This window comes from Scomber japonicus, chromosome 2, assembly GCF_027409825.1.
Source record: "Scomber japonicus isolate fScoJap1 chromosome 2, fScoJap1.pri, whole genome shotgun sequence".
In the NCBI taxonomy this organism is placed as follows: domain Eukaryota; kingdom Metazoa; phylum Chordata; class Actinopteri; order Scombriformes; family Scombridae; genus Scomber; species Scomber japonicus.
In genome coordinates, this window is record NC_070579.1 from 19432432 (window position 1) to 20009147 (window position 576716).

Genomic DNA, 576716 nt, shown 5'->3' on the forward strand with positions numbered 1-576716 from the left:
ATGACCCCAGAAAAGAAATGTTCCACAACACATTTTATATAGATATGCAACACAAAAGGAACACAAAATGAATACTTAAATAAACGTAAATAATGCCAACCACACCACCATTTGAATTTCCACAAAAATAATATTAGAGCACACAAGCAAAACAAAACTCTTCACAACTCAGTCCTGGTCCAAACAAAAGAATAATGGTACCGGGTGCTCCGTTCCGGGTTTTTCCGGTTATCAGTCCAGTTCAGTTCAAACAGTTCAGTTTATAAAGCAAAATAATCCACCTCGGGTTTTCCCGGAATCCCAAACGAAAATCAAAATAAGGAAGTAGCTCTGTTTAGCACAGTCCAGCCATCCCCAAAAACCCAGTCAAAAACAAAACAAGAATATAAGCGGAAAAAAACACACTTGGACACCCGGCTTCAGCTGACTCACGGTTTCGGAGTAAGTGGGGAAAGTAGAGAGTGATGTCCGGAGGTCTTTGGACGGCGGTGGCTCGGTGGTTTCCTGAGGAGAGGAGAGGACGCGGTATCCAAACCGCACGAGGGCAATCAAAGTGGACAGGAACCGACGCGGACTGCAACGCGCGCTGTTTGCCAGGAGTAGGCTGCGGACATGGATGACATGAAGAGCACGACTCTCCTGCTGCTCACTCATCCGTAACTCCCGCCATACAGACTTAAGTCTCCCGACATGAAAACCGCGCGAGGCTGGACTGTGAGGGAGTGGTATTAATGGGGCTAAACCACTGGCTGACTGGACTGGTGGGGTGTGTAAGTGAGTAAAAAAAACAATATGGGCAATCACATAACATAACATAATCAAGGTTTTTTTTAAGATGATACTTAAAAACTTTGCATAATCAGGAATATAACACAGAAGGCAAAGAAATACAAAACGTACAGATCATCATTAAACCATTTTGTGGGAGTGATCGCCACAAAGTATTAGGCTATTTAGTATAAAGTAGTAGCTATTTAACAATGTAGGTAGATATATCAGTCATTTAAATTGATAACTGAAACTATGATAATGCTAGCTTACAATATAAATATTAGTGGCCGAAACTACAAAGTGACTTGTCCACAGTTACTTTTCCACAACGCAAACTGACTATTTATTAATTACTTTTATTCATTTAATTGAAATATTGGTGATCAAAGTTATAGTTTAGCTCCTTAGCTGATGACACCCCTATTAAGATGTTTTTGGCATCTAATTCATGTTAAATCATTTTTGTTTTTATTTCTGTGACGGTGTGCACCATTTTTCCTCATTCTTTGTCTTTCTCTGGATCTTTAATTCCACCACTAACACACTAAATAATAATACGTGTTTCTGTTGATCTATTTCTGAGGGCGTGACCTCAGTCTGAGAGCTCATAAAGTTATTCTTCTTAGTCTTTAGTGCCATTTTCATGAATGGAGCTTCTCTACAACCTGCCAGATGCCTGACATCATATGGTATTTTGAAGGGTGTCATACATGTCAATTTACTAATCTCGGGGACGCTCGTTCATTTAGAACAGATGGGATTCATTATGTTTACGAATGTCATTTACGACTGTTTCCTGTTGATACGAGTGTGACACGAGTGTTTGGCACACTCGTAAATTCCACCTCACGAAAAAAGTATGACAGATTTAAGAAAAAAAATACAAACATATTCTTGCATCTGGCCCAATGTTTGACGTCAAATTGCCTTTTTCCTTTTTCCGTCAATGGCCCAAATCCCAAAAATACAAAGTTTGAATGATACAACAAAGAAAAGCAGCATTTGAATAGCTATGGTTAGGGTTCAAAGTATCAAATGTATTGTTTGTGTACTACTCAATTAATAAACCAATTTTTTTCATCATTATAAAACAGCTGATTAAGGAGTAACATTTGTTCAGTTTCCTTTACAGATTTTGTTTAGATTTGTTTGAATTCAACTTCCAGTAACATAATCTCCATCCTTCCATTTTAGACCTCCATATCCATGGTTGTTTTTTCTATTTTGCCGTTGGCACGGCTGTGGAGTTGATAAAGACACACAGGTCTGTCTGACGGGACACTGGAGGGCAGGATAGGGCAGAGGTACTCCACTGCTTGCCCTCTGTCTCTCATTCCTCTACCTACTTAGATCAATAACAAGCTCCTTAGCTGCAGGTGCTCTCCAGGGAGACAGACCTGGAGACTTCTCTCCTCAGCTCATTGTTTGTTGCTGACTCCAGCAGAGCAAAGCATTCAGGCCTTACTGGTGCACACAAGCTCAAGTTCTCAGAGGAAATGGAACATACAGTATGCAGTTACACACAGAGCCTTTTGTCTAAATGTGGACATGCATGCATGCACACACATCATGTCCAAGTCTCTCTCTGTTTGTTTTTCTCTCTCATACTCACACACAGTCATGAAATGGTTTCATTAAACATTGTCAAAACATTACACAACGTCTTAACACTGGAGAAAGTATGACTATTGGAGTTTTCTGGTTCACAACTGCAGTGGAAGTGGAAACGTTAAGGCTCTTAATCACACCACGGATCATGCAGCTTAGAAGTGTAACAGTACATAAAATCCACTGTCCAGTTTCAGAATGTATGTTTTAGTGCAGCATGACAATCATAACTATTACAGATTATACAACAGATTAGTTGAGCTGCAGAGAAAAATATTACTCCAACAGTTCAGCTGCTGCAGTGGAAAAAGAAAAACAAGCTGTTTCATTCTGATATATGATTTATTTACACACTGATGCTTCAGTATTAATAATCTATGGTCATATACATATAGAATATATGGAAAAAATTCAAACCATGTAACTGAGCCAACCATGCAACTTATTTATATAGTCTTATTTGAGCTGAATTTAGTCTCTTTCTGGTGTGTTTGATGTTTGTATTCCTAATCTATTGTGTTTTATTTCTACTGAAATGTAACATGTGTGCTGTCTTGGGCAGGTCTCACTCAGAAAAAAGATTTCAATATCAAGGCACTTCCTGGTTAATCAAAAATATCAGTCAAGGGGACCAAAGTACCACTCTTACTTAGTTATTAGTTCCTATTTAGCATTTTCTCGGGCAAGTGTTTTTTCCAAGTAATGTTGCTGTACAGTACGTAGCTGTCCAAGATGGCCGACCCGCTTGTGCCTGTGCAACTTAGATTTAGTGACAGCAGCCTTTCCACAGCTAAGAGGTGCACTGCCAAAACATTGTGGGTGGAACTTTCCCTCTAGAATTATTGTTCCACACCAAAGACTAAGTGGATTACTGAACAACGTTGGCAGTAATTGTTTGGGTCACATATTCTTCATACAACTGCAACAACTGTACTATGACAGTTCAAGACAAACACATATACCATTACATGTGTAATGCAGCTGGATGAATGCTGCATATTTGTCCATTCATTAATTTCAGTGTATGTTATGTTAAATGAACTGTACTTATATAGAACTTTTCTAATTGTTACAAGCAGTCAAACTTTTACACTACATCTCATTCACACACATTCATACACTGGGGAAGCTAACCATTCATTCTCATTCACACACAATTTGGGGTTAAGTGTCTTGCCCAAGGACACATGGACATGTGGACTGGAGGAGCCAGGAATCGAGGACGACCGCTCTGCTTCCTGAGCCACAGCCACCCTAAACACTAGAACACAGAACACAGTGTTCTATATTTAATATGCTTTAAGGAACAATTGATTTTATGTTATAATCTTCATTTTCTTGCTTCTTTATTCACTAATCTTAGTTGACTCTTTGTAAAAAAAAATATTTTCCTATTCAAGCAAAACTTAATGTCTAATAAAGGCTTTTTAAAATTAATGTTTATGTTTTATTTAGTAATGCATGACAATGAACTTGAACTTGACCTTCATCTAACATTATGTCTACTAACCTGACTGGACCTCTCTCTTCAGGTGGGCCCTAGTCATCACGAGTACCCGCTGTGCATCCTTGCTACTGTCTAACTTATTGTTACTGACACATCAACATAAACATGGTAGCCCTTTACAGCTTTTTATTTATTTATTTTTTATCATGCATAATTATATACTGTATATATATGTGATGATAAACATGTTTCTCCTAACATTAGTTAATTTCCTCCTTGTTCAGATGGTCGGACCATGGAAAACTGACAACTGTGTTTGCTGCTTTCTACATCAAGTATTTGCTACTACATGATACAGGTTTTGTTCTCCCATGCAGGGATAAAAAATTCAGTGCATGTGATACAAGATTAGAATTAGAAATCAGAACACTGAAATTCCCACGAGTCATATACAGTAGCTTATGATTAAAATACATTATGCAATGCAGTGTTTTCTAGCAGAAACTATTATGCATATTTATTTTAGCAAATAACAACTAACTGTTATTCACTGGCCTCAGCAGCACTGCATGCAGACCATGCAGCAACCAGTCGCCACACTTTAACCTTAATGTTTCTAATGCTAAGTTGGTTACTGCGGGTTTACTTTATTATTTATGCATGTTACCCCAGGCATTGTGATATATAATTACCATTATGCATACTGTTACACATATGCAGATGACACAAAAAAGGGTTATGCCTTGGCTTTGTATGCTCAATTCCCACTACGGTTTTGTTTTAGGTTAAAGCAAACAAACAATTGTGTGGGCTTTCAATTTGGGCATGGAAGAAGCTGTGAGACATTGTGCCAAGGCCGACTACTGTTTTACACTCATTGTACAACAGAATACATCTGAAACTTCCTAAAAGCTTGAGTATTATTCAAGTGACTGATATGCAGAAATGGTTGGAATAGCTAGAAAATAACAGGCAGCTGAGCAATATTAAAGAGTAATGGAGACCCTACAATTTCATATTTATTCAAGGATACTCAAGAAACTACTCTAAATGTATTGAATTATTTCCATTTAGAAAAAATACAACTGACTTTCTTAAAATCCATGTTTTCATACAGTAGAATGATTTTATATATTGGCATCAACCACACAGTAAGATTTTCTGCAGGAAACTCAGCATCGGTTTAAGTCACATCATATGAAGGTGGGAGATGTGACAACCTCCTCAATACAAGGAAGAAATTCACAGAAATGACCTGTGTGCCTCTCTCTCAGGGTGATGTTGCACAGAAAGATTTTCACATCTCAACTCACGTCCTGTAGAAATACCAAGAGGAGAGAAAAAAGAAAAGCATGAGGAAGGAGAGAGAGGTAAATGAAGAGGGCAGGTGGAGGCTGCTGATTTTCTTTACTTCCAATATATCATAAAACTGACACTGGTATTTTTTTGATCTTCATGATCTTAGCTACTTGAAAGATCATAGGAGATGTAGTATATTAAAAACATGTTTATACAAAATGTAAAATATGAAGAAGTTTCTCTCTCTTGGAGCTCTTTTAAAAAAACAGCACAATACACTAGAGTTTTACTTCCTGCGGATTACCCTTCTTACTGAACAGGAAGACACGGTATAGATCTGATGTCATGCTGATACAATACAAGGCAAAAACACAATAAGTGCTCTCTGTTATCTACATCATTTATGTTATTATCTACATATTTATGCTAAGGTTGTTCTCCCATAGCAATATATTTTTTCCATAAATAAATGTACAGAACAACAGGAGATGTATAAAAAAATAATATCATTGGAGATGTTCTTTGTGTGTTTTTGAGTGGTCACACAATTCAAGGCCCACTGCCTAAGCTCAAAACTCTATCAAAGAGTCCAAGCTTTAAAGCTAACATATAATTTCCAGAAGATAGCTTATTGAGCTTATTGATCGCAGGTTAGGTAATGAAAGCTCATGAAACGGTGTGATTCTATACATTCTTAGTGGTTTTCAAAAAGGATAACAAACAAAAAAGAAAAAAAAAGAAAGATAGGTATCCAAACACCACATATTCTCTACGCTCTACGCTGTAAACTAGATGATCCGGGGGTAATGAAAAGGACACCATCTATCATCTCTAAAGTCTTTACATAAATTCTAAGATGTTTAATGAATCAACACTTGTAATGCTTGGTCAGTGGCGCCTGAATACATTCAGAAGTAGTGGGACATCCAGCGTTGGATGACGTGACAGTCATGATTTGACAGATGCCATTTCAGCCATAACTTTAATGTAGCCTATCTCACCTTAAAATTAATACATGGTCACATAGTTTAGTAATTAATGTTACATAACATTGTTTCTGAACAATAAAACATGAGACGCAACTTTTCCTAAAAATAGGAAGCACGGCTAACCTGACATGTCATTAATAAAAGGTAAACTACTTATATTATAACTGACCGGTCAGAAGTTTGCAGGTGTGTGTGGTTATTCTGCAGAAGCCTGGTGTCATTTTCACCTGATTTAATGAAGGTAAATCAGGCGGGGAGTTCCGGTCCTCTGAAATGAGGCCAACGTGGAAGTAACTTAGAGCTGCATTGTATCAAAAGGCCACCAGGGGTCGACCGTCTCTATACAAGTCAATGGAGAATTCACCAATTTCTCACTTGATTTCTAACCTCAGTAAACGTTTTCAAATTGTGTTTATGGTCTCAATCGCTAGTTTAAAGCCTTCTTCAATGCAGTCTGGTGTTCATTTGTGAAATTTTGTCCTCCCTGATTTTATATTTGACGATAAAGCAGGGTATGCATTGGGGCGTGGCTACATCGTGATTGACAGGTTGATTGACCAATGTCCTTGAGATCCAGCCCTCGCAACCAATCGCATCCTCCCTGCTCCGCCGCTGGCTCCGCCCATACTTCTGCCCATGACTCCGCCTCATGCCCATATAAGTAGAATCCGTGTTCTTTTTTTCCCGGCATGCACCTGAAATTTTCAAGATGGCGCTGCCTAGATTCGAAACTACTGGCTTCCGAGCAGCAGTCCACAAACCAATGGGTGATGTCACGGATGTTACGTCCATTTCTTTTATACAGTCTATGAGGTAAACACAGTCAGCAGTTGTATGTAATGGCACTGCATATTTCTCAGAAGCTGCGGATTTATCAACACATCAGTCTAGCTGCCCTCAGATGCTGCAGGGATTTAATGAACTGAAGAACATTTTCATTCAGTATAAAGCAGCTACTGTAAGAATCAATCACATTCACAGATCAATACAGATTCTTTAACCACATTAAACATTATTTTCTGTGTCAATTTTGGTTAAAGAGTGTTTCACTGAAGTAACTTATTCATATTTCAAGTATTTTTTCTGTTATTGCAGCACATTTACAGCAAGTATTTAGTTTCACCACAAATCACCAAGTGGTAGCAGGGTGAACTATGGTCAAGGTCAGGGAAATACCAAACTGTCTGTGTGCTATTTGTACTGGTCACTGCACTATCACAAAAATAGGGCCCAATTTTGCATTTGCTGGTCAAATTATTAAAACTAGTCAGAACTGGCAGCCATAATATTCACGGTCCTCTGTGTTCAGATTATGACTGGACATGATATGGATTCAAAGGTCAAACATCTCAATGAAGGCTAAGGCATTATCAATGTGACCGTCATACCTGGCTTAGAAATTACCACTTTATTATCATAACACCTGAAAGTAGGGAGGCAAAAAGGCTTGCTGTCCCCTCAATTTCAGCACCAGTGTTTGGTACTAATTATAATACAGGAAAACAAAGTTCCACTGTGCAAGCCATCGTAAACATAGTTTCCAAAGCATATGGTTGAATTACATGCAAGTATAAATGCATAGAACATAGTCTAACACAGAATCAACAGCATAGTTTTGATGCTGAATATTGACCATTGTAGACTTGTTTACATGGTTCATTTATGTAAACCCCCCTGTCCACATACATTTGTGTTAATTTCAGTTTGGGTTGGGCTCCTTTTCTTTCAAATCAGGCACATGTTCATAACCTCATCCATATCAAAGACTTTTGGGATGACTAGATGAGCCAAACCTCACTAATGCTCTTTCAGAGTCTTTTGGAAAACCTTTCCAGAAGAGTGGAGGCTTCAAGCCCATGAATAAGACAACAATTTCAATTTCAACCATCTTTTTCCCATCATCTGATAAAACAAATGCTGAGTCCAATTTCTTCCCCTCATCATCACCTTTGATTACCCATTCGTATCAAATATAGTAGTTTCCCAATACTTATCACTATTAGAAATGACATTTTATCCCTCCCCTGCTACATCCAAACAGCGCTTGAAATCAAATGCTGCTTCTAACAACTTTTGAATAGCTGAAGAATAAAGGCGGACAGCAACAGTTATGCAACATTAAACTGGAAGCGACCTGTTATGAAGCACCACCTGTGAAACATCCTTCACAACTTTGTTGCCACAGTTTATATCATCACCTCTTTCATATCTATTTTTGGAGGGTGACTCTGAAACAAGGACAGAGGTTCAGGACAACTGGGACAAAGCCTAAATAGATAGCAACATGCTGTATGGCCTTACTGCCTTGTCTTTACATACTGATGCCACATGCAAATCTAATTGGAAACTAAGACAACCTTAAAACACGTTATCCAACTATATATTTCAAACTTAATAATGGTACCTTGCCTCATCTGTAAATGTCCAGAAGACTCAACAACTGTTGATTAATTCATTATAAAGAAAACCCAACCCCCCATGATACCCAGCTCAGTACCAATGAGGAAACATTTTAAGTTGTATTCATGGTGTCATTCACATAAACAAAACCATTACAATTTATTTTAAAGCTTATATATCTAAACAAATTAAACATGTCACAGATAAAAGAGTTATTTTAAACCCTAATCTTACTTTTAACAGCCAGTTCATCTGAGGAACCATTTTTAACCCAAATGATGCTGAAATAGTGATACATGCTTTTATTACTAGCTGCTTAGATCATTGCCACTGTGTTTTATGGTCTCCTTAAAATGTCTTGAATACAAATACAGATTATAATACAAATGACTGCAGCCAGGATTTTGACCAATACAAAAAAACAAACAAACAACAAAAACAGATATCACATTTAACCTCTGCTTGCATCACTGTACCGGCTACCTGTATCTTTTACAATTGATTTTGAAGTCAATAATAATAATAATTGTTATTATTATCATTATTGTGACAAATCTCTTACTTAGTGGCTGCACCAATACTTCACCAAGAGCAAACTATCCCAACAGTGGCTTTAGCTTGCTTTGCCAGGTAGTTGGTGTTAGCCAATATAATTTAACTCTGTTTTCAGGGATCTGCCCTTTCACAGGCCAGAATAACTTTACATGACATACATTATGTTAGTTTTATTCCATATTAGACATGCATATTCCATATTCACTGTAGCCAAATTAAGGCTTTGAAAGAGTTTGCTACATTGCATTTTGGCTGTATTGCAGCTTTCAGAGATGAGCCGTTGCCATTCTAACTGGTGGATATAAATGCCTATATTTATTGAAAATAACATATTCTTTGTACTGTTTATGTCTTTGCATCATGCTTATGTTTTGCCTTATGTTTGCAAGGTACTTTACGTTGTCTTCTGCAGAAAAAAAACTATATTACAGTCAAAACATGCCTTTTTGAAGCCTCCAGGTCATCACTTACAAGACAAAGCTCAATTTTCCAAGGTTTAATACTAATTTAATTATTGCATCTTGTAAAACAAATAGGATTTCTGCTGCTTCAAAGAATAAATTGACTGGATCAGTTGTGAAAGTTAAGAGTCACCAGATTCACCCACTAATTACATTCATGAAAGGGTAGAGACAGGATTTAGATTTTTAGCTTCTAGCGTAGTGAGATCTGCATTATGCAAAAGAGGTTCAGAACAATATGTGAGAGGTGGTATACTGAAGGAATTGATTTATAATGATAAGGGGTTAATGGCTTGTGTGCAAAACTCACTCTGCTAGAAACTGAAGTCCCAATTTTTGCAATGTTGTTTTCTGTTCTTAGACTATGTCTAGCTGTTCTTAGGCGAGATACTGGAATTAAATGAGACAACAGTAGTGCTGTTCTGAGAAAGTCTACACTCTCTCCATCCCTGAAGACTCTTTCACTGAAAATTTACAGGGAAGATGTAGTGTGGTAGTTTAAAAGATTCAGAGCGATCAAACCTATTCCTGAGCTCTGGATGCTGCTGTACAAGCAGACCTGTTATGCTCTCCTTCAGCACTTTCACAGCTCAGCATGAATCCACTCTGCTAAAATGGTAAATGGACTGCACTTATATAATGCCTTTCTACCTTAACAGACAAAGCGCGTTACAATTTTTGGCTCTCATTCACACAGGCCTGTGCATGCACCGTTGATGGCGGAGCTGCTATACAAAACATTGAACTTGACAAACTTGGGGCTCCAGGGCACATTGACACAGGACAGGAAGACAGGATCACAGGAAGAGCCAAGGATCAAACCACCAACCCTGCGGCTAGTGGACGCCCTGCTCTACCTACTGAGCCACAGCCCCCCTAAAAGGCTTATAATAAACTTCCAATAGTACTTTCAAAGGTGGTCCTCAAAGGCTTCTCCAAGCTAGGTGAGAGGAATAGCCACCTAATAAAAAAGTGGCCACTGTGCAAAACCAGAAAAGTATATTGCTGGGTATTCATTGCAAAAAGCCAGTCTTTAAGGCAGTATAATAGGATTTAAGTTAGATACATATAATTTTGGAGCAGAGACCCAGAAACCCAACAAGGTGATGAACATTTTTTTCTCCCTTTTTGGCTGTGTGTATCTGCTCTTCTGTGATGTTTTTGCTATTCACTGGCTTACAAATGGATTTATGCATTTCTTTAAATGTTTTCATACAATTTGGTGTGCTTGGACGAGTAATTAAATGAGTGACTTTAGTTAATCTATGTTGAGTTTTGAATTTAAAGAATGATGTGACGTCAGTAACCAAGTCCTTAGAAATCTGCAATAGCATTCAGTAAATCAAAAACACTGATGAGGTTTAGAGCCTCCATATGCACACGATACAAAGCCAAATAAACCTCAGGAGGAAAAAGATTAAGTTGAATCCAAGAACACTGAAAGACATACATATAGGTCAAGTACAACTGTGTTCATTGATAAACTAAAGCAGAACTAAAATAGCATCATGACTTTTCACAGTTGCTGAGAAGAAAATATACTACTGAGAGCACCACTGTGCTCCATCAATATCCATAAAAGCCTGTAGGTAACACTGAGCAACCGGCCAACAAAATATCAACTCTCAACTAATTATTTCAGAAAGTTTACTTTAAGATTTACAAAGTCTCAATGCTGTTGTCCATCCAGCTCTTATACCCATTTTAACCTGTTCCACATCATTCACACTCACATTCACACCAACATTAAGTTCAGAGTTTCCATTTCAGCAAAATTGCAGGGTTTTAGAAAACATGTTAAATCACACAGAAAGGCCCCAGATTACATATCACGTACATATAACAATATAATATAATAACTAACCTTACAGCATGAAAGCTGATGAATGCAGCACTGGTTTGATACCAACTGAGATTGGTGGTTGATTTGAATCAATTTGATTGTGGATAATACAACTTTTATGAAACTAATAATGCAAATCTGTCCAAATGCAGATTATTCTGATTAATGAAGATGAACCTAAATGTGTAAAGGCACATTCAAAATGTGCATGGCATATCAATGTAAATCAGATTAATGTATGAATTTAAATCAATTGTATTTCTGAGTTTGCATACAAGATGAAGAATTAATTTTCACAAAGAGAAATTTACATCAAATACTTCTATTCATTTACTATGAGGACTGCATTCTAACATTATCATGATCAACTGATCTTTGATTATTTGCTTGAATAATGCCATGGTTGTACTTATCTGACTGACAAATGGATATTCAGTTTACACGTTTGAGGGGTATGGGCTATTTTTTGATTTGGACTAATCTTTATCAAAGTAGTTGTTGGTTCATTTTCTAAAGATCAATAATGGTTGAATGAATAATTTCGGCTCAATTGTTTTAGTTGAGCAGATGAGAAGAAGCGACTGTAGGACTTTTCGTTCTTTCATCCACGTCATGCATTACCGCACACAAAGTTGCATTTAAGCATTGTGTTTGCATCCCTTTGCCCTGTCATTCCAGCTTATGCATCTATCTGTCAACGTTCACATCAAAGCAACCCTGATGGGCTTCACAGCATATTCTCATAACAACAGGAGATGTTGGCTTATTAAAAAATAATATAACCTGTTTTATGAGGCAGAAAATGTCTGGAGAAACATCTGTGAAACAAGTTGTGTATTAAATATGTACGAACTACATTCAAAATTCCTTTTTGCATGGGATGGCAGAGCTATAAAGAGAATCCAGAGTGCGGGCCCCTAAGCTTATTCAAGTCCCGCCATTCTCTCTATCTGACAGTCTAAACAGAATGATCCTGCTCTCTATGCCTCCCTCTCCCTATTTCCCCAACTCTGTGGGGATAAAGCAGTCAAAATGTTCCTATCACTGCCAGAAATTAGTGACTAAGGATAGTCTATGATCGTTTTAAAAAATCAAGAGAAAAAAACAAAGCATTAGAGGTGTTTTTTTGTACTCTACTTTTCCTGAAAGCATTTGCGCAGGCTAAAGAGTTCATTAATGCCGTTTTCGTTCTGAAGTGGAGGCCTCTGGAGACATCCTGACTCCCCAGGCAAGAGAAATGAAGGAAGAATGGGGGTGTGTTGCAGTATGCAGGAGAACAGACACAATGTTAGTAGTTAGATTAAAGAGGCTGGATTTCAAAGGCTTCTTTATAACCTTTTAATGCAATGTTGCTTTATCATTCAGAATTACATTAAACTGATATTTTCTATTTATCTTCACACAATTGATATTCCAATCTAATGGGACTGTGGAATCTGTATTTGTGCTTTAATAATTATCATTTGCACAGTAGATCTATAGAGGACTGATTATTCTCTGATTTGACAAGACCTAATATCCATGCAGCAACCGCACTCTCTCTCCTCCATTTTAACTGTTACTACAGTATAGAACTGCATGGAATTGATTTTTTCTTTACATTTTTGCAACAACATTCACTAGTGACTGTGATTGACATATTTGATTTGGTATTATGAGGATTTGAGTCAACCTCTGTATTTCTCTCTGTCTCATCTCTGAGGGAAAGAAAAAGTTCAGTTTACACACAAATCATTCAAACATGATGTGAGCAAACAGAGAAGACGACTGGAGTGGTAGCTCGAAGGGAGAACCATCCAGCAAAATGGACACCATGTATTGCTCCCGGTTGAGAATAAACAATCGCACACAAATGAAAAATGTAATCAAGCAAGTTGTGTGGCAATGGCAATTTCTGTTTTCCAAATTGACTCCAAATTGGAAATCAAAGTGGTCCCAATGCCGACATTTAGCCTGCTGTTCTCAGAGGCAGAACTCCAATATTGTAGTACACATGGGAAGTGCTTTATTTTTCTTGGATTAGTGGCACCACATGTGTGTTATAGCCTATATATTATTTATATACTGTATACACTGTAGGTATAGAGAAAGGCAGATGCTTGGGCTTATACTGTATTGCCAACTTTCCTTAAAACATTTTTTGTTTATTGGTTTTTTGTCCCCAAAACATTTGAAAACAGATGAGGATGTCACCAAGAACAATAGGCGATAAAAGAAACAGCGAGCGAGAGACAGAGAGTCATTTCAATCATTTTTTGCTCTTGTACTGGCATTATGCATTTTATTTTGTTCTGCAAAATTAACATTTGAGTAGGTGGAAAGTAATTCACCCTTAGTCACTTAGTATACTGTATATTTGGCAACTGTTAAATTGTCACACCACATTCTTGTACTGTCAGAAAATAAGTCTGTTGAAGGTCCAGTTCCCCACACACATCAAGTCTTGGGTGAATATAAATAGATGGACAAGAATGCGCGTGCATATATTACATCGAGCTAAAGGTCTTACACACAGATTTACTGAAATGTGGGGGCTTATGGATTTTAAGTGTCATTTTATCTGGCTTTTGGTCTGCTGCACTAGAATGTCTACAGCCTTTGAACCTTGAATGATATGTCTCAGTGACTGCTGGTGAGTTGAATGGCTCCATTTTTAAATGGTTAGTGCTGGTGTGCTCAACCGGTTGCCTTATATTCCTCCTCCTGTCAGAAACACTTGACTAGACACGTGTGAAAACCCTTCGCCATCCGGAGCCCTTTATCACTTGAAAAGGCTGCTCTCCCACCATAGGACATTTTTGAGCATGTTATTGTCCATCGTATTGTGTACAATTTACTTTTGGGCTCAGGGGGACTCAAAGTAAACAGAGAAAAAAAATGCATTCATGACGCTTTCGAGTATTGATGAAATCCTGTTTGAAATAAATACACAAGTGTTGCCCAAGCATAGCAACACATCTCTACAGCTGTGGAGTTAATATACTGGAGGGGGAGGGACTCCAATTTATATGCATGGCCATAGAAGGGACACACCTGGGGTTTGCTTGATGAAGGAAATGCTTCACTTTAGATGTCACGTTTTTAATTGTAGTCTTCTTTTAGCTTCCCATAATTTTCAAATTTAAAAGCCTCATTCCCACCAAGTGCCTGTCGTTGAAATTAAGAGCTATTACTTTCACATCTGGGACCAGGAACAATAGCATCAAAATAATATGGTATGGGGAGGGCTAGCTAAACAGATTGTATTTAACTCTGCACAATTGACTGGAATAATAATGGCACAAATAAGCTGTAACCAGTTTAGAAGAAAAGCCATTATGGTTCTTTATCATATCAGATAACAGTACAAAAATAAAAATACAGACTAAGGATTGCAAATAATTTCATGCTTACAGCAACTGAATTTGCTGTATGTAGATATTAAGCACTTAACGCACGCTGTTCCGTCTACGGGACGGGACGGATGTTAGGAGGTAGCCACAAGTTCTTCAGGATGTTTTAAACACCAACCCTTAAACATATATACTCATGCCGTACATCGTTGGAAAGCTTAGATTGTCCTGATTCATTCAAGACCACTCACGACTTATATGGTTGCTCACAGCCGTAATAGTATTAGCGATTAGCTCGGCTAGCCCCTGAGCTAAGTAAGAAAAGCTATAATGCCTACATACCTTCAAAGTCTTCCCTTTATCCACAACGATCATCTTATGACTCAGCACTTTCTGTACAGCTCGCCAAATATCCATTCTTGTGAAATATGAAATCCGTTTTCATAAAACCGACATACTTTCCTCAATATGTCAACATGTATTTAGTCCAACACCTAACGTAATCCCACTATGTGGGATCTGTGCTGCTCACAATTTGGGCATGTCGTTTAGGCTAACAGCATAAAAAACAGGGGCGTGTGTTAAATGGTTAATTTGACATCAAGTATTATGAGTGTAAAACACCTACATATATTTACAGGTAAATAAGAAAAGTGTAGGAACTTACACCACAACATCAGGAAACACATTTAAAATGTAGGACATTTTTTAATTTGTCATTTTACTTTAGATTGTAACACATTTTAAAATAAATTAAAATAAATAAATTACCTTAACTACCTTAATATAAATTGTCCACACATGAATGTAGAAGAACAACCTGAACATTCTTTCAGGTTTTGCTCCTTTAAAATAAATAGCACATTATTTCCATTTATAAGATGAATATATTATGGTATATTATAAATATTACTTATCTGTTGATCTAGTTCTCCTTACAATTACAGTATTATCCATTATTTACAGGTTTCCTGTTCATGCTTCAGAAGTGGGTGCCACTGTGGGCTTGGGACTGCAACTCATTCTTCGCATTCAAGACAAACCAATACATGTCAAGATTTGGACCAGAAAATGTTATTTGTGACATTGCCCGCTATTTCTGCACGATTCATCATTTCAGCTTCAATATCACAATGTGCACATGTGCAATAGTCACATTGCAGGACGTGCAATGTCAAGTAATGTCAGACTCTGTATTTTATGTTGTATTGTACACTTCCTGTTTTATTTTGAAAGTCTAGTCTTCCCCTGTGCTGTCAGTTTTACTTTGTTCTTTTTCCCGCCTTAGTTGATTACCTATTTGTTTCACCTGTGTCTTGCCTCCCTGTGTATATAACCCCGCCCCACCATGTCTTCCTTGCCAGATTGTCTTTACTCAGTGTACTTGCTTTCTTGCATTATTCCTGTTTGTTTCTTTGTGTAAGACTGGTTCGTTTTTTTGACCTCAGATTTTCTGCCTGCTCCTTGCCTGTTTTGGTTGCCTGATTCCTGATAGCCTTTTTGTGTATGACCACCTGCCTCCTCTTGGATTAAAGAACTTGCCTTTGTACCTCTGCCTCACTTCTCCTTCTTGCAACTGGGTCCACACTCACCAGCCGTTACAAGTAAGGCAAATTAACTCAAACATTTTCAATTTTTTTGTTGCTTGATACAAAAGGAAACTCACAAAAGCTCTCAATTTCCATAACTAATCGACAAAGAAACGTCTGTCGGATATTACATAATTCAGTCTGATTCAGGGTTCTTGGATACACAGGATCAGTTCCTCTGGTGAAGGGGTGCACTTCTTCAATTTATTAAAACAACAACAAGCCGGTCCACAAGTCACACATCACCACCTGAAAATGAGCCCTACTTGCTGTGTTTTTTTGATAAATCAAGTGCACCCTTCACTATAGCACAAGTCTATGCATTGGCAGTAAACATGTACGTGATGAAGTTACCATCACAGATAATATCACCTGGATGCTAGAGGCAGGTGCTATGTGAGATGACTTTTGAATGCATTTACTCAGTTCAGCAGTGGCACCTCATCCTGGTGCTGGTTAAAAAGTTAAAAAGTTACTGTCACATTAAGGAACACTTAATACACACAACACTTCTGCAAAACTTGCAGTATTCATTTATCTGTACATAAACAATTTGTATAAACAAATCTGTTTGTTGCTTGAGTTTGAGAGTTTTACCATCCTCAGCTACGCCAGGAGGCTTGTTTATCTTCCACCACAAAGATTAAGCATACATTTGAACATTGTTAGAAAGGGTGGATTACATGTAAATAACACAACTGTGTCCATTTGTAGAGTTTATTAAGAAACACGTTTTCCTATAATACCTCTCCATCTGTTCTCTCTGCACTTGGCCATGCCAGTATGAGAGTCGCATATATGAAACCAAAACTGATTTCTGGAGGGGAAAGTGAGCTGAACAAAGTGTGGTAGAAGTAGGAGGGGTTTGTTTTGTTAGTAGAGGAGGATAGACTTTTTTTTAAGTACACAAATGATAAAGATTATGATTTTTAATTTTATATCTGTACATATCTGGTGAAATGTACTGTATTTTTATATATTGCAATATGTTTTTATTTATTTAATCTTTGCTTAGTCAAGCAGATTTATTTTCCAAAATAGAGCTAAGAATGAGAAATATTCATAAGACAAGAACATGAATGAAAAGATATTGCAATGTCAGGTTTTTCCGATATCCCTATCAACCACATACATTCAAAGCTCAAAATCAAAAGCATGTCTCAAAGGAATTGATGGAAAAAGAGAAAAATCCTACTTAGATCTATGTAATCAATAATCAATCACAGGGGGAAATGGAGAGGCATACATTATCGAGAAAAATTGGGGGGATGACAACAAAACACAAGATGGAGTAGGTTAGTGAGACATAAAAAGTCTATTTAATCTACATGTCCTACCCTACATACCTACTGTAGTGTAAAAATGGTAAATAGGCATTTTTACAAATGACATTTCAACACGTCACACTAGGAAAAGCACAGGTGTGAATAATACAATGAATTATAACTGAATTATATTTAGCTGTTTCAGTTCCAACGTGCTGCTATTGTGGATGACAGATCAACATTGTCATGAACGACTGGGACATTAATAGTAACTCTGTTCTATTTTAAAGTTATTAATGTTACTATGTTAAATCAAAATTACCGTATCTGACAAAATGCAGTTTTCCCCCCCACTATATCTGGCAGACAATGTAATGTCCCTTTGATCACCTTGTATTTATGGTTTATAAAACACATGGCTAATCGATGGATATAAAGAAGGCATAAAACAAGTTTTAATTATCAATTAATTTACCTAATATTCATTTGCCTAATAATTTCTTGATTGATGATAAAAACAGAACAGAGAACAGAGAAATACAGCAAAAGTTTGGCTTCTACTTTTGTTTAAAAGGACAATTCAAATGATAAATAATTGATCACAATTTTGGCATATTAATTTTGCCCAATTGCTTAATCAATCTATCGTTTCAGCTCTAGAAACAATCTTAAATATTACCCTAGCAAAGTTGTAATGGCCGAAAATGTCTGACAAATAAAGTATGAGACAATATGTTGGACAAGAGTTTTCAATTGTGTTTAATTTTGATTACAAACACAAACTATTGAATGCCATACTGTGCATGTTGCTCACAAAGAAGTTTTTGTGACACATTTCAAGACATATAATTCAGCCAAATTTAGCGATGTTTTGACTTATGATTTGTATGTGTACACATATATCTCTTAAAATATTCAACACATCCTTTATACTGAAGTATTCAAAAGTAAAAATTACATTTTCTAATATCAATAAATTGATGTAGCCAATTGTTTTCATTTAGAGACCCTTGTAAATCTCTGAAATGACCCAATGAATGCACTGACTTGCTTATAGAACCACTCTATTACACAAAGCAGATAGAAACACCTATAAAAACGTAAGCATATAAATTAAAAAAGGACAGCTATTGATATTGACTGCTGTTAAAATACAGCCAGATGCTGCTTCTTTTTCTACTGTCACTCATCTTTGCACCGCACCCCTCTCTCTCCCTCTCTGCACCTCTCTCCCTCCTGTTCAGCGCACTGTCCATGAGCACAGTGCACCCCTGTCCCTCCCTGCTTAGTGGTATGATCCTTGTCTATCTTCAGGTGATTGGTTGCACAGCGTACAGGTGACATTCAGTCACTGACTGCATGCATGGAGCACCTGTAGCGTTGAGATCATCATATCATTCTGCTTTGTATTACTTCACAAAAAAAAGGCTCACAGACTGGAGCCAGCTCCCATCATTCACTTAAAAGGCTCTTTGAACCAATCACTAAATAATAGGATCTATGGCATCCCAGAGGATGCAGAGGGCACGTCTGCAGTGCGTTCGTTGAAGCACCTGATAAAGTCAGAAAGAGATGATTCTGGCCTGGACTGGGATGGTGACCTGAGTGAGCGATTTATTCTTAATTTCCCAATGCCAGTTTATAATGAGAGTGAGACTATTTTCTCTTTTTTTCGATTTTCCGAAGATCCGGTGATTCATCTTCTTTTGAGTTGGAATACAATCAGCCCTTAAAAACCATTCAACCATTCAACAAGATACTATTTATTTGTGTATGACAAGGTACTACATATATTGAAAGATTGTAGAAGGCCAGAGAGGCCATTTGCGCCACTAAACACTGGCATGTCAATCCCACTTCAAATTCAGTGGAGACAGACAAGTGTGTATTCACAGGACAACGATAATAGGAAGGTACACCCTGGTATATTATGGGATGCAACCAAAGCTGTTCTCAGGGGGAAGATCATTACCAGTACAGCCATGTTGAAAAAAAGATTAAAGCCCCAAACTGTCAGGACTGCAGGAAAAAATGACAGATCTAGAACAAGCACACATTGTTAACAAGCAGCCCTCCATTATACACGAAATTAGGAAATACATAAAATACGTAAGTGAGGACAATGAGAAGAACATATGGTTTATGAAGTAAAGATATTATGAGTTAAGCCCCAAAGCGAACAAATAGTATCTCACAAATAACAATGCAGGAAGCAGGTAAAGCTATTTCAAGCCTGAACATTAATAAGTCAGCTGATACTGATGGGTTCCCCCCAGAATGGTCCAAATCCATGAGAGAACACTTTACTGGGGTTTTAATTAAATTTTATAAGATGGGAGGACTGTAAAGGATAGAGACCTCTCAATGTTTTAAACACAGACTATAAGCGATTAAAGAGGATGAGAAATGCATCGTTTAATAGATAAGGACCAAAAAAACAAGAAAAACAACAACAAAGAAAAAACAAGACAATATAGAAAATAAAGAAATTAAACTTTTAACTTGGTAGGGTAGGAATTTCTACTAATGAACAGATTTGGCTTCAGACAAGATTTTAAATGATGTATGTAGGCCCTTTACTCATCTCCTACCGCAATAATAAAAGTTCATGGTAGACTTTCTAACCCCATAACTCTGTAACATGGCTTCAGGCCTGCTCTCTTCAATCAATTCATCAAACCTCTGGCCCATCCAACATGACAGGAGACACAGATGATACTGGCCACAATCATGGACCCATGTTCAGGCCTGTCACTACTGATGAAAATACTGGACACATCTGGGATATATTCATGGTATGTCCTTAAAGGACCAGTATGTGTGATTTAGTGGCACCTAGCGGTGAGGTTGGAGATTGTAAGCAAATGAATACTGTACATCTTCCCTCCTACACGCAAAAAGCCTTCTCTAGAGCTAGTGTTTGGTTTGTCTGTTCTTGGCTGCCCTGGCAACATGGTGGTGCCATTTGGCAGCCTCCATTTCATATTTTCAGGTAATTATATGTAAAACATAATTATGAATATCATATTAAATTTCTGCCAAGTCTGTCTTCCTAGATGCCACTACATGCTACAAAACAATTAGGCTGTCAAAAAAGCCATCATTTTGACAGAAAAAAAGAAAAAGAAGATTCCAATAGGGCCTCGCCTGCCGTTGGTGCGCTCCAGCCCTAAATATATGATGACCTGAATGGGTGAGGTTTGCTCCCTCTCAACTTTGGCAGTAAATTAAGATAAATTAACATGAACATTCGGCCCAGATTAGTACATCTGTTCCTATCACTTCCAATACAAACCCTTCAGAAACAATTTAAAGAATTAAGAACAAGCATATTTCATGATTCATTTGGGATAAAAAGAGACTGAGGGTGAAATTCTCTACTCTTAGGTTGCCAGAGGAGAGGAGGGCACAGCCCTCCCATCTTTAAGCGATTATTACTTATCAACTCAGTTGAGACCTCTTCTTTACTGGTGTAACCCATCTTAAATAGCCAAATAGAAGACTGTGGAGTTATCTTAAATATATAAACCAATGCAGTCCTTGCTTGGCTGTGTCAGCAAGGAGAAAAAATATTTTAGATGCCACATCAATGGTTGAATTTTTCCCTGAAAGTATGGGTGGAAATGGTTAAACATTTCCAACTCCAAGCAGAGGTTAATGGCCAGCTTATGACCCTGATTTTACAGCAACATCACAAGATCATAGAGACAGACAATGGGTCTATTCTGGCATCACTTCCTTCCAAGATTGTTAAAAAAAAGGGGAGTTCAATAGTTTTGATAATCAATGTCACACATATGGGTTGGTTGGTCAGGACATTTATAGGTATTTACAGCTTTGTGATTACTTTTGCAAAAGGGTAAAAGGTTCTAATCACCAGAGCCACCAACTAATATTGATATTATATATTTATCAATGCTTATAACTCAGGAAGCAATAAAGGTCTTATAAGCAAGTTATACCATGGCAGCACTTCACTGAGTAAGGGCACTACACACTATATAAAACTGTACATTTAAATAACTGAAGATGTGACTAAATGCCTGAGAAATGCAGTTGTCCTTCACCAACTCAGTGACCTGGAAAAACTTCTGCTAAAAAAAAACTTGATTCACTTTTTTATCACTTCCAAACAGGGGTCTAAACAAACTGGCACCCAGCTATGCAGCTGGAGGGAGTGTGGAGAAATCAAGGTTGATCATGCTCATATTTTCTGGTCTTGTCCCTCTATTCAGACTTTCTGGAAAGGACGTAGCAACAATCATCTCAAAAATCCTTGGTTTCAGTATCAGTACAACCATCACATCTCTCTGACTTGGACATATCCATGACAGACTAGGTAAAGACTATATCTACCTTCTAAAGATCTTGCTGACAGCAAGATTACTTACTCCATACAGCTCCAAAAAAGAACTGAGAGGAAAAGGGTGGGGAAATTCTGTGTTTATTAAGTCAATGAGACAGACATTTCATAATTAATAATTGTAATATGCAATAGTTTATTTTAAATCAAGCAAATTTGCCTCGATATGTGGATCATCCCATGACGTAATATTTTTAGTTTTGTTTTTCTTTCATTTGTTTTTTTATCGCACAGTCTGACATTCCTATGGCCCACGCAGCATCAAGTATCAAATCGGGACTTTATGACTATTGCACATTATTTCAAGATAACATTGAAACACAGTACATTTTGCAAACCTCTCTAACAGGATTTAAAAGCCATAAAAGTGAAATCATTCAAAACTCCTTGAGTCTGATGAAATGTACAATATGTGCTTTTGTCAAGATCAATATTTAAATAGTAGCCTCATTATTTTCAAGATTCTTCAGTGCTACCCTAAACTGATGAGCCATGACATTTCATTTATTCCTGTTACTTTTCCTTTTTTATTGCTCAAACATGACATTAAGTAGACCATATTTCTGTGTTCAGTCTAAATTGAGCATCAACAGCCTCTCCAGGACTATGCACTGAGAATATACCAGTCATAATAGTGATGGATAGAGCTACTTACAAAAAGGTACAGATGCATTTAATGGGCAGTCGAACATTTTAATGGTTATAGGGGCACCTTGGTGCCCTACTCTAAGCTCTCACAACACCTCACTGTGCTATTAAGTGCAACAGGAGTGGAATTATAAAGGCATGAACAAGGTTTGAAGAAAATTAGCACTCTAAATCCTTACCACAGAGACTGTCAATACACAAAGTGAAATGGTACTGCTATCCACATTTTTTCCTGTGTATAATCTTCAAGTGAACCAGAGATCCTGTCATGTCAACATGTTTTAATATTCCTGAGCAAGGATGAAGAGGGCCAAAGCTGGCAAATGGAGTATAAAACCTTAGGATGTGCGGTTCATTTTCTCTACCTTTGTCAAAGAGTATAGAATGACAAGAGGCGACATTCCATTCATTCTTCTTATGCGACATCAACATCCATGATTCGGCACCCATCACCGCCATTTTGGACTGAACTGCCCGCTGTTCTGATACGACCACTGCTGTGTTTTACTGTCAGATTATAGCCGTCAGTGTCATACACTCACCTTTCATGTTGACATCTCTTTTATTAAATAAAAGTAATTTCCCCGCTTAGGCTACCTTTTCATGTTGCCATTGCTTCTATAAGTCTGAATAAATAAATGATCCGTACTTCTCCTGCTTACCCTTTCATGTTGCCATTGCTTTTAGTATAAATAATCCGTAATTTCCTTGCGATGTACACAAAGTATTCAGAAACCATACCTTTTAATGAATGATTACTGTCGGTGATTTGTAGTTTGAATTAACATATTTAATTATTTATTAATTTTCAGATGAAAACTACAAAAACGTCAAAGTCAGCGGAGTAGCCTATTTAATATATAACAATTATATAACAAATATTTAACAATTCATTTACAAATATGTGCATTTGTAATATTTATTACAATAAATGCATAGAAAAAAGAAAAAGGACAACAGCCAGTGTGCAGTTCATATCTCTGGTTACTGGATTTGTTTTTTCTTTTGGTTGTCAAATGGTTAGTTTTAGGGACCAGGTTCCCATACTTGCATCAATTTGGAACCAGATTCACTTAAGCCTTTACCTTGATCAGTTAAAAATTATAGATGACTAATTTTAATCATTTTTCTGTTTGGACACATGCCTTGGTAATTTTGGCTGTCCCCCGAACATGAGTGGAGTGTCACCTCTTGTCATTCTATACTCTGCCTTTGTCAATGTAATTCCTTCAAGACTTGCTGAGTTTATCCTTGCTAATAATGCTGGGCTGAAGGCAGGACACTAGTGGCTAGACATATAAAAAAAATACACATATGAACCCCATGTATGCCCCATACCCATGTATTTATAAATTGTGTGCAGTGAGAATGTGTGCTAAGGGTGGGAAAATAAATAACTAATTTTTAAAAATTAAAAATTCTTCTCGTGCTCCAGAAGTTCATGGACGCGCATTATCCTGGTAATGGACGTAACCACTGCGCAAGCTGAGCAACATGGCGGAGTCTGAAGCGTCTGCAGCAGGAGGGTAACTTAGCTTTAGTTTGATAGCAGCATTTATTGCTCTGATAGTACAGGTGGCTAGCCTGGCTAACACCAGACCGCATCTCATTCTCATGTGAGATTATTGTGATAGCAAACCTGTGTTTATATGTCTTCATGACTGCAAACACTTTGAAAGCAGTGAACAAACACCAGATACACAGCGAGCAACTACAAAGCAGCTACGTTGTAGGTTACGTTAGCACAATGCTAACGTTAGCTGCGAAGAGTGTCAAACAGCTGTAGTAATAAATCTGCTACTTTACAGATAACATCATAACAACAACATATCCTGACTAACTAGACAGTGAGTTGAATGTCAGCAGGTAACGTAACAGTTTATTTGAAGCAGCGCTGATGTTACTCACCTGTCCGGCAGATCAGCGTCTGCCTTCACTCTCCGCTCCTCCGCCGGCCCTCCGTCGGTCCCTCCGTTGGTCCCTCCGCCGTTATAAAACCACACTGATGTGTCTGCGAGTCCTTGTCTGGTCAAAGTCCTACTTCTATATTAAATATTCTTCTAACTTTCTCCTTTCTGGATGTTTCTTGGTCACCTCTCCTTCTCCACCATGTACCAGACCTTTCTCGCTCAACCAACTACTAATGGCTGCGGCCTGGGGAAGGCGGGTCTGGACGTCCAGCCCCATCCCTGTCACGTACGTCACATGTCCGGCCCAGCCCATATCTAGTACATAATTGTGGTATGTTCAGGAAATGTCGGGAATTCAGAAACTCCAAACAGCGCAAAATGACTGTCGGATTCAGGCCGCAGCCGTTACCCTACCGCTCCAATCCCCCACCCCCCCCATCTGACCGTGAACGTGCATGAACACTCCCTGTTTCTGATTGGCTGGAGCATTGTTGTGTTGGCTCGCTCCAAGCCACATATTTATCTTCTAAATCTCAGAGCCCAGGGTGTGTATTCAAACCAGACATTTTTGTGGAGAGATTCGGTGATTTTGACAAAAAATGTATTGGATTATTATCGCTTACTACACCTTTAATACACATTGTACATTATCTGACTATTTCTTGCTCTTTGATTTTTTTTCCCCCTTGCATTTCTTCAGTTACAGATATTGTGATATATCTTAAATTATTTCATTGTGATGTACTGTGTATCACAAAATTGCCTTTGATGTTATATATGGTTATCATGGGAAGAACACTGTTATAGTTTGGTATCATGAGTCGATCTCCCTTCTAATGTGTGCACCTTGCAAATACTTCAGAACATGCATCTTACATTTTCTGAGCTGAGGGTAAGATGATAAGGTGAAGATAGAAAAATAAGGTGAGGAAATAAAATGTTTTTTGGGTAATGGTATGCTTTTATTGATAGTTGGGAAATGGATGAAAAAACATTTACTTGCCATTCTGAACAGCCACATGCCAAAAATCAATTTATGTAATAACAGTGCTTAATAATGCTTGGATTTTGTAACTGAAGTACCTGTGCAAGACAAACTATTTGTTAATACTTCACAATGAGAAGGTTGTTTATAAGGTACAAATAGCATCTCTCTAAATCACAACTTTACAATCACAAGTTGACTGGATTGTTTTTGTAGTCCCTTCAAATCCCGCAGCAATGGTAATCTTCTCTAGTAAAATTATCAACCTAATCACATCACATTAGTTTCAGAAGTCACATTCTCCCATTAAACTTTAATTCATACATCTATAATTTAAAGATTTAATAATACTCGGTTTGTAAAAGTTTATAGACTGCCATGCTTTTATTCTGTGTACAGTGATGTGCAATGATACAGTAAAAAAGAAAATCAATAGAACAATGAGATTCTTAGGGGCTTTTTGACTGATGATTTGAATCATGAATGTGTAGGGCCCTAGTGTGCACAAAAATGCTTTTAGAGTTTTAGGCATCTTGTCCCTGGATGGTTTGATACATACAAGAACCAACACAGAAAGGCAGACATCCAACTTTGTATCTAATCTTTCCTTAGTGTGTCTTTGAAACTAACACCAAGAGAATAACAGCACACATAGGATATGCAAACTTTACACAGAAAAAAAGCTGTGAATCAATTCAGATGCTTCTTGCTGTGTTGCTACAGCGCTAACCACGCCACTACAACCCCCTTGTAGAATCTGGCTAGTACCAGTGTTGCAGTCGGGTATGTGTGTATATGCATGCCTGCACATGTGTGTGTTGGATACCTGCAGTTAGATTTATTGGATTTGGGGATGTCTCCTGCTGTGTGCTCTGTGGTAGGAGTGGGCTTGACTCAGTTTCTCTGCATGAAGCTGGCAATGCTTTGGACTGACCTTGCAGTGGAGGTGTCACTATGCACAGTTGTTGTCATTACTCAATTAGACAGAATTAGGCACTGGCTAACGTGACAGTAGCATGCTGTGAAAACTGACTCTGAATCAGATTATAGGCTTGGCAAGGTTCATTTTACTGGAATGGTAATACAGTCATTCACAACAGGTCTGTTTTTATGTAACAATATACAAAGCCTTAGGATATCACTACACCTGCACATCTCGGTAGGAATAAAGACAACAACAACAAAAACACGGACACTGCTCAAAAAAGCAGTAAGGTTAATGGAGTGGTAGGTCAGGATAGATCCTGTTATACCCCTTTCAGACCTACACAGTGCATGGCTAAAACCTGCGTTGGCGGTCGATCTCAATGGGTCAACATGGAATCTCCGTCCGGGGCTCAGTGCAGGTCAGTCACTGCTTGGCTTGGCCATGGCATTTCTATTAGGCATGGGTATTTAATTGAATATTATTGACATTTAAATGACATTAAACCGCCTACCCAGCTTGTCTACAAAAGAAAGCAATAGGGAGAGAGAGAGAGAAGGCACCTAAGAGAACAAGCGAGACAAAAAGTGTCAGGGGAGAAATGAAACTTCAGATTCAAGGCTGTGTGAAAAGGGACAACTAAAAATAACCCTGTGTCTGATACAAATGGATCAAACAAAGGCTAAATGAGCATTCAAAGGGCCTGCATTATGTATGTGTCTCTTGTATGAAAATCAGACACTAGTGTCTTGTTATAATGAGAGGACACACAGGGAAGTGTGTTGTGCTTTTTGTAAGCCGTCTTTATTAAGGCAACCAGTCCAAACACAAGGCAAGTGACCACCGGTAAAAGTACTCTATTTAATTAAAAAATAGCAAATTTGACTGCAAAGTCAAAAGTACAGAAGTATTAACATCAATGCATTCTTAATGTACAAAAATTAAAAGCACTTATTCTGCAGAATGGCCCATTGTAGTTATTGATCCATCAGTCTATAAGAATGGCATCATTTTGTTTGGATGATTTAGGAACGCTTCAGTTAGATATACCATATGTTCACTAATTCAGCTTCCACCAGGGGGTGAGTGGCTTACAAAAACAACTGCATTACCAACAAGGAAGAACCAGACTGACTGAGAGGGAAACTAGTCTAAACCTGAGGGCAGATGGAGGAAAAAGACAGTTGTTCACATGTTTGCACGCACAAAAGTCATTTTTTACTTTTTGAAATTGAGATGTGTGACAAGTGTGCTAAAAACTTAAAGCGACACCATCGAGGCTCACATTCGTTGCAACTGGCTTTCCCCCCCCCCCATCTCAGGCATATCTACGCCGCACTGAGATAGAAAAATCTCCACAGCTGCCTTTTGAAATTCCATACTAACATGTTATTTAGTACACTGAAACAGTACGTGAGATTTTTTTAGTTCAAACCCTAGTACATGAATTGCATACTATTTATGGGGAAATATTACAGTATGAAAGCACTGGATACTACACTGGCATCAATATCCCGCAATGAAATGCAGTAATGATGAAAACAACGACATAACAGACAATGACAGACAGGGACTAAGGCAAATCTTGCCCAATGTCAATGATGCTTCAATTTAAAGTGTAGGGTTTCACTTCTCGAGGTGCAACTGCTACTGTTGATTCACACAAAAGCATGTTTAATGATAGTACACATGCTGGCTATGTAGTGCAAAGTATGCAATTTCTGGTGCAGCAAACTTTTTTTGAAAACAGCAAGTGCATCGCAGGTCATGTGACAAAAACTGGCCAATCAGCTCCATATGACTTACTTCACCCTTTCTGGATTTCACAACATCCAACCATAAAGATACAAGCAGTTTTGGTTGCTCAGCAATTGCAGGCCATGAATGAGCGAGACTTGACGCAAGGCATCTTCAAGGTCAAATGGAGACAGCGCCAAAATCGCAAATTCAATTCAAAATGGCCGACTTCCGGTTGGAGTTATGTTATGGGTCCAAGACTTTTTGTGCGTCTTTAGATGATACATATGTGCACCAAATTTTGTTTCTCTTTGTCAATCTGATGCGTGGGGCTCAATTTTTTTATTTTCAAGGGGGCGCTATTGAGCCATTTTACGATGCCCATCAAGCCCAAACCGATTCCCTAATCAGAACGTTTTTAACAACTTTTCATCTCCAATGACTCGAGATGTTTGAGTGAATTTGAAGTTGGTCGAATTAAATCCCTAGGACAAGTTCGTCAAAGTACGGGCGTGGAAAAGGCCAAAATCGCACATATTTTCAAAATGGCCGACTTCCTTTTGGAGTTAGGGTATGGGTCCAAGAGTTTTTTTTGTGCGTCTGTACATGATACATACAGTATGTGTACCGAATTTCGTTTGTCTATGCCAATCTGAGTCGAGGGGCTCAACGTTTTTTCCGTCAGAAAATCACTGAACGCAGTTACAGCAGCAGAGAAGAGGCAGCTGAAGGTATCGGCTCAGGTGTTCATTTGTTAGCTTCATTCGCCTGGTTTAACGTCTATGCCAAAAGTAGATTTTTCTCACGTGTTGCTCTCGCCTTGGTTCAAACTATTTTCAGCATCTATTCTTGCAATTGCTGATGTAGACTTAGGGTGACAAAGACAATTGTCTTCTGCCTATTTTTTTTTTTTTAGCTGGAGACATTTAGGTACACAGGGGTTATATCTGGTATTCACATTAATTATCACACGAGTGGACAAAAAAGCCCAATTTGAGTTCCACCCCTGAACTCTCAGACAAACACTTTTATGTTATTGCCCTGACAAGCACACGCCATGAACACAAGATTATGTACCATACAATATTAGAATAATATTTTTTTAAATAAAACACTCAAATAAATTATTGACAAACATAAACCCCTAAAATATGTTAAAATAAATGAAAAAATATACTTTGTTTCAGGTCTGATCATGTAATTAAAAAATAGAAAAAAATAAAAAAAACAATGGATCATCAGCTACTTTCTTTTTTGAAAATACCAAGCATTTTGCAGTGATTATTTGTGTCTAAAATGTACTTTGAATGTTTTTTTTTTTTTTACTATATTTGGACCATTGTTTTCATGTTCATGACCCTGAATGTCTTTCAGCATGTGAATCGTGATGTGAATACAAGCCCGAACAGATAAACTCTCCTTATTTGATGAAACATTAAAACAAGAGGTTTTATGTTATAGTTTGATTTATATCAGTAGTTTCCTGTGTTTTAGTGTTAGAGCTGAAAACCCCATAAAAAGCTGCTGACCAGGCAGCAAAATGTTTAAAATTTCATCACCCAAACGCTTCTTATGCATGCTTAAAATCTGTAAAAGCACATCCCTCCTGGTGGGTAAATATGGACTCTATAGAGGAGCTCAAGGCATGTGTGTCCACTCTCTTTGAAAGCTAATATTAATAGTGTAAAGTTAATAGTTGTTGGGATGATAATAGCTGGTGATTGAGGAAGTACCTCTTCCACTCTTCGGTATCTTCTTCCCTTATGTGTGATTGGCTGACGCACAGGCATAGTAGAAGACAAGCTCTTTTCCCTCATTCAATTACAGACAGGCATAAATCAAGCTGTTGCTCCGGCCATTTTGGGCAACTGCTGACCACTTTATTATGACCTTGTTCAAGTTTGCAAAGGGTATTTTACTCCTTGGCTGCCACTTTATCCCATGCTCTGTGTAAATTAAAGAGGGACAGCTTCAGCTCATTAAGGCACCATCTGGTGAAATGAAAAATAAAAGAATAAAGCAGGGAGCAGACCTCCAACTGCGCCTGATAATCTTCTCTGTTGGCTGTTACTGTCACGTTCAACAATGGACTGAATAGATTACACGTTGATATATAAGAATAGGTGAAGTTTATCATGATGATAATGGGCCATGTGATCATCAAAATCAACATAGTATTTATTTTCTTTTTCTTGGCCTTTTGACCATGGCTCCTTTGTGTACATAGATTTAAAATGTCCCCAGTTTCAGCTCTCCTCAGGGACAAACTATACAGGCTGCTTTCAGTTATGTTTCTTATCATTCAGAACACATTGTTAATAACTTTTCAATGCACACCAAAACATGTCCCAGGCACAGAAGATAAGCAAAGAAAGTACCGTAGCAGCATTCAGCTGTTTGAAAAACATGTAAAAAGTAAATCACAAGTGAAATACAAATGAACACCCGAGATTTGTAGTTACTAAAATGCAATACAGTTGAAAAGTTGCTTAAATAGCAAAAGATGACATGTTACATTTGTGATGATTTAGCTGTTGATTTATCAACAGTGCAAAAAGGTTGGTTTCAACAAACAAGGTGCAGGGGAGGGTCTAATTAATAAGCTGCCTCGTCTGTGTCAGTCAAGCTACTGATATCATCAACTTTTATCACAGCTTAATGTAATATTGTTTCATATTAGTGATGTTTCACTTCATCACTTCACTATAACCTTGAAATCCAGGAGCTTAAGACACTACAACTCATACTTAACTGAGCACACAGCTGCTTAACACTTGTGTGAGGGAAACAGTTCTCTTATTATCTTATATCTTTAATTTGAAGAAATGTTAAACCTACAACATTTACACTATTACATGTCTGCAGTAGCCTCTTTGATAATTATTCAATTGAATTATTAAACCAATTTCCTCATGCACATAGAATAGATATTTCAGGTTATTATAGTGAATTTTATGTGTGCTATAAAACAGCTGGCATGAATTAAAAATATAATTTTATTCACTGAACCTGTAGCTTTCTCTCAACAGGCTGCAATTATTTGCGTTGCAGTATCCATCAGGTGAAAAGAAGAGGTTAGAGAATGTGGCTAAATATTTTCTCCTACTACTGCATTTTGTGCATTAGGTTCAAACATTATGCTGGGAAGATATGTTACTACAGCTATTTCAGATAAAGATCATATGTGTATCCTATATGGAGGTTCAACATAAAGGAGAGTAGAAATGGTTTCAGTTGAATTTCAAACCTCAACTTTTATAAGCCCACATAAACGATAAATCTTTAAAGTGCTTATACTGTAGGACAAATGAAAATGTGAACATAGGGTTAGGGCTAGGGTTATGCAATTCCATAAAACTGCTGATGAAGATCTATATAATATGATCAAAAACTCCAGAACAGCCTGGGGATTTGTTTTTCTTTTTTAATATTTACAAGTTTAACAAGTAGAATGAAAATCAGGCACAGACAACCTGCATAAACATTTGATCCTCTACTTAGATCATTTTGAGGCCTATCTGAGACCTACAAGTAACCCATAAACCTTCAGTCAAACTACATTGGTTTGAAGTTGGAACAAGTATACCTGCCAAAAGTGACACTGGTTTCACATGTAAAGTTCTGTGACAAGATGCTAAAAGGGGTACTAAAACAAACCCACACAATACACATGTAGTCATGCAGGTGTTGCAGTTCTGTCACCCTTCCTTAAACCTGTTTTTCAGATGGTGTGACAGGAAGACCCTGGGCCATGTTTGGCTGCCCACTTCAACACACAGTCCTAATGGGACGCCACTTACATGCACCTACCCATCACTCACACTGCCCATCACCTTCATTCCTTCACTGACAAGACTGAAACTAGCTAAACACCCCCTTCTTCAGCCCCAAACTGTCCATCACTGTAAAGGTCAACACACCATGACCTTGGTCCTCCTCCAAACTCCTTGCTCAGTGGTACACTGTCCATAGTACCCCCCCCCCCCCCCACACACACACACACACACACAGACTGTCCATCACTGCCATCCAGGTGAGAAGGTAATTGGGGAGGTTCTGGCGGAGCAAGGCATCAGCCACTGACAACATCCAGAGTGTTCAGAACATGTGCAAGCTAGACGGGTGTTTTCTTCTCCATCAGTTCAATATATCCATTGACACTGTAAGACTCTAATGGAGGCTGCAGCAGCACATCAGACTTCTTGTGATGGATGTAATGGAAGTGCTTCAGCTTGAATATCATAACATATAGGAATAGAAAATGGTAGGGATTCTTTTCACAGGGAAACAGGGTGGGAATCAAGGTTTGGTTTTTTCCACTCTCTACACAGAGATATGAACATTCCACATGTCCTCCACTATATAAGTGATAGGTGGAGATACATAAGAAGAGTATTGACCTTATGTATGTTAGCAACAAGGACACTCTCCATATCTGTTGTTTTGTCTTTTAACTTGCTGTCTACACTGAGAGTGGTATTATGTTGTGTTGCGTGGGCAGAAATGTTCTGCTTGTGATCACTGTGTGTCTGCATTTTAACAAATATCTGACCTGTTTTTCAGTAAAATGAATAGTGTTAAAAACTATCAGAGCTGAAAGAAAAATTAGACTTTCTTCCACAGCAGTTAACATGGACTCGTCAGCTGGTTACTATAGTCAATAATGATAGTGACTGGTTAGAATGTGTACATTATATGCATGACAGTGTGGAGTGTGATAAGTGAGGAGACAAGAGACGGAGATGCGTCGAGTCAGCTTTACTCTCCACTTTTTATATTTAAACAACACAGTGCAGTGAGCGAGGTGAAACTGCAACGACAATGTAAACCTGGAACCTAGTATCCTGTAAACACGTCTCCCTTAAAGGTACAGTCTCTTGGTGAATGTCCCTCTCAGTGTTTTTGGTGAATGTCTCCTTCACTGTTTATTGTGGGTCACCACAACAGTAAGATATCAACAGAAAGTTATATCATCCAACCAAAGGTTTTGTTCATTTGTTTTATGCAAAGCTTGTTTTCATACCAGCAGCTCATGATCTCATGAGGTTCAATCAATCAGATAGAAACCTTAGTCCAGTTTCTATGACATGGGGTTATTATTGTTATCCAGCTAATTATTTAACATTATACTGTTAATAAAATGTGAATTTTATATTGCATAGCTGGGTGAAAGTTGTTTTTAAGTCAGTTTTTATGATTATAACTTTTTGTTTGTTTTGTCTGAATTCAGCCTCCAGACCAACAAAAAAGCAGCATTAGTAGCTTTTTGATAGTTTGTGATGATGTTACTGATTGAGTACATTTATTTAGTCTAATATCTGCAGTTGATGTGGTCGTGTCAAATGTGATGTATGCTCTTAATGGAAATACAAGATTTCGGTCAGTAAATCAATGTATGCAGGCGCCTCTGCTATGACATGTGGATGCTTTGAAGGGAATCTAGGTTTATTTGTCTAGGTTTTCAAATATCATTCTCCAAGATTTTTGCGAGAGGAGAATGTAATTTCCAAATGACTCACCGTGGACCGTTTTCAAAAGAGCTATTTCTTAGTATTCCCATACAAGTGTTTTTAATGCAGTCACAAATTAGATTCCATTCATCTCATTTGTGTCATGGATGGAGGCAGAAATCTCAGAAACTATTATCAATATATAGATAAACATCATCATACAACACAGCAACAAATAAGACATCAGTGCTGACATTTCTGAAAAACCATTACATTCAATGACAGGTGCATATAATTGGTAAGACTCATTCATCTAACCCTTAACAGATGCTTCATCTAATTAAATGTTGTATTTTTATGGGCATTTCAATGTTTAATAGATGTGTTTGGAGAGGACTGCGTGTGTGCTCCTCTGTCAGCTAAAGCTACGTAAACTGTGCGTTCTCTGTAACATTTATGGATGAATGTCAGTGCTGACGTGGAGAAAAGTGTGACGATCTGTGTCGTGTACACAATGGAAGCTTAAATAACCTGCCATGCTATATTTTTCATCAAGGAGTGGCTTTATGGTTTCCTCTTGCTTGGCGTGAGATTTGTTTGGGCAGCGTCAGAGCGTGAGACAAAGCCTGGAAGTGTTTGTTGAACGCAAAAGCATGAGAGTTGGCAACCCTGATAAACTGCTCTATAAAAGAAGAATGGCCTGCAGACAGCTATGAGGCAAATACATCTTTTGAATAAACTGTGTGAATTTATTGTCCCATCAGCGATTGAGTGAACATGATTGCTGATAGATCTTTATTTCCCTATTTAATAAAAATCTTTAATAAATGAAATGACTTACAGGCTGCTACAATAGTTAAACAGCCAGTCCTGTGTTAGTAATAGTGATCCCTACCCCAAACAAGCCTCTAGAAATCAAACATTTTTAAGGACATAAGGATTTTTGCTGTGAAAGTTCTGCATTGACCAGGCCTTCCACTGTTAGTATTCCAGCCTGTGCTAGTGGGACCTATTCATATTCTTAGAGAAATTGAGACATTGCGCCAAGGGAATGACCAGATTATCTTTCCTTCCTTTGCTCATAATCATTGGGTATGTGGCCAACAACCATTTACATCCTCCCATTCTGGATTTTCATAATGAAAACAGTGTTGAGCATAGGCATCTGAATCTGGGCAGCCACACTGAAATGCCATGCCCACTTGACCTCCGAAGACATATTCAAGGATCTGAGTTGGAGCTGAGAGAAGCATGCAAAAAGAATTACTGGCACAAAGCTTTAAAATGTTACCAAGATTTTTGCAGAGCTTATCCACAGCATTCAAAGAAGATCATGAAATTCCAAAACTTTCCCCACCTGTCAGACTGCTTGAGAAAATTAGAATTAGAAAGAGGTTAGACCCTTTCCTGGAAGAACATCTAAAGAGCAGAAGTATACACAAAGAAAGAATTCAAATTTCAGTCAAAACTCTCTGCAATGTATTTGTAGTGGTAATATGTCATGCGGTTCAAGCCGAAATTATTCTTCCACTGCAAAATATTTATTTCTGTCTTTGTATGACTTTTTTTTTCTCATATAACGGATTTCAAATTAAACATGCAACTTGTTCTCACTATCCTGCCTCATTCAGGTCTAAAGACACTTCAGCTGTCTCTTCAAAAATGGATGTTTCTATTCATTTGATAACCTCCATGGTCTTTCAAACCTTGGTGAAAAGGTAAAAAAAATCCCACTCAACTCCAACATCAGGTCAGATAAAGATGATTCAATTCCACTTCATCTGATTTAATTTCATGTTGCGTTATGAAATATCTGCAGCCATAAAAGAATTCCCTTTACAGCCATGATGTCCATCTGTGCAGATGGCTAAGTCTCCAGTGTGTTCAGTGTCAGAAGGCATTTGACACCCGAGACCGAAAGCCAAAAACCATATGCAGCAGCTGGTTGTACGCTGTTCATCACCATGCTGCTTCTGGGACTTTTAAGTCATTTTCCTCTCCGTCTATTTTTATACAGCAGTTTGTCTACGGGAGGTTTGTTTAACTAGATTAGACGCTGTTTTAATCCTTTTAATACAGCACATCCCATGTAGACATCTCTCAAATCAAAGTACTAATATCTGAGCTACTGCAGTAGCATTTCTGTCACCACCATTATTTATTTTTTATTTTTATTTCCAAAGAGAACAGGATCTTGTTATTTGTTCTGGTATTTTTTTTTCTTCAGCCACCATGTTACATTTTAGTTGGATGGTAGAGATGGATACACACAGGGATTATTTTAGTTAGACAGCACAACAGCCAGGAATTAATCCCTCCATTAACTGGGCTGCGTTACAACTTCTCCCCCGTGGCACTGTTTCCTAAACACAAGGTACTTTGGTGATGCACGGATGCCTGATGCATGTTGTGTTTAATAGCCATTAGCGGTACAATGTGGATACATAAAGAGCCTTATTCATTATCAGTGAGTAAACCACTGAATTATCTGAACCACTGTCCCGTGAGACATTATTGGGACAATTATAATTGTCAATGCTTTTGATTTGATTCATGAGAGATCAAGGTCATGTTGAGCAATCAATTGATTTGCTCTCTGTGTTTTAATGGCAGGGTGTGGAAGGATGCCTGTAAGGGTTTGATAGAGCCACTTTCGAAAAGGAATGCGCTGTGCTGTCTTTTAAAATCAACTAATTCACCAGAATCACTTGGCATGAAGTGAGGTTGCAGCCAGGTCTCAGTGGTCTCAGACAAGCTATATAAACTTCACATTTTTACTATCCACAAAGATCTTTCTGTGCCTTTAGAGAGCTCAAACTTTTACACTCTGAGGGTTTCTTGCCATGCTGACTGGCAATGTTTCAGGCCTCTGTTGAGTTCAAGCTATCCAACTGCTGCTCCCCTCTGTCCATCTCTCCTTTTTTCCCCCTGAACAACTCAGTAGGCTTATGAGAGATTGACAGGGACTTCAGTGGTCAATACTAGCCTACATACCTGGACATATAGTCAGCAGTTAACTTTGAGATAGCATGAAACCAATGATAGTCTACCAGGCAAACTTTATTCTCGGGAAAATAATAAGACTTTAAATCTACAGCCACACTAAACGCTAACATCAACACATCTTGAGTCACTGGACATATTACTCTACTCTTGAAGAAAAGTCAGGGATCACCAAAGTAACTGATTCATCATCTGGGTGCCATGAATGTCTGTCCAAGTACATCTGACCTGCTAGTGTGCACGAAAGGAAAATTTGGGGGGATCACCAAAGTCAGCAGGATTCATCCACTGGGAACCATGAATGTGTGTAGAAAATCTCATGGCAATTAATCATATAGTTGTTGAGATATTTCAGTCTGGATCAAAGTGACTAATATGACCATGCGCTGTGCTGCTAGCGTGGCTAAAATTAATCATATGCTGTAAGTTTTCTGTTACCTGTGTTTCATGTGTTTGACAACTGTGGTAGACCATGTGGAAGACAAGGTAAACTATCACAAATGATAGCATTAAAAGTGCTGACCTAAGACTAATTACCTCGAATCAAAGTGAAGTACAGTAATAGGACTTGGACTGTGACCTTTGATGAATACTTTAATTCTTGTAAGCTTGTAGTATACCATAATTGATTTTTTTCTCTTCTGGCATCTTTTTATCTGTGGGCCACATTTTACAATCTGTAATGATTAAATCAGATATGTAAGATTGATAAGCAGAATCACTGCTACAATAATTAAATTACCAGTTACCTGATACTGTAATTGTTCTGGCCTGACTTGGACAATCAAAATATAGCAAGCAAGAATGAGTTGACGCACCAATCAAATCCACTTTTTTGGCAACCAACGTCATCACAGCACAGCGCATAGCAATCAAGGATAGTATAGCTCTGCCGCCTTACATCTGCAGCTGTGTGTTTACATGTAAGTCTCAAGAAATGGAAGGTCAGAAAAAAAGGTAAGGTGTAGCAGAGAGGGAGAGGTGGAGAAAACTAAAACCCCTTGCCGCAGCTAAATACTGCAAAATAAGTGACATGTTCATACGTTAAAAAAAAAAATTGGCCAACACTGTAATATAGGCTATTAATGTAGCCTACTTATACCATAGAAGGCTATGTAGCCTATGGTAGTAAAGTAATTTCACCTTTGTGTAGACCCCAGGAGGATAGTGACAGTTATAAGGGATCCAAATAAAGAAGTCTCGAGCATAGAATAAAATAGCCATTGGTCAAATGGAAACAGTGATGTGCGTGAAAAGGGTGGCCTGAAATGGAGTCAAATTCGTAGTCTGAATTATTGTCCAAGTCCGCCATTGCTCCAGAGTGCTGCAAATTAGACAGTAAGAAACACACGTGAAACGTTGAAGGTCAAGTTGAGGGATTTATTAGAGAAGGGTGAATATAAAGGTATTGTATGCAGGGATTCTATTCTCTGAGCAAACCACAACTAGTCAAACCTCTCTGTCTATATTTATACGCTACACAATTTCCAATCAAGGTCATCATAGTTAGTGACATAATCATTAAATAAATTGAATTTAAAAAGGCAATACAATAGACCATAAGTGTGCTTTGGAAAAAAACACAGTATGGATTATTATTATAATCATCAGGAACAAGGAAACTACTTGGATGCCGACACTTCCAGGTATCTTAAACATAAGTTATTCCTAGCACTACAGGTTAACATTCAAATAAAAAAAAAATATCAAGAGGGAGCATACCAACATTGATATATTCCCTATAGAGTAACTCCTCTACTGAACCATTCAGGATTTCCATTCAGACAGCTTAAATGAGTATACAAGCAGCCAGTCAGTAGCACGTTAATGATATAGCTAGAATATCAACTGCCACAATTTTTTTTTTAAATGCCACTCTTCCTCTTCCTCTGATATGTTTTTTTTTTCTTTTTTTTTTTTTTTTTACTCTCATATTTTCAAAAGTAGTTGTATTTGTGTCACATTTTGGCTCTCACATATTAAGCTAGAATAAGATCGATAAATAGTGTTGGGTGTGTGCTGGCTGCCTGTGAACCTCGAGGCCCACAGTCTTCACAGGAGCCGTTGTGTGGCAGTTTAATACGTACTGTAGTCCTCCTGAGGTGTCACCAAGCACACACAGGGCAAACAGAGGTGGGTTAACACAATAAAAAAAGGGACTTCAACTTGTCACCATCATGTTTTGTTGTTTTTCTTGGGTAAGCGTGATTTTTTTTTTCTTCTTTTTTTTCCTTTTTAGAATGAGTCCATGGCCTTGAATTCACTGAGGGCCTGGACAGGAGAGATGTGTTTCTTCTGGGAGCCTCGTCGCACACGTGTCTGGCACTCCTCGGGTTTCTCCCTTTTTACCAGAGGTTTCTTCTCAGGGGCCTTCATACGCCAAGACACCACAGGTGAGTTGACGGCTGCTGTTCCATACACCTTCTGGTATTTGGTGGAGGCTACATAAGATGCCTTTACAGTCAGCACCACTGCGTTCATTAGGTTTTTGGCTGCTTGGATTAGGGAGGTGGCACTATCCAGCTGCAAGAGGGCAAGGAGAGATGGAGGAGAAAGAGAGTCAAGTCAAAATAAGTTTCCATGAAGAAAAAAAAAGTTTGTTGACTTTTTTGCACTCGACAGACACATTAGGACATATTATCTACATACAGTACCTAGGAGGTCTTTGCTGCAACTGACAATAAGGCAGGACAAAAACGTGGCTCTCACTGCATGACATCTTATTTGCGTAGTTCTTAATTAGCAGAGGCAGGGGTCAGGTATACCTCTGTCTCCGTCTGTTTGTTTGGCTGACATTTAAGGGTCGGTGGCCAGTGGGCCCCCTTCTACCTCACGCTGAGGCGAGTCAAATGCTTAGATTTAATGAGTGTGGACTCCAGCTGGCCACAATGAAAAGGTTAAAAACTCAGCAGGGCTTGCATATCTCACATGGAGTCCTAGGAAATTATCAAGAATTGTAACGACACATGATGCAAAGAAACTTAAAAGGAAAAAACGGAAAATCTGAACATAATTATTAGAACAAATCATACTAAGGCAGTTCATAAGGACACCTTTCACAGACAAAACAGTAGGAATGTATTATTTCTCTTTTATAATATTTAATATAGCTGATAGCTAAATTCAGGATATCAACCATTACAGAGTATCATAGTGCCTTTTTTTCTAGAGCTTTTTATTTTAAAATCCGTGCACACCATTTAATACAACTGATTGGAAGAATTGCCAGCACCTACTGACATTATTTTAAAGGTTGTTCAAATCAAAATGATATTGTTTTATAAGAAAGCAATGATACAAATAACTACAACAGTTATTTTCCATTGTTTTCCTGTGAAAAGGTTTGTTTTGGGGAGCTTTTCCTTATTTAAAAATATAGGGTACCATATGCTGTAAACAGCAAATATAAGTTCACTTCACTGATGTCACTGAAGACCTGATACCTTATCAGTTTAGTAAGGTTAATAATGGCTGTGAATTTACTCCAGTAGACATAGGATTGGTATATCACTTAATAAAACCAATACATGTACATAGATACCTCAGTAAAGGGAGATACAAGGGGTTTATTGAATGACCGCTTTTTAGAGGTAATCACAGTTAGCTCATAATTACATCAACAATACAGAATTAATTAATGAATTTAAAAAGGAAAGCCACCTGACATCTACTTCTGTCTGCAGTTGTATTGAGTAATTTTTCCCTTAGAACTAGAGTATGTATTAGATTTATAAAGAGATTCAATTCTTTCATATAATCATCTGTCAGCTTTGCAGATATATTTGTTATTCTTAGAGGGTCAAATTAATTAAGATTTTTTCATTAAAAGTGAAAGCATTAAGCAGAAGAATTAACAGATAATTAATGAAAAAAAATTCTAAAAATATCTATCACATGATTATGTTGCATGGCAACAGTATTTGATTTCAGGAAAGGTTTGAACTAATTTAGGTTTATTTCACATTGTTGGTTGTTGATTTCTTCACATTCTGCAACATACATTGTCTATTCACTGGACAAAACCAATGCTGAAAAGCAGAAATGTCAAATGTAAGCAATATGGGATAATTAACTGATTTCAGTTTGAGCAGTAATAATAGGGTTCATGAGGCATGAAAAATACAAATGGAAAAAAGCCTGCGGTGCATCTTTCTGGTAATATTAGATGGTAATCGGTCTGAAATAATTGCATCAGTCTCAATCTGCATGACCTTTCATCTGGTCCTCCAAGCTTCATTATGACCTTGAACTAAAAGGTTTGCCCACCCACAGTTCAGAGCATAAAATATTGGTCATGTCTAGTAATTCAAGCCTAAAAGCCCATCTAACACATCATTGGTATCGAGCTGGTCATGTGCTGTTCTGTACGGACGGACTTACCCCAGACACGATGAGCTCTCCACCCAGATTCTGAACCTCAGCTTTCACCTTGCTGCAGATGTTGAGCTGATGACAATACAGGGCAATTCTCTGCAGGTAGGCCAGAAGATCCTTCTTGCACGCTGAATCAGGGCACTGAATTAAAAAAAGAAAATGACACAGACCAATAAATAATAGTCATATATTAAATGGCCACTGGTTTTTATAAGGCAGCCAAATGTGGTTCGACATACTGTTCTTTTAATGCCTGCAATTTTGCTGCCACCTGTTTTGAGTATCACAATATTCAAATTCTGTGATAGCCTATAAAATGATGATGATCATGCCCATAACATTTCTGTAGAACATGGCAAAGACTGAGGTTACTTTGCAGTATCTGCTATTGCAAGGGTGGTCTCATGTTGGCTTCACTAAATGTGGTCTGACACACATGTGGCATATGTCTAACTACCCATTTGCATGATTTCATTGTCCAATTTGTTTGTTTCACACTTGCCATTTGCCAAAATGCAAAGTAGCACAGTGACATCTCATTTCATGTTATATTTTTCTCAGTTTGATGAACAGCTTGATTTAAATGTTGGGTATATGATATCCATGCTGTGTTTTATGTTGACACTAGATCAGCTGTATGGAACCAAAAGCCAACAGTAGGTTAACTGATGGAAGGGCTTTCAGACAGAATAAAGGTGTTCAATACAAAATCATAAACTGGTTTTAAAGAGTGCAATGTTTTTTTCTATATAGGTCGGAGATGTGAAATTTCAATTAGATTCGATTGGTAGAGAATGGTGTAATGGTCTCTATGTTGGGGCATTTGTAAAGCATAAAATCAAAAACAATCCCAACAAAGTCAGTGGGGTTCCAGCATTTTCCATTGCTAATTACACTTCTTTGCACAGAGCGAGAAATATGTTGTTTGACAATTTATTTCAGTTGTGGTTTGCAGCAGGTATGACTTTCAAAGGAAAGTTGAGTTACACTGCAGGGTGTCAGACTCATTCATTTCACATAAAACAAATTTGTCACAGTGTGTTGCAAAATACGAAAACAGATCAATCAACCATGAATGGACACAATACTTTGAAATACATAAAGACTTCCATTGCAGCCACTCACTGTATGTGTCCCTCTTTTTTTTGTTTTGTTCTAGCGACCAAAAGTTGTGAACTGGTCCTGCTGTTCTTTATGCTACTTCAACAGCCAAACTGAACGTACAGTGCAGCAAATCGACCAAGAGGGAATACGAGGACAGCTTCCTCTGGTCTCCTTCTATCACACAGTTTGCCCCTATTATTCCATCTGGAAGCCTTCCAGGTGTCAGCTATGGCCCACTAAGCTCCCAGTGGGTTAAGAACACTGCATCAGCTGCTTAAACACTGTGAGCATCATTTTGTAGCAACACCTTTCTTCTGGCCATTAATATTAAACGGTCTTAACTAGGACATTCAACAGCACAGTGTGGGGAAATGCACAGCTCATTTCCTTGTCTTGTGGGCTCGGGTAGAGGGGGATGGCAAGTTAAACATCGAGCTGTGTTATGAATATACCCCCTCCAGGACTTGCAGCTCTACTAGCTGCCCATCCTTTTTCCTTCTCTCTGAGGGGAGGCCTCTCATGCTAAGACAAATATCGACTGGCCACAAGTGCCCTTCACTGATGGTCACAAAAATCCAGTATGATCTTCCTGTTATCTGGTGAATTGTTTGTTTTTTCACTTACTAATATTTGAAAGAACATGTCAAAGAATGGTTAAACATCTATACTTATAGCCACTATCAGGGAAGGATTTTCAGTTAACAGTTAATAAAAGCAGGGCTGCCACCAGCACCGGCTTCCTCTCAGTTAGTGTCGCTGCATGCAGACGGATGTGGAGCTGCTAGCTCATAGAGCAGCCAGTGAGGCAGAGGGAAGCATCTCCTTGGGCATTATCACTGCACCGCCAGTCCTGGATAGCATCGTTGCTAACTGCACTTCACACTGCTGGCACATACACACACTTCTGCCCCAGGCAAGTTTGATGTAGACATGACACATTTGTTCCCTATTGTACACTTGACTAATAGTCCATTTCTTTCACTGATTCCCTGTTGATGTAAATAAACACTACGGCCCATTACTTTACCAGGCCCATTGATGCTCCCCCCTTCTCTCCCCCCTCTGTCCATCACAGCGAAACAGCATTCATTACAGACTACTGAGGAAACACTGTGTGGTTCACTGTCTGACTTTTCTCGACCTCTCTGAAATTCTTCATTACCTCAGCAATTCTCTCAACATTTTGGGAATATTTCTTTTTTAGTTTTATTCAAGACAAGTAGTTAAAGCTCCCTTTGTTTGGTTGTTTTATCACATAATTGGCCTAAAAAGTAATGAAACATGCTCCCGAAGGATAATCCAGGTAGGAAGATGATGTGAACTCTGGTGCTGAGATGAGGGCAACACACTATCTAGGGGGGGGTCTGTCAAAACATGAGTCACACTAATGCTGCATTTCTAAACAGGCTGAAACTAACTATTCCTAAATTACTCTGACTGTACAAAAGAGAGTCATTTTTTACCTGATTTTTTATTTTCAACTTCACATCATTGTACTTTTCTATACTATTCTTATATCTGCTCTATTACAGATACAATAGCAGACAAAGACAATAATGTTTTTTTTTTTCAATGAAATGAAAGCACAATGACGGGTTCAACTAAAGCGTGTTACACACCTTCTAGCTGACTGGGTCACTACAGTGATGTTAAGCTGTCACCTGCCAGTTTCTGTTTGAGAAGGCTGGTAATCTTTCTATTTGCTCATCCTGTTTCTGGCATCTCCGTCAAAGACTGAGCACTGCTGTGTTCTAGTACATCCTGAAACCCCTCATTATAGTTGAGTGAGTACCTTATGTGCACTCCACCATTATATACTTCAAAGTTCCACATTGGAAACATCACCATTAGAAAAACAGAGCAATCTTAGTTACTTGGTTTTCCCATTATAGCTCTGCAATAAAGGCTTTCAGTTCTCATGACAGATTTCAAAGGCATAAAAAAAATAATTTGTAATGGTGGCAAAGTCCAAGTAAAATGGGGGTGTTTGACATGGCTAAGACTTGGCAGGTGAGCGATGTCGCCAGCATACGTGTCCCATCCTTTTTGACCTGTGACTCCTTAAGACAAAACATTGTCAGCTTGTAACTTCTCCTCACAGTTTATGATCATGATTTGGTGTGTGAGCTGGGTGTTGTTGTTTTTTTTTACTTTTCATGTTGCCCAATTTGAAGGATTTTTAGAGACAGCTATAAAAAGACATATCTGGAAAATACACACACATAAATATATTTTTTCTTTCTTTCTTTTCTTACTGCGTTTAATAATAATCATTGGCTTAACTGATGTGCAAAATATCAGGGCTGTCCTGTTCAATTAGCATGGAGCAAATATTAAAAAAATGCATAAACAGACATGTCAGTATTAGGTGATCAAAATTAAGGCAAAAGGTGAGACTGACATATTTTGGGAAAATTGATTAAAAAAATAAATAAGAAAAAACTGAAAAAAACTTTGAAAACCTCCTGATAATAAAAGAACACTTTATGTGTTGGTCAAACTAAAACAAAGAGAAAAGCTGACAAGATACAAGATTTTCACTCAGGAACAGCATTCATTTGTAGAAGCTAGATTATACTGACTCTTAAACTGTAGCTTTTGTCTTTCCAGAAAAGCCTTTTAATTACACATCAGACACACTTGGTTTCACTGCTGTCAGTAGAGGCGACAGGAGCTTTGCGCTTGTTGTTTAGGACTCAACGCGACAGAGGCTTCCGCTGTGACAACTAAAGTGAAACCTGGAGTACATCATAGAATGAATACTTAGCTTCAAACTTGGATGTGGCATTTATAAACTGTAATATGACACTCTTGTGCTTATTTAAGTTGTGCAACATTAACCAATGTTCAACATGAACATGAATGCAATGCAAAAGAAACGTCCTGGAGGATGAGAAATGAATCCAGGAGAGGAAATCAAGAGTTATAGAATTAGGCTGATGATACTCTATATTAATCCTGCTGTCAAAATGCTGTTAAATGAAAAGATACAAACCAAAATCGATTGATGACACTATCAATAAATACAGCTAGTTCCCAACCGATACACTGTTTACTCCTGTTTAAGTACAGCTTGGTAAAACTACAGGGGTTAGCTGTTTTAGAAAATAGAACCTTAAAAAAGAAAACCATATATAACACAAATACAGAGTATCACTGGATTTAATGTTTATTTCCCGTGGCTCCATGTTTAGCTATTATTAATATAAACATATTTTTCATTGCTGTACAGTAACAACAAATTAATGTAAAGACAGCAACAGCTACAACACAGGTTAATTTTAAACCAAATGGCGCTGCAGAATTTCAGAGCTGCAGAGGAACCAACACATCAAACAAAATGATGCATACTGTTACATGCCTGAGAGACATAATAATGAACAATCAATGTATGTCTCACAAAAGGTACACTGTGTCTGTAGGAGCCATACTTAAAGAATGAAGTGGAGTGGGGAAAATGGAGTGGGAGAAATAGAGTAGAAAAAAGGCATTGCTGGAGTGAAATGGGGTGAGGTGCCTCGAGGGGATTTTCTACGTCAAGTGCTGTGCTTAAATGACTATGAAAGAGCTTGCCGTCCTCCCAACCTTCCACGCAGAATTGCCTTCTGCTTCACACGTGTTCATCAATAGGGCTGATGCGGAGTTATGGTGACAAGGTTTGCTACTTAAGGGACCTGTCTGAGAGCAGCAGAGCATCCTTTATTCTTAATGTCAAGCCACAGTGTTCCTGACAAGCACAGGTTACCCACAATAATGTGTGAATGCAAAATACTTGTAGTCTTCATCAAGAATAGAGACAGATAATCAAGGTTATGTTATTTGTTTTGTAGTTCCATTAAGGTGGTTGATAAAAGCATGATTTTGCTGTTTTAACTTTTAATAACTCATTCCATTTAGTGAATGGAATGTCAAACAGATGCTACAAATAACTCATATAAAAACACTTTTATGATAAATACATGTTGGAATAAAAAGGCCTTCATGACCCTCTTTATTTCCTCAATACAGTTCTGATGTCTCTGGAAGTGTAACAGAAGGCTTTGAATATTCAGTAAACACAGATCCAGGAACCATTTAAGTGAGAATTAAAAATGGCAAGCCACCTGCTCTTTTCATTACAGCAACTGTTGATTCAGACACAGGCTCTGCCAGTGATTTGCCATGTGACAGATTCACTCCCACCAAAACCCTGTTGAACACTGATCATCCCTCTGCAACCTACATGCCAAGTACACAAACACAAGTTCTTGCTTACATTGTCCTTTTTGTCCCAGATCCTGCTCATAACAAGACACATAAGCCGTGACGCAGACTGAGCTGAGACTGCTTTCTGAAACAAATGTACTTACATGGAAACATGCAGAAATGTTTACATATATGGCTCATACAGATTTTAACTCTGGTTTTGTTTTTCCATCTCTGTGTGTAGTAATTACTGCATAACAGACAGAGTTTATGCATTCATAGCCTGAAACTTTGTTCTGTAGTATGCAGTACTGCAATATGCTCTGGAGAGCAGGATAGTGTGACATGAGGAGAACTGTGCCAGCTTTGACTAAAGATGCCTTCTGGTCAGTTGAAAGCTCAGCGTACTCTGAGGCCACCCAAAGTGACAGGAATTCAGCACAGTGCTCACAGCAGAAGACTTGGTGATACACACAGCATAATGTTGTGAAATTTCATATTGCCGCCAAAAGGCAAGTAGCGAATAATGAGAAAGCACAGTGGATGGTGAAAATCATACTTGAATACTGGTATAGTGCATCCTTTAAGTGCACTTTATGCAACCTCTCAGGAATGCACACTACCCCGAAGAGAAGCTTGCCTCCTAAATGAATAATTCTAATGAGAATAAAATGCTTTCACAGGAAATACTGATGAAAGCTTTTCCCAAGTTCAGTTTATTTATTGAGTTTTTAATTTATTTTTATTTGTCGTTAGCATGACATCTGAAAAGCATGTTAGCATTAGCAAGACAACAAGTTTTTTTATTACCTGCTCTATATCCAGATTGCCTTAAACAACAACGAAAAATGAACAATGGACAACAAACTCTCTGGCACTTATAGCTATCCCAGTGATTACCTGTATTTTGAAGGATCCAGACAGAGATTGAACATGTCTATTATCTTTGATTAAAGCTGCTATAATCCTTGGAACATGGTGGAGCAAAGTGCCAGATATTTCCCTCAGGAGTTGGTGAAGACCAAAACAGAGCCGAAAGAAGAGTGAATACTGGACGACCAGTATGTTCATCAGGTGGCCAGACACACTAGTTTAATTAAATGCTAAAGCACTCTGTGTCTGCTGAATGAGTAAATGTTTACTGACATATTCACTGTATCAACTCTATCAGGTAATAGAGTGACTGTTGTGTTTATAGCAGGTTAAATATATCATTCTAAGGATTTTGCAGACTGTTTTAAAGGATGATTCACTCTGTGCCTTCTAGTCTTCAGTATTGACAGTAAGACATTTTTTCCTCAATATCTTTATTCACAAAATAACTTTTGAGGACTCGCTTGAAAATGAGATGGTGCCTCTCAAGGGGTTTCAATCTTGCAAAAAAGTGCAGCAATTATTTAAAGTCAACACATGATCCTGAAGGTAGAGCAACTTTTTTGATGAACATGTGTACAGGCCTTATGTTGGTTGCATGAAATTTTGATGCAGGCTCCAATATTTGTTCAGCATAGGGAGGAAGCCCAGTGTCTGATACTGAAACCAACCATAATTATTCCAAGGGTTTTCTGGCTAACAGCAGTTGCAATTACAATGACAACAGGCTGCCTTAATAAATCAGCTAGTCTTGTGCCAAAGTTTATTTTCACTGCTTATTAGAGACAGATGAAATGAAGAAGAACATTATGCATTACTTGCAGTGCTACTAGCATTCTGAAATAACTCCCACTCCATTTGCTGTACACACACATACTGCTATTTCTTTGCACTCCCATCTACCGTCAGCACAGCACTGATTGATTAGATATTGAAAAAGGTCTGTCAGCGTGTTTTAGAGAGGTACTCATCTGATAATGAATGCAACACCTCGGTTGAGAACTAATTATATTAGAGACACAACTTGGTTCTGCTGTCTTGCTCTCTCAGTGTTGGCCCCATTGGGAGACAAAGTCTTGCAGCAATACAGCCCACCCCTCCAGCTGGGCTCGTCAATGCCCACATTAAAGATTTCCAATGGCCATGCCCACTTAGTCTAACTCAGAATTTGCTCCGCCACCAGCTACGATGACAAAGTCGGAGACAGTTTCAAACTGATGGAAAGTATAATGTTAAAAATGACAGTGACAGACACAAATTGAGTTGCAAAGCTACCTGATCTGCGACAGCACGGGCCAGATGGTCCATCCTGGAACCAGCCTCTGCAATCTTCTTAGCTGCGTTAATCACATCTGACGAGTTCTTCAGGGGGCCTTTGCCTCTGGGAAAATTCAAGGCGTGAGAGAAGAAGAAAAAAAAAAGGAATGTGGGTGGAGATGCAGAGGCAGAAGACATGCAGAGCTTCCCTTTTAAAGACTGATCTCACCCCTGTTTCACACACACACATACAGCAGCTAATTTGATGTTGCTGGCAGGAGGAATACAATACATTACAATTGACCAACACCAAATGATTTACCAAATAATGGATGTAACAAATACAGTATACCTTTGTCCCTAATGATGTACCATACAGATATGCTTTGAAGTTAAGGCAATACAAGGTTTAAAGAGCAAAACGGGAGTCTATTCAGAGCAGTTACAAAAGGAAAAAATAAAACAGGAAAAGGAAATAATAGCCAACAGCGGAGCCTGTAATATGGGTTCTGTTCTTTTTTTTTAATTTTAATTTGCCAACATGGGGAAAGTTAATGTGGCAAAGATAAGTGTGTTTGTCTGTGCATAATGTCTCATTTTTAGTGCAGAGAAGTTTCCACTCAGTTTGTTCATGCCAATCTGAGTCACTGGGGTCAATGCCAAGTAATAATGGTGCAGTCACAGCACCACAGCCATAATCATTCTTGACTAATTATTCATGGCTCTGACGTTTCATTCTATTTAAAAGGGGAGGAGTCTTTAGTCTATTTTGTCCCATGTCATATAATTGTGGTGTGGATCAGAACTCCATGCATGAGACAGATAACAGATAGATAACAGTGAGACATGAAGGATTTACCAGATATGCCGATGCCAGATGGGGGAGATTGAGAGCAAAGCTGTTTGCTTTTAGTAAACATAAGATACATGACTAAATGTAAACAGATTATTGTATCTGTTACAGTATGTCTTTGAATCAACACCACAGTCATGATCAAAACAAAGGTTGTCTGGGTCATTGCCTGTAACAAAACAGCATACAGCTATGGAGCATCACAAAGATGAGACTGCTTCTCTGGATTCCAGCTTGTTGTCACTTTTGTTTAAACTAAAAATCTGCTCCAGACATGTTTTACGAAATATACTTGAATGATAATTTGTGACAACAAAAACACTGATAACCTATTTGAATTTTTTTTTTTAAATTGCTTTCGGCCCTTCTACCTCATTGAAAAATGAACAGAACATGGTTACGTTGGTTACATTGGTTATATGATATATGGGTGCTGAATGTTTCAAGTCTCTGTCACATTTTGTATAAATTGCTACTGCCCCATGACTGGCTCCCACAAACTCATGCTATTACTTCTTTGCTCTGTGGAGTTATCTTGTAAACAAAAATTTCTGTTTACAATCGGTGTCTCATACAATCAGTGCATTTCATGTCTTACAAAACTTTTTGCAAAACTGATTTTTAAAGAGCCTTTAAAATTGTGCATTATTTACATGAGTGTTTGCTAGCAGCCTTAACTAGTGTATAATTACATTTTATGAAGCTTTATTACCACAAAACTGTCAATCAACTGAATGCTGTGTTCACAGCTGTGCTCATGTATGTGAGGGGTCTCACTCATAAAAACGCTGCTCAGTAGTGCTATTAGTGGTATAAAGCTTTGTCAAACTCTGCACATACATCACTCTGTACAGTGAGGGTCAAACAAGAGTGAAATAACAATAAGTGAAACAGTGGAGGGACTTTAAATCTTATTACTTTTCCCTTGTGGGCTTTACCTGGTGAAGTCTGTCATCTCCATCATGATCATACACATCTGCTTGGCCAGCACAATGATGTCATTGCCGTTGTCATCCCACTTGGCCACTTCTGCATCTAGCTTGCACTTCTCCTGTCTGAAGCTCTCCACCTGCTCAGCAATCTTGGCCTTCTCCTCCTGGGGAAGCTGTGCCATGATGGCCTGCAGGCAACACAGATGAATAGGGGAAACAAAAGCATTAGAGGAAGAAGAGGTCATTAGGGAGTAAATTTAAGCAGAATAAATTGGGAAGATGGCTCAGAATGCGGGAAATGCCAGAGGAGAAGAATTTAGGTGAAGGAGATAAAGAGAGAACGATAGGGAAATGAGGGAAAGGATGAATAAGAAAAGGGATTAATTTAAGAGAACTCGTACATATAAAGGAAAGAATATAAAGAAGAGAGCTGTAGCACCATTTGTTCTATTTTTTTCTGTCCAGTCCCTTTTTTTTAATCCGCCCTACAAAACTTGAACATTAAGTTTGGGGCCTGACTAACCCTGCCCTTCTGAAACGTTTCAAAATAAAGTTCCAAACTTTACATTTAATGACTGGACCTTTTCAAACCCCTTGACATCTTATACCCATAAAGAGCAAATCCATTTTTTGCCTTCATTTTTTCTTCTATGAGAATACATTTGCTCTCTCAGCAGCCTTTGGGGGCAGGTCCAAAATGGCATAAATCTTTTGGCAAGGTCACAGGCGCAGTAAAGAACCGGTATTATTTGGGAGATAAATGTATAATTACCTCGCTTCTTAGACCAGAGAATGAATAATGCATTTGTTCAACATTATGTCAGGGAGGTGGGATGGAAGTAAGAGTAACCTGGTTTCCATTAGGTCGATTATATTGACTCAGGAGGCAGATAGAGAAAGCGAGTACAGTAAAAAAAGAAAAGTCACCATTGTTTTTTAACCTCATCTATTATTGACTGTCCTCCAAGAATTGCTATTCTCTTAATGAAATAATTGTCCTTGTCCTTCTTTTCCTCTTCCTTATTCCCTCTCTCACTGCAAAGCTGGTGAGTGCGGGTGTGGCGGGGAGAGCTCAGTGAGGAAGTGCATTACTTTGCTTAAGTCCCCTGGTAGATGCAGCGGGAGGAAAATCAAAACAAGAAACACAGATGACTTGTCCTCCTGAAATTCTCCGAAAGAAATAAGCAGTGGGAGAGAGAAATTGAAATTAAAGGCAGAAATAGAGAAGCATGGAGGTGCAAATTTCTCATCAGAGGCCAACAGATGTGTCCGTGAGCTCTAGCCTACTGATCACTCTGTGAGCCGGGTGTTGCAAAGCTTTCGTGGCGGTTAGCTTGAAAAAAGCCAAATGCCATAAACCAATAAGCAAAACCAGCCCCCTCAAGCCCAGTGTAGATTTCCACTGCTGCATGTGCCAAGACACACAAACAACAGCGCAGTAGCAAATCCCATTAAACAGCATGTGGGGTGAAAACACTGCTCACATTTAAAACAAATACCAAGTTAATATGTATTTAAACTGCACAATAAGAAATCAGCAGTTTAAAACAAGACAAGTACAGGTGTGTTTGCACACATTGCACGCAGCAGGCAGTAACTGTGGGTCTGTGACAAAACATGTATTTTCCTGAAATGTTACTTTGTGTTGAGGTTGGCGGTACAGCTTTCTCTGAATACTGATCACACATGACCCCATGCAGGAAATGTTCCTGAACATGAGTGAAAAAGGCTTCAGTGTGCTTGTGGAACCAGCTTGTTACTCTGGGTATCCAGCAGCTCCATGGGGTATGGTTTACGGATTATATGCTCATGTTTAATGTAGCCAAAAATATAATGTAGGCAATGCTGTACTGTAATTGCTGCCTAATAAATAGTGACACAGGTGAGTGTGCTGTGGCACAAGGTAGAACTCTGACTTCAGGACTTAAGGGTGCTCATTAGCATATCTTTGCTGCTTTTATCATTCCTGCACCCAACTGTTGAGGCATCAATTATTCAATTATTTTTATAATTACACTGAATGGTGTGCCGCTGGTGTCAAAATGGCTGGTACACTATTGTGAGGTACAGTTATATTTTTGCTAAATGTCATTGTAATGACTCAGATGAAGAATGTAAATTGACAATCAGAGTTGTTTTAGGTACTATTTTTGTGACTGCAATCAAAATGTTTTTCACCGTTTCTGCCCATAAGAGCTGCATCGAACCAAGACAAACTGCACTACCAAACAGCTAAAAGGAGTACAAAGTATTTTGAAACTCAACAATTTGGAATGAAAATTCCTTTTCTAAAATTACGGATCAAGGGAGGTTGGGGAGAGAGAGTGAGGGATTTTGTTGGTATTCCAATTCACTCTGAAAATGGTGTGACAAAAGAGAGTCAAGTAGGAGGAGAGAGCGAGAGAACGGCTCTGAACACAAAAGAAAGCTGAAGCACAGGGGTAAACACACCAGCCAATTGGGACGTCAGGGGAGCAGGGAGGCACTTGGTGAGGCACCCCTACCACCTCCCCCCTCCTTCCATGCTCTCTAGAATTCACTTATCCCCAAATCCCTTCCCCTACTTTACTGATAACAACAAGGAGCAGGCCTTGGGAGCTTAACATAGTGGCAAATCCAGCCGAGGGAGTGCTGTGCCAATACACTGTGCAACTCGGCTACGTCTGCAGGGATTAGAGTGCTTTCCGGGTTTCTTCACCGAGTGCGGCGTCTTGAAATGACTTTAATTTGTTTCATTTGAAATAAACTGCCCAGACACTCTGAGTTCAATTTTATGGATGACCTATCAACAGTGTTATCCAATCACTGTGTTAAGAGATGTTAGGTGTGTGTGTGTTTGAGTGTGTGTATGTGTGTGTGTGTATGATTGGGGGTGGGGGGGTGGGGGGTTGTGTTTGGATCCCTGTGCACTATCCGTGGTGTGTTATAGAAGGAGAGTTTGTGTCTGCATGTTCTAATAGAAAAAGACACTATGTACAGGCCTCCTTCCCCTGTGAGTTTTTCTGCCTTCTCATTATGCATGTTTGCTCTAATAACTTTGCTTTATATGTAAGTATAATAGAAGTGACAAGCGGAGCACCATACAAGGAAAAACAGTGGGAACAAAGGCTCCTGGGACTGCCCTGGACTTGATTTGATTTCTTTCTACACTGAGCAAGAGAGAGACAGTGAGAGGGAGATATTACGCCTGTGTCCTGAGTGTGATACCTGCACACTGGAAGAGCTTCGGGGGGATCATGACTGTAAACCTCAGCGTGCTCGTGTCAGCTCCTATGGAGAAAATGGATTACGCTTCCTCTTGTCTGTTTGAATAGAAACACAATGCGCCAGCGTGCACTTGGCATGACCATGAGAGGACAGCACGCTTTATCCTGACACGACAGGCTGAGGCCGCCTGGGCAGATCACCAGTGGTTCGTGGCAAACACATCTTTTATGGATGTGCTTGTCTTCCGCGTGTGTAAATGTTTGGTCTCTCAGGGCATAACAATGTGTATAAGTGGAAAAACAGGCGATATCAATTAATCGTGTGAGAGGCATACTGCCAGATGTATAGTATGTACAACACAATAATGCAAACTAAATGCACAAATAGGAGCAATCACGCTTGATAATACACAGCGGTACATTTTGGATATATATTCAATGTGAGCTTGTGTGCATTAAAGTGTGGTTGTAGAATCATTACATTCAGCCATATCACCAAAAAATCACCTTATATCATGGTATTACAATAACAAGTAATGACAAAGGGACATGCTGCGATTTCAAACTGTTCCCAAGAAGAACTGCCCACTCAAAACACAGTTGAGCGCCAGAAAACTAGTTAACAGTTGGTTCTGTGAAGCTCCTTTGTGTGGTGGCGCTGGTGCATCTAAGCTCAGATGGCTCTGCAATGTTACTCTGCGGGAGCCTTTGTGGGTGTATCCATACAACAAACCCAAAGCACTTCACACCTAGGACCCCCACAGACTTCCTGTAGCAACTTTTGTCACCCAAAGCTTGGGGCTGTTCTTTTTATTCATGGATGGATTTCTGATTTGACAATGGTGCACTTTTAAGAATGACATCTCAGATGAACCTGCAATCTTGACTAACTAAGGGCCTGATTTACTAAAAGTTTGCATGTATAAAAATATGTGCAAGCTGATCTACTAACAATCAACTGTCCATTTAGTACGTTTGCCATCATAATGAATATGCAATGTGGGGCGTTTTAACCCAAATACAGGGAGGAGAAAATGGAAATATGTTATACACACACATTGTGATTTACCAATACCAAATACATAATTACATAATTACATAATTACATTTGAAACCCCAATACATCTTATGTTTATTGTTTAACTGACAGGGGGTATGGTGGTTGTGTGAATTATAACTCTTCTCTGTCAGGACCAAAGACTGAAGTGGTGTAACATTGATATTGAGCCACAAAACATTGTAGGCAAGTGGTCAGGGTGCGTGGACATATCGACAAAACCTGGACACAGGAGAGTGATGTTGCCCCCTCCCCCCCTTTTTTTCTCCCCTCTTATCATTAGTGAACACTGGGTCTCATGCAGGAACCATTATTCCATTGTTCTTAAGCAGCATTTATGAAACTGAATTTATTGAATTCATACATTTTCTAATGTTTAGAATTTTCTCTTTTAAAAATAAATGAAGAGTGATCCAGACCTGCCTTCTCCGGAGAGTAAAAACCACCTGTTTGACTTAAAAAATGTGCATAATACCTTAATGTAAATGATTTTAGGTCCAGTTTCTCAGAGAGAGATTTAAGACTGGTGCTAGACTCAAGACAAGATTATGTGAAAATATCCACTGAGATACGAGTCTTGTCTAGGGCTAAACTTAATCCCTGTGCAGGAAATTGTCCCTTTTGAGTTTAAATATGAGACCAAAATGACTAAAAAAACTAGTATTTCACAAAAAGTGAAAAATAACCTTGTATTCTGTTCACCATATCATCATCATCATCATCATCACGTCTTTCCAATTTAGATTCCTTTGATTTTATTGTCTTTACTGGGATGTTTCATAAAAGCAACTTTGGACACTAAAGTATGTAAATTCGCTCACTCTGACAGCTGCTTCAAGGTCTTTCTGAAGGTCTCCATCCTCTATGATCCTCTGTACTCTCAGTAGACAGTGTAACATCAGTAACCGCCTGTCATATTAGCCATGGACCACACTGCTTTAGCAGGACACTTATTAGCATCTAACCATTCCATTTGTACCTCTGTCACACCTCTCTGATGATTACTACTCCTACTACTATTACTAATAATAATATAATAACAATAATAATAATAATAAAAATAATAATGATATTGGTAGTCTAATAATAATACTGGCACTGCTAAATGTGTTGTTTTTATTTTATTGTTGTGTCTGAAAGCACAACCTGAAGCTATGTGAAAGTCTCTGTTTTCCACACTTGAGTGACATTTCTACAAACAAATGTGCTAATCAAAGGAGCCTTCTATGCCAATGTAAGAGGCATTTATTATGACAATTGTCGTATCTCATGAAAGCATATATCTTCATGGGTGGTATTTATTCAGCTGAAACAGAGTTTCACTGCTACAGCTGTACTTGGTCTGACCAATAGCTAAGGTGGTTAGCTAATTTTACCTATCATACATACACTTGTTCTACCATTGTGATTTAATGTGCCATCATCCCATAATACCTGTGGCTGTTACACAAAAGTTACGTAGTCTCACTTTAATGTGCAGTGTTTATTTAGCATTTCACTCAGAGGAGCTGCCTTCTAGCAGTAGCCTGGCTCTGAGTTGGTTGTTTTAGCTTAACTACTGTCTGAAGGCATCACACATTTGGGATCTATACATTTAGCAACAATAAGCTGCTGTTCTGGTTTATTTATTTTTCCCTTTTTTGTGCATTACCCCCCTGTGAGTGTATACTGTGTAGAGGCCCAGGCTGTATAATAAAGGCCTGTGCCACAGGGAAAGGCATTGGGCCAAGTCACACTCCTGCCATCCACAATCCATTCAACATGCAATACACCGCTAGACCCTCTGTGTTGCTGGAGGAAAGCAAGCATTGGTACCCTCTTAATGTTCTTTAAGCTGGGCCCAAGTGAAAAATTGCTAATGTGCAACAAAGCTCAGACCCTGGTGATCATGACAGAAGCCTTGGCACAGTGTTATACTGTATTTTGTGTTTTGTCTGTCATCTAAAGGGAATTTGGTAATTACTTATTTGTTTATGATTGCAATTTTACACCTGCCATCCCTGAACAGTGTTTATTAAAAATAATCCCACTTGTTAGGATCATTTAAATGGACTTTCATGCTATGTAAGTGGAACTAGTTGGATGAATTGATTCAAGTATGGCCAGGGAACAGGGGTGGGTGATGGGGTGTGATGCAGTTCAACTTGCACCTCAGCCTACTATTGAAGCAATAAAACAACAGTTTATTATATGATGAATTTGGCCTTTTTGCCTGCCTTCAACTTAATAAATACACATATTTATTCTGTTCCAATCTGACCTGACTGGAATGTACAGCAGGGAAGCAAACATCCTCTTACCCGAGCACTCTGTCCAGCAATAAGCTGGTCATCTTCAGTCTGGACACTGGTCCTGCTGCGAGTATCATAGTCCTCCTGTTCAAAGTCAGAGTCATCTTCCAGCTCCTCTGGTGTCTGTGAGAAACACAAAAGACAAAGATGGGCAAACAGTCAAAGACCAAAGCAGGAACTGAAAAAGAAAAACAAAGAAAGAAAAAAAAAATCATACAACTCCTTAACTGCCAGCTGAAAAGTTTTTTTTGCCTCCGTGTCTTCTTGTACTGCAATCATGAATAAAAGACAGTATACATTGACCTGTGTTGTTGTTTTCAGTATACAGAGCCTCACCTGATTTAAAAAGGCAGAGATTTCACACCATTTAAATAATCAAATATTAGAGTGAGAAATTCTAACATGGTATCTGTGGACATATGTGTTGGGGAGAATTGGCTTGGAAACGGGACACATTAGAGACTAAGGTCCTGATTTACTAAGATCCCAAATAGTGGGTACTAAATTGCGTGCACAGATAGATTAGATTGCGCGTTTCGTTTGCGTGTGTTTTGCGGGTGATCTACTAAGAATAACTGCGTGAATGAAAACAGGTGGAACAGGGTGGAAACAGCAATATTTGAATGAGGGTTCTGTGTGTCTGAATGGAGAGTTTGGATGAGCAGAAAGCTGCAAGTGCAAAATGAAATGTGATCAGGTTCTAGTGGAAGAGGTTAACTAATATATTGAGTTATAACAAAAACTAATATTACCAGAAAAACCGTTGGGAGAGTATTTGTGACGAAGTCAATTCTGTTAGTAAAGCCAAAAATATTCCACTCCAAAATGATTAATACAGGTGGAAAAACTCTGTCCAGTATGTGCACTGCGTTAGTAGATCAGCTTGCACATTTTTTGCGGGTGATGTCAAGTTTGCACACGTTGCAAACAAACATCAAAAATCACATTAAAATCAAGTTACTAACCCAATGCACACACTGAAAAAAAGGAAATGTATTTACGTTTAAGGGAAAATCTAAAATACCACAAAATGTTATATAAATTTAAATATAATGTTGATGTTTATTGGCTGGCTTTAAGATCCATTAGAATGAGTAGGATTATATTAGGGTGAAACGTTTTCCTCTGCATGCATTTACAGTAGCTATATAGTATACATTCTGTGCGTTCTCAATAATATTTAGTTCCTGCCTTGAGATCATTGAGGACATATCTGTGTGACCAGGACAATTGTTATTCCTTTATCTTTTCTCCATTTTTATTTAAAAGGGAAACAAATTGAGTGCTGTAAAGCTTTGTGTACTGAAGGACATATACACTATTAGTGCACCATGTTAATATAAAGCAAATCTATTGGGAGCAAGATCAATTTGTGGTACATCATCAAATAAAGAAATTTGAGTATAATTGAGTTATATTTTTTGCATCTCCTAAAAGTGAGTGAGTGAGTGTGATTAATAGGCATTTTTATTTGTCTCTGCTGGCTAAGAGGCTGTCTCAGTAATTAAAATTAGAGGGTTAGCCAACTAACTTTGGATTGAAGAAATGCTTGTTGATCTCATAAAGCTTGCTCAACTCTTAAGTAGGTTACAGTACATCACCATGGTAACCAGTGCTGAATTGCTAAGGTGCTGTAGAGCAGAGAATCAGATCAAAACATGGATATATGTTAAGTCATCATTCCTACATGATGCTGACATTTAAAAAAAGCCATGCAGTCACAGTGCTGTCGCAGCTATCCTTTGTAAAGAGCACAGAGTTATTCGATGTCTAGACTCTGACAATGTTGCCTTTCTGTTATGATTAATTCTATCAGATATATAATAAATGTTTTACACAAAACCAGTGCTCACACTGACTATAAAACTAAAAAACAACAGGTTGCTAGTGGACCATAGCCTTTGGGAGTAATGAATAAAATTTACTGCATGGGCTAGTTGCACTAATTTACCCTCTTAGTATTCCTAACAGTGATTCATCCAGTGTGCCTTGTTGCACTCATATTTTACCACTGCTTAAAATCCGGACTTTGAATGAAATATTTTACAATGACATACTCGATGAGATGGTGATTGTATAAATAAAAAATAAAATGTATGTCCACTGTGCCCTAATTATGGATGGTGAAGACCTTGAAGAAATTTGAAAAAGCATCCACATCCACTGAATATTTGCTCCTAATTATGATTAATTAATTCAAACAATGTTCAGGTCACACAGAGCTCTCTTCAAGCCTATTTATTCATCCTTAGAAGCAGACAAAATATTGCTTTGGACTTGTATTATTTTTTCTGCTAATATCCATTCATAAAATCACATATCCACTTGTCTATTTCACTCAACATATTGACAATTTTTGGTACACAGTCATTTTTGGGGTTTTTTCCCCCATAATTTTGCTTGGTTTTGTGTGTGCCTGTTTCCATATTTTGCATTTGAACTAATCTCACTTTCTATCTCATATTGCCTCTCAGTAAATCAGTGTTGGATTTGTTTTGCTGCTTATGACAACCCTTTACCTCTTATTGTAAATGCAACATCAGACATTTATGTAGTCCAACAAGGTGCTGTGTTACACGCTCACACATACCTGGCAGTCACAATGCAGGATAAAATGATTGTTACAGTGATAACTCTGCAGATTTGTAAAAAATCCTGTCTCATATTATTATAAACCACTGTGCACTGTTTTGGCATCTGATAATCTTTAAATTCAACAATCTGTTACTCAAACTGCCCTTCTTGAATTGTCTTGTATCGTCTCCCTGGTATCTGAAACACTAATCAATGCAGATCATTTTCTTCATGCAGTGCTGTTTTTGGTCTGAACTTCCAGTAAAACGTTAACTTTCTTTGCAGGACATGCCAGAGGTCAGTTTATTGAGAATAGGAAGTGGAAACACTGGTTATGCTATCAAACATGTTCAATTCTATCAATAACGTGCTTCACTATCCCAATGCTCTTCTCTGTATGTGTATGTGTGTGGGGCATATAAAGGCTAGGACAGAATTATGTTTTCAAGAACTTTCATCATAACTTTAAAATCTCCTCAAGACCTGCCTCAGTTTTTAAACACTGTGGAGAATTGGTTTCATAATCCATTGACTGCTCATAAGATCAGTGCTGTAAACATTCTAAAGGAGCCATTACTTGGCTTAAGTAGGAGAAAAATAACACTGACACATAAAAATGTCACAGAAACATTTGCTTTCTATATGATAGAGTTAGAAAACAGAGAAAGCAAGGATCTTCCAAGTTGTTTCCTGAGAAAGTAATTGAACTTGGATGGGATTACGAAGCCAGCTGGTCCCGGGCAGTTCAAAGCTGCCTGTTTTACATTATTTACCAACATCAAATTATTTTCCATAATTAGATTATTTTTCCAGAGCTGCACTGGGAAACCTTCCAGCTTGCATAAAGTTGAATAAATGAATTACATGGTGAAGAGAGAAGGGCCAGTTTGGGTGAAAAACTTAGATACTGTAACATCACAGTGAGTATGTGAGGCAGCAGAGCTGCTGGTGTCAAGTTGTTATGCAGCAATTCTGTCATGACATGCTGTAAAATGATCTCCACACCTTATAGAGCAGATCATGAGACAGGTGTGACATCTCAAATGGGAATTCTATTGAATTTTTCATTTTTAACTACATTTTTCTTCATCCTTAGGCCAGATATATCAATTCCGAATGTCAACTATGATAATCAGCAGGATAGTTTGGTCTACCACAGATGCCCCACAGATGTGTATCCAGAATGAGAAAGAAGTGTGTCAAGTTCATACATGACTCCAGTGACAAAGGATGTCTTATTCTCAAAAGTTTATGTATGAATGCCCCTGTGTCTATGTTTGGAAGAGAGATCTTCATTTTAAAATTATTAATCAGAGGAACACTACTGTATTATATGTGGAATGAAGTGATTGTCGGTTGCAAAAAAAGTGTATCATCCAAAGAGGCTTAATACAGCCTCAGAGACTGACTATTTAGCAATACCAAGAAACTACTCAGATGTGTATGTTCACAAAATATGCACTGAAATGATATAAACACATGCACAAAACCAGAAATAAATTACTGCACTTGGTCTCATCAGCATTTCCAAACACATTCATTTCTGTCGAACACTAGCTGAGCATTTTCATCGTTTCAAAGTCCCTTCCAGTGAGTGTGTTTGTTTTGTTCTTTTAGAGGAGTTAATGGACATACCCTTATCATGAGGACAGCTTTCCTGATGTCACGGACACCATCGTACACCAAACGGGACGCATCAATGAACTCGTTCTCCTCAAAGGCCTGTGGGGGGTTTGTACTCAGTGCCTCGATAGCGACCTCCACTTGTTCAGCAAAACGGGGCATGACTGTGGAGAGTAAAAAGGAAAGGGAGGTAGGATAGAAAACAAAAGGAATATATGAGAGCCCGGTGTATTATATTTGTGTGTAATCTGCCTTTTCAGAATGAGTAAAATTTAACTAATTAACCAAATAACCTCTTAACACCCACCTTTTTTGGGTAATTTCCGCCTATTTGGCATACCCAAATGGAAACACAACACAATAACTGCATCTGAATGTCCTAGATGCACATATGGTACTTAATTTGACAAATTCTAGTTTCTGAACATGTGCTTATTCAGTATGTGCCACACACACAACCTAAACTACATCAGTTCAAACATAGCTCAAAAACATTTTTTTTGTCTTCGCCTAAAAGAAGTCATATTTGAATAACAGTAACTAGGCTATGCTTTATGCCAGGTATATAGCACCACACCACATACCTTCTACAACCTTGTCAACCACACCTGGATGGTTGGAGGGGTTAGGGTTAGGTGGCTATATTGAAATATTGTCATTTGACATGACACTAGAGAATGCTAAGTAAACATTGTAAAAAAAAAAAGACAGACTATATTGAACTGGATTTTTATTTATTTTCCAAATGTACTAGTACTATATGTACAACTGTGCCAATATATGAACAATGAATAAACTATACAAAAAATATAGAATATGAACTACATATGAACAATATACAAAAACTATAAAAAGTGGATAAAAGTAACAGGTCTACCAGGGTCTCACAGGTCTAAAAGGGTCTAAAAGGTCTGTGCTGAAAACAATATTTAAAAACTGTGCTGTCTGTTGCTGCATACAGCAGCCAGATCAGTGGGCATGTTGCCTTTTCTTTTTTTTCACAGTCCTTTCTGTGTGTGCCATACATTGAAGCAGTCCCTTGTTGCAACAAAACACAAGGGTACTTTGCATGAGGAACAGCCAATTGGTGTCTTTCTGTGGCAGAGTGTACAGAGCCGTCTGCCGGCACTGCCTGCATTCCGCTTAGACACATTTTGTCCCTCTGAGAAATAATGCGGATGTGGGATCCTGTTGGGTTTGGGGGTGCAATGCAACTTGAGGTGGATGGGTGGGAATTGGATGTTGACGCAGGTCTTTGGTCCGCAAGCTCCTCAATAAGAGACTGTCTGAACTCTTTCTGGGTCATGGCAGACCCCCTCTGGCACTGCTGATATGGGTGTTTACAACAGCAATGTCCACAAAATGGTAAAAGAATGTTCTGTACCATTTCATGGTCTTGTGTATGACGCTGTAGTAACAGTAACCCCCCCAATGTGCTGGTTGTAGTCCTTGACTGGTGCTGAAATGGTGACATTGATTACCACCCACTGTCCAGCTGTCTTCACTCTTCTTCGGGCTGTATCACCAATGAATGCCTTGTCCATGGTGGAACACATGACAACCTCTCTGGTGTCAATCCATTTGAAAAAAAGGAGTTCACTGTCCCTGATCCACTTTATTGTGCCCCGAGGAGAAGTTTTGGGGAAACCAACCCGGTTTCTATGGATGGTACCACAAGCCCCTGTCTTCTTCTTTAGTAGGTCCAGAAAAAGTTGCGAGCTTGTGTAAAAGTTATCAACATAAAGCCGATAACCTGTGCCAAGCAAATCAAAATCCATAAGGGACATCACAGAGTCATAGCTCAGTCCCTTTCCAGAGCTTGATGACTTTCCCTCATAGACAAAAAAATTCCATGTATTGTCAGTGCTAGAATCTGCTAAAAGAGACAGTTTGTATCCCCACTTAGTGGGCGTGTTCTTCATGTACTGCTTTATGGAGATTCTTGCCCTTGATGCAACCATCCTTTCATCAATTGCGATGTGTTGCTCTGGCTGGAAGTGCAATTTGCAAGCTTCGACAATCTGGGTGTCTCTTTGCTCCACAGGCATTGGTGTTTGCCAACAAAGTCCAAAGCACTGCATCCATGAAAAACAGTCTGAAAAACTGCAGTGGACTGGTAGCCATTCTGGTCCCCTGCTGTGATCCAGGCTGTCTCACCGGCATGAAGTTTACTTGAGCAGGCTCAACGTCATCATACCCCACATCATGCCACTGTTGTTCCTCCGTGTGGGAGCCAGGTGCTCTGGGTGATCCGTTTCTTCTCCCTATGTCCCCGGGCACGTCTGGCAGCATGGGAACGTCCAGCAGTGGGTGTCGAAGCTGCAGCATACCCTGAGCCAGAGGGGGCAGTGGGCGATGCAGCGGGGGAGGTGGCACTGGTCGATGCAGAAGAGGATCGTTGACGCTTCTTCAGCAGGAGAGGGGTTTGAGGGTCTGACTGCCTCAGTTTCAGGCTCCCAATCCACATCACTGTTAGACTGTGACCTACAAATCACAGTAATGCACAGATGTCAACAAAATATGATAAAAAAATATATAAATGCAATTCAATGGGGTGTTATTTACATGGAAAAAAAAATAAAAAACAGATATATATGACACAAAAACATCAGGAACATAACTGTAATAAACAGAATAATTGTGAATGCCATTCACAATAAATAAAAGCCTAATGTAAACTCAATACAGTTGAAAATCCAGTTCAATTTGTTTACAAGCTTGGTAAAAGAAATCTAAATAAAGTGGAATTAGGGGCACAAAAAGAAAGATGGATTACATAACTCTAGTCCTACAGTTGAAGCTAGAGCTACCAGGGGCTAATTTGCATAACCATTGTGCTGTGTTGTTGTCATTTAGTGACCAGCAGCCATTTTGTGAAATGCTACTGTATTTTACTGTACATCTAAATAAGCAGAACCCCCTTGTCACTACCCGATGTGAGATGCTATCCGATGTGAGTCACACATGCGCAGTTGAGTCCGTCAAGGTCCGCCATATTGGACAGTTATGTACAGCAACTCCGCTTGGAAAAAACACATTCACCCAACTCAATCGCGATTCGTGAGAAATATGAGTGCTTTTTACATCTCTAAGGTTATAGTTTATCTTGTATTTCAAATATTGTTTTGTCGGCTGCAGCACTGTGAGAAGAGTTATTTCTGTGTTTCCTCATGTTTTATGTGTATGATGTTAATCTAACAGCAGCAGTAGTGTTGTGTAGTTACTGCAGGACTCCAGCAGAGGGAGTGTAGAGCTGTCAGTCATCACACACGTGACCCGAGGAAAGTTTGTGTGTTTGTGTATTTTTCACAATTAATACTCATAAATACTTTTAAAAATATATGTAGAGTCTAAGTAAAAAGAAAAAAAAATCCCAGTCACGTCAGCCGCAAACTCAGATCAGGATATATTAATAAAGTTTAATTTAAAAAAACAAATGAACACTGTGCACATTGGCCGCTTGGTCTGACTCACATCGGGTAGCGAACTGTGTTGAACTTCTATTGTTTCTATACTTTGTGCGGACTTGCATCCAACTGCTGAAACATGTATGAAATAAATCTATCCAACCTATAATAGTAGTTTGTCCAAGTGGTGTTGCCATAATGTTGCATGTGTGACTCACATCGGCTTTACACAGCTATTGTGTTGTGTTGTTGTCCTTTAGTGACTGGCAGACATTTTTTGAAACGCTACTATTTACTGTACTGTTTTCACTTTATTCTACTGTATTTCTGAATAAGCAGAAAACCCCCACCCACTAACTTTCATTCAGATTTCATTCATGGCTAAATAAATATATGAACAGATACAATCTATAAAGCATTATTTAAGATACCGTTACTCACCGGTCTACGATGTAGTCAAGTCCATCAGCAAACATCCTCTTTCTCAGAGTCGTATTCACTATCTTCACTTTCTTCAGATGATGTCATAACCATCTCCACACGTAATTGGGCTTCATGACCACTTCAAAAGTAGGGAGTCGCTGCTGTTTCATGTGCCTCAAAAACAACTGTATGGTTGAAGTGTGGAGCTTCTAACCTCTCTAACGATGTATAGCATGTACATATTGACGGAAGTTGCGTTGCAGTGATGTTGCGTTTCATAATCTTACACTTAAGGCTGATTTATGCTTCTACGTAACCTCCATGCCGTAACTACGCCAGTGTCCCGACGGGGTCGTGCACCTTTCAAAGTTCTGCATCTCTTCATCACGACGTGTTTTGTCGCGGTGCAGTTCACCACCAGAGCAGTAGGGGGATGTGCTCCTTTCCTGAATGGTTATCGGTGCCTCTAGTTGACGAGTTGTTTGCCATCTGGCAGTCCTTGTAATGTGGCAATGACCAATTGTACAAGTGCTCATACTTCCTAACTTCTTCGATTAGACACTCTTCGACTTGATCCATTGTATATTGTGTTCCATTGCGGGGCAGTGGCAGGCGACCGGAATTAATTTCACAATACCGTAAATACGTTGGTACCAAGCAGACCAATCACAGCCCTCGCAGTCTGCGTTGCCTCGACATGTAGTTACATTTCTGTGGAGGTACATGTCAGGGGACAGCGTAGGGGTTCACGGGGACGCAGAGAGCTCTGTGTAGGTACGCGGTCGGCTTGACATCAATCAAACGTAGAAGCATAAATCAGCCTTTAAATATCTGAATTCAGGCGCGGGCACAAATTACTTGCATGCACACACATTTTTTTCTGATTTGCTTTATCTTTTTCCTCTCTTTTTCTTTTCTGTCATTTTGTTTCTATGTTGTTTTATGTTGTATTGATGTAACTTTTGAAGGTATATACTCTCTTTTACAAAAAAGAAAAGGATAATGGCAAGGTGAAAGAATAATCATTCGTGTGTAGTTTCTCTAAGGACATGATCACAACCTTTTCATCTGAAATTGGATAGCAGTGGGGTCCCCTGTACAGTCCCTGCTCACTTGTGCACTTCATGTCTAAACATCAGTGGAAGTGACAATATGCCATTCGCTCACTGCACGCCAATTAGCAATTTCACCTTGCCTTACCCAACAAGAGGAGTTGCCTGTCTGTCACAGATGTGTTTATGTGCATGCTGGTGGTTGGCATGTTGAAGTGTGTGTGTGTGTGTCTGTTTGTGTGTGTAACTTGTAAGAGGATGGCTGTGTGCTCTTTAGTGTTACAGCACAAGGACGGTAACTTGCAAGCTCAGCCTGTCAAATCACAATACCGATGAAGGGAAACAAATTCATCAAAGTCTTTTGAGTCACACAAAAGGCAACTAACAGAAGAAAAGTCCCTATTGCCCATCAAAATGGTTGTTTTTGTCAGTATCAATTAGCTAGACCAGATGGAAAAGATTTATGCTCTTTTTGTGTTCAAATGAATTGTGCTGAATGTGAACAGACATTATAAAATATTCAATAATAAAGACTGAATATTTGAATATTTAGCAGACTACCTTGCTATATAATCTCCTATTGAGTCATAATAATTGAATGAAAGTGTAATAATGTGCTTTTCTTATGTGGACTTTGTGCAGCAAATTATCATAAGAAAAGCTGTCGTTTACCTGAACAAATAAAAGGCCAGCCTTTATATATTGTTATGTCTATGGGTGCTTTTTTATACACTGCCAAATGCCTATAATGAGCCATGACTTTTACTTTAGTCCACTACTGTACAGATTCCCTTTTAATCCACAATAAATATAAATGTGCAGAAATGACAAAAAAACATCAAAAAGAGATAGAAAGAAATAATAGAACTGTCTTTTTTGTTGATTGTCCACCACAGTCCTGCTTTTTTGACATGTTATAAAAAGCTGCTTTGTAGTGCTTTGTAAATAATAAGAAACAACTATGTATATATATAGAGTCAGATTTTGGGAGAGCAGATGTTTGATTTTAGACAGTGCCCATTTTGAGATGAGAAGACAGGTCTAATGAGGACAGAGCGATAGAAAAAGAAAACAGTGGAAAAGACAAATAAATCATGGCAGCTTGTCTGGTGAGCCTCCACCAGAAACCAAATGTGTGACTTTATTACTATTCTCCACACTTTCCTCCCCTCTTACACGCAGAGTGAACTAAATCAATTAACCAGCTTGCACTAAAGGTGTATCTGCAATATACTTATTTGTCTGATATAAAACATAAGCTATATTTCACTAAACATAAAAGGCACTACAAAAAGTCTCTCTCTTTTTCTTTTCATTTTTAATTCAGTTTAATCCACTTACTGGAGAAGCGTAAAATAGGCTTTTGGGAATTGCTGGGAAGGCGTTTTAAATAGAAATATTTAAATGTTCTCCAAGCTCTTAATGAGCAAAGTTGCTGATGGTAAGGAGCAATTTCACTCATTCCAGTTGAAAAATGATGAAGGGAATTAAATGTGACCATGTAGGAATGGATTTTTTTCACCCTCTAGGCTTAAGCATAGTTTAAGTAAGAAGTTATGGAAGTACAATGAATGCTTAAAAACCTAACAGCAGTGATGGCGTGCCCCTGTGAGGTGTTTAACAAGCACAACCTGCACGTTTTTGATGCCTAAACCTCAATTTCACAGAAAGACAGCTCAATTTAGAGGATATATTACAAAGCTTATATGCAAACAAAGCCTACGTTAACACAAGTTCATGCAGAAGCAGTGTTGTTTTTGAAGAATACATCTTATTATGTTATGCTAGGCTATAGATTGGTACACGTTTCCATTTCTGTTGCATATATTTCATAGAACTGTATTGTATGTAGTGTGTGCATACTGCTGTACATATAGTATATCAAGTATAACAGATATATGTTATGAATATATTATTCATATAAATGTCAATACACCCAACTTATAATTATGCACAAGACATTTACAGTATAATTTTCCATTTGACATTATACAGTATGTAGTCATAAAAAGTATTTTACTCAATAAAATCATAACAGCTTCAAGGATCCTTGGTACTGTATACCCACACAATGAATGTATACGCAACACTGTCATACAGTGTGGGGAAAAAAACAAACACTTAAATTAACGAGAGATCTGAGGGACCGCTGGAGGTTATAAGATTAAGACTTTGCACTCCTGCTTTTAGTGGGCTTACTGTTCTGCTCTTCTACACTCTAACCTTGGTTAAAATGTTTCATCTAACTCCACATACTGCACCACGGCTCTCATAGCAATTTCCTCATCAGCCCTCTCACCTAACTCCCACCTCTATTTACGCACTGATTAAGAGACCTTTCCTTCTGTCTTTGCAAGCTATCAGTTTGCCATCTGGTTCCCATTCTGGCTAAAACCTCTTTTCCTGTCATTATAACAATGGATACACATTTGAGTAGTGACTCATCCTGGTCAGTAACTCTGCACTGTACACCTATAGGCGATACAGGGAGGCCATTTTGAGTATAAACGAAGCACTGATTCACTTTGCTACTTGCCCTCAAACACAAATTGCTTTACTTTTTCTTTAAATTAGCTTTCATTTATAAGCATTCTGATTAATGGTTTTTAAAATAAATGCTCAATATTCATGGTAAGTTGCCTTTAGTGTGACCAGCCACGAAGTCTGGCACTCAGAGCTCTATAAGTAGACTAAAAGTGTTTTAGTAGTAGACAGTGTGAAGTGTCTTTACCTATCCCTCTGTCTCTGTTGCACTTCTTTTTAGTGCACTTGATCCACTGATTTACAGGCATGACATGTGGGTGGCAGTGTGAGCATGTGTGTTATTACTCACTGCAAAACCCTGGCTAAATCCCATTTACTGTGCCCCGATGTAATAACAAGGAGCAACGCCACCCTGCCTCTCTAAATGGCACCCTGACTTAGGCCATATATCAGTTTTTTAATCTACCCTCTCCAGGCACCACATTAATGATCGACTTTAAAATTTGTCCCCCTTTTTTTGAGGAGAAGATTAGTTTAAACACAGGGAGTTAGTGGGCAGAAAAGTGTCTCGGGGAAGAATGAGGGAGAGGGGAAAAGAGAGAGAAGCCATAACCACTTTCCCATTAGGCTATTGATTTCTCTCCCTCTCAAGGACACGCTTCAATCCTGGGCCCATGTGTAGACTGTCTGTCAGGAATCTATGGCTCAGCTTTACACAGAAGAGTTGTGTGTGCCTTGGCTGCCAGTGTTTGGCCTGGCCCTAAATCTGGCCACACTCAATATAACCAAGAGAGATGGGCAAATTGAGACAAGGTCAAAGGGCAGGTAGTTGTGATAAGTGTCATGTGTTGATGTGGCAGCTGTCAGAAATAAAGGCAAATGGTTTGCGAGTGACACGATTGGCTGCAGGCGTAAACACAGGAGCAATCACATATAACTGTGAACAGTAAACTAAAAGGCACACACGCATGCACGTACACACACATAGACGCAGGATAAATTACATGCACACCCTGAGAAAAGCAAAAAAAGGGACCACATCAATGAATTCCACTAAAATCTCTGCTCAAATCGCTTAGTGAAATCCTTGGTGACAGGTATTGATTTTTTTGGTAGAGTCTAGTTAATTGGACTCAGTACCCTCTAAAAAGTGTGTGGTCCTATATCCTTTTCCTTTGTTCAACTACAATTAATCATCTTTCCCCAAGCTATAGATTTCTCCTTGACTGTGTTCAAATCCATAGACATCAGGCCTGTGAGGACTGAGGGGAGAGGGAAGCAAAAGTTCAGAAGGATCAATAAGTGCTTTATGGTCCAGATCAGATGTGCATGGTAGCCCTTAAAAACCACAACTACCACTAAGAGGGAAACAGGAAGGGGAAACACAACAGCTCTTCATCAAAGAGAAATATGGAGCCAATGAAATGCTGGTCTTACACAGTTGCCGGTTGCCCACCATAACATCTCAGTTAGCACCCACAATTGAGTGGAAACCAAGCCTCGTTAAAATTTAAGACAGGAGTCCTCCTTTAGGCCATGCAGCCAGTACGACTTGCTTATTTGCTGGCATCTGTATAGATTATATAATCCTAGCCCTGACCTTAAAGAGGAGTCAGACAGGGAGCTGGGCATCCTAAAATTGTCTGCTTGTTGCTATGTCCATCATCTTGTCAATCTAAAAGCACCAGCTGCAGCTGTTTGTATGGAGAGGCACCGCTGTGTTTGGGTTCACAGGTTTCGAAGGTTGGGGCAGCTGCATCTGACTAATAGGATACTTTCTTTCATGTCAGCATGTTCCACAAGGTGAGGCAGTTCAGTCAATTTCAGAAAGGTTGCACACATGACAAATTGCTGGAAAAAGAAAAGTAGTTGCAGCAATCTAGACCTGCAAATGTAGACATGTTTATGTTGTAATGGTAATTTCCTTATTGAAAACTATGACTATATATGTTTGTTAACAACTTTTTTTTTCCATGACTAAGATGAGACAGCACTGGCATCATTAAATATCAACTGTGACTAACATAAAATATTATTATTTCCTTTCAAACTGAACTGGGTATGACATTTAGCTCTTTCAGGCACCTGGCCATCAGGTAAAGAGAGAAAGTGTTAACTTTCACAAATCCAGCAGTCACCACTCTACCAACAAACAGATATGTACATTATTTCAGTAACATTCAAGTGTGCAGTTGAAATATTCAGCACAGAAGACAGTAGTCAACAAACACCTGTAATTTCCTGGTATTGTTTTCTTTGGCCTCTGCATCCCACAACCCCTGTTCTTTTTCTTTGGACAAATAAAATCTGGCACAGGCGCTGAGAACAGTGTGAACTCTGTACTGATCCCAGTAGAAAGCAGCTCCACTTAACAAAACCCTTACATTTTGCAGGTTTAAAATCTAAAGCAAAAAATCACCCAACAAACAGTGGCTACAAAATAAAGAAAAAGAAAAAAAAACTGTACATTCATACCTAGCAGTTCTACATTTCTGTGATATTACTTTTGCCTTTAGGTGGTGCAGGTTAGACCATAAATGAAGGTCAAGAAAAAAGGTCTGAACCTGCTGGAGCTTCAGCTATGCAATTACATAATATTGTCTTGGTTTCAGGTTACATGATTGCACCAGTGACACTGGCTGTCATTGGTATTATCTCATTAATAGATAGATAGATAGATAGATAGATAGATAGATAGATAGATAGGTAGGTAGCTAGGTAGCTAGATAGCTAGATAGCTAGATAGATAGATAGATAGATAGATATAGTGAAATATGTATATTTCACATACGTGTGTGAGTGTTCAGTGAAATCTTTATTTGGAGATGACAGTATTTCAATGTGTAGATGGAAATCTATGGAATCCATAGAGGCTGCTGCCGGCTATGTTTATTCAACAACTTAAAAAAAATCAATGCTTTTATGGTAGAGTAAGTTTTGGATGTCACATTTTGTAAAAGATACATCACATGTACGTATTGAAAAAAGTAAAGGCTCCTCCAATGTAGTGCAGTAAAAGTGTATGATCTCATAGAGAGAAAAGGCTCCAGTAAAGGGACACTAAATCAAATATGTATGTGTATCCTGTTCAAAGTTGGGAAAATACCAAGATTCTTAAATCTCAGGGTCTACTGTAATTACTGATTTTTTTTTCATTCCTCTCTCTGTTTTTATTAGGAATGAGCTATATTTAAAACATTTGACCTGTCTTTTCATTGTAAATCATGAGGTTTACATTAAGATGTTAACTACAAAAAGCAAACACTTGATAAATAAAAATCAGTGTGCAATCGATATGATGCTGCGACATCAACAGTTATTCATTTGTTGTTCTCAGTAATGCTGACATAACGCTTCTGGGTTCCTGCTGACTCTAGAAACAAGCTCCATACTCCATGGACGATTAACAGAATAGCAGCACAATTATATAGACTTAGTGTGTGACTGTGACAAGGTTATGGTCATATGAAATTGACCTTAAGTGTCCACCAGATACAGCCACTGTACTTCATCAATTAATTACCCCAATCAATTAAACTGAATTATGCAATAATAGAACAGAATGTGCTTAAGATACCATATAACTGTACTGCAGGTAGTCCATTATGGTGAATTTGAGTGCCAGAAGAGGGGCTTAGACAGATGGCTGTGTGAAAACATGTGACTCACCTAATGCTGTTTGCGACTTATCAGCTATCAGGGAGGGTAGCTGATTGTGTCTCTCAATTATCCTGGCAGATGAAAGTAACAGGAGAAACAATAGATAGATGCCGCCTCGCTAAATGGGCTCTAATGGGAGAGATAGAACCGGGGGAGGCATGGCTAGGCGAGAATGGTGAAAAAATAAGAATGAGGAGGGGGTGGCTCAGGTAGAAGGGATTGTGTTCTGATTTGTTTTTTTGTGGACAGGTAATTGCTAAATTACTTCTTTCTTTTAATCCTGCGTTTTTTGTTTTTCCCCACATTTCATTAAGACATGTTAGTGCCTACTATTAAGGTAGGCAGCTGAACCACTTGATCTTTTTTGTGATTAGACACAGTACACATTGACTTAATATCTTGAACAAGATTGTATTAATGACTAGAAACACTGATTGGTGTGATATTCAATCTGCTACTGTACAAACATTGTGATAACACATGTAGTGGTAACACAACCATTGCTGAGAAAAAAAAGGCAAAAAAATATTTTCTACTGATACATGTTCAGTTTAAACTGGATCTCCACTGGAATATACTGCTTCCAGGAAATAACCACAGCCCCACACTCTTGAATTTGACATAAGCTCTGCCTACTAGGCTTTTGTGTTACCAAACTAACTGCAGACCTAAAGCCATCAAAATGGAAACATTATTATTGTAAACTGTCTTAGATACTCTCTGGAATACTATGTGACATACTGTATCTTACTGGTGTTGAATGATTGACACACTTCCCCTCGGGGCTTACTGTGGCTGTATGTACTCCATTCATTTCTTATTCATTTTACTGTCATATGTATATTTGCATACATGTTTGTAGATATTTTAACTGAAACACACACACGCACACACACACACACAGACAGACAGACAGACAGACAGACAGACAGACAGACAGACAGACAGACAGACAGACAGACAGACAGACAGATAGACAGATAGATAGATAGATAGATAGATAGATAGATAGATAGATAGATAGATAGATAGATAGATAGATAGATAGATAGATAGATAGATAGATAGATAGATAGATTGACATATTTAGAGGTCCAACTTGGTATTTACTAAGAAAATGTAACACTTATGACACTAAACTCTGAGAGTTAACTCTTTACTCCCCACTGCATCCTATCTTCCAATAAACTGTGAAACACAGTCAGTAAGATTGTAAAGGGGCCAATCTTCACTTCCACTGGGACTGAAATATGTTGGCCCAGGGTCTGGTTTGCCACAGGGCTAAACTGGGGTCTCCTGCAATGTGCTGTGACACAGAACCCGTACAGTGATGGAGAAAAAAAAAATAAAGATGAAAAATGGACGGGAGGCAAAAGCAGCAGAGGAGTGAGCAGGTGGCGTCCGGGGTTTGTGTTAGAGCCAAGACACTGATGGAAACTGTGGGATACTGAGCATCCAGGCAATTAAGGAGAGTCACTGACCAGACTGGGAACCTGATGTGAGTGCAAGTGTGTGTATGTATGTGTGGTTCACTGCCCCTCATGAAAATAAGTTGACTTACCAACTGGCTTATAGCAAAATGTTTGATACAAGCATATTGTGAGGGTGAGGTACTCATCTTTACAACATACGGCAATACACTAAAGTGTGATTCATTGTGCTACACCAAGTTTGTCTAAAGTGCACTAACCAGTCTCAGACAGGAGCTTGATGGACTCCAGCACACGCTCAGTGTAGACCCCAGGTTCGTAGTTCTCCATCTCAGCATTAATGATGTGGACCACGCGAGCGGCTCGGCCCCGGATGGCTCCAGCGGTTCGGTCAAGAGTGTCCACATCTCCCTCTTGCAGAGCAATTACACATTTGTTGACGTCCTCAAGGATGTGGTTCTCTTGGGGGACGCAGAAAAGAAAGACATTGGATGAGGCTGGAGATGCCCAAGGATTTATTTTGTTGGAATAAGTAATGTTTGTATAATCTATCAATATATATATTTCAAAAAATAAATGTCCCTTTTAATGGAGATCAGTAATCTTTTATCTTTTATATTGTATGCTTCTGATGTAAATTACTGATGCAATGTAAATTGAATGTAATAATGTCAAATTAATTTATCAGTGCACCAAATTTTAATTATTATATTATTATTATATATTATAATTATTTCAATTATCATTTTTTTCTTCATATAATTAGATCCTGAGAAAATGACCAACGTTTGGCTGATGTTTGGATCTTTTTAATGTCATAATTATTATCATTATTATTATTATTATTATTATGGTTTTCTCATAAGAGCTGCCACATAAAAACGCTTTCAAGTTAACATTTGAAACGCAGTAAATAAAAAAACAGTATCTGTAAGTCTAAATCAGTAATTTTTCAATAGCCAATCCGTAGAGAATTTCCTCTGTATTGCCTCATACCTGACACAGAAAGGAAGTCATCCACAGAAGTGATGTCATCCACGGCCTCAGTCAGGATGCGCACTTGCTTCTCCCACTGGTCCTTGAAGACATCCATGTTGTCCTGGGCCACTTTGCTTTGAGGGCGGGCAGCCAGAGTGAGTGCAGCATTGATAACCTACCATAACAGAACAGTCAATGGTGTAAGCATGCTCAAGTACAGTGTGCAGTGTTTACCTTGCAGCTTTTGTGGCTGTGAACTGTGGTTGGGAGGCCTCAGGTTTTATACTAGCCTATTTCAATTTAGCCTGGCTCGTAGCTGCTAACAAGCTTTTCTTAAGCATCTGAATCAACTCTTCAGTGAAGAACAGGGACTTTATTTCTGTACAGAAGTGAACATAATGCATGGCCTCTTGGTGACATTTTAAGCTCTTTTACTGCTAACTACAGCAACTTCACTCTCTACATTCTACAACTCACTGTGGCTGAGGCTAAGAACACTCTCACTCTGAGGGAATACACATTTCCCACACATTTCCCTGCTAGACTATGTCACGCACACAGGTTACTGAAAAGGCCACCTTCTGAGAGGGCATGACCAAGAATAGCAGAGAATTATTATATTTGAGAATGTTTGGCAATTTTGGCTTGAGAAATTACTAAAATGGTTGAATGATTGCAAAAAACTAAATTATTGCAATTAATTTTGTATTTATTCTATGTAATAATCAAATTAATTCATTGTTGGTTTTGGCTTTTTTTAATTTATTGGCAATAAAAAAAATATACAATGTCATCAGTTTTATAGTTGCCTCATCAGGAACATACATTGTATTAAAAAGTGAAAAAAATATGCATTATTCACAAGACATTTACAGTGGTTTGAAGAGGGTAAAGTTGTCTTTGCCAAAACAAAACAAAAAAAGGCAAGTATCTTGATTTCAAGGGCCAAATGATCAACACTGGATTTTGACATGGTACAGATACAAAAACAAGCAGCTTTGTTAAACATGTGCAAATATATATTTTTTTCATTAGTACCATCCTGCTGAGCCTCATTAACATCAACAGATTTGTACTCAAGAATAGTCTATCATTATGACAGCTGGCATGTTTGCCTTTAACCAGCAGTTGCATTTTTTACAACCTTGTTCGTCCTTTCTTGCTTTTTTAAAAATAGTTTAAGTTAATTTATTCTCATTTAGGAAAAGGGACATTGGACATAAAAGCCACTGAGGTTGTGTATTTGTGTGTAGTAGGGGTGTAAGGGTACTACTGAAACAGTTTGCTGCAGTTGCTGCAGTGGAAAAAGAAAACTTTTTCTGTTTCTGGCAAGTCAGGGCACCTGCTGACAGCAGTATCATGCTGTTAATACACTCATGCTTCAGTATAAATAATCTAATGACGTCCTACATAATAATATATTAATCAGAAGAACCAAACCACTAATTTCACTTTAATAATGTAACGCTTTAACAACACACACTTTAACAACATTTGTCTCTGTCCTTATGGCGTACTGTCTGAAAACATCATTTCAAGGTGGAATGAAAATGAAAAGCTGACCATTACAAAGGGATGGGGTTGGGGAGATAAGTATATTTTTTTATGGAAATAATGGAGCATATTTTAATAATAGTGTTGCACTCTGTCAGTGTTATGGGTCTCTTGTTTGTCAGTCTCATGGCAGTACACACAACGGGGTACCGGGATAACCAGGGATACCTTGGCTAAGGCGGCTAGCATACAAGTGTTCTGCACATTGGAGTAAGTCAATTAATAAACTATTCTGACAGTAATTGCTTGGGTTACAGAGTGTATTCTTCATGCTACTTGCATGCATCAAACTGTAACGTCCATTTTGTGATGGCTTCATGTACCGTTACACCCCTAGTGTGTGGAGACGTGTGCGTTTTTGCATGTGTATAAGCGTTAACTCTACCCAGAACAGATGGAAATATCTCTCTTTGTTCTACCTCTTCTTTGTTCCTTCTTCTCCAGTCACAAAGTCTGCGCCTATTATGTTTTTGTAAGCTGTCTGTGTTGAGTATTGCCAAGAGGTATCAGGAGACAGTTCCTCCCCAAGTTTTCTAAGTGAGTGGGTCTCAGCAGGTATGCACAGAAGGGCTTGCACATTAGATCCTGAATCTTAAATTCAACCCTCCTTTCTCCATTTCTCTTATCTCTTACTATGTTGGGCCCCATGTGAATAAGGCCTATGGTTAACCTTGGAAACAATAGATCGATTTGAACTTCCTCCTTTGCTTGCATCCTTAGAAACAGCGCCACAAGATCCACCCACGCATTATTCATAGCTCTTTCTCTCATTCTGCCAACCATGATTCTTTCTTTTTCTCTCATTCCTAACTATTCTAATTTCTAAAAACTCTCAGAATGTACCTCTTTGAGATGAGTTTAAGAAAGTTCATGATTACCCAAACATTTTCACTTGCATAACGACTGCATTATTACCTACTACAATCCTTACCTGTGGACATAGGCTGTCAATTTGGGTGGCAGCCATTCGAACCAACTTCACACCTTCTTCATTGTTGGAGATGGAGCAAGCCAGGTTAGCCACCTGAAATAAAACAAAAGAGGACAAATTGCTTATTGTTTTGTTTTGTTTTTTATCTGATGGTTGAGAGGAAATAAAAAGTTAAAATGTTTTTTCACTGGCAGACACTACTCCACACCATCTAATGTGTGGAGTTGGTATGTCCATTGATACCATATATAATTACAACACATTGTATGCTTTCTATATTGGTACCTGTGTATCTGTACATAAAAGGGAACATTTGTCTCAGATTTCTTTTTGGAGCAGACAATGTACCAAAACATGGGCTCAATTGCTTGCCCTTTATTCAATGCAACAACACTCCAGGTCTTGTTTCAAAAGTAGATCACCAGCATTAGACCAAACCACACAGGTGGCTATTTCATTTTTGTGCTGGACAATTGGTGGAAATACAAATCTGGATGAGCTATCGATGTAATGTCTGTCCAACGGATGACACATAATGATGGCACATGATTACAGTAGCATTACAACCGAGAGCTAATATGTCAAACATGTTTGTAAAATAGTAGAGTGACTCATTCATATTCAAAATGGACAGGTCCACACAACCTGTACACAGAAATCCAGGTTGACATTTTCAGCTTGTGATGCATGACTAGCATGGCTATTACTAGATTGATTTTATTTGTTTTTTAATTAATGTTTGTTAATTTTATATCTGTCTTTACATCAAGGGATCGTTTCTTGATGACATGTTTCCAATCTGACTCCTTTAGAACTACACTAATATCTCATAGTTTTAAAAAAAATGAACTGTATACATGTTTTCATCTGTATACATATATATCATACAAAGGAGTTAAATAGTTAAAAATAAGAAAAAAAGCATCAGCGGTAGAAAAAAATATTTGAAACCTCCACTTGCACATCTCTTTCTTCATGACAGGACACACACACAGACGCATGCACACACACACAAACATACACACAGAGTAATACTGTATTTCACTCTTAATATACATAACTTCAAACTCCATATAATCCAATACCATCCCTGAGTAAATCAGATTTTAGAATAAAGCCAGGCTTTGAAACTGAGCTAAACAGACACATGCCTGTTGGCAGCAAAAGGTGCCAGTCTGTATTAGCACTTCTAGTGCTCACATGTCACTGTTTGAGGCAAATTGAGGTAAATCAAATTTGTGTTAGAGGACTCTTGCTTAGAGCTCCGTCTCTTTACTCATGACAGCAATGAGCACATTGATGGATTGCAGTCCTTTATGTGAAGCTGTGTGTGGATGTGTTTAAAACGTGTGTGTGCGTGAGAGAGAAGAAGACAGAGTGTGATTGAGAGTCTGTGTTCCACATAAATGTGAGCGGCTGCATGCAGAGTATTCGTTTGAAAAACATACAAAGCATAATTCCATCATAATTTAAGTTCCCTGCGTTTCCTTTGTGTTTTACGATACTATAACCTTTAATCCACTATGATATATTTGCAATTTTGCACTGTTGTTTCTAAACAAATACTCCCAGTTAAGAAAATGGTGGTCAAATTCAGCTATTATTGTTTACAATGTAGTTATATTTTTATTTTACTTTAATTGTATATAGCTGGTGGAAGCATCATGCCTTGGTTTTATCTTGTGGCTTGTGACTGTGACAGAGCAGCATGTAAAACACATTAATGTGACATGGATGGGTCGACCTATTTTCATAATATTTAAGCCGTGATATTTTTGCTTATACAACTTTGCAAGACTGTAGGGTAGAACTACAATAGCACATACATTTGCTTTTTATAATATAGCCTTTATGTGTCATTTGTGCTGTTTCCATAAAATAACAGGCTAAAAACTCCAAAAACTAGGACAAAGGTTCCACACTATTTCCATTTACCTCTTTTTCCAATTACAATATAATTACAGTAATTGAACAGTACAAAGCAAGTCTTTTTTTTCTCTGTCTTTATGCATTTAGATAGTTTCCTTTCTCGGCTTATGCTCAGGCCCAGTGGCCCTCTGACTGCTGCACTGGGCCCATGTATAGCAAGGGGGCAGAGGGCTTTCAGGAGGATGAAAACATGCCCAACAGGCCCACTCCCACTCCCTCTTACCTAACACAGAGAGCTGGGCCAGGGCCAATGCTGCAACATCCAGCCAAATCTACTAATTGCAATTATCTAAGGAAGTGCTTCTCCTTTGAGGTTTTTTTTTTTTCTTTTCAAAGAGAGGAGGGAAAAACCAAGACAGAAGGTTTGAGACTACACCATGCAAGCCTAATGCTGATACGGTCAAGGATGTAGGAACAGAATACACAATTCAAAGAGGTCTGTGTGTGTGTTTGTGTGAGTGTGTGTGTGTGTCTCAGAGAGAGAGAGAGAGAGAGAAGAGGAGCAATAGAGAGAGATCCCCGCTGAATGCCCATTCTTCATTTTAGCCTCGAACAAAGAACTATCGATTTTGTCCTTTTGCTCTGTTCTGGATAATCACTTCAATTCTAATTTGATGAAGGTTTCCACTGCAGTTGGAGAGATGGGCATTCTCATGTATGCTATCTAAATCACCTAAATGGAGCTGAGTGACTGAAAATAGATCTGATAGTGTCATTTTTTCCCCTTTCTTTCTTTTTACACGGGGTTGTTACCGAGGTCCTAACGTCTATTGACACGAAGCTCTGATGGAGGTAATATATTAACAGTCTTCCTTTATTACTATTTAGCACTTTCTGCATACAGTGCACATAATCAGTGTATCTCCATGTAACCTCATGAATCCCTGCTGTTGCATTATTGCTGATGTAATGCCTATAACTTATCCCTCTTTCCTTTGTTTTGAATGTTCTTGTTTAACGTTATTGTACTTTTTCACAGAATGGCTGTGCCAAATAGCAGGGAAGCTGAGCCAGAAGAAGACTCCTCTTGTTTCAATCACGACGGTCAGAACCCCTCAAAACCGTGCCATTTCTATAGCCATTTCCGGCAGCTACACAGCACAAATCACCCTTCCAGCTACTAAGCCTCAGGCGCGACTAATAGAGCGGGTGTCATCAAAAGTGCTGGGAACAACAGCTCCTCCTGAGGCAGAAGCAGAAAACAGATTTTAAAAAGGAGAAGGATGACAGTGGAAAAAGCAATCAGTGGGGATGACATTTTAAGTTATGTGATGTAAGATAGAAGCACTTTGTTCTATTAAAATACTGTCATCTGAATTGTTTCAGATATGGTGTTGGTGGCGGGGTTAATTGACGTAGGCTAAAGGGTTGTGTTATATCCCTTTCAAATACACACAACCACTGGAAACCTCTCATTGCTCTTTTTCTGCCTCTGCTGCTCATAAACACATACAGTAGCACTGTCATACACTCACGAACACGCTTAAACATACACACGCGCACACACACACACACACAGTAAATAAATCAGTCTGTCAACATAGATGGAGCAGAACACACAACAGGGGAATACAGTATGCAGACTGTGAAACAATTACAGGCCTGCCCTCACAGGAGTACTTCTATTTGTTTTAGTCATGAGCTGTCAGCTCCCAGCTGTAACACCTGTACACACATTGTATGGACTGGAGGTGACAGAGGCAGGTTAAGGTGCATGACACTGGGTAACGCCAGATGTCAAGGTTGTGTGAGGCTCAAGTCTGTGGGGGATATAAAGCAGCAGGAACTGAGGACCTGCTGTGACTGACTATGAACCACGCCTTTGAAAATCAATCCCTATTAAGGAGTGGAGTGCGTATTGCCTCAGGAAGAATGCCCGCCAGGCTTGCAACAACATCAAAAGACATTCCAGACCTTGCAGCATATTAAACAAGAAAAGTGTGAAATAAAAAGAACAAAAGCAATAGATTTTTTGAGCATGTTCGCCATGATAGTGGTTGTAATGTCTACACGTCTACACTTCAGACAAAGGTATTTCTTGATTGAGTTATTTCTAATTTTCAGAACAATAGTCATCACACATCACGATCTCCATGTGAGACAGAAAATGATTCCCTTTTTGAGGGACATCAGTATGTTTACAAGTTCGAAAGAAAGAGTAAATGGTCTCCAACAACAGCAAATGCTATTTTCATAACCCTTCAGATGTATATTATTTCACACTTAGTAACCTGGAAAACAATCAGTTTAATGTTTTGTAGTTTTTTTTTTCTTGTAAGGTGAGCGTACAATACGATCTGAAATTAGGGAATAGTTTTGTCTGTAATCTTGATTACTGATTGCTGCTTAATTGCTTCCTCTGCTACCTTTTTCCATCTCCCCGCCCACCCTCCTCTGAGAGACAAAGTGGACCTAAATTGCGAGTGACTCTAATGCACTAAGGAGCTCTCTCTACACTTCCTAACTCAGCAAAGGAATGAGTTTAAGTCACTGTTTACTAAGTGACAGGTCCACTAATATGAGGCTGACTGGGATCCAATCCTACAGTCCACACACTGTCTCTGTGAAGACCCATGGTTCATCACCTCCATGCATACAGACACAGTGGTTGGCACAGATGCAAGTGCACACATTCACAAAGAAAGAGTGTCTCATTATTTATCCTCTACACATTTTTAGAGTAAAGGCAGCTGGTAAAAAAAAATAAGGAAATGGTACAGTTTTCACCCACTAGACTCCAGTGGGTGAACAATCAGGAATGCACCCCTGCATTGGATAAAGGGGATTAAAATTAAGATGGATGTTTTGGTCTGTCCTTTGACTTCACCTGAGTAAGACGGTATAAAGTAAATGCAGGATGACAATAAAGATTAATCACAAGAAAAAAAATATTATTTCAAGGTCACCTACACATGGACAAAAATATGAAAATGCCTTGCAGTACAACAAAGATCCTTCCTCTGCTACATCCTGGTGAAAAACAAAAAAAATCAAACAGGCACTTAAACTAAAAGATGAAAAAAAAAACATTATGGGAAAAATGATGTTATATTAATTGATTTATACAAGTATTTTTGTGCTACTACACTGTATGTGGCCAATGTGTTTTTAAAAAATCCAGTTAAGATATCTACAGAGGCCCCTTGATAGCAACATGGAAGTTCAGTGACCTGATTCCATACGGTCAATGAATCCTTAACAAAGCTGCTTCTAGGTCAGCTCCAGCAATTGTACATGACCCCTTTGAACACACCTTTACAAAGGGAACATATACAGGTGATTGTAACTGATGGGGGGTAGATGAGGTGGTGATGACCAGAGGAAGTCAGGAGGAAATGACACAGTGCCTGATACCAATTATGCAGCATGATTTCCTTTCAACCAAATGTGAGTTAAAAATGAATGACCCTATAATGTGTATAATACTGCTGCTCAGTATGTTGGACAATTAAGCTTGCTTTTTGATGGCACTACCATAGATATAATGCTGCTGTATTCAGTTTCTGTTCATTTAGCATCCACAATAACAAAGTATCTCTATGGTGAGCAACATGTTAGCGGAGCAACAGCAGGTAATGTCTGTCAGTGTCTCCACAGAACACATTCAGGTACAGTACTGAGTGTTATGGCAACATACAATAAATCAATCCTTAAATGTGTAAGATAAAGAAAATACATTTGAAGCTTGAAAATAAGCTCCGGGTTGTGGTTACAAGGCCTGATTACAATGTATAGTTATATTGATTGAAATGTTTCCATCAGATGAGCGAACTAGACAGTAGATATATATGCTACTGAAATGGTTTCTGTGTAGGCATGTCATAAGGTCTTGCATTCATATTTTTGGCCTTTTATTTTATGATTGATGCTGCATCTCAAGCTGTGAAGAAAAAGTGGACCAAAGGTCTTCATAAGAAAAACAAACCTTTAGGAACTCTCTTTAATCCTACCATAGAAGTTATTTCCACAATACCAATAAAACTGTACCAACAAAAAAAAACACTATTCACTAACGTTCCTTAAAAATGAACTACATTAAACTAATATTAAAAAAAACAAACCTGAAATGCCCTGAACCCAAAACCTTACAGCTTAATATTTTGTAACTCCGCTCTACCCAAACAGAGCCTAATAACTCCAAACTTACAGAACAATCAATCGGTCAATCCTCTGTTTTCTTAGACCAAGTCAAAACTCTAGCAAACACTTGCAAAATTGTTTGTCAGTATATGATTTTGATGGTGCCATATTTGCAAAGCTAGAAATCTTGTTTTTGGCGTGCTTTGTTTTAGATCTGTGTCTAATTGGCAATTGATTGAAATTGATTACCAAACTACAGTATAAATGTTTATATGCTTTTTGAATATTATAAAAAGTAAAATGCCATGCCCAATTACTAATGATTGATATGCATTTGATTTAGTTATGAGGTCATTTAAAATTAAATTTTAAAAAGCAATTAAAAAATATGTATGATTTATAACAAATATGCAACGTGACTTTCAAATGTTCTTTTTCTTTATTTTTTTTATAGTCTGTGACTCTTAATCAAAGCTGTGGTCCAACCTTACAGAAAACAGAATAGCCTTCACTATCACATCATGGTCTCCTTGACAACCATGACTGAGCTTGCATGAAAGGCTGCCAGAGTGTGATTTACAGTAGTCGTTTCTTGGGAGCTGCAGCTGAGGTTTGGGTATTCCTGCTAAAACCATGGCTGGTTCTTCGATAAATATGATAATTCGCTGCAGGCTGCTTGGGTGGTGAACCAGCACTGCTAGCAGGGGAGGTCAGAATTGTAAATAAGACAACATTGGGGGTGGATGGCAACACATTTCAGACATGCACAGACATATGTGCATGGTTGCATGTGTACATACATACACCAGAAAGGAGAATATAGGCACTTAATGTAATACAAAAGTAAATGTGAGCAACAGTCTGTACTTTTCTTGTTCATACCTTAATAATGCTAAATGTCAAAGACCAGTGGCTCATTTCAGTGACCACATACTGTACACAGAGACTTCAAAATATGATTTATTTACTTTGAATTTTAAATGCCTAAATGAAGAAGGCCATAGGACGCAAGGATAGGCACCTAGAGAATAATATCCACAAAATAAAATTTTATTGAGCTCAACAAGGGACACAGAGAGGTAATTGAAAGCAATATAAACAAATCATAAAGTAAGCTGGACAGAACTGAATTGGGACAAAGATATGTGTGTATGCCTGTGCGTGTGTGTCAGCACATGGTATATATGAGTGTCTTAGTGTCTTAGTCCTGGATATTGGATTATCTTGTTCACATTGCTATGAATGACAGGGCATTAAAGGAAGAAGGGAGAGGGGAAATAAATGGCTGACTCACTTTCCCTCAGGCTGAGGGCAACTATTCACACTTCCTATTGGCCTTGGTGTCAAATGCTGCTTTGCTGAGGTCTGGTCTTCAGGAGCAAATGCTGGCTAGATTGATTTCTCTTCATTTTGCTACAAGCTCTCTATCGCATGGGGCAGGGGGTGGTTGGTACCACCTAGTCAAAAAGTTGTGTCTCACAGGTAGGTAGTACAGTAGTTTGTTCATCTTACAACATTTTCTAAAGCTTGTATCGCTGCCACAGGGGCCAGACTGCCTCTTTCACAGTTCCCCTCCATCCCTCTTTGCCCCGAAAAAAAGAAGAAAAAAAATGGAGCTAGGGCTGTTTCAACTGAAGTATTGATTCCTCTCTTCTCTCTCTCTCTCTCTCTCTCTCTCTCTCTCCCTCTCTCTCTCTAAGTCTCCCCCTCCCACCCCCTCAAAGAGTGTTAGCCAAGCAGTCGGGCTTGGCACCAAAACATAATTATGAAAATGGACCTCTGGGTTGTTTCTTTTAATCTACCTGTACATTCCACAGTCCCTCTGCAACAGAAGCTATTTAAAAACTGTTCTGGGGGAATTGAAATGTTAAACCTACTGTACTGTAAAGAACGGTATACTTATTATCAGTTGCCATCTAAATCAGGTGTGTAACAAATACATCACTATATTTGGCCCAAATGATGAGGAAATAAAATGGAAAAAAATAATAGTGACTCACATTGTACACTGGTAGCAGAACAGCAAATGTCTCAGCATCAAGGCAGAGCGAGATTTAGTGCTTGATACTTTCTGTCAAACGCTGGCATCAATTTACACCGTGTGGCACCCATGACAAAGTGCCTACAGGCAGACAGCAATTGCTGCTCTCTCCCCAACTTACAGTTCAATGGCGAGTAAAACCTAAATGACACAGCCAAAATCAGGCCCATTTTCAAGACATTAAACTCTGCAGCACAGCATGGCACACAGTAGCTGCAGGATCAAACTGCTTCTTTGCCCATTGTTTTACTGTTTTTTTGTAGTGCTAAACGCAAGTACAACATATATTTGAATATATCTAGGCTGCCTTTCTAAGATACTGGTCTGTACATTCAGGCTAATTCATTATTTCATGCAAACAACAGGTTACAACAAACAAGATATGAAGCATCCCCATACAAAGCTTCAGTTACTGTAATAAGCATGTTCATGATGTTTATACATGCAGTTTTTATTAGGGCAGGAAATTAGAACCCCGTTTCATACATGAGTAGATTCTAGTTGATCCAAAGGATCTTTAACACCCTAGTCCAATCTCAGACAAAATGTGACACGGCAAGACCTTGACATTTCTCCACATCACATCCCTATGCTTTCTCACATCTTTCTAAGGCACAAGAAAAGCATGATTAGTCCTGTTGGATAATAGATGCACGCAGTGGGAAAGGTCAGCAGTTGTCAGCCCTTAATGCCTCAACCTTTAAATTGGGGGGGATGGGAGAGGAGAGATGAAATTAAAAAATAAGGGGTGAGGATAGGAGCTAGTGACATTGATGATTTATAAGAATCAATAATTATCCATTCCATGTCATACACATGACATGAAGAATGGTGGAAATATGTAAGCAATGCAGCTCAGGGGCCAGAAAAAAATGTTTTATATAATTTCAGTTACTTATTTATATGACAGGAAAATGTTAACAAATATAAGATGTCATCTGTGGATGCAACAATCATAACATCATGCATTTAAGATAGCATATGAGTGTCTAGATGCTTCAGATGGACTCTGATCAATCTGGTGTATTAGCCTCTTAGGAAGCATGTGTCACAGAAATGTGACATTGATTCCTATGCTTTTAAATTAACGTTTGTGTGATTTTCTCCCAGGTGAGAACAGGGAGGTGTGAAGACGTGAAAGGCCATCATGGCACAAGCTGTGAGCAGAATTAACAGCATTGAAAAACTGTCTCCATCATGTCCATTAGTCCTCCTCCATATAGGAATATATTTAATAAATAACACCTCACGTACCAAAACAGTGTTCACTTAATCTGTAGCTGATATTTGAAAATGTTTTAAGTGTAATTTATTTGGTGATACAGACTACACTGCAGTACACAGTGTATTCAGTGCAGCTTATTTCCTGTAGGGATACATATGTGAGGTGATAAAACTGTTCACAGCACATCAAAAAAAGTGATAAAAAGGAGATCTACAAATGTTTTCTATGAACCACATTGTCATCAGATAACTTCCTTTAGTGTCACTTTATACAGCAGGATTCTTGTCACATTAGGATGAAAAAAAGTTATTGCAAATATTTAATTTTCCACTTTACTGTGTTTATGAAGACAAATGTTTTGTGCTTGGAGTGTTGGTGGCACTGCACATCTATCTTTGGTTCATGTCAGTTTTACAAAAGGGTGTTAAGATTATAATAGCAATGTCTTGGCACACTTTTTGGCAGAGGACATTCACCAAAATAATAAATGGATTGCAGCAAGTCTAAGGACCCAGTGACCAGACAAAGTCAAATTTGAAATCAGCACAAGCCTTTGATGCAATGGCTTTAGCTAATTACATCATTTCGTAGCAGAAATAACTTTTGCCCCGGGTTGCCAATTAATGTGAACCCTGAAGAAAATGTGTTATAGGTGCGTTTCTTAGGTGGCAATGATAAACTATAAATTGTGAGTCCAATTAATTTAGGATTGGTGTAATTAAGCAGTAGGAATTTGAGACTGCTACCCCTATTGCTCCATGGGGAATAGAGTCTGGACATTCCTACTGTAAATAATGCTCACACCCTTCACTCTCCACTTTGAAAATGCCCTTTTGAATAAAGAACTCATTAAAACATGTTGCTCTCATCAACCACTTTTAGAAAACGGTTGCCTTAATGTGGCCTTATGACCAGCTGGGGCCCAGCCTGTAGCATTTAAGGTTATTTCCACAGTATAACAGACGGCAGGTTGTGGGAGCCACCATCAGGGCATATTCACAGCTGCCATCCCAGGGGTGTTGTTGCCGCACTGTGTAATTGGATATTTGTCTTAAAAATCAGGCTGTCTGTTTTGGCTTCACAGATGAACCAAGACTGTCACCAACTTAGCTTTATATGCACAGATTCTGATCGCATTACAGACTCCAATGGCTTTATAAAGGCCAGTTAGGAACCAATAAAATACGACAGCAGTCGCCATTTGACTGTTAGGTAAAGGTGACAGCAACAGCTTTAGTAATTCTGTCCTATCTGAACACCTGTTAAGGTGAGCTGACTATACGACTGAATGGCAGTAAGAGAATGTGTGTTTTTTTTCTTCTAACTGCTCAGATCAAATTCAGATGACCCATCCTGACATGGTTAAATTTTCTAAACACTACTGGTCAGTGTATAAACCCTAACCCTCTAAATAACTGACTAAATGACTGTGTATGTTTAAAGGTTATAGACAGATAGATTTTTAGCTTTTAGAAGATTTAGTTTACTGTATGATTAATACATTTCTATCACTTCATGTGTTTTCTTATTGTCTTTGTGGGAAACAAGATCACACCACTGGCATTATTGGTGCATGTGCCTTAATTCCTGCTGGTCTAAGAGGGATGGCTGCCTAGGACACATCTTGTTTCAACACCTCACTTTTCTTCTCTGCCTGCCAGTCCCATCAACACATCAGACATAAAGAAGCCTACAGTACCCCATTAACAATATAACACTCTTACCAGTGCAGTATTGTTTCTGTCATATTATTTTTGTCAAAGAATTTCTGAGAAAATGTAGCAAAAATGTTATTTTCTCTTAATGTTCATGGTTTTTGTTCATTAAAAAAAAGGTGTTATTTCATGGCTGTAAAGCAGGGGACAACACAAAATCCAGAAACAAAAACGAGGCTTAATGATGGAAGGGCGAACACATACTGCACACACACACACACACACACACACACACACACACACACACACACACACACACACACACACACACACACACACACACACCATTCATGCTTTAAACTTAAACCTCTGCAGCAATGTCTGACAATGTCTGACCCTGATGACACACCCTTATACCCATCACAAATTACTGCTGCATTGTTTAACCACATTTAAAATGCAGTCACTGAAAAATGTATAAGCAGTACAGTGGTCTGGCATTGGATCACTTGGAAGTGCCAAGCATACAAGCACATAATCATATCCTTTCACTGGTTCAGTGAATGGACTGGGAAAACTGCTTTGGATTGCAAAGTTGAGGGTGAATAGTAAAGTATGTTTGAGATGTGAGATTGTTGAAATACAATTTAGTTTTAAAAAAGACAATAACAACTCACATTTTCTTTAACTGAGACATTTTACTTGTCCTGAATTACTCATCAGCGGTAGGAGTAAATCTTCTGCCAAAAACCTTTGCCACCCAGATGAAACAGAGGTTTAGGGTAATTGGCCGGAAATGGTAAAGCAAAGAATTTTTGGATTATTTGCCATGGTAACAGTTGTCTCTCCTCGCCTGCTAACACTGTTTTGCAACTTCAGTCTCCTCAGGTTTTCTCTTGATTGCTGCCCTTCTTGCAGAATTAATTCACTGGAGCAAGAACTGAATTCTAAACTGAATTAAGTGTGTTGATATGAATTTATATGCTGTAAGCAAAGCTGTGGAGTTGTGCTTAAAGAGCATTTGCAAAGCACTCTACTTTACAGCACAGTAATTGCAACATTACAGTAAGTATTTACAGTAAATACCTACAACATAATGAAGAGTTAATTGCTGTGCAAAGACAATTACATGTTGTCTATAGCAGAGAATGTTGTAATTAGGACATCAACATAATTATTACATATTTGTACATAAAATGAATTACCTATTTGTAGCCATGAAGCCTCTGTCAGCTAATTACATAGCCAAAAACAGTTACAGGTAATCCTATCTTGAATTTCAGTCACAAACAGTAAATATTTAAGTCAATTTGTGAGTACAATTAATAATTAGTAAAGGTATGTTCAAAGATTATTGGCATTCAGCAGAGGAATTTGGGCACAATCTGGGAGAAATGAATGTCTGAGAAAGCCAAAATAATTATCAGCCAACCAGACCACATTCTGTCAAGTTTTTATTGTTGCATTTCAGTTGACGCTTTAATAATGTCTTTTATTCCCTCTGCTATTAAGCTCTTAAACACAAACCCCACACATTTTAGATGAATTAAATATTTTTAGAGGATTTTATAGTTTAGGTATAGTATAGGATCTATTTATTGAAATGTATCTATTTATGCGATTTATATCGGATTCTTTTATTGATTGTCCAAATGTCTGGTAATGTTTTCTTACTATTAATTGTTAATTGTTGGATTGATTGTTGGTCTATGTACGTGGGAAAGCTGCAAATGAATTGTCCATTTGGGATAAATAAAGTTGTCTGAATCCAAATCTGAATAATTAGTAACACGCACAGTGAGTATTAGATACAGTCCTTTGAGGCTTATGAAAATATATATAGAATTGTGTCAACAGTGACATAGTAGTTCGGTTTTGTGTGTCAAATTACATGTGCTTTGAGAAACAATTAAACTGACATAAAAACTAATAATCTTTTAAATAATTTTTTTCTAGGCCCCTAATGACAAGGTCTAACACCAACAAGGGTCCCAGGAGTGCACATCAACAACATTACTGTGGTTATTGTGGCATGAGAAGGGGAGGGTGGTGCAAAGTGCCAAATCATCCTCCATTTGAAGCAGAGCCACATCTCCCCTTCATTTACTCCTCTCTTCACCATTCTACCAAAAGTAAAGCTCCCCTCTGGAGAGAGAACGGATGGCTCCTTCTGCTCCATTAATCTAATGACAATGCCCCGTGACTAAGACCAGCTTAGCAGGCATTGCTCATCCCCATTGGCTCCTCTTTCACTTAGCATGCCATCTATGCATGAATGCAACAGGGGCAATGACAGCAAAGGAGGAGGAAAAAGAAAATAAAGAGAGACCGAGTCACAGCAAACAATGGCTAGATTATATTGCACTGGTGTCCATGGTTACTGAAGGGTGTCACATAACAGTTTTAAGACAATATAGCTTTAAGACATATCCCATTTTAAGTTTCCTTGAAATCATGACGAGTATATCAATATACCAGTATGAGTAACGACACATATTGTTTGCATTAATAATCACTTTTTATTTGAAATATGAAATAGGATAATAAATAAATAGAGTCAATAAATACACATATGAGAGTGCTACCGTACATAACTTTACTATTTCTGTTGTGTTTGTAAAAACTACATGCACCTACTTGTGATTGGTGTGTTTGGACTGTGTGACGACATATAACATGTCTTGCCTTTCTCATAAATACCAGGGAAATTAGCTCTTCGTCATGTAGCAGTGAAAGCCATTCCTATTTGCTGTGTCTATAACTCCTCTGTATCACAAAATGATTGTGAGAGAATTTACATAATTACTACTTCTTCAGAATTAATGCTCAAACTAGCAATCTGGTTTTGCAGCCCTGCAATGACAGTCAATGGGGTCTACACAGAACTACAAATCAGCTGTTACTGTACACGTGCCTACAGCATAGCCCCGGCGATGCCTCAAGTTTAATTCAGATGACTATGATGTGCCTTTAGTTCAGCCCTGTGAAGAAGGTAGTACAAACACTGTCTTCCATCTGACACCTCTGGGAATGTAAACTGCTCTATGGTGTATGTGTTGCTTGCTGATGTCTGCAAGAGCACAGGCTCTGTGTATGTTAGCCAATGTCTCATAGGAAAGATGTCCGCTTCAGCCTAACCTCCGGGGAAATAGCGACCAGAAGTTGGCAGTCATATAGCAGAGCTGCTGGCCCAGAATAGCACAGGGTCAGTTTAGAAAAATAGGCCTCCCACACAACAAGAGCAGACAGGGCTTCTCAACTAAATGCATGACTCTGTGAGTCAAGCTAACTGCCAAATATTCTTCCTCACATTGAGAGTACATGTAACGGATCTATTTGGGTGTGACAAGACCACATGAACCAAGACCAAACCCATGCACTTCAGTGACTGGATTATATCAATCTTTCTCCACTCTGCTGATTTCTTAAGAGTCATGTAAACCTGGTTTCTGTAAATTGGGCTAGGGGATTAGAGGAGCCAGATGGTCCCACGTAGACCTTCTCTTTTCTAACTGTAATTTCTTGGTCAAGTAAAGTGTACAAGTAACCAGGTTTCCAGAACAAAGAGAACACAAAGAAAATATCAATCATTTCATTATTTGCCCTTACTGTTGTGTGCCTCCGCAGTATTGATTGCATTTTATTTAGAGATTAGTGCTGTGACAGATTAGTTCATGTTCATGTTGTGCAGGACAGGTTGGCAGATAAAAACAAAACAAAACAACAACCTCACATTTAAACCACTTAAATGAGCTGACATGGTTTATCTTTTGCTTGTACTTGGAGAGTGTGGCTGATGCAGATTTAAACTTAAACTGTTGTGAGAGGGTATTTGGCTTTTTGATAAGTGTGTTGATGACACCTGTAAATTATTTTTATTACCTCCAATGGCCCATAGGCACTAAAGCTCATATAACCTAACCACTAGAGGTGCGACGAGAAATATTTCTCATTGAGGGAAAAGCTGTCTCGCAAAATAGTATCCAGCTGCAGCCAGAATCAGTGGCAGATTTAGATATGGGCGATATAGGCATCTTACCAGGGTGACACAGGGCGCACACACCACTCATTTGCGTGTGGGTCAATTAACCTTGTTAGAGAGGGCGCCCTCGTTCTAGTTAGTGAACTATCAGCTTCTACCTGCTGAGAACATCTCACAGACAAAGTAGAAGATGAAGTAGGAGATGGGGAGAGAGGTGAGGGTAGGTTGACCTCAGGTCTCTACACTGAAAGCCCCAGGTAGGAGGAGCGGGGAAATCTAGTGCACCTATGGTAGCCTAACGATACAAAATACAAAATTAATCACTCTACAAAGTATGTTGTTTTATTTGTGTGATCTAGGATTTGAGCAATTGACTTTTATTTCTGTGTTTTTTATTAGTGATATGTTATCAAACTTGGGTAGGGCTGCTGCAAGTTCTCCAATTATACTACCATAATATGTTTATTGATATGCAGTCTAAATGCATTGAATAGCATGGAGTGACTCATTCACCGCAGAGGTCAAGGAAATTCAACTTGATTTGTATAACCCTGATTAAATGTTACAAATGCTTTACAAGGCTTACATTATGAGATGTAATAAAAATGACATTGTATGCAGAAAAGCTGAAATTATTTTTAAAAAGAATGGTTGAAAAGCTGATATAAGACCAAGGCTTTCTTTTATGATCATTGTGAAGATGTGCAAGAGGTGATCAATACAATGTTTAGCATGTTAACCATGCCAAAAAAATGAAAAGACACAACGATACAAATAAAAAAGATGCACAGAGTTACAGGTTACATAAAATATTTAACTGCTGCTGTAAACAGTGTCTGCATTTATAGATAGTTCAGTGCCCAGTACATTGAAATATACATCTAGCATTTATTTGTGTTCATTTTTCTTCTCAAAGCTCAATTAATAGTAAAAGCTAGCAAAAGCTTAATTCATATGCACACACTTTTAGGATAAAGTTGACATTTTGTCACACTTTAGCCATATAAAAGCAGGTGATCAATGTCTTTTTGGTAACAAATAAAGTTTAGAACAAATGATCACTTAATCTCTTAGATCACCTTCTTGCTTATTTCAGCATTGTTTGGAGATAAGTGTTTCCCCCTCAATGACTCAGTCTTGATTGAGTGTTCCTCTGCTTTATTACCCATAAGGATGTTTGTTGCCATGGTAACAGAGAAAGCAGGAGCTGAAACAATGTTTCATTATTGACTGAACAAAGAGCAAAATTAAATATAATTTGCTATTCTGAAAGACAAGCAGGAATTAAAAGTTGTTTTTTTTTTTGTTTTTGTTTTTTAACTTACTGTATTCTTTGCCTGTTAGTCAAGGTAATTATGAGCTGAACATGTTATTACAGCCTGTCTGTTTGTATTTGTTTAGTCTGGTTTGTGTCAGCAATTTCAGGAAATTATGATATAATGATGAACTTTTGGGATTGAAATAGTAGGAATTGTCATTTTCAGTAATGAGACTGTAACCATAGGTGTATTTCCTAGGTGATGCTTTTCTGAGAACTTGCGACCACGTCTCCTGTCAAATTCACAGTGCATTCTTGGCGACAAAGAACAAATTCAATTTATTGTTGTTTGTTTGCAATGCAGGATGTACACTCACTGAACTTTATAAGGAACAACTTGTGCATTATATTGAAAGGTGTTCCCGATATTTTGTCCACCCCATTAACATTTATGAGGGGAGGGGGGGTACCATATTATATTTATTTCAATATAATTCACTCCATCACACCAACACCAACCACTGCAATCTCAATAATAAGCATGAAGTAGAATTATCACCTTTCTGACAATGTCAACAAAAACTGAAACTGTATAAGCTTTATAAGAGTAGAATTTATGGGAGAGTTGTTGTGGTAGATTGTGTTAGATTGGACAGGTGAACCTAATAAAGTGTTCAGTGGGTGTATGTTTTTAACTGTGACTACAAAAAAATAAGCTATTAACTTATAAACAACATACAACATACAAACATGGTAGTGAAAAATAAATAATATATACAAAAAACCTAAAAGTTTAAAATAATATATACAACAAAAGAAGCAAGAAGCTTTCCAGCTGTGTCTGAGTGTATGTGTGTATATATGAGAGAGATCATCTCACTTCACTATGTGTGCATGTGGTTTCACAATCACATCTGTGTGAAACAGCTGTATGACATCCAGATGTACGCACTCATATGTTCCATTGCTTTTCAAGTTACTCTTAATTTCCAATTCAAATAGCCATTTATTCTGTACAACATGCGAAACGACCTCCTGTGGCTGCCCGTAATGCAATAAGATCAGACCAATGAATGCATATGGATTAAATGAACCCAAAATAACACACATTAAATGCACAACACACAATATATCACATCGTATGCTCTGACCAATTCATATTAGAGCACTTCTGCACAAAAAAGAACAGTTTGTACTAATGTTATTAGATAGTTCAGTAAACAGTGTTTACTGCATGAATCTTGGGGTTGAGTGAGCCAGTATGGTGAACTCTGGGTGGTGTGGTCTAATGATCTGAGTAGCTCGCAGGGGGGCGAGAAATGCCTTGTGTGCTTCTGTGTGCACACATGCATTTGCATACTCTATGAATCGGATCAAAGATAGTGTGATGAGCAGTGCTTTCGTCATTCCACCCTTTCCACACTATTCTCCTAACCTGTGACCTCCTCTAAACAAACCACAGCATATCTGGCTTAAAGTCTTGAAAGAAACTGGGAAGAGAATAAACAAAGCACAAAAAGTGCTGAGAAGAGAGATAAGACTACATTGGGTTAGAGAAGAAAGGAAATGAAATTAGGTATATGTCCCGTTTGTGCTTGGTTGGATTTATGTTCCTGCTTTATTTATTTTATTTGAGAAAATGAGGCGGCAGTAGCAGACATATGGATATGTTAAGAGCCGTGGTCATGAAATTCAGAGGTGAAAATAGGATATGACTAAAAATGCCCCCCATAACAAATTATATATGAATTATCACATTGAGACAATAGAAACCACAATGTATTGGGACTAATGGCAGGTGGGTTGTCCTAGCCAAAACTGGGACAAATGTGGCAGGCATGAAGATGCCTGTTACAGATTATATTAAATCTATAAAGCAGTCAGTGTCAGTATCTTTGTGCTAGTGTTGTATATGCATTACACAGGCTGCCTTATGAATGAATAGAAGACTAGCTGCTATATGAACATCTTGTACTTTGAATATTTCATCATAGGAATGAGGCAAAAACTTTTTTACCTTAATGACCCCCCTCCCTGCCTGTTCCTTTTTCAAAATGTGTAACATCGTCTTAATCATCTAAAAAGGAAGATCCCAATTATCTATAGTGCTCTTCACTTGAGCAATACCTCCCTGTTGGTGCCAAAATTCTCTTCATCTCCAAACCTGTCACTTCACATTTGACAACGAACAAATCCCTCTCTCATGATTATTGAACAAATGCCAATGTGTGTTACTTGATATCTTTAAATTGCTATTGTGATTAGGAAGCGGATTAGGATAGAATGTCCCAACTGTAACCTTTACTCTAGGACACAGTGTGGGGTCATTTGGTATGCATACAGGATTATTATTGAGACTGACATATAATGTTTGATATATTTAGATAAAAATGTATTTCCTTTTGTATGTCGTTCACTTTTCCTTTTATAATGATTAAGCAACACACAGCAAGACAAATGTAGTTAACAGATGGGCAAATGTTTCATGAGCAGCACATCATAGCAGCGCTGGAAATCGTACATATATTTCCCCAAGGACCTGACCCGCAGTATATAGCACTTTACCTTTCATAAGCTATCTGGGGCAAAATCACAGGGTTGTTATAGCTTTTTATTCACTCACTTAATTAATCAGCAGTGGGTGGCGCCTGCCATCGCTAGCTTGTGTTATTCGGCATTTGTACTGTGGTAAAAAGCTGTGGCTCTAATTAGGAGAGATGATCTATTTTCCATAATGAGAATTGATGGTTTTTCTTCTGCACCACCAAGCATTTTCTCTCTTTCTCTCACTCTTTTCAACTGAAGCCCCCTTTCTCTGTTACTCCTTCACACAGACACACTTGAGAGCTGTATATAGAAAAGGACTAAATGAAGCACTATGTGATTAATGGACTTAATTTCCAGCAGATTTGAGTTCACGGTGACAACCCACTTCACCTCAAAAGCTTTCTGATTATTAGATTTAAGCCTGTGTCAAAAAGTCAAACAGCTTACAGATAAATGTCCCTCCCTGTCCTCTCATGATCACCCGCAGAGCCTGAGCCCACCTGTTCTTCTCACAAGCGTTATGTTAAAAAAACAAAAAAACAACAACATGTAGTTTCATTCATTTTTATGATTCATGCAGTTTGGGTTTTTGCATGGTAGCATTTTTGTCACAAGCGATTAGGGGAAAAAAAAGTCTTTAAAAACACAAAAGAATTTAGAGAATGATCTGTAGAGCTGCTCATCAAGACCCCTAGAGGACAGACATAGGCTGCGTTCAGACTGCAGGCAAATCTGATTCAAATCTGATTCCTTCTCAAATCCGCCTGACTGTCCACATTGTTTTTAGCAAGTGTCCAAATCAGATTTGGCTCTGTTTAGACTGGGCCACATTAATGACCAATCTGACAGGTTGCTGTGGCAACGTCGTCGGAGTGGAGGTGTCATCTAGCGTGTATTGTGTGATGTCATATAATTGTGAAAGCAACAACAAACCCTCGAGCTTCTCTTGAACGGAGCCATCTCCCCAAAGATTAATTAAGAATTTGGTTTTGTCCTCTGTCCAAGGACAGATGTTTTCGATGTCCACCATTGCCTCCATTGATATCAGCTAGCAACAACAACTCGGATAAGCGTGGGTCTGGTGTCGCATAGAGTGACATAGAGTAGCGTAGAGACATAGAGAGACGTCACGGACAGTCAAATCTGTCCAAATGCAATTTGAACCTACCTCCCAAAGGTGGTTTCGATCTGGTTTGCAAAAGTCGGATTTAATGCGATTTATGACTGTTCAGACTTCATAAGAGCCATCTGGTTCCAATCTAGATTGGCTTAGGTGTATGGAGTTTGAACACAGCCATAAGGGCCCTGTAGAGGACTGATGCAGCATGCCTAAATTAGACACCTTGTAAAACAGTGAACCCATATATTCTATAATCTTGTTGCTTCCCATGGGTGTCAGAGCCTCCTAATCTTCGAACACAAAGACAGCCCCTCTCTATGTGGCTTTGCAAGCCTGTGCTAATGCTGTGTAAACATTGCTGCTGCTGTTTGCCACTGATTTAGCACATGTTAATATTACATGAGACAGAGGGGGCCTTTGATGATGTAAGTGAACACTCAAACTAGGGCTTTCCACCTCAGGGAAGGGGAGACGGGGCTGTGGAGCAGCTCCTTCGAGATTTGTTTCACTTCCGCATTTGCAATCCAGCTTGGTAGGAGTTGAGCAGTTCATTTTTCCGCAGTCAGATCACAGAGGAGGATTGTTCTAGTTTCAAAATACCAGCACTGAAGCAAAAGGTAATGACTTAACATATCAAGTAAAATATATGAGGGCTGGCAAATAATATCTCAAGAATTGAAAAAAAAAAATATGATGGCCATTTATGTGTTTGATTGATATTACAAGCATAATTAATGAAACAGCAGACTCGCAGCAGAGAACAGTAGGTTCTCCTTAAAAATCAAACCTAGTGATGTGTCCAAAAAGACTTAAGCTCACTGTACCCAATCCCTTATTCTATTTCTTAACAGGGATTGACAACTTTGTTCACTCTGATGCACTTGGACGATATGGAATCAATGCCTCTTCTACACAGGGCAAGTCAGATCTACTAGCAACAGCTAAATATTACTTTTGGAACCAGATGATGAACAGTAATAGCTTCAAGCATGAATTTCTACCATGAAAATGCAATTTAATAATGGTGATTAAAATATATTTGTATTTCTTCAGAAGTCCATTTTAATGTGAATATTCTCAAACAAGAGTTGAACAGAAAGATCCGAACACCGAGTATCTCCAGTTTAAAGCACTGCTGTGATGTTTTGTGTACAACGCTCATCCTCAGACTTCTGATGATACCCACAGTCCATACTGCAGAAACATTCATTTTTCAGATTGCCATTTATAAAATTATAACAACCCCTTACAATTGAAATTTAGATTTGAATGAATACACACATTATATATATTATAAATTGGCTAGATACAATACAAAAGGCACACAAAAGAAAATATACAATTCATGCACCCACAATAATTTGCACTGCATCAAAGGACTAATAAGCTAAAAAGCCATTACATATAGCTACAACCTATTAGAGGCGTCTCTGTCCATTTATGAAAGTATCTATTATTTTGACATTGGGAAAATGTAACACCATATGCAAAAAATGAAGAACACTTTAAAAGGATCACACAACATACAGAAATGTGATGTTGCTGTTAGAGATATGACACAAAGGGTACGTATTCACAAAAATAGTCTAATGTCAAAGTCCTCATTAAGGCCTTTTGTGTATGTATCAAGAAGGGCTCACATTTTAGGAACATAGTTATGCCTCTTCCTCTGTGTGGATGTTTTATAACCACAGTCTCCAACTATCTGAGGGTGGAAGTGTTACCTTGGAAAGTGTACAGATTTGATTAGATTTGTTAGAGGTTTTTAAGTGTACAACATTAGCAGTAGAAAATGAAATAACACTATTGATGTTGTATTTTCTTCCTGTGTGTGGGAGGTTTTACTCCCATTTTATTAATAGCAACCTGCAACAGGTGTGTTATTTCATGTATGTTTGTAGTCTGGACTACGGGTATTTAAATGGCAACTCTGTATTAATTAAAAGTCTGAGGAAGAGCCTTGTGCTCAAACATCACAGCTGAAAATAAAAGTCCTTTAAATGAGAGCTACTTGATGTGCAGATCTCTCTGTTCAACTCTGCAAGGTATTTTTTGATCACACATCTTACTAGGTATTGAGCTGTGTGTGTATTTTATTGTTTAACGTTCTAAAAATGTCATCCTCACATATTGCATGCACTGCTGATTTTATACATTTTTGTTGTTATAAAAATACAATCATTGGTATGTTTTCATTCACACACAAGACAGTTAATTTGTCATAATGGAAACGCATCAGAAAATCACAAAAGAAAAAAAGAAATTCTATTTATGTATATTATAATTTATAAGGCTATGCATTTTATTTATGTCTCACAATATTAAACTGCCTCTTAATTTGTATTATTCAGTCATTATGATATCAGTCCAAAATCTTATTAGCTCAAATAACAGCAGATTCATGAAAATGAAATCCATCAGTTGTCCTGTATTTTTAAAAATAATTTCATAAAGACCTGATGAAGACATGGTCATACAATGTGTAGATATACAACTGCACAAATCAACCATATTCTGTGCAAGTGTGCATGTTGCATTAATTTGAAACAGGGTATAAAACTACGGTATAAAATGAACTTTCAAAAAAACTTTCCCTTGAGTGTTCCTAAAATCACATATTGAAAGCCATCTTAAGTCGTGCAGTGATCTAAGCAACAGCCCACAGTCTTGGCTGTGGCTTTTAGGATACAGTGATCTCTATTTTCTTTCACTTTCTGTTTCTCTTCTGTTTCACCTGTGTGTTAGAACCAATTCCCCATGTCTATTGGGAGCATATGGCCAGCTTGTGGCGTCTGGGAGACTTCCTTCGTTACTGCAGCACCAATCTCTGAACTGACTCCTTTGTTTGAGGCTCTCCACTCTCTGAGGTCTCTCTTTCTCTCTGTCTAACTCTGACTTCAACCATGCACCAAATCCATGCATTTCAGCTTGCCAGCTGGCAGCATATCACTCTAAATTTTAAAACAGATTTTTATACAAAAGCACACACAAGTTGAAAAATATCTGAGTATGCACACATGCTCAAAAACGTGTGCTCACACACACTCACAGCACAATGTCATCAATAGAGCTGTATAAGGACGAGCAGGCACGAGAATGAGAAGATCAGTTTCAGGAGAGAGAACAGACTCTTGATGAGCCATTAACCTGCTGTCGGTGAGGTAAAATGGCTGTGGGACGTGGTTTAATTTACCCTTTTATAAAGAGGTCGTTGAATTGATGAGCCACAGGAAAAGAGTTACACCCATGGTTTGGTGTATTAACAATGCTGACGGTGAACAGGTTGAGTGAAGAACTGGAAGAGTAGTCAATATCCCCACCCCAATCAATCTAAGCTTTCAGAGAATCGCTGCTACACTCCTGGTCAAATCTATAAAACTAATAATATGGATTTGGGCAGGCGCTTCATGGAGGAATACTCCAATTTGAAAAGGAAATCATTTGAAATCTCATCTGAAGCACTGTTATTTGTTTTTAGCAAAAGTTGTTGTTGAAAACTGAGATGTATTTGGCACACAAGGCTAAATGATTTTCATTTTTGCAGAACGTTTTATTTTGTCTGCCTGTGCTTCCATTTATCTACCTTTGGGCTGGGCTTTCTCAGCATTGACTTTAAGATCTCTCTTTAAAAATATCCATCAGTAGCTACAAAGAGTCAATTTTCACTTTGAAATAACCTGCCAGAGAGTTCTATGTGCTCTCCTCACCATCCATTACAGTAGCTCTATGGATGATAAATTTTAATAGACAAAAGATGGCTAGAGAAGGTCTCTCCATCAATGAAAAGGAGAAGAGAAAAATTGAAAATTATGGCCTCTTCTTTGCGTGCATGTATCTGGGACTACAATGGTACTGCAAATTAAAGAGTATGGTCTAGACCTGTTCTATGTGAAAACTGCCCAAGATAACTTCTGTTGTGATTTGGTGCTATATAAATAAATTGGCTATTGCAGATTGTCTGCTGATCCATTTCACATGAGCAGGCTTTTATCCTTGCCCATTGTGGCACATAAAATCAAAATTAGACAATGGTCCTGATCCCTATCAGGGTGGAGCACAATATTGTCACCTGCATTTGCACCTTATATTGAGCACAACATTTTAAATGAGTTGCCCACAAGGTTATCTCATATGCTAACATTGCCTGGTGCTTCCTGTCATATCGGTAAGTACATTATACATTGTATGTGGGTGTAGTTTGTTTGAAGACCTTACCTACAGGATCTTAATATTTCTGACTTTGGCGACTTCTAGTGGTAGTACAATAAAACACACTGTCCTAGACAGCAGTGCAGGCTGACACGCTGTCCTTATCCATCAGGAGGCTTCGCATCTTTACACAAATGAATGTATTGGACCTCACACCCTGACATCAGAGCAGCAAAAACCTTTTGGTTCCCAATATTGTCAGCCTTCACAAAAATCAAATCAGCTGGATCATTTAAATATTCTTCTGACATTTTGCTTCCTGCATGACTTGAGATGATTCAACACAGACCTACAGTAGTGTGTGAAATTTAATCTCTCTAATGAAGGTGAATGTATCTCTGTGTACATTGCATGCTTATGTGAGAAGGGCAGAGCGCTCTAATGCTCTCTATATCTTTCACTAAGAATAAAATAGAGGCAGACATTAATTGAAGTTTCATAGCATGCAAGAACAGAAGGCTTTGGCCTGATGGGTAATAACTTCAATGGCATCGTGCTTCACCTTGACTCCCATTTGAGTGCTAGCATTTCCTGCTCCCCCGCTGTGTTATAAGAGCAGAAAATGGCTAAGTGATCTATATGAGCAAAGGCAGACACCAAGGGCTTATCATCATTATAACTTTTGATATAGAAGGATTGAATGAAATAAAATATGATGGTAAAATACATAAATGTTGAAACTGCCTTTATCTGTCCTTTAATAAACCAGTGTTATATAGTTCATATCTGATTGCTGAGCAAACAAGAAAAAAATACTTACAATGACCTGCAGTAGGCACAACTACAGTGACTGCTTTGCTTAGTTGTCAGTTATTGTTTGCAAGGCTTTCCCCATTGATTGATATGCAAGAGGTCAAACACAATGGTGCAAATTGAATATAATGTTATGAATTCTTCAATAGCAAGACACAGAGTTCAAGGTCACCGTCTAATCCTTTCTTTACTCGATTTACAGAAATGATGTGGTCCTCAGAATGCATAATGAACATTAATCATCTCATGACTAATGAGATTAAATCCGTTTTTCCTATAGTTGCTACATTAGAAATACCATGGGAAATATCTGGATGCCCTACACATTCCAACACAGTATTGTTCATATCTTGGAAAAATGAAGATGATACATGAATCAAAGGCAAAGAGGCATTATGTGACATCTAAAGTGATATGACTAAGCTCCCATGGGCACATGACATAATTAAGGATTTATGCTTGGCTATATATCATATTACCATAGGAAGTCTACTTGTTCAAAGCAAGGAACCATGGTTCGATGTCAAGTCTTATTCCTCTTTTGCATCCTCTTTTGTCATACTTAATCTTGTGTAATCCACTTAGTGTCATATCTGAAAAACATGACAGGAATTCCACCGCTACTTGTCGTGTAGCACCTTAACAGAAGCTATCCCAGCTCTTAGCGGGAATGCTGATGTTGTTTTTGTCTCAGAGCTAAGCTCATCTCCACGGCAATTTGCTTGGGCAAGGTTTGGTGAAATGTGTCACACAAGCATTGCCACCAATACATGCGTTTTGTGAGAGATAAAGGACCCTTGAGTTGACTCTCCTGAGCCCTAAGGGGGGTTGGGGGAAGTCTTTTGTGAATACATGCCTGGTGCCAGTGTTATTTCCATTTGTTTATCTCTCTTTTTCCCTTTTAGGGACAAAAGAGATGTAACACAAATAATATAAATATCAGCTTGAGGTTAAAAGATTGTCCGATTGCATCCTAGAACACAGCAGTAATTTTGCAGAAAAAGGGCTGATGACCAATTCCCTCTGAGACATGTGCACTGAGTCACAGGGGAATTAACAATGAAGCCAAGAGGGGAATCTAAAAATGTCAGTGCTTGTTATTGGATCAAAGTTAGACAAATCATTTATAAATGTATGTATGTGGTGTATATGCACTATGGTGTATATACATATGTATGTGGTGTATATATATATATATATATATATATATATATATATATATATATATGTACACAAGTACTGTATTAAATCCTGTATTTTGTCTCATTTTCTAATTTTTCTCATTTTGTGTCTACATTTTTTTTGCAATATGGCACACAGTTTTGTTAAATCCTCACCTGTTATACTTTGATTACTTTGATGAGTGTAATGCGATGACCAACAATTAACCAGTAGTGGGTCACTAAGTGTGCATTAAGTGTACAGTACTGTTGAACAGCACACTAACCATGCAGTGGAAATCTCCTATTGACTGGGACTTACTAGTTGTGGCCTGTAGCAGTATGGATCAGATCACGGATATCAAGGTGTCATCAGGTTGAGATTACCATTAATACACAGCTGTTAGTATTGACTGCTGAGGTGCAAAATTTTATCATCAACTGGTGACACTGCATAAAAAAATACAAACTTTAATCCTGAGCCTTCTTAAAGTACTTCAGTAAGAATCAAAATATGTAATTGTTAAGACTAAGACGCCTACAGGTATATGTTCGGCTGAAAACTAGCAGTTTGCCTTAGGCAGTTGAGGTAGGAGGATTTATAGCCTTACCTGAATAGCAACATTTATACAATCTGTGTGGTTTAGATATTGTACTGTAAATGTTTTTGAAAACTTTTGAATATATTCATTTTAGTTAGATAACTCAGATTTTCCATTTGCATTATGCTAAATGCAAATGGAAAATCTTGTCTTTTATTATACAGTCTGGAATAACATTTATAGCATTTATGCACATATACTCGACTCATACATCGTACACATTTTCTAAAATATACTTGCATATATTGAATACAGAGTTGTCTGGAAATCTCTCTGTTAAGGCAGAATGACTATCAGTAGTCAGTTTTCATTTAAATCAGACAATAGTTAAGTTGCTGCAGCTGTTATTATCTGTGTTGCGAATATTTCTACACGTTCTAATTTTGATCTCAAGAATTGCATGTTTGAAAAACAAGTCAAACAATCTAAAGGGGGATGTATTGATTGTTTTGAAGAGAGGGCACTTATGTTTGGTAAATTGTTAGGAAGATGATGCAAACAAGATATCAATCACCTACAAATATAAAAAAACATTTTGAGTTTTCTGTTTCATCTTCATAATGTATGCATTTATGTTGGTTTTATGCATCAATATAACACAAAAGTTACAAATGCAAAATAATGCCCCAAAGTCTGCAACCATGCTCCCAAACTCCCTCTCAATAACTTATACTGTTATCATCTTTACTATATCATTAAACCTACCTTATGAATGTCTATGTGAATATTCCCACAATAATATAGGCTTTTGATGCCTTTGCAATGTGTGGTAAAACTCGTTAAAAGGCCTCAGTTGCCTTCAGGCTCATCTTAAAACTCCTCCACCACTCTCCTCTCTCCTTGAAACACCACCATTCTCAGTTTTGTGACGCAGTAAACCCAGCTCGAGGTAATGTTCATCATATTTCTAAAGTTTTGGATAAGCTCCTACAGTTTTGGGCTGCAATACTCTCTGTATCAAAAATGCTTTCATTTTGTTACTCCAAGTACCTTAATTGCCTCCATGAACTGTATGTCACAGCCCCCGCTTATCCAATTTGAGCTGATCTCTACAGTTCATATTTAGGAAATGATTACTGAACTTACAGAGAGATCTCCCGTTACAGCCAAATACCTCTGTAGTGGTACCAGAATTGGCACCTTATTTCAGGGGATATAAGGGATATTGTCAGTATTTTATGCTATTTTAAGTCTCTGGCCAATTTCTTTCCCCCCTGTCATTTTGTAATGATGGAGCCTACTGTTTTTACAGCCTATACTTTAAAAACATCCCTCTATACTATCTCTGAGCTATGCTTTGTCACAGTTATGTCTCTGAATTCTAATGGGCTGCACTGAATGTACACTTTCTGTTCTGACATGCCCTTCAATATGTAAGAACCTTGGATGTGTGTCCACTAGACATCTTTGATGGGTAGAAAAGCGCTCAGAGACACGAGGAATGAGCACCAGGCAAAACACTCAGTTCTTACAGGTGCTGGGTAATGTTTTCATGTTAGCTGGTTGGTTGTGTTGCAGTAGTGTATGCTACAGAAGCACAGGGAAATAGAAGAACACAAAAGCATTGTCTTTACAAAAGCACCTATTTGCAGATTCACTGTCCATTGTAGTCCCATCAAACAGCATTTTATTCTTTGTTGTGGTAATAAAAGTGTTTTTTCTCCTCTATTTCCTTCATGGTAAACAATGACATTAACTCTAATCTCCTCTACAACAACTGGCTAGTTCATGAAAAGTAACTCTGATAAGCAAAGTGGCCCTCTTAAATACTGATTTTCAGCATGAAACACTCAGAGGTGACCTCACAAAAAGGAAAAAAAAATCTGCAAAAAAACCCAACAAAACAGACAGTCAGTCAGAGGTACCCATAAGTGCTCTAAAACCATCAAAAACATTTTGGAAAGATGGTGGCACCTTGACAATGTTCTGGGTCTATCATTACTGCAAAGTACTGTAATTGTATAGTTACAGAACCAAAACCTAAATTGACATAATAAAACAGAATTTAAAATCATATATATATATTAACATTATGGGTATATGTAGGTCAGTGAGAAAAGATTGTGGTTTGATCCATTTCACTATTTGTGTTCTGTACCAATTTAATATTGTTGAACGTTTAAAATAAATGAAAGGAAAACTAAACTACTAAAAATCAGGGGGTTGAATGCTTGTTGAATGAAGATGTCCTCAGATATGTATGCCGGCTTTAATGCAAGAATCCAAATGATAAAAATCTATTGTTATGAAATACATAATATCTGAATTATTCTCTGACTTTTTGGGGAGGGGGGGGTAATGTGCTCAGCTAAAAATAACTCCAGAAGGGGAATATCTGTGGTAGATTAGGGGAGATGTGATGTATCCTTCTACGCACTTCTGTGACTACATCTTCCAAAGGCAGATTTCCTCTGAGGCTAATAACTTTGTGTGAAAAGTGAGGATTAATCTTGGCCTAAAGGTTTGGGTCATCACAAATAGATCCGTTCCAACGGTGATCCATCCACTTCTGAGTTAACTGTTCAGTAAAGTGCTTAATGCAGTGGCCCCCAGAATAATATTTATTGCTGCAGTCCATCTCATGTCGCTGAGCCCTGAAGGCCAATTCAGTATTGGTTACATTCAACTCTGTATTGATTATGCATAATCACTGAAGGTATGTCATTCCCCTTTACTACGCTCATGTCCAAAGTAAGGTCACTGCTGTAAATCCAAAGTAGGAAAAGCTAATGAACTGATGAAGATTAAATAAACAACCTAGCTTAATGTAGTTATGCATGTAAAAAGCTTTATGAGCACAGTATAGGGAATACTATGTTGGCAGTATTCAAATAGGGCATTTACAACTTAGTTTATTAAGCTAATATTGCATTTGTGATGGACAAAAATACAAAATAAAAACCTTTAATTACTAATGGAAACATTCAGGTATGAAGGAAAGGGTTTCACAAAACATCACAAATGCACCACGTGGGAGGAAAAGCATGATCAAAACCAATTGGTGGCTGGCCAATAGAGGGTGCTAAGGGTGCTACCATCCCTGATGGAAAAAAGTTTTTTGATAATTTTTAAAATAAACAATAATTACAGTACTTATTTTAATTATTTGTGATATGCACAATAACTTTTGATATATAAAATATAAATCATTATGTTTGGAGAGAGATTAGCTTCTTGTTCATTCCCTCTCTAAATAGCTCTTCTGAAGCGACTTGCTGACACAAGATATGCACAACATAAATTTACCCAATCAGCATCCTTGAACCTGATACCTATAGGGCAATTAATTTATCAGCCCAAGCAGATTCAGTGGAATAGGGCTACCTGACGTTATTGACAATGATGAATGCGAGTATTCAAAACACATAATTTCAGCTGCCCCCAAATTCAATAAAACCTCTCCTGCAGAATCCATTTGAGGGAAGAACTTTAGTCGAGAAACTACAAGTTAAAAAACTTAGCACAGATCACCAAATCAGTAAACAGGTGAAAAAGGTGAAACATGCAAGACTTTTTTCCTAATTGATACGATAGAAAGGCTTGACTAGCCACATTCAGTCATGTAAATGCTGTATTTTGCTTTCCATGCTTATTTTGTGAAGACAAACACATTGTCTGAGAAGGTTAAGAAACATGAGTGTACACCAACACACGGATAATGCAGTCAAGCTAGCCATGCTAAGCAGATTTAACATCGCTACACAAGTGGATGGCCATAGGATTGGGGTGAGGAAACACAGTGAAGAGCCAGATAAGAACAGGCACAGGACTGTATTGACTGTTATACCAAAACAGCCTTTGAACTGGCCTTGTGCAGCCACAATGAGACCCTTCCTTCGACAGTCCTTAGACAACCCTGGTGTTTTCAGGGGTTTAGTAGATCTTGACTTGACCATGTGTTGGAGAAACACCTTCATACAGACAGCTCAAAGAACTTTTGGTGTGCATGCTGTTGATTCTTAAAGATTATACTCTATACTAGAGGAAGCAAAAATTCCTAATTATCTTACCATTCAGACATATAAGACAACTGACAGTGACACTGACACACACTGCCAGTTAGTGCTTGTGCTACAGTATGTGGACATCCATAACAAAGTCCAAAAGCCTTTTTTCAAGTTAATCACTCTTCAGACTGCTACCATTGACACAATTGCCACAGAAGTTTTGGAAAGGCTAAGCACTATCCTCCTACAGCAACAAGAGAAGAGACGAATCGCCCAGGCCTATGACGAGGCTGCTGTGATGAGAGGAGCCACAGAGTGCACCATAATAATAATAATAATATGTCTATGGAAGTGCACACTGTGTACACTGCTGTGCGCATCAGTTTAACCTCATCATGCAGCAGGCAACATCATACATCCCAGAGATCAGCACTTTATTTTCAGGCCTTGATTGATTTTCTGAATTCATTCAAGCAAACCACCATGCTTGATCAAGTGGTGTCATGTAGACTTCCTGGAACTTCAACAACAAGGTGGAACTTCTACAGCTCTGCTGTTAACACTGTTAACATGAGTGTGTACAGCTCATCAGAGACTCTGGTGTCTTTGATCCTACAACTGTCAGAGAGGTTGGGGGCTTTGTGAGAATGTTGGGAGATGAGGATTTCTGCTTTTTCCTGGCATTGTTTCACACGATCTTGCCACATTTGGACATATGTTACAACCAGCTGCAGAAGAGGAACATCAACTCTGTCTTTATCAAATAAATGATCCAAAGGTTCACCGACAGCATGTAAACAATTTGATAAATAATTATTTTCAATTGGATGAGAAAATGCTTATGAGAAAATTGTTTGTTGTTGTGTCTTTTTTACAGTCAGTAAAAACATAGATGTGCATGACTGAACCCACTAGAGCAAATCTAGAAGGTTAGTTTTTGAAACAGTAATTGTTGATGGGATCTTGTGTTTTGGATCAGGGAGCCCCCCTCTGCGTGGGGAATATAATGCATCTGTGCAGTAGCAGAAACAGAGGGTCCAGGGACAAGGAGCACAGCAGCAGTTGGTTAAAGAGCTCTAACATAGTTTTGTTTATAAAACACTCAATGTGGTGTTTTTACTTATTTTTTCTTAATTATTAATGTGTAAAGATCTATAAAATATGCTATGTTTCACTGTCTGCCTTCTTCAGTTCATGTGTAATAAAAATTCTGTCATGTGATATGTTCAATTCATCACATAGCTACTGAGTAGGGCAAACACTGAAATGTGTTAACATTCCTGTTATTAAGCAGTAAGCTGTCCTTGCTTGTCAAAAAATAACAGGCTCATCTTTTAAGAGGATAATGATGACATTATTTAGACTGAGAAATGGGAAAAATTCAATTCTGCTGTTTACTATGTGTACTGCCATGTTTTTATTTATTTATTTATTTGTTAGTTTATGAATCATTTCATAGGTGTGTGATATCGTTTTAAGTCAATCCAGGGAGCTGTTCTCTTTCACCAAGCCCCTCATTAATGCAACTCTGCTGCAAGGAGATTTGTTCCTGTAACACAGTAAAGTTCTGGGATCCAGTGCGGGAAGCCACAGTAGAGGCTGACCCCATGCTGAATAAGGCCAAGCTCAAAACAGAGCTATCTTTGATCTATGAGAACGACGAGTTCAAGGCTTGCAGTGGTGCACTGACTCTGTTCCAGTTTTTCACGCAGAACAACCTTCATGGCACATTCACTGAGTCTGATTCTCCTCACCACATCCATGACAACAGCAGACTCAGAGAGGAGCATCTCTAGTTTAAAGAGGATCAAGACCTTCCTGAGGAACACCATGACAGAGGATCACCTGAATACTCTGCCTATGCTCTCCATGGAGAAAAAACTAATCAGAAACATTCCCCATTTTTCTTTGTAGTTGACTTTAATGTAAGAGATCATCTAGAAATACATAGCAACCCAGAAACCCCTAATATTTTATCTTAATAGTATGTTTGCTAATATTACTGCATGTGTTTGGAAGGTGCACCAAGCAAACACTAACCAAACTCTGTAATCTAATGATGCATACTGTAGCTTGTATTTTAAGCACTTTAGAGCTGCAACTAATGTTTTTCATTATCTATTAATCTGCTGCTTATTTTCTTGATTGTTTATTCTATAAAATGTAAAACAAAACAAAATAAAAATAAATTAAAAAAATGTGAATAAAGCTCCTTGTAATTTCTACAAGCCTAATGCAACTTCTAAGCCTAATGCAAGTGCTAGATTTTTCTAACCAACAGTCCATCATCACCACAAGATATTTCATTGATTCTCGTATTAGACAAATGAAAGAAGCAAATCTTCACATTTGAGAAACAGGATCCAACAAGTGTTTGAAATACTTGCTTAAACTTTCAAACAATTACACTATCATTCTGAAAATTAAGTAAATCTATGTAATTTTACTTTATTGTATATCAGACATCCCAACCTGCAAAAAGTGATTTCAGGGAGGTCACTCCCAACTGTGTGTTACCTATTTACTATTAACGGCACCATTTAATGTGCTCATTAGCCCAGCTTTGCCCCTCTGCCAAAAGGCGGCACTGGTGTAACAATCTTTCCAACAGATGCTATGTGAAAAAAACTAAATGTGTTTCAAACACAAATGGAAAGCTTGTGTTTGTGCAATTTGCTGTTTATGTTTTTGTTTAAGAATGCCTCAACTTTTTATTATTGGCATTAAAAAAATACAGAATATTTCACAGAGCACTGGTAACCTGCAGTTTGTGACAAATTGTATTAGGATGGTTATTGAAACTGACTGATTATGGCCAAGCCCCACCTAGAACATGTTTCAATAGAAACCCCTAATCAAACCAACATGCAAAGATAATACGCAATACACTGTAGCTTGCAAAGAGCAATAAAAGGGACGAGCAGTATGTTGCACAACCTAGATTGTAGAGATATGGCGATGTTAAGGCAGATACATAATTGTCCTTCATAACAACACCGCTGGTAAAGAGAAAGGCTCCAAGATGGATTCAAGGTCAGAGAAAAACCTCATTCTGACATTAGAATAGTGATGGAGCGTAACGTCCTTTAGATGTCCAAGAAATTCTGGCACGTATGCATTCTCACTGCAGTGGCAATAAAAAGGAACCATGGTAACTTTAAAAGATTGGATATTCATCTTGTGTTCAAATTAATAAGAGCATATCAGTGTGGGCAGCACAAATTTAATGGAGACTTGAGCTTGCAGCATCACTGAAAGAGGAAAATACAAGGAAGTAAAAACTGAAGCGTGTGATTATAGATCTGTTCCAAAGATGTTAAATAGGAATTAAATAGTCAAATCAACTTGCATGTACAATTGACACCTAACATCAGGACTAAAAACAGCATTAAATATGAACAAAAGCAAAAATGATTTTTAAACATCAGTCATCATTGCAAGAAATGAACCACATCATGATGTAGGAAGCTTACTGTAGATGAAAACTTTGCTGTTCTACTGTATCGCTTCAAAAATTATACCAAAAATACACCACTCTCTTAGGTACAATAAAGGCTTGTCGTCTCAGAGGTGATGAATAGAGGTGCATGAGCACTGTTACTCTTCTGTGTGCACTTACTTTTGTTATGATGGTCAAAAGACTTGTTCTCTACTCATTTAGCAATGTGAGCAGATGATGAGAGTTAAATGGGGTGTAATATAAAGTGCACTGTGTTGGATAAGAAGTCTGGACACTTGTGTTTAAGTTACTGATTTTCTAAATTTTGGAGCTTTTAATCAATAATGTGAATACGAGGAGATATGGGAAACATTAGGTGAGAAGTGTAGTGTTGACTGTTTTAGTTTTATGCTTCAAATGGTCCATGTCATTGTTTCTGTTCTGGAGAATTTGTTATACTGGTGGATTTGACAATGAGAAAAAAATTCAGTGAACACAAGAAGATGTTCAATAATAATATTGTTAATTCAAGATTTACACAGTCCAAAGGATTGAAATTGTAATAGAAAAGTAAAATATTCTACCTATAATACTGACTTAGCTACTAATTTAGCGTTTTAGAGGATCATTTCTCATTCCTCCTGGAGAACCAATAATGCCCTCATTATTAGCAGCTCCAATAGAGCAGCTGACTTGAAATATTGATAACAGCCAAACTAGCTAGAAAATATTTTAAACCACGAGAATTAGATGATTTAGTTAAAGAGATGTCATGAAGAATTCATGATTGTAAAAAAGATGGAGGAAAGATATTACAAATGTACAAAACTATTGTTCAGCTTCAACACTGTAACCTTATAAGTGACACCTTGCATCAAGAAAAACCAAGTAAACAGACTGATTTTAAATAGGATGGGAAATATCTTAATAATTTATTTTTTAACAGTGTATTCATACAAGTGGAGCATGCAATATTAAAATGCCAGCTTCTTGTAACATTTTGAAACATAATTAACTGCCAGGCACAGAAACAGCTATATAACCCATCAACTGGATTGGTGATGGGTTAGGATTAGGTACGTCTCATTAAAGTCAGTCTTGGGAATTAATTAGTGGGAACCTGTGTTAATTGGCCAATGAATGAAAGGATACTAAAATGTTCACCTCTCAAACCCATAGGAATAACTAGCTCTCTATTCCTGTGTCTGTATACTCTGTTTACTTCCTTTTAATTTACCTCCCCCATTGATTTTTTTCTCCATTAATCAAGGTAGCTGAAATTAGGCAACTGCTGTGAGGAGTTAAATTTAAATATAACAGTTACAAAGAAAAAAGTTTGTCAACAGTTACATATTATGGGCATTGGGAGTGAAAAAGAAGAGTCATTTTGTTCCTGCTAAAATGCAATCTGCTGTTAGACTGGAGTAGAAATAACTATAAATTCAATGATTGTTGTGGTGAACTGCTGTCATTGGAATACATGACCGACCTGGTGCATCAATTTAATTTGGGAATCATGAAGAATATTTTTCTTTCTCCCTCACTATGGCAGGTCCATTGCATTAAAATTCAAAGAGTCATTATGTGTCTTTAAGCCCATGATATACCCAGCTTTGTAATTAGTGGTTTCCTGTCCCTGGTCAAGATGTTATAATGAGTATGATGTGATTAGGAGAGCCCTGAGGGTGAACTTGGCTTCTCTCACTGAGGTGAACAGAAAACAATGGTGGAGAAAAGAGAGATATTGGATACAGCGAAGCAAAATGAAACAAAACCAAATAAAAACAAAGCAGGCATGAATTGAGGCATTTTTCCCCTTGATACTGTTGATAATGTCCAAACTCTAAGCTAATGGCTTAAAACAGCTCCTCCCTAACATCAGGGAGATGGCTACAGTGATATTGATCAGTATGTTCATTAGACTGATATATTAAAGGATTGTGATGGTGATGTGTAATAATCCATCAATAATGTAATTAAAATGGTGAGTTCACAATGTAGTAACTTTGTATGCGTAATGTAGTAAGATACATTTTAGTTAAAGTTAAGTTTAGTTTCAAGTTAAGTTTAGTGGCAACTTTTTTGTTAAAAGTCTAATAACATATTTTGTAATAATAAATTAAAATGTAATGCTTTGAGGTCCAATGTGTACAGTATTTTATACAGAGCACCTTTTCCATATCAATTATTGCATTTTTAACAAAAAAAGTTGCCTATAAACTAATAATGTAATAACTTCCACAAAAAAATAATAAGACACCATTTTTATTACATTATCACTTTTTGTTATATATTATTTGTATTACATGACAGTATGTGCGATTATTACATTTTACAAAACTATCACATTGTGAGTTTCTGTATGGTGGTTATGATGACTTACTATGACTATGGTATTGCAAAGTATATACATAGTTTGAAGTGTACTAGCTATTTAGCTAACAGGGACCAGTAATGACATATGCTCACTCTGACAGAGGGGTCACATCCTGCATTGCATGTTTTATAGTTGATGCTCTACATTTGCCAATATGTATAACAATACAACTAGCATTACAATACAAACGTTTTCACCTGTATAGAGAAACAGATAAGGACCCTATGCAGAAAGTGAGGCACATTTTAAATGAAACATAACATCAATACTTAAATGATCTCTAAAACATCTACAACTCTAGTAAATGTATTTCACATGCAAATAACAAATTCAATCGTTTTATATCTACTGTATTAAAGTATAAATCACTCTAATACACTGACCTGTCTAAAACTTCCTTTAATCAGTGTATTTGAAATAAGTGATTTCTTAATGTATGAAAGCTCAGTTCATGTCCATCCACACTGATTACTCATTTCAATCACTCGATCAAAGAGGCCCTATGACTATAGTTCTATGATCACAGGTGGAGATCTCTAATATGACTTTATTGAAGTAGGACGTCATCATCTCATTAAACTAAAATTTGTATGCATGCACTGCCCAGCTAGATACAGTATGATTGACCTATTTAAACCATACAGACATCTTCCTTAATAAAACGCAGAGACAGCAACATGTCTACCAATAATTCTTCATTGACTCCTGGACCGACAAGTACGTTTTTGAAGATTTTGCCTTCAAGGTAGAGTTGAAGTGCATGTTTTATTTCAAACGAGCTTATAAACTGTATCATCTTTAACCTAAGGAATAATAAAAAAAAAAAAATTAAATTTGGCACAGAACTTTTGCCTTTTTAAAATAAACTAAAATAATTTGCACTGTGATTGCATACAAATAATGGTCACGGTTTTTAAGTTGTCTCACGTTCATCTGCCCTATGTGCTTCAAGTGTATTTTTTTCGCTTTATGTGCCTAACCTTTAGTAATTTTGTGTTGGAGTCTGAATGCTGGTATGCATCCTGTATAGACACAGACAGATTACTAAAACTGTTGCTGCTACACTGGTAACATGCTGCTCGTGCTACACCTCCTGTGTAGATGTGAAGTAAGGGGGTTCATGCTTGCCAACACACTGCAAACACACAAGTTTACAATAAACCATTGTACATCAATGAGCTAGTCTCTAGTTGGACTGGTGCTTTCAACTTTATAGCATACAAACAACTGCTGTGTACCTCACTGTTGCCATATGCTTTACATAAAAAACAAAAAATGCACAGGGCAAAAGCAATGTCATATCTCATTTCTTTTTCTTCTTGAGAATGATAACATTGAACAGTAGAATATAATGTGTCCATCTTAAATGTCCATGGGCTAAACAAAGTTTTAATGTTGGTTGCAAAGGACATATTTTGAGTGTAACAACAGTCAGATCGCCCTCATCAGCAAACAGCTGGGGTTCCACCAAAAGGTCACACAAATCACTCACACTCTCTTTGACACAAAGCAGCGGGGCTGTCTTAATTGACAGTATACTAAGCGAGGCCTATATAATGGGTTCTAAAGGCACCTTTAAATGGAACACGAGAACGAAAGACACCAATGTATACCGGTGTGAGGCTTCAGGCAATGGCGACCTCTACTTACTTGAAGATCCATTGTTCTTCTGGCTGGAGTTATAGCAAGTGGTTATGATGCTATAAAAATTAACAATCCTGCAGATGCAACTCATATTACTGCCTCATGCTGCAACTCTGCATCTAGCCATCTATGTTTGTCACCATATTTTGCTCAAAAAACACATTTCAAATGACAAACTGCATAGGTCCTCTGGGTATGCATATAACAAGATAAAACACCTACCTGAGAGCTTTATTTACAATTGCAGTTACCACTAGATTGTTTATATTTAGAAAGGTGGTGTTGCACATTTGCATACATTTTTGCTGGTGGGTCTTTTAATATGTAGGAAATCTTAGGTGCATTGAGTATTCCTTTGAATGGACTTTCATAGCAAAAACAAGGCAGTATCACATGCTGTACGTGCCAACATTTAAGTCTGAAATCGGCAAGTCAATGATTCAACTGTTGTCTGTTTCATTAAAAAAATAAAATAAAATTACATGCAGCCTATTTGTAAAGTTGAGCTGTGATTGGCTATTTGCATTTCCACAATTAAACACAGTTGGAAACAGAAAAAAAAGGATGATTTTCCAGTGGCAAGCAGCAACATTACTCAAAGGGCCTGATTTACTAAAGGTTTGCATGTGTGAAAATGTGTGCAAACTTAACATCATCCGCAAAAAATGTGCAAGCTGATCTACTAACGCAGCGCACTGGCAAAGCTGCACATCATGCATGTTATCTATAAGATTTAAATGAAAGTTAATACAGGTTGAAGCTTTTAGTTTTGGTTTGCAATGTGATTTCAGCCACAAATATCTACACGTACAGTTAAGATGAAGAGCTCGACTTTAAAGCAAAATGTACTTTGATTCTGCTCAGTCACCACAATGAAAAAAATCTAATAACATTTCCTCACTGCCTGAGAAAAAGCTATCTGTATGGTATTCCACCACTGAAAGGACGTGTAGTCAAGCTCTGTGTAGAATTCTATAGGATCTGTGTGTGTGTATGTGTGTGTGAGTGTGTGTGTGTGTGTGTGTGTGTGTGTGTGTGTGAATGTATGAGAGTGTGTGTGTGTGTGTGTGTGTGAATGTGTGAGTGTGTGTGTGTGTGTGTTTAAAGGTGTAAACGTTTTAAGTGGGAACATGGCATTTATTTTTCCAGTTAAGATCACATGTGCTTTTATACAGTGTAATGAATGTTTTCCTGTTGGCATGTTCTGCTATTCTGCTATAGATCAATAAGATGTAGCAATCAAATTATTCTGAATAGCCCCACTTTTAATGTGTTTATTTAGAACCAAGACATGCAGTACATACCACATCTTATCTTTTCTTACGTAATTGTGTATCTTCTAAGTTTTTATCGGTCAGTAAGATAAATGCTTCCCTGTGATGGTTAGAATCTTAATTCTAGTCCACATTTTGGTGACCTGACCTGCATTGCTCATATATGTGAACAGTTAAATACCTGACATGGTGAATAAGACTATATATGTGTGTGTGTGTGTGTGTGTGCACCCATGTATAATTTATGACTGACCTCCACCAGCTTGTTGGCATGTTCACGGAACACCTGGGCGTACTCCTTGACCTCTTTCTCGTTTCCACTCTTAGCCGCTTCAATAAGCACCAACAGAGGGACGTTGGTCTCCAGGAAAGAGTCTGAGATGTGGTCCATCACTGCCTTTCTCAACTAGAACACAGAGGGAAAGAGATAGGGAAAAGGTCATATCATTAATAATATTTCAGATGACTTCACTGTATTACATTTGGCAATGATTACGTATCACTTAGCACTGTAATGAATATGATGTAGCAACATAATGGGGTGAAAGGACAGAGAGAGAAGGAAAGCAACAGGAAGAGTGAAAAAGAAGAAAAGGACTCTCAAGGGGCAGGAGTGTAGATTGCTCGTAAGGTGTCATTTTTCCCATAAGGCTGTTTACTGGTGACTTACACCTTTGTTTATGGAACTGTTTTGTACCAAACTGGCAAGTGACTAGCTGTTTTATAAGACAGTCAATGGACCCTGATGCTACTCACTGGGATATCTGATGAGATGCCACAGGGAACAGTACAGAAACCACAACAGACAGATCCTTTATCTTACACAAAGAGGGAGTTAGTCACATGAGACCATTACTAAGACAGACAAGAATACACTTCAGGGGAAATAAAGTAGATTCCCACACATGTAGCATCATTTATTTTGAAACATGGTTCAGTCTTTTTTCTGAATAATTAATGTATCGTAATTCTCTGCACAACAAAAATGCACTTGTGTGTAGTTTGACATTTTTAAGTTTATACCCTACATATTATGATTATTATTTGATAGCCAGTTTTATCACATTATTGCTATTGTTGTGTTATGCTGTTACAACCAAACTGATGCTGCTAATAACAGAATGACTGGATCAGTGGTATCACTCAAAGCACTTTGTTTTTCCACTTTATTAAAGTTTGGTTAACCCCTCTACATCACGAGATCCAGGGTGAAACACAGTTAGAATATGTGCAAACTGTGTGCACACCACCCATGGGCATGCTAATACAGACAATAATCTCGTCTGTCCAGCTCAGGTTTCACTTCTCCACACATAGAAATTATGACATTAAAGATGTTTAATTTAAAAAATGTTTAATTAATAACACAGATAACAGAGATTTGTTTGACTTTTCAAGCCATCTTTTATAATTAGATGTAAATCATACATTGGGACCATATTCTTGATTTTAAAATGCTGAAGGAGCAGGAGAGAAGGTAGAGAAGACTAATAGCTGTGACTGACTGACAAGGGAAAATTCATTTAACCAACAAAAAAATCATAAGGAAGCCTGTCAGCTGCATTCAAATAACTTGCAGCAATTACAAACTTAATTACCAGTCCACTGAAAGGAGGAGAAAAAAGGGCAATTATTGCTTCCTAAGGGCAGATAATCCACCACTATTGCCTCTGGAAAGAGACTAGATTAGGCCAGTACAGTGGACATGGCAGGTCTGTAAATGCTGTAAACAACCTGAAGCTCACACTGTTTGTAAGAACTCTTTTATCCATAACTATACAATCCTGGATCACTGATTTGAAGAGATTTGTATTGAGATTAAGTGCAAGAAAACATCATACTTTTTTAAGGGCTGATAAACTTTGGCATTTTTGAACTGTGAATATTGCATCTTTTTCACTCAGTCGAAAACAGACTTGCATCAGTGCAATTGTGTAACTTGCTATCATGTCACCTGGCGGGAAAGGTGGGGAATTGGGGTAGATACAAATCTTGCATGGCCATGTTTGTTCTACTGTAGCACAGGGTACAGGTGTAGCAGAGCCCATTATCATTCTGGATAGGTTTAAAAATGATCTGTGTTGTTTACAAGCCTTAACTGTGATGATCTCACCAATGCTCTCGCTGCAGTGATGTAACAATTGGGTTGAGTGTGGATGTTGTTGAGGAGCAATTTGCATGCTGAAAATTAATTACCTTAGGCACAACACATCACTGTGTCCCAATTGTATACTTCATACTAATTCTAACCAACTTTTGAGTGGATTTTGTCACTCTCACCGTGAGAGTGACAACATTAAGTATACTTAAAGATGGAAATATGCATACTGAATGTGCAAAGAAAATGGATGACCTTCAAAGAGTTATAAAAGCTACAGAAATCAACAGGATCAGGGAGATTAAAATAATTGAATTATATTTATGTCTGCCTCATCTTGTATTATTTTCTATGTTACAAAACTGTAAAGAAGATTCACACTGGAAGACCAGTATACTGTGAACATTAGTAAGTACAGTGTAATATTAGTGTGTATGTTGGGATTGGGACACAGCACATGCTTATTACCAACAGTGACCTTTTTGGACTTTGACATTAGTATATCGGAAAATTGTGAAATAGAGAAGAAAAGTGGAAAGTAGCAGAATGCAGTAGTTTTTTGGTGCGGATACATATTAGCACAACTTCAGTAACATTAACTCCATATTTCATTATTCACACTCTAAGACTCAAAAATGATAAGTAAGAATTGATATGAATGGCAAGCCAAATAAGAAAGGGGAAAATCCTTCTATCTATCATATTTGCATGTTTTTCATTTATAATACAGATCACTTGGTCATGAAAGCCAACAAAGTTTTAAGATGATATTTTTTTCTGTTCAGTGTATCCTAATCTCTAAAAAAATGGTTTTCACTGAGCACTACTGTTGTATAAGAAATGTTCTTATGGCAAGTCGCTTGTGACTTTGTCCATTATCTTTTTAACAGAGATGGATTTGTTTGAACCCAATAATGAAAAAGACAAGTCAACCCCTTTTTTGTTTGTGAAGTTTAAAACATAAAAGATTAGAAAAAAAGATCTCTAATTGAAGGGACTGATCTAAGCGTGGAAATCTGTTTCAACATCTACTGGGTAGAAAGATTTTTGTGAGTTATAAGTTGTTATTTCTTTTGCCGAGAGCTATCACTACTTGACAGCACATTCAGCATCGTATGCATTGCGTACGTGTAAGAGAGTATAAGGCCTCAGGATACTCATGGATGCCCAACAGTGAAACTGATTCTGACGGTGGGTTTGAGTGGAGAAATGATACAGACGAGTGATTTCCCAAGTCGCAGTCTCTCCTGCACCATCAGCATTCTAATGCCCACACACCACTCCCACAGAAATCCATCTTCAATCTTTCAGATCTCACCTCCCTCCATGCTCCACCCCCACCATCTCTGCTCTAACACTCCCTCTGTATTTCACTAACACTTAAAGGAAATAGACCTGGAATTCCAATAGATAGCAAAAGCTCTGCTCATTATAAGTCAATGGGGTAGCTATTTGTCTCCCTAGCCTTGCAGTGTCACAGTGTTTATTTCCTACATATTAATTTAATACGCAATTCTTTTTTTGTGTACATACTAATATTTTAGATATCTTGACAGTATTGGCACGCTGGCAACATGAAGGCTGCAGACATGTTAGAAATGAAACACAGAAGCAAGCCAATGCTGTGTCATGATAGATACACAGACAGATTGGTAGATAGATAGACAGATGGAAAGATGAAGACACCAATGGGCTGTTTTAGGCCCATTTAGGCTTGGCTACGTAATTCCCATTAAGGACAATCTTAATGTATACAATGATATTTTCCACTTTTCCACTTGTTGTGTAAACAGTTTATGTAAGGTTCCTGCCTGTTTCCTGCCTGGACCTTGAGATTAGTTTCTCAAGAAAAGAATCATGCACAGGAAAAATTAAAAATAAAAAGGTTTTTGAAATGTTGTGTGGGAGGAACTTGACTGGTCTGCACAGAGCTCTGACCTCAACCTCACTGAACAGCTTTAGTATGAATTGGAAGGTCAATTGCAAACTAGACCTTATCGCCCATCATCAGTGCCTAACATCTCTAATGCTCTTGTGGCTGAGTGGGAGCAAATCCCTGTAGCCAGGTTCCAAATTCTTGTGGAAAGACATCTCAGAATAGTGTAGGCTGTAATAGCAGCCTTCACTATTTCATGGTTCTGGAGAGTTATGTGGATAAATGAATGCATGAATGAATATGAGTTCTTAACGGACCCATGTGCTTTCCATTAAAAGAAAAACAGAATGAAAATTGTAAATGACTATGTGAAAATGGTGCTATCAATGACTTTGCTATTGCAGAGTTTTGACGATTTGAGATGTAAGTGCACTTCCTCCTCTTATTCCTCAGTCATGCATCTTTTCCTGTACATCTCTCATCCCTATTACTCTAAAAAAATACCTAAAATTAAAAACAGTGATTCCCACCTGATACTGAAGTGGCTAACAAGAATCTCTGTGAAATAATTAAGATGATGCATATGCTTAACAAAACTTGACAGATGAGTATCTGTGTTGTTCACTGATAAGTGGGAGGGCTGTGTAATCTTCAAAGATGAGATTAGCATTAATTTGGCGTATTTTCTTTTTAATGGGGAAAATGTTTGCCTTTCGTGGGATTAGATTCTGGCTCTGCCACAGAGATTCGAGAGGGAAATTGTTGCAAGCATCCCCTATGATCAGTGTATGACTCAAAAGTAGAAAAAACATGTTCAAAGGATTGCAGAAATAAAGACTGAATTATCATGTGTACACACATGTATTCAGAGACAAACTCCCTTAACTCAACTTGTTTGCAATTCAATAGTCTTAACATATGCACTGGTTCGAAAACATGAATCTGAATTTGAAAGGGAACAGTGTGCAGTATTTCTGAATGTTTACGGTTGCACCACAGTTTCTGTTATGTTTTACTTGTGATTCAGAACACATATCGTTGGGTACCTTGGGGTCAGCACAGGAAAGTTTCTTATTAAAATGTCAAGCGCAATCACAGCATAAACGGCGGGAGTCACGGCTGAGGGGAAACAGCCTGAGCAAATCAAAAATTAAGTAATGGCTCTCATATATGATATCTATCAGGGAGCATGGGAAGATGATTAGTGAGAGGAGAGTGGAGAAATGAAAAGGGGAAAGAGGGACTGACTGATCATCAACAGTCTGAGGACAAACACATTAGATACCTAGTGCCAGAGCCCTCATTTGACGTGACAACATAAAACACTAGCCAGGGAAATCCTGATGGTGAGAGAGGCAAAGGTGCATAAACAGTGCTTTCAGATTGAAGCGTTTAGGTTCCCAAAGGAGATCTGGCACCATCTCTCAATGACACATTGGCAGCCTTTTTTCCTGAATAATGCTGGGATTCTGATTGTCTCATCAAAACTATGTGACTGAGAGTATCCTTGAAGTCATACAGAATCAACAATTGAATAACCTGTTGACTAGTTCCATTGACCATGATAGTTGTTTGTAAAATGCTGTAGAAAAGGAGGTATCTGGTGTTGTGTGTGTGGTGACACAGATGTGGATGTACAAGCCAAATCAATGTTGCTAGTAGCAGGCAGGGACCTGGCAACCATTATTACTTCAGGACAAAAGCCAGGGATTATCGGACTGTTTAACACCGTTAGAGGTAGCAGAACATTCAATGGGTAGTGATATATCAATAAGACAACCTGACACCATTCTCAACCTTCAGGGCTGATTCATTCTTACTGAAGGAAGAAAGCATTTTCTAGTCTTTTCTTCTGCCATGACAGGTATCATGACTTCAAAAAATTGTAGGCAAACCCATTACCCCATTTACCACTAAAACATTACAAAATATCACACACAGGTTGTATTGGTCATGTAAGTATATTTTACCTGGAATGTGAAACTTGACCTTGCCTTGATAAAGACAAAATTGCCCGGGGCAGATGAAGAGGATTTACATTGTCACTAAATGTAATCCAGGGTATTCAGATTTCTAGAGTATTGCTGTTTTGTATGGTGAAAAGGGTTGTTGTGTACAGGCTTAATTTCAGGTGATCCTGTTGGGATTTGGCGAGCTGGGTCTCTTTCAGCCTGTTCTCCTTCCCAGAGCTTGAAAAACTGACGCTTTTAGCTGTTCCTTAGCATCAGATACCGACACACAAGGCCCTTTAGCATCTGTATTAGACACATCAGGCATTCAAGTAACTACAATGTAAACCCATCCGCTTCATTATGAGTCCGATACCGTCTATATAAGGTGACATCTTCCTTTATAGGAGGAGGTGGGTTCGGTTGATGGCTAGATAGTTAGGCAAAAAGTGGAAGTGGACTTTGCTGCATGAGACTATTAACTACTGTTAGTGTAACATATAAGAGGGAAATGTTACATTGCTTTTAACTACAAGTGTCATATTTCCAATCGTGACATGGGACAGTTTTATGCTGTTGTGTTTACCGTTGGCATGACAACGTTTCAAGTGATCATTTTAGCCCAAACCATGATCTTCCCTTAAAATTAACAAAGTGTTTTTTGTGCCTAAACCTAACAAGACTACTCCAGTTGCTCTGAGTGTATAATATAACCACAGATTGGTCTACACTGGATTTAATTGAAAGCCTGGTGTGTTGCTAGAGGGGTGTGACAAAGCGTTAATTCATACTTTCTAGAAAACAATGTTGCTAGAAATATAAAACTAATCAATACAACATTTTAAATAAAGCTATCAGCAGGTGATGTCTCCAAATGTGGCTGTATATATTTTGGTGCCTGTAATAGCAGCATATTTGCGTTAAAATGGCTAATGAAACTTTAATGCAAAATAAAAACTATTTCCAAGAAAACATTTCCAAATAATCTTGAATTGTTAATCTATACAAAGAGTTATCCCTGACAAGATGTGTGGCAGCTGTTCCTTCTTAACATGAGAGCCCCCAACAATTAAAAACAGCTGTACTAATCAACAAATTAACGGCAGGAATGGAAATTATTTTTACATCCCAAAGCAAAGAGGGAGAGAAAGAGAGAACGTGTGAGGCATTTGTGCTATGGGGAATCCTGGAATCAGCCATCAGTCAAAATATGGCCCAGAGAGATGACTTGATAGATGCATTCATTACAGATGAGATGACAGCGGGTAAAACACATGGCTCATTTCTAGCAACTTTATCGGCTTGGTTACCTATTGAATACCAATTAATGCGACGGTTAAACTAAGCATTTTTTTGTATAGTTCAAATGTTGAAGTGAAAAGGTCTTGATCAGTATTGTACTTGAATTGCTGATTGCAGTCATAGTTTAAAAAAGAGTGTCTAAACTTTCAAAATAAGTTAACTTTCTTCTACATGGAAGGCAGCAGTAAGAATAATTCATCAGCTTTTCCTAAATGCAAAACTGATTGCAATTCTGGAAGTCTTGTGACTTGTGAACATGGCCATTATATATTTTCAGTGAGAACACATTTTGTACCTATTCTCTAATATTATGAAATTGAACAAACTGCCCTATGGTTTTGTCTGTTTAAATGGCTTCTACTCAAAGGATCCTCACTTAAAAATAACACTACTTTTCATGCCTCAAAGACATATCTTGAACAGCAAAGATTCATATTTTTATAAAATCAGTCACATAAGTCAGTTTTAGAATGAAACTATCACTGACATTCATATGCAAGATACAGTGGATTATGGCATCTTGCTAAAGCTAACATACAGCTATCACAGTCTCAGACTTTCAAGACCACAGATTACATGATCGCAGGCGCATTAAACTATGAATAAGAGGCAGCTTTACAAAGGACTGGGTGTGCAATATGTTCCAAAAAGAGTATTGTTTAAATCAGAGACTTCTGTTTTAAATATATTGTTGCTTAATTAAGGCTCAATAGAGAGATCAGTTGTACAGAGAAAAAATGTGTTGCCTAATCCTAAAAAGGAGAGTGCACACAAACTGAATTTTAAAAATGGCCACCATTCCAAACAACTTCCAGTTCATATTGCTAATTTTGAAGCTTGAGCTGACCGCTTAATTACTGTCATACAGAATGCTACGATCACTCATTACCTTGTCTGACATTCTTTTCCTCTGATCTGTTAATGCCACCTCATTTGGCATATCAAGTTTCATATCAGAAAATAAGGTTAAAGCTAAGTTGTTTTTATGTAAATTATATTTTATGTTAATGGTATTTAAATGTTCTAATGTGATTACCATTTCTATGAATTAAGTGAGCTTTGTTAGGAAATGACTAAGCACTATAACCCTGGTTCTATAAACACATTGGCCTCATTCCATAATGGTGTATATTGATCTAAACATGCATCCATACTGAAAACTGTACAGAAAGTTTGCAATTACCCATGTGTTTACTCAAACAGGATGAGACTACTAGATAGTATGTCAAAAGGTCTTTACCCACCTAAGAACAAAAGAACCAGTAGAGGGACATCAGCTCAAGACATTCAGTATTTTGTCAGGAGAAGGCTTTGTGTAGTTGATTGAAGTTTCTGTTGATTTAAGAGTTTGTGACTATTAAAGTTCAAATTTCGACCTTTAATGCCTGCACCGAACATCAGATTGTTGTACCAAAATATACTATTCCTTCAAGTTTCATCAAAACGGCAACAGTGGTATGGGCTACCCTTTAAAAAGTGATCTTTAAGTATAAAGTGGCACAGTCCTTATATGGCAGTAAACACAACATTTTATATTTATTTTTTTATTATAGAATTTTATTAACGTTGAATTGACAGCATTGTAACAAATGTATAAGAGTAAATCAGGATTATTTATTTTCTTTAAAATGCATGATAGAATCCAAGAAAATAAATAAATAAATGGCTGTTTCAACTGTGTGAAAGAAAATGAAATACATTTTTTTGAGAAGATTAAAATCTCTTGCTGTGAATATCTGCAAAAGAAGGTTACACTCTTCATCGGAGCAGTTTATTGGAATTGACATAGTTGTCCATTACATATTGCTAAAACATCTAGAGAAGTGGGTTGGAATCTATGACAGTCCCATGCTGGTTTAAATCCTATATTGCCAATACAACATATTATAGATAATATATGCTCAATGGTGTGCTACCAGGGTCAGATTTAGGATCTTTTTTGCTTTGTCCTTTCTCTTATTCATTTTATTCACAAATACATTATACACTATGAATCTCTTGAATGTATTGTTTTATTCCGTTTATTTATTTGTAGCTAAAAAGCTGGGAGTAATATTTGTTTGGCCCTCTGTTTTGGTGCTCAAGTGAAAACAAGTTGTACAGATTTACTTTCTACATTAAAAAATATTTTAAATTCTCGACCCCCGAGGTGGATGAAGTTATCTATGCTTTTAGTTCCTGTGCTGTTTGTACCACCAACTACAATAACATGAATTCATTCCTGAGCCAGAATGTCTCTCTCCTGCCTGCAGCATGTGCAAATTGCAGCAAGACTTTTAACCAATTGAAGGAATGGGATGAAATCACCTCTATTTAAGGAATGAGATCATATTGCCTCTATTTTAATCACCTTTCACTTGATACTGGTTAATTGTGGAATGTATTTAAATAGTATTTTATGTTTACCAGGGTACAGGTCCAGCCCCAAGACCACACTACATTTTTCATTATAATTGGATTCATAATTTTCATTTTAGTGCTGTGTAGTTTTTACACTTTAAACCTCCTTATTTTAATTACGCTTTAGTTTCATTTGTGGTTATTGTCTCTACATATATTTTTTCTTGTTTACATCTTATCATTAATTTGTCTTTTGTTGCCATGAAAGGCACAGTATATAAGCAGTTTATTAGTACTTTATTAGGGTTACTATGCATACTGGAAAACAGATCAGTACTGCCTGCATCCTGGTCCACGTGGAGAAAGCCCCACTGCTGTAAGAACCAGATGTACACAGCAGGGGAATCAGAGAGAGACCTGCTGCCAAACTGTAATAAGGCAAAAGGGGCACTGACTTATGTAGATGAAGTTTCAGGGGTCTTAGTAAAGCAACAGTGTGACAAAGTGGGTGAAACCCATCATTTGTCACCTCCTTTTGTTCACCATCAACACCAGCTAACTTATACATTTGACTTTGTATGTTTGTTTAAACCATTAGTTTACCAGTAATCATATGCAGACACATACTATCCTGGCTTTGATTGTTTGTTTTGCATTATATTTGGTTACAATATACATTCAGCAAACTTTTGGTCAAAGTAAAACAGACGTATAAGGTTAATCTTTATTGGGTTTAGTTTTGAGTTTCATAAATTATGCATTGTCTTTGTTTGTTACCTACCAAAGCCACCATGCGCTTACCAAACAAAGGGAAGAACCGCCCAACTACTTCCTGTATTTATACACTGGTGATGTCAGTGGGTTGGACTAAGCATGGAGGATTTATTTTACTCAGTTAAAAGGGCTGATTTCATGTTTTTGATTTATTGTTTTGGTTTATGGAAATGATGGGTGGTAAACAGTGTTGACTGATATAAGTAGCATTGTTGAGTGCCAGTTGTAAGAGGGAGAGAACAACCCTGCAGTAATGGTTCTGCCTAATTGAGTGGAGGGCCTATTTAAGGGGAGAGATGTAGGTTTAGAGGAGGTCAGAGGATGAAGGTGTAGCTGTGTGCACTTGTTCATGCCTTAGTTGAGTATCTTGAGTTAAGCCAGTTCATTTTTGATTGTTTATATTCTTTTCATTTTTGAACACGTTCTTTTTGTTGTGACACCAGACTGAATAAATCAGTTTTTACTCATTCAAACGACAGCCTGAGTCCGCCTGCCTACCACCTTCCTTGTCACTTGAGCTACGCTACATCACACACAGCTTGCTGTTTTGATGTAATATTGTTTTATGCCCTAGGGTAGAGGTTTTCAAATTGTGAGGCATGCCTCCCCATGGGGGCACAAGGACCATGACAGGAGGGTGTGTACCTACACATGCACATACATGTGCACCTACAGATTCACATGTATGTGCATCTGGAATAAACATCCATAAAAGCAAGATGTTCCCTATAACTAACAACAAAGCTTTCCTCAGTATCAAAGTGCCAATTCCTTGGCCCATGGTGAAGACTGTTATTTAGAGTTTTGTTTTTTTCTTCAATTGTGTTGTTGTTGTGCATTGTCCATATGTTCATACCTGTGTGTGACTGAGTGGCAATACATGGAAGCAGCTAAATGTTATACACTGTATTGTCTAAGTCTTACAAAGAAACACAAATCAGAACTCAAGGGCCATGACTTTCAGTATACACTACAGCAGTGATTGAAGGCCTCTCGTCAGGAGATACAGATGATTAATATATTTTGTAAATAGAGAACAACCATGTAATCAGTGTGGATGGAGGTAAGAATAACAGCAGGGTGTTAGGCTGTAATTTTTGAGTCGTGAAGGTTGCTTCAAGATTTGCTTGCACATCCTTGACTTATCTTGTTTGGATGTAAAATATGCTTGTAATGTCATGCTGCCAATCAAACATTCTCTTCACATTTGTCAGATGCAAATTGATGTATGGTTTTGCTGCCTTGCATTCCCTCCATCAGACTGCGTAGTGTTGTGAGAATTTATATTTACGAAGAAAACATAATGTGGGTGGCAAAAACATGCTTGACATCTACAGAATTTGCCCTGGATAACAGACAGCTTAGCTTTGTTTTGTATGTTTACACAATGGCATGAAAGAAAAACACAATGCTGCATATCTCTGGCGGTGTTGTCACAAGGCTTGTTCGGTTTTACCTGCTCCCATTTCACAAACCCAGTCTGTCATTTGTGCTTGTCTGCTCTAATATTTGATCCCTCCTTTTCACAATAGAGATGGTGGGGACTGAAATGCTCATATGCACAATTGTGCTCCTCCCCTCAGGAAGGTCTTGTGTCTCTACACGGTGCCACTGACTTGCTATACTCAAAACTTGTTGGCATAATTACAGTATCACAGCTCTATCCAATGCCTGCATGTGTGCTGTGAGTTTGCCCTCCCATCTCAACTCAAAGCTCAAACAGACCGCCCATTCTGTCAAGCCAACCCCTGAGTCAATAGAACATACTGTCAAAATGAGTACCGCCTGCCAGACTGTTAGGCAGCCCCACCAAATGCCCAACGGGAGGGAGAGCTATGACCTCCCATCTGGAATGATCCCCTGGTCCTCAGAGGTTAGAGAGGATGCAACTGCAGCTACTTTTTGCAGGTAGGTAGTAGGTATTGTCGATTTTGCCACAGTGCCTCTCCTGCTAAATATATTTTGCACTGCGTGGCAGCAAAGAGTTGTTTATTTTGGAGTAAACCTGTATTCAGGGACCATAACTGATGTCCTGATGGTTTATGAATGGCTTTGCTTTTTCTGGGACACAATGCCTGCTCAAATGTACTCCAGTCTTTACTTAAAGATGTGTAATACAAGGTGGGAGGATCTGTGTTATAATTAATTACAATGAAAGAACACCTCAGAAGCATTCATGATTGCATTATATTAACAGACACTTAAGTGTACTCATTAAGTGTGCTCATTAAGTGTTTTGTAAGTATCGTGCCAACATTTTTGTGAGGGATCCAACAGAGGGAAGGAAGAAGAGGATAAAAAAACATAACACTATTGCTAGTGAGTTCTGACACTGTATCACAGCATGAATCATCTACTTACTCTTCACTGTGGCATGGTAGCTATTTCAGTTTGGAAGCCATTTTACTGCAATTTTTTGCAGTAACAAACAACTTTTCTGAGTTTGAGAATTAAACATGAAGTAAGGATAAATAACAGCCAAATCCTGAAATACATTTGATTGTTCACTAAAATCTTTGGTAGAAAGTTTTCAGTTCACCATGTCAACCTACATACAAATAAAATAAAACTTTAAATATGAAGAGCTTAGGAAAAAACATTTAAAAAAATAAAAATGGTATGGGCATGGCAATTTTAGTGGTGCTATAATATGTAAGGAGTGTTGGGCCTCGACTTGATTTGAGTAACTTGTCGGTTGATAAGTGTCTTGTGTAGTGTCTTCTGTAGGTATTTATCTGAGCTTTTAACTGTTCATAATCCTGGTAGAGCTCTGAGGTCAACAAATCAACTCTTGCTGGAACTGCCCAGGTCAAAGTACAAGCATTGGGGTGACCGAGCCTTTTCTGCTGCTGCCCCCAGGCTCTGGAATAAGCTCCCTGCCGAGATGCGCACTATTTCTGACCTGGGCCTCTTTAAGTCCAGGCTAAAAACCTACTTTTTTAGGATGGCTTTTAATACCCAGTAGTATGACACTTTTATCTTATTTTATCTTATTCGATTTTGTTGTATTTTATTGCTTTCACTGTTATTTTATTGTTTTTAATTGTTTTTACTTATTCCTCTCTTTATTTATTACCTGCTGTAAAGCACTTTGGTACACCGAAAGGACTGTTGTAAAGGGGTGTATAAATAAAGTACATTTACATTTACATTTGTGATTATTGTGTGTTATTGTGATAAATGGCTGATCAAAATAGTCAGAGCTCGGACTCTAATCCTTCAGTATTCCAAAGTGTTTATTCTTAATTGAGACTAATTTGACTGTTTGGTTATTGGTCCCTGTTTCCAGGTGGTGCCCCAAATTAATAACTAGAGTTGATAATTATTGAATTTTCTTTTAATAACAAATAACTATTTATGATAATTATTAATAATAACCAAACACACTACTTTCACCTCCTACAGGAAGCATGGGAACATTGGAAATAACAATTGAAAAAGCATCAAGACTACTGTTAAAGCACAGTGTGCCAGTAGACACCACTGGTAACTGACAACAAGAACACACTGGATTCAAGTATTAGTACTGGTCTTGTCTTTGTGGAAGTTTCATGTTGTCCCTTCTTTGCAATTCTTGTGTGCATCATCTACATATATGAGAAGTATGTGTTTGACTGTTTATTAGCCCTGTCACTGATGACCTACAATGAAACCCTGCAACCCTTATAATGAGTATGGAGCTATGGCAGCAGTGAGTATTGCTAAATACTATGGTTATTAATTATCATGGGAAATGTTAAACTGATGTCTGCCTGATACATGATGTCTATGTACAATGCTGTTGAACTAAGCTTTGGTACCAAAATAAATTCCATCAACTCCGGCTGTAAGGTCATCAAAGGGTAAGTTTAGTTATATACTATATTTTTCTAAATGTCAACAGGTCCCATGAAAAGACCAAAACCAAGTATAGGATGTTTAGCCAAAACCTGATATAGCCTGTTTTTATGTGCCATAGTCCTCCATTGTTGTCAAAAAGCTATTAAAAACATGTCAGTGTGCCACACTGTTGTAATGGGTGACATGTCCCTTCATTAAAATGAGCATCATGGGCGCTGTGATTTATTTGAGTCTCTTTACTCCAGTTTGACAAGACATAACAATGCCCAGCTGTTTTGCCTTTCGTGACCTTTGTAACCACTTAAATTAAGTGAATCTTATTTTCAGATACAGTAGAGCAACTCAAGTATTTAACAGGAATAATGAGATGTAACATGAAAAAAACATGCACTCACCTGTCGACGCAAGTCCCTGGTCTTTTTGGTCATCTTATCAATAGCTGAGTTCAGTGGATCACCTTTCTCTTTCCTGCCAGTCTGTAAGAGGAAACAAAAAAAGAGCAAAAAACACATGAATGCAATGACATGTCATCACAAGTTTCACAAGGTTCAAACAAGGCACCATCATTTTTACACTATACATTTTCTTGTTTAAGTGAAATCAACAAAGCTTACAGGTTGTGTTCAGTGTAGATTGCAAATTATGGACATACACTTCATCGCAGAAAGCGTGTTGACATTACAAGTGTTCCCTGATTAGACTGGAGTCAGGGAAAACAAGATCCAATCAGTTCGGAATGTTACCTAGCAACTGTGGTATCTGACAAGTATCAAATTTAGTGCCAATTTCCCTGTGGGCTTCACTACCTGTCACTGCCAACTCTTACTGGTATCTTCAAGAAGGTGAAGACAACCACGTGCTTCAGCTGATACACATGGAGTCACCAGCTGCTTCTTCTCACCCAACGGTGGGGAGTTTCACCAGAAGAGCAGCATGGAGCTTCTTACCATTTCAGATTCTCCTTCTTTCTAGTGAACCAACCAATAGCAGTCACTGCCACAACTACAAGGACAAGATCCCATGCCATCTTCACACAGGAATATTGCCAGTTGTGTTCATTGAAACACCAGCACAACGGAAAGGCTCAGTTTCCTGCTATGCCACCTGGGTGCCCCATTAACCACTTAGAAGCTCTGCTGTTTTTGCTCAGAAGCCATGGAAAAGACAGGGGTGATTTATATTACTCCAGTTATTGAATTTCCACTTTTTACTATCTAACTTGGGATGGCAGCTTGGCCTTAAGGTTGGAGAGATGCTGTCAGTGTCTTTGAGTGAACCATTTCTGCTCCAGGACACATACAAATGATCCTGTACTCTGATCCTAGAGAAATGCATCCATGTCTGTCTCAGAGGGCAGTGCAAAACTGTACAACCCTAATAATACTATTCTAAATATATTCCATATAGATGGAGGTTGAGTTTCACTAAGATAAATGTATAATATTCTCACTACTAGCGTGATGAAGGATGTTCCTTTATTTCTCTACAAGGACTGTGGGTATTAACAGAACAAAGCTTCAAATGTATGCTGTCAATTGACTTGGTATTAATGTTTTCAAAGATGGGGAATTGTATAATTAGAGATCTATTGATAACTATGCTTTTTTTTGTTTATTAGTTTTTTGGCAAATGTAAAACATATATATATATATATCAAGGAAAGTTTTTTGGAACAAACCACAGTTCAAGGAGTAAAATGAATGGACACCAACAACAACACTCCAATTGACGAGGAGTGAGGATATCTGGCACAGCTAAAAAGTATTCTTTTTTTGTACTACACTGATGGCTATGCTCTTGCTGCTATGCTGATGCTTAGAATAAAATACCACCACAATTCACAACAAATGTCTGTAATTGGTTTATTAGTAAACCATTGGATTTAATGTCCTACTAATGTCCTTATTGTACTGTATATACTGCACACACACACACACACACACATATATATATATATATATATATATTTATATATATATATACACGACATGGTAGGACAGGGTGATCTTCTGACAAAGCAATACTAGCATACAAAATAAGTTGTGTCGTTGCCAAGCAACCACCAGACAGTTCTGCCAAGGATGGCATGAAGACGAACAACCAGAACACTCATCAGCCTCTGCAGGAAAACACAATACCTGGTGACATGGATTCCCATTCATCCTTGTCTGTTTTAAATGACAAATTTGTTTGAGGCAAACTGACCACAACTCCAGAACAACAGGGCTTAAATAAAGGTGCTATTTAGTCGTTATCCTGTTTAATGAGACACAAAATGTGGTTGCTTATCAGTGTTGCTGCACTATTGTGGTGCCCTTTAGATAACTGAGTGGAACAGAACGCTGTGTAAATGTGTCACAGAGAACTAAATGAGACCTCATCAAACACCTACCTCATAGTAAATTCACCCCAAGGTTAACATTGATTGTCACTTTCAATGCCTCGGTCACTGTCGGGTTGTAGAATTACTGTTTCCCCATTAGTTCTGAATATGCCTCCTATCACAGAGAACAGCAGAGAGAGCCTCTGTAGATTATTGTAAACTCAGGCGCTCTGTTACACAGAGCTACAATCCACTCGAGAATTTAAACCACAACATGATGACATTAACAACCTGGGCCCTGTCCTTGAGGCCCTGTTTGGCTTAGAAAATAGTGAAGTAGAAGAAGTATGTGAGCTTTAGCAAAGAACTTTGCTGTGGTTATGATGCATCTATCATTGAGTGGGCACATTAAAAGCAACTGGTCCACTTTCTCTTCTCCTGTCCAAGCAACAGCAACCGCAGCCAGAAGTTAAAACCAAAGTGGAAGACCCATAAACCTGCAGTGCAGAACTTGTACATGTAAATTATGCTGATTAAGCCTATCACCGCCAGATAAATCTCTTTGTACTTCACAGTTTAAAGAGTTTTTCAATCTCATGTCACATGCAACAATCCTGTGCTGAGGATATGGCTGTTAATAGTGGAGCTTTTCTCGACTTTCCAAATGTTCATGGGGGAATCAAAAGTCCTGCACTCCAGAACTCCCATTCAGAAACCGTCAACCTTTCTCATAAAATACTAGATCAATATATTTTTTCAATGTGTCATCATGGTCTCAATATTCTCTTATCATTTTAGAGAAATGATAAGAGAATAAAGAGAGGGGGGTATTTTATAGTACTTATATTTGTTCATAATAAAATTAGTATTATTCATTGTGCTGCAATAATTTGTCTGACCTTGCTTCACGTAGGCCAGCTCTACAAATTTCCACTGACAGCTCCAGAGTTATGTGAACAATTCATGAAATTAGACAAAGGACCATTACTGTAATCTGTGAGGTCAGTGACTGAAATCCTTGACAGTAAAGGTCAAACAGTCACCAAAAAAAACAGGTAATGGGAATTTCAAAATTTCAGCGTCAGAGACATGGAGCATCCCCATGACCATAGTAACTTACTCTCATTCCTGCCTGTATGCAGCGCAAGATGAGTCTCATGGTCAATGCGTTACAGTTAGTAGCCCTGTTGATAGCAACAACTAGGTAGGTAGATTATGTTGGCAAAAATCTGCACTGCTTGGTGTTCCAGGTAAGTTGCGTTACCTTGCTACGTCCATCTTTATATACAGTCTATGCTCCTGTCTTACAAAAGACTTGACATTCAAGAAGATGCAAATTTGAGGACAAAACAATCTTTTATCAATTTCTTCATCTGGGAAATGTCACACTCCATATTCAACATATATTTCAGTATGAGTATGCGCTATAGGGAATTCACATATCTGCAAGGTCACTCATGTGAAAGTGCTGCTCAATGAAAATTGCCTATAGCCATAAAAACAGATATGATTTCCTTTCTATCTAATGTATTGCTTTCTTGCCCTTGGCCAATGCTCACATAGCATGTGTTTTCTTTCATGTTAAACATTAGGAATGTGTAATTTGTCTCCTACCTCATACTAGTTAGTCACCCTCTCCTCTAATAGCATCACACAATACAGTATTTGTTGTGGAGCAATGCACCAGATAAAGTGAAAGGAAAATGGTATAATATAGTTTGAGAGCAGCAAAGAAAAAGCCACTTGACCCAAACCCCACTTCTATTCTAAGAAACCGAAGTGTACTCTGTGCGTGTCTTGCAAGTCATATGAAACAAACAGAAAATGGCTTTTAGTCAATTGTTGATATTAACTGGAAATGCTAATGCACACCTTCAGTTTCTTGTAGGTAGGTGCGTAGGAGGAAATGGTCATAGGCAAGAGAAGTGAGAATTCACACACACTGTCCTTTTACTTGCCTTTACCTTTACCAGGTAAAACCTGTTAGCTGATGAAAGTCTAAGGACCACAATGTTGTATTTTTAATACAATGTAATTATTGTGAGTTAATTGGTGATTGACACAGAGGGAGGAGAGGAAATGAAGACAGCATTCAGCTGCTTTCTATTATGTGCCACACACAAGCACTCACACTTTCATGTGCATGCACAGACAAACTCTTCTATGTCAAAGCAGAGAACATGACAACATTAGTCATTGTGCTGCCTGAAGAGCATAATGTGTCATTAAGGCACCAGAGGGATGAACCGGATTAAAAAGATTCTCACCGCCAAAAATAAAACAAATGTCTTAACTGGGACCTTTCTGATGACACTTGAACATATTCACATGGTTTTATGTATAACTAGTAACCTTAATTGAACAGAAAGAAAGATAAAATGGCCAGGCTCTGGATGACACAAACAACTATTCTCATAATTTACATCATGAAGAAAAAAAACAAAAAACAACTTCATTTTCTTTTCATTCCTGGAATCAGAAATCCCAGCTGTTTTATTTCTCAAAACCCTTGACTCTTTAATCTGAGTTAAGGAGATTAAAACTGCACAGTGATGACAGTCTAAGGGGACAAAATCATGCACCTGTTATTTTGAGCTCCTATTGACAGCTGAACAGTAGTTATGAAGAGGGCACATTTCCTACCACAGATTTTTGTATAATCTTATATCTTTAAAATCAACGCAGCATGTGCTTGACAGTTACAGTATGTCAAGAAGGCAACCATTAAATATGCTAAAAATATGCATCTTTACACTGTAATTAAACTTCTGCTTTGATATGTCAAACATACTTCACCCACTCATGGGATGGAAAAATGTATTGCTCATGATGCAAAATATAAAATTCCCAATTAAAAACACTATGCATGAATCTCCCATCACAAACTTTGTATATAAGGCAGTCCACAATGATGAATCATAGGTTAGTCAATGCGTCAGGCTCATATTCAGCCCAGCTCAGTCAAAACTGTTGTCTTTGACATGCAGACCGGTTTTGACCGACCCACATATGTGTGCATATATGCGTGAGAAACAAAGTGAGATAGATATAAGAAGTCACATCTTTGTATTTATGTGTATATCCCTCCTTTTGCATCTAGGTATGCCCTATATGTGTAAGAAATTGTGCTCCCCGATTTACAGCCATTAAAAGCTTGACAACACAGTTGGCTGTTGATTCAATTGTCTCCCATACAGCAACATTGATTGCTTAGTTTTTGACTGCCACATAATGGAATGTGCATGTTTGGTTTCTCTGGTAAACACAAGTGCCCGTGGTGTTTCGCAGACAATGTTCCCAACTGTCCCCATCCATTATCCCGCCGCCCCCCCAGTGTGCAGTCATTCATTCTCCGTTGGGGAGAGGAAGTTAGAGGAAGGTGCCTGAAAATAAGCATCCACTGTGCAGGGTAATAGAAGCAGTAACACTGGAGTTATTCTTGCCCACACAGGAGAAGGATGGTGGACAATGCATGCTGGAGGAACAACTGAGGACCCTGAGCATGTTCACTCTCTCAGGCCCTCCTTAAGTAAGTTGTGTAATTCAGTGGTGCATTGCAGTGCAGTGCAAACTGCTTATGCATTTCTGACCTCAAACCTGTAATGGTGGAATAAGACATGCAGTAGTGTCTGTGCAAGCCGAATAATGAGCAGAGAAATGTAGCACATGGTTCCATATATGACAGTTTTCCTTTTTCCATTCATTTTGAATTGGAAAGGATGAGCTAGGGCTCAAATTAAAGTACTGCATAACTGACATTAAATATAGAGGTACATCACAAAGATCATGCCTTTATCAATGAATATCTTTTAGTAGTGCTGGGAGACAATTAATTCTCCTTTGTGGCACATCTGATTGCTTAAACCAGACTCTGGTATATGTCTATTGGTGAGGATTATGTGTATACATGTATTAAGCTTTAATTATTTTTGTGATGCATTCAAAAGATAAGGGGACTGCATTCACTCATTAATATAAACACATTTTATTTTTTATCTCCATGTTGCTGCACCTCTCTTGAAACTAATGCAACAAACATGACAATGACAAACCGAGGGCATGCTAAAAGAACTTAGAAATGAAGCTGGTAATTCATAGGCAATAACATGGCAAATCAAAGAAATGGGCAGATGAATTACAGTGAAGTAAATAGGAGACAGGTGGGGGAAGAAGGGAGGGGGTGGGCATAAGGCATTGTGTCTTATTGTCTCCCAAGATCAATGTGTTAAATGATATCAATTCCGGCTCCTTGTCAATTCAATTAGGAAGGAGCGAGAGGTAGCCTACAATTACTGTCCAGTGTGGTTACACTGTCTGCAGCAGGCTTAAAGGGAAAGGCGAGCTGATAACGAGAGGGTGAGAAAGTGTTTGTGTTTGAGCGAGCCAGGGGTGGGGGTTGATAATAGTGGTAACATGTTGGTTGGGTTACCAGCAGATAATGGGTAGCTAGATCCTCATTAAGATACATTGTGCTCTCTCAGCTGTATTGCCATTGATGGGCCAATTTGACTTGTTCTCATTAAGTGGAACTTAAAGAGGTGCAGTGGTGGCTATCAGCTAGTTTGATTACAGGATACTGAAAAAAACAAACAAAAAAAACATGCTGCAACGCCTGCGGCTGGAAGATGAGCGCTTTAGATTAGAATCGTTTTTTTTTCCTTTTTGAAAATGAGATGACAGAATAACATAGTACAGAAATAGATGCCATATCATAATCTCATTATAGCCATTATAAACCCCTGGGAAGCTAATACAGTACAGGATGAAATCAACTGACACACACTGTAATGCTAGAGCAAATAAGCACAGAAATATCATTTTATAGTGCTCTGTGTGTGTGTGTGTGTGTGTGTGTGTGTGTGTGTGTGTGTGTGTGTGTGTGTGTGTGTGTGTGTGTGTGTGTGTGTGTGTAGCACATCAAAACGACCAGTCTGAATTTATCTCTAAGGGCATCAAAGGTTCAAAATTATAGAAAAGTTAGATGGGGAAGTGTCATTTTGTTTTTCTAGCCATCCATCTATCCATTATCTATACCTGCCTGTCTTGAGCAGGGTTGTAGGGGTCTGGAGCCTATCCAATCTCACAATGGGCATACAGCAAGCTTGGACAAGTCACCATATCACAGGGCTAACACATACAGACAGACAGCCATTTGCACTCACATTCACACCTACAGGCAATTTTCTCCACTTCACCTAACCTGCATGTACTGTTTTGAATGAGGGGAACAACTGTGGCACCAAGAGGGAAGAGGGAAGCCATGCAGGCATTGAGAGAACATGTAAAGTGCCACCAAGTTGCACATTTAATTTTTATAAAATATTTATTATATGTGTTCAGCTAAAACATGTCACATTGAAAAATCTCTCTTAAGCTTCTCAAATCTGATATTTCTGAGATAGACAGAAATGTAGGTGTATTGTAGTTAGGGCTCCAACCAAGTGGATGAACAAAATACACATTTTAAAACCTCAGATGGTTAAGAAGGCTTTTCCACAAGCATGGAGCAGCAAAGCAGAAGGCTTCATCCCCCAAGGTGCAGAGTTTAGTACTGGGGGCCCAGAGGAGCACACTGCTGGTAGATCTGAGGTTACAGGTGAAGGTTTGTGGTATGATCAGCTCCTGTAGATTGGGAGGCACATGTCCATCAATGTATTTGTGTGTGAGTAGCAGGATTTTGTAGTCAATCCTGAAGAACACAGACAGCCAGTGCAATGTATATAATTGGTGTGTAATGTTTTTGTTTGATGAGGATCCATTTCAATAAGCAAAGATTCAGTTTTGTTGCTGTTTAACTGGAGGAAATATGTGCTCATCCAGTTCATCATCTCCTTAAAACAGATGCTGAGGTGTGACCTGGCTGCAGAAGGGGTTGGGGCAGTTTTGATGTACAGCAGGGTATCATCAGCTTAGCAATGTAAAAGACACCCTGTGTCTGCTGATGTGCTGATAACATGTCCAAAGGGGCACATGCAGAGGGTAAACAGTATGATGCTTAGAGCTGATCCTTGTGGAAGACCACAGGTGACAAAAGCAATCTGGACCTGCATCCTCCTAGTTAGACATACTCTTAAGTGCAGAGGCTGACAGTCCAATGGTGGTATGGAGGCACTCTAAAAGGATAGTTTGGTCGACAGTGTCAAATGCAGCACTCAGGTCAAGGAGAATTAGGAGAGAGGGGGACCCTGCATCACCTGCCATCTGCAGGTCAGTCACAACCCTGAAGGAAGCTATTTCAGTGCTGTATGCTGAACAAAAACCTGACATGATTTTTCAAATATGTTGTTGTGTTTAGGATGATCCTGAAACAGAAAAGCAGCCACCTACTCCAACACCTTGCAAATGAAAGGGAGGTTGGTGATAGGTCTGTAGCTGGCAAGAACTTCTGGGTCCAGTTGGGTTTCATGAGGAAGGGGAAATAATTACAACCTTGAGGGCAAATGGGAGGGAATGGAGAAGTTGACATTTCAGGTGATTGGCAGCTGAAAATGGGGATGTGTGATTTTAGTCTAGGGCACAATGTGGCTCTGCCTGACGCCAGTAAAATGGCGTGTGAGACGGTGAACTACCAGACAGAGGGTCAATGAGAAGAAGAGGCAGAGAGGAAGAGATGGGCATCAGAGAGCAGATGTTGTTGACCTTGGCTTTGAAAAAGTCAATGAAGCTGTTATATTGCACTTCTGTAGCGTCAACTGGGAAAGATGATTGTGGCTTCAGAAGATGATTTATGGTGGATAAAAGATGCTTAGGGTTGCCAACATTGTTATTAATTAGGTTGGTGTAAAACTGTGATCAAACATCTTTAAGAGACTTTGAGTTAGTCTTTTGATGTTCACGTAAGGCCAGTTTTTGGACAGTGTTACAGCCTTAATGTTGTGTCTGAGATGCAACAGACAGTGAGTCCAGAGCATCTAAAGCGTTGGTCCAGGACTTGTCCAGCTGTTTTTATTTTCCGCATGAGTGAAGCAGGGAGTAGATTATAAAAAATGTACCTCACATGTCATTGTTTTTAATGTAATGTTTCCAAAAAAAAATAAGCAAGTGCACTCACTGGACTTTCTTTTTATTTGTTTCCTCTTTTTTAAAGAGGTTTAATGAAAATTATAATGACCAAAAGCAGTGCTCTCAATCTTTGTTCTTGGGACTCCTGATGCACCACATGTAACTCATTATCCCCCACCCTATTACAAATTGTTCACATCAGTTATAATTTTGAGGAAGGCACAAAGAATGCTTATCTAGCCTATTTAAACACTAACACATTTTACTTTTAACTAGGATTACTGCTTCAATCATTGTTCAATATTTAATATATATATATATATATATATATATAATATAAAATAAACACACACACACACACACACACACACACACACACACACACACACACACAAAAATCCACACATAAACATCCACTTCTCAAACCCATTTAAGTTCTGCTGTGGGAGAGTGAATGAGTAGCTGAGCTCCTGTGTGGAGCCCTAGGACAGCCAGTGCACTCCCAACCCCCCATGTACTGCTTATGCGAGTACTTCATGCCTTTTCTCCTCTCACATGGTTGCCCATAGTATCTATAACGGTGCTGTTTGAGTCTGGCAGTCTCCTGTCAGTTACAGTTAATACAGCCGAGATCGGCACAGCCTGAGGAGGAGCTGGAGTGCCTTCTGGCACAAGCTCTCTTATGTTTAATGGTTGATGCCGTTTGCTTACTCCTCTCATTACACTGGCTCATGTTTAGACTGTGGGCCTGTCACTGGCTATTAGCATCTGTGGTCAAGCAGGCTGTGGATGAGAGGAAGCATCTGGCTTATCATCAAGCACATCGTAAGTACGAAATGAGCAGTTTGTTTAAGAAGGGGTAGACACAGAATGAAGGATTAACACCTTGTGTTCATGGCTAGATGGTTAATCGATAGAGTGATGCAGCACAAAACTAAATCCTGAGACAGAAGAATGAACCGATATGTACATATAGTATATGATTTTAGCTAAAGAATGTATGCCTACAGTACCAGTCGAAAGTTTGGTCACACTTTCTCATTTAAGGGAAATAGAAGGTGTGTGCAAATTTAGTACTGTATACTTACATAGACTTTTTTGAGTTTATTCTTTGTTTTACATTATTATCCATTATTTTAGAGACTTATTAATGGATTCAAACAAACTCCCAAATATAACCTTCTTTGTTCTAACACTGACCATTTCTACAAATGCACAAATAATTGTCTTATTGAACAAAAAATGTACAAACTGTAATGGTAGAGAGGAAAAAATGGATGGAAAAAAATGAATTAATGTACCATAAGGTGAAACAAGGTTTTGAATTCAATGAGAGAGGCTAGTTCTTGGAAATCCAGACGTTCTAAAGCCTTTTCCAATATAAGGAAGTTACAGACATAATAAAGAGTTGTTTATCCATCTGTCTTTGTCAGATTCAGTATAATGATGTTACGCAGTTGTAAATCAGCCTGAAAAATAAAGGTATCGTAGTGTCTAAATTGGGACACAGACACAAACTTGGAAGGGAATATAAAAAGGACTCAGAAGTCCATGAAATACTGCAAAATGTACATAACGTGAAGATGCTGAACTCTTGAAGGATGTCTAAATAAAAGCTTGAAAGAACAGGTCAAGATCCATTCATCATAACATTGACAATGCTTTGACAATGCTGGAATGTACCATGTGAAATATCTGCCTCGATTATTATTTGTCTGATTGAATATTTGATGCTTTCATAGCTCATGCATTACATCAGCACAAAAACGAAATAGGACATCGTGTGTAGATGCAGCGGTTTAAGATGACAGAAATGGGAAGGGTTAAAATATTAAGGGTTGGGCTGTAAGCTAAGATTTTAGGTGCATAGTTTCAGGAGAATAACAAGGAGTGAGGGGAAATGTCTGGTTATCAGACAGAAAGAGAGAGAGCAGAGTATAAAAAGTCTAGTCCTGCAGCAGCAGTATGAGGAGCTAGAGCAATGCTGCCTGCAGCCTCCCTGAACTGAATAGCAAGTAGTTTGCGAGGGAGGGACTGAAGGAAGGGCAGCAGGAGAGAAGAGAGGCGAGGGAGGGAGCGGCTGAGAATAGGTTAGAGAGGGTGAGAAAATAAGAGAGTGGTGTGATATCTGTAAGAACTGTGGTAAAATAGAAAAAAAGGAAGTCAATGGGGTGATACAAAGGTTTGAGTATCATTGATGTACTTTTGTTTCACCGCAGAGCAGAAAAAAGGCAATTTTTCACACACACACACACACACACACACACACACACACATACACACACTTGCCTATACATACATACACAAACATGACGTAGCTGTCTGGGGGTACTTGGCGCAGTTTTTGAAAACTGATACAGAGTGTCTGGAACATCTGAAAAAGGGACTAGGTCAATCCAATTTAAGGACGCGTTCTTAATACCAGGAGACTTAATCCCATTTCATCATCATTTTCTCTTCCCTGCATTGCATCATCCCATTCTCAACCCCTCCATAGTGGATCAGAAGAAACAAGGGACATGCTATGGATTGGGGGATTTTCCTTTATGGGACAGAAAGTAGACATTAGTGTAATGTTGCCTGTGAGGGTCATAAATCTCAATTACTTTCCCATTTAATCAAGTCCATGTCTGATCTTCTCAACTAAGTATACCCTGATGATGTCTCATCCATAGCCCATATTCTATTCAGAATCTATGAATACGTGTTATGAAAAAGCCTAGAATGGACAAACCAAACACTTGATCTAGAGAGAGCCTTTTGCGTTTTGTGTGATCTTCATGGTCACCGCAGGTTCTCCTACACACTTGGAAGGGGAGGGGGAGGGAAGGTGTATAAAGTATAAGTTTAAAATATGGAGAAAGTCAATTTATTTCAGCAAAAAATGTAAATGATGAATATGTGGAGAGAAACAAGGGAACATACCAATTTATTGTGTCTAAACATTCTCCACCTTCACACTTGCTTCAGACTCCATCCCTGCTTGCCTAATGGTCTCTTTCAACTCATTGCTCGCAACTGTCAAAACCATCCCTCTATGTGACCTCTTAACTATACTGTCTGGAGCACAGGATAACAAGTCAAGGAGGTAGCTCCAGAAACCTGAACTGACTGATTTAAAAAAAAGAAAGAATGTTTTTCAGAGACTGGTCCCATTCCATCTTTCACACACTACCTTTCACAAATAAGATGTAATGTGGATGAGGAGAGTTATCTTTACACTGAAACAAAGTGGTTTCAAATTGTTGACTGCACATGACTGCAAAAATTAACAGACAAACAAACAGAAAGAAATGTGACCGACAAACATGTTCTCCAGTGCTTGCAGCCCTTTGCTCTCAATTATGAACGTGGTGGTTTTCACGGATAGCAATGACTATAGAGATTGATATGCCAGTTTTTGTAAACCAGGATAATGATGACTCAAGCTGCTCTTCTGGGTGGGTAGCTGTGTGTAGGTAGCACTAATCAGGGATTAGGGTGGTTTGGGAAAAGGAAAAATGGCCTCAAGTCTGACAGAGCCAGCAGCAGAACAAATAAAAACATGCTAATGATAGCATGATAACACTAACACACCTAGTGTAGATTGTGGCTGAGCCCACCTTAGAGACGGCAGCTGTGTACAAAAACAACACAGATATACTTTACAGAGCTAGACAACACTGTGTTCCCTTGCTGTAATGATCCAGGGTGCAACAACTTCAAAGACTGCTGGAGCTGGTTGAACTGGTGAAATGATTATGTCTCCCACTATCCTTTCATGTGGGCTTTGTCAGTCCAGCCACGCAGCAGTGCAAGCCACTAACAGAGTTGTTGCTGCTATTAGTTGCGAGGAATAAGGAACAGTAAAGCCACAGAATATCTGGACATGATGTAAGTGCACTGCGTGAGGATGGATCAGGGGATAGGACTTACTGTCATGGTGGGTGTTTGGGGATTGATGTTTTTTCAAAGGACATCTATTCTCTTCCTTAAGCTGACTTATAAAATGTATTTCTTACAATGGCCACAGCTGTTAGAGTCCAGCCAGTATTTTCAGGAAATAACATGCAGGCATCACCCTTGAAAATCTAATAATGGTGATAACTTCATTTATACAGCACCTTTAAAAACAGAGTGCTGTTACAGACAAAGCAAAATCAGGATACTCAGAAGGCAATATAGCAAAAGAGAGCCTAAAAGTAAGGCAAAACAAAATGAAGGTGACGTCATACAAATCTGTAAATATAAATAAATACAAATATAAAGAATAAAAACAATACAGTTATATCACATAAAAGCAAGGCTATAAAAAATGGGTTTTGAGAAGTGAACTAAAGGAAGTTGCTAATTTTTCAAGCTCTATCTCCTCAGGCAGGTTGCTCCTAAGCCGAGGGGCTCTGATGGAAAAAGCATGGTCACCTTTAGATTTAAGCCTTTACTTTGGAAGGATAGGAGGGCCCTGCTTCAGGATCTGAGGCTGTGAACTGGCTCATATGGGGCCAACATTCTGTAATAAACCTTGGAGCCAGACCCAGATGTGCTTTAAAAGTGATCAGTAAAATCTTAAAATCAATTCTAAGTCAAACAGCCAACCAATGGAAAGAAGTCAGGATTGACGTGATGCGATGTCATCTGTTAAAACCAGTAAGAAACCTAGCAGATGCATGCAAAACTAATTGGCCGTCATTTTTCCAACTGTCTTAGAAATGGCACACATTCAAGCACTAGAAGATATATGAACTATGATTTATTAAACTGTCGCACAATATCTAAATGAGCACTGATGGTTGACAGGCTGAAAAAAATGATTCAGCTGTGGAAACAAGGACATGCCACACTAGTCTCTTATTTACATACAATACAACCTAATCTATGAGAATTTAGCAACTGTTGGCAACTGGCCTATTAAATGGCAGGCTTGGTTTACAGAATTTTTGTACACTGCATGACAAAGAAAACATAGTGAAATATCTGCTGTGACTACTGAGCATCACCATAAGAAACGCTGTTAATGAAGCCCACGTGCCATTGTCATTTCTGCTCCATAAGGACCTTTCAAGTGATTCCATAGAGACTGTATGAATTGTCACAGAGGCACACATGATTTCAATGTAAAATTTAGTTTGTTCAATTATTAAGTAATAAGTTTCAGTATAACATAAAACCGTAATGTGCTTCAAATGCACACTCGTGTTTATGTGCAATGTCAGCTCTGATGGGTGGAGCCAATTAGATGAACAGTGAAATGAACAACAGGACTGCAATAAATGCTACTTTTGTGAACCCTATTTAGTTAATTTCTTCTGTGATGTTGTTTTTAGCTGTGCTAAATATGTTAAGTAAATGGATAAATAAATATAAGGATTCTCTTTGGAAATCTTAATACACAAAAAACAAAAACAAAAAAACAATCAATTAATAATCCATAAATAACACCAGAAAGATCATTTTAGAAAACTCAGTGGCATGTTTGCAAAAAACCTTGGCCATGTTAATGTTACTGTATGCTCTGCCTGCAGTAACAGTTATGGTAGTCTAGGAGCAGCATATCAGGAATTTGGTGGCATCACATGGAGGGTGAGGTGTGCCCCTGGGTTGGCAAGGCTTATTTTCAATGCTGTGACAGGGTCAGGTCTCTGCTGTGGGTTATCATCTTAATTATGCATGACCAATCTGGTCGACAAGGCTTTGGTGCAGGTGGGCAGCTGCACCAGACAGCAGCTGATAGAAGGATGACATGATGAATAATGTCGATATCTAGTCCCTTTTCCTGGCAAGTTAAATAGAGTGCTGCCAATAGTTAATATGAACTTGGCTTTGTCACTCAGGTTGGAAAGTCCTGCTTGCAGCTCATAGACAGAGTAATCGACATTAGAGTAAATACCGCATAGTTGGGCAGAGTAAACAACATTTTGAGCCTTGGGGCCAACAATGTTAAGATGTTAAGAAAAAATTATATTTACAAGTTATATAAGGTGAGTGAATTTTCTTCCTCATAGACATTTGCAGGAATCATTTTTTTAATATTTAGAATTTTTGAATTCTTGTTTGCTGGCTAGCAGCTTTTTTTTTTACTCCTGGCACACAGTCATAATTCATAATTCCATATTTCTTCCCATTTGCTGGAACAAATGATAGTGTTATTTTTTTCCTGGGAGAACAGTCAACATTTTAAGAAAGCACTTTCCACAGTATTAAAGTTCAGCAGCTTGTCAATAAACTCCTTTTAGACACGCCCCAAATTTATTATGCAATATTCACTTATGCACAAAGACAATAAAATGTGTTCACTTGATATACTATAAACTGCTATGAAAGAATGAACTCTAACTCTTCTCATATCAAGTGGGTCTATAAAAAACTATTTTCCCTTCACAGTACGACCAGGGCAAAAGAGGAGAAACCTTGTTGAACCACAATAATAATCTCACCAGCAATCTCTCCCTATATGTACACATTTTCATTCATGGCAACTGCAGGGGTGACTAAAGCAACACATTTTATATATAATACATACAATACAATGTGAGTGAATCGGAATAAAACATGAATCCTAGTTTATGTAATCCAATGCTTGTGTGCTGTCGGACTTCATAAAACAGCTGAATTCTCTCTAATAAAGTCAAATGATGATGTGAAATTGAACTGTAAGAGGTGGGGTTGAGGGTGTCTGGTGCTCACAATAGCAATTAATAAAGACTTCAACTGCAGAATACATTTTAAAATCAGTCAGTGACTCAGTCTGTGAAAGAACAAAAAGCAGACTTTTTCATCCTAACCAGAACAGTTTAAAGTCATTGCTGCTCTCTCTCACTTACCAAGTACCAAATATTGTGTGGACACAAAGCTCTTTCCGCAAATGTCCTGTCATGTCTAAGTAAAGCTCTAAGCATCATTAACGTAAAAGACACCAGTATCTGAATGACAAGCCATCACTTTGACAGATAAATGAAGCCAGCAATGTTACCTATTCCAAGTTTGAAAAGGACTAAAGGGTGATTGTGATTCAGCTCTAGATTTCTTGTTTCAAATGACTGTGGTGGAGGGAGTAAATCATGCAAAACCTTTTTCAGCGGTTAAACATTGAGCAAATCCTACACATATACACACACACACAAACACAAAGACAGCAGAGAGGAAGTGAGGCTGCAAATTTTTTCTCTTGTCAGAGGATTTAGCTGCCATTGTCTGCCGCCAGAGACGGCACTCTGCTTTTTAATCAAGGGTGCAGTTCTGAAACCAGTGGCTTTGTGACGTGATAACACTGCTTTTTGTTTTTTTTTGTACTTCTACTGTGTAGGGCTCGGGGATGTGTCATCATGTAATGTCACATTGCACAAATCCCCCATATGTATTGAGATGTAGTTATCTGTAAATTGTGCCTGTGGTCAATAAAGAGTATGTCATATGGCTCATACTGTCACAGTGTAGATAACACAATCTTGACTGGGTTTATCTATACTACTGACTTTTACTGTAACTATAGCCAGCAGAGATACAGAAGGTGGTCAGTTTCATGTGATACTTACAGTAAATTGAATATGATGGCCAAATTTAATGATCAAAAGTGACATTTTCTCCTAGGGATGGAAAGCAGTGCTACCCAACCCTTATAGGTGCAGTGCACAGTTTTCTGATGTTTAAGTCTGAATTAAATCTTGTTGATGTAAATTAATAGTGAAGATCCTATTAAACCTTTAGGGTGGTATTTAAATGTGTACTGTTCAGGGGGAAGAAAAGGTCATGTCTGCAGCTGAAGCTGTAGAATCTCACCAGCCTTACGCAACCCTCAATCAAATCTGTTTTTATAATCCTCCAGCTGTTTACCAGCTGAAAGAGAAAGATATATCTTCAAATGCCAACATCTGTACAATAGAGCATAATGAGCAGTATTCAAACACACAGCAAGTGACCAAGAAAAACAATCAAAGTCAGAAGAAATGTAAACACTAGCTGCCAACAACTATGACACATTAGCCCCTGAAATAGCAATTGGAATTGATGTAAACTCCAAAGCTTGATTACAATTTGCCAGTAAAACAATTAGTAAGTTAAATGATATATGTAATATAAAAATGAACAAGAACAAGCCAACAGCAGTCCTTTCACTATCAAATCAATGTCAATTGATCTTTAATCCAACTTTGTTTTCTATGTTTTTATGAATGCAATTTCTGTAAACTCTGAGACCAGTGGTTTTCACTGTGGCTCAATGCATGCTTACCCTCTTGTTCACATAGGTTTCCTACAGGTAGTCTGGTTTTGTATACCAATGTATATGCATGTTAGGCAGAGGTGGGATGTAACCAAGTATTTGTACTTTGTATTTCTTTATCTGACATCATGACGTGATAAAAAGAAGACATGACGTGCAAATAAACAACAGAAAACTGTTGTGTTTTTTTTTTTGGTGTGTGCACCGCTCCGTGTCCCTCGGTAAGATGCCGCCTTGGGTGGCTGCCCACATCGAAATCCGCTACAGGACTGAAAGTCCAACAATGTGTGCAGACAGTGCAGAATTATGACCAACACATGCTGTGCACTGTATACAGTTTAAAGAGGTCGATTATAACAGCAGTCTGTGACAGTGAGTGAGTCAGTGAGGAGAGATTGATGCGAGTAAAAAAACATTAACAGTGGCAATCCTAGGATATGGGGGGCCCAGACAAAAAAGCCCCCCAACCCCCCCCCCCCCCCCCCCGCATCATGATTAACATGTTAACACTGACAGCTCTAATATGTTCTGTCTGAGATGTGTACAGTGTCCAGTGATTTTTTTATGTGCAGGTTAAAAAAAAGAGGAAAACTATCCTTTTTTGTGTACCAAGAATGTTTTTCATTTTGTCAAGTTATCAAAAGAAGTATTGTGTATCTTTGACAGTAAAAAATCGTTTTGCTTTTTACTTTTGTACTTAAGAACATTTTTTGTACCTGTACTTTTTTACTTTTACTTGAGCAACGGAGTTGAATCAGTACTTCTACTTTTACCAGAGTATTTTTCTTCTATCTGTACTTCTACTTATGTACAGAATGTGAGTACTTTTGCCACCTCTGATGTTAGGTAGTCCAGGTAACCATCCACTTGCTTCAGCAATTTTTTCACACATGTACACATTCTGTCAAATTTGTTATTAATAATGTCACCTTTACATTGAGTGTTATTGTTTAATCTATATCGGGAATGGAGTGGGGAATGTGCTCTGTATGTTACCTGATTTGGAAAGACATATCACTTAAGTTACATGCAAGCATATGCACACACACACATTTGGGCACATCACAACACAAATACAAGCACACTCACACACTTGAGTGCTAAATTACAGTGTTTAACCACTGAGCTGTTGAGTGTAATTTTATCAAGTGCTATACAAGTTAACCTAACTACGGCATTCCACTTCAGTAGAGTCTTCTCCCAGTGTGACCCTGGTTGCTTCCTATGTTGGCTGTGATGAGGCAAAGCACAACAATGAAGGGTAAGGCTTGTTTAATTTTACCTTCTTTATAATAACAATTATCGTCTAGAAATGCCAATGACAACAATGAATTTATCCTACTCACCAGTTTTATAAGTGTAACTACAGCTAGATACTGTGTGTGTCTCTTGTGCAATAGAACCACACTGTCTTCTGAAAACCATTAAAAAGACCATAGAAAAAACTGCATTGTCAAAAGCTTAGAGTGACTCCTTGTTGGGTAGGCACCATGCTTGGGGCATATGCTTTTGTGTTTACATTGTTCTGCTAGTTTGACAAGCTGGGTGGAATAACACCATGCTGGTACAAAAGTAAAACCAACACCTTGGGCTTCGGAAGTAAAACGTCTGAGAATGTTTATCAAATCCGTTTGTGTGTATGGAAAGAGGAGGAGGCATTCAATAGTTTCTCACAATGTTTGAATGGGGACCTTATTTATAAATATGGTGTACACACTTTCCATGCAAGAGCTGAGATTCAGAAAAGCCAAGGAGACGGTGACCCTTGGATTCAAACATTTGTGAAACACTGACATTCTAAAGGGGAAAAGCAGTGAATTGAAATACACATATTGTTATAATGGTACTTTCTATCAAATATAAGTATAACATAATTAAGAATATTTAAGTTGGAACAGGTTATCTGTTGCTTTATGCTAAATGTTTGCCAAGCAGCTAAAAGCTTGACTTCTAGCATGTTACCGTTATAATTAACTGCTACAAATTCATGGCAATGATAGGCAATAACTTATAATAGACCTGTATTACTTGTTATGGTAGGTAAAACACAGATAACAACAATAACAACAACAATAATAAAAAAGTAATAATAATAATAAATTATTATTATTATTATTTTCATTATTGTAATGGTATCTTTATATATAGCACTTTTTAAAACATTTCCAAAGTGCTTATGGTGCTGCTAATAACATTACATGGCTCCATGGCTCTAGCTCCGGTAAGCTATGACAGTGTGACAGTGAGTCAGCATGCACAATAGCAGGTCCCTGAAAATGAAGCAGCTAAATAGAATTCTGGCAACATTAATTTTATTATTAACTCCTGTGCTTTCCAGACTGTGACATGTCAAATTGAGTTCTGTGAGAAAGGCCTGTCATAGTGCACAATTACATTGTACATGACAGTTGCTTTTCTGGTGCATTGGGTATCATACATTACTTGACAAGTCATTATTTGACTCTCATTCATAATGAGAAGCATTAGTTCATGATGCCGCTGGTGTTTAGGTTCTTGGACTAGTACATGCCCATGCAGTACTGATCTAATCCTCATTTCTCCACGTGCAACCAAAAGTACATTTGTTTTGGTGCTTGTGTTGCAGTGGAAGACAAGCTGGCTGCTCTGCATTACAAAGGACTGCTAAATAGACAGTTGACTGTGAATTTTACTGCTCATGTGATGAACCTGACCTATCTGCATTTTTCTCGAGCTTTTCATGTTTTTCCATTTGCTGTCTGCGTGTTTTGATTGCTCCCTGAGCTGGAATATGTTCTATCGAACTGGTGGACTTCCAATTAACTAAAGTACCACCTATTTTCTCTGCTGGGATTTATGGATTTTGGATTATTTAATGTAAAGTGCTTCCTATCTGCTCTACTGGGATCCCTTTTCTCTGGAGGACAGCAACTGTCACTTCCTCCAGTCTGCCGGCTCCGGTGTAACGCAAAGCCCGATCCACCTCCCCTGCATTCTCTATCAGTGCAGAAATTACCCAGAGCTTCACTGTCACTGATGGGCTCTGGTGACTTGGGTTTTCTTCAGCTGGAGCTCCCCACATTTGCTGTACTCCACTGTGATACTGTGACTGTGGTGGTTACTGGCAGGAGACTACTCTGTGCGTAATGAGGTCTGCCCCCCTGGCTATTGTTACATTTAAAACGCCTGCAGCTCTAAGCATGGTGTTGGTTTAGCAATCATTCAGTGGGCTGAACTGAAATAGTCTCCCCTGTCAATGCCTGATCATTCTTCTATCGAATGCCTTGCTCTAAAATGTAAATCTTCATATACGACACATGTTAGTGCTTCTTATCTACCACCCCCCAAACCAGAATCATCTGCCATCTCATCTCTGAGACACACAACCTCTTCACCTGACTCTGCTCCATGTCAACCAACATTGTCATTGTTGGTGACATGAATATACACGTTGACAACCCCTCCTGTCATTTGCAGTGGAGTTCCTGAGTCTGATTGAGTGTCTTGGCCTGAAGCAGCATGTTGATGTTTCTACACACACTGGCCATAACTGACTCCACCCCGATCATTAACCTACAGGTCTGGATGTGTCTGACCACAAAATGCTATCAATGGATATGATGTTCCAGTCAACCACTACTAAATCTGGAACTGGAAAAGCACTGACCCCATCTTGACTATGGACCTCAAGCACACCTTTCCAGTTCCTGTATCAGTGGATGAACAATGGCACAATACAATACATCTCTGAGCAGTGTCTTTGATCTTTATGCCCCTTTCAAGGTGCATGAGGTCAATTTTTCATGCTCTGCTTACTTATGTTCACTCATGACCTGCGGAAAATAAAAACAGCTGGATGTGTCCTGTAACGAAACTTCAGATGCTCTCTGCTTGCTGTCCATAAACTGGCCATCCATGAACAAAAAAAAAGTCCCTTAAAGATGTTCAGTGACAGTTCAACTCCAACCAATTAATAACAATCTTAATAACCTGAATCATCTTTTTTCATCTCTTGAATCCACAATCATCTTCCCCTAGCAAGGCTACAGATGAGCTTAAATCACTGTCACCTTTGGTGTACTGCAAGGATCAGTTCTCAGTCCCATCCTGTTTATCCTCCACACTCTCCCCCGTGGATATCCTCCTGAATGTCTTTTCATTGTTATGTCGGCGATACCCAGCTGTGCATGACATCAAAACTGCACCAAGCCTGATCCTGATGAGTATGAAAGCATGGTCATTTAAAAGCAAATCTGTTGTTAAGCAAATCTCATTGACTGGCTCCCAATCATACTACTCACATACAAATTTATCAATGGACAGGCACCTCCCTACCTACAGGAACTGATCATACCACAAACCTCAACCCACAACCTCAGATTTACCAGCATCTTACTCTTCTGGGTCCGCACCACCACCCACTCCCTGTTGCATCATGCTTGTGAAACAGCCTTCCTATCCATCTGAGGGCAGCACAGACCTTAGACTCTTTTAAATGAGGCCTACAATCTTTTCTTTTCATGAAGACTCATCTTAACTCTTATTACAATTTTCCTTATGGTGTGTGCTCTATTATCATTTTTGATATTATCAGTACTGTAGCTTTGAGTTTCACTATGAATGAAAAGTATGGCACAAGTTGAATGAATTATAATGCATTGTTTTTGTGTTGTACTTAAATATGAGGTGACAATGTAATATTGAGGTAGATTATGGTTCTAAGTACAGTATTATGAGCGAAACATTGGTGAATGGTGGTTCCTTGCTGATGACCCTGCACCTGACCCATGGGTACCGGAGGAGGTGCAACAGGCAGCAATGCCCAGCAGGTCAACTCCATCTACCTGTACATTTATTGAAGTTCTGGTACCCCAGTGACTACTGCGAATAGGGCAGTTGGAGTCCAGGGAAGACTGGAGGACAGCCAGGATAGACTGGATGACAGCTGGGAAAGACCACATCAGGGGTGGGCGGCTAGTTACCCAACCCACTAGTCACTATGAAGAGTGACACCCAAACCTAACTACAAAGAATACTAAGAGAAAACAACCCGCAAGTCCTCCGAGAGGCGGGATGAAAGATGGGCCTAATAGGACGGACAACTTGCACAGAACAGAGCCAAAAACAGAGACCAAGAAACCAGCTAGAAGGAGCAAACTGAAATGACCAAAGTTGAACAAAGCAGAAGCGTGGCACACATTGGATGCAGACCTGATCAAGGTACTGGAGGAATCATTACATGGAGGGGTTGAGTCCAAGCGTAACCTGTTTGGGGATATCCTTTACCAGAACTACAAGGACAGGTTTGGTGAAGTTACCTCCAAACACAGGACCGCCATAAGAGAGAAGGGAAGGAGGGAAAAGGAGATTGACCAGCTAGTGCAAAGGTGCCGACATCGCCACAAGAACTGGAGGAAGGCAACACAAGCAGAGAAAGAGGGCCTGAAAGCCTTGTGGGAGGAGGTCAGGCAAAGACTATCCAGGCTTCGCAGAGCAGCTGACCCATGGGCACCGGAGGAGGTGCGATAGGTAGCAATGCCCCGCAGGTCAACTCCATCTACCTGTACATTTATTGATTATTGATATTATAATCAATACATATTTGATTTATTGTAATGTGATAATTTAAGCATTTTTGTTTGCAACTTTGTTGCATGTCTTTTTGAGTAAATCAGACTGCAGCGATTTTTCTTTTGAGGTCAAACTGATGTACGGAATGATGAATGTGACGTTAGATTCACTCCAAAATTAAAAAAACATATAATATTTAGGATACCTGGGTCATCCCCAGCATTGTCTGTCATGAATCTGAGTGTCACCTTGCTTGGCAACTAATTAACTATCAAGGTGAGACATTAGTAAAGGATAAAAAAAGATCTGGTGTGCACCGCCACCTGTGGCACTTACACTGTGAATCAGCAGCAGGCAGGTTTTTGGCATTAGCCTTTACACCAGAACATTTCTTTCAAACACTTAGGATACTGATTTACATGTTTGATCTTTTTGTGTCATGATGAGAAAATTGAAAAACTCAACAAACAGATTTTAGAAAAAACCCAAAACACTCAGTATACTTTATAAGAAACATTAACTGCTGCAGTGACATGTTGTCACAGTGAATTTGTCATGCACAGAATGAGCAGAAGATTTGAATGAAAATCAGAAGTCAATCAGAATCAGAAGGACACTTACGTTTCCCAATGATGGCTGAATGAGAGAGTGATGCTGCAAATTACATACTGAGTCAAATGTTCAAAAGGAAACGTGCTTGAAGGAAAGCATACACAGAGCTTCTAGTACATTGCAATGATTACATGTGCATTGCCTTTATCTTTGTGTAGCACAATTCAACTAACTGCAGACCAAGGTTCAATATTTAGAACCAAAAACATTAAATGTAAAAAAAACAAGGTCCGTTTTTGAATTAAAGATTTGTCTGTCCCTTGCACTACTGGTCTAATATAATTTTATAAAGAGTTCTAGGCTAGGGTACTCACCTTACCTTGCTGTGGGGACACTAGGGATACAGGCACAAGTAATTTTCAGTCAAAATTTACAAGTGTTTCAGCCTTTTGCATCAGTTTGCTGTATTCTGCATCGATTCATTCCAACATAAGAGAGGCTAGTGGACACATGAAGGATGTAGAGGCTTGTTTGGCACTGGATGAGGCAATAGGCCAGAGTAGTCAGGGCTATCAAAAGTGGGGGCATGCTGCTCCAGAGAACTGGGTTTTGAAAATGGGCTTGGTGGCTCTCTGTGGGATTTCTGCATCATCTAACAGCAGAACAAAGTTCTTTTGGCAGACAGAGCCCAGTCACAGTCAATGTTTGATGTAATCTCTGAAGCCAGAAACACAAAGAACACAAATGCATAAAGAAAGGCACTAAGTAAATATGTTAAAACACTAAATTGAATTAAACACTGTATATGAAAATACCACACACATCATCCCTTCAAATGTGGGTGAAAAACTGGCTGTGGCAGGTAGCTGTAAATGTCTACCAGCCGTGGTGGCGGGTGAAGAATTCTGATCTTGTTTCTGCATAAAAGCATGTCCAACACTGCAAGTGTGACTGCTCTGTGTTGTGACATGGCAAAATCACTGCCTGTCTCTCTCTCTCTCAACAGGAAACACCTCACATTGGACATAGCTAGAAGCAATTGAGACCCATATTTGTTTTGTTTATTTGTTGTTGTTTGTTGCTCTCTTTCTAATTCTTTTTTAAATTAATATTAATAGGTGTTGTACCATAGTAAATAACATTTATAAAAGTGCATTTATAAAAATAAAAAAAATCAGAGCATGGAGCACTTGGTTAGTTGATGATGTGACTCTGTTTATCAGATTGAACCTCCAGTACAAACTGGGGTGGTTTGCAGTGAAATATTGAGAGATCCAGTGACACAAGAAGCCTACCTGCTGCTGTAGACTGTCTCCATGATGTCAACTGTTGGATGGCACAACATTTCTTTCAACTTAACAACTCCAAAACAGAAATAATACTGTTGAATCCCCCAAATACAAAAAATCCCATCAGTCTTGGTCCCCTGTCCACGAACTTTAAGCCCACTGCCAGAAATCTTGGAGTCCTGTTTGACTCAGAATTAAGTTTCATTCCTCATATCACAAAAATTGTCCAGTCCTGTTATCTACAATTAAGAACAATCTCCAAACTCAAGCCGATGCTCACCCACTCTGACCTGGAAAAAAATATTCATGCTTTCATTTTTTCCCGTTTAGATTACTGCAACTCTCTCCTTTCAGAGTTACCTCAAAAATGTGTCTCTCACCTCCAACTAGTTCAGAACGCGGCAGATAGTCTTCTTACTGGTTTTAACAGATGACCTCACATCACCTTAATTCTCGCTTCCCTTAATTGGCTCCCTGTTCATTTTAGAATTGATTTTAAGATTTTACTGATCACTTTTAAAACAGGCCTGGGTCTAGCTCCAAGCTACACAACCGATCTGTTGAGCCGGCCCGCAGCCTTAGATCCTCGGGTTGGGCCTTCTGGTGGTTCCAAAGTCAAGGCTGAAATCTAGGGGGGACTGTGCTTTTGCCATCAGGGCCCCTCAGCTTTGGAACAACTTGCCTGAGGAAATAAGGCTCGCACATTCAGTAACTTCTTTTAAATCACTTCTCAAAACTCATTTCTACAGACTAGCTTTTATGTAATGTCATCTGCTCGTTTGTTCGATTTGCAATACAAAAACTTAAATGAACCTTGAACTAAGAAGATAAGAATTACAGCAAGAGGCTACAGTGGACACATGGATTAATACTAGATACTACAGAGTGTGAAGATGTTTTCAAGGATTTTGCAGTTATTCAGAAATCTGAGTGTGCATGTGAATGGGTGAATGAGTGATGAAATTGTAAAAGTGCAAAATACAGCTACCTATGCCAAGGGGTACTCACCATTGCTTCACTGGAATTTAATCATATTGAGAAGGCTATGGTCTCGTATTGAAGTTATTGAAGTCTTTTATCCAACTTCTACTGAAAGCCTTGCAGTTGCAACCAAAACTGAAAATATATCGACAGGGAACAAATTCAAGCAAAAACCAACATAAAGTGTCTGAGCAAGGTGTTGGCCCACCATGTGCTGCCAGAACAGTGTGCCTTGGCATTGATTATATGTCTCTGTAACTCTACAGGTGGGATGAACACTATTCTTCCAAAAGATATCCCCTTATCTGGTGTTTTGATGATGGTGGTGGAGAGCGTTGTTTAACATGTTGGTGCAAAATATCCTATAGTTGTTCAGTGATGCCTTTTCCATAGATCTAAATGAAATATCAATTTAGTCAGTGTTCCTTTTGAAACACTAGCGAGTTGAGCAGTCTTTATGAAGCTCCTACCACCCTTGCCTCAACAATCTTAGTCGCTTCTTTTCCTCTTGCCATATTAAGACAAAATCAGAATCAGCTGGGCCTGCTCAGCATTTTTATACATGCCACAGAGCATGATTGGATGTTAATTGCTTAATTGTACCATCCAGTGCAGCTGTGTGTAACCATCTGCATTCCTTATACTGTATTTCCACTATTTGTTCTGTTTTTTTCCTTTAATCTATCACCTGTTTGTAGGATCTTAGAAGGTGAAGAGAGAAACACAGATCTCAAGCAGAGCATGAAATAAATAGGGGTTGCAAAGTACACAACATCAACATCTGGTTAAAATTGTATACACATTTCTGCTCAATTTACAACATTTACAAGAAGAAACATTGAAGTGTCAAGTTTTCAAATGACACCACAGGTATTGGGATACACATTTTATTCCCGACCATCAATGGTAAAACACATTTCTTTAAACATGTTGACCTTCTCAGGTAGATTGGTTTAATTTCAAATGTGTTTCTTTTTCATGCATTTTCACATGTTTACACAATTTAACCTTAGTTTAAAAAAAGTAACATGATGAAAACACTCTGTCATCAATTTAATATCCCTTATAAAGATATTGAGCTCAAACCCACACAGCTCTTTATGTTTTATCCTGGACAAACATGCCAGCTGAATCCTTTCTCCATACACAAGTTGAACTTTCACCCACCTCCAAAGCCTCAAACATGGGCAAATCATTGTGCTGTATTGATTTTTCTGTTTAAGAAGTTGACAGTGCTTTTGGAAGCAAACTTTGCATCACATAAAAACATGCTTCAAGGAGTTGTAACCCATAGCGACAGCCATGTACCTCCTGTCACATGCTCCAGTGACCATTATGATGGTATCGTTTTTCCTGTTTTGTTAACCCCAGTTGCAGTTAGTATAAGCTCCTTTAAAATCCTAGGAAGATAGAAAGAAGTGGGTTGTTTTTGTAGATGTCATAGGAAACCACATATGTATACTGACACAAACCTTCACTGTGTCAAAGTCTTCACAGTTTTGATTCTAAAAATACATAGTATATGTGAGATAAGACTATGATGGTAATGATTATAAATGCCTGTGGCTATCTCAATTTATCTTTGAGTACATTTCTACTGTTCTTCAGTTCATACTCAGTTGCTGATTATATAATGATGTTATGTAATCTTAAATGCAAAATAAGATAAAAGATAAACACTAAAAATGAAAGTGAACGTTAACTCCCTGTCCACTTGTGACCCTTTCAAACTGGTAGAAACCTCCATCTGCTGGAGGTCGCACTCAATTGCGGATGCAGAATCATCTCTTGCTGTTTCGCCACCACACCACTGACAGCCACTCTATGGTATAATTGTCTCCCCCGACCCCCACTACAATCCTTTCCCAGCTGCCCATCAACATTATCTCTGCAGCAGGCCAATTACTCATCATCTGCCTTGTTTTGTTGGGCTCCCACAGTCAGACGTCTTCTGATTCAATAAATGATTTAAATAATGGGCCTGTAATCACAGATGCTGATAATTTTGAGTCTTATTTAATCTCTCAAATCAATTCAGTCTATATACAATACACCACAACCTCTAACCATTTCACTATGGAATGAAACTATCTAATAAAATCACAACTGGCTTTATAAAAGAGAAAAAAAAGATTATCCTATCCCCATAGCTTGGAATGGTTTCCATTGTGCATGTTTACACAACACATTTTCAAAGTCAAAGTCAAATGTATTTATAAGGCACATTTAAAAAAGACCCACACTGAGCAAAGAACTGTACAGAGCAGAACAGGTAACTATACAAATACAAGAAACACCAACATTGTTGGTTAGACCAACAGCATCAACACTGTCACAAACTTTTCACACATGACTGCTTGTCCATATATGGTACTGGACCCTGCTTTCTTGGTATCCAGATATGTAGTAATTATATGTAATGCAATATGCAGAGAGTGCTGGGCAAAACAATGCTAAAACAGGCTTGACAGTGGTCAAATAGGAAGCCTGTAGGAAGCCACTAGCCACCAAGTGAACATTATTACTTGACTATAATGTACTAATTTCTGCATTGATTACACATAAAAGGCAACATATTTGTTTTTCTCAATCAACAGTGTGGCACCACTGGTTAGATAGAAAATACAATACACACAGTTACATTTTTACAAGTCTTTATGTCCACAAATAGTCAGAATGTGTGATATGAAATATTTTTCAATTAAAAAAATCTGAAAAGTATGATCATCCACGAAACTACGTGACTCACTGCATTTTTTTAAGCATGTGTCAGAGATAAAGCTACAACTCGTGGTGGAAATGAAAGAGATCCAAGATAATTTAGTCGACATCTTTGTTTATAGGTCGGAATGGAAGCTGATGAGTCACATTTACACATGAATCCTTAATTGAAGGCATTGATGATTTGTATTAAAAGGGGAAAAAAAAGGTTATTCAAAGGTTATTCATTCAAAAAAATCAATGTCCTTATCCACCATCAATCTGCGATATGGTTTTATATGTTTGTATGACTGTGTTCATGTGAGTGCATACGCATGTGTGTTTCATGCACGGCCACACACTTTCACCTACACTTGTGCTGACCTTAAATCCAAAGCAGAGAGCCAAAGCTCTTAAAGTCTTAAAACTGATGGTCTGGATACTCTCATCTCCTGTTCGCTGTGTCAAGTCATTATAGTGCACCAAGTCATTAGCTGATGGTGTAGTCATCCATTACAGCTAAGAGGGAATATAGCAAAGGCGAAGCAGAGATGATTTCAACATCAAGATGTCCAGATCATGTGAAGGACAATTTTTCTTCCTTTTCTTTTGGTGCTCAATGCATCATTGTAGATCAGAGTTTCAATCAAAGTCTAAAAGTCAGGGCTCCACAAACTTTACTTTGATAGAACTGAGAAGACAGAATGATGACGTCCATGATGGCCTCCATGCACAATTTTCTAAACGCTCTAGTGCTTATTTTTGTTACTATTATTTTACTCGGATGTTTGATGCTGCAGAATGATAAAATTGGACACTAGAAGTCATTTTTTCCTTATTCACACCAAGGTTATTATAGTTTTGAAATGTTATTTAGTTTTTATTCTTATTTAGTTGTTCAGTTTGCTTTTTTTATTTCAGTTCAGTTTTAGTTAGTTCAACAAGTGATTTACTAGTTTTAGTTTAGTTTTTATTTTGAGGAATAGACTAGTTTCAGTTTAGTTTTTATTTAGTTTTAGTCTTAGTCTTAGTTTTTCAGGCATTAAGAGAAAGCCTTGACTTGTAGAACCTGAAAAGGATGAAAGAATGTGTGACACCAAATATGGTTTATCAAGTCCTTTTTAATTTCATTCTTTAACAATCAACTTTCAAATTTGTGGGATTTTTCTTTTTTAGTTGCATCCCACAAATGTTCCCATCAGTCCTCATCACATTTACTCTTATCTATCAGTAGGTCGAACTCCAAGTAGTCCCATATTGAGCTGTGGCGTTTTCGTCCTGCAACTTTAGCCATTTCTAGCAAATCACAAAATGCCTGCTAAGCACCTTCTTCTTGCAGTATGCGGCAGATGATATCCGCTATGCTGCCCCCCTCCGGAGGGGTCATGGTTAGCAGTATAGTGGCTGCTGCAAGACAGGCAGTAATCAAGGGAGAAAATGAAACGACAACGAAAACGAAGCTGAATTTATCTGCCATTCAGTTTAGTTTTAGTTAGTTCTACATGTTCATTGTAGTTTTAATTTTTTTTTTTTTAATTATAGTTTTTATTTTAATTTCAGTTAACTAAATTATTTTTTCATTGCTAGTTTTAGTTTTAGTCTTAGTTTTCGTTAACTATTATAACCCTGATTCACACACCCCAAGGTCCACAGAGATTGCTTTGGTCTACTACAGCATAGGTATCTGCTCTGTAAATCACCTGTCATGTATTCATCCCTTTGAGAAAAAAAATAATCAATCAGACACTATATAATCAGAATCAGAATATATGATTTGTATGGTTTGATATGTATTAAATGATGTCTGTATGGGATCTTTAATGAAAATGCAATCAAATTCAAAGAACAGTGTATCCACCGAGGAAAAGTGGGGCTAAAAACTAAAGATACAAATCTCAGGTTAATTTATCTTAATGCCAAACCATTTTTAATTTATTTGTCCCACAGTCACTTAAATACAATATTTGTCTGTCACCCTTAAAAGATAACTGTTAAGAAATGTTATTTAGTGAATTTTGCCACCAAGCAAGTATTGTGAAACCCCTGCTGGCAGATGCAGTATCTAAAGTTAAGTTGTGGAATGCCAGACAGGGTCAGAACAAAGTAGTGGGCTGGGCAGTAATTGTGGATCATTGGTATAATTACTGTAATCAAAGAGAGAGCCAAACTCCCACCTTGTTTTCAGGGTAGTCTCTTCTCCACTAGATGCAGCCAATCTTCTGTCTTTCTAAAATGTCAAAAAAAATGACCAAAGATTTGATGATGGGAATGTACAGATGATTTACAGAATCAACTGCATGTTGGCCAACGACACAGTACCACTCTAATTTGTAGAAGCATAAAATCCCTTCCTGTTCAATTTTATGTGGAAGAAGGATAATAATCCAGCAGGACTATGGCCCTCCCATGAATCACCAGACCTCAAGGTAACTAACCAGTTTTAGGAAGATTTAGAACCTGAAAGGCAATATACATACTGCATTATTATAACCCACTCTCCAGAGCTCCCCAAATGTTTCACATTGTGTATATTCTTCTAGACCTGATACAATACGGTATATATTATTGAATGAGAAAAACTATTGTGCCAAATGGTTGAACTAAATCATTTGGTGACATAGGCATATATACTACTCCACAGTCTAATCTAAAAAAGTACAGACGAGAACAAACCGTTCCCAATTCTTTGTTTTTCAGGAAAATCTCTAATACACAACAGTTTAACACGTTGGCTATGCGACAGTCACAGAGGTCTGTTCTGTTTGCATTAATCCAACACTGCAGTACAGCAGTGATGGGTTACACCACTAGGTGGGGACTCTTTTCGTTTGGCGAGATGCAATTGCACTTCCTTGCAGCACTATAAAGACAGCTATGCTGATTTAGTACACGAGTGTAGTTCACTCTTCAACTCGTGAAAAAAAGACTAGACTAGAAAAGGTATGGTTAACAAGTAGAATAACACAGATCTTGTGCAAAATCCTCTCACAGACAGCTATTTTAAAATCCATATTAATACCATATTACCAGCTCCAACTCATTACAGTCGATGATTGCCAAAGTAGAACACATGAACAGATGCACTGACATGGTAAACATCTGTGGAAACACAGCACAAACCACAGAGGTTTAGCCTTTACTCAGATTAGCCCTAATTTTGCGAGATTCTCATTCTGACATAACAGAAAATATTTATTTTATCTAGTTAATAGACAGGGCTCTCTGCTAGTAGTAATCCAGATTACATGTGTTAGTGTCAGCATGTGCTTATCAAGAAGGACAAAAAAGCAGTAACTCAAAAGACCATAGATCTACCAGCTTCACTATATTTGGTTCCATACATGTTATTGGCGATTGTAAGAAATACAGGGGGCATAATTAAGAAGTAGATGTTTTTCATTTAATTCTAACTAATTTTATTTTCATTCATTTTTAATAAACAAGAAGACTGGATATCAAAGGCTCCTGTCAATAAAAATGTGAACTAAGGAAAAAAAGGTCAGATGGTAAGAAACTTGGCTGATATGAGGAATGTAAGGCATTGTCACAGCTCATTGTCTTTGGGATTTAATGGGGGGATGATGACAAGGCCAGAACTGATTCCACCGCTGTGCAAAGCAAGGTGAGAGCGGCCCTTCAGAGAAGAATATTCATGTTATAGCTTTATGCTAATATTATGTGTCAAGTAATTACATCTGTATTCAGAATGGATAGCCCCATAATTGACAATGACATAGAAAGCCTGGCTACAGGACAGTTTGATCAAATGAACAATGTCATACTCTAGTCTTGACTCATTATACTCTAGCCTTTATTGTTTGCAAGGCCAAAACAATGAATGTCAATAGGCTAAGTTTGATTCATTACACAATATCAGATTTGAAATCATGACACATATGGTGATGATGGTTACATTTTCATGGTATCATTAGTGCTGAAATCAAATTATTGCATGTGTTATGGGGCTCTGTGTTATGTGGCTACAAAGAATATGTTACATTGCATTTTTAATTACATGATTTTTTTTATTATTTATTTATATATATAGACTCTCATCTGATCCATGTTAATAGGCATGGAAATGGTTCTCTGCTGCAAGGGTGCAACTAATATAGGACACTCTTTCGTTCATTGGATAAATGTTATTTCGCAACTCTGAAATCAGAAAACTGCTTTCTCACAGCAACGTCAAAAGAGGCAGACATTATTTGGCCCAATTCATTACAGTCAGTGACGGAGAGAGGGAAAGTGAGGGAGAGAGAGAGAGAGAGAGAGAGAGAGAGAGAGAGAGAGAGAGAGAGAGAGAGAGAGAGAGAGAGAGAGAGAGAGAGAGAGACAGAGAGAGACAGAGAGAGAGACACAGAAGAGAGAGAGAGAGAGAGAGAGAGAGAGAGAGAGAGAGAGAGAGAGAGAGAGCAAGAGAGAAGAGAGGGGGGGTTTCATTAAAGCTCCTGGTTTAAGCCCAGCCCATTCTGAATATGTAAATGTCTCCAGCACAGAGAAAAACACAGCAACAGAAAAGCGAGGAGGGAAGAGGGGAGAGAGAGAAAGAGGAGGGGAGCAGCATGAGCAAGTGAGTGAGCGATCAAGGGAAAGAGAGCGAGCACTCTGAATTGTGAGTGGCTTACGACACTCAGTGAACAGAAGGTGCTTCTGCATGCGCTGTCAGTGTACTGGTCTGCTGCAAGGGATTGCGCGCTCCTTTGCTTCCCACATTTACCGCCCCTGCCTGCCTACCAGCACCAGCCTTCAGCAGCCTCTTCCAGCTGGCTGAGAAAACACCCGGAGAGCAAGGGAGTGAACGAAACCTGCAAGCCACAGGGGATGCAAGAGGCTTCTTAACCGAGATGAGCCACTGAGATGACAAGGAATACTGTTACACAAGAAAACAGTGAACAGGGTTCACCTCTTTAAATCCTTTTTTTCCCCCTTGCATCCGTCACTGAAAGCATGATTACCCACTTCAATGGATTTAAACCTTAGAAGTCAGTGATTGCTTCCAGAGATGGACGATAATATGTGCTGACAGATCTGCTGAAACTTAAGCAGCAAGGGGAGGAGAAAAGAGCAAGACAGATATTTATTATGATTTTTCCTTGGTCCTTTTTTTTCTTTCTCTGGTTGTGTCTTCTCCCCTCTGATCATTGCAGCAGAGGACTGCGGAGGAGCTAAAGAGACAGAGCTCATGCATGCAGACAGGGGAACTTGCACTTCCTACCATCTCGCTGAAAGCTACTTGGATTCCTTCTCTTTCTGGCTCTTTCACTTGAGGAGAACTAAGACATTGTAAGCCTGCCAAGGATCTGGTGTCCACTGAAAAGGGAGAAGGGAGGGGGGGAGAATTTGTACCACAGTAGGGTCTTTTTTAGATTCGCACATAATTAGTGTTGGGGCACAAAGCGAGACGCTGAATGGAGATTGTCAGCTTTTGGATAGGGGTGAGTAGGAATCTTTTCAAATAAGATCGATCAATGAGGACAGCTTTTTTTTCATCCGTTTACTCTCCACCCACTGCTTGATTTATAACATAAGCTAAGAGACTTGCCCTTTATCATTTGCTTTTTCAACAAGGATTCCCTTGGTTGAATAAATAAAATAAATATAAAATATCACTGCTTACAGCTAAAACACAAAAACGGAAGAAAACAGATAACCAAATTAATTAAATATGATGTGATATATATGATGTGATAGGAGCAAAAACAATATCCAGAGTGGTTCAATGGACATTTTCTCAGCAACATCCCTGGATATTTATGCTAATGGATTTCCTTCTAATTGGACTGTACTTAAAGTGGCCACTGAAGAAGCCCCCGGGGTTGATACTGTGTTCATTGGGCATTTTTCTCAGAACAGTTCCCTTGGTAGAGGGGGTTTGTCCAAGGCTGTGCCGCTGCGACAGCAAGCTGCTGTACTGCGAGGGGCTCAACCTCACAGACATTCCCCGCAATCTGAGCAGTGCCATGGGCCTGTCCATGAGAGAGAACAACTTGACCGAGCTGCGTGAAGGCCAACTGGCTGGTCTGTCACAGCTCACCTGGCTCTACCTAGATCACAACAACATTGACATTGTAGAGGAGGGTGCATTTGACAGGCTAAGACGGGTCAAGGAGTTAGACCTGAGCAGCAACCGAATTGAGAGTCTGCCAAATGGTACCTTTAGGCCCCTCCCAAACCTGCGTATTCTGGATCTCTCATACAACAGGCTGCAGGCACTTGAGCCCGACCTATTCCACGGCCTTAGAAAGCTCACCAATTTGCATTTGCGCTACAATTCTCTCAAATTTGTGCCAGTGCGGATTTTTCAAGATTGCCGGAGCATGCAGTTTCTGGACTTGGGATACAACCAACTACAAAGCCTGGCACGAAACTCCTTTGCTGGCCTCTTCAAGTTGACTGAGTTGCATCTTGAGCACAATGAGCTGGTTAAAGTCAACCTAGCCCACTTCCCCCGTCTCATCTCTTTACGCACTCTGTACATGCACAACAATCGTGCCACTATTGTTGTCAATACCCTGGACTGGACATGGCATTTTTTAGAGAAGATTGACCTGTCAGCCAATGAAATCGAGTACATTGAGCCACATGTTTTTGAGAGTGCACCCAACCTCAAGGTGCTGATGCTAGACTCCAATCGGCTGACTTCTATGGACCAACGTATTCTGGATTCATGGTCATCGCTGGACAGCATTACCCTGGCAGGGAATGACTGGGAGTGCAACCGCAACGTGTGTGCCTTGGCTTCTTGGCTGAGTGCCTTCCGAGGCCAGCGTGATAATTCCCTGCTGTGTTCAAGCCCAGACACAGCACAGGGTGAGGATGTGTTGGATGCAGTCTATGCTTTTCAGCTATGTGAGGATCATCCACTGGAGGTAACTACAGCAGGCCTGTATGCCTCTACAAGGGATCTGGCCCAAGGTGGCTCTGTGTTAGGCCCATTTACTCCCAACCCTTATGAAGGTGAGGGTAGTGAGGTGGTCACCAGTTCTTTCACTGTCACAGTGGGCCATGAAGACCTGGAGAGCACCATGCAGATCCACAAGGTGGTGACTGGCACCATGGCACTTATCTTTTCCTTTCTAATTGTTGTGCTCATGCTGTATGTGGCATGGAAGTGCTTTCCTGCCGGAATAAGACAACTGAGGCAGTGCTTTAGCAGTCAGCGCCGTAAGCAGAAGCAAAAGCAAAGCATGCAGCAGATGGCTGCAATTTCTACACCAGAGTACTATGTTGACTATAAACCTAACCACATTGAGGGAGCTCTGGTAATCATCAATGAATATGGTTCTTGCACTTGCCAACAGCAACCTTCTCGGGAATGTGAGGTGTGACCCTGCTTTGTGAGTACGTCTTTACCTGTGATTATCTGGATATACAGCAAATCCTTTTTCTGGATACACTGGGGAGGGAAATATTGCAGGACAGAAGGAATAAAAGGATCTTTTGGACACTTTTTACACAGCGTCTCACTGTGATGTGGAAAGAGTGTGCTTCATGCGGCTGACTATTTCGTGGTGGATTTACTGCTACTGCTATCTACTGCTATTTTGAGGCCACAGGGCATACTGGGCACCTGACACTCGGACCTGTTGATGTACTACAGAAACACAGAGAGGAATACATTGCAGGCACTGAGGCTTTTCTCTCATGGATGGATATTTGAGCTTTAATGTGTCTTTCTACTTCAGGACGTTTAATTATTGTTTGAAAATAAACTGGGGACACACAATAGAAGAAAAAGAGAAAAAAAGACAAACAAACCATTTGTATTATGGTAAACACAATATTTGCCAAGCATTTAACATATAAAAAACATGTTTAAGTTGGATAAAAAATGTAAAGATAAAAGTCTGTGTAAAATATGTTAAAAGAAGTGCAAGCGTGGACAAAAAATGATACAAGATAATCTATTTCTTTTGTAAACTACAAAAAATGTTTAAATAAATGAATTGCTATTCACAGTAAACTCATTTGTACGTGAGAAGCCTGTCAGAGAGGATGAATGACAATAGACGCAGTCTTTGCGCTTGTGGACTGGAGAGCAATGTCTCTGCAGTATATTGAACCAAAAAAATAAAAAATAAAATGAAATACAAAAAAATTAAAGGGGCAGAGGGATATCTGCATCTCATCTCCAATGTAAAATCCATGGTCTGAATTTTAGATCTCTGTTTTAACTCACATATTTGTTGTTTTATCATTCACTGTGTTGGCTCGCTATCAGTGTAGTTTTCTTTCCCCCCTCCCCATTGAGTATTTGTGAATAGATTCAAATGATCTATTACATTTTGATCAGTTAGCATATTTTCATATATTATATCACTATTTGTGTATCATCCAAGTAAAGAAAGCAGAGTGTCAAAGATCTAAAGCTATGCATTTCATTGCTTCTAACTCTTTGGCTTTCACAGTGGAGCGATGCCTCCTTTCACTGAATCAAGCACACTAAAGAAAACAATCATCTTAACCATGCTTACGTATATCAAAATACAGTACCAGAATCACTGAATAAATTATCCACGAGCTTCAAGGATTTGCACATACAATATTCTTCATTGTGTTTCCATGTGATGTAAAATGTTTGTTAAATACAAGGCCATTTTGAGGTGTATATATATCCTTCTTCCTCTGGTGTTCATTGTGTAAATTAGTTCACTGACAGATGTTGTGTTTCCTGTGTCCTTTGACATGAACAGTATGTTGTGAGAGAGAGGGGGGTGGGGCAGTGAGAGGAGGGAGATGGAGGATGGAGGCACAACGACTGCAGAAAGAGGGAACAGACTGCTCTCTAGTGTGCATATTCTCATACTGTGGCTGCGTTTTACCTATTGTGCACCATTATCTGCAAACTTCCACCACAGGGGCAACATTAATACAATGAATTTAAAGTGGCTTTTTCTGAAAGAAATCAATGCATCAATTTGCATCATTTTTGTGTTATTTTTCGATAAATTAAGATAATGTTTACAACTTGTAAGTCAGCAGGAATAAAAATGTTTTAAGAACTCACTGACAATCATTACACAATTAGTTTCAATAAGAGTAAAATATCATCTTCAAATTTATCCTCAACATTATAAGTGCAGCCTGTGTTTTGCTGTTTTTTGAACAATATGCAACAAATGGTCCAAAAAAACAGGTAAGAGTTGTTTGAGTGTTGTTATAGGTCTAGAAATGGGTTGTTGGGTTTTGAATTGGTGGAACCTGATGGGGCAAAACTTGGCCTAGAAGTAAGCCATGCCTAAGAAGGCAAGTTCAGAGGATTTAAGGGGCAATAATATGACTGAAAAATCAGTTTTACCTGGGTTGAGGATTAATTTTATTTACACTGGGTTAATTATCGGTATCACTGAAATGTAATACTATGTGTTAAAGTGAAAATGGTAGTGATTGGCTAATATTTAGACAGTATTTTTTTGGGAAATGTTACAGGAAGTGGACACAGTTGTAAGCTGTGTCACAAAACAAATGTTTTATGTCTTAATTCTTAAAATAATAATACCAAGAATATAAGAATACCAAATCCGGTGGGGACAGACAACGTGAGCCATGTGATAGACATATTGAATTATCCTATTTTCTGTCCACAGCTGATAGTGTTGTTTTCAGGTAAAATCTTATCACATACTAATATGAAGGATAAGCTGGGAATTTAGAGTACTTTCTAATTCTACTCTACAATAAATGTAAGTGGTAGTAAACATGGATTTCATGCTGTAATATAAATTAATGGTATAAATATAATTTTATAAAATATCATAAAATGTTTCCTTCAAAAACCAGCATAAAAAAAACTTTCAGCATTTGTTGAGTTTCCACTCGCAATTGTGTTCAGGGAGTTTGTCTTTACATATATCCTAAACAAATGGTGCTAATCAATGGAGCTTAGTCTAAACCTGACCTCACTGGTCTGTGTCAGTAAAGGGGCTGTGTACCAATCAGCAACATCAAACCAGTGACTGAAGTGGTCCATGTACAGTAAGATGACAAATAAAGGTACAATGTGAGCACTATGCATAAGATGAAATATAATACCCAAAATGTAGTTTAATGTTTTTGGCTTTTAACAAGTTGATTAACTCCAGTGATTAAAACAACTAAATTAATAGCCTGTGTGGGTTGCATGTAGTGTAGGAGTTACAGAACCACTCAAGTTTGTGTTTATTTGTTAGGGGATGTGTTTTGGGAAGTGATAATGGCTTTAAGTTGCCATGTCGGATTTATGATCCATTTATCATTTATTGTACCAGGGGGGTGCCCCACTTTAAGACTCAACATGGCTGTGAATCATAACCTGCCATATATTCTAAATGCAAATGACTGCAGTATGTATTGCAGGGCATCATGGTAGGGACAGAGATGTATGTTATTCTCTTATCTTCACAGTTTCAGTCCATAGTCCCTACACATTTCAGGATGTGAAGCTTCATTTCTATACATATTGGATGATGCTTGGCATAGAAGGCAGCACTGGCACTGCTTTGATTTAATTTCATTATTTTCTTTAAAAAAAACCACTGTGGCAAAAGGTGATGGAGATGGCTCTGAAATTTTAAAAGCTTTGAGTCCTGAGGGCTGACATTAAACTACTTTAGAATTATCTTTATCCCTCCTCACCTTTACCTTCTCTCTCTCTCTCTCTCTCACACACACACACACACACACACACTCCTTCCGTGTGTGTCTGTGAGATGCAGTAAATATAGAGAAAAACATCAATTCATCTAACTGACAATAGATCAAATCTCAGCTTGACCTAAGCCTGAGGTGATAATTCCCTGAGGGGAAATATGTGCTCTCAGACAGCATCCATTATAAATGCCTTGATTGATGATGCTCAGTGAAAATCAATACAGATGAGTGGTAACCAAAATGATCACAGTGATAACAAATGTATTCATCTCTCCCTCACATTTGCAAGAGTACACTGATGGTTAACGGAGAAACCTTATATGCATATGGAAATCAATGAGAACAATGATTAGTGGTTGATGTGTTTTTTTTGGTGACAGTCTTACACAAATCAGATCAATCAGACAAAAAGTATGATATTCTGCTCCTTTTTAAGTGCAGTTGAGCAGGAAACGTGACATTTGTTCTGTACTTTGCAGAGCTGCAGCTGCTTGCCAGCCAGAGGACATACAGGGTAAAATATGTACAATGCACTTGCTAATAAGTCTGAAGCTATTGTATCTTTATGTCTGCACATCTGAGCATGTGGAGTATGCGTGCATTTGCAGTGTGCTTGTGCATGTGTGGTTACAACAGACCTGGAAATCTAGGGCTATGTTCTAAGGCAATAATGAGTAATATTATGTGATCAAAAGTCACAAAAATAGATGGGTATGTAGGATGAGTTACTGACACAAAGAGTAAAGGTCACAACAATGAAGTCAGAAAATGGGGGGGGCAGTGGGCAAAAAGTGTGGCATTATGTATGTGTGAGTATGATATAAAAGGTCAAACACTAACAATGGACCCTACAGACACTGAGCCTTGTTTTAACAGCTAAATTGGTTTTGTATAAAATCAACAGTGGAATACAAAAAAGGTGGTCTATGCATGTGTATGCCAGTGTGTCTGTGTGTACAGTACCTTTGCCTGTGCAGCGGTGTGTGTGTGTGTGTCAGTGACAAAACATCACTCTGCAGATCTTTAGGAAATCGCTTGCATCACAACTAGCACAAAGGGGGGGCTCTTAAAGATGCAAACAAATCCTTAAAAAATAAATTAACCCAGCTTCCTGTGAGAGGTATTGATTGGGCAACATTCTGCCATCTCATTGGGACTGGGACTGTGCTGCATAATAAACGCTTAACACCCCCTCATAACTGGATGGAGAGCTAAATCATGGGTGGCAGCATGTACTGCAGTGGGCTGTAAGGCGCTAGTGATGACTAATGACAATGTGTGGGTGGCTTTCCACTGCTTCTTTTATAACAGGTGGGTTATCAGGATCAATATTCTAATCATCATCAACATTATCTTTGAATCCCAAAACCTCTGACACACCATTTTCTCTCTTGTTGTATATTTTCCCTGCTCTTCCTCCTACCAAGTCATACTGCTGTCATTTTTATGTGTGATATTACTGCACTTAAGTCACTAAACAGTGACTAGCAAAAAATCCTGATGTTCTTATAACCTACACATAGTTTGGGATCAATTGAAAGCCACACATTAGAGAGATTCTTCCTTTTAAATAATACATTTTCATGTAAAACTAGGAACTGCATATAGTTTACTTACAAAATCTCCCCACCTGAAAATGTAACAAAACTATCAGAATAATAACTTCACTAAAACAGACAGAGGTCCAATAGGGCACCATAATTACATTCATTACTCAGGCTAACTCGCTGGGCAGCCTATAGCTCTCAACGCCCACTGCTTCATTTGCATGCACCATACTCAAGCATTACTGAATTAATAACAATGGCTGAGGACTCATTATTCTTATCTACATATGGTACTGTACTGTAGGCAGACCTGTGGTGGCTGCTGAGAAAGGTGAAACTGGGTAGAGAATGAGGGCAAGGTTGGAAGCTGAATATTCATTACACTGAGTCAGAGGGTGGGAGATGAACAGAGAATTACTGGCATTTTTGTTATTATTATTATGATTATTATTATTATCATGAGGTGTTTTGTAGTTAACTTGCTTGCTAATGCTCGGTTTAACTATACTAATGTTTTGCCTTGCATTTAAAAGAAAGCATCACAGTCAGTCAGTGAGATAATGCATGACAACAGCTGGGGCTGCATCTGGGGCTCCATGTAACCCGTATAAGAGCAGATGTGGGTCAGTGCCTAATATTCAGAGTATTACCATGGCTGAACTACAAAGCTTTATTCAGGACTGGGCTGAGGATTTATTGTAGATTCATTATTGTTATTCACACCGGGCAGAGAGACAGACATTCTTGCAATTGATGAGAAATGCAAGTAAAAATATAATATAGGCAACCATTTTTACACCTCAGATCTTATAGATCATGCATGTGTTAAAGCTCTAACTCTCATGTAGATGGTCCTGTTTAATGAGACGCCTTAAGATGTGTTTAACACATACTCAAGCACCCACACAAGGACAAAGCAATCAATAACAATGCATAGTTGATATTTTTGGAAGTGCATAGAATATTATATTGTCTAAAAAAATATCATATATACTGTACATACCAGCTCCTCGGTTCAAATTGGAGTTATGGCTGGGGGTTATAGTAACTTATTATCTCTTTAACAGTTTTATCTTCTTTGAAAAAATACATAATAATACATACTAATTATTACAAATGGTTTTGCTGAAGGGAATATTTGCTGCAGCACTGACCAGGGTGAAATGTGGGTAATGGGGGCGTAAAATGGTGATGAAAGCATCAGAATCAAGCTGTGTCCAGATAGGAAACAACATAAAAGAAGAAATAAATTTGCTACGTTGATTTAACAAGACTGGTCAATGAAATCATAATGCTACGGAAAATAAGTGTTACATTTGATTCAAGGCACATTTTACTGCATTGCTAAGTTGTCATGGAGAACAATATTTTGAGGATATGTATATTGTACTAATCAATATCAATACAAAGAAGAAATATACTAATCTACGTAAGTATGCACATGAAGTATAAGAAAATAACTAAATCAAATGCCACACACTCAACTCAATCATGAATGAACAATGAATGACATTATGGAGCCTCACATGCTGGCTAAAACCCTAAATATCAGTGTAATTGCCATTCTGGGAACATCCTGGCCTTTTCAAAAACAACAGCCACTATAAATGTCCTGAATCCACATTTAGATTCATTGTGCTACATGTGGGTACCACTAGCCTTTGACAGAACTCAAACAATCAGACAAACACAAATAAAATGAGTTTAAAAATGCTTGGAAATTATTCCTAAACAATGTCCTTTTGCCTTTTTAGTTGATGACTGCCAACTCCTTTGCTCAGCAGATAGACATAAGCTCAGTTTATTCACCATTTATGCTAAATGAGTCATCAGGATAACTGCATCATGTTTCATTATCGATAGCCAGATCACATCACATAAAGCCCAAATTCAAAACAACACTTTGATTAAGCATTTCAATGTCACGACATGGCAAAACTGTGGGAGTTTCTTTTTGAATAAAAAATTAACACAGGTTAAGGGAAGTAAAAATAGACAGCATTTATCATTTCCCATTTATCTGATCAGTGTCAGGATGAATAAATGCTATTCTACCCACTCTCCTTGCTCCCTCTCTCTTCCCTATCTGTGAGGGCAGATTGGCATCTCTCCAGTAACCAATGAGATTGGCTGCATAAATGGAATTGCCCCATTCTCCAAGTGTCAGCTGAGCAAAGGGAATGTGCTTATTGTTTACAAAACCACTGTGCTAAAATGCATCCCTGGTGCAGCAAGTACTTAAGATGCAATTTTGTTAAACATTCTCACTGTGACAGTCAATGCATACAAGCTCATCCAGCCCAGATGACTCAAAGTAAATACAAAAGATGGACTTACCTGTCATATTGAATGCAAGGCAGAAGACCAACGGATCCAAAAAGAATGCCAACAAGAGAAAGAGAGAGAAAAAAAGACTTGTTAAAATATATACTTTTAAATGTTCAAGTTAACAAAAGGAATTTTCATTTTGTGTTGATTTCGGTGGCCCTGTAGACAAAAGTAGTAGTGTGCTCCCAGAATGAAGAATGCATTTCCCTGGAGCACCACCACCTTGTGTTGTTAAGATCTTGTGCTGGTTAATGTGTGCATTTGTTTTGTATATGAGTGAAAGAAAGACTTACAAAACATTTATTTTTTAAGTCATTTTTTTCTTTTTTAAACACAGCTGTTTGATGATGATAAGGTAGTGTATCTATGTGTGGCTATATAAGATTAAGATTAAGACAACAGATTTATGTGAGATTAGACAGCGTATGGCAGAATACAATAAATGTTTGCATTGCATAGACCAAAGAGCCCTCAGTATCATACAGTAGTTAAACTGACGGTGCGTTTAATGTCTAACTTGCTACAGCCATCATAGTCGACAGTGAAAAAGGTTAAACAAAAAGACAATCTTTATTGGGAGACTGTGCTGACAAAGACCTGTGAAGGCCAACTGTGACACCGGTACCCCATTCTGTCAGCCATGCAGTACTATGCTACACGTCTATATACGGTTATATTACTGCCATGCTTTTGTGCAATCTAAGCAAGTTGTAAAAAAAAAAAGGATGCTTAATCACATCATTGTTGCTACTGCCTCACACACACTGACAAACAAAAGTGCCACAGGTTGACTAGTTAGCACTGCTGCTCACTACAGGGTTCAAGCTAGATTGTTGACACTTCCTGAGACAAATTTATGTATCTTTTATCATTCTGAAAAAAAAGAGAAAAAAGACTAAGTTCGTTGGTATGAATTTCAGTGCTGTTATTTCCTAGGTGCCTAAGTGTGCTCAGATGTGTCAACCAAATGTATACAGTGCAGGTATAACAACCTCCCTCCCATTGCACCAAAAAAGGATTCGAGCTTAATATTACATCGACTACAACTACTATGATTAAAAATTAATAATAATAATGATGATAATAACTAAATTGTTGCTGCACATGGCAGTTGATGTGGATACAATTAACTTTCTTACATTCCTCCAGCATGCGGTTACAGTACAGTTTTTGACATATGTGAGAGTAATCTAACTTTGGAAGTCAACTATTCATATTCACCTAAAATAAATAATGAAACACATTTCGGTAACCAGTGACAGCGTGTACTTATTTCCTTTTCTTCACTCTTTGTCACAGCTTTGAAGCTTAGAAGCCCTTTTAAAGGTTCCACAATGGCTGTAAACAAAGTGTGAAATTGAAAATAGCTGCTGAATTGTCAGTCATGATACATACTAGGAACTATTTACACATTGTAAACTTATACACTTAACAAATGGTGTGACCCATGCCTTTTCTAATCATTTTTAGTAACACAATCTTGTTATTTTTAATGTTGGAATTGACTGTTATGCGTGTGTATGCATATACTCCTAGTTTGCTATTGTTGCTTATACTGTACTCACCCTATATTTATGGTTCCTTTCCTTTGGATGTTAAAATATTGCTGTGATATAGGTTTAAAAAAAACTAAAAGCTAATTTGGTAAATGTATATAAATCATGGCTTTTTGTCTTTTTCCTGTTTAGAGAATCAATCACCATTAAATTTAGTGTGTAAATTCACATCTGTTTAGGCATTGCTGCCACTCAACGGATGGTACTTTATGACTGAATGAGTGAAATACACACTGTATTTATGGTGAATGTCAACCTTGCAATATGACGCTGCAGTTCAGTCAATATGCCATTATTTTCCCTCTGGGCTGCTTTGGATAGGAGAGTTCTCAATGCACAACCAGGCTCTCCAGGTTATGATGAAAAAATGCATCCAATAACTTTTGAAAATTAACCTAATAACTTTTTGAACAAAATACATTTACAATCAGATGACTGGAGCTAATATTTTGTGACATCGATTTTAGTTAAAGCATTGCAAATTCCAATTGGTTCCACTTTTCACAACAAGTATGTTAATGACAAAATTAGAATAATTCATGTTGCATCATCAAAGAGGAAGCGAGGAAAAAGAAATATGCCTTTCCAGTATGTCTTGTTCTTTTATTCAGCAAATTTCAAGGTGGCCTGATAGAGCCTGAATGGCTAGCTCAACTGTGGGAGTGCAGAGAAAGCGAGTTAGGGAGTGCTAAAAATTCATATAAACACATACAGTGTATATAAAGTGCATATACTATATACACTAAAATACATGACCTCTGGTAGTGTTAGGTTTTAATGACATTTGAAGAGAAGAATATGGCAGCTGAAAACAAGAATCCAGGTTTAAGGAAATGAAAAGAGATAGAAATCAAACATGTTTCAGCTCTGGGCATTACTGTGCGTGAAAACAATAATGACGAGCATACAGGTCTAAGGTTATTTTGTCCATACCAGCTGCAGGATGAGGTACAGGTTGTGAAGCATAGTAATTTTCAAGGCTGAAAAGCAGAGGATGATATAACTGTTGAGTGCTCAGGTAAACAGAAGCAGTGGTGGATGGAGAAGTCTTTGTGTTCAGAGAGTAATGGTCAAAACCTACTGTAACAAAGGCACACACAAATTTGCTTCACAGTCTTTGTTTACATAAAAAGGGGAACAAAAGGGAGACAATATTATAAATTCCAGTGACTCTTAACATGCTAAATTTAGCTCTGCTAATATGTAACATTGATTAAATGATTACTACAAAATCAGAATGTGAGTAGAAAATGTATTTGCAAATATTCACTGTACTAATAGTTTTGTCATTCAAGAGGACACATTCATTTAATACTGACTTCTTAGGATCACTACAGCAGTGTGCCATTGACACTTTTTACTCTTAGGGCCTGATTTACTTTTTTTTACAAGGTTTGCGTGTGTAAAAACATGTGCAAACTTGACATCACCCGCAAAAAATATGCAAGTGACTAACGCAGTGCACTGAGGTTTGCGTCTTTCAACTGTGCAAGATAGTACGCTGTCCATTTAGTACGTTTGCCATAATGAATATGTCATATGGGGCGTTTCAACCCCAGTGTGCAAAATACAGTGAGGAGAAAATGCAAATATGTTATTTAGCACATGCATTGTGATTTACCAAACCTGAAGGTATTTTTTCTGACGCTAACTGCGTCTATAAATAAAACCTTTGAAGGGCAGGTATTGACCAGCTGAGCACTGCGCACAGATGACTGCTGTCACTGTGGAGAGGAGGAGACGGAGACACAGTGACAGAATACGTACAGGACAGATTTTTTCCACCTGTGTTAATATTTTTGGAGAGGAATATAACAACATTGACTTCGTCACAAATACTCTCCCATATGTCGGTTTTTCTGGTTCTTAGTAGATCACCCGCAAAACGCATGCAAACGAAACGTGCAATCTATTGCACTGTGCACGCAATTTAGTACCCACTATTTGGGATCTTGGTAAATCAGGCCCTTAATGTATTACATCCAGTACATTATGATCAAACTATTGCTTATTGTTTGTATGTATAAGACAGTGTTGTATTAGACCTTGTTTTCAATGGGTTAGACTTTGCACTAGATTAGCAAGGTTAAACCTATTCCCTGGGAGTGTGACAAATAAAGGGGTTTAGGGTGTCTTTACACAGATCTGCCTCGTGTGTTTTAACAATTCTGACCACCATAATCCATTAAGTGTCAACTTCAGCAGCATTAATTCAATCATTCTCATAATCAAAATAGTGGCTCCGAGCCCCTGCTGCGGGGCTTAGTGATGGTGTGCTGAGAATGAAAAGGCACATTAAAATGGGCTGGAGCATGCAATCCCCCAAAAAGGCATTTGCTGCGCTCTGCATGCACCAAGGACATGCAACAGTAAGGTCAGGATCACACATCGGCAGAATACTGAATAAGTAAGCCTCCTGGGCTGGGATTCCTGGATCCAGCTCATCCTACCCTGTCCCTGAAGGCTTGCTGAAAACTTCCAACAAGTAGCACAAAGCCTGAAGTATAATAATGTATAAAACATGTTAAACAAGAAAAGAAGAACAAAAATGTGTATATTAAAGATTGTGTTGTGTTATACACCACTGTATTTAGCTGGAACAAATTAAGGAGTAAATACACAGTTATACTGTTGCTAGGCAACCGCTGTTGTCTAATGCCTACTGCTTTGCTATTACATTTGTAACGTCATTGTAAAAGACAGGAGAAACAAACAGCATTTCAGTCACGACTGCAAATTTGATATAATTTATTCTAATTTTCTTTCATACTGAACAAGGGTGGCCAGAAACAACCACTACCAACTCACTGTCCCCATTTGCAGTGGTCAGCCTCATTTCTTTACTTGATTGGTGGTGACGCAAGCCATTTTTTCTGCACACAGTTTAACACTTTTCAACTTGCTGAGGGCATTTCTGAAAAACATGCAGGTATGTTTGGTGGATGAATGTGAGGTGTCCTGGATGTATATCAGCATACAAAACTGCGATCATCTGTTTCGGTTGCTTTTTACAGGCATTCCTGCATTCTCAGGCTTGGTCCTGAATTTGCCTTACACAGCAAATGTGTAATCTTACTTATGATAGGCACTGTCACTCAACTACATTACAACAGAAAAAAGGTAAATTAACATCAAAACTGAGCACATTACACTGTGATTCTTATGTCAAACGAGAGCATATAATTTAAATGACACAATTTTTTGTGGAGTTTCATATGCATGTACCCTTCAGGCAAGTGTTGTTTCCTCCTCCACTGAAAGCATTTGGGACTGGAGTGTGGGAGTGGGAATGATAATTGTTGTTTTAAAGCTGGCACTAATGAAACCCATGGGTCCTCGATGACAATGGGAGGATGTTTGATGAGAAAGTATTAGGTCCAGTATGTGCTTCGTGCTTGGCCTTGCATGTGTGTCCATGTGTGTGCATTTGTATTTGGAATTATGACAGACAAAGAGAGACACTAAAAAAATAGATTCATGACATCTTTTTTTTTTCCATTATTTTAAGAACTGTTTAAAGCTACCATATGGTGCTCTTAAATATGTGTCCCATGCCACCAAATATTTGAATATATATTATTTCAATTATTTTGACTAAAAAAATGTCAAGAACATTCAAATACTTAGCATTAAATATCTAACAGCTCTCCATTTGTCATGAAGTCGAATGGGACATGCTAATAAGCCCCCAAGGGAAATGGACCCATAACATATTAAAAGGAAAAGCTCCCATTTCTAGTTATTTATTCATTTACTAAGTTTACTTAACATAAACATGGACAGTGATTACTGGGAATTTACTTTGACAAATTGCCATGTTGTATCTAAAAAGCAACAGGAAATTACATCAACCATGAATGTGATGTAGGTAATAATTATGTACTGTACATCTGGACTAATTGGTATCAAAGTTTCTATACTTCTAGCTTCTATCTCAGCCCACAAGGAACACAGGGTGATTGATTCTTTCATATCAACAATTGTATGAAGAGAAGGTAATATATAATTTCATTAAAAACATCTATTGATTCACAAAACCTCATATCATATATACAAAAGGCCTTTCAAGCATATACTTTCAAACCCAAAATAACTCCCTTTTAAGCAGCAGTTTCATCAACTCCATGCATTGTGGTTACAAGGACATTTTCACAGCTCCGATACACTGATAAAAAGAAGAAACTTAATGTTTCACCATCTATTGTGTTTCTTGTATGCTCAAGTCTGAAAGGGAGTGTGCTGGGCTACACAAGACTTCACAATTATGAGTTTTCTAATGCCAAATTTTATAGTATATAGGGGCAAATAACCTCTGAATCCTCAGAATCCTCAGAATGGGTTTTTTTCAAACAAAGCTAAATAGAGAGAAAAATGGTGGTAGTGCAGCTAGGAGATTATTGTTTTTTGTATTTTATTTGGTGGTTTCAGGAAGACAGTTAAATTAAAATAAATAGTATATTATATCTGTAGCAATAATTAATTCAATGAAGTTGAAAGCACAACACGATTATTTGTTGTACAGTACATGGGCATTTTAATAAGCTACAATAAATAATGCAATAAAAACACTATACAGGTAAGATCGTTTAATTATGACCTCAACATGAGATAGAAAAAACAAAATAAACTAGGAGCGAATTAAAGGTTTGGAGGACAGAAAGTGAACAATGCCAAAATCCAATGCAACCAGATGGTCCCCGGGACAAACGTCGCCTAGAGCTAACTACCCCCCCCCCCCCATAATTTACAGTCAAACATGGACCCACACCAAACAACCCCCACCATCATCCTTAAAATGTATTTACCAGTGGCACTAAAGACATCCACAATGTGTTTCCTGCAACTGCATTTATGCTGTTACATGTGTGTAAATGGGAGATTATAAGATAATTTGTTTTCCTAGAGTGAGAGACGTCATTACATTCTTACTTTCAGAAAAATGGAGAGTGACATTTTATTAAAGTCTCAGGTCAAATCCTGTTTTCATTTTTTTTCCATGGATATATGCATTCACTCAGCTTTTACCCAAATGAAAAAAATATATATCTTTTTTAGCACAAAAACACAGGCATCTTTGAGCAAAAGGTGAGGACACTGACAACGGATAAGACATATCTAGATATCCTGAATACATGGTTTTATTTCTTTGGATGACGCAAAGCAGAAAGTAATCAGTGAGTAATCTCTCGCTGACATCCCACCAATCTCACCCTCACAACATCAATTTGACATGAACACTCTCAAGCTGAGTGAGGTTGAAGAGGCATTGAAAAAGGCTAGATTAGCATCTGAACCAGGCCCTAATGGTGTTCTGTATTGTGTCTACTAGAACACCCTTGATGTTCAGAAACTCTTCTGGAGAAACATGAGGGTTGCGCGTGAAAGTAAGTTATGCCCAAAACCTAGCAAGGAGTAGGGGGGAGTGCTGATTGTGAAAGAAAATAATGAATCAATCACTGAACAGATTCACAATCTTCTGAACATAGAGAGCAAGATCTTTTTCAGTGTGTTGGCACAAAGAGTTAAAGTATCTGAAACATAGCCACTGAATTGATACAGCAATCTAGCATAGTAGGCTTTTCGGGATTGGTTTGGACATACCAGTTTCATATGGCATTAAATCCTGACTGCTAAAATAGAGGGAAAGGAAATGCCTTGTTCCTCAAGTAGGAATGAGGATCAGTTCCTCATGCTGGATGGCATAGTGTGCGCCATCTCCCCATTGACCTTGAATTCATGATCAGACCCTCAAAATGGATTGCAGGGGGACACCGGCTACAGTTTGGTCAGTGGTTACAACCTATATGAATGGGCCTATATGGATGATACTGTACAATGACAACACAGATAACAACTGTCCCCTGCTTCAAAAGACTTCTGGAAAAGCTTCATCACAACATCACATGGACAAAGATGATGATCAAGCCCAGCAAGTGTGGAAACATTTCCATTGTCAAACGTCAAGTCACGGATCAAATATTTGATATTGACAAAACACCTGTCCCAACTGTTTCAGAAATAACAGTGAAGAGCTTGGGCTGATGGCATGATGCAAAGCTCAGGGACACTGAGCAGTCTGAACAACTCAAAGGTATACCGGACATACCAATAGATAATCAGGGCCAATGGACTTACTTGGAGAACCTGGAAAACAGGAAACTCAGCTGGCGTGAGTTTTTTCATCTGAGCCACTTATGACATCCCATCCACACCCCAGGACCTGAAGCAGTGATTGGAAGAAGACCCCACTTGCTCCCTTTGTAAAGCACCTGCATCACTAAGGCACAGCGTTTTACCAGGAATCACTATGAGCCTCACCCAAAACCGTTACACTTGATGGCATTTCTCAGACAGCTGGTATCAATCTTGCAACAGAGGTGAAACACCACAAGTGCTTTCCCACATACATTGGCAGGAAATGTCAACACTACACAATTTGTACCTCCAGAGGTACACAACACCATATAAAATAAAATGCTGAAATCATTCTGCAAGCTGCTCAGGATTGCAAAATGGATGTGGATTTGGGAAAAATGCTTGTGCTTGCTGCAGACACTGTGGCTTCAATACTCCGGCCAGACATGGACCTGTGGTCCACAACAGCGAAGGTGGCATGCATTGTGGGATTGACAGTACCATGAGAAGATAATGTTGAAGAGGCTTATAAGAGGAAAAAGACCAAGTACTCTAAATTTTCCCTGTAGAAGCAGGATGCAGGAGATTAATTTCTACATCTACAATCAGTCTATTGAAGAGAAGGGGGGGGGGGGGGGGGTCTGCTCCCTCCAATTAGCAAATAAGTCCTTGTCAAATGCAGCAGAAAAGGTAGCAATTGGCTTTAGATTAAAAAAGAAAGACAACACCACTGAACCCTCTGGAGATGTCATGGGCTTATCAATGGAATGTCAAAGAAGTAGGGTGCCCGCCTGATGATCCCAACAATGTACATATCCTTCTTTTCAACAGACCAACCCTACTGTCAACATCAAGAGTGCCAATTTACCACAGGGACTGGAACATCCTAAATCCTAAATGTAAGCTCTACTCTAGCCCTATTTCATAAGCCCAGGTACCAACACATCCCACACTCACAGTTATACTTAAAGGGGAAGATGGGCTCGCTATTGGCCAAAGTGTAGGAGACTCATCAATCAATTATGAATTAATGGTTAGGCCATCTCATTGAAACAAATGTGTCCCTGTAGTCTCACAATCATACAGACTGCTGGACTCGTGGACACACATGACTCAAAATCAAATCATGAAAGCCATTTAATTAAACTGAACTGTAATTCAATGGCTGTAATCATTTACTAAATGATTATTGAAAAAAGAACACACACTCTGAGACACTCTTGCTATGCCACAAATCCTATAATTCTGTACTATACAGCATTAAGAGGACCAATAAGTACTGTATCTGGAAATTAAACCCCAACATCAAAAGCATTGTTTAGTCACAAAATAAGCTTACAATGTTTTTGTCTCTTAGGGATATTTTGAGGATTATTATGGTGCTCTTTTGTCCATTAAACAGAAAAGCAACCATTTGATAAATCTGCTTCACAAAGTACACTGGAATGCATGTTTTGGTCTATACCAGCCATAAGGACCTCTGTAGGGGGTGGTGAGAAGGGATATGCTCTCCAGTCATTGTTGTTTGAGAGGCCACTGAGCCTCTTGATCCCTGGGTAATCTCCAGCTATCTGTCTGAGTTATCACCTCTCCTGATTTAGGTCACCCTGGTAGTTCACCATCCCCCATAGAGCACATACACATACATACACAAAGACAAAATCCCACATCCAATAAGAACAGAAGACAAATAGGTAGCCTGATTGCATGCAAAGTGTACACATTAATATATATATATTTTTTGCTGAACAACAATATTCAAAAAGTCAAAATCTATTATAAAAACATACTCCCTCTTTCTTTCACATCACAGAAAAGATAAGTCAATTTTGTCACAGGGTAGTTCACACCAAGTTTTAGTGTTTAGTGTTATTGTTGACTTGCAGCATGGTACTTGTCCTTGTTTGTCCTTGTGCAATAAAGACTGTCCTTGTTACTTGAATTAGTATTTCTATGTATCTAGGCACAACTGTACAAATCTCACTTAACATCTACTCTACTCAACCCTAACCCTACCTCTCAAGCAAACAGTAACTGAATAATTGTGTCTGTTTGGCCATACATCTTTTGACCAGACTAGATATGACACTGACCAAAAACATCTTCATTTGCCTCACTTTGCAGGACCGTGCAGACACTACATCACATTAGTATTACACCTTTGTCTATCCATAGCATTAAAACAGTATAGCTTTGTTCTATCTTTTATTTTTAAATCATCTAACAGTGAAGCGTGCTGAGCCTCATTTCAGAGCTGACAACAGCCCACTGTTACTCACCGAACACCCCCAACCCCACCCTAAGCTACGTGGTTCTCTGGCTCCATATCATCTCCTTATAGCCAACACTTCTCTGCTCTGTGACTAACAGTTCTCTCCCTGGCCCTTGAAGAAGACTAATATCCTGTCCTCCTTTGCTGTAATGAAAAACCGTAGACCAGAGAAAAAGGATAGAAAAGTCTGGAAAAAGGACTTGCTGCACATGGGCCCGGCCTGGGTGTGGTATCAGCTCATTTTTGCGATCTTAATTTCAAGCAGAGTTCAAATCTGCAGCTATTTCAAGATATTGGGACTAATGTACTAGTTTATTGGCACATTGTTCACTAAGTAGTAGCCCAACATACAATATAAAACTATATTCATATATAAATATTAACTTTAAAAATGATATTTTGAGGAATTAACTAATAAAAAAGTTATCTGGACCCTCTATTATAAAGTTAAGATTAATAAGATATGTTGCACTATATATGGAGATCCAAGATTAGTTCAAATTTGAAGATGATTTCACTCTGAAAAACTGAAAACAATACAATAATTAAAGTTGTAATGGAAATAGTGACCAAATTGTGTATTTTATGGAGGCATAAATTCATATTGCAGTATTGAATGGAGATGTTCACACACTGCATCACTGTGTGTATATATCACGCTTGACTTGAGAACAAAACCAGCAATAGTTTGAAACACTGAGAGTAAATGCATCCATTCACAAAAGATGGAATTACTGACCTAGTGGGTCAACTACAGTCTATCACCCCAGGCCTTATTCCAAAAGCTACCAATTGGGGTAAATTCTCATGATCTTGACCTCTGCATAGATGTCACATAGAATGGGTGAAAACAGCATGTTCCCTGCTGCTTTCCAATATGTAATACATCACTTGCCATTATGTAGTCAACATCCCAGCCTCACTGCAACACTGGACCATTGTTTGAGGAAAACGGGCAGCATCAGTCACAGTTAAAGGAACAATTCATCATCTAGGCCATGGGTGCTCTTGACAGAGTTTCCAGCAGCACAGAGGGTCTGTGTAGTGCCCTTCACAAAAGCACACATTCACAGAAGACTAGACAACATCAACATACTTCTCATGTTTTCTCATTACAGTTGATAGGGGAAGAGTTCATTTAATACCAGCTTTATCTCTTCTTACCATTCCTAGAGAGAAGTAGAAGCCATGAAATTGCCTCTTTTGCAATTTTGGCATCTTATGTATTGCCTTTCACCATGAATGTGAGCTCATTTTTCATACAGTACATACCTGTATATACATAGTCATCATCACAGAGCCAGTATGGTACTGTTGTACATGTTCAATTACGTTTATGTTTACATATATAAACCAGCTGTCTTTGATGCAGATAATGACACACTTTGACATCCATGACAAAAAACTGAATGTTGCCCCAGACTTTCATTCCCAACTTAGTATGTTTTCATATTAGTACATGTGATCATAAGGTGGTGTGAACATGGTTGTTCCACTTTCCAGCCTCAAAGCTAAAAATAAACAAGTCACATAAATTAGATAGTCCGCATTGCTAAAAAATGGTTAATGGACAGGGACAGGCTCCACTGTGGATCAATGCAGGAATAAATGTGTAAAGAAAATTAATGAATGACCACACTCTCAGTTTAAGGGATGTCACCAAAATATACTGCCATGCAAAGATACATGCATCTCTCTCCAGCTCAGTGTAGGTGGCAGTAGGGTAGCACTGACCAAAACAATTTATGTTATGTGAACCCCCATCAAATTTTCATGGCCATATTTCTGCAAGAGGTAACAGTTTCTGACAGTCCCACCCACACATTGGGCCTTAAGGACCTGTAGAAAAAGGGCAAAAGTGAAACCACAGGACCTGTTCTTTGTTGCATATTCCTTGTGTTTATAGACTCACCTGCAGCTCTTAGTGTGTGGAAGGGGGCTTGGATATGTTTAGAAATGCAAAAAAGAGCAAATAAAAGAATAATGAAACAGAGAGACAAATCCCTCATTCACATCTCTCCAATCCACAGCAACAGTTTGACAGTCTGCAATGCAGTGAAGTGTTATCCACTTTGAGCTTGAGTTTATTCAATAAGCCTGTACACACATGCATCATTCATAACAGGCAGAGCTGCTGGAGATGGAACATGATGCAGGTCCTACTTCCTTCACTGGCTTTGAAAACAAAGCCTTCTATAATATGATGTACTGCATCACAGTTGCTGATCATTCCTGACTTTCCCTCAAAGGTAAGTCAACAGACAGCATGATGCTTTTCTCAGTATAAAGCCTCAACAGTGGTGCGGTGAGCACATGTGAGGGAGATGGGTTAGATGGGTCTGTCCTTTAATCTCTCGTCTAACAGATGTTTTCATACTCTGCACTGGACTTGAAGTATACTGTAGCAACACTGCACCGCAATTTATCTGGCAAAGAAATTTAACATGTAGGTCATGTTAAATGGATATGTCATGTTAGAAATTAATATAATTAAACAGAATTCAAGACCAATAACAAGAATAAAATGTATCATATAATATAGGGACAGATGTTATGATTGATACTGAGAGGAAATATGGGGAGGATATTTCATACACACCATTTGATTGATCAGACAAAAACAATCATTAAATCAATCAAGGAAATGTAAGTTGAACAGTGCCCAATCCACATGCTGCCTGCTGAACGCCTCACAGATGTCTAATTTATGTGTAATGTATGTTCCTGTCTAACCCAAAACACACAAGGTTTTTCTGGTGTTAACCAGAATGGGACTCCAGATTCAGTCAGGTAGTCAGTGTCTAGGCTAGAGTGCATTTCAAGCACTGGGGTGTGTCTTGGCATGCAATGAGCCAACGGAGCAAAGTTCAGTTACAGTTCTGGGTTATCTCGGTTCTCTGTGAAACATTTGTGGAGGATACATATTTGGATGCATCATACATCCATATGTCCACAGTGTAAGTGATGGCAAATAGCACCACCACACCCATCAGACTGGAGATGCAACAAGTATGTGCCTACTGTCGAAAGGAAGACAACAACTGTGATGTCAGTCTGGTTGAAGTTTTACTGGGTATGTGAATATTATGTAAATATGGTCATTTGACCATCTGATTGCTAAAGCTGCTCTGTACTCACACAGACAGGCATTCAGTGGAGACATATCCAGAATTTTAGCACACAATTGGTGACTGTAATGGGATTTAACATTGTCCAATGAATCATGCTGGGAATGAGACTTATCATTGAATATTTACATGTTCTAGAGTAATGGATCCTACATCAATAGCTTAAAGGGTAACATATGAGGTATAATAACTTTTGCAGGGTTTCTAGTATGACAGCTTTCTGAAAAAAAATGTTGGAGAAGAAATTTGATTTACATCAGATTGACAAGTTCTAATGATGTTAAACACTGATTGGTATCTGCCTGAAGAAGCCTGATCAATCGAAGCACCTTTGTAAGGAAGCAAATAAGATATTGCTGCACACCAGTATTTTAAATACATAAAGAAAATGGTTATGAGCAATGTAAAGCAGATTATTTATGTCATGATTGTAAGTCACTGCTTATAATTCTACTGAAACAAGATAATTCTAGAAACATCTATTTGCATACATTTCCTTTTTTAATGGGAAATTGTGAAGTACCACATTATGACGGTCTGACCTTCTAGTAAATGACACACAGTAGTTAACATGCAGAAAAAAATGCTTTTAATGGACAGTGCTAATATCTCATAGCTTACTTATGAATGATTGATTGAAAGGCCAGCAGAGCTCTAACCTAATCCCCATAGATCCATGGCTATTTCACTGATAACATGACTTGCCGTGGCAAACAGAGTTCTGTCTGTCTAGACCCAGTTCAAAGAGTACAGTTAGAGCACTACAGACCCGCCTTTGTAATGGGAAATTATACAAATGAACGAAGCTCAGTGACACTATTTATGTGCAACAATAAAATGAGCTCAAGAGGGGCCGTGAGTCATGGCATTGGATCAGTGTTACTAATGAAGATGAGAGAAAAAACAAAGTGAATGAATGAATGCCAATGACCTTAGCCAACACCACCACACATAAATTCTGAAGTGGATGCTCAGAAAAAAGTACAATGTCGATGTGAAGCAAGGATAGAAAGTAAAAAAAAATAAATAAAAAAGAGAATCTGACATTAACAAACGATAATTGTTGTATCACCATCCTTTGAGGATCACTGTGCAGGCAACAAGGATCCTGAGACAGATGGAGGCCCATCTGAGCAAACCCACAAACCAAAAGTGCCATCAATCAAAGTCTGTGCGTTTTATGGGGATAGGCTGTGATGTTAGTGTTAGCATCTCCCTGTCTGTCATCGGGAAAACAATCTCACAAACTCAAAGTCACAAAACGCACTCACAGACACAGAAGCTGTCAAAGCAACCGAAGTGATGGAGGGAAGGTTGGACGGCTGGATGGTGGAAGACCAAATCAACGCTCTACCCTCTGCAGACCACGATCACGCTGCACATTCACAAGTCTCTCATGCATTGCATTCTGGCTCTTAGATCTTAAAAAAATCTGGCCATTAAGCACCAGCTAGCTTTTACATTTGAACATGTCAACATCCATTGGGGAATTCTAGATAGTTGTTCCAAATTTTGTGCCTCACTGCCTGGTGTTTGGGGGTTTGGCAATACTCTCCAGTTGACTAATTAAAGTCTAAACAAGTGCATGAATAAATACAGATGGGGACTGCAATTTATGGGCAGCTTTGGCTCTGAATGGAACGCTGGACTTACAGTAGTCAGACCTCCAAGGCTTCCATCTTTGCTCTTTTTTCAGTCACACAGGGAGCTGGCATGCAAGATTGGAAGAAGATACGTGTATATGTTTGTAAGAGATGGAAAAAAAAGAGAAAGCTTGAATGAGAGAGAGGAAAAGAGTGACAGACACAGAGAAAGAGAGTTAAAAAAGCATCCATAAGCCATGGTCCCTATCAAGGCAACTATAAATATCCTGCAAACATAGTGTACCTTGTTGGATTTTCATGTATGTGACGTGACTACGGTCTTGTCAGGTTACCAATGGCGACTTCAGGAAGTTACTGCACATGGTTAAGAAACAGTCCAACACATAACCCTGTGTTAAAACCACAATTTGTCATTTTTAACACTTCATTATTTGTACAGTTTTAAAAAATCTGATATATTATGTTACTAGGTAGGTCTTAGTGGTGCTGATTTGTCTACTTTTCAATGTTTTGTCCTACTTGTTTTATCTTAAGGAATGTCACATATCTATAGTACAAACGTGACTAACCAAAGTAACTCATCAGCTTTAAATGATATTAACAATTACATATGATTACTCTATCGCTACCAATGTTCACACAATTATTATCCAATAAGCCAACACCATTATGAGTATGGTTTGGATATCCTATCACTTTAACTCACTGTACAGATAGAACATCAGATTTAACCTCTGCTCCCATTAATACACACCAGCCCATCTCTGAGTGACTGTGACCTGCAGAACTATTAACACCTAAGTGTCTATACCTTCTCAGACCCATTTCTATGAGAGACAAGATATGACACACGCTAATGTCTGAAGCCTGTGTCATAATGAGCTTGTTAAACTATATGGGGCCTTGTTTCCAACAAGAGCCACTAACCAGCCTCTGCTACATGTACAAGTCCATAAACTTTTATTGGTTCCCACCCATTGCATCCACAGCCATTAATTGTCAGGGTGGGTTGTGTGTTTCATTACTAAGTGCAATCTAACCTTGTTCTGAAGTAAATAGACCAAGAACATAAAACATATTTGATGAGTCTCAACACACATTAAGTGAGAGCATAATTTAGAGGAGAAGATATTGAATTGCACATAGTTACAATTTAAAAATCCAATAGCATTTTATTTCTCATATCTCACAAACATATTGTATTACATGTAATATTGGATAGATGTTGGCTTCCCCTCGGTTTAAAGAGCAAACCGTATTTTGCATGCTGTGAATGTATTGTTATATATGGAAAGAACAAAGAGGCCATACTGGGAAAAATAAATCAATTAACTTCTATAGGGTTAACTGCACCCAGTGTTGAGCGATCTTAGATCAATGGCCATGAACACCTTCTGCATGTTGCTCCATTCTTGATTATTTTGATCCTTAAAGACATCGGCACTCATTTACAGTACGAACACACACACGTATGTGCCTCAGTCCTCAGTCAATTAAGAGTAACTGCATTGCATAACATATAACATACAAGTTTAAAATGCACTGAACAGATCTCACGAGAGACAGAGACAGCCAGACATTTATCTATTCTCAGTTTAGAAACAGCTGAGATTGACACAAACATTAGAATAGCTGGTCATCCTTAACGGTCAGTCTGGCATAAGTAGGCATGGTCAGGTTGTTCTAACCCATTGTCACTAACTTTGAGGCTGACCCCTTTCCAGCAAATGAGGACACAACAGAAGAGACTTTTCTATGTCTTGAGAAGCTGCAGCATTTATTAACTGACACACTGTAGCCTGTAGTGTAAATTTACTGCAAGCCTAACAGCTTACTGATAACCTTTTCCTTTGCTTCACCTCCCATTCATTGTCACTTTCCTGCCACACAATCTCCCAATTCACTAAAGCAGCTACACTACCATGAGTTTCCAAGGCAATGACACAGAGGTTGACTCACGTTTAGGAAAAGTGCTGGACACAGTCCCCCAAAAGCTTTTGATTTTAAAATGAATGGCTTTATTTTTGACATTAGATTTGTGTGTTTTTATTTTTTCCCCCTGCTGCCTGGCGAGGGTTCTCATTGGCCGGGTGACCTGTCAGGCCTGTACAATTGTAGGGCAAACACTGACTGTCTTTTACCTCTGCTCCCAACTCATGAGCAAAATAACATAACTCTGTTTAGCTGCTAACTGCTCCACTATGTTCACCAGCTAGTCTCAAACTGTGTCTGTTAGCCATTTGGTAGCATTTGGTGACAAATAGTTAATGTAAGATGGTTGTTCATAGGTTTGTTCACTGTTTTGCTGCAACAACACTAGTATATAGCTGTGAGAATGACTCAAAACAGTAAAGGTGGAGCTGGGCAACTAAACAATGAACTCAAATGCTGAATCTGAGTGTCTGATAAAAGTCGTTTACATGTTTGTTTTGGACAGCAACACCATGTGGTCATTTATAGAGCTCTTCAGTTTTTGGCTCATAACTCATGAATCATGAACCATGAAAGTGCAGACAGATAGTCTTAACAGTCTAATTAAAATCTAAACATTTTTAAAAATTCATACAATCAACTAAGATGATTTTGTAGGCTGAGGTAGGTTTTTTCTAAATGCTTTCTACTTTTACTGCATTTATTCTAGGCTTGTTATTGGAGTTTGTGCCACATTGGAATATTTATTCCAAGAGCCATATCTTTGTCCTTCTTTTGCAGCCTGTCATTTGCATCCACTGGCTTGAATGCAGAATCATACTTGTTTACATTTTAGCCCTGAAGCATGGGGATGATTTGTGTGTGTGGAGTGAATACATCATTCACTTCTGTCTCTGATAGTGATTTGTGGCCTACAGTCTTTTTTGGCTGACAAAAGATAGACAGCTCACTAGCATGCTCCTGTCATGCCCCCAGTACATATCTCTAACATAACTGATACTGTAGCCTCAACACTTTTAACTTAACATGTAAACACACGCAAAGTATTTCAGGCTCTGTGTTAAGCTTTAAAAACCCCATCAAATGTGAATCTAAGTTCGAGCAATAAGTAATGACTATCTGTCACAAACAGAAGTCTGATACATGGTAATATATGCACAGACATCCAACAGGAGGCAATGTACTATACTGTCCCTATGTGTGGAAAGCATTTCTCCGTCACTAGTTCACCACATAGTAACGCACAATTGAATAACTGCCATTAGGAAAGTTCTTCATTAAAAACAAATAGGAACATATGATTAAGGAATCTGAAATACTGTAAATACACACATACCATTTTTTGACTCCAGAAGTCATTTGAAACATGTTGATTAGCATTAGAAAAGAAGTGCAACCTTGATATCACTGACAAATGATTTGCAAACTTCAAGGAAAACAAGCAGACTCAAATAAGAGAAAACAGAAACCAAGTTGCTTTACAGGATGGATACTGTATGTAACAGTCATTAGACTTATTCCCTGTAAGCTAAAAAAATATATAGTCTGTCACATAATGTATTACTATAGGTTTGAGCAAATGTTGTTAGTTGATGTGAACACTGTCTGTTTAATGATAAACAATAACACATATATATATTTTAAAGAGCCTCAAAGCACAGTTTCACTAATTAGCTTCTTATTTTGAATGGCAGGTTCCTACATGGACACATTTAAAGAGCAGCTTAAGTTATTTCACATTTCACACAGAAAAAATTATGTTTCCATGTTCTTGCCCGATTGTTTCTTATTTAGATGTGAATCTTTAATGTTAAGGAGACAAACCTGCAATTTGAAACCAAGTTTTCTGGGGCTTTTAATAACGATGTCTCATAATAATGATGACATGATATGGAGCTTTCAAATTAAATTTCCCCTGTGGGACAATAAAGTACTGAACTAAATTTTTTATCTACTTATTAAGACTCATGATGAGTAGCAGATTTTTTGCTGGAGCCTGTAACCTATGTCATCAGTGCCACCATGGTAAAAATTTACTTCAGAGCCATAAAACAGTACTTTTTTCCACTCATTTTATGATCTATGCACATATATGCATAAGGCATACATTACTAACATGATGTATGCATAGATGATCAATGTTCCTGACATGAGTAAGGTGTGCTTACATATAGACGCTGATAAATGACTGCAAAGGATATTTTACCATATGAATACTCCATTATACTACACTAAAAAGTATGCATACATGTATTATTAATGTAAGCTACATACAGTACATTATCTTGGTTTTTTAAACTATGAAGACCAGGTGCCCAAAAAATGGACACAATACAACCACTGCCCTCCACTGAGCCACGTAAAAGCACCAGTAACGACAAAATTAAGGATGCCAATTAATATATCATGGATCATTAGCCATTTCATCCTTTAGCCAGCTGAAAAGGGAGTCTGGAAAGTACAAAATGACCAGTAAAGTGGAGTGTAATGTAATTTGATTTTAGAGTTATTAGATGATGAGAGCGAAGGAGAGAGAGACAGGAGGACAGAGGAGCCAGACTTAGAAAGACAGAGAGGGAAATACATAGAGACAAATTGTTTTCCTAATTATATATATTTTTGCCTTTCCTGTATGCTGTTCTGTTTGTGATTTAATTCCCTGTGAGTATCTGTCTATAGCGGGGAAGAGCACAAGTGGGGGGATAAGTGTCTCATCATATCAACTGCTGTATTGCTTTGCACGAAGTTACCATTGAATCACAGATAAATAACGCCAAAAGGGAGATAAACTGGACTGTCAATTCAGCTCAAATGTACTGACAGGAACTAAAATATCACAAGTCCCCACTATAAATAAGGTAGGAAAGAATCCTGAACCTGCCTATGCTCTTTCTTACTCATTCAAGCATATACAAACACTCAGACTCGGAGTCTTTATGCATCTGTCTAACACTGACAAGGACAGCCCAAGCACAGTTAAAAAATAATTAATTCAAAGCAGCTATTTAGCACTGGCTTTAATCTCCTTATAATAAACTATATTGTATATAATATAATATATTATAATAGTATTTAATTTATTATAATTAAGTTATTATATTTTTATATAATCCAAGTTGTTGTGAGTTCATGTGTAGAAATAACAACTCTTAAAATGACTTTTCATCAGGCAAGCCAACTGAAAATGATGTAATTGTGACAGATGAAATACATTTGTTAATATAAACACAAAGTCAGGCTAAATTAATACAGTGAAATTCAATGGGAATTCAGTCTTATCAAACTAAAGGTCTCATAACTTCCACGCTCAAAGCTGATAAAGATGTTCTAAAATGTAGTAATTCATTTCTTTGTAGTCTTAAAATACAAGGTCATGCACATTTTGCAATCTGATTCACTATCTGTAAGGCTAAACATGCCTTCTTCATGTTTGTTGCATCATGGTCAAGTCATGATGGGAAAAACTGATGTCTTACCCAGAAAATTGTTCCTCTATCTGAAATCCTGGGAAAGTTTCTAGTGACTTCAGCAACACCGTGCAATATACATAAAAAGAAAAATCACTTTGAAGTCAAAGTACTGAAACTGACTTCTTACAAGCCAGGTCTATATGTCCTCAAATACCTCTGTTATGAGCAGAGGAGACTTGAAGGCTCCATTTAGCTTAAGAGGTTAAGAAGTTTGTAGTCATTATTAAGTCAAAGACCACTGTGAGCTGACAGGATCTTCTCAGTAAGGAGGCTTTCAGGTTATATTATATTTTACACTCACCCAGGTGTCATTGCTCGTACAGTATATACAATTTGCACTTGTATGAGGATTCATTTATAGCTAATCTTACAGCTAGCTGAGGTTGGTAAATAGTATCTCTGTTGGAGGAACAGGCATGTTTAACTGCAACGGACAGCAGCCTTTGTAAAGAGATCGCTAACATCACAGCTGGGTTCTTTAAAAAGTCATTTTAAGGCAACTTTGTCAGCTTTCCATTGGCCAATGAACAGCAAGAGAAAAACTGGCAAGCTTCAATAAAAAGAAAAACAAGAAAGAAAAAAATTAAATCTCTGTGTACTACATCACTTTTAAATCAGCCAAATGTAATTAAAGTTGGAAACCCCCCCCCCCCGCCTAAAACCAATCAACAATTAATTCCGGTGTACTGAACTGTTGCAGATGTAAAACAGAAGGTGAATTCTAGGTTTTTTCACTTCATGGATGTGTCTTAAACCTTCTCCTCAATCTTCTAATATCAGGTGCAGGTCAGAACATAAGCATTCGTTTTTGTTAATCAGGTTTTCAGTGTACATCCATGCATATGTGAAGGATAATTAAGGCCTACTTGAGCTCAAGCTTCAGTTCACATGGGACAGTTAAGCAAATGCTTGAAATTTCAGGCCCACTGAAACCTCTAATTTAGCTCCTCCATCTAATGGCACTCTACATCTCCATCTCCAGAGCCCTCTGAGGGGTCCTGCTGGAGCAACTATGATTAAAAGTAAAGTAATCTTTCGTCAGGGTAGAGCGAAAACTATCACAAAAGCCCGCTTAATTACAGAGTGACAGTGGACACATAGCCAATTTCAAGCTCTAGGCTCCCTACTTACAGACTTTTATTGTAAGGATAAACGCACCATCCAAGCGTTTATTGATTGCTATGATTAGAGAGGCAGCAATGACCAGTGATGACAACCCACCTCCTCAAAAAAAAAAAAACATATATCACTGCCTCTTGCCCCTGAAGCATGCCAATGTAGCAGCTGGCAGGGAGCTGATGGATGGCAGAAGATCAGCAGCTGAGGCAATGCTGCTCTTCTTTCTTCAATCCCTGAAGTCTATTTCCCCATATCCACTTAGTCACTGCTCTGCACGGTTCTGTAAATGTTTCTGGCACTAATCTAAAGTTTATATTCTTAATATATTCTTACAGATCCGGCGTCATTCAAAGATTTAACAAACATTTATCTCATTTTGTTGCAATGGATTTTCTTTTCCAACTGCTGAACCCCCACACCTTTCACACCACAAGCTCATATATTCTGCCCCCTTGGCCTTCCCAGTTGGCAAGTATCCTCTGTTTCCTCATCCCTTCCTGTTTCTCTGTGGGGCCTCCATTCCTGCTGATGTCTGTGGTCTCAGCCCAGGAACAGCCCCCTCACAGCTAGATGCAGCTCAGTCATCACACATCAAATCAGAGTAAAGAGCAATCGATAGTGTGCAGTCTATGTTTATCAAAGCAACAGACATCCATTTGTGCACGAGCTTCAACACAACACTGCAGTGGTTATCCGTACGCACGGCTGCTCCTTTTGCCTGATTGTGGAAATGGGAAGGAATGAGATTGTTTGAAATGCAGAGAGATGCTTATTTTTAATTATGCATTTAGTTGGAGCAGGGGAGGGATACATACTGTAAAGTGGGCTGTGTTCATGAAGGGAAAGTATAATGATAAGTCAAAATGTATTTACTGCCCCCGCACAAAAGAACAGATTTATACACAATCTCTAATTCACATTAAGATTATACCCCCCCCCCCATTTCCTTTGAAACAGTAATGCTTTGATCTTGTGTAGGGGACAATTTACATTAAGATTATATATCCTTATTCCTTTGAAAACAACAAGACTTTGATGTTATGTATCAGTACATATCAATGTTTACGCAGGTTCTTTATTGCTTGTGAAGCTGAGGACACTTGTGTTACCGTTATTTCATTGCAATTGTGTCTGAACATAAACACATTTGGAAATTATCAAAGGAGATATCACCAACATATTAATCATTACATCTCATAAAATGAAAGACACACACACACATACACACACACACACAAACACACACACACACACACACACACACACACGAGGACAGAGGACAAATCATCTTGTGCTCTCTAAGCTTTTGTCTGTGACTTTGGTAATTGTTGACTTGCTGTTGTCAGATACCATGATACAGTATGGGCATGAGCCACTGTGCAAATGCACACAAGGATTTGTTTCCTCATGGATTTGCATTGCTAAAACTGGAACCATGTATCCTGCTCGCCTGCTTACTCACAGAGTAGCCTCCAAACCAAGTCTTATCAAGCCAGAATGTTTCCAGGGGCTTTTTGAGAGTGCTTTAGCCATATTTAAAGCTACAGAAACATGAAAAGACATTTCACTCTCTCTCTCGCCTGCATTGTTTTTTATGCAGGGGAGCAAAGGCATGTAAGTGAAAATATTCAGCAAATTCAATGTTACTTTGTTCTACCTTCTGTAACACATGAGCAATGATGTAGCAGTGGTTCCCTGAATAACACTATGAAACCCAGAATACAGTAGACATGGTGATGGTGGCAGTCTGCATCAGGATACAAGTCCCTGGGTCCATGTCAAATACGATTCAACACATCCTCATAATTAAACAACCACATGGGTCAATTACAACATGAACTCCAGAACGACCCATGGGAGAGTTTTCGTATATGCCACTGCTATTGGTCATTCCCAAAACTGTTATAAATCACTGTTAAAAAATAATGATAGTGTGACAACGCTGTGGTTAAGGTCTGGTTAAGTTTAGGCACCAAAACTGGGTTAGGGAAAGATCATGGTTTGGGTTAAAATTAACACTTGAAACATGTGGGTTAAAATAACTACTTCCATCAAATCAGGTATCTTTCATTGTCATGGGAACAATACTGTAAATACCACAACAATCATACTTGCAGTTTTTTTTTTACTTGCAGGTAGAAACATGAAACAAACAGCAGTCTCCTACAGGTACATCCACTTGTTTTCCATCTATCTCTCTAGCCATCCACCCAGCCCACCACCTGCAATTATGGATATTTGTCACCTATTGACATCACTTGCATCACTTCTTAGTTACAGTATGCTGCAGACAAACATATAACCATATGATAACTGTTAAATCAGCTCTCCAGCATACCCTCTCATGCTCTTTTATGCTACTGCAGCTTTCTCTCTAAAAGTTAACAACAACTGTGTTGTAGGCGTAGGGGGTGGTGCATCTGTGAGAGAAAAAAGGAGCACTTGTGTTTGTGTATGTGCACATGCACACATCTGTCCATACACTGTTTGTTAATAGAAATGCCCAGGGCTCACTCATAGTGGCAAATAGGCTTTGTTGCAAGATTCAAAGAGAGAGGGAGAGAAAGAGGTATTAAAATGAAGCATGCAGATAGAGATTTTTCAGGCAGCGCATGACCCACATGGTGTGGACCGCTTTCTCAACAGCAGACAAAAAGCAATCATTATTTTAGCACTAGGGCGGATTAGCAAGGCTTACCAGGAATTTTATCAATCTCCCATAATGTGCTGCATGGTATTAGCATAATGTGAAAAATGATTAGACACCCATCACTGAATCACATAGGGTAACTATGCAATTATTAATAGGAGCTGTCCCAATAATGCCCTACTATATATGGAGCTTAGCATGCTATTTGATCAAAAAAGATGTTTGTTGCAATGTAGGACATAATCAAGTTGAACAACTGTTTTTGTTAGACTCACTGTACAGGAGATGCACGCACTCTCCCAAAAATAATTTGAAGAGTCCCCTACACTCACACACTGCCCCAAGTAGTGATTAGATGTTGAGGCTATTGTAGTTTTGTTGCAGTTAACAATGGGAAATACAACTATATTCATGACAGACATAAAACAATGGATTTCCTTATCCTTATCACTGACATCATAACCTTGAATAATCAAGGTTAATAAGCAATATGTGCCCACAATTGGTCCAGCACAACTGGACAAGCAGACCAATGAACGGACAGCCTATGTAATAAGACAATTGACACTGACAGTTAAATTCAGATTCAATTATCACAGCACTGGACATTTGTGGATTTGGCCTTAATTGTTACAGGAGCAATCCTTCAATTTACGCACTGTTTTAAAAGGAGAGTCAGTGTGGGCACATGTTGAAAAGCACAACCAAGAATTAAAGCAAATAAGATTGAATCTTGCCTCAAGAATGTATTCCTGTACTTACTATCTACCCAGCTAATGTATTTGTTATTGGCCAATTTAGTGCATTTAGTGCTTTTTTAAACTGAACTAATTCAACACAGTATATTATTAATAAAATGAAGAATAGCAAGTAAAAACAAAGAAAGCAGAACACAAGTTAAAGCAAGCTGTAAACATAGCAGAACAGAGTCCAGGTAAGGGAACAACCATAATCCTGTTATTAACATTTATACTTAAGTAAATGTTTAATTTTTCCCACATATCTACATCTATTCCACTCCTCTAGCTCAATGAGCCTCTGTGTAATATGGAGTGTTGGTTTATGTGCATTAGTTCCCTTGCTTTTCTAGTGCGAAAATTTCATTTGACATGACTTAAATTGGGGGTCTTTGTAAATTAGTCGCTCAGCAGGGGCCAGATGTGGTCTTTAAATTTTAGAGCAAGCTCTTTGGAAAATAAACCACAGAGAAAACAAATAACTTAGAAATGCTACTTATGATGAAATAAATCATCAGAATACTGAAGGGGTTCCCTGTGAAGAGCATGTGTATGTATGTTAAAGTCCATGGGAGCGTAAACAGCTGGTTTATAAAATCAATGGAGACAGATGTCCCCCCTTTCGCTTCTTTAATGGGTTTTGTCCAAACAGGAATGTTTGCTGGCTCACTCTGATTAGTGTGTAACCTGCTGTGAACACTGGAACTGCTGAAAGAAAAAGAAAATAAACAAAGACCACTGAAATTAATAAAAAAATGTTTTCTTTGTCTCTTCATTTCACAACTTTTCTACCATTCTTAAAAGTGGGGCTTTTACATCCTAACCCTATTACCGCTAACCCATTCACACTCATAATTCAGGTTTTTGTTGAATCCTAGCTGACAGTGCGTCTTTGCAATTCTCGCTCTTCCATGCTTTGTTGCGATTTCATAAAGAAAGATTTTAAACAGCAAGGCGCTATGTGTCAAGTGAAGTGTCATGAAAAAAACAGCAGGGTGACACTGCCTAAAATCATTGTGGCAGCTTCAAACACGTGTTTGTAACCGTGAAATGGAGCATGGAAAGGAAATCAAAACACATGCTGGATGCTATTCTCACCAAATAAATGTAACAAACACCATGAAAGGCACTTTCGGATGACTAGAAAAAATATTGGAAGTGACAGACTCCACTGACGGAACACAACTTCATTAGCATGTCTTTCAAAGATAGCATGATGACAAGTCACAATATATTTTTTTCTTTCTCCTCCACAACCAACATGAACCATTCCACTTGCTGTAAATGCTGATCTCACTGTCTTCTGATCTCACTGTCTTTCAGTGTTTCCCTGAGATTAGCTTTCATCAGCGGTAAGCTGTCTTTCTGTCTGACCTGTTTGAGCAAAGGTGAGCAGCATCATATAGGACCTAAGACCAGTTTCACAAAACAGAAATGATTAAAGAGGTAGGGAGGGACAGAGACCCACCAGCAAGCAGTCTGCCGCATCGGTCCTTACTATTTTCTCCCTGTCTCTCTCCTTTGCTCGCTCATTCACACCTTCTTGCTACTGCTTTATTTCAGGATCGTTCAACCAACTCGCTAGATCTGCATCACCTTTCTTTCCTCATTTTTGCACCTTTTGTCTCACAGATGCATATTTTCTTGAAGGCTTATCACTGGCAAGTTTATTTGAGTGTAAAGCTTGCCAACTTTAAAAATAAAATACGGAGGATGGGAGTACACATTATCTGATTTGGTCTTAATATAAACACAGTTATAAGTACCTCTATTTAATTTTTTCAAGTAAACAGTAATACCAACAGTGATGCATTCTCATGGTACAACAGACAATACAAGCCAGCAAGGATATTATTTTGCTTGCAGCATCATAAATTACTTAGAAGTATGACTTACATAAACATGGTACAAAGGAAGACAGCTCTATGGATCTACACAGGTTAGATTGGCATTTGTGAACATAAATTAATACAAGTGAGGCCTATATTAAATATTACAAAGCCCCCCAAAAAAACATATAACAGCCAAATGTCATAAAGCATGCCAATACTGTAGATTCAAATTGGACAAATGCACAAATACCAGTATCTGGGCACATTGCTGGATAACAAGATATTATTTTTAAATCAATGCAGATGCTACCTTAGGATAAGTGCAATGTATTTTATAGGACATACTTATCTCTGCAGCCAGTTTTGCACATATGTTTTACTGAGCAAGTTTTACTTTGCTAAGTTAGTCACTGAAGTGAGGCCATATGTGCTTCTTAAATTAAAAGGGCATGGGAACTGTTTTTCACCCTGCCCAAAAGCAGAAGATGAGATCCAATTATAGAGATGAGCAATGATGTCCTAAGTGGATGTTGCAATGAGTTGAAATATTATATCAAACAAAGTATCAAAGGAGATCAGTTGGCTGAAGTCTGGTTTGAAAGCTAAAGGTGGATATGATTACATTCAATTACATTTTAACTATCTTAAAATCTCAGTATATTTCAGTATGTGCTTTCTATTGCAGAGACATCACTTGCTTTGTAGCAGTAAGCAACATCCCAAATGATTCAGTGTTTACTGTATATAACTACAAGGCATCGCATTATTTAAAAGCTAGAATACAATACTTTTCTTTTATCTTTCTTGTGTTTAAATGAATCATGGGGATTTTTTAATGCATAATAAAGAGTGTAATGAGTGATACTAAATTTTGCAAATGTCTTAGTGGCAGAACTGAAGAACTGTATGCAACACTTGTCTTTATCCAACACACCATATTGAAAGAGTCTTCATGTAGAATTTGAAGCATCCCTGTTGCTGGTTTCCTGGCATGTTTTCTAAAATTAGCCATGGGGAAGAAACCAGTGACAGAAATCTAATTACATCCAATAGAATTTACTTATCAACACAAAGTGGCTACAGAAAACACAAACAGTGCCAGGGGTGAAGACTAGAGATTGCAGAAGGTTTCAAATGAATATTTCTATAGGCACCGTGTCTGGGGAAAGTGAGATGGTAAATCTTGTTATTCCAAAACAAGAAATCCAACATTTCAGCATGAGTATACATATAGTGAGAGATGTCCCTTGGTTGCTCCTATTATCGCTGCAGCAAGTGAAGATGAAAGGAAGAAAAAAACCCAGCAAACAAACAAAAAAACCCCAAAAACCTCTATGACAATGCTGCAAGTTAGCATTTCACATTCAGAAAAAAAAGAACAAACATGCACATCAAAGATGAAAACAAGAAGCAAGAAGAGTTTTGAGGATTAGTCCTGGGTGGATCTAACATTGTATGGCATTATAAAAAAAAAAAAAAAAAACAACAACAAAAACACCCCACATTTACATTGATGGTAAGATACATATAACAGTAGGTGAAGAAAGACGACAAAAGATTCAACAAACAGTTTTGAAAGGAAAATATTGGAGACAGATACAGACAGACGACATAGATAAATGAGGCAAAGCTGTACAGAGCATGGTTGAGTATGGATCAGCTGATTGATTAATACCACTTTTGGTGCATCAGAGAAAATGGATGAGTGCAGGCTCTGTCGCCATTTGGTAGTCAAATCTAATGTGATTACCATGACATACCAATATATTACTGCAATTAAAGCAGAAGTATTGGTGTAGTCAGGAAAAAGACAAGAGTCAATTTCAATCAGTATGGGTGTCTAAACTACGTAGGCCTGTCTGGCATGTGTAACTTTGACAAATTGTGTGACAATTTTCACAGACAGAAGTGTAAAGATGTGAAAACTGTTCATTTACAAATTGTTAATAAGGACTGACATTTGATATAGTCAGACTATTTTCGATAGGCGCCACTGTCAAAGACAGTCATCATTCCAACAAAAGGCGACATATGAAAGGAATCACTGCCTGTGCTGTACGTACACTCGCAAACTGCCTCAGGAAACTCTTAAATAGGGGAGATAAAACTAAATAGGGGAAATAAAACTGACCTGAGATGAGTACTGTGGACATGAGGTATAAACAACAGAAGTTAGCTTAGTCAGCACTCAGCGGACCTTGGACATTACTGGTCTGACTGTCATCCACACTAAGGTGGAAGAAAAGGAAAAACAGAGAAAGATTGTCCAATTCAGCACAACTGGAGCATTGAAGAATCCATATAGAACAGCGTACATATGGCCCAATGGCCATATGGTTGTTTACATGTCTCTGTGTGTTTGTGAAAAAAGAGAGAGAGAGAGAGAGAGAGAGAGAGAGAGAGAGAGAGAGAGAGAGAGAGAGAGAGAGACAGAGACAGAGACAGATACAGATACAGAGAAAGACAGAGACAGATACAGAGAAAGACAGAGAGCGAGAGAGAGAGAGGGAGAGAGAGAGAGATATCTTGGTTATGTTTGTACATACAGTACAGGGCAATGGGATTAGTGCAGTACGAATGAGTCCTGAGTGTTAATTATTTTCTTGGTTTGATACATACTGTATCCAGGAAGTAGTCATAGCCACATAATCACACTGTAAATTCAACATTAATACAAGCCCTCAACTTGTTACCATATTTTATGTTACCAAACTAACTACCAGTGATCAGTGTAGAAGCGATAGGAGCATTACAACATTTAACAGTCCTAAAAAAACAGGAATGCTGTTACACTATTTGGTTGCTAAGCAGTGTATGTGACTGGTGCCTGACTGACACATGTTTTCCATTCATGGGAAGACATTTCTCCGTTGCCCACTTAGGAGCAGCTGAGATAGTCACTACAATGACAATAGCTGGTCCACCTTAAAGGTCAGTCCATCTGAAGTAAGCCTGGTCAGGTTTGACTGGGCAGCTCATGTATGCACCGTCACCAGCAGCTGGCAACTGATTAACTTTTTACCAGCACCGAGATGAAGTGTTCTTAATAACAGGAATATATGACTGAATGCTTGCCTCTAGCATCCATCTGTGACAGTAGCCATGTCTTGTGCATGTTTACAGGCAGGTGATGTGCAGACTCTGCCTGCACAGTGACCAGTTCACTGTGTGCTCCAGTGAAGGGGTGCACCTGATCAGTTCATCATTAACCAAAACAGGCAATGCTCATTTTCAGGCTGTGGTAGGTGACTACTGGGGCCTGCTTTGGTTGTTTGATAAATTAATGAGGTGCACCGCTTCAACAGAGCATATCAAAAGTGTAGCATGACGTGTTTGAACTAATTTGCCTTACTTGACATTGCACATCCTGCAATGTGACTGTTGCACATGCACACATCTTTCACCTCAGACCATCTTGAGCACTCCTACAATTTAGCAGCACTGTTTAGATGTGCATCAAAAACACATATAGGGGGCATGTCTCTACTATATAGGGGCAACCATGAGTAATTTCCCTTGAGTCATCATGCCAGATTTTTAATAACATGACTATTTTGGTACATTTACCCACCAGTGTAGTGAATAGCCTTCTGAAATTTGCCCACCAAAAAAATCTCCCTGTATTTGGCACTTGGCAGGTGTTAATTTTAGACCCTGCTTGTATCTGTGGCAAATGAAAGGATCTTATTTTTGTTCACACAAGCTGTCCTCATCAAACACTGTTCCTTTGAACATGAACATAGCTATAGGCTATGTACTTGTAAAAATGTAAAAATGATGCTAACTCCCTTTTAATAAAATGTTAGCTGGTCAGGAATCTATTAAAGCCTTCAGGTGTATCTTCTGTGATTAAGACTTCCAATCTGACAGCACAGCTATGCCTTCATCGGAAATAATCAAAACAAAACAAAACAAAACATAACAAAAAAATGTTTAAATTAGAATAAAGACTATGGGAATAAAGTGTGTAATTTATAGAGGCATGGGATATTACTGGATATCCCTCTAAAATGTTTCTAGCTACAGGTTTGTTGCTAACAGCGCCCATTGGATTCCCTCTTTAGCCTTGCAAAAGAGTAGTGTGGTGTTTAATATGTGTAATGACTGCCATAAAGACCCATTACCTCAGTTATTTCTTATTGACTCTGCTGACTCTGCTGTGAGACACCTTACTTAAATCACCTTGAGAGTTTTTCAGGTGGTTTTAAAGAAAGTGGAAGGAAGGTGACTGAGTTTCACACTGGGTGTTGGAATGGAGCAATCATGGTAGTAAAATCAGTTTTCCAGTATCCTGAGTTTCTTTTTTGCACCTGTCCCTCTGGGGGGACTTAAATAAACTAACAATTTTCATGACCTTGGCCTTAGCTTCTGAGGAAGGTTGTCACAGTTGTGTTGAGGTATCTAATACTCTAAGTTTGTGTCTGTTTCTCTGTCCTTTATTTCTCAAACACAATATCAATTCCTCATGTTTATTTTTTTCTATATCTAGGAGTGAAGTTACTATTGTAAGTTTTGGTGTGTGCTGTGTTAATCTTTTAAGCTGTTATGATGAAAAAAAACAGGTAACAGGCTGAGCTGGATTTCAAATAAAATTCAGTCTCAAAGGTTGATGTTTTTTTTTGTTGTTTTGTTTTTGAGATTTTTTTTCAAAGTGTAATGATTTAGATTTTCTGGTTTCATCCCTGGCTCTTAACTTTCAGCTTTCTTTATTGGACAATGTGAAATATATTCTCACTCAAATACATTGTTAGATGGAACATTCTTGTCCCCATGTTATTATTTATTGATTTGTAAAGGGAGAGACAGGAGAGATAGAGTAAGTATGTGTGTGTGTGTCCAAATGCTGTATCTAATCCTATACTGTGGCTAGCCCCAGTGGCCCCTCTTCTCTTCGAGGCCTAAATGGAACAGGTGAGGAGCCGGAGCCTCTTGGGGCTGGCCTCACACTTCACTGATGCCCTAACTTAAATTGGCTTCTTCTCCTGCTGTTCAACCCCCCCGCCCCTCCCTCTCACACACACACACACACACACACACACACACACACACACACACATACACAGTTGTTATTGTTACACACTAGGAACTGGATAAATTAATGTAGACAAATAAACAAACACATAGAATGCCTGTGGGGCAGAGTCACAATACTTTGCACCCACTTGTTCAAACTGAGTAAAGAGGTATGAAAATTGGTAGGGATGTCAGGAGTATTACAGCTTTTTGTAAGAAACTGTGCATGTGTGTATGTTCAGATATACATGCACATAGGGTTCCACAGTCTGGCTTTTCTCAAGAGTTATGGTGTCAGATAATACAACAACGTGTTTTGACAAATACACAGTGTCTTACAGTCACTCCAGTTGGATACCTATGATTGATTGGTTGAAACATCACTGTGGCGTCCCGCTGTGTCTTTGCTACACCTGATGTGTTGAAGTGACAGTAATCATTGCATTTTTGCAAACTGTGGTTTTAGGAAATGAGCATGAGAGTCTTTGTTTCTTTGCAGCAGCTGTCAGGAGAGCAGTATCTGAAATACCTGCTGTGCCCCAATGTCAGTACAGCCTAAGTCAGAATCACATAGTGTCCTCGTGCTTTTGCCTGTCAACAGACTCCTCTGTCTCCCAGGCTATCCATTTTCTCCCTTCAAAGTGTGCCATTAACGTCGGCGGGCTGTGTTTAAAGGGCTTTGCCTATGCCAATGACACCCTGTCAATGGCTTTGAGATTGCCTTTGTCACCTGTCTCTCTGTGACAGACCTGATGGCATGCATGACAAAGTTGAAAAACGAAATGGTAACACAGAGGCAAAGTGAGAAAAGAAATCTGATGGCTTCCAACGATTCTAACACTGAAGAAAAAATAGGACCTATATGCATCTGAACCACTCTCTGACGCATTAATCATCAGATTATATCAAAGCGCTGTCATCACAGATTTGTCATATAGGTCACAGTACATAATTCAACCATCTCTTAAATTTCTGTGTTATGGGTTATGTATTAAGGTTCTTGATCACATGCAAATAAATTCCAGTTTTATCTTACTCCATTGATACAATTCAGATGTGTCTCTATAGCCTGTTGGGGAGAATGAGAGACCTCTTGTCATAATTTTAATGCTATATTCATAAACAGAGATGAGGAGGATAGCAATTACTGAGATTCAAAAACAACTCATGAACACAAACTCTAACTAGGCCCATGATACCCCAAGACATGTAAACAAAAAGCACAGCTGGATGTAAATTATTTCAGCTCCCTCATCTTCAAATTTTAGTTTAAATATCTTGCCTGAAACAATAACAACAAGCCGGATAATCGTGTTTTAATCTGCCTTGTGTCCTGATGTCAGCAGATAATGATATTCATATTCATGGGTGTGTTGCATATACAAAAGCCTACTAAATCAGGGTTTTCACCCAAGCCTCAGGCCAATAATTCAGTGAGCTTGAGAAAGCTTGAAGGGAAAATCTGGCAGTGTTGCGGGGGATGGTGGGTTTGGATGAGAGCACTATGCCAATGTGAGCCACCCGAGCTCTACAATCTGCCCATCCAGATTGCTCTTTGGACCTCTTGCTTTTCAATTGGGAACTAATGTATCAGGTGGTAGTGGAAAATTATGGCTTACTGTGACCTTATATTACACAATATATGATTGTGACAAAAAAGTACAAATATAAAAGCTGAGGTCAGATTAAATAAGATTAAATGGCTTTTCAAAAATTCTGAAACTATCAAGTAAATGTCGAATGGCTATTTGACAAAACTATTCTTTTAAAAACTAAAGAAATAATCTAATATTCATGAGACATGCAACAGTATTTGAATTAGCTCTTATTCTATAAATGGAACTTTAAATTGATTTTTCTTGTCTGCTGCAGTGTACCTATCTGCTCTGTAAATCCCATGTCCTGTGTCCTCAACAAAATCAGAAACCAAAGGGGAGAAATGTATGTGCATCTACGTAGATGATGACCTTGTTTTCATATAGTCAATCAAATTTTTTCATAAAGCAGTGATGACAGCTTTCAAACTGAGCCAGGATGCCTTCTACACAACACAAGAGCCATATATTTTGAACAACAACCCACATTTGCTTTATTGCATTAGTCTCCTTCTCATCAAATCTTACCTTCAACCATCAATCTCAGTTTATTGAACATCCAACATCTCCATCTCCCATTGAAAAAAAAAAACAAAAACAATGAAAGATATGGCCTTGTAAACAAAATCTACTGTATTACAAGTTTCATCAGCAGAAAAATAAGCAACATGTCTGCTATTAAATACCTATTTTCTGTGTGGATGCCAGAATCATCATTGATGGCTCATTAGCACTAAAAAGGTGTATATTTTTTAGCTCTACAAGTTTCTTCACACCAACAGCTAAGGCTGTATAAAGCTGGAGAGCACCCGGAAAGTTAAGATATTCCCTCCTTTCCCAAATGCTTCCGATGAAAACAGGGCTCATACTTTCTTTAGAGAGACCAGTGAGTGCTGATTATCACTGCACACCAATTTCAGATTCCACCAACACATTTCTGCTCACAACATGACTAAGGTGCCACTGTGTTTTACCACCAGGGTGTATTATCAAGTGTTATAACTGCCATGGCAAGTCTGGACATAACAGAAACAGGTGTAATACTGCAGTACAGCTAATAAATAAAAAGGCCATAGCATTTAAGTTGCCACACTATAGTGAACTATAGTTGTGAAGACAGATGCTAAAAGCTCAGAGCTATTTGACATTTGTTTCTCTTATGTCCTCCTCGCTTATTTTAGTCATGTTAACAATCTGCTGAAACAATTGTGAACTGATGAAGCGAGTGTACATTTACAACTTATAATGAGACTACTGACTGACAGCAAGTCATATTTCTATTCAAATTGCTAAATTGCCAGTATCAGGTATTTAACCTGCCTGGAAACAGTCCTGGGGTTTTAACCTTTATTATTTATTCTGATTTTATTAATTGTCTAAGACTCCCTCTCTTGAACACTATGCAGATTTTTTTTCTTTTTTTCCCTGGACAGCTGGAGGCGGAGGTAGTGAAGCTAATCCTTGCAAAGATGCATTTGTCACTACACCTACTACAGTACAAAATGTCCAACAGCTTGCGGCATAACTGTTTTTCAAATGTACAAAACACATTGATTTGTGATATGCTGTGTCACTCTGGATGTGTTTCACCACATGGGCTGTTATGAGAGCCCAGATGTACCCAAAGCATACAGGGCACCAAAATGCTCACTTCCTCACATTTTATGAGATAGAGGAACAGAAATGTATTAATGATAACAGTGTTTTTTGTAAATGTGCTCTTCATCAGAATTTTTTCAGCATTTTTTCAAAGGATCATAACATAACTTTCTGTTTTTAATCAAGAGGGAGAGAGCGGCTTAGTGTGAATGTGTTTTTGTATGTTTTATTATGATCTACACTGGTAATTAGCTATCTCGCTAACATACAGTAGGCATGGCATGAAAAACAACAAGTCTTCTCTTCCAGATGGAAGCACAGTGACTCAATATATGCACAAAGGTAGTTGCTTCAAAGACCAGCAACATGTCAAGATGAATGATGCGTTTGAATGTGCACAGCATAAATTTAAGAGCTTCATTCTGATTGCAAGATGCCCACCAAACAGCTAGCTCTGTGGGTGGCAATGCTAAAGGTAACTTGCATAACAATCAGGTTATCCTAACTGGCAAACATTAGTTGGGTTGCATAGTTGTAAAACTCAATAAAACAACATTGGCAAATAAGTGCAGTGATCTAGACATAGATCATTTAAGTGTTACTGTACGTCAGGTAGATACTGTTTCTCTGTAATCTAGTTTCATTTTACAGTTAGAGAAAACAAAGCTGACAGTGGAAATGCACAATAAATTAATAAATGACACTTTCAGCCTCTAATGTCTGCATATAACAGCGTAGGTATGAATTTGGTTACTCTACCATAAAGAGTTTGGAAAGTATTTGTAAGCCTCACTTCCTGTAATGGCCATAAAACCTTTTTAAGGTCTAAGTGAAAATCAATATGTGCCATGTATTCAGTGTTAGCCAAGGAACCTTCAGAAATGAATGGCCACAACATGAAGTAGCACCTTGTGTGAATGACTTCATACAAAATCCAAGTACTTGCATACTCAAGAATGAAAATAAAAAAAAGCAAAGGCCAAGGAATGACAAGAAAGATAGGGCCTGAACTTCTCTTAATGTGATTTCTGAATGTTTTCCTCCAAATGCTACGGAAGAGGATTAGGGCCACTGTGGGGAAAAAAGCTAGTTCTGACTTTTTTCTCAGAATTCTGAGTTTAAAGTCCGAATTATGACTTTTTTTTCTCAGAATTCTGAGATTTAAGTCAGAACTCACTTTTTTTCACAGTGGCCCTAATATAATCCTCTTCTGTAAAATGCAACAAAGGACCCAGTGCAAAAAAATTATAAAGGCAGGCCCTCTGCGTTGCAGTATAAACCCTCTTTGTCACTTTGGCTGAGGATAACACACCTGATGTAATAACAGGCTTACACGACAGCCACTTATCATTTTGTAAAAAAAATCTCAGGGAGCATGCGTAGGCTATCCTGTTGCCTAGGTTACAGTCTGCTGCAGACATTCAGGCCCAAAGGCTCATTAGTGATGCCAAGGTTGTCAATAGGTTGGCCAGGACCTTTCAGAGTATCAAAGGGCCAGAAGGCACACTGGAGTGGATCCAGGGCCAGACCGAACCCTCTCCTCTCCCCAGGTGCCCTTCTTCTCTTAAGTCAGCCTTCATCCACCAGTAAGAAACCCCTCAAAATCCATTCTCCTCTGACCTTCCACACTTTAGAGAATGTCACATATTCATTCACCTCTTCTTACTTTTGTAATTATTACTACCTTGCCAGCGTGCAGTCTCTATCGGTCACCTCCTCTGTCCCTTTGTTTCAGTTGGCAGCCATTATTTCTGTGAACATCTTCTCCTGCTAATCATTCACATAGTAAAGCACTTCACTCACAAAGTCACTCAGGGGGGTCTTGGATATCACAATGGAGTCTTACCCAATGAAGAGCGAAATGACCACATTCATTTTGAGAGAGGTACTAAATGAGTTAAGTCACATCCCCCATTCCAGCCCAAGAGCACACTCCTACCCTGTTAATCCACTCCTACTCATAACTACATCCGCTCTGGCTCTGGCAGTAAATGATTCTGCTTGAATCCCCAAGATGCATGGCTTGTGGTGGGAGGGCAAACCATTTGGGCAGTATTTCATATATTTCTGCTGCCAGAAAATAAAATGTATTGGTGGAATTAGTCTATTATGCCACTGTAAAAGGAACGAGCTTCCATATTTAAAAGGTAGACATTAAGCATTATCTCTATGTTCTGTTTAATTAAATGGTGAAATTACAAGATAATTAACTTCTACCTAGAAGATGAAGATACAGATAAATATATTCAATGTATACATGTAAATTGCACCGGAATCATTAAGATATTAGTCCAAAATGAAATGGATGAGGGGCATTTTGTGTGGCAGCTTAATGATGACTTGAAATTCTGTGCACAACCTTTAGACAAAATTATTGGCTCCCTTCTGAATTTTACATATTGCCTTTGATGAGAGACATATTTTAATGACTTAGGGAACTATTTCTAACGTCAATTATATTTGCACTTGCGGCATCAATCCATGTTATGCGTTCTAATATGAAGTAAAAGTCTGATATTATTAGACTTGGCCCTGAAACCTTTGTTAAGTTACTGTCTATGTCAGCTGACTCCCAAACTTGTCCAGTACTGCCTGTACAATTGCACTCTCCCCCTCTCTTTTCTCATTGCAGCACAGAGGCAGACAAGGTCCTCCATCACCCTGACTTAGGTAGGACGGCTGGATCTATGGGCTGTAACAGGGTTGGTGAGGGGGGGGTATAGTTGAGAGCCTGGCCAGACACATCTCCCTTTAGATCAATCACATTTCCCCTTTCTGTCCTTGAACCTCCTCCCCTTCTGTTGCTTTCTTTCTCCTTTGTCCTATTTAAGGAGAAGGGATATGTGATGGGAAAGTTTAACAGTAAAAGAAAGCACCTAAAATACTCTAAGCTTCTTTTGTCAACCCATGGATGGGAGAGGAAATTGATAAAATCTCTTTTTTCCATTGTATTTTGCAGTGCTTATTTGTGGGTTTTTTTTGTGCATACCACACAGGTGTGATAATCATTCACTAGGCAACAAGTAACATTTCCTAGGTTGGTTTCAAAATAATAATGCAAAGTGTTTATTTCCCCCAAAATATGTAGTTGGATTAATTTCACCTGACTTAACATTGTTGTTTTGTTTGTGTTTTTCTTGTGCTCATACATGTGCACATGTGGATGAAAACAAGCGTGTCTGCTGTCAACGGTTGCATCAGCAGCTCTGAGTGATCATTGTTGTGCCGACACACTTCACTCTGGCACTGCCACTCCAAAACCAAGGAGCCATAAAGCATGGCTGTCTGCCTCAAAGCACCCATCCATCCAGAGGCACTCGACACTACCTGAACCCTCTGATCTTCTACAGAGAACCGATGTGTGAGTGGCAGGGCTTACAATGCTCATGATAGTGTGGCAGCACAGGAGTTTCATACGTTTAACACAAATGTATTCATGAGCTGACATTTTTTACCTGCTTTAGGATGTTAACATGAGGAGTCTGATGTAGTGTGAGTGTTGCATATAACAACTGATATTTCTGTCAGATGAAAAGTTTTTTCATCCAGAGAAAAAATGTTGTTGTTTTTTGTCTTTTGTTTTGGCATTTGATGTATGAAGACTACTTTCTGCGGAATAACCTAATTTCTGCTCATATTTCTTAAATTTCATAGAGCAATATTGACTAAAGACTACTTTTCAGAGCAATTCTATCAGGGCTTGTTGTCTGCAACATTTCCTTGAGTAACCAAATTACGTGACATGTTAAACCAGTCGGTCTAATTCCACCTTGATGCAATAATAAACCATGTTAGTTGATGTTCTAAAGTAATGTCACAACACCTGAATATATGTTTTACAACAATAGGAACTATGAGCAATGTGATGAGTTTATCTACGAGCTATTAGAGATGGTATTGCTGTTGCTAACTGCTACTCACAGGCTAAAAGTTGCTGCTGTATTGCAAGCAGATACATAAACTAATGGTTAAGCTTGTCACCATGTCTGCTACATACAATTATCTAGTATGTTGTAAAATGCATACAGACTGGAACCGTCTGCAGTATTATGACTCTGCAGTATTATGTCACTACATCAGTTTTTATACTGTTATTATATTTGCCAAACTTCAGATTTAAGGGGTGGCATTAATTCATGGATAACCATACTACCATCAGTTGTAAAAGAAGTGAGTATAGAGAAAATTACTGGCAAAGTGAAACAGTATTTTTCTTAAGTAGGTAGTCCAATTGAATACATTGCTAGTATGATTTTCAGCCGCAAGCAGCACTGCATTTCTTCGATAACCGCATGGTACAAGATGATAACAGGATTATCAAATACATTTTTATCAATGCTGTATTGTTGCTCAGACACACAGATAGACAGATAGACAGATAGACAGATAGATAGATAGATAGATAGATAGATAGATAGATAGATAGATAGATAGATAGATGGTGAGGAATGGCAGATTACAATGTATTGCTAAATTGCCTTTAAAAACACCATTATACCTGGTAATGGACCACTTGATGCGGTTATTAACAGATTATGTCACACTGACATGGTTTAAAGATTCCAGTGTTCCCTGTTACTCATATAAATGCAAACACAGTGAGGTGTGCAGCAATCGTTTTACTTTGGTATAAAACAGCAACCCTTAATATCCACTGTCAACAAATCCCAAACCACTATAAAGACAATTTAGTACTCTACATTCTCGTACAATCTGTGTAAACTGGTGTATGTGTACCTCCACCATCAGATACCACGGTGGAATTAGATAAACAAGCTTGGGAGAATGGGCATTTAAAATTAGAAAAGTTTAAAAGAAACAGGCGGATGTGAGCATGAGAAAGCATGTGTGAATACTGAAGGACCAAGTTTCTATCTCTTGCTTGCTTTGGATAAAATTCTCGAGTCCCATTGATTGAGCATTGTAATCCAGGTCAGAGCCCTGAACTGGCAGCCATAGAAGCTACCCAAGCAGTGAGCTGGCCAGGTTGAAATTGATCCTAGCGGTCTCTTGAATCAAATAGTGTCCAAATCCTCTGTGCCATGCAGCATGCTGATACAATCTTCTGTTTGACCCCAGTGCAAAGTGAGACAGGGAAAAAAGAGAAAGCAATAAAGAAAAAAGATGAGAAAAAAAGAAAGAAATATTATCACTTACCATTTTGCTTTATACCAGTTGCCCGAGTAACAAGAAATCAAGCATTTGTTATGTAAAACAAATGTTGTGATATGTCAGCTGATACAGCTGCTTACTTGATCGAATGTAACAGTTGTACTGAAACAACTTGCAGCCATCACATACCACTGTGTTAACCTATAGCATCAGTTGACCACTGGTGAAACAAATGGACCCTAAAACATGTTAAATCATTTAAAACATGTCAAAGTTAATGTCACTTTGCTTAATTATTATGGGGTTATGATCATCTATTCCCTTGTAGAACAAGGACACCCTAAGGACTGCAGCATAGTAGGTTGCCAATATCTCTGAAAGGCCACAGAAGGCATGAACTGAAAAATCACAAAACAATGGAGGGGAATGAAAATAACAAATGTGCATGAAAGCAATTTGGTTATAAGGCAGACTGCTTGTTTCAAACTCCTAGTATGCTGCATCCTGCTAAACACAAGTGACCGTTCAGCAAATCAGCAGTGTGTGGAATAGAACACATCTGACAGTATGCATTGAATCAATCAATGTTGCAAAGCAATTTACGCAAAGGTTTGGGTGTGGAGTCTCTCTACTCTTGGTTGAGTAGGAATGAGAATTCTTGAGTACAGAGATTTTGACACCATAATTATAACTTTGGACAATGTCTTTTTGAAAGACGTGTCAATGAAATGTGTATTGGTCAAGTTTATTTATGTAGAGTGTTAAAGTTGAAATACAACAGATCTAACTGCTTTGATTTGACTGCATCATGTTTTATGGTGATGGAGGTAGAAATATTTAAATAAAACCTCAACATATTTAAGTATGAAGTCACAGTGGGTTTGTTAGTACTAGCCACTACTTTATGTCATGGAGTCATTTGTTTTAATGTTTATATCAAAAGTATCTTCATGTTATGGCACTTTTGATCGAACAGAAATCAGGACTGGCTGCCATTAATGTCTTAGGATAAGGGATATTTTTGATGTTTTGAAGTGGGGTTGTATGAGGTAGTTATCCATAGTCAGTGTATTATATGCAGTATATTACTGTATTATGCTGCAGATCAGCTGTTTGGGTCAGAAAGTGCTGCTGTGGTCTAATACAGTGTGCTTCACATGTAGGATAACAACAGTTCTACAGTTGAGAAATGTAGTGCCACAGAAGAAGGCTGTCACATGGCAAGGTAAAGTGGTGAAAATATTCAAAGTATAGCATACACTTAAACTGATATTGATTTTTGGGTGTGTCTGTTTCTAACCCTTCTGTGCTCGTACTTTGTCTACTTCTCCAAACCGGGAGTGTGCCAACCCAAAACTATTGCAGGAAATACAACTGACATAGATAACTTCCTCTCACAACCCCACTTCAAAACATCTGCACGACCCTTTTAATGGACCATTGAGACATGTTTTATCTCTCACAATTCTATTTTTAATACTTTTAAATTCAAACCACAAAGCATCAGTGGCTGTTTACTTTTTCCTGTCTGTAAACCTTTTCCCCAATCAAGATAGCATTTTTTTAACAAACATGTTAATTATTTGCAAGATCAGAAATAATTCATCATCTAAATGTTTATAGTCAAGTATAGCCTCATTCAGATTGATATTTTGGTCTATATAAAGAAAGAAGTATTTACAACAATACTTGTTACTCTGCATATATCTCACTTTCATATTGTTTTTCATGAGTAAGTTAATTTCTGCAGATATTTCAAAAGGATAAAATCCTGCAGTCCAAAGTAATATGGACTCTAGAGACATTGCCTACCAATTATCGGCCAGTAAATTGCTGGGCATGATGTTCATGCACCCATCTAGAATGATGCCAGAGAGGACACATCTTTAATGAGAGCACTGGTGTACATGGTGTGGGAGAGCACACTGGCAGCCTCCTCCTGGGGCACTGACGTTCTTTTTCTTGGCTGCAACCTTGCTTTTTATAGTGAAAAGTTTTAAATCAAACTGCTTTCTTTTATCTTTGTGCGCAGTTCTCTTAAAGATCTAACAGCCTCCACCTGCTTCGTGATCTCAATTCATGTCAGTGTGCCTGTTAAGACTCTGCCTCTCCTGAGTATTATGCTGACTACTTTTCTCTGTGTCTTTTGGCCATGAAGATTTACTGGAAAAAATATTCTCAGAGTGAATGGGGATAGCTTCCCCTGACCCAGTGTGGCATTTCTGAGGCAGTGCTGCAATGTAAAGCAACAAGAATGAACAAACTTCTAATTTATTCATTTTAACCTGAATATGTATGTGTTAATCAGGCCAGCATGAAAACACCAGTTCAACTTGTTGGCATACAAACATAATAATAAATAGTAATAATAATAATAGCACTTTTATGCAATTAGAATTGACTGCCTCTACCATAAGAACACAATTCCCTGTTTTACTACGCATTAACTGTGTCAAAACTGCAATTAAAAATGGGAAAGAGGTAGCTTTGACAACAGAACAACCTGCTATCTGACAAAAAGAAATATATTTATCCTGGGGATGTCCTGGCTTCCCTTGGCTTCTGGGATCTGGAAAAAACATGGCACTACATTTCAAGGCACCACAAGGGGTCCAGGTTTTTGTTGGACCTACTCCAGAAGTGCCACTGCGTTCAGTATCACACTCATGTATTGTTCTTTCCCTAAAACATTATAATTTGCAGGTAATGAGTCTAAAAATCCAGTGACATGCTCAAACCCAGTAGCAAACAGCAATATCTTGTAATCTATCTATGTGAAGGCATTTATTCTGGTCCAAGAGAAGGAGGCCACATCTAACGAGGCCGTGTTCACCATGGCGACAAGAGAGTAATCCCATCAGTGTGCATCAGCTTGTCTTACTGTGTTTATCTGCAGGGTTTTGAGGTCTGGAACACTCCACATTGATTGCTGTCCATGAGCAAATCCTGGTGTCACAGCAAGCAAAACAGCACAACAGTGAAATTTCACCTTCATGGTTGAAGAAAACAAATGAAGAATCTCCAACTGTCAGTGACATGATACGAAAATTTCACAGTTTAAAGAGGATACATGTTTTGTGTGCCAAAACTATTGTTGATCTTTGTGCTTTATGTGTTTCCTCAGGCAAGATACATTAGGATGATGGTTTTCTGCACACTCATAAATATGCATGTGTTTATGTTTTGTAATATTTCATTGAGTTATCAGGAATATTTTTGTTACTTACCTGTTTTTTGGTGATATCAAGCAAAGTGCTTATACTAAGTAATCATATTTAACTGCATTAAAAGCTAAGCTAGCCCTTGTAGTGAAGGCATATTGTGCAGCTTGGTGTTATAGACTGCAGCAATGATATGATGCATGCAGTGCTGTCATTTCGTGTCAGAAGATGTTGATGACATCAATTATTCTTTGACTCAAGAAATCTCATGCATTTATATTTTAGAGCATACAAATGATGATGGAATCATTCAAGCAAAACATTCCTTTACTAACTATCTAAACATGAAAAGACAACGAAAGAAAGAAAGCATTCTTATATTTCTTTCTTGCCTTGTTAATTCAAACCCATATGAGGCCTCCAACTTTCCAAATTAAACAGCACTATTTAATAAACAAAACTCATCAGCATGCACCCAAAGTGTGTATATGTGCCGTCCTTATTAATTAAATATTTAGTCCCTTCATCTATGCGCCTGAGTGCTCTCCTCTTAATTGCAATGAACACAAGCGTGAAGTCAAGGAGAGGAAAAGAGGAGTGTGACAGTAGTTTTGATATTCAGAAAATACAAATTTGAAACCAAGGCAGAATTAGAGCTGCATCAAGACGGTCCCTTTGTGAAGAAAATACTAGCAGCTGTGATGGAAAATACAGTTACAAGCAAAAGGATCAAAGAAAAGTAAACTAATGAGACATGAACTGAGGATTTTATACTTTCTACACACAAGAGAAAAATATTGTGTTTTTTCTTGTCATGGTGAGATCCTAGTATTGTAATAAACCCTCCAAGTTTTAGTTTTCAGTATTTTTCAAATGTGTTTAAAATGTGTGAATTTAAAAAACAGCCTTTAATGAAGAGACACATGCATTTCTATTATATAGGGAAGAGCCACTGACCGATAAAGACAGTTCTGATTGAATGGTAAAGGTTCCATGATTTAATTTAATTAGATTTTTTGAGCATTGACTACAATCTTTGGAAATGAAGAAAACGATGATTGGGTCTGACACATTAAGTTCCTCTTACAAATCTTTTGGAGTTTGTACAGTTCATTTGATTAACAATGACAACCTAAAAAAATAATTGTTATTAAGATCGTATCCTCATTATTCTGTAATCTGTAATTCTGTAAGCTTTTTTTTCATAGAATGTGGATATAAAGGTCTGATCGAAGGACACAATAGAAAATGTTCAAATATAGGTAAAGTTCATTGTTCTTTACATGATATACTGCACTGTGATTATTACAATACAATTACATATAGAACAGCTTTAGTTTTAGCAACCAGACATCAGTGAGTGGGACTCACTTCCATATATTGTTGACAATAACTACTGTCCTTTGCACACCTGCAACAAATGTTATAGAACAGCAATAAATACTACCTTTGTGAGGGTAATAACATTCTACTTTTAGTGTCAGTGAGGTGTTCATATACTGCTCCAATATTTTGTGAGGCTATGACTTTCAATACTGCATCATGTAGCACAAATAAGCACTACAGAATGGCTCTCGATAGGTTCAAACTCCCAAACATGTTCTACTTTCACACTGCACCCAGGGAAGCCACAGACGGTGGAAAATACCTTTGTCTAATGAGTCAGGTCACATTTCTACATATCGGTGGGGCCTGTATAGCTTTAATTATGATGATAAATTGTCCTTGATGGACTACCGCAAGTTTTATATGATATTTGGGCTCACATTCTGAGTTGTTAATCTCTTTAGGCCTCCCTAGGTTCAGCTGTGGATACTGGGCAAATGTGCATTTTTGTTCTGCCAGTATAATATGAGATGACTTAACCCTACTAATACTCAGCAAGTCAACCTGCATAATAGGTAAACAATATACCCAGAAGTGTAGGTATTTCTCCCTGTGGTATATTGTATATACTCTCAGAAAGTGTCAACCATATCTTTCAAAGATAATTTGAGGGAAGTAACTGATATTTTGACAAGAAAACACATACAGGAGATTGTCAGGGATGTTGTGCTAGGTAAACAAATGCCATCACTGATCCTAAGGATCAAAGGTGTCTTAGTAATTTGGCCTGTGAAAACAAAAGCCCTTTTTTAGAATTAAGCACTATGCTACAAGGGGGAAATGCATTCCCCCACTGCAAATGTAAACTGTTCAAAGAAAAAGATTACCATATGACATAAACAACTTATATCTGGGTGTTCCATCAAATATCTGAGTTAAGCGCCTGCTTAGCTTAGTGTGGAGGTGAACAGATTTGCTGTGTATCTCCTGACAAACCTTAAGAACTCATATAAGTAAGCCATCTCACCACCAATACATTATCACAAAAAAACAGTGTCATTAACTTGCTCATTGCTTGCAGGGATGGGTTTAAAAATACAAAGCAGTTCTCTAAAGAAGGCCAGTGGATAAAAGTGTCTTCATCACAGTGAAATTTGAAGTGAGGCAACCTATTCATCTTGGCTTTCACTGATGAATCCCAAGATTTGTGGCAGCATCAGGCATAACCATTATTCTTCCTTCATTCTCCAGTTAACATGATGTATTACTGAGGCAAGGGCCAGTAACTGTGCCCTGTGTGTTTCATTAAGAATGAAACATGGATTTTTTATTTCATTTCTCTCTGTGACCTATAGCAAAGATACCATTTCTAAAATCAAGAAATTATATAATGTTTAAGTGGAGAATGTAGAAACATTATCTGATTTTATCTACACAAACAGCTCCAATAATTTTACTCAAAGTGGTAGTATATAGTATTATATACAGTATGCATCCATTCGTTACAGAGATTTATAATTAACCTTGCATATTTTGGATGTTTTCTTCCACAGAGTACTGTAGTTTGCTGATATTCAAGTGAGCTTTATTGGCTGTTAGAAAGCACAAATTAATTATAAGATCAACATGACTTCAATGGAGAATGACAAACCTTGCTTTTTTAATAATTAGTTAACTTCAACATTTTGACCTCCCTTTTAATTTTCTTCTTTGGTACTTCTTGCTTTGCTTTCATGTCTTATGCTATGTTTACCAGTTTTGCTACTGACTTTTATTTGCGCTTGTAATAGGCTTTCTAATTTATGAATATTCTGTTGTAAAAAGGCAAAAGTAATTTCCTGCAGCCTGTTTTTGGATACCTCCCACAGATTCTGTTTGGACATTGCCTCTGTCTGGAACTCTCTCATTAACCTCTTATGATCAGTGTGTTATTCCTACAGTACATCACGACGCTGAGCCCACACTCCCACAGAAGTTCTGCAATTCAGTTTGTTATATATTACACAACACTGAAGTAGAGCAGTTCCCCACTGACAGTGCATGTTGACTTAAAATATTCTTCATATATACACAATATGTATTTGTAGTCACTTGTCAACTGCGGCAAAAAATGTATTTGTTAATGAAATGCCAATCATGACGTATGCAACAATAGCTGTGGTAAAGGTAGAACATATGCATACCTTTGTAGACGCAAATCAAAAGTTATTAGTCATTTCAATGACGGATTGAAAATGAGAGAAAAAAGAAACAAACACAAAATCCAATTATATGTCACATATCATACTTTCCTATACAGACATGATAGGGCAGTTTACCTGGAAATATGAAACAAAGCCATTAGATAAGCAATAGGCAGTGCTTGTGATACTCTGTAGACTAAACAACATGAATGTTTCTGATTGATAAGAGAAAATAGTGTCATATGCTCCCTGTGAGACTGTTGCACACGCACACTGTGCAGGTAAGATGACAGAGAAGCTGAGGGGAGCAGAGATTCTGAAGATAGATAAGCAAGAACAGCTTGATCTCAAAGCGGAAAAAATAACATAGAACCGGAGTGCTAAATCTGGATTGACATTCAAAGCACATTATTTGAGATTCTTTAGACACCCTGAGATATTCTCTTAGCAGGGGACCTGTTTAAAAAAAACACACTTTAACAGTCATTATTCAAGGTTGACCACTCATGTGATAAGAAAAAAAAGTTGTTTTTTCGTTGTTGTTTTTTAATTTTTTTTGTTTTTCCAAAAGCTGTTGCTCTTGTTGGAACTTGACCAAATGAAACAAAAACCAAAGTCCCACTCATTTGGACTTGGGTAGAATAATTTAGGTGTAGATTTACCATTATAGCTAAATGTACTGTGTTGAATAACCACAATTGTAAAGCACACTGAAAACATATGAATCAAAGCACTATATATAAAGGTATAAATTCAGTAAAAGTCTCAAACTGACAAAAATAATCAATTATAGAAAGATTAGTTGATATGAAGAAGCTTTCACATACTAATGAAATTGCTGCATGTGCACATTATTTATGGGGTGCAATTTCCTTCTCTGACCTAAAGAAACATAACCATCACATCACAGTGCAAAGACAACTGCTACACATTTATGCAAATCACTCTAAAGATGTATGTACCTAAGCACTGCACTTGACATGATGCCCATGATGTTTGCTTCAGGGCCACACAAACATGTCTCAACTGTCTTCCCTTAAATAACTTCATTTGTCAGATATTGTCCTCATACTTACAATATTTACCCTTTTTCCATGTTTCAAAATATACTGTTGAATTTTGAATGATGGGCTGATACTGCTTTGTGATATGAATGTTGACAATGCTCATTATGTTAATTTGGTCTTTAAAGACAAGGAAGTCAGAGCATCTCTGCAGGCCAGCTAGATTAATGAGGGCAATTAAAAGCCTTCTCTTCATGTGCCAAAAGGAAAGATAACTAGACAACAACACCAAAGGCTTTACTTCTCTTCTTGAGGTCCAAAGGAAGTTCATACTCAAGTGTCAAAAATCTGATACAACTAAAACAAAGCAGAATGAATCCTTGTGATCATGGCATAACTGTCACATTTGAAAAAAATGATTAAAGATGCATCAATAAGTATATAGTATATCAACTGTGAATGGCATGACTTGTGACACATTGTAAGCTATTTTTAAAGCACCTTTAGGTATGTTAGTCCATTGCATATTACACTATGTGATTTGCAATTTGATGTATATTATGATATGCTTAAACTGTTATGACAATATTGTTTGTATTTATTTATTTAACAAGCTACATTTGTGACCAAAATTAAATTAAATAACATCAAACATTATTTTTTTAAAAAGCTCCATTGATCTGTGTCACAAAAAAGACAAGAGTAGCAAATTTGACCTTTAACAACCCTTAAACATTTGGGTCTGACTGACCTTCTTTCTTGTATGATCGAGTTTACTTCTCTGTCCTCTTTCTTAGCTTCACAAGGTGAGAATGCTAGAAAAAGACTCATAAACGTTACCTTTTTTTGAGCTCATCTTATTTTTAGGTGAACAAAAAGCATCCCAGCAGTGATTAGCAATTACACAAAATGAGTTTGACAAGTAAAATGGCCTCAAGAGCCAGATAGACGAGGAGTAGCACAGATTTGTAAGCTCTGAGTCTCTCTCTGTCACAGGTCCCTTAAGCATGCATGACTTAACCAAACGTCTGGTTAGATGAGAACCTCAACTACTCTATAATTTTTACACTAGGAGGTGTGATACATATTTTTAATTACGGATCACTTCCAGAGGAAATCATGTACTGCAGAAAAAGCTCCCTTGAACGCCTTTTAAATAAATAAAAGGCAAAGCTCTAATTAAACAAGAAGTGGCTCTCATGCAATACACATGATGCCTTTCTTTATCCCTGAGCCTTTTAGGGGGAAAGTGTGCCTTGAAGTTAAAAGTCTTTTATGAAAATGTGTTTTGAAAACTGTGAAAACACAGACATGTATTAATAAATGCCCACTTACAGTGCAACAAAAAGTCAGTGTCACCCTCGGGTCGTTTGCAAAATGCTTGGCTTTTAAGTTTGAGTTTAATTATAGATTGGGCAACAAGGTGGTCACAGCATGCATCACAATAAACTTATATTCTTATAGAAGATACTTTTTATGTATCACAATTTTTACTGAGACAACCTGCCTACACTTCCTAGTTTGCATTACGGTTAACTGGAAACAGTAAATGTAAATTTTGTGCATTTTATATCAAGCTGTCAAGCATAACTGGAATTATGATTGTTCTGTACGGGAACTGTACTTATGAGTCACAGTGATAAAAGCCAGACACAGAATCATGTCTTCTTTACAGTGTTAGGATTAATGTGAATTGACTGGTTGGTAAGACATGACTGAACCCAGTTATGTACAATATAAGACAATTGATCTCAATCAGGAAAATATAGATGTGATGGATTTGATCTGCATGTAATCGTTGTTCTTTTTTTTATCTAACAATGTCTTCATTGCTTTTAAAAACTGTCTGAGGATTGCATTGAGAGGAGACACTTCAGTTTAAATAAATCTTATATTAATGTACGAATGTTGAAAATAAGAACCTTTGACAGATTTCACATCGCAGAGGGTTACTTATATATTCAGGTGCTTCCATCTTGTGGATAAGTCTGCCATCATTAGACAACATTTAACAGGGGCCCAAATGTTATGAAAGAGTGACCGATTACCCATAATAGTACATGTGGCTTTTTTCTCAGAGGAGATTCGTAGATAATTCAGATTTCCATGTACTTATATTCAATCTACCAACCCTTTTCCATGATATAGCAATAACACTTTTGGCCGATAACAAACCTATTTCTAAAAAAAATGTGTTATCTACTTCCAGTGTTACGATTAGCTGGATATAATCCTAGTATGAAAGGTTATGGTTGTAGAGGTACTTGTATAGATTAGTTGTCCAGAATACAATCTCTTACTGCTTCCCCAAACTCTTTTATTTGATAAAGCTGCTGAAGCAGAAAGTGTACAGTACCTTTTTCATTTTTGCATTTTAAAAATCAATGCTCTTTTATAGCGTTCACCAATATGTTGTTATTTCTAAAAAGTGCCACTTTCCAGGCTTTATAACATGAATCGATTACAATTAACCAACATGTTTGGGACGAAAGATTAAGATATTAAAAAAAAAAAAATGAATGAATTGAAAAAATGTTGAATCAATCAGTCATTACAAGAATTTGTCTATTAACCTTTCCACAAAAGTCAAAATACATTAGTTCAGATTTTCTCTTAGCTTTAAACAATTTAACTGCTCATAGTATGAAAAAGCACTGAACGGCTTAACATGTCTGCCATAAAACACTTTTCATGTTTTTTAATGTGAATTAATATCCAACTCTGCTTGAAAAGGCCCATGTATACTGTATACACTCACATGTTTACTACAAGCACTATCGTGTACAAGTGTGCCTTTATTCTGTAATCTTTTGCTTCTCCAGTGTCGAAAGAAATGCACAAAAACAACATTATTCCAAGTGGACCACCAGGGGAAAGAAATAATTGACTAATCCCCTTAAGTGAAGGTACAGTAATAAACTGATAACTGAAAATGGCTACCATCCAAACAGTTTGTCAATTCAGACTTGTAAATAACTGTCAAACACCCAGATACTGTGCTCATATTTTCTTTGTCTTGACATCAAAAGGTGCCACTAGCATGGACTGCAGGGAAATAGACAGAGAGATACACTATATGATGCTATTGATAGATAGATGATTTATTCCTCGTTTATAAGAAAAAGCACAGTATGGTGTAATGGTATATGGCTCACTGCACAGATTGTGTGAAACTCCAAAAGGCTTTTATATTGTTCATCTTTTATGTTATTGCACCTATTACAGACATCTGATAGAAGACAAATCTTTGGGCAACTTCGAGCTTGTGGAAAAGGTTGTGATGTGAAGAAGTGTGTTCCCATTTTTGTTTCATAGTTTTGCTTTTTGTGCTGACTCAGAACATGCCAAATTTACAGTGGTGCCTTTTTTAAAGAGAAGAATTAAGGTAGAAGGTTGCAGAGGGTAGCTCCTTTAAATTACGGTGTAGACCTTGACCATGACTCATACCTGACACGGTCACAGAGCTGTACAGCATTTGCACCTTAAGTATTTTCAGCTGGGGTGGCTGTCACCATATGGGTCTGTATTCATCCATTCATTCATCCATTCATTCATCTGCTTGTTTGTTTGTATAATAACCCTTCAGTCACATACTTTGTTGTGATATCTTTCATGGATGAGGAGGCACAATTTGCATAAGCTGCTATGCTGGGTTATATAAAATCTATTGAAGTTACAAGGACACCATTGAATAAGCTTTGGTCTGAAATGATTTTGCAAAGAGAGGACTCTGCCTGAATGGCCAGACTGATCAGATGGGCCATAAGAGACCAAGAGGTTTCCATTCAGTTTTACTAATCCATTAGTATGCAATGCAAATGAACAACACAAAGACCATGGCTTAATCTGATGTTATAATACACAAGTTCATCAGGAGAGTGACTCGCTGTCAGCAGAAAAAAAGGGTCAGAAATTCAAAATAATGGATGCAAAACACTGACAAAAAATGATTTTAATTAGAGTCTGACTGAAAGCAGTAAGCACCTTTGAATTTCTTATTATGGAATAATGTTTATTAATGTGTTTATTCTCGGCTTAAACACTCTGATTATTATATCAAAGAGGGACAGACTGCTGGAACCCAGTTCAGACGTTTAAAATGTACAAAGCTAGTGGAGATGAGTAGTTATTTATGAGGTCAGAGGAGAGTGTAGATACTGCAGATTAAAACACAAAAACATTAAAATGTAAATAATTGACTGTAACTCAAAAAGCACAAAACAGAAACACAGGAGGTGGCCAAATAATAATAATGATTAAAAATAAACTGGATATAAACTGATGGTCTAGTAATTATTTTACTGTAATATTAACAGCATATATAAACTGCAAATATTATTTTTGTTCAAGACCTTGTTGCATCACACTTGTCCGGAGACTGATGCTGAATCAGGCATTCTGCCGGTGCTAGCACTGAACCAGAAGACTGACTCCCATCTAATAGAAGCGTCGCTTTCAAAACAAACTCAATATACACCACCCCCCTGGGACCCCCTCCATACAAAAAAGAAATAGCTGCCTCAAATCTACAGGGATACCATTTGGCCCCTTCGATTGAATCTATAGTCTGATAGGCTCTAGCAGCCTGTATATTTCTTTACTTTAAACTAGGCCCCAGCATGGGAGACTGATATACACTGAATATAATGGAGGCAGGTTAAGCTATTCAAAATCCCTGTAAGGACTGTGATGGAGTGTCTAAACAATAAGTAACCAAATGGGATTCATGGCAATCTCACAACTTTGACTCACGAATTCATAGCATTGACTCTGAAATTATCTTCCATGAGTAGAATATCAGATGTCTCCCAGCACATCAATCAGGTAGGTGAGAAGAATGAACAATTGTGAACATACTGGCCATGATTCATCTATTTAATTTGGTCCACACCGCCTGGATGTTCGCTTGTGCTCGTGTTATTAAGAAAAGCAATTCAACAACATCTCCTTATCTGATGCATCCTTTTAAATGTGGACCTAATTCCACTCCAAAATTTAACTGAAGTGTACTGCAGTATTTCCTTCAATTCAAACAAGATCAGATTAAATAAAGATGCATAAATCAGTGAAAATGTAACACTCTAACAGCAAGAATTTGTTCAATTTGTTCAAAATAAGGATGACTAACACTTACTGCTTGAATCACATTATTAAGAGAATAAACAAATCTTTCAGAAAACACCCTAATGTCTAAATTGCCCCTATCCATAACTGATATTCGAACGTTTGTTATCAACCTAATTCAAACTAGCCCCTTGGCTTTATACGATTAGCACATAATACTGTAACACATTTCTGTACAAGATGAAGGCTGACTACTAGTGCAAACATAATTCAACTGAAAAGTTGCCAGTGTTTACACTGAAAACACAAATACCTATAACTGAGTAAACATGTAATAGTGAGAAATGGTATTAACTGAGATTGGCAGCAGTCTAAACTTGTCAATATTCTGCTGTCATGCCCCAAAGCTACAGCATTGTAAAGATTTTGCACAAATGAAAAGACACACACAAACTGCATTTTTTCTAATTTCCACTAGACAAATATATATCTGCAGTATGTGTCTCTCTGAGATGGATATTTGGTTAGATGACACTGTCATAAAACAAACTTGGATGAAACACAGTAAATCCTCAGCCTCAATAATGGCCTATCTAAAAAAAGAAATGCACACATACCAGATTTCTGAAGCAAATACTCAAAGTATTAGCTGGCTTGGCTTCAATGTGCCTTTTATCTACCTTAAGGCGTGTATATGCATGTATAAACATAGGATTTAAGTAACATTAACCCATCTACAGGGCAACATCAAAGAAGATGCAGCATACCCTATGTACATTATCTTTCTACCATTCACATGTATTTTTTCCCTGAAAATCACTATGAAATACAGCATCCACCTAAAACCATTGGTCTGCTATTTTACCTCACAAACCACAATGCCTGACTTTGAAACAAACAAAGCATTTAAAGTTTTTCTAATTAAACCATCTTAATCACGTTGGACAAAATCTTACCTGAAACCAGTTGTGCTCTGGACCTTTTTAACCATTATTTCTGAGACACACTGATCACATTCACACATGGTTACACATTCATACCTGGAAGCTGCCCAGTAGAACTACAGTCTGATCTGCCACTGAGGAGCTCCACTGGAGCAGTTGGGGTTAAGGGCTTGGCTCAAGGGTATCTCAGTGGTGGTAATGAGGTGGTACTTACTCCACCCAGATTTATCCTGATGGTCCAGAGGATTGGACCAGCAACCCTCTGGTCACAAACTTGCTTCTCTAACCTTTACCCGGGATATCTCTCATTCACATTCACAATCCTGATACGGTACTACGAAGCTGGTTATCAACTCAGTAATTAAACCCAGGGTTTTCCAATCTGGATCACTGCGCGCTCACATAAAGGGGAGGTGTTTGCAGCGTGTGACCAATCGCAAACATGGAGAAACCCTGCTCAACACCCTCCGTGTGAGCGAGTTTTGTGTTGGAATATTAATTCTTGACCGTGACGGCACAAGTAGGTGTGTGTTCCATAAATTCTTGTTTTTGCAGTTATGCCATGTGTGACCATTATTATTAACCTCATTATTTCAGATGCAACCCTAGTGGAGCTAAACGGACTTGGGAACAAGTCAAGAATAAGTACAAAAACATACTTCAAAGGAGTCACTGACAAGGCTTTATTTCTTCACACTGTCTCTGTTGTATGGATGAAATCAACAGAATTTATTTGATATTGTTTTCAGCCCACAGGAATAAAATGCAGTTTAAAAAAAGACAGGGGGAGGGCCTCCTTCTCAGGAGTATACTCCTGCAGAGGAGCTCACCCTCTTCAACAATGAGGGTTGCCCCTTGATGGAGGGTGTAGAGGGGGGGGGGTGACATCAGGCCCTGGTGGAGGTAGCAGCACTCATACTGTAGCACCTCATTTGTTCAGGGTATGTTTTAGTGAGTCTATGTTAAAACAGTGGGTTGCTTATAAAACACAATTATAAAACACGTTTAGCATAAGTAACCATGGTGATTTACCCCGGTAAGAAGTGAACCAGCGTCATAGGATGGAAAACCCAGGGTTAACCCTGAAGTTACCTCGATAAGAGAAAATCCAGCTTCGTAGTACAGGCCTCAGGGCTCTAACTACGTACAGTACATCTGACTACAATGCTACAATGCAACTGCAATGCAAATACCTGATTGATGTTGTTTTGTAAGTCTTTCTTTACAGTATAGTGTACATCCAAACATGAATAGGACCTCAAAAGATAGCTACAGACTCACAGTTCCTGTCAACTTACAAGGCACTAACATTGAAAAACAGACACGTTTTCTATTTCTAAATGATGGCACCTCTGTTTGACCTCTGCAGGCACAGAGGCTGCACTAAGAGAAGATGTTGGTTTAACCAAGGCCCTCTTTTAAACAGGGAAGCAGCAGCATTTGACTGCTCCCCCATTTTGCTTGATTGCTACAATGCGGCTAATGTAGATGCTAACAGTAGATCTTGCACAATTAACACAGTGATGTTTTGCGTTTTAATTTTGGTTAACAAGTAACATAATGGTAAACAGGATAATGTGTTTGCATATTTGTAAAATAAGAATGCTGCATAGAACAAATAGGTGTTCTTTGAACAGTCTCAACAAAATGGACACCTGATTGTAAGAAAATAAAAGGATCCGCTTGAGCCATTGGGCTTAATAGTTCAGGTTTTGTTTAAAATATAAATGTTCAAGATCGAAGGATTCTAGTCCTTGTCTGTACACAGTTTATGTAAAGGACTGTTGGATTAGGGAGAAGGACTTTTATGCACTTTAGGAGCACTCCAAAGTGGAGGAGAAAATGACTGCAAGAAGCAGTGACTAAAGAAAATAACTACCAAACGCTAAAAGGTATTTAGAAATGAGATCAAGTGCAACTTGTTCCCACTAGGGATAAGTTTTAAGGGTCACTGATGGGTCATATGTTTATTCCATATACAGTATGTAGTATATTTTACAAGCACTACTTTTTAAAATACTAATGATGTTAATGAGGAAAAGAACCTCACATGAAGCAAGGGCATATTTATTTTGTATTTGATGTGAAATTAAATTAGAAATATTACATGAAAACTTTAAATCTCCTCGGACTACCAAAGGATGATGAGCTCAGCTGTGATGCTGAGCTGTCAAACTCTCTTGACCCTCAAATAAACTTTAAATCAAAGATATTTAGAGATCGGTCTGCTGCAGGAATGTAAGAACATCTATGGTCGTATTGAGTAAGAAGGCCTCAGTTTGTAGAAATGTAATGTAATCATGGCATATTTCATGGGACAATCCCAGTGGAAATTGGTGCGGTGTATGAGATGCATCAGGCCCTGTGGAACAACTTACAGAGAATAATTTAGATTGAAGAAGCTATGTTATCCACTCAGCAGACATTTTCATTTTAAAAGGTATGAGAATCTTTAGGTTATTTACATAACCCCGGTTCTCTGAGTAATATGAGTGAGATGTCTCACTATGGGATGCACGCCTCGCTGCAGCCCTCAGAAGCATTTATCTCATTACGCCAATCCTGATTGGCTGGTGAACGTGTCCGTCCGCCACAGGTAGTCCCATCTACCTTAAATAGCTCATGCGGACGGCACCACCCTCATTCAAGATAAGCACCTCTTCTCACTCGCCCAAGCAAGAAGGGTAGTCTGGTGAGACATCTCACTCATATTACTCAGAGAACCGGGGTTATGTAAATAACCTAAAGTTCTCTTTCATAATATTTCGTTCGATGTCTCACTATGGGATATGGTTGCTCCCGTATTGCCAGACAAGCTTATCGAGCGTCCACCAACCCACAGGGAAAAATGTACTCTGTTCCAATCAGGACAGCAAAACCGCGCGTGCCACGCACGGAGCGGAGACGTCCAGCATATAAAAACGGACAAAAGTGAGAGGCGAGGACCAACTCGCTGCAGCACAGATGTCCTGAACAGAAACTCCCCTGAATAAGGCCCAGGATGCGGCCAAGCCCCGAGTCGAGTGCGCCCGCAGACCCGCAGGTGTCTGCAAACCCTGACTCGTATAAGCCAAAGCAATCGCCTCCACGACCCAGTGGGACAGGCGCTGCTTTGTGACAGGTTTCCCCTTATGAGGATTAGCCCAGGAGACAAACAGCTGATCGCTCCTCCTGAAACCCTTAGTCCTGTCCATGTAAGTGCGCACCGCATGGACTGGACATAACGCATGTGACCGCTGCTCTCCAGGTGAGGCAGCAAAGGCCACAAGGTCAATAGGAGAACATGAGCCCACTACCTTAGGCACAAAGGCCGGGTTGGGCTTCAAAATCATCCTCACATCCCCCGGGAAAAGCTGAGTGCATGATGGATGCACCGAAAGCGCATGGATGTCACTAACCCGTTTAGCCGAAGCCAGAGCCAGTAACAACACTGTCTCGAGAGACAGGTGTTTCAAGCCTGCTCCCCCCAGCGGCTCAAAAGGAGGACCCTTGAGCCCCTCCAGAACCACCGTCAGATCCCATGGTGGCACCAGCGGTCTGGACACGGGGAGAAGCCTGCGCGCTCCCTTCATAAAACGGCAAACCAGCGGGTGCTGGCTCGCTGTTTGTTCCCCAAACCCCACGTGACAGGCGGCTATGGCTGCCAAGTACACTTTAACTGTGGAGAAGGCTTTTCGTTTGTCAATCAGGTCCTGTAAGAATGACAATATCACACCCACTGGACACTGAAAAGGAACATGGCCATTTCTGTGACACCAGTCCTCAAACACTCTCCACTTACAGTCATACAGAGACCTAGTGGAAGAGGCTCGAGCACTTTGTATAGTGGAAATCACACGCTGTGGGAGTCCCACCGCTGACAAATTGAACCACTCAGGGGCCAAACCCACAGCGCCAGGCGTTCTGGGTGCGGGTGGAAAACCGCCCCCCCCCCCTGCGATAACAGGTCCCTGCGCAGCGGGAGCTGCCAAGGTTGCGCGCACAGCAACCGATATATCTCCGCCAGCCAATGCATCGCAGGCCAATGCGGAGCTATCAGAATCAGCGCGTGGCCGTGGTCCCTCACTCCGGATAGAGTGGGGGGTAACAGGGCCAGGGGAGGGAACGCGTAAAGAAGCTCGTGCGGCCAGACGTGCGCTAGTGCGTCTATGCCGAGGGGAGCATCCAGGCTGAGCAGAGAGTAAAACAGCGCGCACTGCGCGTTTCCTCTTGACGCGAACAGATCCACCGCGGCCCGACCATAACGGGCCCCTATCTGTTCCACAATCACCGGGTGCAGAGTCCACTCCCCGTATACCGGCGCGCCCCTGGACAACAGGTCCGCGCCCGTGTTCAGAGCTCCCGGGACGTGCGTCGCCCTCAGGGAGAGGAGACGACCGCAGCTCCACAGGATCAGTCTGCGTGCCAGCATGTGCAACTGACGAGAGTGCAACCCCCCTTGGCGGTTGATGTACGTTACCGTCGTCGTATTGTCCGTCCTCACCAGGACATGATGGCCCATGAGAGACGGAAGGAAGTGTTTCAGGGAGAGGAACACCGCTGAAAGTTCCAGAAAATTTATGTGAGACCGCTGGAGGTCCACACTCCAGCGGCCCCTCACCGACCGGCCCTCGTGAATTCCGCCCCACCCTGTCAGGCTGGCGTCTGTAGTGACCACCGTCCTGGACAGGACAGAGCCCATGGGCACCCCGCGGGTCAGAAAAGACGGGGCTCGCCAGTGGCGCAGTGCCCTGACGCACCCCGGCGTAACCAACACTCTCCGTGCGCCATGACGCACGGGATCCAGCCCGCATGAGGCCACCCAGAGCTGGAATTCCCTCATGTGGAGGCGACCGAGACGAACCACGAGAATGGCTGACGCCATCAGTCCGAGTAATCGAAGACACAATCTGAATTGAACAGATTTGCCTGGATGGAAATCGTTCTGTCGCACCAGGCGCAGCAGGGATGCGGCGTGTGTGAGCATCCTGAACTTGTATTTCCTGAGAAATGTGTTCAGAGCACGTAGATCCAGGATAGGGCGAATACCACTCCCCCCCCGTTTTGGGACCAGAAAGTACCTGGAGTAAAAACCGCTCTGACACTGTGCGGGAGGAACGACACAGATTGCTCCTTTGTTTAACAGTGAGAGGATTTCCTCTTGTAAAACACGAGCTGACTCTCCCTGAGCCTGGGAGTGTATTATGCCGGCGAATCGAGGGGGAACAGCGGCAAACTGCAGCCTGTAACCCCTCGAAATCGTCTTCAACACCCAGGGTGAAGCTGCAAGCGCAGCCCACTTCTCCCACCTGCGGCAGAGAGGTGAGACGCGCTGCAGCTCCTCCACCATGAGAGGTCCCAACCGCGGTGCGGTGGCGCCCTCTCGTGGTGGAAAACTGACATGGCCTCTGGGCGGTGCTGTGCACTTTGGCCCGGGAGGACAACGCAGTGACGGGGACCCCCGGGAAAAGCCGCGGCTTTTCCCGGGGGTGGGACAGCAGGTGCCGCCACCGCGCTGTTTATTTTTATAGTTTTGGCTTTTATTCGCTGCGCCCTCGGCACTCGGCCTGGATGCGACAGCGGGACACATTCTATTTTCTTTATGAAAACTTGTGTGTGTGTGTGCGTGCTTGTGGACATCGGAGAGGGGCAACCGCTGAACCCTCTGCCGTCAGATGTCCGTCTCTCCCGGTCTGCTCTGGCACGGTCCGTGGCAGCTGGGAGATGGGGGCGTGGGGGGCCCCGGAGTGCACGCTCGGAAGCCAAACAGGTGGAGCTGGAGAACGGGGAACTTCCAGCTGCATCACCGGTGACGAGAGGGGCGGTCAGGCCGCTCTCTTCCTCTTCCTGGCCTGGTGGCTATTAGCTTGCGCGGGCTGTGCCGGCGGAGCTGTAGCTGGGGCCGAGGGCTTTTTGAACCAGCCGGGCCGCCCGTGCACGGGCGGCGGGGCGGGCTGAGGCTTCGGATGTTTCGGTATTTTGAACTGCGAAACCTGGGAGGCAGCCTGCGCGAAGGATTTACGCTGCGCAGGTGGAGAGGGAGCTGAGGGCTTGCGAGGGAGGCAGAGCTTGAGAGCTTCGTCTTCCTTCTTTTTGGCTTCACACCGTTGTTGCATCGATGCTAGGGCGGAACCAAAAATACCCTCCGGGACAATGGGCATGTCCAGGACGTCGTCCTTCTCTCTGTCTGACAGGCTGGCGAGGTTGAGCCACCGCGCTCGCTCCTGCAGAACCATGGTCCCCATCGCTCTTCCCGTGGCCTGGACCGCGCAGCGTTGGACACGGAGACACAGGTCGGTGATGACCGGTATCTCCTCCCACGCAGCTGGGTCCTGAGTTTGCGCAACATCCTCGCACAACTCAGCCTGGTAAGCCGTGAGCAGCGAGAGGACATTGAGCGCTCTGGCCGAGAGCGCCGCCGCCTTGTACGCATTCTCAGTCAGGGCTGACTGAAAACGGTCGGACTTGGACGGCAGGCTGGGGCTCCGGGAGGACACCGCTGACAGCTGGGGGTGAAGGTGAGCTGCAACAAGTGGCTCCATCGGAGGCATGCGGAGCAGACCCAGGCTCTCCATCGCCTCACAGTCGAGGGACGAGGCCCCGGGAACCGGGCTCCGGCTGCTGTAGGGGCGGTCTCTCCATGAGCGCGCCACCTCCTCCAGCAGCTCCGGGAAGACGGGGAGAAGTTGCTTCGTCGCGCTCTTGGCCAAGGGCAATTTCTTCCCCTCGTAGCGTGATCTGGTGGTCTCAGCTACGACAGCGGGCCAGGGGATGCCCAGCCGGGCAGCAGCGCGTTTGCACACGTCGAGCATGTCCGAGCTGGGGGAGGGAGAAGCTGGTGTGCTACTCTCATCTCCATCCCGAGAGTCGACGGAAGCCGCGGGCTTTGCAGCCCGAGCCGGCGTGATGAAGATGTCATCCTCTTCCTCATCCTCTGATATGAGGAGATCCAAGGCGCCATCATCATCTTCCCCATAGTCCAAATCCAGGACGTCTTCCTCCAGCGGGGGAACCGCGGCTAGCTCGAGCTGGGAGCCCCAGCTGTCGCTAGCCTCCGGTGTCGCCACCGCAGCGACCCCCACCTCCTCTCCGCCCTCGACGGCGGCGCCGTCGGAAGAGAGATGGGGGTCATGTCCAGACAGGCTAGCCTGGCGGGCTAGTCGTCTGCGGAGACTCTTGATGGTGAACACCGCACAGTGTTGACACGAGCCGGGGACCTCGATAGCCGCCCGGGCGTGTTCCAGCCCAAGACAGCACGAGCAGACCTGGTGTGGATGCTCGATATCTTATTCCCGCAGCGACAGAGTCTGGCTCCGGAGTCTCCGTGCCCTCTGGTGTGAGGGGTTTTAGCCTCCATTCCGTGCGAGCTGGTGTGCAGGCAGGGAGCCGAGGCAGTTAGCTGGTGTGCTAACCGTGAAGAAGCCGAGAATTAGCTGGTGTGCTAATGCCCGGTGCTCGAGTAGCCGTGGTGGGGCGTCGAGAGCAGTGCTGACCAAGCCGTGGAGGGCAGGAAAGCACTGAGTTCGATCTGGTGTGACCGACGAAGCAGAAAAATGTCCTAAGCTAGTAGCGCCCAGCGACAGAAGCTAAATAAGATCCGTCTATGGACAGTTAAGCTAGCTAGCCCTGGACGCGAGATATGCTCCGAGTGAGAAGAGGTGTTTGAATGAGGGTGGTGCCGTCCGCATGAGCTATTTAAGGTAGATGGGACTACCTGTGGCGGACGGACACGTTCACCAGCCAATCAGGATTGGCGTAATGAGATAAATGCTTCTGAGGGCTGCAGCGAGGCGTGCATCCCATAGTGAGACATCGAACGAAATATTATGAAAGAGAACTGGTCGTGGTGATGGTGCACAAACAGCCCACTGTGACTGTTCATGCTTCTCTTTAAATATGTCATCAAAAATGTACCAATCACTAGCACTGTTTCTTTGTATCTTTTTACCCACACATAAAACAAATACCGATTTAGTAAATAATAAAACATACATGGGCACACTACCTTTATAGACAAACAAATAGCTAGATAACTGAAAAATACTTACCTGTTATGGGGGATTGCAGAGTTCATGTCAATCAGCACATGTAGGAAAGAGGAAACAGAACACAAATGAGCAATCTGACAGAACAGATCAATATTCACAGCTCTTAAAAGTGTCTTACTCTACAAAATTCAAAGGATCAATTGAGGATTTCCACCATTGGTGCCACACATCTGGCCGCAGGCAGCAAATTTATGGTTGTACTGATTCGTTATGCATATGCTATGTAAAAATGTGTTACAGACTTTAAATCCTTGTACTACATTACTGTGTATCTCTAATTTGCTATGGTAGACTATTCTGGTTAACAGCAGAAAAAGCAATAAAATGAATGGCACTAGATTATCAAAATCTTGTGCCATTTACCACTGCATAAAATGTGCAGCCTTTAGAGATCAAAGCCTGATATGTGCCAGAACAAGATGTATTCCATGGGTTTTCATTATGACTCAGTTCACTGACTGTAAATGAGAATACATTTAAAAGGTGTAAGAATGTGGAAGCAGGGGGCATCCTCCTACGTCATTACCGTGACATGTCAGATTTTGCAATTCATGTGACATAACCCAGAGGAGGAAAAGCATGGAGGAGGAGGTGAAAGATAAAGATAATGACAAAGAGAAAAAATGATATAATGCTGTATTTACACCATCAACTAAGAAAATGATCATCCCTCATTGTTTCTAAACGTCTCTGACTCTCCAGCTAATGTTACACATCAGTTTTCTTTAACACCGTGTTATACATGATCGCTGATGACAGGTATTCACATCTTTACACACAAATTGAGCAAGAGGGAATAAAACCTTCCTCCACTGTGCGCAAAACATAGAAAACTGTGTAATACCTTGTGATTGTAGACAACTCCCTGAACTACAGTGGTCCCCTTTTCCATCTCACGCAGCTCTGATTACAAAAAAAGCAATGAAATGCTGGGCATGCATCTGTGTTCACATGATGTGTGAGCTGCTCCCATCAATATAAGTGATGTGATTGCTTTTTTTTTTTTGTAATTAATAAGGTCAAAATGCACACAATTTTTTTTGACAATAGGGTCACCATTTCAATACCTTTTGTGTGCTGGGAAGAGACAGGTGGGGCAACAGCTGTGGTCTTTTTTTTTAGTGCAAAGCCTATTCGGAGTACTGTCCTCTGTCCTGTGGAATATTTAGCAGATTCTAACTTTGCCCAGTTATATAAAGGGATGTATGAATGAAATGGTTTCTTATTTAATCCAGTAAAACTGTCCAATCAATCAAGCAATGCATCTATTCATTAATCCACCCATTGTCAGCTTCTGGAGACTCATCTGAAAATGGAAAAGTGTGGAACTTTTTAAGCACCAGGGTGCTGATTAAGACAGAAGCCATAATTCTGTCAAGCAGATAATGACAACCTCTCTATGCTAATATCACTGTTTTTGGATGGTCTAATAAAGAGTACTGATGTTAGAAGCAATGACCTGACCTGGAATAGGAAAATGAGAGTGTAATCAAGGATGGCAAAAGACAAAAAAGACAAAATGCATAAATAATGACAGAGTGCAAGGACATAAATTAAAGGGACACAAGTAAAGATCAATTTTATCTGTGTGTGTGTGTGTGTGTGCATGTGTTTGTGTGTGTGTATGTGTTTGTGTGTGTGTATGTGTGTGTACAAGAGAGAGAGAGAGAGAGAGAGAGACTGTTTACGTAGAAAATAAAAGGGTCTATGAAAAATGTCATAAGCCGCCGAAAGTACAAACAAATTAAATTCACTATTGTGATTAAAAAAAGGTCCTTACTTATAGAAAAATCAAAACTATGGAAGAAAGAAAATATTCCACCTATACAATAACAGAAGCGCAAAACAAACATCATACCAATGAAATTTAACAGCTTGTGGGCTTTACGCGTACTGCAAGACCTAAGCGTATGTGTGTGTATCTTAAGGGGAAAAATCATAGCAATCGCAGAGATCCCTGAGCAGACGGAGCACAGATTGTCTCTGCTGATGCTGTTTAAATTGTTATTCTTACGTTAGAACACTGGGCATCAGTGTTTTCACAGCATTTCTGGGGTATTAAGCAGCCCATGCATCTATTAACATAATAATTGGAAGGAAAAAGGAAAGATGGGAGATACTGTTCAAAAGCTAAAGAGCCGTTTTGGGCAGGCCTCTACAGCTCCAAATGAGGGTGGGTCATTTGTAACAGAGCCAGATCATCTGGTTATGATCCAGTTATCATCACACTGCTTCAGTGAGCACAATTGAGATGACTCAGTTTATCTGTTATATGGCGTCTGTATTGCATCTGCACACACACACACACACACACACACACACACACACACACACACACACACACACACACACCAGTAGACAGCAAAGTATAATCAAATAAAATGATATATGGCTCTTTGTGGGATGGGATGGGATGAAGGAAACAAATCAAATATGGATGTGTTAGGTATCTGTAAAATACCTCTCCACTCTCTCTATTCTTTTCTATGTTTTTCCTACATCCACATACATGTTCTTGTCAAACATCCATCACTTCAAGCTTGGCTTTAAGTACAGTATAAAGACTCAATAACTCTCATGTCTTAGCTACTTAGCTATTGTTTGCTTTTAATATGGAATTTCTGGGATGTCTCAGGACATTACAAATCAAGCAGGAGAGGGTCAATTTCTAGTGTTGCCCATTAAATATTATATTATATTTATTAGAGGATTTATCATGTTTTTAATTATTTGGAATTTGCAATTTCACTGTTTCACCTTATTTTCATCCTTAATTTCTGTCACATAATTTCAATCACTGTCTTATTAGTTCTAAATTGCAATAGTATGAATGAATATGAAACATAAGGCCCCCTGAATTGGGTTTGAATATGGATGGTATGTTGCCTAAATATAGACCTAGACCTGCTCTATTTATAAAGTGCATTGAGATGACTTGTGTTGTGATGTGGCACTATATTAATAAAGATTGCTTGATTGATTGATTGATTGATTGCTTGATTGCTTGCTTGCTTGATTGACTGCTTGATTGATTGATTGATTGATTGATTGATTGATGGAAATATTGATACTCAACATATGAGTTCAGTAGTAGCATTCAGTATAATCGGTAAATGGACTGAGCTGATGCTATGCAAGGTGCTGGCCTGACCACCTGGAGCTGCACAGGGTTCAGTGTCTTGCTCAATGACACTCGGACACATGAATGGGAAGACCCTGGGATTGAGCCGCCAACAACCTTAGTTTGTGGGTAACCTGGTTTACAGTCACAGTCACCCTTTCCTGTAGTCTATAAATGTAATGTCTAGAGGACAGGGTTGCATAATTTAGATTAACTGCCAGAGAGTTTAAATATATATGATGTATGACTATTTCAAAAGCATATCTGAATCAACGTTTGAATAAGAAAATTATGGAGGCCAGAGACCCTCTCTCTCCCACACACACACATAAATAGACGCACACATGCATGCATACACATACTTGTACATGCACACATACAAATGCACACACACACTAAAAAATATATAAAAAAATTCTGAACTCATTGCAGCTTTGCAAAGGAACAACTTCTGTATTCAAAGCCAAAAGAGTGTAAGCAGAGTTAAAGCTCCTCCGCCTGTTTGCGATGACAGTTCTGCCAGAGAGGAGAGGACATGACAGCCAGAACACAGACTTTATGAAGGCTATGGTAATTCCACTCCCACTTTATCCACAGCTTCTCCTGACATTTAAGCTTTTAACTCAGATGTCAGCATGTAAAATTTAGCAGGTAGGTGTTAAGCAAACAACAGCACCATGTAAAGGGAAAGACAACACTAGAATAAAAAACAGCAACAAAGTAACCAGATCTTTTAATTATAGCCTAACTTGATCTGATCACCCAAATCCTTGAAAACTGTCCACTTTGTATGAGTTGAACATCTTGTGAAAATGTTATAGACCAATTATTATGTTAAAACCTTATATGAAATTAGACAGGGGCTTTGGATATCAATACAAGCTATGTGTATTCATGTGTTTGTTTAGCTCAAAATTATTGCAATATTATATTTAAAGCTACTGTATGCATGCTTGCAAATACCACTAGCAAGATTTGAGTGAAGATTATGCATTTTTAAAGCAACCAGCAACCTGAACATTACAATATTTTTCAGTGAAATTGAATACAAGGATATGCATTAAATTTTTAACAGTTTAGCGGTTCTAAGTGGGAGCATGACATCAGTTTCCCATCTCATCTCAGATTAAACAATGCTATTACACAACGCACATCATAAACTTTGATTTATTGTTTCGGCTGTGTCCATATTTCATGATAAATTACTTTTTGAAGGTGTCTCCTGCGAGCCCTCAGTTAGGATGTCAGATACTGTAAGGACAGGCACTGTAATAGGAAGGGGCGATTTATGGATGCATGTCCTACAGACAAACAACCCATGGGACTTCCACGGTACAACCTCAAAGCTCTGTATTATTTTAAAAGAATACCTATGTTTGATGTTAAGAGTAGGGAAAAATAGCAGCTGGAAGTTTGTCCAAGCAGATGTCAACTGGTCAAAGGTGAGAGGGGGGCAAGCAGTGTGATTATTTACTCCTGGCTGTTTACCCGTGACAGAGTGATTCAAGCGGAGGGGTTAATAACTTGGCATGACCTCAGATCAACACTGACAAACCACTCTCAGTCTCTCTGACTCCACCATTTTATACTTTACTGTCCTTTCCAAAATAAAAAAAATAAAAACAGTGATCAGATCAAGGCTCTGCAATTCAAGTGGTTTTCCCATAAACATGGGGCCCAAATATTCCAATTTGGATTTAATGATCTAACATCATGTCCATATGTCACATTCATATAATTGCCTATAATCAAATGACAGTTATATTTTTAATTCATTATTTTGTTTTATGATCAATCTGTTTTCAGATGGAAACAGCAGTCAGTGCATAATAGACATCTAATAGCCTTAAGCTTGAAGTCACTAGTGCACAGAAGGAGAGAACAGGGTAGTGGCTATGAAACAATCAAAAATTGTTTCCAGGTAGGATGACAGGTATATAACGTGTCAGCCCAAATAAAAGGTATTTTAATGGAATTTACAGTTACTGGTGATCATCTTATTTTTAATAGACATTAGGCTATTCTCAACAGATGCTCTCTTTGTAATGACCAAGTATCAGTTCATGTTTTGAAGAGTGAACCTGTTACTTTAAGAGACAATGAGCTAGATGCAAGAACATGTTCGTATTTTGTTTTCTTAAATCTGTTGTACTTTTTTCGTGAGGTGGAATTTACAAGTGTGCCTTGTCGGATTCATCAAACAGGAAACAGTCGTGAATGACAGTCGTAACCATGCCCTCAAAATACCATATAAGGTCAGGCGCCCAGCAGGTTGTAGAGAACCATTCATGAAAATGGCTCTAAAGACTAAGAAGACCTTTACGAGCACTCAGACTGAGGTTCGGCTCTCAGAAATAGATCAACAGAAACACGTATTATTAGATTGAGGAAAAATGACTCGTGCTCTGAATGCTGTCTCAGCTATTGCGCGCACTGTCACAGAAATAAAAACAAAAATGATTTAACATGAATTAGATGCCAAAAACATCTCGATAGGGGTGTCATCAGCTAGGGAGCTATACTACACTTTATACTAAATAGCCTAATACTTTTGCAAACAGAGTAATGTCATCAGGATTATGGATTCAGAAGTGCAATTTAATGAACAGGACATACTGTACATTTGCCCAGCACTTATATCCCCTGTAGTTACCACTCATTACTCAGGGTGTGAACTACAGGGGAGCTCCCCTGATTTGTGTTTTTGCGGAGGGGTCTCTAAAATACCGACAATATAATATACGCACAGTCTGTGGATTGACATTATTAATTTCTCTGTTAAGAGGTAGTCAGCATACACTAATGTTAAAAACACAATCCAAGTTAGTTGACTCTAAAGACCAGAGGCAGTGGCGTCTTCAACCACAAATGTTATGTTTGGTGACAAACATTAATGTTACACCTGCTGCCGGACTGCTGTCAGCACAGACCTGCTAACAACAGGGATGACAACGCAGGACAAGCCGGCAGAAGAAGTTGGAGATGGGGTTAACAGATCAACAGCTTGACCTCTCTGTGTCTTATTTGGGCTGATAAACTAAAATAGGCTACATCACTCTGCAAAGTATAGCTACTGTACTGTGCTTGGCTGTATTGTATCATACAGTGTTGTTTGGTCTTGATACCCGTGTGGAGGTGTTACGTGTTCATTCATTAACATATCTTGTCTATTCGATGTCAGCCCCCCTACAGGGGAGAACTACAGGTTGGTTGTGCGTATCAGTTACAACAGGTCTGCACCACTCGTACATTTTGTCCATACCTAAGAGAAAATCCGAAATACGAGAATATTGGTCAATGCGGCAAATCATCGTAAATCACTCATACACGAATCTGTGTGTGAAGTGTTTCTTGCATCTTTCCCAATGTGTTGCAGGGAGTTTGTAGCCGTAGTGTTGCTAGGCTGCAGAGTGCATCTGATGCAGTTAGTCAGACCCCAAAATTGTTTAGTTATCCCAGTTTAACCTCAAGGATTTCTTTGCTGACTCAAGTTAATTGTTTTGCTGCAGCAGAGGAAACTAATTCTTAACAAGTGAAAACCACAATCTAATGTATTTTAGTAAAGAACTGACCAAACACAGGTCTTCCAAGAACTTGACCATAGTGAGATAGTAGAGTGTTTGAATATGAGACAGAGTGAAGACATGCCTATTACCAGAGCAGTCATTCAGCTTCGGAAGTCATCAAACATATAATTTCACATTAATGTGGATTTCCTATGAGATAGTAACAATAGAATTGTATTTGTCAGTATGTTTTTACTGCCTATATTTTTATTTATATATGACAGTGAGATTAGACAAGAGGGTAAAACTATATTTCTTTTCCCTGTGCCATTGCTGCATTTAAGCACTGATCAATTACATCATTATTTTTGCTTGTATGTCATTTCACAGTCAGTGCCTTTGCACGCACTCAAGTAACCGGGTTACAGACAACTTTCTCCAGTAAACATATTTCTTCACTGTCATGTCTAGGAGAAACCTGGTTGCTGTGATTGGAGGAAGGGATTAGAGAAACCTAGTTTTCTCCAGGAGAACAGGGATTTCTTGGCCATGTTGCATGGTAACTGGGTTTCTAATCTGCTTTTTACAAGTAGGCATGTGCATGAGAGCAACTTCACAGAGGGAAAGTAAGAGCAAAGTTAGACTGAAATTACACAGAACGATTCCATCCAAAGTCAAACTCATACCTCATTCTGACCCACACCTCAACTGGACTGACGTGGGTCCTATTTGCGTAGGTAGTCTATCTTTATGTATGAATCAACAGAACCTTCGTCATGACCACTTGTGTCAACCAGAGTTGGACGCGGGTCAGACACTGCCCTGCTTCTTTGAACTGATGTTGCTACCAGCAAAGGAAATTCACTGATACCAATATTTAAATATCACTTAATAGACCCACTAGAGAAAAAAAGAGTAAAAAAAGTGAGAGAGGGAGCAATAGAAAGCTCACACATGGGCATTGCTGTGAGGGGATTAAGTCTGTCTGACCTGCACACAAGACACCCATCCAGCTGTTTCTGTTTTTCTATTCATTACACAAAAAGAGAACAAAAGTACCCTCTTCTTCACATTTTTAAGAGGACTAATCTCCACCAAGAGGATGCAATCCCCGCTCTGTTGCATACATTTTACAATAGCACTAAAATATAACTTGAAAAAGTACCCGATATTTATTACATTGCATTTATAGTACATTTAGGTACAAGTTAATGTATGAATGATTCCGCCTCTTCATTGTATTGAAAATCACATATATCCAATTTGAATGTTCCTAGATCTGAAGTTTAATCTTGAACTATAGCAGGAAACATACAGCACTGCCAATCTGTCTCACAGCTGATGCTATCATTGTCTCCATGTTCTAAATAAGCAGACAACAGGACAATGTTAAGTTTGTGTTTTGACAAGCAGTCATACTTCTACATCCATCAACTATACATCACATTTTGGCTCAAAAAGAATTGCAATGATTTTAGCACAAACATGTACAATAAAATCATACATACCCTTTTTATTTATTTTAAATTTGTGTATGTCACTTTGATATACACACATCTCACACACATGTAAAAATACAGTTCTTAACATTACTGCTGTAGTCTACACTGGGTTGGATGGGTCATTGTGTGCAATAATATACACAAGTGCCAGTTTGAATGAGCGCCTTTACCATCAATTGACTACATCCCTATAACCATTGCACTGCAGCAGGATGTGTGTGCTGCCTCTGACGTTTTGATGGGTTGCATGTTTCAAAAGCATTGAATTATGCATGCCCTTTCAGTACATTACATTAACTCTTGCAACCACTGATTAAAAGAAAGACTGTAAAATACTTAAAAACATGTTTTGCTTTATTGTACTTGTAAACATGTTTGGTGGTACATAGTTAGTAAAGTGCAAATATGAGTATAGTTTGAGATGGGCTATTTAAACTATTTACTGGACCTCCACCACAAAAAAGGAGAAGCATGTCTGGTCCCTCCTCTACATTAGTGAGATATTTTTTGTTAGCTTTGCCACTTTGACTGATACAACTGTTTGACAAGAGCAATGCAAATGAGACACCCCTCTCTCCTAGAAATATAATGCTGCCCGGATAACACTTTTAATCAACATAGTGAGGACATTGCCTTAATAATCTACTTAATAATCTACTAGTCCCAATATTTTAATATCAGTACTGTATCTATTAAATGTTCACTGATAACATATTTCAGTCGTTTTTCTGACATAGTCCGCTCATCCAATACAACATCCATAGCAACAAACCAACAGCCTATGAATAAACCTTTATTATTAATCATTTCTGTGCATTCACAGGATTTGGTTGAGTAGGGGGAAATATATTGGTCATGGTTAAATATTAAAAAGGTCAACAGTGATTTGAAGCACGAGACTGGATTAGTTTACTTTTTATAATGTAAGCAAAGTCACAATCTTTCCACAACCTTAAGCAAATTGCTTTTTTGCCTAAACCTAATCACATGCGGGACTCGGGTTGCAAACCCAGGTCTCCAGTGTCTAGTCCTGAGGATTGTGTGTTCCTTCATCCAAATCTTTTGCACATACAAATGATAAGTACACTTGACATGGTTCAATTGTCTGTGTGGAAATAGTCGAGCAATCCGAACAAAATTCAGCCCAGAATTAAATTTAGCACCTGCAGCTTGGCTCATACACTCATGATCTTACCAGCTGATTTTTTTCTTCTTTTTTACATTAGTGTACAAAAGCTCTGCATCTGAGTGAATCTCAGAAACACTGTGCCAAGACACAAAACTGTGCCAAGTTACCACCCTCACACAGGGAGCAAACTGCTTTGACCATACTACAATCAAAGACCACTCTTCAACTACAACTAGAGGAGTCAGCTTACACTAAAAGCTTCCTCTGACATAAATATTTCCTAATTCTATACAAGCAGTTTCCTGAAGGGTTTTCAAATATATGAAACATTTGAACAGTTTATATGACAGACAGACAGACAGAGCCTGTTTTGGTTTATCTCCTGCTAGTTGATGTGAAGAGAGAAATAGTCTGCGATGGTATTTGCTTACTTGCATGCAACTGTAATTGCAATGAAGTAGTAGAACATGATTGATTTGTTATTTCAGCATCTCCCCTATCTACTCTCTGTATGTACCATTGTTAAATTGAAACTTCCACCAGCCTAAATGTCTCTGGTTGCTTCTTTACTCTTGTAGATTTCCCTTTCATATCAGTTTGTAATTAGTGCATCACAAACCATAGATGAGACTTGTCAGTAAAACAAAGCATTCCCCAACAAATTCCCTTGGATGTACAAGGTACCACGGTAGTTCAATTGTCAGACATCTTTACTAACATCAACTAGAGAAGCCCTCCAAAACCAATAGATAAGCATGGATTCATAAGAGTAACTAAGAGTAAATAACTAACTTTTCTCATTGTTCAAATTGTATTATTTTTAAACTGCTACGCAGCATCACTCATTTCCTTTAATAGTTTTTCTTTCTTTTTTTCCATATGCCCAGGGGAAGGCTCCACATTCTGCTTTATGAGTGTCGCATTTATTGATAGAATATTGTTTAACTGTGCATGCTTCCCACAATTAAGGGTGAGATTTATTTATTCCACCCCAGAGCGAATAAGCACAATTTTAATTCAAGAAATAACAAAAATGCTTCATTTCACAATTGCTTGCATTTGATGCCTCATACTGCTAATGAAGCTAGCACTGCAATTAATGAGATAAGCAAAAGAGACTTTTGATGAGGCTTGCATGTGTGACTGTGTCCAAAGGCCACGTGCGGACACAGGCTATCTTGGAGAAGGCTACAGCCTTGAGGTGAGTAATCACCCACAGGGAGTTGCTATGAGAACGGCCCTCTTAAAGTCATTAATTAGATCTCCTCTCTCACTGTGCTAACCCCCGAGGTAGGTCACAAGAACTGCAGCTTCTCCCTAACCCTCTGTATTTCCCCTCTCCCATTGGCCCTTGATTCACCCTCTCCTTCCACTTGTCTTGCTCCTCTGGCCTCCCATCTCTCTCACTCTCTTCTCGCTTTGCCTGTTTATCCATAGCCCTTGTTTAGCTTCAGGCTCTCTGGGTTGCCCAAGACTCTGCTCTATTCTCAGTGACAAGTCCTAGCAGCAAAATAGAGAAATGAGCTTCAGGATCACGCATTGAAAAGAAAAAAAAGAAAAAAAGTTGCTTAGGATGAAAAATAATGCAGTCAAGTCTGATGATATCAATGATCTATGAATGAAAATTACGGCAAAACTGTTTAATTCTTACTGTGGATATTCAACACAGATTTAACTATTACTGGACAACAATACACATGAAATAATAAAACCGAAATCTAAAAATTGGTTTAAGTATTTCGTTATTGCTTATGTGAAAAAGAAAAAAATGTTTAAGAAGTTAGATGTGTTACTGAAACAATCTCATTGAGTGAATACAATAACAGCAATACCTCAAAATATGTGTCCAGACATTTCAACATTTATGTTCATTTGCAACTATTTTCACTTGGCAAATGGTTTTAGAGCAACACTTAAATATCCTATATAGGATTTTTCTACATCTCATTTGACAGTATGCTTTACTTTTACAGCTGCCGTGCATGGAAACTGTGTGGTCACAATGAGTGGACGAAAAACCAATTTGTAAAGGTTAGTGAAAGATCAGGATTATACTTATATAATAGAACTATCAACACAACTAGTATGATGCAAACCTGGGCCACAGGTAATGAAAGAACACCGTATACGCAACTCCAACACCTTGACCTTTGCACCCTTATTTTTGCACTACTTCATAAATCTGAGCCACCTTGCATCAAAATATACAATTTCTGTACATCTCAAATACAGATTGATTTTACACTACAATTCAATATTTACTATATTCTTCTTCATGCATTTTTTTTTATTTAATACAATGACATGACAGTGAAACACACACACACACACACACACACACACACACACACACACAGTAGGTATATATGTAAATACTTGTTTTGAGAGGCTTTCCTTTATAATTGACTAATCTGTCATACAAGGTAAAAGGTTCATATGCAAAATATAGAACTATATCTAAATAAACATAGAGCAAACTTGTCCCCTTATACGGTTCACTTAATCCTATCTACTCCATATGCACTGTAACTTCAGAGCTGCATGCCTACAGGGCAGAATAATTTATGTCCCACTGCCTGAGCTGTGGCATGTTCGTATCACTGAAACAGCTTGTTGCATGGGCACAGAGAGAGAAAAGAGAAAAAAGGTATGATAACAGTATTAAGTGAGGAAACTGGATTTATATGCTATGTTAACCAAGAGAGCTCTTTTGGGGATTTTTGTAATTATTGTAATTTAAGTGTGACTCTTCTGTAGGTGTGTTCTGAATAAAATGCAAAGATAAATTGCCCTCCATTTGCAAGGTTCCCATTAAACTGTTCACTAAAGCTTGTGGAAAAAGCTCTACAAAAGGATGGACTGGGAGGCATTTAGTCTACTGTGTCTCATATTTTAGTAAAAGATAAGCACTGTGCACTAGCTGAAAACATCCCGCGCAGTAAGTCTAATTTAACTTCTTGAACTTGAACTTTTTTAAGATGGTATCGAGCACTGGCGATACATATGAACAGTCATGGTCACATCCTTAATTTTAATGAGGTTTTTTTCCCAGTATTCCCAGGATTTGAAGGTTTTTTCGTTATTTGCTACTAATATGCTTGTAGAGACTGGAAAGTACAGTACTGTTGACATGTAAAATTGGACTCTTATTCTTGAAGAATCATTATACATTCTGCTGTTACCACTGACCTGAAAACTGATAATATTAAGTGCTATTAGATTCATCACTCAAGTTGTGTACTGCACTCACTGTTCAAAAATATGAAAGTTGAATGTCATCTATCAAATCTCAAAGACACTTGCATAACTGAGCTTTCATTGATAAGACATTATTCTCCAAGAAGTTGCCAACACATTTTACATCCTTAGTTGAATTCAAAGCTGTAACCATAACAACAGCTCAGAACACAGGCTATAGCTTTAAACGTTATTCATAATCTTTCCCTGAATCGGGAAAAACTGGCCTCCCATTCTATGTCCCTTGTTACTAAAAGGAGTTTAAAAGCAATCTGAGTTATTTACATGCAGGGTTTTTTTTATATAGGTTGTGTAGTCAGTGTGTCTCTGCGTGTTTGACTGCTGCCTCAGCTGTGATCTTGTGTATATTTAAGTAATTTGTTCTTGGTCTTTTTTTGGAAAAGATAATAAAATATCTCAAAGACTCAAGAATAAAAACAACTAAACTAAACAACTATCTAAAGTTTGGTTATATTGTGATGACATTTTTACAGCCAAGTTGAAATGAAAAACTGTCTAAAACTGCATCAAATGGTGAATTTAGAGTTTTTATACATACTTTACTAGATGAAATATCCATAACTGTGTGACCACACTTGTCAGGACTTTTCAGTCACACCTAGTGAGGTAAACAATCTTCCACTGCTCCAATATGCCCATTTAGATTACAAATTATTTTGCAGGCATATCAAATACCTGGTCTGTATTTTTGTCAGCCTATACTCATCTGTCTCGATGCATTGTATATATCCCACAGTCTGTACTGTGAATAGAACCAATAAATGACAGAAATAAAGATTTTTTCGTCACATGAAGAAACAGTTCCTTCATGCACATATTCTGTTGACTGACATTCATCCGCTGACATGTTTGAAATGCATATTATTTTTCTGTGGCTGGATTACCTTAAAAAAAGCATGTTTACAAATCAAATCACGCCATATGTAAAGCAAAAACCATCACAATAAGAAATGACAACATGACATATATACTGACAGCTATGCTAATTTATTTTCATGCACAAGGAATGCTGTTTAAAGAGGTATGTTTTATTCTTATGATGTATTAAACAAGACACACTAGTTATCTCATGGGGAAAGATGCCTCCTCTATATCCTGCACTGATCTATCTCAACTTCAGGAGGAAAAATACGAACAGTGACTATGAGTACAAGGGATTCTTTTTTTTTCTTTTCTTAATCAATAAATAAGTAAATCATCCTTTTAGTGACCTTCTCGCTATACTCTCTTATCTTTTGTGGTCTCGTCTTTCATTTTACTGATGTTAGCTCAATCATTGCAGCATCACAGTTCCCACATGAATAGGCATTTTCAACTGAGAAGCAAAGTTTCTTTCATTGGAATAAAAGGGTTAGAAAGAAAAAAAAATACTTTTATGAACTTTTAAAATATGCAGGTTGACTTGAAAGTGTACCATACATATTATAAAGGGTTAGGGGTGACTACTTACTGTCAGCTTTATTAATATATTTCTGGGTGTGAACTAGAGCTGTTGCGATATAGATTTTTTTCCTTACTGCACAAATTAGCAAAGCCATTCTGTTGCAGTAACTGCTATAAAAAAATATTTAAACATTTGATATTATAAAAACAATGGTTCCTTAATACCATTTTGGCTCAAATATTTCCAACACAACAACAGTATTTTAGGAAAAAATATTTTTGAATGTAGCTTGCCACATAGTATAGTAATGTACTCACACACTCTCCTAAAAGGCTCTTGGAAAAAAAATTGCAGTTAGCATATACTGTAATAGACTGTCTGTTTGTCATTTTGGTTCCTTAAAATCTGTGACAGTCGTATTTGGAAGCTTGACATATTCAGTTTCTGCAGTAGAGACGTCAGAAGATGCTTTGGACTCATTTTCAAATGAGTCCAAAAAAACAAAGAAAGGAAAAAAGCCAGGAAAGTGGGATGCATATGCATGATTACAATACAAGTTTAACAGAAACTCAAATCTGACAACCTGCACAGCCAAGACCTTCATGTTTTACTGATTTGTGTCAGTCAGAGCTGCCACTAGCAGAGCTTTGTTCTGTACGGGTATGAGAGCAATCACTGCACAGCTCACTGTGTGAGGGGAATACATGATTGTGGCAGAGAGAAATTGACCAAAAACATGTCTTAGAAAGGCCTCCCCTCTGAAACCACTTGTTTTTCTACAAAGACATAGAGAGGACAGTTTTAAGCAAATTACATGTTACATAGTTACAAAAATGTGGACCGTATGGGATGAACCAACAATTATGTTAATTCACAAAAATAACCCCTATATCAATGTCTATGTTTAATTGTTTTGAAATTGACTCATCATCAACATCATTCTAATATATATTTATGTGGACAAGCAAATTGAGACACACTGGTATGGTTTTGTAATATCTTTGTCAATGTTAGTAAGAAACACCAACATAAATTGCTTCACAAATGTAAGTGTACATTTGTTCACCACTAATGACAAAAATAAATTATTTTTCTTTCTTCATTAGCTTTATAATTTGATTTTAAATGAGAACAAAGACACACAAATGCCTTTTATTTTGATTGGGTGGATTTTCCTTGTTCTTCATTGTAAAATTCAACAAACAAGGGAGCTCTTCTTCCTGCTGCCATGAGGTCACCATATTGTTTTCTACTGTGCATGTGTGGATGACACAAACCTATTGATTGTATTATGGATGTATGTCCACATGATTGAAGCATGAACACAGCTTTAATGAGAGGTCAGAAAGTACATGAACACTTGAGTTGACTTATTTCTATCTAACACATTGCAGCATGATTAAATATAACTGTCAACTGCAAGCTAACTGTTGACTCCTGCAGGTATTTAAAAGTAGTTTAAATATTTACATTACAATGGTTATCAACATATGCTGACACTTTTAGCAAAGAGTGGACAAAAGAAGGAAAGGGCAGCTCTCTGTTGTTTCACAGGCATGAATATCTGGGGAAAGGCTAACAGAATAGACACTGTGTCTGAGAGATTTGGACAGGACCCATGTTAGAAATATAGTAAATTATTAGGTAGAGTATATATATTTTATAAAAAATGGTACATTAGTGGCTTTCTCCTTGTCAGCCATCATGAGAATTTTCTTGCATATCACAAGATACATTTGAGTCACACTTATGACTTGAAAATGATAAATCAGACTTGTCATATGGGGTTTATTGAATTGATCTACAATGTTTGGTTAAGAAAAAAAAAGGAACACAAAGATATCTCTCTGAATTCACTATTGATTGTGTTGAACCTGCAAGGGTTTGTGGATATTGAAGTCTACTAAATAATGCACAGAACTTAAGCAGAAACTGTTTTGATTTATAAAAACTGCAAATCCCTGCAATATTTGTATTGAAGTGTGAATTGAAAAAATCTTATAGTTGCAAATTTGAAAATGTATTTATTTAGCTCACTGTGATTCTGAGCTGTGCCTAAGACTGCTTCAGAGTGTCAGTGCGCTGAGAGCTGCCGGCTACTGTAAGGCTAAACTATCTGACAGCTCCAGTTTCACTGTGAACACATGTCCTCAGGCTCATTTTCCCATACAGTACTTAGAGGTGTGAATATTCACATGCTCCATTTATGTTGATCACACATGATTACATTTGGTTATGTGGTGTTTCTATAGTTAGGTGCAAAAAAGGAGTGCTTAGTGATTGTTCAGGAAAGTGGGAAAGAAGAAAAGCAAAATGTCGTAGAATGAGTAAATGTCTAAATATATGTATTTTAATAGCCTCTGCATGTGCTTTGCATCAGTCTTTGTGTGCGTGTATGTGAGTTCACTTGAATGTTTAGCCTGGGGAATGATAAGAGTGCCTGACATTTAAAAATCCAGATTCTTCTAAATATAAATGCATGTAGCTAGATCTATAGCATATATTTGGACTTTAAGGGCCCCATCTTGCAGTTGTCATTTTCTCGCCCTGCGCCCACGCTGTCTAAATAGCAAAGGCACTTGCACCAGTCTGTGCACCTATGGGCGTGTTGGTCTCAAAATGAGGTGTGGTCAGGTGCATTGGTGGCGCATTGCTATTTTGAGGCAGAGGAAAGCGATTGTGCTACTGACAAAAAAAAAAAAACAGGTCTAAAGTCACTGGCACATATTTCACTGCTATTTAAGGAGCGCATCATCAAGAGTCCAATATGCCCCTATATAGAGGGGTATATAGGCACAGACACTGTGCTTGTTACCATACGGACGCGCAGCAGCACACAAACATGCAAAACATTACAAATAAAAGGACCACAATGTGAATTCGTATTATGATGATCAACATATTAAAAATGTATGTCAAATTAGTTAGACATAATATTTATCAGATTTAATTAATGGAGAGTGCCTGCGGACAGTCCAAACAACCTATGAAAGTCTGTAGCCTCTGATGCTGCACAGAGCACAGTGCCATTACACACAGCCACTCACTGTTTATTAAATCAGCTGATGACACCAGGCTGCTGCACACCTCTACACTCATCAGACTGGTTAGTTATAACTACACACACCTCTACACTCATCAGACTGGTTAGTTATAACCACACACACCTCTACACTCATCAGACTGGTTGGTTATAACTACACACACCTCTACACTCATCAGACTGGTTAGTTATAACCACACACACCTCTACACTCATCAGACTGGTTGGTTATAACTACACACACCTCTACACTCATCAGACTGGTTAGTTATAACCACACACACCTCAACACTCATCAGACTGGTTGGTTATAACCACACACACCACTACACTCATCAGACTGGTTGGTTATAACCACACATACCTCTACACTCATCAGACTGGTTGGTTATAACCACACACACCTCTACACTCATCACACTAGTTGGTTATATCTCCATATTCTTCCTTTATATGAATTAAATGTGAGGTTAGCAGCTCATCAGCCAACTTTCTTTTCAGCAAAAGTAACTCATGTAATATTATTGAAAAGCATTGCTGGGTAAATGCGCTGCTATAATAGCAATCCGCTGAAGTGACAGCGCTCCTGGATATTAAAAGGAATGGGAGATGACACTCTGATTGGTTTATTGCATGTTACGCCCAAAACACACCAATGATTAATGAGGGGACTTAAGTCCATCCCTTTTAGACCATGCGCCTGGCACAGTGACCATTTTTCCGCCATTAAAATAGCAAAAGTGGATTTGGACACGCCCCAAAGGCACTTGCGCCATGCGCAGATCATTAAAATGGGGCCCTATATGTGTTGACGTAAGCATATTTAAACACTACAGTGAAATAAAATTGTACTTCAACTAAGTTCAACATACTGTAAAAGAAATGGTTCAATGCAAAATGTTATTTTATGTTATAGTATGTTCTTGGTGTCTTTCTATCCATCTCAGTTTTGAGGCTTGAATTTAGATTCCCCCCAAATTATTACACTGGGCTGAATAACTGCAAATGGCATCATAAATGTTTAGCAGAAGAAGATGTCATACAGCTTCATTCAAACTTTTTGGTCTTTTCCCTCCTACTCTCTCAGCTGTTTCATTCCAATCTACAGCTGTGAAGCTGCAGCTGTGTCTTTGTGATTGAGCTACAGAGATATGATTAGCAACTGTGTTTTATTTCATATTAATACAGGGTAATATTCAAAGAGAAGACATTCAGTTGTCCTATTTGCAGCCACTAACAGTTACAGTAACGCTGCATCACAAGGCTATGTATATTCTTATTTTTTCCTCTGTATGTCATGCTTAAGCGTGTGTGTATCTGTGGATTTAAAGTTCAAACAATGGGAAAAGAGAAAAAAAATAATAAGAAGGTGCAGTCACAGGTCAAAACCTACTAAGGGCAGCATTATTACACACTAAAAGATTAGCACAGGCAGAAGACTCCAGTTCTAGCCCCATTTTACAAATCCTCTCATGCAAATTAGGTCATCACCATGTCAGTATTCTCTGGAGGATAGGAATGCACTTGAACAACAGCATCAGGTGGAGGGAGAAGACAAAAGAAAGACTCGTTATTATGCTTAATATGAGATAAGGCAAACTGCTGAGAAAGAAAAAAGAGTCATAGAAGCTACCTGGGTCTCTGTGAATTAAAGAAGATGAGCTAGACCTGCTCTGTGTGATAAGTGCCCTGAGATAACTTCTGTTGTGATTTGGCACTATATAAATAAAATTGAGTTGAATTGACTGGTATGTACCTCATATAGTATGATAACGCACATCCCTCATGATTTACACACAGACATCAAATTTAATTAAAACTAGACCCAAGGTGAAGCAGTTATGGCTTTACAAAGTATGCCTATCAGACCCAATCAGCCCAATAAGTACAGTTTTGTAATGCCAGAACACAGTGCCAAATTGTATCCTGGCTATATGGCAGGGGTCTGCAACTTGGTTGGGCAATGGGCCAGCACAGTTCACTGAAAGGGCCAACACAGTTTATGTGGAGTGGAGGAGTGCAGTGGACACACATAATTGTTTTGACGGTTGGTTTGTTTGAATATTTTTTGTAGCAATTTTAGAATAAAATGAATCAATAAAAATGTTTGGTTGACTTTTGATTTCTTGCCATTAAAACTTTGGTCCAAGTCCTGGCCTGTGTAATTGTCCAGAATGGACCTTGCCACTGCAGTATACCTACACTTAAAAGCTATGACAGATGGAGAGAGAGACCACATTATCTCTCTGAACGATTCATTAGGCCTCCCATTAAGCTAAACTACAGTCAAAGCCAATGTTCTGTGTTAAAATACATCATGTATCTCTCAAAAATGTGTAAATGAAATTTGGATAATGAAAACTTCATTTCAGCAGGTACACTAGAAGTTTTAATATAAACTAGAAAGAGTCAAAAAGTGAAAAAGTTAATGCATCTAGAGTTGGGCGATGTATGATAAAACTGTTTATTCAGCATCATTCAGCATTATCCTCTAATCTCCACCAAGGATTATTTTTTTAATAGATTTTGTTGGCACAGACGCCTTCATTTAGCAGTAGACCGACAGGAAATATGGGAGAGAGAGGGGGGTGTGACATGCAGCAAAGGACCTCCGACCAGGATTCGAACCAGGGTGGGCTGCATATATGGCATGCACTCTTACCACTCGACCATCTGCACACCCCATCCACCAAGGATTTAATTTGTCCTTCCTGATGGCATACTTGGGGCCTCATTTCAACTTAATTTAAACTGTGTGTAAGCACTAGTTTCTACATGTAGAATCAAATATATCAATTAATTCTCATTTGTCCAAAAATCACAGTGTTTATCACCTGCTCCCATTTTTTGCTTTGTTTGGTTTCACTGTATACTTATTTAAATGTGTGTTTGTATGAATCTCATTTAGCAGTGCCCCATCTATATTATTGTTGAAGGTTATGCTACTTTTTTCCACAAGCTGTCCTACATTTAAAGGATGTTGTTTACCATGTATAGCAAATATAGGATGTTTCTTTATGTAAATGGGCCTGTTTCTGCACAAGCAGATGGTGGTAGAAAAGCTAGGATTTATCATTGTTCACTGCGTACATGTGCGCATATGTTTTGTATGTTTGATTAATACCGACTTCTCTGTGCATACAGGCAGGTCTAACTGTACACACAGATTTATAACTTGCATGCTTTGACAAATGAGGCCCTGTTTCTTGGACGTCTATTCCCAGCACAACATCAAGGAACCCAATTTGTACCAAAATACCAACGCCTCATCTCGCAACTCCCATTCTGCATCCGAAATTGCATACTACACACTACACAAATAGTATGCAATTCACATACTACTGGTTTCACACAAAAGTTATGGAAATACTAAACATCTCAGATATTATTTTAACGTACTAAATAGGATGTTAGTATGGAATTTTGGACACAGCCCAAGACAAACAAACAAACAAAGAACATGCCAGGTCAGTAATGTACCAGCATGTTACAGTCTGTGTTGCCATAGAAACATTGCTCTACTTCAAAATAATACATTTTGTCTGCATTAGATCTCAACTTGTACCAGGTGACAAACTTGTGCCAGGTGACAAAATGTTTATATACTGTAATGCATCTTAAAGCCAGCTTCAGCTTAAAAAGGCCTAATGGAGTGCAGAATTGGATTTTTGAAAGAGGTCCAAATAGAAGCAGAACATTATCACCTAAAAGTTCAATGTCAGTTTAGTTCAGTCACAGTAGATACTGTTTAGCTGCTTATCAAAGAGCACCCTCCAGCCTCATTGGAAAACTTCAACGATGCATTTGGAATATAAAGTTAGCAGCTCTGCAGTGAGACCTACTGTAACAGTCTTGCTACATATAGAGTGAATCAGCACTTAGAAAACCGATGACTTTTATGTGACAAAATGATGACCCATGATTAAATCTATTTCCCCAGATTAGTACAGCAGAATAAAAATACATATATTGTAAATATGGTTTATACATGTTCATGATAATGACATGTTAATGTTTTGTTCACGTGTCATTTTTATTTATTTGCTAAATTCAGCTTTCTCTTTTTCAAAAGACATACGTTAGGCTATTATATCTTCTGAACTATGCACTTAAACAAATGTATAAGTCTCTATGGTAGTTTTCAAAGACAGTGAGTGAGGAGCTTTCAATTGGTGGGAGGGTACTTAGCAGTTCCTGAAACTGCAGGAAAATATATAAATGTAAAAATAACCTCTAATAAGCAACTCAAAGCTCCAAAATCAATCAATCTTGTGTAACTTTCGTGTGTGTGTGTGTGTAACTAGCATGTGTGTATGTGTGGGAGGGCTCTCTGGAGAATCCATTAGCAGCAACAATCAGACCTAGAGACTACAGCAGAACTTGTAAACTAGTGCAAGATCCGTTCAAAGCAACATCATGTGGTAAATTTTAAAGGGAAGAGAATATAAAAGGATGAACCTGTTAAAAAACAAAAAAAAAACAAGAACAAATCAATAAATAATGGCCAAGTCAAGTAACAAGATGAAAATGTAGTTGTTCAAAGTCTATAAAAGCCAAATTGTCAAAGCATCTTAATGCAGTAGAGCAATAATTAAAGTCAATTTGTTACCAACAAGTGTCAATTCTTGTCTAGCTCTATTCTAAATTAACTTCAAAATGCATAATAAATCATAGAGGCTTGATATAACAAACAATAAAACATTTTTCATGTCCATCCATCCATCCTAGAGATAGAAATGCAAGTGTGTGTGTGTGTGTGTGTGTGTGTGTGTTTGTTTTTTTTTGGCCTTTAAATATAGTAATAAAGCTAACAAAAATCAATAATGCATTAGAAAAGAACAGGCAAGAACCGGGTGTCTATAGAGTGCATGATCTAACAGAACAACAGTCTATTTCTTTAAAAGGTCAGTGAGCTATAAAGCCTGCTCAAACAGCACGACCCCCTCTCATTCTTCCTTGACACTGTAGTCACTCATATTTTCCCAATATTTCAGAGAATTATCACCCAGAAGCCATGAAAAAGCATTTTAGACCTTTTCTCTGTCTAAGTAATCACTTTATTAGCGACAAGAAGATGAGTTTGGGCTGTTATATGGATCCAGAGGGTGTAATGAAATTTGACTCTGCTGCAGTATAACAATATAATAAAAAGGAGAGGGAGACCGAGAATCAATATGATACATGCTCCATCTGTTTGCCTGCATGTCTCAATGAATATAATATAAGTTATGCGATAACTTAAAATTGATTAGTAAAGGCTAAATAACAATAAATTAAGAGAGCATTTATTCACAAATTAGTATTACAAATTTATATATATACATAGTTGTAGTGTTATTCTGACTGAGAGTCTAAGGATAGAAGATGTTATAGAAGATTGTATGTAAAGCACGTCTGACAAGTTTGTGATTTATAAAAATGAATATGAATTGACAGCAGAACCACATATATAATAATGAGGTTGAGGGCATAGAGGGCAATCAGCTTTATATGTAATAAAAAGCAAAGCCTTCTATTGGGGCACCACTTAATTTCACATGGATGTTCAATCAATGAGGGGTGTGCTGACAATGAGGGCAAAATGATGTAATAAGACAGCAAAAAAAGAAAAAAGATAACTCTAGGGAGATATGAAAAAGAGAAAAATATTGTGCTCCCTGAACAATATGCTTACTGGACCCAGGACTAGAAATTTTGCCTAGAGACTCACAAAACATTTTATAAGCTGATTTAAGCTTACAGCTTTTTTGTATAACTTTCATCCCCCTTACAAGAGTTAATCAATAAAGAATAAAACACTAACCTGACAAATAATGTTCTCTTGCCAAAATACCTCAATATCAGAACCTTAATTGTACATCTAATGAGGGCAAAGCAGAGCTCACAGATGAGTGTCTGTCTGATGTGTAAACAAACCAGTCATTTGCCTTTTATGAAACAATTTTGCTTTAATTAGCAGCTTGATAGTATGAAGGAGAAAATAAAAACATAGATTTAAATTTAAATGAGCTATTTCTTTCCTCCTACCAAAACAATGAGTGTTCAAAATGCATTGGTAAGATGTCAGCCCTTAAAGACTAGTGATAAAATTTAAGAAAACGTATTTGATCAGCATACAGTAAGAACTGCAGTGAGCTGCAGGATTCCTTCAGTGGGAAATCAAACTGTTAGTTTCAAACTGTTATATGGACAAAAGGTTTAGCTTAATCACAAACTATAATCTGAATAAATTTACTTTTGTTAAACATTGTTAGATGCAATAGAAGACTCAGTTATAATAAGGGCATAAGACTGTATGCCCTTTGCAAACTTCATTTTTGTGGATGATGTGCAGTGACTACAAAGGTGGTAGTGACTTGTATTTCCATTTTTAGGAACTGTGAGCCTAGTATCAAAAAAGGTTGGTGTTTGAAACTTTGATGACTTATAATTACAGTGACAAGTTGGACTTAAGAGGGTCACTGTGAAAAAAGGTGGCACGGTTCCTAGACCAAACAATGTATGAATAACGTATGACCAGACGCTATTTCATCAGTTTTGCTCACTAACACGTAAGCATTTGGCAGTATTAGAGGGAATAGCATCCCACTTATTGGCATAGAATGAATTGCCACTCACTGCTACATGTGGATACTGTAAAACTAATCATGTTCTCCTCAGAAACAGCTGTTGACAGATTGAGGGACATGTGCAGATGTTAGATGTTATTCTGCAACCGAACAAAAATAATGCCTGATTAATGTAAAAATATAGGATTCTCATAAGGCTTTAAATGCACATAAACATGCATACACGGTAACACACATCCAAAGGCACAAAGGTTATAGATACACACTTTCTTTCTGCAAATTGAGGACTGCATGCTTGATTTCCCAATGCATTTAGCCCCCTGCATCCATAACCCTAACATATGTAGCTGCTAATACAGTTAGAGCCTAGGTCTTTGCTTCCATGTCTGCTCACTTAATGATATTAGGGTTGATTCTATAGTTTGATCCAGCTATCAATGCCAATCATGTTAGCGCTGCTCAAAGCAGCAAGCCCTTGAGGGGGATTGGCATTGGAGGGAGGGGGAGGAGAGGAGAAGGGCTGGCAGCTTTCTAATGCAATAGAGCTGCCAGATCTGAGAGCTTTTTATTACATTAATATGTTCCTGGATAATTCTATCTCATCTCCTAATATGACTTAGCCTAAAAACCCAATTAAAGTCTCATTTATCCGATCACCTCAATCGGAGATGGTGACATGAGGGCGTTCAGGCAGCCATGTGCTGGTTGCTTGCTACCGCCTACAGAGGATCCTGTTTCTTCTGTAGCCACTGAAGAAGACATAATTGGAATGGAGAATATAGCAGACAGCATTCTCTTGCTGATATTATAGCTGCCGTCTGTACAATTGGTAAGCACATAGACAAAACAAGAGAGGCATCTTGGGGCTTATGATTATCAGATGCATGTGGAGGTGTTACACAGATTACTTCATAGACTTGGAGGGATATAATAAACTATGTGATGCAGTGTTATGATCCAAATGATAATTGATGTTAGCTGGGCATTATTAGACCATGATTAAGTCCAAATTACTTTCATGTGAGTTTGTTCCAACTTGAAGGTCTAGCTTATCACAGTATTGGGATTTATGTTTGTTAAGAGTTTGACCAACTCGGCAAAATCATACCAGATTCAATTGCTTTGATCAATCCATGTAAAACTTTATCCCATACAGATGGTGAGGGATTTGAAGGGTAGATCCTTCACCCCTCTAAAATGTTGGCCAGTGTCTCTGTACAGTGGCATGCACAGGGGTGGGCAGGCGGGCTGAAACATATTAGTGTACTCTATTCAACTGTGATAGATCTGTACCCTTGGATGGTTCTTTCTTTGGTGAAATGACACACCAGTTCCTCATGGTTAGCCCAAGGGCCACTCGTCAGCCCAAGTGTTGGCCTGGTTGACTGTAGAGCCTCACATTCCCTTGTGGTCAGCCCCATGACAACCCAAGCTTCCCTCAACTCCCAATCTGATTGACTCAGGTGTAACTCAAGTGCACTTCTGTTAAGCCAAGGCATACCCTCTGATTGGCCAAAGAGACCCGCTGTCTAGTTAAAGTGCCAATTAAGTTTGACTTAAGGGCAAAAATGAACCCTAACCTTAAACTTCATACTAAACTCTGAACCCTATGCATGCTCAAACATGCCTCGTTTTTATTTTCAGATCTGCTCTTGAGAGACTTTGTATTGTGTGACCCCAGCATAGGTGTATCATCAGCATAGACCTTACCAGAACTAATCAGACAGAGTGGTCAACTGCAAATGAACAAGCTGCAATGAAAAAAAAACTGCTTTATTGAAGTAATTAGCATTGCTTCTTTGTATTTCTCCTAATATAGAAATTAGTGGACAGACCACCCACTAATAACAACCAAGTACCCACTAATCCCCATCAACAATCAGGCAGCGGTGTTTGCAGTGCTATCCATCAGAGCTGTAATGATGTCTGCTGCTGTTAAGGTGCCACTCATGCAAAGCCAATACTTTCTGCAGCTGCCCGACAATAAGAGTCTTTAACTGGTGAACCACTGGAAGAATTGTGAAGCCAGTAAAGAAAGACAAAGAGAAAATTAGATTTTAATATTGGAAGGAAAACCAAAATTGCTTAGTTAGATTACATGCTGCAGGCGACAAGCACTTATTGTAGTTTGGGCAAACTCAAACCTGATCCATCATCAAGGTTATATAAAGTAAGAAGAAAAACTCAGACCTTGCTAGCTTCACAGGCACTGTCAACAGTTGCTTCTGGTACAGCAATGCTCACACTGTTCACATAGTTGACACGTGAGAGGTACATGCTGTGAAAAAGAACTAGAAACTAATTACATATATATGGCAAGTCTGTGGCAAGTATGTTCATATAAACAACGCAATGACAGACATCAGAGGCATGTCAACCAGGCTTATTTGAGGTAAAAGAAATGTCACATATATATACAAAAAACAACATGAAGCATATAAGTGTTTCTGTAGCCCGTCAAATTGAAGCTGATGGGTTGTAGCAGCGGTAGACCATGTCAGTTCCTACATATGTCAGTTGAGACATATTCATCACAATAGAATGACAGTCTTTGAAGGCTTTTCTAGATGTCCTGATTAAACTGAGCCAGATTTTCAACCACTTATCACAATCTGTTCTGCTTTAATAAGGGCTGATTTTCTTAAAGTTAAAATTTCAGAAAACAATAATTTAAGAGCAACCTTTGCAAAATTGGTCAAAAAGCAAGTATTTGAGCACCACAAACATGCCGATGGTCTCTCTCCCATGTTCTCTCTCTGTCAATCCTTCCTTATTCAATCCCTTTTCCTGTATTCCCCTCTCTCTCATTATCTTGCCTCTTAAGGAACAGATTGAATAGCAGAATTACTACCTGCCTTTTTTTGGCAAACATAAGGCCATGTATTACCAACAACTGACAACATATCAAAGCATTTTTGCTTATGCTTTCATGGCATTGCATTTTTAATACAAGTATTCCCAACAGGATAATTGCACCTTCTCAAAAAGCATCATCTTAAAAGGGTATTGGGAATATGACAACATCATCTAGTTTCAGTAAAATGGCCAGCACTGTCTCTGAAATCAATACCACTGAGTCATCATTGACAAAAATGTTTAAGAAAAACAACTCAAAGAATTTTGAGAAAAAGGAGGGGTCATGTGAGGTGTTATCTAAAAAGTGGAAAGTGAAAGCATATTTCATCTGTAGTAAACCATACCTTTTTATATCGTATGTAAATCATAAGGAATTGAATTACCTTAGTGCTATACAACTCAACTTGCCTAATAAAATAGCAGGACTGTTATACAATTTACTGGAAGCAAGAATGATTATAAATCATCAAAACAGTGACGCAAACTTTGAGAAATAGAGCAAACACACACTAGAGAAGAACATAAAATCTGACTGCATGACAGTAACATGGGTATATCATGGAATTATGAAACTCAGTGGACTGGAATCAAACTTAAATTGTGTTTTTGAGGATTGTACAGTGGCTGCTCTTGCCCTGGACAAAACTATTTGTCTTTGGTAGATAAAGCACAATTTTATTTAACATAACAGGCATCCTATCTGTGTAGCCTGTGTTTAGTTTTTGACTGAGTCAGAGAGGAGCTTTGTGGTAAGTTTGAACTGTTGGTTAATGTGTTGTTACATAATTAGAATAATGCTGCTGTTACTTTGTTCAAAGACATTAAAAAATGCTTACAAATAATGCAATCCCATTTACACACATGCATTAATGGGACTGGGGCTCAGCCATGTTACAGATAAATGGATCCAAAATATTATGCACTGTTTATTGAATGTTTCGCAGCAGGGAATCTCTTTGAGCTTTGGTCCTTCCACAGGCAGGTGGCCTTGCTATCTCAGTAGAGGACATTCACTGTGGGTCAGTTGCTTCAGCTGTCTCTAACTCGCTCTCAGACTGAAGTGGTGGGAATAAAGGAGTCATCTGAGTCTCCGAAGGGCCTTAAATAGACTTACAGTTTTTACCTGGGCCTTCTGGTCAATCCCCTTCAGTGGCTATGTCGCTGAGCCAGCCTTCAATGGCTGAGAAAGCTGAGTTGTTCAAAGTGAGTGGTTTGTTGGTGCACAGTGGATTGCAGCTTGTCGTGTGGTGCATTAGGTGTTGACAGATGGGAGGGACGGCACAGGACGCTGTGGGGAACCAATGATTTATTGCTGTGCCTGGGACATTTAACGGGGTGTAAGTGCTGAGTCTGGAGGGACCATGATGTGAGGACAATTGGGAAAAAAAGAGAACTAAACAAGGGGATAACAAAAAAAAAAGTGAAGAGGTACTGCAAATTTACACTGATCATTAAAGGAAGATTTTGACTAACTTGGATGTAAGCAGGGGGCAAATTGTGGCTGGCTGTCACAAAGAAACAATGTGCCTCTCTTAGAATAACAAGTAAAACCTGTGAGTACTAGCGTGGCTGAAGCCAAATGAAGGGAAACAGAAATTATTGATGCGTATTCCGTTCAATGTTATTTGCATTTAAACAACACTCATGTAACCAAGTACCTGACTGGAAATGAAAAGGAGGAGAGATTGTGGATGTGAGAGAGAAAGCATGAGAGAGAGAGAGAGAGAGAGAGAGAGAGAGAGAGAGAGAGAGAGAGAGAGAGAGAGAGAGAGAGAGAGAGAGAGAGAGAGAGAGAGAGAGAGAGAGAGAGAGAGCATTTGCAGTCACAAAAAGTGACAGGGACACAGAAAAACAGCAGGCACTCAAGTAGTAGGCACGCACAGATAACGGCAGGTCGACATTATAGCTCCAGGTATTGTGTGGTTTCTCTCCTTCCACAGCACAAGTGGATGCTCATTTATGCACAACTCCATTAGTGTGCTGTTTGTATTGGTTATACCACAATCCTTTTCGATATAATATAAAATATAGATATAATGCCTGTGTGCTGCAGGTCTTTAAATTCAGTAAATCATCATTTCATGTTTAGTCTTACACTGGGATCAATTAAAAAGAATCATTTGATGCTGAGAAAAGCATCTTTAGAGTAGCTCAGGGAGAACCTGTTTTCTTCAGAACAAGATTTATCATGTATTTTCATTGTAATGTGAGGTCCAGGCTAGAAAAAAAGATTAAGTCAGATTCATTATCACACTTTATTATCTGGAATTTCATTTCATAGTTGTTGCAAACTTTCATATTCGATTGTTAAAAGCCCACTGCTCCCCTACTGCACTTTAGGGCAATAATGCAAGTAACACATGGTTCAACCTGCAAATATCAATCAGTATAGCAATTCTAGAGAACAATTATAACTTTTGCAAACTATTGCTAAGTTAAATGATCTATAGAGACATCTTATGTATGGGAAACATCTGCAGCTTGATTGTGTGGTGTTAATCAACATATTTATTTGCTATATACCTGCATCACACATTTGATGAAAAGACCCTCTTAGTCATTTAGTTACTGTGCAGTTATCTAACGTAAAGGGATTATGAATGCTGGGAAATGAAGTGGAACACAACCACAACAAGAAACTTGTAGATATTCAGTACATGCTCAAGAAATAAATGAATACATTTGAGAAAGAAACAGATGACTACTAAAAATACACCCCTTTTCTTCTTTTACGGTGTGTGTCAGCTTACAACTAACAGGGCATTTGACTATGGAGGTGAGGTTATGTGTTCATTTTTATTGAGTGACAAGAGCTTTATCCAAGACATGAACGTCGGATTGGCTGAATTTTCGGAAACCAATGAGAACATGAAAAAAATCAGAACAGACGGATTGTGTAATGAGCTGGGCAGGGTTGTTGGAGAGAGAAAAAAAAACAGATGGAAAAGTGGCACAGTTCCCTACAGTGTTCACTCTGACACTGTTTACATTCATCATTTTGTTAGAATGGCACAGTGGCAAAGAAACTAGACAACTGACTTGATCAAGCATTATCTCTACATCCTCCATGTGTCACAACAAATGTGTGACTGTATCTTCTGAGTGTTGTTTTATGAGTTATACTCTGGATACATTGTTATGCTACTAATTTGAGGCTAATGCCATGCTAACTATTAACTCATTCTAGCCAAAATTACACGATTAAACTACTATTGAGCAATGTGAACCTATCACTTTCGGAATGACACAAGCTACAGCTAAGCCCCAAAGATAAAAGCCAAGGATTGAATATCGTGACCCTATACCTATACTCCTGAGACAGAACTTATCAGTGCCATCATTCTTGATGCCCCCCCCACACACCCAATTAGCCTTAGAAAACCTTGTCAAGGTAAATTCAGCATCCTTGCATCTGTTACAGCTGTGTCCTTCAGCCGGCCTATGGTGATAGACAGTGGAACACATCATAGGAGCTAGGGGACGAAAGAATATTGATCTGTTCTTGAGACCAAAAATAAAAAGAGAAAGAGATTAGACTTGTACTTTGCATTGTGATCAATAAGTCGTAACCAAAAAATACCAAGGCACACAGCTTTGCAAAAATTAAAAATCCTTTAATAAATGGGCTTAGTGCCTACCCATTTCAATTCATGTCTTCTTCTGGTCCTGAAAAGGACTGTGAGTTGAAACGCGTAGGTGCTAAGCCCATTTATTAAAGGATTTTTAATGTTTGCAAAGCTGTGTGCTTTAGTAGTTTTTGGTTACAACTCCTTGATCACAAAGCAAAGTACAAGTTAAATCTCTCTCTTTTTTCTTTTGTTTTTGGTTTTTCCTTGGATCCAAAGACCACCTAATTTTTGATACCTGCATCCATACAGTAGCACTCCTCTTTGAGTCTACTCGCATTTGCTCTGGCTATTGATCAGGTCTGCTTTGTTTTGCTCTCTTCTTCACATTAGGACTGCAGTGACACTGATATCATGTTGCACTATAAACAGAAGAATACTCTACCAAGCAATAGCAGGCCTGCTCTGTGTTTTGTGGTAGTGCTTTGGCAATGCCGGGTTGTATTAGGCTAAATTATTTTGTGGAGGCTTCTAAACAATAAGAAGAGACAGTGTGGGCAACTGTTGGCTACTGTATGTGTGGCTTATCTGGCCAGACTCATGCTTCCCATCTGAGACTATACAAGATGGTCACAGATAGGAAGAGGGCCTCATTTATGACATGCATTTATCTTTATCTTGTAGAATTCATGCCAAAATCCCAATTAAAAAAAACCTTTAGGTGTTCATGAATACTTTGTTTTCTCCAAAACGTTCTTATGCACGAGTCATCACCAAACACAAACCGTGGTATAAGTAAGAAAGTGATTACAGTTGTTGGATTGTCAGTTTTGTTACGTCATTAATAAATAAATACGTAAATAAATAAATACATGAGACCTAACCATATCCGACAGTTGGCAAAGGACTTTTCACTGCTTCCAGATTGTCCAAACAGCACTTATGTTTAAGTATATAATGACCGCCAGCCCAGGAGCTCACTATTGATCACAGCCCACACCTTTCCTTCCCTGCACCTGTCAATGTTCAGTGTTCAGCAGCTTTGTCTGGTCTCACTATGCCTCCCTTTCAGTCTTTGTCCCAACACTCTCATTCTCACACTTAAGACAATTGCGTGATAAAAAAGGAGAAGATATGATCTCATGGTAAAAAGCGTAAGCACATAGAAACACACACATTTTACAGTGTACGATCAGTCACCCCAATAGTTGATTGAGCGTTCTACGTGGCAAGTCCCAGATGAGCTGTGTGAGCAAAAAAGCCATCAGTCCCTCCCTAATGATTATCCTACCTCACAACCCCTGTTTAGTTTTATGTGCCACATCCAGCTAACAGTTAACAGATTAGTGTGCTCGCTATCACACTCCCCTCCTTCTCTGTGCTGCTCGCAGTCCTGCTGGGTTGCCCCTCTTCACCTGCCGTGGTTTCGGACTATGGCTATATTCTGCCCAGGCTCCCTTGATCAAAGCTGGTAATGCATTACTTTCCAGATCAATTGATAGATTGGCCCTGTCGTAGCTGCCGTAACTAAATCAGCTGCTCCTGATGATTCAGCACCAGCCAGGGAGCTGGGCCTGCTGTCACCAATCACAGATCACCGGCAGCTGAGACAGGTATGGACATTCTCCTGTCACTTGAACCTAATTTATTGCCAGCTACCACATTGATTAACCTTGTGCTATGGTTCAAGCTTCCTATAAAAATTTGTGTGTTGGTAGGGAGCAGGGGTGTGTGACTGAATGAAGAAAGAGGAAGAAACATAAAGGCAACTGAATGTTTACATTACTTGAAAAAACTTTGGACAAAAAGGTGTTTCACTGTACAGCCTGGGGCAACCTTGTCAGAGTGGCGGCTGGTAATATGCTTGGGGAATATGCCTCCAAATGCTGACACTGTTACGGTGGTAAACAGTGATTTCAACTACACTGCAGATTGTGTGGGAAACTAAAATCAAGACTTGCAATTTTTATGTTCTACAATTCTGAATCAATGTCACAAACGTCAAAAATTGATTTTCTAGTTAATAATTAATAACGTTATGTTGACCGAACAAATGGGCAGTGCAGCACCCGGGCAGTCTACAGCGTGTGAACACTAGACATATCTTGTGGTTCGTCTTCAAAAAAGGCAAGCAAGACAAACATATTTTGAATATTTTCTACGCCATTGACCAGACACCAATCTTAGCAGAGCAGAGCAGTGATCTCGAGCACTGACAAATTAAACCAGCTGACTAACATGCACTGCAAAATTAACCAATTTAAAAAAAAAAAATCTGCACACGCTAAGCTTCTTGGACCATGATGGTTTTCCCTGGAGCTAATGCTAACTCTTCTCCTAGACAGGGGAAAGAAGACAAACACATGTCTCTTACAACATCATTCAATCTTTGCACATTCTGCTACTACTACTGAGCATGGAATCCATAGTGTGCAGTGTTTCCCATACATAAGCTCTTCTTCGGCAGCCTGCCCAGGTAGATAAAATCGAAATTGCATCAAGACGTTCAATTATCATTTTGTCATGCACACAGACCAGTGGACCTTTAGCCTAAAGAAATGCAGCCAAGTATAGATATGACAACACTGCTAACTGTAGCCTGAGTTTGTGCCTCTCACATAGTTTCTGGTAGTTAGTAGGTTTGATAAGAGACAACAGAGAGTCGATGTTGTGCTAATAACCCAAATATGTATTATTTTTCTGTGGCAGTAAACACAACACACAACCCGCCAATAACTAACTTCTATATTCAGAGCGTAACAAGAAATTCAGGGTTTTTGAGTGAGTATTGTAGGCTAAACATTAACATGATAAACAGCAGGACTATGGCTACATGCTGACACTCCCCTCCAGATACACACACCAGAGAGCCTCTTGTTCAGCTACAACACAGTTATCACAAAGAAACGTTTACAAAAGGGCCACAAATGTGCTTCTAGTGACTGTCAAAGCTCCAGTGGACTCTGCATTTATAACTTGGACATGGAGAGTCTGACAGTAGCTTACATTAATTATTCGTTGTGTATTATAATTACATTTCATCTGACCATAATTAGTGTGTTCAACCCTAACCGTCCATAAGTCGAAGTAGCTGAATCAATTCTATGTTTTAAAAACTGTGACAATACTATATATATATATATATATATATATATATTTCTTTTTTTTTAATTAAATTAAATGTTCCAACAGAGTATGCCAACTGTAATAACTGGTAAATGATAAAAAGCTATGGAGACTCTGGACTAAAAGCACAGTTCAATAGTTTTGATCTCTTGAAGAAATGTACTTTATTATGTAAATAGTTATGTATTATAATATGTTAATTTTGAGTAGTAGTCATTTGCAATAAACAGAGATATTCTTAAACCCCTGTTTGACTAGTTTATCACTCAACCCGACCATCACACACTGTGCCACCCACCACCACAAGTAAATGCTCAAGCACTGGTGTGCACATTACTATTATTAAGACTGCAATTAGTAATCACTTATTAATCTCTTGCACAAGTGTAGACAACTGTGATCAAATGTTATCCAGAGACATTTATCTGAATGATTTCTATCAGCAATCAGTTTTAGGTTACATCTGGCAGCTCATAATTAAGAATAATAAGAAAGTTTGAATGTTACGCTGTATGTGGCACTGCAGTAATGAGAAGATTCATGGTGCCTAAACCCTTCCAACTGCCATTTGAACCACATTTTTATATTTTGCCTGGACCTGCAGTAAAACATGACTGTAAGTCATCCCTGATAAACAGATTGTGTGAGGAGGTCTGAAATGAGGGGCAGGTGCCTTAATAATTAAAGTAAATAAATATACATTTATTTAAAAGAAAAGGAAATGATGCATTCCTGTTGTGCTCTCCACCGATCAAAGGCATCACTGTCTAAAATTATTTAACTTATGCTAAAGTAAAGGGCAGAAGTAGTGGCAATTATTGTGGTTAGACTCAACCAAGCCTCAGTTGATGTATTTACAGATTTATAGCTATTTTAAGCATTTGCATTATTTATTAAACAATACACTTCATGAGCAGGCTTGGTAATGATATCCTCCATATTCACTCTTGGTTTTTGATTTACCCTCACTGGGGATGCTGAGCTGAGAAGTAGAAGCATTTTGTTCTTTGTGTCTCTGTGATTTACTCTGTGTTCCTTGCTAGGACAGCCAGGGGCTGTCAACAATCTCCCAGCTGTAGCCTCTAAAACACAACTCATGGGCCTAATGAACCAAGGCACAATTACTTTAGCAAAAAGCTGCCGTGCCTTAAGAGGGGGAAAGGGCATCTGAGTGTTCATAAACATGCACACGATTAAACTTTTTTTTTTTCAAGAGTAAGTAAAAGCGGAAAATCTCTGTAGATTTAACACCATTCTCTGAGCTACAGTAAGGATGGCTGCACTTTCTTTGATGGAGGAACTATATTACATTTTATGTACATCACAAAGTTGCAACAGCCTCTTCTTTGAACCAAAATCCCTTTTATGTCCGTTTATTGATTTTCTAGGCAGATCCTACCAATTCTGCAAAAAGCTGCCTCCTATTGGGCTGTCTCACTAAGTGATTATAGGAACAAATGCCAAGATACTGATAATGTTACTATGATTATAATCACAATTAAAAGGTCAGCTTTCTAACTACTAACTCTAAAAAAGAAAAAAATACCTGTAGTGGCATCTATACAGGTATTTTTTGACTCTGTGAGGTTTTGGCCTTTCTCTTACAGCCAAAACAATACAGCAAAAATGAAAGATTTTGTTTACAAAGTAATAATTGTGAGTCAAAATGTTGCAGTAACCAAGACCAAAAAACAGCTTCTTTCTGACTGCAGCTGGCTTCATCAACAAGTCCCTGGGATCACCCATTGACATAAAACTCTCATTACCTACACATCTATAAACCCACCACATCTATTGCCACCTTACATTAATGCACCTTTTGTATGATTATTATTTCCACATTTGCACACACAGTCTATACTATTAACACTGAACTAAATGACTGTCCAGCAAAATCTTTGCACATGTTTCTGCAGAAAATGTAGGAATGAGTCTCGAACATGAAACACACTTGCTTTTCAGATGATAAAAGTAGGTCAGACATATAACAGATTTGACACTAAAAATTTCAGAATTCTGATGGGTTCCAGTTTAATGGCACAATATCAAAGACCAGCATATTGAGAACTAAGTCATGTCAGGTCAGTAACCTGGGACTTTTGCTCATGTAAACACAGCTACAATATGGACAAAAGGGTTGGGTGAAGTAGCCGTGTGTGATGATTAATAACCGTCTTGGCCATTCTCACCTTTTTGTTTTTACAGCTGTTCCTGTCAGTGACTTGTTTTTGATTTGTTTTGCTTCAGTGATTAGTAATATTGCATTTCATTAAATTCTAATATGTTTCCATGAAAATCATCAAAAGGGTGATTATATACTGTATGTATTCAGCACTATTCTATACTATAGTCCTTTTACATTCTGCAGAGCAGTTAATTTGCATTGAATTATGTGATCATCAAATGATCAACATAGTATATCAAGCTGAAAGAGACCTGGTCCATGGACATCTATGCTCAGCAAATTGAAGAGTTAATTTTCACCAAAGTACCAAGACGTCATCTTGCACTGTGTAATCTGCATCCACGTTTGCACATTTGGGACAGATACACACTTTAAATCACTACATCTGTCTAGACAGGTCATATAGTGGTTTGGGTGTCCCTTGAGTAAAAGTGTATTGGGTTTTGAGCTTTGGGCTGCACTAAGCACTGTGCCACATTCTGTGTAGGCACACAAACAGATTAGCTGCTGCTCATGTTAAGTTTCTTGTGTAGACACAACGTAACACACAAATTGGTGATGGGAGGTTAACTTATTAGAAGAGGAAATATTAGACATAGCCACTGTGAAACCATCCATTGGTTTGTGGGCTCCTGTTCAGCATTTTGACTGTCACCATCTTGGGTTTTTAGAGGCAGATGTGACCATATTTGGACAAAAGGTTGTAGCTGACCCTAGCGCTAACTGTTAGCTGCTAGTTTGGTTAGCATGGTGCATTTGCAGTCTATGGTTAACTGTGATAATGCTACTGCTAATGCTAATTTTGTAACCGTGGCGACAACTTGTCAATCACAAGTTAGGTACGCCCCAAAGCATACCTTGTTTTATCATCAAAATTTAAATTAAATGGGAAGATAATTTACGAAATGTACTTCATGCTGTATTGAAGAAGACTTCAACTAGTAATTGAGACCACAATTAGTAAAGTGTTTACTGAGGTAATACAAGTGAGAAGTATGCTCATTATCTCACAGACTTCTTTACAATTGGACTTATTTTTGCCATAAGTGGAGTTCATAAGAAAGAATGCATTGCAGTCAAGATTTAAGTAGAATAGTGAAATGAGCAGCATGTGTATCTCTTTTCTATGTGTGTGTTCAAGAAGGTACATATCAGCATGTGTGCAGTTGTAACTAGGTAACGGGTATCATAAATATCAAAGAGGGAACTCACATTGTTCATGTACTCGCTCAACAAGTCTTGGAGGGCCTGTCGAACAGCATTGCACTCAGCCACAATGCGTTCTCGGCGGTCGTCACGTGTGCACGAAGAGTCAGCCATTAGTGCGGCGCCACTGATGATGCTTTCCAAGCGCTCCTCCAGAGAGGGCCGGAAACGTGCCTCGCTGAATGTCAAAGGGTCCAGGATGATCTTGTTCTGTAAGGCAAAAAGACAAAAATAAGATCACGACAATATCACAGGCCGAACAGATGACCAGTGGAAGATAGAGGAAAGCTGTGAATTCAAATGGTACCACAGACTATGTTTAAATGTCTATTATGAAGACTACACTTTGTACTTTTGCTTTCATCATATATATTTCTGATGGAGGACAGGGTGTAATTTTGAAAATAAATATCAACTGACCATATACAGTAAACAAAACCTGACAGAACATTGCTAACCAAACACTATAATTATTCAATTAAATTAGTTAAACACTAATTAGGGAAGTACACTGTATCAAATAAATATGACAATGGACCTCTTGCTGCACTCTCCAATTACGAGTGCAATATTTCATTCTAATGGTATGTTTACAGAACATGGAAAAAAGACACTATGTTGATACACATGTACACAAAATGATTACATGCATTAAAAGAAAATCAAACGTTTGCAGCCTTATTAGACCTTTGCTAACAAAAGAGCTTTGAAATAGTGAGTGAGAAATTTCAAGCAGCATTTCTCTCTCCAAAATGGATAAAGTGTTTCGTAATAAATCCCTTCAAGGAGAAAATAGTAGTCAAACTCAAAAGCATCTTCCTGTCAAAAGCCCATAACTATTTTTTTTTTCTTGCAACTAATTATAATTACACATGTGAACATCTGTTTCAGAAGTGCATATACTGTAAATCCATGCTAGTTTATATTTGCTCAAAGAACATCAAATGCTTCCAGAGGTTTAACACATTGGCAAACAGCAGTCACATATCCGTTACAGTTTGTTTATATATTTAGTAAGATGTATGCAAATGGAAGCTGAATGAGGCTGAACTGCTACAACAATTAGCTACCATGACTAACATAGGCAAAACCATGGTTGCATAAACAAGGTCGAACACTGGGTTGCTTAACTTGGAGATAATAATACAGTGATATAAAATATTTTTGAGTATAAAACATTCACTTCCTGCTGACTTCAGGGCTGTCTGTTTAAAACCATAACCAGAGGCAAGAACAAAAGAAGGTGACCTTAATGTTAACTCTACAACTTTTCTGTCTCTGCTATTTCATGTCTCTCTTCACAGGCATGTTTCCTCTTCTACATAACTTATATTGTGAGAATTTTCACAAAACTATCCTTGGGAAATCAGAACATAGCGTACAAAACGAAATATATAAAAAAAAAAAAAGTTTATTGCTGTTCAAAAAGTTTTAGCCACTTCAAATGTTTAGATGTTTTTTCCATTATGCAATACCCTAAGGGAAGTGTATGATCCATCCTGTATTTATACTGCAGCTTGACAATGACCCCAAACATACAGTCAGAGTCATAAAGAATTATCGTCAGCGACAAGAACAAGGAGTCCTACAACAGATGGTCTGGCCCCCACAGAGCCTTGATCTCAACACAATTGAGTCAGTTTGGGATTACACAAATTCTAATTCATATTTATTATTGAGGTTGTAGTGAATGGTGGTGGGGGTGTACTGCAGTGTACTATATTGAAAAGTGTTTCTAATATTTAGCTTTTTAAAAGTAGAATTTATGGCAGAGCTGGTGTAGTGAATTGCATTAGATTGCACAGGTGTTCCTAATAAAGTGCTCAATAAATGTATGTGTGTCTGGATATACTATACAACAAAGGCACCAAACTGCACGCCTTAACTAATTTAATCTAATTTAATTTCATAAAATATCACAGAACATTTCTAAGTATTAATACAATGATTCAACAATGCATTTTTGTTTTTCTTTCACCTGGCACCACACAATGTTTACAAGTTATGTAACTGACAGGTTAAGCAGAGTAGCAGAATTGACAAAGACACTGTGTCTGTTAAAATCACACATAACGGTGTGTGAACATCTACTTTTGATTTTAAACTGGCATGTGAAAGAAAAAGAAAGAAAGTACAACACAGTAAATGAACACATTTTCAACACATTACCTCTATGTTAACCCTGCATACTGTGTAAAACTTTTATCCGTAGGGTCAAAACACAGGTAGCGGAATATATAACATATTTTTATAATTATAATATTCACACAAATATCTCTTTCTCACTTAGATTCCAATATTGTTTCCCTACATATGATTCTAACTTGAGGAGTATTATAGAGTGCACAGTTGGACTTACAGGTTTAATCAATGTGCATACTGCGGGAAAAGACATTTATTTTAATGCCCCCTTATCTTGTTTTGCTCAATTTGGAGACATAGGAATACCCATGGATCAGGGAATAGAGACACAAATCCATGAAGCAGAACAACAACATATGCCTTGTAATTTAGTACAAACAGTGTTTTATCATATCTCCTTTCCATCTATCAACAGGGGAACATTCACCTAGTAGTAATTCAAATTTAGTATTTCCATCCTGAGAGTCAACAGAACCAGCTGAATAAAAAGCTTTTTAGCTACACTGCCCAGCTGAGCCAAAGTTGCAATTTCAGTGTCATGTAAGCTGCAACCAACTAAACATTCAACAATAACTCTGAGGGGAACAGCGGTAAGATTTGGCTCACTTGGAATACATGATGAGTTGCAAGTGTTGGGTGATAGTTTTAGAGCAAAGGTGCAATGTTTGGTCTCTCCTCAGCCAGTGTAATCCTGGGGCATGGAGACAGTCTGTGAAATGATGCTTAATAACATGCAAGGTAAAAGAGGACAAGGACTCCACCAAGCATAACCTACTTTTCATCTACAGCTGGCAGGAAAGTGCATGTAGTAAAAACACAATTCTGCAGTAAAAAATAGATGGGGAAGGAATAGAGAGTTTTGGGCTAAAATAATAAATGAAGGAGGTAGAAATGGAAAAGGAAGAGAAATGCAGACGATAAAGACTTGATAGTGGCTCAATATAAAAGCAATCTGACACTCGTTGCATTTTTTCCGTCCTGATCTTTGCTATAGGTGATGGCCCACGCAGAGCGACAGCAAGATTCCCAAAAGTGATCTTGAAAAAATCATGACCTTCAATTATGCAGTTTCGAAACTGTTCTTGCAAATGTACTTATACATAGAATGAAACAACCATCAAAACAACAATTCATGTGTAATTTATCACCTTAATGTAATTTGTTTGATGCAGGTGTTGCATAGTTATGCAGAGCAATCATAGTATATTGACATTGACACCAACAATACAGAAATGTGGCAGGACACATAAAACACAATGGAAATTAGTGTTGTGGTTTTTGTAGGAGAGTTCTGTATTTGGTTGAGAGTTCTATAAAGTAATTGGTGAAGATGTTTTCTTATATTTTTATTTATAGGGATAAAAGCAGAACAAAATCTTCTGACTGAATTTTTTTTTTCCTCAGTCAAGTCATCTACATTTCATAGAAACACTTTTGCGGTCGCTTCCTAGGATTCAAAGTGAAACAAGGTGGAAAGAGCAGTTTTTTCTTCTGCTGAACAAGATTGTATTTCACCACGCCACTAACCATTGCTGCTCTTTTCTACATTAAATGGAAAAGCTTACAGGCAATAATAAAACATACTGTGGTCTGTGTAACCACAGTGGGGGTCTGAGGTATAAATGTTCTGAAATGGTTTGTATTTTATTTTAGCACTTTATGGGCTTTAAGAAACAGTTATTAACATTATAAAAACTCAAATGGTCCGTCAGGCCATTGCAGTGACATGGAGAGGATTTTTATTTTTTATTGAACTTTATTACTCTCTTGCCTCGATGACATTGTCCAGTCTCAGAATATGAAAAAGCGGGTCATTTTTCTGCTTGCCAGTGATTTTATTATTCCAAATATGAAAGGAAAATCAAATCTTTAAAAAAATTCTGCTCATCCCTATTTGGCCAGGAAAAAGAAACACAGCTGGTATTACAATTGAATTGTTTGTATTTTAAAATGAAAATCAAGTAACCACTAGTATTTTGGGTGAATTAAAGTAAATTACGCTTCCTGTTATTTTACGTGAGATAGATAATAAAGAGATCATCATCATAGCCATAAAAAAGAGAGCAGAGGAGAGCAGCACGATGACAGCAAACAGCAGCAGAGGCTAACGTTAGCTGTTCCTCTCCTCTGTCTCAGTGGAGGCGGAGTTGAACCCTCCGTGCAGACACAGAGATAGCGGTGGAAAGTTGTCACAACTTCACTCAGTAATTTAGATGCAGTAATGATCTTCTGGCTTCCAACACCATTTTAACAATGTATTGATATCTGGAAATTGATTCACGGACCGCCTATGTCTGTTCTTTATGTTTGTTATGATATTGAATATTATTATTATACCTGGGTAATTCTCATCGGATTTGCATTGATATCTCTCTTTTTTTTCTTTTTTTTATTGCTCTGTGTTGAGCTCTCCTGGGGTAAAATCTGGCCCATCCATCCACCCCAGTCTGCAGACTTTGTCATTCCATAATTATGTCACCTGACATCCTCATTTGCTCCCGATAGATAGGATTACTATAGTTACTATAAAGTCATAATTACTATGGCTACTAGAGGGTTTTGTCACTTGAATGTAAACAAATGTATGTAATTTTGAGGCATTTACTGAAACGACTTCACTCTTGATTCTTGAGGACAGTACATTAACAAAAGACTGTTGAAAAGAAAAAAATGTGGTAATCATATCAGAAAACATGTTTTCAAGAAATTAGTAACATTAAGTGATCAATGTGTATGCATTACAAAACAACAACATATTAAAAGACAATTAAATCAGTTAAATGGCAACAACTATCATCATCTTATCTTAAGTGAAGTAATTTGATAAGTAGCATGAGATCCCAAGTCATTATTATGCAACACTGTGCTAATTGTAAGATTTGGATGTCATATTCTTCTTAACATTTTGGGGAAAAACAAAACACTTTGATGGGATAAAAATATGTTTGTATTATATGAAAATATTGAGAAATGCTGCAAGAAAAATCTACCATTGGGAAGTCCCTGTTAAGTTGATCCACTTAAAAAAAAAATCCCTTGTTGCTTATTTCATACGGTACATGTTGTGCAATGGCTATCCTTTTGTTGACATCTACATCAGAAATTAGAGGTTTAAGATGGCAAAAAGGAACAGAACAAAGCCCAATACACTGAGGATCTCAACATGGAAAGATGCAAAGACGAAAAAGAATATGAAGGGAAACTGAGAACATTCCCTGAGGACTCTACTCGATTGTTATTCAAGCAGGATGTCAGGTTGCAATTATCACTGGGAGTTGGGAATAGGCAGAGTAGAAAGAGTAGCAAATGCTTGGTTGACAAAGGCTGGGAGGTTTTTAAGGTAATTGGCATTGGCTGAAGTCGTCCTCCAAGAAGCTCACAAACGTGACTGATCAGTCCTTTCTCAGAGTTTCAGACTTTTCTTTGTCTTGGAACTTCATTATCAATAGCATGTTGTAAAACATATTTTGTTATAACGAAATTGTAGTCTATGTCTATCATGTCCAGGTACAACCTTGTCTTTCATTACAGCTCATACAGTATATATTTTTATAAAACTACAACTCCATTTCATTGATGGCAATCAAAATTATTTTTACTCACTTCTCTCCCGTCTTCAGGAAGTTCACAGAGCAAAGTCAGCTTTTGTGCAATGTGTCTAGTAATGAGGATTCAATGTCTTGTTCGAGAATAATTCAGCAGAGCAAATTTGCTGACATTGTAGCAAAAAATGCTTGAAGCCTTTCAAAACAGCATGTCAAAATATTAAAGCATTTCCAAATTCCTTGAAGTAAAGACTAAATTCATATGAGCATGATGAGAAGTTGGCTTTACTCTTGACTTTTTCTTAATGCTGATATATACTGTACCTGAAAACAATTGTACTGATAAAAACGATAGTTTGTTATGTTATGTCATGTCCTAACTTACAGTAAGGTTATGTTTCTAAAAATCTCTTTTTCAGATATCCAAATGGTCTGGAAAACGCTGGTTATGATAGGACGTGTGTGCCAAGCAGTTAGACAAATCTTACCTGCAGGCTGAGCAAAGAGTTAAGCTTTTGTTGTTCTCTCTTTTCCTTCATTCTAGGCCAGGCTATAACCCTGTAATACTATGTGAATGTAACATTTGATTTTGACAGTGAATCAGGACCAGAGGAAACATTTTTGCCCCTCAAAGGGTGAGGTTATTAGTTTGACCCCACTTTGGGGCATCAACCAGTGAGACAGGGAACATGTCACATCAGCGTATGTCATCTGTGGCTTCAAGGACTTTACAGTATTTGATGACAAGTATATTGTCTAAGAGGGAAGTTGAGCAAAGTCTTGAACATACCACTTTATAGCCTCTGGTAGCCCTATACCAGGGTTCAAGGGCTGTTTGGTTGTGACTATTACTCTGTTTGACAAAGCTCTGCCCACACTGGCCCAGGAGCAGAATTAGTCATAAACTACTCTCTGATTGATTAACCTAATGAAGAGTGCCTTACTCGGGGGTTAGGGTTTGGCCCTCAATTGTCACAGAGTCAAAGGCAACTACACAGCTTTGAAAGGGTTAGCACATACTTTAAAACTATTTAACTATCATCATTTCAAAAAAGTGGGGACATGTGGGTACATTTTCACCTGTGATCATATGCATAATACTATAAAAAGAAGTTGTAGTACACAAATTGGCTTTTTTACTTTTGCATTCTCATTCTAGACCAACGCTGAAGAATTATGAGCACTGCTGCTAAAACTTCGTACAATCATTAATATCAATGGGCTACTAATGATTTTCCCTCACACACTGTACAAGCACAATAACACCCTACGTTTTCAAGGAATTGTTTTGAGTCAATGACTAGTGCATCATATCCAAAAATCCTTGCTCTCCACATTCTTCAAAGGACATATATATGAAATGTTCTGTTACAAGAAGCTCGTTAGGCCTGTTGTGTAATGTGTGAGTGTAGTGACTGTACGCTGGGGGGAGTAGAAGAATTGGCAGAAAAGTGATGTAATTGCGAGCAGAGCAGAGGAAAAGGTTCACAGTATGTTGTCAGTCTAGCAGTAAATGTACAGTACAGACTACAGTGTGTCAGTTAGTACATGCTGCTGCTTCTCAAGACCAAGAAAAGTCTCATCTGTAGTTTCCCCAACAGCTGGAAAAGTGAAGGGGAGTTCGCCCCAAAGTTAGTGACAATTGGTTAGCCTACACTCACCAGTACTGACCATTAAGGTGGAAAACAGGGCTATGTCACAATGCTTCCATCTATCTATCCATTCATTCACCAGATAGATTTCCTGGAGTGAGCTGAATATTTCAAGGGTAAGCTTTTACCATGTCTTTATATTGTAAAGTAAGCAAAACAGGGTAGTGCTGAATCTTTTATACACACAAACAGAAGGACACTTGAGCAAGGAGACCATAATACATTCTTTACAGGGTACCGTCTACAAAACTATTCTGAATGTTTCATATAATACTAAAAAAATTAAAAGCACGTGGATGATGTAAAGAGCGTTCAATAAGCCTCATGGGTCAAGAGACACAAGAAGATCAGTGTTTCCCCTAGGTTGACTGCTTTGGGGTGGGGGTGGCCTCAGAGGAGGGGGTGGGGTGTGCTGAGAAAAATTCAGAAAAGACTCAACAACCACACATTTCTCCGTTCACAGGATCGGCTTACCCATTGTTGCTAACTTTGGAGCTATCCCTGCTTCACTTTCCAGCAGTTGGGGAAATAATAGATGAGAGAAGCTGCAACATGTATTAACTGACACACTGTAACCTGTACTGTACCTGCCAGACTGACTAACTTATTGATAACATTTTCCTCTGCCCTGCTCGCATTCCCCGCCACTCACACTCACCCAACCAGTCATCCACCACACACACACACACATTACGCAATACCCTATTCCTTAAAGGAGCTATGGTACCAAAAGATTACAAGGCAGCAACCCAGAAGTTGACTCACGTTTTAAGAACAGCACTGCACAGTGATGCTATATTGATTTCCAAATGAATGGATATAAATGGGGATATGGATAAAGAAGTCAAAAAAAAGGCCTGGCAGGGGTTGTTCTTGTTGGCCTGGCAGCCCGCCAGGCCTTTGCAATTATAGGAGAAACACAGACAACAACGTTTGAGATCTTTAATAAAAAATATTTTTTAAATTGATTTTGTATTTGTGGTATTTGTAATTTCTAGACTGAAAATTCAAAAGGGTATATTGTTCTTTATAATAGCTGATGTTGATTTACTATATACAGGCTGTTGTTTGGGAGCACAACATCTCCAACATATTTTTATTAAAGATATTTTCTTATACTGGTATTTTCCTGAATAAAAACTGTAGTTTTCTAAATTTTCTTTTTAATCTCAAAATGTGAAAATCAAAAATTTGGTTAATGCTAAATGGGTAATTGGACCAAACACAGCCTTAAAATGATTTGGATTATCTAACCATCATGTGCAATTGCAAGAAAGGCCATCTTAACTCGATAGCAACCAAACAGTGTGGAGAAAAAGAAGAAAAAAACTAAATTAACTACCAACAGAGTCCACTGTATTGTTGGTTAACAAAAATACAAAACAAACTAACAACAACAAAATGAAATTAAAAACTCACCATAGAACCCTTCAAGACAGAAACTTTTTTATTCACTACACAGTTCAAAAACAGGAAAACTTGGGTGGGGGTTTCTACTCTGGACTCAAACCCAAACATATAGCAGTAGATGCTTCAGCCAATGCATAGGGGGCATTCATTATTTCAACAAAACATACCAAATTTACAGCAACAACCCTGCAGATATTAAACCATTCATATCATAAACACCCATCTATGATACTTCATCTAAACAGAAAACTATTAACATCAGTGGAAAACTAGTAACATAAATACTTTAAGCCATTTTGTTTGTCTTTAATTTACCATTAAAATGTGTAGAAAGAAGCTCAAAGCCAAACTGTTGATGGTTAATTAAGTAGTTTCACAGAGAGATTCAGCTGTATGAAAAAAAATTATTTAGAAGAATAAAAGGTATTTAACCACAGACTCAATAAAAGATCAGCAGAAACATCCTAGATTGTTCAATTACATGCCCAGATACGTTCTTATTGGTATACTGTAAAGTGGCTTGACCCCAACATAAATAGAAATACTGTACAAAGCTCCAAAAATATGTTCATGTCTATAATTGTCTGCCCTTGGAGAACTATATGAATTATTAAGTTGAGTGGTATTGTCCTTTTTTTGTTGCAGCTACATGTTGTGCTGTAAACATATGTTGCTATGAAAAACAGTACAGTGTCCCCCTGAATGGCAAATATACCACACAAATATCACATCAAATATCAAAAAGTAAAGCTTTCTTAAATAATTAATGAGGGAAAAAAGAGGGGGCAATTGGAGCAGAGAAAGGAAAAGACACATGAATTAGTAAAATAGTGTAACCAGCAGGAAATGAAGCTAAAAGCGCAGTACTCCAAAAATAGTGAGCTGACTGTGTCCAATATGAACACATCTTCACCATGCATACAAAAAAATGAATATCCCCCATAAAAACACACGCTTGTTGAAGATCAGTTAAAAAATAAACACGAGTGAAATGACTGTACAAATGTTAATTAGAACTGCACTCTGAAAAAAGACTAAAATCATCCCAACTGCCAACTGGGACATTATTCAAGACAATCTGACCCGAACTGATGATAGATGATTCGATATCTATATCTGATGTCCTCAGCGAGCTTCAACTGAATTGTAGAATAAGAATATTTTGAGCAACAAACGAGGCGAAAGATTGGGGACAAACATAGATAAACTAAATAATTTTCCATTGTAAGTGTACCACTTTTGCAGACATATTTAGAAGCGAGACAATTCCCAATGGTCAGGACATCTTGATTAATGATTGAACGTGTACCCTGCTGGTTTAATTATGTAAAATTTGAATGCGGCCTGCCTCATGTAGGCTATACTGAAGGGGAGACATCAAGGATCTGCATATAATCAACTTGATTAGGGGAAAAAATAACAGCTTTCAGTATAATCAACATTTTTTAAATAACATTACCAAATTTAGTTCGCCATGGGCATTCTCCCTTAAAATGTGCCTGAAACTCATGTGTGTTGTGTGAATGTTTATATCATTCAAGCTGTCAACATTCCCTCTATGGTAACACTATCCCTGTCTCATTGCAAGCCTAAATCATTCCCTTCGGTTTTACACTACTTGACATCTCATTGCTTTTCCTTGTTTCTTGTCTAGCCTCGATACATTTGCTCCAAAAATGAAACAACGTCCCAATTCACAGCAGTTTCAATAGGGGAGCCAAGATATTTCTGTTTCCTTTTCCTGGCTCAAACACATCTGCCGTAGCAGGTCTTGAAACATAACTGAAGGCTGAGTTATGGAGGATCAATCAGCATTTCTGGTTAGTGTCGCTTGACTGAAATGACGCATTTTCGGCAGAATAATATGTTGCTCGACACTTTCATGCCACGCACCTAGAGAATTTTGTTATGTCGCAGATACCATTATATTTGTTGCACAATGTGATTGGATAGTGTTACTAACGTATCTATGGATACTGTACTTTTCACTGAACTTCTGTATTGATATTTTAGACAATAACTTTAGATATCTTGTAAATTCCATGTTAAATTAGTCCTTGTTTGGATAATATGATGTAATTAAACAAGCGGGCTGATTATACAAGCTTACTGGAGGATAGCTTGTGGTTGCCATGGAGATGACTGAAACTTTTTGCGTAAGCATAAATTGAAATTCATCACACAACTCCTAATTTCAGTTAAGCAACATTTACCAATAGTAACAAGCCATAAACCAGCCTTAAGAAAGTGACTTTTCGTTTTAACTATCTGCGTCTAGGCTTTGTTACCATGACAACCTCTGAGACTTCACAAAACAGAAAGATAAAGACTATTTTCTGTTTTATCTCAGTTATGCTTAAGTACAAGCTGAAGGTCACCTGTCTTTGAACAAATGAATAGTCTTGCTGTATGATAAGTAACACATTGGGCCTGAAAAGGCAATCACCACAACTATGTACTCTAAGCCAATATGATCCTCAGCTGTGATACTCATGATACTGAGGGTTTGATTTAGCTTGTATTCAAAACTGTGTAGGTTAAATTATGAGTGTGTGCCCAAATGTTTATTAATATAGCAGATGCACATAGACAGAGCCATAAATCAAACAGTACAGTAGCATAATAAGGCCAACAAGGCTCCTTGCCTGCCCAGGTAATGGTAGTTGGAGCAGCGCCCAGTTTCTCTGGCAGTAAACTATGAATGTGCAATGGAGCATTAGGTGGGGGTGGTTTTGGGTGGAAAGCAAGGCTTTGACTCATGGCAGGATGCACTAGAGAGTCTCTAATATTTCACAGTATCAGGGTGATGGCATGGGAATATTGGAGTTTCAACTTCGACCTCCGAAAATATACACATTTAGTCAAAGGTGTCAGAGCTGCTGATATATAGATTTGTATTTTTTTCTGGGTGGACCTTGAGTTCATGTCTCATATTTAATTTGAAAGACACATTTGTTTTATTAAGTTAGGTTTTCAGTGTGCCTGTACTCTAAAATGTTGTATTTTCCCCAGAGCTACCCTAGAGTTTAAGCCATTAACACATTAAGACCTGATGCAAAATGTGTGTGCATATGAGCAAACTGCATGTTAAATGAAGCTTTTAGTGCAAGTTCAAGCAGCCAGACAATTATCATTTTAATTTTCTAATCTCATCGGGTCTGTGCCTCTCAGTTATTATCCAATGAACTGACTGGTTCATTTCCATGAGCCTGTCTGTCAACCAGTGATCACCCTGGCTGAAGGATATCTGACTACCTTAGTTGTTGCATATCTTTGCTGTTATTGCAACAGATGTGGCTTTGCCCCTCCACCGACACCAGTGTCAAGGGCCCATCGATAGTTCCCTGGGGGGGATCTCTGAAATGGCTGAACAGGTCATTACCAAAGATCTTTTAGACACTGAAATGAATAACTACATTGTACTCAATTGTGTTTCTCACAGATTTTAAGGATTTTATTTTTAATAACTTGATTATATAATAAGAACTCAACATGTATTTTACATTGTTTGACAAAATGTCCCATGATCAAAATTGTTTTTTTTTTGTTTTGTTTTGTTTTGTTTAGTTTTTTTTTCAAATTACACAGCTTGTTAACCATAGATGTCAAAAACATCATGTTGAAGAAAATCATTTAATAGAGAGAGAGAGTGAAAGACCTGACATACTAATGATACTTCTGACACTATCAAACTAATTATTGGACTGGATCATGACGTCAAGAGACCTAGAGCAACAATCCTGTTGACAAATTGCAAGTAAATTATCACAGGGTTGTTAAATAATACAGTGGGATGGTGCTCATCACCACTTATGTGATGATCCTGCAGATGGTTATTTGAAAGCAGTAACCAGTTGTTTAAAAGAGGACACATACTGGGGTCATCAGCAAAGGCACATCTGCCATCTTCCCCACTAATCTCATTTGATGTGTTCGGGAGATAAGTGGAATCAATGTTTCTGGAAGTCAGTCTGTTCCACTATACCTGGGAGTCCAGTAAATAAGGAGATAATGACATCTTGGCAAGTTACAGAAAGCAACAACAGATTTCCACAAAATTATGACAAAAACAGGAGCAACTAGCCAAACTGATATATCTCAATGCAAGAAACACAATTAGATAAATGACGGTGATTGTGTTAATTAGAAATCTTTAGTACCTTGCATTGCTTAACCCAAAGTACCTCTCTTCTAAAATACACACACACAATAAACAGTAATATGTAAAAAAGCACTATTGATTTGCTGATCATTTATAAAAAATTGACCCCATAAAAGGTAGCAATTACATTTTCCTCATTTTATAATTTGCATTATCATTTTCATTATACTTTATTAAAGCACATACAGGCATTTAATTTAATATCTATGACTGCAACTATTTTGTTGCAGCTTATAGTGTGAATTCATTATTTGTAAGAGCAGAATATCACATTCGTATAGCATTTTTATTTTTTTTTCTATTTTTACCCTTTGCTACTGGACTATAGTTACCAACGCAGGTAATCATTGAAGGCCTGCTGTAAGGGAAAACATATAAGTAAACCTTTAGAAAACCGCTATTCACTGAGACATAGGTACCAATCTGAGGGTTTTATGTCCCTATGAGGGAGTCATTGCTGTAAGTGGTAGTGATTATGTCTGCCTTCAAACAACAAACAAAACTAAAGCACTGAAGCAAAAATACACCTGCACATCAATCAGTCGTCTTAGATTCTCGGAGGCTGCAACAGTGCTCGAGGAGAAGGGACGATTAACTGACCTCTAGCCCAGGTTTAGTTAGTCTGTGTTTCCCATAAGATCTTGTTACAGACAGAAATTTCCCCTCGCTCTCAGAATCAGTCTCTAAATATCTGTGACAGTGGCCTTCACAGTTTAGCCGAGGCCAAAATGTCAGTAAGTGAAAGTACTGAGAGACTTATACCTGCCTGATACTGCTGTTTTCACAGCAAGAGCAGGTTGAAAAAGTTTAAAAAAAGAAATGCAATATTGCATTTTCTGTTATCTCATCATGAGGTGTGACAGACTTCTTCTCCACTAGTTCACACTCTCCCGCAGAAGAACACCTGAGTACTCATTTTCCACACTCTTCACACATTAACAATGCATATAAAGTGAGGTGGAAAGTAACAAATTACATTTACACTTGTTACTGTACTTGAGTAGTTTTTTTGTGTACTTGTACTTTTTAGAGTAGTTTTAAAAATCTGTAATTTTACTTTTACTTAAGTATGTTTTGTGTGAAGTATTGTACTTTGCTACATTTTAAACCACATCCGTTACTGAGTAAAAAAATGTTGGCCGATTTTTTATTTTTTTTTTTCAAAGCAAAAGGGATCATACAGCATCATTAACCAGCATGATACAATAACTTAGCATTCAACTACTGCAGCCTGTGTCAACCTGGCAGCTAGCTCTCATAGCGACATATAAACTCATATAAACAGAACATAACAAACTCACATATTTATGGACGCACACTAAAAGAAATGTCCATTAGACGTTGTGCCGTCATCTGTCTCACACTGTAGCTGTCTCACACTGCAGGTACAGGCATTGAGAATGATGCGTTCACATGAAAAGGACAGCGTCGGAAATGAGAGAATTGAGCGAATGGTGCACAGGGTCACATCAATGCATTTTTAACAGGGGTACTTTGGTCTTCTTTGGGTCATTTAAAGAAAAGTTATTGCTCTTTTGACCTTGACCTGTATTGATTTATAGATTTGCAGTATAACTGTTGGTGAAAAAAAGGATGGTTTACAGCAGGGGTGATTGTAGGATAAGATCAGATCTTTAGAGGGGCTCAGATCCTAATGAGAATTTGACATTCAATGCCTGCAAGTAGAGGTACTTTTACTTGAGTAGAATATTTCAGTACTCTTTCCACCTCTGCATATTACACACGCACAGTCATTCAGTTACTTGCATGACATTACCCCCTCAGCCAGGGGGCTCCTCAGTGCTGGTAATAACTCCAGGCTTTAACTGTCTACACCATCATCAGTGGGGATTTAGAAGGGATTGCATGATCTTGGAATGTGTGAGGGGTGTGGGGAAGAATGTGTCCTGCCTCCAGCTGAGCACACAAAATACGCACGAAACAGGCAGATGTTGAGATCTTGCATTCTGGTGATGCATAGGCAGCCATAGAAAAATAGGAGTGCATGGGTAGTGGGTGACATGGCAGTTTATCCCTGGCTGTGGCCCTGAGACCCTGTGGAGCTGTTGTGACTGTGAAAAGTAATAGCTAAGCTATTGGAACATGTCAAGAAAACTTAACGAGATCCCATTTTTCAAGGACTACAAACTATCTGCCACCCCACTTCCACAGTAACAGCAACATCTCACATCACCTCTAAGGTAAAGAGGCAAAAGACTTAAGAGACAAATATGCCTGCCATGGCTCATCTGCTAATACCCATTCATTAACAACTGTTTACTGCAAGGACAACAAAAAACTAAAAGGTAATTAGAAATAACAGGCATATGAAGATGCAATTATATTTTAAATATATGTTTCTTTGCCCTTCCCTTTGCTCTATGGGGGATGAGGAGAAAAGAGTGAAGGGAAAAGAGGACTTTATTAATTACTCAGCAGAAGCAGGAGCACAGACCCTCTCAAACACTGTGTGTCAGACTGACGCCCCTGTGTCTTAATGAAGATAAAGACCATTCATAACACTGCAAGGTATCTGTACTTCCACAGTGACCAGGGGAAATGATGTTGCATGCAGTAGACACACTCTGTCTACATATCCAGAGGTGTTGCCATGACACCATATATCTCCTGGTGTGCTATCTGGCATGCAGACAAACAGCCACAACAGCATTTACATACAGTGTAGCTGCTGCAGGACAACTAAATGCATGTATAACTGATGGACAGTTATGGGATAAGGTATCACAGACTGATTTATTTGTGTTTATGTCTGACTCTCTGAGGGCCTGTGGGTGAAATGTTCATCAGATTAGAGGTCTGTAGAGGTCAGGAGCTAAAGTAGCTATAGTGTAAATGTTAACACAGACTTACAAAAAACTGAATCAAAATCCGCAATCTGGAGTACTAAAACATTTCCTGGTGTGGTGCTTCACCTGAGAGCTGGCAGTGAGTATAAGAACACCAGTAAGAAAAAGTTAAAATAACATCCAATGCTGTTTGATTCTTTATCATACAGGTATATGTAACATTTTTCTGTTGCAGGGCCTTTTTTCATCACATCCTGATAGTAGTCGATGGGCACAGTACAATAAAAAAAATATAGCCGCAAGCTGCACTTCGCAGGTTCAAGTCTTTTTGGGCTCAATAGAAGGGAACAGCTCAATTGGTAATATTAAAGCTGCAAGCTGGAATAAGTGGGTTTTAGTCTTCACAAAGGTGGGCAAAGTAAATTCATCTAGTTTAAAGAAGACTTGTTTCAACCTGAAAAAGATGCAAAGTGGTAGAGATATTGTCATGAGCAACTGAGCATTGTATGCACTTGTTTTCTGTTGTGTACTTTTGTCACCCAGCACTTGCAAAGATATATGGATGTCCATGTGCCTGCTGATATTCACATTTATTTATGGAACATACATCCGAATTCTTCACCTACAATTCTACACATCTGCACCGCCCAACAATACTAATGCATGGCTCTGACTGTCAGGGGAATAACACACAGAATACTTATGATGCTCAGCCTTACAAAAGCATGGGGAGGCACTGTCCAGTTTCCTTTGTCACAGATATAAATATACATATCCCTCATAATTGAAAAGCGTTCAGGCATATGGGGACTTCTTCTGCATTTGAATATGAATAGAGTTCTCATTTCATTTTCTGCTTTTTTCAAATTCCATCTAGTGAAACGATAACCCTGAACCCCAGTCACCACCATCCCTTCAATCGAAATCATTCTGCTAGACATTGCCTCTGTCCCTTCCAATGACCCAGCTCCTTGTCACTCTTTGCCTTTTTTCTTCCAAATCAGCTGTGCTACAAATCTGCACATACAATGACAATACATTGGCTTCTGGGACTTCACAAAAGTGTTCCCTCTATACAGTCATGAGAACAAGATTCTACTGTGTATGTGGAGGAAAATGAAATAAAATATTTATCTGAAATATGTAGCATTATGGTGTTGGTTGATGTAGCTAGTAGCTATACAGTAGCTTTACAATAGTCCTATGAAGTACAAGCATCAGACGGATTGTACCCAAGTCCAACTTTAACCCTACTATTAAAAGCAGATGAATGGATGTTTAAACATAAGTGGACTGCCCATGCTATTACCCAAATAATCCATTATGCTGCAGAGGCTGTCTTAGAGTTTAACCCCAGGCTGACCTGGGTGTCTGACTTTGGTGTGTTTACATTTGGATGTCGGACATGACTTGGCCAGTGCAACTGAGAGGTCAGGCACAATGACAAGTAATGCAGACAGTCCATGAAGGAACATCAGGATGATTTTTGTTGTTGTTGTTGTTGAAAGAATTAGTTTAAATCTTGTAATTTTGGCACCTTTTCACCCAAAGCTTTTCCAGCACTGAAGTGACACTGAAATTGCAGTCAATAAAATGTTATGCTAACCTGTATGTTTATTGACTAGAACTATCACAGTAAGATCCCCATACAGTATGGGTTATATATTTTTGGAATAATTAAACTTTAGGATTGGTTGCTCTTTACTCAAGTCAGAAGTAATAAGGCTAATCATGATGTGTCACTTTCATCTCCTTTTTCTAATTAGAGTTGAATTTGTGTTCTCTGTGAATGCTTTTTGTTCCAATGTTACTTTATACTGTAATACTGAATCAACTATGTAAGTTTTGTGGCTCCCTATAATTTTTATTAGATTAAAGGCTAAAGATTAGTCTCCTAACTCTCTCATTTTTAAATGTTAATTTCAAAAGAGCTGTCAGATTCATTCACAAATAAAATGACTTTAGAGCAGCACAACATGAATCATGGTAATATCATTTGTACAACCAGACTGAACTACCAGGACTGACTACTGAACTAGTGTTTAATAGAATCAAGAGCTAATGCAGCTGCATTGCAAAAGGACAGGTCTGACAGTATATTGGTTGACAAAATGTTCTATATCACTCACATTCTCATTTGCAAAGCTGTAGGCAAGGAAAACCACATTCTGTTTTCACACAGGCAGACTGCATTTAATTCAGTTATTTGTTTGATGTTCAATCGTGTGTTTGAGTTTCACATGATTTCCTAAATAAAAAATTATGTATCAACAGAGCATGGCCACATTGAATTTGTAAATGAGTATTAATCGCAAGTGAGGGTGGCAGCCAATGGTCTTAGTGAGGAAGGGTGGATCATTTAACTGGTGCAGTTTTTGCAATACAGTCTATATGCAATGCTCACAACTTTGAGCAGTGACCTATTTGCTACTGGATGTCATTGTGGCTGCAAGTGAGAGAATAACTTCACACAATAGTGATGTACACACTGCGGATCCTTTAGTAGGAACCATTACAAGATTTAAAAGACTGGAAAAGGGATAAAAGCAAAAGATGTGGAACTAACAAGATGAAGACATAATGTCGGGAAAGCAAGAATATGAAAGAGTGCAGTCAATTCCACTGCTGCAAAATAGGTCTTGACAATGGTTATCATTAAAGGAGTATTTTCTTTTTAACTTGACAGTTGAAAAGAAAATACCTCATAGATTCACTGCATTAAACAGTAAAATCATCAAACATGAGTTTAATGAGAACTGAAATTTGTCATCTTGGTAATGGCAGCAATCCTTTCTCCTTAGAGGATAGGAACGTGTGTTTTTGTTTGATGAAGAAGACTGCTTTAAACATTGCATTAAAAAGGTGTGAAAGATGCATTCATATAGCATCTTACAATGGCAAAAACCTACTCCCATTTGTTATTAATAATTGGATAACAAAATGTGTTCTGTGTAAGAAAAAAACAAACGAGAACAACTGGCTTTGGTTGGGATTTGGGAGAGTTAGGCTCTGGATCATTGCTGGATGTGGTTGTACGTACTACCAAAGAACACTCTATTATCTCAAAATGACAGCTAAATTGGCCTGTCAACAAAGCAACACTCATCTAAGCAACTTTACTGGTGGTTTAGTGCTTCCTTCAAACATAGATCAGGGACATGAGGCATCTCTTCCATTCTGGGAGCCTCAGGGGGAAATTAGAGAGTTTTTTAAGTGCTGCACTATTCAAATGTGCATGCTTGGCTATTAGTTGGTTTCCTTTGCCTATCTAACTCTTTGCCTGATAGCTTAAGTATTACCTTGCAATGCAGCTGGAATTGGGAGAACCATCGGTCAGTGGCCTACGAGGATTCTCACATGATATCATTAATCCAGCTGCCTCACAAGGTAAGACAGTGCTAGCCAATGATAGACAGATGGTTCATCCAATCACCTGCCAAGTTTTTTTGTGCTTGCCCTTCTCCAATTTCAAAGGACAGCTTCTCAGATGTTTCTGTGTAACAAACCATCTGGTGCGTCAGGTTGGATTAAGTATTTGTATGACCTAAAGGCGAGGTGAAAAAACAAAATGTAAGAAAGAAAACATAGTCCTGCTGACAACTGGTGGTATGTTATATTGAGTCATCCAGCTAAACCCAATCAAAGAATTGAAGTTTTACTGCCTTAATTTCCTGTGAATGAAATTTAATGAATGTGAGTCTGGTAAAGCCCTACAGTGATACCACTATCTCCATTCCAGACAGTGGAGGACTCATCCTCTGAGTGGCTATACACCCCCTTTAATCCTCACATGTATCAGTTTATAAAAAACGCTGTCTTCTATAAATAAATGCTTGCAGGATATTTGCCATTAAACAAAAAGAGTTAAGGTTAGGCTACATATATGCTATATATGTCACAGTCTAATACTGGATTCATTACATATAGATATGTCAAATGACAGACAATTTCGAGGCCATAATCTAGAGGACTGTGATAGTGTATTTACTTAGTTTGAGGTTCTCTTAAATGTTTATACCAGAGAATGTCTGAAGAATTCTGCCTAGAGAAAAGAAGCTACTTTGCATTTCTATACAGTCAGGCTTGGAGGCAGGGAGCTTAGCTTAGCAACATGGAGAGTGAAAATCAGACAAGCAGCTCATTTATAATCTTTTGGTTGGGTTTTGTCTCAAATCCACCAGGAGTTCCCTGCCAGATATATCCCTTTGCAGAAAAGATAGCCACCATAACAGGACTGCTTGCGTGTATGTGTGCGCATGCCCGTATTATTGTTCAGAGTAGTGCTAGAATATGTGTGGGAGAGAATACTGCATTTTAGAAAGTCATCAAAACCTTGCAAAGTACTGTGGCTTTGTGTGACTAGCAAGGACAGTCAGATTGGCCCAAAGCAGATGTATTGTAGTGTATTTTATCAGCCTCCCTTCCCTGTTTTTACATTTACCTGAAAAATATATGACAAATCTGGCCAGAGGAGGGTTCATTCAAAACCTTAGCCCTTGCTCCTATGGGCGAAATTGGACAATTCATACTGCTTGGTGAGTGTGTGTGTGTGTGTGTGTGTGTGTGTGTGTGTGTGTGTGTGTGTGTGTGTGTGTGTGTGTGCGTGTGTGCTTGCAATAGCAATACATGTACTGTACGTGCAAAAGCAAGCATGCCCTCACATCCATGAGACTGAACAGAGCTGATTGTGTGAGCTGGAATGTGAGAGAAGTGGCTATACAGAGAAGACCTTGACTTAGAGGCAAGATACCTTTTTTAAAAAAAAAAATAATTTGTTGCACCCACTCAGAAATCAACTCCCAAGAGTTGTTATGCAGAGAGAGGTCTGAGGATGCAGTGAGGTAATTCACTTTGGTTGCTGTTGCTATTTAATTTAGGGTGGCTGCCCATATATGGAGAATATACTCTTACCACCCAGTTAATCATTTCTTTCCTTCTAACTGGGGACATGAGCCAAAACACACTGCAAATTTTGCTTATAACAACATGCAATACTAACGGAGATAAATTAAAGCCAACCTTGAAAAATCAGTGAGTTTCTGAGGATATACTGTTGAGATAAACCATCTGATGCATTGTGTTAAGTGTCCTGTGTAGTTTCACTACATTGTGAGCTTCATAGAGACATTTGAATTCAAACTGCCAAAGTGCCTTGGCAGAACATCTTTCAGTCTAATGTAAAAAGACCAAATCTATAACTGGAGATAAACAAGAAGAGCTGAGTGATTCCTGAAAGCTTCAAATTGAGCTTTATAGAAGGAGGAAGTACAGAGGATAATCACAATGAACCTAGGGGCTATAAGCTCCAACTGTAACAAGTATGGATCTCCGAATCCTGTTTACTGATGACCTCAATCTCTTCCTGCTTCCTCCGCACCTCATCCATGCCTTATTGCCATCAGGACAAGACAGGCAGTGGCTAATTACTGTACAGCAACAAACAAACCAATACTTCTCTATCTCCCTGGTCATGTCCCATTACTTCAGCTTAGTCCCCCTATTCATATTTTTCTTGACAGGTGCATCTGTCCATGGAGAATGAGGCAATGTAATAGGCAGGCAGAGGATGTCGTAATTAAGAGGTGTACCTCTGGGCTAACACGTGGCTCAGCCAAGGTGAAAATGACGGTGGGAGTCGAGTTTTATTGAACACAATGGGGTTCTTGTCAATAACGCTGCCACTTGCCATTGTGTTCGATGTGGTTATTAATGCTTGGGGTCCACGAGCATCTGTACATGTTTGTGCATCTGTTCAAGTTTATGTCTGACCTTCTCGACAAGTATCAATGGTTGTGATGATTAGGATATACTTTTTTCCCTTTGCCAGTTTCTCAAAGGTAACTAAAGGATGTGTTGAACACCCACATGTTCAAGCGCTGAATCAATGTGAGTCAAGCAGAGAGAAAAACCGGAGAAGGAAAGACAATGCAGACAGACAAAGTGGAAGTCTGTGTTTTTGTGTGTGTGTGTGTGTGTGTGTGTGTGTGTGCGTGTGTGTGGGTGGGTGTGCAAGAGAGGAAAAGAAAAGCGGTAGAGAAATAAGAGGGAGCCTGAAACGAGACAGCAGGGATAGGAGTGCACAGATTGATATAGCAATTACCAAGAAAGCTATCCCTCAGTTAGGAATACATCTACATACATTAGAGCCAGTTTGCTCCCAAGCCACTGTTTCTCTGAGGTTGGCTCAGTGGCATCTCATACACAAAAGAAGCACGCAAAAAGGTCATCGCTGGGCAGTCACGGTGTATACACCAACAATGACGACCCCATCTATAGTGTATGTTGCTCAAACTGCCAAAGGAATATTTTTTTCTCATTGGAAAAGGACTAAATAAAACAAACTCCAAAAAAGAAAAGCATCAATCTATCTATGTTAACAAGTAAATTGGACACAGAGTAAAAGAAGGACAGAAAGAGAAAGGTAAGATTCTCATCACTCCTTGTGATCTCCTTTTTATTGCAAATCCCATATTATCTGTAAATCAAGGCGTGTCTCAATGCGTCATCCCATAAACATAAATGTAGCCAATTACCTGTCACAGCACAGATGGATGCATGCATCATTCAGAAAGCAACTTACACTCGGAGGCAATACTTGCCACAGTGGGATTCAAAGGGCTGGCTGTCAGGCACACTTTCCCTTAGCTAGCAAGTAAATCCGGTTATAGTTAGCCCATAATGTATGCAGTGTGAGGACCAGCATATGCTTGTACAGTGTGGCTACAGGCCTTGCAATATATGGGAGAGTTTTGCATGAAAATGCAGAGAGGGAGAGAGGGAGAGAGGGAGAGAGAGAGAGAGAGAGAGAGAGAGAGAGAGAGAGAGAGAGAGAGAGAGAGAGAGAGAGAGAGAGAGAGAGAAGGGAAGGAAAAACAAGGACGTGAGACAACAGGAGTGAGAGAGATGTTTTGTAAATAACCCCCCCTCCAAAAAAAAAGTGGAATGGGGTAGAGGACAAGCAGATGGAAATAAAAGCCGTGGTAAAATGATCCTGTGCGACTTGGATGTCTGCCGTAGGCTCAAAGCAGTGCTCTGCTAGTGCATGCATGCCTGCACTATGTGTGAATGAAATGAGTGTCTGTGTGTGCCAATGCTCGTGCGTGTGTGTGTGTGTGTCTCTCTCTCTATGTGTATGTGTGTACAGTCCATGGGCAGCAACTGAGAACCAGTCACAGTGCTGTAGGTGAATGGAATGCAATAGGAAGGGGATAACACAGGACTACTGACTACATTGTCTTCTTTTGCATAAGGCTGTGTCTGGTGGCAACACTGAATTATTTTTTGACAAAGCTCAAAGGACTCACATACATAAAAACATCTCAGCAACAGAAGATAGCTTCTAATTAATGCCACAAAACCATTAAGGTGACGCAGGCTCTTGCTCTGAGCAGAACATGAGCCAGACTGAAAATCTCTGTTTCTAAGGACTTGCAGGAAAAAAGGATAAAAATGGAAAAGATAGAGAGGGAGGGTGGGGACTAAGAGAGGGAAGGGACAGACAAGGGATGAAAGTAATTAAACACTGCCCTCTACTGGTCATGGTGTGAACATACTGTATGATTGTATTCTGAGGATAATGTGTTTGAACAGCTGCACCTTTGACCACCTGTTTGCATTGATCCATCTAAAGCAGATGTGACACACAAAAGACACAGCACTGGCCCAAACCTGACATGATAATGAGAAAAAACGTCCAAATCCAAACAATGCAATAGTATATCCCTGCTCAGAAAGAGGCTAATTTAATTTGCTGGTAGAGAGAGAAGGAGCGCTGAGGACTAGGCAATCATTTTGATGTAATCACAATTATGTTAAAAAAAAAACACCATCCCGATTTTTCCCCACTCCTCTTTGCTCATCTAATCGAAGGCAGCAGCTGCAGAGGAATAAAAGGCATACCTTATATAACTCATACTTGAGCTGCCAGTGTTTCCTAGCTCAGTTACATTACCTGAGTCATAGTTTATCTTGTATTTCTTCATACTCAAAAAGGTCTCTGTGAGAACTACTTACTTTGTTGCTGTTCACACGCTGAAGCCTTTGTGTGACACTTCAAATAAGTGTGAGAGAGCAGGAGAGACCAACAGTGTCAAAATTTTAAAAGGCTGTATCAGGTGTTTCCTGCTTTGACTGTACAAAGATAAGGATGTTCAAAGCAGGAGGAAGAAAGGGAGACAAAGAGAGACATTTTTGCATATTTAAATGTGCACAGCAGTTATGAGGTGACGGGAGGGGAGGGGGGGTGGTGTATCTGTTTCATGCAGCATTTAAATGCACACAGATACTGACCAGTCCCTAGAAACACGTACAAAAATGGTAAAAACAGCTTACAAAAAGGTAGATAAACTACCTACAGGATAAAAACTAATTGCATTCTGCAATTAATTCATAATTCCACTGCGCTTGCATATTTTTGAGTTCTTTATATCTAATAGACTTGCTACACTGTGTATATGTGCTGTGACCTAAAAATCTATGCCTGTGTGTGCTACAGTGTGTCTTCACCCACATACCCGTAGGGCCTTGACTCCATCTGTCCTACTCACACTATGCTCAGATCCTCAAATAAAGACTTTCATTCCAACATGACAGGACTTTTCCTGCATGGCCAATTTAAAGGTAGCCGTCCCCAAATTCTGTGCTGCCTTTAGCAAAACCTTGCAATGATAAATCCATTTAAACCGTGTTGTGTTAAAGGCCCTGAAAACATATTTTCTCAATCAGCTTCATGGGGATCCTACCCAGAACACACAATTTTCTATCAAAGATTATTTCACACGAGATATTTCATATATTCCTTTTTTTCTCCATGTGCTCTTGTTACTTCTTTCTGATCTGAAGTCGGGAGGGCTCAGTTGAAAAAAGGTGATGTCACATATTGTACTTCTGAGGATCAAGCAGGATTTTGCAACATGTGAATCAAAATGGCAGTTATTGGTTTGCTTTTGATGCCAGCGCTGTCAATCAAACCTGATCAAACCACATCAACACCATCCTGATGAAATTGATTATTTTGGATTTGGAGTATTTGTCACATATATTTAAAAGAAATCCCTGATATTTGAAACCAGGTATTTACAGGGTTTAAATTGATCACTGCAAGCTGTTCTTGCTACAGCTGATTGAGTCGTGGGTGGTGCTCAGGCACTGGACAATGGATCAGGATGACACATTAACAAATTATCACTGGCAATCATGGTGTGATTCACGTTAATAACAAAAAGAGGCAAGTTTGTGCAAAAAGAGTGTACTATCAGTACTTCAACAGTCAACATACTAGTGTGTACTAAAACAACAAAACCCCTATATTTAACAATATCTCTATGTTTGCATATATCTCTATACCCAGTTATTTCCCCACTGGGTTGTATTTTGTAACAAATGGCTTGGGTGGTAAAATGTCCTATGTAATAATTATTGCTTAAAGGCCTTGTTTAAGTGTCACTGCCATTATCTTTGTCATATTATAGGTATAGGTAGTATAATGCTTTCTGTAGGTATTGTTTCAAGATAGGGTAACACATATGCTCACAAAAATATATTTATTTATTTATTTCCTACTTAAGAAAAAGTAAATTAAGATTCAGTAGGATAGAGTTGAGGTAGCCCTCATGAAAAACCAAGAATCTTGACTTTCAGTCATTGAATCTTGACTTACTATCATTTTCAACGACAGCACTAATCCTAACCCAAGCCCATTAGCCTGCCTACTATTTTAATGATTTGGGGTTTTTTCAAAACATAACAGCTACATTTTTTATAGTAAGAATTTCCTATCATGTTCAAAGCCTTCTGAAAATAAAAGCCTTCTATTGTATTTGATGAGGATCTTTTAAAGGTAAAAGGTTGAGGAGGCCTCAGGACGCCTTTTTGTTATATGCCAAACAACACTGCAACTGATGCTGACCTCTCTTTTCTCTCTGAATAATCTTGTACCTCAGTGTCCTATGTTGACTCATTCAAAACTAATTCTGTGTGTCATTTTAAAAAAGTATGGATGAGGTCATTCCCTCTTCCTTGCCTTATTCATAAGCTGCCCTTTCACTCCAGCTAAAGAACTGCATCTGTGCCCAGCATTTAAACCTCTTGTCTAACCTTTGTGTCACTGACAGTACATGTTCAAGAGCGGATGAGGCAACGTGTTCAACATCTTGCCGTTTTCACTTAAGTGGCCTATGTTCCAGAATCAACCTCAAGAAACACACAGAGTCTGCATTATGTTTTTTTCCTCTAATTAAAGAATCAAAATGGCAGCATTTTCTCACTAATTTGTCAGTGTTGTTGTGCTGCTTTTACAGATGATTGCACATTCTCAGCATAGTTAGAGGAGATGAAAGGTACTCTGTGTACTCCAGTCTACCAAAAAAGGAATACTTGTTTACTGTGTGAATAAGATGACTGATTCCTAAGTAAGTGACAGACTGATATAAATTCAACATCAGAAAAAAAGTGTGCTTCTTTAGTCACACGGCAATGCAGCTGAGTGACTAAATGCTCTGTAATATCTGAGTGAAAGAGGTTGGTGACAGAATCGAGAACAAAAGAGGAGTCAAAACAAATACTAAGGGCTAAATGATAACATCTGTTTGGCAGAGACAACAAGTTGTACATCCACTTATATCCAGTGCAATCATTGCAGCCTTTTGGCTGAAATTAAACAAACAAAAAACGGAAAAGTGCAACAAATAATTTATCTCTCTTTTTTTTTTCTGGCCAGGCTGTGTCTAACTGCGTCACTGCAGTAGTCAGGTCTGTCATCCACGTATTCAACCATTGCAGAAGACTAAAGGATGAAAACAGATCAAAGCTAACTTAAGACAGGGAGCAGTACCCTACAACAGATAAAGGCAATCATCCAACTCTGTAGCATCCGGAGGAACTCCATAACTGAAAACAAAGCCAGCGGGCTTGTGAGTGCTCATGGATATGTGTAGAAGGAAAGAGAAACAGAGAAAAGAGAGAGGCTTCAAAAATATTTGGGAAAAAATGTATACAGCTGCCTGTGTTGCGTCATTGTATTACAATGGCATAGTTACTCCATATTAGAGCACTATTGGGTGTATGTGAATGAAAATGTGATGCCAGAAACAACCACATATAGAGATACACGTGCACACACACACAAAATCCTGCTAGTGCCATGCATCACTGCTTACTGTAGTACATCAGGTCATTACTATTCTGAGGGGATCTGACCGTGGTCTGTGTCTGTGGTAAGATAGGAATTAAACATGCACCAGCTTCAGGCAAGCACAGAGGGCCAAGCAAAGGGCAATTTGTCTCATTTAACTGTCTGTCTGCCTGTCTGCCAAATTGAATCAAATTATGCAGGTCTTTCGCTTTTCTGAAAGCCATGCTGTTTTACATAAAAACAGTCGATGTGATTACTATAGGCCGTGGCCTCTTACAAAAAAACAGGACAGTAGGTTCAGAAGAAAATAGAATTTAGTTATTCTTCCCCTTAGCTCTAGATAGCGTTTAGTTATTGCTCTAATATGAGTCCATGTTTTCCTAGGGGTACAACATTTCTCCTCCTGGTCAAATAAACTCGACTTGCAATTTCTAAACATGACCACAAGGGGTCACTCACATAGCCTAACTTGTAACACCAAGAACACTCCAACATTTTAATAAATTCCCTTCATCTTACACTGAACAAACAAGGCAAAAAAACTTATTAATGCACACTGCACAAAAGAAGACAGGGAAGAATAATCCCATGCCCCCAAAAATCTGTATAGTCTATATAACATGTCAGACTGTGTACGTTGATGTTATTATAGCAAAAACTGAACTATACAGCTAATGTTGAAAAAATATGTATAAAATGTGAGTATAAAGAATTCCTCTGATCCACACCAATATACATGTATATATAATGTCTTATATAAAAGCATTACACTCATGCTTTTATATAAGACAGTATACATTACATATTAACTGAAGTGACCATGACATCCACAGCGGTTAATAGACTGCAGAATAAATGGCATTAATGTGTAAAATACACACTTAATTTTACATAATTTATTCAATGAGCTTTACATAAAATGAGTACAGGCAATATTCAGTTAAAACAACTGGAAATTGTGGTTTATATATAATGAATGGACGGGTAAATGACTATATTCTTAAAATAATCAGTATACAGATTATGTGATAATCAGTATCTCAACAAATATGCCTTTACTCTTCTTAAGGCCACATAAGAAATTAAATAAACTCCTCTTTCATTTACAATTACAAACACTATTAGAAAAATCACTCTATCTATCAAGTCTATAACTGTTACAGTGCTGAGTAAGGTACTATACAGCTGTAAGTAGACTGGGGTTTATAACAAATAGCCAGTCAGTTTTGTTGACAGAATCAGATTAGATGAACAGGAAAATATACAATAATTGATCCCTGTGAGTAAATTAGGAGGTTGCAGTGTGTTGAAAAAGTAAAAAGTAAAAAGTGAGGCTGCTTCTGCTGCTGAGGCTAGATGGGTGAGGATTTAGAACACAAAATGATGTATATGGGTCAGCTAAATGTCTAAAATCTAAATGCATGTTACATCTTGGCCTTATTAGTCATGATGCAAGCACAAGAGTAAATTATGCATTACAAAATCTGACACATAAATCCAAAGTTAGCCGAACAGAGTGGTTCTCATAACAGCTCTTTAAGGCCTTGTGAACTACTGGTCTTCTGCTCTGCCAGCTTTTTAATTGCATTCACATGTTTCAATGAGGATGGATGTAATAAAAAAGGGATCAGTATCCTCAATGGCCTGACATGCAGACATGATCATCTGAACAGCAAAAATCTATGAGTGTTGTACATGCCAAGAGGTCACTGTCAACAGATAACCACTAGATGGCAGCAGAGAGTTATGGTAACAAAAAGTCAGTTTGTTATCTCACTTTGTTCAGTTTGTTATGTCACTAATTTACAGGATTTAAATGTTATTCAACATTGTACTGATGATGAAGCACTTGAAATTATTGTGACTGCTGCATTATGGTACAGACTTGTCAAAATAGCACGACAAGGAATAGGAATGTTTTATACGACAGAGATATGCATATGCATAACTTATCGGTACATATGTTATTTCAAAGCTGTACTGTTCTCACTAGTATGTAAAAGGACACAATGCTGTAATGCATTCATGCAGCACATGCGCCACTTATGAAACAGTCATGTGTGAAAAAAACACACAATTAAGATTTCGGTACACCCTGGTTGTGGTGGTACTGTAATGTGCTTGTAAAATTGGGACTTTCAAGAGTCCAAATATACACTCTAAAACTGAATTATTGAGGGCTGATATATTAATAGTTTGGGGCAGGGAAAAGCTGACAGCCAGTTAATTGCAAATACCTAAACAGATAGATCTGGATGAAGGAACATCAAACCTCAAGTAATGGATATCTAAATAAATACAGAAATCTTGAACTGAAGGTCAAACTCAAAGTAATTAATACATAAATCTGGAACTGAAAATCGAACTAACCGTAAAAAATCTAGTATATAAAATAACTCTAATAACTAAGTGTATGGAAGCTATTTACATTTTTTTTGCCATTTTTCTTCCCTCATAGCCAGTAATTCCAGTTGAGAAGCCTCATATTATAATGGAGGAAACAGAGCTTGTCTGCATGCTCTCCAGAATGGTGGCTCCTCTACTTATAATTTATGCAGTATTGATGTTTGTGGATTTGTTGTACAGCTTCCACCACCAGGTTGTGCCTTTGAGTAAGGTGAGATAGAGTTCTAAAGTAGAAGCACAAGAGAAACTTCCTCTCTTTTACGTTGCAGTAGTTAGAACAAAGCTAGTGGGTCTGCTGGCAGACTGTAAGCAACATGTACTGCTTTGTTAAGGCTGTAAAGTGCACAAATAAAGAAACTACAAACTACAGGATTGGCCTGAGTCTCTAGCTGCAACATATTTTGGCCATTTTAAGTCAAATTCTAATGACCATGCTTGCTGGGAAAACAGACAGCATGCTATTCAACAGAGCAACAGCAGATGTAAACCCCCACATGACCAGTGGAAGCTGTGTAGCCATCAGCCACTATCAGAGCCAAGTTATGCTGATATCAATAGTTTGTAAAACATACTATTGCTGCACCTCAACTTTTAATACACTCAGTTGCTCAGTTTTCAGGTACACCTAGATAAAACTATTGAAGGCTAATGCTGCAGGCCTGCAATAAATTTCCCATCATCAAAGTTATAATATAGTGTTTTTGTTAAATTTGTTTTAAAGAGGCGTTGATTCAACTTTATGCTCATTCTTATAGTACTGTTGACTTGTATTCAGTTATGTACTGAGGTGTTTTCCACTCATTGATATATATGACATTACAGATCAGGAACAACTGTCAGTATGAACAAGTATAACATGACAGAACTAAGAACTATAGCCTCCAAAATAAAAATACCACCAATAAAAAACTGTTTCAACAAATGCTGATCAAAATACCTTCTTAAGGTGGATGATATTTTGGCAGGGCTATTGTATTGGACAGCATTAGTTTTGGTATGTAAGCAATGTTGTGCATAGTGCGTATTTGAAAGAGGAACAATGGGTGACTCACATCAAATTCATTGAGGGCAGCAGCCAGTTCTCCAATGCCAGCATGACCATGCTTCTCATCAGTGGGCGAGGTGGCCTGAGCAGCGCTGGAAATGCCACCGATGGCCTCCTGCACCTGCTTGAACACGTAGTCTCGGTTAGCACGTGTCGCTGCCACATCTGGGTGACGCAGGAAGGCCTGTGAGGCTGTGTACAGCATGGTGGCATTTTTCTTCAGAGCCCCGCGTGCAGCCGCCATTTCATCTCGACACTGAGGGTCTTTCAGTTCCTGTAAAGTGACAAAGGGTTCTCGAGTGAGCACTCATTAGTAATTGTAATCCCTTGTACAGAAAAAGCAGTGCATACCTAAGAATTAAGAAACTACTGAAATATATGCAAAGGCAATACTGTGTATTTCTCACAATGTTGGAGTATTGCTTTAAGAGCATATATTTCAGACAGATGTGGAGTATTCTGATGATCATTAGTGCAACAGTGAACAAACTGATCCCAGTTCAAGAGGTTTCTGGAAAACATAAGTTCATGTCCCCTCTGCTCAGCTACAATTGTTCCAAGCACACAACAGTAGGCCAGTGTCAGCATATCAGCAACCCTGGAGCTGAACAGGATTCAGTGTTTTACTCTGGGACAGTTCAGCAGGGTGGAAGCTTGCCAAGATAACAATTGTAGAAGTCCTCCAAAATCATTTATTCATACTCAGGGGGCATATTAGAAAAAAAAAAAATATTCAAAAACTTTCATGCCTCATCCTCTTGGGTCAAATGAGCACTTTTGCCGATTTATTATTTTAAAGTCTTTTCAAGTGCCACTGAAAAACAGGAATTTCTAGCATGCACTACTTTTTCTGTAACTAAAACAAAAACAAGGAATTCCCATTTGCCAGTGAATGTGTTGGAATTATCAATGCCATGCTTATTGGATCCAACAACTATCTGAGTATTTTCCATTTTCTAGTAAAATAATTGTTTATTGTTTTGCCTTCTTTAATAACTATCTCATAACTGTCGATCATGGCAGTGTGCATGTGTCTCGATGAAAGCAAGCCTCAAAGAGACAATGCCCTTAATAAACAGCAGCGGCTCCGTACTAACCCCCTCCCCACCCCGTACAGACACAGACAAACATAGCAGAGAGCCTCGCACAGCAGAGCTGCTAGCTCAGCTACAACAAAGGTACCACACCGAAACTTTAACAAAGAGCTGTGAATGTGTTTCTAGTGACTGTCAAAGCTGCAGTGGACTCTATTTCCAGCACTGACACGGAGAGGCTGACAGCAGCTGCTCATGGCTAGGTTATTTTGCTTGCATTTTTTCATTTGTCATCTATAATTGCTATTCTTCTGACTGTCATCAATCTATTCAGCATCTCCATAAGGAAGCACAGCATAGTGGAGCTCTGGTTGTGGTAAGTCAAAGTAGCTGAAGCAATTCTGAGTCGTCCCACATTCCAAAAAAGATGTATCAATACTTTGCGCCAGTGTATTGATATCGTATTGCAAGTAGAAATATTGTGATATGTTGCAATATTGATTTTTTTGTCCCATCCAGTTACCTGCTGTCTCCGGGCTGCCACATAATTCAGCTTCACCATCTCCTTCCCAAACTCCTTGAAGCGGTTGGCCAGGTCCTGTTCATTGGTCGCATTCTTTACTCCCTCCAGGGACTCCTCCACCTGTCACACACACACACACACACACACATACTCAGAAATACATACTGGATATGCCAAAAACTCAGTTGCGCTTTTTGATGTGCTTGAAAAATAGCCTTGAGCTATATATTTTAATGAAATAATAAACCTAAAGCCATAAATGTTACAACATACTCTGAAGTTTAAAAAAAGACAAGAGGAGGAAGAAGAAACAACTTGTATTTGGTTGAATGAATACAGATGATATTCTACCACTATATAATAGCAACCAGGTTTTAAAAGAAAAACAATAACCATTAAGTTGTGCAGTTTTAATGGGTCTCATTACAGCAATCTCATCAATATTGAGGGTACAATTTGATTCTAAACTCCTTTCTATCCCTAATGAAAGTGTTACACAAGATGTAATGGAAAAGAGAGAAGAGAGAGAAATAACTTTTAAGTGGCCTTTGATGGCAGGGCTTATACTGGCTTGAGTTAAGCTCCTCTGTGGGCCTAAAGAACGAAAGCTAGAAAAAAAGGACTCTGAGTAAAGTGAGCAGGGGAAAAAGTGAGTGAATACTTAGCATAAATGGAATATAATACTACTAATAAGCATGTTTTAATTAGTGTATAATCATTTGAAAATAAAAATCATTGTATTTACATTTGCTTTGAATAGACCCTTTACATCTACATAGGGAGCAGGTCGTCCCCCCCATTTTGCACCACCATGTGTTAGCCCAGAATAGACAAACCAAACAGTGGCTCTAGAGAAGGCCTTTTGAGATTTTTGCGACCACCGTAAATTTCTATAGAGCGCCGGGGGTCAGAAGTTTGAAATCTGCAACCTCACTGCTAGATGGCACTGAATCCGACACACTGGTCCTTTAACTTCTCTTTCCACACTGTAAGCCACTTTCAAAATTTAGGACTAAGAAACCTAAGTTCCTCAAATGACTCTTCAATGAGTAAAAGTAATGGGTAGAATGTGCACCTTGTCACAGCACACAATGGTACCATGACACAGTAGAGTATATGTTCCCAGGATGCTCCTCCATGTCTCATTTATATACTAATGTGAACAGAGGTTGTGAAAAAAAGCATGCATTGCAGCTGTGGACTACTCGACACCAGGAAGTCCTGTGCTGAAGAAATCAACATCTGACCACATCTTTAAAGTATACTGCGTATGAAAGTCTAATGTAACACATGAATGTGTCACTGCACAAAAACATCAAGACATGTGGGGAGTCTGTAATTTAAAGACAAGTTAGATATACTAACATATGTATTAAAGTAGTGAGGATCCAGTTGACGATTCTGACGGTAACTAACTCAAAATAAATCAATTATCAAAACCTGTGACCTCATAACTCTCTAATATCAATCAAAACCACATTGTTTTAAAATAAGGTTATGATCATGCTTACAATTTTAAGGTGGGCCAGCAGCCTCATGACATCAGCCATGTCAGCAAGGATGAGCAGGCGGGTGACAGCAGAGAGCAGGGCACGGGCGGCCCTCACCATGGTGCCACGTTTCACGGAGGAGCACGGGTCATCAGCAAACTCTGAGGAGGCAATACGCATTGTCTCTCCTGCAAGAAGTGATGAAGAAAACAGTAAGTGGAAAAACTGACATGACAACATTTACCGCAGAGTACACAATTTATTATTATCCGTGTGTGGATGTGGATGTATTTTTATATCTACTTATATTATGTATCACCTCTAAAGTGAGCTAATCCTTTGGTACAAGTAAGTTGAGATGATGGCCCACAACTAACTTCCTTCATGCATTTCCGAGCTTATAGAACCATGTTTGTTTGGAAAGAGATGGTTCAGATCTTGGCTTCAAAGAAGTCCCAGTGTGTTCAAACCCACACAGTCACAAAGATTTAAAAGATCAGTGGGTTTGTAAACCTACATTAAGTGCTGCAAAGTAGCTTTGAGAAGTTATTACTTCCCAACTATTTCACCTTTGTTCAAGTAACAGTTTAATTCTGCAGTGTCTCTGAGCAAAGTTCATCTGCAACAGCTCCAACCCTTAAGACAAACTTCATAAACATGTTCTAATTGAAAACAGCTTTGACAATTCATTGTTTATTTGCAAGTACAAATTAAATGTTGATGCTCATATTCCAAAAATATTGATGAGGAAATAAGCTAATGGAAGTAGGTTGATGAAAAATGCTTTCCACTGGGTCAGCAGTCAGCAGATGTTAATAGTATGAAGCCCTAAAACCTGCAAAATCGTAATGATGTATAGGACGTTTTTTTCTATTTGCCTTTGTCATCAATACAACAGTCAGCAGACAGACCGACTGAGCATTAATGCCCTCGACACAGTCATGCTAGCATAGCTAAAACAGACACATAAACAAACACACACACACACACACACACACAAACACACAAACACACACACCCACAAACACAGTCTATTGCTTGTGTGATGCCATTACTCTGTCTGGCCCAATGATTAGTGAAGTGTGACAGTACAAATGGCGTGATTACTGAACCTCTCTGTGGTCTGCAATCAGCATGTATAATTTAATCATGACAAGGTGTGACATGATGAGGTCACAGTGACAAAGGTTTGATGCGTTGATGACAGATTTAAGCATGTTCTACAATGCACTATGACCTTGGCAGAAACACCACTAGCTACTCCTAAGAGGTTTCTTAAGCAAAATACAGTCAACATAGCATATTTCTGTATTCATAATTCTAATGTTATTAATGTAAAACTGTTTTCCCAGATGACCTGACACATAATTATATCCAACTCAGCTAAAAAAAAAAGAATTATAAAGAGACAATGAACAGAGTGCCCCATCAGCAGCCCACTTCTGTGTTGAAGAGCTTTAGAGCATCTGTTCATCACGGTAATGTAAGGTTAGGAGATGTGGAGTGTTAACTTTCATCGCCTATTCTATTGTTGGTCTTTACTCAAATAAAAGGTTTTTGTTTTGTTTTGTTTTGTTTTTCCTGAGAAAGACAAGGACTGAGTTTGATTTGTTTCCTTTGTTACAAGGTCAGAGCTTCAGCATCAAAAGAATGAGAAAGGTTAGTTTAATTATTAATGAGCACAAACACACATGCAAAAATGTGCCATACTAAGTTCAAAACAGACCCTGAAGAGATAGAAGAAGTTGTTTCACAGAGTTTGTTAGTTTTCCTCTGGTATTGACTCACAAGCCTAACAAGTATAAAGATTGAACTTATCATTTCTGATGTCAGCTGTGGATATGACCTGTATAGCAACAGTCTATTTCACGCCTCAAAAGAGCTACGTGTGAACACAGTCAAGTCAGTGTTCAACAGCACCAGTGACCAAGTGGAGCTGACAGTGCAGGAAGAGGAATACGGGTACAACACAATGCTGAGCTCCATTTGCTCTTTCTGCTGATGTAGTTAATTGAACAGGGAATCGAATTCCATTCTGGGGACAAACATTTGAATCATATAAAGCCTCATTGACTTGCACTCAGCACAGAAAAGGAACTTTGGTGCACTACAAACAACTGTGCCACTGCCTTGTCTGAGCGAGATATTGAGCACAATTTGTTGAAGAGTTTCGTCCATGCTGAAGTTTCAATATTAACAGAGGTCTGAAATGTCTACATATTTGCTAATGAGAATGGGTATCTATACTGTATAAAAATTCTGCAAGGTTCTCCTCCATCACAGACAGTCGAAGCTTTAACGATGCATAACTTTAGGGTAAACAACTCCAGAATCAGGCTCATTACATTCCTGAGGCAGCATGTGCCAAGTAAAACCCAAAACTAATGGATAATAATGATAATCTTATGTTTAATGAATTTTCTTTCACATTCTGTATCTGTCTAAAGTTGTTTAGACATTTGACTTGCACTGATATTCAGAGCATTTGTACTTTTCCCAAATATACAATATTTAAATCAATTAAAAAGCACCCATGCAAGTCATTTCATGTGAACAAAAAAAAACATGCGGATAACTGTAAAATCAGCAAATACAATAGATAAGAAACTATACTGAAGCTGCACGATACCTTGGCATAAGGCCTTAATTGGCATACATTTGTTATTATTTGTGAAATGTGCATGATTTTGATGAGTCCATGATTCCATTTTAGTCTAGTATTGTTCCTGTTGAATTACTGTACCTGCCTCAAAACTATGAACCCCCTCACTTCTGTGTTGTACTGTGATCGAGTAAAACACAGTCACAAAGCTTCAAAAGTTACCATAAAACCTCTGAAGCATTCATTTGATGGACTATTTTAATTAATTCCATTACACTGTACATATGCCCATGGTATTGTGTCCAATCAATTTACCTATGTACACTAGTGATTCTCAAAGTGGGATCTGGGGACCCCCAGGCATCCAGGAGGTGTTTCCAGGAAAATCACTGATATTGATTGTAATGCCATCCATGGGTAACACAATGACAGAATGTGTGGCTATTTTGGTGATGGGTTTCATACAGTTTCTGTAATGAAACATTTAAAAGCAAAATCCTTAAATGGGACATCCTTGGGCAAAAACAAATATTTAAATGGGGGTTAAGTGGTCTAATTTGTGTCAGTTTAGGGGTCCTTGAATGAAAAACTTTGAGAAGCACTGGCTTGCAGTCATGCCCTCAATGTGTGAATGTTGTAAGCTTGATAACGAGGTATCCCATGTTTGCAGATGTGGTCTGTTTTATGTTTTTTAAAACATAGTCTGTGACTCATTAAGGGTTATTTTAATGTAGTCTATTTAAGTTAAGAAAAATGCTTCAAGCAGAATTGGAGTCTCTCATTGGAGGTTTTTTTTTTGTACACTTAAAATAAACAAATATTCAAATGTGTCTCTTCCAAAGTCATATGGGGGGGACACAGATAAATCATAATCCCTTTCAGACATGGATGCATTAAAAGCTTCAAACAGCCTGACAACATGTGGGTAACCGTTAAGTAATGATGAATGATAAGACATTGTCCTGTGGAGGAGAGAAACAATAATAATAATGCTGGAGGCAAGAATGAATTACTAAATGTCTGTCTGGTGGGAAAAAACAGTCATGATATGGACAGTGATCTGGCCAATATCAAAGCAATATTATTCCAACGACTGTACTGTAAAAGCACAAGTGTTTGCTCCATTAAAACAAGCTCACCTTGCTTACGAACATCCTCCACAGCAGCAATGAGCTCTTCCTTGAGATCCTGGCTGTCTTTGGCAATCTGCTCACCCTTCTCCAGAAAGTTCTGAGTAGCCTGCTCAACAGACACTGCCAGGACATGGGCCTTCTTGGAGCGCCCCTTCTTCTTACTGGATGGCCCTTTGTTGCTGGTATTTACCAGGGTAGTCACCTGTGAACAAAAGGAGAGGCATACAGTTGGTTAAATTGGGACAAGTAACAGATTTAAGAACTGGTCACAGTGTCATTGTAGGTGTGGCAGTTTGGGAAGAGACTACCAGACTTCAAATGAAAAAAATGTTCAAGGTTTCAGTGCATAATTATGTTAATAAATGCAAAATATGAATAAAAAACAAAAACAGTTGGATGGAGGTAGTGCGTATGTAAACTGTAAAAGGGTAAATAAATGAAAGACTATTAAAAAAGAAATAAATAGGATAATCTTTATAATACTGATATACATTTTGACCATTTCTGAAAACATTTGCTTTCACAACATTTACATTCACATTTACATACTTGTATAATGGTGGGAGCACGTTTTCATGTTTTTTTTTACAGCACAGTGACACCTCTTTGGAGAAATACTATAAACTACAGCGTGACAAGATGACTAACATTAATGTCTTTATCCACCTTAGGGGCTTCCACAAATGTAATGAGGCAATCCATTCTAAATCATACTCCTACAGAAACATGCTAAATTACACATATTGTAACATCAATCAGTCACATTGACTTATGTTAGACGGGGCCCACTGAAAATATCCATCCCTTAGTTTAAGTGGGAGTGTTTTAAAGTACAGCCAGTCCATCAAGCTGTCCCTCACATCACTGGAAAAATGTAACTGAATTAAGCCTTGGGCAATCATTTCCTTGATATCAGCTTTTTTGGATAGGCTACACTGCACAGAATCAATAAGATGACGCGTTACTGAATCCTACAAAACAAGTTCTTTGTCTAATTGCACTAGTAAGAGTTCAGAACTATGTTTCGCAGAAAAAATGTAATAAGATACGTTCCATTAAGAAAGCTTGTGGAGGAGTTGAGAAGCCTTTGTGTGTTGGACTACAACTATTGATTTTTCCCTACAGTGGACAGTGAGTCAAGAAGATGACATACTGTACAAAGAAAGAGGCCATATTTAATGCAAACATAATGTGTAGGTTTATGTTATTGATGCAATTTTGAGGTCTAAGGGCCACAATGGAAAAGCATCCATTTCAGATGAGCTCTCTGCCTGAAAGAAGAACAGGCAACTTCACTAAAAGCTTTTAACTAATCAGCAATCACATTGTACACTCAATAACATGAACCAGGCCTCAGGGTTGAAACATATATCTGTGAAGCACTCCAAGAGAGTCAAGACTCACAATCACAAACTGTTTAGCTTTGTTGCTTCAACAGAAACATTAAAGGGGAAAAACTGGTTGTAAACTATCCATTAAAATTATATTGCGCAATTATAAATGTGTTAGCATCAAACCAAAATGATCACCTCTCCTGAAAGAGAAATCTTTCAAAGTAATTAAGAGAAAGCTATGCAATAAGCAATATATTAAGCTTTGTCTACAGGACAAGGTGACTGAGGAGCAAACGATCATCGCTGCCTGTATTGAAGAGGAGAATTCTTTCCATGCCTTATATGCTGGTGGCAACTTTTGCTGAATACAATATGTCTGTCCCAGGCTGGTGAGGTAGCACAGACAGAATTACTCATTACACACTCTGATCAGCTGTAGGAGTATCAGTTTGACAGCAGCTGGACTTGCACAATGTGGTGATATGATTAGCTTGTGGAATATATAAGCTTCCTCTGTGAAAAGCTGCTAAAAGCAAAGTTATGTCATTTCTTGGCTGCTTCTAGACAGGCATACACTTGAATGATGTATGTCCTCCTCCACGATGGACCCATGAATAGCAGTGCTATAGATATGTGACTCGGTTAACTCAGCACTTTGGTCAACTTTGGGTGTTTTAAAGTGCTTAACAAATAAAGTTGGATTGGAACCTTTTCAGTCATTTAAAAGTAATTCATGATTTAATAATCTCATACATAATCTGTATTCATAGCTACCGTGACCAAACTAACTTGATACATCTGTTTACCATCAATTTATCTGCTCAGCTTCACCTGACACAGCTGATAGAGTGCTCATTATAAAGTGCAATGATGTGTTTATAGAAATTTAAAACTTCGGAATCAACAACTCATCATTATATTTACACATGAAAGCACACACAAACCTGTGCATGCTAACTTCCTCCTCCTCATACATAAACATGCAAGCACTCATATGCTGGCTGCCCACATACTGGAATTACATTGTAGATCCAACACCACCAACGGACACACAAACAAACACAGACTGCCTATTATTATAAGTTCAACCTTATATACCAAACTATATACTGCTTATAATGCGTTTGTGTAGAAAGTAAATTGACAATTCCTTCTGCACAGAGCCTTTATCATTACCACCACCTGTTCCATATATCTGAATAACACTGACATTTTATTATGCTTAAACCTGATTATGAGATCTACTCATGACCAAGAGAAAATGTTACTATATCATATATCATATATCATATATAAGGACAACTCAAATGCAGGCGATTGGTCAATAGTTATACCATTGATCTCAATTAGTATGCTAGATACATCACTGTAATACAGTTATACACTATATACTGACTTGGCTATTGTAACTGACTTGTCTTATATGTTTTAAATGTGTTTCTTGATTTTAGGCTGCCAACTCACACCTGGCCAGGGACAACAGATGAAAACTGGCATTTGGGCTAACTGTGGCATATTTACAGGAATGTTTATTGATATAATTACATACTAATGTTTCACATTATATTAATTGTCGCAAGAAAAATTAATTTAAACAAAGGCAAAACTTAAAAAAGATTTGAGTGGAGCCTAACTTTTTATGTGGCCGCTTTCACACAATGCATTATTGTCTTACATCAGGATATCTTGTTGGCTAACTTACTTGTTATTATATGGGTGTGTAAAAGGTGTTTATATAGGGGGTAGCCAGTTCAAAAGCAGGAAGGAACTCTGAAATTTGAGCATAGTTTTTAAACACAACTACTTTACAAGGGGTCAGGTTCTTGCCTGGAACACTGTCGTCCTCGCTCTGGTATGTGTGTACAGTGGGATGTCTGGTGTGTTTTTCCTCATGTTCCCATGAAGGGTCATTGTAAGGAGTGGTGACTGGAGAGGCCATAGACGGCAACCAGCCTCATTCCTATATAGTATGTTAATGAAAATGTTTAATTTTTCACTGTGCATGGTGGCACTAACAACACATGAGAATAGTGTTTGCAGTGCACTTGGTCCTTTGGCATTATATTCTTAAACTTGTTCTATAATCAAATAGACCATTAATTTGCAGCTAATGAAATCCATAAAGTGTCTGCCTCTAATATTATACAGTAGATCCATTGCCAGCTGGCAAAACACACTGTGGATTAAAAGGAGCAATGTAAATATGTCTAGGAATAGGGTTGACACATAAGTCATGAAGGCATAGTACTGCTTTCAACTACTTGAGGTTAGGGGTTCTGCTCCCTGATAATAGCCAGTAACCTGATTACCTGACATGTAATATGGTGAAACCAGTCATGAATTATAAGATTTATGTGTGTTAGAAAACATTTTTTTGAAATATTGAAAAAAAAAGGTTGAAATATATGCCTTCTTTGAGAGTCCAGGTGTTAATTAAATTCTCTACAGCCCCACAGTGTCTCTGTCTGTAGTTGTGGAGCAGTTACACAGTATGAAATTAAATACTGTCACAGAAGTAAGACAAATTGCAGGCCAAGATCACTACAAACTGTGGATGATGTTTGTTGCAGCCATTGCTGTTAGATACTGTGTGTTTGCTCAGAGACAGAGAGATAGTAGTCTACTAGATTTATCTTTTCTCTTGGCTCCTGAAGTTAATGAGATGTTTAGATTCTAAGTAATACATAGGGCAGTCTGCAACTCTGCCATGGAGCAGAAAATGGGAATATACTGAGCCATGAGTCCGCAGGATGCATCTGCACTTCATTTATTCATTAACACAGGGCTGGGCTGTGGAGTACACACAGATAAGGCTACTGCATGTGTCATGTAGCTTTCCGCAGGGACTGACTCAGGCGAAGTCAAAGCTTGTTGACGTTTTGTTCTGAAACAGTGACTTAAAAAGCTCTATGTATATTTAATTATAACCACAATTACCTCACAGTGTGCACTGATGCTTAGTCCATGTGTCTACCTTCATACAGATTTAACTGGGCTATTTTGTATAGAAGCATAACACACAGACACATCTCAAGAATGAGCTTGAAGGAAATATTGAAGACTGACAAAATAACCTGAATGCTTTGTTGATAGATCACCATTTGCAGACAGTTACAAATGTGGGCAATATTAGGCTATATTACAGTTAAGTTAGTTTCAACTATTCTTTTTTTCAGTTATTTTTTCTACATGTGGCATATGTTGGTATAATGTCTGCGATTGTTACTTTTAACATACCAACAGCAATGCATCTAAAACTAAACCACTCAGCGCTTTTGTTAGTTAGCCTTACAATCTCACATATCAAAAACTGAAGGACAGATCTCTTCTATTAGCAGTGGCTTATAGCTCAGGTCTCAACTCTCTCAGCTAAAACTACTACTAACAGGCTACGCTATACTTCCAGATGCAGAGACGGAACTAATTTGAAGGATCAACATAAATGGGCAGCAAAGTTTACACTGATTAGATGAAGCGTGGAAATCAGATTTCACAAACATCCCTGAGAGGAACAAACATTGCAAGGGAGGAGAGACAGTGCTTTTATTTCAGGCTGAATAACGTCACATTTCAAGGTCCTTAGACACCATCGCTTTTATTGTGGCTGCTGAGGCATCCTGTCGTGCTCACAGAGACACGGCGTATGACAAATAGCCAGACTGTTTACCTTTTGGAGAAAATTCACTACTGACAGCCATCAAATTCATACTCTAGGGAAAAACAGGGAAAGAATGCTACAACATGATGTAAGCCTACAACACTGCACGTAATGAGCATGTATGAAAGATGATGGCAATACCTACCAACACACTGACACACACTCACAAGCATAAGAAACACAACCAAGACACCGCTAAAACACTGAATAATGTCAATTATATTAGCAATGTAATATATTGATAAATGTGACTTAAATTTGTTTTTGTTTTTTTATTCAGACAAACACAATTTACTCTGAAGATGGCGTTTCTCTGGATGACCAATTTGAAAATAAGAATTGAAGTAAATAACTAATAACCAAACTAAACACTAACTTAATATGTGAGAGGACTAAGTAAAGACAAAATATGGAGTTTCAGGACATCTTAGTGTATCTTAGGAATTGCATCACATCACATTATGCAACGTGTATCATCTTCAAAACCTCAAACACAATGCTCTATGTATTTCCCACTCTGATCACACTTGGCCAGAAAAGGAAAGGAGGGAAGTACAGGATCTAACCTCTTCAGACCTCACATAGCTACATGATGTAATGTTCTGAAGTCTAATGTTAAATGGCATCACAAAAGGTATGTTATTCATGACATGACAAAAAAACTCTAAATCCCTCAACACCTATGGCCAGTACAAAATAATAATAAATAAAAACTGAGCACACACAGGCTAATCAAATGGATTCCTCAGAGAAGGAGGTGGAAACAAAACTAGTTTGCAAAAAGAAATGGGCTACAGCAACATTTGCCTAGTGCATCTAAATGTGGCCTCATACAAAACAAAATAAATTCAGTGTCTCAGCAAGGCAGCCTTGCCCTTTTCTGCCAGCTGGTAATTGGCCCTGGGCAAGCCCATTCATCGTGTGTATTAGCAGCGCTGCCTGGATTTTATGCAAGACCACACTGGGCTTATTTCCATACAGCTACAACTTTTGTCATTATCTCAGCCATTATAGTCCAGACTCTTCAGACACAACAAGCTTTACCACAGTCTACAGACCTATATAATCAGTGGAGAGTTGTGTTACATGTCTTAAGCTTAGAACTAATGAGTGTTTCTTGCAGATTTGTACTACTTTGAGGATAACTATTTCACCATCTAGCCATCTTGCATCTTGGCAAAAAGCTCAGGAGGATAGGATAGTTTTAAATGAATATCACATGTTATGTTAATATGATAGGAAGCAGTGACTTGTAAGAGCACGAATGAGTGAACTGACTTTTCACTATCATTTAAGCCAATTATACAATAAGCTTTCACTAAGCATGTAAAAGTATCAACCAGCCAGCACACTCAATCAAATATAATCTTTACAACAGCCTGAAGACTAATATGTAGAATCGTTTGAGTGGACATATATTGGTGGTCGAATGAAAGAGAGAAGGATGGGGAAATCATATGTATGTGTGCTTCATCTGCACAGATACTGCAACAGAATAAAATATTTAACTCTTTGGCTACTGAAGGAGATCTTCGCCTGGTTGTGTGCTGCCTGATGAGGAGAGAATTAAAATCTCTTTCTTGATGGTAAAAGGAGACACACTGAACTGTTTAGCTCATTATGTTATGTGCTGAACAACAGGGTTCCTCCACACATTATTATCACTAAATGATGCTTTTGTAACATGCCATATGACATGCTGTAGTTCAATACTAAATATGCACAAAAGCATGTTTAGTCTATTTTTCCACATGTTTAACTTGCAACGTCCATGTCCAGTAAGTATTTATGAAAAGAGAATGTGTGCTCATGCATAGTACAGACCATGCATACACATGCAAGCTCAATATCATATGGTAAAGTGGAAATAGAAATATCAACACTTGGATGTTAATATTTTTTTCTTTTTCAGTCCATACACTTGACAAATCAAATTAATTAGTGTAATTTAATGCGTATTTGTTAAATGTATTTTATAGACTTGATTTTAACGACTACTGTGTGATAAACTGAGTTTAAAACAATGTCTGATACTCTCTTTATTTCCTCTTCTTTGGTATGTTATATTTATTCTTTATTGTGCATGTCAAAAAATAACAATACACACCATGCACAACCACACAGGTGTGTCCACCTATTGATGTTAATTAGACCTCTGCTCAGGCTGAAGTTGGGCAGAGCTATGCTGTAATTATGAGCCAAAATCAATCAGTGTCACACAGATTCCAATCACACACTGCCTGACCACACCTACACAGTCCTCTAGCAGTCCTCTAACAAGGCCTAATAAGGCTAATAACTGAAAAAAAACACCTGTGTTGGTGGGCCATGGTGTGTTGGGCCTCTAAAGCTGCAGTATGTAATTATAAGAAACAAGTGGACTTTATTTTTTGCCAGTATTTAAAAATGCTGGGTTTGATTCTTGTGTGGGACAGCTCATGACCCTTCCAGCAACAACTCTTCTGACCAATCAGTGGCCGGCAGTCTGTTGACGTCACATTTAGTATTGGCTCGGCTCGCTTGGAACCTCAGCAGAGCAGGTACTAAAAAAGTACCAGGTACCAGGTACCAAGTACTATCCCTAGTGGAAACACAAAAAGTCGATTCATGCTGGAACTGTGTAGTGGAGAAGCGCCATAAGAGTGGCAGCCTGTCTGAGTGAGAGCAAAGCAGATGCTGCACGGGGGAGGTGCGCTACGAGTGACAGCATGCGCTCTGCGGGGGAGGGGGGCTACCAGCAGCATGTGTACAGCGTCATTGACACTCCTCTGTGCTCTGATTGGTTGTTTTGACTCGGGAGCGGTGAACCCACTGGGTGGACCCAGAGACAGTGGATTTTATCACAGCTTATCTGTATCTTATTTTACTGTCAGGTCATAATGACAATTTTAGCAAATATAACACAAAAATAGTTACAGACTGCAGCTTTAAAGAATCATCAAATTATGTAAATTATAAACAAATAAATTAAAATACAATCTTAAATAAAAAAAACTGCTGAGCAGACTCAGTACTAGCAATGGTGCCAATGAAAATGTATGTATGGCCACATAGTGAGATCACCATGAACAGCTGATGATCTCAGCCAGTGACTGGATCAGTACCCCTCCCCAGGAACATTTCCACATATTCACAAAGAATAATTGTGCAAGGAGGGGGATACACACGCACACAGCAATGGCCACAGTGAAACATCAGGACACGGTCACTGGACAAGAAAGACACAGGACCACAGAGACTCAATAACAACAAATCTACAAATATTACTCAGCATTTGCACATCACTCTAAAGCCAATTTGAGATGACGGAAAAGCAATTATATGAAAAAGAGGAAAAGCACAACTATATTGCTTGTATTTTCATTTTTTTATTAATTTTAATTCCATGAGCACTGAAGATCAGCCATGGCAGACTTCTGACTCCATGCTGCAGAACACATAGTGAACACATGGTACTCAGACTTCGCTGGGTTTGAGTTTGTAGCACCATGTTTTTAGCTGTTTCCTAACCTCAATCCAACCATATCCTACTCAGTTTATTTCTCACACCTTTGTCATCATCAGTCATGTCTCTGCCAGAACTCATTAACTATACCCCCTCTTTTAAATCGTACATATGCAAGATTTTACACTGTAAACAGACATGGAAGCTCACTACTGACTGGATAACAAACATTCAGACATTATTGGACACTGTAGTGTTGTGCAAACAATTAAAAACCCATGTCACACCCTTTGCATATAAATTTTATTTTATTAACCTGAAATGGAAATGCACTGTAAATTCAGTGTAGTTCTTTTTCTTTTTTTTTTTTGTTAAGCAAGCAATTAGATATCAAAGCATTACCACTGTCCTACAATATTTAGATTCAGATCAGAAACAGTTAAAGGGGGCCTATTGTGCTCATTTCTAATTCTGCATGATTCAACAAAAGAAGTGTTGCATGAATCACAGTTTTACAAAACTGCTTATTTTTCTTATACTGGCACTTTATGTGGCCCCTAAATTCAGTGTCTGTCTCTCAATAGGCAGCCTTAGCATCTGTCTCTTTAAGGCCCCCCTCCCAATGAGCCCACTCTGTTTTGATTGGCCAGCTTTCAGGAAGCCTGTGGAGAAGCAGCAGTATCAGATTTGTGTTAAATAGCCGCCAATGCAAACCCAACATTTCCTGCTTTACTGCTTGAGATTAAATGACACTGAATTAGCAGAGTTGACATCGGCTCAGACAGAAAGTTGAAAAAAAAGTTGGGAATGGAGTGTTTTTTGCTCACAGGAATCACTTATACTTACATTTACCTCATTATTCTACACTTTGGCCATGTTTAATACGAACATCCAACATTGTAACATTATATATGTGACTGAAAATATGGAAAAGAATAATAGGCCCCTTAACGCATAATACATAAGTGATTATGCTGCGGCAGTGGTGAGGCTACCCTTTCCTTCAGGCGTAAGGAATTGCTGTGCCTTGCCCTCCCATTTTATTGCTGATCAATAGTATTAAATGCCATGCGGCCTTTCCTCTCCAGAGCGCTGGCCAGTGGACGCTCCACACAGTAGTAAATCCCTGTGGGTCAGCGTAGCCATTCAATTTTCCGCCTTTAGCCTCTGAGACTTGCATCTAACGGATGAGTTGTGTGCTGTAACTGTTCAGCATTCGGGAAGGCTGTGTGTATGGGTGTACACATGAAGCCAACTACACATATGCATGGTCACGTACATGCATATATAGAGATCCTGAGAAATACGGTTAACCTTTAGCACCCTCCTACAGTTAGTGATATGCATAACGTTCCCTGTTGAATAATTGATGAGACCATTTATACCCATGTGTAAAGTGAATAATGTGTGCAAAAGCTCGGGGGGAAACAAAAGCAAGAGGGGGTCCTTTACATGTTTACATGTGTGCAAATCAGTCATTTAGCTGTAAGAAGGACAATACAGAAACCTGTTTGCACACCACGGGTGCTCTGATGGCTTCAGGCAATGTTACACACTAGGGGCCTGATTTACTAAAGGTTTGCGTGTGTAAAATCATGTGCAAACTTGACATCACCCGCAAAAAATGTGCAAGCTGATCTACTAACGCAGCGCAGTGAGGTTAGTACGCGCTGTCCATTTAGTACGTTTGCCATAATGAATATGTAATATGGGGTGTTTTAACCCTAGTGTGCAAAATACAGGGAGGAGAAAATGCAAATATGTTATTTAGTACATGCATTGTGATTTACCAAACATGAAGGAATTTGTTCTGATGCTTACTGCGTCTATAAATAAAACCTTTGAAGGGCAAATATTAACCAGCTGTGCACTGCGCTCAGATGACTTTTGTTACTATGGAGAGGAGGAGACGGAGGTACAAAGTCGGTCGGTTTTTCTGGTAATATTATATTTTTCTGGTAATATTAGTTATTGTTATAACTCAATATATTTGTTAACCTTTTCCACTAGAACCTGATCACATTTCATTTTGCGCTTGCAGCTTTCTGCTCGTCCAAACTCTCCATAAAGACACAAAAGCCTCATTTAAATACTGCTGTCTCCACCCTGTTGCACCTGTTCTCATTTACGCAGTTATTTTTAGTAGATCACCCACAAAGCGCGCGCAAACGAAATGCACAATCTATTGCACTGTAGTAGTACCCTTTATTTGGGATCTTAGTAAATCAGGCCCTAGGTGTTCAGCAAATGGGTAGTTGTATAAACAATACAAACCACTGATTGCCTTCACCCAGAAAATTGTACATCCATCTGCATATGAACTATGTACAGTCAAAACAAATTAACATACAACTGCAGAGAACTATACACGCTTGTACTCATTTACATAAACATGCAAACATATTATATGTTCACACTTACATTTTTCCTGAAGATGCTTGAGCCTTAATTATTACAAGCACTATAACTGCCTGCCTGTGAATCCTGCAGAGTTGAATATAAAAACCTATTTTGCTCACTTTGTATCATTCCCTGTAATTTAAAATGTCTTGACAAGTGCTGAAGTGCAAAGTAGTGAGGATTAGTAAGCATTAAAACTGGCACTGAATAGTTGGTACTGAATAGGTTTTTAGACGGTAAAGAGGAAGGACCTCAGCAGAGAGTGTCACATTGCAGGGATGTCGGCCTCTGACATTTTCACTGTGAAGCTTGAGTCGATGGAAAACATCCTCATAAAGTCTCCTGGAAGTGTGCCTAGTTTTAAAGCCATGCAAAGAACTTTGAAATAAGGCTGTGTCATACAATAGTGGATAAGAACTAAAGTTTAGTGGCTGTCCAGTATAATGTTATGTTATCATATTGTTTAGGTGTATCTGACTTACTTTGATAGATTCCCAGTAAATGTATAAATTGTCAGGTTTCTCTAACTACCTGCAGTTTTTTCCCCCCAACTTTTTCTAGCATTTCTGATTAACATCATAAGATGTCACACATTACTTGCTCTAACACACCACACTGAGTTATGAACACTCGTGTGCGTAACAAATACTGGAAAGAAAACACGATTGAGTAGAAAACCAGTGGTGTGATCTGCAGTAATGATTCTCCCATTTTGCAAGTTGAACTTCTATAAACAGCATTTATTCATTCTGGTTTGTGTGTGCAGAAGACTTTCAGATACACACTTTTTCGATAATATTTCCTCATTAGTAACCCTCTTAGCCCATGTTCCTATACTCTGTTTGATCCTCCCACTCCTTCATTATTATTCTCACCACAGATTCTTTCCCCTATCACCGAGGTAAATTCATTCACACTTTGAAACATTTGATAGGGCTAGACAGGATGGGTCGATACATTCTAGCAGTATACTTTTAAGGTGAAAATGCTTTAAACCTGTTTGTGTTTGTGGAAAGGACAATTTTGCACACATGTCAAAATCATCCTATACCTTCTAAAGAGCCCATAGCTGGCGCTAAACTCTGGTCCAAATATCTGCTGAGGAACATTGTTTATTGTAGAGAGAATTGTGCCCAATGAAAAAGAAGTGATGGGGAAAGAAACAACAAAACCAAGTTGTTTGGATGCCAAAAACTACCTAAAAATATCATCCATCTCATCTGTATGAAAATAAAGCCAATTATTAGTCGTGGAGGAACTAATCTAAGAAAAACAAAACAACAGTAGTATAAGAGACTGGGTTTTGAAATCAATCTGCAACACTGGCCAATTAGAAAATGTCATTAACAACACATTTTTAACTCCCAAACCTCCCATCTCTTCTTACAGATGTGTAAGAAATGACAGAAAGTTTGTTAAAATTGCACATCTCTTTTGTAAACATGCCAGTGAGTCCTCATTTAACCTGGGTTTAATTTTTTCATGACATGCCTCCAGGGTTTTTACATAATCTTCATAACAAATGGCAGAATATGTGCTATCTGAAATGCTACTCACTTCAAAGACAAACTTCATAAAAGCTTCCTCAAATCTCATTCTGAAATTGCTGTTTCAAGTGTGAGGTATCATGGTCACCTAGATCGGTGTCAAAGAAATCAGTGCAGCAATCCAGAGCAGCAGCTTCATGGAGTGTGTGAGAATAGCTTTATAGCTTTAGAATTAAGATGAAATGATACAGTAGAGAATCAACAGAGGATCTTCTTTGCTTCTCTAGCAGCAGACCAACTCCAGCAAATCAATTACACTAGAGTAGTTAAACTACTACTATGTTGTTGCCATGCAGCCATCTTGTGATGACACAACTCCACAAGCCGCCCACATCTAGTAATCCAATTATATATTTTGTTTTGACGCTAAATCTCTACCACCCACATCTCCAAAGCCTGTCGGCATCAAACCTAGCCTAAACACGCCCTTTCCAAAATAAATTGCTAATAAAGTGAGACTCATCCTTTCAGGTTGATCAATAGTGAGCAAAAAAATGCCTTCAGCTGTAATAATTCTAGCTGCCTTTATCCAAACACTTCCTACACACTTGAAAATACAAATGTGCTAACTTTAAAGTGAAGTTAAATTAGGTAATAAGTTAAATAAGTTAAAAAGCGAGTGCTTTAATTCTTACTGTTAAATGGTTGTTTTATGTAAAACACATTGAGTTGCCATTGTGTATGAAATGTGCTATATAAATAAAGCTGCCTTGCCTTGCCTATGGGAAACAGCGCTATGATTGCCAGGTCTCAGAAACAGTGACAGAGTGAGCGCTCTGTTCTGTGTATTCTTATCACAACTCTGCAGCTCCTGCTAGTTTAGCATGCTTCTTCAGTGGAACACGGATAGACAAGACACTGTGTTTTGTGTTTTGTGCTTCTGAGACTATTTGTCTGTAAGTAGCCTAATATGTGTAAATAATTATCTGACACTTTTGGCGTTTTTTCAGGAAAGTCACGTTAGAAACGTTTCTGTTTTGTAAAACGTGCGCTGCTAGCTAGTAGTTACCGTAGACTTTAGCTCTGCTTTATTTTTTGGTGAGAATTGGGCATTTATGTAATTATGACTATGATACTTGCCAGCTCTATGGATATATTAATGTTTATATACTGATTTATGTTCTTATCTCTGTAATACTTAAGTTTTACAAACAAAACAGATACCAAATGAGGAAACTTTAGTAAAATACAAGAAAAGTCAGGCCTTGTGTCGTTATTGGAGGACTCATGGGATGTTAACTGGCTGTCTAGCTTTGCACAGGAATACACACTGCAAGGGCAGTACAATAAAGATGCTCACAAATTCTGAAACTGTCAGAACAAGTTCCAAATTTTGTGCCAATCCATTTTGATGTCAAGTTTAAAAAAAAAAATGTTGCTGGTAGCCCTAAAGGAAAAGTCAGGGAATCAACAACATCAATAGTATTCATCCTCAGAAGATCATGAATGTTTGTACAAAACTTAATGATAATTCATCCAATAGTTGTTGAGATATTTCAATTTGAACCAAAGTGGTGGACCAAAGTCTGGACAAAAATGGAACGTCACACTGATTGCTGTCCGTGATTGAATTCAGATTGTGTTTCATCCAGAATAGTTGGTTATATAATCATATTCACATGAAAGTTTAAGGTACAGTAAAGTGAGAAGATGTTGAAAGTGACCACAGGAGAGAGCACGTATGTAAACAGACTGCACTTATATTTAAAATTTAATAGGAGAAAGCACTTTACAACACAGTGATGACAGCAGAAGAAGGTGGTCGCCTGGCCATCGGGAACAACAGGAGCTGGCGATCGAGCTGCCAACCACGCTATTTAAAAAAAACAGCTCTACCTCTTGAGCCACAGTTGCTCAATCAACTGTCTAGGTCTGACTGCAGTGCCAACTTGGTATTAAAGTGTTTTTTGTGAGTATGATGATGTTTTACTGTGTACAGATGATATATTTACGACAATAATACAACTGATGATGAAAGTTCCAACAGAATTTGCCCAAACATGGAACCATAGTTTTATAGTGAAAACTAACTCCGCAAATACAAAACTCTGGAAAGTATGACTAAAGCAGTCTAGCAGTTGTTGTTGTGATATTTTCCATTGTGTGAAATAATATGATGGTATAAATGAGATACACCCAGTGTATAGATCATAGTGGGAAACTATGATTGTCAAGGTGAAATACAGTCCAAACAGAATATTTAAAAAGCACAAATACATATAAAATAATGGATAGAGAAACAACAGGCAGACATATTTTTGGCTATCCAGACTCATTTAGATTACATCTGCGCTGATGTAGCTTCCAGCCAAATACGCAGACAATCAGACTCTAAGATTATCCGTCTACTTCGTTCCCTTTCATCCTCTTCCTATCTGCCTCTCTCTTACGCACATACAGCAGAAAAAGGGAGGTAAGACCCCTGCTGGCTCACTGTCAGAGTGCTTTGAAGATCCAAAATGGATCAGTTGTATTCCGCCTGTAGATCTGCTCAGCATCTTCACAGCACAGGCTGCGGCATTATGTCACCATCTTCTCAGTCCAATGCACTAGTATACCAGTAAGTGTGTGTGTGTTTGTATTGGGGAGCTGACTACACCACTATAAATCACAGGTTCACAGATTGCCAGACATTGCAAGGCACACAGTACTGTAATACAGGGTCTTCCCTGTCTAACTCAAAGGGGAACCACCTTTGTATTACTGGTTGCTGCCTTTGCTGAAAATTCCAGTTTGTGATATGTTTGTGACGGAACAAAGAAGGGAGAACTCAACTGCAAGGGCAGTGCAGCACACAGACAGAGCACAGCATGCATACACTTGAGTTATCTTGTTATTCATCTTGATAAATAAGGCAGTAGTTGCAACATGACCCATAGACGAACATGAACTATAGGCTATTGTGAATACTTTGTATATCACTTGGAGACCATTGTTAGCATCGCGGAGCAGCAATCAGCAGTAACAAACAAGACTGGCTGACTAACACACACTGTAGCATTTAACCACTTAACCCAACTCTGAGGTGAAGAAAATCACTCAGTGCTCAGTCTGTCTCACCTCAACAACCCTGCACACAATTAGTGTCTTGGACAACGATGACTTTCCCCAGAGTGAACAATGCAGCAGAGAGGCTGCTCTCCACTGCTGGGGACATTAATCCTAACACAGCGGAGCACTCTGCCTCCTACTAAATTAGTTATTCTCATACAGGCAGGAGACTGGAAGATGCTTTTAAATTAATTAATTTATTAATTATTGCAGTTAACTTTTTCAAATAAAAAGCCTGCATATCATTTATCTTATCTGCCACTCATGTTTCATATTGTATTTCAGTGGACTGAGGACACCAGTGAACAGTTTAGCACAACCAAACAGAGACTGAAAATAGAGCCCCCTTTTCTATACATTCAACGGAGAGTTGATACTGAATCAGCATGCAAGTATCATTATGGTATTGAATCAGGAGATAAACATATCTTCCCAAGGCCTACACAATCACCGTCATTTATCACAGACTTCATTTTTTCATCTTTTTGCTCCATCTTGGTATAAAATTCAAATATCTGTAAAATTGTACTGCACATCACACCATGCATTATTGTTCAGACTTTGCCACCTCTGACTCAAACAAATCCAGGAAAACCCTGTACCAGTAACTCTACTCTGCTGCTCCCACAGGCCTAGAGACAGGCAATTTATAATATGATACATGTACAAACAGACTGTGTGAGTGACTCTGTATGAGTGCGTATTTAAAATTCATTTTAAAAGGCATTGTTTTTCTTGCTGAAGGAATATGTGCTTTTGACATGGTGCACTATATAAATTAGTAAAATGAACATTGCAGCCATGAAAGTAAACTAGTAACTGAAAATAGATAAATAAGAGAGATAGAGGAGTGAACCAAACAAAGAACAAAAGAATGTAAGTAACAGTATTAAATGCCTGATGATATGATCGATTATAACTGAAATTCAGATTCAAAGATTTCAGAACCAAAAGATGTTTATAGGGTCTTTGGGGATATGTGTCATTAATCTATTCAGTACAAAAGTTCTTGAATTGTGTTTACAATGTGCATTTTATGAGCAACTGAATGCTTAGGAGCTTACTGGTAATATGGTTCTGGCCGATCAAGACCTGATACTGTACCAATTTATGACCAGCCTTTAGTACCTAGTCAAATAATTACTCATTGAAAAAGTACAGTCCACTTACATTTACTATGATTGTCAACACTATGAAACTGTATGTGGCACAGGGTCCTCAGTAGCTCAAGTGATGAATAATCTATCCTCCAATACTGTCTCATAAGATAACTTTTGTAACTTGTCTTAGTGAGAACATATCATGTCTAACGAAGTTTGTGCTTGAAAGTGATGATACACCCATGGGTTGTGTTTCTGATGCAATCTGTTCTAGTGTGGTGTATTTTCTATGGTAGAAAAGCAGAGAAGCAGCGGACAACCAGCATCTGTGCATGGCTGCTGTTCAGAACCCTGGGGAAAACCATATGCTGACATAGCAAGGTGTCAGAAGATACAGCCCGAAGACAGATGAAAGTGTGTTTCACAAGATCCAGGACTGACCCCAAGGCACTGGCAGCAGTAATGAGAAGATAGAAGCTAACAGGGGCACTCTGCATAATGACACAGCTGTCATCCTAATCAAACTACTGTTAACTAAAAATAAACTACTACCATTCTCAAGCCATTAGTTTCAATGTATTAGTGTGTGTGTGTGTGTGTGTGTGTGTGTGTGTGTGTGTGTGTGTTTCTATGTGTGTTGAGAGTTCGGTGTATGCAGGAGGGAGAAGAAGGAGAGCGAAAGTAGTCACGAGATACACAACATCTTAAATCAACAGATACAAAAAGTGCAGGAGCATAGAAGTAAATATGTGTTGTACCTGTGTGTGCATGTGACCTCAAGGAGGTATGTGTTGAACTAAATGGACTCAACACTGCATTGATTTTCAATTCAACTGCAATATTTTCATTATGAGGGTATTGTAACCAAGACTGATATACTGTAAGCATTTATATTCCATGAGAAAATATAGCAAAGGCAAAAATACATGCTGCATGCTGGGGTCTAATTCACTATTCAGTTTTGACAAAACAGCAACAGTGGTTTTTAACGCAATGCAGTTGTGTTCACTTGTAGTTTCCAAGATTCAAGAGAAAAGAGCATAACAGACATGAGCTTTGTGAAGTCAAATTGAAACCAAAGTCCTAATACTTTGTCACTACAGTCATTATATTTAGATTTTCAAGCATCAAAACCAAATCAATTTACAGGCGTTAATACACAAGGTGCATTATAGAACATAGTGTCCATGCATTCGTGATTGTGAGAATTTACTATATATCAAAAATATTTTCAACGGTTTGGTCAAAAAACACATATGACAAAAAATGCCAACAAAAGGCTTGACAATGTCAGAGTGAGCAGGTGTGAGTCAGAAGAAATGAGAGGCAGGACGACCAACTCAGAAGTTCATTATCAGTAACCTTTTTTTTAAATAATGGTTTAGGATGGAATTCACATTATTGCAAACTTGCTTCAGGACCAAATCAAACCTGTTAGGTCACTGTGGAAAATAACATAATTCAACAATTACTATTCAAGATGTTGTTTTCCCACTGCTGTCAAATTATATTTAATCATTTCTTTGGCCTTGAAAAGATGTCATTATTTTTTCAGCCTTTCGCTTCACTTACGTTTTCTCCTCTAAACTTAAATGAAGGATTGCCTTCTGTAACATGGCAAATGTCCGATGGGTAGCATGCCAAGAAGCAGGGGTTCCACACTGACTTTGAACATCACTGCCTCTCACAGGACTCCAAGCCTCTTAGAAATACTGTCATCCAAATTCGAACAAGGGATAGAAAAGAGTACAAAGAGTTGAGAACTTCACATGTCCAAATCCTGTGAGACTTTTTTCCCTTTTTTTCTGTATTTTGCATTTCAAAATGAAGCTGAGGAAGTGCTAGACCCATGTCTTTAATGCCTCCAATATCCAGACAATACTTTATAATATATGAATATGACTTGTCTGCAATCTGACAGAGGATTATTTTAAAATACAATAAAAATGGACGTGCTTCAAGAGTAGATACCTCAAAAACAACCCCAGCCATTAAACAAAATCATATTTCTTTAAATTGTTTTGGTTTTTCCTGAAAAGTAAGATGCTACTGTTGTCAACAAGCTGTCATCTTACTCCTAAAATTATGTCTACTCTCTAAACTTAGTTAATCTTCTGTGGCAGTGCCCAGAATTGCCTAACTTTGAGAGAGACTGCTCTGTGGTTTCAATGAAAACTCTGAGGAGAAATACAGCATCCCTTCTTGCCTCCAAAAAGTGTCTGTTTGAGGTCCAGGCTTCCTCCTTTTCCGCTAGCTTAATGGATTATGACAGTGATGCAGCATGAAGCCTTAATCCCCTTGCCGCCATCGTCTCCCCTCCCTTTATGTTAAGCCCCTTGACTACAGCGTGCGTGTATGTGTGTCAGGTGCCAACCAGTACTCATAGCCAACCTTGACTTGGAAGACATACAAAAACAAAAGGGGGTTAAAGCATCCACTGCTGACAGCCAACTCTACCCTTCAGGTGCACAGCTAGTCTATTACCAGGCTGTCTGAGGTTGAAGTCAAATATGCTACTAAGCCAATTGCTTTCAACTTGATGACTCATAAAACAAAAAAAAAAGGATACATCTACAACTTTACTTTTTGCTATGTCACCCAAATGATACTAATTAATGATAAATGTGAATACTAACAAGCAGCAACACCAACAGTGTCTTCCACTTGTTTATCTGTTAACTCACCATGTTAAATAGGCTCACTCTTTCATCCTGAGTTGCTGTCTATCTTCAAAGTAGGACTTCATCCTAAAGGCCTTCATTATCAAGCCAGTGTTCACCTTTACCCATGTGCCAATAAGAAAGAACCAAAGAACCACAGTGGATGCAGAATTGTCAGAGTATACTGTATATGCATTTGAAAAAGTTCATACAGTGTTGGACCAGAATCAGCAATGTCTGTACCAGTTCTATTAAGACACTGAGCTAGTACATAAGAGATGACCTTTGAGATCAAACATTCATCAAGAGCAGCATGTTGCACTGACAAGGCTGGAGTGAGTACTCACCATGAATGAATCCATGTGAAAAGTATGAAAAGCAACCAGGGGACTCAGAGCCCCCTGATGAAAGAAACCATAATCAGGTAGCTCTTTGTGATCTGGCAAACTGAACAGTACAGCAGAGAGGCTCTTCTCTATGTCACATGGAGGAAGAATGTCACGTCAACAACCAAAACACCCCAATGATGGAAATCCATTCCAAGAGGCGGAATTAGGGCGGAGAGATCAGGAGGTAAATCCACTTTGTTTTACACAAGTGGTACTCATTTTAACCCGTTTTAACCCTGTAAGGGCCAACACTTTTTGTGTATGGTTTACCATGTATGTCTGACCAGGAGATAAATAATTTATTAAATATAAACATTAAACTGGAATATAAATCAAAACAAGTCTGGCTAAGTTGGCTAAAGAAAGTTGACTTTTGGACTTCTTTTCTCCAAATGTTCTTGTTAAAGTGTATTCTTTACACAGGTGTTTATTTATTTATCATTGTGTTCACTTAAAGTACCAAACAGCTGTTCTTAAAATGAACTGGTGGACTGTAAGAGGCCTGATATTAAAGAAATAAGAAGGCAACTCTCAACTCAACTGAAGAAAAACTATCTGCTGGCTGCCTGTTTGTTGTTTTAATAGGATATTTATAGTGGTCCTTGTCAGTTGTTCCTCGAAAGGGACGACCAGTAAACAAACACCACAAATAAAGCATTACTTCTGTGTATATTACAAGTAAAAATGAAATGGAATGGGTGAACAAGAAGAGGAAGTAATGACTAAATAAACATACACAGATATAAGATGATTAAAATATATTCAGTGTGTGTTTGGAAGACACAGAGAGAGAGGGGAAAAGAAGAGAAACTGTCTTTTATCTGGTGAAATAGACATGCATGAAGACTCTACACACCACTCACCCTGAATATTTACGTTGCAGGGTTTTGTTTTGTTTTTAACTCATTCATTGTTCCTGCTGTGAAACAGTTACAGGAGACATACTAAAAGATGTGAGTCTTAGTTCTGGGATCAATACACATATATACCAGAAGTGCAAATCTAATTCTACTGTATCAGCAGGACAAGCACCAAGATACACTGAATGACAATGCTCACCTTTGTTGAATCATCAGTCAGTAGACTATAACTAACTGACATGGAGTCAATTTGAGGCTGTAACACACCCACAGTTTGTCCCTTTGTAAATTGAATATCAAATGTCTGAAGGCAAATTCACAAAATGTTTATTGTGTCCAGTGATGAGCAGTTTTTAAGAAAATGTCTATTCTGGGAATAATTATACTGATACTTTTTAACTAAAATGTAAACTATGTGGTTACAATCACGTGCACAAGTCATTTTAAATGATGTAACAATGACTTAAATTGTGTCCTCATAATTAAACACTGACTTCATTCCACATTCCCTTTTCCCCTGTATTTAAGGACATGAGTGTCATTACCCAAATGTTTGTCTTTAAATGAACTGGCCAGATAGAAACTAGTTGAGCAAATAATGGTGGAACTTATCCCTCATAATTATAAAATGCATATAAAAGCAAGCACTGCAACACTTTACTTATGATTCAGCAAGCATGACATGACTCAGCGGCTGACCCCCATTTTACAAAAGTCAAGAACTATGCCTTGCAATGTAGAATGAGGGCATTACATTTTAACGTGTCAAAAAGTTTGATCAGTTTCATATTCATATGCATCATCATCTCTCAGCATTTTCTGTGGTTGTATTAAAGCTTGGCCACTTTTTACAGCCATGTTTACCATTCTGGCCAGCTGGTTCCTCTTTTTGGTTCTCATGTTTTCATACCAAGATACTGTGCTTATAGTGTGGAATATAGTTAATCAAAACTGCCCAACTTTTTTTTTTACCACCTGGCTCTCAAGGCTACAGTACTTCCCCCATAATTCTTTCAAAAAATATTGTTATCGCCTGCAGTATAAAAATGTTTACTATAACAGAGGCATAGCGACTTCATACAGAATGATAAAGTATGGCCCTCAGTATTATTAGCTATGGACTTGCCCAGGACCAGGAACAGTGGTAAGAGAGGCTTGTTCATGATAAATGAGCCTGCTATCTCATGCAATGTCAGGGTGAGCCTGTTTGTCTATCCTCCTGGGGCAACCTTTTATTCTATCCAAGCACACTGAATCATCCAAATTGACAGGAAAAACAATCACAGTGTCTCGTTCATATCCGAAAATGCTCCACACTTCCAACGCAATTGCGGAAAAGATGAACTACCATAGTTGGCTATGGCGCTTATTCCCATTGGTGTGCGTATTTGACCAGAATACCATCTTTGTTGCAGCATATAACTTATATTGTGCGGTAGAGTAGATGATGATTGAGTAGATTGTTTACTGCAATATCTATCAAATCAGAAAGGTGGCAATTAGATGGAAGACAGCATATAGGTACAGATCATTTACTACAAATAATAATGACAGACACACATAACACACAATTTCAATTAAATGTCACTGAAAAGAAACTGCTGGTAAATTTCCATTAGATCATAAAAGGTTCCATCAATTATTATTTATTGGCTATTCTGACAACAGAACTCTTAGTTATTTGGCTAAATCAATAAGTATTATGTTAGAGAATCTACACACTGAGAATGAAGCTGTCTGAATTCATCCTGAGAACGCTGCAGCAAAAGTCAATTTCAATAAAAAGAAATGAAGATGTCACGGGGGGGACACACATCATTTTCCAAAAAAAAGAAAAAGTTTGGCAGTCAGATACATAATTTGCTGTTAGGGCAGTCAGGCATTGCTAGATAGGAATTAATAATCATCACTGTGTTCAGAAAGGAAGCTCATCAGCCTTTCATCCTCCTAACATTAAGCAATTACCTACTTGTCACTCTGATGGCCACTCATGAGAACAAACAGGGTGTGGCTGACAGGCAATACTACCACAAAATACACTCAGAGCAACTCTACATGGAAGCCATCTGGGTTTCAAAACTGTCCACCTGCACATCATTTCCACTAAAGCCACTCTAAAATTGGAATATGTATTTCAGTATGTTTTTTTTCAGATGGTTGACACCAGTACTGGTGATGATGCCAGTTAAAACAAAATGCACCCCTGGGTATTTTTCTAATATGGTGGTTCATTGGAAGTTATAATATTATCCACTTAAAGCAAATTAGCCCATAACCCATGAAGTTACACAGTATCAGGATACAAAGACAGATGGTGATAGCTTATGTCCAAAAATTACTCAACCTTAAAAAGTCTATAAAATAACAGTAATGTCTTTGTTATAAATACAGGGATATGTCTGGATACAATAAAATCACGTCACCTATTTACTGGTAAACACATCTGGAATTACTGAAAGTCTCTATTTCCATGATTACACAGTTTCTTTGGCTGCAAACAATATTTTCTCCCCTGACTGTTTGGTATTTTGGTGGCTTGCCATGAACTTGACTCTGCGCATGAGAGCAAAGAAGCACAATGGAAGTTGTTCCAGGAATAATCAATCAATGCAGTAAAGTTTTTGTTGCAAAGATAATCTGAATCTGCACTTATGTTGCAACGTCTGTTCATCCATTGAAAATATGCAGGGCCACATGCTGCCACGTTCTGTGCTCCTTTTTGTGAATCCAACAAGTGATGTTTTCTTGCACAGATCATATTCAAAAAAGCTTCCCAACTGTTTTTATTACTGTTGCCCATTTGACATCGATATGAGATCTGTTACACTGAGGAGAATTTTTCCTCGACAATAACAAGAAAACAAAAAAACAAAATAAGAAAATTCAATGCAAGGCTTGTACTTGAGATCCAAGCTTCATATGATTTGGAACATAATTCATACTCAATTTATATGACTTTACAATATCAAAAAGGGTTGAAACTCAGACTTTTAGTTCCTTTGGTACATTCCCTGAATCATCCTTAACATTTACAAAACACTATGTACATTTCTCCAAACCATTTGTACAAACAGCATTACTCAGTGGATTAGCTGCAAAAGCCCATAACTTGCTCCAAATCCATACTTCTATCTCTCAAAAGTAAATATTTATATCAATGAACAGTCAATGTCAGTGCCATCTGAATGACAAGTCCTTGTGGCATTGTTTACAAACAAGATAATCAAAATGCTTAGCCATGTTGTCAATATAACAGTGTACTGTAAGTATTTTCTGATGTTAACTATGGCTAAGGTCGCTGTTGATGACAATGACTGAAACTCTTGTGTCCCCTGTGAGGGAGTTCTGCAGTCCTATGCTGGAAAAATACAGTAATGTAAACACAAGTATGTACCTGTATAAAGTATATTTACTGTACATTGTAAAACACAATTGGAATACTGTAATATAAAGCATTACAATACAGTACAGTTCATATTGTTGGATCACACACCTGTTCTATCTACGACACGTTTGAATGATTGAGGACAGAGTTGTTCCCTCAACATTCAGCTGCACCCCTTGGACTAGTCTCGGCCATTGTAAGGCTATGACTGAGAACATGGACCACAACTGTAACCCTTATTTCATCGTGTCTGTGTCCTTTGCCTCTTCTCCCTCTTCCTCTGTTTTGCCTCCCTGCCCTTCTCCATATAGACTTTCTCCTCTTCCTCTGCTGCGGACCTTGTTCATTTCATTGTTGTTCTTCCATTGTCAGAAATTATAATAGTGTTGTGATCTGTCTCTATGTGCTTGCCAACTGAAGGCTCATGAGAATCACCTCTGAGCTTTTTTAGAGAACTGGATGATCATTGTTTGATCTAAAACTTCACACATCCTCCCTCATTAGTGAAAGTCAAGACTCACCTGAGAGCAATTCATTAATTCAGTCACATTTGCAAAAAGAAGTCTAATAGAAAATAGGCTTGACAGGTTATGACAACTGACTGAACTGTTTTGCATATGATGAATTGTGCAATGAACTAATGCCTAGATGTTTTAGGGGTTAGACTATTCAACAGAAAACCAGAACAATATAATTTGATCAATATGACATAAGCAATTAATAATGTAGGAAACAGCAGGCAATTGTCTATAATAATTTGCATGTGCCGATTTGCAATTTGTTTAAAATAATGTGAAATTGCTTATGATCTGCACAAATGACTAGATGATGTGAAGGTTGAATATCTTTAATATATTTCAAGAATATCAGTTCTGATCTGAGAAATATACCAAAGCGACTAAGAAAAACTGTAACACCAATGATCTGTGACTTTATTTAGATTCGAGCCATATAACATCAAAGACATATTACCACCCCCCCCCCCCCCCCCCCCCAAACCACAGCGTGGAAGATCCTTTACTGATGCCATCATATATTCTCTTTTAAAACAGAGGAATAGGCTTCTATGGAACGAGAGCTTGCCAAGACATTTTATATCATGAGAATAAGATAAGATTTTTATTGTTGAGTTCAGCACTTTCATCTCTCATTTTAAAAACAGCCTAAACCTTATTTCATCATCTGCCCAACAGCTTTTTTGTATTGTGTTGTTCGCTGAAGTATCTCAAGGCTATCCATGTCCAAGGAAGTTTAAAACAGTAATACAGCATTCATGTGCTCCTGAAATAAATTAAACAGAGCTATATGTAGGCCTATTTCAGTCCTCCCTGTATATGTGGAAAATTAATCAAATGAAAAGTAAAGACTATTAATGACAGCAAACTGCAGCAGAGACTAACGTTAACTGCTCCTCTCCTCTGTCTCAGCGGGGGCGGAGCTGAGCCCTCAGTGTGTACAGCTGAGACACAGACAGGCAATGGTGGAGAGTTGTCAACAACTGTGCTCCACCTTTCCAGATAAGTGGATTTGATTGGTCCGGGCATCCGGCAGCTCATTTTCGCTTGCTATATTGTTGCTGGTGAAGTTGACTGTTCAAGTCAGGCCAGAAGGACCATCAGGCCATCGGGAATTGTCCTGGTGCTCCCGATGCGCAGTCTGCCTGTACTATTAATCTTCAGTCTTTTTGCCGACAGTAAGCAAACATAACTTGGCAATAGGAAATAAAAGGACTGTGCATTGCTGCTGTAAGAGGTGAAGCTGGAAAAATGTCTACAACCAATACTTCTCTAGGCACCAAATAGGGATGTCACATTCTGTAGATTTTTCTTTCGATTTGGTTCATTTTTAAGAAAAGTTATGACGTAGCTTTCATGTGTGAGTGCTATGTAACAGTCGGTGTTTAGAGCTAGCTTGTCTACCGTGGTTAGCTTGACTTTTAGCTCATCCTTCTTCACTTCAAAGTGTTTTCAATGCATTTAGTCACAGTAGTTCTTATTGGCTACCAAGGTTTGAGGTAGCAAACTAGCTCAATCCCTTTACCACAATGAATTGCAGCATACAGGTGACAATCATTTGGCACACCAACTGGGTAATGGCCTAATAATGTAACACCTGCATAGACTGTAAGATTAGCATGCTTGGCTAACAGTCCGTAAGCTATGTAACTTCATATTCGCACCATTCACCCAAGCTAACTAGCTGCTAGTCACCATGCAGGTTGGAAAAATGGTCACACCTCGTTGTATTATCAGGGTGGTGTTCCTGACAGGGTCGTGGCCTCGGTGTGAGACACTTCTATTAGTAAATGTGTGCTTTTAAAACTTATTTCAGGGCTGCGTTCTCTCTCAGTTCCCCAAACGATCTGAAATTCGGCACCATTGTGAATGAATGTGAAGTAACACATTCTATACCAAACTCTAGTATGCAAATTAATTTATTAACAGATCAACATGCGTAACCGGTCAAAAATATTATTGGTGGTAACTGTTGAAATCCCTCATACCAAAGAGTAAACAGGCAGGATTCTGAATCCCAGGATTTGGGAAAAATGATCTTTCCGAATCCAATATAAACAACCATCAGTGGGTCAATCATACTTGTAATGAGGCAGCTTCATTTATTTACATTGAAGAAATTAGGTAGTTGCCTGTCTTTCTACAGATACATACAGACCTACCTGGACTCTACGTAAATTCAGCCATTATAATGAGTCCGCTTATTTTTGTAGTGGGTTTCTGGAAAAAACGAGGGCAAGATGCAGTGGCCTCTTCTGTTACTGTGCCAACTCTTGCATCAGAATGTGAAAATTCCAACTCACATTAAGGAAAATGGAGTCCGGACAGTTTTGTTGGTTTATAAATCCAATTAACCTCAATGAACATTGAGATTAAGTTAAATGTACTGGACAATACTTTAGTAACCCAAACACATCACAGACATTGATAGCAAACTGATTTTTCAGTCACTTCCATAGTTATTGTTAGGGGACAAACTGCAGTATTAGGGATAGTTAAGGCTTTGGTTTAGTCAGCAACAGCACTCAGAATGTCATCACATTTTTATCAATCTCTAGATTTGGCCCACAATAGTTGGAACAGCCTGTCAGGAGTCAGGAGAAATTGCATACAACTGTGGCATGGCTCTAACATTTCTCTCTGGATTCTGTATTTACACAGACACGGTGAAAGTTTTTGTCGTCAGTCTGAGACTGGGCTCAGGCTTTCTGAATTGTCATAGTAGGAAAAGCAAAGGTGTTACTAATAACATTAACAATGGTTTTGTTCTATTCATGTGTCCCAATAAGCCATGACAGAGAGACAGTGAGCCAGCATGCACAATACCAGACCTCTGACAACACAGCAGAATTACAGAATAACTTGAAGAAAGTGAAAGAATAAATGTCGAAGCTGAGTTAATACATATAGTCACTAAAAACATCCTGTTCTGCAGGAGCAGTAAAAGCATTACAGCTCCAACCAAAAACTGACATATGGAAATCACAGAGAGGATGACTGTCATCACAGCACTGAGGTGACCATGCATTAAGTTAAAAGAAGGGGGTTTGATTAAAAAATGTTCCACAAAAAGTACACTGCAGTCAGCCAAAGAACATCAGACCACAGGAGGCGGCTGCTGGTACACTCAGTGATTTACATCAGTGCCATCACTGAGGATGTGCCTGCTTCTGGTATTACTCCAGATGGGGACAGTGACATCATGTCCAGCAGTTAAAATTATTGCCAGTGATTTTCTCAAGGGAATAGAGTTACATACATACTGACTTTTTCCCAAAAAAGAAAAACATTTTTTAAATTTTAAATGTGTGTTCTTCCTTCCATCTTTAAAGGCAGACAGTGTCAGCACAGCATGAAAATAAACCTCGAAAGACAGTAAAAAAGTTGCTTGAGATATGGTGTGAACACCATACATGACACCTCATGCCAGAAAACATTATAGACAATGCAAGCTAGTTGTAGGAGCATGCTTCACCTATCCTGTAGTTAATGTGCTCCTTTATGTAATTTGATTAAGGCTCCACCAACTGTAAAGTCTTGTTGAGTTGAACTCAATACAGTCAGTCCTACAAATATTATCATTATCCATGGGTAGACCATATTTTAAACACTTATATACACTCTAGACAGAAGTGATATCATGTCAAAATGTAACCACTGTGTGAAAATAATTCCTTGCAACAAACATGCATATATTGCTCGAATAATAACATTCTGTTTGTCTCTGGGAATAAAGGCTATTCTATTTATCTGAACTTTTAACCAAAATGACTGCCCACAACACAGTACACAATACATCTGAAATAAAGTACACTTTATTTAAATAATGTGACAATAATCTGAACTAGGACTCTGACAAAACCAGATTGAAATTCAATCTGAATCAAACTCTAAATGATATCCAACCCTTGTCAGACTCAACAAGCCAGGGTAACCAAAGTCATGTTCAGCCATCTGTTCAGCTTGGAAGCCACATAAAGTCAGTGGCGAAGAGCCAACGTTCCTGGCTGTAACCCAACACAATTTAACATCTTTGTAACAAGTGATCCAGTTAAGCAGTAACCAGAAAATATATCATTTTGTCCTCATACTAAAGGTATAACATGCGACTTTTATGTATTTGTCCATTACCACTGACACCATCATCTTTGGAACTCTTTCTCAATCAATCAATGTGTTAAAAGAAGTACCTGTGTGACCAGGGGCTCAAGAAGCCTCTCCACAGTCAAGGTGCGGATTTCAAGACTCTTGGGGTCCCATTTCAACAAGATGGGGGAGGTGGCGGTCGTCATGGTCTCTGTGGGAAACAAAAGCAAATCAATCCTAAAAGAATGCTTTGCAGTAAAAAGCGCTTGGCTCATTCACACACACACACACACACACACACACACAAACAACAGTTAGAGAGTTTACATCAAACTCAAAGTCAACTTTATTATCCGAAAGAGGGAAATTCAGGTGGTCAAAGTGCAGATACAGATATTAAAAACAAATAGATAGATATACAAATGTGCTTCTTCCTTCCCCAAGCTAGCAACTCATTAGCTCCCACCTCACACACACTCACACCCCACCCCACACACACACACACACACACACACCACAGCCAATAAAGTATACTAGAAAAATAATCAAAATATTCATAAAATACACCATCAAGTCCTTTGTTTTCAACTGTGTTTTCCATTTAATAGTCTAATTGCCGAAGGGACAAATTACTTGCTAAATCTAGTGCTTTTTATTTTCCTTTGACGCATCCTTCCCCAACCCCGATGACTTTGTTGGAATCTATTGTGTAAAGGAAGAGTAGGGTCACTGAGGATTCGCTCAGCCTTGCTCAAAATCAGATCTTCACACAATTGAGCAGCCGACATCTGATTGCACCCAATGACTCTGCTGGCCATCTTAATCATGCGCTGCAGCTTGTCCTGATCTTGCTTGCGCTTGTTACCGAAAAACACAAATCGCACAGTATGTCCTCCTAAAAGGACAGGGTGGACAGGGTCACAAAGTTTGAATGTAGTGTTCTGCTGTTTAACAGACCTTAAAATAACTTTCTGGTACACGGTGTACAGGCATAAATGTTCATGTTAGGGCTAGGAAATTGACTGAAAAGTTATCAAAACTGACATTATGACTAACTGAGGTAATTTCAGTCACATTATTCACTCTTCATATAGGGTGCTGCATACCTCTTAACAGCACAATAAAAAATAAAATAATAATAATGATAATAATAACAAATCTAACCAATTGTAACAAAGTACACAACCAGGCAGAATGTGCCATGTGGCTTCACTTCATGAGTGGAGTTGGCATTGTTTCTACTTGCAATTAGAATGAACTGGCACAATAATTAATCAGTGTCAGCTCTAATTTGAATAGACAAAACAACTGAAGAAAAGCAGATGAGGGCAGGTCTTGATAACAACCAGAAAATGTCATATCAGTCGTGTGGGCAAAATGGTTTCAGTCAACATAATACAAAATACAGACCACACAATACAGAACATGTTAAAAGTAACCATTAAACGACTACATTGGTAGCACTCAGTGCAGCATGTGAAGCAAGGGTGCAAGGGAGAGAGGTGGTGTGAGTCCGCTCAGGACTGGCAGGTGTGCTACCATTGGAACAGAGTCATATCAACAGTAAACCATCAGAGTAACAGTATTCAGTATGAACTACAGTTTGTCAGAAAATATATATTACAGCTTCTCAAGAGTTCCCCAATTTTGATTACTAGGAACTGAGTAAGGTGATGAGAGTTTAATGATACAACACCATGGGGCAGTAAGTAGTTTCCCCCCATGCGCTCCCAGACTACAGACTGAAGGCTGAAGGGAGTTGCTTTAAACGTAGCACTGGATTACACAAGTATTAACATAGTGTCACTCCATACCCTAAAACATCCTGCTGATGAACTAATGAGAAAAAAAAATCTATAAATGTACTACTGTTCAAATATATTTACAGTATAACTTCTTTTTGATGGTCACACTTGCAAGAGATATAAAATAGAGTGGACATCGAGGTCCACTTCAACTGAGACAAAGTGATTCAGGTGCACAGGTGACTTTAAGAAGATATTGCCTAATTAATTATTACCAAGATAAATGTGAGAATCAATGGTAAATGTGAGATACATAACCCTGCAAAGAACAAGTCAGGCATCAGGTCCAGGTTATGGAGTTCGGAGACATCTACTTGTTGAAATATAATGTTCATTTAAAAGATTAACAAAGTGATTATGTTGTCCCAAATTTGGCCATGATATGTACAGGATAAACTGAGGCCGTTATGAAAACAGAGCTTAATTCCTCTCCTGGGCAGGGGGTTAAAAAGCTGTGATATCATAAGTCATGTATTTAAATAAGCATAGAGATTATTATGGATTATTTTGTTTGTGCCAACACTCAATTGCCAGATATTTCAGCAAAATTCTACAAAATATAATGTGGCTCAGACCAATATTATTGACCACATGGATGTCTGGTAATTGTTTACAGTAATCAAATTCAGTTCTAAAAAAAGTTCAAAAAAGTATCTAGGGTGGGAGGGGTTGGCCTAATCTTTCCTGCTTGCCTCAGCGTCCTAGAGGCGTGCAGGTCCTGGAGGCACGCCAGGTTGCAGCCAGTCACTCTCTCAGCAGAGCGAATGATATGTTGCTGTCTGCCCTTGTCCTTGGGAGTGGCAGCAGCGTACCAGATGGTAATGGGGGGTGGGGGGGTGGGGTGTGGACTCAATGATGGCAGTGTATTAGTGTACCAGGGTGAACTTCTTCAGCTGCCAAAGTAAGTACATCCTCTGCTGAGCCTTCTTGCTGAGGGAGCAGTTCTGCTCCCACTTGAGGTCCTGGGTGATGGTACCCAGGAAGCAGAGGGATTCCACAATGTGGACTGGTGAGTCCCACAGGGTGATGGAGGTGGGTAAGGCTGGTTCTTTCTGAAGTCCACAATCACCTCCACTGTTTTTACAGTGCTGCCCTCCAAGTTGATTTGTCTGCATCAAGTCACCAGATGGTCAATCTCCCCCCTGTAGAGGGTCTTATCCCCACTAGTTGTTGAGCTCAAAGAGGGCAGTGTTGTCTGCAAACTTCAGGAGTTTGACTGACTGGTGACTGGAGGTGCAGCTGTTTGCATAAAGAGAGAAAAGTAGAGGGGAAATGACACAGCCTTGAGGGGAACCAGTGACGATGGTCCAGGATTCAGAGACATGTTTTCCAAACTTTATCTGCTGCTTACTGACAGACAGAAAGTCGATGATCCACCCGTGGGTGGAGTCAGGCACATGCAGCTGGGAGAGCTTGTCCTGCAGAAGAGCCTGCATGACTATGTTAAAAGCAGAAGTAAAGTCCGCAAATAAGATTCCAGTGTAAGTTCCTGCAGAGTCCAGGTGCTCGAGGATGAAGTGAAGAGCCATATTTACAGCATCATCCACAGACCTGTTGGCCCTGTAGGCAAACTGCAGAGGGTCCAGGAGTTGATCTATGAGGTAGGCAGCAAAACCAGAGAGGTTAGGATGCTGGTTCTGTAGTGTTTAAGTTCAGTGAACCTTATTTGTTTGGGCATGGGGATGATGGTAGAGGATTTGAAGCAGGCACGTGGCATGTGTCCAGTGAGATGTTAAAGATATCTGTGAACAATGGAGGCAACTTGGCAGTACAACACTTCAAGGTGGAGGGAATGACAAATTCTGGTCCAGCTAATTTGCAAGGGTTCTGTCTCTTGAACAACCTGTTAACTTCCTTCACCAGGATAGAGAGAGTAATTGTTGTGGTTGGAGAGGTCAGGGGGGTCTGTGAGCTGACCAGAGCTGAAGTTGATAGCTGGAGGCACGGGGAATGTGTCAGGACTGTCCTTTTGTCTCAGTAGAACACATTTAGATTGTTGGCCAGGTGTGACTGAGGGCCTTTCAGTTTGGTTATCTGTCTCAGGCCCTTCCAGACAGAAGCTGAGCTGTTTTCTGAGAACTGATGTTGAAGTTTCTCAGAGTCTAGCATCTCTCAACATCTTGCTATACCTGCATTTAGACTCTAGTTAAATCGGTCCTTGACCCAACTACTAAAGATGTCCTCCTTTTCCAACCATAACTGAGTGTGCCTGATGGTACACAGCTGTCCTCACAGCCTCTGTGTACTCAACCAGACTGTTGGTAGCAGTCCTGAAAACATCCCAGTCAGTAGGCTACAGTCCAAAAATGCACGAAGGTCCTCCACAGCTTCAATAATCCACTCCTTAGATGTCCTCACAACAGGTTTAGACATTAAATAAAACAAAGCACAGTCAACAATTCCAGCAAACCATAAATTAACAACTGGCTACCCACTTTAAGATTACATTATTTACCATCTTAATTAACTGTGCCATTACAATATATCTCTCCAAAGCTGGAGTTTATTGAGTGAGGCTGCATTAATTCAAGGAGAATTGTGTAGTTGTTTTTCATTTGTATAGCTGATTATCAGCTGCATTTCTGGCCCAGATTTGTCCACAATGCTTTAACAGAGTCTGAGCAGGATTCTGATTATTTGAAATTACTCAGGTACAATCATTGCATTATATTGTAGCACTGCACAATAAGAAAAAAAAATAATAAGAAAAAGAATGGAATGAAAGGAGACAAAAGGATGGGAAATCAGTAGAAAAGTTCCAGATAAAAACTAACCTAACCAAAATAACCTTATTACTCAGCTAATCCAACTACATTCTGAAGGGCATCATATTTACAGAAACCAGAAGTCCTATAAATAATAAATAAAAATAAGTGAGCTCTGCAAAATGAGTCTCAATTGAACAGTTCTTTGAGACAATCCGCTGCTCTTTAACATTGAGTATTTTTTATTACAATTTTAAAACCCTTAAGCTCAGTGAGGTTATATTAGGTGAATGTGAGGACAAAACAGCTGGCATGGGGGTAGCAGTCTGTTGTTACTGTGGGGATGTGTTTCTACAGTAAGCAATATTAGAACGGGCCAGCTGGGACTGGCCCAGTCTACTGGCAATGTCAATGAGGCAGAAGGGACAAAAGAATGTGAATAAGAATGACAGATCTGGGCCAGAGGCCCCTGATACTACACACAGTGGGTTAAGATGGATGAACAATAGGAAATTTGGCAACTTGGCACTGTGGATGAAACTACAACCGACATTACCTGAACAGTGCAACACACAGGCCTCCATAATTTTTAAAAAATGCACTTCACTTGTGCTGGTGTCATTAGATTTTCATCCCCCACAAGGAAATCTGGGGAGGGGCAATTAATCAGATCTTACTTACCTGTCAACTCATCAATCAAACATGCACAGTAGTTTCACAAAACCACAGGGAATGATGAATGTAATTTCTGTCTGTTCTGACACTTTCACAATCATATAAATATTGGTTTGAGGGGTAAAAAAGGAGAGAGGGACTGGCTACGCTGTTACAGTGTTTTTATCTAGCAAAGCCTGAACACTCACACTAAGCATTTATTAGAAAATGTTTGCACATCACAAATTATACATTCACAAGCTCACATTTGTGCTACAAAAAAATGTGGTGCAAAACATATTTATAGAGTGAACGTTGTGGCTACTGTCTGATAAATGCACTCTTCTAAACAGTGTCTGGTTAATTTATGTTGAGCCTCCCAGAGAAAGAAACTCCCTTCAAGTCATTTTGGAATTTGCTGATGGCATTTGACAGTGGACTGTGTCTTTGTGCCTGTCAGACTGACCAGCAAAGCTGTCAGTCTTTATATGCCTAGCATCTAGGCATACAAACTGACATACATTTCAGACAGCTTACATTAGCAACCAGCTAGTTAGGTACTGACTTGATCCGATAGCCTCTCTTTTTGGATAGCTGTCCTAATAAGAACAGTTTCCAGGCAGAGTGTAATTTGTAGGATGAAAAGCAGGAGTGATGCAAACGCTTTGGGCAGAGGAACATGCCACTGATGAGAAAACAGCAGTGCTTTGAAAAATACCAGAGTGCCACTGTAATGTAATAAACAGAGTCTGCTGGTATATGACACTGTAACTTCTCAGACAACAGGGTTGAAATTATTCTTGACACATTACGTAACCAAAACAATAACAGAAAGCAGTTTGTCAAGAAGCTGGCAATAAGCGTTAAGTTCTTGTAGGTGTGTCATAAGTAAACTGGAAATGTTTGAAAGTTACATCCATGATTACCATATTATACAAATAATGCTTCATGTCATTGATCGGTAATTTAAGGACTGAACATCCGTTAAAATCCATGCTAATAATGAAGCAGTTTATCCTAAGGAGAAAAGTAAAGGAGACATAACTATCTCAATAAAATATAGCAACACTGCCATCATTATAATGGACCTGAAAGACAGCAGACTGCAAGTTAAGCATGAAAATCACAGCGTTTCATTACTGCTACCAATACACCGCATAAGGTTAATTGTCATACAATGTATTTGTAATTAAGTCACATAAAAAAAAAAAGATGCAGTGTTTTTTCATTGGGGTATTTCGCACAAAGCTATTCCCCACCGGTCTGATAGAATAGTCGAACTTTGCTATCTCATATCACAAACAAATTCAAGTGCAAAACATATGGATCACACACTGACACACTCTGTTTTGGATGTTCATTAGATATTAGCCCATAACCATTTTCATATAGTTTACCAAACAAAGTAGATAACACTCCATTTGAGCAACCAAACACGCACACCCTGACTTCATCACACATCTTAATCACATCGCTGTTATCCAGAGAATTAGAAAAATAAACACAATATGATCTGTGAGTTTTCTGAGCAACAGTTTTGGTGAGTTAGTATCACCCCAGCCAGCACTGGAAAAAGGAAAAAGGAAAAACACATCCACAAAAGCAGAAGAAGATAAGTCTCTCTGATGCCTAAGTAATCTGACACAAATCCAAAGAATATAATGCTAGGCAACCGTTAAACAATATGGGGATGTGCTTAGATTACTTGTGTTTTTAGTTGTGCATCCTCCTTTGTCCACACTTTCTGACGGGGATAAAATCTCACTTCTCTCAGATCTGTTCAACCAATATGTTTTGGTGAAAAGCATGAGTCATATTTCTGTTGTTGTAATTTGTTAGATGTCCCACCATCTGCTGTGTACAACTGTGTGTGACTGATGCATGAGAGGAGCAAAAGAAGACAGGGCACACAATTAGTTTTATTTTCTGAGCAAAATTAAATCCAAATACTGATAGAGCAAGTTTAGAAGTTTTTAACATACACATCTAGGAGGTAACATAGGCAGTTTATTGCTTCTGCATAGTGTTGTAATTAGAAAATCCTAATATTAGCAGAAAGAAGCTTTTTGTGTTATTGCATATGCTGTACTGTAAATGTATGTACCCCTGCTTTCTCTGTGTACAGTTGAAGCAAGCATTGTTTACTGTTATGTTCCCATCATTATTTTTGGAATAAATCTAATGACTGTTTAATACTGCCCCAGGAAACTGGCTTCTGGGGAAGGATGTTGATGTTTCAGAGGAATTAGAATAACACAATCTACATGGGAGGAAAACGGGCCATCTGCTAGAGTTTTAAAGATTTTCTGGAAAATAAAGCATGGCACAACAATTCACGTCTACTCCTCTGGGTTATACTGATATATAGACAAAAATCCAAGCGGTTGAAATAAAGCCAAAGGGTGCACCACTGTAGAGTATATTTTACTGTTTTCAGCAACAATTTATTTATAGTGCAAATGATTAAATAATCATCATCAATGTATGTATTTGATTGCTGCAGAAGTAGTGTTGTCTGCAGAGGACTTGTTTTTAGGTTTGTCTCTTTGGATTCTTTGTAGTTGGAATTGAGAGGTGTGATCCAGACTGTATACTGGAGCCAGGTGAGTTGAGTTCTGCAGTGGTATGAACTGCTTCCAGGAAATTAAGCCTCCTTGTCTGAGTCCAACAACAACCCTTTCTACCTGGTTGCACTCGTAGCTTCTGTACATCACCAAGCTTACTACTCAGTAAGTGTTCATAATGGATATATTACAGCCTAAATTCACTGTGGACTCATTTTATATTGGATGAGTTATCTTAACAAAGTGCATCGGTGCATTATATTGAACACACACTGCCCCGCTCATGTATACATTATGAAACCTACGAATGCAACCTATACAGCTACCTGCCATTTCACAGGTGCTAAATTGACTGAATGCTGTGGGTCAGTGAATGGTTTAGGTGATGGAAAGCAGAATAATACTGCTGGATTCATCACAGCCTGCAGATATTAAGCCTGCTGAGTTAATTAGGTTTCTTGTTTTGTGTGTTGGCATAATTCAAATATTAGAAAGTTCTTTACTGTCTGTATGTTTTTTCTCTATTTACTAGAAGGAGGAAATGAAAAAACTCATTTCAGTTTTAAACATAAATAAATAACACTTCATAATTTGCAATATAAAAGATTCAGTTAAAAGTAATGCAATTCATGATCTTGAACATTAATGAACAAACAATAATGAAACAACACCCAAATCTTTTTAAGTGTAAGGTACTAATACGTACTAACTGTACTTACACAATGCACACAATTTAACAAGTGATTGGAAGTTCCTGGAATTATAAAGTATTAGTTTGCCATATAACTATGCTGTATGTTAGAAACCTTGTAGAGAACCCATCATAAGACTCCTCCTTTATTTCTCAGGTTTGGTCCAGAGCAACTAAAATATGCACATAAAATAAAAACATCTTAAGGCAATTACATTGTTGCTCATCTGAATTATTGCTTGGAAACACTTTCTAATGGAATAACCACACAGATGGGCAGCACAGATGCTTGGTGTATAGTACTGCAGGCCTGTGTGCCATGTCCATATCTCTCCCTTAAACAACTGGGTTTACTTCAGTGCTTCTGTTTTCCCCACAGTCTGACGCTACACGCTGTGGTTTATATTGACTGGAGACTCTAAATTGTCCCTTAATACTGTGTGTGAATATTAGCTCTGAAACAAACTGCTTAGTCCAGCATGTTTACCTTCAATTTGTCTGATGATAGGTAAATATAAACTGAAGACTGAGAACACAAAAACATACAAAAACTCATAAATGATGATGAACCTTACAACCTTGTACGTTGCATTGGATTTTTTTTCTTCTCTCATACTTATCTAGCTTCAAACACCTTTGCCCAAATTAGCAACTTCAAAGCTGCGATGCCGTTCTGCCCCCTCTGACCTCGTGCTGGTGTTGAATTTTGCGAAAGTGCGATGAAGTATGTAAGCGAGTCACTGCTAAGAGTTGAGAAGGGTGAGATATTAAATGTTTTAAAACCACTGCCTTTCACAACCATCCACACAATTCTTGTTGCTGTGCTGGCTTTCAGGGACTTTGATTCCCATTTCTTCAACACCATCTTCTACCATCACTGCTAAATGAAGGACATACTGTTTCATAATCTGGGTTGTAAGAGTGGCAATCATAGGGAAGTACAACAAAGTGCAGCACCCCAATCCCAAGGTGGCTGGTGACCTATATGCCAATTCTGGTTGTTGCAATCATTTCTTTTTGTTATGTGCAAGCCAGTTCAGCAAAAACTGACTCTGAGCATAAAGTTAGTAGAGTGGGGGGAAAAAACATGAACCCAGTTGACACATGCTGATTAAAACTGTCTCTGGCAGCACACCAGAGTCAACACCAACACAGCTACATATTGTGGACTCTCCATCTCTACCAGTGCTGCTTTTTAAATTAAGTTGAGCCATCGCAAGCTTCCCAGGTGATTTCTTTATAGTGTGATGTTTTGATGTATAACTTTTTTTTTTCAACATTTTACTTTAAAGATTAGAGAGGCTGCTTTTAGTAATTGTAGCCTAATCATTTCTATGCATACAACTAAACACTGTAGTTATAAACTTGACAAGACAAAGAAAATTCTTCGGGGGAAACAGGATTAAACTTTTAACTTCTGAAATAAAAATGTTTAGACAGCTCTGATGGAGCTCTGGATTTATCAGGATGACGGCTGCTTCACTCCAAACAACTTCACTCTATGAACCTGGACTGTGTGTGTGTGTGTGTGTGTGTGTGTGTGTGTGTGTGTGTGCGTGTGTGTGTGTGTAACAGCTGACCTTTTGGATGTGTAGAAAAACACAGAACAGTAATTACGGTGTCTTTTCTGTTACTGGAGGATCCCTGCAGGCTGTAAACAGTCTGCATCCCTGCACCCACCACTATGGTGGCAATAGTTGCTAACTTTGGAGCAAACTCCTTCACATTTCTAGCAGTTGGGGGAAAAGAAATAGATGACTTTTCTTGGTCTTGAGGAGCTACAGCATTTATTAACTAACCCATTGTAACCTGTACACATATTATACACTGCACTATTGCTTAATGAAGCTACACTACCAAGAGTTTCTTTGGCAATGATAAATGAGGTTGACTCATGTTTCTGAACAGCGCTGCACAAAAGCCCCCAAACACTATTGATTTCAGAATGAATAAATATTTTATCTGATACATTACTATCTATCACAGAATGAGGTAACACATTGGTGACTGAGCCTATGGGTTAAGTGACACGTTTTCCATCACCCAGCAGTGGTTGGTCTGCCAGAAAAGGTGGGCGGAGCTAATGCAACAGATTTACTCTTCAACTCACTTGTGTGTGAAGCGTTGTACTGATTTTTCCAGTCTCTGCTAGTCTTGCGAGTGAACAGTTATTGATGTATCACGGATGACACTGCTTGGATATCTGGGAAGTGAAATCCCAAAACACACCTGCAATTACTGCCATAGGAGCCACAAAAAAGAATGAAACAGAGATCTTCCACATTGTTACTTTAATGGAGTGTCTTCTTGATACTGTTTTTTTTTTTTTTTATTGCCCATTAAACAATATTACTAGTTAGGTTCTGCTAATGTCAGCTCTTCCCTGAAATAATGCTGATGACATGGCACAGAGACAACTGCTAAAGGATTTAAAGTAATTACCTCAGTCAACCAGGTGTTAACTGTGCTCAGTGTGTGTGTGTGTGTCTGTGTGTGTTTGTTATGTGTGTGGGTCTGAGTTTTTGTATTAGTGCTTCTCTGTCAAATCTTCTTATGGTTTTGTTACAGTTGAAGCTTAGAAACACTTTAAATGACAAGGGCCTAGACATCCTTTTATATACCGAGACAAAGAATGACTTTGGACCACTGGGATCCTGCACTGCAACTTTTATTTTACCAGTAAAGTAATGTGCACTGTTAGCCAGAATAATAGCTCCTTCTACTCTGGATTCTGCTTCGTAAACCACCTGTTCAGATTCCTGGAGTTCAAAAGCAAATTCGAGTGTCTTAGATCACTATAGCTGATGGCTCTACATGGATTTAACTTCACTGATCTGCAGGTTCACTGCAGCATTTCCATTCACATGAATTGAGCTGTCATGAATGCTAATCTTGCTAGGGCCCTTTGGTTCTTGTGGTAAATGAACAGAGCAGTATTCAATCCAGTATGAGCTTCCACAAACTTTAATATCTAGAACTGAAGATCTAATTAAGTGAGTGGCCGGGCTAAATTCAACTGCAGGAATAACAAGTAACACAGACAGATGCAGGCGTTCTCCGACAGTTCATTAACATGCCCGTTCAGACTACACTGAACACCAGCAACATCTCAACCACTCTTAAATTAAGTCTCGTCAGGTACAGATTCATTCACACTAAGTGACATTTTGATTAATGTCACATCAAATGATACACCTTGCACACCTGAGGGTCACCTTGTAGATAATCTATCATCAACCCAATACAAGTGCTCTGACTAAGAGATCGGGTAAAGGCTGCATCCTGACAAAGGGCTACTGCAACACACTACATCTAGATACATGTGTGTCTCTTTTGGCTATGGTTGAGTGTCACCGGGGTTACCTTCTTGACATGAGCCGCACCCCTGAGGGAACTCACTGCTGAGTACAAATCCAAAATCTCCAGGGGAAAGATGGGCTTTTTAAGACCATGAAGAGCATTTCTGCTTAGAACCAGTGATCCAGAAATTGGATTTCCACGTCCAAGTCTCGTGAACATTAATTCACATTTGACATTCGGAAAATGACAAAATCACAATTTTGCAATTACATTACAGTCCATTCTACGTTCATTGTAATTTCCCCTTTATCTATTTGGGGGATTTGGGGATTTTTGCTTATTTCATGATTATACAGTCACCCACTTTGTTCCTGACAGATTATTTGACACCAGCAGTTCCTTTACAACTAAGTAACTTCTTATACAATATTTACATGTTTTATAATAGATAATGCAACTATAGATTAATGGCAGTAATCGTATAGTGTTCTTTGCTGTTGCTGGATCTTACTTCTGTGACTGGAACTGAGCTTGGTTAAATTAGATTGCTGTTCCCATTTACATTGTTTTGTAAAACATAAGTGACCACAAAATAAGAGATATGCATGGTGCATATAGTTTTAATATAGTGAATAAAAACAACCTCAACACCATATCTTCTATTATGGTGGTGAAGACACCAAACTGCTGAAAGCTTGGCAGGATGATCAGTGCATCTCGACAAAGCTGGCAAACACAACAGTGACAGTTAAGACAGATAGTCTGCTGAGTCAGAGCTCTGTTCCTGTGTGTGTATTGATTAAGCACCTCTCATACAGAGCTACTCTATCCAACGGTCTACTGGCAATACCAAAGAAAACAGATGGCAGGGGCAAGTACTCTTCAACACTGTTGGCCATACAAATATAAACAGAAACCCCCTGCTGTCCTTGCCTCATGTGATGCCTGTGGTTTCCTCTTATATATTTTGAAAAATAACATTAAGGGTCCCATACCACTTACTGTGGATTTGGCAATTAAGGAATAGAAAGAGTTTTTGTATCCCGATGACACTTCCTCTGTGTTTAAATTGAAAAATATTTCACTCTAATGTGTTATTCATTTGATCTCTAGATTTGTACAATTAGCTGGAGCAGGATACATCAGGGTAATGTATGCATACGTGTCTGCATTTGTCTACCTGAGTGCACCCACACAAGGGTTGGGGTTAGTGCTAAAGTAATGCACACAAATCTTCAATGATGTAAACAATGCAAAACACATTAAATGGAGTCTAAAAACCGAAAGGCCTAAACAATTAAATACATAATTTTCACAGCATCACCACACCATAAAAACCTGTAAAAGCTCTCTTCCATCTACTAACTCAAAACAAACTCTGTTGCACCCTAACAAATGCTCCTCCCATGGAGATGTCTGTCCTCTGCCACTGCTCCATCTGCGACTTCACCATGCTCACAGCTGCTAACAGGAAGTCAGATACACATAGTTTCAAAGGTCAGCGTATTTTCCAATTCTAACCCGACAGACCTTAACTCACATTTTCTCGCATGAAAAGCTTTTATTAAAGTACACAACCATGAAAAGCACTTCAACTTTTGTTTGCTCCCACAGTCCATAGACATGTGGACATGTGGGTGAGGTGAACTGGAAACTCTAAACTCCCTGTATGCATGTGCCTGTGGCTGTCTCTGTGTTTTAACCTGACAGGTTGTACCTGACCTGGCCTGGCTGCACTCTGCCTCTCACATCCACTGCATGCTAGCTTTCTTTCAAGTTCCCTCCCACACACAACCATGAAAAGGATAATCAGATAAAAATGGATGAGTGGATAGATGGATTTGTACAGTCTTCAGAATGAATCACCTGCCATCAACTACAGAGCCATCATTACCGCTTTCAATTATTATGTTCTGTATGTTTGTTGTTATGTATTAGCTATCTAAAAATGTATTATTGTGGTAATTCAGTGAAGTGTTAGATGATGGACCAAAGTACTGTGAGCTCAACTGTATAAGTAAGGCAACATAATTTTTCTCATGAACAGATTGTAATTGAGTGTGGAGTTTCATTCCCTACTGAACCTTGAGAGGAAATATACTGTGAGGTTTCTGCTCATTTTTATTTTTTTCACCATCATTCCAACAAATTTCATCCAATCTTCACCAATGTTTGTACATATTTAGATGATAAACCAATAAATTAAATGGCCAGCTGATATGATCAACTGATTTTAGCTTATTGCAGATCTATTAGTAATGACATATCAGTTTTTTTAGTGTCACCACTAAATACTTTATCAGAAAGTACTGTTTAACCTTTTTTTACCAGTAACATGTCCCACTCCATAAACATTACTAATACTACAATTCTGTAATGACAAAATCAGTTGCTATATCATTAATGACCTTGATAGGGTTATAATTTGGATGCTCTTGACAAAAGGTTTAACATTTTTTGTTAAACATGCCACAATATTCAGTTTTTCTAGGTATGGGCTATTTTATATGACCTGCCATAACTCTTGAATGTATTGTGTAACTGCAATCAAATATAGAATGATAGCTCTGAGCGATCCTGAAAAATACATGTTTCCTTTAGATGAGATTACAAATTTATATTATATGTAATTACCACAACTCAGTAGCCATTAATGTGACTAACTTAAATATATGCACAAGACATCCGTGCACAAAGCCCCTAACACTATGGACAGACTTATCCAGAATACATGGAGTAGATTGTTTGCATATTTAAAGCTCAGTAAGAGCACTGCGGTGTTATTCCATTTCAATTCATTGGAGTCACATCCTGAGGTCTGAAAGGCAGAAACAAAATAAGACTCTTCTCTCTGTGAGTCCACATTTACATGGATTAACTTCACTCCCATGAATGTATTAACAAATGAGGTTAATACATGATAAGCATTCAGGGAGCAACGAAGTAAGGTCAAACAAAGTTCTTAAAAAACCAGGGTTTAGTATATTTAGTGCCATTTGGGCAATAAAGAGAATAAAGTTCTCTTTAGTAACAAGGGCTACAGTAAAACATACTATTAATATAATTAAACAGAAAAATCACCATAAGATTAACAGAAAGTAGTTTTAAGTTTGGGCACATAGTGTTCTTATGAAAAGCTTGTGTTGCATCATAGAGTAATTGTGAACAAAAAACAAGAGCAAGATATTTATAAATGCCAGAAATTCTAAACAGAGCATGACAGGCCTTGAGAGTGAGAGACTGTTATTTTTTTTTTAACTTTTAACACTTAAATCATGAACCTCTTCACCCTCATGGATACAGACATATGCAGAGTGCTGCAATCTAAGATGCTAAAAGAGACCATCAATGAAGATACATGGTGTTAAGCTGATTCTTTGTCTCACTACAGCATGAGGGTAAGATGCTTTAGACATTATAGGTTCTCAGAAAGAAATCATTCTTTTTTTTTTAAATATTCCTAGCCCTGGAGTTTTGCAAATACATGCATATTTGTCACAGATAAAAATATTCAAAAGTTTAAACTCTGCTTGCACTGCATAAAATGGGCATCAGAGCTTCTTCACCATATGACACTAACTTTGTGACTACAATCCCTGTCATTTGTCATTATGGAAAGCTAATATGCCGACACTGCACTGACCCAGATATGGAGCAGAGTTAAGCACATACACACACTTGCGTGGAGCAGTGGGGGAGTCTCTAAAAGCAGAAGTCAAGACTCAACCTGTCATATCGCTACTCTCCAGAGCCATGTTCTCAGAGCGGCCAAAATAGGCTGATCAAAGTAGAGCACAACCTGTGAAATTCTCAGCAGTCATGTTCTCCTAGGAATACAAAACCCTTCTTTAAAAACATAATGCACACATTGCAAAGTTGAATAAATGCCACTGAAAATACCAGCACCTCATTGGCTGGAAAGTTACCATAACAATCCTATATTAGGACACCTCATTGTCTGTCACATAATGTATTTTGACAGTCTCAGTCCTATCCTTTTTTTATCCTATGATGAAGCCCATTTCAGTACAAAGGTAACGATTGATATATATGCTAGGCCTAGGTTGAGTTTGACATATTCATCCAGTTCTGTGCGAAGGACAAGCCTCAGTACTACTCAACATTATCAGAAGGGAAACACACACTGCTTCACACATCTGAAACTTTAGTGTCAGTGGTTAAGCATCATTTTATCCACAAGCTTTGGTTTCATTATCAGAACATAAACAGAAAAGAAAAAACATGATTAAAACAAAAAATACATGGAGGTTATCATCAAAACATGCTAATTTCATTAAAAGAAAAGTTTGCTGTTTATCATGTCAGGTTAAGGAAGTTGGAAGTTCCCAAAGCAGATAAACACACTACAGTACAACTATGATAAAGTAGCTACACAAAACAACTACTACTTCTTCTTCCTTCCATTCTGTAGCCAAGTGCAATATGTTTCTCCATACTTTGTTGAACTACATGAATAAATGACATTCATACATGGCTTGCATAATGAATTCATTTCCTATGTTATTAAGAAATGCAGAAGAAAAGAAAAAATGGGATTGACTATGAAAATGAAATTTGAAATATCCTTTTATGGTAAAGCTGACATACGTATAGCCTTTCACTGAATTTGGTACTTGCAACAAGGCTATCTTTTGTTAGTATTTTAAATCTTCAGTTAAACTCACTTTTAAGTTATCCGGTCAGTTCATATTGCAGGTGGATTGTTATGGACTATACCTCTGCTGCATTTTACCACCTTCAGTGCAAACTTTTATTTTTTTCATCTTGGTGTTTCTATCATTCATGTTTTCATTCATTCAACTTTTACAATGTGTTTAAGTGAACATAGCTGTGATTGTGATAGGCTGATAAAAAACTAAGGGTCGGAGTAAGTCTGAATGCCAAAAATGGGAATTTCAAAGCAGAAAATGAGTGTATGCTGGGTGGAGCGTTCTGGTTGCAATCAAAGCAAACACTTGGGTACCTCCCAACTAATCCCCAAGATGAACTCTTAAATGTATGGCTATGCGCTGTTACAGCAAATATCATTCAAACTTCCCTTTGGAGAGCTATTAAAGGTAAATCCCTCATGTACGACAACTTCACAGCAATGTATCTGTGTCAAGATAAAAATGCCAAAGGGGAAGGCAGGATAGCTTTCCACTGTAATCATTTTTTTCGTGCCAAACTGATCAAGTTTTAAATAATTATGTTAATTACTTAGGCAAGATGAAATTCCCAACCTTGCAAGATTCTTATCAAATGTTGTCCCACTCTTACTTTACATGTCCAGGAACAAGGTGTTAAAGGTTCCCTGTGGAATTTTTAATGATTTGGAGCACTATGGGGATAAGAACACATAGTGTATGCACGCCATTCTACTGATCAACAGACAGTGATAGTATGCTAACATATGTAGTACCATGTATGTGGCAACAAAGGCAAGCAAGTAGCAGAGGTGGAAAGTAACAAATTACATTTACTCGTGTTACTGTAATTGAGTAGTTTTTTGTGTACTTGTACTTTTTAAAGTAGTTTTAAAAATCTGTAATTTTACTTTTAAAAAAATGGATCGTACAGAAGTGTTAACTAGCATGACTCGCATGATAATTCATAAACTACTGCAGCCTGTGTCAACCTGCCAGCTAGCGCTCATCGCGTCATAGAACAGAACATAAACTCACATATTTATGGACGCCTACTTTAAGAAATGTCCATTAAACCTTGTGCCATCATCTGTCTCACTCTGCAGGTACAGGCACACAGAGAGCATGATGCATTCATGTGCACAGGGCAGCGTGGGAAATGAGAGCTTTAAACGAATGGTACACAGGGGGACAGCCTTTTTTAACAGGGATACTTAGAGTTTGGTCTTCTTTGGGTCATTTAGGAAAAGTTACAACTTGTGACCATGACCTGTTTTGAGTTATAGATTTGCAGTATGAAAAGGATGGTTTACAGAATCCACAATTTATGCAACCTTCAATTCAATGGTTGTATTGTTTGAAAATGTTTTATTATGGGATGGTCTGCCCTAAAATAACACACAATACCTCCCTAAATATTTTAATGTTGTGTGTCGACATATTTCATTTTGTCATTGCACTTTAATTTGAAAAGGTACACTTTCAATTAAAACAACAAGTTTGAGATTTATATCCCTTTGTCGCAACCCTAACCCTTACCCTAACCCTTACCCTAACCCTTAACCAGCCCCCCCCCCCCCCCCCCCATGCCATTACTTACTCCCATTACTTACAAAAGTAACTACGTGCATTTTACTCTGAGTACATTTTAGACCAGTACTTTTACTTGTACTTAAGTAAGGCTTCATCAAAGTAGTGGTACTTTTACTTGAGTAGAACATTTCAGTACTCTTTCCATCTCTGGCAAGAAGACAGCTGACTAGTAAACATGTATGTAAACAATGCAGGATTTAAAATATTTAAAAAGTCACCCTTGCAAATATGTTATACCAAAGGAACTCAATGATACACACAATGTGTTTGGGTGAGAAACAGTGAATGTAAACATGGATTTTGAATGATTAACATACACATAAAAACATACAACAAAATCTCCACATGGCACCTTTACTTAGGGCAGTGTGATAAAACAATAACAATAATTATCTCAATTCAATTTTCCTTGATAGAAATGTAACAGATGTTCCATATAATTAAACTGGCAGGGGGTGAGTAGGAGCTAAACTGGTTGGCTCACAGCAGCTACTGGGGGCTGGCTAACTACAGCAGCTAACGACTGGGTTTCCATGTACTGTAGCAGAGCTTTAATTGACTGAGTCTTGCCTCCAACACAATGAATAAACTATATTTATACACATACAATTATCACTATAGGAGGCAGAGGAATAGCTTAACATAAGACACAGAGAGAGCACAGGAGTGTTAGAGGGAGAGATAGCTTAGCAGTTAGCGATGGCCTCTAAGTAACTTGGAGATCTGAACAGCATGTTAACAAATGTGGGATCAATTAAGGAAGCTGATGTTGAAAAATGATTTTTATCAGTAAAATATTTTTGAATGTTCTACCTCAGATTTGTGAAATGTTCTGCGGTTTGGAAATAAATGTTTGTCATGTTCTGACCATAAAGATGAGTTCAAAACCACAATTAACTGTCTGGTTTCTTGAACTTTCACTCAGGAGCAAAATCAGCATTAAAACATGAAAGGATTAATTCTACATTTATCATGATAATTATCAAAATTGACTATAAACATTTTTGGCCATATCGCCGCAACCCCACCTTTATTCATTCAAATCAACATTTTTTGGATTTTGAAGAAAATCACATATCATGAAAAAAACTCATGAATCAATTTATTCCCCTGCCCTGAAGGCAACAATTTTCTTTCAAAGTATAAACTTATAAGCACCAATTTGACGTCTGTTTGTTTAACACTATTGATATGCTGAATTTGATTTTTGATTTTGATTTTTTTTAAATCAAAGGGCTTCTAAAATTCATTCACAAATGTAGTGACAGGATATTAATGAATGACTGGGATGCTTTGCAGCGCTGCTCTAAGCCAGTTTATTACTCAGCTGACAATGCTCAGTTTGTATTTATGTGAACACAGGTTTGTTTAATAACTATACAATTAGTTACACTGAAATGATTATAGAATTGCTAGTCATATAGTGGATCCTGACAGTGATTTATGACCCTCTTAACCAAAAATTATTTTCCTCTAAATCTCACAGATAATTAAATATGATTGTAGAGAACAGGTTGCTGCATTAAATCTCCATAATGTGACCAAAAAACAGGAACAGTATGAAATAAGACCACTTTGCTCACTCACCTGCCATATTAAATTTCCACTGTAAATAATCACTGCAGCAAGCACATACAAGGAAGTGAATTTCTGCAACTGTTTTGCACATAGGCTATATCTAAACATATCTAAACATATCTAAGATAATAATCACTTTCACTACAGTGCAAATGTACTATTATGATTATTATTAATCATCATAATAATAATAATAATAATAAAAATAATAATGTGGTTTATACTGTAAGTAAGCCAAAATGTGTTGGAACTACATTTCCAAGTTTGGGTCTCATCACTGAATACTGTCATGGATGTAATACGTGACCGTATAATAATGAGTTAAACACACTAGTGTCCTGGGATTAACCCATGACTGCAGTCTCAAATAAATGGGTCAAGCAAAGGGTGAATACATGTTTATAATCCCCCATCAGACACAGGGATTTGTGTGTGAAAGTGGCACATGGTTATACGGTATAAAGGACGAACTCAAACATACAAACACACACAAAAATCAGAGGCTTTTATAGTCCTGTCAGATGTGTATATTTTAGACAGAATATAACTGCCAAAATGTAAATTTGTTATTTTGGGCAATATAAAAATCTTAACATGACTTAAAACCCCTTTTGTTACTGCTTATGGTGATATTAATCCTGAATGTATCATGCTACAGAAAAAAAGAGCAGCCATCTGCTGTCTTGTAACATGTATTGTATTTCAAACCAATACATAGAAATATTTTTTAGCTGTGAACATTAAAAAAAAATCCACACAGCTGTGTTGTGTGTCTTTTGGGAGGTCAGTTCAAATCACTGAAAAATATGAAAGTGCTACACTGAATTATGTCCTCTCAGAATCAGCTTCATGAAATGGGATGAGTATCTGACAGTAATCTGACTCATATGTTACTCTGAAAACATGACCCGTTTCAGTGTTTGCAATGCATGCTGTAAAAATCATAATGTAAGTAAAGATCATTCATTTATTCATTCATTCATTAAGCCCATAAACATCTGTGTGACATACATGGAAAATGAAGCGCTTTCAGGTGACTTTTTAATACTTACTGCACAATCATCAAATTACTGCCACTGATGTTTTATGGTGTTTTCAGAAGTAGCCCGTCTAATGAAGATGTCCCCTGTCTCTCCAATCAATGCAATTCTTGTGTTTTGTTGTCAATTATTACCTCTCAGCTTAGCATGCTGAAACTTTCATATACAGCTTTTGGGGGCAGGAATGATATATAGACAAATAGGCACGTTTCTCTATAATCATGCTTGCATGCTAGTGGTTGTAAATGTTCACGCAAAGCATATCACAACTTGTTAATCAAAACTGCTTTATCAGAACTGATAATAAGAACTTACCGGCAGCTCATTAACAGCTGCTTGCCCGACAATGAGCAAAACTGAGGCAATGTATTTACACAGAAAAAGTAGAACAGGGAATATGAGAGAGTACACGGCAGAAACATATTTCTAAGAAAGTGGTTGAAGACACTGAAAAATAGCTGCGCTTATTGCACTGCCAGGCATTTCTAGAAAAAGCAGTGAGCAGCTGGTACATACTAAGCCTTTAACACCCCAGTTTTCGGTTTATTTATAGAAAAGATCTATCTTATCTTGACTCAAGAGGTTCACTTTAAACTGTACGAAACATATGAATTTAAGTTTTGAATTTAAAAATGTTCCCAGCCCCCCAACTCCACGCTTCTAGGGTAAGCCCCCTGATGTCAAATGTTAGAATCACCCCTGGTCAGCATATAGATTTTCTGTAAGAGGAGAGAAGAAAAGCAGTCACCTAACAATAGAAAAGTTAATGTACCAAGAAAGAACACACACACTAGGGGGGGAGGGGCTGGGATAGTACTTGGGGCCCATACTGGTCCCAGATGTAGTCTATGGTGGGGGGTGACGAGAGTCCGCGGATGGGAGAGACAAATGAGGCTTCAGGAGGACAGAGCAACTGAGATTAAACTGAGACTTAAATGCCCTCTAGCAAGACACTCCACACAGATATGTTTTTGAAAGAATCACAACAATAAGGTGCCATAGTAAAGGATAAAAACACAGAAGAGGTTGAGAGAAAATATTCTGCTACCAGGAGTGTGGCAGCATGACCTCTCATAGCTAGATAGCTAGAAAAAACAATGGTTGTGCAAGTGATGACCCTGAATGTTTGCACACAAATTACGCACAGTTCACTAAGCTGCATTGTTAGTGCCCACTCGTTAATGCGTACATGCTACATCTACAACATTCACCAGATGCCTGTTTCTACTGAAGTGAGTCATTGCTATTGAGGCAGACATAAGCTAGTTTATGAGATATGCTCTTGTCCAGTTTTACAATCTGGACCAATGCTAACACTCCTTGAAATTTTACATCTTAACAAATTAAAATCTATTTTATACAAATCTATTTTGTAGTAAATGGGCAACAAGACACACATTTTTCATATCATAATCACAATAATCCAGAATAATATTGTGTCTTTAGTATTTTACACACATCTAAATGTAGGTTTACTATAATATCAGTTTCAAATTAAGTACAACTTAAACATAATGTTGAGGCAGATGTTACAGCACTGACGTTAGCATTCATGTTTTATTTTATTACAGTGTTTTATACCTGTATACCTGTGATATACCTTTGTCTTTGACCGAGCCATGTCAGAGAGGAATTTCTCTTACTGTGTGACAGACAAAGTTTTTTGAATCTTAAATAAAATATGTAAACATCAGTTCTGACTATTCTAGCTGACAATGACAGATGAGATGTCTCATCTGGACAACTGTCTGACCATGACTCTCCAACTCTAACTTTAACAAACATTTCATGCCATCCTCATCTGCATGAATAATATGAATTCTTAGTGAGATGTACCCCCCCCCCCCCCCCTAAAAAGGCGATGGACTGATCCACATAATAAATGAATTCAGATAAATTCTGGGAATTAGCCCAGGTGCTTCAGCTTGTACATGTGAAGAAAGACTCTGCTGACAGTTCAGACAGTGAGAACTAACAGGCCCACCAAGAAAAACACTATTTGTAATTCAATCTTATCAAAATCAGTAACTTTTCCCCAGAGAGTATGAAATCTGTGGGAGGCCAAGGAAAAATCATTAAAACAGTGGTGAAAAATCTTGGCAGTGGCACCTCAGTTACATCTCTCTGGGAAAAGAGGCTGTCTGCTCACTGACAAATTTTTACTCCTTCCTCTCTCTCTCTCTCTCTCTCTCCCTCTCTCTCTCTCTGTATGTGTTTTCAACTGATAAGACTCAAACTTCACCCAAGGTAATTTATCCCTTTAATTAAAGTTGTTATCAAAGAACAACTTCATTTTTGTAAAGGGAGGTTTTTGGTTTGCATGCTTGGCTATTTTAAAATATTTCCAATAATAACGGATCAACAAGAATCTCAAAGTTAAATAAGGGAGTGCTTTGGACACATGGCTGCTTCCATATCTGTGTTTCCTCTAGGTTGACTGCTTTGAGGAAGGCAGGGGGAGCGGTGTGCCTGGGCTGGATGAGCCTTTATTTAATTAAAAAAATAGACCTGTCTCTGACAATGCTCCTTCAGTTGATTTCAACAACAATAACAGACAAAATAAAATTATAATTGCAGATCTTCTTCTCCCACCAAATACTTCAAAAGAGCAGCTTACTAAAAAGAGGCCCTTTTTAATCGACTGATTATTGGCCTGGTCGATTAATGATCAATTATGGGAATTGTTTTTTGTTTTTTTGTTAAATCCGATTGCCGATATGTGCTACTGACTCTAATGCTACCTCCCTCTGTCTGTAGTCACCACTTTATGGTCTTGAGCAATGTCCCACCCACATGCAATAAACATCAGAATCCTCTACACTGAAGTTTTAAAAACACCACAGTCTTATTATCTATTTCTGCGATGCCAAGCATGTCCAGTTTCCCAGTTACATCAAAAAAAATGCCAGAATAAAGCACTTTGTTGTAGTGATAACAAAATAAGCTTATGTTGAGTCTTGTAGAGCTAACATCAATGCACTTGACTACGGCAAAACAAAAAAAGTTGATAGACTCTAATGTTAATTATTGCACTTCACTTAGCAGGGCCGGTCAAACTCAGTCTCAAACCACAACTACTACTAACATTACTGAATTGTGTCCTGAAGCTGTCTCTGCATAATGATACATTAAAATTGTGCGTTCTGAATTTTGACACCATGATTTTCATTTTTACTGCAAATGTAGGCTATTCATATCAGTTATCAGTCCTTTTGATTACTTGATAATATTATATTAGCCCTGAAAAAAAAATATCTGTCGATCCTACTTTTAAAGTAGAAACAGTAACATTTAAACATCTAGCTTCAAAATTAAATTCAATATATACTCAAACATGCCAACAATAAGGTTTTCAGGACACAAAAAGACCTAAGTAATTCAGCATAAGTCGTTATGCTGTACAGCCAGATATGGTAAGACTTGGGCTGTGTTCAAAACCGCATACTACATACTACATACTTCTATATTTCATACTTCCATCCTACACACTAAACAACCAGATAGTAAGCCGACCGTTTACACTGTAGTAAACTACACGATAACCCACAATGCATTTCGTCCCTACCCGAGCTGAAATCAGCAGGCTGAAGCGGATTTCATTTTAGCTGTAACTCTATAAATATACCACTTTATCAACCCTTCTAACCTTTTTAGGCGAGAAAGTAGCCCTTTAGATCCACAATGTGATGCTAATTTGTCCAAATAACACCTGTTTAAAGTTTTGTTCCTATGAATTCGGAGCTAGCCGTAGCGAATAACGCACTTCCGGCTTCCGTTACCTTTTATTATTAAGAAAACCATGATGATAGAATCGATGCTTTTATTTTGAAAACAGGAAGTGAACATACCCTCGCTGTAGCTAACTTGAAACCACTGAGGTGATGATCTGTGACGTTTGTATTTTGGGTTTTTTTCAGAAGGTACATTGCATCTTGGGGAATTTGAGTGTGAGTAGTCAGCTCTTGATGCATACTCCGCATTTCTGGTGAATCTAGTAAACCATCTGGGAACTTCTCACATGCTCTAAATCACATACTACGCAGTTGAAACACACTACATACTTCAAATGACGTCAGAGTTAGTACGAGTAGTAGGAAATGCGGTTTGGAACAGACCCATGGTCTCTACTTCTCTAGGGCTGAGAGACAAAACATTAGGTCACCAAGAGTTTTTCTCATGTTATACAGTCATCAGTCATCACATGAAACTGACCAGCTTGTTTAGTGGTACTGGCTACAGACCAAGCCATATAGTATGACAAAACTAAACCTTGAATAAATACAGTAGAGATAACTACAGGTAAGCTGCATGACAACAATCCAAGACATAAGAAGATAGTGTGGCGTTAGGTTACACAACGTCACATCAGAAAATGATCAAATGAACCTTACATTCCAATCGTATCTACCCCACAACACAAAATCTGTCAAATATCTGCATCTGTTGGTCAAAAGGGATTTTCTATAGTTATGAATGATGTTAGAAATGTGGCTGTAACCTGAATACAAAATCAGCAGCAGAAGATGTTAAATTTTTATTACATTTTTTTCCAAAAGAACTCAAATTGTGACTCACAGGGGTGTACAAGTACATTTTTGCAAACCCCACTTTTAATTTATTTATATTCCATTAAGTTCATTAAAATAGACAGAACATCAGTGTGACTGCTGACGCTTCTCAATGCTTTGTGAGCAGAGTCTTGGTGAAATGCTTTTCAACCACACCCATCCACAGACTACACAGAATAATGGATGGATGCATGGATGGATTGATTTTTTAATGATAGTCCTGTAGAGAATAAAGCGAGGCTATGACAATATAAACTTAAACAGCTCTTTTGTTGAGTATTGTGGGTGTGGTTGTGGTCTTAGGCAGACTTACAGACATGAAAAGGATCTTAACAATATAACCTCATTCTTTCTAGCTGCGCCAATCTACTGCTGACACTATACTTTCAAGCACTGCTGGATCATCTACTTTATTGTCCCCCCCCCCCCGAAACAATAAAGTGCTCTTTCCTTTTTTTTCTTAATAGTCCAATGTTGACTACATAAACAGAACTGAAACAGCAAATTAATCTAGCACTCAGAGAGTGTTTGCTGTCAGTCCAATGCAGTTCCCCATTGCAGCATAAGGTAATACAAATCCTGGGGTTAGGAGAGTTGAAATTGATGTGGTAGACAAGCGTGGCACAACTATTGATTGTTCCGTGTTGTTTCTATCGCCTGATCTCTCATCTCTTAAACAGTATCAAACATTTGTGCAAGAGCTGGAGTGAGAGACGGCCTAAGAGGAGAGGCAATCCTGTTCCAGTTAGTGGGGCTACCATGGCTACCTTAAAGCTCTGCTCTGCACAACAACAGGGGGGTTCCATGGTGTAAAGCCAATATCGCTTCCTCTCCCAGGAGACAGGGAACACAATGGACTCCTGACTGCCATTGATTGGATGGTCTCACCCATGAATTATGGCTTTCCCTTATCCACAGTAACACAAACAGGCTTCATACTGCAAATGACATGCAGCAAGGGAACTCAAAAACATTTAGATCATTGCATACAGGTGGCTGTCAAACTCTGTAATCTGGCATCATCTGAAAGAATGAGGAATAGGAGATTTGCTATATGTGTGAGCTGAAAATAAGGAGGAACTAGCTTGAACCAAGGTCATTTTATGATCAATGAAAGAAATGGATATTCACATATTCCGTCAGGCTGACAACAATATGCACAACGCTCAAAAAGAGGGATGCAGTGTACTGTAAAATGACAGAAAGATTATCCTAAAAGGTTAAACAAATAAGCCTTGCATAAGCAGACGATTAGACAGCGATACACATGTGCAGTTATTTCCCAAAGGGCAGAAAAGTCTGTCCATGCTTGGCAGTCTGGAATCAGAGCACTTGCCTTGTCTTTGTCCAGTCAAGAGTTTCCATATGCTGTATGTAGTATACAGAGTTTTTATCAAGCAAAGTTACAAAAATAAAATTTCTTACTGGTTATGCTGTGTTTTTCTGTTATGTCAAAGATGGGAAATAGGATGGGAGGATTGGGGGAAAAAATTATGCCACCATAATCTATAAATCAATTAGACACTACTGAAGACCTTTAAACAAGCAAAAATGCAAGAAAGTAGCTTGTTCCACGTTTCTCCTCAAATATGACAATTTCCTTATTTTATCACTTGTATGCAATTGGAAATGTAATATCTTTGAGTATTACATGACTGGTTGTACAAAAGGGAAAATTAACCGTCACATCACCGTGGGCCATGGGAAATTACGATGGCAAGATTTTTTGACTAAATGATTGATCTATTAATGATCGACAGACTAATCAAATATAAAAAAATAATCGTTAGTTGCAGCCTTAAGCAGTACTTTTTTTAACTGTTTAGTGAGTGATGCATGTTGAATAGCATACATTGTATCACATATGTAGCAGCTGTGGATGACAGGGGTGTTAACCACTGGAAGTCAAAAGGCTCTTTTATACAGAGATCCTGCAATATAGCTGCAAATATCCATCATTTAACCGAACAAAGCGGGCATAATGCTGACCTGTGTATGTTTTTAATATAGTATGCCAGCGTTCCGGATACAGAGGCGTGATGTGTAACAGCTGTCTCTTTTATATAGATGTCGATCCGGCTCTGTGACGATGTGTCCTTAACTTTTCTACATAACAGAGAGGCGGATTAAAGGTACAGCCTGGGACAGGCTGTGTGTAAAGCTGTCTAATTTAAGTTTATGTTCTGCTTGTTAAAGAGTTGTTTAATAAATTGCTCATACTGTCTCCCTTACTGCTGGACTTCATTGCACTTGCAGCAGCAAGTTGCTGTAGCCCACTCGCTTGCTGAGAATTCTCCCAAGAATTCACTACTGTATTCACACATGGGCTCAATCACACATTACACAGATTTTGTACTAGGGTGCTGTCAAGGTTAGGTCCATTTAATGTTTGGTCCGACTGGTTTGGACACTTGCGTTCACACATGCAGCTCCACTGAGTAATGTCTGGAATGTCAGGGTTGCAGTGTATGTGTGAAAGGGGCTTATGACTGAAAGCAAATAACTTGCTTTACTCTAAAATAATTCTTCTCTAAAACTCAAAAGCTTAAAGATACAGCACACAACACACCAAGATAAGAGCATATGTTTTCCACTGAAAACCATATTGTCTCATCTTGTTGCAGGCTGTGCATTCAGCCTAATAAAAGAACAAGGGAAACATATGGCCCATGCCAGTGAGGCTGAACATGCCCCCTTGCCAATCAAAAGTTCAGATTCTAAATACAGCCACTATGTGACCCCTACAGGCCTCTGGGATTACATATATCCAGTTACAAGAAGGGAGTGTGGCAAACTTCACTGGGTCACAAACGCTTTGGTCGGACCAACAAGCCCACTTAGTCCACTACAGCACACACACACGAACTGTATTGATCATTCACCATTCAGACACAACAGATAATGAATAGGGGGATAATAATAACCCAAATGAAACAAGAAAAAGCAGACACCCACGTAAGCTATGGATAACAAAACTGACCAGGCTTTAGTTAATTATGCTCACTTTGAATCCACTTTTTTTTTTCTTGCTGTGATGGTGCACTAGATGACAAGCTTTAGTTGCGTGTGTGTTTCTTTTACGCAGCCTGCCAGTTTACTTAAACTACACTTATAGGGTGAGGCAAGGCAGTGCTGTGTACTTCGCGATTTAAAAATACGGAGCTAAGCAAGATGATTACAAATTCCTTATCATGAACACAGCAAAATAATAACATAATAATACAGTTAACGTGTTATTCAATGTCTTCAGAAAAGGAGTGGGTAGTTTACTTAAACCCTTCGTGAGTATGACAATTAAACAAAGAGGCAAAATTACCACACAAAAGAAATTTAAGAGCGTTACAAATAAGCGAAGAGACAGCGTTTACTTGTTCTTATATTTGTAAATGACATTTCGGCTTTACTACTGAGCCCATGGGTGTTTGGCCAGCCGTAAATACAGATGTATGACCTGTATTTTTTTTATTGCCATGGAAGTGGCCGGTGTCAGTTAGCTTAGCCTCTACACTAGCATAGCAACCTAGCTTGTCTGTGCCGAAGAGGCTCGCGTTAGGTCGGTCGGAGCAGGCTTTCAGCACCGGGCTCACTGGATAGCAGGGCTCGGCGTGTGTGGTTAACATAACGTTAGCAAAGTGGGGCCACTCTGAGATTATAGCTATCGAGAGTAGCTACATCTGCTCGGAAAATAAACGCTGTGGACGCCTGTGGTGGTGAAATGACTCTAAAGTGACGGTGCATGGATTTATTTATTTTAAAGCTCAAGCACAATGATGAATGGAAAGCCGGACCTCGCCTAAGCTAATGTTAGCAGCATAGTGGTGTCAGTCAGTGCAGCAAGTGTAAATGCTACCAGGCTGCTAGCAAAGAAAAAAAAAAAAAACACCCAGATGAGAAACCACAGCATCCAACTAAACTAGCATCACGCACCTTTAAACCGTTGGAGATGACACCTCTTGTAGGTCCACAAAGTGTGAGTTCAGCGCTTGTCTTAACTGTGTATTCCCCCAAAAAATATGGTGTCCCTCCTCTTTTAGTTAACCCACAGTGAACAGTGAAAATCGCCTGAATCCGGACGCTTTCCTCAATCCTGTGGTGCTGAATCTGAGGCTACACGCTTTTCTGTCGGCGTCTCGGAAATGCCTCCTCCTCCTCCTCCTCCCACAGTTCGCCCTGCTAAATAATGACCCCTCCCAGCGCTCCAACCACAACAACAGAGCAAGCAGGTGCAGACGATGGTGCGCTAGTGACGGGGAAGCCTTGCGATATAGTGGGCTGTGTGGTGGATGCCAGGGTTGTCAAATCAGAGCGTCTCAAGCGTTTGACGCATGCGTGATTCCTGGTAGGAGGATGCGCCCTGCCAGTGAACATATTGTAGGGAGGATTTCTGAGCTTTGCCATATTTTTATAGGGAGCCTGCCAATTTCAACTGTAGTAATAGTAATAATAACAATATATCTTTGTTACAAAGAGAGTATATTACAGCAAAACTACAGCCAGGAGGAGTGTATTTACTGTAGAGATCAAAACTAGGTCCAAGTTTGAAAAGGACAAAATATAAACAAACAACTCAATAGGCTATAACAGACATGATAAGTGCAAATGTGTTATAGAAGCTTGAGTTGGATCAATATTTGATGTTGATTTGATGTTTTTTTATTTGTTTTTAATATTATTGCATACAAAGTTAAGAGGAAATACAATTTTAAAAAACACTATGGAGTCAGTGCAGACGTGCATTCTGTACAGGCTGGTTGAAAAGAAATCTGTCTATCACTAAAAAAAACTACTGAAACAATCATTTTCTCTGCTGATTACTTCACAAAATTCTGTCAAGTGCATTCAGTCACTGACATTGTGACAAATAAAAGCAACATTGATCAGTTTAAGCAACTGGGTAAAAGCCCAGGCTTTGGGCATGCTCTGTTTCGACCGAAATCATTAAGTAAATAAAGTCTTTTTCAATAGTTTTTAGTTTTATTTTTGATTAATCTTTTCATCTGCACCCTTCTTTGTTTACAAGCAGAACACAGTGTCTCTAACTGGATCACAATCTAATACTATTCCACAGATTTATTATTCCAAACGTTTTCAAGAAAAATACAAAAATACATACATTATTTTTAAAAAGGCAAAGAAAGTCATGAGCATGAGAGGCTTTCTACCAATAGGTCTTTGACAGCAGACATTACTTGAGTATGGGTTTAAGTACACACCAGCAACATTAATGGCAAATGCTGTCTCAGCAACTCCTGCAGTCATAGTAGTAAACAAAATGTAGTATTAGGGGACAGAGAGGGTATTGATTTTTCTGGCAGCAACACTCAGCATGTCATTACATATGTTAAATTTTCTGTATCTGGTCCAGAAGTGTTTCAACATCTTGTCAGGAGTCAAGATAAATATGATTTATCTGATGGAACAGTGGCATTTACAGTATCTCTTGGAAAAGTTGAGAGTGGGGTGGGATTGCTCTAAAACTGTTTTATCAGACTCAAGACAGGTTTAAGATGGAAATTTTGTTAGTCAGGTCTGGAGTGAATGAATATGTCAGCAGACACTTGGACTTTGATTATAAGCCATGGCAGTGTGGCAGCAAGCCTGAAATTGAAGCAGCCATAATTCATTTTATTGTTTACATTTGTGCCTCTTTTGCTTTGATATGTCAAAATGTTGTGAAAAGGCCTATTGCAAGGGGCAAAACAAAGAATATGAGATGAGCTTGATGAGTATGGGATTCCCTACTCCTTCTATTCCTGAGAAACACAATAACCGTAAAAATGAATTTGGGTTTTTTGTTAACTCCACTCATTTTCCATAGTCAGTCCAACTGAAAGTATCTGAATCATTGGGCCAACTTGAAATATTAAGTTTAAATGTTTTCAACTGCTCAGTTAAATCAGAATAGTCCAGGTAACTTAGATTGCTGAGTTGAGTCAATTAAATGTGAGTAGCCCCTGCAAAACGGCCGTGGAAAACCTGCACAAGCCCACAGGTTTGCTCCTGCTCAACATGTATCATCTGAACCAAGAGGACCAGCAGCAGCACAGGAAGTCCAACAGAGCAAGTATTCTCTGGTAAAGAATTTTTTTCTTTAAGTTACAATGTTTCTTAAGCTGTATAAAGAGCCTTCACATCCAGAAAATATTACCCTGGTTAGTTATATATTAGTTTAAATGCTAAAATTAGCAAGTTTGTACCTTTGTATGGTGAAGCTAAGCTAGGAGTAGAGTTCTGGGTAAGCTACTGAAAATCAGGGCGGTCGACTAAAATGTGTGTGTGTGTATATATATATGTATGTATAGTATATATGATGTTGTTATTTTTTATAACTCCCACAGGAAACATTGTATAGTGTCATGAAATGTGTTACATTGAAACTATATTACACTTAATTCCTCATTTACCAAGAAATATAAATAATATATTTATCAAATAATGAACCATTAATTAAATCATATAAAGTGTTCAATCAATACCAAACAATTTAAAACAATTATTCACCAAAATCAATATCATCTACACTAGTAGGCATCTAATAAGCATTAGAAATATTTTCAACTAAAATTTCAAATATTATCATTGTGCTTGCGGTTTTCTGCTCCCAGTGACTGTTCTGTGCGGTCTCGATTGTTGGTGCTGATATAACGCCATAGTTAGTTTAAAGGCTGCATTTGGTGTAGTAACAGTGATTCTGTATTTGCTGTGGATGAAATTGTGGACTGACAATTTTACATCAACTTGTTTCCTATACAGGCCTGGAGATCAGCACGATTAGAGTAGCAGCAGAAAGACTTTGGTTTGTTTGAGGTGTTTTTCTCTAGTGTATTTTGCCATTTACTATATTGTTACTTCTCCTGTAAAAAGTAACCAAAAGAAGCATACATACATTCCATCTTTAGGTCTTGATTACTACAGTGACAGTTTCTTTTCCATTACTGTTTCTCTGTGTTGTAGACTTCCAACCAGAAGAGAAGAGCAGCGGCCTTGCTTGGACTGCCTCACTACCTGAAAGAGGATCCCTCCAACTTTTTCAAAGTCTGTGAAGTGCGATATGCATATACGCCACACTTTTGAATGGCACAATAAGAGATGTATATAGATTGTTTTGTTAGTATTTCCATTTTACTATTTTTATTTAACCACTTAACGCACGCTGTTCCGTCTACGGGACGGGACGGATGTTAGGAGGTAGCCACAAGTTCTTCTGAATGTTTTAAACACCAACCCTTAAACATATATATTCATGCCGTACATCGTTGGAAAGCTTAGATTGTCCTGATTCATTCAAGACCACTCACGACTTATATGGTTGCTCACAGCCGTAATAGTATTAGCGATTAGCTCGGCTAGCCCCTGAGCTAAGTAAGAAAAGCTATAATGCCTACATACCTTCAAAGTCTTCCCTTTATCCACAACGATCATCTTATGACTCAGCACTTTCTGTACAGCTCGCCAAATATCCATTCTTGTGAAATATGAAATCCGTTTCCATAAAACCGAAATACTTTCCTCAATATGTCAACATGTATTTAGTCCAACACGTAACGTAATAACAAACCATATACGGTCCGTTTACGTCATTTCCTGACCTGCACATCCGTCTCAGAGTACACGTGACTAGATGTTTACGACCGTGAGCCTCTTCTGCTTCTGACGACACCACACACAAGGTAACCGGCCTGTGCCCTGTGCGTAAAAGAGTTGAACCATATATCATTACGCACTCGGCATTTTGGTACACGGTTGGTTCTTCTTCGACTTAACATATGACTTATACCAAAATAAACAGATAGATAGATAGATAGATATGGCCAAACAAAAAATGTGGTTATATGTAATAATAATAATAATAATATTAATAATATGGCGTCAGCTTTCATTAGAGACCAAGATTTTGATTGTAGGCAAAGGGGATGTGAAGTTATAGGTGTTTGATTGCTGTTATTCAGCTTTGGTAACCAAGTGTCCATTTGGAGTCTCCAAAAAGGACCTGAGGAAAACGCATGGACATACCTGTTGAAAAATAATTCTGAAAAATTCATCTTTTGGTCTTTTGACTCCAAATTTGGACTGCATGAAGCCAAGACATGTGGCTGTGGCCTCATTGTGTCTATATCCTGCTGAGAGGTCCCTGAATGTCTGTACACATGTCATTGTAAAGGCAAACCTATGGGCGAGTAAACAACCCCATCATTGTAACCTCTGCCACTCTTTGTCAGTAAGTCACAGAATCACACAGACACTTTTACAAGAATCCTGAGAGTGTTTCCTTTCCAATGATACCAGACACATCTCTGAGTCTCAAACTATGTGGGATCTGTGCTGCTCACAACTTGGGCATGTCGTTTAGGCTAACAGCATAAAAAACAGGGGCGTGTGTTAAGTTAAGCATAATATGACTATAAAAAAAACCTGAATGGCAGTGAATAAAACAAAGTGAACAGCCACAGCACACACACTGAAGAGATTAACTACACACATGGTGCATAATAACTGAATGCCTATTGATCTTTAGGCTGCTGGTTCAGAGGAGGAAGCTGTGAAAGGAGTTGACGTTGGCCTGCTCTTCGTTACGGAAGAAGCTGGAGGTGAAGACATTCTCGGACATCGTTGATGTTGCTGTGATCCTGGAGGAGAAGATTGTTGTTCACGAGCTAAGAAGTTAGTGTACCACATGACTTTGCTATGCTGATGGGTCTTCTGTACAGCCTTAATATAGACTATCCCAATTATAATTAGCATTATGTTGTAAGATTGATCAAGTTGTATCCAGTGCATTTTATTAAATGTTTCCACCATTTGCCCTGATATTTCTAAATTAATTCCCTCCTATTTTACTTTGTAACACTATATATAGTTGTAGTAATATAGTTGACTTGACTATTGAAGGCATTGATCAAATTTAGGATTGTTAGTGAGGCCAACTTTTACTGAAAAAGTTACCTGTCTGCCTTGAAATTTTATGTTCATTCAACTAAGGTGCTTAGTTGGCATAACAAATTTGGAAGCACTGTTTTGTTGGTTTGACTTGTAATGCGTTGTCAGCTGACTCAGCTCAACTTGGCATGTTGTGCATACAACTTCAATATGCTTGTTAGTAGTACTAAATATGTTATTGACTAAACTTAAAATATCAAGTTGATCCAACTGTTTGTCACTTTCAGATTAGTCACATTAACATCCTAAACTCTCTTAGCTCAACATTTTAAGGCAGCCAGGTTACTTATTTTTTTTAGTTGCCAACACATTTTTTTTTACATTGATAAAAAGTGAATAATCAAGTTAACATCACTTATTCAACAGTACTACTGCAAACAGATCCCTAAGAATTCTACAAGTTAGAATAAATAAAGTCTATATGAAGTTAAATATGTATCCATTTATTGTAATTTCACCTACTCGCCCATCACCTCATCATCTCACCTACACTTTTACAGTCTGCATGTTTTGAGGTCTCCTGCTACCTAACTAAAGCTAATGTACTTTGTTACTTTTATGTTTCAGCATTGCTTTGAATACAAAAACAATGACACTGCAGGAATAATAAAGGCCATCTTCTCCGAGCCAAAAGATGTTTCTACGCACGACTTAATTAGCTACGGAGAAAGCCTTTCAATCCCACAAGCAAATGATGTAGCAATCCTGAGAAAGGAGAGCACGCAGTTGTAGCTGTGTGAAGCGGAAGAAGATGCAAGTGGACAGGAGCAGCAGGTAAACAGCTCATGCTCTGTCAGATGAAACAGCACAGTACAGTGACATGGTCTATCTAGTCTGCAAAACAATAAAACTCAGACATCAATATCAATATAATTTCCTACTCTTATAAAACATGGCTTAATCAGTGAAGCAGAAGCACAAGTGTGAGTTATTTTCTCTGTAATACATTTTCTTTGAGGAAAGAAAAGTTACATTTGGTAATTTCTGTTCCTTTTGCGCCAATGATCACAGACTTGCTAAATATTCCTTCAAACATTAGAATGATTTTATACACGGGAATTAATAGTAGGTCTTGTGTATAACCACACAGCAAGTCCTAAAAACATGTTATTTGTTTCTGTAACTTGTGATAGGTCTGTGTTTTCTTGCTACATCCACAGCACATAAAAGAATGTTGGAGTTTTAGTTGGACCAGATTAACTAACCTTCCTCCCATCTAGCTGTAGCACAGTGCTTGCAGGCACCTTATACCACCAAAAACTCTCTCAGGAAAATCACAGCCTACAAAAATGAATACATTAACCCATGCATGTCCATCCATCCCTTAGTTTTCCACTGCCCATCTAGCTCTTGGTCATAATGACAGCAGACTGTGCAAGGTAGTCCGCCACATCCTCCAGCTCTTATTAAGCAATCCTAAAGCTTTATATGTCAGATGGGATATGTACTAAAGCATGCATGTTCTGGGTCTGCCCCAGGGTTTTCTCCTAATTGGGCATGCCCAGAAAATGTCTGCAGGGAAGTATCCTAATCAGATGTCTGAATAACCTCAACTGGGCTTTGCAACTTAATGAGAAAGAGGTACAGGCCAGCTTCATATCTATGCTGCTCACCCTATCCCTCAGGGTGCCCTTAGATGCACTATGAAGGAAACTCATTTTGGCCTCTGCCCTGAGCTCATGACCATAAGTAATGTTTGAATTGATATGATCATAAGGTCCGCCTTTAGGCTCAGCTCCCTCTTCACCTTGATATTTCAGTGGTGTGCCTGGATGACCATGGATGCTAAACCAACCTGTCTGTCAATTTCCTGCTTCATTGTTACCTCTCTTCTGGAAAAGACCCTGTAATGTTGAACTCACCTCAGTGCCAACTCTGTGATACCATGCTGTTTATTTCTCCATTCATTAGTGAAGTGGAGGCTTGGTGAATTACTTGGTGAATTTAAGAGGAAACTCTTGACTAGGAACTTTCACTGCTAGTTCTTTTGTGAATATTACCCTGAGCTATGGAGCACAGAGCACTTATTCAAGGTTAAGCACAAAATAGTATTGCTGAAATCACAAGAAAATTTAATTGCACATACATAGCACTTCCTGACCTGTGAGTAAATGGTCTTGTGTCTAAGCCCTTATCATATAATAAATTGTAATACAACCAACTAAGACCAATTAGATATGAATAAAAGATCATTAATATTAAGTAAGAGACACCTACTATAAATGGTTTTTTTTTTAATTGTATAGCTAAAAAGACAAGCAACTTTCCTTCTTACAGAAATGCATGAATGTAATTTTTCCACAATGCATGCTGATTTTTAGAATTTCACAACCATTACATAGCTACTTATTCATACAGTATATGTATAATCACTATAATAATCACTTGTGGTAGAGAACCTTATTCATTTCTCCTACATATATCACTGTATCAGCTGACAGGACAGGCTTAGAGAGGAGACACATTAAGTTATTTCCAGGCCTAATCTGTTGAATTTCAGGACAATTACAGTCTGAAATGAGTAGGTAATAACTGAAAGCCAGAAGATATGTCTCCCAAGGAAATTGGATTACACGGCATTCCTGCCAACACATTAGGTCAGTAAGACACTGCTGAATTAGATGGACCTTTGATGCTATGCAGCTGTGGTAGATGAACTCTCAGATTAATAATGTTATAACACTATCGCCTATTCAAGATTACATGAAACAGGTGTAGGCTTTTTTTTTTCTCTAATGATGAATCACTTCTCCATTAGTAAACATTGTGACACCCAGTTGTGTGCATTGTCTTTAGTCCCAACATTTCTTTGTCTTGGGAGAGAAAAAGACCATGCAAGAACAGCAGCCCATTGTTCCCCATCTGCTTGTGTTTTTAGTGCATGGCAGCAACCCAGCACAACTTGTTAGCAAGACAAATAGGGGACTGTGACTATGGAGTTTGTGTTGAGTTGTCTCACAGTGTATCCTAGCCTTTCAGTCACTGGTTCGCTGTCTTGATCCATCTGGAGTGAGGCTACAGAAGGAATAATCCTATCTTTGAGTTTGAGTTGTTGTCAGCTACTTTATTATATTTAGATCAAAGTAAACACTATAAAGCAATAGATGATGACAAGCTAATTTTTGCTCATAAACTTCACACTGAGATTTCCCATGCGATTTTAACATACCCACTGTTCATCCAATGTGTGTGCACTATGCTATAAATGTGCATATACACATATACCCAAATAACTATACACTTGGCTTACATGAAACCCCATCTGTTTAAAACACAAATTCACATTCCACCTCAGTGTCCAGCTGGCCCCCCCTCCACCCTGAGGCCAGGCACTCCAGGGACTGTAATCAGAAAATGTCCCTGGACTGAGTTCTACTGCTCTCTTAATATAATGAGGTCATCACTACACCCAACCCACAGTGCTTTGGGACAGAATAATAAAGTTTTGCAGTCTCTTGGCTCACTAAACCCAAAGCTTTAGCCTATGAGTCAAACACACGAGAATGCAGTGGACAGAAAGGAGGGGGAAGGGCTGTAGAAGTTAATATTCCCATGAGAAGAATAGCTTTGTTTTTTCCTTTTTTTATTTATTAATCCCTCTTTTGTGACATAAGGGTTATTCACATCTGTTGAGAATGGAACAGCAGTCAAGAGCCATTTCATTTTCAAATGGCACAATCATGATAAACATGGACAGAGTTACTCTGAATGGGCCTTGCAATCGCCTTTTTGACTCTATAAGCTGGGTCAGAAAAGTGTCAAAAACATTGCCTCTAGATAACAAGAAACAATTCAATAGCAAATAAATCACATAACTGTAACATTCAAATAACCTTTATAAATAAAATAAAACCTGTTAGAATTGTTTATGCATAACCACTTAACCAGTTAAATAAGCAGCAAAATTACAAATTACAAAGGCAGCTCAAAGATATATTTTACAATGCATGATCTCTCATGCTGCCTTAAAAAGGAGGAACACCAGACGCAATGTTACAATTGTTACAAGAAGAATTCATCTCTTCTGAGAAATCCATGATCTTAAATATGAGATAAAGGGTAAGGCTGGAGATTTTTAAAGTATTTTTCTTATTGTCAACAAATCTCATGTGCCTAGCCAAACCAACAATGAACTCATCCTGTTTAGAAGTAGTGTGTGTGTATCCAACGCCTGATATAGCTTATTCATCTGTGCCATAGAGTTCTGTTGTTGTCCAAAAACTATTGGAACATATCAGGGAGCCACACTGTTGCACTAGGTGTCACATCCTGTCTGTAGTTTCTGTTGTGGTTTAGTTCCTGTCTTATTTTGAAAGATTTTGTCCTTGTGTGTGTGGTTAATTTTACTTCCTGTGTCTTCCCACCTTAGTTGATTTCCTCATGCATTTCACCTGTGTCCTGTTTATATAGATTTTGGTTTTCTGTTCAGTCTCTGTTCGATCCTCTGTGTTGATTTGTATCTATTAATCCTCATCCTGTTTTGGTTCAGTTTACCCTGATTTGTTCGAGACTTGTCCTGCTACCTTTTGTGCTTCTCTGCCACTTTTTGTTTTGCCTTCTCAGGCCAGAATAAAGTACTTTTTCAGCCTCTGTCAGTCTGCAGTCTCTGTATTTGAGTCCACCTGCTCTGCAATTCGTGACACTGGGTGCCATTTTATTTAGTCCTAAAGACTATGGCTATAGTAGTTTGTTTAGAAACAGCTCCAAAGACTAATAATAGCGATCAGTCAGGAGAGTAGTTCTGTGTGAATCAGACGCCCCTGTGCATGTGCAGGAATGCAATTTTGTTCACAGGGCTTTGCTAGTTGATTGTGCTACATCTTGTCTTTGTTCTGCATTATTTATTTCCCAGAGAACTTCAGCTAGCAAAGCTCTGTAAACTGTAGTTTTTGGACAATGGGCATCTACAGCACAGAGGAATAATATATATCAGGCTTTGTAAGTAGTATCACTTTATTGCTGGTTTGGCTCTGTACATGAGATTTGTTGAAAGAAGAAAAATAAGAATAAAATGTCTTTTCATGTCATAGCACAAATGAGACTATGTCAGTTTGAGTCAATGTCATATTCATTGTCTGTACTGTAAAGGCTGTTCAGTGAGTCAGGACAACTTGTCTTCACCACCTCTAACTTGTTCAGGCATTTTTTCATCCTGTGCAATATAATCACAGTAGCAATCACCATATCATTTCTTTTGACTCTTCATCCTGCTCGCTATCATTATCCTCACATCAACAAAATGTACTCAATTGGAAAGGGGGTATTATTCAAACTCTATCTAAATAGATTTTAGAGGTGGAGAAAAATCTTGTTCAATGTGACAATCAGATGTGCTATCTAAAACCGGTTGTGTCAGATTGCCTTTCAAATGCAGAGCACAAGATTGAGAATGATTACATTTAAATGAGCACCCCACTTTACATGATGATTTTTGTGAGGACGTGCTCACAATTACTTTAGCGATTTCAATCAGGGACACTAAAAATAGGACAATTCTTTTGGAGTTAAACATCTTATTGGAAATGACGTCTAAGCCTTTGGTCTTGTTAACCTGATCTTGGCCTGATATACTGGTTTGGAAACTTCCCTACTCATAGTTTTCTTGCTGCTCCTTTGATATAACAAGGAAAGTATTCCTTAGTAGTTAAACATAATGTGCTCTATTTTTTGCTGTTAGCCTCCGTAGCATCCTGAGTCATGAATTAAAGATTGTTCATGATTTAATACATGAGATGAAATTAATCATTTAGACTCCTGTCAGACATGATATATTATTGGGTATGATTTAATGGCTATCTTTAATCCTTTGGAGAGTGTGTGAAATCATTTCATGGTAAATGTTCTGAGGTCTATGGATCATGAATGAGTTGAATATCTACTGCAACAACACACCATTACCTTCCTTTATTGCTGATCTCACTGTTTGGTTGTTGACAATGAAGCCATGGCAAATGGATTGTGTTATCTATGTAATATGTTTTGTACCTCTTGTGTTGCTGTTGAAATATCCATCTGCTGTGAGTCATGCTCAAGGACATGATGGTTATAGAGTTTTTGAATGTGTATATTTTTCATGATTTCAAAGGCTGAAATATAAGCATATAATTATTTCAGATATATATTTTTTTAAAACTTACTTTACACTGCCTCTCTGCCAATCCAATAAAATGGTTGGAGGGACAGTTTTTACTCCACTGTTATGTTGAATGTGAAATTCACTGTAGATTATTATGCACTCGGGGAGGAGGTGGCATATTTGTGATCATGTTGCCATTTCCCCATTGCCCAGCGGCTTGCTTTGTTAGCATCCAAGGTTGTTATGAGTGTGCTGACTAGATAAGCTTGTGTGGCATCTCACACTGATGCACACATTACAATGGGATTTAATGTGAGAATGAAAAAGTGTCCGCCTGTCACTTTGTCTGTCTGCGTGTTTGTGAATCCGAGGCTTCCATCCCAAACAAAACCCTCCGAGAACCCAGTTATGCCAATTCATACAGCGATAAATTGCACATTTTTAAGAAAGGGTAGGAATGTTCTGGTGGCGATTCAGAAAATAATTTTGCAGACAAGGAAATATAAACCAAAGCATTTCATGAGGTTTAACTTCTAAATCTGAAAGCAACCTTCATACCGTATATTCAGACATGCACATCTTATCTTCAAGCCAGATAGGCTGAAGGGTTGTCAATTAGAGGCACTGCAGCAGTGGTTCCTTTGTAAGTTCTGTACAAGTAAACAGCCTTCAAGGGAGGTTCCCAGCTCTCTTTTGCATTTCTGTTTCCAGCTTCAGCACATCTGTAAGCTGCCTATAAATGAAAAAAAGGCTCAGTGTAAAGCAAAATACATGCACTATTGTGTATAATATTCTATGAATATTATCAAATAATATTCAATCATCAATATTAATTAATGTAAAAGAAAAGTTTAGGAATTAATTCTTCTGTTGTGATATCGCATACAAATGGTCACATTAAGTTATGTCAAGTCAGTTTATTTATAATAACCAGATAAAAAATACAAACATAATTATGAAAATTACTAAGTACATTCATATAAGCATAAGAATCTATAATATTGGACAATGTTATGAAAACACAAGAGGCTTATTGCACTAGTAAATAATAAACAGTGTGACCAGTCAGGTCTGCATAATGACAATTAGAAGGCTAAAGAATGGCATCAAACACTGGTAAATACTGTATATAGCCTAAGTGTATATATTTTTTTAATAATATGAAGTGCCTGCAGCATTTATTTTTATTTTTTATCACCAATATTTTTATATTTACTGAAACAGCGTCTCTGGTGTTACTGTCATACATAGGCAATCATAAAGGTCAGTTCGTTTACATTATTGCTTCTGTCTTAGATGTTTACCCTAGCATTCATATTCTATATGATCTGTTAGTATTCCATGTTGTTATCAATTTTTTATGTTTTTTTCTCTCAGCAACAACTATACACACCTAACCTGCTCAGAAGTGAGATCCTTCTCTGCTGAAAGTACTGTAACGGGTTGTAACGGAGTTGTGGTCAAACAGATAAGAGAGAATCAATGTAAGAAACTCAGTGGTGTAAAAGGTCGGTGAAGTCTCTAAATTTCAGTTTAATGATCACTTTCACTGCAAATCTCATCATCACATTATGTACAGTAGAAAGGCATGTGTTTATGAAACTGCCGATACAAAACACACATGCAGAGCAGAGCTGTTGTCGCATGAATGATTCATGTTCTGTCATTGCTCCAGTTCCCTGAAAAGCTGCATGATGATGTCATACAGGATATTTCTCAGACAAAGTCCTTCCAAAGAACTGCACACCCTTAACACCCACAGAAGATGAGATGCACTTTGTACTTGAAAATGTTATGACCTTTCATGAGGAAGGAAGAAGGGAATGAAAGACCATAGTACAGACTACCTTGGTTCTTCACAGCTGTCGGTAACTTGAGAAGATTGCAGAGTACAATGAATCTGGGGAATGGAGGGAAAAGGGACAGTAAAAGACAGAGGCATCAATTATTCATATTTCCTGCATACGTGTTTGGAGAATGCGACAGTATATTCAGAATAGAATTAAGCCTTAGCAAATATTAGGCAAGACACAGGTGTTTTTCCACAGAGATGTTACTTTTCAAACTTAAAATACACCCTACAGCACTTTGAGAGCACTTTGGGTAAGGCCTTTGGGTGGGGGTGGGGTTAATTACTTATCTGGCTTTTGTCCAGGAAATACAGCTAATTTTCATTGTGGAAGCCCTAAAATAAGAGGAAAGGCAGAATTGTTTCCAGCCATTTAATCAATACACAACAAAACAAAATCAATTGTCCATTTTACTTACATTAGAAAAACAAAGGCTGCAAATAGATAAATATAAATGTAATTCTCTTTAACGTTTCAAGGTAAGATAGTGTTGATTTGTGTATTTTGTATTCCTAGTGTGTCTTTTTGTTGTATGTGTCTCTACAGCTGTACTTGGGTACTGTTTGCCCCTCTAACCAACCCTTCCTTTCACAGCCCCCCCCCCAACCCCCTCCCCCTCAAGAAGCTGGTGCATCTCGTCAGGCCATCATTGAAAATAAGAACCTGTTCTTAATTGATTCGCCTGGTTAAATAAAGGTTTAATATATGCCATTGATAAACTGCTTTCAGCTTTGTATGCCAGTGTGAAAAATACATGTTCACTGATGTCACTAACTCATACAGATGGTGCAGTCTCTAAATAAACCTAATGTCTGTCACATAGTTTTTTTTTTGTAATATCATACTACAATTTATACATTAAAATAATCTATACATCAGCACATGATGGCTATTGCTGCAATTGTTGATTATTAATTTCTCTTTTTGTATAATATATATATATATATATATATATATATATATATATATAACACTATTTTACACATTACAACTTTACCCGAAGTGTTCTTTCATTGCAGTGGAATGGACTTAAATTAATGGTGCAACCATGTGTGCAGCAATACTGTGATTCAACAGAGGGTGAAAAGCCCCCCCACTGAGAGGATGATTGTATTACATGATTGCACAATATACGTATTGTTCCCCACGCTGCAGGTGGGCCAAAGAGGAGATAATGCACACCAAAAAGTGTGTTTACTTTTAAAATGAAATTGAGAATAGCACTTGACATGAGGAAAAAAAAACATATAATTTTAATACTTTTTATAGCAGGTATATTTCTGTCACAGCAGTTGTCATGAACAAGCTTGAGTGTGTTCAACTCGGCAGTGTGCTTTCCAGTGCAGGCTAGAAGAGTATTCACATAGATTTTTAGGGAATACAGTTTATTTCTAGAAAACAATTTTTGACATCAGAAACTTGACAATTGAAAAGTTAATTCTTAAGCGCATTATTACTTGCTACAATAATTGTAGAATTATCAACATATTATGGTTATCCACCTACCTTCCAGTGGGTAACTCTACAATTAAACTGACAATAAAAGCTCCCTTTGACAGACCCTGTAAGCATCATTCACAATTCTCTTTACTCAGGGCTCCTGGATGGTTCAAATGATGAGAGGCAGATACAGTCAGTAGATGTTGCCAACTTGCCAGTCTGACATTAGTTAAAGGCAACAAGAACCCTCTGGGAGACAGATATCATGAATTGATGATGGTGCACTGGTCATCATTTTTCTTTGGCGGAGCATCTGCAACAATATGGCAAGAAGATTAGCCACATGACACCACAATCTTGATTTATAGAAGTCATTTGGCCCACAAAGTGAATCTCAGGCTTATTGAACCACCTCAAAACTATTTAGAAGCACCAGCCACTTACTTCATGAAAGGCTTTAACAAGTCAATGAACTATTTCTGCAAATATGTTTCTTCTCCTTTTCTTTGGCAGGTTTGTACGGAGTTTAGCTTTAAACAAAGCCGAGGTCCCCTTTATAAAAGACCTCTTAATAAAAACAATGATTATCATATTTTTACTCTTTCAGAATACAATTGGTTTATTGCCATTAGGGTTACTCATATAAGAGAAGAGTTGAAGTCTGCATTTGATGTAATGATACATTTAACGCACATGATTGATTTAAAAAAAAGGAAAAAAAAACAACATATATATCCATGACTGAAACTGAGTCACAGCTGAGCATATTTCTATTACATTTACCACAGACAACCTATGCTCCTAAAACTGATTAAATGTCAAGCATTTCATACCATGCTTGTACTGCTTAGGTTTCACTGCACTGCCTAATAAAGCCAGATGCAAATAAAAACTGAAGGACAAAGACTATGCAAGCAGACAACCAACCAGCTTCACAGCCTTGAGTACTAGTTGTTTTATGGTGTGTGTACTGTCACAGGATCTGAAATATACACTGTTGCTAAGTCCTGTTCAATGACTTGTATCCATTTCTAAACAGATCTCCCGGGAGGTCTTAAAGCTAATACTTCACCCAGATTTCAGCATCACTTGTTCATACTGAGACTCAAGACAGTTTAACTGCTAACCAGAGAGCCACTGTGCTTCCTTTACAAACCCTAACCCTAACCCTGTTACTATATGAGAACAATAAATGTCTTTGGAGGAGGATGCATTCGTAAATGACTTTGGAGGAGACTGTAAAATGCATTCGTTAATGAGCCCAGAACAGAGGTGAAATCAGAAATTCCTTTAATCCCTCATTTTTTATGTTTTTAAGCAGAAAGGCTCAGACATTATAAACAGTGCCTCCTCTTGATAACACCAGCAGGAACAAGGTAAAGCTTTTTTCTTGCTTCCATCACTGTAAAGCAAGAGAGAGATTATTCAGAAAGATAAATCCCCTACCTTGATGTATTTTTCTCTTTTCAGTCAACAATACAGTTATATAATGCAGATAGATAATGCTGCAGCAACACTGAATGGCAGAACTCTTGATCACTGTCTTGGAGAACCAGCAAGAGATGACATGTTTGAAATATTACTGGAAAAACAGCATACTATGTCATTGATGCATTTCCTTTCCTCTGGGGGAGATACAAAAACCACTAACAACACCTGTTCAGTTTGCTTCAATAAAAGGACGGATGGATGGGCAGACGGACGGACGGACAGACAGACAGACAAGTACGCTGTTTGTTTTTTTGTTTTTTAACCTAAATTGGGTACAGCTTATACAATTAATGAGTTTGTGTAGTCCAAAAGAAAAAGCATTATTAGATTCAGAAAGAAGAATCATTTTTGTCATTCATTTTCAGCATGGACATTTTCACTTGACAATACAAAACTGATGTCAATAGAGCAAGTGCATATGTGTTAAAGATCTGTCTGGAAAAACAGTATGCATGACATACAGTGATGTTCTACTTTGAGACACCTCTCCACACCCCAGCAAGAAAATCCACTCAACTAATCAATTATTTACATCTTTCCTTGGTCATACCGAAAAATTCCTGGGATCATATAAAATGAATAAACTGTGGAAAAAGAGACAGGTGAGAGGTTTCTATGTGTTTGAGGTAAGAAGCTAAAAATGACATTAGGAACACAGTTATCTTTAGTTTGTTGAAGCGTCTTTTTTTGAAAAGCACTGATCTTTCTTCCCGTAACAGTATCTGCAAAAACGGTCTTGGCTTCCTCTTGAAAAAGAGAACCAAACATAGAATTTTAGAAATTCAAATTTAGATACACAAAAATGAATCAGGACAGAGAAGGTTAAAAACATTGACATGAAAAACAAAAACAAGTAAACACTTGCTCAGTGGCATTGAATGATCATATACACGTATACATACATATACATATATACCCGTCCTTTAACAGGATAGACTTATCATCTCTGCCCTCAGGGAACCTTGCCTACCTTACAAGAGACAAGACATAGCAGCTGCCTCCTTTGTAGCACCTTCACATCAAACAACATCAGCAAAAGGTGAGAAAAGAAAAAAGCTGTTATGTCCTTAAAAACACATTCACCTCTGTTACAGTAAACTACTGTCTTAATATGTGTGTGTTTTACAAGTATTACCACAATGAGGCCACATTCACATGGAACCATTTGCATAAGAAATACTTGAGCGGCTGAGGGAAAAACCGCTCTGTGTCCAGAGCAATTTTCTGAGCTTGTCGAGTGCCACCTTGTCCTGTTGTCATGGTGATGTTGTCACCCAGTATGTTAGAGGGAGATATGCACAGACACAGGGATGTTTTGTCCAATTATTGCTCAAAGACAAGTTACTGTGGAAACCAAAATGTCACCAATAAGGTGGGCTTTTGTGGAATAAGTTTTTTTTTTAATGGATTTGCATATAAATTGAAGACTAACAAATATATAGTACAGGCAAACCTCACATCAGTCAGGGTTTTGATTTCAATATAACATAAGAAGAAATAGGCAGCACAGTGTAACAATGCTTTGTGAGTTGTTTGGAGTGTACGTATGGTCATTCTGTGACTTCCTCACCACAGGCATGTTGTTTTGTCAAGAAGAGAGGAATAAAACAGCAAGTTATTTAAAGATAACAATACAGTATGGTACAAACTTCTCCAATGTTTTGACTGACACTGAGGATACAAAGCTAATGATGTACTTATTTAAAGCATGCTGTCTTTTCCAGGTTTTTATTTCTGATTTTCACGCTGTGCATGCTGGGATAGGTCCAAGCCTTTAATGACACTGAATGGAATTAAGCAGTTATTGAGAATCAATTATTGGTTGAATCAATGCAGATTGTGATAAAAAGATATGTAAAAGTCAAGTACAAAACTAATCACATACAATTGCATTCCATTGTGGTTGTTCAGGTCGCTTAATTAATGTTAGGGTTAATGTGTAGTTACTTTAAACTTGCCAAAGCTTTACTGGGTGCATCAATGATCACAGTTGGTGACTTGTGTCAGTGCTTCATTATTGAATACGTTCCGCTTGTTTATTGAAAGAAATCCCAAATCAATGAAACTCCGCTCCATGTTTTCTGATACTGGCAGCTTCATATGCATGCACACACACATACACATGCACAGCGCTGCTGACGCTTGGTTGATGCACAGACACCGGGACGCTTAAGGGAAGGAAGGCATTTGTAAAATTTCAAATACATAAACTTATTTATGAAGCCAGCACTGTTGTGCTCAATTTGGAAACTGCCGAATAGCTTATTAGCAATGGGGCAACAATCTCTGCAGGAGACGTACCAGGCTTTTGGGAAATTCATTCTGTTCAAATGTGTCCCTGAGGCTCTTCTATTTATTTTTATATGTTTGTATGTATATATATATATATATATATACTGTATGTATATATATCTATAGAGAGAGAGAGAGTTTTAATGTTGTTACATAAAGAAAAGATACAAATCTCAGCTGTCTTTCGTCTACTTTTTCCTACAGTGAGAATTGAGACTTCAGATATTTGTTGCACACCCACTTTGTTTACTGTAAACTTAGATCCAGCTGTGTAGAGGTTATTCACATAAAGTAAACAAAAAGTTTACAAGTTTAAAATAAAAGTTTTTTTAATAATGAAATAGTTCTAGACTAGACAAACTATGTTACTATGTTAATGTGAATTTTTACCAGATGGCACCATTGATATGAAGTCAGCATATTTGTCATGTCTGTATTTATTTTAATGTGTATTGTATTGCTGAAGCCAAATTAAAGCTTTATTATCTTACAATATGATATGAATTGATAACCTAGCATTTACAAACACAGGCATATTATTTTTGGTGCTTATATACATTTCATTTTTATTTCTGTGTCAATATTACTGCAGGATGTTTGCTCAATAGCAATGTGTGGGTGGCTCTTAAAAGAGCCGTTGGGGGAATGCTTGTGCACTAAACGTCGGCTTGCCATGGGACCGTCTGTGGAGAAGTAAGCAGTGAAGGTCTCCCGAACCCTGACGGCCTCTCTTGCAGAATTGTTTGCTGCGAGTCTTCCCAGACCTGGCAATGGCTCCACGTCACCACCTGGGATGCTGCCCCTCATCGCAGGCGTCGTCTTCCGCAGGAAGTTGTGGAGCACACAGGTCACCTTCACACAACTCTCTGCAACATCTGTACGGACCTCAAGAGCACTGCGGTACATCCTCCACTGGGCTGCCAGGATCCCAAAGGCATTCTCCACCACCAGCTGTGCCTCATGAGGTTTCTCTGCAGTGGAAAGGCCTCATCAGCAACAAAGATGTGTGGCTGGGGTCCTCTGTGGTCAGCTCCTGGTAACGGCTGGTCAGCAGGCAGATGGAGGGTGCCAGAGCGGAGTGCTCGACCAAAGGCTGAGTTGGCCATCAACTCCCCCACAAGGCAGTCCCAAATAGCGGAGACCACCTCAGCCACAATCTTGGACACACTGAAGACCCTGACATGGAAGCTGTTGGCGATGGTCCTGTAGGAGTCACCAGTGGCCAGGCATCTGCATCATAGAAAACATTTAATTTAGTTGAGTTGTAGTGAAAGCAGTGAAACTTTAGGTGGCAGTTTATAGTTTATTTAGATCCCCATTGGCTATTGTGCATAAGTCATTTAACAATACTTCAGTACAGAAAATACACAAATACATAGGCCTACAGTATGCATCAAATTCATACTCACAAAACTCAAAATACAAAACTCAAAATACAAAACAACCATAAAGACACACAACAAATAATCACATGTGATAGCTCATATGATATCACTATCACATATGATAGTTGGACTATTTTATTGATATGGCTGTAGATGTGAAAGTGCTCAAGCAATCAATACATGTAATTTATTGGTTGTAAAGCACATGTATTGATTGCATTTCATGTATGAAAAGTGCTATACAAAAAAAGATTAGAATTTGTCAGACTCTCTATAAAAAACGTAGCGACCAGTGGAATTGCGACTCTTCTTTTAACCCAAATCAGGATCTTTTCCTTACCTTAATCAGTAGTATTAATACTATTGATGCTGCTTAATTATAAGTATTTGTTATTCAACTGTGATATGTAATGGTTTTGAAGGCACAGGCAAACAACATCATTCCCCTGATAGGGCTGTCAATCAGAAAATGCTAAAAACAGCAGCTATGAATAATATATTTTGCCACTTAATTTTGTCTTCTCTCTCTGCTCATTGTTGAGTACATGTGTAAATAACCTGTTTCATTTATGTATCCAAAAGATTTGAAACCCAAAGGATTTTCAAATGCACTTAAAATGAACCTTAACTTGACTTAATTTTGTCTCAAATGTAGCACGTTTGTGTTATGTTGTTAATCCACTTTACATGACAACTGCAAGAAGTGCAGATTTGAGAACATTTTACTACATTCACTTTGTGAGCGGGAGAACTGTGCCACACTGTGTTGTTTTAGAGTGCAAGTGTGTGTGTGATTGAAAATTATTTCAGTATTTGGATCATTAGCTTAATACATGTAAGTGGATTTCAAAAGAGCCTGGGAAGATAGGCTAATTCCACCTGGAGAGGCTTTTTACTGTCTGAGTAAAATGACTTCTCCATTAGCATGAACCTCACTGCTAATCCTCTAGCTCATTAGGTAGAGTTATAATTGTAGGCGTCCTCTCAGTGAAGTATTAACCCTACCACCACTAAAAAAAGATTGCTTGTATCTCAACTTTCAGTCAGCTTATGATCAGTTTTCTTCTGTATTTTATTTTGCATTGCAGCTCATGACAGCCAACCTCATCCAAGAGAATATGAAAATGCGGGAAAATTCAACATCTCTGTTGCTAATATTCAATATACATACAGCAACACTGAAAACATTTCAACTCAGGAAAACATTTGAAAGTGATGACATTGACCTGGGATGTGTGCATGGTTGTGGATGTGGAATATGATCAGAGAAACTGAAATGTATCAGTGAAGAACAGCAGCGCCCATGCACAGCCTTGTGGGAGGAATGGGCCAATCCTATCTGCTCTACACACACACACAGACATAAATGCCCTCTCTGTCTCTCTCATACACACATACACAGGGCTGTTCATAATACCAAGAGACTTGTATTGATGTTATTTGTCATTGGTGTGCCTGCCAGCACAAGCACTACATATGCTGGTATGCTGTTAAGATCTAAAAAGGAAATGATGCAACAAATGCAACAAGTCCAATCTACAGTGGAGACAAAATCTCTTGCATCAGGAAATGTTTGATGTGTTATAGTCTAGATTGTACCCTTTCAGAAATAATAAGTAGTTATAATGAGGAAACCAATGTGGAAGAACGAAAGCTCAGCTTTCCTTGATATCTTTGTTATAAATATCTTTTTGCATTACTATGTAATCTTTTGCCGCTATCATAGAAAAGGTCATTTCCCCCCATAATGCTTAATCTTCTTAATTGAGCATTTCTAGACCAGTGTAATATGGGTGATGTATGGGAGAAAGTAAATCACTTGCTACAATCTAGCAATGTGTATGTGTCTTTTTGTTCAAGTTTTTTTTTCCCCCTTTCTTTTTATGCAGTTATATTAAAAATGTATTCATACTGTTCACCCTGAATATAATGACAGAACCCTGTTATTTTGTAGCTGTGATGTTGCTGAAGTGAAGACGAATTTGGTCTGCTTGAAGCCTGGCTGAAGTGTGTTTTTTTTTTTTTTTTGGTTGTTGTTGTGAGAAACAACATCCACTTGACTCTAGGGGGATATAGTTTGCTTGGCACATGAAGAAGTAACCTTTTGAAAATATATTTTGTTCCAAGTATCTGTTTTGGCCTGTGGAGAAGCTGCACACATACCCTCATAGCTCAGGTGAAAAGCTTGCCCCACAAGATTTTCATCCTGTAACTGTATTTTTGTCTTATTAGTAATTATCCAATTGATTAATGAATTGATTTCTTTAGAGGGCTTGCTGTAGGAAATCTGTCAACATGTGAACTTGCTTGATTAAACAATAAGTCTCATGACAAATGACTGAAAAAGCTCTGCAACCATCCTTAGAACAGATGGTGTTTGTTTGTTTAACGCTTGCTAATATTATCTTGTTTTAACAGAATTTACTTCTCAAATGTATAGAGCGTCAGCTGAGAATGGAAACCTGTGTCTGTAAGTACTGGTGCTTTAATTTTGGTGACAGATTTTAACCCACACCTCAGAAATGTGTGGATTACAGCAATCTTTGAACAATCTGTATTGTCTGAATTGGAAATGTTTTGGGCAGAGCCTTACAGGACACAGTTCCTGTTACGTATAGATCGCTTAGTGGGTATTTTCTCCAAATCATAGAGCCTGTTGATATCTGGACCTTTAGTGCATGACACAGAGTGACACTAGACTTTGATATATTAAGATATAGCCTTTTCCATTAGCCTAGAAATAAGATGAGATTTGCAAAATTCAGTGTTGTGATCATTCTGAAAATAACAGAACAGGTGACCAGATCAAAAACCTTTTTCCAGAAATTGTTTGTGTTTAATCATAATACTAGAGAATCCCTTATACCTGTTCTTTATTACTGTTTTGGAGCAGTACATCACCTATCAGAGCCTTAACCACTTAACACACGCCCCTGTTTTTTATGCTGTTAGCCTAAACAACATGCCCAAGTTGTGAGCAGCACAGATCCCACATAGTTTGAGACTCAGAGATGTGTCTGGTATCATTGGAAAGGAAACACTCTCAGGATTCTTGTAAAAGTGTCTGTGTGATTCTGTGACTTACTGACAAAGAGTGGCATAGGTTACAATGATGGGGTTGTTTACTCGCCCATAGGTTTGCCTTTACAATGACATGTGTACAGACATTCAGGGACCTCTCAGCAGGATATAGACACAATGAGGCCACAGCCACATGTCTTAGCCTCATGCAGTCCAAATTTGGAGTCAAAAGACCAAAAGATGAATTTTTCAGAATTATTTTTCAACAGGTATGTCCATGCGTTTTCCTCAGGTCTTTTTTGGAGACTCCAAATGGACACTTGGTTACCAAAGCTGTATAACCGCAATCAAACACCTATAACTTCACATCCCCTTTGCCTACAATCAAAATCTTGGTCTCTAATGAAAGCTGACGCCATATTATTATTATTATTATTGTTATTATTATTATTATTATTATTACATATAACCATATTTTTTGTTTGGCCATATCTATCTATCGATCTATCTGTTTATTTTGCTATAAATCATATGTTAAGTAGAAGAAGAACCAACCGTGTACCAAAATGCCGTGTACGTAATGATATATGGTTCAACTCTTTTACGCACACCGGTTACGCTTGGAGTTTGTTTAAGGACAGCCAAAAAGTAGCTTAGTGTCATCAGAGACATTATAATAAGAGGAGACATATCACTCCCATTGAAATGCATAGGGAAACTACGTAACGCCAAGATGGCCGGTGTTTGCACATGTCCCGCCTCTTCTGGTGCCGTTGCTCCAATCATTTTGCTGGTCCTACGCGGTCACGTTTTTGCGACACTTGGAAGTCATTTTCAACAGCGACATTTTAAAACACATAATCAGCAGTTTATACTACTTTGTGTACATATATTTTGTAATGCTTTATCCAAAATTGTGGCATGATCTGGGAAAGTTGACTGTGAGCAAACTCCTGTCTCTACTGTGAGCGTAAGATGACGTCTTGCTGTCAGTGCCTGCCGTAAATGAAGACTGTCGTGAAGTATTGCGCATGCGCAGTCCAAGATGCCTGTAAGGAAAAAGGCTTTTAAAACGTTAATTTGATACCAAACCATCAAACCCTTTCAGCGATTATAGTTTGATTTTCATCTTGATTTCAAAACAAATGTTTTTTATGTCCCTTAGACCTCGGAAAATGGAGATACAGCTCTCTCCCTATTCATTTAGATAGCCGGTTGGTCTTCCTATGGCCAAATAGCTGCCCGGAGGCGTGGCCAATTTTGCCGCCGAGTGAGATGACTTGCCTTAGAAGGACTTTGGTGTCATACACCGTTGGAAACCTCTGACTATTCGCTAAAAGGTTATCAACTTCATTTCACCGAATATTTCCATAGGCTAGAACAGCTGTCAATCAAAGCCATGTTGCCATTGTTGTCGGTCACATGTCCTCATTGGCTTTGGAGACATGTACTGCCTAAACCTAAACACCGATTGGCTTGTGTGTGGTGTCGTCAGAAGCAGAAGAGGCTCACGGTCGTAAACATCTAGTCACGTGTACTCTGAGATGGACGTGCAGGTCAGGAAATGACGTAAACGGACCGTAGATGGTTTGTTATTTGTGTTATTACATTACGTGTTGGACTAAATACATGGATATATTGAGGAAAGTATTTCGGTTTTATGGAAACAGATTTCATATTTCACAAGAATGGATACTTGGCGAGCTGTACAGAAAGTGCTGAGTCATAAGATGATCGTTGTGGATAAAGGGAAGACTTTGAAGGTATGTAGCATTATAGCTTTTCTTACTTAGCTCAGGGGCTAGCCGAGCTAATCGCTAATACTATTACGGCTGTGAGCAACCATATAAGTCGTGAGTGGTCTTGAATGAATCAGGACAATCTAAGCTTTCCAACGATGTACGGCATGAATATGTATGTTTAAGGGTTGGTGTTTAAAACATTCAGAAGAACTTGTGGCTACCTCCTAACATCCGTCCAGTCCCGTAGACGGAACAGCGTGCGTTAAGTGGTTTTAAGTCTGTGTAAAGTTGCATATCATAGTTCAGGTAGTTCCGCAGTAAACCAGCTTTGTTGGTAATGACTGTGATTGTGAATTCATGTAATTTTTAAAAAGTGTGTGAAATGGTCTGCAGCATCATTGGAAATCTTCCTTTGGTCATTCGCTAGAGAAATCACATGGTGTGTATCTCAGAGCGGACAAAGGGACAATGATATTATGAGCAAGAAAGGGTTTTTATGTCCATGTAATGAATGAAATAAACATCTGTAAAATCAGCCTTTGATTTAGAAATACATATTTGTTGCAATTTACAAAATAAACATTATGAAAGTTGATAGTATTCAGTTAGTGATTTATTGAAACTAGTATGTTTGTAAAAACTAAGAAGAAAAGAAAATTACTTTTGTGATAAAATGCAACATTGTGTTTCGACAAAGAATCAGTATCTATCCATTGATACACACAACAGCTGATTTCAAATGAGAAAACACTGGAGCACATGGACTCATTTGCAGTCTTTAGTAGTGCAAACAGACCAACATTTTAACACTGCTGTAGCTTCACTTGAGTTTACAAATGACTGCTGACTTCCTCTACATTTATTTGGGATTTTATGTGAACACTCTTGAATGAATTTATTGGAGTAGGTTCCTACATGAACAATATTGGCATCATTGTGAGTGATCTCAAAATTTATGGGAAGTTGTTCCCAAGTCAGAATTTGACAATGGATAAAGTGCGTCCTCGGTAAAGCAGGACATTGGGTTTTACAACCAGAATGTTGTAAACTTAATGACTGCCCTGATATTAACAGTCGAATCATTCACTCTGCAGAAGTGTCTCAATGATAGGGAGTGGCTGTGTGATAAAGAAAGAAAAACTGAGTCTGTGTATATGTCTATAAATGGAGTGCTTGGAAGGCTGTTCTTCTCTAATTTGTTTGTTTTACCTGCAGCACATTGCACAGACATGTGTTTGAGGAGAACAACAGCAAGCCAGGGAATCAAGCCATTGAACAGATAAACAGAATAAGATTTAAGACTGTCTCCTGACCAAATTACACATAGACTGATTGCCTTGGGGGTGCTTTTAATTGTAGTTTTTAACACTTCCCAGTACAGAGGAATTTGGTGTTATGATTTCATTAATGCAAGTCTCTGACAGCATTCTTTAGTGTTTAGGCTTCAGACTGAGTTACAGATGTCATGACAAAGGCTGAAAATATGCAAACTTGAAAGCAAAACAAAGCAAGTAGAACTTGATTCCGGGTGTCCTGATGGCCAAATAGTTTAGGTGCATTATATAACTGCAATGGGGCCATAACTATCCCATGTTTACTCTATACTGTACTATTTAATAAAGGCAAAAAGGTAACCAAAAAAAATGCTTAATTTCCTCTATTTATATTTTCTTGAATGTAATTTAATGAAACTAAGGTAAGACACAACAGTATAAGCTTCTTCTCAAATGGGTTCCTTAATTGTGACAGTGATGTTTAGATATAACAGTGTAGAATGATAATTATCATACACATAGACAGGGGAATATCAGTCTGTACATTATTCAGTAATCACCAGACATATTAAAAGCAATATAAAGGTAAGTACTTCATTTTGTATAGAAATAGAAATAGACTCTGGTGTAAAGACTGTATATATAAGCTGTATATATTATACCATACCATATATTTATATTCCCTGGCCCATTATCTTTCTTTGCACAAGTAGTGTACATACTATCCAACTACACAGACGTGTCACATTACATTCTAAAGAGGGAGCAGAGGTATGAAAGAAAATATTATTTGAACAAGCATGAAAATGTCTCCTTTTTAAAAATGTAATCTGTTATCATGAGAAGATCTTCATTACCAAGCTGAATGAAACACCTCTCCTGTGCACCTCATGCCACAAGTTCTCCACACAACTCTAAGGACTGGTGTGTAGGTACAAACTATTGCCACTAGGTGGTAGACTATAATCACAAACTTTTTCACTGTTGAACATCAACTGACATTGCATTTGCCACTTCATACATCCTTGAACAGTCTATGGATGTAATATAATTGTAAAATGAATTTTGATTCTGTTGATTTTAGAATGATGGTTTGGTGTTCAAATGCTGACCATCAAGCTTGTTAACATTTACATTTCACACACAAAATGTATTATTAATAGGAGTTTGTCTGTGGTAATCTAACATTTTTGCTGAGTTTAACAGTCATATATAACTAGAGTCTTAAAGTGTCACAAGAAGGGCTTTACCATTCCAGTAATTTATTGATCTCAAGACCAGTCTTCATTACTTACATCAATGGGTTTTGAGCTTGACTCAGACTCAAATTGATTTGGTCTTATCTTGGACTGAAGTCCTTTGTAATGAGTAATTAATCACCTGAATGGTCACCATCTTGAGGTTGAGCATGACGGATTAAACAACAAAGAGGATGATACAGTTTTAAATCATGTGTATTACACAAGGGGGCAGGAGAGCTTTACCAAAGAGTACATGGTTGCCAGTGAGGGGAAATGAAAGGGGATATAATCAGGAAATGTGCATATAGCTTGACAGCGCTAATGTGTATGACTAATTGTATTTTATTAATATGTTAACAGATTTGTATCCATTGACATAGGTTGGAATGTCATTCACCAAAGTTGATCTATAGTTACGTTTGAGTGACAGATACCATCTAGTGGCTGTAGTTATTATGACCTGGAGAAGTAACACTCCAGATAATCTATATAAGATGACAAATGTTCATGTTCAGAGGTGACAGATTGGGTGGCTGCAAAAAGTGGAATTTGGACTTAGCTGTAGGTGGTCACTGTTCACTTGCTGTTTTCAATTGCGAGTTGGGACAGTTTAAAAAAAAAACTACTACAACTGCCATGGTGTTTACTGTTGCTATAACAAAGAAGGTACCCTAGCCGTAACCCCTGTTTTTCACTGAACAATTGTTTTTTGTGCCTAAACCTAACCAGTGTTGTCACATTATAAAACATCATTATTTTTTAATAGTGATTTGTAAGAGATTTGGAAAGCACTGACAAAATATGTCCTGTGGATTAGTACTGATAGAGGCAGCATATTAGAAAATCTTCCTATGTGTTATTCTGGAGTGCACGATCAAACTACATAGTTGGTAGTTTATTATGGAGAACTTGTTGAAAGAAATTCAGCTTTCATCTGAAGTGAAAGGAGCCAGGTAAACACAACTGCCCTCAGATGACTCCTTCTGCACTCAGACACACAGCTGAGAGTGCACTTGCTCGTTTGATCAATTTATTCATGTGAATGCAACAAGGAGGATAAAAAAACAATAGCTTTGGTAATCAGTGCACCCAGTAGCAATCTTTCTTGTGTAAGTTAAAGAGAGATGTTCTTTGTAGACTGCATGCTTATCACGGACGATCAGATTACATCTTTTTTGATAGAACAGACAGATTTTTAATAAAGTATCCCACTGAGATTTTACCCCGGACATCAACTACCACCTTTCATTAGCAAATGTTTTTCCAGCAAATGTTCCCACATCGTTTTAATATGGACGGTATCTAACCTGCCATGTGTGATACATGACATAAAAAGAAATCAGCGAATGAATGCTGGCGAGAATTGTTTCTCATAGAATTACATTCACTTGTAACTATTTTATCAACAAAAAATGACAGGGTATTGAAAGGTTACTATAAAGACTGCCTCACGTTTGTATGTTTCTGCCAACCAGTCAAGCTGCAGTTTATTTCCATGTCTGTTCAGACTCATATAATATTTCTAGCGAAGAGTTTTAAGAACTTAAGTGTAATTTCCTTGTATGTGTTCACATACTTAGCCAATAAAGCTGATTCTGATAGAACATAAGTTGTAGTCATAAGTACACAGTGCTTAAGATACAGATGCTGCTGCAAAGAAGCTACAGTTTTTAAAACATGGATACTTCACACACACAGATATCTTATCTACACAGTCAAAGCTTGGCAACTAAGCTTAGTGTGGCCACTTCAGTATCCAACCACATGTGAAATACAATTTCTCCATCTGTTCCTGAGTTATGGTGTTGAATAATGGCCAGAAAAGTGTTTTTTTCAGAACATTATGACGTCAAAGTGAAGTTGATCTTTGACCTTTTTAGATATAAAATGTCATCCCTTCATCATTTCATCCCATCATACATTTATGTGAAACTTTGTCATAATAAGTGTAGTAATTGTAAAGTGTAATTCTTGAGTTGTGGACATAACTGTGTGGATGTTTGTGCCAAATTTGAAACATTTCCCTCAATGCGTTCCTGAGACAACAGCCTCCAGCCTGAACGATGTGTCGGTGGTGTGTGTTTGTGTGAATGAGTATTAGATTAGATCTCCTGATTAGCAGATTTGCACCCTGCATGGCAGCCTCTGCTATTGGTGTATGGATGTGTGTGTGAATGGGTGAGTATAAAACACTTTGAATGCTCTGAAGACTATGAAGACTAAGGTCACAATATAAATTCAGTTTTCCAATTGCCATCAATGGAGTTGTAGTACAGTTTTAAGAATATAAAATATATAATATATAGAAAATATTTGTTGACAAATATTATACATTAATAAAACATTTAGAAATATCCTTAAATTTGCTGATAGTCAGGGTCGATTGGAACCTAATCCACATATCACAATATTAAAGTAACATAACTTGATTACTTTCTCGTACTTTTGCATTACGTCAATAACAAATATGCTAATAAAGACAGAAAAGAAATAGCAATAAGATTACTTTTACCTAGGTGTATTTTGTAAGACAGAAGAACTACTAACCTTAGAAAAGGAAATGGGGAAACCATTTTTCGCATGAATGAATGTGTCCTCTGCTCACTGTATTTTAAGAAAAACTTGCTTTCCATGAAGCAAAATCAGGCAGTGGCCTATAGACCTACAATTAAAGTGAAAATGCACATTACAGAGAACACTATCAGGGACAGCCTGATGAAGCAGTGCTTGGCTCACTGGCTATGTGAATCCCCTCCCGGCAGGTTTCAGTCCCACTGCTAAAGCTTTGTCCTGCCCCGCAGCTCTTCTCAGAGGAATGGCAGGGGTAGACATACTGTAACTATGTGCAGCGGCACCATGGGCTTCATCGTGTCATTTTCATAGACTCTTAGCTCTGAGCACCTTACGCCGTTATGTGCTCTACAAGTTGTCATATTCTGAAGCTCTCTCTAACCTAATATCTATGAATCTTTGGTTCTGCCACAGTCCACAACGACTGACCGTGCCTACTCTTAAGTCTGTGTGGGTGCGCCTGATGTTGGCACCTGCATGCACCACGTAGATTGATCCTCTCATCACACCACCATGGGTCAGTGAGGTAGTTTACCCTCTCGTTCCTGCTCAGCTTACATTACATTAATGTTACAGTGTGTAGTAGCATAACATTTATTCACGACCCTGACCTATGGTGTGAAAGTCACACTTCTGTATGTACTGAAAGTAAATGTTCCCAGTAAATGTAAATTGATCATCATCAACATTTCTTGAACTAAGGGTTGGAGTTGGATTCAAGTTTCATGCTATGATAATATAATCCATCTCTCTAGTGAAAAGAACCCACTGTTGACATTTTTCAAAACAACTCTCACCCCGCCAAGGCAAGACAAACTGTGACCTCCTCAGAATCAGCAGCTCCCATTAGACAGCAGAGGACCACAAAAGATGTTATAACCAACCTATGTTATATACAGTAGGGCCACACAGCTGTGACTTTTGGAACTAGATTTTTTCAGATAATAGAAAGCAAAACTCCCATCTGAGGATAAATAAGTTTGTTCTGGCAATTCTGTGACTGAAAAGAATTAAGGATAATGGGACATCAAATCATTACTGAGTTGAAAAGAAAAGTGTAAAAGTCTATAGTTCCCCTTCAAATTCATCTTAAGATGTTTTAGCTCTGTGCCTACAGTAGTTATTACAGACAAAAAATGAACTCAAACAACCTCTTTCCAAAAACAGCCATAGAATATCTTATTACATAACCTAAGACCTGACAAGACATGACAACAAAATAATAATTCCTCTAATATTAGTCTTAGTCATTGATTGATTGATAAAGCCTGCTCCTATGATGTAGTCTGATTTACAGTAGATTCTGCTTCATTTTAGCATCAGATGAAACAGGAAGTGAGGTAAGCTCTCAGTCTCAATCTTCATGCCAATCATTACCTTCTCTTAAAATTGTAAGACAAATTAACATTTCATAATAATCATATAGTACAATTTAAAATATAATGTATTGGACACACTCTAATTTGGTTTTAAAACAGTTGTAGGAAATCATATAACTACTGTATGCCATTGTTACCATTGCTCCTCATAATAGTGGTATGTATCACTCTTCTCACGTTAAAGTGGCTGCTCACACAACACTAATCAAAAAACTCATACTTGAAATCCTACACTGACTCTTGCCAGCAGCTCTCAGCCACTCTGTGTTTACATATGAACTGATGATTTAATGCTCACTTAAAATGGTATCTGGTAAGAGTGAGAAATTACAAGAAAAGAAATGTTTCCAAACTATCTTCTCTGCACTTACTGTAGGACTTTCTTTGGGCCTAACCTCCCCAGTATGGTATCAAAGTCTTCTCATTTTTCATGCCAAGGATCTCTCAGTGGGCCGATAATCTGCTCTGATAATATCCTGCCTTGAGAACCTTGCATCTGAAAATACTTTATTACCGTAGATATGATAAAATACACACTTGTTTTTGTCTCTCAATCCAGAATTTCCTGTCAGAATTAATTTTCCATGCGAACTGCAGAAAGGCTCAATTTTGGTTCTGCTGCTTTTCAGTCTTTGTACCAACAGACGTAATCATCAGCACACACAACACAGTTTGTAATTGTTAAATAAACAGCTTACTCCAAACCTTATATAGCAATTATTCCAGAAGTTCTTTGCTATCTGACCTTTAGTATAGTTGACACAACACATTTCCCCTATTATCCACATAAAGGTACATCTAATTTGTTCACAATGACAAAGACAAAAGTGATCTTGTGACTAATGCACTATTAGAGCATATTACAAATTGTTAGTATAATCTGCAAACAGGAAACAGTGGCCAGTGAGGTGTTTGGATTTTCAAAAAGAATCAGAACAATGTTTATGAAAAAAGACATTTGTGAGTTTTTCAAGTGTAATTTCTTTCAATGGGTTGAGTACCACAAATAAAATGTCATACCACTGAAACTATCTAAATGGCTAGATACCGCCAAAAGGTATGTGAGAAAACATGTTGTTAATGATGTGGATAAACTGATCATTAATTACCCCGTGTGGAAATGATAACATTTATTTATTCTTATCTGCAGGCTAATATGAGCCAAGAATATAGTGTACTGGTTTTGGATGCCTAACGATAAGTCACGGAGCAGAAGTATACAACCAGATGAGCAATGTTTCCAGTATTCAGTTGAGATTTCAGTTCAGGTTATTAATTAATGCTGAGCTCTGTCATTAGTATGAGACTGCTTGAAAGGCCCAGAGGTAAATAGTGTGTCAGTACATTTCTAAAATTTGGCTACACATGAAAGTCTGTTACAATATTCCCTAAAGTTCCATAAAGTGAGATTGCCTTCACTGAAATAAGGGTGAAACTCTTCCATCGCTGTCACTGGCAGTGTGTAGCTTAATCTAAGCCATTTGTCTTGGTCTACATTACAGAGAAAGAGAGTGCACTTATTTGTGTCAATGGGCGATGAGAGGCAACTTACCGGGTGTGCTGACAGAGTGGGAAGTTATTTTTTATGAAGCACTTCATACTGCACACTGTGTACATTTTGTCTGCCATACTCTGAGGAAAGTCACATCGGGTAAAAGAATATCAGACTGAAAATTCACCTTTTCAGTCTTTATCATATTTGTTTTTATTTTCTATTAAATGTGTATGTAATTTACTGTTGGTTATAGTGACTGTAAGGTACCTTGGGGATTTTTCGACCACTTTTAGTTTTATAAAGTTATATTATTTATTAGGTTTACCCCCGCTCTGTTAGTGAATTTTCTTGCTAATGGTTTTACACTCTTCCACTAGTCAACAGGTGGTGTAGAAACACAGTTTATTTGAAATAAATAAACTATAGAATACTTTTCTAGAATAGCATATCTTTGTTCTATACAACCAAAATACAAGGAACCTTGACTGAATGGGCATGAGATTGAAAGAAGGAACTGATGCAGATGGCCTTTGGCAGACTAATTTGATTGGCTCACCACGTCCAAATCAGGGTGCTTTCATACTGTCAGTAGCACTCTGGATGAACAACATTGCAGTTGTGTGGGGGTGTTGCTACAGGGTACAGTCAAGTGACATGAAACGTATGAGATATGAACTGTTGAGTCCAGTTTGCAAGCCTGGTTTCACAGTGTAGCTCTGTAAAGCTAATCATAGCACAAATTATTTTCTCCCCCATCTCAGTGCCTGCGAGGTAACCGCAAACCAAAACCATACTGAACAAAGCAAACTGGGGAAAAAGTGGACATAAATGCAGAAACAGGGCTGAAGAAAAAGGTCTTTACTCTTGGAATTGCAGGCAAAAAACCAAATCTAGCCGACCCAAACAAAACAGAATGCAGGACGACAGTGAAGACACAGCTCACAATCAACACACACAGCACATGAACACAGCAGGAGTGAAGGAACACATGAGGAAAAAGCAGAGCAAACCAGAACCCAGAAAACACTTCTCAATAACAACCCAGCATAAATCAAACTGACCCACAATACAAAACTCAAGTACAAAACAAGCTAACTATGAAGAGTGTAACACAGTAAAACCAGAAGAACAAAACACAGAATTCCAAAACCATGAGTCCATGATACATGTCACATTGTGTGACGAAAAGGAAAAGAAAAAGAAAAACAGACATTGTGGTTTAAAAGGCAGCAAGCATATGATTTTGATGTAATTACTGGCCATTAGTAGCTAATGCTTGCTCAGCCCTGGTGACTGCACATGGTGCGCTCAAATTTCACAGGAAAGCTCTGGGGTTTCACATACACTCTGGAGAAAATGGGATTTTTGAATAAAGACATAACATGTAAATAAAATAAGTTATTGTCACATTTCCCCTCTTTATGTTGGAGGTTAACCTAACCTTTCTACCCAGTCTCTCCACTGTACCCAGAGAGATTTAACTGACATTTACCAACCATCAAACTTGTAGTAAGAAATAATCCAAACCCCAACATGTCAAAGTAGCAAGGCATTATACTCATTTGTAGTTGTAATCACATACGCTACTTGTTTCTGAAAAAAATAATGACATTACAGTAGTGTGTTACACAGTACAGTAATGTGTTCATGTCAACACTGTACTAATGTATGCATGCATGCAGAGAGACCTCTCACTCACAGTATCTGCACATTCTTGCAAAATGTAAAACTTTATGACAAAAGTAATGAAAGAGACACATTTCCATATCTATTAATATCTTATTATGCCAAAATTAGATTGAGTTCAGAATTGGGAGTTGAATATTAGTCATCTAGCAGTGGCATGGATTCATATATCAATGTGCATGTGCATGGGTGTTTTGCATCACAGGCAGAGAGCTCAGCTGTTCACTAAAAATCATTTCAACTTGATTATGCATATGCAGGCTTGAAATTTTATGCCAACTCTGGTGTATGTCAAAACCATTTTGCACTCATTTGCAATCAATCAGGTCACTCTGACATGTAAATGTGCCAGAAAATGAGGTTTTAAATATTAGTGAAATATGTCCAACATCCAGTTTGTAGTTTATTTTAAAGTATACCATGCCACTGGCAACTTGGATAACATGACAATATTTAAAATACCAAAAATAAAATAAAAATACTCTTGATCATACCTGTGCATATTTTCTCTTTTAGATTACTTGCACACCCAAATATTACACCCTGGTGGCATTGTTAGTAATTTTATTCAAAAAAGACCAATTAATATGCAATCAATAAGGAATTTACTTTCATTTTGCTACACCAGCATTAGTGAGGCTGGATTGTGATGCAGGGTTATAAAGTATTATTCAAAGTCGATGTTCGATTTGGCTGAGGCATCAGTGCATTCCAGTTGAGTTGCTTCACACCAAACTTGGATAACCATTTTTTTAAAGACCTCACTCTGTGCACAAGTACACTGTCATGTTGTAACAGAAACTGTTGCCACAAAGTTGGAAATACACTATTGTGTAAATGATTGGGCCTAATGCAAGAACATTTTCATATTTTTATCCTGAAACTGACTTTTCTCTTTGAGGTTTGCTTGGACAAGTGTTCCAAGTTGGATTCAACAAACTCTCTCAACTGCCTTAACTTGTTTTAAGTTGATTGTTTCAGCCTGATGAATACCACCTGTTCATGAGGAGGTGCGCGTTCGTGAGATGTGATCATGAGCATAATCCACAGCACTAAAATTGCCATATACAGTAAGGTTCCATGTCCGCTCTGTTTGTGTACAAGCTTCATTCATAAAAAGTTTCCAAAGAATAAAAACACAGCACAACTTCAAGTCCTGCTTTCAGAAATCAGAAAACAAACATAACAAATTTAGGAATGATGGTAGTAGGAGACCTGAATTAGAAAATATGAGTCATAAGATCAGCTCTGCACTGTGACAGAAATAAGGAGGGAATGATTTGACCTAAAGTTAGATGTTGAAAAACATCTTTCTAAAGCAAAGAGTTCCATAATAGAAGGTGGTCATGTGACAGTCACAGAGATATTGGAGGAGAATATTATAGTCTCCATGTGATGCTACACTGTCAGCTGCAACTCAATAGAGACACAGAGGCAGCTGTCGGAGTGAGAGGCTTCCTACTGAAATATAGATGCTGCTGTGCCAAAGACTGCCAATAAAAATCATAAAATCTAAAAAACCTTTCACTGTGTTGGCAGTCAAGATGATGATAATATGATACATGGAATCTAAATTTTACATTCAGATTAGGACATTATAATTCTAAGTGAAACAAGTGTTTCTCCCCAATGAAGAAAGGCAGAGATTATCTATTCAAATGACAGGTCAGGACAGCTCATAAACTTCCATTGTATCGAGTGCTTCTTGCGTGCCCATAGTTTGCTGGAGCATCACTGTATGTAACATTAACATTAATGTTTATTTATATTTTTTCTTTATTTTTTCTTTATTAACTATATGCTTTAGTAAGAATTAGATTAGAGATACACACAGATACAATGTAAAGCCTTAAAATAGACTTCTTGCAGTAATTGACAAGTTGCTTTATGATTTTATTGTATTTCTCTTACAATAAAAAAAATGATATGTGAGAAAACAGGAGGTTTCATCTTTGACATCACACTCCCTGAAACCCCAGCATGTGATGTGCCAGACTCTCTGTGCCACTTCTTGCATCTGATTTCCGGCCCATTTACTCCCTTGCTGCACTTTTTTTGTCTCATCTGTTTCTCGGCATGGTTCATGCTTCAGCTACAGTTTGATATTCACTTTGGGTCAAAAGACTCAGATTTGCTATAGAGAAACTGTTCAAAGGCCATGATGATAAAAGATGTAAGATGGAAACCTTAAGGTATAAGGACAAAAACCTAGCTATGGCAGAAAATGAGTTATTAAGGGGTCAGTTTACCCAAGTAATAATAGATTTGACACGCTCAGCCTTCTGCTGCCAACCCAACACAATTGAAGTGACTTGAATTTAATTTATGCTTAAAGCATTGAAGAACCACATAACCAGGATAATCCAAAGAACAGAATGATTGTAAATTATCTTTCATATGCACTACATTTTTTATCAATGTATATGTGTAGCTCACATTGCCTCTCCTTACTAGTATAACTCCAAGTGACACAAAAACCAAAGATGAAGTCCAATTAGGCTTTCAATTTTTTAGAAAGATTTTGTATTTAACTGACTTCCTAGAAAGGTTTAATTTTCACAGTGAAAGAGATTAAATGAAAGCCTCACTAAATAAATAGAGCAATCATACACTTGACTGGAAATCAGTACAAATACTTTTTGCTCATTGACAACGTAAACCAGCCAATGTTTTTCTGTTATAAATCATTACATGTCTGCACTGCTACTCATTATGTAATACAGGCTGCAACGATAGCATACACCAATTAATGCCCATAAAAAATAGGGAGGTGAGAGCACAAAGACAAAGAGTTTCCTGTGATCCCAATGGCGATTTAGTATTGATTTGCCATTTGACACAGACACAGTAATTGAAACTAATGGATGCACTTCGAGGGGACAGAGGTGGTGAAAGTGAAGAGGAGAAAATTATCTTCACCGTTGGAAAGCATAGAAGAAAGTTTGAGTGCATGTAGTGCCCTTTTATGATGGTCTGGTGGAGTTTGCTGTGTTTTCACCTGTTGCAGTTAATTGCTGAAACAGAGCTTCTGGCAGTAACATTGTGAAGAAATACCTCTTTTTTTTGTTTGAAAACTGCACTGGTCTATAAAATCAACATTTACTGTTTAATTCAAGGTGGAATCTGTCTTCACATGCAATTGCAATATATCACATCAGCTCTGATTTTGGATTTAGCGCATGAATCTGTACATATATAGCTTTTTGCCATTCCTCACCAGGCTCACAGTGCAATTTTTTTTACAGAAAAATAATGAAAAAAAAGAGAACAAAGTGCCTGTCAACATAATCCAGACAGAAAGAGCATATCCTACCACAGGGTTACCACAGGGTTGACTACAATATTTCCCTTGCTTTAACCAAGCAGTTGCCTCCATGAAACCAAACCTTACTCTGGATGATCAGAAAATACTATTTGTGTGGTGTCACATCTTGCAACCAGCATTTGCTTTCAGTCAAACATTGTGTTGCTAATACCAACCTCTACTGGCACAGATTAAATTTCATCAATCACTGTTACATCATTATTGACAGGCATCTTCTATCTGCTTCGTAAAAATGTCCTTGTTGGAGCATTTTCTGTATCTTCTCTTTCTTGTACCTGTTTTGTTACTGTAAGTAAGTGATTTGTTAATTGAGTTTTACTGTAATCAGTTTATTGTTGCCCAAGCTAGCCATTATACTACTTGTTAATGCTAATGTGTTGCTAATACAACAAGTAACTCTTAATATACTGTTGTTTTACAGTTTGCATTTTTACTCTTTATTTGTACTCTTGTGTGCATGTGTTTTACATCAATTACTACCTTGTCATTTCTATGGGGACAAAAAGATGATTATTCCACTGGTTATACGTCTTCATGGTAAGATGGATATATTAACTCGGGGGCAGCTGTGGCTCAGGAGGTAGAGCACACTAATCAGAAGATAGGCAGTTGATTTCTGGATACTCCAGTCCACATGGTAAGGTGTACTTGGGCAAGATAATGAATCCCAAATTGGTCCCGGTGGCTGCACCAGTGGTGTGTGAGTGTGTGTGAATAGTTAGCGCCTCCTGATGAGCAGCTGGCACTCTGTGTGGGTGCCCCATTCCATCAGCATATGAATGTGAGTATGAATGGGCGAGTGTGACTTCTAGTGTAAAAGCACTTTGAGTGGTCAGATGACTACAAAAGCACTATATAAAGGTTATATAAGTGCAGTCAATTTTCTAATTTCACAGCTATACTATACTTTTGTTAATCCAGTTTTATTACTTTATTAATTATGTAGAATATATAATGCATAATCACTATAATTTAATTTATTGCATTTTTTCTAATAATATGACTGTGGAAGCTGCTACAAGTATCTAGTACACAGCAAATAAAACACAGGCGTAACAATGCAGACAACCAGCATGACAGTACTGTGAATAGTTAACCCCAACCCTAACCCACAGAGCAACACTGTCTTCAACTGCTGGTTAGGCCAGAAGAGTCATATTTATATTTTGGAAGGCCAACATACAGTATTAGGTTGTCTTAATGTACAGTATGAGGACTTGTTACTACTATGAGTAAATTGTGAAGAATTTTAAATTTGTGTAGTTAATAAAATGTTATATGCATAAAACGTATAACATGCTGTTTGGTTTCTTATTATTGGCAACATTGGGAAGCTGTTGTATAATTATAGTGCAAAAGTCAAAAGACGCAACTCTCAACTCTTTCCAAAGTACAAACTTAGTTGGTACACTTGTTCTTGTATTGTATTGTAAAAACAAACAAACATATAATCCATTAGTTTCCTTTTTTTCCATAACACATGAAAACAAAATCTTCTGCATCTATAGGGGCAATGTGAAGGCTAAACAGACATAAAAATCTGGGGCCATTTTTCATTCACAGTTGGTCCTTGGGTCTGATTGATTAAAGATATTTTTGTATTACATTACCACCATAACAAGGCCTTGCAGCTGTTGTTGCTGTGAATTCATAGAAGGAAACTTTTGACCATAAACATACAACTCACTTCAAAGTCATGGACTACAGTTGCTTTTTTTTTGGTTTTCTAAGTTTTTAACAACATTGTAAATCAAAGCATAAACCACAAACAAAATGTGCAAATAATATAATACACTTCACTAACCAAGACCACGCCAACAAGAATATGGATTTGAAAATAGTTGAATTTGAAATAATTAACAAGCTGATACAGTATATTGAATGATGGATGGGTTGTGGGGATAAGAGGAAGTAATTAAGTATAGAGGGATGAGGGGTGAGGGTTGAGGTATGTGGGATTGGAGAGAGCAGGGTCAAGGGGTAAGAAGATGAGGGGATGAAGGGGGAAGACAGTTAACAATGGATGTATGGTAATTTGTCCATGAGATGACAACGACTGATGGTGGGGAGGTAGCAGGGAACTAGGGTAGGTTACGCCCCTGAGTGGGGGAGTTGGCTCATGGGCCCATCAGCTGGATAGAGCCCCCTTGCAAACGTAGATGAAAGGGGAGAGGAGCAGATAATGAGAGCTTAAAATACTCTTATGTGGGATGTGTTCACAAACTTTGTTTATAAACTTCATAAAGTGCAGAAGATATGAATACAGCCTAAATGTTATATTTATTCAAAAACATCTAGAATGATATGCAGGTGACAATGTGATGTGCGGATAATGAAATATATTCAAAAGAGTCAGAACAGTGAATGGGCCTCTGGGTGGTGGAGACATAATAGGGCAAGGTTATAAAGCCATAAATCACATTTTGTGGACAGGCTGAACAGAACTGTGAAGGAAAACTCGTACTTGATTGAAAATACAGTAAATCTTCTGTGAGCCTTTCGCTGAACCTGAAATAACACAAACCCAGGCAAAGTATGAATGACACTATTGTCCCTGAACTTCCCTGAGATACAGTGCACATGCACATTCAAATAACCTTTAGCAAACAAGTCTACATAATTCATACCATCTCTTTTTGAAGTCATAGGTGTATATGATATCTGATGATGTGTGATGTGTCAGTTTGCAAAGTCATGTTTATATTCTGCAGAATCAAAGAGAAACAGAATGAATAAAGATACCAACCTCTCATCCCTAAATCTGAAATTCTGTTACCAGTCAAGTACCAGTCAAAGGTTTGGACACACCATCTCATTCAATATTTTTTCTTTATTGCTTTCATTTTCTATATTGTAGATTAATAATGAAGATATCAAAACAATTATATATTATATTACATATTACATATGGAATTAGATAGAAAGGAAAACAGAGTTTTTAGTTTTTAGACTCTTCAAAGCAATAATCTTTTGCTTTGATTGACAGTCTTGCACATTCTCTCCACCAGCCTCATGAGGTTATCACCTTGAATTATTTTCAATGAACAGAAGTACATTGTCAAAAGTTAATTGGTGGAATTTCTTTCCGTCTTAATGTATTGGGACCATCAGTTGTATTAATACCCAAGGTAGTGTTGGTATTAAGCAAAAATGCAGTCCTATTCAACTGCTGCAGCGATCCATATTATGGTAAGACCCACTCAGTTAAGTCAAGAGGAACAACAATCACTCGTCAGGCAGTCATTACTTAACACATGTTTCTTCAAATGCAGTCACAAAAGCAATGGCATACTAATCAAACTGGCTCTCATGAGGACCGCCACAAGAAAGAAAGACCAAGAGTTACTTCTACTGCAGAGGATGAGTTCATTTATTATTACCAGCCTCAGAAATAGACAGTTAATAACACCTCATCAATGCTTCCCAGAGTTCAAGTAGCAGACGCATCTGTGTGAATCAGCCCTTCAGGGTTATTAAATCATAAGTCTCAACCTGACCTGCCTCATTTGATAGACTACCACTTCTGACTGGACCCTCCCTCAAGACTATATAACTCTAAATTCAGGCCTGTGACTGCCGTTTTTATCTCTCCAAATCAAGAAAGAAAAAAAGAAAAACGAAAAAACGGATATTCCTGTGTTTCATCCTATGTTCGGTAAGAAAAAAGGAAATGCCAGATTGCGGATGCTTTATTGATAAAAATACATTTGTTGTGGCATTTCTGGATCCTGTCTTTAAATGTGTACCATATCAGATGTTCTGTGAGTCATCACCACTAATGACTAAAGTTTTTTCAGAGGTCAAATTACTTTGGTTGGGCCAAAAACACAAAGAATGGAGACTAGGCCAGTGGGAATCTATACTTTGGTCTGATGAGTTCAAATTTGAGATTTTTGGTTCCAACCACTGTTTCTTTGTGAGGTGCAGAGAAGGTGAGCAGGTCGTAGGTTTGATGGTGTGGGAGTGCTTTGCTGGTGACACTGGGGATTTATTCAGAGTTTAAGGCACATTTAACCAGCATGGATACCTGCATTGACATGCCTTCCCATCTGTTTTGTGGTTAGTTAGACCATTATGTTTCTTAAACCCAAAACAAAACCCCAGGCTAGATAAGGGCTATTTGACAAGGACGGAGAGTGATGGAGTGCTGCATCAGATGACCTCTTCTCCACAATAACCTGACCTAACCCCAACTAAGATGTTTTGGTATGGGTTGCATAGCAGAGCGAAAGAAAAGCAGACAATAAGTGCTCAGCATATAGAAGAACTCCTTCAATGCTGTTATAGAAAAGCAGTAAGTAATTCATGAAGATGGTTGAGAGAATGCCAAGAGTGTGCAAAGTTGCCATCAAAGCAAAAGTTGGCTACTTTGAGGATTTCAAAAAATACGAAAAAATGTGCTTTGTTTAAATTTTCCCCTCGCTTTTTACATAATTCCACAGCTTTGATGTCCTCAGTGTACAAAATAATAGAAATAAAGAAAAACATTATAGGTTACTGAACTCAGGGATAGAAGAAATGTTTAATTCTTTCAAAAACATTATTATTCTTTTTGACCTAATAGTCTGTCTATGTAGGTGCAGGAACACACACATAGACACACACACACGCTCACACATGCTCACACATAGACCCAGTGACCTCTGACTTAAAGGCATAACGATGTCAAGGAAACTTTGGACATGACTAAATATTACCAGCCTTCTCGCCCCGAGTCATGAGAGAAAATTGATGGCTTTGTTTTTCTGTTCAGAAAACAAACAGACTGCCCACCTGGTTTGACTATCCTCTCACATTCCTCTCTGAGTGTCCCTCTTCACCTCTGATTTTTCTTGTGTCTGAATTGATCAGAAAATACTTAATTTGTAATTATAGGTATCTTACTTGTCTAACTAATGTTCATTTAACTTGAATAATTGAATTATTTTGATATTGTGGAAATCCAAACAAGCCTATAAGTCACACATATTATTGCATTTGATATATTTGATATGAATTATGCATTAATGAATTAATCAATGGAGGTGGTGCCCCTATTAACTTTACTTGCAATGCAATTGAATAAGAAAGTGTCTTTTTACTTGTACTGTATATCATTGTCTGTGTGTACTAGGTGTAATCACAAAAAGATGTCTCTGTGAATGCTGCTCATGCTGACTTGAACTGCATGCACTGTGAGGCAAGTAAACAAATTACCACCTCTTAAAAGCATTGAAATTATTCATTTGAAGTTGACCACAGCATTAACCTACACCACTACCTGTCTGATTTAAAATGTCAGTGTTTCCTCTTGACATTTTTTGCAGTGAACATCCTGACTAACCTTTTGAATTTATAGCTTCCGGCAGACAATGACTTTGACTGAAAAGAGTGATGTTGGTATCATTAATCAATACTTGGGGCAAAGACCAAGATCAGTAGATTGACTGAATAGAGGCGAGAGCACACAGTTCTCCCCCATGTTCCATTGAAAATGTCCTAAACTATCTTTATTAAATATTTCTGAAAATGGTATGATGTACACAGAAATGTGTGTCCAGGTCAGGCAAGATGGTTGGGCAAGACAGAAAGAGAGGGGTGTGCAAAATAAACATATGACACAGCATGTCAAAGTTTCATGGCAACGAATATATTTGATGCTATAAATACACTTGTGTTGACCTGGCATGTCTGGAAATGACTGACCTCCCTTTTCATGCAGCACTTTGTGACGGTAGAACAACATCTTCCCTGCAATTTCTTTTTGGACTCAGGATCAAACTTTGAAAAAAGATTTTTAGAAAGACTCATCCCTCCTCAGGCAAATACATTACCTAGCTGAGGCTAGTATAAAAAAGGCTGGCTTGAAAAAGCAGGACAGCAGCTCTATGTTCCACACACACAAGAAACCAGGTAAAAATAGGTGGAAAACTGATCATCATCAATTCTCCTACTATGATATTTTTAGCTGGGTCAGCTGTGTAATGATGACTTAATTGAGTTTCGTGTTATAATGCACCCTCAGAATTATCAGTATGCCCCTAAGTGCTGCCATCTGTGGCATGGTGCTGATGACTAAATATTCTTCTGATAAACCATCCATTCAGCCAAACAGGTGCCATAATCTAACAAACAACACTCAATCAAGACCAAAACAATTATGTCACCATTCTTGATGAAAATTCTGCAACTCCTATTTGGGACGCAAAATGTGAGGGACAGGAAAACTGAGAAAGAAGGTAAGAGAGAGGTTCAGGGCATTTATTAGACTGGTGGTAAGCCTGTTTGTTCGGGAGACTTAACAGATTAATTCAATAAGGCTTCATGTTGGCCCCTTTTACACCGAGTCACAGGATGTGGATGTTGAGTCACTATAGAATCAGAGCACTATATTTTTGCTTTTGAGGTAGGAAAGGGATTAACACTTGAATATCAGAATACAAAACGTATCTTTTTCAAACCAAATAAAGACACACATTGTGCTTCTTATTCAATAATACAAATTTCTTGTCATTTTCATTTTTCAAAGTCTGAAGCAATCAATGCAAGCAGTGCAAGACATAAGGGATGAGAAATCAATGGTATGGTAATATTATTGTAGTTAAGTTATGTGCAAATTTAAGTGAAGAGCTGTGTAATTGTACATCAATCCTGGTGTGTGTAATCAGATTTAAATAAATGTGTACAATAATCTTTAAATGTGTACTGTCATTTTTCCTGTGTACAGAAATCTGCAAATGTGTACTCAGAATCTGTATTCACATTTGCCAGTGTATAGAGATTTGTGAATGTGTAGACAATCTGTAAATAGATCTTAGATATTAATGCGTGAAAAGTGATTTGCTCCAAGAGCTGGAAATACAGGCAAGTCATCATTACAACTCAGATACTCCTAATCTAAAAATTGGTTTACCTGAAAGCTCACATTTGCAGATTCCTCTACAGATTTACAATTCTTAGTACACAGTTCCAAATTAGTTTACACATTTACAAATCTGATTATGCACACATGGACTGAGATACAGTTACACAACTCTCCACTCTCCATGTATTAATTCAATTGAGTGCTTGTTATCAGCAGGTATTGGTGCAGTAATGTCTTTTCTTGGCTTATGACCTTTGGCAGCCTTACCAGTCCCCTTCCACTCTGTTATATTCAACTGCAAGAGATTTTGTGCTTAAAATAGATTTTGTGCGCACTACAACAAGCAGCCCAATCATTTCTATTCGTTCCAGACAGGTGACGTCCAAAAACCAGTTCCTTCAGTCAGCTGGGGTTTCAGTGATTCTTTGACTAACATCATTTTTAGGACTGTACAAATGACTTTTGATTCATTATAACCACGTTCCAGTTGTTATTCCCAAAGCAAGCCTTTTTCAGAGCTTTTTAATGCTCTGTTTTTGCTTTACACTTTTGGTTGATATCATGAATTAATAATTATTGCTGCAATTGAAAAATCACGCTTTGCATTCACTATAGATCATTACCAGATATCAACAATCTGTGTTGTAAATGAGGGGCTGATTGCAAAGGCAGTCATGCATTTTAATTTGTGTAAACCTCAGAAGCTGTGTACTGATAAATTGGAACTTTTATCATCTTAGAAGAAATGCTAATAGTGAAGAATAGTAACAATAAGTAGAGCTATTTGTTCAGAGTTAAATAGACTATAATATGAAAATGACAATAGTTTTCTGGTGCAGCAATTTGTTAATGTTCTTACAGCATGTTCTTTCAGAAATTATTCATAAGATGTACTGTGAGATAGAGATAGAGATCTCTGACAGAAAGAAAACAAGGCAAGACAGGAAAAAAGGAATGCTACTTCTGATAAAGTTGCTATGATACAGGGCAGTTCTGTTCTTGCTTAATATTTTTGTAGCAAGAGCTAGTTTTGGATGTTGGTCTGAAAAAAAACTTTGTACAGCAATGTGTGGAAAATTCTTCATGACTCACTGACATCTTCTTCTTTATTTCATGATGATTCAGTCATATTTAATGTCCCACTAAATTTGTTAGTGTCTTGTTCATCTTGTTTGTTAACGGAAATTAGTCACTGCTAGCCTACCAGTCTGATATCATTAGCAACACTGACAAATAAGCTAGCTCTCCTGGTTGTTTCATTTTAATTAAGTTTTATACTTCCTACTGCTGTGAGGAGTTTATTTTCCTGTGACTTTTATTCACAGTTATTCACTTTTATTCAAGTCACCACTTCTGTTAGATACATTTCTTCATTTCAATTGACTGCTATATAATGTTTGACCACAGTAGTAGCTGTTACAACCCAGAGAGAGTTGTTTCACACATTGTATGAAAAGCAATTAAAAATGGGGACGATATGGCCACAACAACAAAATAAGTGTCTATAATAAATCAAATACTATTGCAGTCACGCATAAAATAGTTCACACACTAATTATTTTTGTACTCAGCATGTTTATTTTCTTATCTGCTCAGTTTCTGTTAAACCTTATTCTGGAGTGTGTTGGACATCATGTAATTGTTGCTCTGAAACACAACACGCAGTTTCATTCACAGCTCATAGAACAACCTGTATGTCAATATGAGATCACTAAGTATAAATCAAAGGAAAGAGAGCAAGGGAAGTACAGGAAAATTAAGTGCTCTGCCTGCACAGATGTTTGATGAGCCCATTCAGTAGATACATTACCCTGCAAATTAAGATGACTTGAATCTCTCAGTTTTGCCAGGTGGATATGAGTTAAGGTCCCATCTTTTGGGATAATAAAGACAGCTTTTCTTGAAAAGGTAATTAAGTCCTCTTGATAAACCCAAAATGACTTGGTGGCAACTCTTACTAGTTGGTGAAAGGGTTCATATTTGATGCATGAAGGTTGCAAAACCTCCATCTAATAATATGAATTGTCTGATATTTAAACTTCTCATCCATGTAATTTTTATCAAAACCAAAGCTTATCATATCACCACATGACATCACAGGTTTACATGCTTCAAAAGAAAAGGGAAAGTATTTATAATTGGTTGGGCATGTCTGTGGTTGAGTATTCCTCCACTATACAACACAGCAATGAACATAGTCCCAGCTAACACTAAGAAGAGAGAGAGGAGGAGAGCGTGATAAAGAAACAAACAAATTTAAGATAATAAATATCAACAGTTTATTTAACTTATTTAACTATTTAAATATTGAATTCAAAATTGGTTCATTTTTGACAAAAAATGAGGGAAAAAAAGATTTTATTGTAGTTAATGATTTGGATTTTCATTTTTTTTTGTTTTGTTTAATTTTTTTGTGTATACTATATTTCTGTTAAGTGAAATGCATTGACACACACCAGTGGCATGTTGTTTTCCTTCCCTATCAACATGAGTATCATCATTTAGTTCAACTGTAAACTGTCTGCATTCCTCATAAACATCAGATCTCAGTTGAGGACACTAGAAATGACCCCGGTATAAGCTGCATGGTGATCTGAGAGGAAGAGAATGCATTAGTAAAGATTAGTTCCCACAAGCTTTGACTTAGCCTCCGAACTGACCGGGTCCCATGGGCTTTGTGTGTGAGTGCGGCTGAAGCAGGACACAACACACTGAAAGGCAAACACATACAAATTAGTGAGTCAATCTTTGTGTCTTTTGGATAAGAACCAGTGAAAACTGAGGATTCAAAAAAATGCAGAAAATAAACTGTCTCGAAGAACTATAATATCATATTTAGACTGACCAATAAGGCAGCAGCATGAAAGTAATTTTAAAATGTTTTGTAGCAAATACCTTAAATGACATACTGGGTTTTAGCCACTACTGAAGGCAATACATTATTACCAGTGGTCATAACACATATGGAGGTCAATGGAGGAGAAGGGTATAAGGATACTTTGGCAGTCTTCATGCTTGAGTGATTAGAGTGAAACACATTGCTATGGATTCACAACAAGAGAATATGTTTTCATTCATATTAAATTAAAGTTAAGTCATCTATATTATTAAATAAAACAACATTAAAACATTTGCTGCCTGTCACAAACCCGACATCCTGCAACTGATTTGTGCCTGAAGCATTGCTATTTTTGGAGCATGAAACAAAGCTTGTGTTTTTCTTATTATATTGTTTTTATTAATATTTTTGTATGTATCAAGTACAGTCAAGTAATGCATGTAATAATCTTCATTAGATACAATGAAAAGTGGACAGAATGAAAGAAAAAGAACCCACGTTATAGGTTTTTATAAAATTTACATAAAAAGACATAAAAAATAACAATGTGGTTTTGTCTCTTTTCCCCCTACAAGTTCTTCCATTAAAATTACTACCAGGATCATTAGTGTACACTTCTCAATTCATCCAAGCAATTAATCTCATGACACATTGCTGTCATCCCTTTAGTGTTATTGGAATATAAATTATACATTAACCTTTCAAATGAGCGCAGTGACATCAGTCTCAATGTCTATTATTAAGGTGTTTGATCCATGACTTACAGTACAAGTTTTACAGGTAATGTGCCATGGTTTTATTTGGAGAATAAAATGCACAGACCTCAATGTGAGTGCTTGCATGCAGGCTCACTGGCATGGCTTATTGTTCCAGCTAAATGAAATGGAACCATTATTAACTTTATTAGTTTCACCTGTGAACATAGACAGAGACACTTGCATGCTTTTGGCAGTCTTGGACTGCTTTTATTTGTCGCCCATCCATCATGAACCATTAAGATAAAAACAGTGGTACCCTAATGTAGTCTCACCAAGCTTTACTTAGCAAACAGAATCCCTCTCACAGACAAAATCTATCACTATAAAACACATTAAGACAATTACAAAGCTACACTGGTCCTTTAAAAACTCACCATCAACTCACCACCAACAACATAAACTCTTGATGTGTGAAACAACACAAAGACAGCACAATAAATGTTTCAGTTCAGTTGCTTTTATTGTCCCTTAAGGAAACTTGACTTGCAGAAAAAAATAGACAACCATGAAAAACATAATCACATGTAAAAACAAGACAGACAAATCACAAGCAAAAATCAAGTATGGCTGAATTGAAACCACTAAGAAAAGAAATTAAAACTGTGATTCAGTATTGTGCAAATTTAGCATGGTTATCACTCTGGGGACAAAGGAGTTTCTGGTCCTGTTACATTTGTAAAATGGAACTCTAAATCTCCGGCCAGAGGGGGGAGTCTCAAAGTTGCAGTGGAGGGGGTTGCTTGCACAGTCTAGTATAGACCTAGCTTTATTGAAGACCTGCTTGTCAAAGATGGCTGTCAGAGGAGTCTGCGGGGTTCCAATAAGCTTACTAGCAACTTCCACAATGTGGCCCTGACACAAATGCTACCAAACCAGGCGATAAAAGAAAAAGTAAGCATATATTTATAGTATATTTTACTAGCATACACACAAGGACACATATTTACTTTTCAAGTCATACCATACCTTTCAAATCTGACATTTTACTTGTGATTCTCAAATGTATTGTCTTTTGAGGCATCTCTTTCCAAAACAAAAAGAAAAGAAAACTGCCCTTCTGTAAAACTAATTTCAGTTTTTTTCACAAGTCCTAATTCAGTGATAAATTGCAATACACTGGATTCACTGTCTGTGCTCCTGACCTAAATTATCTAGGATGATACAAAGTTTTGTCTGGAGTTTTTTGGCTCACCTTGGTCTGCACGGAGCTGTGTGCCAGGGGCACATTACAGCAGAAACGGAGAAGTCAGAGAAGACATTGTAGGCACTGAATGATTTAAGCAAAAAGTTGGAGTGAAAATATGTTGTGTTACAGTGTTTTTTTCCCTTTGTGGATCAAGCTGAAATCTGAGACATTTTATACCAAACACAGGGTTAAGACTTGCTTGAAAGCTCTGATTCAGTGCTTTGTGAGATTGATCTGGGACACAATTTTCTGGCTTACAAATAGAACATAAAAGGCACAGTACAGCTGCATTTACACCTGGTATTAAAGATTAATATATAAGATTTACTGGAGTCACAGGATGGACATGGTAGAAATGGCCTGAAAAAGACAATTGGTTTTTTTTTTAAATTAGCTTAAAATGAAACCTTTACATTAACATAAGGAGCGAGTCTTCTTTCACAGAAGCTGCCATGTTGCACCGGCATGCAGCCCAGAACAGACTGAAGCACTAAAGCAAACTAAACACTAGCTGTGTTTGCCATTGGTATTAACTGGATTCTCTTGCTCTTTCATACACACACACACACATACACACACACACATAAGGACACACACATGTTGTCCGAGGTCACTTCTGGGGACACTACATAGACTAACATTCATTTCCTGGAGACTTAACCTAACCCTAAACTTAACCACCAACCCCCCCCCCCCAAAATTAGCTTACAGTGAATGGAGATACAGCTTTTGTCGCTTGTTGAACAAGCCATCCCCAATTAACTATTCCTTAGTCCCTGAAAGTAATCTCTGACAGACACATACACACACGCACCTCAATGCTCTCCATCATTACATAGCAACAGCATGTAATCATCCAGTATGAGTCATCACCCTCTGCTACACACCCTCCCTCCCTCACAATCAGCTCACAATCCCTGCCTGATGGTGAAGTGACACATTTCAACTTAATGGTATTTTTTCCTGAGTTTTCACCTCTACCCTGACATCCACGTGGAAAGATAGGTAGGAGAAATGAGGTGAAATGAAGCACCAGCCAAGGAAAGCAACTAGAAACATTTGCCTTAAATAATGAGATAATAAGAATGCTAAAGGTCAGACGAGGTTAAAAACACAGTTGCAAAAGGGAAAAATGCATTCAATGTTGTAGATATTAATTTTAATCTACTTAGTGCTAGGGTATTACAGTTTAGAAGAATTTAGAGTTGCAGTATGATATAGGAAGTTCATCTACATTTTTGGAAAAATGCTCTGTAAGAGATTAATTATATTCCTCAGTCCTTTATTTCTTAGTCACTTTGTCATTTGACTCTTAATTAATATCAATTCACATGTCTTTCCCTTTTCATATCCTCTGCTTTGAATCATTGCCTCTTCATCTGTTTCATCAGTGATTTCATTTATGTTCCACTTTGTACTTTCCATTTTAAGCTTTCTTCTTTGGCTCACAGGAGCCTGCCTGTTTTCAGTTTGTATGTGTGTACGCATGAGAATGAGAAGGTCAACAGTGATATAGAGAGTTGCCTTCCTCTGTATTGCTGCTAATTGCTGATCAGCATCATTCACACAAGTGGACTAAGAGCTGTGTCAGGCTGCTAATAGAGGAAGCTCTTATGAACCAGAGACACTGCTGTGAAAGCAGGAGCTGAAGTGCTGGTGGCTTGTACTGGCAGGGGACTGGGGACTGGGACACGTTCAGCATGAACAGATATTCATCAGGCATTTTTATGAACCAAGTTTAATGTGCTCACATTTCTCAGTTGTAAAATAACGGTTAAGGAATCATTAAGTGCATTTTGATGTGACTGTCACTGAATAGCCCAAATAATTCAGGCATGTGACAAATAAATAAGTGCTGATTGGAAGGAATACTTTTCTTCTTTCATTTCCCTCTTTCAAATGGGCTAGTTGTGTTACAGTTGGACTGATGAGTATTATAGTACAACCCCTAAATTAAATGACCCAAATCCATCATCTTCTTGAAGTTTTATAATTCACTTGATATTTTGTCATCATGTTGGGCAGTGTTCAGAAAAAAAGCGAGCTTTGTTATGATAGATAGTTGATAGATCTAAAAATGCTCATCATAGCATCTTCTGTTGAAACTGTTAGGCTTCACTCAAATAGTAAAGTAGTAGTTGTGACTTTATACCCGCAAATTTACTGTTTTGGTCCACTCTCATCTATGTTATAGTGTCATGGTCGATGTTTTCAGAGTTAAAAGGTCTAAAAACCCACTGAACACTACCTGCCTAGCAACAAACAGACACAGTTCTAGTTAGCATCTAGCTGGTACGTGTGGTCAAGCATTTAGCAGCTAAAGAGAGAGAGATGTTTACTGGAGGGAATACTGGATTTATATTCAGTAGGTGGTACGTTATGATGTGACAATGATGCGTTGATTACTGGTTTCTGCTGCCCCAGAATGGATTAAAAAACAGTAATGCTGGTTTAAGATTCATGAAATGTAGTACTTATTACAGTACTATGGCACTGAATTGCATTACAGTTTTCAAAAGTGTGTTTCTCGTGTTGTAGAGCATGCTCACATCAGTGGATAGAGTCTGTGGCTAATGCGTTAATTGGTTGCCAAGAGAGAAGATGTTAATTATACTGCCCTCAAGTTGCTCTAATAACAGTATCTGCATGCTGTCTGATTGCTGCAGGTGAACATAAAGCCTGGTAATTATTGTCGGTCATCTAAAATGCAGATTTGCTGTTATGAGAGAAGTTTACCTTTGTTGCAAAAAAGAGAGGTAAAAAGCAGAGGAATAGTATGTCACGGCAAATGTACAGTATCTATTCAGTATGTAAACACCTGTCATCTGTCAGTTTCCAGGTATATGTTTTTAATTGTTTCCTATAAGCTTGCTGTGATGCTGGTTCTATGGTAAAGTAGTATTAAATTAAGCTTGCATTAACATAAAAAGACTAGTAAGGACATTGAAAGGTCCACGCTATTAAACACTGAAGCAAAAATATTTAAATGCTATGTACAATTACACAATAGCCTATTTTAAGCTATGCACCTCCTTTTATCACCACTGCATAGCATCCAGTGATTATGTTGTGTTACTCTCTTGGTATAAGAATAAGCCCAAGTAAATCTCTAGTACAACAAACACAAGACATATTGACATGTGTGCAACTGATTATGTAAAGGATGTAACCTTCATACTCCTACTGTATGTTTCGGGGAAAATAAAGGATCTGGAAGATTTTGTTGCTGATTGATTATAGTTTTGGATAATCTGACAGTTACAACAGTTACTGGGCCAAAAGATCCTCCTTTCAGCCAATGTTTCTTCGGTAGCTCCCTGCAGGATTGTCTATCATATTTCAATGTTTTAAATTGGATCACCAAGATGTAATCTACATTGATGTACTCCTGCATCGGTAACATGTTCAGGTTCATAGTGACTTGATGAATATGAATTTGACTCCCCACTCAGTCTGAATGAAGAAGGATTACCGAAAGGTATAACAACGGGGCTCCACAAAGACTCAGTCTGTAATCCCTTTTTCAAAATGAGTCAGCCATTTCAAGCAATAATTTTTATTCAATTAAGATACATTGCCTTAAAAAGGTTGCTGGATTTATCTCAGTTGCCAGGATTCAATTTTACATCCAGATCTGCACAAACTGTACTCACTGATGACTTTAACTAACAGTACAGTTTTAAAACCAACAAGACATGTATATAAAATATTTTTACGCTTATTGTTCAAAATTATTTGGTGATTGGTCGTCATAACTCTCAGTCATAACTCTTATTTCATAGTCTTGAAGTCTTATTGTCTTCATATGGTTCTTATTGTTGTAAAATAGCTACTGAAAAGATCTCATTTTCTTACTGTCAAGTAATTTTGCAACGCATTAGAAAACTACCTATCATGTGGCCTTTGGGGATCAAATGTTTTTCTTCATTTTTAATCCATTAACACATAATACTTAATTGAATCCTAAATGGTTTAATTTTTTCTTGTAAACTTGTAAGCTCTATCTTACAGGACATTTTAAACAGCAAATGATCCACAGCGCAATACATTTTATGAGCTTTTAGTGATAAATAGTAGTGCTTTTGGAACAGATGATATCCAAGTGTTTCTAGAAACAGGAGAAAAAATACTCCATGCAAGTCCCCATGAAAGTCCATGTCAGGGTATTTGTGAGAAAAACAAAAAACAAAACAGTTTTATCAACCATTTAAATAGGACATTGTGGCCAGTTAAATCTATTGTTGAAAGAACAGGTAATTTGACAGCTAAAATTGCTGCCATTTTCTGCAAACGTTTAGCAATGTGTTACATAATAAGGCACATAATGCTGTAATGTTAAGTGGAGCTTAGAGCAATTTGGGGTAATATTGAGAAGACTGCCAAGAGGCACTGGCAGGGGCACTTGCTAGTCAGTGCCCTGACCTACATTCAGGTCAGGATTCAGCTGATCACAGAAAACAGCTGACGAGTAAAGTAATTATGTGAACATGTAACGGCAGCAAGTGCTGTAATAATCCAGGAGATTCATAGTGGGATGAAACAAAAGTAGGGTTGTGTTGGAATTTCTTTCCATATCAAACTACAGCTTGCTAATTAAATAAGATTGGAAACAATGCTGTATTATTCGTAAGGAAAATAGAGAAAGGTGATTAAAAGCAATAAGCAGAGAAGGCCTGATTTTCTTTAGCTCTCTGAAGAATAATTGCAAGAGGCTGGGAAGAACTGCATATTAATGCTTTCAGTACTTCCCAATTTTATTCTTCAAGGGCAGAAAATCTAATCAAAGGGTTAATACACTAAACTCACATCACACATGCACACAAAATAGTTTCCCTCTTTCAAGTTGTTTTTTTTTTGCTTAGATAGGGCACTTGCTGCCAATCCATGCAAATTGAACTATTTTGTAAGGGAAACAGACTGAGAATAAGGTGTAGTATGTGGAGTATTTTTTAGAGCAGTTGCAGTCTTTATGGTAGACACTGAGCCATAGCCATGGGCTGTATAAAGGTACCATGAGGGGTAAATTATAAGGATACATTTTTGTAATTTTGTTGAACTCACCCTTAAAAGTAATGTTTTATTTACAAAAATATTTTTTCATTGTAATATGATAATTGAAAAGGGAGATACTTACTGTATACTTAGAGTAATAGATATCAATAAAAACAAAAACTAAATAAAGAATGTACTGCATAAGAAAGACTGGAACTCCTAATGGAACTGCAGCAGCCATAGTGGAAGCAATACTCTTTCAGTAATTCCAAATTTAGAAAAACTATGATATCTTAAGCTTTATTAATAAAACCAGTTTGCTTTTGTAAGAGGGTAATCTGATAGAGTGTAGTTTCCACCTCATCTCACAGTCCTCATTCAGCTAATGGAGCTGGCTTAGGTTCTATTTCAAGACATACAATGAAACTGTGATTGCGGGATCATAACACTTGTTTCAGTTCAAAGATGAATTGTGACGGTTATTTGATGATTTGATCTTTCTCTGGCTGATCACTGACTTCTAATTTATTACTTTAACGTTGCCTTTCTTTTAAAAAAATCTTCTATTAAAGAGGACAAATCATGCTTTTTCTGATTTTCTATTATAGTTGGATGTCTATGTTAAACATGGTCAAAGGTCAAAAGGTCAAAAGCTCAGGTGTGTGCTTGCTCTGAATGCTCTGTTTGTGAAGTTATCTCTACTTCCTTCTTGTGTGTTATATTTAAGCAAAGATACCATATCTCTATGACTGTCAGAGAACACAGCTGTATACTAGATATCTGTAACTTTTATGTCTATTGTTGCATCCTTTCTATATGTCCTGTGAGTTTACGCAATTTTTATGACAACAGTGCACATCCACCTGAAGGCAAATGCCACTTCTGCCCCGAGCAACTTTATATGGTCTTATTTTAGCCCTGTCTCCCCTAAACAGCCACAAACATTTACCAATATATCTCCTGTCCAACAAGGTGGGATAAGACATTAGATCTGTGTTATGGGTCAGTAAAGGATGCTCATAAATCACTCCCACTATCCCCACTGAGCTCTGTAGATCATAACTGTGTGTGTCTACTGCTCATATAAAAAATGGTTTTGAAGAGAGAGAAAGCACAGCATAGATCTTAAATGACTGGACAGAAGAATTTGTTCTGTCTGTGAATGTTATGTTTGTACTGACTGGGTCTGGACAGTTTTGTGGTGATGATTTGGACAAACGTGTTGACATAAGCTCATATGCTCTCTTTTTTGTATGGACATGATCATTCCTACTAAGCTAGTTAAAGTTTACACTAACAACAAACCGTGGATGACAAAAACAAATCCAGCATACAGAAAGAGAAACTTTTTATGTATATTTAAACAGAAAATAGCCTCTGATCTGTATATAGCTGCCAAGGAGCTGAAAACAGACATTTAAAGCAAAACAGGACTATAAATCTTAACTAGAGAACAAGATGGATGCAAATAATCTTGGCTCAGCCTGGTCTACCATGAAAACTACAGGCTTCTACAGGCCTGTGGAATCCAAAGAACAGCAGTCATGTCACTTTAGTTGGCTTCAATTAAGACACAGAGTTTGCAATTATTTTTACATTTGTTTTTGACACTTTTGAATATAGTAATGAAATTCAGGAACTAAATCACAGACTTGGAGACAATCAGCATTTTGACATAGACCAGGAAAGGATTTTAAAAAGGCTTTCCTTTCTGTAAGAGTAAACAAGAGTCTGAAAGCATCTATGGTCACATTACCTAAATTCTGTGCAAGAGAACTGAGTCCTGTATTCCACTGCATCCAGTTGCCCCAAAAACTCTTGTGATTTTAAACTGGCTGCTCTCGCATCAATTTTAATGAAAACCTTTGCTCCTCCACTGGCTCCCGAGGATATGTACTTTATGTGCCCCTATGGATTTGTTATTGTTAGTCAGCTGCAGGACAATGAGACCATTCATGACCTGGTCACCAATGACATATCTTCAATTAAAGATTGAATTGAGTAGAGATTGAATGTATAATTAGGGACCTATTTTGATAATTCCCAGTTTTATGTTCTTATTTTTGGGACTTTGCAACTTTTAACATGAACCTCCAACATTGTAACATATATGACTGAAAATCAGGAAAAGCACAACAGGTCCTCTTTAAATTATTCTAAAACCAAAGACATGATAATTGATTTTTATAGGTGACATGCCCACACACATGAAATCATATCCATTAAGGGTAAGGCATGTGTGCAATTCTAAAAATATATTGGGAAAATTACTGACTCAATATTGAATTTTGAAGTAAATTGTGCCATGAAAGGGATGCCAGCGTTTGTGTTGTTTGAGGAAATTGTCCTATTTTCTTAAACTGTGATGACCTATCAATTTTCTTCTTTGGTGTGGTTTAGAAACTTATCTTCAAAGAACATGAACTCTAAATCAATTTGTTAAATAGTCTAGATCTGTGAGTCACACCTTATCCCAGAGTCCCTGTACACCAGACAGTGGATAACCAGCTCGATTTTAAATGACAACTCCCACAATTTGCATAGTGATTTCCAGCTTCCTCACTCTGGAGGAAGGATTAAAATCCCAAGGTGTAGAACAAAGCGGTATAAAAATAGCTTTGTTCTAACAGCCATCACTCAGATGAACAGGGCGTAGCATCATTGCACAGATTTTTATAGAAGCAATGTTTATTTATTTATTTTTACTTTGTATTTAACCTTACTTATTCTGGTCCTTATTTATTTTATTGTTGTTTTTTTAATTGTTATTTTTCTCTTTTTAAGGCCTAATTTTCAGAGCCTCGAGCACTGTAACATGTTTTTCTATTGTCTGTGCTGTTTTTAAAATGTGCGTCTATATGAATGTCTGTATTCTCCTGCTGTAAACCAAATCTACCTACCAACTCTACTAACAGACAATTTAATACACTCTCAGAAGGCCCCTGTTTTAGCTCAGATGACAAGCTACACAGTGACAAAACAACTTCTCCTTTTCATTCTCCGTTAATGAGTCTTCTCATCTGACACTGTGATTACCTCCCATTCACAGCCTTCATTCCATCCTTGAGACATGTCTGTCTTCCTTTCATCCACCTCCATCTCACTGCCATTCAGATCCCATCATCAGTCAGGGGTAGACACCTCAGATGTCGACCTTCATCCTGACATAGACAATGATGCATGGTCCCGCTTTTACAGTCAGGTCGCACTCAGGTCTTTCATGACTCATGTCTTTGAAAATGCCACTTTCTTTGTGCCACTGTCTGGTTACACACCTTCTATAAGGCAAAAGAGCTATATAGCAACTGAACATAGTAGTGTAATCCTGATTGAAATGCTACCCAGTGCAGCAACTGAGCAGCAGACTGTGATAGGAATAATGGCAGTAATGATCGAGATGGCTGAACAGCGCCTGGTTTGCTCTAAGTGCTGCTTGAATTGTGTTTGGAGTCTGCATATACCGTACAGAACAGTGATTGTAAAAAAAAAAAAAAAAAAAAAAAACTAAGTGCAGCACAAAAATGAAATGTAGAATACTGAGTCTGAGGGCCTGTGTTTAACCTATATATAAAGTTATGATGGAGTAAAGCCAAGTCTTATTTGGTAAGATTAGAGCAAAAATAAGAACATGAAGTACCAAGACAGCATTCTACTAAGACTACAATCAACTCTATTTCTGAAGAAAACATTCCAGCTATCACTGTGTTTTTTCAGTGTTAGCAATCTTTCATTTATAATAGTAGCAAAACATCTTTTTGTTTCATTTTAACATTTGGAAAATAATCAACGTTGATTTATAGCCAGGTGCAATAGCTAAAAGCACACACTTTGTCTTCGGTGTCACACTAATCACTGATTTGATTTCATGCATGGGGAACAGAGCCACTCATCAAAAGCTGAGCGGAAAATGTTTTGGAATGATCGTGTTTGATATTATCCAGATGTTTAAACTTGGCTCTGTATATCTGAGTTAACAAGCATCATATGGACAAGAACTTTTTTTATTTGTTTGCTTGTAAAACTAATTAGTGTGATGGAGGATTACTGCTTTCATCTAATCCTTAAAATTACCAGCAAGGACTCAAGTCAAGGGATTTGAGCTCCATGAGGATCACATCATCAGTTTCAACTTATCAACCTGAAAAGCAGTTCAATATTTCATCAGGATTCATAACAATGAAAAAAATGCATCAGCAAATCGATATCTAGGGAGATGTTCGTCCTTCAGTAGAGAGTGGATTAATACTGTTTTGCAATCATCTTCCACAAGCTCACCTATTAAAACAGGTCTTTATACATTCATGACAGTACCTGCACTGATTATTTTAAGTTGTGCCCTAAAACCTGTATAACTCAGAATACTATTGTGCATTGAAGGAAAGAAAATTAAATATTTCCAGGAAGAGCTATCCTGGCTCTTTTTTGTCAACAGACAGAATTGTCATTTTGCAGCACAGAATAATCCTAAACTATAATCAAGCTGAGGCTCATGATCTGATAAATATACTTCAAAGTTGTAGCACTCAGTATTTTCCATGGTGGCAAAGGAGAGATTTATCACAGAATGGGTATTTCTGAAATTACAGAGCTCTTACAGGTCCTTGATTATTAATTTTCTTGAACTAAAAGGTATTTGTATCATTCAGTGCTTGTCTTTTCTGCAGGTTAATTATTTTCCACACCCATAAATGAAAACCTCTATGGGTATGAAGTTTAATAGCTTACCATAAGCATACTTAACTGATACAGGTTTTAACATTTGTATATTTCTTTCTCTCACCATTGAATCCCCAACTCCTTCTGCAATAAAAAGTTTTGAGTTTGCCACTGAACACTCAAAATGTGTTATTTGCTTTTACTATGAATAAGGGAGCCCCAAAGAACTATTTGAAAGAAAATCACCTGCAGCATTTCCCTACAGAAATTTCTGAGATTTAATTTCTTAAAATAAGAGCAAACATTTGAAACAGCTCAAGTAATCTGAAAGAATGCTGTGCTTGGCAAAGACACTGTGTTATACAACACAGCATCACTTTGGTAATCCAATAATGATGTCTCAAGTACTGTAGATTGTGTAATATTTATATGCAGGAAGTATTGTAAAAACCATTTGATGACCAGTGACACAAAGGTAGATTAGGTTCTCCGAATTATACAATAAAATAAGTTATAGCATGCACTCCTGAACAACACACAGAAGCGTTTTCTAATCTGACCTCTGATATTATTTGTCTGTGCCTTCCCATATCATTACAAACCATTACATGATTTTGATTTTTTATTATTAACGTGTCATGCACCAGTAATAGCAAATGAAACCAGATAACAGACATTAGAGCAATTAAACATATAACCCATCCTGATGCTTTTTCCAGGCTTCAGAGACATATTTACAAACTTAAAGACATTAAAGTTAAACAACCAGTCCATTCTATCATCATCAGAGCACCAAAAAATGCCCTAACCCTAACCCGTTTTTAACAGACATTTCAGTAAATATAATGCAATAACGCTCTGTTTCATGTTGCATTATGGTTAAGCAACCAAAAAACTTGGTTTGGATTAGAAATAAGTACTTCATTATGGTTAGGTGACCCTCGTTGTCATGGTTACAATAACAACTATGTGGTTAAAGCTGCAGTAAATGACAACAGGCCTCATTTGATGTCAGCAATAACTATTTGTAAAGACAGTGGAGTAATGGTGGTAGAGAGCAAAGCCTCATTACCTCTGTGTGTGTTGTTATCTGAGCGTCTCTGTTTTTTGTTTTGGTAGCTGCACCGGCTCTGTGTGCATGTTAGTACATGTCAGTCACTCAGTGTCCTCCAAGTCCACTTCCAAGATGGTGGCCATGTCACAAACTTTCTTAAATTAGAGCTGAACAGCACACTAAAATATGTTTCTGAAAGGTGAGGTGAGAAATAGACAATGCGGTAACAGAATCCATATTTAATCAGCACTGCTTAGTTTGACAGTTTGACCTGAGACCTGTGAATCCCTAGTAGGTACTGTCCAGCATTACCTCCTCAATATGTCACAGTATTAAGTTCTTATGCTTTATAATTATACTACCTGATGTCGTCCTTTGCTGCAGTTGTAATTACTATGACCACTAGAGGGCATTGTCATTTCTAGCATTGTCTGTGCTCTTGCGTCTCACAGGTAACCTGGGGTTGTAGATGTCAGGATGACAGATTCCTGTACTGGACCTACTACTTTCCCCTGCTGGACTACTGGTGGGGTTAGGGTTGATTTTCAATGTACTTCTCTCTCCTTCCCTTTTTTTCTCTTCTCTCATGCGAGCACAGTCTCTTTAGGTCCTGGTGTTCAAAAATCAATACAATATACATACAGCACATAAATAGTTACCCACAAACACATACAGAGACGGATAGTTTTCATCAAAAGTTGGACATAGTTATACAGAAATGTATTAATTTTAAACAATTTAAACTCTGCACTGTCTCTGCATGCATAGCTTAGGAAACTAGATCTGCCCTGTAGAGTCCCCTCCTGATGTTGTCTAGGAAGCTGACTGCCAGCCCACCAATATTCTCATATTGCAGATTATCAAGTGCAAGTCCCAGGCGGGCTCCCAGGGGTTTTCTAGTAAATAAAGAATAGTTTAATTTCACGGTTATTGCTTTTTTTTTTTTTTTGCAAGTGTAGCGGGTTGCAAAGGGAATGTGTTACCATGAATCCTGCAGGACTGAACACAGATGTTGTAGATGTGATCACACCAAAATAACAGAATTTATAATTAGATCCTGTTTGTTTTGCAGCCTATTTGAGGACAAACTAATAAATACACTTTTGTTATGATTTTAGAGCCTCAGGTAATGGTTGTTTTCATTTAATATTTAAGAAGGAATCTTTTCAGTGTGTTTTCTAAATGCAGCTTATAAAACAGTTTAATCAGTATAAGTTATTGTATTAGAAATTTAGAAATGCAAAATGAATTTATGTGTGAATATTAATTGTATTATCCTGTGCCATAGTCTGGCCTTACCAATAGCAGAATAGCCTTCATTGGTTATGGCTACTGCCTACATTTGAACATTCTATAGTATGTTTGACATAGTAATGTGTAAACTTAATTTATTACAGTACCTTATTAAGGCAGTAGTGATAGCAAAAGACTGTTTTATGTGACTTGAATGCTATAATAATTTTTAATGTTTTGTTGCATGCAATTATCATCATTTAGGACATACACGATTTAAAAAAATCATGAAAATGTGTCATCATGAATCATGAAAACCTGTAATGATCAGCAGATTTTGAGTTTTTATTTGGAGCAATACTTTTTTTCTTCAGGGGAACTGCCTCCAAGGGTAACCTCAAGATCTCTGTGTATCAATGAAAAAAGAAAACTCTGAGTAGAGAATTTGCCGTCAGATTACAGTTTAGTTTTCTTTCTTGTGTATTCTGGCTCATGTTTGACCATATTTTGCTACTTTTCTCTCATTTGAAAGAAAATTATAGCCATCTGAAACCTCTTAAGGTTGGCCAAGTCAAGTTCCTTGTGTTTGTGCTCTTTAGCATGCAGAAGGTCTTGGTGGGAACAGGCCACTTGGTTGCCTTGGCGATGTGCTGTAATCAGATAGAGCCTAATAGTCCTCACTCTGTTAACTCGTATGGCAGCTTTTTCAACATACACGCAACTTCAATATTGACTGTGTGATTAACTCATTATTAACTCATTTCAGGATCTAAGACCACTTTATAAAAATTGCCTCAGCTGTATGGAACGTCATGGAAAGTAGTAAAAGAGGTGTCTTTGTAGAAAACTTATACTGTAGCATATTTTATGGCTAGACTAGACATTTCTGAGTCATGCAGCAGAGACATGAGACTGTGAAAACAAGGCAGGAATGATGGCCTTATTTGGCATTAAATCTTGATTAATTTTAATGGAATGAAATTGCTTTATCATTGTTTCTTAATCACTTGCTGCTCATTGTAACTTGTGGTATGATTGCTATGCACAGTGGAAAGAAAAGGAATCAACTTTATTCAAGTCAATAAAGGGCTAACTATGATAGAAAAGGTGTTTGTTTCCCTTTTTGCTGCCACTATTTGTAACTGTGCTCTTCCTTTTTGGCTTTGCTGCAGTTTCAAAATAAGTGTATTGGCATGAAGCTGAAATTAGCTTTCATGTCTCTTTCCTTTTGTTCCTGTAAAATGTGAGTTCGTCATCATCATAATCATCTCATTTCTTTTTAAGAGTTAACTACAAAGTGTAACACAGTAGTTGTTTTCTTCAACATGGCATGACAGAAGCTGCATATTTTTTAACAGGGTGGACAGCATTAGAAGCATGCTGCCAGAGCTAGCATAACTAGCCAGCTAACAATAGTATTCCCCAAGATGAAAATAACACATATCTTTTGTCTTACACTGTGTTGCCTCTATCTCTATCAGTGTCTTTGCACTTACTGCCAGCCATGGAGCCTCCATTCTGCTGCTTGTGTTCTTTCACCCTACAGTTACAGCACAAAAAATGGGTAAATACACATTAGATGATCATTACCTCCTGACCACAAAGTCAATCCTCTTAAATTGAGTGGGAAATGGCAAGTGTCACTATTTCACGGGTCAAAGTTCACTCAGATTTAACCTTGTGCGAGACAAATGAGGTGGGATCTGTTTAAAACAGAAAGCAAATACATCTTGTCACCTTCATCATTGAAATAAATGGGGAGTAAATTTAAGTGTGACTCTACCATAAGGGGAATTCAATACTGCTGCCATGAGCATTGGCAGCATTAAGCACATTAGTATGTGCTCAACAGCAAGATCAGCAGAAAAAGCTGCTTGTGCCCATGCGCTGTATGTTATGTAATCTTTGCAATTATGGTATGTTTGTTCTTCCTAATTTTAAGAAAAGCTGGTTGTGTGGTCCTGTAGCAGCAGTGCAGCTAGGTGCAAAAAAGGAGGTCTGAAATTACCATATATGGGGTGGAACTAATTGCTGACTCATTCAAACTGATTTTTTGTTGTGTTTTTTTTGCTTATTAGACCTATTCTCTTGATGCTGGGGTTGTGCTGAAGCTCCAGACCGTACTATGAGATCCACTAATGCAATACTATGATCCTCAGTTTTTATCTCCAGTTCTTTAATTTATTACCTGTCAAACTTTCACTGTCACTCTGACCCCTCTCATCTTTTAAATGTGTGTGGAACAGTTGTGAAATTATTCTTTGGGATGAGTTCATATTTTACAGTTTAAAATTTAATAGATCATAAATTGTATTGTGCTAAACAGTGCCAATACCAGTATACAGGCTAAAGGTCAATACGACACAGAAGCCAATCAGTATTTGTTTGTGAAGGTGATGAATCAGAGTTCATGATTGCATTGATGAATCCTCACATTTGATAATGTAGCTTAGTGTAAAAACAAGGTCACAACAGTGGTGTATGGATTTTTGTCTGTAGTCAATCATTACCGTGTCCCGTACAGTACACTGAAGATGCTTTTGTCATTGTAGTAAAGTAGTTGCTGAAGTCATGATCCAAACAACATGATCCACACTTCTAAAGATGATAAAGAGGAGGTCACACATTCATCGGTGCAATGAATACTCTTACAGCATTAAAATCACATAATATGAGAAACTTTATAACCACGGCTTCTTTAAAGTCATATGTTGGAGCTGACTAAGATGGGAGTAAGGTTATCTGTGGGTCACTGCTGCCTGTTGCAGCTCCAATGGCACCATCAGGCTATCTGCAGGGTCATCAGCCAGGACCCTTCTTTGATGCTCCATTAATCCCGGCACTGTCTCCCGAAAACTGACCCTAAGATCCTTGTCTTCGCCACATCTTACCTTTTCTTCTTGGCCAATGCCAGAAGCTGGTTGCTCTGCTTCCTCTCCTCACCCAACTCCCTGAGTGCATTCTTTAGTTGTTAGTTGTGTAGCCTCTGTGGCTTACCACCAAAGGGTGGGTGACTACTGTCCTATTTCAATCAGGAGAGACCAGAAAATGAAGCAAAAATACTTGTTAAATATATAGATGATATTGATGATAGGAGCTTGGACTCTGCCAGGAGATTCTGAATCTAATGACTTTAGTCCTGAGCAGCAGCAAGATAGATCCCCCCTTGAGTCCAGACACTGGTGGTGGTGGCTGCTGACTTCTGCTGAGACTGATCAGGCTGATGAGGTTAATGAAGTGATGCACTGCTGAATCTGTGACAACTGGGTGATGATGGGCTGTGCAAAACAGCATCAAGAAAGCACTGAAGCAGAGAAGGAGAAAACATATTTAAAAAGACAGCAGCAACATGATTAGCTGACAAAGAAGGTGTGTCACCATGCTATTGGTTAGATGTGACCAGGTGATGTGAACAGCTTACGTCTTAATTGATGTCCCGGAAATGACAGCAGGGAAATGATGAGCTGTGAGAGGGATAAGAATGACTGAGGGATGGACGTGAGCATGCAAAATGATAGTCTTCCTTACTGAACTTTCACAAAGCTTAATTTCTCTACACTTGGCTGTCAGCTTTGTGTACTATAAATATAATTAAATATTGATAGTAAAATGAAATAATTAAACTAAATTCACCTGTCCTGGCTGTCTTGTTCATTTATTGTACAAAGATAAATGTACATAAAATCATTTGATTGTTTTTCAAATTTCAATTTCTTAATTTAATTGATGACAGATATGTAGTTTATAGACTTGAATGTATCAGCTTTGTTAGAAGGACACACACACACTATTTATATATGTCTTAATATATAAGTTGTTATTTCTTTATCTCAATCTTTTAATATATTTTGTCACACCAGGTCATTCACAAGTCTGATTTCCATTGATAATAGATAACATGCACAAACACTGTTACCGACAAAACCATACCATTTATACATTTTTGCAGTAGCCTACAGAAGAAATATTTTAAAACGTTTTAATAAGCATCGGAACAGAAAGCAGCTACCGTTAAAATGCCTATTGACAGTTTTTCAGGCTGTTCAAGCTGGACTAAGAAAATAAACTGGTCAGCAACACTTTCCTTAAACTTCAGCTTGGGGGATAAAAATTGGAGGGATGTTAGTTAAGTTGCCTGACACTTTCTGCGTATGGCCGGAAGGAGGAAGCTTCCCCTAATGACATCTGAGGAATTTTCCCACAGCTGAAAGAGAGGGCAGCCAGGGGATTAATCGCTTTTACATGTTTGGAGTGGAACAGGACGAAGCAGAGTCCCAGTGCTACTACCACCTCACCTCCCAGTGCTCAAGGTCACTGCTGCTTTTTCTTTTTGTTTGTTTTGTTGGTTTGTTGTGTGCCTGAATATGTATATCTGTATAGCATTGAAAGGACTGAACAAATCGATATATGGTAAGAAACTGCTTTTTGTCCAATTGTTTTTCACTTATAATTGCAGAGAAAAGTAGTAGTAGTAGTAGTAGTGGTGTAATTCAGATATAACCTCAGATTGGGATGGAAGGAGTGCTCAAAAGTCACAAGCACAAGTATACTTACATGTCGAATGTTAGTAACTTTATCACTAATTCATGAATACCTTGTGTTGAAAATTTCTTCAGTAAAAAAGACATTTGGATCAAGAATTTGAAATAGAAACACACATTTTTTTTTCTCACTTTTAATGTTTAATCATTTTTGAATTAGCACATGAAGTATATTATCTTTGATCTAATTTCCACTCTATCCTATCTAGAAGAAATAATAAAGATTTAAGGAGCATAGCATCATTTTCTGTTCTTAATATTTGCTGCATCTGTGCAATGTGGATAGAAAGCCAGGCTCAGGCAACTTTATCCAGCTGATGTCTTAATAATTACAGTCCTAAGCTAATGTTAAAGTCATGTTTAGTCAGATTTGGCTCAAAAACAACACATGCAAGGTAAGGGATGACATGCTGATCTCTTTAAGACATGTTTTTCTTGGTGTCTGCCTGCCTAGCTGCTGCTCTATCGAGTACTTGGCAAGAGCTGTAGCTTAGATTGCGTTGGTTGTGTAGACAGATAAAGAAAAACTGCATAAAGGAAACGAGGAACAGAAACAGAACATGCAGATTTAAAAGCTCTCTCCTGCCATCACTAAATGAAGCACATAAAGAGGTTGTTTCATGCTTCACATATCAGCACTAACTAAGATAAATTGGTTGAACTGCCTAACCTGCTTGTATTAGAATTTTTGTTTAGACCAGTGCCAGATGCTGAATAGGAGTAAATGCACTCCCTTCTTTCAAAGTGAATAAAAGGTTGTAATAGTAGTAAACTCTATATATAATATATAGGCTCTTATGTGCATAAGATTATTTGCTTTGTAGATTATGGTCTCATACAAATGTGAATGAGCTATCCCGTTACAGTCCAGGGGCCTACCACACACAGAGACTACACAGAAGCAGAAGTTTATTTAGGTATCAAAAGGCAAATTACAAAGGAAGTGACTATTTTTCAATGAATCTTTTAAACTGGCACTAATCTCAGGCAAAACCATTTTCAGCTCTCTTAAATCCAATTTTCAATTGCAAAGGATCTATGAGGACACGTGGACTTGTCTGGCACTGATGTGTTGGCACAGACCTTGAGCACTGGCTCTGGCTCTTGTGTGTCTCCCATCACGTCAGAATCATCTGATTGTGGAACAATGCCTTAATTTGTAATCAAATGGTTCTTAAAGTTATGGATTCCTATGACTGTTAATGTAACAGTGCATATAATCACTATCTCAGAAAAAATTGTTATCATAGTTTGTCTGAACTCACAGACTAAATTTGTCTGAGATGATGAAAATCAACATGAAGCTATTCTCTTGGTTGAGCTCTTGACTTAGTAGAGCTGCCTGAGGCTGCAGCTCACCCGTTGCCTTGGCCTTATCTGAACCATATCCTCTTATGCATTGCACTAATCTCACTGCTGGAAGCACATCATAATACTAACACATGTAAGCCACACACACAAGTTGAAGTGAAGTTGTGTAATAAAGAGCACACAGTCTGCCAATATAACAAATGTACTAATTAAAGCATGATATAACAGAACCCTTGTTTTGTACTGACCTCCTGGAAATGGAGGTCGTTCAGGGGAATGAAATACAATTACAGAAAGTCCGAGAAAAACAGTGAAAAAATAATAAATTGCACTAAAACCTGCCCAAAAGACATATGCATGCACACTGTTATGTGCTGGACAATGTCATTTGTAGTATACAAGCATAACTGCGTGTACTACTACCATTATTTTTACATTTCTACAATTTAAGTACTACTATTTTCAGGCACATGTACTTATGCCTTCCACAACCCTGGAAAAGTCAGATTAAGATCATTTATATTTTTTGTAATGCACCATTTTGTGTATAATGTCTGCAGGGTAATAATATATATACAGTACTGTATGGAGCTTTATTCATAAAGCAATTTTCAAAACTGAAGTGAGTGGCAAAGACAAAGAGAATAAATAGGCCTGTGTTTCTCATATGAGTTCTGCTAAATTTCTCGCATTGCTAATTTCTTTTTGCTATTCAGCCATGAAGAAAGTCTTGAGTTGCTTTGCATCTGTCCTTTTCAGATGCAAAGCAACTCATGAATTCAGACCATATACCTCACAGATTGATTGATTAATTCACCCATTATCTGCTCCTTTGTGGCGATCAGAGGTCATGCCCAAAGAGAACACACTGAATCAGCTCCAATGCTCGCCTCCTCTCTGTAATACTGCTGAACTGTCAACAGTATCTGAGCAAATTTGGCAGTTTCTGAGTCAATGACACTGTGGGGTTTTGTTTCCTCTGTAGGTGCTCACTTCAGCAAAAGAGGACACACTGAAGGGCACGTTGTTGTTGTTTCACGACTTCTGAATAAATAACTTTTTTTCCCACTACATAAGCAAATAGAAAAAAACAGCTTATTTTAAGGCCTGGTAAAGTGTTTCATATCAGATGGTGATAATGATGATAATGTGCACACACATGGAAGATGACAAAGGTTGAGATCAAAGCAGCCGTAAGCTTGCTTCTGGGCAATGCAGAAGAGCTGTGATATGTTTTATTGATAAAAGCACATCAAAACAAAGAAACCTAATGGTTATTAAATGGCTTGTTAAAGTTCAGCAAAAAGTTGTGGCATAAATGTGAAAAGTTGTTGAAGTGTGCAGTAGGTTTATTTGATTTTGGCTAATTTGTGTTTTTTCATGTATAAAACTATAAACATTATGTGGAACATATATACCTTCATGTACAGTATTGTCACGAAAAACAGGATAAATCAGCCTGATTTGTGGTTATTAATATCACAGCATACTGAGGTATTATGTAAAATATACAATAAGAAAAAAAGACAGTTAGACAGTTATGAGCTTCATTGTCCTCTTTATTCTTCATTGGCATGGATGAGAGATTACAATGTATTCTGCCCCTGCAGCAGAGAAGTTCATGGAATATCATTCAATACCTTCACATAATTTATTTAAACTTCACCTGCAGCGTTGGGCACACCTTGGGACAAGTGATAACAACTGAAGAAACTGCAGCATATTGTCACTGAACTGGATATTCATGGCAGGGCTTATTTGCCTAACCCTTTAATAACAATGTCAATGGGTTTCACAATGTGAAACAATAAGGTATTTGTATGTTTTATTTAAATATTATTTCTTCTTATTTTTATCTGTTTAAAAACTAAAAATGTGTGTGAATGTTACAGAGTTGACTAGCATTAAATTAAAAAGGGAGAAAAAACAAAATACACACAGATTCGAAAAAGATCACTAGATCAGATATAACATTTGCTGTTAATGTCACATTAAAGTTAAAACAAAAGTGCTTCTTAAGATCCGCTCAGCAAAAATCTCCATGTTAATGGAAAGGTTGACGTTAAGCTGTGAATCTTTTGCATCATATTAAACCTAAGTGAACTTTGACAACATGCAAAATTGTGTCTTTGATGAGTGGCAGATTAAAAGTGCTGATCTCAGAGGAAAACTGGAAAGTCAGTGAGTCCAAAGCAGAGGACGCTACTGTATGCTGCACCAACCACTCTTATATAACCTGTCAGTGTATAAACTCCTAAAAAAGGCATGGTCTGCAGACAGTGATATGATAGGTGTATAATGGTACATACACGTCTCCTATATAAACTGTAATCTGACTGTCACCTTAACATCAAGCTAGCTTTCCTGCTTGCTAACTCAGTTGTTGTTTGTTGCAGTTAGCTCGCTGCCTACATTGGTTTGCCATCTACTTCTGCGAGTAGTCACTATATCATCAAGCTTCAAGCACAACATATTTCATGATGATGTGTGGATAATCTCTATACTTTATCACTTTCTGTTGTGCTTGGGGATGTATCTTACAACAGGTAGCCTACAACAGATAGGTATTTACGCCATATGGTGAGGAATTGGTAGTGCTGCACATGCAATAATAGAAATAGTAATCCACAGGAAACCTACCTCAAAGACGTACTGTAACTGTGTATTCAGACACAATGTAAAGACAATTTTAGACTTGGCATATGTCCAAAGTCAACGGAGAGACATGAGAAAATACCATTTTGCTCAGGGTAGTGCTATGGTTTTATGTCTTTATTGTGTGCTGTTGTTATTCAATTCCTTTCAATGTGCGAGGTTCATTTTCATACAAGGAGCTACATTTAGTTGCTGCATGAGCTCAAGCTCAAGTTATTGTATGCGTTATGGCCAATTGCAGATGACACACTCCCTCTTGCACTCCACCTTGCAAGCTATTGATTGTGGGCTATTGGCAGCCTTAAGAGTCTGTGCAACCAAATGAAGACAAGTCGATGAGTGGCCAGTGATCCCTGATGAGTCATAAATCACAATAAGTAGAGGAATGTGTATTGGCTGCTCACTGTGTGCGAGTGCAGCTCCCAATTTTAGGTGAGCCTGCGAGTTACAGTTTGTTTCAGTTTGTTTCCGTTTGTTTCTTCCTATGCCAAATCATTGGTGTGGCAGCCTTAAAGAGTTGATGACCAGAACAAAATGAGTTGTTTAGTCATCAGAGATCCCTGATGGGCTATAAATCAAGATAAGTAAAGGAGCATTACTTACTGTGTGTGAGTGCAAACCCACCAGTGATTGTTTTTCCGCTTGTGCCCAGCTTCTTCCGCTTCTGAGTATTTATCTCATATTCAGATTTTAGAACAAGGAAATTGGTTGTAGGGGAAGATGATAGATTATGGTTTAATCTTAGTGTTTTTACTGCATATTTTATCCTATTGTTTTGTTGCTGACCAGTAGCTACTTTATTTTAGTCTATTGATATTTATCTTTGTATTATTATTTTTTGTAATAAACTATTTTGCATTTGGACTCACCTCTGCCGTCTTGTGTCTGGGGATTATGATATTTTCAATACAACCCATCCAGCAGTTGAATTCACTTGAATGACAACCAAGAACATAAAACCTAAAGATGTATGATAAAAATATTGTGTAAAACCTGCATTTTGGATTGTTTGTTGGGCACAAAGTTCATGAAGTGTCCAGCATGACTATTACGACAACTGATAACTTCTTTTGGTTTGACTAGTTCAAGTTATTAGGTATGAAGGAAGAAAGAGAAGACAAGAAAGAAAAATGGACACAGCAACAAACAATGATGTCACTGCTAAACAATGCAACATCCATTTCCCCCTCTGCATACACACATTAGCACAGCATTTATTTTCCAGAGTGATCATGTGCCTCTCCTTGTCACAAATTGCTTGACTCTGAACTAGCTTCCGTGTTATCTAAAAGATGTTTTCATAGATGTGTCTTTATTCCCTCACAGACCACCACTTCATACACGCTCTTGTCTCTTCCATCTTACAGTATGTAGCTCAAACTAAGCAATGGGCCTTATTCACCAACTGTTCTTAAGATTAAATTTCTTTTTTAAAAACTAATTACACTGTTTTTATGAAAATTCTTCTACTTACCAGTTCTGTGAGTATGCTCCTTGAACAAAGAGCTGCTAGAGATGCATGGCTCATTGGTACACATGTTTGAGTATTTATAAATTCCAGCAACATTGGGCTTCTATTCAATGACTTGTTTTATTAGGAGATGGTTATTGACACCATTTCCCAACCCTCAGACTCACCAGGAGGTGTTCTTCAGTTAACAACATGCACATACTCACTCCACCATTGAGAATACCATTGGCATTTTGGGTGTGCAATATCATATTGTTCATGATAACATCCATATCATTTTTAATATGATAAAAACCACTCATATCTATACTTATGCACAGCAACAACAAGTATGTTTGAAGCTAAACTAAATATTGTCACCAGCTCCACAGGGGAGGAGTTAGTTCCACAAAGGAACCAGTGGTGTAGTTACGAAAGATCAGATGTACATCAAACCCCAGTGATATATAACAACTGCAAGAAGAACACTGCTACAACAAAAGGGGCCAATACAACCAAGTATTTTCACCACCTCAAGCAGAAGCAGCCAATTGAGTACAAGCCAGTATTTTGTCATATTGTCAAGAACATCATTACTGCAGAAATATCCTGATTATTTTACAGCTATATCACCCACCCCTTTTTGGCCTGTTAAAGGGACACTGGATGTGTTTGGACACAGCAGGTGACAAGCTACTTCACAAACCACTATATCTACCAAAAAAAAATTCTGCCTTAGATTTCTGATCATTGACCATTTTTTGTACTTCATCAGTTGTGTGTCCTTTTCTGGAAACAGCATTCACTGAACAAGTATCTTTTTGAAAAAATCTTAATTTTATATCCACTATTGATGCTACTAAACATGACAGCTTTTTTGGTTTTCATTTCCTACAGCACTACCTCCACTTCATAACTATTGACCTTTTTTTTTTGGCATTTGGAGTCCAGTGCTCCAAACTCTCTATACATTTCTTTGGACATTCTTGACTTCTCTCAACTTTTCTTTTCAATTTCTGCATGCACACAGCCCTGCAGTCTCATTTCCTTTTATGGGTATTGGCGGGGCGTTTGCCTATGCCAATTAGCGTTACCTGGTATGCACTTTCAATGAGACAATGATTATGTTTAAAAACAACAACACATTTAAGAAAAGCTTAGGAAGATATTGGTGAATGAGGCCCAGTATCCACTTGCTCTTTGACAAAAGCTTCAATCACACTTCAGCTTTGACCACGCGTCTGCAAAATGTTTTTCAAACAGCATCTCATTATTCAACAGGGGTAGTGAGGAAATTAAAAAACTTATTGTTTTCAGTGGATTTTTTTGGCCATATCTCTGTGGTTCTGTCACTACGGATACCTAATTATACAAAGTGCTATTTCATTATTGTTTCTGATGGAGAAATGAAATGGATTCCTGCTAGAGATATTTCTCTTCTACATGTCCATTAAGGTTGGGAGCTGTGCCATGTGGAATTTCAATGACTGGCTTGTGCTATTTTTAGTTACACTTTGACTGAATTGTCTTTACCACTTAAGTATAACATTGAAGAATTATAAAAGCATGATGTAAACCATCTCTCTCTCTCTCTCTCTCTCTCTCTCTCTCTCTCTCTCTCTCTCTCTCTCTCTCTCTCTCTCTCTCTCTCTCTCTCTCTCTCTCTCTCTCTCTCTCTCTCTCTCTCTCTCTCTCTCTCTCTCTCTCTCTCTTGTCTTTAAGCAGATAAGAGGTATGATGCTGCATTGTCAATTAGCTGTCACAATGTATCAAGGAGATAGTCAGTCAGTCCCAGAACATATGGAAGAATACAGCTGGGAATTCCTCCTGCCCTGGTTGTCCCACCTTGTAGATTTCTGTATCTTGTCCAGATGTGCCACAGCCTCAGTCGAACTAAGCATGTGTGTGTGCATGTGTGCACTGGGGGTGAGGAAGGGTGGGGTTGGTGGTTGGGGTTTGAGGGGGATATGTAACGTATGGAGGTTTTATTATTATCTTGTTTTATTTTAAAAATGTGTATTAATTCTATAGCTCGTACTCTACTAAATTGTATGTATGTATTTTTATTATTATTTTGGTTATTATTGTCACTGCCATTACTACCATTTCTGTTTAACCCTCATCCTACCAACATATTTAACATACAATGACAACCAATGGAGTCCGTTGAGACCCCAAGAATAAACTACTATTAGAAACAACCATCATAGCAAAATGTTAAATGTTAACAAAATTTCTTCTCAAAACATTGTTAGTTGTGTAATCAATGGCATCTAAAACATATGATTATTATTATTTTAGGAAAGTTACAGTTAAATTGCATATTGTTTACATTTTAAATACACTATATTTTTCTTTAATACAAATTTCAGCTTTTATCATAAGTACAGTCCTTCCAGAAGTCACAGAGTGACTCTCAGAGGGCTTTAAATTAGGACCCACAGCTAACATGAACTCAATAAATAGTTCTGTTAAAAGTGCATACTGTAGGTGGAAATGGGTACTTTTGACTGGACTTCCCCAGGACCTCAACACATTGAAAGCACATTCAAACATAAACAAAAAAAACATTAATATGAAGTCATTTGGAACAAACTGATTGAAAATGTAAATAATAGAATAAAGCACGTATGAGATATGACAAAAAGTATATGTCTGGGATGCCCCAGTCAGTAGGATTAAGGTTAATTTCTTGGTTGAAAATGGTTGAAAATAAATAAATAATCATAATAACAATAATTAAAGGCCACTGTGGGCTACAGGTCTGCAAAAAGATGAGTTGCATTTAAGTCAATAGAACACTAGTGAGGAGAGAGCATCAGCCATTCATCCTCTTTCTCTTCAGCTGAAGATGTATAAATAATGTAATGGAAAGCTTGCAATAGTCATTTATCAGGCACAAGTGATACTTAGAGATTTCTAAACTGAATCTCATAAAGCTGTGACAAAATGCTAAGGACTAAGTGACAAACAGATGCAAATAAAGATCAGAACAACCACATTCAACTATGAAAGAAAGAAAAACAGGGCTGATGTCCTCTGCGCAAAACCGGGGTTATGTGAACCGACCTGCATGAATGCTCTGAGGCCAAGATACAGAGACCACAAAGGCTCTGTTTTTCCTCTGTAAGCTGAGGTTACATTGGCTAATTAGTATATTTGTTATTGTTAATGTTGCTCAGCAGATAAAAGCAAACTGCGGGGGGAAACAAAAAGAGAGAAGCGGTGATTCCCATAGGCGGGAAGTCCTTGTTATAAAGTGTTTAGCTTAGTGTCACAGTTAACCTAAACAGAACAAACTTATGAAGTGCTTCTCTGTGGATCAATCCACACCACATCCATCTGCTAATGAAGCAATATCAAACAAGTGTGTGCAAATAAACATGCTACTGATAATGTTAAATGGTTCATTTTGAAGATCTATTCTCAGCATTTAGTCAAAAATTGAAAGTAAATCAATATTTTAAAGGATAAGTCTGGCAATATTCTATATATTTATTTTTGTTACTAAATCCAAGTACAATGTGTCCATCCAAATCCTGATACAGCCTTTACATCCATGGCACAGACTTCCATTAACATTGAAAGAATGTATCAGTGAGCTTTGCACTGTTGAACATGGGCACTGTAATTTATGTTCAGTAAATTCCCATTATGCACCATCCTGCTGAAATACTCACAGAGATATAGAGCACCAAATTTGTATTAATACATGGCTGAAAATAGTCCCAGATAAAAGCACAATTTACTCCTTTTTGAATAATGTCGGCTAAAAACCACACTGCCAGGCTGTTCTTAGCAATAGCCTTTTAAATAAATTAAACTAGTCTACAGACTGTATTTGTGAGCAATTATTTAAAAAAGGATGTACATCTTCAGTAGCAGGAGCAAATGGGAGCCAAAAGCTATAGTGCAAGTAAGTTGGAAAGTGAATGATGAACTAACTGTATATTTTTTCATAGGATTTGTTGAAATAGGTAAAAACAATCTACTTGTAATGAATCATGGGTATTGGGGCACTGAATTGTTAATAAAATGATTCTTTCATTCCATATATTTTATATTTCATTTATATTTCTTCCTGAAGTGACGTGCAATGCGGTTTCGGCGACTCCAACATCATCAGATTATTTTCCAGTCACAGCTGCACCTCGTTTTCAAACTGTAATATTTGCAAAAAAATTAGCAGAGGTGGGAAGTAACAAAGTATGTACTTGTACTTCATTACTGTACTAAGTAGATTTTCCAGGTATCTGTAGGCTACTTTACTTGAGTATTTCATTTTCTGACGACTGTTTACTTTTCCTCCCTACATTTTAACACAAATATGTGTAATGTTCCTTGCATTGTCAAAACAGGCTCATTACTTATTTCAACCTCAGTGATTTTATAAAAAGAAGACATGACATGCAAATAAGTGATAGAATACCAATCTTTTTTTTTCTTTTGGTGTGTAGCCACTCCGTACCTTCTTGGCTGACTGCTCATATCAAAATCCAACAAAGAAAGTCCAACAATGTGTGCAGACAGTGCAGGAATACATCAGCAGCAGTAAGACTCCTGACATATGAACACATGCTGTGCACTGTGCACAGTTTACACAGCTCGATTATAACAGCATTCTGTGACAGTGAGTGAGTCAGTGAGGAGAGATTAATGCAATTGAAAAATACATAAAATAACAGGTTATGCTCGGACCTTAAATCACGATTAACATGTTATATTTATATTATATATTTATATATATTCTATCTGAAATTTGGCTTGCAGCAAAACTAGACCGTGTCCAGTGATTTCTTTTTCTGTGTAGGTTGTTAACAAAAGAGGAAGTTTTACCGCATGTAACACCCAAAACACACCTGTGATTAATGATGGGATTTAGGTCCAATTCTTTTAGACCAATATGCCCTGGCACATTGACCATTTTCCCACTGTTAAAATAGCAAAAGTGGATTTGGACATGCCCCAAAGGCACTTGCACCATGCACTTCACGCCATGCGCTATAGATCATTAAAATGGGGCCCTTTGTGTCTCAAACTTCAACAAGAACATGATAAAAACACCTAATCAAATAGAGATTCTATAATCATGATATTTGTTGTTTTTTTCTTAAAGATGGTATAACGCCAAATGTATCGTATTTGATACATAAGTTCATCATCAGTGATATTTTTTACCCTGAAAAACCTGATGTATACAATCAGACACATGCACTGCACAGATATTTCTCCAGAAAGCAGTAATTCATGCAGCAGAGGTCCTTCAATTGAGACATCCAAAATGGCTGTCATCAGTCCGTGACACACAAGTGGGTTTTCGATGATATTTGTGCCAATTATGAAAAAGTTAATGTAAGAAAAACGTTCAAATTGTTACTGAAACTTCAATAGGAACATTTAATGGATTGATGCAACGTAAAACTACTTTACATTTCAGAATTGAATGTATAGTAAAACCGTGTTGAAAATGTACGTATCAAAATTGATACAGCAGGTATATAAGGTAATTTATTTGCAAATCTGTCAATTGTTATTTTATTGCATTTCATGCATTATGTATTCAATAAAGCAACATACAGTATTTTTCATAAACTATTTAAAGGTTTAACTGACAATTAGGTATATTTAGAGTAGAAATTGAGATATTTCTAACCTATTTTATATATGCAACCTGCTGTATCATGATGATTAATAACTAGTTGAATATTGCCATGGCTCCCTTGCTAATAATTGATACCTTCATTTAAACAGATACAGAATATATATGACGTAATTTTGCAATATGGAAAAAATGTTCTTTTGCATGTTTGAAATTACTTGAGGACATTTTTAAAGGAAACTCAAAGTTTAATGGGTGAAAAATGTTGTGTTTTATATGTTTTTTGTTGTTTAAGATAAATAAACTGTGAACAATACATTGCACAAAAATGCCTGATGTAATTAAAACTCATATATGCTAATTGATATTTCATTTTGTTTTGTTTTTATTTGTCAGAAGGTTCAATAAACACTCAAGTTTCCAAAAATCTGAATTTTCTGGCAATTATTTCATGGTTCAGGGTTTACAGCAATGTGCTTGTCAGTCCATTTTCACAGCATAAAATCTTTGAACTATAATTTGACAGCAGGAGGGGAGGTTTAATATTTGAGAGGACACACTTCACATCACATAACTGCCATGGATTCTCACGCACCCAGTCAGCTATGGAGGGTAGGAGAGTGAAAATTATTTCACTAATTAGCACAAATCACCAGAACCAAACAAAGCCAACCAAAGCAATCAGCAAAGACTGAGGGAGAAATAAAAAATTAAAATGTCCACCTGTCCATCCACAGGTCCAGAAAGTTACAGATAATCTTTTAATCTCCATTAAATAGATTATTTAAGGACGAGATACATCTTTCCAAATACACACAGCCCAGCTATAGTTTTTACTGTTGCATAGTATTCTTCATGTTGATCACTATTTTCCAAAACTCAAAGTGCAACCAAAAATATCTTGTCACACAGTCCACAACCCAAAAATATTCAGTTTCCTGTCATACAGTTGGAAAGAAAGAATTTTGTTTTTTTTCCTTAAAAAATGTCTGTGTTGATCATCAAAATAGCTGCCTATTTAACTTTGTGTGGACTCAACTTAATTTATCCCAGGAATGGAATTAGTTGAACAATCGTGGTAGCTCAAGCATTATGTGTTTGTCGTCGTCTTCTTCCTCTTATCCAGGGTCGTGTCACGGGGGCAGCAGCCTAAGCAGGGAAGCCCAAACTTCCCTCTCCCCAGCCACTTCGTCCATCTCTTCCCGGGGGATCCCGAGGCATTCCCAGGTCAGCCAAGAGACATAGTTTCTCCAGCATTTCCTGGGTCTTCCCCGGGGTCTCCTACCGGTGGGACATGCCCTGAACACCTCACCAGGGAGGCGTCCAGTAGGCAGCCTAACTAGATGCCCAAGCCACCTCATCTAGCTCCTCTCGATGCGGAGGAGCAGCAGGTCTACTCCGAGCTCCTCCCGGATGACCAAGCTGCTCACCCGATCTCTAAGGGAGAGCCCAGCCACCCTACAGAGGAAACTCATTTCGGCCGCTTGTACATATTGTTCTTTCGGTCACTACCCAAAGCTCATGACCATAGGTGAGGGTAGGAACGAAGATCGACTGGTAAATCGAGAGCTTTGCCTTTCGGCTCAGCTCTCTCTTCACCACGACGGATCTGTGCAGAGTTCGCATTACTGCAGACGCCACACCGATCAGCTCCATCCTACACAGTACACAGTCAAAGCTCTCCCGGAGGTGGGAGTTCAAGCTCTCTCTGACAGGAGACTCTGCTAGACGTTCCCAGCACACCCTCAAAATGCCAGGTCTGACTGGCATCCTCCCCCACCATCGTAGCCAACTCACCACCAGGTGGTGATCAGTTGACAGCTCCGCCCCTCTCTTCGCCCGAGTGTCCAAGACATGCAGCTGCAAGTCCGATGACACGACTACAAAGTCAATCATTGAACTGCGGCCTAGGGTGTCCTGGTGCCAAGTGCATATATGGACACCCTTATGCTTGAACATGGTGTTTGTTATGGACAATCTGTGACTAGCACAGAAGTCCAATAACAGAACACCACCATCAGATCGGGGGGGGCGTTACTCCCAATCACACCCTTCCAGGTCTCACTGTCCCTGCCAACCTGAGCGTTGAAGTCCCCCAGCAGAACGAGGGAATCCCCAGAGGGAGTACTTTCCAGCACCCCCTTCAAGGACTCCAAGAAGGGTGGATAATCTGAGCTGCTGTTTGGACCATAGGCACAAACAACAGTCAGGATTCGTCCCCCCACCCGAAGGCGGAGGGAGGCTACCCTCTTGTGTACTGGGGTGAACTCCAACATCTGGGCGAGGGAATCAGGAGACCATTTATTTTATTCATCATAAAGGGTCTTTTTGAGCTACCCTTTGTCTGGCCCCTCCCCCTGGACCTGTGTGCCATGGGAGACCCTACCAGGGGCATAAAAGCCCCCGACAACTGAGCTCCTGGGGTCATTGGGACATGCAAACACCTCCACCACGATAAGGTAGTAGCTCAGGGAAGGGGCATTATGTGTTTGATTTTGATTATGTGTTACTAAATTGACAACTATATTCAATGTAACTTATTTGACAGCTTATATTTTCTGTTTGCCTGTCACTGTATAAGATATTATATAACTTTGGTCCAACTCCTTATGGTATTTGATTGATTGATTTATTTTATAGAGTCTTGGAGATGCCAATCCCAAGCCACCACCATTGTAATTAATCAGTTTATGTGCTCTGTGCTTAAAGACGTAGTTCTTTATCACTGTAGTTATAGTTATGGTGTAATGTTGTTAGTTATTTGAGGCTTAAGAAATAATCTCACTTATGATGTGTTTACTGCACTTACATCCTACTCCCCAATTGATAATTTTACCATTATCCCAGGTATTTATGATACCGTAGACTCTAAAGGAAAACAGAGGTAAGCATTTGTTTTACTATAACTCGGGTTGGCTATGAAGGTCTTGTAGGATTATCCAAATCCAAATCATAAATCAGATGTGGTAATTCCTTTGAGACTGCCTTTCAAGCTAAAATGATAGAATAATAAACTAGACAAATGTTACCTGTCTTGCACTAGCTGATCTTGAGTAATATTACTTACTGTAGCCACAATATGTGATAAATTAGAATGTCCTTTATCAAAAGATAAACTTAGGTTTATATTACTGTTTCCTTTGTAAACTGTGTCTGAGTAATCATACTTACAGGGAATGTGTTTTTAGAACATCAGTGTGGGTTTTTCTAGTTGGAGAAAACAATGTTCTTCTGAAACACTTCATTTGAGTCTGCAAGTTTTGTGCACATGAGCATACATTGCTTTTCAACCAAGCTATCACTATAGTTTTCATGGTATTTTAGGCAGTCAGCTTTCATCTGTTGTCAGGGAAGTCGTACCATTTGCTTGGTATGAATTCTGCACAGATTTACCCATGGACATTTCCATAAGCTTCAGAGACACGTTGACCCAATGGAATTTACATTCATGTCTTCCTGTATGGCTTCAGTGCAGTTGAACATTTTCTTGATCCTCCAGGATAGACTGTATACTTTAAACAAGTGTAAATATATGCATATACGCTTGCACATACACACACACGCTCTGCCACTGTTATCCTCCCTGAGATCAAGACTGCTACATGTCTGACTGACATGTTGTTATACAACTCTGAATTACCTTACTAATGGACTCCATTTTCCTGAGAATTTCAGGCCAATCTTGAATGTTATATGTATTTATAAGGAAATGTCTCTTTCAAATGCACCAATACTTAACAAGGCAATTTTTCAATTTTTTAGACAACTATTTGGGTTTTGCTATGTTGTCAGTGGAAGGGTATAACAAGCCTAATTGTCTATATAACCACAGGTGCTACAACTTTCTTTTCAATTAAAACAAAACACAGTGTCTAATAGATGTGTTGATATATTATGACGCAGATTCTGCCCTACTCTGTTTCTGAGCTCAAGGACAATTTGTGTGAGGCTTGCTCAGATTTGTTCCAGAGCATCACAGAAGCAGAGCCATCAACTAAAATGCATATCACTGTAAAAATGGTAAACACTTTGGTGAGAGTGTCCTGTCTGAATCTAGGAGGTGTGCCTGTTTTTCAGAAACTTTATGATGCCAATACCGAAGGCTTTCTGTTCCTGCCTTCTTGTTCTTCAGTGCCTATGTACCGAAACCAGATGCAACAACAAATCTGTCACTGACTTTCCCCAAATGCAGATGGTGTAATATATCTTTTTTAATTGCCCCAATTACAGGTTAAAATTGTAGAAAATGTAGAGTTACTGTCATGTTGGTTCTTAAGTTGTCTGTTATTCCACATAGAGGGTTAGGGTTAGGATGGCAGGACAATGTGCAAGTGCAGATTTTAAATGTTACATGTCAATCACTGTCGATACTCTGTCAGACATGGCATCACCCCACCAGCTGAACTCTGGGCTGCTGTGTTTCCAGCCTGGCTGCTACGGTGATGATAAGAAGTGACTAATGACAGTGCATTAAAATGTTAAGTGTATTTCATTGTAGTATTTCAGGAAATGAAATGTCCAACACTAGAAAATGTGGAGAAAGGAAAATAAAAATCAGCACATTTGTATGACTCCTGTTGTTTCATTGCATTGTTTTTATTTTTTACTAAATCAATGTCAGTGAGGATTAATTTGTTTTGCATATTTCTTTCCCATAGGGTCTAATCGCTATGCAACAGCACAATAGACATTTAAAGATAGCTCAGAGACACCTTTTTGATATCAAACAGTGATAATTGTTAACTGTTATTTACTGTTTTAACTGTTATTTTGTGACCATTGGAAGTTATGAACCCGATCGAGTGGCTATGACATGTGGAGTTCCTCAGGGGTCAGTTCTTGGACCCCTTCTGTTCAGTCTATATATGCTGCCTTTGGTCAAATTCTGCAGAACTCTAATGTAGACTATCACAGTTATGCAGATGACCTGTATACCTGTATGTCTCCAGATGACTACAGTTCAATACAGTCATTGTGTCACTGTTTAGAGCAAGTAACAAATTGGATGAACCAAAATTTCCTTCAATTAAATCAGGACAAAACTGAGGTCATTGTTTTTGGCAATAAAGAGAAGAGGATTGCTGTCAGAAACATCTCGAGTCACTCTCTCTAAAAAGTAGGGACCAAGTCCGAAACCTTGGCGTGCTGATAGACTCAGATCTGACTTTCAGCAGTCATATCAAATCAATCACCAACACAACCTTCTATCAGCTTAAGAACATATCCAGAGTGAAGGGTTTTATGTTTAAAGCAAAATCATTATTTTATGCTGCAATCTTATATTTAGTGCCCTATTTTATTTCTCTCTTTCTATTTTTCTGTACTTTGTTTTTTATTATGGGGGGGAGGGTTAATTGTATGTTTTAATGTTTCTTAAATTGCATGTTTTTCTGTTTTATGTCAAGCACATTGAGTTGAAATTGTGTATAAAATGCGCTATATAAATAAAACTGCCTTGCCTTGCCTTTAAAAAAAACCAACAACTTGTGTTTCAGTAAGGTAATATTTTTGTGGCAGACTTTATTTGTAGAGATTGGGACAGCTATTTGTTTGCAATGCAATGTTATATCATGTTGTAACAAATTATGGTCTTGTCTGACAAATGTTTCACCACTGCAATGGTGTTTTTGGCATTATGAGTCTTTGTTGGCTGGGTTTGACACAATAAATAGGAAAATGTAACGCACCATTAAATAAACATACAGTACACACTTATTATTTGTTCTCATGGTTGCAACCATCAATTTTGCAAACACACAGTACTAGTCAAAAGCTCATTCACTTGAATTAAACTTTGACTGGTACTGGATATACAGAGGGTTCCACAAGTATGAGACCTCTAGTAAAGATACTTATATTTTGCATTTGTTTAAAATGTAATACTATTTTTTTCATTACAAATGATAAAACCAGCTTAACAATTTCAGTGAAAAAATTGATTCTTTGAAATGAAATGTACATGAATTTTAGAATATTTCAATATTTTGCTTTAACGACAGCATGCACTCCAGATGGCATGGACTCCACATGTTTGTACAAGTGCCCCCATAAATGTTCAATGGGGTTGAGGTTAGGTGACAGTCAAGAAAATCCATGATGGTCAGGACTCCTTCTTTAGTCTTCAAGTAGTTTGTGCACAGCTTTGAGGTGAGTTTGGGGTCATTATCCTGCTGCAATATGAATTATTCTCCACAAAGATGCAGACCAGAGTCTACAGAATGTTTCTGAAGAATGGAGTGGTACTGCTCAACTTGGTGTCCAACTCCAGAATAGGCAAAACACCCCCAGACTTGAATATTCCTACCACCATGTTTCTATTTGCAGCATCATTCTCTCTCCTGTTTGTCTCCATTACATACACCCATAAAACTCAAACTTTGATCCATCAGAAAATTGGATTTTTACTAGGCAAGCACTGTTGGTATTTCTTGGCCCACTGCATGCATTTGTCCCTGCCCCCCCCCCCCCTACCCCCTACCCCCCAACAAGTGGTTTAGAAACTGCTTTGTGTCCTCTATGACCACTACAATATAGCCTTCTTTTGACAGTACTTTGCTGATTGGAGTCTTGCATTCTTTATTCAGCAATTTGTATCTGTGATGAAGTCGCTTTTCTATCTCTCGGGAGATAGGGAACTAAGCTTGATGTACTGACCGTCTGATGGTGTGGTCACTTTTGGTCTGCCTGATTGTGCTTTGGATACAGCTGATCCAGTTTCTGCAAAGTCTTTTGGATTGTCATGCACTGCACCTTCATTAAGCTTTAGTCTAGCCATGATTGATGCTGTCTCAACCCCTCTTCACTTAGAATAACAATTTAACTTTTGACACTTTCACTTAGTTCTGATGCCATGTTTACCAGTATTACAGTGCTACTTAGTAAACAATGATCTGCTGGAAACTTGAGGCACATGATGTGGGAATGACTCTGTACTGATGAACCAACTTTGCACACATTTGTGAATTGTAAAATTTCATAATCTGGTGTTTTCTACTCCGATTACATCAAATTTTACCATTAATTTATTGTTCCACTTACCTGCCCAGGGACTACAGGTGGAAATGAGCAATTATCCTTGTTTTATACAGGGTTAATGTTTTATTGTGCACTGTTCGTGGCTCCTGTTGCAAACCTGATGTTTTTTGGTTAACACTGATGCACAGGATCATTCACAAAAGAGGAGTGAACAGGGTTTAATCTGGATTAATGAAGGAATAAATGAAAACCCCAGTCTCCCAAAAGGAGACTTAAAAAGGAGATTAATTTTAGTGAACAATATCAGCAGACTGAAAAATGTGCAGTCTTTAAGAGAACTTGTTTCTATATTGAAAAGAAAGTGACCCGGGGCAACATGACTGTGTTTGCAATTAGGTAGGAAGCCTGAATTCTAATTATGGAGGAAGTAATTAAATCATCCGTCAGAACTGTAAAAGGAATATGATGTGGATGAGAATCCCCTTATTGCACTGTTCATGCTGCCGTCTTAAAAAACTCACACCCATGCAAGAGTTGTCTGAGTAAACTGTGTTGTGAGCAATCAAGTGAGATTTATATGCCGCTGAATATAGGCCAAGAGGATATGGGTGTGTTTTGTGTTTAATAGTATATTTGCGGGGATCAGTGTTAATTTAATCTTCACACACACACACATACACACACACTCAACAAAGCGCATTGTAGCGTGAGAAAGGCACTGCAGGGTCCCTGTGTTTTGGAGGACACAGAGTACACAGAGCAGATCTCAGGAGAATTGTCTCAGTAAACTTAGTCACTGGCTCATTATTGAGATTTACACAGTGTCAAAGAGAGGCCAACTGAACAAGTATGCAGATGAAAGTGTTGAATGTTTTGGGAGATACAATAAGTTTATGTCTAATGTGTATTTTTCCTTTCACTTGGTGTTTCTTCATGTGTGTGTGAGAGAAACAGAGGAGCATTTATTTCCACTGACACACTGTAGTTGTACTGAAGTTATGGTAGTAGTCTAAAATTTAATTCAGAATTCTCTGTTGTCTGTTTTAAAATCTTAACACAGTCTTGCTCCTTGCTATATTTCAGAACTTCTGACCTTGCCTCTGCATTGTTAAGCTCCTCAGGTCCAACGAACAAAGAAAGGTCTCAGCATTGCAAGGATTTTTTAAATTTTAGAAAAGTCTAATTAGCTGACACTGTTCTGTCTTTTACGAACTGCCTAAAAATATTGGTCATTTGAATGTTATAGGTATGAAGCTGGGGGTCTCATCTTAATATAATCTTGGGTCCTTTCTATAACTTGTAACCATTTAAGAAGACATCTGCTTACTTAATATTATCTACATCTAGCTATATAAGAGGCTGTCTGACAATGTCAGACAGCTTTGTGAATCAGGAAGTCTTTGAGTTGGCATCCTGTTTTTCTGAATGTTGTCAGAAATGTCACTGTAGAATATAATTTTTTTTTGAATGTCAGAACTGATCTGCAAATTTAAACACAAACTGTGGTTTGTGTTTAAATTTGGCTGCGGTGTCCACCAAAGTAGAAAAAAGAATTTTGTCATTTGGACTAAACAACCGGAGCCAGATACAGAGGGGCCTGGCCACAAAACAATTAATAGCTGCAGTTAAAGCGGCTGAGGAAAAATTCCCCGGGGCAGAGGTCAGGGTTCCTCTTATCAATTTCTCCAGGTGGTTACTCCGCAAGGAACAGGACCAACTGACAGAACTGAATGACCAAATTAGAAAAAACTGTTCGTATATCCCTGAACTGCCGGTCAAACTGTTCCTCACCCTAAAAGATAATGTCCACTGGCCAAAACCTACAGCAAATGCAATGCTACAACACAAGTAAAATGCAAGTCCCCATAAGCCTGCCTATCCAGGAGGGGTCAAAAAATGTTATAGTTTTATCAAAAAAATTCCAATTGACTGCCCCCCAATTCAACCTGTTAAACAGAGGCCTCAGTTTTATCCCCACCGTAGGTAGTAACAAAACAACACTGAACACACTGAACCCAGACCTAGACTTTTCTACATGCTACCAAAAATACACAAAGACCCTGAAAAGTGGAGCATTCCTCATGAAATCCCCCCCGGCTGAATATATAGACTACTATCGATTGATCTAACTACATAACACATATGTAGCCTATGCTTTACATATTTTTTTCAGTCATTGTTTATGGTTTATTGCCCGTTCAACAGTTTAACATGATACAGTTCAAACTAATTCAAGCCGATTCAAGTCTCCAGAATATAAGACATATTGTTCAGTATAGTATTGTTATTAAGGGCTTGTATGTTTAAATGTACATCAACGCGAGTTGGCACAATATCTGTGCGTGGATTGTAGTGGGCCGGTCTTGACCAAAAAGTCCAGGGCTGAATTTTTGTTCCAGTCCAGGCCTGCTACTCAGCCGCTCAGACAAGTTTAAAGACCACAGAATAATCGCTGTGTACAGAAAAAACAAGGATCTGCAGGATTATCTGGTCAGAGCAAAGGTCAGACCTTTGGTGACCCCTAAACCCAGAGGTCAAGGGGAGTTCTACAAACAACTAACTTGGCTTCACAACAGGACCAACAAAAATGTTTTTAAAACCCTTTCCTGGGGGAACACCCACACCAAAAATGTTTATTTAATCACCTGTTCAAAATGTGGTGCACAATATGTTGGTGAAACAGGTAACACTCTCCTCCAAAGGTTTAAACAACACAGATACAATATTTTGCAACAGAAGGAGACTCACACTCCTCTGGTCAGCCATTTTTAGAAGCATGGATGGCCGTCGGTGCAAGCCTCGGTCATCCAAAGCAACCCAAACTGGACTACATACCAGAGAGTCCGGACTGAAAGACTCTGGATCAGCAACCTGGACACAAGATGTCACAGAGGCCTAAATCAACGCTAGGGCGGCCCCAGCCATGAACAGGAAGGCCCGTGCTCTAAGAAGTTTGCTGCCGCTTCGCGCCATGACTGTTTGGTGTATATGCACTAGTGGTGTGAATATTCACAGTCCTCATGGTTCAATTTGATTTGGATTCAGCTGTTAATGTTTCAATTCGATTCGATTCTACGATCCATCCCGGTGCATCTCAACGTACCACATCCTGATTTATCTACATTACTGCATGGCTCATTTTTCATCAATTGATACAAGAAGTCAGATAAATATGAATTTCCTTTTTTTATTTAGAAAATACTTAAAAAATCTGAATGTGAACATTAAACATACACGTTAAACATAAGTGTTTTCAAGTAGACCAAAATAAATTAGTAGTATAGACCTAGTAGGGGTGAATCTCACCTGCCTGTATGAGAGTAACAAGTAACGACTGGGGTCGTGATGATGGGGCCCTTTAATATTGTTGCCCAGGGTACAGCGAAGTGTTAATCTGGCCCTGATTATGGTACACAAAGGGTTAACAGTCGGTCTCTGCTAGAAGTCCCGCCTCTGATCTAAATATCGCTCTCCGATTGGCTCTGGTGGTTTCATGCGAACGTAAATGTGATTGGCCGTCCCCGCTGTCACTCCATCGGTTTGTAAAAGCCAGGATAGGAGAGACAGGAGGCCACAGTGCATATCTGCAATTGCGAGTGTAAATTCTGCCTTGGGTCACGTCAGCGAGACGGATTTTAATATCAGTGATGTCATTTGCAGTAACATTTATATGTGTGTCTGTTTGCGTGCGTGTGTGCGCGCATGCATGCACGTGTGCTCGATAATTAGGATGTCAAGGATGTCGAAGAAACAGAAAATGCACATAAGACACTTCTTTAGAAGTAAAAGTGTAAGTTACTTAATGTATTGTAGAGCCTCAACAATACTAATATTGAATATAAGCCAATATGTAATGCCAACGAGATACACTTTTTAAGTTATGTTTACTTATTATTTTCATGTTTTATTTTTGTGGAAGGGAGCAACTGTTTAAAAAACACTAATAAAGGACATTGTGGGGAAAATACAATAAAACATCAAATTCCAGATGCTCATGTGATTTTATACATCCATATTTTGGGGGAATAAATTGCATGTAATAATTGTGTGAACGTTTTGTCCTCAGACAATAACAGTATCCATGTTGTATCCCTAATATATCTGTTCATATGTTATGCATCAACATATTTTTGTCAGGTGACAGACAGCAGAGAGGCTGGAGGAGATAGGCCTGCTGATTTATTTATTTATAATTTATTGATTTTTTTTTTATGATTGCAAATGCAAAACACCATCCAACTTTCAGCAGTGCTGCCTTGGAGCACTTTTATGTCCCCACCAATGTCCAAATCAAACCTACTCCCTTGTTAGCAGCTAATGGAAATAGACCCATTACTGCCGTATGTTGTGTGGAAAAATGATTGTGTGTTAATCAGAAGTATTTCAGGACACTAGGGTATGCTTCAGTATTTACAGACCAAACTGAGGTTGAAGCGGAATGTGCAAAAGCGTGACTCAAATGCAGTAGTCTCATTGCGCACAGTCACAGCTCTGATGAAGAGTTTTTGTGACTCGAGTAAACACACAGGTACACACTGTATTAAATATGTAAAGTTAATGTGTTCTTTTAAAAGGTTTAATTGAAACTCAGCCTAACCCAAACCTAGTCAGAGCTAATATAGCATACTGGTCCAGTTCAGTTAAGCAAATCATTATCGGATCATTAACCATTAACACAACACTCTGTTTCAGGTGTAATATGTGTGTTTTAATTGTGTTTTTAATAAAAGTAAATTGAGAAAGTTTAAAGTATAAACATATGTGTTTATAAATGAACTGGTGCGTTCAAATAAACCAGTTTTTAATAGAAAAGTGTTTTCCCCAGCATGACACCACCCAAAATAGACTGTATCTGTATATCAGTGCGACTTATACACTGGTTTTTACGGTAAATTGCTATTTCTTACCATTGCACTTAAAGTCATAAAGGATATCTAGAAAAATTCTTCAAATGGGTCTTTTTTAATATATTACTTCTTCAAAGACACTACTGCATGCTTACAACATTAGAATAAATGTATTGCTAGTGCACTAAATGCTTCACAGGGGCAGTTACAGTGATTTACTGTCTGGGCTCCCTGTTTTGATAAAAGTGTTCAACTGCACTGAATCACCAGTATATTGCCTGAGCTGTGCTGTACAGATTGTACAGATTCACGGTATGTCTCCAAATACGAAAAAGAATCAAGGACTCTTTCTCCTGTGAAGCTTTTCCATTTAATCTAGATGGACAATCTCAAACCTTCCATGGTATTTGGGGAGACAGAAATCCACAGAGCTGGTTCAATTTTTATAATTGAGGACTGTGAACACAAGAAAATCAGGTTTTCATTAAATGTCGAAGAGAGAGAGCTCCGTTATGTCTGTCCTCCCAAGAAAAACGATAGCATCAGTTATCAGGAAATGCCTAAAATACCAAAATGTGTTTACCTTCAAGCTACGAACCCCCCGGTTAGTCACAGGCATTGTAACTCCTGCCCATCAGCAGCAGAGCAAGTCCACACAGGCAGGTCAAGCTGGGTGGTCAACTAAATATGGACCACACACATCTTACATACCATGAACCTCACCCCTCATCCCTTCATCCCCGCTTTCCTCGACCTTCATCCCTTCCTTCCTTTATCCCCTCTTTCCTCAATCCTCACCCCTTCCTTCCTTCTTCCCTTTATTCTTAATCCCTTCCTCTGTTCCCCTTAAACCCGTCTTTCATTTAATATCTCAGCTTGTTCATTATTATCAATTAAACTATTTTCAAATCCATGTTTTTGTAGCCGTGGTCTTGGTAAGTGAAATGAGGTTTTATAAACAAAGTTTGGGCACAAAGACAACGCCTTGTACACATCCCACTTCCACACAGAGTATTTCAAACACACCGCTCCTTTCGTCTCAGTTTGCACGTCCCTCCCACCCTAGCCCCTTTTATTAACCATTCTATCTTCTTTGTTCAAGAAAGAAGAACAGAATAAAAAAAGTGAAGCAGGAACCTGAGTGGTATCGGAGCAGGGGCAGCAGAGCAAGAGCAGTAATAGGAGCAGCAGCAGCAGATTCAGTTTCACTGCCTCCAACCTGTACAGAAGTTACTACACACAGCCAACCTAACAGGGACAGGGGGGCTCTATCCTGCCAATGGACTGATGAGCCAACTCCCCCATTTAGAGGCTTGACATCCCCTTGTTCCCTCCTACCAACAGCTATTGTCATACCATAGTCATCTATCAACATAGATCCATCGTTAACCATCTTTTAACCTCTACCCCCCCAACCCCTTCATCCCCTCATTCCTGGACTTCCTTCATCCCTCTATCAGCTTGTTCATTATTCTCAATTAAACTATTTTCAGATCCATATTTTTGTAGCCATGGTCTTGGTTAGTGAAAATATCAATAAGGAGTTTTTTGAACTGTAAATCATGCAAAGATATTACAGGAGAGCCCCAGAATAAAAACACAGCTGGAAATATGCATGTTATGTCATCTTTAACCAAATCTTATGGTGGTTTGTAACAGTTTTGGAAAGCACTGAGAAAGCTGAAGTCTCCAATTTTAGAATTAGGTTGAAATATTGGACATTTTAAATTTATATGAATTTCAGATTATATAGACAACCCTGGTGTTATCCTGTCCTTGATATTGATTTTTTTTTTTTTTTTGTATTGTCAATCGTCTTAATTTGCATTACTCTGAGGTGCTTATTAAAAACTCCATCTAACAGGAAATACAGACGTATATATATTTCTTGGCTATAGCAAATATAGACATGCATTCGTGCAATAGAAAATGTATACATCAGTAAGAGAAATCATTAAAATGCAAAAGGAATTCACATTGCCGTTGGTGCATCATGCTGTCAACAAGAAGCCAAAATCAGCCTTAACAAAAGAGACCACAAATCAACATTTCAAATGACTATCTGTCAGAAAGTGCCTACAGCACTATTTTTTCCCCAATTTTATTCTTCCTTTAAAACCAACACAACAAAAGGCTCAGGGAGCTTGTGTTAACTGCTCATGACAGTAAGTTGTTAAGGTGATTTTTACAATTTTTGTTATTTGTGTCACTACCTCTTTTTGTACTGTTTGGGCTGGTAGGCTGGTTACATGGCCAGTTTTCAGTACAGATGGTGTCCCTCCTGTGTACTATCTCTGACTGTATATACCCAAGTCTGCTCTCTAGAGGGAAAACACCTCTGGTAGTGGCAGTGTGTGTGAGTTTGTATGTGAGTATCATGGCAGATGCTCATTACCTTTGATTTGACACACGCACACCTGTTGGATCTGCCAGTGGTAAAGTAGTAGATACAAGAGGAATGGTGCTGCATTTTTATAGCGACTTTCAGTATGAGTCGGACAAAATAATTAAACAAAGCCTCTAATTTCCCTCCACCCCCACACACAGGGATAGTTGCCATGGAAGGTGCTGGTGTGCTAGTCAGGAGAAATTTGGGGTTCAGTGTTTTGCTTCAGGACGCTTTGACATTTTTACGAGCAACCAACCATATGCTTAAATCTCTTGATCCACAGCTGCCCCATGATTTTATTTTCCATTTATTGAGCCTGCTTTCAGGCAAGCCAAGCTGAGAAGAAGCATTGTGGATTACTCACAATCCAACCCTGGACCATTTGTGGGGAAGTGGGGAAGACTGCCACCAGGTACTGGCTTACCAGAGTTCCTCAATCATCTTTCCAACAATAAACTGCTTGCAGAGTTGGAGAAAACACCAGGGGACCTCAGGAGAGACACTCTTCTTTTAGATGCATCTCATAACTCTTCTGCTCTGTTTTGTGTGAGCTGTGTCTCTGCGACTCCATGGAGTGACCACATGTAGAGAAGGCACTGGTACCTGCCCCCTCAGGTGCAGCAGTGAAACATGACAGAAGAATCTAAACATAAACTTCCGTCATTTAGTGTGGATGTGCTTTGTGTCTGTGAACAACAGTGTACAGTTCAATTAATGATAGGAATAAAGTGCCAAATTATATTCTGGGCCTGTGTCTGTATCTGTTATTTCTAAAAATATCAATACTGGATTAATCGTGATCATTACTGATTACGTGATTTTAAAAGTATACTGGGTTTTTTTTTCTTCTTCTTTTGTACATATTTGCAGCTTGTATTTTTCCATGTTCCTTAAAACCATAACATATTTAGTTCCGCAAATTTGGCCAGAAAATGATCATATCTGTAATGTGACTTTACAGATTATATGGAAGCTCACTGCCAATTCTTAAAGCATACCATGGCAAGTGATTCAGAACCCCGCCTCCTTGTGTGTGTGTGCTGGTACTCTGGTCTATGTCAGGTCCAGTGCTATGACCTCTAGGACTCTTAGACAAACAGTGTAATCTCATAATTTACCAATCCAAACTGACAGTCATAATATGATTTGCATTCCACTGCTGCCTTAATAACAGAGTCCTTATTTGACACAGTTTTCAGTGTTCACATCTTAAATCAAGAGCTTAGTGCCCAACAAATATCCTCATCATTTACCTACAGTAGCTTGCATGTCGAAAGTCTGATATGACTATGAAATCAAGTAATTGTGCATGATGGATATAATTTCATTAACTTCACAACAATAAACCAAGGTCATAAACAAGTGTTAGAGTTCTCATCATTCAAATAAATATGCAAGAACTCAACAACCATAATTAAGGTACAAATGTTTTTAATGTCTATACTGTCAAAGCCAGAATTGACAGCATTTTCATGATAAAAGGTGTTAATAATGTATTGTGCACCCGGTGACACTCTTTTATTTCCCCCTTTCTCTAACTGGAGATGGATGTCTTTCTGTAATGGCATTAATTAAGTGTGGGCAAAGTGTGATGAATGGATCCATTCTCACACTATTAAAACAAAGCAGAGAATGCAACTACATTTCCTTTTCTGATGAGAGTGCTCTTGAGGGCACATCACTTTTGAATGTGAATAGGATCAGACTATTGTGTTGACACTGCTTTACAGGGAAATGTGAGTGTAAAGAACACATCTTTGTTTTACTTTAATGTAAAGTGGCTTGGACTTACAGCCTCCTAAGAGTTTTCTCATGGCATATAAGGATAATGACAGAACATGTAGACATAACATCAAAATACAGCGCAATAACTAAGTGTGCCTTTAGTTAGCTTTAAATCAAACACATGCATGCAATACTGCTTGATTGTCTTCCTGGCTACAAAATGTGGCAAACCAAGAAATAGTATGAGAGACTTCTGACCATTTGACCTTTACAAACATTTGAGCCTTTGAACAGTCATGTATGAAGTAATATCAGAGCACAACATGACTTGTGGTCGACTGAATCCCAACGCTCTGCTGAGGACTGATAAGATGGCACACAGTCAGAGTCTAGGGCAGATTACCATATTGAGAGTCTGAGGGGAGAGAGAGAGAGAGGGAGAGAGAGAGAAAGAATGTGTTTGTTTTTGTGCGTGTTTGTGTGCAAATTCTGGGTTTGCACCATAACAAATGGGACCAAAAATATGGGTAGGAAATAGAATGCCCCTCCTTCTGCAGACCACTGTCAGCCTGCAACATCAACTCATTTCAAAGTAAACACAGGAAGAGATAAACCCCTCAGAAGGTTTTTCTCTTGACATATACATATTGATGACAACATTTTGACAAACGGCTTAGCATGAAATAGCTCATTCAGTCAAACACAGGTAAGAAGGCTGAGAATGTTTTTTTCAGTTCTACATATACAGTACATTATCACAGGAAATACCAGGCATTTTCATAGGTCATAAGCCTCTGGGTTGAGTGTGAGGAGAGTGCAACTCAAGAGGAGGTTTTGTATGACACACACATTTCTTTTGAGATTACTCATAAATGGAGATAACGGAAAAGTTTAGCTGTGCTATGTGGTATGGTGTAGTGCGGTGGGAATTATCTTTGCTGATCCTTGCTGCAGCAGTGCAGTATAGCATCAATAAATACACCAACATCAACATAAATAATATTATATTACAAATACTCCTCTAATGGGATTTAATTTAGACAAGACAAGGAAAGACTAGCCCTCTGGTAAGATCTGTATTTTGCCTTGAAGCTGTTTACTTGCATTTTACAATGCAAGTGGCATAAGCAGGATTCTCGGTTGATCCAATCACAAGTGGACACTGCTAAATACAAGTATAAACAACCACCAAGATGCATTGTGGTCTGATTACTCAAACCGCTTGCCGAGGTGGCCTGCGACACGTTTGACCACTTATCTTTTGTAGTGTAAATGCTAATGCATCTTGACTAATTGATTCTTTGACAAACTTGTACACCAGCCACACACACACACACACCCACACACTCACACACAAACTTCTTGCATGTTATGGGGACTTCTTTGTTTTCAGTCTGGTCTTGAGGGAGTAAAACACTTAAGGTCAGGTTGAAATGACTTAAACTTGCCAGTCAGGAACATTCCTCTGTCTGGTCTTAAAAACATCTTGGCTGTGTGTCCTATTGAACTACCCTAAAAATGGGACCAGGCTATGAGTCCTTCACAGTTCACTCAATACAGATGTGTTCTGAGAGCCACTCAAATGTATGCATTGTTTTTTCATTACAAGAAACTGAATTTATAAATTCAGAAGATGATGAGTCAGAAGTAGATTGATCAGTGAATATGAGAACATTATCTTTAGCTCTCACTAACTAGAATTAATCTGATATTGTATATCATTATCTGAAACATATTTCTGACAGGCCCATGTTCTGTGCCATCAAGCCTTCTATCCTGTATGGTGTGGTCTAAAGTTGGCTCTGCATGACTGCAGATTTAGCCCTCTCATAAGAAGAGCAGATGTGCTGGATGAGATTGTAGTTTTTTTATAAATCCAATAATGAGGATGTGCTCGGACAGCTGAGAAACCCACCATGACTAGAAACAGAAGTGCTGCTGTCTACAGGAAGAGCATATATTATACCAAGGCCGCTGATGCATGTTGTGTGCTTAGAAATGGCTATCCATCAATGATGCTTATTACTATAGAAACTAATGTTGCAAGTGGAATATTTTATGGGTTGTATTTGCAGGGAACAACAATGTATACTCTCAGCCTCAGGTAATTACATGAATTCATTTTAAATTAAACAGATGGTTTGAAAACTACAATTAGCAAGGAATGATCGGCATAATACAGCAGTAGTCCAACATCAGAAGAATCTGGAGAACTACTGTCTTCTCTAAAATCTAGAATTTAATCCATTTATTAGGTACAATAATCTTAGTGTAAACTTTAACAACGTATTCAATATGTGACAACAGAGTGTCTCATCACACTAGTCAAAGTGGTGATTTTGCTTCTTGGGCTGATGTTTTCCCATGCAGGGCTTGTTTGTCTCCTCTGTGACACTGCCTTTTGACCTTTCCTCTCCTCCAGGCTCCCTGGTGGTTTGCACAGGCCTGTCCTTCTACTTAAGTTATGCACACTAGGCCTGGGGATGGCAGCTGTGGTGTCACTGGGAAACTTCACAGCTTCACTCAGTTTTCACTCTGGTGGTCAGAGATGTCCTGTTGGTGCCCTGTGGTAGTTCTGATCTGACTGATGATGCTTTGTCTTATCTATGCAGAGGGGGGAAAAAGGAGTTGTTCCAGCTTTTTTTCCCCTCTTCTGTCAAAACAATATTTTTCTATCAAGACCCATTGTTTTATAACACCTTTAAACATTATTATTACATTTAAATATGAATAGATGCTGCATTTGACACCTATACGTTAAGATAAGTCACATAAATCATATGAAAAGTGGCTGAGCAGTTTCAATTATGCCATATGGACTTGTTGACCAGATTTAGAGGTACGCTCTCTTGTGGAGACAGTGAACACAACAGTAAATATTTGACGTGTGGGTGGAGCTGTAGGTTCAGACCTGCTGTACCAGCTCTGACTCTGTGATCAGTGAGTTGTTAGAAAGGATGCCACCAGTGGAAAACCAGCGCAAGGAACGATGAAGCCATATTTAGGCTATTTGATTTACTTTTACGTCCTCCAGAACCTAATACCAACACTATTTATTGCGTTGAATTCTTCTCTTGTTAAAAAAAAGACTTAATCCTGAATCCATTTCCCTCAATCTACAGGGGCTATTCTTTTATTTCTGTAAATAGCATTCTTCGTTTGGTCAATTTCCCGTGGAAAATTTTGACTGCGAGGACACCCACTTGATTTTTTTTTTTGGTGGGACGAGAACGCAAATGAGACTGAAATAATGCCCAACACACTGCTTTCCTCATTGAACTTACTCTAAAGTTCTCTTTATGGCGTTTCAAAATGACAGACTCTAGCTTGAGGAACGAAAGCAACTATGGGATCTATTTCACTGAAGCTTTCAATGGATCTGTTTTGGATCATATATTTCCCAACAACAGCAACACGACGTGCAGGAACTTCACATTGGACTCACAGGTTGTCGGGGTTGGGATATTTCTCTCCGTTTTTATTTTGGTGGCAATTGTTGGGAACATTTTGGTTATCCTGTCTGTGGTGTGTAATAAACATTTACAGACTGTCACAAACTATTTCATTGTCAATTTAGCTATGGCAGACCTGCTGTTGAGTATTATTGTGCTGCCTTTCTCTGCGTCTTTGGAAGTGTTGGGATGCTGGGTGTTTGGCCGTGTTTTCTGTAACATTTGGGCAGCGGTGGATGTGCTCTGCTGTACCGCATCCATCCTCAGCCTCTGCATCATCTCCATCGACCGGTACATAGGTGTGAAACACTGTCTTAAATACCCCAGTATAATGACAGAGAGGAAGGCAGTGGCTATTTTAATCATAGTTTGGGTATCATCCACTGTTATCTCTGTCGGACCGCTGCTGGGATGGAAGGAACCACCGCCTGTCGATGAGAGCATCTGCAAGATCACAGAGGAACCGGGATACGCGCTCTTCTCCTCGCTCTTCTCTTTCTACCTCCCGCTCATGGTCATTCTCATCATGTATTTTAGGGTCTATGTGGTGGCCCGCAGGACTACTAAGAGTTTAGAAGCGGGTGTCAAACGAGAGAGAAATAAGTCGATGGAAGTGGTCCTTCGGATACACTGTCGCAGCGTGCTGGAGGATGCGCGTCCGGACAGCTCAAAGAGCAACAAAAACCACCCGTTTCGAAGTTCGCTATCTGTGCGGCTGATGAAGTTTTCCAGGGAGAAAAAAGCTGCTAAAACCCTCGCCATCGTCGTGGGGATGTTCATCCTGTGTTGGCTACCCTTTTTCTTCCTTCTACCCATGGGTAGGTCCTATAACTTTATATGTCTGTTCACTGTGGCACTGCGTAAAATGCGCTACCGTGCGTTTTGTGCAAATGAACATTGTTACATAGTAGTTCTCTAGAGCATCAAAAGAGCAAATTAAAAAAATAAATCAATAAATCTCACACAACTTCAATTTCTGTCGCCTATTTGAATGTGTGATTCTCAACACTGAGCTGATAGTAATGTGGATATAAATCGTTTGCAGGAATACGAGATATATTTAGCTTGGCTGTAATAATTAATGCAATCACGTCACTGGGATTGAATAGAACATTTTCGAGTAATTAGCAGTAAATCCTGATAATTTACTGCAACCCTGGCAGCAGTGGACTGCAAACGCATGCCAGAATTCAACCAACAAACTTATTTTTAAGAAAGCCTGTAGGCTGCAGTAAGATTAAGGGCATATCAGAAAACAAAAAAGTCCATTCGCTGTTTATTTTTGGGAATTAAAAACATACTATCTATAAAAAAAAACTAAGATTGTTATCTCGTGATTACAGTAAAAACAGTTTCGGTCAGAAAATGTCTGCAATAGCAACACGACTTTTAATGTGGATTGTTTTCATGCCTGTAATTTTTCTGCGGGTCAATTTTATCAGATGGCTCTTATCCAATTTATACAAGAGCAGCAATAATAGACTGGCATTCTTCAGTAATGTGCACGCTAAAAAGAAATGTTTCCAGCACCCTGCAAACATCACAGCTGCCCAACAGTAACAGTGTACCCGTTTTAGTAAGAGTACCACATAGAAATATACACTTATGATGCAAAGACACTGTTCTTGTTAGGTTAGTGTTTTGTTAAAGGTCTACTTTATTTGGAGTGAAATTAAATGCAACCTGAAAGTCTTGACAATACACACACACACACACACACACACACACACACACACACACACACACACACACACACACACACACAATGCATTGTAGAATAAGGTGTTAAGGTGTTAATGTTGAGACTAGCTCTAAAATAAGACCCTGTATTGAAAGTATAGGACATATATATATATACATATATATAGGACATAGAGTGGAGCGCAAATAAATAAATACAGCCATTCACTAATCGCTGCAGATGGTTGAAAGGGCCCTACAGTGGGGATGGCCAATGCAAGTCATTATGGCTATACATAAATTAAACTGAAGGGTGCAAAATGTATGTAAGGCTGCACTTACAGAAAGTAGTAGTGTTAGGATACACACTCTCTCTCTCTCTCTCTCACACACACACACACACACACACACACACAGAAAGAGAGAGAGAGAGAGAGAGAGAGAGAGAGAAAGAGAGAGAGAGAGACTTATAGGGGTGCTAATGGATTTTCATGGGCATATATTCCACATAACTGAAGTCATTATGAACAAATGGCTAGTATTTTATTAGAGGTAGCACTCACATTCTTGCTGTACATCTAAATTTAAAGAATGTATAGTGATTAGAGAAAAAACCCTGCAGGGAGAGAAAAGGTGCAAGACATTGAACGTGTGCTGCTAATCACTTTATTCATGCAGTCAGTGGAAGTGAAAAGGGCAAGTTTATTTGTATCAGGAAGTCTTAGTCACAGCATACGGATCAGGGGCAAACAAGGAGACAACAAAGGTAACTTGAAACATGACTTTGCAACTGATTTTATATGACATCATTTTCATTAGCACTATCATATATTAAATGATATGATAGTGATCAGATTCAACTACCTGACCTTGTGAAATGACTCTCAGTGTGGCACTACATTATCCAAAATACAAATGAAAAAGGAACTCTGCTAAATGAAAGACAAAAAATAGATTTAATGATATATTACATACTTTCTTTTAAATGTTTGATTCTTGGTAGATGTTAAAGGTCCCTAATTTATAGTCCAATTTGTAGTTTATATATAGTATCTTATAGATTTAATTTAAATGATTGATTGCATTTTTAGGGATTTAAGCTCCTTTCTGGAAATCATCTGAACTCTTGAATCCCTCCAGAAGTTGTGGAAGTTTTTGACATATTGTTCTGCAATTTGACCCCAAACTGTGACCTCCCTGGAGGAAGTAGTCCCCACAGGGAACAGCAAAGTTTCACAGTGTTGTTGGACTCATTCCAATGGGGTTTTCTGAGTGATTGATACAGGTGGAACACTCACAACACACAATTTATGCTGCTGCTCATCCATACTTGACATTGGTACGTTGTAGGAACACATCATTAATGAATTATTGAGCTAAGAGACAGACATGCAATTTTTAGCACCTCTTATGCCAGCCAGGCCCTTTCTCTGTGATGATGCAAATTTAGAGAGTAGTCTGACTCATTTGAAAGTCCAGTGAGAGTGCCCTAACACACCATTTGCGTATATTAGTGCACCAGATTCATGAATAAAGTTGTTTTTTTATCGCCAGAAACTGATTTAATAACGAGAAATCTTGTCAAATTTACTTCAAATGCATTCTTTCTCCAAGTAATGGATGCAACACAAAACAAAACAATATTGCACAGAGAATATAGAATGAGCCTTTTAGAATGAATGGTCTAACAATGTATATTTATCTTTGATTCTTCACAACATGCATTATAGCAATAACATTGCTTCCATAAATCCAAACAGTTAAACTGTACATTAATTCTGTTAAAATAATAATAATATCTACACACTTGACCTCTGTGTTTCAAAGGTATTGTGTATTTATGAATTATCAAACAATACACTTGCACTAGAGTGATGATCTGGTTTCACAGTGAATGTGTAATTAGAGACCTCCTGTCATCACAACAACAATTTATGCATTGAAATTAATAGCATAATTAACTTTTTTATTACTTCAGTTACACTTGATCACTATGCCCGTGCTTTGATTGATACAATTTGTTTTATGTGGTCTTCATCTGTGTGCATTATACTTGTTCATCAGCTGAAGTACACATGTTTTCTTTCCTTGTTTTGAGGATATCTATTGTAATAATTGCAGTTACAATTGCTATTAGAAGAAGAAAAAGAATAAGAGACATTATTTCTGATGCATCCACAGGTCCATATCAATACACTAAAAATAAAATAGAATAAAACACAAGAGAATACAAGGACAAGACAGTACAGATACAGTGTAAGCTGGACTAATGCCATTATGACTTTAGTTTTTGATTAATTTAACCAAACCATGAATTGTTATATTAAAATCCTCAGCAAAGCATTAGTGGTGGGGACATTGTTAGAAACATATTACTTTAAGCATGATTCTGAATGCATCATTAAAGCAACCTGAAGCTTCTTCATTTTTGCTTTGCTATAATTGTAGTAAATATTCAACTGTTACTAAATATTAATAGTAGGTTTTTGTATTATTATGCCACTATGGTTTGAAAAGCCCTGGGTGTATTCACTGAACTATAGAATAGTCCTTAGTGGCCATATATTGTGAGTTTTAAAAACCCAAGCATGTTGACCTTCACACAGAATATTAAATGTCAAAAAGATAATTCCCTAAACTCTGTACCTGAGGACTGATCAAGATTGTGTCTGCTCAAATCCTAAAGGTTTGTTAGAGAAAAGGCATCAGGTCCCCAGATGCCTTGATGGATTTCAAAATGAAGTATTAATTGCTGTCTGGCTTTATGATTTGTACAAGGATATGAGCACAGTGTGAACTTTTAAAACGTTACATCCTCACAAAGGATTCAAAATTGCAAATATCTTGTGGACACTATAGAGTTAAAAAATTAATAAATAAATAAAAATATTACCTGTTGTCATGGTATTGTGGTAGTGCGTCATAGCAGTGAATCACTTTCTGTCAGTAATTAAGGTCATGTCATTCCAGTAATAAGACTCATTGGAGACCATCACTTCCTTTAATCACTTTATTCATCTTAATCTTTAATGTTGAGTCAGACCAAAAGGCAAAGTATGCTACACACCTAGTACATATTGCAGAAGAGTTTCAAGGCTCAGACCTCTGCTATATTATTCACAAGGCAAGAACAGTTTGAAGTTTTTTTCTCTGAGTAAATGATGAAAGCTTCCGGTTTGCATTTGGTAGCTGATGTCAAAACAGCATGAAACCAGTACTTTGACAATCACAAACCATTTCAGCTATTTCATTGTATTACCTGAACTGAAATGAAATGGGACTTCTGGGATCAGGCAACACAGACCTGACATTAGCACTGTGATATATTTCCTCTGTGTCCAGGGTCAACTCAAGCCTAGCAATACAAAAAAACTATAAAGAAATAGGAAAAGGCAACATTCCATGAAAAACAGCATGCCATAGCAAATTGCCTTTGCAAGTATAAGGAAATGAAAAAAGGACCTTTTATCTCAAACATGTATGTTTTCATCTATGTTTACTCCACAAAACTTTATTGATTTGAAATTGGCTTTAGGTAAATTTCCATGCTCCATCATCCTGAGGAAAATTGAAGAGGGGGTATTTAACATTTGTCCATGGCAGGATTCATGTGTCTATGAATTAAGTAATGTAACACTGAATCTGGGCTGACTCCATCTCACATGAAACATTACAACAAGTTTCCCCTTATACAGGCTCAGAGATTTGCTTTGTTAGCAGCCTGGTCAATATGAAACAAGCATGCATCAATATAAATAATTTAAGAGATCACAAGACAACAGCACATCAACACAGCTACTTCTGCTCAATAAATCATTGACAAATTAAACTGTGTCTATCATACTATCAGAGTGCTGAAAAATGTTTATACATAGAATACTAGACTGTCTTCACACAGGACATTTTGACATGTCACAATGGGTAAAGCACAGATGTTAATAATACAATTGATGATGGCTAACATAGAAAACAATATTTTGTACTTTTATGGTGTGTATAAACAGTGTATTTATACTCACAAATATTCCTAATGAATCTATCTCCTTCCAGGTTCCTTCTTCCCGTCACTGAAGCCATCTGAAACTGTGTTCAAAGTGGTCTTTTGGCTGGGCTACTTCAACAGCTGCATAAACCCCATGATTTACCCCTGCTCCATTAAAGAGTTCCAGCGGGCTTTCACTCGGCTCCTCAGGTGCCAGTGTCACCACAGACGGAGGGTCCTGCGTCGCTTCTACGACCAAAGGTGGCGGACAGCTGTCAGGGGAATGACAAGGGATCAGAGAGGAGAATATAAACCTGGCTATACTGTGCATGAATCCTGTGGCAGCTCTTTGTTACACAAGGGGAAAGGGCGCTCGCTAAGTTTCAAGAGATGGAACCTGTTTCCACCGCTGGAAAAGTCCTCCTTCCAGCTCAAAGAGAAAGTGAACAATCTGTCAAATAAAATCAAGGGAGGGACGGGAAAAGGTGCCACACCTGCAGTGGGCCGGATTGAAATAGTCGACACAGTCTCTATGGGGATTTACAATGCCTGTGAGCAGAGCAGTTATCAGTTCTATGATCTGGCAGAATGTTATGGCCTGAAAGAGACTGACATTTAGAGGGGCACCAGAGAATGTTTTATTTATTTTCAAAGAGCCATGTTGGACCAACATGTAAGACAGACTGATAGGACGTAATTTTGTGCTCACAAAATATCTGAGAATCAAAGCTCGATCAAAGTTGTGGACCAAGAATGATGGCTTGAGCCCAGCATAAACAGGACTAAATCTTTTTATCAATCCCTCATGACCATCGTGTTTATTTAGATGAAAAGTCTTGTGAACAGCTTAAAGCTGTGTTTTTGGAAGTGGACACAAAAGTAGCCAGCTCCTTGGGCTTTATTTTACCGCTGGTACTTGGAAGCACTGTGTGTTGGTGCTCCTTGGCCTACATTTCATCTGTGTATGCACTTTTGACATCTTTATCATTATTATTATTCTTTCTTTACATTTATGTCAGGCAGTCTCCATGTTTTTATTAGCCATCTGACACTGTGTGATGACTGTGATTCAGCTGATTAAAAAATAAATGAATCACACAACTGTACCCAAACAAAAAACAAAAGTTTTGAGGCTGTAACAAAGGGACATTAAAATCATGAGAGCAATTTCTGTTGTTGCTAAAATGTCTGAAATTAATCAAATGTAATATGTTAGAATGAATTATGATACTTCATCTATCATTTTGTTTTGACAAGGCATTGTAAAGATAAGGAGCCAGCTACAAATTAAAGTGCTGCACAGTATTTATTATAAGTGTTGGATTTATAACTTGACTTCTTCCGACTGACATGTTCACTTGTTCAAATACAAATCCATACATATACTTGGCCCACCTAACTGTAATTTGCATCGCCAAGTTAGTGCTAATGTGAAATGAACATGCTTCTTTTGTTTTTTCTGATGTTATGTTTGTTTATGTCAAATGAAAAGCAAAATAAAAAGGGAGAAAAAAAGAAGTTAAGCCAATATTCATAGTTTTCATTTAAATGATAGTAAGGCTTTCTTGAAATCTGCCCCATCCAGCAGATGTCACTATTGGTTTAAGTTGTGTTATGTCCTTTGGGTCAACCGTATGCTTTTGGGAAGCGAAAATAGGCTGTTTTTCATGTGGAGTGAGGCTGGAGCTGGATGCAATGTCGAGAAACACAGAAAGAGAACAAGAGAGAGGGATAGAAAGAGAGTGAGAGAAAGCCACTCTATCAAGACTAATACATCTCAATTGCTTCCTGTTATTAGCCTCATTCCACCATGAGTTTACTCAAATGTTTTCATGACTTAGGGGAATGTCAAACAGATTATTTTTTACTTTATTATTTTTCATTTGTAATAATTTCCAGTAAAACATGACAGAATTAAAAAATACCCGGGAATAGGAAAAAGAGAAGGGTCTAATTAGTATATACTATTCAAATAGCAAATAGCTATATTCATATAAAAGAAACAAAATGAAAATAGGCTTGAAACACAAACATAACTATTTTCTAAATCAAGTGGTAAAGTTACTGGTTCATTTTGCAATATGTTGATTAAATTCCCACTGTTTCACAAGGCAAACGAGCAAACCAAAGAGACAGCCACTGCCTTGACTAATTGCATTCTGACAGTGCTGGCGCTGGGTTAACAAAAATAGATTTTGACGGGTGGCTTAGAGCTAATAAACAGACTGTAGATAGACATTATTTGCACATAGCTGTCTGGTTCTTGACTATCTTTTAAAGGGATAATTTGTTATGCATTCTGGGTGTCTGGTATCTTGCAGTGTCTTGCAGGACTAAGTTATAAGATGAGTTACAAGATGAGTGAAGCCAAAAACACATCAAGTTTCAATAAGTTACTAATGTTTATTTAAAAAAAAAAGCTTTTTCCACTTTCACTGTTCAGTGAACTACAATATTTGTCCCCATGCTCTTCTTTTTGTCAGATGGCATGGCAACAGGTTAAAATCAATTGTTATAATAGAAACTCAAGGTGAACTCTGTCTGAGATGGCCAGGGAACAGGATGGCTGCAGTTGCAGTTTTAAACAAGTTTTCAGCAAAACTTTTTAGCTTTTTAAATTAGTTTGCATTTGTATTTGTGCAACCCTCTAGTATTATAGTCAGTAGAGGATCAAAACAAGGCTGGTCAAACAAATCTCACAAAAATATAGAAATAACTAACGTAATACTGTGATTGGGATTTTGGGAATGGATTAATGTTAAGCAAAGAGTAGGTGAGAGACTATTGAGACTAATAAAAATCAATTTCTTCCTATTTTTAGCATCATTCCACCATGAAACCATGCAATTAGAAAACTAAAGTTGATACTAAAACAGTATATATTTAAAATCACATCTTTAGGGAGGAGGATTACAAAACAAGCTGAATAACTGCTCTGAGTAAAAGTGGCAAAAACCCACCCCCGATGCTGGACTGATGGAGCCCCATAATGCTGTTTCAAAATACAACAGCATGTGTGTAAGTTTAGAATTAGTAGTTTGATTTAACACTATGTGCTACTACTACAGTATATAGAAAACTACCCCAAACTTCAATGCAGTGCATCAATGCAAAAAGTCAATGGCAGGTGCAAATAAAGGAAGACAGTGAAAGTTTCCAAACAGCGGAAATTGGTTTACACATTGGATGTATGTTTGGTATGGTTCAGTCTAAAGTGAACAGTGATGAACTTCAAAATGTTCCATCAAGCTCAAGATCAGGTATGTTGTTAAAAATCATATACCTCATTATAGCAAAAACTGATGTATCTCATGCTGAGCAAAACACCAGCAGTTCTATACATGAAGCCAACACTGACCTGTTGTCAGAAGATCCTGAAAAATGTTTAGAACTAACTTTCTATAATATTTTCTTATATTATGTTATATTTCCACAACATCAGTTGCTCTTCATAACAATAATAATAATGATGATAATACTGTTGAATATTTAATATCCACAAAATTTGAAACAGACTTGTACAGTACATAATGTTTGTTTAATGATCAGTATCTTGCCATCAAACATTCCATAATCAAAATATAAATGATTTCTGGACGTACACACACACACACACACACACACACACACACACACACACACACACATTTGTATGTGTATATACACACACACCTCATTTTCATATTGTATTTTTAAAAAGATGAGGTATGGTGTATATTAAAAAAAAGTGTTATGATAAACAAAAAACAAACAAAATCAAAGATAAGAGCACACCTTCACACATACACACACATGCACTCAATCATCCACCACCTGCTACTTTGTCACAACAGCTTGAGGCCTAATACTACTTTTTGTATTCTTAGTATGGCCGAAATGAATGCGTGACTCCTGGAGTTATATTTTATTTTGCTATACACAAGAGCCATAAGCACTAGTTTTTCTAATTTTGTCTTACTTATGTCTCACAAAGTGGGTTTGTGTGAACAGCACTTAAAGCAATTACACTTTCTGCCATATCTAGCAAAAGCACATTGAAGATGTTTATATTTAAATGTCAAAATTATTTATTAGTTTAGTAGTCCATGAGTAGTTTTCAAATAACACACGGCTAAATAAACACTAAATAACACAGGGCAGATAGCTTCTGCTGCACTGCTTACTGTGAAGTTAAGTTTTCAAGAGTGCAACATTGCTCGCCATGCCTGCAGCTGGCCAACAGCTGTCACAATACCAGATTTTACATTAGTCATAAACATAAGAGTAGCTAGGGGTCTTTAGAGTCTATAGGGCAGTGTAAACACCACACACAGGGGCACAGTACTGTATTTGATGTGGTGTTAATTTACCTTTGCACAAAATAAGTAATAAATATGGTTATTGGTCATTTGTCATCTTGGTGGATTGAGGCTAATTTTTAATGTGTCTTTGGTAGTGTATAAAAAGTGTGTAGCATTTGATTTTGATGAAGTAAGCTGTCATGTCCATTCCCTGGAATCACATTTCACTCCTTAGCCCTCCCCAAAGCTGCCACCTGTCCTACAGCTGCACCCATGACTGCTCCTATACTTGCAAAATGCACATAGAAGATAGACTCAGACAAACAAACAAAACAGTTTAATAAGCAGATGGACAACAATTACATCTAAGTCACAATATTTTCCAATATGTTAAAAGTTTATCTACTTCAGTAATGTTTGTAAATAATCCACTGTTTTAATTGTCATCTCTTTTCATAAATTGGATCTCTTATCATGTATTTAATTTATATGATCAAAGATAGATTGGGAGTTCAAGCTCTGTAATATAGAACATTTGGTGATCATGCTGGAAGTGTCATTTAATACTTTATTTGCCATTCAATAATTTTCTTGATTCTTAATACTATCAGTAAGATATTGATCTGAGATCAAGTTTTGTCGTCCCAATGAAGTATTAGACACCTCTCTGATGTTGTTTCCTCATCACTATGTAGGTTGAAGGAAATCAATCATGTTAAGTCATCGCTATTTCATCCTCTTGGTCCTGTTTTCAGTTTGTTAGTCACATTTCTCTTCTACTGTTCCAGAATAAGTATTCAAGGAAACTCTCCAAAGGGTTATACAACAGTTTGGATTGTAGCTATATACAGGTGTAGCAGTAGATTGGATTATTCTCATTTAACATAGAGTCATCAGTGTGCTGTAGAAAATATAACATAAGCATGCACTGTGACTGGCAGGTTGATGGCCTCCCTGCAAAACTGTTCCTGCTGTTGGTTAGATTTTCATCTAAAACATTCGGTAACTGATCTTCTAAAGGCAACAGATGGACATAATCCAAGGCTCAATTACTAAAAATGAAATGCTGGAAAAAGCTGTTCTTTCTCTTTTTCTGTCACAAAAAGTTTGGGCCACAGGCACCTGGCTTTTACATGGAGGTAATATAGGTGATTTCATACATCATTAATTGAAGGCATGGTTGGTGGTAGTCCCACCTCAATAATAAATCCTAATAATAATTATTCTTAATTCAAACATATTTTTCCATGCTTTTAGTAAAATTATGTGGTTGGAATATTATTATTCCCTGGTCATTCCACTCCCACACAGAATATACAAATATAATCTTTATTTTATGGTTGATCTGCACGTTCATTGGCCTCTTTCCTAGTATGCGATAGGTCCATCCCAGGGGAGGATCCAGGCAGGCATACTCTACAGCCCATGAACATGAGGAACGCCCTACGGAAGGAACGGTTAAAAAAACCATACAGGAAGGGATTTAGGGATGAGTTGATATATCCTAGCCACAAAAATATATCCCAGATGACCACCTCCGTGCTGTATTCAATGAAAGGGTCCACAATGTTGACTGTAAAGAAGGGCATCCAGAAGATTAGGAAAACTCCCATAATGATACCTAAAGTTTTTGCTGCCTTTCCCTCTCTCTTCATGGTATTCCTATGTCGTTGTTTCTTGCTCGAGTCTTTGCCCACTCCAGCAGCCATCTGGCTTTCCATGGCGCTGATCTGCCTGGCCTGTCGTTTGGCAGCTTTGAAGATCTTCCAGTAGGCCACCAACATAGTCGCCATAGGCAGGTAGAAGGCTACCAAGGAAGCCATGACAGCATAAATGCGATTGACCAAGAAGACACATACGTTTTCAGGGAGCAGGATGTTCACACCGGCAATATGGAGATCTAGCATTATGGGACCAAAGGAAATGAGCATTGGAACAGCCCAACATACGACAATGAGGAGAATTACACGATTGTGGGACATCTTTAAGGAGTAAACTAGTGGGTTGCAGACAGCGTAATAGCGGTCAAAGGCAATACAGCTGAGATGGAATATGGAGGCAGTGCAGAGCATGACATCTAGGCTAGAATGAAGCTTACAAAAAAGGACACCAAAGTACCAGCACCCTTCTACGGTCCGAATCATACTATATGGCATCACTACCAGGCCAACAAGGCAGTCAGCCACAGCCAGGGACATGACGAAGGAGTTTGTGGGTGACTGCAACTGCTTGAAGTAAGCAATGGACAAGACCACTAGGAAGTTGCCCACCACTGTGCAAACAATGCCTATAGAGAAGAAGCCATACAGAAAAATGCGAGAAGCCTGATTCCTCAGTGTAGTACAGGACTGAAGTTCAGTCTGAAGAGATGCATTAGCATCATGGTGCAATCCCAAGCTGCTGTTATCCATGGTCTAATCAAACCTGTCAAAACACACAGATAGAGTTGTAAATAATGACAGTTAAGGTCTGACTTTGGAGTAAGTGAAGCATTTCAAAGCACTCTTCTATGGTACATTAACAGAAAAATTATAAAACCATGCAGGTTTCTGTTTGTTTCAGACTCAATTGCTGCTCCATGGCAGTTAATCTCTAGACTGTAAACTTAAGTTGAAATCACAAGAGACTGTTGGCCTGGAAAGTCCTTGTTCTGGTGTGGTTGTGTTATACAAAATGCCGTCTCCTTGCTTGATGTGGTGAGCAAAACCAGATGTTCTTTTTATCAACATAGATCTTGGTAGTGTGAGGAGAATGATGAGTATGTTGTCTAAATGCTCTCAAGTGTCAGATAATGTTTTGAGTGGCTTGGAGGCAGGGGATTCTTCAAATGAGTCAGCTGTCATTAGGTCTGTTGGATCACAAATCATGATAATTATTTTCCTGTAAGAAGTATTTAGGAATTTGGACCCACCATATTACCACAATATGTATTGGAATTTATTAAAAGTTTTTGGAAATAATTACATTTTTAAATATTGTGCCTTTAAGATCAATTAAGCAATAATTAATTTTAGGCACTCATTGATGCATTGCATATTACAGTATTACACAACAGAACACAAAGAGAATGATTGTAGTGAACAGAATCATATTACATTTCCAGTGCCCGTCTTTTGAACAGGGACCAGATGTTCCAGCTGACTTGAACTACATTTTAATGAACCCCACAGGGACTGTGCAGTGGTGACGGGGATGTGATGCTGAGAAGAAAAAAAAAAGTGTTTGGTTTGTAGACATGTTTCAATGAACCGACCCTCGTCTTCTTGGCTATCAACATCAATAAAGTTAAAAATGGAAGAATTAATTTAAACTCAGTCAATAAATATAGATCCTGCCAAACCAATCCAGTTTTGAAAGTCTTATTTATATGCATTAGTTTCTGTTGTGATTAACTCAAAGGCTTTTGACATATGTAGATAAAGTGTCCTTTACTCTGCCACTGCCCTCTTCAAAGAAGAAGGGGATCAATCATCTCAACACCGCACCCCCTCGCACATGCCACTGCTCCCCTTCATCCGTCTAATCTTTCTGTTAATATTAGAAAGCATCACATCTGCCACAACTACACAACTGTATTCAAATTTGTTGATTTTGTATGATCTGTCATCTCTCCTGTTATCCCAAAATCCTCTACTTAGTTTCAGTCTGGTGATTTACATGATCAGCTGACTCAAACTCATCGATGTGAGCAAATTCATGATTAGCAATAATTAATGTGATATTAGTGCCAAAGCTTTGCCAAGTGTTTCCTTGTCATATGCCATATTTGACACCTTTAAATAAAAATAATAATTAATTCAATTAATAACAACCATGTATTAGTTTTGCCATAAATAAAAAGCATTCCTAATGGTACATTTGGTTTAGCAATGTAGCAATACTAGAGAAAACAATTTGATTGGTAAGATATTGATGTACACATATACATGTATTATAATAATATAATATATAATATCAGATATCCAAATGTTAATTTGCATGTAGTGACTGCAACTCCGACAAAAAGGCACATTTAAATTATCTTACATTCAGTAAAATTGTGCATCTTTCCATCTAATTCTATCAATAACAGCTCAGTTTCTACAGCAAATTATTGATGCATTTTAGATACAATTTTTAGAATTCAGTTTTAAACAAAGGTTCGTAATTTGTTCACATAAAAGAGATTAACTGAAATGTGCTAACAATGACACTCACCTGTACAGAAGAGAGAAGATCGTCTGTCCTCATGTCGGTATCATAGGTCTGTCAACCTTGGTTTTACATACGAGAGGGATGGGAGAGGTGGGCTGTAATGAACGCATGCAACAATAATCATGGTAACAAAATACAGTCTGCTGCCAACTCCCCTGCCTACTCAAATGACTGTAGGAACAGCAGCCAAGGTACTTACAATTTGTAATTTCCTGATGACAGAGCCACCAGCCATTGTTGTGACTTGTTGACAACATAAAGAGACCAGCGTCTGTATATGTCCATTTGAAATATCATACAATCATTTGTGCAATTCCTAAAGGCTTTTGACAATTATGTATGCATCTGGTTTGGAAGGCTGTCTAACAATTTTAAGGCTATATTAAATGGCCATGAAAACCATAGCCAAGTCTGATCAGACTAGCTCAGAAGGTGAGGAGACTGTGATGCTTATAGGAATATATTTATAATAACTTTACTCTATAACACTAGAGAAAGAGGTTAGATCCTGTCACTTTATAAAGTACATATTTAGTTTTTCATTTCATTGCAACTTCTTTGTACATACCCCCGAAACAGCACAGATCATCCCTTTCATGTGCTTCAGTGTGCAGTGGAGCACAGCCAGTCATGCCAAGCTTGAATACCTTGGGCCTCAGCCAGTGACAGACGTATTTCAAGTGTGGCGGATGTGTTCTAATTAAACATAGGGGGATTTTTAATGAAGGGCGCAATAAAAGGCACATTGGCTCAATAACTAGTGTTTTTTCAGACCAGTCATTCATATGTGTAATGCAAGTGTGCTTTACAGACAGCACAGTCTGGCTGCACATCTGCTCTTTTGTTACCATAAGAGCAGTGAGTAGAGGTTGATTCCAGGGCTTTGTTATATTCACGAGGGGGCAAATAGAGAGACCTGTCTGATTTGATTACACATATGATTATCTGTAGTATGATACTGAGTGATGGTTGCCACACTCTATCCCTGGGTGAGAGTAGTTTTGACAAAAACTGACTGGGAATATATTTATTAAGCTCAAAAAACGACTTTGTAAATGAAGGCATGCTCATTTATTGTGCTCCAGAAAAATGTACATAAAGGAGAACAGTTTGCTCACCACCCCACTTTCATACAGAATGACTCCCTTCGCTCTTGTCTTTCTATACTAGGCTGGCTCCTCCTATTGGATCATAACAACAAACTTACCAATTAATATAAAAACAACAAAAAATATGACCTCTGTAGTCTTAGAACATATAATGAAAATACAAAATCATACATTATTCAACACCTTTGTCATCAACATTATATTTAAGGAAAAAACAACAAACATTTGAATGTTAGTCTCCCTCTGATGAGCACCCTGCGTGGTAGCCCCTGCCATCAGTGTGTGAATGGTTGAATGACATGTAGTGTAAAAAAGCCCTTTGAGTGGTCAAAAAGACTAGAAAAGCGCTATATAAGTACCATCCATTTACCATTTACATTTATTGCCAGACCACAGGGTAAGAACAAATTAGAACATAATATATTGCAATAATGTTAAACTGCAGAAAATTAATGATGTAACTTAGTATGAAAAATTAAAGAAGAATGTGCATTATCCTTTCCATATAAGTAGCAAATCCCTGTTATTCTAGTGACAGGAGTCTGTCACAATGCTATTTACAAACCCTAAAACTTGTAGCGAATCCCATCATTCTGTAGGCCAGTGATTCTCAAAGTAGGATCTGGGGACCCCCAGGGGTCTTTGAAGAGGTTTCAGCGGATCCCCAGCAACGAGTGGAATGCTTTATTTTCACTATAATACCATCTATAAGTAACACAATGACAGAATGTGTTCATGGGCTTCATACACTTTCTTTAACAAAACATCTGATAGCAAAACTCTTATCAGATGGAACCATTGCTTTAGGCTATGTATGAATTTACCACTCTGTCTACTGGAAATAACCTTTGTACAGTACACAACCAATTAACAAAAATATAAACTTACATTATAATGGCCTATGAGCTTACAGGTTCTTACAAGTTCAGCCATAACTGTCGAAGCTCACAGAGCTAAGGTAACAGGCATAAAAACCTGTTTCCAAGCACACCTTTCTGAATGATAGTATAAAATTAAATCATGCCTTCGATTTCAAGACTAATGTAGCTGGGGTGGTTCTAGGGGGGCCAGCGTCCTTGTAGCAACAAGCTAGGACTGTCTTGTTTGCCTAAAACGCAGTATTGTTATTTCACAAATTACGTTGCCACATAAAAGGACTTTCAAATGTTGTTGCTGTTGTTGTGTCCATATCATGTTTTTTATTGCATTAAACAGTCACAATTGGTTACTGTCATGCCACTGTGAAACTGTGAATGGAAGTGAACTTTGAAGCTTGTCCTCACAATAATAGTTGAATGAAAAAACGGGGAGCCTTAGCTAAGTTGCAGCTAGCACACAACAAGATGACCTACACAGCAGCAATTACAGTGGGACAAGTATGAATCCATCACCGTCAGATAAGGTGAGTCAGCTATACCCCATCTCTCTATCCCTTTGGTTCCTCTTTCCTGGTGCTTACATGTTTTTTTTTTTTATTGTTAACAAATAATGTGCTGTAGATTGTTAACCTACACAGTGTGCTGTCTCACCTGATCTCAGTCACAACAACAGAGCCTTCATCCAGATTGTAAGTCGTGCTTACTTTATAATGTGAACATAAACTTTGATAACCAGTGGATTCAAGGTGTGAAGTGTTCAATCTTTTTTTTGTATTCAGTTCTGATCTGTACTTGAATCAAATTCTAAGCCAAGTGATGTATACTGCATGTCTGTATACCAAGAAAATACATGTGAAGTGTAAATCATATATGTCCATTTCTTCTTTTTTATGGAAACAAATCTGTTAACGAAACTATAAATTAGAACTTTAACTTTGTAATTTATTTCTTTACATGACATGTCTGTCTTCTGAACCATTCGACTAAAATTAGTGCTTAGTTTCAGTTTAATTCACTGGCCCCTGCAAAAACAACAGCTGGCCCCAAATCTGACACCTATATTGTAATGGGCTAGAACCATCAATGTTAACTGGACCATCACACAGTACAATGATTATTTTTTTAAAATTGGCCCTTAAATACAAAATAATGATACTTTGGCATTTATTAGTTAGGGTTGCAGTAGTTTAATGTTTCTAATGATCTGATGTCTTATCAGCCCAGCTTTTAGTAAAAGTTATAAATAATAAAGAGATCAAACCATTGAACAGTAACATTGTTACTAACTTATTTTTGCTATGCTTTTAATTGATGCTTGTTTTTTGTGTTATTTTTTACTGTTTTATCAAAGTCGTGATGTGAGGGGTATGTGACCTTGACTAACGGAGTTTACTAAGCTGTAAATGTACCATTTCAGGGATGAGAATACACAGGTTTGACTGATCTTTGGGGCAATGCAGCCCTCTTCTGGTTTATTATTTATATTGCATGTAGGCTATGAGACCACTGGAAGTCACTCAATAGCTACTACTACATTCATATATTAAAATGATAATATGTTAATGTATACCCAAAGTAGAGGCATTGTATTTTGTTCGGTTCATAAAACCCCACTTCCATGTGTGATCCTAATTTAGACCCACAAGTAGCCATTAAAAGCAGGCAACATGCACACACAGCTGATTTGTGGATGTGAAGAAAATACACAGAACAATTATTCAAAATCATTATCAACATATTTTGATCAATAGCCTACTGTTCACGTGTTTATAAAGTTGTGCCACTTGCATAAAAATGCACAGCCTCACAGTTTGCAAATTACACTGTTACGGGTGGGGATGGTAGGACCTAATAGCAGTACAAACACCAATGAGCTTTATTGTATATCAGTGGCAGGTGTGGTGGTCAACAGGACAATAGCATCTAGGTACTCTACAGTTAATTAGGCAGAAGATCAGAGGCCTGTAGTAAGAAGCTGGATTAACATACCTGGGATATATCTCCGTTACCTGGGTTGATTTAGCCATTGAGTTCTTTTGAGGCTCAGCACCCTCGGAGTGAGCATGTTTTGTGTTGGAATATTAATTCCTCACTGTGACGGCATGAGTAGTTGTGCGTTCCATAAATTCATGTGTGATTATTAAGCTCATTATTTCAGATGCAACCCTAGCGGAGCTAAACGGACTTGGGAACAAGTCACAAGTACAAAAACATACTTCAAAGGAGTCACTGACAAGGCTTTATTTCTTCACACTGTCTCTGTTGTATGGATGAAATCAACAGAATTTATTTGATATTGTTTTCAGCCCACAGGAATAAAATGCAGTTTAAAAAAGACAGGGGGAGGGCCTCCTTCTCAGGAGTATACTCCTGCAGAGGAGCTCGCCCTCTCCAACAATGAGGGTTGCCCCTTGATGGAGGGTGTAGAGGGAGGGGTGACAACAGACACCGGGGGAGTAAGCAGCATTCACAGCACCTCATTTGTTCAGGGTATGTTCCCTGAAGATCTGGGAGTCATGTACGAACCCTGGCCAACATTAGTCAATGTGCACTTGAAAAGACTTGAATCAATGTTGTGACAACAGTGTTGTGTGGGCCTCTTTGTATATGTGGATTGTTTAATTGTGATTTAAAATGATGATATAAATAATGGAAATTGAGACAAGACATTATTGATAATGAACTAACTGAATGTGAAATGTATTGCATTGCAAATAGTTCTGGATTATGTGAAGTACCTGACTGTTGAGGCTGTGAAAGTTTTTCCTGTTTACGTAGTCTGCCTCATTTTCTCCCAGACTTGCACAGATGAGGATATGTGTACAGTCTATGGCACCTATTACCCTATGGAACCCTGTGAAAGGGACATATGTGTATTTTACATAGCTTATATTATCTTACCTGCTATCGCATAAAACCCCTCTTTGATTGAATGTATGGGTAGGTGGCCGGGGAAAACCACAAATACATCCAGTAGCTCAGTCAGGGCCCTTGCCACTTTATGGATAGCGGCGCAACATGTTTTCAGCATCGCCAACAGCTTGCATATAAGTACTACCTATGAATGAATGAATGAATGAATTTCATGTCTCATCTTACAACCCATCCCACATCTATCCCTAAAAACTGTCTCTCCTGAGCGCTCCTCTCACGATCCGCGCACCAATGTCGACAGGATCTTCTAAGAATGGGCAGGCCATTTTCCAAGAGATCTGATTGGTCAGGAGGTGGTGCTTTTATACTCGATCAGGTATAGGCAGACCAAGTACATAGGCTAAACTCGTAGTCAGGGACAGAAGGCTGATGCTTTTACCAGGGCAGAGACAAAGCAAGATGATCAGGGCTGAGCAGAGTCGGAACCAGGAAGTCAAACCGAAGGTGAGTGCTGGAAAGTCTGGCATGAAATCAAAGCCTGAAGTGAGTGAGCAGGACAGGCTTATAAAGTGTCTTGATTATAGATGAGTTGCAGCTGAGTGCCCAGGTGAACAGAGTTGGCTGATGAGGTGGGTGTGTCTGACAGGCAGTAGTGGAGCAGAGTTGGGGTAAGTGGAAATTTACCAGAGTGGCATGTAATAGGAAGAGCAAAATTATGACACTGTTATGTTAAAACACCGTTTTTTGTGATCCAAAAGTGTATGGGGCCAGGCTCAAAATACTCAGGGATGGTGCTGAATGATCGGCCCAAAGACATCAATGCCTGTGTAGACATGTGACGGAACTTGTGTGGGTCAGAGATCTGTGCATGCCACACAGATAATACAAAACAGACCAAAAACCACGTCATATGCTTTTGACTCATCATCACAGCTGTTGTGTAAAAGTGAAGAAGAATCAACAAGGTTTGATCATTTTAATCTAAGACTATGAATGTAAGATCATTGATTTTACCTCATACACTGTGTGTCCTGTGGAATGTGTCCTTTAGGAGGCCCATTGCTCATCTTCTAACTTGGCCCATGTCCAAATAAGGTGGAAGACGTGGGGACCCTATTGTAAGGTGTCAAGAAAATATTTCCGATGGGATGCTCTTGTTTTGGGGTCCTATGTCCAGTGTGGGTTTTGCACATGCATATATGTTCTGCGCCATGGTCATCTTCTATTGGATAAAATCATATCGGCGTATATTTTTGACCAATCACAGAGGATTTCTTTGTTCTCTTAGAAACCATTATAGTTTAGCCATACTCTGATGTCATTCTGTCTGTATGTTGTCTCCTTATTGTACAATAATAATTGTTCAATCTTCAACCCAGCAGTGTTTGTGTATTATTTCGTAATTGTGGTAAGTGTTTTCAGACAATTTCCATGACAGTTGTGTTAACTGTTGCTGGTTGATATAATTTCAAATGTGACGCAGGAAGTTTTCTGATACACATCCAGTGTGTTTTGGAGTTGGTTTAAAAATACATTTCTTTCAGTTTATGAGGGAATCTGATCATGTCAATTACAAATATTGCAGGGGACAAACTTCCCTATTTCATTGGTGGGCATGTAACAGTCTAAATATAGCTAGGTAAACTATACAATGAGAAATGCAGGTAAGGTAAAGAATTTTGCAAGGGCATAATTAAAGGCCAGCTTCAAATTGATACATTAATACAATACAATACATTATGAATATATATGTATTTGCTTGTATTCCCCTGAAATCCACTCAAGAACATTACAGTTGACAGTAAGAAATACAAAAAAAAAAAAAAAAAATAACCAAATTCCAATCAGTCATCATAAACCTTTAAATCACACCACTAATTCCAAATGTCAAAATTGTCCTTGATTTACAAATATGTAAAGGGTAAAATCTGATGTTTAATAATCTTAAAATAAGGAATACGAATAATTTATAAAAAACACCAGGCTTACACATTAATGATGATGCACATTTTTATTATTCCCCTTCTCAAAATCATACAGTTAGAATCAGTATTCAGTATGAACTTTTCAGCACAATCCACTCAGCAATCGACTTGCCACACTATTCAGTTGTGCAAAACCCTTCTTTATGCTGAATGGCAATGCTTTTGAATGTTCAATGCTAACATATCATGTTCAATGGTACATAAAGCTCCACGGTTATGGTTAGGAAAGGACCGTCTTCATGGTTAAATATAAAAACACCAAACACAATTGGTTTGTCTCAGACGAATATGACTCATTGGTCTATGACATGAAGATTATATTACATGAATTATTATATTATTATATTTTTTTACCACAGTACATTAACTGTTCACTTATTCCTTTGTTCACACTTTACAATGGCATTGGATGAAAATTATGTCTAGCTGAATTGTACAATGCTTTTCATTGGAAATAAATATTTAGTACATTGTCCACTGTGTATTTGTGTTTTTTAAATGTTAACAATGCCAAAATGAAAAAAAATAGCCAATTAAGAAGCATTTAAAAAAGGCAAATATGTTTAAAAGAAGCAACTACAAAAAGCAAAACAAAGTATTAAATATGATTATTTTTTTTTACCTTAAAATATTAATGATTAGTATTTTAAATAAGATGTAATTAATACACAAGTGATTATAACATCAAATGTGGAAAATACTGAAAAACAAAGCACACATCTTTACCACATGATATTCTACTGGTAAGTTTCATCATGTACATTTGTTATGTTGTTCATTTTTGGTTTGTTGGAACATTGATTTTTTTTCCACACTTGATTACACAGTAAAAACTTGGCAGTTAGGTCAAGTTGGTGTCTGCTTTGGATACAGGCTACAAGTCTGTCAGCATCTGTGCCACAGCCACCAGTATTAATGACAAAACTGACAATGAGATCATTGTGGGTTGAGGAGGGCTGCTTGATGTTGACGTTGACTCTGAAATATTAGAAAAAGTTGATTATTAGACCAACAGTTATTTCACACAAGCTCAAAATGCAGGCTTAACAGAAAGCTAAAAGCCTAAATTGAAAGCTAATCTTTCTCTTATATTTTTAATATTATTTGAAATATGACAAGCATTTGATTAGATAGACTCATAAATAAAACTTTTATTAAGTTTGACATGAGTTTCCAATAACTTACGTGCAGAAACACTGCCTGCTACAACGTTCAGGGTAGTAGAGGAGCTGAGTTCCTTGCTTAATGCTGTAGTGGCAGTGGTTGCTGCAGGAACTGAGTTTTTATCTTTGTACACAAGAGTCATGTCGACAACCACTGATCCACTCCTACAATGACAAATTAGAGAAAAAAACATTTTTAATAGAAAAATTTGCAGCAAATACATTTTCAAATATAAAATATATAAAATATAGTCTTACTTGAATGAGTTAATAATGGACCGAAGGAAAGACGATCCATAGAGGTTTGTAGCCACTTTGTTTATCTGAAAGAGAACATTAATGCCATTTTCAATTCAAAATACAAGTACTGACAGATAGCACCAATGAACAGTTTACTGCACACACAAATTTCCTGATTGCCCTGCAAGGCAGGGGCATTGCTGAAGTTTGAAGACATAGCAAAAACACATAGTATCTATGTCGCCTTCTTATGATTAATGAATTTATTCTTAAATGTAAAAGAGCCAGTATGAAAAAGGACCATTTATCTGACCATTTATCTAAAATGATATCTGTTTTGTTTCTTTTTTATGGCAGTGGTACAAAGTTTCATGTGTCTTTTTATGTTTGGAGGCTACAAAATCTTAATCATAAGGTTAGCCTTCATTAACTGAATATGCATACAAGATCGGGCCAGGCAGTACTACCAAAATATTGGGTAAATTAAAGGAAAAAAGGGTAACAACATTGTATTTCAAAAATAATGTTGGCTATTACAGCCCAGAATGATCAAATGTCAGTCTACGTCAATACAAAAAATGTTTGTAAAGAAGTATTCTCATATTGAGTGTGCATGCTGATCTGATTAATTTCAGTTACAAAGTAAAATCTCGATTTTGGTGGTTTGTTGTAACAAGCTTGCTGTTATAAGGCATAGATATCTTACCTCTGCGATCACTGTTGCAGCTAAAGTCTTATATGCTGTTGTGGATGAGTCAGAGAGATCTGATGTAAATGTTTGGTTGAGACTAAATGTAAGACCCAGGGTTCCCTCACTGGACGAAGGAGGATTTGTTGATGCAGTTGTAGTTACAGCGGCAGTCTTTGTAGTTGCGGCGGCAGTCTTTGTGGTTGCGGCGGCAGTCTTTGTGGTTGCGGCGGCAGTCTTTGTAGTTGCGGCGGCAGTCTTTGTAGTTGCGGCGGCAGTCTTTGTGGTTGCGGCGGCAGTCTTTGTAGTTTTGGCGGCAGTCTTTGTCGTTGCGGCGGCAGTCTTTGTGGTTGCGGCGGCAGTCTTTGTAGTTTTGGCGGCAGTCTTTGTAGTTGCGGCGGCAGTCTTTGTGGTTGCGGCGGCAGTCTTTGTAGTTGCGGCGGCAGTCTTTGTGGTTCCGGCGGCAGTCTTTGTAGTTGCGGCGGCAGTCTTTGTGGTTGCGGCTGCGGCCTTTGTGGTTGCAGCGGCGGTCTTTGTTGTTGCAGCGGCAGTCTTTGTAGTTGCGGCGGCAGTCTTTGTGGTTGCGGCGGCGGTCTTTGTTGTTGCAGCGGCAGTCTTTGTAGTTGCGGCGGCAGTCTTTGTGGTTGCGGCGGCGGTCTTTGTTGTTGCAGCGGCAGTCTTTGTAGTTGCAGCAGTAGTAGGTGCAACTGTTGATGTACTAATTCCTGTAACAACAGAATTTAGAGTGCTGTTACATTTGCGGGACATTTAGAAGCAGGAATAATGCAGCTCTGGAAACTGTATTTCATAATAATTACAAAACAAAGCATATAAAACAACTCTTACTTGTTGCAGTCACAGTTGATGCATTTACTTGGAGGGAGAAGTTGGAACTGTTGGATGCCTGCACTAGCACTGTTTCCGCAGCACTAGTCTCTGGTACTGAGCTTGCATTGTTAAATACCAGCTCAGCATCTACCACAACTGAACCACGACTGTAAGATAAATTATTATTATTATTATAATTACTATTGTCTTTTATCTGTGACAGCTCAATATAAAATGTTAATATAATGCAAACATTTTATGACAACAAAATTGTTAACTTTACCAACCTGATTTTAAAATATGGATAAACATTTGTAATAACTGTGCATTTCTTGTATGCGCTAATGACCCAATAACAACAATTTACACCAATGCTTCGAATTTTTAGGTAAGGATATTTTGTACTTGAATCTGCTGACTAAGTTAACCATTAAATTTCATTTAATTAAATAAATCTTCCAAGTGGAAATGCATTATTTACAATTCAATACATACACCTTTAATAACGCATATATCTTATATATCATGTCTTATCATACGTTTTATTCATTATTGTTTTTTCACCTCAAATGTTAGATAAGATAGATAAAAAGAAATGTGATATACCTGAAAGAGTTGATCACAGATCGAAGGTAAAGGAGTCCATATATTTTTTTGTAGATTTCATCAAGCTGTAGAAATGAAATTTACAAACAGTAATATTTAAAAATAAGATGTGAAAGAGTGTCTATGAAATCATGATAATGTAAGTTAGGTAACCACTCATTTGTATATTTATAATTCTTTTTGTTTGATATCCATTATATACAATAATGCAGTATAGACATAGACTATGGAAAAATCAACCGTAGTGGATAGCAAGAAGCCACCACAACTGCGCTATGTTCATATTTTTCCTGGGAGAAAAATGGGAGATTAGGCCCCTCTTATTTTACCCTTAAAGGTGTGTGAATTGGACATTTGGCAAATCCCTTGGTCCCCTTGAGGATCCTGCAACATGTGTCTCTGCAACACGCCCCTCATAACAGAACTGGGCTTGGGTTTGTATGAATGAATATTTTTTTTCTTTTTAAAAGGTTCAGCAGGCTGTCATTTAACCTGCAAGGTAAAGTAGTTTTCCACCAATCATACAATCTTAGAGCATGTCCATCCAGACTCCACTCATGAATCCCAGGATTAAGGGTACTCCGTAGTAGGCCATCATTGTTTCCTGCCACATCATGATTTAAAGTGTTTTCTGTGTTCATCAGGCACTGCTGTTCCATTTTGCCAACACATAATCAGACTAACATATCTTGATTTTCATATGCACACAAAAAAAGTGCTAAAATCACATATATTGTATACAATGCTTTTGAGCCATCACAAAAGCCCAAATCTGGCTCTTCCAAAACCCTTACCCATCACCAGTGTCAAATATTGTGTCACATATAGCATAACTGAAACACTTGGCTAGTACATTCACTTTTATGGTTTATTTAGAATTACATTTGAAAGGTTAATAAAAATTTCATTGCACTTACTGCTGCTGTTACTTCGGTAGCTAGAGCCTTAAACTCTGAAGACGTTTTGTCAGCAAATGCTGTCTCAAAGGTTTTCACCAGGCTAAATCCCAACTTGAGCTTGGATTCTGCTGGGGCAGCTGTTGTTTGAGTTGGAGTTGATGTTCCATTTACTGGCGGGGAGGTTGCATTGCCTAGGAGTACATCAGATATGTTAATCGATTGAGTTGGGGTAAGTGGAAATTTACCAGAGTGGCATGTAATAGGAAGAGCAAAATTGTGACACTGTTATGTTAAAACACCGTTTTTTGTGATCCAAAAGTGTATGGGGCCAGGCTCAAAATACTCAGGGATGGTGCTGAATGATCAGCCCAAAGACATCAATGCCTGTGTAGACATGTGACGGAACTTGTGTGGGTCACAGATCTGTGCATGCCACACAGATAATACAGAACAGACCAAAAACCACGTCATATGCTAATATATATATGTACACATACACACCTATATATATATATATATATATATATATATATATATATATATACATATACACATATATATATACACATATATATGTGTGTGTATATGTATATATACAAATAAAAATTTACAGCAATTGATTGCTTTGTTCAATTTGTTGAGCCTTGTTATTCCATAAACTAGACGTGGTAGTTACACACTTGTGTCAATTGAGGATTGGAAATCAGACTGCTGACAGCAAGTTGCACTGAATTGTGAAACTTAAATTTGATTTTTTTAGTGTAAAGGTATGTTTAGAACTGATTAAGTGACAGTATTTGATCTTTTCAACAATAGAGTTCAAATTTCATGGTCAGGTTGTGTTAAGACAGTACCTGCTGGTGAGGTCATGTTGGCTGGTGATGAAGTTGCATTGCGTGGTGGTGAGGTCATGTTGACTGGTGTTGAAGTTGTGTTAAGTGGTGGTGAGGTCATAATGACTGGTGGTGAAGTTGTATTACCTTTTGGTGATGTAACGTTGACTGGTGGTGAGGTCACGTTGGCTGGGGATGAAATTGTTTTGAATAAATAAATTATTATATATTTTTAAATATATATATAAAATTGGAAGTGGTAGTTAGATACTTGTGTCAATTGCTGATTGGAAATCAGACTGCTGACAGCAAGTTACACTGAATTGTGATACTTACATTGGATTTTCTAGTGTAAAAGTATGTTGAGAACTGATGAAATGACAGCATTTGATCTTTTCAGTTTAAGAGAGTTCAAATGTATTGTTCAGGTTGAGTTATGACAATACCTGTTGGTGAGGTCATGTTTGCTGGTGGTGAAGTTGCATTGAGTGGTGGTGAGGTCATGTTGACTGGTGGTGAAGTTGCATTGAGTGGTGGTGAGGTCATGTTGACTGGTGGTGAAGTTGCAGTGAGTGGTGGTGAGGTCATGTTGACTGGTGGTGAAGTTGCAGTGAGTGGTGGTGAGGTTATGTTTACTGGTGGTGAAGTTGCATTGAGTGGTGGTGAGGTCATGTTGACTGGTGGTGAAGTTGCAGTGAGTGGTGGTGAGGTTATGTTTACTGGTGGTGAAGTTGCATTGAGTGGTGGTGAGGTCATGTTGGCTGGTGGTGAAGTTGCAGTGAGTGGTGGTGAGGTCATGTTGACTGGTGGTGAAGTTGCAGTGAGTGGTGGTGAGGTTATGTTTACTGGTGGTGAAGTTGCATTGAGTGGTGGTGAGGTCATGTTGGCTGGTGGTGAAGTTGCAGTGAGTGGTGGTGAGGTTATGTTGACTGGTGGTGAAGTTGCATTGAGTGGTGGTGAGGTCATGTTGACTGGTGGTGAAGTTGCAGTGAGTGGTGGTGAGGTCATGTTGGCTGCAGGTGAAGTCGCGTTGAGTGGTGGGGAGGTCATGTTGGCTGGGGATGAAGTCACATTAACTGGTTGTGATGTAAGGGTGACTGGTCGTGAAGTTGTATTGAGTGGTGGTGAGGTCATGTTGACTGGGGATGAAGTCACATTAACTGGTTGTGATGTAAGGGTGACTGGTCGTGAAGTTGTATTGAGTGGTGGTGAGGTCATGTTGACTGGTGGTGAAGTTGCAGTGAGTGGTGGTGAGGTTATGTTTACTGGTGGTGAAGTTGCAGTGAGTGGTGGTGAGGTCATGTTGGCTGCAGGTGAAGTCGCGTTGAGTGGTGGGGAGGTCATGTTGGCTGGGGATGAAGTCACATTAACTGGTTGTGATGTGAGGGTGACTGGTCGTGAAGTTGTATTGAGTGGTGGTGAGGTCATGTTGACTGGTGGTGAAGTTGCAGTGAGTGGTGGTGAGGTTATGTTTACTGGTGGTGAAGTTGCAGTGAGTGGTGGTGAGGTCATGTTGGCTGCAGGTGAAGTCGCGTTGAGTGGTGGGGAGGTCATGTTGGCTGGGGATGAAGTCACATTAACTGGTTGTGATGTAAGGTTGACTGGTCGTGAAGTTGTATTGAGTGGTGGTGAAGTCATGTTGACTGGTTGTGAAGTTGCATTGAGTGGTGGTGAGGTCAAGTTGACTGGCCGTGAAGTTGCGCTGACTGGTGGTGTAGTTGGTTAAATTAATTATTATATATTTTTGAAAATATTAAAGTTCATAACAATTGTTTTGGTAAAGATGTCGAGTCAAGTTATTCCATGGACAGGGAGTGGTGGATAGGTACCCATGTCATTTGCAGGCATTTAGAATGATTTAGATTAGAAATGATGGCCTCTCTTTAACAAAAGCGTACAGTACTTGCAGTAAAGGCCTGGTTCTCTCTGCAGAGGTAAATAAAGGCCCTGGCCAATATTAGACAAAATATAATAATTACATTCTATGTTCTTGTCAAAATTGTGTCGACAACTGATTAAGTAGCTAGACAGCAAAGACAGGCAGAGCAGAGCTCTTCCTCACATTTACAATTAACAGAGATGTAACTGGAAGCTAACTAACTCAGCCTCTTAATAGATTTACAATTTCATGGACAGGTTGTGTTATAAAAATACCTGGGATGGGAGTTGTATTCAACGGTGTTGTAGGTGCAGCTGTGGTTGCAGTTGATGTCATCACAACTGAAAAAAAGCAATAATCAAATAAGTAATTTTGTTGTCTTAAAAATATTTTTGTCATCATATAAACAACATTAAACAAGTTTAACATTCAATGGTTAGTCATTTTTATAAAATTATTATGTGGGAATTATATATGGTCTTACCGGTTGCTGTAATAGATGATGTGTTGACACTCAGGGAAAGGTTACCGCTGGAAACAGCAGTCGTCAAAGTTTCAATGGCAGAACTGGCATTTGGAAGTGTGGTTGCATTGTTGAATATCAGCTCAGCATCAACCACAACGGAACCTTGACTGTAACAAAAATATTTAAGTTATTTTTTAATGTGGTAATCTTATTCAATCACTGTGGCCATTGTTGTATAACTAAGGCTCCATGTCACGGATGAAAAGTACATCTATGAATGACGAAAAACAATAAACATATGTTCATAGAATCAAAACACTTTTATCTTATACTTATTATAAACCATACAAATCAAACTTTAGCACAAAAAATCCTATCAATTCATATTATCAGCAAACAAAAATGTATTCATTAGCAAACCAGAATAAACAACTGTGTAAAATGTCATAGCAGGAGCAATATTCCATACCTGAAGCCCTTGATGACAGTTCGATTGAAGGTGTCTCCATATTTTTCCGAATACACCTTGTTGAGCTGTAAATGAGTTTTAATGAGATTGATACAACTTTAAAATACAAAAGTTACTTTTCCATCTTTCTTCACTACTCTGATTTTGCACTGTATTTTTTAGCTTAAAAGTGGTTAGTGTTCATTCATAACAATCATTTGTATCTGACATTATTCAAATTTTGTGAAACCACACGTCAAAGTATCTCTGTTTCTGCCATGTCAAACTTGAGTATTGAAAATATATTGCCATGTAACACACAAATGTAAACTGTTCTTTGTATATGTCTATTTGTATTTGTCTATTGTTTAAGTTAAATCTATTTTTCTGACTTAATTTGCGTTACCAGTGTATATAACCTGCTAATGTACATTGACAACCCATTGTCACTACAAAATCAAAGTTGATTTGCTCTGAGAAAAAATTAAGGAGACAGGAGACTTTTGAAGTTCTGTCAACTAAACATGCTATGCTTCATCTGGGATTTCATCATAGAGAGATGAATAATGCAACTGAATTTGTAGAAACGTACCTCTTTCGTCACTTTGTTTTCCAAAACCTTGAACTCTGGCGAGGATGCATTTTTAAGTTGTTTCGTAAAATTTTGCTGCAACTTGAATCCCAGTTTGATTGTTGGCTCTTGAGTTGGGGCAACTGTTGTAGTTGGAGCAACAGTTCTGATTGTTGGTGTTGTTGTTACAGGTGAAGAGCGTGTGTTCACTAGTAACGAATAAAAAAGTTACAAAATTACAAATGATAGTGTTAACATTGTGATAAAGATACCTCATGCAGCTGCATTTCTTAGTGTAGAGCTTACGCTACTTGGAAAACTGATATTTTATTGACTGGTGGTGAAGTCATTTTGAAAGCTGCATTGATAAACTGACTGTGGGAGAATATGCTTCACGTGTCACTGACATTGTGGTCATTGGTAGTGAAGTTGCAATGAGTGGTGGTGAGGTCATGTTGACTGATAGTGAAGTTGCATTGAGTGTTGGTAAGGTTATGTCGACTGGTGGTGAAGTTGAATTGAGTGATGGTGAGCTCATATTGACTGGTGGTGAGGTTACATTACCTGCTGGTGATGTAACATTAACTGGTGGTGAGGTCATGTTGGCTGGTGGTGAAGTTGCATTGAGTGGTGGTGAGGTCACATTGGCTGGGGATGAAGTTATTTTAAATATGTTAATTATTATACATTTAGTACATATATATAAGTCTAAAACAATTGATTGCTTTGATTGACTTTGGTTAATTTTTGAGCCATGTTATTCCATAAAATAAAAGTGGTAGTGAGATACTTGTGTCAATTGCTGATTGGAAATTAGATTGCTGACAGCGAGTTACACTGAATTGTGATACTTAAATTGTATTTTGTAGCGTAAAATTGTGCTGAGGACTGATGAAGTGACAATTTCTGATATTTTCAACATAAAAGAGTTACAATTTATTTTGCAGGTTGTGTTATGACAGTACCTGCTGGTGAGGTCATGTTGGCTGGTGGTGAAGTTGCATTGAGTGGTGGTGAGGTCATGTTGACTGGTGGTGAAGTTGCATTGAGTGGTGGTGAGGTCATGTTGGCTGGTGGTGAAGTTGCATTGAGTGGTGGTGAAGTCATGTTGGCTGGTGGTGAAGTTGCATTGAGTGGTGGTGAGGTCATGTTGGCTGGTGGTGAAGTTGCATTGAGTGGTGGTGAGGTCATGTTGACTGGTGGTGAAGTTGCATTGAGTGGTGGTGAGGTCATGTTGACTGGTGGTGAAGTTGCAGTGAGTGGTGGTGAGGTCATGTTGACTGGTGGTGAAGTTGCATTGAGTGGTGGTGAGGTCATGTTGGATGGTGGTGAAGTTGCATTGAGTGGTGGTGAGGTCATGTTGGCTGGTGGTGAAGTTACATTGAGTGGTGGTGAGGTCATGTTGGCTGGTGGTGAAGTTACATTGAGTGGTGGTGAGGTCATGTTGACTGGTGGTGAAGTTGCATTGAGTGGTGGTGAGGTCATGTTGACTGGTGGTGAAGTTGCATTGAGTGGTGGTGAGGTTATGTTGACTGATGGTGAAGTTGCATTGAGTGGTGGTGAGGTTATGTTGACTGATGGTGAAGTTGCATTGAGTGGTGGTGAGGTTATGTTGACTGATGGTGAAGTTGTATTACCTGCAGGTGATGTAACGTTGACTGGTGGTGAGGTCACATTGGCTGGTGGTGAGGTCACATTGGCTGTTGGTAAAATTGTTTCAATTAAGTTAATTATTATACATGTAATACACACACACACACACACACACACACACACACACACACACACACACACACACACACACACATACATACATACATACATACATACATATACATATTTTTTTTGTTTTTGTTTTTTTTTGTTTTTTGTTTTGGGTTTTTTTCTATTACAATTTATTGCTTTGGTTGATTTGTTGAGCCATGTTTTTCATTAAACTAGAAGTGGTAGTTAGACACTTATGTCAATTGCTGATTGGAAATTAGACTGCTAACAGCAAGTTGCACTGAATTGTGATACTTGCATTGGATTTTCTAGTGTAAAAGTTTGTTGGGAACTGATGACCTGACAGTATTGGTCTTTTCAGTTCAAGTGAGTTCAAATTTATTGTTTAGATTGTGTAATGACAATACCTGCTGGTGAGGTCATGTTGGCTGGTGGTGATGTTGCATTGACTGGTGATGCAGTTGTTTTAATTAATTATGATATATTCATTATATGTATTAAAGTCTACAACAAATTGATTGCTATGGTAAAGTTTTTGAGTCATGTTATTCCATGGACTGGAAGTGGTGGCTAAATATTCATGTCACTTGCTGATTAGGAATACAGTTTTCATTATAGCAAGCTACTCTGAACCCTGATACTGTATATTCTCTAATAGTGTCTGGCAGTCATTTAACGGCCAGGACTGCAATAATAGCCGGGGGTGTGATCAACTTGAACAAAAAAAGGCTTGCTTCAAATACAGGTCAGGAAAAAAAAACAATGGTGGACAAAATCCTGCCAGTTAAACCTGCAGTGCGAAATCTTTGTCTGCATTTTGGCACATGAGAGCAATAACAAAAACAATATCAACATATTCTTACATCATAGGCTCTGTTAGGGCTTGGCGTTTCATCTAATATTATTTTCAATCATGATTTTGGCTTACAATGTTTAACAAGATGATTGAGATAAATCAAATATTGTGCCCCATTCCGTTTCACCATGATGCTATGGTTTTCTCTGGTGTTATAAGTTCTGTGCATCATAGTTTTAGAGCAGCTGGACAGCAAAGTGAGAAACAGACAGGCAGAATGGAGCTTTTCCTCACACTTACAATTAACAGAGATGTAACTGGAAGCTAGCCAACTCGGCCAGTGGAAGTCTCTGGTGCAAATGACTGTACTTACCGTAATGCAGTAAAACAAATTTAACAGAGCAAAGGGTTGCGGGTCAAAGAGCAAGGAGGCTTCTAACAAGATATTAGCAAATATAAAGCATAGGAAATTAGAAATAATGGGCTCTCTTTAATATAAGCCTGCTTTCAGTAAAGTCCTGGAATCTTCTGCAGTCGAAGTAAATAAAGGCCCTGGCCGTTATTAGGAAAAATATGGCAATTATATTGTATGTTCTTTTCAAAATTGTGTTGAGAACTGATTAAGTATTTGATCTCTTAAACTTAATAGATTTACAATTTCATGGACAGGTTGTGTTATAAAAATACCTGGGGTGGAAGTTGTATTCAACGGTGTTGTAGGTGCAGCTGTGGTTGCAGTTGGTGTCGTCACAACTGAAAATAACAATAATCAAATAAGTAATTGTGTTGTCGTATAAATATTTTTGCCATCATATATACAATATGTGCTTTGCAATAGTCATTCTCAAAATTCAACATTCAATGATTGGTCATTTTTTTCAAAATTCTTATGTGGAAATGATTTATCTTACCAGTTGCTGTAATAGATGATGTGTTGACACTCAGGGAAAGGTTACCGCTGGAAACAGCAGTCACCAAAGTTTCAGTTGCAGAACTGGCATTTGGAAGTGTGGTCGCATTGTTGAATATCAGCTCAGCATCAACCACAACGGAACCTTGACTGTAAAATAAATATTTTGAAAAGGTTTTTTTTAATGCTGTAATCTTATTTGATCATTGTTGCCATTGTTGCATAACTAAGGCTCCATGACAATGATGGGTGATACATCTATGAATGAAAAAAATAAAAATATTTTCATAAAATCAGAACACTTTTCTCTTATGCTTATTATAAACTATACAGATGAAACTTAAGCACAAAGATCTTTAGCACAAAGACCTTTAGCGCAAAGATCCTAATATCAGCAAATAAAAATGTGTTCATTAGCAAACCAGAATAAACAACTGTGTAAAATGTCATAGCAGGAGCAATATTCCATACCTGAAGCCCTTGATGACAGTTCGATTGAAGGTGTCTCCATATTTATCTGAGTACACCTTGTTGAGCTGTAAATTAGTTTAAATGAGATTGATACAATTTTAAAATACAAGAAAAAGACACAAGTTGAAAGTATGCTACAACTTTTCCATCTTTCTTCACTACTATGATTTTGCACTGTATTTTTTAGCTTAAAAGTGGTTTCTCCTGTTCAGTCATAATAATAATTTAATTTGCAAGTATCTGTGTTTCTGCCATGTCAAACTTGAGTATTGAAAATATATTGCCATGCAATACACAAATGTAAACTGTTCTAAATTGTATTTGTCTGTTAAATAAATTTTTCTGACTTTATTTGCTTTACCATTGTATAGTACCTGCTATTGTACATTGGCAACCCATTGTCACTACAAAATCAAAGTTGAAATTAAGGAGACGTTTGAAGTTCTGTCATTTACACTTTCTATTTTTCTGGGATTTCATCATAGAGAGATGAGTAATGCAATCGAATCTGTAGAAACTTGCCTCTGTGGTCACTGTGTTTTCTAATTCCTTGAACTCTGGTGAGGACGCATTTGTAAGTTGTTGTGTGAAATTTTTCTGCAACTTGAATCCCAGTTTGATTTTTGGCTCTTGAGTTGGGGCAACTGTTGTGATTGGAGCAACAGTTGTGATTGTTGGTGGAGTTGTTGTTACAGGTGAAGAGCTTGTGTTCACTAGAAAAGAATAAAAAAGTACAACAAGAGAAGCTGTGTTAATAAATATAATGGTGCAAGTTATAGTGCTAACATTATGATAAATAAACCTCATGCAGCTGCATTTCTTAGTGCAACACTTATGCTACCTAGAAAACTGTGATTTTAGTTGTGATTGTTACAAAGACTTTGGAAACTACATTGATAACTTGGTTATGGGAAAAAATGGTGGTGATGAGGTCATGTATGCTGAAGGTGAAGTTGCATTGAGTGATGATGAGGTCATGTTGACTGGTGGTGAAGTTGCATTGAGTGGTGGTGAGATCATGTTGACTGGTGTTGAAGTTGTATTACCTGCTGGTGATGTTGTAACGTTGACTGGTGGTGAGGTCACATTGGCTGGTGGTGAAGTCACATTGAGTGGTGGTGAGGTCACATTGGCTGGTGGTGAAATAGTTTTAATTAAGTTAATATATATATATATATATATATAATTATTATTATTATTATTATGTATTTATTTATTTTATTTTATTTTCGGACTATAACAATAGATTGCTTTGGTAAATTTGTTGAGCCATGTTATTCCATAAACTGGAAGTGGTAGTTACATACTTGTGTCAATTGCTGATTGGAAATTAGACTGCTGACAGGACAGCAAGTTGCACTGAATTGTGATTACATTATGTTGGATTTTCTAGTGAAATGTGTGTTGAGAACTTATGAAGAATTTGCTCTTTTCAGTTTAAGAGAGTTCACATTTATTGTTCAGGTTAAGTTATGGCAATACCTGTCGGTGAGGTCATGTTGACTGGTGGTGAAGTTGCATTGAGTGGTGGTGAGGTTATGTTGACTGGTGCTGAAGTTGCATTTAGTGGTGGTGATGTAACGTTTACTGGTGGTGAAGTTGCATTGAGTGGTGGTGAGGTCATATTTACTGGTGGTGAAATTGTTTTAATTAAGTTAATTAATATATTGAAATATAGATAGATAGATAGATAGATAGATAGATAGATAGATAGATAGATGTGTTGAGCCATGCTATTCCATAAACTAGAAGTGGTAGTTACACACTCGTGTCAATTGCTGATTGGAAATTAGACTGCTGACAGCAGGTTGCACTGAATTGTGATACTTACATTGGATTTTCTAGTGTAAAAGTATGTCGAGAACTTATGAAATGGCAGTGTTTCCTCTTTTCAGTTTAAGAGAGTTGAAATGTATTTTTCAAGTTGTGTTATGACAATACCTGCTGGTGAGGTCATGTTGACTGGTGGTGAAGTTGCATTGAGTGGTGGTGAGGTCATGTTGACTGGTGGTGAAGTTGCATTGAGTGGTGGTGAGGTCATGTTGGCTGGTGGTGAAGTTGCATTGAGTGGTGGTGAGGTCATGTTGGCTGGTGGTGACGTTGCATTGAGTGGTGGTGAAGTTGCATTGAGTGGTGGTGAGGTCATGTTGGCTGGTGGTGACGTTGCATTGAGTGGTGGTGAGGTCATGTTGACTGGTGGTGAAGTTGCATTGAGTGGCGGTGAAGTCATGTTGGCTGGTGGTGAAGTTGCATTGAGTGGTGGTGAGGTCATGTTGACTGATGGTGAAGTTGCATTGAGTGGTGGTGAGGTTATGTTGACTGGTGGTGAAGTTGTATTACCTGCAGGTGATGTAACGTTGACTGCTGGTGAGGTCACATTGGCTGATGGTGAGGTCACATTGGCTGGTGGTAAAATTGTTTCAATTTTGTTAATTATTATATATGTAATACACACACACACATACACACACACACACACACACACACACACACACACACACACACACACACACACACACATACATACAGTATATATATTTTTTGTTGTTGTTGTTGTTTTGTTTTGGGTTTTTTTCTATAACAATTTATTGCTTTGGTTGATTTGTTGAGCCATGTTTTTCATTAAACTAGAAGTGGTAGTTAGACACTTATGTCAATTGCTGATTGGAAGTTAGACTGCTAACAGCAAGTTGCACTGAATTGTGATACTTGCATTGGATTTTCTAGTGTAAAAGTTTGTTGGGAACTGATGACCTGACAGTATTGGTCTTTTCAGTTCAAAAGAGTTCAAATTTATTGTTTAGATTGTGTAATGACAATACCTGCTGGTGAGGTCATGTTGGCTGGTGGTGATGTTGCATTGACTGGTGATGCAGTTGTTTTAATTAATTATGATATATTCATTATATGTATTAAAGTCTACAACAAATTGATTGCTGTGGTAAAGTTTTTGAGTCATGTTATTCCATGGACTGGAAGTGGTGGCTAAATATTCATCTCACTTGCTTATTAGGAATACAGTTTTCATTACAGCAAGCTACTCTGAACTCTGATACTGTATTTTTTTCTAATAGTGTCTGGCAGTCATTTAACGGCCAGGACTGCAATAATAGCCGGGGGTGTGATCAACTTGAACAAAAAAAGGCTTGCTTCAAATACAGGTCAGGAAAAAAAAACAATGGTGGACAAAATCCTGCCAGTTAAACCTGCAGTGCGAAATCTTTGTCTGCATTTTGGCACATGAGAGCAATGACAAAAACACTATCAACACATTCTTACATCATAGGCTCTGTTAGGGCTTGGCGTTTCATCTAATATTATTTTCAATTATGATTTTGGCTTCCAATGATTACGATAAAAAGATGATTGAGATAAATCAAATATTGTGCCCCATTCCATTTCACCATGATGCTATGGTTTTGTCTGGTGTTATAAGTTCTGTGCATCATAGTTTTAGAGCAGCTGGACAGCAAAGTGAGAAACAGACAGGCAGAGCGGAGCTTTTCCTCACACTTACAATTAACAGAGATGTAACTGGAAGCAGTGGAAGTCTCTGTACTTACCGTAATACAGTAACACACATTTAACAGAGGAAAGGGTTGCAGGTCAAAGAGCAAGGAGGCTTCTAACAAGATATTAGCAAATATAAAGCAGAGGAAATTAGAAATAATGGGCTCTCTTTAATATAAGCCTGCTTTCAGTAAAGTCCTGGAATCTTCTGCAGTCGAGGTAAATGAAGGCCCTGGCCGTTATTAGGAAAAATATGGCAATTATATTGTATGTTCTTTTCAAAATTGTGTTGAGAACTGATTAAGTATTTGATCTCTTAAACTTAATAGATTTACAATTTCATGGACAGGTTGTGTTATAAAAATACCTGGGGTGGAAGTTGTATTCAACGGTGTTGTAGGTGCAGCTGTGGTTGCAGTTGGTGTCGTCACAACTGAAAACAACAATAATCAAATAAGTAATTGTGTTGTCTTAAAAATATGTTTGCCATCATATATACAATATGTGCTTTGCAATAGTCATTCTCAAAATTCAACATTCAATGATTGGTCATTTTTTTCAAAATTCTTATGTGGAAATGATTTATCTTACCAGTTGCTGTAATAGATGATGTGTTGACACTCAGGGAAAGGTTACCGCTGGAAACAGCAGTCACCAAAGTTTCAGTTGCAGAACTGGCATTTGGAAGTGTGGTCGCATTGTTGAATATCAGCTCAGCATCAACCACAACGGAACCTTGACTGTAAAATAAATATGTTTTGAAAAGGGTTTTTTTTAATACTGTAATCTTATTTGATCATTGTTGCCATTGTTGCATAACTATGGCTCCATGACAATGATGGGTGATACATCTATGAATGAAAAAAAACAAATATTTTCATAAAATCAGAACACTTTTCTCTTATGCTTATGATAAACCATACAGATGAAACTTTAGCACAAAGATCCTATCAATTCCTAATATCAGCAAAAAAAAATGTATTCATTAGCAAACCAGAATAAACAACTGTGTAAAATGTCATAGCAGGAGCAATATTCCATACCTGAAGCCCTTGATGACAGTTCGATTGAAGCTGTCTCCATATTTTTCTGAGTACACGTTGTTGAGCTGTAAATGAGTTTTAATGAGATTGATACAATTTTAAAATACAAGAAAAAGACACAAGTTGAAAGTATGCTACAACTTTTCCATCTTTCTTCACGACTATGATTTTGCACTGTATTTTTTAACTTAAAAGTGGTTTCTCCTGTTCAGTCATAATAATAATTAAATTTGCAAGTATCTGTGTTTCTGCCATGTCAAACTTAAGTATTGAAAATATATTGCCATGCAATACACAAATGTAAACTGTTCTAAATTGTATTTGTCTGTTAAATAAATTTTTCTGACTTTATTTGCTTTACCATTGTATAGTACCTGCTATTGTACATTGGCAACCCATTGTCACTACAAAATCAAAGTTGAAATTAAGGAGACGTTTGAAGTTCTGTCATTTACACTTTCTATTTTTCTGGGATTTCATCATAGAGAGATGAGTAATGCAATCGAATCTGTAGAAACTTGCCTCTGTGGTCACTGTGTTTTCTAATTCCTTGAACTCTGGCGAGGATGCATTTGTAAGTTGTTGTGTGAAATTTTTCTGCAACTTGAATCCCAGTTTGATTTTTGGCTCTTGAGTTGGGGCAATTGTTGTGGTTGGAGCAACAGTTGTGATTGTTGGTGGAGTTGTTGTTACAGGTGAAGAGCTTGTGTTCACTAGAAATGAATAAAAAAGTACAACAAGAGAAGCTGCGTTAATAAATATAATGGTGCAAGTTATAGTGCTAACATTATGATAAATATACCTCATGCAGCTGCATTTCTTAGTGCAACACTTATGCTACCTAGAAAACTGTGATTTTAGTTGTGATTGTTACAAAGACTTTGGAAACTACATTGATAACTTGGTTATGGGAAAAAATGGTGGTGATGAGGTCATGTATGCTGGAGGTGAAGTTGCATTGAGTGGTGGTGAGGTCATGTTGACTGGTGGTGAAGTTGCATTGAGTGGTAGTGAGGTCATGTTGACTGGTTGTGAGGTTACATTGACTGGTGGTAAGTTCATGTTGACTGGTGGTGAGATCATGTTGTCTGGTGTTGAAGTTGTATTACCTGCTGGTGATGTTGTAACGTTGACTGGTGGTGAGGTCACATTGGCTGGTGGTGAAGTCACATTGAGTGGTGGTGAGGTCACATTGGCTGGTGGTGAAATAGTTTTAATTAAGTTAATATAAATATATATATGTATTATTATTACGGGTTTTTTCGGACTATAACAATAGATTGCTTTGGTAAATTTGTTGAGCCATGTTATTCCATAAACTGGAAGTGGTAGTTACATAATTGTGTCAATTGATGATTGGAAATTAGACTACTGACAGGACAGCAAGTTGCACTGAATTGTGATTACATTACGTTGGATTTTCTAGTGAAATGTGTGTTGAGAACTTATGAAGAATTTGCTCTTTTCAGTTTAAGAGAGTTCACATTTATTGTTCAGGTTAAGTTATGGCAATACCTGTCGGTGAGGTCATGTTGGCTGGTGGTGAAGTTGCGTTGAGTGGTGGTGAGGTTATGTTGGCTGGCGGTGAAGTTGCATTGAGTGGTGGTGAGGTTATGTTGACTGGTGCTGAAGTTGCATTTAGTGGTGGTGATGTAACGTTTACTGGTGGTGAAGTCGCATTGAGTGGTGGTGAGGTCATATTTACTGGTGGTGACATTGTTTTAATTAAGTTAATTAATATATTGAAATATAGATAGATAGATAGATAGATAGATGTGTTGAGCCATGCTATTCCATAAACTAGAAGTGGTAGTTACAAACTCGTGTCAATTGCTGATTGGAAATTAGACTGCTGACAGCAGGTTGCACTGAATTGTGATACTTACATTGGATTTTCTAGTGTAAAAGTATGTCGAAAAACTTATGAAATGGCAGTGTTTCCTCTTTTCAGTTTAAGAGAGTTAAAATGTATTGTTCAAGTTGTGTTATGACAATCCCTGCTGGTGAGGTCATGTTGACTGGTGGTGATGTTGAAATGAGTGTTGGTGAGGTTATGTTGACTGGTGGTGAAGTTATATTACCTGCTGGTGATGTAATGTTGACTGGTGGTGAAGTCGCATTGAGTGGTGGTGAGGTCACATTGGCTGTTGGTGAAATTGTTTTAATTATGTTAATTTTTCTATATAACGTTTATATTAAAGACTATAACAATGGACTGCTTTGGTAAATTTGTTGAGCCATGTTATTCCATGAACTAGAAGTGGAGGTTAAATACTTCTCAATTGCTGATTGGAAATTAGACTGCTGACAGCAAGTTGCACTGAGTTGTGATAATTACATTGAATTTTCCAGAGAACTCATGAAGTGACAGTGTTTGCTCTTTTGAGTTAAAATTTATTGTTCAGGTTGTGTAATGACAATACCTGCTGGTGAGGTCATGTTGACTGGTGGTGAAGTTGCATTGAGTGGTGGTGAGGTCAAGTTTGCTGGTGGTGCAGTTGCATTGAGTGGTGGTGAGGTCATGTTGACTGGTGGTGTAGTTGCATTGAATGGTGGTGAGGTTATGTTGGCTGGTGATGAAGTTGCATTGAGTGGTGGTGTTGTCATGTTGGCTGGTTGTGACGTGTTCAGTGGTGCTGAGGTCATGTCGACTGGTGGTGAAGTTTCATTGAGTGTTGGTGCAGTTTTAATTAATTATCATATATTCATTAAATATATATATATATATATATATATATATATATATATATATATATATATATATATATATATATATATATATATAAAAAACAATTGATTGCTATAGTAAAGTTACTGAGTCATGTTATTCCAGCGATGAGAAGTGGTGGCTAAATGCTCATTTCACCTGCTGTGTAACTAACTATGTTACTGTATTGTCTTTAATAGTGGCTGGCAGTGAGTTGACAGCCGGGATGACAATAATGTGATCAAATTAAACAAAGAAGGTCAATAAACAAGGGCTGATAAACTCTGCAGTGCGAAATCTTTGTCTGCCTTTTGGCACAGGAGACCAATGACAAAAACACTATCAACACATTCTTACATAATAGGCTCTGCTAGAGATTGGCAATTAATCTATTTTCAAGGTCAATCATGAATTTGGCTTCCAATGATTATGAAAACAAGATGAACAAGATAAATCAAATATTGTGCCCCATTCCGTTTTACCATGATGCTCTGGTTTTGTCTGGTGTTATAAATTATGTGAATCATGGTTTTGGAGCAGCTGGACAGCAAAGAGAGATACAGACAGGCAGAGCGGAGCTCTTCCTCATACTTACAATTAACAGAGATGTAAATGGAAGCTAGCCAACTCGGCCAGTGGAAGTATCTGGTATGTAAAGTAACTACAATTTAACAGAGCAAAGGGTTGCAGGACAAAGAGCAAGGTGGTGTGTTATGGCAATACCTGGTGAGGCAGTTGTATTCATCAGTGTTGAAGGAGCAGTTGTAGCTGGGGCTTCAGTTGGTGCTCGCACAACTTAAAATAACAATTATCAAAAAGGTTATTATGTTGTCTTAAAAGATATTTTTATCATCATATATGTATTATGTGCTTGCAATTGTGATTTTCAAAATTTCAACATTCCAAGATTGGTCATTTAAAAAATATTTTATTAATTAATAATAAATGTTCTTACCACTTGCAGTAATAGATGTTTTGTCGACACTCAGGGAAAAGTTTCCGCTGGAAGCAGCAGTCTTCAACGTATCAGCAGCCGCACTGGCATTTGGCAGTGTATTCGCCTCATTGAATATCAGGTCAACATCTGCCACAACGGATCCCGGCCTGTCACACATAGCATAGTTGTTAATCACTTAATGCCACAAACTGATTAACTGTATTATTGTTACAGCCGCCATGAAAGGTGTAAGTATTTATAGATAAAAAAACTAATCAAGTGAATTCATGCAACATGACTACTGTCCTTTTACACGTACAGCAAACCATTCAGTAACAAGAAGAAGCAATGTTACATACTTGAAGCTGTTGATGACGGTCCGATTGAAACTATCTCCAAACTTTTCTGAATAAACCTGGTTGAGCTGTGAATGAACAGTATTAAAAGACATTTAAAAACTTTGGAAATACATATGAGACAGGAAAGCTGATATGCCACAACTAGCCTGTATCATGTTTCCACTCTTATTTATTTCCAGGCCATGAAAGTGGTTAAAAATATACACACGTACCTGGTTGGCTACTTTGTTTTCTAATTTCTTGAACTCTGGTGAAGATTTGTTTTTGAGTTCTGATGTAAAGTTTTGCACCAACTTAAATCCCAGCTTAATTTTAGGCTCTGGTGGTGGTGCAGGAGTTGTAGTTGGAGCTGGAGCACCTGTAGTTGTGATACTTGATGGGGCTGATGTTGCAGATGTTCCATTTACTGGTGGAGAGCTTGTGATGACTAGAAGTTAATGCAAAAATAAATCAAGAAAAGCTGCATTAACATACATTATCTAGATGTTACATGCTAAGGATGTGAAAGACACACTTTATGCAACTACAGTTCTTAGTGTAGCTCACATGATATCTACAAAACAAGTATATGTTATTGACTGTTGGTGAAGTTGTTATGAAAAGTAATGAAACTGGATTGGCACATTGATTATGGGAGAAGATGCATTACCTAACAATGACACTGTAGTGACTGGTGGTGAGGTTGCATTGACTGGTGGGGAGATTACATTAACTGGTGGTGAGGTCATGTTGACTGGTGGTGAGGTTGTATTGACTGGTTCTAATATAACACTGACTGGTGGGAACATTGCATTCAGTGGTTGCGATGTAATGTTGACTGATGTGGAGGTTGTATTAACTAGCGGAAATGTGATGGTAACTGATATTGGAATTGCAGTAATGGATGGTGATGGGATGTGTACTGGTGTGGAAGTTGTATTGATTGATTGTGATGTAACAGTCACTGGAAGTATTGTTGCATTGAGTGGGGGTGATGTGTTCTTGACTGGTGGTGAACTTGCATTGAATAATGGTGAAGTCATGTTGATGGGTGGTGAGGTTAAATTGATTGGTTGTGATGTAATGTTGAGTGGTGTTGACGTTACATTTACAGGTTGTGATGTAACATTGAATAGTGATGAGGTTGCATTAACTAGTGGTGAGGTCATGGTGATTAGTGATGAGGTTGTATGATCTGGTGTGGAGGTTGTATTAACTGGTGGTAATGTCATGTGGAATGGTTGTAAGGTTACATTATTTGATAGTGAGGTTGCATTGAATGTTGAAGTTTTATTACCTGGAAGGGATGTAACATTGATTGGTGGCGAACTTGAATTGACTAATGGTGAAGTCATGTTGATAGGGAACAAGGTTGAATTAACTGGTTGTGATGTAATGTTCAGTGGTGTTGATGTTGCATTTTCTGGATGTGATGTAACATTGAATGGTGATGTGGTTGCATTAACTGGTATTGATGTCATCTTGACTGGTGGTGAGGTTGCATTAACTGGAGGCGAAGTCATGATGACAGGTGGTGAAGTTGCAATTTCTGGTGGTGACGTAACATTGAATGGTGATGAGGTTGCATTAACTGTTGGTGAGGTCGTATCAGCTGGTGTGGAGGTTGCGTTGAGTGGTTGTGATGTTTCATTTACTAGTGAGGTCATTGTGATTGGTGATGAGGTTCTATCAACTGGGTGCGATGTAATGTTGACTGATGGTGAGGTCACATTAACTGGTGGTGCGGTTACATTGCTTGCCGGAGAAGTCATGTTCAATGTCGTTGTGGTTGAATTGACTGGATGGGATGTAATATCAAGTGGTGGTGATGTTGCATTTACTGGTTGTGACGTAACGTTGATTGGTGGTGAGGTCATGGTGACTGGTGGTGAAATTGTGTTACCTGATGTTGATGTCATGTTGACTAGTGGTGAAGTTGGCTTGAGTGGTACTGAAGTAATGAAGACTGGTGGTGAAGTTAAGTTGAGTGGTGGGGAGGTCATGTTGACTGGTGGTGAAGTTGCATTGAGTTGTGGTGAGGTCAGGTTGAGTGGTGGGGAGGTCATGTTGACTGGTGGTGAAGTTGGGTTGAGTTGTGGTGAGGTCATGTTGACTGGTGGTGAAGTTGCACTAAGTGGTGGTGAGGTCATGTTGATTGGTGGTGAAGTTGTGCTAAGTGGTGGTGATGTCATGTTGGTTGGTGGTGAGGTTGCATTTAGTGGTGGTGACGTCATGGTTACTGGTGGTGCAGATGTTTTTATTAATTATTATATATTCATTTTATCTATCATCATGTATAATGTGATTAGGTAAAATTTTGGAGTCGTTTTATTCTATGGACTAATACTGGTTGTTCAATACCAATGTCCCTACTGATTCAATACTGTCATTAAAGCAAGCTACATTGAATAGCGATACTGTATTGTTTTTGTAACACTGACCAGTAGTCAATTCAAATGCAGCCCGGGATAAAAACAATGGTGGACAAACTCCTGGTGCCTGTTGTATGATGTGTATGCCAATTAAATCTGCAGTGCATAACTCTGTCGAAGCTACCGTTCTAAGTCGTTACGAAGTATTAAAATTAAGTTTGATTTCAGGTTGAAATATTCTCACAGTATATTTGCTATGATGGCTATTGTGTTCAAAGGGATCACACCATGCCATGACTCCATGTGAAGACATTGGCCTCACAGGTTATCATGCAGGGACTACATTTCAATGTTGCCGGACTTTCATTAAGTCAGTTGCAGTGCTACTTCATAGAAATTAGCTAAATTGATTCAGATAAAGGTTGATGGAGAAAGTCTCTGTGTATATTAACTGCCCATTTTGTTGCATTATTTGAATTAATCTCATCCAACTCTTCCTCTATCATGAATTTAGAACGGTGATCAAACTTGAGCCAAAGGACATATGCAATACTCTCTTTTAATGTACACCTGCCAACCAATCAGGAAAAAGCATTCACTGAGACCATGGTAGACGTGACAGTGTTTGATCTTTTATACTCAATAGAGTTAACATTTCATATGTGTGGTGTGTTATGGCAATACCTGGTGAGGCAGTTGTATTCATCAGTGTTGAAGGAGCAGTTGTAGCTGGGGCTTCAGTTGGTGCTAGCACAACTTAAAACAACAATTATCAAAAAGGTTATTATGTTGTCTTAAAATATATTTTTATCATCATATATGTATTATGTGCTTGCAATTGTGATTTTCAAAATTTCAACATTCCAAGATTGGTCATTTAAAAAATATTTTATTAATTAATAATAAATGTTCTTACCACTTGCAGTAATAGATGTTTTGTCGACACTCAGGGAAAAGTTTCCGCTGGAAGCAGCAGTCTTCAACGTATCAGCAGCCGCACTGGCATTTGGCAGTGTATTCGCCTCATTGAATATCAGGTCAACATCTGCCACAACGGATCCCGGCCTGTCACACATAGCATAGTTGTTAATCACTTAATGCCACAAACTGATTAACTGTATTATTGTTACAGCCGCCATGAAAGGTGTAAGTATTTATAGATAAAAAAACTAATCAAGTGAATTCATGCAACATGACTACTGTCCTTTTACACGTACAGCAAACCATTCAGTAACAAGAAGAAGCAATGTTACATACTTGAAGCTGTTGATGACGGTCCGATTGAAACTATCTCCAAACTTTTCTGAATAAACCTGGTTGAGCTGTGAATGAACAGTATTAAAAGACATTTAAAAACTTTGGAAATACATATGAGACAGGAAAGCTGATATGCCACAACTAGCCTGTATCATGTTTCCACTCTTATTTATTTCAAGGCCATGAAAGTGGTTAAAAATATACACACGTACCTGGTCGGCTACTTTGTTTTCTAATTTCTTGAACTCTGGTGAAGATTTGTTTTTGAGTTCTGATGTAAAGTTTTGCACCAACTTAAATCCCAGCTTAATTTTAGGCTCTGGTGGTGGTGCAGGAGTTGTAGTTGGAGCTGGAGCACCTGTAGTTGTGATACTTGATGGGGCTGATGTTGCAGATGTTCCATTTACTGGTGGAGAGCTTGTGATGACTAGAAGTTAATGCAAAAATAAATCAAGAAAAGCTGCATTAACATACATTATCTAGATGTTACATGCTAAGGATGTGAAAGACACACTTTATGCAACTACAGTTCTTAGTGTAGCTCACATGATATCTACAAAACAAGTATATGTTATTGACTGTTGGTGAAGTTGTTATGAAAAGTAATGAAACTGGATTGGCACATTGATTATGGGAGAAGATGCATTACCTAACAATGACACTGTAGTGACTGGTGGTGAGGTTGCATTGACTGGTGGGGAGATTACATTAACTGGTGGTGAGGTCATGTTGACTGGTGGTGAGGTTGTATTGACTGGTTCTAATATAACACTGACTGGTGGGGACATTGCATTCGGTGGTTGCGATGTAATGTTGACTGATGTGGATGTTGTATTAACTAGCGGAAATGTCATGGTAACTGATATTGGAATTGCAGTAATGGATGGTGATGGGATGTGTACTGGTGTGGAAGTTGTATTGATTGATTGTGATGTAACAGTCACTGGAAGTATTGTTGCATTGAGTGGGGGTGATGTGTTCTTGACTGGTGGTGAACTTGCATTGAATAATGGTGAAGTCATGTTGATGGGTGGTGAGGTTAAATTGATTGGTTGTGATGTAATGTTGAGTGGTGTTGACGTTACATTTACAGGTTGTGATGTAACATTGAATAGTGATGAGGTTGCATTAACTAGTGGTGAGGTCATGGTGATTAGTGATGAGGTTGTATGAGCTGGTGTGGAGGTTGTATTAACTGGTGGTAATGTCATGTGGAATGGTTGTAAGGTTACATTATTTGATAGTGAGGTTGCATTGAATGTTGAAGTTTTATTACCTGGAAGGGATGTAACATTGATTGGTGGCGAACTTGAATTGACTAATGGTGAAGTCATGTTGATAGGGAACAAGGTTGAATTAACTGGTTGTGATGTAATGTTCAGTGGTGTTGATGTTGCATTTTCTGGATGTGATGTAACATTGAATGGTGATGTGGTTGCATTAACTGGTATTGATGTCATCTTGACTGGTGGTGAGGTTGCATTAACTGGAGGCGAAGTCATGATGACAGGTGGTGAAGTTGCAATTTCTGGTGGTGACGTAACATTGAATGGTGATGAGGTTGCATTAACTGTTGGTGAGGTCGTATCAGCTGGTGTGGAGGTTGCGTTGAGTGGTTGTGATGTTTCATTTACTAGTGAGGTCATTGTGATTGGTGATGAGGTTCTATCAACTGGGTGCGATGTAATGTTGACTGATGGTGAGGTCACATTAACTGGTGGTGCGGTTACATTGCTTGCCGGAGAAGTCATGTTCAATGTCGTTGTGGTTGAATTGACTGGATGGGATGTAATATCAAGTGGTGGTGATGTTGCATTTACTGGTTGTGACGTAACGTTGATTGGTGGTGAGGTCATGGTGACTGGTGGTGAAATTGTGTTACCTGATGTTGATGTCATGTTGACTAGTGGTGAAGTTGGCTTGAGTGGTACTGAAGTAATGAAGACTGGTGGTGAAGTTAAGTTGAGTGGTGGGGAGGTCATGTTGACTGGTGGTGAAGTTGCGTTGAGTTGTGGTGAGGTCAGGTTGAGTGGTGGGGAGGTCATGTTGACTGGTGGTGAAGTTGCGTTGAGTTGTGGTGAGGTCATGTTGACTGGTGGTGAAGTTGCGTTGAGTTGTGGTGAGGTCATGTTGATTGGTGGTGAAGTTGTGCTAAGTGGTGGTGATGTCATGTTGGTTGGTGGTGAGGTTGCATTTATTGGTGGTGACGTCATGGTTACTGGTGGTGCAGATGTTTTTATTAATTATTATATATTCATTTTATCTATCATCATGTATAATGTGATTAGGTAAAGTTTTGGAGTCGTTTTATTCTATGGACTAATACTGGTTGTTCAATACCAATGTCCCTACTGATTCAATACTGTCATTAAAGCAAGCTACATTGAATAGCGATACTGTATTGTTTTTGTAACACTGACCGGAAGTCAATTCAAATGCAGCCTGGGATAAAAACAATGGTGGACAAACTCCTGGTGCCTGTTGTATGATGTGTATGCCAATTAAATCTGCAGTGCATAACTCTGTCGAAGCTACCGTTCTAAGTCGTTACGAAGTATTAAAATTAAGTTTGATTTCAGGTTGAAATATTCTCACAGTATATTTGCTATGATGGCTATTGTGTTCAAAGGGATCACACCATGCCATGACTCCATGTGAAGACATTGGCCTCACAGGTTATCATGCAGGGACTACATTTCAATGTTGCCGGACTTTCATTAAGTCAGTTGCAGTGCTACTTCATAGAAATTAGCTAAATTGATTCAGATAAAGGTTGATGGAGAAAGTCTCTGTGTATATTAACTGCCCATTTTGTTGCATTATTTGAATTAATCTCATCCAACTCTTCCTCTATCATGAATTTAGAACAGTGATCAAACTTGAGCCAAAGGACATATGCAATACTCTCTTTTAATGTACACCTGCCAACCAATCAGGAAAAAGCATTCACTGAGACCATGGTAGACGTGACAGTGTTTGATCTTTTATACTCAATAAAGTTAAAATTTCACAAGTGTGGTGTGTTATGGCAATACCTGGTGAGGCAGTTGTATTCATCAGTGTTGAAGGAGCAGTTGTAGCTGGGGCTTCAGTTGGTGCTCGCACAACTTAAAACAACAATTATCAAAAAGGTTATTATGTTGTCTTAAAATATATTTTTATCGTCATATATGTATTATGTGCTTGCAATTGTGATTTTCAAAATTTCAACATCCCAAGATTGGTCATTTAAAAAATATATTATTCATTAATAATAAATGTTCTTACCACTTGCAGTAATAGATGTTTTGTCGACACTCAGGGAAAAGTTTCCACTGGAAGCAGCAGTCTTCAACGTATCAGCAGCCGCACTGGCATTTGGCAGTGTATTCGCCTCATTGAATATCAGGTCAACATCTGCCACAACGGATCCCGGCCTGTCACATAATAATTTTTGCGTAGTTGTTAATGACTTAATGCCACAAACTGATTGACTGTATTATTGTTACAGGCGCCATGAAAGGTATAAGTATTTATAAATAAAAAACTAATCAAGTGAATTCAAGCAACATGACTACTGTCCTTTTACACGTACAGCAAACCATTCAGTAACAAGAAGGAGCAATGTTACATACTTGAAGCTGTTGATGACGGTCCGATTGAAACTATCTCCAAACTTTTCTGAATAAACCTGGTTGAGCTGTGAATGAACAGTATTAAAAGACATTTAAAAACTTTGGAAATACATATGAGACAGGAAAGCTGTTATGCCACAACTACCCTGTATCATGTTTCCACTCTAATTTATTTCAAGGCCATAAAAGTGGTTAAAAATATACACACGTACCTGGTTGGCTACTTTGGTTTCTAATTTCTTGAACTCTGGTGAAGATTTATCTTCGAGTTCTGATGTAAAATTTTGCACCAACTTAAATGCCATCTTGATTTTAGGCTCTGGTGGTGGTGCAGGAGTTGTAGTTGGAGCTGGAGCACCTGTAGTTGTGATACTTGATGGGGCTGATGTTGCAGATGTTCCATTTACTGGTGGAGAGCTTGTGATGACTAGAAGTTAATGCAAAAATAAATCAAGAAAAGCTGCATTAACATACATTATCTAGATGTTACATGCTAAGGATGTGAAAGACACACTTTATGCAACTACAGTTCTTGGTGTAGCTCACATGATATCTACAAAACAAGTATATGTTATTGACTGTTGGTGAAGTTGTTATGAAAAGTAATGAAACTGGATTGGCACATTGATTATGGGAGAAGATGCATTACCTAACAATGACACTGTAGTGACTGGTGGGGAGATTACATTAACTGGTGGTGAGGTCATGTTGACTGGTGGTGAGGTTGTATTGACTGGTTCTAATATAACACTGACTGGTGGGGACATTGCATTCGGTGGTTGCGATGTAATGTTGACTGATGTGGATGTTGTATTAACTAGCGGAAATGTCATGGTAACTGATATTGGAATTGCAGTAATGGATGGTGATGGGATGTGTACTGGTGTGGAAGTTGTATTGATTGATTGTGATGTAACAGTCACTGGAAGTATTGTTGCATTGAGTGGGGGTGATGTGTTCTTGACTGGTGGTGAACTTGCATTGAATAATGGTGAAGTCATGTTGATGGGTGGTGAGGTTAAATTGATTGGTTGTGATGTAATGTTGAGTGGTGTTGACGTTACATTTACAGGTTGTGATGTAACATTGAATAGTGATGAGGTTGCATTAACTAGTGGTGAGGTCATGGTGATTAGTGATGAGGTTGTATGAGCTGGTGTGGAGGTTGTATTAACTGGTGGTAATGTCATGTGGAATGGTTGTAAGATTACATTATTTGATAGTGAGGTTGCATTGAATGTTGAAGTTTTATTACCTGGAAGGGATGTAACATTGATTGGTGGCGAACTTGAATTGACTAATGGTGAAGTCATGTTGATAGGGAACAAGGTTGAATTAACTGGTTGTGATGTAATGTTCAGTGGTGTTGATGTTGCATTTTCTGGATGTGATGTAACATTGAATGGTGATGTGGTTGCATTAACTGGTATTGATGTCATCTTGACTGGTGGTGAGGTTGCATTAACTGGAGGCGAAGTCATGATGACAGGTGGTGAAGTTGCAATTTCTGGTGGTGACGTAACATTGAATGGTGATGAGGTTGCATTAACTGTTGGTGAGGTCGTATCAGCTGGTGTGGAGGTTGCGTTGAGTGGTTGTGATGTTTCATTTACTAGTGAGGTCATTGTGATTGGTGATGAGGTTCTATCAACTGGGTGCGATGTAATGTTGACTGATGGTGAGGTCACATTAACTGGTGGTGCGGTTACATTGCTTGCCGGAGAAGTCATGTTCAATGTCGTTGTGGTTGTGGTTGAATTGACTGGATGGGATGTAATATCAAGTGGTGGTGATGTTGCATTTACTGGTTGTGATGTAACGTTGATTGGTGGTGAGGTCATGGTGACTGGTGGTGAAATTGTGTTACCTGATGTTGATGTCATGTTGACTAGTGGTGAAGTTGGCTTGAGTGGTACTGAAGTAATGAAGACTGGTGGTGAAGTTGCGTTGAGTGGTGGTGATGTCATGTTGACTGGTGGTGAAGTTGCGTTGAGTTGTGGTGAGGTCAGGTTGACTGGTGATGAAGTTAAGTTGAGTGGTGGTGAGGACATGTTGATTGGTGGTGAAGTTGCGCTAAGTGGTGGTGAGGTTATGTTGATTGGTGGTGAAGTTGTGCTAAGTGGTGGTGATGTCATGTTGGTTGGTGGTGAGGTTGCATTTAGTGGTGGTGACGTCATGGTTACTGGTGGTGCAGATGTTTTTATTAATTATTAATTCAAATGCAGCCCGGGATAAAAACAATGGTGGACAAACTCCTGGTGCCTGTTGTATGATGTGTATGCCAATTAAATCTGCAGTGCATAACTCTGTCGAAGCTACCGTTCTAAGTCGTTACGAAGTATTAAAATTAAGTTTGATTTCAGGTTGAAATATTCTCACAGTATATTTGCTATGATGGCTATTGTGTTCAAAGGGATCACACCATGCCATGACTCCATGTGAAGACATTGGCCTCACAGGTTATCATGCAGGGACTACATTTCAATGTTGCCGGACTTTCATTAAGTCAGTTGCAGTGCTACTTCATAGATTAGCTAAATTGATTCAGATAAAGGTTGATGGAGAAAGTCTCTGTGTATATTAACTGCCCATTTTGTTGCATTATTTGAATTAATCTCATCCAACTCTTCCTCTATCATGAATTTAGAACGGTGATCAAACTTGAGCCAAAGGACATATGCAATACTCTCTTTTAATGTACACCTGCCAACCAATCAGGAAAAAGCATTCACTGAGACCATGGTAGACGTGACAGTGTTTGATCTTTTATACTCAATAGAGTTAACATTTCATATGTGTGGTGTGTTATGGCAATACCTGGTGAGGCAGTTGTATTCATCAGTGTTGAAGGAGCAGTTGTAGCTGGGGCTTCAGTTGGTGCTAGCACAACTTAAAACAACAATTATCAAAAAGGTTATTATGTTGTCTTAAAATATATTTTTATCATCATATATGTATTATGTGCTTGCAATTGTGATTTTCAAAATTTCAACATTCCAAGATTGGTCATTTAAAAAATATTTTATTAATTAATAATAAATGTTCTTACCACTTGCAGTAATAGATGTTTTGTCGACACTCAGGGAAAAGTTTCCACTGGAAGCAGCAGTCTTCAACGTATCAGCAGCCGCACTGGCATTTGGCAGTGTATTCGCCTCATTGAATATCAGGTCAACATCTGCCACAACGGATCCCGGCCTGTCACATAATAATTTTTGCGTAGTTGTTAATGACTTAATGCCACAAACTGATTGACTGTATTATTGTTACAGGCGCCATGAAAGGTATAAGTATTTATAAATAAAAAACTAATCAAGTGAACTCATGCAACATGACTACTGTCCTTTTACACGTACAGCAAACCATTCAGTAACAAGAAGAAGCAATGTTACATACTTGAAGCTGTTGATGACGGTCCGATTGAAACTATCTCCAAACTTTTCTGAATAAACCTGGTTGAGCTGTGAATGAACAGTATTAAAAGACATTTAAAAACTTTGGAAATACATATGAGACAGGAAAGCTGTTATGCCACAACTACCCCGTATCATGTTTCCACTCTTATTATTTCAAGGCCATAAAAGTGGTTAAAAATATACACACGTACCTGGTTGGCTACTTTGGTTTCTAATTTCTTGAACTCTGGTGAAGATTTATCTTCGAGTTCTGATGTAAAATTTTGCACCAACTTAAATGCCATCTTGATTTTAGGCTCTGGTGGTGGTGCAGGAGTTGTAGTTGGAGCTGGAGCACCTGTAGTTGTGATACTTGATGGGGCTGATGTTGCAGATGTTCCATTTACTGGTGGAGAGCTTGTGATGACTAGAAGTTAATGCAAAAATAAATCAAGAAAAGCTGCATTAACATACATTATCTAGATGTTACATGCTAAGGATGTGAAAGACACACTTTATGCAACTACAGTTCTTGGTGTAGCTCACATGATATCTACAAAACAAGTATATGTTATTGACTGTTGGTGAAGTTGTTATGAAATGTAATGAAACTGGATTGGCACATTGATTATGGGAGAAGATGCATTACCTAACAATGACACTGTAGTGACTGGTGGTGAGGTTGCATTGACTGGTGGGGAGATTACATTAACTGGTGGTGAGGTCATGTTGAATGGTGTTGAGGTTGTATTGACTGGTTCTAATATAACACTGACAGGTGGGGACGTTGCATTCGGTGGTTGTGATGTAATGTTGACTGATGTGGATGTTGTATTAACTAGCGGAAATGTCATGGTGACTGATATTGGAATTGCAGTAATGGATTGTGATGTGATGTGTACTGGTGTGGAAGTTGTGTTGATTGATTGTGATGTAACATTCACTGGAGGTATTGTTGCATTGAGTGGGGGTGATGTTTTCTTGAATGGTGGTGAACTTGCTTTGAATAATGGTGATGTCATGTTGATAGTTGGTGATGTAATGTTGGCTGGTGATGTTGCATTAACTAGTGGTGAGGTCATGGTAATTAGTGATGAGGTTCTATCAGCTGGTGTGGAGGTTGTATTAACTGCTGGTAAGGTCATGTGTAAGGTTACATTATTTGGTAGTGAGGTTTTAGTGAATGTTGGTGAAATTTTATCACTTGGATGTGATATAACATTGATTGGTGGTGAACTTGCATTGACTAACGGTGAAGTCATGTTGATGGGTGGTGAGGTTAAATTGATTGGCGGGGATGTCGTGTTGACTGGTGGTGAACTTGCATTGAATAATGGTGATGTCATGTTGATGGGTGGTGAGGTTAAATTGATTGGTTGTGATGTAATGTTGAGTGGTGTTGACGTTACATTTACAGGTTGTGATGTAACATTGAATAGTGATGAGGTTGCATTAACTAGTGGTGAGGTCATGGTGATTAGTGATGAGGTTGTATGATCTGGTGTGGAGGTTGTATTAACTGGTGGTAATGTCATGTGGAATGGTTGTAAGGTTACATTATTCGATAGTGAGGTTGCATTGAATGTTGAAGTTTTATTACCTGGTAGGGATGTAACATTGATTGGTGGCGAACTTGAATTGACTAATGGTGAAGTCATGTTGATAGGGAACAAGGTTGAATTAACTGGTTGTGATGTAATGTTCAGTGGTGTTGATGTTGCATTTTCTGGATGTGATGTAACATTGAATGGTGATGTGGTTGCATTAACTGGTATTGATGTCATCTTGACTGGTGGTGAGGTTGCATTAACTGGAGGCGAAGTCATGATGACAGGTGGTGAAGTTGCAATTTCTGGTGGTGACGTAACATTGAATGGTGATGAGGTTGCATTAACTGTTGGTGAGGTCATGGTGACTGGTGATGAGGTCGTATCAGCTGGTGTGGAGGTTGCGTTGAGTGGTTGTGATGTTTCATTTACTAGTGAGGTCATGGTGATTGGTGATGAGGTTCTATCAATTGGGTGCGATGTAATGTTGACTGATGGTGAGGTCACATTAACTGGTGGTGCGGTTACATTGCTTGCCGGAGAAGTCATGTTCAATGTCGTTGTGGTTGAATTGACTGGATGGGATGTAATATCAAGTGGTGGTGATGTTGCATTTACTGGTTGTGATGTAACGTTGATTGGTGGTGAGGTCATGGTGACTGGTGGTGAAATTGTGTTACCTGATGTTGATGTCATGTTGACTAGTGGTGAAGTTGGCTTGAGTGGTACTGAAGTAATGAAGACTGGTGGTGAAGTTGTGTTGAGTGGTGGTGAGGTCATGTTGACTGGTGGTGAAGTTGCGTTGAGTGGTGGTGAGGACATGTTGATTGGTGGTGAAGTTGCACTAAGTGGTGGTGAGGTCATGTTGATTGGTGGTGAGGTTGCATTTAGTGGTGGTGACGTCATGGTTACTGGTGGTGCAGATGTTTTTATTAATTATTATATATTCATTTTATCTATCATCATGTATAACGTGATTAGGTAAAGTTTTGGAGTCGTTTTATTCTATGGACTAATACTGGTTGTTCGATACTAATGTCCCTACTGATTCAATACTGTCATTAAAGCAAGGTTCATTGAATAGCGATACTGTATTGTTTTTGTAACACTGACCGGTAGTCAATTCAAATGCAGCCTGGGATAAAAACAATGGTGGACAAACTCCTGGTGCCTGTTGTATGATGTGTATGCCAATTAAATCTGCAGTGCATAACTCTGTCGAAGCTACCGTTCTAAGTCGTTACGAAGTATTAAAATTAAGTTTGATTTCAGGTTGAAATATTCTCACAGTATATTTGCTATGATGGCTATTGTGTTCAAAGGGATCACACCATGCCATGACTCCATGTGAAGACATTGGCCTCACAGGTTATCATGCAGGGACTAAATTTCAATGTTGCCGAACTTTCATTAAGTCAGTTGCAGTGCTACTTCATAGAAATTAGCTAAATTGATTCAGATAAAGGTTGATGGAGAAAGTCTCTGTGTATATTAACTGCCCATTTTGTTGCATTATTTGAATTAATCTCATCCAACTCTTCCTCTATCATGAATTTAGAACGGTGATCAAACTTGAGCCAAAGGACATATGCAATACTCTCTTTTAATGTACACCTGCCAACCAATCAGGAAAAAGCATTCACTGAGACCATGGTAGACGTGACAGTGTTTGATCTTTTATACTCAATAGAGTTAACATTTCATATGTGTGGTGTGTTATGGCAATACCTGGTGAGGCAGTTGTATTCATCAGTGTTGAAGGAGCAGTTGTAGCTGGGGCTTCAGTTGGTGCTAGCACAACTTAAAACAACAATTATCAAAAAGGTTATTAGGTTGTCTTAAAATATATTTTTATCATCATACATGTATTATGTGCTTGCAATTGTGATTTTCAAAATTTCAACATTCCAAGATTGGACATTTAAAAAATATATTATTCATTAATAATAAATGTTCTTACCACTTGCAGTAATAGATGTTTTGTCGACACTCAGGGAAAAGTTTCCACTGGAAGCAGCAGTCTTCAACGTATCAGCAGCCGCACTGGCATTTGGCAGTGTATTCGCCTCATTGAATATCAGGTCAACATCTGCCACAACGGATCCCGGCCTGTCACATAATAATTTTTGCGTAGTTGTTAATGACTTAATGCCACAAACTGATTGACTGTATTATTGTTACAGCCGCCATGAAAGGTATAAGTATTTATAAATAAAAAACTAATCAAGTGAATTCATGCAACATGACTACTGTCCTTTTACACGTACAGCAAACCATTCAGTAACAAGAAGAAGCAATGTTACATACTTGAAGCTGTTGATGACGGTCCGATTGAAACTATCTCCAAACTTTTCTGAATAAACCTGGTTGAGCTGTGAATGAACAGTATTAAAAGACATTTAAAAACTTTGGAAATACATATGAGACAGGAAAGCTGTTATGCCACAACTACCCTGTATCATGTTTCCACTCTTATTATTTCAAGGCCATAAAAGTGGTTAAAAATATACACACGTACCTGGTTGGCTACTTTGGTTTCTAATTTCTTGAACTCTGGTGAAGATTTATTTTCGAGTTCTGATGTAAAATTTTGCACCAACTTAAATGCCATCTTGATTTTAGGCTCTGGTGGTGGTGCAGGAGTTGTAGTTGGAGCTGGAGCACCTGTAGTTGTGATACTTGATGGGGCTGATGTTGCAGATGTTCCATTTACTGGTGGAGAGCTTGTGATGACTAGAAGTTAATGCAAAAATAAATCAAGAAAAGCTGCATTAACATACATTATCTAGATGTTACATGCTAAGGATGTGAAAGACACACTTTATGCAACTACAGTTCTTGGTGTAGCTCACATGATATCTACAAAACAAGTATATGTTATTGACTGTTGGTGAAGTTGTTATGAAAAGTAATGAAACTGTATTGGCACATTGATTATGGGAGAAGATGCATTACCTAACAATGACACTGTAGTGACTGGTGGTGAGGTTGCATTGACTGGTGGGGAGATTACATTAACTGGTGGTGAGGTCATGTTGACTGGTGTTGAGGTTGTATTGACTGGTTCTAATATAACACTGACAGGTGGGGACGTTGCATTCGGTGGTTGTGATGTAATGTTGACTGATGTGGATGTTGTATTAACTAGCGGAAATGTCATGGTGACTGATATTGGAATTGCAGTAATGGATTGTGATGTGATGTGTACTGGTGTGGAAGTTGTATTGATTGATTGTGATGTAACATTCACTGGAGGTATTGTTGCATTGAGTGGGGGTGATGTTTTCTTGACTGGTGGTGAACTTGCATTGAATAATGGTGATGTCATGTTGATAGTTGGTGATGTAATGTTGGCTGGTGATGTTGTTGCATTAACTAGTGGTGAGGTCATGGTGATTAGTGATGAGGTTCTATCAGCTGGTGTGGATGTTTTATTAACTGGTGGTAAGGCCATGTTTAAATGGTGGTAAGGTTACATTATTTGGTAGTGAGGTTGTAGTGAATGTTGGTGAAATGTTATCACTTGGATGTGATGCAACATTGATTGGTGGTGAACTTGCATTGAATAATGGTGAAGTCATGTTGATGGGTGGTGAGGTTAAATTGATTGGCGGGGATGTCGTGTTGACTGGTGGTGAACTTGCATTGAATAATGATGATGTCATGTTGATGGGTGGTGAGGTTAAATTGATTGGTTGTGATGTAATGTTGAGTGGTGTTGACGTTACATTTACAGGTTGTGATGTAACATTGAATAGTGATGAGGTTGCATTAACTAGTGGTGAGGTCATGGTGATTAGTGATGAGGTTGTATCAGCTGGTGTGGAGGTTGTATTAACTGGTGGTAATGTCATGTGGAATGGTTGTAAGGTTACATTATTCGATAGTGAGGTTGCATTGAATGTTGAAGTTTTATTACCTGGTAGGGATGTAACATTGATTGGTGGCGAACTTGAATTGACTAATGGTGAAGTCATGTTGATAGGGAACAAGGTTGAATTAACTGGTTGTGATGTAATGTTCAGTGGTGTTGATGTTGCATTTTCTGGATGTGATGTAACATTGAATGGTGATGTGGTTGCATTAACTGGTATTGATGTCATCTTGACTGGTGGTGAGGTTGCATTAACTGGAGGCGAAGTCATGATGACAGGTGGTGAAGTTGCAATTTCTGGTGGTGACGTAACATTGAATGGTGATGAGGTTGCATTAACTGTTGGTGAGGTCATGGTGACTGGTGATGAGGTCGTATCAGCTGGTGTGGAGGTTGCGTTGAGTGGTTGTGATGTTTCATTTACTAGTGAGGTCATGGTGATTGGTGATGAGGTTCTATCAATTGGGTGCGATGTAATGTTGACTGATGGTGAGGTCACATTAACTGGTGGTGCGGTTACATTGCTTGCCGGAGAAGTCATGTTCAATGTCGTTGTGGTTGAATTGACTGGATGGGATGTAATATCAAGTGGTGGTGATGTTGCATTTACTGGTTGTGATGTAACGTTGATTGGTGGTGAGGTCATGGTGACTGGTGGTGAAATTGTGTTACCTGATGTTGATGTCATGTTGACTAGTGGTGAAGTTGGCTTGAGTGGTACTGAAGTAATGAAGACTGGTGGTGAAGTTGTGTTGAGTGGTGGTGAGGTCATGTTGACTGGTGGTGAAGTTGCGTTGAGTGGTGGTGAGGACATGTTGATTGGTGGTGAAGTTGCACTAAGTGGTGGTGAGGTCATGTTGATTGGTGGTGAGGTTGCATTTAGTGGTGGTGACGTCATGGTTACTGGTGGTGCAGATGTTTTTATTAATTATTATATATTCATTTTATCTATCATCATGTATAACGTGATTAGGTAAAGTTTTGGAGTCGTTTTATTCTATGGACTAATACTGGTTGTTCGATACTAATGTCCCTACTGATTCAATACTGTCATTAAAGCAAGGTTCATTGAATAGCGATACTGTATTGTTTTTGTAACACTGACCGGTAGTCAATTCAAATGCAGCCTGGGATAAAAACAATGGTGGACAAACTCCTGGTGCCTGTTGTATGATGTGTATGCCAATTAAATCTGCAGTGCATAACTCTGTCGAAGCTACCGTTCTAAGTCGTTACGAAGTATTAAAATTAAGTTTGATTTCAGGTTGAAATATTCTCACAGTATATTTGCTATGATGGCTATTGTGTTCAAAGGGATCACACCATGCCATGACTCCATGTGAAGACATTGGCCTCACAGGTTATCATGCAGGGACTAAATTTCAATGTTGCCGAACTTTCATTAAGTCAGTTGCAGTGCTACTTCATAGAAATTAGCTAAATTGATTCAGATAAAGGTTGATGGAGAAAGTCTCTGTGTATATTAACTGCCCATTTTGTTGCATTATTTGAATTAATCTCATCCAACTCTTCCTCTATCATGAATTTAGAACGGTGATCAAACTTGAGCCAAAGGACATATGCAATACTCTCTTTTAATGTACACCTGCCAACCAATCAGGAAAAAGCATTCACTGAGACCATGGTAGACGTGACAGTGTTTGATCTTTTATACTCAATAGAGTTAACATTTCATATGTGTGGTGTGTTATGGCAATACCTGGTGAGGCAGTTGTATTCATCAGTGTTGAAGGAGCAGTTGTAGCTGGGGCTTCAGTTGGTGCTAGCACAACTTAAAACAACAATTATCAAAAAGGTTATTAGGTTGTCTTAAAATATATTTTTATCATCATACATGTATTATGTGCTTGCAATTGTGATTTTCAAAATTTCAACATTCCAAGATTGGACATTTAAAAAATATATTATTCATTAATAATAAATGTTCTTACCACTTGCAGTAATAGATGTTTTGTCGACACTCAGGGAAAAGTTTCCACTGGAAGCAGCAGTCTTCAACGTATCAGCAGCCGCACTGGCATTTGGCAGTGTATTCGCCTCATTGAATATCAGGTCAACATCTGCCACAACGGATCCCGGCCTGTCACATAATAATTTTTGCGTAGTTGTTAATGACTTAATGCCACAAACTGATTGACTGTATTATTGTTACAGGCGCCATGAAAGGTATAAGTATTTATAAATAAAAAACTAATCAAGTGAATTCATGCAACATGACTACTGTCCTTTTACACGTACAGCAAACCATTCAGTAACAAGAAGAAGCAATGTTACATACTTGAAGCTGTTGATGACGGTCCGATTGAAACTATCTCCAAACTTTTCTGAATAAACCTGGTTGAGCTGTGAATGAACAGTATTAAAAGACATTTAAAAACTTTGGAAATACATATGAGACAGGAAAGCTGTTATGCCACAACTACCCTGTATCATGTTTCCACTCTTATTATTTCAAGGCCATAAAAGTGGTTAAAAATATACACACGTACCTGGTTGGCTACTTTGGTTTCTAATTTCTTGAACTCTGGTGAAGATTTATTTTCGAGTTCTGATGTAAAATTTTGCACCAACTTAAATGCCATCTTGATTTTAGGCTCTGGTGGTGGTGCAGGAGTTGTAGTTGGAGCTGGAGCACCTGTAGTTGTGATACTTGATGGGGCTGATGTTGCAGATGTTCCATTTACTGGTGGAGAGCTTGTGATGACTAGAAGTTAATGCAAAAATAAATCAAGAAAAGCTGCATTAACATACATTATCTAGATGTTACATGCTAAGGATGTGAAAGACACACTTTATGCAACTACAGTTCTTGGTGTAGCTCACATGATATCTACAAAACAAGTATATGTTATTGACTGTTGGTGAAGTTGTTATGAAAAGTAATGAAACTGGATTGGCACATTGATTATGGGAGAAGATGCATTACCTAACAATGACACTGTAGTGACTGGTGGTGAGGTTGCATTGACTGGTGGGGAGATTACATTAACTGGTGGTGAGGTCATGTTGACTGGTGTTGAGGTTGTATTGACTGGTTCTAATACAACACTGACAGGTGGGGACGTTGCATTCGGTGGTTGTGATGTAATGTTGACTGATGTGGATGTTGTATTAACTAGCGGAAATGTCATGGTGACTGATATTGGAATTGCAGTAATGGATTGTGATGTGATGTGTACTGGTGTGGAAGTTGTATTGATTGATTGTGATGTAACATTCACTGGAGGTATTGTTGCATTGAGTGGGGGTGATGTTTTCTTGACTGGTGGTGAACTTGCATTGAATAATGGTGATGTCATGTTGATAGTTGGTGATGTAATGTTGGCTGGTGATGTTGTTGCATTAACTAGTGGTGAGGTCATGGTGATTAGTGATGAGGTTCTATCAGCTGGTGTGGATGTTTTATTAACTGGTGGTAAGGCCATGTTTAAATGGTGGTAAGGTTACATTATTTGGTAGTGAGGTTGTAGTGAATGTTGGTGAAATGTTATCACTTGGATGTGATGCAACATTGATTGGTGGTGAACTTGCATTGAATAATGGTGAAGTCATGTTGATGGGTGGTGAGGTTAAATTGATTGGCTGGGATGTCGTGTTGACTGGTGGTGAACTTGCATTGAATAATGATGATGTCATGTTGATGGGTGGTGAGGTTAAATTGATTGGTTGTGATGTAATGTTGAGTGGTGTTGACGTTACATTTACAGGTTGTGATGTAACATTGAATAGTGATGAGGTTGCATTAACTAGTGGTGAGGTCATGGTGATTAGTGATGAGGTTGTATCAGCTGGTGTGGAGGTTGTATTAACTGGTGGTAATGTCATGTGGAATGGTTGTAAGGTTACATTATTCGATAGTGAGGTTGCATTGAATGTTGAAGTTTTATTACCTGGTAGGGATGTAACATTGATTGGTGGCGAACTTGAATTGACTAATGGTGAAGTCATGTTGATAGGGAACAAGGTTGAATTAACTGGTTGTGATGTAATGTTCAGTGGTGTTGATGTTGCATTTTCTGGATGTGATGTAACATTGAATGGTGATGTGGTTGCATTAACTGGTATTGATGTCATCTTGACTGGTGGTGAGGTTGCATTAACTGGAGGCGAAGTCATGATGACAGGTGGTGAAGTTGCAATTTCTGGTGGTGACGTAACATTGAATGGTGATGAGGTTGCATTAACTGTTGGTGAGGTCATGGTGACTGGTGATGAGGTCGTATCAGCTGGTGTGGAGGTTGCGTTGAGTGGTTGTGATGTTTCATTTACTAGTGAGGTCATGGTGATTGGTGATGAGGTTCTATCAATTGGGTGCGATGTAATGTTGACTGATGGTGAGGTCACATTAACTGGTGGTGCGGTTACATTGCTTGCCAGAGAAGTCATGTTCAATGTCGTTGTGGTTGAATTGACTGGATGGGATGTAATATCAAGTGGTGGTGATGTTGTATTTACTGGTTGTGATGTAACGTTGATTGGTGGTGAGGTCATGGCGACTGGTGGTGAAATTGTGTTACCTGATGTTGATGTCATGTTGACTAGTGGTGAAGTTGGCTTGAGTGGTACTGAAGTAATGAAGACTGGTGGTGACGTTAAGTTGAGTGGTGGTGAGGTCATGTTGACTGGTGGTGAAGTTGCGTTGAGTTGTGGTGAGGTCAGGTTGACTGGTGATGAAGTTAAGTTTAGTGGTGGTGAAGTTGCGCTAAGTGGTGGTGAGGTCATGTTGATTGGTGGTGAAATTGTGCTGAGTGGTGGTGATGTCATGTTGGTTGGTGGTGAGGTTGCATTTAGTGGTGGTGACGTCATGGTTACTGGTGGTGCAGATGTTTTTATTAATTATTATATATTCATTTTATCTATCATCATGTATAATGTGATTAGGTAAAGTTTTGGAGTCGTTTATTCTATGGACTAATACTGGTTGTTACATAATAATGTCCCTACTGAATCAATACTGTCATTAAAGCAATGTTCATTGAATAGCGATACTGTATTGTTTTTGTAACACTGACCAGTAGTCAATTCAAATGCAGCCCGGGATAAAAACAATGGTGGACAAACTCCTGGTGCCTGTTGTATGATGTGTATGCCAATTAAATCTGCAGTGCATAACTCTGTCGAAGCTACCGTTCTAAGTCGTTACAAAGTATTAAAATTAAGTTTGATTTCAGGTTGAAATATTCTCACAGTATATTTGCTATGATGGCTATTGTGTTCAAAGGGATCACACCATGCCATGACTCCATGTGAAGACATTGGCCTCACAGGTTATCATGCAGGGACTAAATTTCAATGTTGCCGAACTTTCATTAAGTCAGTTGCAGTGCTACTTCATAGAAATTAGCTAAATTGATTCAGATATAGGTTGATGGAGAAAGTCTCTGTGTATATTAACTGCCCATTTTGTTGCATTATTTGAATTAATCTCATCCAACTCTTCCTCTATCATGAATTTAGAACGGTGATCAAACTTGAGCCAAAGGACATATGCAATACTCTCTTTTAATGTACACCTGCCAACCAATCAGGAAAAAGCATTCACTGAGACCATGGTAGACGTGACAGTGTTTGATCTTTCATCAGTCCCTCCAGGATTTAGCGGGATTTTTTTCTGATTGTTGCGGCACACATACACAGACAGAGACACACACAATATTGATCTCCCTCACAGACACATGCACGCAACACAGACACACAGATACAGACACACAGAATTAGTTGATTTTACCGTCGCAGCAGACGGTATTTTTTGCCGACCTCACCCAAGTTTTACCGTCATTCTCTCGTCACGGAAAGCACTGATGATTGGTCCAATTTGCGGAAAAGTTGCGATGATTGAACAAAATTGCAAGGCCCGCACATAATCGTGCGGATTGGTTGAATTTGCGTTAATTATTGCGATCGCGACATCGCAAATTCCTGGAGGGACTGTTTTATACTCAATAGAGTTAAAATTTCATGGCAATACCTGGTGAGGCAGTTGCATTGATTAGTTTTGAGGTCACAATGAATGGTGGTGAGGTTGCATTCAGTGGTTGTGTTGCAACTTTGACTGGATAAGTTGGATTGGTTGGTTGTGATGTAATGCTGATTTGATGTGAGGTCATGTTGACTGATGGTAAAGCTGTATTACCTGGTGGTGATGTAATGTTGGATGGTGGTGAGGTTCCATTCCCTGGTTGTGATGTAACGTTGACTGGTGGTGAGGTTCCATTCCCTGGTTGTGATGTGACGTTGATCAATGGTGAGGTTCCATGACCTGGTTGTGATGTAACGTTGACTGATGGTGAGGTTCCAATGCCTAGTTGTGATGTAACTTTGAATGTTTGTGATGTCGAATTGACTGCTCTTGAGGTTACATTGACTGGTGGTGAAGTGATGTTCACTGTTGGTGAGCTTGCATTACCTGGTGGTGATGTAACTTTGACTGGTGGTGAGGTTGCATTCACTGGTGGTGCAGTTATGTTGACTGTGGGTGAGGTTGAATTCACTGGTGGTGCAGTCATGTTGACTGTGGGTGAGGTTGAATTCCCTGTCGATCAAGTGAACAGTGATGATGTTGCATGTAATTAAGTTGGCAGGGATAAATTGACTAAATTGAAGTTACGTTACCAGGAGATGACGTGAGAACTGTTGGTGGTGAAGTTGCATTGTGTGGTGTTGAGGTTGCATTCACTGCCACTGAAACTGGTAATGAGAAACATTAATGTTACACATTAAAGTTCTGTCATGAGATCAGCTAATCATGCATCACAGTTATTTTGTATGCATTTTTATATTTTGATAGGTATTTATTTATTTTATTTCATACAATAAAATGTACACATTTAATTGTAGGGTACCTGAGAGACTTACAAGAAAGGCATCCATTTCCACTTGTGTACAATGGTAAATGGACTGTACCTATATAACGCCTTTCTAGTCTTTACGACCACTGTGCTTTACATTGGTTCTCATTCACCCATTCACACACATTCTGGGGGAATTTAACCATTCATTCTCATTCATACACTGTTGCAACGGGAGCAATTTGGGGTTCCTCTTTTTTCCTTGACAGTCAAGTTTTGCTGCAAGCCAAATTTCAGACAGAATAGGCTATGTATAAATATTAGGGCTCTTAGCATTAACACATTAATCATGTTATGGAGTCCACGCAGCATGCTGGACGTAAAGTAATCATAAGCCTATAGCCTATTCATTGTAATGTTGATGGACGCAAACTGTGTTGTCTTGCCTTAATAATAATAATAATAATATAATAATGATAATTATAATAATAAAAATAACACAAAAAAAGTCAGATTGGGAAACCATATAAGCACAATGTATCCTTGTTGCATTCAGTGTTGCTTGAAATAACCAGGGCTCAGCTAATGTTGCCTTTTAAAAAACTTTGATTTCCCGAAATTTAAAATGTCTTATTTTCGGGAAAAATATTAATCACTAATACACACACACACATTCCATTGACTGGTTGTGATGTATTGATAGCTGGTGATGAGGTTGCATTAACTGGTGTTGAGGCTGGATTGACTGCTGGTGATGTCATGCTGACTGGTGGCGAGTTTGCATTGACTGCTGGTGAGGTAATGTTTACTTGTTTTGAGGTTGTATTAATTGGTGGTAATGTTGTGTTGACTGCTGGTGAGGTTGAATTGACTGATTTTGACATTATGTTCTGGTTCATTATGACTGGTTGTAATGAAATGTTGACTGGTAGTGAAGTTACATTGACTAGTGGTGAGGTTCCATTGGCTTTGGGTAATATTGTGTTACTTTGTTGTGAGGTTTTGTTTCTTGGTGCTGAGGTTTTAGTGACTGATGGTGAGGTTGCATTTTGTTGTTGTAACATTTGTTGTAAGGTTGTATTGCCAGATGTTGAGGTCATATTCACTGGTAATGACATTGTATCAGTGTGTTGTGAGGTTACATTAGCTGTTGGTAAGATTTTACTGGCAGGTGTTGCATTGACTAAAATTGAAGTTGGGTAAACTGATGTTGATGTTGCAATGACCATTGGTTGTGTTGAGTGGTGGTGTGGTTGCATCATAATATAATGATGATATGGTGTATTTGCATTTACTGGTGATACTGTGTTCATTTTTGGCAATGTTGAATTGACTTCTGGTAAGATTGTACTGACTGCTGTTGCAGAGATGTTGGGTGGTGGTGATGTAGCACTGACTTGAAATTACATTTTATAGACTAAGGCAGATTTGGAATGGATATAAACAAAAAACAAGTTACGTACATCATATGTATTTAAATTTTTACTAAACTTTTTCTTATTTTCATTTTAATTGACTGTTATGAATTGCATTTATAGTTAGTGTCAGATATATGTGCAAGCATGCTTTGTAATTGAAATAGTTCTCTGTCCTACCTAAATGCTGTTTTAAAAGGGCCATTCTGTCACAATTGTAAAGTTTCTACTTCATCAAAGGCATTCTTTCACATTCTCGCATGATGTGGGCCTGACTACTGAAAGTGAAACTGACTTAGGAATTAAAAATTGATACATATTTAGTTATGGGTATTATAATTAAGCTTTGATTTGAAGCCGCTGAAAACCTTTGGGCACCTGTGTAACCATCTGGTCACTCAATGATTTGCATGTATTTAACAGACAAACTGGAAACCGAGTCCACTGTCCATTAACAGTCTACTCCATTCCGACCCACCAAGCTCCAGCTGACTACACAATCCACCACCAAAACTTTCAACTGACCAATTTAACACAACATCATATGCTCCCAAATGTATAAACCAATCTATGTGTACTTTGCTTCAAACTCTGATGTCTTTAGATTTTTCTTGAATTGGGCACATGTACCCAAAGTACTGTTTTAAGGCTTTATAAACAGAGAATAGTCACTCCAAGAGAATCTGATAATTTTGGTAAGTACTGGTATTTATTTCTTTGTTCTTTTTTACAGTTTTAGTTTTTTTTAATGACTCTCTCTTTTATCTTGTCCTGTGTTTTTCTGATCACATTTACTGCCTTTTAGATTAAAGAGCATAACTGTTGCACACCTCTAGATCAAGAGGTGTGACACTGTTCAGCACACAGAACATCTCAGGTTATTTTTGAAAATAACCTGATAAATAACAAGAAAAATAGCCTAATTAAGGTCTGGGTACCGAAACATTCCCAATAAATGTTTGTACTACTATAGCCTGTTCGATTAAGAAAAGTAGGTACATGGGCCTTTTAAGAGTAATTTTTTATTATTCCCCTCTTACTCAACTCCACCTATGATTCTGTCACCTGCATACCAGATTCCTGTAGACCACTAAAGACACCTGTGGGTCACTTTTTGTGACTTACAAGTCACTGATATATCAAAAAACAACACCTTATACTTTGCAAGCAAATATGCTCATTGCGTTGGACTATTTTCAGCTGTGGATTTGGTGCTTTGGTGCCAGGGTGTGTGGTATTGACTCACAATAAAGTGTAGTGTGCATGTCCATGTCACCCAGATTGATGTCTCATTGTTGTGTTTTAACCATTTTCGGACAACAATGAAAGTTGATGGCACAGGAATAAGGCACATACAGTGTTTGAATGAAAAACCCATTGTTGGTTTTGGTGTTTCTGTATTATACATTTAAGCTACATTTATTCCAATCATTTTTTGTTATGATTATTATTATTACTACTTCAGTATTTTTTTTAAATTAATATTATTATTTATATGCTGTAATTATTGTATTATACACAAAAAATCATGCAGAAATTGAACATAATCTAAATGTGAATGTGTTCAGTTTTATTAACATGAAGGATGTCGAAGCACCTGGAGGAAACCCCTGAAGGCTTGAGGAGAACATACAAACTACACATAGATACTGAGAAGACTTTTCTACCTTTAAGGCTATACAGACTCATGGGAATAATTATATCAACCTATTGATTGTGCTTATTGGAGTTGTCCACTAATAATGCAGTAATAATTTATGTATTGTTGTGCAGCTGACAACACATACCAAGCAAAAAACAAATGTATATCACATGGTATACCTTTTCTACCAAAAGGTGTCATAGTAGGGTCTTTCTGTGGGTCTAAAGGTTATTATGATAGACTAACAAGAAAGCTCTGCAATCATTATCAGTAGCTTCATGTTGATGTAGATTAACCCAAAAAACAGTATTTCCCCATCTCCATGTCCTGGTTATTAAAAGCTAAACTATAAAATTATGAGTAGGTATTTGGTTTGGTTTGCGGGACCGTATGTATACTTGATTTTATTGTGTTTGAGGAGCACATGTTTGGCAGTTGGAACTGTTGAAAGAGGAACTGACTTGAAAGAATGTAGTGTATGCTCATCATGAATGCATTTTAATGATGTAGGTTTCTGAATTTTCCAAATATATGTTACCTGTTGTTGGAATAGTGGTATTGGTTGCCGTTGTTCCCACTAGCCCTGTTGAGAAAAATGTCACAAGTCAAAAATCAGCCCAATTCAAAATAATTAGTTAATAATGATAATAATAATAATAATAATAATAATTAATAATAATTATAACTGCAGTTATTGGAAATTCCCCCTTAACCTTCCACATTCCTCCCACCCCACCCCACCCCTGATAGCATGCGCACACACACACACACACACACACACACACACACAAAGAAAAAGAGAATAATGCTCTCCAAAATACCTGCTAATAGGAGAGTGAATTTGAGGAGTTCCATCCCCCTGTTTCCGGTCCCTGTGAAATATTAAAACTCATTGTAAATATTGTAAATACATTTTACTATGCAAAAATTACAATATTATGCACACCAATGTCACCGTAATATAATGTAGCAACTCAAATAAAGAATTCCTTTCTTCCTTTCTTCTCAGCATTCCCATCTGTACAACTTTGCAGAACTTGTTAACATGACATGTTACATTTAAGAGATATGTCAGTTAATAAGTAGCATGGTGGTGTCTTAATAATGACACAAGGTGGGGCTATTGGTGCCATGATTCAGCATGTCATGTCAATTTATAATTGATATTACATATAATCATCAGAAATATCAATTATTATGGTACTTTAGTGTCTCTTTGAATCGTGTGAATTATTACACACTTGTGTAAGGTGACTTTATGTACAACATTCCTAAAAAAAAATGTTTAAAAAAGGCCCATTAAGTGCATCAGGTCACACCTTAAAAAACTGGTAACTAATTACAGACAAACATTATGTGGTACCCAAAACCAAACTAATGAGTGTTAAAACATGTGGTAAAGATTAGATTAAATATGTGCCAATAGAAGCAAAAAGTGTGCACATCAATTTTCCAGGTGAAAATAGGCAAGGCCTATATCAGTCTAATCTGCGTCATCGAAGCAACATGCTACAAATGTTTTTTGCTTTAACCTTACAGTTAATAGATTTAGCCAAAATGTACTTATATATGTAATAAATACTTAATAACTGGCCACATGGCTGCGCTATTGATTCTTCTTGTTAAGCATTTCCACATGGGACACCTGTCTATGAGGTATTTAAGTACTTCAGTTTTAGAGATAACTTTCAAACATTACTCTCATAGATAGATAGATATATATATAAATTTTTTTTAATTATAAAAAATAACCTGAACATGCTAGAAAAGAAGTAGCATACATGTATTTAAAGAGGTGAATATTTTGACATTTGAATGGTCTGTTACTGAAAACATGGAGAAGATTGAAAGCTTGCAAGAAACGTGGGGAAAAAAGGTAAAGATTTGAAGAGCAGCATTCACAGTAACAAAAGAACATTAGTGCCTTCAACAGAGTTCTATCTTTTCCCTTTTTGTGAAGTGATTCGCTGATAAAAATCATCCTCATAATTCAGCAGCAGCTTGAAAGAACAAAGACTTAACGCCCCCACCCAAACACATTCAGTGACATTCTGATTCAGGTATACCAGCATTCCAGGGGAATGAGACACCTCCAGGCTGCAGTCCAACTGCAGATATATGATCTGCCAAAGTCTTCTGGTAAATTATTTGCACTGACAACTCAGGAAGCATATTTTCAATCATTTCAACTGGAATTCAGTTCAACTAAAATTTCTGTCCTCTGAATATATCAATTATGTTATGCGGGAAGTATCAAACCACAATTAAGTTATATTCTGATTCTGATTGGCTTAGCATTGCTTTCACAGGTATTTCTTAAAGGGCATACAAGTACAAGTTAAGTTAGTATAAATACATGTAAGTATGTAACCTGTTAATCCTTTATTTTCTTTAGTCTCTATTAAACAAGGACCATTCACAAAAACATTAATCTCACAATGAGAAGAGATGATTTATGCCAGGTTTAACTATTAGCTAATCTCCATTTACAGTCTCTGGGCAGACACACACCAAACAATAACCATATAATAAAACACTAATTTATATGCAGCACCATTACATAGTCTCTATCACACTAGCAATTATACAGACACATAATCTAAAAACACACATCAACATATAAATACCACATATTATTCCAGTACAACTATGGAATTACAATTCATTACATTCATTACAATTTAAAATCTAAATCACTGTAAAATTTATGTTGACATGACTGGTTATTCAATATCCATTTTTTGCACCATGGGAAAAGAATGAGAATCCATGAAAACATTTTTGTAAGCAGATGTACTTAAAATGGATAAATAGATGCACTTTTAATTTTGGCTGAAATTACAAAGACTGTATGAGGAGTCTAACAGACACTTGATTTTTAATACCGCATTAATGTCAAGCTGGGTAGAGGATAACAATAAGAAATAATCATGCAAGACTGAGACAAGGTAATTAGCAAGAGAAATTATCTTTCAATCTCTGACTCCACTGCTCCACAACATTTACATTTTACTATAAACTGATAATGATAGTTATATCATTATGAATATCAAACAGATAAACAAAATAGTCTTTAGACTCCGCAGACCTCTTGATGCAGTATGGATTTATCTGGTATACTGGCCTTTTAGTTTCAGATTCATTAATATACGCATGTCAGAAGCTGAAGTTCTGAAATTTGAAGTAACTTACAACGGAACACTTACTACTACGCCACTATACATTATGAGCCATCTTTTCTTGTCAGAAGTGCTGGTATGTATTCATTGAGAAAGGTAATTGTCTTTATAAGGATTAGTACTTATTCAAATTAAAATCTTACAATCTTTACAACAGTACAAGAACTTTTACACTTATTGATTATATCGAGCTAACAGCAGCAGATCATGCCAATAGAGTAGCCACACCCTAAACAGCCAAACTCCATCATCCACAAAACAGATAACTGCTTATTTGTTGTATTTGTTCAACCTTCAGTTATGTGTGCTTTGCTTTGATTAATGTTACATTCTTCTGTCTTTTTTCCTTTTCTTTCTTTTTTTCAGAGGATGCTTTCCATTCATATAGGTATAATCAAAGGTATGTCTAAGCAAACAAATGTGAAGTAAAAGTCAATAAATAAAAAAATAAAAAAACTGGCACATAAAAGTAGTATGTATATCAAAAGAATAGTATACACTTCAGAAATTATGATTTGGAATTTGTTTGTTAGCTTTCCCCTGAGCCCAAAGGGAAATATGATTCAAGTCACATAATTCAATTCATAGCCTGAAAAGTTGTACTGAAAACTAAAGTTTCAAATCTCATATGTAGTTATCAACATTTTTAAAAAGCGAATCCACAAGTCATTAAGATTCTCCTTCTCCAATCCTTTTTTAAAAAAAAAAAAATTAACTAATTTTTAAGTAAATAAGCGTATAACCCAGTAAAACCAAGAGGTGACTTGGTATTTTAAAATGTTCACTTATACACAGCAATTTTATTATGGATATTGCCTTTCTTACCTTGGTTGAGTCCCAAGTCCAACAATATTGTTCTGTTTGCAGCTATCTATGCAGTGAATTGTTCGCTCTGATATTGAGTGTGCACCTTGCCCTCTCAAGTCAAAATATGGAAGTGAGGACTCATCAGTGGGTGAGGTTTTTGTTAGAGAGACAAGAAATTCTTGCTTTTCAAAACGTCTGACATAACTTGCAGGACTTGTTCTGCTGATCCAATGGAGGGGGTGTTGATGTAGATTTGAGATGTAAATACCGATGCTGTGTGAGTAATGGAAGCATCCCTGCTATTTCAAATATGTATAAGGTGTCTTTGGGAGCAATTTGGGTTTCAGTATCTTGCCCAAGGACTGCAGGAGCCTGAGAATGAACCTCTGATTAGGAGGCGACCTGCTCTACCTCTGAGCCACACCAGCCCCAAATGATTGATTTGTCCGTATTAACAATATTGAGTTAAAATGATACACCTCTTGATAAACCAACATAACCAATCTACATCATTAACATAATCGATCAGTATGACCTGTCAATATTTTAATCAAAAGCAAGAATTTGATCAGAACGACTGCATTCCTCTATAGTCATTTACTGCCCCTAAAATGTTGATTTCATATGTGATTTCACATATTCAAAAGGCAACACTGTCTGTGCTGATTTAGAGTGTTCTATATGTACGTCTGCAAATGATATACCTCTTTCTTATGCTTCATAAAACCAATCTATATTCAGTGTAATTGTTATTAACTAAATGACTTGTAGCTGTAGGAAGTTGGCTGTGGCTTCTTAGCAAACTGCTTGACTGATAACATCAAGCCAGTCATTTTCATGAAACTGTATCAGGTATAGATCTATAAACATATATTTGATATTTACAGTTTTTCTCAGTTTCTTTGGCACAATTGTCAGGATTCTCAAAATACTATACATAATTCTCAAATCTATAGTTTATTTTACCACAGCAATCTATGCATTTCTTTTTATGATAATTATAGTAATATCGTTAGCCTATGTGATAAAACTGGATTATGCCTTCCTAATGATTTCTATAACTCTCAGACATGTTCATCAACATGCTCAATGTGGAAATCCTCACATGCAAAATATCTTATTCAACTGCAACAATCTTTCAAACATAAATATTTCATAGGTTTTCAGCAATCTGGTAGTGCCATGAAAATATTTGATGGCTGATGAATTTTTAACCTAAATTTATGACAATCTCAGCTAATATTGTAGTCTAATTTACATCACATGTTGTCAAATGTAGTTTACAGGTGCAAATCCTCAGCTATCATTTCCCCAACCTGGGTATGACAGACTTCATAGAGGGACAACAGCCTGCTCATACACAAGGGATAATGTAAAAATATGCATTGTCTGTGATTGTGACATGTTTTGTTGGAGGATGAGACATAGCCTTTATGTTACCTGTGAGGATGTCACATTTAAGGTACTTGTGACTAGTGAGTGTTGATGACTGATCTTTGTATAAGCTTAATTGTAGACAATATGTAGCTGTCATCAAAGTTAGTCATGCAATTTAAGTTCATTCAATAATTTAAGTTAAAAATTAGAATAATTCAGTTTGGTTAAAAATATTTATTTTGCTTATTAACTTGAATATAAGTTAGATTATACACATAAAACATATATTAAAAGAAATGTATAATATTTTAATAGTTGAACAAATGTTCTTTGTGTTGTTGTGGGTGGGACTGTTTTGGTTGGTTGCGCACTGAGCAGAACCCTATGGCAGAACCACAGGTGAAAAAAGTTCGGTTTTGGCAGAGGGGATGGTCATTGAAGGGTTGCTGGCTGTATTGAAGTGTATGAAGCTGAATGAAGACTTATAAGGCTGGAGGTTCATTTTCTTACCCCTTTAGTTCACGCGGCCAATGAGGTATGCACGTTTAACCAGAGACATTATAAGGACTTTGGTTTAACTGCATGTTACCTTACCGAAGCTTCAATGCTAATTATTCATTAGTTAAGTAAGATTTCATTTGTTTTGTGACATATCTATTTAATAGTAAATTATTATTCTCTGTAAGAATTTATGTCTGTAAATGTATAAATTTGTGTTTTGTATTCATCCAGTTCTCACAGCATGTTGACGGTATGGATAGCCTACAATAAATGCCTGTAGCTCCAAGAACGCCTTGTGTTCATGTTTTAACTGGAGGGAGTAATACAATATTTGTCTCAATAAAAAACTTGTGCTGCTCAGATACGGTAAATAGGTGTGGGCATTGCTCATAATGTTTTCACAACAGCAGCAGTGTTACAGAAATGTGCTTTAAGCAATTGAGTAAAACTATAATGTTAGTTTTTGCTTTAAAAAAAAATATTATTGCTTTATTTTTATTTTTTTGTTGTTATTAATCATTATTGTTGTTTTGTTTTTTAAATGTATTTATTTATTTATTTGGGGGACATTTTTAGCCCAAAAGCAGAGTGGTTGCATAGAGGCCAAGAGGAAGCAGGGAGAGAGAGGGGAATGCCCTGCAGCAAAGGTCCTGTGCCAGATTCGAACCAGTGCAATTATGTGGCACGCGCTTTAACCCTATGATTACCCAAGTGCTTTGTTTGTGCTCTACCTCTTGTGCAGTTTACGACACTTAGAACACGCACAGGTTAATCCAATTGACAGACTCACACAACACAATACATATTTCATGCACTACAATACTAGACTACGTAAACACAGCTAATTTTAGACACACTGATCATACAGCATGCTATTATGAAGGTTTTTCACATACTCTTCTTGCTATGACGTAAAAGGTAACACAATGACAACAGTATATGCAATGTACACAAACCAATTACAGTATTTGTAATAATTGCTGCAGAAACAACACACTCTCCGATTAGCAGTAAAACCCAGGTGTGTCTCGAACATAGGTTTAATATAGATTAGCTAGCCAGATAAGTTACATAACATGTAAATGAGACATCTATGGAGTTACTTGAAATTTTCAAGTATGAGTAGTACACTGACTTAAAAAAGAATATTGACTTTGAATTTCTAGTTCTCAGAGACAGACCCAGACGAACAAGTTGCACCTTTACACTTTTCGCCCTGTCACTATGCTTCCCAAATTGGAACAAAATATTACCTTTTGTCTTCCAGATAGAACACCTGCAGCAATACTTGTATAAGGAATCTATGCACATTGTAAAGCACCTGCGGACAATCCAATTTATTGTTTGGATTGCACAGATTGAATAAAAGGGACAAGATCATGGGTGGGGCATCACAACAGAAACAGTAAAAGGCTTTCACAGAAAGATAGGTCATGTTCAATTGCCGGAACAATAGAAGCTACACACTTCTGAGCATAATCTCACTGTGTAGGGTGTGGTGCTCCCCGACACATTAATTATATTCTGCTAACAGTGAGCTGGTCCAACAACAACAAAGTTAAACCTTTGACAGTCAGTGGCAACAAACAAATCTCAACACTTCGGTTTTGAAGAGCCTGTGTGTGTCTATGATGCACAGATTGGGGATGGGGAATAAAATGCAATAAATGAACACAATGGAACTGTTACTTTAAGTGTCAAGTGTAATAGATGTGATAAACAAAAAGCAAACAAATAAACAATTTAAATCCAATATTTAGTAATGAATACACATGATGACAAAAATGACAAACCTTAAAGCTAACTTTAATGTTATTTATTCAATTAGAGGTATATACATATGGATATGAAATATTAATATAATTATTAATTATCATATGTGAGAAGGATGAGAATGACTGAGGAATGAGAAGTAAACTATAGATGTGCGCATGCAAAAAGGTGGTCTTCCTCTCTGAAGTTTACCAATTATATTTACATTTTACTCAATGATGAAGGATAGAGAAATGGAGAGAGATACTTTATTAATGTCACTGTAGTGTGATGGTCAAAGATGTGTCAGTAGTTCAAAAGTGTGTTCCCCCTTTCTCTGCTGTCAGTGGGTACAGGGCATAAGACTGCTTTTGTTTGTTGTGGTATTTTGGAAAAGTAAAAAACCCCATCTTTTCTGAGTTTTTGATCCACACAGTTTATGTTTGTCTGAATGCATTCAATTCCCTTTGCTATGTGACCTGAACCTTTACCAAACTAAAGAAAATAATATAAAAAAGTTGGTCACCAAAAAGCAAGAGCAAAAGACAAATCATCACATAAATTAAACAAAAAAAGACAGAGCTGAGTATTAGTGAGATGTGCAAAAGTAACTACCCTTAGCAAAAAGTAACAGGGTTAATACCTCAAAGCAAAGTATTAGTACTTTGTGGCAGAAAGAAGTCAAAAGTATACTAAAGTACACATGTGAGTCTTAGCATTAATGTACTTAGTCTTAGACTTTTCTTTATATTTTTCAGTATAAGCCAAGTATACTTAACTATACTATTCTTAAGTATATAACATATAGTATATAAAAAGTAAACTTAAAGTATACTGCCTCAGTTGTAGTATAAAATAAGTATACTCGTAGTAGACTTGAATAAACTACTTTTTGCTGAGGGTAATCATACAGTATATAATTATTATGATTATGAGTAATTGTATAGTGGCCCTGAGGAATTACAAAACCAAACAAGGAACAAAAGAGAGGAGCATCAGAGGATAAATGTCTCCGCCGAGATGGACAGACAAGCAATTGAGAGTTGGAAGGAGTGGCAGAATCACTTTCCTTTCCTTTTCTTTATTGCAATAAAGGAAGAGAACAGTTGTACAAACACACAGACAAAGGGCTCGACATTGCATTAGTCAAGAGTCATGAATCATGTCCTGTTGATGTGTATTTAATGTTAGGTCAAATATCAAGACAAGCATGCAAACATAAATAAAACAGACAGGTGTGAGCAGCCAAGACTAAGTAGGACCAGGACCACAAAACCTTGTCCGTACCCACAGAGCTCTGGAAAGGGACATACTTCACACAAGAAGCTAAACTCAAGTAAATCAGTCTTACAGAGGGAGAACAGAGAAGAGATGTAGAGAGGATGATGTAAATGGCATGATATATAATCTGACAATGCTCAGGTTGTGGTTTTGTTAGGTTTAGGCAGAAAGCCAACTTACTGTAGTTGGGCTTAGTGGTAAATCATAGTTTGAGTTAAAATAATCACTTGTTTAGGTAAACATTGTGGTTTTGGTTAAATAACATTGGTCTGTTAGGGAATGATATCATGGTCATGATCTCCCATGTGTCTCCCATCTCCCATGCTGCCAGACGGCTGTGACATTCAAACATCTATGTCCATTGTGGGCAATTGCTGAAACCAGTGATGGACACACAGACATATGCTCATGAGTTGCCTGCTTCAAAAAGTACAGTGACCTAAAGAATCCCAACACTCAATCAGGTTTGCTAACATTGTGAATAGACAAGGTTGAGTTACGAGAGGAGACATTCCAAGCACAGGTACGTTTCTTTTGTAAGGTAGGCAGTTATGCACACCACAATGTAGCCAACTCAGACTTTTACCACAAAATGAGGAACTGATAAAATTATACTTTAAATGTGAGACTTTCAGATAGATTTAAAAAATGAAATTCTCTGTGCTGCTTAACTGTTGACATACTTGTTGTATGAGAGGGTTTTTTTTCATTTACAGTATCTCACAGAAGTGAGTACACCCCTCACATTTTTGCAAATATTTCATTATATCTTTTCATGGGGCAACACTATAGAAATGAAACTTTGATACAATTTAACAGTAAATCCATAAGCTATATAAGCTGTACATGCATATCAAAGTTTCATTTCTATAGTGTTGTCCCATGAAAAGATATAATAAAATATTTGCAAAAAAGTGAGGGGTGTACTCACTTTTGTGAGATACTGTAAATGCAAGCCCATGCAAACAGTTACTGAGAAAGTATTTTTTTATCAATCTAGGATAAAACAGACCCAACTTCTAGTTTAACAAAACAGCTACTATATTATTGTTGCCAAATAGAGGCTACACAAAGCTTTATATTATTCAGCTTACACATCATTAGGGTGTTAACAGACCAGACACACCTGACAGCAAGTTAAGGTACTTTATCAGTGTTTATGTCCAGTGTTGAACTTGAGCTTGAGATTTTGATGCATTGCTGTTATTAATGCAATCTCATCTGCATATTTTGTCATTTAAAAGGTGGAACAGTGGAAGTCAAATCAGACCATGTGACTGTAGTGAAAGCATATACCAAAGCAAAGGCCTAACTTAGGCCGCCTAAGAAAGGCATGTACTACAAATAACACAATCATACAGAATTATTAGAAAATAAATGACTCAGTAAAAAACAGTAATTCCTATAAAATCATTGTAGTATACAGTGATTTTTAGTGTTAATATGTGCGATTGAAACTTGCAACAGGCATGATCTGCTCTATGCACCCAGGCAATGTCCTTCTGTATACTATAACTAAATTATGGTGTGTTATGAAAGTTTGTATACTGCTTAGAAATGCTAAATGGGGGGACTTAAAGAGTAAAGTGTTACATCATTTTCCATATACTCTAAATGGTATTTAATGCTTGTATTATGGCATATAGATTTTAAGGATAGTGTTCATTTTATGGAACCTTACTTGAGCAGAAGGTACATCAGTGTAAACCAAGGGTAGTCCCCTTAAATCTTTATTTACTGCCCCACAGTAATATGTTTAAAACAAAGTGAAGAAAGCTTCGAGATCTGAAATGTTTTAAGGGTGTACTCAGTGTGACAGTTGTAATTGTACATCATTTATATTGTCATTTACTTAATTTACACAATATAAATTATCGCTTCATCAATGTCAACATTTTTGTACAGACACTAAGAAATCACCCTTGACCTCTATGATCAATAATCATTGGGACATTGTGTCCAATGCATTAACTAAAATTGACATTTTGTCACTTTACACAGTTGCAAACAGAAAGAACTGCATTATGTAATCAAACATTTAAAAAAAAAAGAAAGGTGAAATTGGATTGTTAGTCATGCTTGAAATCAATTTATATTTGGCAATATGTCCAGTTAATATGGCAATTAAATCTTAATTTCAGTACATAACCAACATCCCTAAAAATGAAGACCAGCACAACATCATGAAAATTGAATTAAAAATATAAATTATAAGATACGATAAGAAGTACTTTATTAATCCCTTTGAGGGGAAATTGAATGTCACCTTCTCACAAAAACAGCCAACAGGCAGTACAAGTTAAGAACAAAGCACCACATCAACATCAGTCAAAAAACTTATGAAGTTAGTAGATCATCAGGACTAGAACATTCAATATTTATATATATTGCTGATCACATCACACTTAAGAGGCTTCATTCCCTTGTTTGTAGTTTTTTTATTTCATAAAAAAGATCTTATAGCCTTAATTGGAACAAATCAATAACCAATGTTAACCATTATCAAGGCAATTTACAGAATACAAAATTCAATTCATAGTATATGGGCAATAATTTTAGTATGTTAGTTATAATAATAATATCAATAACAATAACATATGTGAGGAATTTATTAGAACTTGTTTAAGTGCCTGAAAGTTTACTTCAGCAGATTTTTGAAATTTCAGGCTTCATAGCTGAACTTCCTGTCCTCAGCTTTGAACCAGGAATTGAACTTTGTGCACAGTTTCAAATCCATAACCTGCCTCACTCATCTACCTATTCACCTGCATTTTCAACTGCTTTATGATTGAAAGTGGTGGTGTTGAATGAGGTGATAAAAGTCTTATTTGAAAAATAATAATAATAATAATGATAATAATAATAATAAAAGGAGAGAAACACAAGTTAAATTACAGGTAAATGTGGAAAACAATGAGATGTTGTATGTCTAAATGATAAAAAATACTACAAATTTTATGTCGACTTTAGTTTCCTTTAAAACTTGATAATACTGCGCAGATTGTGATGCTGTCAGTGACAGTGGGTGTCATCTATAAGCCTGTCAACAGTGTGCCACAGCCAGCAATTTAAATGGTAGGACTGCCAATGACAGCTCTGTAGGATGAGGATGAGACTATTAGCAAAAGGCTTGAAGTTTCAGTATGAGTTATCCAGTGTAAAGACTTTAGAACTGGAGTAATGTGCTCTGATCTCTTTGTTCTGGTTAAAACTCGAGCTGCAGTGTTCTGAATGAGCTGCAGCTGTTTAATGCTTTTTTGTGGGAGTCCAGTCAGAAGACCGTTACAGTAGTCGAGTCTACTTGAGATGAAAGCATGAATCAACTTCTCCTGGTCTGTTTGAGACATAAAACCCTTCACTCTGGATATGTTCTTAAGCTGATAGAAGGCTGTAACATTCCCTCTGTGGTTACAGGAAGAATATCAAGTCAACATGACAGTGTAATGCCAGTGGCAGCTCTTAAAGCCAAAAATTTAAGTTAAGTGAATGCACAAATACAAAAGGTTTCCACCTGGCATGTCACTTTAAAGGTGCTTGGACTAACTTAATGTGATTGCATTATCCAGAAACACTGAATATAGGTGCCAACAGAGGCACACAGACCACTATCATAAATAAACTCACAAAAAATAGCTTATAGGTCTCTCACACCCTCATAGGTGTTTTCAAGTATTGTGGCTGACTATATTTATGCTCAGGTTAAAATTGGTAAAGCAAACACCATATCTACTATGCTATTACTTCAATCTTTCCACCAAACTCCATATAGTAAAAAAAAATAGTGACGGTGTAAGTTGTTCAGCCCTAGTAAACACAACAGAAACTGTCAGAGGTCTGTACATGCCTAACATTCTAGAGAATTATGTTAACACATTCTCATTATGCAGGAGTTTCTTTGGTGTTTTAACACTGATTAAAATGAATAATTAAAAAATACTTCACATAGTAAATGAACAATCCTCTGAGACTACATACTGTAGGTCTGCTGCTATTATTGTAATGAGAATACAAACATGCTGTTGTTATGAGGTACAAACATAATGTACTATGTGTACCATCTTAGAATTTAGCACAGAACAAAACGTACAGCACAGATAGATGGAAATGTCACCATCACTACACCAAGTATTGGACCAAGTAAAAAATGGACCTGATGGCACTAGATTAAAAATAAGAGTATCACATTATTATAATTCACATTGTGAGTAACATTAATACATATGCACCAAACTTAAAGGAAATGAGATATTCAGCACCTGTGTAACCAAACCACTGCTGTTCTAAAACTATTTTACCTGAACTTGTAAAATGTGAGGAAGGATGCAACCGTCAAGCAACAATGCCAGACACCCAAAGGGGCATGTACCTTTCCGGAAGAAGATGAGCAGCATTCCTTGAAAGATACCCCTCCTTAACTCTGAATAGTTGACATACCCCATACGTGCTTGACAGCATGCAGGAAGAGCATGAACACAAGGGAACAGCCAATCGCCTTTCGTTGTGCATATGCACATGCTGTATGCACACGAGTCAAATAGCTTGGCCACACAAGCAGCACTGTGAGAGACAATTAAGTTCAGTTAAGTCAAAGTTACAATATAAACTGAAACTGATTGAAAGTACTGCTATATTGAGAAAGAGTGGCAGCATTACACTCTGTTTAACATTCTTATAATAGCTTTCAATCATGCATGCTCTCTAAATCTTAGCTCCTTGTTATATTGACTTGGACATTCAAGGACAAAAAATAATACTTAAATCAATGCAACAGCACAAACAGTTAAAATAATGTTTATTCAAACAATCATTCAATCTAAAGTACAGTACATCCATGAAAAATATAAACAAACCAAAAGATTCAAAAAGATTGATCATACTTGCTGACTTCTCAATTGTCACATATAAACCATACCAACTGTATTACACACAAGAATGACTTTGTATTTATATAGTTGGGAAGATCTGGCATCAGTCTGGTTGGCGTGAGCTCTTTACTCTTCAAGTACTCTTTACTTAGCGAGGTGGAAAGCCCCTATGTGGTCCTCCTCTACCCCTGAACCCTCCCCTGTCCCCACGGAAATTTGGTCTGTTTCTTTCACGGCCTCTGTCTCCGCCTCTCCCTGCATTTGGCCCACCACGTCCTCCTCTGGGTGCGCCACCACCACGATCTGACTTCAGCTTAGCAGGGGGGGATTTGGGTCGCAGCCTTTCTATTTCCTCAGTGCAACCAGATAGATGGGAGTTGGGCAAGCCAAAATGTGAGGCATAGGCCTCTGGATTAAAGTTACTGTTTGTCAGAGTAGGACCCACTGTAAGCCAGCCTACAAAGAGAAGAAGACAACGTCATAAATATTGAGAGATAAGCAGAAGTTTTTCAAAGGAAAGCGTGTATCCACCTCACCTGGTCTAATGGTTGAGTCTCTTCCAAACAGATGCAACCTCCTGCGGCCCAAACAGAAGTGTTCAATGATGTGGAAAATCTCTACAGGCTTCTCAACATTTCCCATCTCAGGTTCCTCAGTGATGATCAAGTCAATGTCCACGTTGGCATGGATGAAGTCACCATCGGTACTTCTGCGCACTGTTCCTTTGATTCCCATCAGGCAGTGTTCCTGAGGGAATGTGTTGTGTATGTTACTATGTATGGTATTATACAATTTACACAGATTTAACTTTAAATTAAGCATATTTAAATGAGCCTTGTAAACTTAAAATGGTATATTTAACATTTGTGATTTTTATCTACATATTTTCAAGGAAAATTAATCCTAAAGTAATTAAATAATTTCATATTTATATTAACATTAAAATATTTCAAATTTCAACTGATTTTGTTTGTCCATGTGTGTATGTGTGTGTGAGTGAATGTATATAGTACCTTGGTTCTCTGGAATACTGCCTTTGGGTCCAGTGCCTTGGTCTTGCCTGGGTTGTTCTTGTTGGTCTTGATCCAACAGATATCTTCACACCGCCTAAAGCCCCACTTCCTCAAACACTGAAATGGGTGTAATAAGGTATCATGATGAACCAAGTACTGCATTGGCTAAACAAGCATTCAGTTTAGGGCTGCTATTATTGACAGATGCATTTTTCTAATATATCTGAGATGATCAATGGATTCGTAAAACCTAAAACACTTTAACAGTAGGACTTCTAATACCCATGTATCATAAAAACATCAAAAATTATATAAATTCAATAAGAAAATCCAGTGCTTGAGTCTATACAAATTGCTGCGCTGCTAGAAAACACATGGACAGTAATCATTTTATTTTGTACTTATATCATGTTTCTGATCACATGCTTTCTCACCACTATGACTGGTTACTTACTATTGTTTGAAGTAGCTCAATGCTTTTTGAGATAACTAAGAAATAGTTTAAGTCATTGCAGGAAAACAGCATTCCAGATCTGAAAATAACCTTTAAGTTGTTGAAATGTGTCCTTATCTAGCTTTTGATATTTTAGATAATGCTACTGGCAAAAACTTCATAACAATTAGGCTTTTTAGACCATTATGCCTCTTCTAAATAGTCTGTAGTCACTATACTTTTCTCTAAAATATAAATACTCCAATGTACAAGTTGATATCCATTTCCCTTAATAATGCAGACATTTGGAAAAACCTTTTTAAAATGAAACAGTCAAAAAAAGTATGCAATATAAGTATACCTTATCTGGTAAAGACAACAGTAAAATCTATTTTCTGAGTGCCATACTGTGACTCAGTGTTACTGACGAGCTTCAAAAGGACACGTCACAATGGCAATAATGTTTTTCTGACAGCTTGTCTCTGTGAAGGAGGCCTGAGGCTTGAAAAGTACCATGCAAACAGACAATAGTTCCAACGTAGCTGAGGATGCTTCAGCCCGTTGTCATCACGTTATGCACTAACTGTTGCCTAAGTCAGATGTTAGATAAAGACTCAACCAGCAGGTTCTTGAATGGCTCAAAGAATGCAGTGTTGTCCTACGAGCAGTTAAGATAAAACAAATGCCTTGAGTTTCAAAACACTTGTAAAACTAGTAAAGAATATCAGAAACATTTTGGACACAGAGCTACAGTTTGACTATTATTTAATGTGTGATTTTCACTGATCACATTACCATTCGGCCCAAGTCCAAGCCTTCACCAGAGCCACACCAGAGAAACACAAAGGAACGCAGGGCTGAAATTTCCTCGATCTCCAGTTTCATGATCTACAATAGCAAAGAAGGAACAAGCAGAATTATCAATCAATCAATCTATCAATCAATCACAACAAAGTTATCTCAAGGCACTTCACACATAGAGCAGGTTCTAAACCGAACTCTTCAGGTTTTAACTTTAAAGAGACCCAACATTCCCACATGAACAGTGGCAAGAAAAAACTCCCTTTTAACAGGAAGAAACCTCAGGCAGAACCAGACTCAGACTCAGGCCTCGACCGGTTGGGGTTGAGAGGAGAGAAAGGAAGGATAGAATTATTAGACAATAAATTAAAAAATTTAGAACTTCCTTTTCTAAAGGCCAGATGATCATCAGATAACCAGACAGTTGTTTTGGCTGTCCGGGATTAGTTTTTTCATTTGTAGATTGGCAAACTCTTGTCACCTCCTACTTGGAGAGGGTCAGCACAAACCTTTTTAACAGCCCTCCTATGATTGCCCGGGTGTTTGCATACTTATCAAACATGCCTAATATTTCTGTAAGGGGTCTTCCAGCATGGCGGATTGCTCAAAGAAAAATGTTTATGTTAAGAATTATGAATCAGGTAAATGAAAATTATACTGAATAGTGTGATGCATCCTTAGACAAAATGATGTGTAGTGGATACCTGACCTTTATTCAGGGTTTCTGCTGGATTCCCAAAATTATTATTTTTCAATACTTCCAAGCCATATATTACAATAACTCCAAAGGATATAATCAACTAATTTAATGTGACCTTGATGTAGCAGGAAATAGATGGATGGATGAAGAAATTAAAGATGATTAATTAATTAAGGTTAGATTTAGTTTGTGCTAAAATCAAATGTTTCCCATTATGAGTCAATGAGCTTTCTAGCTACTTTAGCAAGCAGTATTGACAGTCTTTGTTACAGGGCTGACAGTGTTAACTGAAACGCCATAAAAACAGCATTAAAAAGCTTATGCATGCACAATCCTGCTTTTAGATTATAGGTGCTTCCTGACAGCCCACATTCAGATATTAGGCCATTTTATAATTAACATTACTGCCTACAGCAGGCAAGAGAAAATATTCAAGACTTTCATAAATATTAACCCTTTTCAAGACCTCTATACCTATACTACTAAATGCAAACAAGCCAAACAGGCATACATACATCATCCCATGTCCAGAAACGTTCAGTGTGACTAATGCCTGATTCTCTGTAGTATTCCTCTAAAGGAGGCTCAAGCAGAATAACATCAAACTTGCACTTCAAATCCTGCAGGTCAAAGTGCTCTGGGTCAGCTTGGAGGTACCTAAAACACACACAAACACACACACCTTAGACATAGCTAACTCTTCTCAAAAGAGTTGATGCCATTTGAAAGGGAGAGAGTTTTTTAATTCACATTGGTTTTTTTTCTAAATGTAATCACATTAACAATCAGCTAAATATCTAGTATAATATTGACATTATCATTTAACATACATGGGAGGGGTGTTGGTGGTGGAGATGAGTTCGTCCTTCAGTCTGATCAGCTCTCGAAGTTTAGGGTATTCTTCAAATCGGTCAGCCAAGCCTGAACCGCAGAAAAACACTGAGGTCAGAACCACATACACACAGGCACGCACATGTATATAAACATCCACACACAGACGAGCATCAACTCACCAACATCTCTAATGAAGTTTTGTGGCCTGTGCCCTGTGTCCACAAAGTGCTGACAGTAGTCATTGTGAGGGTTCAAACTCTGGGTACCCTGAAAATCAAATTAATAAGATACATCAGAAAAATCTACATAGAGACAACTTACATATGAACACCAGGAAGTCTACTAGTGCATTTTTTTATGTATGTCAACTGTCACTGTATGAAACTGCCAGTGACAATAAATCATCACTACAACAAATGATTGCGTGTGTTGAGATCACATGTGTATGTTTTGTGACTAAAACTTCCTGTAAGCCACTGGTACTTTTTATGCAAAAATAGTTTTGGCATTGTGAAAGCGAACATTCTGGTATCTATCTAAACCAGTTCTGACCTATAATTAACCCTTAATAGACTGCAGAACACAATGGAGCCTAAAATTTCAAGTTGATGCAGGGCAACTCGTGATAACGTTTCTTACATTCCTTTAACATTGCTAAAGCGTTGAAAGAAATAGATTGAACCTGCCAAATAAAACGTGTGACTCAAGCATGGGATCACAAGTTACAAAGCAGGCTTTTGTCTTACTTCTTACTAATTAAAATTCCGTTTTTATTGGTGTTACTTGCTTGTGTGTCAACTCAAGTTAGATGTTTTTTTTATAGCTGCCAATTTTGTTTTTGCAGTAGTGGATTCAATGTGAACTGTGTTTCTGATACAATAAAAACACCATAGGATCACATCTGATCCAGTGTAACAGATCTAACTTTACAAAATAGTATAAATATAAGTATATAATACTGTACAAGGGGTTCTACTTTATGAGCCCATTTCACACAGGCTGTTCAATGCAGGGATAATGCACCTTTATTCTGCCTCGCTGCTCTGCATAAATAGGTACAAACATGGAGTGGGGGGAGAGTTGCTCTTCCAGTACAGGTATTCACAAACCGGAACTGACGTTTGAGTAAAAGGGACAGCTGGAACTGCGGGACAGGGGGCCGCCAGGGAGTTGACTCAAATATGTTAAACATCACACGTCTGGAATCTGGAACGCAGGCAAACTTTGCATGTACTGGGGTGGCATTATGACGGCTTTGTTTGGCTCAGTGTAAAAAAAAAGCCAACTTAATGCAACTTAATGATGGATCTTCTTATGCCTCCAATGCATGGCCTCTGTATAAAAGAGCCTATGTGTTCTTGTACAAATCATTATTTTTAATTCTATCCCTTTTTTATGATATGATTCTTGTAAAGACACATGCATGTGGTGGTTTGTCTACAGGTGGAATTTGGTAGGTCAACTCCAAAGTCCTGGGCCAATTTGTATTCCCACTCTGTCCCGGTTATACCAAATAATGTGACCACAAAAAACATTCAGAAAATTTTGCAAATCTTGTCAATGAGTTTTGGCAGTCTACACAGCATCACTGAAGCCTGACAAAGTACAGAGTTGGAATTTAACACTAGAGCATTATTGTTTGTTTTCACAGTGATTGAGACGGATAAGGCCAACCTGTAGTAGTTGATACTGATAAGGCTTATCTAACTGCTGTTTCCAGGTGTGAATCCTTTATAAATATTGCAAAAATTGTCTAGGTATATTTCCCAAATGGCTTCAACAGTGAGGTTATTTGTTCCTTGGGGCCACTTGAGGGCTTCCCACATGTCAGACTTAATTTCACTTTGAGTGGCCATGTCTTATTTTTCTTGTTTATTATCATTCTAATAATGTTAAAAGTGAGATTTATACAAACTCATTACAAAACAACACAATTTTAAAACTGTACAGTACTGGTCTATGGATTAAACAAACATACAATGCACAAATAATAAAATAGAATCAATCTGCATACTTATGTTGAGGAAAAATCTCAGCAAATTAATCCTTTACTAAAAACATTCAAATTTGCTCTCATTTTTTGTTAAAATATATCTGATTTAGCTACTCTCTGCAGTTAGAAAATTAAGTTTATTTACATCAATTAAGCAGTGGAAACTAACAAAATAGAAAAAAGAAGATAACAAAATCAAATAAACAGTTTCTATAAAAGAAATACACAGCAAGTATTCTAACCTTAAGGAAAGTACTTGAGTCCTTGTACACTTCCTCATATGGGTTGGTTTCTTCCAGCTGCTGCACCTCCACCTCATCCTAACACACACAAATGCACAAATGCACACACACACACACACACACACACACACACACACACACACACACACACACACACACACACACACACACACACTTTGATATTGACATTGTTCTATAATCTGAATCTTTATCTGCAAATGTGGTTGACATAAGTGAAATCAAATTCAAGATGTTGAGGAAGCAAATGCGGGAAATAAATAAACAAACCAGTTTCCTCTCTGGTTGCATATTACCCCCAAATACTTCCTTGAGTGAAGTTCATAAATCACTCAATGTTCAAGTATTGAATTTGATCAAAACATCCTTCACCCTGAGGTTCATCAAGATCAAATTAAAGCTTGTAAACAGCCTCTGTTGGTTGAGAAAAACAAACACCAGCTTTGGGTGCTAGTCAAATTTATGTTCACAACATGCAGCCACCACCTCACAATGACAACTGAGAGATCTTAATCAATTAAATGCTGTCTGAATATGTATCTTACTATTTGATTTAAAAAAATATATGTGACCTCCAATAGATTGATTTAGTACATTGGACAATCTTCGCTACTATTAATTAAGACTAATGCATAACTCTATCGTCATGTGCCCAGGAAGGGGCCGTCTTAACTGTCATGAGGCAGCATACCTTTTCTTTTGAAGAGTTTCAACATACTTATTAAAACATACTTACTCAAAGGCTGGCAGTCAGCCCTATGCAGTACATGCTATTTGTCTATTTTCAAAAGGTTTTATTAATTTTTATCATCTCATGGTCATAATGCTAACATGTGACTGCACTCACCTTTTGTTCCTCCACATCTTCCTCCGTGTCCTCTCCCTCTGCCTTCCTTTTAGAGGGTGGGGCCAAACTATCTAATGAAGACCTGCAAAACACGAGCATCCTAAATACATTTGTAGAATCCCTGTCTCATTGAAGCATAACATCAAAGTGACACAAAAAAAAAACTGACAAAAAAACTGGATGGACAAATGTTTTAAATATTACATTAAAGGGGAAAGGAGGGGAGTGTAGTAATATGTTCAGAGATACTAACTTTATATTTATAGAAAGTGAAAAATAGAAATACAATGCAAACTGAACAGCTGTACATACCAACTATCTTACTAATTAATATTCAGTTTTTGTTGGTGATACTCAAGTTACATGGTCAATTTTTACTTGTACTTAATGGCATGAAGAACAAAAGAATGGTTTGGACTAGCAGCTACTGTCAACTGTTCAACCGCTGCCTTCTTTTCTTCTCTGGCCAACTTGGGAATCCCTTTCACACAGTTTTTTGTGGGTTAAAAAAATCTTACCTGCACGTTTCTCGTGTCTCTTCTATCTCTTTGAGTTCATCTTTGCTGTTCAAGACAGCACCAATGCTGTCTGCATTTTCAGCTCCTAACTGAATAGAAAAAAACGTGCACATAAGTATTATGAACTTTCACTGTGTTTTGGCTTTTGTTGTCTTATAAAAAGCAGTGTGTAGTCAGGGTCATATCCCTCTAAACTTTTCACATGGTTTCATTTCAACAAATGTTCAAATGATCCAATAATTTGTCTAAAATCTAAGATTATAGAAAAACAATCCCAAAACTGAAAAAGATTTGTGTATCATAACTTTGTTTTTTATTATTTTCCCTTCCATTAATCATCTCACGCCACTCAGATGTATGTGGTGAGCCTTTGGATGGGTCTGACCCCTAGGTTGGGAACCATTACACTAATAGCTAACTGTATATTATGAAGTAATTAAACTAGCTCCATCTCGAGCAGCTACAACACTAACATGCTGCTCTAACACTGATGCTTCAGTATACATAATCTAATGATGTATCAGTCAGAGGGTTGCTAGTAAGCTACTTAAGTAACGTTTTTACAGCTTTTTCACGCAAGACTTATACTTAAGAAACTTCTTCCACCACTATCTGCTAACTTGAATTGACCCTAATTGCTTCAATAGAGGTTATTTGCGCCTTGAGACCACTCGAGGGCGACCAATGTATTCAAATGTTTGAAAGGGGTCTTTCAGCTAAGAAGTTTTCACTCCCTACATAACTCTCTCTCCTTGTTCACCACACAGTCGAGTATGCATCTCCTATAAAACACAAGCTGATTATCTGTCAGCAGCTCTACGTATTTATTATCCACTGTTTCAGAAATTGTTTAACGCTAACTGACTAGTTAAATTAGCTACTTGCCTGTTGAGCTAAAAGCTGCCGTCTAAGTTTTTGTCTTTCACGGATCTCTTGCAGTCGACTGTTCATTTCTTCCCCTTATACTGTTTTCTAATTAACTATTAAACACCACGAATACTTGGTGCATCAAAGCTTGTTTACATTAATACGAGTTGCTGCTGATGTTGTTACAAAGGAAGCCAACAATGTGCTAATATGCAATAGCCGCTAAAAACACAATTGGGTGCGCTCGATATTATCACCAAGGCGGCCGGACTGGACGTGCGGTGGGCGAAGGTGGAGTTAGTCGCTAAAACGAAGTGCTAGAATAACACTGGACCGCGACTGCTTCATGAACGTATAACAGTCTTATTTGCGTACTCAAAGGTGGTTTCTTGTCATCATTGCGGTCCTGTCAGCTAGGATGGAGCGGGTCAATCGGTAAAAGAGCGGTTTACTTGACCGCTGATGCCGCTTACTTGGGCGGGTTTCGGTGTACGCCGGTGTACAATAGTACACATACTTGAAAGAGCGCAGTTTGATGACGTTATCAAGTCGTCGTTATTCAAGTTTCAATGTGCATGTCCCTCCAATCAGAGAATAGGCGACTATAGTGTAGATGTGAGCTATTGAATTTTATATTTACATTATTCTCTCTCTCTGCCTCTCTCTCTCTCTCTCTCTCTCTCTCTCTCTCTGACAATGGACGAAGATTATTGATTATTCCTCCTACAGTGTCTGATCTGTCTGTCAATATGGGAGAGATAGTGGGGGAAGAGCGTGTATTAATATTTAATTATCAATCACTCTCTCTTGTATGTAGGGTTCAGATGATGACTGTTCTCCAAAAAGATCCTGTTGAATCTCCCCTCATGATAAAAGCTAGTTATCGAGATTCTGTTTGTTTCAGTTGTTGTTTTTGTTTGTTTGTTTGTTTGTTTGTTTGTTTGTTTGTTTGTTTGTTTTTTCCAAATATGAAGCCTTATTAATGAAACACGTGCGTAATGAACAGGAACCAGGAACCAGGAACACATAAAGTAAAAGATGAATAAAAATAGCCTTAGGCCTACTTAAATGAAAATCCAATTCTAACAATGTGCAGTCTTAGGATATAAGGCGCAAAACATGAATAATGTGATTATTAATAGACTAGGTCAACTGTACGTAGGCTTAACTCTATGTAGGCTAAATCTGAAATTTGAGGGTAGGAAAAAAACAGTAGCTATCCCATACTTGTGATTATAGCCTAAATGGACAAAAAGTTAAAGAAAGAAATCAGGGGGATCGGAGGTTGAAGGGTTAACAATTGCAATAAAGGGTTAGCCTATATGTTATTGAATTTTCTATGGGGGTTGTCTGCCCATTTGCCCACACAAATAGAAGTTTAATTGATCCGCGTTGTTTTTTGCTTCTCGGCGCTCACTCCGTCCCACGACAGGCGAGATGAGGCTGACTAGAAAGCGTCTCCTCCGCTGCTGATACAAGCAAATGTCAATTGTAATTTCTACTGTCAGCAACTGCCTATAACCAGAGACCTAACAACATGAATTTGGCATTTTTTGCTTTAACAGCCGCGCTTGTGGTCGCGAACAGCGGCTACTGTTCTTCCAGCAGCGTCCCCTTATTCATCCTGCCGTTCACTGACTGCGCGCAGAGCCGTGGGAGAGACGGCTTCTACCGGGGAGCTATAGACGTCACTGAGTCCGGCGCCCGGTGCATGAACTGGACCGAAGTGGCCGGCTTCAAGGAGCGTTACCCGGATAAAGGAATTGAAGAGCACAATCATTGTCGCAACCCGGACGGCAGGATCCGACCCTGGTGCTTTTTCAAAAACCACAAAGGCAGAGTGGACTGGGGGTACTGCGACTGTAAACAAGGTAAATACGCAGGCCATTGTTTTATAGGGATCTATCCTTTTAAATATGTGGACATTTAACGCGAACCTCATGAACCAGACGCTATATGACCTACAATCCTCCAAAGAGTAGAACGGAATGATAATATAAGTCAATGCGGGCTTAGATCTTATCAAGTCCCTTATTGCATAGCCTACATTTTTGTTTCAGTGGCACATGCTTATACTGAATGGGGCATTTAGCAAAACACAGTCCAGATGATCACCAGTGTGTAAAATCTCTTCTCACCTTTAAATTATTTGGCAGGAGTAACATCACATTATCCACACCTGTCAGGTGGACTGAAATACTAAGTGTTGCTAAAATTAAAAATTAAAACAAAGTGCCACATCTCTGGATTAATAGAGAGGGAGATAATGGTGAAAGGAATAGATTATAATCACATAAATGTGATTTCCATCTGGTAAGGCAGGCAGCCTGTGGTGTTTTTAGTCTTGGTGTGTAGGCACAGCATGGATAAATCATCCTGCAGTAATTAATACACTGAACATCACTGGGTGATTAAATGTATTTGGGCGATCATTCATCTTTGGGGGAGTACTGGGGTGTGTTCTGCTGTCTTAATAACCTTTTGCAAAAGCAACACAGGATGTCCTCTCTGATTTAAGTTCAGATATGCTGAGAGACTGACACCCATTTGTGCATACAAGTGAATTCCTCTGTAGCTTTTACTAACAATATAAAATAAAAAGTGCAAAAAACCCCACACACACAAAAAAGAGAGACTATTCCATCAATTAACAATGTGTGTGCGATCAAACAGTGACCATGAAAATCTGCTACCTTGGTTTAGGGTTATATGTTAAATCTCAGTTCAAAGTCTGGATTAGGATGTGGCTCAAACTATTTTAAATTGATTATCATATTATCAAATCAATTGCACTGTGGTAGTGAGGTATGGTGCCAAAAGAGAAGAAGTCTTGATAGCTACACAGAAACATATATAGTTTTGAAATATGTTCCTTTCTGCAACAATGTAAGTGGCATTCAGAAAGACATAGTCAAATAGTCCAGCAGATGTTTTAAGGTGTGTCCTATACTCTATATACTAGTTTTAAAAGCATCATTGCTTTATCATGTTTTCCTTTTAATAGACCAGTTGTGATTTGGCAACGCATAGCTGAGACATCATGTCAGTGCATGCCATGAAATGAGAACATATGCAGCAGTTTTATATGACAGATTTATATTATAGACACATAAGATGTTTGTGTTCAGCCGCTTTCCTCTTTTGTTCCCTTTTTACCACCTAGATTGAGCTTTTTTTCTTTCTTATCTCTCAGTTTTGCACTCAGCTCTGCCCCTTTCCTTTTTTATCTTTTTTTGTGTAGTCTTTTAACACCCTGGTTTGGTATATGGTGTGCACATTTACTGTTCTCCAACCCACTCTCCATTTCAGGTTCAGTGCGTCTGCAAGGAGGCCGCTCCAAGCTAGATGGCAGGGTGGAAGTCTACCTGGGAGGGGTGTGGGGTTCTGTGTGTAGTGATGACTGGGGGGATGAAGACGCTGCAGTGGTTTGCAGACAGCTGGGAAAGGGGTGAGTGAGCACACATGCACACACATGTGCTCAGATATGTCTGCCTCCCCCTCTCACATACGTACTCAGGACACAGGTGCAAGTACAATCACCATATGCCATGATAATTCACAATGAGATTCAGCGTTCAGTGGTCTGACAGAGAGTAAAAATATGGTGGAAAATGGGTGAGAATGTTACAGAATTTCACAACACCTCAGACACATGATTGCACTCTCTTCATTTCTCTTCACAGCCTTTTTACTTTTTTTGTGTGACCCTTGCATTCCAACCCCCCATTCTCCAGAGGTAGCTGAGTTTAGTACTCCGCTATTTACCTTGTTATTAGCACTGTCTTTACCTCTCTCTCTCTCTCTCTCTCTCTCTCTCTCTCTCTTTCTGCCTCACACACACACACACACACACACACACATACACACACAACTGTGTGTTGTGTTCATGAGATGCTGTCATGCTAGAAGAACCACTGATTTACCGAGTCTTGATGGAGTCTGCCACACAGCATACATACATACATATTGACAGTGTTCATAAGCTGGGGTGGAGTCAGAAAGCATCTGATTTCCCTGGAGAACAGAGATGTTCTGTGCACTTTCACATGTTGACACGAACACCAGTGCTGGAACGCACGCTGACATGAACGCATGCCTGTGTGTGCACATTCACACAGGAGTCAATGAAAATTCACAGCGGAAAGGAAAGAGGGCAAATGTCAGCCATATGTCAGCTGGCTTTGGTAGTGATGAGTGTCACGAGGCCAGTTATTGAAAGCTGTTGGGTGTAAAACTGCTGACCGCATTGGCCCTGGAATGGCAGATCATGAACATTCAGATGGCTCAAGATTACCGTTAACAGGCTAGAATGGCTGCTTTACTTCTCGCTCTGAGACAGGCTATAGGATTTCCTCCAATCTCCAATTGTATGAATATACATAGAGTTGGCAGGCATTGCTCTTTTGAAGACATATCAGAGCTCTTAATCAGCATCTCTTATCAGATGAACCTGGGTTTCCTGCTTGATATCAGTTACAGGAATAAAAAATAAGGGTGAAAGTAACACATTTGATCACTGATTCTCTCCCAGGGTCTCAGGTCGTGCACGTGCAGTTCCTCTGATTCGTCCAGGCATAGTCAAACTCCACTGGAGGTCAGTCCACTGCCAGGGAGATGAGCCAGACCTGCTTCAGTGTCCCAAGACTCAGTGGAATGGAAATGAGTGCTCTCTGGCTGCAGCTGTTACCTGCACCCAGCAGAAAGGTAGGCCCCGCTCTTCAAGAATGACAGATATGTGGTGGATGGATAGAGGTTTGCGTTAATGTGAACATAAAAAAGTACAAAAAACATTTTTTGATGCTAAATTCCGTGCACAGTGCAATAGATTGTGTGTTTAGGTTGCGTGCGTTTTGCCGGTGATCTACTAAGAATAACTGCATGAATGAAAACAGGTGCAACAGGGTGGAGACAGCAGTATTTAAATGAGGGTTTTGCGTGTCTGTATGGAGAGTTTGGACGAGCAGAAAGCTGCAAGCGAAAAATGAAATTTGATCCCATGGAATTAGAGCTTCTTGTGGAAGCGGTTAACAAATATATTGAGTTATAACAAAAACAAATATTACCAGAAAAACCGACATATGGGAGAGTATTTGTGACAAAGTCAATTCTGTTAGTAAAACCAAAAATATTCCACTCCAAAAATATTAACACGGGTGGAAAAAATCCATCCTGTGTGTATTCTGTCATTGTGCCTCCTTCTCCTCCTCTCTACAGTAACAGCAGTCATCTGTGCACAGTGCTTAGCTAGTTAATACCTGCCCTTCAAAGGTTTTATTTATAGGCGCAGTTACCATCACCAAAATTACCTTCAGGTTTGGTGAATCACAATGCGTGTGCTAAATAACATATTTGCATTTTCTCCTCCCTGTATTTTGCACACTGGGGTTAAAACGCCCCATATTACGTATTCATTATGGCAAATGTACTAAATGGACAGAATGTATTATCTTACACGTTTGAAAGACGCAAACCTCAGTGTGCTGCCTTAGTAGATCAGCTTGCACATTTTTTTGCAGGTGATGTCAAGTTTGCACACGTTTTTACACACGCAAACTTTTAGTAAATCAAGTCCTAGGTGTTAATGTATTTGTGTGTGTGTGTGTGTGCGCGCATTTCAGCAGCAGCGATGCTCCCTATACGGCTGGTGGGAGGTCAAATGAGGTCGGAGGGCACAGTTGAGGTCTTCCATGCAGGGCAGTGGGGTTCTGTATGTGACGACCAATGGGACAACAGTGATGCAGAGGTGGTGTGTCGACAGCTGGGGTTGAGGTGAAAGGGCACCCACACACACACACATATTATATTCACATTAATTCAAACCAATCATTAGCATAGAGGAAATACATTGTGAGCTGGAGAGAAAGTGAGGAAAAAAAGTGTGATAGATAGATAGAGAAGGGGGCTGAGATGAGTTAATGTGGGTGTCCAGACATCTTTCTCTCCCTCTTTCTCCAAAAGTATGAGAAGTATTCTTTCCATTTGGACACACACAGAGAGGAGCGAGCAGTAAAGAACATCTGGGGGTCAGATAGTGAGTCAGGCTCATTGTTTCTGCATGAATTCTAGTACCACAGAGATATGCATATTTAGCAACACTAAACTCTGCAAATGTTCATGTTCATTTTTTGTGTGTGCCACTCTCTGTGGTGTTGGTGTTGCAATATTTATGTATGCACAGTTGTGTGTGGCAAGCAGTTTCTCAATAAAAGATTTGAAACACAGTAGATTACTCCATTAATTAAACAAATGCAGCATCCTGTACTCTTCATTTTGTAAGTCAGGGCAAGTCAGTACATCTGCTTTTAATAGTCTGTTTTAATGCAAACCAAAACTTCTATTCCTTTGTACCTTTTCTTTTCTTTGTAGTGGTGTGGCAAGGGCATGGGGCCAGGCGCATTTTGGCAAGGGTTCAGGCCGTGTGTGGCTGGATGAGGTGCGGTGCACAGGCAATGAGCTCACTCTGGAGCAGTGTCCAAAAAGCGCCTGGGGGGAACACAATTGTCTGCACTCTGAGGATGCAGGAGTGTCCTGCAATTCTTTGACAGGTTGGCCAACACCTGCATCAACATTGGCCATAATACAAAAAGCATGCATGTGAAAAGCACTCATTGTTTACAAATACAGATATGGGAAGCTCCTTCAGGAATTCCCACCTTATCGTGGTGCAAGGGTTTGCCTGTCACTATGACCCTGGAACATTTTTTGCAGGGAACAATAGCCCTTTCAACCCAACACAGGTGTAATTGATAACATTAATAAGATTTGCATTCGATTTATATTTTCTAATGCTAGGACCCTGGTATTGTGCGGGATATTGCGCCAAAATTGAATAGGACAATCATTAATAATTAACAACTGTGCTTTTCCCGCTATGACAAGACAAAATGTCTGCTATGAAGAAGGCAAATTGTTTTCAGGAGACAAAAAACTTTTTGAAGACACCTAAAACGGTGCCTTGCTTAAAAAACCTCCCACCTGGAGCCAGCCAGGCATCAGAGGGAAGCTTTTAGGACAGTGCATGGGGAAAAGGTTGTTTCTGTGTGGTTTCCACACAAGAGGAAAGGAGTTAAGGCTAATTCATGGCAGGTCACTGGACACTTTTAATAAGTGTTACTGAACAGAAATTACATTAAGATTTTCTAGCAACATTTTTATTTATGATTCAGCAAAAGGTTTCAGTTTTCTCCATAACCAGACACCATCCTCCAGCCAGCTTGATTAGTTTCACTAATGATTAAAAACGCTGCTTGTTAGATTTTTTAACAAGCAGCGTTTTTGTTGTTACATTTGTGAAAAGATCTATTTTTGATAATTTTTTTTAGAATCTAGTCTAATACGGATTGACAGATATGAAATAGTGTATGTTTTCAAATATATCCTCATTGGTAAGGACATTACCTAACTCTCTGTCTGTCTTTCTTTTTCTCTCTAGATGGTACTGTCAGGTTGGTAGGGGGTGCAGGCAGTTATGAGGGACGTGTAGAAGTCTTCTACCATGGTCAGTGGGGGACAGTGTGTGATGACGGCTGGACAGACTCTAACACACAAGTTGTGTGCCGCCAACTTGGTTACAGGTAATGTGAAGTATATTCTCCAGAGAGGCATATATGCAAGTATTCTCATTACTTATTGACTTTTTGTGTTAATATATATGTATACATGTCTACCTCGCAGATTCGGTGAGACTCTTGTTTCTGAGGGCTTAGACATCACCCCAGTCCCACGCTTCGGAGTGGGGTCAGGTCCCATTCTTTTGGATGATGTGAGCTGCACAGGGAAAGAGCCTAGCCTATTGCTGTGCAACAAGAGGGAGTGGTTCCTTCATGACTGCACCCACAATGAAGACGTTATCATCACATGCAGCCCAGAGCACAGTGGAGACAGTCTTCCAAGTAGTAAGACATATTATTGCTGTAAGATGTACTTACTGAAAAATGTTACAGATAGCATGTAAACCACGAGTGAGTATGGGAGGCTCTCTGTAACCTTTAAAATACTGATTATTTATGTGGTTAGATATTGATGTCATTTATGTGCGTATGTAGGGGTTTGAACTTTGAAAGACTAAGAGGAGTTACCATAGTGCTACTTGAAATTGTGGGCTACCCCTTAAAAAGTGCTGTCATGTGGGGGTGTTCAATATTAGAGATGGAAGGTTTGCAAGCTAACAAGCACACATGTGGGCAAACTTTTCTGGCACATGTTTTAGGAAAATTGTTTGTGGAGCAGATATTTGTCTTCATAAATGGTAAATGTCTTCCTCAAAAATTCCACTCTGTTTTCGGAGTCGGTTGTCACACCAACTCTGCTCTTGCAGCCTTGCATCTTTTAGCACTGTTCTCATTTTACTTACTTTAGTCTATGTTAGGCTTTTAATAATGCTGATCAGTTGATCGTAAATACTGAATGGGCCTCTTTGATATATCTTTAGATTGCTTTCCCTCTTTCACTCAGCGATGTCATAGATGACTATAAATAATCCAGCTCCTTTAAATTATGGGCTGTCTCAGTCCTCAACCTGTTGCAGTACCAGTTTCCAGGTATGAGCAGAATTCACCTGTCAATCTTTTGATCTCAGCAACCTCATGCATTTAATCAATCTGCAGTCTGTTTCGAGGAAGAGAAAATGTCTAACAAGTTCCTTTCAGTATATAAAAATACTGTTGTCGAATTTCACCTCTCATTTTACATTACATCAAAGATTTGATCACATTATTGATATACTGACCAGCTTTGTGAAAATCCTCTATATTACAGTTAAAGACAATGGATAATTGGTACAATTACTTGAGAATTCCACTGCCGAACTTCAACATCCATCAGGAGAGTGCATAAAAGATCCATGTTAGTACATCTACAGTGGTTACACATGTGTTTCAGAGTTGAATGTGGATTTTAATCACTTTTTATGGCTCATGTCAAGCCAAGTTCCGGCTGAGATCCTTCCGTAAAGGTTTTTTAGTGGTTCTTAATTTCAGACTGAAAATTATCAGGGTTTTCCATCTGTGCCCGTCAACTTTGAAATTACTTGATGAATGAAATCATCTAACTCTTTATCTCATATAAAATCTTTTTTAACAACATTTAATTTTTCTTTCTTAAACTGAAGCTGATCTAAAATCTGCCTCTCTGATCTCTGTCGAACGCAACCTGCAGTCAGTTAAATCTCATCTTACTGTAGAAGAGGAAAGTCAACATTATCCAGGACACAGATAGAGGATGATGTCAGTCATGCCAACTTTCATAATCACAGCTGTCAGTTAGATTGCCCTGCCTTAACAGCTGGGTTGTCTGTAAAGTCATCATGATTAAATGGACTTTCTGTTGGCCTTTACCTAAATTAAATCTACCTCACGCAACTCTTCATATGTACAAAACATTGAATACCAGGCACTAGTAGGCCAACATATTCCCACATCATCAAGTAACACACAATTGTAGGGCTGCAACTAACGGTTATTTTAATTACTGAATAATCTGTCAATTATGTTCTTGATTAATCAACTAGTTGTTTGGTCGATAAAATGTCAGATTATTATGAAAAATATCCATCACTGTTTCGCAAAGCTGAAATCATCAAATATCTTTTTTTGTCACCACTAAAAGTCCATAACCCAAAGATATTCAGTTTACTGTCATAAAAGACTAAAGAAATTACACAATACTCATATTATAGAAACAGGAATCAGAGAATATATTTAAAAAAAAGACTCAAACTGAATGAATCGATCATCAAAATAATTGGTGATTAATTTAATAGTCTGCAACTAATTAATTAATAGATTAACCCTTGCAGCTATACAGGATTGGTTTTACTGCAAAACTGCACCTCATAGCTCTTTACAATAAGAGACAGGTAAGGGTTCAGTGGTATAACTACTTGCTGAAAGAGGGGGAAAGGGTTGAATGGTAGAACCATTAATCAAAGTCTATGCCTATGGCCTCCGGACACCAATAAAGTTGTATAAGGACAGAGTAGATGGAGCTCGGTAGTGGCTCAGATTTCACTTCATACTGTATATATCCGTTTGATTCTCTGCCATCTGTCTTAATGTTGACTGTAACAGATATGAGTCTGATAGGTCTGGTGAATGTCACATCATGGTTTTTATGCCCTTAGTGATGATAAATTGGAAGAGTATGTTTTGAGTGGAGAGCACATACTACAGACTGAAATAGCTGTTTCTCATTTGCTGGGTTTAGATAGCTTAGGTAGCTTTGGCAAGATTCTGAGGGACACGCTCACCCCACAAACACTCACTGAAGAATTATGTCATTACTACATAGCATTTGTGTGTGTGCTTGTTTGTGTGCATTTGCTTGAGTGTTTATCTGTGTGTGTTAATCCCTCCTTCCCCCTCAACATGATACATGCAGATTGGTTTATGTTGCTTTTGGAAACGGAGAAAATGCCGATAAGCCAGGCAGTGCTTTGAACTCTCTCTCTCTCTCTCTCTCTCTCTCTCTCTCTCTCTCTCTCTCTGTCTCTGTATCTCTGTTTGTCTATGTGTCCCTCCTTCACTCTCTGTAGTGAGAGACCGTCACATTGGTGTTGTGTTAGAGCAGTTACGTGTGTTGAGAGAGGGGAAAACCGTGTTTGTGTTTCTAAGCAGTAGGACAAAGATGAGCATTTCCCCAACAGCCAACATCAACTAAGAAGTAAACATTCCCACAATTAACCCTCTCTAACCCCTCCTACTTTAATCTCTCCCTCCTAGAATTCTTACTTCCCACACACACAATGTTTGAATGCAGCTAGTCATTCAACTCAGTACACACATAGAGAACGATTTCACACTTAACTGACTCAAGTTGAAATTGTTTTAGGATGATGTATGAGCAACAAACAGCAATAACAACACACCGTTATTAACACACAGGTAATGCACCACATACTAAAAAATATTGAATTCTCACGAGCTCTCTCCATTTGCAAAACTTAAGTTAAAGTTAAATACTAATTGATGTGACACTTGGGAAGAATGTAAACTGATATCGGAACTACCCACACATGGAAAAGACATGAGTATTCAACTGACTGAGATTAGTGTCTGGCATCTAGGCACAGACAAATGATGATGGATAGTTCAAACCTAAAGCTCAGACGGATTTGATTAACAGTGTGAGTGAATAGCATTTGAGAGAGAGAGCGAGAACAATAGAGGGAACGTGTGAAAAACACATAAAAATAAATTAGCTGTTCATCGTGACAAGAGTTTTAAGAGTTTCTTCTTCCAGACACATACATACACCCCCACACACACATTGAGTGGTTGAGCTGGTTATCTGCATGAAAACAGACAGGTTTTCAAGCTATTTCCTTTGTAGGGAACATGAGTGCACACGCCCAATTAACTAGACGCTTTAGCCTGGAGGTTTGTTAGTGCGTGTATGCATACTGTCTTTGGGTGTTTCTAGACTGAAGGATCTTTGGTAACTGCAGAGAGGAGAAATAAATCTGTGCTAGCAGGTTGAGTCTGTGTATTCAGTCAGTCTAAAGTATGTATTTGTGTGTGTGTGTGTGTTCTCCAGGTGTGCCAGTGAGGCTTGTGGGAGGAGAGAGCCCCAGGGAAGGCAGGGTGGAGCTCTATCTGTCTGGTCAATGGGGGACAGTGTGTGATGATGGATGGAATGATCGTGATGCTGAGGTCGTGTGTCGACAGTTGGGATACAGGTATGTATGTGTGTGTGTGTGTCTGTGTGTTGGAATAGTGTCTTTATTACTCTTGAGGTTTTGGATAATATGATAAAACATCAGAAAAAAATAAAACATAAAAACAACAAATAAATGGAAGACTTGCATTGAGTACAAGTGAGATTAAAGTTTTGATTGCCTTCCATCAAGTTGACATGTTTTAGTGCCTTGTTTTTTCCAAACCCCGAATGTATTCAGTCTACTATTATAGAAAGATACACAAAATTAGCAAATATCCCTATTTGAGAAAATGGTACCAGTGACTGCCTGATCATTTCAGTTCTAGTTTATTTCGATGCCATTCTGACCAAGATGCATGAACGGGCTAATTATAAATAAGTCACAAGTTATTACTGTATGTGTAATAAGGTGAGCATGCATAAAGACACTTGCAAATATTTTTTCTTATACTTTATACACTATCCCATATTATCAGATGTGTCCTCTTATTTCTGTCCTTTACAACATATTTTTCCAGGCTTGGTCAGGATATTGCCATAGAGGTAAAATGTTGAGGGAAAGCTCAGTGGTGAGCTGTGGCATCGCAACGTGATCACTCTATACATTCTACTCACTTAAGTAAATCCAGATGTCCCGCTATTTGCAAAATCAATCGCCACCACTCAGACTTGGCATCGGTCATACCCCCTCTTTCTGTTCCTGTCTTTTATCGCTTCATCTCGTTAACCTTTCTCTGTTTCTGTGTTACACCTCATCACGCAAATCTTGAATTTCTATAGAAGCTATCTGCACTTTCATTCAAATGGCAATGCATTCTGCAAAATGGAAAATGGAAAAGCATTCTGCCAAATGGAAATTCAATGTGCAATTTAGTCATGGAGTTTGAAAAAATGTGCAATATGTAATTCAATATGCAAGTGGCAATGCTATCCACAATACAGTTTTAATTATCTCAATGAAATTTATTTATATTTATCTATATTGAAATTAGTTAAATTCCATATTGCCATGGTTTTCTTGTACCTCAAATGACAATTCATTTTGCAAAATGAATTATCATTAGAATGAAGGTGCAAGAATACCATGCTATATGGAACTTAATAAATTAAATTTTCATTCATAATTTTCATTGAGATTATTCAAACTGTACAGAGGATAGCATTGCCACTATTGAACTACATATTGCACACTATTTTTCCAAACTGCATGATTAAATTGCACAATGAATTGCCATTTTGCAGAATGCATTGCCATTTGAATAACTGTGCAGATACGCTTCCATAAATTTAAGGCTTACCTACAGTGGAAAAACTACATTATGCTTTCAACCATTTAAAATGACTGTATCCTGTGGATTAATATTCTGAAACCGTGCACTCAACTTTTTGAACAGTTGTTATAAGGCTCTGATGGGCTGCCAACTTCCTTATTAAGGGTTTTATCTGTGCCCTTTCTAAAAGCCAAAATAAACATCCTATTAAAAGGCAGGCTAATTGTGCAAACGACATGTTCACAATGACAGACAAGTTGAGGCAAAGCAAACTACCTCATTCGACCCTCTCTGTGACCCATTATCTCTTCCCTCTGAGACACTGTCCCATTTTCCACAACAATGGCAATTGGATGCCATTGTTTTGGACACTGTGCAGTGTTTTCATACAGAAAAAGAAAACTGTCTTCATTTTCTCTCTCATCACTCCTCAGCAACGCATACTTATTCCGTAGCCACCCAATTTTCTGTGACACATCTGTGTGTAGATTAAAGCAACATCTGGAGTGCATAAGTGTGAGAGAGAAGGGAAGCGTGTTGGAGGCATGTAAAAGCCATGTTAGTATCATCACTCTGTCTTAAGAAGGGTGTGGTGAAAGGTCATTACATACACAGCAGGTTCCCCAGGGTTAAATGTTGCTCTGGTGGCAATAAAACAAACTATACCTTACACATTCACACACATAAATTCACACAAATTATATACAGTCAACATTTTTGACCCCAGAAGTGTTGCTTGGCGTAAAGACGTGCTATAGGTTGGAAGTTCATCCAAAGTTCAAAGAAAGTTCCTGTTGTCTGGAGCTCATGTCCTATCCTGTTCACCTTGGCTGCATCTTTTCTTTTTCTTTTTTTTTTACATATTCTTTTTTGGTCTTTTTGAACATATAAAACAGCCACACAACAATACAAAAAGAAAAGAGATGAAGAAAATAATGGGTTGTTGGACAAAGTAAAAGTCCAGGGTCTATCCCATTGAGATGGGTTAGAAACACAGAAATAGATTCAGGACAATGAGTGTTATTTGCTTTATATTGAGGGGTTATAGGGGTTGGTAGGGTTAGAAGCTTAATGCTAAACTCTAATGTTGTGTATAAATGGTTGCCAGTTTCTCACAAAATTATCCTTGGCTTTTATTCTATCCTCCTTTGCAACATTTAACACTGATCCCCCAAAAAAAGTCAGTCACAAAATCAAAATCAGGCATGGTGAGGCTTGATGTCAGTCTCTCGGCTTAGTTCCAAGTGACTTGGGGGTTCACCCTTTGTACACTAAGGACCTGATTTACTAAAGGTCTGCATGTATAAAAACGTGTGTAAACTTGACATCACCCGCAAAAAATCTACTAACGCAGCACACTGAGGTTTGTGTCTTTCAACTGTGCAAGATAGTACGCGCTGTCCATTTAGTATATTTGCCACAATGAATATGTAATATGGGGCGTCTCAACCCCAGTGTGCAAAATACAGTGAGGAGAAAATGCAAATATGTTATTTAGCACATGCATTGTGATTTACCAAACCTGAAGGTATTTTTTCTGACGCTAACTGCGTCTATAAATAAAACCTTTGAAGGGCAGGTATTGACCGGCTGAGCACTGCGCTCAGATGACTTTTGTTACTGTGGAGAGGAGGAGACGGAGGCACAATGACAGAATACGCACAGGAGTTTTTCCACCTGTATTGATCATTTTGGAGTGAAATATTTTTGGTTTTACTAACAGCATTGACTTCGTCACAAATACTCTCCCATATGTCGGTTTTTCAGGTAATATTAGTTTTTGTTATAACTCAATATATTTCTTAACCTTTTCCGCTAGAACCTGATCTCATTTCTTTTTTTTCATTTTGCGCTTGCAGCTTTCTGCTTGTCCAAACTCTCCATTCAGACATGCAAACTCATTTAAATACTGCTGTCTCCACCCTGTTGCACCTGTTTTCATTTACACAGTTATTCTTAGTAGATCACCGGCAAAACGGCCGAAAATGAAACGCGCAATCTATTGCACCGTGCACGCAATTTAGTACCCACTATTTGGGATCTTAGTAAATCACAATGCGTGTGCTAAATAACATATTTGCATTTTCTCCTCCCGGTATTTTGCACACTGGGGTTGAAACGCCCCATATTACATATTCATTATGGCAAACGTACTAAATGGACAGCGCGTACTATCTTGCACAGTTGAAAGACGCAAACCTCACTGCGCTGCGTTAGTAGATCAGCTTGCAAATTTTTTGCAGATGATGTCAAGTTTGCACACGTTTTTACAAACGCAGACCTTTAGCAAATCAGGCCCTATGTACCGTTTAGGGAGCTATTGGAGACACTTACACAATACTAAATGTCTCAATAAGAGACCTAAGATTCCTCTGTGGATCAGTGTGGATACAAGACCTGCCACCTACCAAACCCCAAGGACGCAACATGAGATTATCTCAGTCAGTTATCTATCAATCTTAATTAAAATCACAGCTACGGCCTTCACAGTCACACCTACACAACCACAATCTACAGCCGCATGTGTTTGATAATTAATGTCAGAGGTGAGATGAGGATATTGTTATTATCAGATTGTTGAAGCAGTTTGACCTGGTTTGCTTCATACCCAGAGAATGTGAAACCATAAAGTCACATGTCATTACCTCTTATATGCTTGCATACACACATATACAGACAGAAGGATACAGCTGTATTCATCTTAAACTGCATGTTTGTGAAATGATTAAATGCAATTTGTAAAAGATCTTAGCATTCTAATCACTTTCTAATACTCAATTGTTAAAATAGTTTTTTAATTTTTTTTAAAGTGCAATGACCCCTTCAAAGTGTCATTGCAATATTAGACAAAACTGACTACTAAATGCTGACACTTCTGCAGGTTGTTTTTCAGCTATAGTGTGAAGTGCTTCTTTGACCAGTTGTAATAGTTTTCCATGTTTTTGTAACTGAAAAAACAATAAAATGTCTGTGTGTGTCTTGCGTGTGTCTGTCCTCTCCAGTGGGATGGCAAAAGCCCGTGTGATGGCATACTTTGGAGAAGGGACAGGACCCATCCATGTGGACAACGTGAAGTGCAGTGGCGAGGAGCGCTCATTAGCTGACTGCATTAAGCAAGCACCCGGCACACACAACTGCCGCCACAGTGAGGATGCTGGGGTCATCTGTGACTATGGTGAATGGCAGCCTAGCTACAAAGAAGTCAAAGGTCAGTCAGGGTTAGGGTTAGGGTTACTAATCAAGTCTTTTTTTTTTCTTTGAAATGTTGCTCTGAAATAAACAGTGTTCAATTTATCATTTATGGAACTATAATGTTTAGCAAACACTTCCAACAAGTCATACACACTGAAAAATTAATGAGAAACAAATGACAAAAAAGAGGTAATATTCCTAGAAGAAAGCACAGAAGACCTCAGTGTGTGTGTGTGTGTGTGTGTGTGTGTGTGTGTGTGTGTGTGTGTGTGTGTGTGTGTATGTGTGTGTGTGTGTGTGTGTGTGTGTGTGTGTGTGTGTGTGTGTGTGTCCGTGTCTGGATGTCCAGATGGTAAAATGGAGAGAGCTATGTTATTGCTTCACCCTGTCTGTCACACATCAGGACAGTCTCATATAATGCTATCTGTACCATCTCTCACTGCGGAAAGTCAAACACACACACATACACACACTATGAAAATGATCTCTCATTTATTTAATTTTCTGTATTTCAGACCATGGTTCATATATAGTAGGAAAAGATGAATTTCAAGCATTACTATTTTTGTAGTCTAAATGTTTAATAAGAGCAACACCCGAGCCAAAATGTATGGTTTAACAATTACCACCCTTCCTCCAACTCTGTCGTATATTCTATATACACCCAATGGTTTCTCTTTTGTCTCTGTCAGATCCTGTCAACTCAATTTGTGGTCTGCGGCTCATACACACTCGCCAGCGCCGAATCATAGGAGGAGAAAACTCTCTGAGGTAAGCTGGACTGGACAGGAGGGATTAATAACAGTGAAAGATGGAGAGAAAGCCTGCCAATGATCCATAGAATGAAGAATATTGGACACATTTTCAAGTCAACAGGTCTGAAATCACAGGCAAGTAGATTCCCGATTTTGTGTATATGCACACAAACATTCACTAATGCGGGTTAGCGGAGGCCTGTACATATGCACAAGAACGTGAGTGTTCACGTGAGTGCCTGTGACATTTAGAAAGAAACAAACGTGCTTAGTCAAGATAAACAAATTCACTGGAATGAAACAAGGAAATCATGTGGTCTCTGTCTGTTTTGCTTTGCATGCCGATACTTATATATAAACAGAGAGAAAGTACCTGCATGTGATCATATGACTTGGCCAATGTGCTTGTAAATAGTGTGTTTCATTGCCAGTGTGTGTGTGTGTGTGTGTGTGTGTGTGTGTGTTTAGATGACATTCTGCATGTTTACACCTTACGTAGCCACATGTAAACCCATTCTACCAGGTATGCTAATGTTTAGTATTTTCCAAAAAGATTGCTTAAATAAAATGTGGATAGAAGCCACAGTCTGTCTGAACACTACACTAAGATGGTAAAAATGTAAATATTAAACCTGTTAAACATCTGCATGATATCTTGATGACTAGCATATAGCTAAAGCCACAAGGTACCATGCCTCACTGAATAGTTAGCATGTCTCTTAGTCTTGTGGTGAATCAAGATGCAATAACCACACATGCAGTTAACAGCTGACTTTATAGTTCAGTAAAGTGTAATTTCTTTCTTGAATTGTATGAATCTGACCTAGTTTGCTCTAAAGTGTTGTAGTCTGGATTCTGTGACTGAGTTTGCATTTGAATTATTTCCTCACATCAATTGCTTGTGTGTTTATATGTGTGCATTTGTGTGCATGCATGGCTGTGTGTTTGTGTCTGTAGGGGTGGATGGCCATGGCAGGCTGCGATTCGTTTACGAGGATCTCGAGGAGATGGGAGGTTGGTGTGCGGAGCGACTCTAATTGACACCTGCTGGGTTCTCACCTCGGCACACTGCTTCAAGAGGTAAAACACATAAACCCACATCTGTCCACACACATGCATACATAAAGAAACACAACCACCTTTCCCAGTGTGTATTTGGATTCCTTCCATATATAATAGGGGTTTAGAAGTTTTTTATTCATGGAAACATGAGCATGCTTGTGCATGTTTCATGTTGCCTAAAGATGTTCAACATTAAGTCTATGTTTGAAGCTTGATTGATTCAACTATATCTGGCAAACAACTTCTTTACCCCCACAATATATTCAAGTCTGACAGGGGCCTCAAAACCTCAACAATGCGACCAGTAATCAGTTGTAGTTTGGCTATGGTCGTGGTGCAGGTGGCCGGGAGTCAGTCGGTTATTTCATCTCAACTTCATCTGGTCTGGGGATTCCTTTTGGCGCCAACCAACTTGAAATCCATCACCTAATGCATACAGCAGAGAAGACAGCAGGAAGACTTGTGCAAAAACGAAAGAGAATAGAGCAGAGAGAGCAAATGTGTGGAGAGCTGAGAACATTGAGGTTTGTGAGGGCAATATAAAACATACAGATAAAAGTCTGCTTTTCATATTTATAGAGTAGATGTAAGGTTGCCAGACTGTATTTGAAGGATAATATCTTTTTGTTGGGTTTCCAAATATTAGTTCCCAGGTTTGGGAGAAAAAACAGAACTCTTTACAGGCCCCGGCAGCTCCGCCACTACTGTATAAATCCTGATGTTTCCACATTAAAGAGAGGAAGAAGTAATTCACTAAATTGTTTCCAGTACCATTTCACAAAGCATTCTCAGGCCCTTTTCACTGCCAGAAGTATACTCTAACATAAGAACCTCCACTCTGCAACGTGAACCTGACATCATTTTCTTTTAAAATGACTCACCACCAGTGTAATCACAGATGAAAGTGATGGATTTCACTTTGACTCTCTACTAACAATTATGAGTCATTTAAAACCTGCACAGTAAGCATTGTGGTTGCCTATAATAGTTCATTTCTGTAACAGGTTGTTCTTGTGGGTACATGTCATAGCATGCTTGAATGAAAATGCATTTTAGGTGTTATTTATATGTTAGCCTGTGCTTAATTAAAAAGGTGTTCACCTTTTGCCTCTGGCTATCATTTTTATATTAAATATTGATTATAGATTGTAAAATCCATCCATTAGGGCCAGATAGATGGCATTCATACAATACTGACAGAAAATGTGCACAACACTTTCTTATTCAACAATAAATTATTATTTTTGACAAGTGCTTATTGTTACTCAAAAGAGAAGTGCACACCTTAATACCACACATTAGGAATGACAGAACTCGTGTAAGGTACTTTAAGCTGATAAGAGGATCTTTGATACCGTGGATACTGTACGCACACAAGAAGGGTCACACAAAACAAAGTTGGCTTATCAGTCGTCAGTTCTACAAGCTTTCCAGATTCAGCTATGACATTTTTGAAAAGCAATTTGCTGCACATGTGCCAAAGCCTGCAGACCAAGTCTTCCGACTTTGCAGTGTCACCTTTCATATATCGTAACCAAAATAGGATGATACACACACATAGACACACACAACAAACAAATACACCGCACAATCAACTGAAAAAAAAATGTGTAGCATTCTGAGTATTCCCAGTATATTCACCTCATACACAAGTACATGATTTTATGATAACATATCAGGTTACCTCTATCAAATGTAACAAACATGATCACATGACCTGATCCCTTCGATTCATAAAAAATGAAAAATGAGGTCAGTGGTCACATGCAGTCAACATAATAAACCTATTTATACCTTGTGTCTGTACAGCTCGTGGCATGTTTGTGTATTTGAATGGGTGTGTACTCAGGTAACTGGCTAGTCAGCAGTGTCTCTGCTCTGCCAGGAACGTTGTGGCATGGCCAGGTCAGGTTATCTTTCAGTTAACATTCGAGTTGTAACTGGACACACAGACTTGGCATAATCGAAAGGCCTCCTTCTTTCACTCTTCTCCTCTTCCCTCCCTCTCCATTGGCCCTGTCTTTATCCCAGACTTACCCTCCTCTCTTTTTCTCTTCTCCCACTCCAGTTCAAAAAGCCCAAACAATTCCCAGAAAGTGTAAAGCATGGAAAACACCTCCCTCTGCCAGCCTGTAACTCAGATAAAACCATTAACGTAGACACAATGACAGATTTATTATCATTCCTGCCAATACTCATTCCCTGTCCCATTTGCTTCCATTGGACAGATAAGTGTGTGCAATCGACTATAAGGTAGAATTTCTAGTGAATTGGTCAAATGTATAAAAGCACAACAACAATGTTGTGTTGAAGAAGAAAACAGAGAAAAAGAGTAGCTGATTGGTTACTTGAGTAAAGCTTTTAGGATGGTTAAACTGAGTATATAAAATATTCATATGTCTTCAGGGGAAACAAACAATATGAAATGCAAAATGTGGCTAAAAATCAATAAGAAAAAAACAAGATTGCTGAAAACAGAGAGAATAAAATGTCAAAAATGTTTACCTATACATGCTTCAGAGATTTAAAAGGTAATTCCAACTGACCCAAAATGCCTGGTCACCCATTAAAGTCTGGTACGATGCGAGTACAACCAAGAGACCCCTACGTCTTGTTAACTTAAATGGATTCTGAAGCTTGCAGGCAACCACTGCACTGGATTTTATGACTATGTGTGCTCTGTGTAACGTGCTTGTACGTTTTCAGCTCAAGATAAACTACTGCTGACATATCCTTTGCCAGAGCTAGTCATTTTATTGCTCATGATTTATGTAATAGCATTGGGATTGCTCATGCACACACACCCTCTTTCTCCAATGGCCTCTTTGGATCAACCCCGCTATTTCTCTATGCAGGTATGGAAACAGCACAAAGCAGTATAAAGTTAGAGTGGGCGACTACCACTCCCTTGTCCCAGAGGAATATGAAGAGGAGTATGGTGTCGATCAGATTGTCCTCCATCCAAGTTACCACTCCCATAGCAACGATTACGACCTGGCCTTGGTTCAACTGTCACCGGGGGCAGTGAACCAGATGCCAGGAGAGTGCGTGTCATTCAGCCGTCATGTCCTTCCCGCCTGTCTGCCCATGAGGAAAGAGCGAGTGGTCAAACAAGCCAGTAACTGTCACATTACTGGCTGGGGTGACACAGGTGAGGGTATATGTGTGTGTGTGTGTGTGTGTGTGTGTCTGTGTGTGTGTGTGTGGAGGAGCATAGGCCCTAAGGTGCATAACTTAGCGTAATTTCATAACACAAATTAGTAAATGCAAATGTTTTATTGGTTTGTATGGGAAAGGGTCACACGTTGACCTCTTTAATGTCATAAGTAACGAATTGTGCGTTACACAAAAAAGAGCTTTAAAAGACAGATCTGGTATGATAATAGTCCGTGCTTATTTCCAAATCTTTCATCATTTGAAATGTTGAAATAATGTTGAAATGTCATCTGAAAAAAACTGAAACCAGAGAACATTTGGAATTTTTGCTTGAAAAATGACAAACAATTAATTTCCTAATCTTTAACTAATCTTTCCAACTCTGATCACATCTCAGTAGGATGAATTATTTGGGTTACTGCCTGTGCAGTCCTGTGCATTTGAACAGCCAGTTAAACAGTCGTGTACTGTAACTACAAAACAGTGATGTTACCATATGAAAGCAATTTTAAAGGTCAACTGCAAATCCAGATAAAGTTGAAATGAATCCCCCACAAGTAATTGTACTTGTTTAACTTCACCTTCTGATTCGTGAGTGTGCACACAGGCACACATCTGTTAGTGATCTTTAAATTACACACTGATGTCATTAATCAGAGCAACTAAGTCACATGTGGCTTCAGGAGGTCACCGTACACCTTTATGCACAAAACTGTGCTCCTTACTGAGGGGTAAGTGTCTTCTGTCAGTTGAATTCAGCTTGTCTTAAATGTGCATGAATGTGCAAGTGTTTTCATTTGTAAACTCAAGTGTGATGGCAACACTGGCTATTTAGAGTGTGTGATGTTGGGAAACGGCTGTTTGACCGAAGTCTGCTTTGTACAGCTGTTTGTATTTGGCTATTTGCCACTCTGATATCACACACACACACACACGCACGCAAGCACATTTTACACATACATACCACCCTAAGCTGCCATGGACAGTTAATAACACTATGTGGTCACAGAGAGAGTCAGGGGCTGAACAGTCACCCACCAATGTAGAGGCTTGGTTTGAGTTTTCAGCAGTGGTTCCCTCCAGCTTTCTCATGCTGTGTTCATGTGTGGGAAGCTGCTGAAGGATCAACTCCATGTCACTACTGTGTATTTGTTTGCTTGTTGAGGTGCTGGCAGAGGGAAGTAGACCACAGGGGGATAGTTTGAACCTCTACAATAATTATGTCCTCATGGTGAAGCTCCTTGCTAGTAGGTGAAAAGAGCAGACTGGTGACAGAATGTGCATGAGAGAAAACACATTGCTGTCTAGAGCATTCCCCAGGACAACAGCAAAGTTAACACTGACAAGGTCTGAATGCAGGAGTATTGGAATCAAAAAGGAGAGAGACAATCTTATGCAATAAAACATAACAGCTTCTCATATATTCTTCAAAAAATCTTGAAATGTATTCATTTTCAAATTGGAGAGCCCCATATTAATAAAAATCCAAGAGCCTTTGATGATAATGTGATAAAATGAGTCAAGTGGAGATCTGCTGCTCATGTGCAAGGCAAAGAAAACTTAACAGGAAACATAATTTATTTATGCTGCCCAAGGGAAACTAAGTGTACTTCACATCCAAATATGTCAATATATACAGAGACAACAGTTGCAGTTTCCTCTCATTTTACCTTTAGACCTCAACCCTGACCTTAACACTAATAAACTCACGGATGCTCACACCCACTCTCTCACTCTTTCTCAGGCCGTTCGTACTCTAAGACCCTACAGCAGGCCCCCCTCTCCCTTCTTCCTCGTCGTCACTGCCAGCAGCATTTCCATGGAGCTTTCACAAGCCGTATGCTCTGTGCCGGCAGCATTCAGCCCGAGAGGCGTGTGGACAGTTGCCGTGGTGACAGTGGAGGTCCGTTGGTGTGTGAGCGTCCAGGAGGGGGTTGGGTGGTTTACGGTGTCACATCCTGGGGTCATGCCTGTCGGACACAACAGTCCCCTGGTGTGTACACCAAAGTCTCTGCTTTCAGCTCCTGGATACAAAAGGTGATCGGACGTGATGACATAAAAGAGAAAAGGCGTTAAAAGGGTGAATGATGAACTTAAGTAACTGACCTCTCAATCACAAAAAATGACTCAAGACTTACTTGATTGGTCAGGTGATACAACAATGTATTTCAGTCATGAATAATTGATATCGATTATTTTGGTGATGTAATCTGTAACCTGACTTGCAAATGGAGACAACAAGGCAATGCTGGACCTTTTCTCCTGGAAGTGTTATATATTTTCTGGAGAGAGGAAGGCATGACTTCTCTCTCATCTAAGTCATTAGCACTTATTTTTTTTATGAGTTCATATTCTCTTGAGCTGCAAGATTTTGGGTGGTGTTAAATCACAACTCAGAATATGGTGTACCTTACATCTTTTGTTGCTTGTGATCTTTCATACTACACTAAAATGTCTTTTTTTGATGTTGTTTTCTGTATTTGCTTTTGTTATAAAGTTATTGTATTGTAATTTATGATATTAAATGTGTGAGTAAGAATGGTGAAAAGGGACCACCAGCATACAGTATGCATGCATGCACTTGTGCAAACACAGTCAGTAATGTCATGATATTAATTTGCAGAACCCCCATTAGGTACTTAATGCATGATATTCAATGCTTTTGTGTTAAGCATTCTGGTCATATTGACATTTGCCAAAGTTAAATGCCTTGTCACCTCAATTCACTTTTATTTATGTCAGGTTTCTTCACTGTGCTCCTTGTTTTACTCTGTGTAAAAACATATTTCAGGTCTTAGTAATTACTCAGGCATTTAAAATGTCCAGTCAGTATTTGTCCTTGTCTTAGTGCTGCTTGACATTTGCAGAGAAAGGAAGGGACTAAAATGTATGTGACTCAGAGCACATGATAGTATTTCTTAGTGTTCATTTATCTTATTGACACTGTGTTAGTTTTGTGTTTTCTTTATTTTATTTCCTGGTTGGAGAGTTCAGTGTTTTCATTGTTTTCACAATTATGAATGGAGACAATCTGGTACACTTGAAAATACAGAAGACACTCATCTGCCATTTTATTTGATGTTTACTGATTATATGTTGTGTTTCTATGTACTGTAACATTTCTTCATAAACTGAGATTTTGTAAAAGTTTTGATTTCTAATGTGTATTTATTTGAAAGCCTGAATGATCTGCTTTTGTTAAAGACTTTGGTGTATGTTCTTCCTCAGTGGTTGTTGCACTTTACGTATGCTACACAGCACAGTATCTGAAAGGTAACAGCTGCCAGAACAACAGAGCTCTCTCAGGTCTGTTTCTGACTGCAAACTGAGAAAGTGAGCACCACCGTGTTAGACAATGTGTATTCACACACACTCCCACACACAGTGTCGCTGGTATGTCACGCCATGTCTAAAGGAATGGAAGCCATTCTGTGACTGTTACAAGTCAAACAGGTCATGTTGACTTAACACATTTAAAAACTGAGACCAACTATTGCAATAAGAACCTGCAAGAGGGCTCTGAACATAAATAAGAATATTATTGCATTTACAGCACTTTGTATTTTTTTCTTTTTTTCTTTATGTGCTTCAAAAGTCAAGTACACTTATTAAATTGTTGGAAAATGATCAAAGCAATTAGTTTATTACATTTTAACTGTATTTACTTCTTGCTTCCTATAATATCTCTTGACAATAGATATACTGGAAGAGTAGTCTATCAGTTTTCATATTTTTCAAAAGGGCACCATCTTTTGGTTATCCCATCACATGAGACTGTGTTCTACAATGCTGGATGTATTGCAGTGACACACAGGTTACAATTTGTTTTCCAAATGGCACAGCTTTGTTGCTGTATAATCAAATCTGATTGTATTTATTTCCCTTCCACTCAAGAAGATTTAAATTAAAGACCTTTGCTATTGAAATTATTTTGTAAAAAGACACAACTGAGAAGACATAACTGCAGTTTTGTAAGTTTGTATTTGTAGATAAATACATTT

At 38.2% G+C, this 576716-nt stretch overlaps 7 protein-coding genes across 8 annotated transcripts; 3 read left to right on the forward strand and 4 right to left on the reverse strand.

The window, feature by feature from the left end:
* Positions 1-38327: 38327 nt before the first annotated feature.
* On the reverse strand, positions 38328-365876 carry ctnna2 (catenin (cadherin-associated protein), alpha 2). The gene is made up of 18 exons (XM_053331022.1): positions 365848-365876; positions 336881-336987; positions 308353-308548; positions 304633-304799; positions 303122-303241; positions 301572-301838; positions 271271-271474; positions 130645-130725; positions 116324-116476; positions 76829-76921; positions 74362-74518; positions 73626-73826; positions 60922-61073; positions 56722-56835; positions 50165-50346; positions 48392-48497; positions 40961-41095; positions 38328-39103 (listed from the first exon to the last, which is right to left on the reverse strand). Exons 2-18 carry the CDS (start codon positions 336980-336982, stop codon positions 38816-38818), a joined length of 2718 nt encoding a protein of 905 aa, XP_053186997.1. The 5' UTR covers positions 336983-336987; positions 365848-365876; the 3' UTR covers positions 38328-38815.
* On the forward strand, positions 164600-166174 carry lrrtm1 (leucine rich repeat transmembrane neuronal 1). Its single transcript, XM_053331098.1, has one exon. It carries the CDS (start codon positions 164600-164602, stop codon positions 166172-166174), a length of 1575 nt encoding a protein of 524 aa, XP_053187073.1.
* Positions 365877-461416: 95540 nt separating the features above from the next.
* Positions 461417-468799, forward strand: adra1d (adrenoceptor alpha 1D). Its single transcript, XM_053331109.1, has 2 exons — positions 461417-462449; positions 467362-468799. Exons 1-2 carry the CDS (start codon positions 461492-461494, stop codon positions 467910-467912), a joined length of 1509 nt encoding a protein of 502 aa, XP_053187084.1. The 5' UTR covers positions 461417-461491; the 3' UTR covers positions 467913-468799.
* Positions 468800-472907: 4108 nt separating this feature from the next.
* Positions 472908-473984, reverse strand: LOC128370971 (5-hydroxytryptamine receptor 4). The gene has a single exon (XM_053331158.1). The coding sequence runs from the start codon at positions 473982-473984 to the stop codon at positions 472908-472910; it is 1077 nt and encodes a 358-aa protein (XP_053187133.1).
* Positions 473985-489026: 15042 nt separating this feature from the next.
* On the reverse strand, positions 489027-511219 carry LOC128365778 (uncharacterized). The gene is made up of 26 exons (XM_053326361.1): positions 511127-511219; positions 510915-510979; positions 510568-510716; positions 509183-509518; positions 507513-507727; positions 507301-507365; positions 506960-507108; positions 505575-505910; positions 503905-504119; positions 503693-503757; positions 502113-502340; positions 501771-501833; positions 501205-501393; positions 500799-500885; positions 500294-500402; positions 499690-499754; positions 499014-499079; positions 497199-497413; positions 495659-495849; positions 495137-495201; positions 494443-494508; positions 492872-492934; positions 491338-491443; positions 490685-490749; positions 490025-490090; positions 489027-489219 (listed from the first exon to the last, which is right to left on the reverse strand). Exons 1-26 carry the CDS (start codon positions 511217-511219, stop codon positions 489027-489029), a joined length of 3525 nt encoding a protein of 1174 aa, XP_053182336.1.
* Positions 511220-543268: 32049 nt separating this feature from the next.
* Positions 543269-551956, reverse strand: mettl14 (methyltransferase 14, N6-adenosine-methyltransferase subun). Of its 2 annotated transcripts, none has more exons than XM_053331120.1 (11): positions 551643-551956; positions 550758-550846; positions 550240-550321; positions 549375-549452; positions 547319-547406; positions 547136-547226; positions 546821-546962; positions 545600-545692; positions 544372-544488; positions 543895-544105; positions 543269-543814 (listed from the first exon to the last, which is right to left on the reverse strand). In XM_053331120.1, the coding sequence occupies exons 1-11, from the start codon at positions 551706-551708 to the stop codon at positions 543507-543509; spliced, it is 1365 nt and encodes a 454-aa protein (XP_053187095.1). In that variant the 5' UTR covers positions 551709-551956; the 3' UTR covers positions 543269-543506. The 2 variants fall into 2 exon arrangements, with proteins under 2 accessions (XP_053187095.1, XP_053187102.1); XM_053331127.1 differs by having other exon boundaries at positions 550758-550842; positions 551639-551956.
* Positions 551957-553161: 1205 nt separating this feature from the next.
* On the forward strand, positions 553162-574791 carry prss12 (serine protease 12). Its single transcript, XM_053326372.1, has 13 exons — positions 553162-553495; positions 554934-555072; positions 556156-556328; positions 557243-557393; positions 557991-558169; positions 559057-559198; positions 559299-559519; positions 563157-563298; positions 567553-567758; positions 568435-568513; positions 569455-569577; positions 572415-572710; positions 574460-574791. The coding sequence occupies exons 1-13, from the start codon at positions 553162-553164 to the stop codon at positions 574789-574791; spliced, it is 2517 nt and encodes an 838-aa protein (XP_053182347.1).
* Positions 574792-576716: the final 1925 nt, after the last annotated feature.

Bases quoted from the DNA above. Each gene is read 5' to 3' on its own strand.
- lrrtm1 (XM_053331098.1), top strand. From the start codon at position 164,600: ATGCTAATGGATTTCCTTCTAATTGGACTGTACTTAAAGTGGCCACTG.
- LOC128365778 (XM_053326361.1), bottom strand. From the start codon at position 511,219: ATGGCATTTAAGTTGGTGCAAAATTTTACATCAGAACTCGAAGATAAA. The intron at 495,202-495,658 runs GCAAGTTTCTAC...ACTAATTTACAG, and splicing joins AAAACACAGTGACCACAGAG to CTCAACAAGGTGTACTCAGA. The intron at 494,509-495,136 runs GTATGGAATATT...TGTTATTTTCAG, and splicing joins ACTGTCATCAAGGGCTTCAG to TTGTGACGACACCAACTGCA.
- LOC128370971 (XM_053331158.1), bottom strand. From the start codon at position 473,984: ATGGATAACAGCAGCTTGGGATTGCACCATGATGCTAATGCATCTCTT.
- ctnna2 (XM_053331022.1), bottom strand. From the start codon at position 336,982: ATGACGACCGCCACCTCCCCCATCTTGTTGAAATGGGACCCCAAGAGT. The intron at 308,549-336,880 runs GTACTTCTTTTA...TTTTGTTCACAG, and splicing joins TTGAGCCCCTGGTCACACAG to GTGACTACCCTGGTAAATAC. The intron at 301,839-303,121 runs GTAACTGGATGG...GTCACTTTACAG, and splicing joins TGGCAGCCCGGAGACAGCAG to GAACTGAAAGACCCTCAGTG.
- prss12 (XM_053326372.1), top strand. From the start codon at position 553,162: ATGAATTTGGCATTTTTTGCTTTAACAGCCGCGCTTGTGGTCGCGAAC. The intron at 563,299-567,552 runs GTATGTATGTGT...TGTCCTCTCCAG, and splicing joins TGTCGACAGTTGGGATACAG to TGGGATGGCAAAAGCCCGTG. The intron at 568,514-569,454 runs GTAAGCTGGACT...TTGTGTCTGTAG, and splicing joins GGAGGAGAAAACTCTCTGAG to GGGTGGATGGCCATGGCAGG.
- adra1d (XM_053331109.1), top strand. From the start codon at position 461,492: ATGACAGACTCTAGCTTGAGGAACGAAAGCAACTATGGGATCTATTTC. The intron at 462,450-467,361 runs GTAGGTCCTATA...ATCTCCTTCCAG, and splicing joins TTTCTTCCTTCTACCCATGG to GTTCCTTCTTCCCGTCACTG.
- mettl14 (XM_053331120.1), bottom strand. From the start codon at position 551,708: ATGAACAGTCGACTGCAAGAGATCCGTGAAAGACAAAAACTTAGACGG. The intron at 550,322-550,757 runs GTAAGATTTTTT...CGTGTTTTGCAG, and splicing joins GAGACACGAGAAACGTGCAG to GTCTTCATTAGATAGTTTGG. The intron at 547,407-549,374 runs GTTAGAATACTT...TTTGATTTTCAG, and splicing joins ACTCAAGTACTTTCCTTAAG to GGTACCCAGAGTTTGAACCC.